Below are 576716 nucleotides of genomic sequence, written 5' to 3'. Positions count from 1 at the left end.
GAATCGGGGTGAAAGTAATTTTTCTTAATGCCTACCCTTTTGGTTTTCAGGAGTTCCTTTTTTCTCACAGACTCCTTTATTAGATGACACAGCTACCTCGTAACATTACCCCTATAATTGTATTAAAATCCTTTAATAGTTCCATTCTTTAGACAGGTAAGATAGCACAAATATCAAAGACAGAGTATTTGTACAACATTAAATCTTTTAACTTGGAATCCAAGTAGCAGTTTCCTGCAAACTCATTTTATAATGAAAGTATTTGGTTAATTTATCATGAATAAATCTCTCATAGTCGATGTCATCACTCTCTGGGATAGTTTTGTGGAAACTGAGCTCCACTATTCCGAGGTTTATCACAACTGTGAAGAGGCTTAAACAAACTACGCAAAGTGTCCAACTTACCTGACCGACAAACTCGTGTTCAAAAGAAAATACACACCAATTTTCTGAACTTAACAAGAAAATAGTTGTTTATTATATACAAATTGTTTTAACCGATGACAATTAGGAAATAGGAATTGCTTAGTTGTAATTCAAACTTAAACTCTGTCCCATCTTTAAAATATGCCTCACAAACAGAAGAGAACAAAAAACTAAATCAGAGAAAGATAGTTTGATAGCACCAATCTGGATCAAAGGATTCAATGAACTGCTTTCTATTCTATTTTAGTTCTTTACTGATGAGATGAGATTGAAGATGCTCTCTTTTGTTCACTGGCTGAGAATTCATCCTTTCACTGTCTTTGGAGAAGTTTTATTCCTCCTTCAGTCGAAGATGGACTGGAAGACAGCTAGCTGTTGTTAGAGACTTTCCAATATCTCCATATGAGAGCAAAACAGAGGGAGATTTTCTCGTGCTTTCTCTTTGCAGATTAGATGGCTGCACAGGCCTCAAACAAGCCATGGTCACCAGGAGTCAAATGGAACATTGTTGTCCAGTAGATTTCCTTTAGTTAAGAACCCGTTGGCTCCTTAGTATCTGCTTGTGCTTTCGCTGTTCCAGGAAAAGTGGAACATTGTATACACCCCAATGTGTCCCAGTAAACATAATGTTTAAAGTTGCAGCCATCTCTTTAGTTTGAAGTAGTATCTTCTTATTTGTGGATGGAGTCCAAAAATAGAGGAAATACTAATACATTATCTTTACACAGTTTCCTAAATGAAAAGTCTAATTATGGAACACAAAGTACCTTATTGGAAATCAGTCTCAAACCTGCAGCCCCCTCAAAAGTAATCATAAGTAATTCGCACTCTCCAACAAACATCACATTCTTCTTTTCACCAGCTTAAAGTGAATACTGAAGAACACAAGAGGATAGTGACTTCGAAAGGTCCAACTGAGGAACACGGAATGCACAGAGAGCGCGAGAGAGCAAACGCAATTATAGCACATTTGGACTTTAAACAGCAACACTTAATCTCGAGAAAACATCCATTGATCCAAGTGAAAAGGCTTCTTTCACACTTTGCTGAAGCCTTACATATTGCAACACAAACAGTTTCATTTTTTGACAGAGTAAGTTTGCACAGAAGTTTCTACTGTAAGTAATACAGGATACTTATAGTCAGGTTCAATATTAGGAAGTTCATTGCATTTAAAGTAAATATTTAAATAAAGTTCATTGCATTTTCACTACTTTGATTGTTTGAGTATAATAATAACCACTTTGTATACACTTTCACATAAAGTTCAACATGAATACAAAGGCCAAATAATTTTGTACCAAAGTTTGCAAGGTAAAAATCTTGACCCAACTCCACAGCAAAGAAAAGGAGTGACCTTCCTCCAAAGAAGGTCACTCCACTTTGTTCTGGCATCCGATTGTGTTCTCTCATGACATCTCTGCACCCTCTCCCACTCTGAAGCCAGACACTGGGGCGATTCCATAATCCAGTGCTACCAACAATAATTGAACTCATTTCATTCATAATAGATTGAGAGAAGACATCACCAGCTACAAGCTCACAGTTATCCACAACATGTGGTTTATAATAGGAAACTCCTAAGAATCCAAAAGCATGAAATGAACTTTATTTAGCAATTACATTTTGCAGCTGAGTCAAATTTTCATGACTTTGCACATGCAAATTTTAAACTAAAGGCTAGACCCAGTGAGTATGACCATGAAACTATGAATGTATGTTATTGAAACCCTTCTAGCTCACTAATGTCTATGTGAGAAGGTAATCTCTCCTTATCTGGTTTGACCTCCTTGTGACTCCATACTGCAGCCCTCTGAAATGGACACACACTTTTATCAAACCAGTACAGAAAAGAACAATTAAGAAATGGAACAGATGAAGCATCTGACATCAACACGGGCACTGGATACGACAAAGGCACACGCAGCCCTATCAACCCTGCAAAGTCCTGTTTACCAACATCTGGGGTCCAGGTCAAAATCTGAAAAGTTGCCTCACAGACTAGTCAAGGAACAGCCTGACAGCAACTTTCATGGAGTCATACCTTACGTGTGGCAGGCATAGCTGCCCCTGGATATGCCCTGTCCGAATGGCAAGAAGAATCAGCAGAGGTGGCAACATGGTGTAAAGAATCAGGATGAAAATTCCTGGGAATCCTTAACATTGACTCCAGATCCCAAGAAATCTCATAGCATCAAGTCAAACATTGGCAAGACAACCTCTTCTACTCAGTACCACTGACTGATGAATCAGTATTCTTCCACGTAGAACACCACTACGGACAAAGCCTGGTTGTGGTGTGGGGAAAATCGACCCTACCAAGAGCAAGAGATTTCAATGTTTATAACCAAGAGTTGCTCAGTAGTTCCACTACTGACCAAACTGGCTGGGTTTTAGATTAAATTCCCTACAGCATGGAAACAGGCCATTTGACCTAACAAGTCCACACCGACACTCTGAAGAGTAAACATTCCAACCCTTCATTTACCCCTGACTAATGCACTTAACACTTTGGGCAATTTAGCGTGGCCAATTCACCTGACCTGCACATTTTTGGATTCTGGGAGGAAACCGGAGCAGCCGGAGGAAACCATCGCAGACATGGGGAGAATGTGCAAACTCCACACAGACTGTCACCAGAGTCGAGAATCGAACCTGAGTCCCTGGTGCTGTGAGGCAGCAGTGCTAACCACTTAGCCACCATGCTGCGCCAAAGGACACTGTTGCTGGACTGTGGCAGGTGGTGGGGGAGCTAACAATTTGACCTTGTGCTCATTGACCTACCTGCTACCGATACATCTGTTCATGGTGGTATCTTAAGAGTGACTACCTTACTATCCTTGTGGAGACAACGTCCCATGTTAATACTGAGGTCATGTGGCACTACGACTGTGCTAAGTGGAATAAATTTCTGAACAGCTACAGCAACTCAAAACTAGGCATCCATTGGACACTAGGGGCTATTAGCAGCAGCATTTATATTTAACTACAATCCACAATGTCACGGTCCACACTCTACCATTACCATCAAGCTGGGGTAATAAACCCTTGGTTCAATGAACAGTACAGGAAGACACATCAGGAGCATAACCAAGCATACCTAAAACCCGATGAATCTACAAGACATCTCAACATACATGTCAAAAACAACATCAGTATCTAATGGACAGGGCTGAATATTGCACAATCAGCAAACACCCCCACTTGTAACCTTTGGAAAGGTACTTTTAAGAGCTTGACATTTAGAAGTTGAAACTAACGTTCTCCAATGAAGAGGCTATAACTAGTTTGATAAATTAACTGTGCACTCACAGTGCAGAACAGTGAGAAAATGTACGCAAATGTATGCAAGGCTTTTACCCTCCCCCCAGCAAAACTGTGCCCTGCGTATCAAAAAACCAGTACTGGTTTCCATTTTAAACTCTGGAAAATTGTGTTTCTAATATATCTGATGAATATAAAACATGAATTCTCTTTGAATTGACAATATCATAAAGGAGGAAATAGGTGCATTTTCTGCATTGAGCAGGGCAAATATTAAAGTTCCCTGCTAATGTATCAAACACAAAGAATCTTATATCGTGAACTTATTCACTTAACCAGTCCACTTTCAGACCAATCTTGATCAGTGGGGGAATCCGGCATGATGGGGAAAGGGCTGGAAAGCAGACAAGAAGAATATTGGATCAGCCTGAATGGTGGAACAAACTCAAGGGCTGAACAGCCACCCCTGTTCCTATCTCTCATGGTGATGACAGGTCAATGACAATGACATCCAAGAAGCAGACACTGAGGTTGATGTGAATCCACTGACCCAAATATGAACTTTAGAATCCCACCCCCTCAGTATTACCGGATCCTCTTCTTTTTGGACTTTCTCTGTCCTTCATCATCAGCATCAAAAAGCGAAACGTCCTCCGCATCATCGCTGGATTCCTGCAGTGGGGAGAGGGAGAGAGAAGTGAGTGAAGCAGGAGGGTGGGGGTTGAGTGAGGAGGGTGGGATTTGTCAGAGATCAGGGCCCCTTGGAGGCAAGAGGGGAACATGGCCCGGGGGGTGGTCTCTGTGTCTCCAGGACCTTCACCTCCCTCTGTCCTCTCCACCATCACTCTATCTTTCTCGCCATATCTCTCCCCACTCCCGCTTTCTCTCTCCCTCTATCCTTACATCCTACCCCTTCTCCCGTCTGTCTGTCTGTCTATCTATCTATCTATCGATCCATCCTTGCTTCTCTCTCTCCCTTCTTTTCCTCTTCTTCCCCTCCCCTTTTCTCTCTCTCTCCCTCACCTGCCGCATCATCCTTCCCTCCGCTCCGCCATTGACAACGACTTCCGGACCACGTGACCCTTGTTTACGCCTCAGGACCCCTCCTCCTCCCCCACAAGCCGCCTGGGATAGGTGTCCACTCAGCGCCTGAGCGAGCGGAGGGCAGTGCGCAGGCGCGGGAGATGGGGTTCCGGTGAGTGTTGGCCGTCGCAGCTTGTTGCTAAGTTACAGCTCACTCAGGGGCGTCTGAAGTCAGGCATTGCCTGCTTCTAGTGTTCTCTTTAGCAGCTGAGAATCTCTCTCTGTCAATGGTGAGCTTTTAAACCAGAGCTCATGGTTCAGAGATGGGGATGTCACTCCTTGTGTGCCATAAAGTGAGCTTTATGCTGGAGTCATAAAGACCAAGTTTCATTGTGTTCAACAAGTGGAGGAACGGCCTCAAGATCATGAATATAAGGAATTTCTTAAAAGGCAGCAAAGTACGGGATCAGCAGCTTCTGAAGCAGCATGAGAGACAGCAGGGTCAGCAATGTCACAAATAATGGGAGACAAAAAGGGACAGCAGCCTCTGAAACAGCATGAGAGAGAGAGAGAGAGAGAGCATAAACGACAGTATCTGAAACAGAGCGAGGGAGACCTGGGACTGCAGCTTTCTGAAGCAGTGCGAGAGAGAAAAGTCAGGACAGCAGCTTCTCAAACAGCAAACATTAGAGAGTCCTGAAGGTTGTGCCACGGTGAAGGGCAACTGTTCCGGGCGAGAGAAGGACTTGGAGTGTGAGAAGAAGGATCCAAGTGTCATGGTCCACATAGACATCAACTAGGAAAGAGATTCTGCTGAAGGGTTATGACCAGTTCAGGGCAAAAGTAAATGGGACAAACACAATGGTAACAGTCTCCAGTTTACTACCTGATCCATGTGTAAATTTGCATTGGATAAATAAGATCAGAAAGGTAAATATACGGGTGAAAATTAATGTGGGGGAAATGAGTTCCAATTACGTGGTGCACTGGCATTAGTATTTTGGAAAGAGTGAGCTGGGCCATTGGTCCCTTAATGGGACCAGTGTTCTAATGAATTGTATAACTTTAGTGAAGCAGAACATTATGCCAATGAGAAAATGAAACAGCTTACAGTGGTGCTGGAAGAGCACAGCAGTTCAGGCAGCATCCAAGGAGCAGCGAAATCGACGTTTCGGGCAAAAGCCCTTCTTCAGGAATAAAGGCAGTGAGCTGGAAGCATGGAGAGATAAGCTAGAAGAGGGTGGAGTGGGGAGAGAGTAGCATAGAGTACAATGGGTGAGTGGGGGAGGAGATGAAGGTGATAGGTCAGGGAGGAGGGGGTGGAGTGGATAGGTGGAAAAGGAGCTAGGCAGGTCGGACAACACCGGACAAGTCATGGGGACAGTGCTGAACTGGAAGTTTGAAACTAGGATGAGGTGGGGGAAGGGGAAATGAGGAAGCAGTTGAAGTCCACATTGATGCCCTGGGGTTGAAGTGTTCCGAGGCGGAAGATGAGGCGTTCTTCCTCCAGGCGTCTGGTGGTGAGGGAGCAGCGGTGAAGGAGGCCCAGGACCTCCATGTCCTCGGCAGAGTGGGGTGGGGGGGGGGGGGGAGTTGAAATGTTGGGCCGCGGGGCGGTGTGGTTGATTGATGCGGGTGTCCTAGAGATGTTCCCTAAAGCGCTCTGCTAGGAGGCGCCCAGTCTCCGAAATGTAGAGGAGACCGCATCGGGAGCAACGGATACAATAAATGATATTAGTGGATGTGCAGGTAAAACTTTGATTAATGTGGAAGGCTCCTTTAGGGCCTTGGATAGAGGTGAGGGAGGAGGTATGGGCACAGGTTTTACAGTTCCTGCAGTGGCAGGGGAAAGTGCCAGGATGGGAGGGTGGGTCGTAGGGGGGCGTGGACCTGACCAGGTAGTCACGGAGGGAACGGTCTTTGCGGAAGGTGGAAAGGGGTGGGGAGGGAAATATATCCCTGGTGGTGGGGTCTTTTTGGAGGTGGCGAAAATGTCGGCGGATGATTTGGTTTATGCGAAGGTTTGTATGGTGGAAGGTGAGCACTGGGGCGTTCTGTCCTTGTTACGGTTGGAGGGGTGTGATCTGAGGGCGGAGGTGCGGAATATGGATGAGATGCGTTGGAGGGCATCTTTAACCACGTGGGAAGGGAAATTGCGGCATCTAAAGAAGGAGGCCATCTGGTATGTTCTATGGTGGAACTGGTCCTCCTGGGAGCAGATACAGCGGAGGCGGAGGAATTGGGAATACGGGATGGCATTTTTGCAAAAGATAGGGTGGGAAGAGGTGTAATCCAGGTAGCTGTGGGAGTCGGTGGGTTTGTAAAAAATGTCAGTGTCAAGTCGGTCATCATTAATGGAGATGGAGAGGTCCAGGAAGGGGAGGTAGGTGTCAGAGATGGTCCAGGTAAATTTAAGGTCAGGGTGGAATGTGTTGGTGAAGTTGATGAATTGCTCAACCTCCTCGCGGGAGCACGAGGTGGCGCCAATGCAGTCATCAATGTAGCGGAGAAAGAGGCGGGGAGTGGTGCCGGTGTAATTACGGGAGTGGTGCCGACATTTCCGCCACCTCCAAAAACACCCCACCATCAGGGATATATTTCCCTCCCCACCCCTTTCCACCTTCCGCAAAGTCCGTTCCCTCCGTGACTACCTGGTCAGGTCCACGCCCCCCCTACGACACTGCCACCGCAGGAACTGTAAAATCTGTGCCCACACCTCCTCCCTTACCTCTATCCAAGGCCCTAAAGGAGCCTTCCACATCCATCAAAGTTTTACCTACACATCCACTAATATCATTTATTGTATTCGTTGCTCCCAATGCGGTCTCCTCTACATTGGGGAGACGGGGTGCCTCCTAGCAGAGCGCTTTAGGGAACATCTCAGAGACACCCGCATCAATCAACCACACCGCCCCGTGGCCCAACATTTCAACTCCCCCTCCAACTCTGCCAAGGACATGGAGGTCCTGGGCCTCCTTCACCACCGCTCCCTCACCACCAGACGCCTGGAGGAAGAACGCCTCCACTGATCCAGAATCTGGTTTCCAGCATCTGCAGTCATTGTTTTTACCATGGCCATGATACTGACACTTTCTATTAGAAGAAAGATAAAGTGAAAGGTATTCTCAAAGCTAGAGGCCCAACATTGACACTGAGGAACTATGTTCCCTTTATTTTTGTTATTCTGTGCAAATCTTGAAAAACATGCCTGGCAATGATTTTCTAAAAGTCATAGAGTTGTATAGCATGGAAACAGACCCTTTGGTCCAACTTGTCCATGCTGATCAGATATCCTAAACTGATCTCGTCACTTTTGCCAGAATTTGACCCATATCCCTCTAACCCCTTGCACTTCATGTACACATCCAGATGCCTTTTAAATGTTGTAATTGTACCCACCTCCACTACATCCTCTGACAGCTCGTTCCATACACGTTCCACCCTCTGCTTGAAAAAGTTGCTCCTCAGGTCCCTTCTCAATGCTGGGAATGGTGCCATACATAGATCAATGAGCGCAGATAATCAGAGCAGCTGGAAACATTACCAAAGAAGATTTAGAAATTCTACTTACATTTATGTACGTTTACAAAAAGTTAACCTATTAAATACATGAGATTTACTCAGATTTTGATAAATTTAGAAAACAGAATGAATATTTTATAAAAGAAAATGCAAATTTGCAAGAGTTCTACTTCGAGATTCTAATTGAGTGTTTGCTTTTAAATTACTGGATTGTACTAAGGTGTTGAACGTGAATAAGTTCCTTGCGTTAATTGGAGTTAGATTTGCAGAAGGAAATACAGTTTGAGAACAGTTGTCTAAGACTTTAAAAGTTCTTGGGTAAATAGTCATTCTCAGTGGCCTTCATAGCTTAAATGGGACATTGAGAAGTAACACAAAGAATGGACGACTCAATGATTGCAGCAATGCTAGACTGCTTAGATATAGGCTTAGAAAGTGAAACAGGAAAGGGGAATCATAAGTAAAGGAGTGAAGGTAGAAATACCTCTGGTCATTGTAATAGACAATAAGAATTGGGAACTGTAACAAGGATAAAGCCTAGGAATGCCTGGCGTCTTATCAACAAATGTTTTACATGCAGGAGAAAAAGACATTCATTAAGTCTTAAGGTATCAAAGAAAAATGCAGTAAGCCTTACTTCATCGATAGTGATGAAAAACTGAACTTTTAAATATGACATCCAAACAGGGTGCATTCCTCGAGGTTAATTGGTTAGTTAGAAAATGTGACCAAGTTATAGAAAATGACGAGGCACCATGGACTTTGCATTCATATAGATCGGACAATTAGGAGGACTGGCTGAAAATTGACCAAGTGACACAAACGCAGGACAAGGCTTTTTACTTGAGAGCAAGAACTGAATGTTTGCACCAAAATAATATTTATACTTGTAAGGACCAATGAATGGAAGGATGTTACCACTATAGGGACAGCATGGAAAATCACTGTCACAAATTTTGAAATATTTATATAGATGGGTATGCACAGAAAGGTGCTCCCGAGTGCGTCATATAAAGTTAAAACCATACTACTGGCACGGGATTTTGAAGAGAATCTTGGTAATCAAGATTTTAAAGTGGGTTTCCTTCTTGCAGGAAAATGATCTTGAATATCGTTTAGCATCATACTCATGGGAATGTTAGTCAATTGATATAGAAGTTGCACATATATAGGGTGAAAAAGGGAAGTATATTTGAAACCACTTAATGAAGCAGGTGATATCAAAGGGAATCTATGGAAGTTAAACAAATAAATGATGCATCAAGAGTTTGGAATTTTTAATTAGGTCCACTTTACTGAAAGTAGGGTGCATTCAGATCCTGAAGCAGATCCTGAAATGCCTACTGGTATCACAAAGAAAAACTGACACGGATTCTTTTGATATATACCATTGATTATATTCTGGCAAGTGTAGTTGAATGGCTGCATCTTAATTCCTAGATTGTACCAGAATGGTTAACAAGCAGGTTTCAACAAGAATGATGGGAAAAATGGCCACCTTCATAGGAACAATAGCCTTACATGCAAGGCAGAACCAGACACTGCTAGCTAAATAGGAATCTGGTGGTAAGGGCTGCTAAAAAGCTGCTTGACATCATAGTTATCAATGTTATTAAATTAAAGACAGAGGGAGGACAATGAAACAGATGTATCTTGTCTGTATGGCTCTTAGGTGGATGATCAAGGGCCCAGTGCGCAAATCAAACTTTCTGAAATTTTTATGAGGAAACATAAAAATACATGTTTGAAAACATTGGCAGTGAAACTTAGGAATGCTATCACAGAAGCAGAACCCTGAGCTTAGAGTCCAGAGAAGTAGGACAGACCCAGCTGAATGGCCAAAACTTGGTTAGCTATTGCTCACCAATGCATGTCTCAGTCGTGAGTCTAAAGCAACTTTGTTTGTAACCTGATGCAGTTTTAAGCTATATTGGTAAGCTGAGTTGAGTGATGAATAAATAAGTAGATTACTTTAACAGTACAAGCTGTAATCAGTGTGATCACTAGTGTTGATCGGCAAGGGCAACAGACAACAGGTGGTTCTATGGAATTTGAACGTGTGTTGGATAAAATACGAGAATTTAAAAGTGGAACTCAGGCTTCATGAACTTTTAAATATATAGGTTAGACATTAAACAGAATATGTCTGGAGTGACATTTGAAGCAACACTCAGCACAAAGTGTTAATGATATCCTGATAAATTGAGCAAAAAATGTTTTGTTCATAAGAAACAGCCAGACTAGTTAAGAAGTTTAATTGGATTGTTAAACAGCATATGCACTCAAATTAGATTCAATACCAGTTATGACCTGTTGGAACTGAGTACTATCATGAAACATGCAACTTTGAAAGAAGTCTTGAGAATAAATAAACATTAATTTCAGAAGAGTGCATATATAAGTTCTGCAATTGGGTAAGCAAGAAAATATGAAAATAATGCTTTTGAGCAATGCTTCACATGCCAGTCTTCCAGATGGCTATTCTGGTGCCAAAGAGTTTATATTCTTGGCGCGAAAGAATGGTTAAGAATAATATTGAAGCCAAGAAAATAAGCAGGGTAATTCAAACACTTTAGCAGCTGAAACAAGTGACTGTAGAAGCTGCTTATTTAATACAGTCCTAAAATAAATAAAATTAATTCAGCATTCGAAAGTTGTGGAGGTATTGGAATTGGACTGGAGTGGACAAGGTCAGAAGTCACATGACACCAGGTTATAATCCAACAGGTTTATTTGAAATCACAAGCTTTTGGAGCGCTTCAAAGACTTCATCTGACAAAGGAGAAGCCCTATGAAAGCTTGTGATTTTGAATAAATCTGTTGGACTGTAGCCTGGTGTTGTGAATTCTGACGCGGTATTCTAAAGGACATCGTATACAAGAAGCAATCTGAGAAAAGTGTACCCAACACCATGCCCTTTCAGTTGCATTTCATACTATTCCTTTCTACCTAACTGCCTTTGTCTAAGTTTTCTGAGTTCATCTCCTTTTTGTGCTTAGCTTATCTTTGAGTTACGTCCTGCTTGTCTTACACAGTGAGGTCTACAGGTGTCAGCCAGCATGAGTGCCTCACCAGGGCAGGCCTATTGACCCAGTCAGGTTCCACCACTTAGACTGTAAGCATTTAAAAACTATGAGCATAATTGAAAACAACTGAGACTTCTCAAGAGCTAATTGACTAGGTCAAGCTTCACCCTTTACATGCATGTATTGGTCCAAACTACTATCTGGGTAATGAAGGAGCAGCCATGGTAATGAAGAAGTTTAAACTCACTAGAGTTTGAAGAAAGAAGTTTATCCTACCAGATACACACCATATACATTAGTTGAGTTTGTGAATATACTTTTTTCCTATTTTTGACCAGCAAGATTGCTCTCATAGATGTAATCCCAATGGACTAATGTTAATGAGTGACCACTGCATGCTAATAAATGCAAAAGAAAACCAGCACCCCCGTCCCCTGTAAGATTCTGAGAACTTAATACCAAACATTAACTTGCTGTTGAAAAATGTATTTAGCCTCTCAGTTAATTAAGTTTCCTCACCCATCTATCTAAAATTCCAACGCAGGCCAGCAAAATTGCATCCTATGTATTCTTTTTAAATATATGATGTGTCTGAATACCTACAGATCTGGTGTGTTACCAACTTGGAAAAAGCCAGTGATCCAACAGTAGTTCAAATCCCAGCATGCCCTCAATTGCTTTTCCTAAATAGAATTCCTTCATTGTGTTTATTTCATTAGCATTTCAATATGCATAAACTCCTTTTTCTGTCCATTCATATCTGTATATTGGTCTTAGTAGCAAAGCTAAATGAATTGAATTCCCTCACCTGAGATACAATTGATTACATAGCTTGAGGGGCACTACTCCATTTCAAACGAGCTGGGTCAAATAAAGGAGATTGGCCTCTCTAAATTACATAGCTGATACAGAGGTTGAACCTATACCACTGGTATCATACTATATCACAGCCTAATCAATTAAATTATGCAAAACTATGTTATGAAGTTGAAGGCGTGTACTGTACCTTTAAGAGAGAGTGAATCCTGTTCTGAACTGAGACTTTACAAGCACCTGAATATATGACTAGATGACAGTCCCAGAGTGTACTGGAAAATTGAAATGTAACATTTGGCTGTGAAATGAATACCTGGTTACTGTTTTGACAACAATTTGAATTTAACCAATCAGTTTCTGCCCCAGGATATTAAAGCGCAATCAAGTTTGAATTTATTGTTTCCAAAATGGAACCAATGAGACAATCCAATGTTGGGATATAAAAATGCAAGCATTTGAAAATTGGAGATAGAGCAACTGCCATCAGGAGAGACCCAATAAATTAGGAAACACTTTCTATCAAAGGTACCTTTTCATATGAAACATATTCACAGTAAAAAGAAAGAAGGTGGGAGATCCAAGATGGCGGCGACCCAGTAAGTCTGAATCTGCAAGAGCTCTGCCCAAGACTGAGGCAAAGTCAGTACCCCCACCTCACCTGCTAAACTGCTTAAAATAGTTTTTGCCCAGCAGCCTTGGCCATTCTACATCAAATTTTAGCAGGGTGATGCATTTTTTAGAAATACCAAAGGCAAAGGCTCTCGCAGTTCGCAGCAGGCAGGGACCCATCCCCCCCGTAGCAACAGAGACGTCCGCAGCCACCCCGGGGGACTCACCTGCAGAGCAGAGTCTAATCTCAGAGTTCGTTAAACGCCGAGAGAAGATTGATGCGTCCATCGAAGAGACCCGGTCCAGGTGGGAGTCGATCTCAGTCGAGCATGACCGAGAGATCGAGAAACTCGGGCAGCGTGTTGGGGGACGGAGCAACAGGCCGCAGCCTTAGACACCGCTGCTGGGTCATCTACGGGTCAGGTCCGGGCTCTGGAACGACAAGTCCGGACCTTGGAGGAACATATCGACAACCTCAAAAATCGAGGTTGTCAGAAAAATATTCAGTTGCTGGGCCTTCCCGAATGGGATGAGGAAGGCCAGCTTGTGGATTTCCTGGAGCAATGGCTCCCACAGCTGCTGAAATTGGAGTCGGAGCTGGGCCAAGTGCAGGTTGAGTGGGCCCACGGGGTTGCTGAGCGCGGGCCCACGGGGTTGCTGAGCGCAGGCCCGGGTCAGACCAGTGCCCCCGCACGGTCCTAGTTCGATTTCAATATTACAGGGAAAAGCAGATGCTGCTGGAGGCTTCCAGAGTCTTGGGGAAAGATCCCCAAGCCACAATATACAAAGTCTCCAGGATAATGTTGTTCCAGGACTTCTCTCTGGCTGTGATCTGCAAGAGGAAGGCATTTGATGAGGCGAAGAAGTTTCTGAGGGATTTAAATATTCAATATTCTATGCGATATCTGGCAACGTTGCGCTTCAGTCGTGGAGGATCTGTATTAACTTTAGACCACTGGAAAAAGTAAAAGAATTCCTGGATGCTCTCAAATAGACTGCAGGACCTGAACTGTATGGATAGTGACTTTGCCCCCCTTTTGTTTTTTTTCCCTCCTTTCTTCCTCTTTCTCCTTTCCATCTTTCTTTTGTGGAGGAGGGGGACTCCTCTCTTTGGACTCTTCAATAGCTCGCACGATTTATTTGATTGTTGGGGGATAGTTCTGAATTTGGTTGCTTAATACTTGCTGGGATTGTAATTTTGGAATTTTATATACATTCATCTTGTGTTGATTTGCTATGTATATCTAGGTGATTGTGTCGGGGGTGGGTTGTCCACTTTTAACTTCTGTCTTTTAAGATATTGGAATTTATTTACTCTACTTTGTAATGCCTGGGCCGAGGGCATGGCTCTAGCTGGAGATGTTATGGTGGGATTATTGGAAGGCAGTAGTGCTCCCTGTGAACAAAGGGGAAAGTCTCCTTTTAAATATGTTTTATGTTATTTTTAGGAGTAGGTTTTAGTTGTTTTGATTTAGCTGTTTTAAAGAGTGTTTCAATGTGTGAATCATTTTTGGTTTTTAATCAATGTTTTTTGTGTGGGGTTCTTCTTCCTGGGGGGTTTCGGTCTTGCTTGGACGATCATGGCTAGCCATTCGTTTAGGTGGAATGTCAAGAGGAGCCACTCACCAATCAGAAGGAAAAAGATATTATCAAGTCTTAAAAAGGAAAGAGTGTAGCTCTTCTACCAGAGACACATCTACTTGATAAGGAGCATTCAAATCTGCAACAGAGTGGATTTGGCCAGGTGTTCTTTTCATCTTTTAGCTCAAAAAGTAGGGGAGTAGCCATTCTTATTTGGAAGAATCTTCCCTTCCAAATGCTAAGCCAGGTAAAAGATGAGTCTGGACGGTATATATTAATTAAAGCCCTAATATATGGAGAGGAATACAGGATTTTGAATCTTTATTGCCCCCCGGCACGCCCTTTTAAATTTGTAATGGAAGCATTCTCCAAGTTGATGGCTCTCAGGGTGCGCCACACAATTATAGGGGGAGATTTTAATTGTATCATTGACCCAGAGACGGACAGGATACCTAAGAGCTGTAAGGGCATATCTTTGAGATCTAGGCAGTTGGCAGATCTGAGTAGGGAGTTGGGGCTGGTAGACATGTGGAGGTGCCTTCACCCTGAGGTTAGAGACTTTATTTTCTATTCTAACCCACACAAGTGCCATACCAGAATCAAACATGTTTTTTGTCCTCTTGACCCTTTTGAACTCAATATTGCTTTGTAAAACAGGTGATATAACTATTTCCGACCATGCTGCAGTATATGTGGAGGTTAAGACTAGTAATGATGAGATAGGTTCCCTATATTGGCGTATGGACCCTTTCCTATTGAAGGATAGTAAGTTCATAAAATATTTCTTGCAGGAATTTAAAACCTTCTGCGATATCAACTCAGGCACAGCCAATAAGCCTTCAGTGATGTGGGAGACTGCTAAGGCATACGCATGAGGCTTGGTTATTTCATATTCTGTGACCCGGAAAAGACAAAAGGAAGAGCAACAGCATCTGCTTGAGGCTCGCCTGCCGGCGGCTGAGACAGTGATGTTGATTGGCCTTCCATTACTAAACTACAGCGGATCACAGCCCTTAGGGCAACTTTGAATACCGCATTTACTCAAATAGCAAAAAGGGAGATATTATTTGCGAAGCAGAGATTATTTGAATATGGCGACAAACCTGGCAGGTATCTAGCATACTTTGCCAGAAAGAGAAAGGCTTCCCAAGCTATTACGTCTGTTGAGAGAGTGCTGGTACTCTGACTTATGATTGTAAAAAGATCAATGTAGCCTTTAGAAAGTTCTATTTCGAATTGTATAAATTGCAGGACTGTGAGGATAGAATGAGGAAGATGGAGTCTTTTTTTAAAAACCTGGCCCTTCTGGGCCTAACCTTGGAGTAGGTATCGTTCCTGAATGCCCCCTGGCAACCCAGAAAGTACAGGGGGCAGCTCCAGAGTGGCAAAGCGCCCGGACCAGATGGATTCTAGGTGGAGTTCTATAAAGAATTTATGGGGGAATTGGTTGGGCCACTTATAAATATGCATAATTATTCACATAATCAGGGATGCCTCCCGCCTTCTCTGAGAGAAGCAAATATTTCACTCATTCTTAAGAAGGGGAAGGGTCCTAGATGACTGCTCTTCATATAGACCTATATTCTTGTTGAATGTGGGTTTTAAAATTCTCTCAAAAATGTTGGCATTAAGACTGGAGAGGGTTTTACCATTCATTATAAAAGAGGACCAGACGGGGTTTATAAAGGGTCACAGATCAACTAATAACATTAGAAGAGTGTTAAATATGGTACAAGCCTACCAGCAGGGAGCGATACCAGGATTAGTTGTCTCCCTAGATGCAGAGATGGCATTCGATCAGGTAGAATGGCCATATCTCTTTTATATACTGGAACGGTTTGGTGTTGGAGAGGTCTTTACTAAATGGGTTACAATATTATATAATGATCCCAAAGCAGCGCTGATCACCAATGGTTTAAGTTCGGATAGCTTAAGCATTGGCAGAGGTTGTCATCAGGGATGTCCTCTTTCACCATTATTATTTACACTAGTGATTGAGCCTCTGGCGGCGAGCTGACCCTAATATAACAGTTCCGGAGGTTGGATCGGGCAAGCACAAAATTATCCTCTATGCGGATGATGTCCTCCTTTTCTTAAATGATCCATTGACATCTGTGCCCCACTTAATTCAAGTGGTTAGCTTATTTGGTACATTCTCAGGTTATAAAATCAATTTTATGAAATCGGAGGCCATGCCACTGGGTGGTCTTGCCAGTGTATCCAATTTTCCGGATGGATCCCGTTTCCCCTTTCAGTGGTCACTGGGAGGTTTTCTTTACTTATCACTCCAACATTTGGTTAGCTATATAAAGCCACTTACACACATTTATTAGAGAAAATAGGACAGGACCTTCAATGCTGGGAAGATCTCCCATTATCCTGGCTAGGTAGAATAGCCTTAGTTAATATGAATATCCTACCCCGTCTTCTATACCCTATGAGAATGCTCCGCTTGATGCTGCCGAGGCAGGTGCTGCGCATGCTTAATGGTTGGCTCGGCTTCTTTATTTGGAGTCATAGATGGCCCCTTATTAAATTAGAAAAGCTACAGCTTCCACAAGTAAGGGGTGGGGCTGGATTTTCCGTATTTCAGGAGGTAAAAACAGGTAAATTGCTACCTTCCCCCACCCTCCTCCCTGACCTATCACCTTCATCCCCACCCCAACTCACCTATTGTACTCTATGCTACTTTCTTCCCACCCTACCCTCCTCTCATTTATCTCTCCACCCTTCAGGCACTCTGCCTGTATTCCTGATGAAGGGCTTTTGCCCGAAATGTCGATTTTCTTGCTTCTCGGATGCTACCTGAACTGCTGTGCTTTTCCACATCACTCTAATCCAGGATTTCAGGAGGTACCAATTGAGCTCTCGATTATCTTATGTAGCTGATTGGGTTTCTTGTGACCCATAATCAATCTGGTTAGATATTGAGGCCTCCCAAGTAAAATTTCCTCTCATCAACGTACTATTTATAGACAAGGTGAGAGTTATTATGGATCATTGTAAAAATCCTATTAAATACAATCAAAGCCTGGAAGATAAGGCAACTGGATGAGGGTAACCTACAAAAAATCTCCCCTTATACCCCTATAGTAGGAATGTTGGAATTCTAGCTAGGGCTGACTGATGCTGCATTCAAAATCTGGGAGTCCAGAGGTTTCTCTTGTTTGGGAGATCTGTAAAATGGAGAGGTTATGATGTCCTTTGAACAGCTGCATCAAAAGTTTAGACTGCCTAGCAAGGATCTTATTCAATATTTCCAAATACGAGACTTCATACAAAAGAAGACCATATTGATAACTAATCCTTATAAATCGAATAGGGAAAGGAGAGTGCTTTGACCGATGGGTCCACCCTCGGTCAGTGCCCTCTACCACTTACTATGTAATAAGGTATTGAAGAACATGGAACAGTTATATAAAACCTGGAGTCAAGAATTAGAGATGGAAATTAGATTAGATTGCTTACAGCATGGAAACAGGCCCTTTGGCCCAACAAGTCCACACCGACCCTCCGAAGAGGGTCTTCACCTAACACTACAGGCACTACCCTGCACAGTTTGGACTGTGGGAGGAAACCGGAGCACCCAGAGGAAACCCATACAGAATGTGCAAACTCCACACAGACAGTTGCCTGAGGTAGGAATTGAGCCCAGGCTTCTGGCGTTGTGAGGCAGCAGTGCTAACCACTGTGCCACCGTGCCGCCCTTAAAGATGTGGGTGGATGTCTGGGAAAATGCTAGGAAGATCTCTATCTGTAACAGAATGTAGGCTATCCAATTGAAGATACTTCATAGCGCTCACATGGCACCTAAGTGACTTGCAAAGTTCAAGGCAGGAGCATCTCCAATGTGTCCGAAATGCAAAATAGAAGTTGGTACCCTAACGCATTGTCTGTGGGCATGCCATAAGATCTGCAGATACTGGGACAGAGTAGCGAATGCCTTGACAGAGATTTTGGGTACGGAGATTTGGTTGGACCCAGTGTCTCTACTTTTGGGCTCCCCAAATTTCCCCTCTTCAGATGTATATGGGAAGAAATTATTCACTATCCTTTCCTTTTGTGCAAGGAAAAACATTTTAGTCAATTGGGCATCTGAAGGTCCCCCAGGACTTTCAAATTGGCACAGGATAGTCATATCCCCCTTGACTTCCTTATCAATATGGTGCACCAAAAAACGGAATTATTTTATAGCACATGGCAGTCCTTTTTGAACTACATTGAATCAGATAAATCGGCCATATTGTTCAGGGCCTTTGCTTAACCGTGGCAATGGTTCTTGTTGATTTGAGAGCTCCCGGGAGGAAGAATCCCGTATAAATACGGGTTTTATTATGACTTGATATAAATTTATTTTTTTTCTCCTTTTTCTTTATTGTTAATAATGCAGGATGTCCTATTTTAAGTTTTGGTAGTTTGTAAAATAGATTAGTAGTTTTTTTAATGCTATATTGGTGTTGTTATTATATTGTAAAGCGGAATATACTAGTTTGTACTACTTTTGTAATTTTGTAAAAAATTTCCAAAAATCTTCTTTTCTCAATAAAAATATCTAAAAAAAAAGAAGACAACTTAGGGAGATCAGCAGTCAGAAGATGACGACAGTGGCTGTGTGGTTTTGAAGTTGATGTAATTTTAATAAGTGTCTTATTGGAACAGCATATTGTTATAGAGTTGGAGACAGGTAATAAGCAATTAAGAGAAAGGGGGGGCTTAGAGTTGTGAATAGTTGTTTAATGTTCACTTTTAGATTTAAAAAATAAATTGATATTGTTTTCTTTAAATAGTGGAATTTGGGAGTTCTCTGTCAATCATATTTTAACAGAATACGAGGCAAGGTGAACTTTCTGGGCATTTGGTTTAATTAACAGAGGGGTTCACTTCCATATTGTAACAACTTAACCTGGTGTAATCAATCCTTCAATATTGCCAATGCAGCACAAATTGTTCTGCTGAACTAACCCCTTTGATATTATAACTTATGCATCTTATTCAGATTGTCACTTAAAATGTAGTGTTGACACATACAAACATACGTATAATATTTCCTGTACAGCGTGCAAACTATTTATCGTTACCATTACTCAATATATTACTATCTATGAACCACTTTTAACATGAGATTTCATCAGTTCATTTATGCAAATTAAGTCCAACTTAAGACTTTTCATCTTTCTTTAACGAAGCCTTCTGCCTAACTGTGTGTGTTGCTTGTTCTTTGCTGTTGACCATTATGGTCCCTCGCAATTTTTTCTGCATATTCCTTTTGTTGTGTCACTGTCGAAAGAGTGAAGCCACTGTTGTTTCGATACGGATTTATGTCAACTATGTGCTGCAACTTGTGTTTGGGTTCTATAGTGGCAGTTGCAGAATCTATAAGTACGAAGGCTTTGGCTCGAGATCCATTGTTGGAACGAGTTGTTCTAGAGCTCATGCTCTTATTGATTTCTTCAACTGCAGATTGGGGTCGACCCTTTGCACGTCTAAATTTGACAGAGTCCACAAAGGCTACTGCTGATTTTGATCGTTTTATCATTGGTTTTGTGACAAAACATTTTGTGTCCAAACCACTAAATTTGTCTTTCTCTTTAAATTTTTGCATTTTCAACTCAAAAGGTGCCATAAGTGTTTTGACATCAATGCAGTCATCTCTTAGTCCAACAGCATCAACAGTGTCACTCATTTTGACAGTAGCCTTCTTCTTTGCTGTATCACTTCCCTTTTTCACTGTGTCTTCAAAAGGACAAAGAGGTTGACCCCAATCTTCTGAAAGTGAATTGTTGTAGAGAGTGTTTATTGATGTTTCATCAAATCTGAGGTAATTGTGGATAGCATTGACAGTCAAGTAGATCTGGTCTACAGTTTTGGGCTTGTAGAACTTATGTCTTTTAATGTGTTTTAATGCTCCCTGCTCACTCACTGACAAAAATCTAGAAGCTGCAGACAATGATTTGGATCTTTCACCTGTAAAAAGATCAAAAGCAAGTTATATGATTTTGTATGGTACATTTGTGCCTTTTTCTGGTTAGAGAGAAATTAGGGTAACTGAAAATAGCACAATCCTGTTACACTTGGACGAACAATAATCCAAACCCAGCGATCTCCCTGGCTGGAATTTACCCCTCCCAACCTGCAGAAAGTTACAGCAGCCCCTTCTCCAGCAGACCTGGATTTTGATGATCCCTAGGTAATTAATTGCCTGTGGTTGGGGCTTTTGCCTTTCTAAGATAGGATGGTCCATCTCAATTAGATGCCAGCCAGTCAGAGTCCCAGAACTTCATCAGTCCCAGCAGCAGCATCAGGAGCAGTAATCACTGCTCAGTCTGCAGCAGGCCTCAGAGCAGCCACAGGACTTAGAGATGGTCTATACTTGGCACTTCCATGCCAGGAATGTTACTTGCCACTTATCAGCCCAAACCTGGATGCTGTTTGCGCCATTTGGATATGGACTGCTTCATGCTGTTAAGCTGAAGTTGTCTCCGTTCTTTTAATATTACACAAACTCAAGCACAGTTATTCCTTAGTGTATGTTGATTAAGTCTGAACACAAGCACAAATTCTACAATTGTCTTTAAATTCCCAATTCAAAAGAGAAGGAAAATCAATATTGTTTCAGTTCTTGGTCACTGAAGTTGGATTTTTAGTGCTAACAGGATCAGGTTCAGTCATAATGATGATGTTCATTACCAAGGCTGACAGGGGATTTATTCTGAAATGAGACGAAAAAAATCAACCTGGGCAAGGAATTTTAATTGTCTACTTAAAACTCTTCTAGAACAGGTGAAACAAAACATGTGAAAAGAATGGAATCACAGCTCTTGTGACACTGTGTTAGTGAGCCTATTTTTGAACCAGAAGGCCTGGGTTCGAGTCTCACTTACTCCAAAGGTGTGTAATATTATTTCTGAATAGGTTGGTTAGAAAATAACTGGAATGTACTTCTAAAAGGACAATATCAACACTCCCAGCATTTGAATGACTAAGAATTGAAATGCATGTTGGGTTCAGACTGAAATACTGATAGAACAACCTCTCGATCCCACTTGTAACCTCCAAAATGAAATACAATCAGCTAGCAGGGTCCATCTTCAATGGTATATCTGAGCTAACAGCTTACAGAAGCAAGTTACAGCATTGAAGTCAAATAATTTTATTCATCCATACTTTTTTTTGGTTTGAACTTGACCAAGGTGATATCTAGAAATTCTAAGGTCTGGATGTCCTGGGTATTTACCTGAATAGGAACATCGGGTAAGTCATGGTCAGAGACACATCATTGATCCTTTGCCTTCCTATTATTGGCAGTTTAATAGTTTAACTCTAGTAATCGTACTGACATCATGGTACATCGTTCTCAGCTGTCTGAGAACCTCACAGTGCATGTCTTTATGTAATAGAAACAACACCTATAATACAGCTTCAGTTGAACGGCATTAAACTGCCAAAAATCTGAATCAAAGTGTGAATTCTAAATGCCAGCATTCACTCTCTAGCCACATGCTCCAGTTGTTCTTTCACTCAGGGCAGGCACTAAAAAAGCCAAAACAATCCCAAGTTGTCACCATTCTAAAATTCTTCCAATCTGTAACAATAATTCACTTACTTTCCATCATACAAGCACACCATCTCTTGTGATTGAGGGCCGTATCATTTTATTTACACTTAATAACAAAATAAAATTAGATCAATTTGCTTCAACCTGGCCCTCAATAATCCTGACCTAACACTGATCAGGACACATCCAACTCAAACACCCAAGGCATCCTGGACTTCGTTCAAAGATATCACCTTGGCAAAGCTCAAACCAAGAAAGAGTTGTTGTGTGCCAGTAAAACTATTTTATTATGATACTGTAGCTCGCTTCCATAAAAAAAAAGGTATACCAGGGATAGTGACTGTATCCTGCCTCCAATCTTACAAACCCAAAGCGGCAACCATGAAGGAAAAGCTAGGTAACAGAAATCCAAAAATAAAATTCGTTCTTACTCAGTTAGCTGGAAAACAGCAAGAGGTCAACCCTGCAGCAAGGCTATAGGGAGAATCACTCAGTTGTACGATAAATTGAGTGGTTTAAAGCTCTGCTAAAGAAATGAACTGAAAGCCTAATGGTCAGAACAAGCAAACCTGGCTGGGGCAGTTCAGAAATTATACTTGAGTTACTCTGATCAAGAGCACTTCTTATCAGAGATGGAAGTCCACACTAAGATTTTATACTGCAGATAGTAGATAACTTGATATGCCCATTCAGACCCTTAAAACACAATTTTAACTGAAATCAAAATATGCAGTTGAATGTCAGCTAATCTCCAATATCCCTTGCAACCAGTGAATGCACCTCCTCCACCCACATTGCTTCAGTCTTATCCAAGGTTGTTAGCCTGTTGATAGAATGCCTGTTATTCACATTGTAGTTGTCAGGCCCTGAGGAGAATACACACTCCATCCTAATGACCAAAGTCAGCAGCAAGCTGGTTAAAATGTTAAATGTTTAGAAATGTTAAAAGGGGAGGCAATAGCCAAGTGGTATTATCACTAGACTTTTAATCCAGAAACTCAGCTAATGTTCTCGGTTTCAAATTCTGCCAGAGCAGATGGTGGAATTTGGAATCAAAAAGAATGTGGAATTCAGAATCTACTGATGACCATGAAGCCATTGTTGATTGTCAGAAAAATCCAACAGGTTCACTAATGTCCTTCAGGGAAGGAAATCTGCTATATCTACCTGGTCTGGCCTGCATGTGACTCCAGACCCACAGCAACGTGGCTGACTCTTACTAGCCCTCTGAAATGGCCTAGCAAGTAATTCACTTGTATCAATTGCAATGATGTCTCAACAAAGAAATGAAACTGGACAACCAACCTGGCATCATCTCAGGCAGTGGAAAATACAACTGCAAAAACAGCTCTTCTGATTCTTCAAAGTCATCCTTACTTACATTTGGAGGTTAATGCCAAAATTGGGGGAGCTGTCTCACAGACTAGTCAAGCACCAGTCAGACATAGCCATATTTAAAGAATCATACCTTGCACATAATGAATCCAGACATCACCATCACTGTCCTGTCCTACCGGCAGAACAGACCCAACAGTGGTGTGGCCTTTGGTATACAGTCGGGAGGGAGTTTCCCTGGGAGTCCTCAACATTGACTCTGGACCCCATGAAGTCATGGCTTCAGGTCAAACATGGGCAAGGAAACCTCCTGCTGATTATCAAGCACCGTCCTCCCTTGGCTGATGAATCGGTGCTCCTCCATGTTGAACAACACTTGGAGGGTGGCAAGGGCACAAAATGTGGGTGGTGGATTTCCATATCCACCATGAAGAGTGACTCAGCAGTAGCACTATTGATTGAGTTGTTGAGTGCGCAAAGATATAGCTACTATATTGGTTTGCAGCAAATGGTGAGGGAACCAACAGAGGGAGAACCATAATTGACCTCATCCTAATTAATTCAGAGGTGAGGTGAGAGTGACAGCCCTCAACATCATGGCCACATTGTGCCATCTTGGAGCCCTAGCAAACCTGAATATCGGAGATAAACAGTCCAATGATTGCAGTCATACTTTGCACAAAGGAAAATGATTATGGTTGTTGGTGGTCAGTCATCTCAGTTTCAGCACATCTCTACAGAGGTTCCTCATGGTATTGTCTGAGGTTGATCCACCTTCAGCTGTTTCTTTGACGACCTTCCCTTCATCATAAGATCAGAACTGGAGATGTTTACCAATAATTGCACAATGTTCTACACCATTTACAACTCCTCAGATACTGAAACAGTCCATTTTGAAATGCAATAAGGTCAGGACAATATCCAGGTTTAGGCTGACAAGCAACAAGTAACATTCCCACCACATAAATGCCAGGCAATGACAATCTTCAATAAAAGACAAACTAACCACCACCCCTTGACTTTCAATGATGTTACCATCACTGAATCCCCCACTATCGACATCCTTGAGGTTACCATTGATCAGAAACTCAATACATAAACACAATGGCTTCAAAAGCTGATCAGACACGAGGAATACTGTGGCAGGTGACTCACCTCTTGACTCCCCAAAGCCTGTCCACTATCTATAAGGGACAAGTCAGGAGTGTGATGGAATACTCCCTGTTTGCCTGCATGAGTGTAGATCCTACAACACTGAAGAAGTTTGACACCATCCAGGACAAAGCAACCCACTTAATTGGCATTACATCCACAAACATCCATTTCCTCCACCACTGACACTCAGTTGCAGTACTATCCACAAAGTACATTCCAAAATTTCACCCAAGCTCCTCAGAAAGCACCTTCCATGACCTCTTCCATCGAGAAGGAGAGGAGCAGCAGAAACACCATCACCTGCAAAATCTATTCCAAGCCACTGAGCATCCTGACTTGGAAATATATCATTCATTCATTGTCGCTGGGTCAAAATTCTAAAATTCCATCTCGAAGGATTTTGTGGATCAACCAATAGCATGTGGATTGCAACAGTTCAAGAAGGCAGTTCATCACTGCTTTTTCAAGGACAATTGGGAATGGGCAATAAATGCTGGACAGCTAACAATGCCCATTCCATGAGTGAATAAAAAAATCAACTATGAAACAGACAAATTCACTTCTTCCATCCTAGCTTTTCCAACTTCAATCTATAAATCCTGTATTCCCAACAAAACCACAAGTAGTCCTTTACCTCAGATCATTGTAAAATAATGTGCGAGCTCAACAATAACTATGAAATAGAACCTTTTGTAACCTTTTAGAAAAGGAATATGGCTCTTGATTGAGACATGTCCAAATAAGAATGAATGAGAGAATGGGTGACAGTCCCATATTCAATACAAGAGAAGGGCAACAGGCTGTCCCAGCATCTTACAAACATTTTGACTGGACATATTAAAAAAATGTTATTTGAATCAAATTCATGATATTTTATGTACAATTTTCAGCACAAGCAGAAAAGTATCAAAAGAAATGAAGCCTCTTCTATGAGATCTCACCATACAAAATTCTGGAGTCTGCATCCTGTTTTAAATGCTTTTGTGTGAGCATTTCTGAACTACTCATGTACGCTGAGGGTGGCTTCAAGTCAAACTCTGACTGCAGACTGTACGATGCACTGTGATCTCGATATTGGGATTCCCTCAAGCTGAGAGCTTTCATGGAGTCTGACTGAATCCCTACCAAAGGGTAACAGAAAAGAAAATAATATTGACACAGAATATTTTTAACATCAAGTTATACACAATATTTAAACCGTTTCTACACTGTAGCTTATCTGTGTTCTGCTTTTGGTGCAGCGGAAGTCAAAGCAATCTAATCTGTTGAGTTTGCAACTAATGGCAACACTGGTCAAGCCAAATCCCAGAATGAAACCTGGTTTGACAAATCATAAGTTTCAGTTTTTCTTTTGTTTACCGTGGAAGATAGACAGAGAAGAAATTCACCAGAGCTTGTTCAAAGTGACTTTGCAGCTTTTGAAAAAAAAGTTAGACTTTCATATAAAAGAAATCCAAGTTAACAAAAGGCAATAATATATTCTGAGCCACCACCATAAATACCACTGATCAAGTAAGTTATAAAGAAATATATTTTGTGTTATGGAAACAACTATCTTAAAAGCTTGTGCAATTACTTACTCTGTGCTGCTTTCATGCATCTAGCTGACAAGAATCGTGCGTGGTGGAACAGACCATCTTTTGAAAACTTCTCCTGTCTATGGTAGATCTTTTCATTGGTTGAACCAATCCTTCTCATGCGCTGAGCACGTACATAACTGTATGGTTGTTTCCTCAGCGGTGCCATTTTAAATTTGTCCTGTGATGTTGCGGCATCAAGGATTGATGCTTTAGCTTTGTAATCCCATACAATATCCTCAAACTGAAATTTCACCACGTTGGACATTGTGTTTATTACCATCCTAAATAATACAACAAAGTAATCTGTGATCATCTCAGAGAAACAAGGTAATATACTTTATCTATAAAATCTCCAAACTGTGCATGGCTTGGAAAATATTAATGCTTAATTCATAGAATGCCGACAGCTCAGTTAACAGACTGATCATTACCTGGCATCTTTACAATTCTTTGATCACTGAAGCAGTTCACAGCAACATTGCAGCGAAACCCAGACAACTCTTAGGCTTAGACAAGTACCATTCCTGCTATACAATGTCACGCAGTGACGATTTATAACAAAGGAAAATCTAAATATTTCTATTTGACGTTCAACAATAGCTGAATCCTCCACTATCAACATCTGGCGATTACCACTGACTTTACCCTTAACTTGAACAGCCCTATAAATACAGTGGCTGCAACAGCAGGTCAGCAACTTGGAATTCTGCAGTGAGTAACTCACTTCCTGAGTCCTCAAAGTTCACCATCGACAAGGCACAAGTCAGTAGCATGATGAGCTACCCTCCATTTGCCTTGAGCTCAATAGATTGACATTCACCTGTTAAACACAAATGTCCATGTGATAGCATTGGATGAAATAAAGCACAACTGGACAAGACAGAGCAATAGTGAATGGCTTCAAAACTGCCTTGGTCAATAACTATATTATTTAAACCAGTAACTCTTATTAAAAGAGTAACACTTTATAAATATTTGCACAGAAGTCCAAAGGTTTAGGTGGCTATTTAACTGTTGAAAGCAGGATTCATTATTGATGGATAGTACTATTGCTCACTTTTTGGAGCATATTAATCTGCTCTGACCCAGTTCCTATCTCTAATGACCTATTTTTAAAATGACTTGAAATGGAGGATGATGAACATACCAAACACTGCCGAGATACAGATCCACATGACACAGTCACAGGTGATATGGAAACTGAGGTGGACCAAATTAAAAATCACACAACACAGGTTATAGTCCAACAGGCTTCTTTGGAATCACTGTTGGACTGTAATCTGGTGTTGTGATTTTTAACTTTGTCCACCCCAGTTCAACGCTAGCATCTCCAAATCGAAACTGAGGTGGCAGTTTTCACCGTGTGACACAAAGAGGAGCATTTCATCTTGCTGGGTACAGACTATCAAACTCTTACATACAGAGGGATTTAGAGAGAGGCCTGATAACAGCTGATGCTGTGCTAAAGGGAGGGAAAGACGATTTTTATGTTAACCTCCAAGCACTATGCTGATTAGAATGGATTCCCTTTGTGAAAAAAATAAGACCTCCAGAGATTTAAATACCAAGGCGTTGCAAGAGAGTCCCTTGCTGCTGGGAGTGCATTCAATGGAAACCAGGAGACGGAGTGAAAGTATTTCTAAAGAAACCTGGAAGACTTAGTTTTATGTGATAGAGAGAAGGGATCCTGTTAGAAAGCCAAGAGGAGTTTTGGTCTTCTTTCGTTCGACTATAGGTGTAGCATAACGTGTAAACACATTATGGGGTTTTTCATAGTGTTCATTGGTGAGTAGAGAAAATATCATTTTCTTTAGTATAATACACTAGCTGCTTTACAAGTCATGTTTCATAATGTTGATTTTAGATGAAAAATCTTTGGCGGGTAGGATCAAGGATAACCCCAAGGCCTTTTATGCGTATGTGAGAAACATGAGAATGACGAGAACGAGGGTAGGTCCGATCAAGGACAGTAGTGGGAGACTGTGTATTGAGTCGGAAGAGATAGGAGTACTTTTCTTCAGTATTTACAAATGAGAGGGACCGTATTGTTAAAGAGGAGAGTATGAAACGGACTGGTAAGCTAGAGGAGATACTTGTTAGGAAGGAAGATGTGTTGGGCATTTTGAAAAACTTGAGGATAGACAAGTCCCCCGAGCCTGACGGGATATATCCTAGGATTATGTGGGAAGCAAGAGAGGAAATTGCAGAACCGTTGGCAATGATCTTTTCGTCTTCACTGTCAATAGGGGTGGTGCCAGGGGAATGAAGAGTGGCGAATGTTGTGCCCCTGTTCAAAAAAGGGAATAGGGATAACCCCGGGAATTACAGGCCAGTTAGTCTTACTTCAGTGGTGGGCAAAGTAATGGAAAGGGTACTGAGGGATAGGATTTATGAGTATCTGGAAAGACACTGCTTGATGAGGGGCAGCCAGCACGGATCTGTGAGGGGTAGGTCTTGCCTTACAAGTCTTATTGAATTCTTTGAGGAGGTGACAAGCATGTGGATGAGGGTAGCGCTGTGGATGTAGTGTACATGGATTTTAGTAAGGCATTTGATAAGGTTCCCCATGGTAGGCTAATGCAAAAAGTCAGGAGGCATGGGATAGTGGGAAGTTTGGCCAGTTGGATAGAGAACTGGCTAACTGGTCGAAGTCAGAGAGTGGTGGTAGATGGTAAATATTCAGCCTGGAGCCAGTTACAAGTGGAGTTCCGCAGGGATCAGTTCTGGGTCCTCTGCTGTTTGTAATTTTTATTAATGACTTGGAAGAGGGAGTCAAAGGGTGGGTCAGTCAATTTGCAGACAATACGAAAATTGGTGGACTTGTGGATAGTGAGGAGGGCTGTTGGCGACTGCAAAGGGACTTAGCTATGATGCAGAGCTGGGCTGAGGAGTGGCAAATGGAGTTCAACCCTGTCAAGTGTGAGGTTGTCCATTTTGGAAGGACAAATAAGAATGCGGAATATAGGGTTCACGGTAGGGTTCTTCGTAAGGTGAAGGAGCAGAGGGATCTTGGGGTCTATGTTCATAGATCTTTGAAAGTTGCCACTCAGATGGATAGAGCTTGTAAGAAGACCTATGGTGTATTAGCGTTCATTAGCAGAGGGATTAAATTCAAGAGTCGTAAGGTGATGTTGCAGCTGTATAGGACCTTGGGTGGAAGGTATAGGGGGGATGTCAGGGGTAGGTTCTTTACCCAGAGAGTGGTGGGGGCATGGAATGCGCTGCCTGTGGGAGTGGCAGAGTCAGAATCATTGGTGACCTTTAAGTGGCAATTGGATAGGTACATGGATAGGTGCTTAGGCTAGGACAAATGTTCGGCACAACATCATGGGCCGAAGGGCCTCTTCTGTGCTGTATTGTTCTAAGTTCTATGTTCTAGATTGTTACATTAAAAGTCTTAAACATAAACACATGTCCTTCAAGTCACTGGGAAATGCATATCTAATTTTAAAGGTTACTGGTTGTTATGAGGAATGTAACACTCAAATAATGGAGAAGGAAAGTCAATCACATAACATTAAAATCAAATTGCCCATTCACCAAAGAACTGCGTGGTTTAAAATAGATCTTTTTTTAAAAAAAATCTTGATTGGTTTAGAAGAACAAAGGACATACTAAATAAAACCAGCTTTAAGTAAAGTCGACAAGGTTAAATTTCCAGTAGGTGAAACAAATGTTGAAAGTTCCAAGGTTTCACTTCCTTCCTCACTGTGGGGTTTACTCAAGCAATGTAACGTCTCTGTGATGTTTAGTTGAGTTAATTTACTAGGGTGAGGAAACCCCTGGTGTTGAACTGGAGAGAAATAGAAGAATATTAGAGGGACTACGGGTATATACAGATTTTTTATTTATTTTAGTTCAAAATCAATCACTGTTTTTAAAGGATAGTCCTGCTAACATTGTTGCTACATGCTGGGATATTCCAATTGTTTGAAAACATAATGGCAAAGCTGTGCAGATAAAAGTGAATTTTTGAAATCACAATGAAATTGCAGTACAACAATTATTACCATTAATGAAGAAAGGATACAATCAAATAGCTGAAGTTTGACTGACTTTATATTTTATGGTGATGGCACCTGGCATGAGATTTGCAAAGGGGAGGTTGGAAACAGTTGTCAAATTTCCCTCTTGTTTTCCATCCCATATTCTAATAAGCAATTCTACATTTATTAGATATGCAGGTATTTAAACTTGATTTAAGTAAAAGCAGAGTGCAGGGTTGTCCCTTTCAAACAACAAGGTCAGCTTCAGGGATCATCTGTGGTTCAATCAGTTGCACTCCAGACTTTAATTCAGAAGGCTGAGGATACTGTCCTGCTCCAGGATATGACGCAATGATCAGGTTCGACACTCCTGTGCAGTACTGAGGTGGGCGCTGCCTTTTGGATGAGATGCTAAACCAAGCCTCTACCTGCCTCTCAAGTGACTGTGAAAGACTTCATAAGACTGTATAGAAAAGATTATGGATAGTAATTGTCCTTCAATCATCATTGCAAACATACACAAATTACCTTGTCATTATTGCATTGCTATTTGTGGGAGTTTGCACATACTCTGCTATACTTCCCATATTACAAGAGTAATGCACTTGTGAAGTATTTAATTGGCTGTAGTGTGCTTTTGGGACACTGTGGTCTGGAAAAGTACTTTTTAAGGTGCTGTAAGAGGGCCATTTCTATTTATTTGAGAGCCAAAATATATATTAAAGCTAGTGAGTAACATATTTAGATTTGAACAATTTGCTACATGTGTACCTATTTCCAGCAATATGTATGGATAGCACAGGATCTCCATGGCCAGTTGCTCTCATCATTCTTAGACAGATACCATTCAAGAGGTCAAAAATTCGAATCTTTCCATCTCTGCATCCACTGATAACACGAAGGTAAACAAATTGCAGACATAACACTTCCCTAGAGAACAACATTGCTGCAAATTAGATTCTGACATCTCCAATTTGTATTTTGCACTGTTAAAGTCGAGAGTACATTAAAACAAATGCAACAACTTTAATCCCAAATGCCAGTGGCTCAGGTGACAAATTAAATGCTATAAATTTGAAACCAGAATCCAACTGCCCCAAACCCACCAGTTTCTGGTTCTAAAGAGGGAAGATGAGAGATTCATGAGAAATTATTCTGTATGAGTTGGGCCTGTTGTTCGAAGCTAATGATTAGATTAGATTTCCTACAGTGTGGAAACAGGCCCTTTGGCCCAACTGGTCCACACCGATCTTCCAAAGAGTAACTCACCCAGACCCATTTCCCTCTGACTAATGCACCTATGGGCAATTTAACATGGCCAATTCACCTGACCTGCACATCTTTGGACCGTGAAAGGAAACTCACGCAGACCTGGGGAGAATGGGCAAACTCCACACAGACAGTCACCCAAGGCTGGAATCAAATCTGGGACCCTGGCACTGTGAGGCAGCAGTGTTAACCACAGTGCCACCATGCCACCCATATAAGGAAACTCTGGACCTTCATCTTACTGCTTTTATGTTTATACCACTTGGCTGTGTTTATACATCTTGAGACACTGAGCAGGTAAAAGCAGGAGTAAAGTGTCATCTACTTCAGCTAAATGGATAGCTGACTCCACAGCAGTGTTTGTGGACCAGGAAGAGTAGGAATGCCTTCCTATCCCACCAAGCTAATCAGGAGGTACCTGCTCCCCAACCCCCTACCTTTCATTCAGTTCTAATTCTGTTTAACTCCTGTAATGAAAACCCTAATTTTCCCACTAAATCTTTTTGTCATCCCCCCCCACTCCAACTAGATACCCTACACTGGTCACAGTCTCTCTCAACCTCCCAAACTGGTCCTCCAATGTGTTTTCTGGCTACTTGAAATAGCCAGTCAGTAACTGCCAGGCATAAGAGCATCCCTGTTGGGTTTCTGTACAGAATTCAACCCCTCACCTCTCTAAACACAGAGTCTTGTAAATATCAAGATCATAACATCATAATGTGTCTGGTCTTCAAAGGGCTTGTTCTTTTTAAGAAAAAAATATCATTTAATCAGAATTTTTAAAATTGTCTGTCCCATGTGATTGGTTAATCTTGCTTTTTTTTAATCTTGATAAGTTTAGAAGAACAAAGAACATAGTAAATAAAACTAGCTTCAAGTAAAATTGACAAGGTTAAATTTACAGTGGGTGAAGCAAATGTTGAAAGTTCCAAGGTTTCACTTCCTTCCTCACTGTGGGGTTTACTCAAGCAATGTAACGTCTCTGTGATGTTTAGTTGAGTTAATTTACTAGGGTGAGGAAACCCTGGTGCTGAACTGGGGAGAAATAGAAGAATATTAGAGGAACTACAGGGATAGAAAGCATGCTGTTTGAAGGAGACATGCCTGAGACAGAGTAACAGTTTGAAATCCTGTTGAACTGGTGTTGAGAGAAAGCAAATGAGGCTTCTCCTTAAAACAGGTTGGGGTCAAGGTCATAGTACGAAGGTGGGAACCCATGATGGAATGGGTAAACACACACCTGTTAGGAGATTAGGAGTGAAGCAGAAAGAATTAGATTTTCTTGTGCAACCAGAGAAAGAGGAGGGAGCAGCAGGTGAGACTTTATTGAAGGGAATTGAAGGAAAAACAGTTCAGGAGAAGAAGAGAGAGAAGTTACATTAGCTGTATAAGGGAGACCATACTGCTGGGAAATTGGAAATGGATAGGAAACTTATATTTTGCCAAGGACAGAAGATTTCCTATCCAACAGTATGTTGGCAATCATCTTACTGCACAGAGATTGAGTTGGAAATTTTCCTTTAGTTGCATTGCCATAATCTTACCAGACCATAGCGGCTGCTCTCATTGGAGAGAATCAACTAGTGGTGATTTAACCTGAGGGCCATCAGACCTCAGGCAAGGGAAGAGGTTGAGAAGGAGAGTCCTTCATGGTAACCTCAAACCAGTGACAGGATTTGAACCCACACTGTTGACATCACACTGCTTTATAAACCAACAATCCAGCCAACTGAGCTAACCCAATTCCCTGAGTTGGAAATAGGTCAATAATGAAAGAGTGATTTGAAAGACAGACAGAAAGAGCTGTGATCCCAAAAGCTAGTGGATCATATCTAACATTGCAGTCCTGCCACATCCAATGTAGGTTGTGGTGGGCAATTAAACAACACATTGAAAGAGGAAATTCCACAAATATCCTGATTCTCAATGATGGGGGAGCCCAGTGTATCAGTGCAGCAAACAAGGTATAAGTATTCACAGCCATATTCATTGCCATATTCAGCCACAGGTGGTGAGTGGATAGTCTCAACCTCCTCCTGAGGTCAGAAGTCCAGATCCCAGTCTTCAATCAATTCAGTTCACTCTACTTGGTGTCAAGAAACACCTGCTGAATACTGCAAAGGCTATGAACTCTACCAACATGTCAGCAACAGTACTCAACACCTGCACTACAGAATTAGTTGGACTCTATAGCTGTAACACCAACCTCTACGTAGCAATATGGAAAACTGCTCAGGTATTCCCTGTCCACAAAAAAGCAGAACAAACCCAATCCAGTCCATTATCAGAGCTGCAAATGTGTTGCTGGAAAAGCGCAACAGGTCATGGTCTGGGTGGGGTCCTCTTCAAAGGGTTGGTATGAACTCAATAGGTCAAATGACTTGCTATCATGCTGTAGGGTATCTATGTTTATAGAATGATTATGTTCACAGTGCTACATACAAAAGTGCACTTAAAGAAGTTCAGTCCTGAGCAGGATTCATACCCATGAAACAATGTCCAGCAACACATTTTCAGCTCTGATCTCCAGCATCTGCAGTCCTCACTTTCTCCCAGTCCATTATCACCCCATCCACCTACTCTTGATTGGAAGGGGTCCATGGATTTTCTCATAGCTCACTGAAAAGATCTTTTCCTAAAAGAAATTAGACAGACAGAATTGATAGATATTGTCCCCACAGCTGGTATCTCTGCCTCACTGGAACTATTCCTCTGCTGTCCTGAATGAAGTTAGCTTACTGATTACAGACAAAGAATGGAATCTTGGAGTCATGTTAATGAACAATAAACAATTACCACAAATAGCAAGTGAAAAAGAACCTTTTCAATCTGACCACAAGAATTCAGAATAAATCTGTTGCAAGAACTTGTATCACCATCTTAGTTCCTTGGAGTGGGGTTTCCAAACAAAACTATAAACATTGAGGCAGCATGATGGTTCAGTGGGTTAGCACTGTTGTCTTGCTAGCACCAGGGACCTGGGTTCAATTCCAACCTCAGTGACTATGTGGAGTTTGCACGTTCACCCCATGTCTGCATGGATTTCCATCCACAGTACAAAGATGTGCAGTTGGTGGAATGGCTGTGCTAAATTGCCCATACTGTTCAAGGATGTGCAGGCTAGGTGGATTAGGCCTGGGAACTACAGGGAAAGGGTAAAGGGTCTGGGTGGGGTCCTCTTCAAAGGGTTGGTGTGAACCCAATAGGTCAAATGACTTCCTATCATGCTGTAGGGGTATCTATGTTTATAGAATGATTGTATTCACAGTGCTACATACAAAAGTGCACTTAAAGAAGTGCAGTCCTGAGCAGGATTCATACCCATGAAACAAGAATATTCAAATTTTCTTATGAAGAATCACCCCATTTGTAAGTTAATTTAAAACAGAGTATGTTTGTGAAGTTGTAACCAGTGCCTTCACAATAGACATATAAATGGCTGAAAATGTGTTGCTGGTTAAAGCACAGCAGGTTAGGCAGCATCTCAGGAATAGGGAATTCGACGTTTCGAAACGTCGAATTCCCTATTCCTGAGATGCTGCCTAACCTGCTGTGCTTTAACCAGCAACACATTTTCAGCTGTGATCTCCAGCATCTGCAGACCTCATTTTTTACTTATATAAATGGCAGAAATTACAAATTACAGAAAAGGTTTCCTCTGATTCATTTTGTAAAAACCTCTAATTACCTTATGTTTAATACAAAATGTGAAAAAAAGAGTTATGTGTTGAAACATGAGGATTCAGAAACAGAAATTAAATCTGATTAGTGACACATCAGGATCATTTCCCTCTTCTTGACATGGGATATTAATGATGTTAGTGTTTGGGATAATTCTGCAACATTTATATTTTATTTCCAGTTGAACTACTTACTGTGGATGCTTGAAAGTCATTAAACAGTCACTAAATTTTCCCATCATACTCCACACCTTAATACATTTATCCTTGCTTCCACTGATCAAATGCCATTGATCAAAAGACATACACGTGATTGAGTTTATATGACCAGTCAGAACCTGAATAATCCAAAATGAAAATTCATCAATTGAAAGAAAGTTGTGTGACCATGCCAACCTTGCAAGATAGGAGAGAATGAATTTAAACACTCAGGGTTGTACATTGCACAATGAATAAAGTAGAATGTTTACCCCCTTGCTCCACCTATCATCTATCATATTCTGGATAAACCTTTTTGTTCTTTCATTCTAAATTTCTTTGCATTTGAGAATACCCCCTACCCCCAATTAAGGAAGATGTTCAAATTTCCTACTTAAAAGAATGTGCCAGACTGCCATCAGTGATACAAATATAAAATGCTGCAAAATACCCAATGGGTCAGGCAGAATCTGTGGATACAAAAGCAGAGTTCTTGGGCAGAATCTTACCAGCCCTTTGGCAACAGGCCAGGTGGTGGAAGGGCTAGAAAAGCTGGGAGTGGGGGAGAGGGGTGCCACAATGTCATTTTGCTAATGGGTGAAGGCTGGCAGATATGCCACCCACCCAGAGATGTACTACCCTCCAGGACTCCAACTGAGCCACTCGAGTAGCCAATTAAGGACCCTCTTGCCTCCTCAAACAACAGGCCTTTTTGCCCGTATCAGAGCATGATGGGGATAATTTGTTGGAATCTTTTTTTTTAATTCAATTTGTGGGATGTGGGTGTCACTGGCTGGCCAGCATTTATTGTCCATCCCGAGTTGCCCTTGAGAAGGTGGTGGTGAGCAGCCACCTGCTGTGGATTGACCCACAATGCCATTAGGGAAGGAATTCCAGGATTTTGACCCAGCGACAGTGAAGGAACGCTGATACATTTCCACATCAGGATGGTGGTGGCTCGAAAGGTACTTGAGGGTGGTGGTGTTCCCATATCTTCTGACCTTGTCCTTCTAGATGAAAATGGTCATGGGTTTGGAAGGTGATGTCTGAGGATCTTTGGTAAATTTCTGCAGCGCATCTTGTAGATAATGCACACTGCTTCTAATGAGTATCAGTGGTGGAGGGAATGGATGCTTGTGGATGTAATGCCAATCAAGTAGGCTGATCTGTCCTGGATGGTTCCAAACTTCTTGCATGTTCTTGGGGCTACAATCAGGCAAGTGGAGAGTATTCTATCACACTCCTGACTTGTGCCTTGTAGATGATGGATAAGCTTTGGGGGGGTCAGGAGGTGAGTTATTTTCCATAGTGTTCCAGCCTCTGACCTGCTCTTATAGCCACTGTGTTTATGTATTGAGTCCAGTTGAGTTTCTAGTTAGTGATAGCCCCTAGGACACTGCTATTGGGGCTTCAGTAATGGTAACCCAATTGAATGTCAAGGGACAGTAGGTAGATTCCCTCTTATTGGTGACAGTCAAAGCTTGGCATTTGTGTGGCATGGTTTATATGGACTTCAGTAAGGCATTTTACAAAGTTCCTCAAGGGAGATTGGATGGCAAGATTAGATCTCCTGGAATACAGAGAGAACCAGCCATTCGGATACAGAATTGGCTCAAAGATGGAAGACAGAGAGTGGTGGTGGAGGGTTGCTTTTCAGACTGGAGGCCTGTGACCAGTGGAGTGCCACAAGGATCGGTGCTGGGTCTACTACATTTTGTCATTTATATAAATGATTTGAATATGAACATAGGAAGTATAGTTAGTAAGTTTGCAGATGACACCAAAATTGCAGGTACAGTGGGCAGCGAAGAAGCTTACCTCCGATTACAACGGGATCTTGATCAGATGGGCTAAGGGGTGGCAAATGAAATTTAACTTAACTAAATGCGACATGCTGCATTTTGCAAAAGTAAATCAGAGCAGGACTTATACACTTAATGGTAAAGTCCTGGGGAGTGTTGCTGAACAAAGAGACCTTGGATTGCAGGTTCATAGTTCCTTGAAAGTAGATAAGTTCATGAAGAAGGCATTTGGTATGCTTTCCTTTATTGGTCAGAGTATAGGCATTGGGAGGTCATGTTGTGGCTCTACAGGACATTGGTTAGGCCATTTTTGGTACATTGAGTGCAAATTTGGTCTCCTTTCTATCGGAAGGATGTTATGAAACTTGAAAGGATTTACAAGGATATTACCAAGGTTGGAGGTTTTGAGCTACAGGGAGAGGCTGAATAAGCTGGGATTATTTTCCCTGGAGCATTGGAGGCTGAGAGGTGACTTTATAGAGGTTTATAAAATCATGAAGGGTTTGGATAGAGTAAATAGATAAAGTCTGTTCCCTGGGATGGGGGAGTTCAGAACTAGAGGGCATAGGTTTAGGGTGAGAGGGGAACGATATAAAAGGAACCTAAGGGGCAGCATTTATACGCAGAGGGTGGTGCGTGTATGGAATGAGCTGCCAGAGGAAGTGGTGGAGGCTGGTACAGTTGCAACATTTAAAAGGCATCTGGATGGGTATATGAATAAGAAGGGTTTAGAAGGATATGGGCCACGTGCTGACTAATGGGACAAGATTAGTTTAGGATATTGGGTCAGTGTGGATGAGTTGGACAGAAGAGTCTGTTTCCGCGCTGTACACCTCTATGACTCTATGATTCTATGACTCTATGAATGTTACTTGCCACTTGTCAGTCCAAACCTGGATTTTGTCCAGATCTTATTGCATTTGGACATGGACTGTTTCAGTGACTGAGGAGTCGTGAAAGGGGACAGGGTGCTGAATATTGGTCAATCATCAGTGAACATCCCCAATTCTAACCTGTGATGGAGGGAAAGACATTGATGAAGCAGCTGAAGATGGTTGGGCCTCGGGCACTACCCTGAATAATTCCTGCAGAGATGTCCTGGAGCTGAGATAACTGACCTCCAACAATCATGACAACCTTTGTATGTTTCAGGTATGATTCTAATCACTTTGCCTCTGATACCCATTGATTCCAGTTTTGCTAGGATTCTTTGATGCCACACTTGGTCAAATCACTGAGCAGGTTTTTGCTGAGTAGCTGCTGCTTGGTAGCTCGGTTGACAATATCTTCTATCCCTTTACTGATGATCAATAGTAGATTGATGGGCTGTTGATTGGCCAGGTTGGATTTGTCCTGCTTTTTATGTATAGGATATACTTAGGCAATTTTCCACATTGTCAGCTAGATGCCAGTGTTGCAACTATACTGGAACAGCTTGGCTAGAGGAATGGCAAATTATGGATCACAAATCTTCAGTACTATTGCCAGAATGTTGTCATTGTATCCAGCTGTTTCTTGATATCACGTGGAGTGAATTGAATCGACTGAAGACTGGTATGTATAATGCTGAGAACCATTGGAGGAGGCTGAGATAGATCATCCACTCTTCACTTCTGGCTGAAGATTGCTGCAAAAGCTTCAACCTTATCTTTTGCACTGATATGATGGGCTCTTTTATCATTGAAAATGGGGATATATGTGGAGCCTCCTCCTCTAGCAAGTTGTTTAATTGTCCTACAGTATTCACAACTGGATATGGCAGGACTGCTAAACTTGGGGCTGCTGATCCATTGGTTGTGGGATTGCTTAGCTCTATCTATCACCTGCTACTTATGCAGCTTGACATACAAGTAATCCTGTTTGGTGGCTACACCAACTTGCCACCTCATCTACAGATTTGCCTGGTGCTGCTCCTGGCAGGCCCTCCTGCACTCTCCATTGAACCAGGGTTGATCCCTTGGCTTGTTGGTTATGGTTGAGTGAGGGATATGCCAGGCCTTGAGGTTACAGATTGTGCTGTAATACAATTCTGCTGCTGTTGATGGCCCACAGTGCTTCATTGATACCGAGTCTTGGGTTGCTAGATCTGTTTGTTCCAGTTAGCACAGTAATAGTGCCACACAACATGATGGAGGTTATTCTCAATGTGAAGGCGGGACTTTGTCTCAAGGGAGGATGGTACATGGTAATCAGCAGGAGGTTTCCTTAACTATGTTTTAACCTGAAGTCATGAGACTTCATGGGATCCGGAATCAATGTTGAAAATTCCCAGAACAACCTCCTCCCAACTGTACATGACAGTGCCGCCACCTCTGCTGGGTCTATCCTGCCAGTAAGACAGGATATATCCCGAGATGGTGCCATCTGAGACATTGACTGTAAGGTATGATTCAGTGAGTATGACTGTGTCAGGCTGTTGCTTGTCTAGTCTGTGTGACAGCTGTGCCAATATTGGCACAAGTCTCCAGATGTTAGTGAGGACCATTTTTCAGGGTCAACAGGGTTGATTCTGTCGTTGTCTTTTCCAGTGCCCAGGTGATGCCCAGTGATCTGTCTGAATGAGGTAGGACTGTTGTTGGTCTCTGCAAAGTGTGTCCTATGATACATTGATGGCATGTGAATGACCTACTGACAAGGAAGTCAACAGTGTTCTGCCACCTGTTAAGGCCAGTTGCAGAAACAGAATCAGCCTATAAAAGGTACTAATTTTGATTATTTTCCATCAATTCCATACAAATAAGGTACCGGCTGGGCTATAACTTCTCCCACCAGCCCACGTTGAATGATGATTGGAAAAGCACAGCAGATCAGGCATCGTCCAAAGAGCATGAGAATCAGCATTTTGGGCATCAGCCGTTCATCTGATCTCCAGCATCTGCAGTCTTCACTTTCTCCTGAATGATGATTGGCACCTCAACTGGATGTGGACTTTGGTGGCACTATGTGGCAGATCAGAGCCACAAGCTCCATGAGAACGCCTGCTTGGTGCCATTTGCTTATCCCACGTATGTTGTTGAGGTACTCTCGGCAGGTTTTGTGGCTAGATCCCGACAATTTGACTTTACCCCAGTGCCCAATCCATTTGCTGACCAAAGCCACTGCTTAAATTGCCAGTTACTTGTAGAATCACACTTTGAGGGTCTTGCAGGTTTTAATATAGTTAGATGGCACTATACTTTATGCATTAGATTAGATTAGATTACTTACACTGTGGAAACAGGCCCTTCGGCCCAACAAGTCCATACCGACCCGCCGAAGTGCAACCCACCCATACCCCTACATATACCCCTTACCTAACACTACGGGCAATTTAGCATGGCCAATTCACCTGAATCGCACATCTTTGGAATGTGGGAGGAAACCAGAGCACCCGGAGGAAACCCACGCCGACGCGGGGAGAATGTGCAAACTCCACACAGTCAGTCTCCTGAGTCGGGAATTGAACCCGGGTCTCTGGCGCTGTGAGGCAGCAGTGCTAACCACTGTGCCACCATGGATAAGTTCATTGTTTGGCAGAAATGTTTTTCTAAGCAGAGAATTCACTGTATACCTACTCTGGGTGAAGTTATGGAGTTTATAACCCTTAAGGAACTGGGGCTCATGTGCTGCAGTGGTAGTATCACCACCTCTGAGCTAGAAGCTTAGGTTCAAGTCCCACCTGCTCCAGAAGTATGTAACAACATCTCTGAACAAGTTGATTGGAATATATTTATAGCCATTATGGATAGATAAGTACATAGGAATGTGCCATGTTCCATAGTTAATCCTTGTTTTTCCTTGCTTAAGGCAGATCAGGATGAGTATAAGTTGATCTCAATTCCTATGACTTTCCCAGTACCAGGTACAGCCTGTGCATTAGTCGTTCTTTCCTCATCTCCCACAAGGATCATCCTTTCTCACTATGCAATGTAGGAGATTAAAGCAGAAAAGGAACTTGGTGATAACAGTGAAGGTATATTTAGTAATTTCACATTATTCTACTCTGAATACCTTAACTAATGAAGGAGGTTTGATGTTCCACACGTGGATTACTCCTTTCTCGTTGCCGCTCACCACATATGTTGCATTGATACCCACTGACAGAATTGATTTGTCTTGCTTGAAGGTATGAAAACAGGTTCCTTTCTGAAGGTCCCACACTGACGCCAAAGCAAAAAAAAAGGCATGTTATGAAGTACTGGTGCAAATGTTTACCAACTCCACAAACAAGCAAGACATCCATTTGAAAATGGTTTACACTGAACAGGATTTAAGATTGATTGGGACTGCCATAGAGAGTGAATGACATTCTCAAATTCTTATTTGTGTATCATTGATAATATAGCTAATAAAGATAATATGCAAATGACTGATATTGAAAAGATCATGCACTACATAAGAGAATTTAATATGAAACATGCATTTGATTAACTAAATACAGTTTTGTAGAGAAAAGTAAATATTAATATCAAGGTACATTTTGAATTAAATCATAATTGTATGCAATGGGAAAACCATAAATGTTCTTTCAAAGATAAACTTTAATTTGTCAGGATATTTATTCATGAACAGTAGCCAGCTCGATCAAAATCCAGAAATCCAGCATCATCTGTTAAAGCTCCATCTCATGATGTGTGATGAATGAGCAGCAAGAGGAAGGATTTAATGGAATTCCTGCTGGCATTAGATTTGCTATGCACCAAAGATGCTGTCAAGCAAGTTAATCCACATAATCTCAGTGATACAAAAATGATCACTTGTTTTTTCAGTGAGTCACTGAGCGACACAAGATGTGATGCAGTCAGTTTGAAGATGACAATATGAAATATTTTTGCTACATTTGTGAGTTAGACGTTCAATGAGTGATTAATTTTACATGCTGGTTAAGTGAAGCTAACGTGATAAATAAACATATAACTAGCCTCAGAGCTAGGGAAGCTAGAGGAGGACAATATTCACTAGAATCATAGAATCACAGAATTCCTCCAGTGTGGAAACAGGCCCTTCGACCAATAAGCCCATACTAACCCTCCGAAGAGTAACCCACCCAGAGCCATTCCCCTTCCCTGTATTTACCCCCGACTAATGCACCTAACCTACACATCCCTGAACACCATGGACAATTTAGCATTGCCAATTTCTTCTCAAAGAGTGAGAAGCCTATAAAATTCTAATAGGATTAGACAGAGTAAATGCAGGAAGGGTGTTCCCACTGACCAAGGAGTCCAGAACCTGGGAGGGTCACAGTCTAAGGATAAGGCCATTTAGGACTGAGCTGAGGAAATACTTCTTCACCCAGATAATGGTGAGCCTGTGGAACTCTCTGCCACAGAAATCTATTGAGGCCAAAACATTTAATGCTGTCAAGCGGGAGTTAGTTAAAGTTCTTAGGGCTAAAGGGTAAGGATCAACAGGTATGAGGAGAAAACAAGAACAGGGTACTGAATTGAACGATCAGTCATGATTTTATTAAATGGCACAGCAGACTTGAAAAGGCCTAATACTGCGACTATGTTCTAGGTTTCTATGAAATAATATTAGAGGTGCATTTTAAGCTATAAAGTCTGGGCGTATCTATTAATGCTATTGAAATGTAAACCATCCCACCTTCCTCATGGCACTGACAGTGATTTTAAGCATCCAGTATACATAGTATTACCAAGTTAAAAATCACACAACAGCAGGCTATAGTCCAACAGGTTTATTTGGAAGCACTAGCTTTCAGCTAGTGTTGTGTGATTTTTAATTTTGTCCACCCCAGTCCAATACTAGCACCTCCAAGTCATGATATTACCAGTGAAGTTAAATATGGAAACATGTTGTAAAAGCCTGATGCAAGAGGTATAAATCATGGTGTCCCAGGATGACCAACTGAGGTGGTAAGTCCTGAGGTGGTGGGAATGCAGTGAGATGGCAGCTCCCCAGGCCAGCTCATTCCTTGGCTGTATAGCAGCAAAGACCTACCACGGGAAAAGCGATTGAAGAGGTGACTCCCAGGCACTCAAACATCACAATCCCTGAAGAGGAAAACAGCAAGCTGAAATTCTCTCACATTCATCTCTGGTGCACTCTGAGGCAAGCATGAGGTTACTCCATTGTAGACAAAAACATCGCAGTTCTCCTTTGCAAAGGCAGCCACCAAATTCATCTCAGGTCATCAAAGACAAACACACAGGTTGGACCTCAGCAGCCATTGGTATGAGGGATGTAACGCCTTATGTTGCTGTCCTGGATCCACCCTCCCTGATGTTATCATGGATCCCGGTCAGCCATGGGATGCACCTTTGTGGGTTTCTTGCTGGCTTGGTGATACGGCCTCCTAATGCTTCGATTCCCTCTTCTCCTGCATCATTATTCCACTGTTCATGCCTCCAAGTAAACTTCGCGTTCTCTGAAAGCTCCCCCTTCACTGGCTACTTCCCATATCAAGCTTTGACAACATTTTAACTCTTTCCCTTCCCTTCCCTACTGAGGTCTTCCCCATTGCTGCTGGCAGAAGAGCCTCCCTGACACTGCCTCGCACACCTCACCTTTCCTTCCACAGGTGGCCACTGAAAAGTGACTGGCCTTCCCCAGTCAAGGATTGCAATCTAGCATCCACAGTCAAGTGGCAAAAAAAATTCCAAAGATTCTACCTCTTAGTGGAGAATGTTTTCTCCTGCTCAATCCTAAATGCCGATCCCTTCAACCTAAGACTGTGACCTTGTGGTGTGTGTGTGTTTCCCAGCCTCTTCGCTTTCGCCCTGTCATGCCCTCTCAGAGTCTTACGTGCTCCAAGGAAGTTGCCTAACATTCTTCTAAATGCACACAGTATTAGATTAGACTTACATTTACCCCTTACCTAACACTACGGGCAATTTAGCTTGGCCAATTCACCTGACCCGCACATCTTTGGACTGTGGGAGGAAACCGGAGCACCCGGAGGAAACCCACACAGACACGGGGAGAACGTGCAAACTCCACACAGTCAGTCGCCTGAGTCGGGAATTGAACCCGGGTCTACAGGCGCTGTGAGGCAGCAGTGCTAACCACTGTGCCACCGTGCCGCCCATAAATAGGCCCATTTGATTCAATCTCTCATCATGGATTCCTTCCAGGAATTAATCTAGAGAACATTAGACAACTAAAGGCATTGGATGCAGTTCTTTATTGGAGATCAGGAAGTTAGTGTTTGTTTTAGGAAAACCTGCAGGAAATAATTTTACTCCAACCTGACCATTGGGAGTCTGGTAGGGTTGATTGCAATGCTGGTTTAATATCCTATCCAGTTTTACTCATTCGCTTTAGGAACCCTGGTTGGTATGGACAAGTTGGGCCGTAGGACCTGCTTCCTTGCTGTATACCTCCATGACTCCATTAAAATTGTGTAAACAGAGTGTGATAGGGAGTTGACTAGAAAACTGAGATTCCACCTGATTCTTTCCTTGTCTAGTGGTAACATGCAAGATTCCCATTCCTAAGACCTGAGTTTGATTCCTGAGTGGTGCAGGGACTAACAATTTTGGGTTGGTTTTAGCTCAGTTAGCTGGACAGCTGGATTATAATGCAGAGTGATACTAACAGCACAGATTCAATTCCCACATCGGCTGATCTCTCCCTTCACCTGAGGACTGGCAACCCTCAGTTTAAACCACCACCAGTTGTCTCTGTCTAATGAGAGAGTAGCCCCATGGTCTCACAGGACTATGACGACTTTACCTTACCTTATTAGCTTAAAAATAAGCTCATAATTTGTCTAACCTTTAGCATGACAGTCCGTTGATCCTGATACAAGCATGTTCTCATGTAGGCTAAGACAGGTAATAAATCCTGTGTGGCCCCGGTACATAGTCACACACATTGCAGTCTTCAGATTCCACTTTCTAAAAGTGAGCGATTTGTAAAACAAAGGTAGGTTTCTTTTTTAGAAACATAAGCAATTTTGAGCAAAGTTTAAAAAAAGACAAGGAAACATTTTAACTACCACCTGATAGTAAGGTCATAGCTTCCGCTAAGGAGAAAACCTTGCTCTTCACAAAGAATCACTGCCTTGATGGCTCCAGCATGTCCACTCAATGAATGGGGTACCTCTTTGGAATGGTTGATATCCAAGAATCTTATCCTTCTGTCGCCAGAGGCCATAGCTATCCATTGTCCACCATCATAGTGAATGACCCTGGCAACATCCGTACTGAGCAATGAAAGACAAGATATCGTTAAAAATTGCCTGTCACTCTGTTCTTTATTTCTGTTTTTGATATCATTTTCTCTTATTTTCTTCAGCCTATGGGTGTTTGCCAATTCATGTAAGTCATTATTCAATCAGGATTAGTTGAATTGACTCTTTGGACTTTTTTCTTTTAATTCCTCTTCTTGGTCTGTATGGGTATGATCTTTACAGAGGATCCAAATTTCATAAATTAATGCAGATTAAAAAATGGGCAATCTGACTACTAAAGGGACCACTGAGCTCAAGTGAATGTTGGTGGAAAACCTGCATTTTTAACACAGCAAGGCATAAGAAAGAGGAACACAAACAAAACAGGAAGAAGGTGATTAAAATTAAATTAAGTAAGATGAAAAAAACACACAGTGATGAAAAGATTCAACAACAAAAAAGGAATTTCTGGGGCTTTTGGGGGAAGGAAGAGGAGGCAGAAAGGTTGGCACAGTGGCAGTGGAAGGCCACCGTAGGTCCCACTGCCATGCCATTTTGCCAACAGTACTGACATATGAGGAGAGATTTAGTTGGTTAGGACTGTACTTACTGGAGTTTAGAAGAACAAAGGAACATTGTTCCCTATTAAGTTGTAATAGGACGAGACAGGTTAGACACAGGAAGGATGTTCCTGATGATGGGGGGGTCCAGAACCAGTGATCATGGTTTAAGGATAAGGAGTAAACCTTTTAGGACTGAGATAAGGAGAAATGTCTTCACCCAGAGAGTAGTGAGCATGAGGAATTCACCATAGAAAGGCCAAAATGTCATGTTTTCAAGAAGGAGGTAGATACGGTTTTTGTGGCTAAAAAGATCAAGCGATATGAGGGGAGGACAGAATTAGGGTATTGAGCTCAATGATCAGCCATGATCAAATTGAATAACAGACCCCTGCTCTTATTTTCTATGTTCCTACATCCTGTTAACACACAGCACCAATTCAAACCATCTTTCCCCCAGCACAAACAACCAAACATTTCCACCATGTTAAATAAAAACAGAAAGAACTGTGGATGCTGTAAGTCAGAGACAAAATTAGAAATTAACGAAAAAGCTCAGCAGGTCTGGCAGTATCTGTGGACAGAATCAGAGTTAATGTTCCAGGTCAAGTGACTCTTCCTTAGAACTAATGGTAGCTCGGAGAATATCAGTTTATATGCAGAAGATAGGGTGGAGGAGGGGGTAAAGAGTAAATGATAGGTGGGGATTATGTGAAATGCAGGTAAAGTGCTGCTTCATCTGGAAGGGCCCAAAAAAAACCTCCCACACGATGCAGTGCTTTACCTGAACTTCATACAACCTGGTCCACTCCATTCCCTGGTTTATATAGTGTAGGGGGAGGGAGTAAGGAGTAAATGACAGATGGGGATAGAGCCCAAAGCGAGGGAAGATCTGTTGGACAAAGGAATGAATAACAATCTGGCTAGGAGGGTGAATAGCTATTAGTAAGGACAGTTAGTGGCTAACAATGGGTATTCTGTAATAACAGACCATGTGATAACAAGATTCTGGATTAGTGGTGCTGGAAGAGCACAGCAGTTCAGGCAGCATCCAAAGTGCAGCGAAATCGACGTTTCGGGCAAAAATCCTTCATCAGGAATAAAGGCAGTGAGCCTGAAGTGTGGAGAGATAAGCTAGAGGAGCGTGGGGGTGGGGAGAAAGTAGCATAGAGTACAATGGGTGAGTGGGGGAGGAGATGAAGGTGATAGGTCAGGGAGGAGAGGGTGGAGTGGATAGGTGGAAAAGGAGCCTGGTCTCCTCTACATTGGGGAAATGAAGCGTAGCCTGGGTGACCGCTTCACAGAACACTTGCATTCTGTTCACAACAAAGACCCTGAACTTCCAGTTGCCTGCCACTTTTACATACCATTCTGTTCCCTGACCAACATCTCTGTCTCAGAGTTGCTGCAGTGCTCTAGCGATGCTCAGTACAAACTGGAAGAACAACACCTCGTTTTCTGCCTGAAGACACTGCAGCCTTCTGGATTCAATATCGAGTTCAATAACTTCAGGGCCTGTGCTCTCCTATGTCCTTACCCCTATCCCCACGACCAGGCCTTGTTATCACATGGTACAAACCCACCGACTCCCACAGCTACCTGGATTACACCTCTTCCCACCCTACCTCTTGCAAAAATGCCATCCCGTATTCCCAATTCCTCCGCCTCCGCCGTATCTGCTCCCAGGAGGACCAGTTCCACCACAGAACACACCAGATGGCCTCCTTCTTTAGAGACCACAATTTCCCTTCCCACGTGGTTCCCACGCATCTCGTCCACATCCCGCACCTCTGCCCTCAGACCCCACCCCTCCAACCGTAACAAGGACAGAATGCCCCTGGTGCTCAGCTTCCACCATACAAACCTTCGCATAAACCAAATCATCTGCCGACATTTCCGCCACCTCCAAAAAGACCCCACCACCAGGGATATATTTCCCTCCCCACACCTTTCTGCCTTCCGCAAAGACCGTTCCCTCCGTGACTACCTGGTCAGGTCCACGCCCCCCTACAACCCACCCTCCCATTCTGGCTCTTATCCCTGCCACCACAGGAACTGTAAAACCTGTGCCCTCACCTCTATCCAAGGCCCTAAAGGAGCCTTCCACATCCATCAAAGTTTTACCTGCACATCCACTAATATCACTTATTGTATTCGTTGCTCCTGATGCGGTCTCCTCTACATTGGAGAGACTGGGCGCCTCCTAGCAGAGTGCTTTAGGAAACATCTCCAAGACACCCGCACCAATCAACCACACCGCCCCGTGGCCCAACATTTCAACTCCCCATCCCACTCTGCCGAGGACATGGAGGTCCTGGGCCTCCTTCACCGTCGCTCCCTCACCACCAGACGCCTGGAGGAAGAATGCCTCATCTTCCGCCTCGGAACACCTCAACCCCAGGGCATCAATGTGGACTTCAACAGTTTCCTCATTTCCCCTTCCCCCACCTCACCCTACTTCCAAACTTCCAGCTTAGCACTGTCCCCATGATTTGTCCAGACTTGTCCGACCTGCCTAGCTCCTTTTCCACCTATCCACTCCACCCTCTCCTTCCTGACCTATCACCTTCATCCCCTCCCCAACTCACCCATTGTACTCTATGCTACTTTCTCCCCACCCCCACACTCCTCTAGTTTATCTCTCCACACTTCAGGCTCACTACCTTTATTCCTGATGAAGGGCTTTTGCCCGAAACGTCGATTTCGCTGCACTTTGGATGCTGCCTGAACTGCTGTGCTCCTCCAGCACCACTAATCCAGAATCTTGTTATCACATGGTCTGCTATTACACAATACCCATTGTTAGCCACTAACTCTCCTTACTATTAGCTATTCACCCTCCTAGCCAGATTGTTATTCATTCCTTTGTCCAACTGATCTTCCCTCGTTTTGGGCTCTATCCCCATCTGTCATTTACTCCTTACTCCCTCCCCCTACACTATATAAACCAACATTTTCCTAGCTACCATCAGTTCTGAGAAAGGATCACTCGACCCAAAACGTTAACTATGATTCTCTCCACGGGTGCTGCCAGACCTGCTGAGCTTTTCTAGAAATTTCAACATTTATCTGTCCTTCCTCCATCTTCAATGCTACTGAATGTAAATATGACTTTAATTTTAATTACAACTATGCAAAGTTACCCAAATAATCACAAACGAAAAGAAAGCATTAATGATAAATGTAGATATTGTTCAATTACATACAGTTGTTTGATGACTATTATATTGTATGGACCACAGTAGACATTTCTCTCCTCCATTTGCACCATGTCAGTATGGATGCCAATGTATGATGCTGCCAATCCAATCTAAAATTAAACACATCAGCGCAGTTAACAAAGTATCCAGTTACACTCAGTTCCTCTAAATAATGTGATAAACTTGAAACATCTAATGTTAATGATAAGTGTCATACTGATACATCACATTAAGCCTACATAGTTATCAGGAGTAATTGTCTAATGTCAGCTGGCTTATGCCCGAAATGTCGATTCTCCTGCTCCCTGGATGCTGCCTGACCTGCTGCGCTTTTCCAGCAACACATTTTTCAGCTCCTCCCTGATGGAAACAGTTATTGATCAATGACAGCGACAACTTGTATTTATATTGCACCTTTAGTGTAGTCATCCATTGGAGCATTATTGAACAAATAATGCCAAAACAACAATAACAAAGATGAGGTGTATTTATATAGCACTTTCAAAGTGATGATAAGTCCCAAAATGCTTCACAGTATAAAACAAAGTATGACACCAAGACACAAATGGAGACATAAGGCCACAAATGATGGTCAAACAGGTAGATTTGAAGAAGATATTAAAGAGTGAAATTAATGGGAAGAAAGGCGGAGATAGGGAGAGACTTCCAGAGTTTAGGATTAAGATAACTGAAGGCAGTGCCACCAATAGTTTAGTGGTCACCAATGATGGAGGAAATGCACAAAAAGCCACAATGAGGAGAATGCAAACATTTTGCTGGGTTGTGGGGTTGGGGAGGATTACAGAGATAGGGAGGGACAAGACCAGAGAGGGGATTTGCCCACTCTTTTGCAAACCACCTCCCAACCACCCTCCCTGCAATCTACCTCCCAACTACACACCAATGCATTGGGCAAGGATGTTGGATGCTGACTTCTTTATCTCCCGCGATTGGAAACGGTATTGAGGCGAGCTAGATTGACTCATGAAATGGTGCACACTCCCTTCGTGCTTACAGCAGGCATATCAGTATGAATGCAATTTTTATGTTACATGATGTGACAATAAAACTGCTGTGTGATGTGTACGAAAGCAGATTTCACCTTCTCTAGGCTGACAACTCTTATCTCACATTGGTACTGAACACCTATCATCTGCTTGGAGGACAAAGCAGCCTCACTTGTGTTTTTCATGATCACTCCGTTCTCCAAAAGAAGAACTTGGTTCTCTGCCACTTAATGAGCAGCCTGCAGTACTGGACACAATACATAAAGTCTAAATTGGACCTAAATTCTATGTGCATTGAGCTGTTCCATAAGGAAAGAATGTGTAAGTGTGGTGGTCTAATTTTTTTCAACTTCATATTCCAACAACATTTATCGAATAATAACAATGCCTTTTTTTTCTTTCCTTGTCCAGGACTTCACATTTATTAGGACTAAATATTATCTGCCATCGATTTGATTGCTTACAGCCAACATGGACAGCCCACTATGTGGGAAACAGTTATTTCACTCGGGATCAGTCCATTAACAGCCAGAGGGTGGCTCATCATTCATTTAAGTATAATCAGTAGGTTCTCATAGGAAGTATCTGGTTTGGAAGCAAGGGCAGGAGGCTATTGTAGATGAAGTGACAGAGAGAGGGCACCTCCAACACTTTCCAAGTTAAAATCGCAAAATGGTGTCTGCAGCCTGGTCCCTCTTGTGTGGGGTTGAGGGTTAGGAGGTTGGCAGGTGTGGGCTGGATTCACAGGGTAGTCCATGGCTTCAGGTGCTGCTGTCTCCAGGCCTGTGAATCCAGCCCACACCTACCAACCTCCTAACCCTCAACCCCACACAAGAGGGACCAGGCTGCAGACACCATTTTGCAATTTTAATTTGGAAAGTGTTGGAGGTGCCCTCTCTTTGTCACTTCATCTATCATAGCCTCCTGCCCTTGCTTCCAAACCAGATACATCCCATGAGTACCCACTGATCATACTTAAATGAATGATGAGCCACCCTCTGGCTGTTAATGGACTGATCACAAGTGAAATAACTGTTTCTAGGCCTGCAAGGAATACTGGAACCACCTTCGTCTGACACCAAAAGGTCAATCTCTGGTAAGTTAAGCTGATCCATGCTACTTGGAGACCAACAGAAAATCCAGTTGACCTCGAACAATTGGCTTTAAGTGGCCCTTAACAAGCTCAAACAGCTACCCAATATTTAAAGGGGTAGCCCCACCAGACCTCTTTTCTGAAAAATTGGTCTGGAATCCCAACTGCTCCCCACACATTCTAAGCCACATAGGACCCATCGATCTTTCACCATAATGGAACCATTAACTCCCCTCAAATTCAACTTTGATCAGATTGCAAATTTGATCCATTGAATTCAGGTTCTTAATGTAAATGAGAAATGGTCAGATACCCAACACTGAACTCTGGGTCACACCACTAAATTCTCGCTTGACATTGAACAAGTGAAGTTTATTCCTGGCTAATTCCACTTTTAACTGCCTTGGCCCTACAGTCTGCACATCCTTCCCTAAACCCTTCAGCTTTGCCCCCTCCGTTACCCTCAGTGACACTTTCTTTAGCCCACCTCTTCAGCCTGATATTTAGTCATACCCACTTTATCTCCTTTTTTGACTCCATGCCCACTTTTATCTTAAAATAGTTCTGTGGAGTACCTTTTCTGTGTTCAAGGTGATATATAAATGCAAGCAATTGCTGTTTTAACAAAAGCCAAATGGGTCTGCAATCGCCTGTCTTTGAGGTGATATATAAGTTCAAGAAAATGTTGCAATAAAATCTAAATTGGTTTGCAATCACTGAACTTTAAGGTGCTATATAGTTGCAATTCATTTATGATAATGAAAGCTAAGTGTGTCTGAAATCACCTGCCTGCTTTTTTGGATTATCTACGATCAACTTACACTTTTCTTGTGTTTATTGATTCTGTCAAAATGATTATTTATTCTGAAAAAATCACTGTTTCTTTCCAAATAAGTAAGGCTAAATTCCATTCATCCTCAGAGACTTCAGACTGCTTAAGCTTGTTTGAAATTCTATTTTAATGCCAAATGTTGTCTGGCAACTCGCTGCAGCTAATCTGTGAATAGCATCGAAAGAAATCTGGAGCAGATTAAACTGCCAAAAACATTTTTATTTTATTTGTATTTTCTTTAGTTGTTCTCCCTGTTTCTCTGTAATACTTCTAAGGCCTTTGACACGATGGAGGGTGGGAACAAATACTAAAAGAATCACCGTCCACATCACTCTCTGAATCCAGCAGTAAGCAATTGCAATGACCTACCACTAGATGGTAAACTAACTACAGAATTTAGAATAACAGATGTTTAAGATGCTGTATACAATCACACATTAAAGGAACAGCACTGTAATAAGTCAGCCAATATGCCAGTTTCAACTTAAAATCTGGTTGTAGCACTTGGAGTCTTGAAATAAAATGTGGATTATGAAAAGGCATATAAAAATGTGCCATAATTTTAAAATAAATTCAACTGTAATTTTTTTCAAATTTTGTGTTTGTTACTTGGCTAATGAGTTGCAGTTTCAAGAGATTTAAAGTATGTGGTCGCAGTTCTTTCACTGCATTCAAATTGACAATGTGTGGATAAATTGGGGTTGCAAAAGATAACTCCCTTCAGCAAAGTTTGTTTGGGAACATGGTCAGCATGGACTAGTTGGACCAAAGGGTCTGTTTCCAGGCTGTATGATTCTATGACTCTAAGTAGCTAATGGCATAGGGAATCATTCACCTACACATGTTTCATATACGTAGCAGTGAAAAATGAGTGTATCTAGCCAGCAAATCATTTCAAACAAATTTTGCGTGTTGAATGATGTTGCCACAATCTGACAGAATATTTCTGCGAATTAACAACTGTGAGCTTTCAGACTTTAAGCATAATTACTATACTGATAGAATAGGAATTGTTCTTTTACAATAATGTTCGTACAGAAGATGGTATCATGTTAGTGATCTATCTATCTATAAACACTCCATAATTTTGGTTAGAAAGGATGGCTGCAGCTGGCAGTAATACATTTGGGATATGGTGTTGAATATCTGCTTGATTTAATTACTGTAATATCCCAGATTATATATTAGCCTACCTATTAGTAAAACATAAATGTATTCAAATATTAGCTACCATCATTTTCTGAATAAAATCCATTGTGTTTTTCAAGCAAATTGTGAATGATCTTCAAAGGAAACTTATTTGCTCTGTCTTCGTATCCCACCATTTTTAGTTATTTTATTAAGACAAACGTTATTAAACAACTTCTTTCCTAACTTAATTCTTGCTACCCACCTTTATTAACGCTCAAAGCACTCCACAAGTGATACATAAATTTCATTATTTACAATACAGATATTTTTAATCAGCCTGTTCAGAAACATGAATGATACACTTCTTGAATCTATGGGACTTGAACCCAGGCCTTTAGGCTCAAAGGTAGGGACACAACTCACTTACTACAGTCTATTATTTAGGTAAATACATGTCATTATCGCCATACGTTTCTGCAAAAATCTGTACCTTTTTCTTCAAATTTTGTGTTGGTATGGTGAATCCCTTCTCATCTATTCTTGGTACTGGAATTTGACAGATCTTTGCATACACTGTGTTAATATTGTGAGGAGCTGTAGCCTGTTATAAACAAATATACGATAAGGAAAACAGCAATTGCTTTACAATTTATTAATTTCTCAAGTTATTCCTTACTAAAACAAAATATGCCAAATTAACAGACAATTCTGGAAATAATCAGCACCTGAACAGATTGTTGTCTAAGATAAAAATAAAACTTATTAAGAGGAGTCTGTTCCCGAAGCATTTATTTATCTTCAATATAGTCAGGTAATAGTGGTCTTGCTGTGTGCTTAAAACCTTTTCCACTTTAACTTACATTTAATCTTTTTTGCTTTATCTCTAATTTGTTTTCAGTTTTTCTTTAGCCCTACATCAGAATTGAAAAATGAGCTGCAGCCATATATTTGTTAATGGTATTTTGTAGCCAAACACTGGGAGGGGTGGTGGTACAAGTTCAGGGCTTTCACTCCCTGATCTTTCCACTCACTGTATGAGAACCTACATAGTCATTAATCAGTGTCTACTCCTGTCAGCCCAGCCAAGACAAGAAGCTTGCAGCTGAGAAGGTGAGCACTGCCCACATCTCTACATATTGTGTCACTGCATTACTGACCTAATTTATATCTTGTATATATCAACTAAAGATTTCCATTACAATCAAAACACGTAACTAGTTGTAGCATATTAATTAATGACCCTAACTTTAATTTTGAAAGCTATCATCATTTTAAATAACCTGCTTAGATTAGATTCCCTACAGTTTGGAAACAGGCCCTTCAGCTCAACAAGTCCACACTGACCCACCGAAGAGCAACCCACCTAGACCCATTCCCCTACATTTACCCCTTCACCTTACACTAAAGGCAATTTAGCATGGCCAATTCACCTAACCAGCACATCTTTGGACTGTGGGAGGAAACTGGAGCACCCAGAGGAAACCCACGCAGACATGGGGAGAATGTGCAAACTCCACACAGACAGTTGCCTGAGGCAGGAATTGAACCCAGGTCTCTGGCACTGTGAGGCAGTAGTGCTAACCACTGTGCTGCTGTGCCACCCAAATGATGAGTCATCTTTAAAATCATTTTCAAATCAGTGATTCACTGGTTTTGTATATAAGAATTTAACCGATTCAATAAGCAGATCATTTGAAAGGGGTTACAATGATGTAAATGAATTCAAATTGGCTTTACCTAGCTATAAAAGGAAATAAAAAAAATACAAGAGCTAACAGAATTGATATCAAAACTATACAGAATTCAAATATAACAACACAAAAGAGAATGTTTCACCAAATTGTTCTGGAGCAGAAGGAGGCCATTTGGCCCATCTTGTCTGCAATAGCTCTCTGAATGTGGATTGCCACTTACTGCTGTTCTCCTGTCTGTCCCCTGACTATTTACATTATTGCTATTTAAATCTTCTTAAATATCAGTTTTGTAATGGAAAATAATTTCATCGCTCCCTATGTTTCTGGTGCATATTAATTTTAATGGAATGATATCAGACTGTCCCACATTTCTATCCTTCCAAAAAAAAACTTTTTTAATAAGTGTGATTTAAATAAATGGTATTTTTGCTGACTCGGTAATTTAATTAATTTGTTTGAATCAAGGGGAGTATTTTTCTTTTATTTTTCTTAATTTATTCATTCTGCTGAAAGCTTACCTGTACGAAGGTGGAGATTAACGACTAACTGAATTGCTTCTCCATTCTCCAAATATAAACAGTATTAAATGTGTTAACAAAAGTACAAAACTTTATGGTTCCAAAGACAAATTACTTGTAGTTACTTGTCATCATTTCATTCAAAACAATATCTAGCAAGAGTGAAAACAGCAGTGGCTGCAGAATTTAGAAAGGTACTGAATTCACAAAGCCTTACTTTCAAAAGTCTACATTCCTTTCCAGCTAGCTATTTTTCCTAGATTAATTTATCTGCTTTAAATATCAGAAAAGGAAAATTTGGTGCCTCTAGTGATAAGGTTTTGACTTTGAATGATATCTTGGTTGGATTTTTCACTTAGCAGTTTTATAGTCCCAGTGCTGGATTTAAAATGGCATATTTGCTTTTAATCTGGGTGTCAATTGGACCAGAGTTTGCAGTTTCCAATGTACAATCATTAATTCCAATTGAGTAATGGCATTTTCACTGTAATAAAAAGACTCAAGGGAGGGTTACGTAATTAAAGACTGCAGTCATGTGTGACAGTCTCAATAAAACTCTAGGCCTGTCTATTTTTCACTCTTTCTAGCCTCTTCCCCATAATTCAAATGTATACTACAGTGATTTCCATTTCTATTCAATCTGAGATATATTGTTATATTATTCCAACATAATTCAGGAACTAAATACTCATGTCAGTGTACACTTAAGGAGCCAGAGTGCCATACTGCTCACTATTGTGCAACAGTCAGGGCTCCAAGCACTAATGTATGGTGCTCCTAGCACATGATGTGGTCTGAGACACATTTGGAATGACATTGAAACCTGAAATTTCAAACTTCTGGAAACCACAAATCATCACATAGTGGCTGCAGGTTTCTACAAATAAATCCCAAACTTTATAAGCAAAATAGATGCTCATTAGATGGAGGGGGAGATCAAGCCAATTGGCGCCAAAGGGAGAGAGAGAAACACGGACTAAATTACTGCAACTGCAATGCCTTCACAGCTCCATCTCAGGACAAATTGGGAGGTCAATGATCTCTAGAGGCATTTGAGCAGTTTAAACAAAAGTGCAAATTTGTAGTCAGCAGTTTTTGAAAAGGCATGAATGAAGAGAAAAGGGTCAGCTCCATCCTACTGTGGGCAGGAGAGAAGCATTAAGATTTGTTTAGCTGGGAGATCAATGAGGTTGGAAGCAAAAAAACTCACACAAGAGCTTTGAGAAATTCAGCATCCAACTCCAGTCAAAGTTAAATCACCAGATCCACTGATATAGACTTCAAAGCTTGGAATTAAGTGCGTCTAATGACAATTTTTCAACAGGTTTGTGAAATTAAGCTAACGCATGTCAATTCAAATGGGTGAAAGGCTGGTCAGTCAGCTCATTTGGGTCTCTGCACATGTTAATGTCAATAGTGCACTAGCAGGACAGGGCACGGCAGGCTCACAATATCACAGGATCATGAACAGATGAATGAAATTGCTGACTGCCTCAACGTCAAGCTTTCAGTCAAGTAAGTGAAAGCTAGAACAGTTAGTGCAGCCAAAAAGCAATGAGGGAATGTGCAGCATAATGAAAAAGACATGTAAGAGCTTTGGATGGTCACATGAGTTTATACACAAAAGAACATGTCCTACATATGAAGCAAAGTTACAGACCTTTGGCAAGTCAAATGATTGGGGAAGAATGTGCTGAACTACAAAGGAAATTATGAAAAGAAGATTACCAGCATGGCAAATGGGAAAGAAAGGAAATATAAAGGGGCATACGCTGGTAAATGATAATGATGTGTCTGACAGTATAATAGACACAGTATGTACATAACTCCATGAAATGACTGGACTTAAACCCCAGAGAAAAGAAATACCTGATTAATTAAAGGGTGTGAAATTAACCAACATCCATAAGTCTACAGCTGAAGCTTCTTACCACAGACCACAGAGCAACAATATCTCACTCAGATTTTAACCCAAAGATCTTTCCTGAAAATGAGGAAGAAATTGGGTACCTAAAGGAAGTTGCTCTGAAACTGAGCAAAATCATGTTGGTGGCTTATGGTGAAACAGGGCTTGAACAGTTTGGAACAACCCAGAGGGATATAGAAATGACAAACCATGAACTGCATATTCTGCATCTCTGAAATAGATGGTGCTGCATTCCTGAGATTGAACAGTAGTGAAATTCTCAGCAAATATGCTGCCAGATACAGATTGACGACATGAAGTTTGATGAGGAACCATCACAGTTGACAACATTTAACAAACCCTTTTGCTTGTACAAATTTAAATATTGGGGTGGCACAGTGTCTCAGTGGTTAGCACTGCTGCCTCACGGTACCAGGTTCAATTCCAGCCTCGGGCGACTCTCTGTGTGGAGTTTGCACATCCTCCCTGTGTCTGCGTAGGTTTCCTCCGAGGTGCAGGTCTGGTGATTTGGCCATGCTAGGTGCAATAGTCAGAGAGTCTGGGTGGGTTACTCTTCGGAGGGTCAGCATGGACTGGTTGGGCTGAAGGGCCTGTTTCCACACTGTAGGAAATCTAATCTTAATTGGCTTTAAAGTGAGCCAAGGTAAGTTCCAGGAGAAGGAATGCAAGACATACCAAGAATGAAAAGGGGCAGTCAGTATAGTCAATGATAGACTCATGGAGTAATACAGCAAGGAAAGAGGCCCTTCAGCCCATTCCTTTAATCCCATTTCCAAGCACTTGGGGGCGGCACGGTGGCACAGTGGTTAGCACTGCTGCCTCACAGCACCAGGGACCCGGGTTCAATTCCCGCCTCGGGCGACTGTCTGTGTGGAGTTTGCACATTCTCCCCGTGTCTGCGTGGGTTTCCTCCGGGTGCTCCGGTTTCCTCCCACAGTCACAGAAATGTGCGGTTCAGGTGAATTGGCCATGCTAAATTGCCCGTAGTGTTAGGTAGGGGGTAAATGTATGTGTATGGGTGGGTTGCGCTTCGGCGGGTTGGTGTGGACTTGTTGGGCCGAAGGGCCTGTTTCCACACTGTAAGTAATCTAAATCTAATCTACACTTGGTCCATCACTTTGTACATTTAAGTGTTTGTTGAAATACCCCTTAAAGGTTGTCATGTTTCCTGCCTTCACCATTCTTTCTGGCAGGGAGTTCTAAATACCCACCACCCTCTGGATAAAGAAAATTCAACTTAAGACACTCTAAATCTCCTGGCCATTACCTTCATCATTGCCCCCAAGTAACTGGCCATTCTACTTAGGAGAAAAGATTTTTCCTACGACCCTATCTATGCCCCTCTTCATTTTACTAATTCAAAGGCTTGAGTTCAGGACATATCAACAGCAGCCAGGGTGAAATGATCAAACAATTTGTCAGCAGGTGCTAACATCAAAGTATAGAATGTGCTTTCAGCAAAGCTACCTTAGCTGAAAAGGTTGTGAAACTGGTCATTCACGCATGAAACATTTTAGAAAAGTACATCTGGACAAAGTAAAAAAAATGCATTGAAACACTACTAGAAGGACACAAGTTCAAACTAATTGTAGCAGCCAGTAGCATCTGCAAGGAGCAATGCCAAATGAGCTTTTGAAGTTCCAGCCATGACACACAAGTATGTCAAGGAAGTCCAAGAGGTATGAATCCCATAGATTGTAAAATCAAAGCCTCCAGGTTGCAAAAGTAATCTCATACGTTTTGGTCACAGCCAATCAGAGCAAATTTAGCAAGTTACATCAGATGATAACCAGCTGCAACAGCTCAAGGAGATCATCATCAGCAGGTGATGAACACATACAACAGGTCCCTGAAACATTATTCTCTTTCTGGTCATTCAGACATGAGCCAGTATGCTCCGAGAATGTATTCGTCAAAGGCAAACAAATCCTAATTCCGCAAGCTGTATGTCAAGATATGTTAGACTTCATATGTACTGGTGATGTGGGTACAGTGAAATTCAAAGTGAATGGTACATGAATCCATATATTGGCCTGGCATTAACAAGAAAATCAATCAGGTTGTGTGAAACACCAATTCCATCAACATCAACAATCAAGAGGCCTGTTCTTTCCACACAGCATTTGTTCTGAGCTGTGGCATATGATTGTAACTGACACATTCCTTATCCACAAACACAACTATATTCTGGTGACTGACTATTTAATTAAATTTTCTTTTACACACTAAGTTATAAATACCACCAGTGCAACGGCTGTAGACACATTGATTGCCTGCCATACTCTATATGTTCAGCGTGCCTCAATTTGTGTCCAATAATGGTCTGCAGTACACTCCCTTCCTCGATGTGCAGTAAATGGAGTATTTGACATAATCTCTCCTCACTCCCAATCTCATTGTCTTGCAGAGCATGTTGCTTGAACGGTAAAAATCTATGATAGTGAAGTGCATTTTCACATAGCTACATTAAATCAACATTATACTCCTTTAGGCAATGATTTACCCTCAATGGCAGCTGTCGTGTTTGGGGGAGAGATCCATACAGTTCTTCCCTTCCACAGCCAAATAAGCACAGAGTATTGTTGGAAAAAATGGGGAAATTTGGACAAAAAGATCTTGCAGACGATTATCCCCAATTTAAAGTCCAGATGAAGAATACAACTTCAAGACGTGCATACAAAGACATTGTGGAAAGATACTACATCCTGTATCCAGCCTTTGTCATATGACATCTTAATGACTAATGGCCGAGTGCTCTGAAGAAGTGTATGGCATATCCACACTACAATTCATCAATTACCCACCATAGCTGTGAAAACAAGGACATTGAAGATATCATACTAGACAGCATCCACAAACCCATGACCAATAATACACATCTATCCATGATGACAGATTGCAAATGGCAGAATGAAGCTACATTGCCAAGTCATGATCAACGCAAAAGTACTAGATCTAGACATATTGTGTGCCCACCAAAGTATTAACTGAATGTACAGACTCACTATATCTATATACATCATGGTGTAGGTTATGAGAACAGGGTTCCCATTTCTTAAAGGGAAATTATGGAAAGCAGTGCTATGGCATACATTCATGACCAGATAGGCATGAACCTTTAAGAAGATACATGAGATCATGTTCTGGTATAAAGGCACCCACCTCACATGTTGTCACTCTCTCTGTGTATTGGAGTCAGGGTAGTCAATCAGCTTTGTATATGTAATGCACAGTAACATCAGCAAGCACTTGTTTAAAGGAAAAACAATCTTTACTTTATGTATCAGCAGATAACTGACAAAGAATCACAGGCAGTCAAACTTCTTCTTACCTTAGGCACAGAAGCCAGATTATTTATGTAAGTCTGCATTATAGTAGCCATCTAAACATTAGTTTTGCAAAAGCTTTGAGACATCTGATTCATCAGGAACCTGAGTTGCTTTTGTATGGGCTAACATACAGAAAGCCACAAAGCACAACAGAGGTGAAGAGGCTACACAGAGCAACAAGGAATTTCTAACTGCTGCTATCTTCTGTCCTCAGGTTGCTCCACAAGAAAGCACAAATTTAAATGGTTTAAATACACAACTTGCTACCTCACACTTTGACTTTTTATTCAACTCTGGAATCATCAGTAGGACTGAAACAGCCAAGAGGCTATATACAAATCATTTGTAAAATTAAACAGTCCAAAAGGATGATCACAATTTGCAAGGACAGCTAGAATGAACTATTTGATGATCTTAACTATGGAAATAAAGCCAAAAGTCCAGAGTGGAAAATAAAATCACCTTATTTGCATATAATTGGATAGATAACATTCTAAATGACAAGCTCTCATAAATACCTGTAATATCTTTGAGTCAGTCTTCTTCTTGAAGAGATTCTTAGAAAAATGCACTTCTTTATTTTCTAGTTGCCTGATGCATGCTTCTAGGGCTGTTTCCTTTACCTTTCCTTTGTGCTTTCTGCTTTTTTTATCTTGTTTTATCTCTCTATGTGTTTTTTTGTACATTTCTTTTTCCATTTCTTTCTTTATCTTTTCCACTGTTTTCAGCTTTGTCGTGGTGCCTATTTTCTTTCAATTGTTTTATGGTAAAGATAATTGTATCAAAAAATACATCTTACTGCCATTCAGTTAGCTCAGAAAATAAATGTGTTTTCAGGCCAATCCCAATTTGTCCAAAGGTTGCTGAGCCACTGGATGTTGTTCTGGTAAGCTTAGGAAAAGCTCCAGATCAATATCCCCAATTTTTACCAACCAGATAAAATGAAACTAGCAGATACTTGATGCTAGCTGTTAACAACCCTAACATGGGCATCCTTTGCTAAAACAGAATTAATAACAAGTGAGTAAAAAGGAATAGAAAAGACCATTTGACCCATCAATATTCTTCTCCTAGTACTCTGATTTTCTGAAAACATTTGCTATCCCATTGCGATTTTGTGCCTTGTTTTTAGAAGCAGCTTTTAAAGAAGAAGCTGGTCTTGGGAATTGATGTGGACAAATGGGGCTAGAACTGGCTACAGTTTTGGCTTGAAAACAGGCCCCTACACATATTTAGCAAATACAGTCAACTTATTAAACTGGAGGATGTCCATGCAAATAATGGAATAGGTTTTCTCTTCTAGAACATAGTATTAGCCTTAAATATTCCCAGATCAAGTTTGGCAGAGCCAGTTCAAGACAAACTTCTTGAGCTACCAAACTTCAGAACTGCAACACACAAATCAGTCATTTCGATCAAAGATTATTACGTTGGCTTTGGCCTATATTGTCCAGAGTTTAGGAGATTAACAGGTATTCTCATTGAAATGTAACTTAGCAGGGTAGATGCTGAAAGGCTGTTTTCTCCCATTTGGAGAGTCTGCAACTAGGTGTCATCATCTCAGGACAAAGGGACAGTCATTTAAGACTGAAATGAAGAAGACATTCCTTCACTCAAAGGTTTGTCAGTCTTTGGAACTGTACATCCCAGTTGCTTCATTGATTATATCCAAGACTGAGATAGATTTTTGGGAAATGAACAAGTCAAGAAATGATGGGAATCGAACAGGAAAGTGAAGTTGACAATGATGTTCAGACGAGCTCAAGTTGAATGGAGAGCAGGTCTGATGGGCCATATGACTTACTCTTGGTCCTATTACTTATGTCCTTATATTTTTTGTGAATTTTTACATCACACACCATTCTACTGTCTGACTGAAATGAATAATTTGGGTGCAGTTTTGTGCACATCAAAAGCATCAAAGCTTATTTTACACTCTATATTTACACTCAACATAGAGAGGACAATTATCCCATCAGTTAGATTCAAACCCACTAAAAGATATGAATTAACAAATCTATAAATCATATTTTACTCTATTTTCTGTAACTCCGCTTATGAAAAGATACATTTATTAATAAACTGGCTTGTTGGGTGAATAAGTGCAACTGAACTCAGGGGAGTTGGTGGCATAATGGCAAGATTGCTCGACTACTCAGCCATTGTCCTAAGCCTAATCCCACCATAACAATTTGATTTCAGTTAGTAAATCTGGAATTGTAAACAAACCTCATTAATGATAACCATGAAACTATTGTTGTAAAATTCCAAAAAGTTCACTAAGGTCCTTTTTGGAAAGGAAACCTTATTGGTATGGCCTCCTTATATCTTCCACCACAATGTGGTGGTTTACCCTTAATTGTCCTCTGAAGCACTCACTTGATTCAAGGGGCAGTTAGGAATGAACAACAAATTCTGACCTTGCCAATGACACCCTTGCCAATGAAATTGTCCAGAATTCAATTTTGTACCAGAGGTGGAGGGAGCTTATAAGGTACTAAAGGATCCTAATTAGTTTGCAGATTTCAAAAGCAAGGTGCAACTGATGCAAGTTGTAAATGCAACTGCTAAAGAACTGAGCATATTCCAATACATATCAGCTACCATTACCATCTAGAAGCACAAGTGGAGCAGATACATGGGAATACCACCACCTGCAGCCTGCTGACCAAGCCACTCACCATGTTAACTTGGAAACACATTGCTGTTCCTTCAGTGCTGTTGAGTCAAATTCTCCCTAATGGCACTGTGAGTTTATTGCCTGCAGCACATGGACTGCAGTGATTCAAGAGGGAAACTCATCAGTTCCTACTCAAAGGCATCTAGGAAAGGACAATAAATGCAGGTCCAACCAGTGACACTTACATGCTATGAATGAATAAAAAGGTTTTTTGCAAGTTCTCCTTGGTGTCAACATATGTTGCACACAGGTCATCAACACTAAGTCAAAACTGCTTTCTGAAGATGTGAAACGCAAATCAAAATCGACCTGGCATTCACCTGTTCATCCTCCCAACTGAAAGCATACCTGACACAACTGCCCTCCCATGGTAGGGTTCAGGGCTGCCCATGACAAGTTTCAAGATCTTCTATATTAGGCTTCAGGATTTCATTTGGTGGGTTTCAAGGTCCCCCCTGTAGGGTTCAGGGTCTCCCACTGTGAGTTTCAAGGATTCCTACTTAGGATTGGAGTTGGGTTTCAACTCAGCTGTTTTGGTGCTGAGGCGTCATTTTTATATGTTCTGTACGTGGGCAAATGTGTGATGTAAATAAGGCCTGAAATAATCTTGAATAACTTGGCATAAATATTGTGATCAATATTTACCCTCAGATTAAAATAAACCAAAAGGGTTTTTAATTTAAACAGTAGTAATCTCTGATTTTAAAGTGTAATGTTTTATATTCCAATATTGCCAGTATTCTTGTAGCAGTAATTCTGCAAAGAATATGAACCTCTATGAAAATAAAATGGCTGAGCCCTACAAAAGCTCCAGACTTGCCCTCATTCTCCACAGCTTGCACAACAGATTAAATTTTATGTTTCTTAAATTTTACCCTGATTGTCAATCTGTCAAATTGCTTTCAAAATGATTTTACACAATTATGTTAATTTCACAATTGCAGTAACAGTCTAGCTGACATATTTTGGAATTCAAAACCCCCAAACTATTTTTTCAAGTCTTTTAAAACTCTTTTTTTCTGAACCAAATTAAAATTGGCTAAAACTTTCTTCCACCAGATTTGGTGGTAGTCTATTCAAATAATGCTGGGCTTTGTTCTTTGTTACTGACTGAGCAAAATAAGCAAATACAAAATTTAATTACAATTTTGCAGACGTTTGTACCAAATATCCACCTGATCCTGGATGGAAAGCAGCACAGTCGGGTCCTCAAATAACTCAATGATATCAAGATACCTCATAAACGATCATTAAAATCATTTTTTTTCAAAATTAACATCTCATCATTCTTCGTCGGAGCACCTCATTCCGAAGTAGATTCCCAACTTACTTATAAAATACACAACAAAAGTGAAATTGCTAAGAAAGGCAGATAAGGGATAACTGCCAGAAATGTTTATAGTAAATATATCTGAACAGGCGTAAGCACAGTTAATGATACCTGTAACTTTTTGATTTCATCAAAAATGCATTGGATGGCTAGTGTATCCCTTGTAAACTCCTTTCCCAGGTAGGCCCAGTAGCGTGACACAAGCATGCAGTTTTGGAGAGAGTTCTGATCTAGAAAGCCTAATGGAACAAAAAATTAATTCGGCATTTTTAAATGTAAAGAAAGTATTAATATTAAGATTATATAGTTCTGATGAAAGGTAGTCAACCTGAAACATTAACTCTTTACATTCAAATGCTGCCTGACCTGCTGAGTATTTTCAACATTTTCTGTTTCCATTTCATACTTCCAGCATTTGCAGTTTCTACATTTCCATTTATCCAGACCTAAACTTTCGTTAGATTTTAAACAGTGAAATTGGATTGTTATGCCTGGAGTTCAGAGAATTCCCAGAGTAACTGATTATGAGTCTTTGTGAAAATTAATTTGACATCTCAAAATGGCAGTTATCTTCAGATGACTTACAGTTATCATGTAAGGGTCAAAAATGGTTAAAGCCAAATAGAACTTTAAGCACTGCCCAAAGGTGACAAAGTCAAATGGATTCAGATAGGAGAACAGCTTTGGATCTTGAAGGATTAAGACTTAAAATTGAGGTTTCCTTCACAGTTTCAATAACTATGTCCATCATTTCAATGTAATTAGGAGCTAGTTGCTATCTTGGAAGAAACCATTCATGTTTAAGACATGAGCCTCTTCTCATTAGTTTACTGGGTTTTCCTCCACTGTACTGGACCAAGAGAAGGCCTATAGATCCCCACCAAGAGAGAGTTTGGTGACAGCCAAACTGCAAGATTGATCTTACAGCAGGATGAACCGTGGTGAGGATTCATCTCACAGCAGCAGTGACCAATCTGTTCTCTGGATGGCAATACTCTGAAGATGAGCAATGATGAAGATCTACCCTCCTTCATGATTCATAAGTAAATAACAATACCACATATTTGGCTGCTGCAGCCATGGTTACATTAAAGTGCATTGAAGATTTAATATTCCAATCCAGCCTCATTGATATTCAAACTACTTGATCTCAGATATTGAGCTGACTTCATTTTTCTGTCATGGCAGTTAAAGCTCAATGGTATTCAATTCAGTGAGCAAGCAAAATAATAGCTAACTGCAAAATCATATCCAAAAATCATCAGAAACATAGCAGGAGTCTGAAAACAAAGGGAGTATGAATTGCAATATAAAGCACTGGCCAATAGAAAGCACATTCTTTAGAGGAAAATGTAGTTTTTATCAAGGAATAGGCAAACCTCCTTCCATCTAATAAGACTATAAGATAAAGGAGTAGGATTACGTTATTTGACCCATTGAGTCTGGTAAACCATTCAATAATGGCTGATATGTTTCTCAACCCAATTTTCCTGCCTTCTTCCTGTAACCCTTGATCCCCTTACCAATCAAGAACTTATCCATCTCTGCCTTAAGCACACTGAATGACTTGGCCTCCACAGTCCTCTGCAGCAATGAGTTCCACAGATGAGTACTCTCTGACTGAAGGAAATCCTTCTCATCTCAGTTCTAAAGACTGTGCCCTTACTGCTCCATGTCCACTGTATCAAGACCTCTCAATATTTTGCAAGTTTCAATCAGATCCCCCTTCACCCTTCTAAACTCCATCGATTACAGATCCAGAATCCTTGGCCACTCCTCATCCCCTGAATCATTCAAGGTTAGCATATTGTTCCTTAAATAGGGAGCCCAAAACTGTTCATAATATTCGAAATGCGGTTTGATCAGAGTTTTATACAGCCTCAGCAATATATCTCTACTCTTTTATTCTAGTCCTCTTAAAATGAATACTAATATTGCATTTGTCTTCCTAACCACCAACTGAACCTGTATAAGAGAATCCTGAAGTAAGTCTCCTAAGTCCCTTCATACTTTAGATTTCTGGAGCCTTTCTCCATTTAGAAAATAGTCCATGCCTCTATCTTCCTACCAAACTGCATAACCTCACGCTTTCCCACATTGTATTCCATCTTCCACTTCTTTGCCCACACTCCTAGCTTATCTAAGTCTCCCTTAGAGACTGCAGGCTCCCTGTTTCCTCAATACTACCTGTCCCTCCACCAATTTTTGTAACATCTGCAAACTTAGCAACAATGCTCTCAGTTCCTTCATCCAGCTTGTTAATATATAACGTGGATAATTGTGGTCCCAACATGGGCATCTATAGAACTCCATTAGTCAACTGCTGCCATCCTGAAAAAGACCCCTTTATTCTGACTCTCCACCTTCTGCCAGTCAGCCAATCCTCTGTCCATGCCAGTAACTTGTCTAACACCATAGGCTCTAATGCTATTTAGCAGCTTCCCTTGCGGTATCTTGTCAAAGGCATTCTGGAAATCCAAATAAATCATGTCCACTGGCTCTTCTTTGTCCAACTTGCTCATCATCTCCTCAAAGTCTTAACTTTCTGTTCCTTCAATCTCCAAATATTTATAGGGTAGCATTGGCCAAGTGGTATTGGCACTAGACTATTAATCCAGCAACTTAGACAATGCTCTCAGGAGCTTGGTTCAAATCCCACCAGGGCAGATGGTAAAATTTGCATTCAATAATAATCCAAAAACATGAGTCTAATGATGCCAATTGCTCATATGGTTCACTAATGTCATTCAGGAAAGGAAACTGATGTTCTTACCTGGTTTGGCTGACAAGTGACTTCAACTTAATTGCCCTCTGTGATGGGCTATAAATGCTGGTCTAGCCAATGACAGCCACATTCATGACATTTTTAAAAATCTAGATTTCCTTTCAATGCAGATATTCTATTTACCTCAACTACTCAACTCAAGTTTGAATTTGGCCGAAGTGCAATGGCAAAACAGGGGTTCTAATTTTACAACATGTCAGTAATTATTGAGAGGTATATAGTGTATCTGAGAAGAAAAAATATTCTACAACTGTAAAATTTTTCAGGGAATCTCATTCTCTTGTTTTAAGATATTTGCTGTATTTTGAGTGAGCTATGGTTAAGGGCACAGCTTTCCATGAGGGAAATTGTATAAATATGACAGGAATATGCTGTAATTTATTGTTCATGATTTTACAGTTAGCATTATGTCCTAAACATATTATTCGACCTGATAGAGGTGGTGAAATATTTACCCATAACATACATTTTGAAACCTCAATGGAAATGTAAACATATATTTCAATTAATGCACTTTTGGAGAAGATTTGTAGCTTAGGTTGTGGATCAGGTTGTAAGTTTGCTCTCTGAGCTGGTAGATTTGTTCTCAGATGTTTCGTCATCATGCTAGGTTACATCATCAGCTAGCCACCAAAAGACATGACTAGCTATCACTAGTATCCTTATACACAGACGAAGAGGGAGAGCAGTGAGACTGGGACAATACATCCATCCTGGTTCAGGCTAAACAAAGACACGAACAGGAATTCCTAGAGGCCTGACATTCAAACTAGAACTACATTAACAAACATGTAAATTTGGACCGCACTTACCAACCTTTCAGGAAAAGAACCAGAAGTGATATCACTGACTCCAACAGAGCAAGACAGATAAATAGCAACAGAATACCAATGCTTCATCAGAGACTTACTGATGATGGTACCTTGCATGGTGACAAAACATCTGAAAACAAATCTACCAGCTCAGCGAGTAAACCTACAAATGATTTCAATTAATCTTTTAGATGTTTGCAAACAGCAAGAAAAGTAATTGAAAGGTCCACAGTCAAGACTCAATGTTAGCAAACTGACGATGATTTATCAATATTTAAGGATCATTGTAGATATACAAAGTGATCCATCAAGCAGGTTAAACAACATTTTTAATTTTATTTTGATGAGATGTGGCTATTATTTGTTCCTGTCATGATCTTCCCAGACATGGAGTGGCTATCAAGGACATATCAGAAACTAATTAAAAATAAACCACATTTCTCATTGCTAGTGTGGTTCTTTTATAAATGCTAGCCAATGTTATGATGGGTTCATCTTAAAAAATGTGGTAGTTCCCCAATTTTAAATTAACTTATTTGAATTATTTGCTTCCTTACTATATTAACACTTCCTGAACCTTATGGAGCAAATAACCTATTTGGGGTTTTGACTGAAAAATAAATCAGCCCTCACCAAGAATATATTTTGCCAGATGAATAGGAAGACAGCGGATGAAGTCCTTATGATATGTGACTCCTGACGTAGCCTCAAAAGGTGAAGTTATACGTATCGGTATTACAGGTTCAACGATAACAGGTGACTCATTAACTATTCCCATGGACACCATTTGCTTCTTCTTTGTCTTCTTGCTCTTCAACTGAAGACTAAGTCTTGATGCTGCAACTAAAATATATCTTTGAACTCATTTGTGCAAAACCAGTTTATATTAACAGGAAAATTTGACATTATATATTAGAATAAGCTTCTAATACATTATAGTACAAATACAAATGTTTTCAAAGGTTTTAGTCCTATTCAGTAATTAATGCCATCTGTTAAATCTAAACAAACAATTTGAGAACACAATGAATATATTTGTGTCAGAACCTTTGGAGTGGTGTCACTTTAAGAGTTCAACATGCAAATTAGCCAAGTATCAAATATTATTGCATCATCACAATATTCAATTAATATCATAGTGATATAATCACAGTCTGATTTCAGTACTCTTCTGTGTTTTCAGGCCATTACTTGGCGCTCCTTTCTAAATTTTGGCTTTAAACTAGTTTTAGGGTATGTCCTGCTAGCTCTGCTCAGACACAGATGGAGAGAAAGGCCTGACATAAAGCCCCTGATACCTTCAAGGAGCAGGCAATTGAACTGACAGGAAAGCTAGAGCAATGTGCCTCTGCTGAGCAGATTGGATATCTCTGGTCATCAAGCGAGAAAACATCAATCTGCTACTCCCAGTTACACATCAAGTACCAATAACTTAATAACATGTTGGGGAAGGGAGTGGCCTGAACACTGAAATACCTGCACAGACGCTGGTATCCTGTCACCAAGTCACTTTTTATTTACTTGTGCACTGTACACTAGCTGCGACCAGCCACTCCCTTGGACTGAGGAGATTCTAAATCTTCTGTTTATATATTTTTTGAGTCAAAGAGGTACTTGATAGAGAAAGCCTTTTTTTAAATCAAATATGCTTTGTAAGTGATAAATTGAAAATAGAAGAAAGGCAGATATTCTCCCATTTTTAAAAAAACAGATCTCCTTATAGTCTGCATAAAATTCCAAAGGATGGTGGTGGGGGGGGAGGTTCTTGTGGTGCAACGATAGTGCCCCTATCTCTAGGCTACATGATTCAGGTACAAGAACCATCTGTCTCAGGTGTGTGTCATTAAATGTTCAAACAGATTGACAACGTCTAAGCTAAAACCCAAACCTATGTTCTTTACAACAAGGAGTTCTCAGATCACATTGGACTGAAAACAGAAGCATGGCTTCTTTTCCTTTTGCTTTGTAGTCCCTTTTTGAGATACCTGCACAGGGGCTGGTATCCTGTCACTGAGTCACCCTTTATTTGCTTATGCAGAGTACACTAGCTGTGGCCAGCCAGCTCAGAGCCACGCCCTTGGGCTGAAGAGATTCTAACCCCGCTGGGTTTTTTTTGTTTTTCTTTACTTGTCGCTTTTTCTGTTAGTTTTTCTTAATATCCCTGCACTACTACCATACAGCAGTAGTGCTTATTTATGTTGTGTGTGTGTGTGTCTGTGTGTGTGTGTGTGTATGTTTGTAGGTTGAAGGCACAGTGAAGAACATAAATAATATTCTACCACCAGGAAAAAACACGCATGTGGCCAAGGAACCAGTGACAAGCAGAACCTCATAGAGGCAATCCCCTGTTTTTTTTTATATGCCCTAAACAGGCTACATTTTTGTAACTTTATTTTTGGCAAGTTTATGACCAAATCAGCTAATGATTATTTTCTAAACTGAACATATCGTTGTTCCATGTGCCATCAGCATACCAAGTTCAGTCACACAATTAGAAACACCTGCAATGACTTAGTTCGTCAGTCGCTGGAAAGTTGATGGAGGATTTCTTTAGCCGAATGGCATCACTCTGCATTGGAAAAGGCCAGTTGCGTGATAAAGACTATTTTTTTTAGTTCAGAGAGGTAAAGGTGAAATAACTCCACAGGGACTGTTATCCCATCACCCAGTCACCCTTTATTTACATGTGAAAATCCTGCAGCTCCCTCAGAGCCAGCTCTCAGAGTGAACAGGATATCTGACACTCCTGTGCTATTTTTTCTTCAGTGAACGACACAAGCTGCACAAATCTTTATTCATTTTCCACCACCCGAAAAGAAACACCCGAGTGGCCAGTGACAAGCAGTGCCCTTCACATCAAAGGGAAATGCTGTGTGATCAAACAGTGGAGGGGAGGGCAGGGGTTAAATCAAAATAGAGTTGGACGGGGGAATAATGCACTCCACTCCCTGCGGCACCCACCTCTCCCTGAACAACTCCAGGGTGTTGGTGGCCACCGCGTGCTCCTTCTCCAGGGACACCTGGGCTCTAACGTAACCGCAGAAGAGGGGCAGCAATCCCCTGTTATATTGGTCAGCCAGGACTCCTGAATTGGCCCTGGTTAACAACCCCAATCAAGGATCTCGTAGTCAACAAGATTCACCTGGTTCTAATCACTACAAATATGATCAAAGCTTTGTGTTTTCTTTCTATACAGGCTCTGCTTTCCCTTCTCAAGTCAAAGCCATAGAGTCATAGACGGCACGGACACAGAACCTTCAGTCCAACTCGTCCATGCCAACCAGATATAGCAACCCAGTCTAGTCCCACCTGCAAATACCATATCCCTCAAACACTTCCCAGTCATATACCTTTCCAGATGCCATTTAAATATTGCAATTGTACCAGCCTCCACCACATCCTCTGGCAGCTCATTCCATACATGTACCATGCTCTGTGTGAAAAAGTTGCCCCTTAGGTCTCTTTTATATCTTTCTCCTCTCATCCTAAACCTATCCCCTCTAGTTCTGGACTCCCCCAACCCAGGGAAAAGACTTTATCTATTTATCCTATCCATGCCCCTCCTGATTTTATAAACCTCTATAAGGTACCCCTCAGCCTCCAACACTCCAGGGAAAACAGCCCCAGCCTATTCAAAAACAGAAAAGGACCTAATCTCCAGGCCTGTCTCTGCCAGCCCCTCCCAACATACCTCTTAAGAGGAACAGTCAAGAACCTCAGAGAATGTACTATCATGTTCATTCTGGTCTTCACCATTGCACAAAATTCCCCTCAGTGAACAATCTGTCTAGAGTAAATTCAAGATCACGTTCTGTTGAGGGTACTCTGACACTGTCTAAACTCAAGAGGAGGTAGAAATGGCCTGGGTCTCTGACATGACTGCTGGGGAATAAGCCCCTTGCAGAGCCCAGTACAGATGATGAGCCTCTGGACTCAGACATTAATGAGCAGTCAGAGATACATACTCAGGCAGGGGAAGATCTGGCAGAAGTGTCAGAGATCATGTCCAAACCGGAGTCAAGGGAATTCATCTCTGTCCAGGTTCAATCTGTTGTTGTAACTGAGGATGGTGAGTGCATGGTTGCCTTCATGGAACAGGTCATTGGTGCTGTATGGCAGAACAGTCAGTGTCTGTCAGGTAAAGGCAGGACCTATAATCAATCACTTGAGCCAGGGATATATTCATTCACTGGCTGGGTGAAAGAGGCCAAGAGACTTTGACTGCCCTTCAAGTGCGCCATCTCCTCAAGGGGCGAGGAAGATGTCATTGTGCACAAGCAAGGAGGAGAACCAACAGGCATGCATCTCAGGTTTATCATCTCAGGACACTCTTGAGGTGCCCTGCCACTCCACTTCCCTGCTGCCTGAAACCCAAGAATGTCTAAGTGAGGAGTTCACACCTCTGAGCCCTATAGGCCTCAAACCAGCTGAGAACCGCTGCTAAATTCATCTGAGGCAAACCCAGTAGGCTTCCTGTGGCTGGCAAGGTCACACCAAGATGTGGCTGTCTGCAAAGTAAGAATAACCAACACTGAAGTCCCTTTGAATGAACAAGTCCCAACCTTCTGTACAACCCAATATTTGACACAAATTATAGTTTATATTGACAGTTCTACAGTCTCATTCAATTTATCAAGGTTACTGTTGATAGGTGTTCCAAAGAAGAGTCATACTGGCCTTGAAACATTAATTGTTTTTCTCTCTCTGAAGATATTGTCAGATGTGCTGAGTTGCTTCAACACTTTCTGTTTTTATTTTTGACTATTTATGTTTTCTTTGTAGACTATCCAGAGGGACTCTGCTCACTGCACTCACTCCCATATGCATCAAATGGAACTCTGTAAAGATCACTGAAGCTGTTAATCCCTCCTACCCTCTTCAAGGAAAATAACTTCTGAAAAGCATGAACTTGGGCTTCGGGAATCAATTCATTACATCTCTGTAATAATGGATGCCACTTGAAAACTGAAGTTTTAATCATCTAAAGGCAGCGCCCACATAATGCTACATAACCCCATTCTGATGCTCAGGTTAGAAAACTGAACAGGAGGTAATTGGTGCAAGGGAGAATGAATCCACTTGCACTTAATGGTGAACAAGCCACCTTAAATTTTAGTTTTTGAAGTTAGCATTCCTTTGAGGGCCGGAACACCTCTGACTCATATTGGCTCATGGTTGTGATTGCCCACATATGCCTCAGACCTAGTAGTTAGCTGGTTTTCGCAGACCTGTCTGCCTCAATGTAGTATGGCCCTGGCTTCTTCTGCATACTCACCATTAGCATTGGCTCCCTCCGCACCTCTGGCAAACTGACCTTCTTCTAAATTCTCTCCCTGTCATTGATCTAGGCTAACCCTATCACAGGCTATCACAGTGAACAATTTTGGAGATGCTACGGGTGAGCACTGAGCTCCTCCTGCTGATGCCTGGGCAGCACTGCAGCATATTCGTTATCAGTGTGAGAGTTACACACTGGAGGCAAGAGCCACACCACCTACAAGACACCTGCGGATACTCACTGTCTCCTTCCTGCCCTATCTCTAATAATGCCCCTGTGGGAAATCATAGAATCCCTACAGTGTGGAAACAGGCTATTCAGCCCACCAAGTCCACACCAACCCTTCAAACAGCATCTCACCCAGACCCTATTCCTGTAACCCTGCATTTCCTATGGCTAACCCATCCCTTGACATTAATGGCAATTTATGATGGCCAATTCACCTAGTCTGCACATCTTTAGACTGTGGGAGGAAACCAAAGCACCTGGAGGAAACCTTTGCAGTCATGGGGAGAATGTGAAAACTCCACACAGTCTGGAATCAAACCTGGGTCCCTGGTGCTGTGAGGCAGCAGTGCTAACCACTGACACATGATGCCGCCCGTGAAAAGTATGAGCTAGTGCTGAACATGGCTGAGATGCCACACCAAGTTAGCATTATGCTCTGTCAGAATGTCAGATCATGGTAAACATTTACTAAGTGAATTAGGTGCCGAGGGTGGAGGGTCAACCTTTGAAGAGGGTGACTGTAAGTGGTTGCAGTGATAGGATATCAGACTGCCAGCGAGGGTATGTGTGATATGCTGAGGCTGAGGTTTGAGGAGGAAGTTGGAGAGAAGGTGTATTGGTCAGAGGAATGTGGCTCAGGTGGCAGCTCAGGATGTGAGGGGTAGAGAGCTGCCAGCTGAGACACTCACCTTGCCAGACTTGATGATGTCGATGAACTTTTCCAGAAACAGATCAAGGTCCTGAACATCGCTCATCTCTGGCTGCTCACAGCCTCACCAACCTGAAGCTGCACATGCTCATTGAGGCTGACTCGCCCCCTCCTGCCATTATCCTGGCTTCTCCCTAGCCCCTTACTGCTTAAATCCAGGGATGGTTCTATGATTAGTAAAGCAGCCTTTCCACACCTTGCTGCTTCCTCCCTCAACCGGATGTTTTCCTCCAAACAGGATTCCCACTGCCAGGATTCCTTTTCAATACAGATCTTTCATTGCTGCATTGACTATGTCATCCCACCGGCCCTCCCTAATTGGTTAGGAAACCCACAGGTAAGTCCTCATTATTTTGTTCAGATGAAGAATGTGGTACATAAATCAGGAGTTTGCTCCTGCCATTCTACCAGGCACAAACGTGGTAAACTCCACCTGTACCTTCTACTTTAATGATAACTCTTATTGTCAAACACTAAGCTCTAAATGCTGTTAAGTGCAAAATTCTACTCCTAACCAAAGCAAACCCAGTGGTGGATCTCTGAAACTCAACCTCAGCAACAGCAACATTGGTGACATTTTCATCATTGGGATGCACCGCATATCTCATTCTCTAACCATTCTTACCAGTCTTGTCTTCCGGTCGATACAACAGGCTCGATGGAAGCATGTCAAGTGTGACTTCTGAATACTCAGGCCAGATTTCAGTCAGCTGCTTCAGTTCAGGATGTTCATCCGTCCGAAAGGTATAATTCGATTCATGCAGCAAGTTATCATCTTCATCTTTCTCTTCACCTGAAACATGAAGAAGTCACTGTTATAATAGAGGAAAGACAGCTGCCAATTTGTGTCCAGGAAGATCATACAAATAGCAATGTGAGAATGAACCAGATAAATTGTTTCTTTAATTTAGTGATGGTGGTTGGGGGATGAATATTGGATATATTTACATACTAATGCCCTGTTCTTTTTCAAAAGTGCCATGGAACCTCTTGAGGAAAAAAATACAAAATATGTTTACCATTTCTTCTAAACAAAGGCACATCCAACAGAATGGCACCTCTTCAGTACTATACTAGAGTAGATTTTAATCCCAAGTTTTTTTTAAACAATTGCACCGCAGTTAGTAACTTTTGGCGGTTAATGGGAAATTATATTCAGGTCAGATGTATATATCCCATTACATCATCTCCCTCTTTCTTCACCTTCTGAATGTACTTGTGCTAAAATGGTCCAAAGACCATAATGTTGCAAATGTGCAGATAGGTTTTTAAATATATGATTTAACTTGTCTCCTGGAAAGGCTGGTTTGAAAACTTGCTGCTATGCACAGAAATTGAGATGACTTAATTGGCATAATGTTGAGGTCTCCTTAATATTTTCTAACAGATTAAATGGAACAAGATAAATATCTCTTGAACATTTTAAGTGAAGGACACTTTGCTGCAGAAAACATACTGGACACAACCGCAACAACGCCTCAAAAGAGCAGGGCGCTCGGGTGGAACCGTACTGTCTGACCCAGAAATGAGTCACATGCCTAGTGTGTGTGTGAAATAAGAAAATGACATTTTTGATCTGCCTGAAGAGCAACAGCATATTGCTCTCTTTCTTCACAACTTCTCTCAGCAAAGACAGGGAGCTTAGAATGCACCAGATGTTACCTTTGCCACTGAAAGCAACAAATGCTTGAAATCACAAAGGGTCACCCAGCATCCATGGAGAGAGAGAGCAAGGTCATGTTTTGAGTCTACATAACTCTTCGCTTCAGCTCTGATGAAAAGTCATCAAGACTCAAAATGTTAGCTTGTTCTCTCTCCACAGATGCTGTCTAACCCATTGTGATCTCCAGCATCTGTTGTTTTCAGTACAGATTCCAGCATCTGCAGTAAACTGCTCCTACATTGTCTTTGTCACTCCTGGGAGATTCTTGGAGAGAATTCACTGTAATCTACTACAGCCTCGGTAGCAAAGGGGATTCAGCCAGCTATGATTGTTTAAGGAAGACATTGCAATACCAGCAGCTTGTGTGTACAGAAAAGCTTCAGAATCAGAATGCCATTTGTAATAATCTGCGACTTATCCATTTTCGTGTGCTTAATATTATTTGGCCAAAGTTTTTTAAAACTAATATCCTGCAGAAGTTTCTCTTTTTTACTCCACAGACGTGTGTATGTGTGAAACTGTGTAAATGTGTGTGTGTAACTGTGTGTTTGTGACTCTGTGTGTGTGTATGTGTGTGAGAAGAGAGAGAGAGACAGACAGACAGACTTTGTGTGTGTGGGACAGAGAGAGACTGTGAGTGTGTAGGAGAGATTGTGTAAGTGTGTGTGTTAGTTTTTTTAAGGAGTAGCTATATACATTTGTATAATCTGTATTGCTTGTTGCTTGTTTGCATCTTAGTTTGACTAATTTTGCTTGTTGTTGGCCAAAGAAACTTGACTGACTTGTTCTTCATACTGGACCTGACATTGTCTAAGCTGAAAATGTGTTGCTGGAAAAGCGCAGCAGGTCAGGCAACATCCAAGGAACAGGAGAATCGACGTTTCAGGCATGAGCCCTTCTTCAGGCATTTCTGAAGAAGGGCTCATGCCCGAAACGTCGATTCTCCTGCTCCTTGGATGCTGCCTGACCTGCTGCGCTTTTCCAGCAACACATTTTCAGCTCTGATCTCCAGCATCTGCAGTCCTCACTTTCTCCTGACATAGTCTAAGACCTACATAATTGGCCATTTCAATTATGGGACTAAAAAAAGCAACAGTGCACGCTTCCAACCTTGGTCATGACACAAGGAGGGAAAGAAATAACAATATGTCATTTTTGATTTTGATTAACTTGCTCTATGATCAAATTGCAGAAACTTTCAATTATGCAAAGCTCAATAATTTTACAGAAAACCAATTCGTTGACTTTTTTATTATTTCAAAATGAAAATGGATGGACTTTTGAGCACTAACTCCATTTGTCTTTTGGAGATGGTCGATTGGTGCACAAGATGTGAGTATCACTGGATAAGCCAGCATTTATTGCCCATCCCCAATTGCCCCTGTGAAAGCATCATCTTGAACCATTGCAGTTACTGTGACATAGGTATTTGGATAGTGCATTAGGGAGAGATGTCCAGAGTTTAGGCACAGCAGCAGTGTAGGACATATATATTTCTTATATATATGAGAAAACAGTGACCCAGAGAAGAACTTGCAGGTGGTGTTGTCTGCATGTCCTCACTATCTGAGTTCTTCAAGGTGACATACAAAGAAGTGACAAAACAACAGCGAGTATTCAGATTAATGGTACTTTTGGGAAAGACAGAAGTATACAGCATCAACTGGTGCTTTTTCTGAAGGCCTGTTGGTAAGTATGCTGTAAAGCAGGTTTTGGGTCATACTGGCATGAGTGTCGGCAGGAATTCACATAAAGCATTATAGAGTGATACAAAATTTGTTAAAATGTTATAACATGCATACCACGAAATAGCTTTCCAATAACTTCCAGTATTATATTCCTAAAATAATTTGAAAGAACCTAGCTCTAAGTCAGTGTTTGCACTCCCGCCTCAAGGTTAGAAAGTCATATGTTCAATTTATATTAGAACAGCCTGGACACAAAATCCAGGTTGTCAGAAAGATTAGGATTGCTTCTGTATTACTCTCTGACAAAGAGAAGTGGTTATTAAAACTTGAAAGAAAGTTGAGTCTAATACTAAAATAGAAAATATATAGATTTTAGTTTTTTTTAAGACTGTGTCCGCTGACACTAGCACAAAAGACTGTGCGCTGTTTAAATTGTGCATTCACAGTTAAACAGAATGCAGCCTTAAATAATGGTGGGGTCTGAGTGTTGTGACCATGGATAAGGTTGGGGGGGGGGGGGAGTAGGAACAAGGTATTTAGTCATGAATGGGGTCTGAAGAAGCGGTCATGAATAAGGTGGAAATAGGAAATGCAGCCATGAAAGGGAGGGGTGGTGCAACCATGAGCAGGGAGATAGAGGGGGTGTTCAGGGTCTGTGGCTGTGAATAGAGGTAGGGTTGAGAAGTGTGACCACAAACAGGAGGTGGAAGGGGGTTGGAAAACAGGGATTCAGCTGTGAATAAGACCTCAAAGAATGCAGCCAGGAATGGGGAGGGGGTGGTACTGCCATGAATGAGGAGGTGGGAGAGTTGGGGGATGTGTCTGTGAATGGATACGGGTGAGGGGGCACAGGGCATTCACCCATGAAGGTGGAGAGAGACAGAGAAAGAGAGAGAGAGAGAGGAGGTCTAGGGATACAGAAGCAAGAATAGCTTCATGAAGAGGAAAGTGGCCCACAACGGCAGAAGAGTGACAGTATCATAGAGTCATACAGCACAAAACAGATCCTTCACTTCAACCAGTCCATACCAACCATAATCCCAAAGTAAACTAGTCCCACCTTCCTGAACCTGGCTCATATCCCTCCAAACATGTCTTATTCATGTACCAATCCAATTGTATTTTAAATATTGAAACTGTACCCACATTGATATTTCCACTGGAAGTTCATTCTACATACAAACCATTTTCTGTTCCTCATGTATTTTTTTAAATCTTTCTCCTCTCACCTTAAAAATATGTCCCCTAGTTTTCAAATTACCAACCTGCGGGAAAAGACACCTGCTATTCACCTTATCTATACTCTTCGTGATTTTATAAACATCTATAAGGTCACCTCTCAACCTCCTACACTCCAGTCAAAAAAGTCCTAGCTCATCCTGCCTCTCCTTTTAACTGAAACCCTCCATTCCCCGCAACATCTTGGTAAATCTTTTATGAACTCTGTCCAACTTAATAATATCCTTTCTATAGCAGGGTGAACAGAACTGGATGCAATGCCCTAGAAGAGGATTGTTGTTGTTAGCAGTCTCCAGGCAGTCAGGCTGGGGAGAACTCCTGGGATGTTTAGAAAACAGTAAGAAGAAGGTTCCAGAAGCAGAAGACTGTGGAGTGTTAGAGATGAAGACAACTTACAATGTAGATGAAGACATGATAAATTAAATTCTAAGAGAGCTAGAGTTTTAAAGATCTTGAGAGAGATGTTGACTGAAGAAAATAGCATCTAGTGAATGTACATGAATTAGTTGAAAAGAGATTGATTACAGCTAGGCTAGCTGAGCAAGAAGATTTAAAGTGGAGATGGAATGCCTTTTCAGTGAAGTTTGAGCATCTATAAAGCATAGCTTGCTTAATAGGAATGAATGTTTCTTACTGATATTTGTATTGTAATTCTTCCAATAATTCTAGTTTACTGTCATATGGATTGTGTTTTCTGTTGTGTAACAAACCTTTCTGTTATTTTGTTAATAGTAATTTGTGAATATGGTTTAATGATTCACCTCACACTGAACAAAAAGAACAAAACTTATATTCTACCACGTCCAGTTTTACTCGAGGACCTGACTTGTCCAGCTGGTTTATAACAATACAGAAAAAGAATATGGTTATTGGAAATGATGGTCATCTATAGAAAGTAGTTCTATATTCAAGAAAGATGGATTAAATGTACATAGATGATTAGATTCAATATTATTGCAACTCTCTTTCCAATCTCATACTAATAAGGTCTTAAGGTCACATTTCCTTTGAAATTTAGTCACTCCTTAGAATGTTGCAAATGTTTAAAATGATTGGTACACTGTACACTCTTCAGCAACTTAAGCATGATTTGCTCAAAGTCTAGATTAACCTTCTAGTTCCCTTATGCAACTGATTATAAATTTAAATTAATTATTTGTAGTTTTCTAAAGATAATAATCTGAAAACGTAAGAGAATAAATCTAATACAGCATTATTTCAAACATGCCTGGAAAGTAATGACCAAGTAATCATAGCCCTAAAACATATCTCATTACTTCACTAAGAGGATCAGAATATCTCATTATGTTCAGCAAAATGGCAATCTTCTCCCATTTTCCCTAAGAGTATTAATCTTATTGCTGAATTTCATTTTACAGCAGATGCTTTATTCCCATATGCTACTTGCTTCTAGTTAGTGTTTGAAATGTACATACTTATAATTGTATTAATGGATAGATTTGAAAATGGAATACGAAAAATGTATACATATAATGAGACTTCATCACCTTTTCTGAATGCTATAGAAAGATTCTGCACTTACAAAACTCTAAACAGTGCCAAGCATTCATGTGATTCTACAGTTAAATAACATTTGTTTAATAACATTGAGTGTGTGAAGAATTGCACTGACAGCAGACATAGGATTGTCAGTCTGGCTTGTAGTAGAGTGTCATTGTACAGATTGGAATCTTTACATATTATTACACAGGCTCTGTTCTTTGCCAAGTGAAAGAACATAGCCACTGTGCCTGCTTCAACTCAATAAAGTAGGTAGGAGATTGAAATAACTGCACAGAGGCCAGTATCCCATCAACAGGTCATTCCTTATTTATATGTGCACAGTATACTAGCCGTGGCCAGCCAGCTGAGAGTCAGTCCTTGAACTGAAGAGAGTCTGAATCATCTGTTTATATCTGTCAACCAGGGCTTCCTGATTAGTCCAAGTTAACAACCCCAGTCAAGGATCTCACAGTCAACAAGATCTACCTGGTTTGAATCACTACAGAAATGCTCTCCGGTTCATTGGCCCGTACAATACTTTGACCAATCACAGTCAATCTGCTTGGTTTAAAATTTGAAGAAAGCTTGACAGTTAACTGGCAGTCATCATCTAAATGATGTATTCTCCATGGCAACACCTCCAACAACCAGAGTCCACTTACAACAGTACAAATGTTGTTTTCCCTTTACATTGGTATTTCTTCCAAATATTGGAAGCAAAATGAAAAGCTGCCACAAAAAGTGATTAATTTTCAGAAATGTTCTATATGTAATTAACAAAGGCAAATGTATTTCCAAGTACAAACGCCATTACTCCCCATTTTTACAAGCATTCCATAAAGTTCACAAAGAATTGAATTGAATGATTGACTCTGAGGGGTAAATCTAATCTAATGGTCCATAAAACATTGTTAATGGACATTGCTACAGACTAACAGTTTATATCCTGTGGGGATTACACTGACTGTATAATACTTATTAAAATAATGTGCTGACTTTCAAACTTGTCAACATGTAAGACTGTAATATAATATATTATAAAGAGCTTATATTTCAAAATCCAGAGCCAGCTAACCAAAGAAAAACAGTGTTATCCTTGCAAAACTTGTTTTATTACGGATATAGTAACTGATGTAGCATGCAAAAATCTGATGGTTAAAGGACAAAAATGTGATGATTGTATAAACTCCCAGGTACAATGTAACCACATTTGAAAACCTATACTGCAACAGATTGTATCTCTTTTAGTAAAATTGCTAGGTTTGCATTCAAGTTATCTAAAAATGAAATCTCAATTGAGACTCAGTGAGGGTTAAGAATAATGCAAGTTATTTTGATTCGGGGACAGTGTCTCAACACAGTTGTATTCACATTTTATTTAATTAACGAGTAAAATTACACATAAAATTCTGTTAATTATACAAAAATAGTCACTCTAGACAACATACTCATTTATTTGGTGTTCTATAATAGATTATGCAATAATTCTACAAGTTCTTGTACTATACTTTCACTTGATCATTGTACAAGGAATTGGTTCTGAAATGATTAATGCTTCAACCATTTTGGTGATTTCATAAGGACTTGAGTGAGGAAAAGCTACAGCAACTCTGAAATGAGACAAAACAGACCTGAAACAAAACATCGTCGTCTCCTCATTGTCTTTGCAATAATGCCTAGCTTACCACTATAACTCATATTCAATTGCTATCATACAACATACTACATCTTGCTGAAGGCAAGAGGCTCTCCTCATTAGACCATCTAGTGATTTCCCTCTACCACACTCGACAAAGTAGCCTCTGAAAGAGGATAGTGGCAGTAGTAAATCTACCTTATGACTAAAAGTCCAGCTAAGCTGGTGGTCATACAGATGACTGCATCAATGGATTCCCATTTTCTAACATTTAATCTCAACAAATGCACTCTACATCACTCAACAAAGAGCAAACATGAATAAAAACCAAATATCATGGTTGTCAAAAAGCTGTAGCTCAAAAATTGGCAGTCAACAACTGTCACAAATAAAACATAGAAAGCAGCAAAGTTAAAAGGTTTTCAATTTCTAATTTTCTACAAGCTTGATGCCAAAGGATTATATAAAGGCAAAACTGAAAGTTGCAAACAAATGATTTATTTGTAATATCCATGGTTAAACTTTAGCTCACATCTACACAATAGTAGGTCAACCATAGGATGTTCATGGTGACTCAGATGATATTTTGTTTTAAAATGCCAGGAATTTTCATAGCATGATAGCATTTGAGATCCTCTAAAATACTGAAGTCTTTCTGGTCTGGATTAAAGATAAACTCAGGACCATCAGAATTTAACCATTGATTTAGTCACGAAATACTGGAGCTTTGAAGCATTCTGCACTTTAAGATGGCAATCCATCTGTACCAGTGACCAATTCCCAGCATGAGACATCTGTGCTTGTTCAACTGCAACTTGCAAAATTATCTTCCTATTTGTTTTAATGGAAGCCAACAAAAAAATTAATGTACCATCTCCAAAAATATCAAGTGAATTCACATTTCTTTCCATTTTTACACATCAGAAGACAGCCAGATGTGGATTAACATGTTTATTGTCCTGGAATCTTCAGCCGTATATTTGCTCAGAAGGAATAAAATCCTTGCCAATAATTAGGCAAACATGTCAAAGGATCTGGAAGAGGAGTATCAGAATCCTGTCTTGGTCACATTATTTGACAAAGGTATAACTAAGTAAATATTTCAATAATCCAAGTTGTTTGAGTTCTGATAGAAACAATCCAAAGGCAAGGTAACAATTAGTAAAGTTGATCTCTTTACAGGATTCTTACATATTGCCTACAAAAGCCCTTCATAAAAAAAGTTCAGATATTGTTCCAACTGATTCTAAACATTGACTCTGCTTTCTCCCCACACTTGCTATAAGACCTGTTGAGTTTCTCAAGCAATTTCTGTTTTTGTCCCAGCTGCTCTTCTGTAAAGGAAATCTTCCATAATTTCCTAACTTACAGAGAACATACATAAATGATATTGCCCTAACAATCTGTTTCATGTTTGTTTTGTATTACAATAGAGAATAGTAAAATGAATGAGATTAGTTCTGGTAAAAGGTCATCTACCTGAAATATGTCTCTGTTTCTCTTCACAGAGATTACCTGACTGCTGATTTTTTTTCCATCATTTTTGTTGTTCGTTTCAGATTTCCAACAATTACAGTGTTTTGCTTTTGTAAAGGACTGACAACCTATAAATGTTTTGTTTTTAATTCATCATTTTGTCACAACTGTGGAGCACCTTGCCATTTGTGGTATTCAGCTTAGTACAGAATAATATTTAATAAATTGACCTAATAATCCACTCTAAATGTTTATAAACAATCTATTCACCAACTATAATGGATTAAATTATAATCAGAAGTCTTCTGTTGTGTGTCAAGGTATATTAACAAAGTGAGATTTGGGGATATGTAAAACTTCTTGAATTATTAGCTAACTTGCATTATTTTAAGATGTTGAGAGTTTATTGTTGTGAATGTAATCATTGCATCAAACCTCTATAGACACATATTTAAATTTCCAGTGTCGGAATGTGATTAATATTGGAATGACAGAATGCACTAAGAATGATTGGAGCTATTAATAAAGAAACATGCATTGATACAGACAGAAAAATAAAACCTGGAATTAACAGGTAAACATTTGAAGCAAAACACACAAATTTGTTTATGTGGGGATTTGTTTTGTATTTCACTTTACATAGAAATGATGACACAATAGAAGATCATTGGGTCCAACGATCTTTGACTGAAACCATCTACTTAATTCCCATTTCTCTGCGCATTTCCTGTGTTTGTAAAAAATATTTTTGTCCCTCTCAAATGTTTAATCAATGCCCTTTTAAATTATGTTATTGCTTCAGCTCTGCTATGTTTGTGTAATAAAGCAGTTGATGTTTTAATAAACCTCTGATCTTCAAATTTATTATTTCAATATTTTGATAATCCTGAATGTTAGGCTCTATTGCTACTAATAGCCAATCAATGGAAACTATCATTCACTAGTTACTTCCACAAAATATTTTATTGTTTTGAAAAGCTGTGAATTCAAATATCTCCCTCTCCTTCTTCATCTTCTCTGTTCCAGCATTCTTTTAGTTCCAATTTCTTCTTAATAATCGGGATACTGCAAACAATCCCACAAGTATGACCCATTCAGACCCTCTTATGTGACCATGGGATAAACAGGAATAAAATGGGAACTGCAAATAACCATAGTCAACAGCGATAAGGAGGAAGTACAGAAACAAAAGGCACAGAACCAAGGTTAAAAGAAGCCCAAGTTCTGCAGGGTTACCAGTTCAACCGGTAAAAAGCCAAAACAAATGTATTTTCTTTCAAAGCTACATGCTATTCTGCCTTTTTTATATTACATACTGTAGATGCTGGAAGTCTGAAATGAAAACAAAAAAATGCTGCAAATACCCATAAGATCATGGACACCATCCTTGATCTCTTTGTTTGATTTAACCTTGGGGTAGCACAGTGATGAGCACTTCTGCCTCACAGCACCAGTGTCCTGGGTTCAATTCCACTCTTGGGTGATTGGCTGTGTGGAGTTTATGTGGCCTCCTTCCACTTGTATGCTTCAGTTTCCTCCTACACTCCAAAGAAATGCAGGCCAGATGAATTATATGGATGGAGTGGGTCACCAATCAGGGATCAGTGAGGTCTTGATGGGCCAGATGCCTGCTTCCGCAATCTATAGGGATTCTGTTCTAATTTTCTAACATACCTGTTCAGAGATGTTACTACATACTTGTGGAGCAGGTGGAACTTGAACCTGGTGTTTCTTGGTCCAGGCTAGGGACAGTATTACTGAGCCACAGGAGGATCCCCATTCTCTCCCAGCTAGCACTATGGATTTACAGGTATCTACTGCACATGGTTCAAGGAGATTGCTCAGCACCACCTTCTGCACAGCAGTAGAGACATGTAAGAAATGCTGGTCTTGCCAGTGTTAGCCACATCTTAGGTAAGAGTGAGACATCAGGGCCTGGGAGATCATCAACTTGAAACATTCACCTTTGTTTCTCTTTCCACAGATGCCTGCCGGATGTCCCGAGCACTTCCAGCATTTTTGTGTTTTTAATATAGTCCATTTTGGATTGTGTTGTACCACAGCTCAGAATCAACAGTGCATTGTCACTGAGTTGATGACTGAGCTGGTGCCCTGTGTCTGGCTGGCTTTGGGAAGCAATGCGAAGATTGTGCTAGGGTACATTTCAATGAGTTTGGCGGGATTCATAGCTGGATACTTCTCATACCTTTCCATTCAAATAATTCAGGAGTGCTCCTGCCGATTATAAGTATTCGGATCAGATTCCCAATGTGATGGAGATGCTTGACATCGCAGAGCTGGAATAAGCCCAGCAGGTAGTTTGTTTTGGTCCAATGCTTGGAGCCAGTAAACCACTCCCAGGCGCTGGTCACATAGTTGTGTAAATCCAGCTTGTTCAGGGAGCGGTCTGAGCTCAGGGTGCTGAAGTCCTCGGGCAGGCTGGGGTTGGCAGACGAGCGGGAGTGGGTGAAGTCTTTGCTGAGGGTGGGCTGCAGGACCCTGTCGAGCTGCAGCAGGAGATCCAGGCTGTCCACCCTGCGGACCAGCCCGATGAGGAACTCCTGCTTGGTGATGTCCCCAGCTCGCAGGAACCACTGCTTGGTGGAGGCTAGCTTGCGCTGCAGCGTGCAGGTATAGCAGGAGCCGCAGTGAGGGGCCGAACAGTCGGTCCGGCAGGTCAGCGTGGATGGGGTGTAAAGGTTGAACACAGCCATTTCACCCGCTGCGTCCAGATCATGCATTTTCTCACTCAAGAGTTGCTCAGAAAGTCTTCCAGTTAAGGTTGGCTCCTTGCTCGAGTGTTTGTTTTGTTTTGCCTCGGCTCGATCCTCCTCTCCAATGTATCTCTCCCGGTTGCCAGGCAGCAGGGACTCTGCCACGTAAACTCAGAGGCTTCCTGAGCACAGCTCAGTCTATGTGACTGGCGTCACTATCATTGGAATCAGAGAGAACTGACAACACAGAGGGTATCGCACTGACACTGGGCAATCCCGAAAGGGCTTGGTCGCGGAACATCCTGAGACACGGGGTCCGACCCAGTTTCCGAGTGGACCATAGAGAGAGCTATAGATTTTACATGGTGAGGGATCTGGAAGAATGTAGAGATAGAGTGATTATGATTTGAAATTGACTGCCTAGTAGGACAGTGGAAGCAGAGACAATGAATGGTTTCTAAAGGACATTGGCTGGGCAGTTGAGGGAGCTATAATCTCAGGGGATGGAACAGGGGACTAGGACCGACTGGTGCTCTGCTCTTTTACATAAGAGATTATTCAGGTTTGATTACACACTGTGACAAAAACTAATCAAACCCAGGACAGAAATCCAAAGGATTAGAAAGGAAATTTGTCCAAATCAAATCAAAATAACATTCTCCAGGATAACGATGCACCCCAACCCCGATGGTACCCTCCCGGTCTCTAAATATGTCTGGACACTGCTGCTCTGCCTCAGACATAGCCACGTAAGGGGGGCAGACAGTTGGGTATTACAGAAGCATACAGTGCAGAAGAGGTGTTTTGGTCCATCGTGTCAAAAATATACTACTACCAACACCAGTCCCATACTGCTACACCAGTCCCATACTCCTACACCAACCCCATACTTCCATACTGGACCCATAGCCTTGAATGTTATGCTGCCAGTGTTATGGCACATGGTACCACTAACCTCCAGCTCATGGCCTGCTCCCAGAACCCTTCTTGGATACTCTGAATTGGATTGGCCTTTTCAGAGTTAGCATGGACTCGGTAGATCAAATAGCTATCTTCTGTGCTGTAATCATTCCATTCCTGACTTGAGGAATATTGTGGAGTAAGTGAGGACTGCAGATGTTGGAGACCAGAGTTGAAAAATGTGGTGCTGGAAAAACACAGCAGGCCAGGCAGCATCCGAGGAGCAGGAGAATCGACGTTTTGGGCATAACGTCGATTCTCCTGTTCCTCGGAAGCTGCCTGGCCTGCTGTGTTTTTCCAGCACCACATTTTTCAACTTGAGGAATATTGTCTTTGCCTCAAGTATTGCAAATCCAGGGAGCTGTAGATGCCCAGTTGTTGAGTACGTACAGGGTCAAGGTTGATCTAAAGATATCAATTAGGAGCAGAAGTAGGCCATTCAGGCCCTCAAAGTTTCACTGCCATTTAATAAGATCATGATGATCTGGTCACTCTATGTTCCCTCATATCCCTGATAAACCTTTCACTCCCTTGCTTAACATGAATCTTTCTCCCTCTGATTAACAACGTTCTAACATTCTGCTTCTGCCATCTATTCAGGAAGTGAGTTTCAAAGACTCAAAACAATCTGTGAGAAAAAAAATTACATCATCACTGTTTTAAATGAACAATGCCTTATTCTGAAGCAGAGACCATTGGCTCAAGATTCTCTCACAAATGGAAGCATCCTTTCTACATCCATTCTATCAAATGCCCTCAGGATCTTAAATGTTTCAACCAAGTCATCTCTTATTTTTCTGTCTCCAATGAATTCAAACCTACCCTGTCCAAATGATCCTTCCATGCCAACCCATACATTCTCAGTCTTTCTTTTAGATTAGATTAGATTAGATTACTTACAGGTCCTTCAGCCCAACACGTCCACACCGACCCGCTGAAGCGCACTCCATCCCCCTACATTTTACCCCTTCACCTAACACTATGGGCAATTTAGCTTGGCCAATTCACCTGACCTGCACATTTTTGGACTGTGGGAGGAAACCGGAGCATCCGGAGGAAACCCACGCAGACACGGGGAGAATGTGCAAACTCCACACAGTCAGTCGCCTGAGGCAGGAATTGAACGCGGGTCACTGGTGCTATGAGACAACAGTGCTAACACTGTGCCACCATGCCGCCCCAGTCTTAATCTGGTAAACCTTTTCTGAACTACTTCCAATATATTTACACCCTTTCTGAATAAGGAGACCAACACTGTACAAGATACTTTAAACGTTGTTTCACCAATGTCCTCCATAATTGAAGCATTACCTCCCTAATTTTGTATTAAGTTCCCATCACAACAAGCAGTAATATTCTATGAGCTCTCCCAATTACTTTCTGTATCTGCATAGTAACCATTTGTGAGTCATTCAATGGAGTTTACATTGAATGGTCAGGCCCTAGGAAGTACAGATGATCAGAGGGACTTTGGTGTGCATCTCCACAAATCCTGAAGGCAGCAGAACAAGTGGATAAGTTGGTTATAAGGCATGTATGATACCTTTACTAGTCAAGGCATTGAAAACAAGAGCAGGGAAGCTATGCTGGAATTATATATAAAGTTAGTTGGGCCAGTTTTGTGTGCAGTTCTGAATACCACACTAAAGGAAGGATTTGATTGCACTGGAGAGCATATAGAACATAGAGCTTTGCAGCACAGTACAGACCCTTTGGCCCTCAATGCTGTGCAGGCCTGTGGAACCAATCTGAAGCCCACCTAACCTACACTGTTCCATTTTCATCCATATGTCTATCCAATGCCCATTTAAATGCCCTTAAAGTTGGTGAGTCTACTACTGCTGCAGGCAGGCCATTCCACACCCCTACCACTGTCAGAGCAAAGAAATCACCTCTGACATCTGTCCTATATCTATCACCCCTCAATTTAAAATTATGTATCATTGTGCTAGCCATCACCATCCAAAGAAAAAGGCTCTCACTTTCCACCCTATCTAACTCTCTGATTTTCTTAAATATCTCAATTAAGTCACCTCTCAACTTCCTTCTAACGAAAACAGCCTCACGTCCCTCAGCATTTCCTCGTAAGACCTTCCTTCCATACCAGGTAACACCCCAGTAAATCTCCTCTGAACCCTTTCCAGAGCTTCCACATCCTTCCTATAATGCAGTGCACAGAACTGTACACAACAAAGAATGTAGAAAATGTTGAAAAGATTTTTCAACAGTGTTTCCTAGGCTGGAGCTGGAGAATAGATCTGCCTGAGTCAAGAGTGTGGTGCCGGAAAAGCACAGCAGGTCAGGCAACATCCAAGGAGCAGGTGAATTGTTGTTCAGGACATTAGCCCTCCAAACCTGATGAAGGACTTATGTTTGAAACGTTGATTCTCCTGCTCCTCAGATACTGTCTGACCTGCTGTGCTTTTCCAGCACCACACTCTTGACTGACCTCCAGTATCAGCTTCCAGTCCTCACTTTGTCCTAACAGAGCTGCTAGGGTTATTTTCTCTAGAACAGCAAATGCTGCAGGGCACCTGATTGAGGTGTACAAAGTTATGAGGGGCATTAATACATAAAGTTATTAGAGAGAAACAGACGGGTCAATATCCGGGGGCACAGTCATAAGGTAAGGAGCAAGATGTTTAGAGGGGATTTGATGATTTTGTTTTCACCCAGAGGATATTTGGACATCACTGCCTAATGGGTTGGTTCAGACAGGAACCATCACAACATTTTAAAAGTATTTAGATTAACACTTGAAATGTAATAGCATTCAAGGCTATGGGACAGGTGCTGGAAAATTAGATTAGATAAGTGCTTGATGACCAGTATGGACATAATGGACCAAAGAGCTTTCTCCATTCTGTAATAAAGCTATGACTCTTTATGACTCTACACACAAGAATATTCAGAACCCTCTGAATCTCAGAGCTTTGCAGTTTCTCACTATTTAGATAAAATGTGTTTTTCTTCCAAACAAAATGGACAGTTTTGCATTCTCACGCATTATGCTTTTTTTGTCAGATCTTTGTACACTCGCTTATCTATACAGAGTATTCCTGTGTAGCTTCCTTACGTCCTCGTTGCAAATTACTTTCCTACCTATCTGTGTATTAATTGCAAACTTAGCAACCATTCCTTAGGTCCCATCTGTCAAGTCATTTGTACAATGATAAACATTTGAGGCACCAGCAATGATCTCTGTGTATATTGTTATGGAATACTAAGGCTTACGGAGATAGCTTGGAAAGTGAGAATTCAGGTGCAAGATTAGCCGTAATCTTGTAGAATAGGCTCAAACAGCCAACTGGCCTATTCCAGCTCCTGCATTATGTTCATCATGTCTGTCTTTGCCCAATTAGAGCTATCCAGACTAATCCGGCTATGCTGCTCTTCTTTACTTTCTAGCCTTGCAGATTCGGTTAGGGAATGTTAACTCTGCAAATACTTTTGAAGGGCCATAAGCGGATCTGCCTCAAAAATGTTTCCCTGCAATGATTTTTAAATCTGACCCCAGTTTTACCATTTTCCCTCAACCTCCCTGTATCTTTCTACTAATTAGATAATTATCAGCACAATCAGATAACTATTAGCATGATCAGAACCTCATTGATCAGAAATAATGTATTGTTATCTTAGTTTCAATGAAGACATTTCAGATATGTATTTATCTTTTTGAAATATAATATTTTGCAAAGTTACAAAGCCAAGATAACATAGATTCAAGCAAATTAGTTTTATAGATCCATGCTGATCTGCGTACTCCACTCCTGCCAACCCCCACCCATTCTCATTTATATCTCCATGAAACAAATGTGATTTCTGTGTCTCTCATATGCTTCCTAGCCTCCATGTAAGCACCTCTATGCTGGGCACCCAGTTCCTCCTTGTTGTTGTAGGACATTGCAACTATTCCTTGATAAGTAAATTGCTCCTGGATTCTTTATTGAATTGTAGTGTAAAAATGATGTTCAGCTCACTTCCTCTGCTGGTGAAGATGCTGAAATGTCTAAAAATGGCTTATATGTTGTTTCATACCAGAGCTTCATCACAGGCCCAGGGCCTACTCCTGCTCCTACATTCTATGTTTCTAGCAGCATAATCATCTTTTTATAATCTGCTTATGTTTTGAAAACACATCTAATGAATCTAATTCCAGTTACAGTGTAGAATTTGGGGCTCCTTAGAATTTTTTGCTCAGGTAAAATCTTTTAACACTGGACTCTGGGATTAAGTTTTGACACAAATACGGTAATCAGGAGAAAAAAATCGGCCATTCAGCTCCTCAAATCCATTCAATAAAATCATGATTATTAAGGCTGGTCTGATTACTTCACGTTCGCATCTACTCTCAACAAGGTTTCACTTTCTTACTTGTCAAGATGCTGTCCATCTTTGCCTTACAAATGTTCAAAGATTCTGCTTTCACCGCCTCTTGAGGATGATAGATCCAAAACAACCTGCTGTGAGAAAATATTTCTCCTTACGTAACTCAAACCAAGGAGGTGAGAAAAAGTAATCGAGTCTGAATTTAACCCTTTAAAGCATAATTAGTTATAACCATTTTACTCTGTTTAAGGAGTATTCAGACAGTGATATTCTCAGGGTTTGGTACCAAAGCTGGAACAGACATTTTTGTGTTTAAAAGAAACCAGTGTTAATTTTGTCATTTTCAACTTATTTTAGCAGCGACATGAACAAAAAATTTCTCCAGTTATCTGTTTGATAAATCCATTTCATAAACATTTTACAAGTCGAGGAACCTGGTCAACTGGGCCTTGTCCACAAATGTCAATGTCTCAGTAATAATATAACTCCAGATAGAGGAAAGAAATTAAGCACGGTCACAAGTTTGTGCATTCAATTCACTGGCAAGGCTCATTATGGATCTCAAACCCCCAGTCTGAGTCTGCACCCCAGTCCTGACAATGTAACTCACGCTAATGCTTCCAATAAACTTGTTGGACTATAACCTGGTGCTGTGTGATTTTTAACTTTGTCCATCCCAGTCCGATACCGGCATCTCCAAATCACTCCTTTGAACCGGTTGCTTGGACCCAAGTCATCGTTCATTTATTGTCTCTGTGTGCATTTCCTTTCACCCTATGTTACAAAGCCTCTTGTGCCCTCTTCATACATATCTTCGGAAATAGTCACCAGCCGGAGTGGAACCCTTGCGGCTCCTTTGTAGGTAAAACCCGAAGCTACAAATGAAAGTAGTGAAACCATCTGCTATTGTTCACGTGCAGGATAGAAACAAACACGGAATTGCTCTGGGGATTGCAGCGTTGATTCCCCACAACACAAGCTGAGTGGAGTTTGCCTAGTGACCTGCTGAGGGCGGTCGGTTCTGTCGATACCGCGGTCCCGGGTGCGGCTCGCCCCTGCGCTGCCCGAGCTCCTGCGGCCGCGAACCGGCACCAATCCCAGAGTCAAGTCGCTGCAATCTTCAAGCTCCCTCCTCTTCTCTGCAGCGAGTGTGGGGGGGTCTGCTTTACAAAAAAATCTGCAATGCATGGGAGATCTTTTATAAAAATAAATATATAAAACAAAGTCTTAAAAAAGAAGGGCGTTCCCAAGCATGCACTCTAGAGACAAACACTTGTTCACAAAACTAAGTGCGCCGCCCGGGAATCGAACCCGGGTCGCAAGAATGGGAATCTTGCATGATACCACTACACCAGCGGCGCTCTGATATTCAGCACTTACACTAGACTTTATAACTGCGCACAATCAGGGAGCGTCATTGCTGTTCAAAGGTTCTTTTATCAAACCACTTGTTTGCCTGCAACTAGCTCCACCTCCTCAGTTCTGATGAAGGGTCACTCCACACGAAACATTCACTCTTGATTCCTCTCCCCAGCGAGGCTGCCAATCCTACGGAGCTTTCAGTTTTGTTTCTGATTTACACCAATTCTTTCTTTTTTTTCATTCCCAGGGCATTAAGGATGGGCACGGCCATTCTCAATTCAGCCAGAGCTATCATTTGTGTCCTCAAGAGAGGGACCAGGGTCTTGAGAATGCTGGAAATCTGTAACAAAAAACAGAAAGGTCTGGAAATACGCACGGGACCTTGCGAGCAGACAGATACATACTTTGGGGTCATGATTTGGAGATGCCGGTGTTGGACTGGGATGTACAAAGTTAAAAATCACACAACACCAGGTTCCAATTAAACCTGTTGGACTATAACCTTGTGTTGTGTCATTTTTAACTTTATACTTTAGGGTGGGTGACAAAAGCTGGATTTTTCCAATATTTTATTATGGGTGACGTGTGTTTAATTCCACACAAGATAATCATGCTGTGCTGACAGCAGCAGCCTTACCACCCTCACCTCCCAACAACTTGTCCCCCAATTTACTGGGCAGGGGGACAGGAAGACTCCAGAATCCGCCTTCTTGAGACCCTGAGAAGTGGCCAGTTAATGTAGATCATCCCACCCCCGCCGTATTTACTTGCAACAGTGGAATGGATAACCCAGGAGTTTTAGACACAAACTATGGCATTGGTCAAGAAATAGTGGAAGTTACTGAAATGTACAAGATTCTTAGAGGAGTTCTCAAGCTAGATGTGGAAAGATTGTTTCCCCTTGTGGGAGACTCCAGGACCAGAGGGCATAACCCTAGAATCAAGAGATAAGGAGGAATGTCTTCTTTCTAATAGAGTTGTGAATCCGTGAAATGCTTACACAGAAGGCTGTTGAGACTGAGCTGTTAAGTATATTCAAGGCTGAGATAATTTTATAATCAGTAAGAGAATCAAGGGTTATAGGAAAAGGTGTGGAAAGTGGAGTTAAGGATTATCAGCTCAGCCATATTATCATTGAATGGTGGAACAGAGTCGATGGGCTGAATGGCCTCCTATTGTTTCTGTACTTTATGGCCCCTTGGACTTATGGGATGGCCTTTCTGATTCTCTGGTGCCCATCAGAGTCACCTACCCTCGCTCCCTCCAGGGTCTGCCAGCTAGGCCCCTCCATTGATCTGGACTCACCTTCAAGTCCAGCTCTGTAACCTCCTGGTGTTCATGGGTGGCCTGTAGTCATATAATGATAACCAGTCAAACCTAACCATCCCAGAGTCACGTGGCAGAGGTCAATCGAATTGGCCATTTTTGTCAGGCAGTGGACTGACCAATAGGGGCAGTTGAGCAAGGAGTATGATGCTCCTTGGAATCCTGGTGCAGACAGCACAGATAGAGAGCATTCAGCTCATTGTGTCTGTTCCAGCCCCTTAGGCAACTCACTTGGTTCCCAACACCAAAACCCCACCTTTATTCCTGAGTTTTGTATTTTTTTCTGATTGGAGTGTCTTTTGATAAGTTTTCACCACAATCTCAGGTAGTGCATTCCAGACCCTAACCACTAAAAGGTTGTTTATCAGGTTTCCATTGTTTGTTTCGTCCATCACCTTAAAATGGTGTCATTTGAATTTTGATCCTGTCATCAATAGAAATATTTTTTCTCTGTCTACTCATAATTTTGTCCCTCATAATTTTGAACATCACTCTCAAGTCTCTTCTTAATATGCTCTTTTCCAAGGAGAACTTCAAGAGGGACCTGTTGGACTGATTAGCGTGTTTTCACCTTGTAATTGTGATATAATTTTGTGACCTAGCTGTCTCCACCAACTCCATCCTCAAATGTAATATTCATTGGACACTGCACTGGTGCATTCAACAAGGAAGAAAGCCCTGCTTTTATATAGTTCCTTTCTTTACCTAAGGATGATCCAAAGGTGCTTTATAGCCAATGAAATATTTTTGAAGTGTAGTCTCTGTTATTAAGGTAAGAAAAATAGCAGCTAATTTGCAATCCCCCACTGACAGTAAGGTGCCAATAACTATTGTGACATTCACTAAGGAATACATATTGTTCACCTCTCCTGCTCTTTGAAATAAAGCTATGGAAGCTTTTTATGCCACCAGAGAGGATGGATGGAACCACATTTTAACTTGAAAGACTTGTATTCAAATGTTTTTTGACTATGCATTTGACATTCAATTGTCTTTGTTGATTGTTGTTTCCAACTAGTATCAATGGTAGGTCTGTGGGTCTAAGACATTTCAACCACAGCAGGGTTGGCGTCACCTCATACCATCAACTCTTGACTAGGCTGTATGCTAATGCTTGTCTTCACCCAGAGGGTTTGCCATTAACACATTTAACATGTGCATATACAATGTGCACATATATAGTGCATACATGTGTTTTTAATATTAAGTGAAAGGAATCTGACCTGAATCAGCTCAACACAGCCCAAGGCAACTACAGCCTGTCACATTGGATGAGCTACTGTGAAGTTATCAGCGAGATATTTCTTCTTTAATACTGTGAACTGCCTTGGTTTGAGTCCCCTGGTTTAAAACCACAATGAGTTCTCAGGCTCAGGAAAACATGTGAGCTTTATGCTGCGTTGATAATCCTTAGTAATCCTTGCTTTCTCATTGTCAGGGATTCCTTACATTCTTATCACCACCTCACTGGCAAAGCTATGATTTCAATTTCTCCTCTTCAGACGAGCTTCATCAGCAAAAGGGCGGGAATTTGAAAAACTTGTCCCTGGGCTTTAGACACACAGAGGAGAAAGTAGGGACTGCAAATGATGGAGATCAGAGTTAAGAGTGTGGTGCTGGAAAAGCGCAGCAGGTCAGGCAGCATCCAAAGAGCAGGAGAATTGACGTTTCGGACAAAAGCCTCATTCCTGATGAAGGTCTTATGCCCGAAACGTTGATTTTCCTGCTCCTCGGATGCCTCCTTACCTGCTGTGCTTTTCTAGCACCAAACCGGCACGGTGGCACAGTGGTTAGCACTGCTGCCTCACAGCGCCTGTAGACACGGGTTCAATTCCCGACTCAGGCGACTGACTGTGTGGAGTTTGCACGTTCTCCCCGTGTCTGCGTGGGTTTCCTCCGGGTGCTCCGGTTTCCTCCCACAGTCCAAAGATGTGCGGGTCAGGTGAATTGGCCAAGCTAAATTGCCCGTAGTGTTAGGTAAGGGGTAAATGTAGGGGTATGGGTGGGTTGCGCTTCGGCGGGTCGGTGTGGACTTGTTGGGCCGAAGGGCCTGTTTCCACACTGTAAGTCTAATCTAGTCTAATCTAAAACCCTTCAACTTTAGACACATAGAGTCATGAGCACAGAAGCAGACCCTTCATTCCAACCAGTCTACGCTGAGCATAATCTAAAACTGAACTAATCCCACCTGTCTGCTCCTGATGTTCAGCAAGGTTTTACCACAGGCCTGGGACCCTTAATATTGGGCCAAAATGGGGATCCTGAGCTACATATGCCAGCAGTGAGACTGGTATAGCTATTTCACCAGTTGTGGCCTGCTGGTTCAATGCCAGTTAATGATGGGAGACAGAACATAGATGCTGCTGGTCAAATCAGGAATTCTCAGAGGTCTTGAGCTTCAGCAACCCAAGTGGGAGAAGTGGGTCAGAATTCACCAGAGCATTTTAATATAATTGTGCCCCAGGAGGGGTAAATTTAAATTAAAATCTTGCTGGGCAAAGCAGACAGACCTCTCTGGGTGACCTTTCCTTCTTGCGGCTTCCTCTTTTGGAATTGCACCTTCTTACTTGAATGACCCTGCCCCCAAGCTGCCATAGAGCAGCACCTCCACGGAGCTAGTGACATCCCCAGGTCACTCTGCAGCTGCCAACATGCCCCTCATTGGGGTCCATTTCCTGCAGGCTTCCAGTGTAACCCAAAGTCAATCCTGCAACTGGCTAACCAGTTAACCTCTGTTTTTCTCTTCACAAACACTTCCAGACCTGCTGAGTTTCTCCAGCACTTTCTCCTTTTAATTTCCATTTTTCAGGCTCCATTGTATTTGGCTTGTATCAAATGATTGCTGGGTGTCAGAAATATAAGGGCTGAAAATGTGTTGCTGGAAACACGCAGCAGGTCAGGCAGCATCCAAGGAGCAGGAGAATCGACGTTTCAGGCACGAGCCCTTCTTCAGGAACAGGGCAACAATGGTGACCTTTCTGACATCCTGTCAGAAATATAAACAAATATGGGAAATTCTACAGTAAGGCAATTGGCCTGAAACATTGGGCAGGATGGTGGGGTTAGCAGCCCTGCAGGGTGCACATTCCTGCCAATTCAGACTGCCTTACAGCCATTTAGCTTTTGCTGGGGCAGGACTGGCTAAGGGCAAGACGTTTACACCCCTCAGTCTGAGGAAGAGGTCCTTCCTTTGAGAGCTGCTGGCCAATCAGATAGCCTGCAGCTCTGTGTTGCCAGAGAGAGGACAATAATGTTGCTGTGGTTCTGTTCGCCGAGCTGGGAATTTGTGTTGCAGACATTTCGTCCCCTGTCTAAGTGACATCCTCAGTGCTTGGGAGCCTCCTGTGAAGCGCTTCTGTGATGTTTCCTCCAGCATTTATAGTGATTTGTACCTGCCGCTTCCGGTTGTCAGTTCCAGCTGTCCGCTGCAGTGGCCGGTATATTGGGTCCAGATCTATGTGCTTATTGAATCTGTGGATGAGTGCCATGCCTCTAGGAATTCCCTGGCTGTTCTCTGTTTGGCTTGTCCTATAATAGTAGTGTTGTACCAGTCGAACTCATGTTGCTTGTCATCTGCGTGTGTGGCTACTAAGGATAGCTGGTCATGTCATTTCGTGGCTAGTTGGTGTTCATGGATGCGGATCGTTAGCTGTCTTCCTGTTTGTCCTATGTAGTGTTTTGTGCAGTCCTTGCATGGGATTTTGTACACTACATTGGTTTGCTCATGCTGGGTATCGGGTCCTTCGTCCTGGTGAGTTGTTGTCTGAGAGTGACTGTTGGTTTGTGTGCTGTTATGAGTCCTAGTGGTCACAGCAGTCTGGCTGTCAGTTCAGAAATGTTTTTGATGTATGGTAGTGTGGCTAGTTCTTTGGGTTGTGGCATGTCCTCGCTCCGTTGTCTTTCCCTTAGGCATCTGTTGATAAAATTGCGGGGGTATCCATTTTTGGCGAATACATTGTGTAGGTGTTCTTCTTCCTCTTTTTGCAGTTCTGGTGTACTGCAGCGTGTTGTGACCCTTTTGAACAGTGTCATGATGCAACTTTTTTTGTGTGTGTTGGGGTGGTTGCTTTCGTAGTTTAGGACTTGGTTTGTGTGTGTGGCTTTCCTGTATACCTTTGTGGTGAAATCTCCGTTCAGTGTTCTCTGTACCATCATGTCTAGGAATGGGAGCTGGTTGTCCTTTTCTTCCTCTCTAGTGAATTGGATTCCTGTGAATGTGGCGTTGATGATCTGGAGTGTGTTCTCTATTTCTGTGTTTTTAATGATTACAAAGGTATCATCTACATATCTGACCCAGAGTTTGGGTTGAATTTGTGCCGTTGATTTGTTCATATATTTGGTTGTTGAATGTGAAGTGTGTTGTGAGGCACAGGTCCAGTAGTTTGAGTATGCAGTCTTTGTTGAGGACAATAATACTGTGTGGTCACTGTTGGAAGTATAGGCAGTCCCAAAGAGGAGGAGCTGATAGAGGCTGAGTTGGAGGTTAAGTCTGAGTTATTGGAAAGATCTGACTGGAAGATCCCTGTGAGCGCAGTTAAGGGCATTGAGGGACAAGACGTTAGAGAACAGTTAAAATGACTTTGCAATGTGGTTTGTCTCTGATGGGCACATATGATGCCCAAAATTGACACCAGCCTGCTTCTGTGCTGCCAATTAGTTTGGGCCTCCTCCAGCCCAAGGTAAAATCATAGAGAGAAATAGAGTTAACCTTTCAAGTCTGGATATGACTTTCGTTTTAAACTAATTCATCATATCAGACTTGAAACTTAACTATACTTTCTCTCCACAGCCAGTCCCAGACCTTCTGAGCTTCTCCAGCATAGTCTGCATTTGTTTCAGATTTCCAGCATCCACTGTGTTTTCATTTTATTCTCAGTAAAGTGGTGGTGAGGGCAGACAAAGCAATAAGGTGCTCAATAATTAACCTGTTAAAGGCATCAAGAGGTGTAAGGTCAGGCCCAACTCTTCCATTGCCCTTATTAAAATGGCAACAGGTTAGGGACAGGAACAAACACAGCATTTAATCAAACCCATTAGCAGGGGATGCATGAAATCCCAATCATTGACATTTCCTCTCTGCCCGGATTCTGCCAGGCCTAAACAGCATTTCCAGTTCGTTTTGACTTCATACTATGGCTCTGTGAAGGCAGAGGGAAAAACACTGCTTCAGTTGGATCCGTAATTTGTCTGTAGGAAAAACATCTTTCCTGATGAAGGGCTCTGGCCCGAAACGTCGAATTTCCTGTTCCTTGGATGCTGCCTGACCTGCTGTGCTTTAACCAGCAACACATTTTCAGCTCTGATCTCCAGCATCTGCAGACCTCACTTTTTACTGTAGGAAAAACATGCCTCATTTACCTTTCAGCACCTCTGTCTAATTCAGGGCTACAGCTGGCCTCATAACTATATTGACACAAGAGACAAAAGTAAAAAATGAGGTCTGCAGATGCTGGAGATCACAGCTGCAAATGTGTTGCTGGTCAAAGCACAGCAGGTTAGGCAGCATCTCAGGAATAGAGAATTCGACGTTTCGAGCATAAGCCTTATTCCTGATGAAGGGCTTATGCTCGAAACGTCGAATTCTCTATTCCTGAGATGCTGCCTAACCTGCTGTGCTTTGACCAGCAACACATTTGCAGCACAAGAGACAAAAGGTCCAGTTTGGTTAGACCAACTACAATCCCTTTAAGTGAAATGTGTAGAATTTACACCCAGAAATAATGTAGGTGACATTTTTATCACTGATAAACAAGGGAGATTTAACAGAATTAATGTAGGACCAGTTGAAAATCAGATTTGGAGACAAAGCTCCAAAGGTGAGAAAAGATTTACTGAAGCTTATTCCTCAAATATTCAATGCTGAATGTGGTTAGGACAGCATTGATTCTCGAGTAAAAAATGAGGTCTGCAGATGCTGGAGATCACAGCTGCAAATGTGTTGCTGGTCAAAGCACAGCAGGCCAGGCAGCATCTCAGGAATAGAGAATTCGACGTTTCGAGCATAAGCCCTTCATCAGGAATAAGAGAGAGAGAGAGCCAAGCAGGCTAAGATAAAGGGTAGGGAGGAGGGACTAGGGGGAGGGGCGATGGAGGTGGGATAGGTGGAAGGAGGTCAAGGTGAGGGTGATAGGCTGGAGTGGGGTGGGGGCGGAGAGGTCAGGAAGAGGATTGCAGGTTAGGAGGGCGGTGCTGAGTTGAGGGAACCGACTGAGACAAGGTGGGGGGAGGGGAAATGAGGAAACTGGAGAAATCTGAATTCATACCTTGTGGTTGGAGGGTTCCCAGGCGGAAGATGAGGTGCTCCTCCTCCAGCCGTCGTGTTGTTGTGTTCTGCCGGTGGAGGAGTCCAAGGACCTGCATGTCCTCGGTGGAGTGGGAGGGAGAGTTAAAGTGTTGAGCCACGGGGTGATTGGGTTGGTTGGTTCGGGCGGCCCGGAGGTGTTCTCTGAAGCGTTCCGCAAGTAAGCGGCCTGTCTCCCCAATATAGAGGAGGCCACATCGGGTGCAGCGGATGCAATAGATGATGTGTGTGGAGGTACAGGTGAACTTGTGGCGGATATGGAAGGATCCCTTGGGGCCTTGGAGGGAAGTGAGTGTGGAGGTGTGGGCGCAAGTTTTACATTTCCTGCGGTTGCAGGGGAAGGTGCCGGGGGTGGAGGTTGGGTTGGTGGGGGGTGTGGATCTGACGAGGGAGTCACGAAGGGAGTGGTCCTTGCGGAACGCTGATAGGGGAGGGGAGGGAAATATATCCTTGGTGGTGGGGTCCGTTTGGAGGTGGCGGAAATGGCGGCGGATGATACGTTGTATGCGGAGGTTGGTGGGGTGGTAGGTGAGAACCAGTGGGGTTCTGTCTTGGTGGCGGTTGGAGGAGCGGGGCTCAAGGGCGGAGGAGCGGGAAGTGGAGGAGATGCGGTTGAGGGCATCGTCGATCACGTCTGGGGGGAATTTGCGGTCCTTGAAGAAGGAGGCCATCTGGGCTGTGCGGTGTTGGAATTGGTCCTCCTGGGAGCAGATGCGGCGGAGACGAAGGAATTGGGAATATGGGATGGCATTTTTACAGGGGGCAGGGTGGGAGGAGGTGTAGTCCAGGTAGCTGTGGGAGTCAGTCGGTTTATAATAGATGTCTGTGTTGAGTCGGTCGCCCGAGATAGAAATGGAGAGGTCTAGGAAGGGGAGGGAGGAGTCTGAGATGGTCCAGGTGAATTTCAGGTCGGGATGGAAGGTGTTAGTAAAGTTGATGAATTGTTCAACCTCCTCGTGGGAGCACGAGGCAGCGCCGATACAGTCATCGATGTAGCGGAGGAAAAGGTGGGGGGTGGTGCCAGTGTAGTTGCGGAAGATGGACTGTTCCACATATCCTACGAAGAGGCAGGCATAGCTGGGGCCCATGCGGGTGCCCATGGCAACTCCTTTAGTCCACCCTTAATTACCGGGAGAAGATGGTGTTGAGCTGCCTTCTTGAACTATTGCAGTCAATGGGGATTGGTACACACACATATAGCTGTTAGAAAGGGAGTTCCAGGATTTTAGTCAAACTGTATTCTGGAGGCTCCCGACTTCTATTAGTCTGCTGAGTAGGTTATTCCCAACATTTATCACTCTGTGTGGACAGATTGTCTCTAATATCTGGTTTCAATTCACTCTGCATAACCTTCTACTACATTTCCCTTCTGCATATATAGCTCCACCTGAGCATCGATGCTATTTCCCGTGGCCATCTCTTGTAGCAGCAATCTCACTAGGCTGAATCTTATGCTTTTATTGGCTAAGGGTGAGTTTTTTGGAGGGATTCTCATCATGAGAGTTCTTGCCATATCTTACCAAGTGTGTCTTATTAACTACTTATCCTTCCCCTATGATGGCACCAGATATTCCCCAAAAGATCAGCATTCCTTGCATCAGCACTATTTTTAAAAGTTCAGTCAGATAACTCTTGGCCATTACCAGAAACATCATGGCACAGCAGGCATAGAGCAGTACTTATTGCACACAGTTGTTATGGCTGACACTTCTTTAGTATAGTACATCATTCTCTCACCTTGGTCGATGTTTAACCACCCAACCACACACTTTACAAAGAAGAACAAAGCACAAAGAAAATTTAAAGCCCAGGAACAGGCCCTTCGGCCCTCCAAGCCTGAGCCGATCCAAATGTACTGTCTAAAACTGTTGGTCAATTCCTAAACATCTGTATCCCTCTGCTCCCCATCTACTCATGCATTTGTCCAGATGCATCTTAAATGAATCTACCATGCCTGACTCTACCGCCTCTGCTGGCAATGCATTCCAAATGCCCACCACCCTCTGTGTGAAGTACTTACAGCGTGTATCCCCCTTAAACTTACCACCTCTCACCTTGAAAGCATGACCTCTCATTATTGAATCTTTCACCCTGGGGAAAAGTTTGTCTCTATCCACCCTGTCTATACTCTTCATGATTTTGTAAACCTCAATCAGGTCCCCTCCTCAATCTCCTTTTTTCTAGTGAAAATAAACCTAACCTACTCAACCTCTCTTCATAGCTAACACCTTCCATACCAGGCAACATCCTTGTAAACCTTTTCTACACCGTCTCCAGAGCATCCACATCCTTTTGGTAATGTGGTACCCAGAACTGTACACAGTATTCTAAATGCAGCTGAACCAATGTTTTGTACAATTTTAACATGACTTGCCAGCTTTTATACTCAATACCTGTCCAATGAAGGCAAGCATACTATATGCCTTCTTGACCACTCTATCCACCAGTGCAGCAACCTTCAGAGTATAATGGACCTACACTCCCAGATCTCTCTGCCCATCAAACCAAGGCCCTTCCATTGATTGTATATTTCACTGTAGAATTAGACTTGCCTAAATGCATCACCTCACATTTGTCTGGATTTTGAAAGCCATCTGCCACTTTTCCGCCCAACTCTCCAGTCTATGTATATCCTCCTGTATTCTCTGACAGTCCCTTATGCTTTCTGCTACTCCACCAATCTTTGCATCATCTGCAAACTTGCTGATCATACCAACAGTGCCCTCTTCTAGATCATTTATGCATATTACAAACAATAGAGGCCCCAATATGATCCAGACTAATCAAACTGCTATCTCTAATCTCAAGGTTCATCATGTCCCTCTCCTCAGTGAACACTGATGCAAAGTAATCATTCAGAATCTCACCCATTCTCTCAGGTTCGGCTCACAGCCTTCCTTCATTATCTTTTAGTGGACCAACCCTTTCTCTATTTATCTGCTTGCTTCTTATATAAGAAAAAAATGCTTTGGGTTTTCCTTAATTCTGCTCGCTAAAGCTATTTCATGACCCCTTTTAGCCCGCTTGATTCCTTGGTTAAGACTTGTCCTACTCTTCCAATATTCCTCCAGGGCCCCTTCTGTTCTTAGCTGCGTAGACCTTATGTACGGTTCCCTTTTCCTCTTGACTAGTTGTACAATTTCTCCTGTCATCCGCGGTTCACGAATCTTGCCCTTCCTATCCTTTGCCTTTCACGGGACATGCCTATCCTGCACTGCCGTTAACCTATCTTTGAAAGCCTCCCACATCACAAATGTGGACTTCCCTTCAAATAGCTGTGAGCATGCCACATTTCCCAGCTCCTTCCTAATTTTGATATAATTGGCCTTGGGCCAGTTTAGTACTCTTCCCTTAGGACGACTCTCTTCTTTATCTATGAGTATTGTAAAATTACAGAATTGTGGTCACTGTTCCGAAATAAATCCCCCATCGCAACTTCTACCACTTGTCATGGCTCGTTCCCCAGTACCAGGTCCAATATGGCCCTTTCCCTCATTGGACTATTGACATACTGCTCTAGAAAACTCTCCTGGACGCTTCGTACAAATTCTACTCCATCCAGACCTCTGACGCTAAGTGTATCCCAGTCAATGTTGGGAAAATTAAAATCTCCCATCACCACTACCCCATTGCCTCTACATCTATTCATAATCTGTTTACCTATTTGTTCTTCTACTTCATGCTCACTGTTGGGAGGCCTGTAATACAGCCCCAACAATGTAACTGCACCCTTCTCATTTCTCAGCTCCACCCATAATGCTTCACTACCCCAGAGGGCCATAGTGTCCTCCTTTAGCTCAGCCGTGATATCGTCCCTCACCAGCAATGCAACTCCACCCCCTCTTTTACTTCCCTCCCTGTCCTATCTGAAACATCTATATCCTGGAACATTCAGTTGCCAATCATCATGCCCTTCCTTCAACCAAGTCTCTGTGATGGCAATAATGTCATACTCCCAGGCACCAATCCAAGCCCTAAGTTCATCTGCCTTACACACTATACTCCTTTACCTGTCATCGCGTTATACAGCACGTCCTTAGCTACATTCCATCTTGTGATTACTGCTACACTGTCCCCAGTGCCCAAGGACACCATTGTCTTGTCAGTATGGGAACACAGGCAAACAATCGGACAACATCAGTTTTTATTGACAGCCACCAAATGCTCATATAAATGAAAAAAAGGCTGCAGTTTGCCTCATAATGTAAATGAAATGTAGTCATCATGACCAACAATTAGTGTACAGTCCACAATGGCCTTCTGTACTCAGCTCACAGCTATGGAGACGGGTGCCTCTTAGGTCCTGTCTGCCCTGGAGAGCCTGACATAACTCAGCTCTGTCATCAACAAGGACAGCTTCCTCCAGCTCAATGTCCTCTGCATTCTCCTCACAACTGCTCCCTTTCCCTGGGTCCCCAGCATCTACCACATCACTGTTATGCACTCCAGCTGTACAGAGCTCAGCACACACCAGGATGGTGCAGCACACTCTCTCTGGCTATACTGAGGGCCCTATCAGACCACACCATGTTACAAAATCTGATCTTCAGCAGCACAATCGTCTGCTCCAGCCCAGCCCTTTCGCAGCCTATGTACACCAAGGTGAAGGTGCCACACCATCTGAGTTGACAAAAATAATACATTAAAAAGGGAGTGCCTACAGCACTCTAACTTCATCCTTATCCCAGACCCACATTAACCATGGAACCTGTCATTGCAGTCAGTACTATCCATTGTCATATCTACATGACATGAGGCAGCAATGATCCTGTGGCCCATCAACACCCTTGGACTTTCCACAAGTGATGGGACGCTTTTGTCTGCATCCATCTCTTTTTTTAATTCATTGTTGCTAACCGCTGCATCTCTGAGATGAACAATATTTGATTTGCAATTAGTAATACCATAGTGCAATCAGCCTTTGACCAACATTTGAACCTCAAACACATTGACCCTGCTGGCATTGGATGAGGGCAAAGAAGTGACTACAAATGATCTGTTGTTGCAGTTTGCAACTACATGCTTCATGTTCTTGTTCCTTTCAATCCATGAGCAGAGTGCCTGTCCCTGCACACAATGGAGCCCTACTTGAGCCTTTCAGTGCTGTTTACTAACATGCTCTGTAAAGCAAGTCTGTGCTCCCTAAATGACATGCAAGTAGACTGGAGAAATGCCATGCTGGTCGGGAGAGTCTGACAAGTATTGGAGAGCAACATATGCCATAGATTATGATCTGGGGTGCTGTTTGTTGCTGTGCAACATAGAGGCCGTTTACAGCCAGCAGTGAGCATTGACTTCATTTTGAGATTTCTCAATGTCTAACTTGCTTCACGCATTTGATAGGAAGCTAAACATTATTAATGCAACATTAATAAGGGGTTTAACAAGTTATAATCTCCCTGAACTGGCAACTCACCTCTGCCTAGCCAGAAACTCACCTCCCCAATTGACAAATGTATAAAATATGCAGTGAGATGCTGCCAACATTGAAATGGGTTTCGCTGGATATTTCATCTGATTCTGCCACAAATCTCACCAAAACCCACATCAGCCAGGCACCTAACAAACTCCATTCTATATTTTTACCACTCTCTGCAAAAAGGCCTTTCTCCTTAATTTACTAATCTTTCGTGACTCATGAGCCTAATCACATGCATGTATTCAACAATTCCACATCCTAAGCCATTCAATATATTACAGACTTTATCTAAATTCTGTGTTGTACAAGAATATGAAAAACATGGCAGCTTTATACCAGTTTATATGCTCACTGTTTATTCCCAGGTTCACTCTCACATTCACTGTTTTTAATTCCAGTCCACTCTTGCTGTTTTATCGCAGGTCCACCCTCACTATTTTATTCCAGGTCCACACTCACTGTTTTATCCCAGATCCACATGTGCTGTTTTATCCCAGATCCATCTTCATTGTTTTACCCCAGAATCACACTTACTGTTTTACCACAAATCCTCTCTGCAAATCCTTTTAATAGAGTACAAATATGAAATACCATTGAATCAGTGATGTGTAACAGCCTCACTGTTATCTTGGTAGTCTTTGATTTGTTTTTGTTTTCTGGGCCTGTATCTCAGTGACGTACTTTCTCTGACATTTGCCTTCAGATGTTCAGTATTACTTTTTAACCTCTTTCTGAGTTTCCCATGGTTGGTAAATTCTATTTACATTTTACTTAAATTACATATTATTTTGGTTGTGCTTCATAAACTTGCATTTGGTAGTTCAAAATTTCACACAATTCGATTGTTTACTTTCATTAATGATTTGAGCATCGTCTTCATGCTTTGACTTATCGCTTTTTGTTGTAGTCACTGTTCAGGTTAGATTTATTAACTAATCTTCTACACCCGATCTTTCTTAATTTCAATTGTTTCTCCTGTCTTTCATTCATGCTTTTTGGAGTGAGTACATGTAACATGGCAGATATTACATTCCTCTAATTCATAGTGAGTGTTTTGTGCATCTGCTTCTGTAAATAATGTCATTATTAATAAAGTAATTCATCTTTCATTGCTTTAGGGTCAGGAGCTGGATGTGAGTTGAATAACTATTGCAGAATTCCTAGAACAAGTAAAACCTGACAGAGGAGAGGGAGGTAAAGCCACCTGCAGATGCTGACATTCAGGCCACGAATTTCAATAAGACATAGGAACAGGCACAGAAATTGCATTGCAAGATTAACCTGGGCCTGTTGTTTCTCAGTCATACAGCATGCAGACCTCATGCTGCCTCCTGATTTGAATGTTTGCCACATGCAACCAACATTAACATGCCATTGAGTGATTGTACCTGAGCACGGGTAAATCTCAGACAGCTGACACAAGAATATTGACTTGAAATGTTAAGTCTGTTTATCGCTCCAGATCTTGCTAGTCCCGCTGAGTGCTTCTAGCACTTTCTGCTTTTGTCCTAAATTTCCAGAATCTGTAGCACTTTGCATTTGGAGCACTCAAGGGGAGCCTGCATAATTTAAAGGGGAGGTGCATTCTGGTGAGAACAGATGTTCGAACTGTCTGAAGGAATTGGTTAGAGTAAGAATACGGAATATGCCTACTGTTGTCACTCACTGCATTGTTCCCAGATAAAGTGCACTATCTTTAATGTGTGTAATTTGGTAAAGAAGTTTAGATGGCATCACAAATCTAACGTAAAGTTTATTAATATCAATGTTGTATCCAATGCCTTGTGATACATTTTAAACAAGTTGTTCTATCTTTTTCAGATATAAAACTTATACTGTTCTATGAACATCAGTAGGAGAGTTAAGCAGCAATATTCCTAGAAGTGGACACACCCACGACTGGACTGGGTGTCTCACACCAATGATGTAATGTTGCTGAACTGTGTAAAACGTTAGTGACCAGACAAATAATTTGAATGTCACGGTCAAAACATCTTCATTGTATTATATACAGCATTAAAATAAACAGAGGGCTCCAAGATTTTTCAACCCTGCACTGGGCGTCTTAATCAACAAGATGCAGAGAAGTCAAGATGTCATCTGCCGTCAATAGGCCACCAAGCCCTTCAGACAAACTCTCAGAAGGCAGACAGCTGTGGCAGCAGTTAATGCCAGGAGCTTCTAATGCTTTCTTTTTTTTGTTGTGTGCAGCCTTATCATAGAATCCCTGCTGTGCGGTAAGAAGCTCACCGATTCGGTACCGACTCTCCACAGATCATTCCACACAGCCTTAGCCTCCGTAAACCTGTACCTTGGCTAACCCAGCTAAGGCTGCACATCCCTGGATACTATGCAGCAATTCACTTGAGTGAGCAGTACTACTTCTGTATGTGTAACTTTGCAAGTAGAATACCTTAAAAGGATGGCCTAGTAAATGTTAGGTTGACAGTGGCTATGAAGCTAAGAGGGAATATTGCCTGATTCAGTGCCACAAAATGTCCAATAACCTCACAACTGCAGTCAAGGTCAGCATGTAAAGTTTGAAATTCATGTCCTGCATTGTGATTGCTCCATTTGCCAAACATTTATCCCCATCCTCCCCACTTCCTACCAGCACACACCTACTAGCAATTTCTATCAGTTTGTAATGTGCTGCAAAGAAGATGCCCAGAGAGTATGAGTTTTGCCTCAAACAGGATGCTTACCTAATGCAGCAAAGCCTGTTACTTCCTTTAGCCAATAGATATTTATTACAACTAACTATTATATACGAGCATTTAATTCCTCGGTGCATAAGAGTTTAGACTGAGATCAAGCAATCAGTTTACAAAGGAGGGGCGTGTTGTTAGTAGAATGGCTTACCTCATACCACATGCTATGATACATTGATGACACCTAGAGCATGTCTCTTAGAGGTAGACTGACCATGAGACATTTCAATATTCAATCGGTCATGTTGCAAAAAAGGGTGCGTATTGCAAAATCCAAAACAGAAGCATATTTGCAGTGGTGCAAGTGGAAGACAATTTTAATCTTTGCACCTCCAAATCTAATGGTTGGGCGCATATCATTAAGTGTATAATTTCAAACAGTAGTTGACAGTGATAATGTCACTGATGAGTTCTTTGTAGAATGGGTTTGCCCAATGGTGTGGATTTGATTGCAGTTGGCCTATGTCCAAATTGATCACAGCTGTCCTTTTACTTCAAACTCAGCTGAAAAAGCATACCAGTGAGCAGGAACATAAAATTCCAGATGTAATACCTGTATATTAGTATGTGTGAAATGTTTTTCATCTTAGACATCGATGACAATATTCAAAATAATGAAAAATTTAAGTGATATTAATATTTTAACATGGACCCTTTGAGAAAAAAGCTCCAATGATAGGAAGGAGTGTGAAAATATTTTAGACTTTGACGTAAGAAATCTAAGTATTTTAAATGTTGTCAATTCATATAAATCAATCATCTTGATTCACGACAATGAAACACTAATTATTACAATTCAAATATTGTGTATTTTTCCACTGTTGAAGCATCCAGTTAATGGTCTTAAATCAGTGAAAGCACACATTTAAAATGTGATGTTTCAGACCCGACGTAGTGCACCAGTTGGAGGATGCTCAGGTGTGCGATGGAATCCCATCTGTGCTCATCCCTGCCTGGACGGAATTTCACATTGGCCCCAAGGTCCTGTACATCCCCCGGGAACCTGAGCTGCCTCTGGAATTTTATTTTTGTCCCTTTTAAGGACATAAGATGGTGGGCCCTGTATTGACTGCTGCTGCACACCGTCCACCTCTTCTCCCTCATCCACCGTCAAGACAGGCCTTGGCATGCCCGTCTATCACTGGGCAGTGAGGATCCCCAGTGGAGGGCTCCCCATGCAGGGTCCTCCCCCTTTCTCTCAGGGATCTAGGGTGGAGAATGCTGCAACCGGCGTTTCCCCTGCAATCGCAGATTGCGGTGGTTCACAGACTCCCAGCCCAATTGCTTGTTCTGTGGTGTTGTGGAGTCTATGGACCATGTATAAATGGGATGTGGGCGCTTGCACTCCCTTTTTGATTTCCTCAAAAACCTCCTTCTCTGTTTTTGGATTTTGGTCCCACACTCCTGATCTTCGGGCACCCGGTACGGAGGAGGGAGGGCAGGTCTGAAGACCGCCTCATGGGTCTGCTCCTGGGCCTGGCCAAAATGGTCATAAACAGGTCCAGGCAGTGGGCCATGGAGGGGGTCATTAGGGCCGATTGCCTGCCCCTCTTCTGCGGTTATGTTAGAGCCTGGATGTCTCTCCAGAAGGAAAACGCGGTGTCCACCAACACCCTGGAGTTGTTCAATGAGAGGTGTGCACCGCAGGAAGTGGAGTGTATTATGTCCCCCTCCAACTCTATTTTGATTTAATCCCTAGATTAGAGTGGTGCTGGAAAAGCACAGCAGTTCAGACAGCATCCGAGGGGCAGGAAAATCGATGCTACTGGCAAAGCCCTTAATCCCTGCTATCCCCTTCACTGTTTGATCACACAGCATTGCCCTTTGATGTGAAGGGCACTGCTTGTCACTGGCCACTTAGGTGTTTCCTTTCTTCCTGGTGATGGAAATTGAATAAAAATTTGTACACCTTGTGTCTTTCACTGTGTCTCATACCTGCACACACACAACAGGGGTGCTGGGGAAAAATAAGCACTACCTGCAGTTAGGTGGTAGTGTGGGGGTAAAGAAAAAACATGTGATGTTAAGGCAATATTTGCTCTAAGCTCCTCTGCCGCACAGTGATCAGGAATGTATCATCCAAACAGCAAATAGACCAAACATAAATAAACTTCCCTTTACAATGTGCACCACCTCAGCCACTTATCAATTGAAAGAATTCAGCCATGAACAATAGATATGAGTTAAAAGGAAGAAGCAATTTTAACCTCATCTGCCTGTTGAAAATGAGACAGATTTGTTGCAAAGCTGGGTTACTCTATATCCTCCCTGCTCAAAAAGGTGTTAGAAGTGACTGCTCTCAAATTGTGAACTGATGCTGAATAATTAATAAATTGAAATACTTTAAACCCATGTCAGTTGTCAACAAATGAAAGATTAAAAACAGCAAATACTGCAGCTGAGAAAATTTGTTTCAACATAGTCAAAGAAAAGACTTTATCACCCTAAAGTTCCTAGGGTACATACATTTTGAAACCTCAGAATTAACTCATTAAAATTACCCTGAATATATAATTTGAATCTTGAGAAAGTCTGGAATGCTCTTCCAACAATAACAAATCACGAGCACAACTAATGCTTACTGTTAGGAAAACTGACTTTCTAGGACAGTTATATTTTAAAATGTCTCCTTTAACTTAAGGCAACATTGGGATTCCCTGTCATTCTAACAGAAATTACTTGCTTGATTTTAGAGACAGGGGCACTGATATTACTATTATCACGCAAATCATGTTTATCAGTGGAACATGACTGCAAGGAATTGCAACTGAACCATACTTTTAATGGTTTGTTGCATGAAATTAATCTGTTTTAAAAATGTTAGATTGAAGTAATGCATAATACATAATTTGCATTGAAAATTAAATGTCATTTGCAATCAAACAATAAAATAGCAATACGTATTTAATAAATAACAAAGCATTGAAAGCCTTCTTCATTTGAATTGAACTAATTACAAAATACTTATAATCAGGATTAATTCTGCAACAAATATTTGATTGATATCCTACTATTTTAGATGCTACCACATAGTCTTTCTACTGCCAGTTGCTTTATTTTGTTTGATCTTCCTTCTGAGCGTTTCCAGTTTTCTAATGTTATCTACTTTATTAACTTTTATAGAGAAACAGGAACTTTACCAAAGAGCATTAGCATTGTAGAAATGTTTTCATATCAAAGCTAGATCCATACTAAAATAAGATTAGCAAAGAGATTTGACCTTAAGGATCAGTGTATCATTGTACCTACTTTACATGTTAACAATGAGTCAGAATGAATACAGGAGACGTGTTTGAGAATGCCAAACCTACTTGGCAAGCTGGTGTGAGAATTAACAAGTAAAGAAATGGAAGACACTTTTGTTAGATTACTTTAATATTTTCAAAAATGTCAACCTCCCTCAGAGATCATAAGTTAGGGCAACAGAATTGATTGAGCAATGACTTTGTTCTTAATGCAGTGATTCCGAGGTACTGTCTTTGTTTCTCTAGGATGCTGGAAGAAATATGCAACACTACTCCCGATCTTGTTACATGTTGGATGTAGCAACAAGGAAAGAACCCTCTTGTCCTTTCCTTCCACCCCACCAACCTCTGTATACATCGCATCATGCTCTGCCACTTCCGCCACCTATGAACAGACTCCAGCACTAGGGATATTTTTCCCTCCCCACCCCTATCAGTGTTCTGGAGAGACCATTCCCTCCATGACTCCCTTGTCAGATCCATGCCCCCCACCAGCCCTCACCCCACTCCCGGCACCTTCCCCTGCCACCACAGCAAGAGCAAACATGCTCCCACACCTCCCCCCTCACCTCCATCCAAGGCCCCAAAGGATCCTTTTACATCTGATAGACATTTACCTCTACCTCTACCAATGTCATCTACACTCCATGTGGTCTCCTCTAACTTGCAGATCATTTCAGAGAACATCTCTGGGACACCTGCACCAACCAACCCTACTGCCCCGTGGCTGAACACTTAAACTCACCTTCCCACTCCGTCAAGGACATGCATGTCCTGGGCCTCCTCCATCGCCAAACCCTAACCACCCAATGCCTGGAGGAAGAACGCCACATCTTCCGCTATGGGACCCTGCAACCACATGGGATTAATGTGGATTTCACCAGTTTCCTCATTTCCCCTTCCCCCACCTTATCCCAGTCCCAAACCTCCAACCTATTGACCTGTCCCACCTTTCCCATCTATCCGCTCCACCCTCCTCTTCGACTTATTACCTTCTCCCCCACCTTCATCTACCTATCGCATACCCAGCTCCCTTCTCCCAGCCCCACCCCCCTCCCATTGATCTCTCAGCCCCCCAGCCCACAAGCCTCATTCCTGATGAAGCGTTTATGCCCAAAACCATTGATTCTCCTGCTCCTCGGATGCTGCCTGATGTGCTGTGCTTTTCCAGCACCACACTCTCAACATGTTGGAGTCTGTCTTAGGTATCATAAGACCAGTAGACATAGGAACAGAAGTAGGCCATTCAGCCCATTGAGTCTGTTCCACCATTTAATGAGATCATAGCTCCTCAACTCCACTTTCCTGCCTTTTCTCCACAACCTTGATTTCCCTACTGATTAAAAATCTGCCTATTTCAGCCTCAGCAATCCTCAGTGGTGTGGAATTCCACAGATTTGCTAATCTGTGAGAGAAAAAAATCCTCCTCATCTCTGTCTTAAATACCTCTCATCTCATACTTGGTCTGAGTAATTTATTATTGTGGAAGTTGACTCTCCTTATCTAGATTTATAAATGCATTGTCCAATGGAACATTCTTGTGACTTTTACTTCATATTCAGGTTTGGCAAGTATATTTGTTCAATTTCTCTAAAGGCATACTGTGTAAATATTGTTTTGAAATGAATGTTGATGTGAGTCACTAAGTAGTTTTGTCCCAGAGCCACGTGGCTGCACAGAGCAGTAGCTATGAGCAGATTCACTTCACTAAATTTATATACATTGAATAATAACAGAAACGTAATGAACAGTTCGTTAGATAATTTTGGTTGATTTAAACAGATTAATTCTGCTAAATTCTTCCCCACAAAATAATATGGAATCTAAATTTTCTATTTTCTCTTTTCTTTTGTTTTTTTTGTTGCCTGACTGCCTGCTCACCTAAATACACAAATCTGGCTTTGTGAACATTATGGGGCATCATTTGTTGTCAAAATAATGGCAAGGCTAATGATGGTCTCTGTTATTTATGTGCAAATACCACAGCAATGTCAGACAAGGATAGATGCAAGATTAAACACACAGATCCAAACCTTACTACCCGAGGAGTGGCACTCCACTGTGAGCTTTGCGAAAATGCCATCCAGCCATCTGTCTCCTCAGAGTGACATTGCTGTACGTGCTTGGTAGATTCAAACTAAATTCACTGCAGGTAGTTAGAACTGGTCTGAAGTGACGAAAGGAGCCTGTTTTGTAGCTATTTAAGGACCATGCATATTTAATTAAGCTGATGTTATCTGTCAGAGATTCTTTTAACAATGCACTAATTATTAATTACATCTGGTGAATCTCTTGGCACCATAAAATAATTATTACAAGTGTGCAGTCTTAATCTATCAGACTTGTTGGTACTTTCAAAATGTGAAATTTACTTATGTCTACTTGTCAGGGTTAGGGTGGTGCTGGAAAAGCATGGTAGATCAGACAGCATCCGAGGAGCAGGAAAATCGACGTTTCGGGCAAAAGCCCTAAACTCCAGTGTCTGCAGTACCCACTTTCACCTTATATTTACTTGTCTTTAGCTCCCTTTTCTTTCACTTTATATAACTTTTATTTCACTATATTTCTCTTTCCATACTAAATTTAATGTTAAGTTCACCTACTGATGAGTTATGTCTCACAGCTAGTGCGGTAAACCTTTAAAAAACATGTCCACGATATCATCACTGTACCATGGCATGTGACCTGAGGGTGTAAAGGATTCAGACTCCATCTTAACAGGGACCACATGAAGCATGGGACTCTGATGGAAGTATGTTACTCTTTGTAACAAAAATAAGATTAGTATTAGCCCAGACACTCAAGCGCCTGTGACTGTAATATTTACCTGGAGCTGTAATAAAATTGGTTAATCTTTCAGTACCAGATCCAAATCTTGTGTTAGAGGAGATAATAAAAGTATTACCTCAGCAGATACAAATATCCTGCTGGAGACAAACACCCAGTTTAACTTAGATTTTCTCCTCAATCCTTTAATCTGATTTGTTAATAAAGTGCACAATAACCTGTCCTTTTCATTAGCTTCCCAGTTCAATGGTTTCCTTCAAAATTGATTTTTCATCTCATAATTCCAGCAACTTTCAGCATGAATGTTTGTCAAGATTAATCAGTCAAGGTTAGACTCTAATCAATGGCAGTCATTATTTGATTCACTTCTGTAGCAAATTATGGCCCAGTTTGAACTTTAACCTAACTCACTGAGATCTGTCAATTATAAATGTCTACATTTCCTTACACTTGTTTGAAGACATAGTCTCTAAGTCTATATAAAAGCTAAATACTACAGATGTTGGAAATTTAAAACAAATACAGAGAATGATGGAGAAACCTAGTAGGTCTGCAGGCATCGGTGAAGAGAGAAATATAGTTAATGTTGCAAGTCTGGTATGATATTTCTTCAGAACTGGTTTTCTGTATATTTGTATTTTCTAAGTCTGTCAGACAAGTGTTGCCAGACAGATCATGACTAGGGTTTCATGATATAAGTATTGGTGCACTTAGCATTTTGCAGATGGAATATTTCTATTTAGAAAATGAACAATGGACCAAATCTTCCACTCTCTGGACCATTAGATATCTGATGCATGACTGAAGATTCATGTCAGGGGACTTCACACACACCCTAATATGGTGACCAGTGTTTTAACATCATTGCTGTTCTTCTGCTCTCTTGGACCCTCCATGGAATTCTCCAATTCTGATTTAGAGTTGGGGTCTTTGGGCAGGTCCATGGGCTTACCTGAATATTTACCAAAGACATGATAGATATAAGAAGTCTTGTGCAATATGGCACAGTGGTTAGCACTGCTGCCTCACAGCGCCTGAGACCTGGGTTCAGTTCCCGACTCAGGCGACTGACTGTGTGGAGTTTGCACGTTCTCCCCGTGTCAGCGTGGGTTTCCTCCGGGTGCTCCGGTTTCCTCCCACAGTCCAAAGATGTGCGGGTCAGGTGAATTGGCCATGCTAAATTGCCCGTAGTGTTAGGTAAGGGGTAAATGTAGGGGTATGGGTGGGTTTCGCTTCGGCGGGTCAGTGTGGACTTGTTGGGCCGAAGGGCCTGTTTCCACACTGTAAGTCTAATCTAATCTAATCTGTGTAACCAATAAAGCCGACTACCACAGTCACTCACACTGATCCTCTCCAATCATCTCTCAATCTCCCAACTTCTCTTCCTTGACTTGAGATTACACATCTCACTCCGCATGTACACTCCCTGACCTCTGACCACCTCATTACCACCAACCCCTGTCTAATCCCTGACCCCTCACTAATCCCCAGATGCTCTAATTACTCCCTGATCCACTGAATACCCCTTCAGAATTTCTGATTATCTCCTGTGATGTGCTAACTGTTGCCCAACACCCTGGCAATCCCAGCACATTCACCCTGACTCCCTGACTGGTTCCCTGATGTCTGGGCATCTCTCTAACTCGCAGAATGCTCCCTCATTTCCCTATTATATCGCAATTCTGCTGAATAACATCCTGACCCCTGACTACACCCCTGGCCACTTGCCCCAATCATCCTACCAGCCACACAATCCCTACCTGCCCTCTTAACCTGACCTGACAACATCTAAACTGTTCTGTTCTGTCTCACACTCAGCACATCAATAAGAGACAACTTGAAGAGACATGCTTATGATATCATCACTGCATCAGAACCTGTAACCTGATGGTACAAAGGTCTCAGTCTCCATCTTATCCTAGAATCACTTGAAGCACATCATGTTGCTGCAAGTGTCCTGCTCAACTGTAATCTAATGTTAGTGCCAGCTACAATCAACCTCAGTTGGAATCTCCAATACCACAACACCCACGCCCAGATTCTTGTTATGTGTGATAACATCGGCATTGGGTGAAATACCCTGCTCATGGCGAAATCACATGACCCACCTACCACACCTAATCCACCTGGCACCCAGCCTGGCCATTTAACCAACCTGTCCATTCATGTATTTGACTAATCACACATACACTCCACTCACTGGATCTTTGAACCATAGAATCTGAGGTAAGGTGGAGAGAGGGGAACAGCTTTACTCTGTGCAACAGAATTCTGTAAGGGGCATTGCTCTGCACACTTCTCGGAAAGCCAGGTCTAGAAGGTCCATCAAGAAATCCAGACTGATATCAGATCAAGGGCAAGTTTGTGTAGAGAGCCTACCAACAATGATTGGAGCACTTCAGACGATCCTGGCCAACATTATTTTCTGATGAAGCATCTAAAAAGCTCATCTGTAAAGTTAACTGGTAGAATAAGGAAAGGTTTTATGGTGAGGTAAATAACTTGTCTGCCTCTGATCTGGTTGGTGTTAACCTGACAGGGTCCAGGCCCTCTTCAGGCTCAGATAGCAATGGCAGCTGCCTCTCTGCCCTTCAAGTGACAGGGGACCACGGTGCAATGGCTTCAACCTGACTTTGAACAGAGAACTGAGAAATATGGTGTAATATAAGATTAATTTCTCATTCAGCCACTTTCTTTGCAGAAATCAACAACTAATAAAGATTTTGCAGCATCTGTGGAAAGAAAAGAGTTAATAAATGTATTGTAAATTTTATGGTGGGTTTTGGGACCCTGACATTAGCACTTAGCGTCAGCGGGAGCAGCTCACTGACAATACCTTTAGTGACTATAGTCAGTAATGAAGAATGGTGGATGAGTTCATTATGATTCAGCCCAGTCAGGTAACCTGGATTTGACTGTCCTGTCATCGAGAAATACAAAGGACAAGTTGCCAAGAATGGAGTTAAGAAAGCAGTGAAGAGGGTGCTAGTAAAGTGCTGCATGGGGAAAAGAAAGTTACTTCAGGATAACAGCCCTGGTAGGCCTATCTGCTCAAGGTAGGCAACATCCTGTTTTTATCCTTTCTTCTTTTCACCTTTTTGTCCTTTCTTCTTTTTCTGTCTTCCTGATGTGACAGGGAGGCTGAGACAGTGTCAGTGGTGACCAGAGCAGGGACTCCAAGCTTTGTAGGCCCGATGCATGGATTCCTGGAATTGATGGTAAGGCATCATCTGCAGTGATGAAGAAGCAGGGATTCCGAACAGCAGTAGGCCCAGAGCGTGGACATTGCAGAAATCTTGGAGCTATATTTGGGACCCCGGCCAATGAAGGTGAACTCTATTTAAGTACTTTCTTTTCTCTGTTTGTACTCAAAATGGCACGGGATTGTGGGGACACAACGTTTTTCATTGTATCTCCCAAGATATATGTGATGATAAACTATTCATTCATTCATTCACATCCATGAAGTGATGAAACACATTCACCCCAACAATGGCATCTCCACCAAGACCATGAGCATCGCGAACCCATTCTTTAATGACATTTTCAAGTACATCAAGGGAGAGGCTTGTCGCTTGGCCACACACAACAAATGTAGCATCATTAGCTCCCGGGAAATCCAGACCATCAGTCACCTGCTGCTGCCCCGGGGAACTGGCCAAGCATGCTGTGTCCAAGGGGGCAAAGCCAGTGACCAAGCACACCAGCTCTAACTGAAGCATCACATTGGGCCAAAAACTACACTGACACTTCAGCAGTGCCACAAGGAGGCACTCTCTGTCCGTTAACGAAAAAGGAATATTCAGGAAGCTGATAGAGCTCAGAACAAGAGAACAGAGGGCAAATCTCTCTGGGAGGTTGTAGGGCAATGGACTCTGCTCTTTATGCCTCCTGTCCCTCTTTCGACCACAGTGATCTTTCAGTCCGAACTGGTCAAGATGGCAGGTAGATTAGAGGATTTCAGGGACGGATCCCCATATCCGATTCCCAGGGGGAGGAAAACAGTCCAACATTAGATGGGAAACAGATGAGGGCTCTTAAGGTGCAGTGGTGGTGTCCCTACGTCTGAATCAGGAGGGCCACGCTCAAATACCATTTGCTAACATGTCTGAGCAGGTTGATGAAATAAAAGACTCCCACAATCTGTTATGCCTTCCTTAAGCCACTCAACAAGTCACGTTGAGTTCTGGCACATAGCCAATGTCCTCCCTCATAGACATTCAGTGCCCAATGGAAGTACACGCCATCTGGAAGAGGTTGTGCCACTGAAGGTCAATCCATTGCCACTTTTTTGGGATCCATCTTCTGCATCTTCCTTATAGTGTTCTTCTTCTCCCCATCACCCACTAGTCCTTTGGCACACAGCACCGTCCTCTTGACCTGTCCTACCTGTCCATCTTCCTTCCCACCTATCCACTCCACCATCCCCACTGAATTATCATAATCACCTCCTATCTGCATCCAAAGAGTGTGGTGCTGGAAAAGTACAGAAGTTCAGTCAGCATCTGAGGAGCAGGAGAATCGATGTTTCGAGCATTAAGCACTAAACCAGGAATCTGACCTCCAGCAACTGCAGTCCTCACTTTCTCCTACATGCATCCATCTATCTTCATCCCACCGACATTTCCTCCTGCCCCCCCCCCCCCACTCACCCCCCCCTCCACATTTATCTCTCAGCCCCCTTCCCCCTCCACATTCCCAATGAAGGACTTATGCCCGAAACATCAACTCTCCTGCTCCTTGGATGCTATCTGACCGGCTGTGCTTTTTCAAAAGCCACACTTTTCGACTCTGACTTTCCAGCATCTGAAGTCCTCACTTTCTCACAGCCCATGAACCTGGTGTGTAAGAACATGAGACTACCAGAGATAGGAGAAGAATTAGGCTATATAGCTCATTGAATCTGCTCCAACATTCGATCATGGCTTCTCAGTACAATTCTCCTGCCTTCTTCCTGTAACATTTGATCCCCTTAGAGTAGAGGACAGCCTTGGCTCCTGGCTCCGACTCATCTTTCCAGTATCGAAAAAAATGGCTGCGGATCCCTGACCTCGGCTCTCAGGTCCTTCCACTCCTAGGAGTGCCTCATGCCCCCTCCCCCATCCTGGCAACTGCCTCACTTCTGGCACTAACGTACCCACTCACTGCCCCTACAATCACAGGTTGTTTCTCATCTACTTCACAAGTGAACCAATCAGCAGCAAGCACAGGAGCTAACCAGCCTGTGATTGGAAGACCAGCTCCCCACCATTTCCTCCCATTTAATGCCTTGGGGGAAAGGGACTTCTTTCCTCTGCCCCCTGAGTGATTCTCTCGGGTGCTTTGGGGTCAAACTCATCCACTATCCCCATGTATGGTGATGATGAGTAAGATCTGAATATGAATTCTTACCTAACCGTTGAGCTGAAATGTTTTTGTCTACTTCAACATAGTACACAGAATTTGATGAATACTTAGGGGACTAAGGGAGGTGGACTGAGAGCGAAGGCCAGCTATGATCATACTGAATGCTAGAGCCAACAATGAGTTGACTAACCTACTTTTGCCACTATCTTAGAAGTTCTTATATGGTCATAATGGATGTTACATTCGATTAGTATATTCCACATTAGGTAAAAGCTGGAAAGTTATGGGAGAGAACTGTTAATTTAAACCCGTTCAAATTAATTGATTTCTAATAGCTGTGTTGAAACAAAGAAAGTTTTAATTTTGTGAAGCATTTCAATAGTGCTGACATTTAAAAACTGGCCACTGGGGAAGTAAATGGAGTTTGTTTACCATTTGGTACTAATACACATTCAGGAGTCATTTGAAAGGACAGCAGTTGGAGGAAAAGTAGATCTGCATCTATTGGGAGGATCCACTTAGTTGAGCACAGGAATAAATACTTGCTGAAATCCACAAAGCAGCTGTGAACCAACGCAGAAAAAAAACCCAGCCATATAAAACCACTACTTCTCAGCTGCTGCAAATGTACAATCAAATTTCAGGTTTAATTGATTTAATCGATAAGTGCCCATGATGGATAACAGATTGGTTTTGTACTAACAACAGAACAGTCCTGTGCATTTTCTTTTTCAAAATGCCTGGATTCTATTTCTTGAGAGCTATGCTACAAATCTTCCTCCAGTTTTGTGTTGATTTAGCATCAAGATTTGATCATATAACTGTTATATTTAGAGTAAGCATATTGCAGTTCACTCAAAATTTGTGTGGGTATTTCCTGGAATGCTGTTTATTTTAAAGATTTTATTTGCACGGTGGCCTGTTTAGCTCAGATTAATATCATAACTTTTACTTAGGGTAGATCGTGTTACCAAAGTACAGTGGATTATATTTTTAAAAATACTTTTCTGTTATGACAGAGATTAACAAATATTAATTGAGAAGAGGAAAGGTGGAGATTGTGGCAGCAATAAACTGATCAGGATTCCTCTTGATGATTTTTATCAATTATCTTGTTTGCTGCAAAGGGACGCTCTGTGATAAAGTGGGCCTCGTGGACATCAGCTCTGGGTTCAATTCCCACACCAGCATTTCTTGGTCACAGAAGATGCATTCCTAATTTGACCAAGTAGACTGATTATTGGCCTATGAATCCTTCCAATATACTTCCAGCAGTCAGTAGGAATATGAGATTCCTCCAATCAGCCATACTTGATGCAAAATGGTGCTCCACAAGTGACAGCCACTAGTGACAAACTAAAGGCTGGCTCTCAGGAAACAGACATGAGTATCTGCATTACTAATGTAGTGAAGGAGGAGATGGCAGCTGCAAACTCTTGGCAGCCCTGTAAGAACTGAGCTGATACTCCCAATGCTAATAATCAAGGTGACAGGAAGAATGAGCAAAGTATGACCATAACTATGGAACTGCACAACAGTTGCTTCTTTGAGAGAAGTGAAGGAGAAAATAGGCAAACTTATCATTTTGTGAGACAGTCTAATTTTTTTTGCCTTGAAGATGAGTCCAAAGCTTCAAATACCATTGCATCCTTCACATTGTGAATGTAAAATACCCATAAATAAATACCTAGAATGAGTAGATTATACTATGAGGAAAGGCTAGTCAGGCTGTATCCTCTGGAATTTAGAAAGGTCAGAGGTGATTCAATTGAAACACAATATCTCAAGGGGACTTGACCTGTAGGATATAGAAAGGATGCTTCCTCTTGTGGGGCAATCTAGAACTAGGTGTCCGATTTCAAACAGAAGGTGTTGCCCAAAGATGAGAAAGAAAATGGAGTTGTGAGTCTTTAGAATTCCCTTTCTCAAAATGCAGTGGATGTGGATCTTAAATACTTTTAAGGCAGAGGTAGGTAGAAATTTGATTACCATGGGAATAAAAGATTATCAGGAATATGCAGGCTTGTAGGTTTGAGGTCAGAATTAAATTAGCTAAGATCTAATTGAATGGTGGGACAGGCTTAAAGGGCCAAATGGCCTACTGTTGTTCCATATTTATAAATTCACAATGATGTCATGTAAAAATAACTTCAGCTCCTCTCAACAAAGTCTTGACCCTTTTCCTGAACTGCAGGAGAGCTGTATTCATCAGCCAACGGGTATTATACTGAGCACTGCCAGACTGTGTCTTAGCAGCTGCCAATGGAAAAGAATTGTCAGTTACCTTTCATGATGGGATTGACCCTCATTGGCCTGACATGAAGAACAGATGGTGAGCCTTGTGTGTTACACCATTACAGCCATGAAATCAGAAACAAGTGTTGAGTGCAATTAATCAGCATTGTTAAGTAATTACAGTATACAAGCAACAATGCTTTTGTCTTTCCTTGTACTGTTACAGGTGCTGATTTGTACATGGTTTGTTCTGTTATAGGATGTGCTCAAAGCTGTGAGAAAGAAAAATTGTTGAAGAAGAAAATAATGAATAACATAACAGGATATGTGTGGCTGACAATGGAAAGATAATTGGAACTAATTACCCCAGTTACAAAAAGGTGATTGGGGTAAATCGACATCCAAGAAAATCTCCCACCATTTCCTTCAGTAATTTCCACTGTGCAATGTCAATATGTTCAGTAAAAGAAACATTTCTCTGCCCAGAGAGATAGTCAGATAGGAAATTTTACACATGACAAGGATTTATTTCTGGATGCAAACTTTAATTACAGATGACAACAATATAATTAGTGCAGTCCTATTACGAAAGTACTAAATGTTCGAGAATAAATGAACATATGCAAGAATTATGATAAGGGTTTTCATTTTGAATTGTTGTGTGGAAAGTAATAAAATATAATAACTGTGTAAGGTTCTAGCATGTTCAAAGGCTGACATTTGCTTTTTGGTAATTTATGAAATCATTTCCATTAATTTTTATGCCAAGTTCTCTTACATTTGTTACACATGGAATACATATAGAATAACTTTATTTTTTGATCCATATTATTTTTTAGTTGTTCATGGAATGTGGCTGATTCTACCCAGGACTAGCATTTGTTGCCTATTCTTAATTCCCTTCAAGTAGGTGGTAATGAGCTGCTGACCTGAGCCATTGCATTCCTCTTGGTACAGGGACACCCACAGTCCAATTAGGGAGGGAATTCCAGGGTTTTTACCCAGAGATAGTGAAGGAATGGCAACATATTACCAAGTCAAAATGGTAATAGATACTTGGAGGGAACTGGCAGTTCGTGGTCACATTGATTCTGCAGCCCTTGACACTTCAGGTGGTAGAGGGCTAGAGTTTAGACACTGCTACCGATGGACTCTTGGTGATTTGCTCAAGTACACCTTATAGTTGGCACACACTAATTCTACGGTGCATCATTCATAGAGGAAGTGAACATTTAAAGTAGTGAGTAGAGTTCTAGTTAAACAGGCTAGTTTGTTCTGGTTGGTTTCCAGCTTCTTGAGTACTGTTGGAGATGCACCCAACCAGAGAAATGGACAGAATTCTATCACACTCCTGACTTGTGCCTTATATATGGTGGACAGGCCTAGGTGAGTCAAGAGGTGAGTTACTCATTGAAGGATTCATAGCCACTAACTTGCCCTTGTAGCTACATTTTTAAAATGGATTATACAGTTCAGATAATGACCAATTGTAACCCACAGTAGAGGATTCAGCATTGGTCATACCATTGAATGTCAGGGGCGATAACTGGATTCTGTCTTGCTGGAAATTATCATTACTTGGCATTTGCAAAGCACAAATATTACTTCTCTCTTTATCAGCACAAGCCTCAATTTTATCTATGTCCAAGAGCATTTGGATCCAGACTGCTTCAGCATCAGAGGAATTTCATGTCATTGTGTTGTAATGGTTCTGAAACAGATAAATAACCCTGTGGATATTAGATTGTAATCTGACCTTTTTCTCCTTCTTTTGCAATTATTATGGCTTGCTTTTATTCAGATGCAGACAACAAAGCTGTTATGGAAGAATGATCTTTTGAATAACTAAGAACCAGGTTTTACCCAACACATAGTGACTACACATAAACAATAAAGCACATGATGGCCACTAAACAATCAACAAAAATTACTGGTGTGAAATTGTGGGAAAACAACCATGACTAATAGATCAGCTCAAACCCTGCAGTCCTACCACATCCAGTTTTGAATGATGGTGGACAAGTAAGCAACTAACTGGAGGTGGAGTCTGTACAAATATCCCCATCCTCAATAATGAAGGAGTCTAGCACCTTACTTCTCAAGACAAGGTTGAAGCATTCACAATAATTATGATCCAGAGATGCTGAATTGATGATCCATCTTGATCTCCTCCTTATGTCCCCAGTATTATAGATGCTAGCTTTGAGGGAATTTGACTCACCCTACGTGATATCAAGAAATGACTGAGTGCACTGAACACTGCAAAGACTGTAGGCACCAACTGTATCCCAGCTGTAGTACTGAAGAGTTAGCCCCGACCTTATCCAAGTCATTCCAGTACAATGTGGAAAATTGCTTGGTTAAATACTGTCCTTAAAATGGAGGACAAATACAATAACTTATTCTTTATGCTGCTGACAGTCACTATGCACATATGTACAATCACTGTTTGGAAGATGGAGACAATACGCTTCCTTTTGGAAATGTACATGTCCATTCTGGACATTAATTTCAAAGCCTGAAATGTGTGCTGGGAGCCTAATATCACCTCCTACATATTTTCAGCTTGCATGTTGCACTGATTTACAATGTGGAATAGGTATTTTAACTCTGAAAACAATTGCAGATGCTAATATTGTTTCTGGATATTCTCACTAGAATATCATCATTAGTAATCTGGTTAAACAGTTAATGATCTGGGAATCAGGGTTCGAATCCCACCACGGCCAATGGTGAAATTTGAATTCACAAAAATCTATTAAAATGCTAGCCCACTGCAGATTGTTGTAAAAACATATTTGGTACACTTGTTGTTTAGGGGAGGAAATCTTGTCTGGCTTACATGTTAACTTTTAACAGCCTTCTGAGCAATGAGGGATGGACAATCAGTACTGGCCTAGCCAGTGATGCCCACATCCCATGAAAGAATAAAACAAAAGGCTTTGTTTGATCCCACACCAATGAGAGACAACTTCATGCAAGGAATTTTAGCAGACTTCCCTTTCCAGAATTGGATTTTGTTCAGCATCAAAAAGGGTGCAGCAAATTACCTTATGTGACCTCACTAAAGTTCTGTTGCAAATGGAATGATGCCAAGATGGGAGCCCTAAGTGCCGAAAGTCTTGAATACGGGTTGTCTCAGGTTTATCAGCAGGGCATCTGATTGGAGAAACAATCTCTGATACAAATAAAGAGCAGGACTGACTTATCTGGGGTCATCGCTATGTGTGGGTGCTGTGAATGGCAGGAGATGGCAAAGGTTGTCAGTCATACTTTTTGCGATAGATGCCAGATGCTTTGTCGATCTCTGAAATATGGAAATACCTTCCCTGATCCTTCTGTTTACGAGGCCAGTAAATTGAAACACCTGATCATATTCTGTACATAGTCATGACGATCATCAAATATTGTTCTTCTCAAACATGACCATTGAGACCATAGTGTATTGCCTGCTCAGCCGCAGGAAGGCAGCTCTGCAGCCTCTGTTATAAAATAGTGAATTATTCATGCATCCTTCCTTTCTCCAGGCACCTTACGTGGGCAATACCCACATTCATTGCCACCACCTAAGCTCTATCTCCCCAATGGGTGTTGCTGCTTGGAGCACATAGGTTTGCTGACAAAGATGATGTAGGGGAATGAGAAGAATATTGACCAATACCATCATTCCACTTTTAAAACTTGCTGCAATGTTGGTAAAGCACCTGTTACTTACCTGTTCAGGCACTAGTTTGAAGGCATTGAGTGGGAAAAGATCTCTGATGTCCTGAGGTCAGCCTGCCTCAATGGTCCTACTCCTGCAGTTACCCCTGGGTGTTAGTCAGTCATTAACAGTGGTGGGGACTTAGCTGCTTGCTGTTAGATACTGACTGATGTAGCTCCAAAGTTTCATCATCTGCTGTGCCACTCATCCAGGGTTCTAAATGATTGAAATAGCAAATTATGGAACTTACATACAAACATAGAGGAGTACTGGATGATGGCTTTGTGGAATACCTCCATTCTGTGCACAAGCAGGACTCTGACCTTTCCTTAGCCAGTCACTTTAACACAGTGTCCTGCTCACATACCCCACATGTCTGTCCTTGGCATGCTGCAGTGTTCCTGTGAATCTCAGCACAAACTGGAGGAACAACATCTCATCTTCAGACTAGGCACTTTACAGTCTTCTGGAATTAATATTGAGTTCAATTCCTTCAAATTGTGAACCAACCCCCATTTTGTACCCTTTCTTTTAGCTTTATTTGTTGCATTCTCTGACACCATGTTCTCTCTCCCCTCCCCCCACTCCAGTGAGACTGTCTGTACTCTCCTGTCTGGCAGTTAGACACACCGTCGTTCTGCCATTCTCACATTCTGATCACCTAATCTGAACCATCAACATTTTTACTCCCCCAGTACTCTACAGCCACCAGCACACAAAGCAACACCCTACCCACCCCCTCCCCCCTTCAAATTATTGCACAAATGCTGCCCTCTCTACACTTCACTTCAGCTCTGGTGAAGAGTCATCTAAACTTAAAACATTAGCTTGCTTTCTCTCCAGGAATGATTTCTGACCTGCTGTGATCGCCAGAATTTGTTGTTTTCTGTACAGATTCCAGCATCTGTTCTATTCTACTCTTATTCTAGGAGTAATTTGCTCCTAGAAATGTGTAAGTTAGGAACAAAGGCAGCACAAGTCAGCAATGTGATGGAATACTCCCCAATTGCCCGAATGGGTGCAACTTCAACAACACTGAAGAAGCTCAACACTGTCCAGGACAAAGCAGCTTGCTTAATTGGCACCACATCCACAAACATTCATTTCCTCCACTATCGATACCTTGTAGCAGCAATGTGTACCATCTTGCAGAAATTCACCAAGGATCCATAAACCATAATCACTACCATTTTGAAGGACATAAGAACACTACCACCTGCAAGTTTCCCTCCAAGCCACTCAATACCCAGACTTCAAAATGTATCACAATTCCTTCGGTGTTGCTGGGCCAAGACCCTGGAACTCTCTTCCCAATGGCATTTTGGATGCACCTACACTGAATAGACAGCAATAGTTCAAGAAGACAGTTAACTGTCACCTTCTCAACAACGAGGGATGGGCAACAATGGTGGCCTGTCTGCCATGCCCACGTCGCATCAATGAATTAAACAAAAGTAGGCCTTTAGCCCTTTGAGATTGCTCTGCCATTCAATGATATCATGCCTAATCTAATCGTAGCCTCATCTTCACATTTTGTGATTATAGATCATATAGCATGTTGGAGTCGCCAACTGTCATTAACACTATCACTGGAGCTTTCAGCAAATGACTTACCCCAATGCTTCAGCCGGAGGCCAGTCAATGCATCTTTTCTTCTGACCTGCTGCCTTCCTTCACCAACTGGAAAGCAAAATGACTCATTACCCAATTGGATATTGTTTGATTGTTGGTCAAACAGCCTTCATTCCCTTGTCTTCAATAATTTTGTTTCTGGTAAAGAGAAACGTTCAAAGGAAAAGAAAAAGTGCAATCTTATTTAATGTCGCTATGATGTTTATCTAAGGTGACACACAGCAGTGGCTTAGAGAATAATTGTCAATTCCTGGAGACTTCAGACCCATCCAGGAGGGTTGGCAACCCAAGACACTGATGACAAACTCTTTGCCCTAATCATGCATGTAGACAAGCAGGAGGCTGGAAGAATACAGCAAGCCAGGCAGCATCAGGAGGTGGTGAGGTCTCTACTGATGTGCCTGGCTTGCTGTGTTCTTCTAGCCTCCTGCTAGTTTACCTTGGAATTCAGTATCTGCAGTTCTTTTGTCATAAATCTTGAGTGAGCAGTCAAACTAACCATATTTATTCGTAAGCACATGTATGAAATAAAAGTTATTCACTCAAAAAAGTTTATTTTTTAAATTACAAACTATTGTAAATATGTAGCTATCAATGGCATTATTACTTTGTTGAAATAATATCTAGAATGACAGTCATTTGTACATTGTGTGAGTGAACCCAAAAAGGCCAGTATCCAGTAGGCTGCTTTTCCATTTGTTAAATGGAAAATGTTATCTCTCAGGTGCAGAGAATGTTGTCTGTGCCTGTGTAAACTTTACATTGGAGATGGCTCCAAAACGAATATTGTCTAATCGCTGATTACCTGCTTTTGCCTAATCAGACAATCTGCTATGAAAAGCTGTTGAGTTAAAGACTTTGCTTCAATGGACATTTGAATACCGTCGGACACAGTTGTTTCATGAATCTAATACTTTTACTGATAACTTTCACAGTTGTAGAAATCTTTTGTCATGTACATGTTGAAAAGTATGTAGCTTCCTTTCTTCTTGAATTGTTTTCTTTTCCTTTCTCTTTCAGCAGAAGTCACAGCTTGATTGTTTCCTATTGTTAATGGCATGTATGAAGTGATAGGTACCAGCTGGCAGAGCTAGTGTACTGTCATTAGAGCTGTCACTCAGACCAGACTTTCATATTGCAACAGTATCCCAGCAACACTGCAAATAGCAGCTGGCATATCGGCACAACTGGCATATTTTACCGAAAACAAGACTTTTGCAAATTGAATTCTAAGTAAATATATTAGGAAACATCATAAAGATCACAAGATAAGGGAGCAGATGTGTGACATTCAGCCCCACAACTCGCTGAGATTATAGCCGATCTGATAATTTCCAACTCCATTTTTCTGCAATTTCCCAATAAGCCTTGCTTCCCTTTCAGATTAAACATCTGTCTGTTGCAGCCTTGAATACACCTTATGACACAGACTCTGCAGCTCTCTGCAGTAAAGAGTTCCACAGATTCACTACCCACTGAGAGAATCATCTTTGTCTTAAATGAGCGACCCTTTATTTTGAGCATACACTCTCCCACAAGGCAAAACAAACTTTCCAAATCTCGCCTGTCAGGTTCCCTCAGAATCTTCTATGTTTCTTAAGGTCACCTCTTAATCTTTTAAATTTCAACAAGCACAGTTCCAACCCACTCAACCTCTCCTCATAAGGCAGTCAATCCATACTTGGTTTAGGAGAAAGTGAGGACTGCAGATGTTGGAGATCAGAGCTGAAAATGTGTTGCTGGAAAATCGCAGCAGGTCAGGCAGCATCCAAGGAGCAGGAGAATCGACGTTTCGGGCATGAGCCCTTCTTCAGGAATGAGGAGAGTGTGCCAAGCAGGCTAAGATAAAAGGTAGGGAGGAGGGACTTGGGGGAGGGGCTTTGGAAATGCGATAGTGGAAGGAGGGAAAGGTGAGGGTGATAGACCGGAGTGGGGGTGGGCGTGGAGAGGTCAGGAAGAAGATTGCAGGTTAGGAAGGCGGTGCTGAGTTCGAGGGTTGGGACTGAAACAAGGTGGGGGGGAGGGGAAATAAGGAAACTGGAGAAATCTGAGTTCATCCCTTGTGGTTGGAGGGTTCCTAGGCAGATGATGAGGTGCTGTTCCTCCAGCCGTCGTGTTGCTATGGTCTGGCGATGGAGGAGTCCAAGGACCTGCATGTCCTTGGTGGAGTGGGAGGGGGAGTTGAAGTGTTGATCCACGGGGTGGTTGGGTTAGTTGGCCCGGGTGTCCCAGAGGTGTTCTCTGAAACATTCCGCAAGTAGGCAGCCTGTCTCCCCAATATAGAGGAGGCCACATCGGGTGCAGCAGATCCAGTAAATGATGTGTGTGGAGGTGCAGGTGAATTTGTGGCAGATATGGAAGGATCCCTTGGGGCCTTGGAGGGAAGTAAGGGGGGAGGTGTGAGCGCAAGTTTTGCATTTCTTGTAGTTGCAGGGGAAGGTGCAGGGAGTGGAGGTTGGGTTGGTGGGGGGTGTGGACCTGACGAGGGAGTCACGGAGAGAGTGGTCTTTTCAGAACGCTGATAGGGGAGGGGAGGGAAATATATCCCTGGTGGTGGGGTCCGTTTGGAGGTGGCAGAAATGATGATGAATGATGTGATGTATACGAGGTTGGTGGGGTGGTAGGTGAGGACCAGTGGGGTTCTGTCCTGGTGGCGGTTGGAGGGCCGGGACTCAGGGCTGAGGAGCGGGAAGTGGAGGAGATGCGGTGGAGAGCATCGTCGATCACTTCTGAGAGGAAATTGCGGTCTTTGAAGAAGGAGGCCATCTGGGTTGTTCAGTCTTGGAACTGGTCTTTCTGGGAGCAGATGCGGTGGAGACGAAGGAATTGGGAATATGGGATGGCGTTGTTACAGGGGGCAGGGTGGGAGGAGGTGTAGTCTAGGTAGCTGTGGGAGTCGGTCAGTTTACAGTAAATGTCCGTGTTGATTCAGTCGCCTGAGATAGAAATTGAGAGGTCCAGGAAGGGGAGGGAGGAGTCTGAGACGGTCCAGGTAAATTTGAGATCGGGGTGGAAGGTGATCAGCCTAGTGAACATTCCCTTGACTGTCTCCAATGTCCATATATCTTTCTTTAGATAAGGGGCCCAAAACTATTCATAGTATCCAAGCTATGGTCTTAACTAGTGCTTTGTATAATTTTAACAAAACTTTCCTGCTTTTACATGTCATTTCCTTTCAAATGAAGGTTAACATTCCATTTGCCTTCCCTATTACCTGCTGAACTTGAATGATAATTTCTTGTGATTCATTGACAAGGCCACCCAAACCCCGTTGTTCTGTAGCTATCGGCAGTCTTTCTCTATTTAAATTATATTCAGCTCCTCTATTTTTCCTGTCATAAACTCTCATCTTCCTGCTTTATATTCTCATCCATGTAATCTGTTTATATCTTTCTGCAGATTATTTGTGTCATCCTCACCATTTGCTTTGTGATTTATTTTTGTGTCACCCATCAACTTAACTATAATACATTCACTTTCCTCATCCAGGTCATTGATATATATTGTAAATAATGTGGCCCCAGCACTGTCATGTGAAAACAGGTTGTCATCTGAAAATGCTACCCTTATTCCAAGTCCCTGACTTCTCTGAGTTAGCTGATCATCCATTCTAATATAGTACCTCCAACACCATGGACTCTTAAATTATTAAGTAGCTTTATGTGTGATACTTTGTCAAAAGTCTTCTAAAAATCTAAATATTTTACATCCAGTGTTTCTCCTTTATCTATGCTGTTTACTACTGACTCAAAAAATGTAGTAAATTTATCCAGCATCATTTTCCCTTCATGATCCTATGTTGACTTTGCTTGATCATATTCTGTATTTCTAAATGCTCTGCTATTGCATCCTTTATAATAGATGCTAACATTTTCCCAATAATAGATATTAGGATAACTGGCCTATGGTTACCTGTTTGTTGTCTTCCTCTCTTTTTAAATAAGGTGTTACATTGGCAGTTTTCCAATCCTTTAAGACTTTTCCAGACTGGAAGATTACTATCAGTACACTCACTACCTCTGTAGCTACTTCCTTTGATATCATAGGATGCATCCCATCAGATCTAAAGGAGTTATTCATCTTTAACCACATTAGTTTCCTTGGCTCTTTTCTCCAGGCATAGCCTTGTATTTATTTCCTCTCCTCCTTTTGTCCCTTGATTAATTCATGATTCTGGAAAGCTATTAATATCTTCTACTTGAAGACTGAAAGGAAAGATTTGTTCAACTCCTCTGCCATTTCCTGGTTCCCCATTATTATTTCCCCAGGCTCATTCTCTCAGGAATCTATTTTCATTTTAGTTTCTACCTTTATTTTGATAAATTTAAATAAGATCTTGCTTGATGTTGCCCTCAAACACTATTTTCTCCCTTATTATTGTTTATTATCCTCTGGCTTGTCACTAACTTTTGCTATATTTGACGTTTTCTTTTCTCACAATCTAATGCGGTCCCTAACTTTTCAATTAACAACGGTTGGCTTACTCCTTCCTAGAATCTTTTTTCCTCAATGGAATATATCTTTGCTATGAGTCATGATCTATTTTCTTAAAACACACCAAATAATCTTTCGAATGCATCCTTTCTGATAATTACTGAATTGAGCGCAAAAGTATTTAAGTTACAGATGAATATTCAAAATAATTACTTACCCCTCCTAATCACATGTGACAAAAAAAGGAAAGATTTAATTTATGTGCCATTCAGATTGTATTGTCTACATCCTGGGTCTGAGCAGAATTCCATTCTAAATTAAAATGACTTTTTTGAAACAAAATTTAGCTCCTTGAAAGTGAAAGGGTTTTCAATGACTTAAAATTTGGCCCAATACTGACTTGGTTAGGCACCAAATTAGTATAAGTTATAGAACTTTAGGGGAAATTATTCGTCGCAATATTTTTGGAATTTTATTTGCCACTGTGTTCCTTTCTGGTGTTGTAATGGATGTATTTTATTCAAAACAAATAGGTTAGTTTATCAGTAAACACAGCAGATTTAGAAACATGCTGGAACTTCATCCATTCATGCCAAAAATAGACTGCATTGAAATGCCTAACTCACATTTCTGTGAGTAGCACATCAAAATGAGTTCATATGCTCCTCAGGGAACCCCATATAAATTTCCTTTCCCTTTTTCTTTCCAATTAACATTATGATCATTTAATGAGAAGGCATTTCACATTAAGATGTCAAATCTTGAATAAGATCAAAAACTTCAAAACTCCATTTTCCTTCTATTATTTGTTAACAGTCATCTGTTCAGTAGCCTTAGTGTTACTAATTGTTTTGTAGATCATTGGTTGGATAAAATTGCTTGGCTGAGGAAGAGAGTATTTGAGGATCAGGATCTCAAAGCTGAGACTAAGCTTAACAGGGTTCCTGTTTCAGGGACTAGGTCACCATACAATAGGCAACATGAAGTATTGGAGATGAGCCACCAGCATTTTTTATTTGATATACTTCAAAGCCAGTATAGAACAGGTAATCTAATAGCAATGTCTTCCACCAAGCCAGCTTTCCTGGCATCAAGGCACTGATTATTCAAAACCAGTTCCACTGGACAGGACATGTCATTTGTGTGCCCTGCTCAGGATTTCACCATGGCAGGAGACCTCCCAGAAGGATGGGAAATGTTTTAGAGATGGCCTCCCTGAAATACACCCACCAACTCATGGCGGATCCTGACTAAAATGGACAAGGTTCACGTGGGAAGGTATCAAACATTTCCGGAGATTTTGTCAGGTGGAAGCAGAAGTGAAGACAAGGCATTGAAAGGAAGTGGAAAACCCTCCAAACCACACACTGACCCAATTCTTCAAACACATGCTTGCCCACATGTGGTACAGTCAGTAGATCGTGCATTGCATTTGTAAACCACCTTACAACCCATCCAACCCAGCAGAAGCAAGTCATTCTCAATCTCAAGGAACTGCCCAAAGAAAGGGGTGAACTCCCTATCTTCAAGTTATGCATTAAGAAGGAGATTGATGAACCATAATGTGGCCTACCTTTAAGTTATGATAGTTACTAAGCTGGGAACGCATATACCCCCAATACATTAACATTTCTAGAAAAAATAATTCGCTTTTTCTGCCAGAATGAAAAGATTAGTCTTATTTATCTTACTTGCTTATGTTTTTCAATTTTTGGAAGGAAATTTTAATCTTTGATTATTGCTGGCTTTACCTGACCATACTTGCTGTCTAAACATATGGCGATCCAAAGGATAGATACAACTCTCATGTTACATTTTATTGGCATATAAATTCAATGTTTTTAACAGAAACAAATCACAGTATATGTCACCATAAATGAGATTGCCTCAAATCACATCTTAAACCAAACAACAGATTGCAAACTGTGATTGAACTTAATTACCAACTAAACCAAAATCAGCCTGAAGTTAAATAGCCAATGCTTCCACGTGCTACTGAAAAATTCAAGATTCCAACAAAGCAATCGAATACTGGTGATTATGCCTTAGATTTGGAAATGATATGATAAAGATTGCTTCCCATTGTTTGTAATCACTGGTGTAATGCCAGTCCTTGAAATTGATGGGAATTGACAATTCTATAAATTGAGATTTGTAATTGTGCTCTGTGCTAGACACATAAATCAGTGAAGTTATATGCAGTGGTGCAGCCAGTAGAAGCAATTCAACAACAGAGGTTAAGAGATATGATAGCTATTTCCTATTAACCTTTCTCTTGCTTGACTTCTGAACATAAAATATTAATCTTTGGTTGAACAATAACTGAAATCGGACTAAGGTGCACAATTTCATTCTTTCCCAAGTACAGTGACACACTTAGCACCGTGCAATTTAAAATGAGATTGCCAAATAGTACAATAAGTTACATTGGACTGAATGACAGAGCTTGAAGTGTGTAGAAGCCACAATCCTCATGAAAGATTTCAGAGTTTTGCCATCAGGCTTGTGAACTTGACAGAAGAAAATAGGTCTTATTTATGACTTGTATTTATCTGTCATCCCAGAATGCTTGAAAGGCCTGATCAGAAATCTATGGCCCTGTGTTATACAAAGATACAAATATTTCAGCTTATTAAAACATTTGCTATCCCTCACTTTAGTAATCTTTGATCCTTGACCTGTCGCAAAGATCACTTCAACAAGGCACTAAAGGATCATTGCTATTCATGAAACCATATCTCAGAATGAATTGCTGCCTTCAGGAAAGAAAGGAGGAAGATTACTTTTGAGATATTGGTACTGTCATCCTGGGGAAAACATTTTTTTCCTAACATAACTAATTGTATCAAACAATTTTTTTTCACATCCAATGCTCCATTTTTTGCAAAAAAAAGTTCCTTTCTCTTACAAACTGAGATTATTATTTCATAATGAATATTGACTAATTTAAGAACTGTTTTATTTAAATGGTTGTTTCCACAATTGCCACTTTCAAAATCTGATATCATTCACTTCTGAAGTATCAATAGATTCTGCATTACATGTTTGTAGAGATAAAATGCACAATTGGATGACATATCCAGTCTTTATGCATGATCTTGGACATAAATTTTGATCTGCTGTTGATACAGATAATTCCAGCACTTCCATGTTCTTCAGTTAGAAACCTTTCTGAATAAGTGCAGCTCATCTATTCGAAACAGCTGAAAGGCGGACCAGTGTCAAATGTTTAAATCACAAAATGCTTTGTGCATTGCAACAGCAGTAAACATCAATCTTTCATCTTTAAAATTAAGGCTCATTTTAGTTTAGTGGTTGATCAACCAGTGTATCATGTTTAATTCATTGTGTATGAAAATCATGTCAGTTTAAAAAATATTTCCTTGGTTTTATGTGTTTGCTGTTTTTATAAAACATTATAACCATAATGTTTAACATCAGTCGCATTCAATTCAAGCTCTCCCATGCTCACTGCTAAATTCAAATTGGCAGCTTGGCTGCTGTTGGTCCTTTGCAAAATTAGTGTGTATGGTTCAGTGGCTCTCAAAAAAACTAAAGATCTCTGACAATTCAAAGTCTCTCCCAGGACTGAGGACTATCAGACTACAGTCTGCATTGATAAGAGTGCCTTTAACATCAAGAAGCATCCCAATGTGATTCATCGAGGTGCAATCAGATAACAGTGGCACAAAGAAGAAAGTTTTAGGAAGGTCACCAAAGCTTTGGGTCAAGAAATGGATGTAAAGATCAGGAGATAGAGGGCTCTCAGTGGACATAATTCCTAAATAGCTGCTAAAAGTGCAGCTTACAGGAGATTGTATGACAAGATCACAGAATCACAGAAATGTTATTGTGGTGTGTGGTGCTGGAGAGCACAGCAGGTTAGGCAGCATTTGAGGAACAGGAGAATCAACATTTCAGGCAAAAGCCCCTCATCAGGAATGAGGCTGTGAACCAAGGGGGTGGTGATATAAATGGGTGTGGGGCAGGGCTGCAGTAATTGTAGCTGAGAGTGAGGGGGTAATGGTGATAGCTGGGAGAGGAAGGTGGAGCAGATACGTGGGAAGGGAGATGGACAGGTCATAAGGACGGTACCGGGTTGGTAGTTTGGAACTGGGATAAGGTGAGAGGATGGGAAATGAGGAAACTGGAGAAATCCACATTGATCCCATATGGTTGGGGCCCTCCAATGACTTAATGCCATTTCCTGCCCTTTTCCCATTTTCTTGCACTTTGATCTGTTTATGCACTTTGATCTGTCTCTTGGATGCCTCAATTAAATTTGCCTCCGCCACACTGGTAGGCAGTGCATTTCAAACCCAAACTACCCAAAAACACTTCATTCTCATATCATATATTTTTATTTGCAAATCACTACAATTCTGTGCCCTTTAGTCTTGCACCCTTGTACTAGTGGGAGCAGTTTCCCTTTATCTACTCTATCCAGTCCTCTCATGATTTTTAAAACTTCTATTTGATCTCCTCTTAGCCTTTTTCTCTCCAAGAGAATAGTCTTGATCTATCCTTATAACTTAGTTTTCTCATCCCTGGAACCATTCCTGTAAATCTCTTCTGCACTCTTTGCAATGCGGTCACATTCTTCCTACAGTGCAACAACCAGAACTGCTTTCGCTGAGGTCTAACCATTGTCTTGTCCCTGTTTAGTATAACCTCCTTGCTCTTATACTCAGTACCCCTAATAATAAAGACCAGGATACTATATGCTTTATTAACTTCTCTCCGCAAGTGCTCTGCCATCTTCCATGATCTGTGTATATATACACCCAGGTCACTCTGCTCCTGCACCCCGTTCAGAATTGTGCCCTCATTTTATGTTGTCAGTCCATGCTCTTCCAACTAACATGCATCACCTCATACTCCTCTGCATTGAACTTCCTCTACTAATTGTCTGTCTACTTCATCAACTTATCAATGTCCTTTTGAACTTCTGTACTGCCCCCTCATAGTTTAAAATACTTCTAAGTTTCAAGTCTTCTGCCACCTTTGCAATTATTGTCAACACAGCAAGATCTGGATCGTTATTGATATCAGGAAAAGCAAGGGACCCAGTAATGACCCCTGGAGAACTCTACCTCAAACTAGTTGTGATCATTACTCTGATTCCTTTAAATCAATCTATTTTATAGCCATGTTCCTACTGTTCTTTTTATTCCATAGTATAGAATTTTTCTCACAATTCTATTGTGTGGAACTGTGAGGAACACCTTCTGGAAGTCTGCATACAGCATTACTTGCAACAACCCTCTCAGAGGAATAGAAATTTATGGGAGTATACATAATACTGTGGGAGTATGTAGAGGTTGGAGCAAAGGGACCACAAACATACTAAAAGCTATAATTATTGAAATTATTGAAATTATTATAACATTTGAATTATTGAAAGACTAAGAACCAAATACAGGTTAGTTCTAATAGGAGATTGCTTAGCTCAGTTGATGGGATGGCTGGTTAGCGACACAGAGTGTTGCCAATAGTGTGGTGGGTTCAATTCCTGCTTTGGTTGAGGTTTTCAAACAAGTCCCACCTTCTCAACCTTGCCCCTTCCCTGAGTGTGTGGCCCTCATCACCAGTTCTCTCTCTCACACATGAGAGAACAGCCTTCTGGGACTACGATGTCTTGCCTAGCTCTTATATGATAGTGAAATAAAGCAGGGTTTGGTGCAGGCTGTGATGGGATGGGAGTAGCAGGGTTTTGGATGAGTTAAAGCACATGAGATTTAGAAGCTAGTGAAGTCAATGTTGATAAAATAGAGTTTGGCTGATCTGGAGGGCAACGGAATAATTGAGTCAAAAAGTGCAGTGCTGGAAAAGCACAGCAGGCCAGGCAGCATCCAAGGAGCAGGAGAGTCAATGTTTTGGGCATAAGCCCTTCATCAAGTCTGTGGGAGAGGAGGAGGCTGAGAGATAAACAGGAGGGTGGGGGTGGGAGTAGGTAGCTGGGAAGGCAATAGTGGATACAAGTGGGTGGCGATTGTGATAGGATGGTGGGGAGGGTGGAGTGGATAGATGGGAAGAAAGATGTATAGGTAGGACAGGTTAAAATGGCAGTGCTGAGTTGAAGGGTTAGATCTGGGATGAGGTGGGGAGAGGGGTGATTTGCAAACTAACGAAGTCAATGTTGATGCTGTGTGTTTGAAGGGTCCCAAGGCGCAAGATGAGGCATTCTTCCTCCAGTCATGGGGTGGCTTGGATTTGGGGGTGGAGGAGGCCCAGGACATGTGGAGTGGGGGATGCAGGGGAACTTGGAAGTGGTCGGCCACAATGCAGTGAGGTTGTTGGGTGCATGTGTTCCAGAGATGTTCCCTGAAATGCTCTACATGGGCCTCAGCTATGCTTGTCTCTTAGTAGGAGAAATGGAACGGTCCACCTTCTGCAGTTAGACTGGCACCAACCCCCACCTCTTCTTCCACTACATTGATGACTGTATCGGCACCACCTTGCGGTCCCATGAGGAGGTGGAACAGTTTATCAACTTCACTAATACCTTTCACTCTGACCTTAAGCTCACTTGGATCATCTCGGACACCTTCCTCCCTTTCCTGGACATCTCCATCTCCATCTCCGGCAGCCAACTCAACATTGACATCTATTACAAACCCAACAACTCCCACAGCTGCCTGGAATATGCCTCCTCTCACTTCCCTCCTCCTGTAAAAACACAATTCCTTCCTCCCAATTCCTCCGCCTCCACTGTATCTGCTCCCAGGCGGAGCAATTCCAGGACATTCCAGATGGCCTCCGATTTCCAAGACCATAATTCCCCCTCCCACTTGACCAACAATGCCCTCCAGCACATCTCCTCCACTTCCCTCACCTCTGCCTTGCACACCACTCTCTAGTTGCAACAAGGATAGAACCCTCCTCCCTGGTCCTCACCTTCTATCACACTAAAACAATGCATTATCCTCTGCTATTTCCACACCAACAATGAGACCGCGCCACCAGAGATGTATTTCCCTCCCCACCCCTATCAGCATTCCACAGAGACCATTTCCTCTGCGACTCCTTTGTTAGGTCCACCATCCCCCCCCCCCCCCCCCCGCCCCCCCACCCCCCCCCCCCACACACACACACACACCCCACCCAACCAATTCACTGTTCACCCCCAGTGCCTTCCCTTGCTGCTGCACAAGGTGTAAAACCTGCGGCCACGCCTCCCCCCTCACCTCCGTCCAAGGTCGCAAGGGATCCTTTCACATCTGGCAGAGATTTTCCTGCACCTCCAAACACCTCATCTATTGTGTCCATTGCTCTTGATGTGGTCTACTCTATGTTGGGAGACGGCATGCAAACTCGTGGAGTGTTTCAGGGATATATCTCTGGGACACACACAAAAACCCCTCACCTTGTGGCTGACCACCTCAACACCCCCTCCCACTCCACCAAGGACGTGCAAGTCCTGGGTCTCCTCCACCATCAAAGCCAACTCACCTGATGCCTGGAGGAAGAACGCCTCATCTTCCGCCTTGGGACCCTCCAACTACATGGTATCAACATTGACTTCACTAGCTTCTAAATCACCCCTCCCCCCACCTCATCCCAAATCCAACCCTCCAACTCAGCACCATCCTCTTGAACTGTCCTACCTGTCTGTCTCCCTTCCCACTTATCCATTCCGCCTTCCCCATTGAGCTATCACTATCACCCCTCACCTACATCCACCTATTGCTACTTTCCCTCCAGCCTCACCCCCACATCCTATTTACCTCTCAGCTCCCTTTTCCAACCCCCCACATTCCCGATGAAGGGCTAATACCCAAAACATTAACTCTCTTGCTCCTTGGATGCTGCCTGACCTGCTGTGCTATTCCAGTACCTCGCTTTTCAATCCTGATTCTCTAGCATCTGCCTTCCGCACTTTCTCTCATTGGAATAATCAAATCAAGAGATGAACAAGGAGTGAATAGTTTCAGATTTGGACAGCTCAAAGCTGAGGTGAAAGTGAACAATGAGATAAGAAAAAGCAGTCTTTGTGATCGAGTGTACATGAAATCAGACCCTTGAATAAGATACCAAAGGTCCTTACTGGGCAAACCTAAAACAATGGTAGAGGAAGAAGGTGGAATTGGTGCAGAGAGTGCAATAACCATTTGAGTGCAGCTGCTGCTTCTGCTCCCTAATGGTGAAGAGGCTGGTACAATTCTGATGTTCAGGTCTTATTTCAATCTGAAATTGCAGATATTGAATAGATGTTTTGAGAGATTATACTGAGTTTGGGCCTAGAAACTTCAGCTGGCTTGAATTTTGCACACGGTGATATCAGCACTGTGTATGCAGGGAACGTTTTGTCCATTAAGTTGTTGAATGTATGAGCAGGTGACATGCAGTGAGAGGAACAGGGACCTGACGGTGCACTCAGCAGGTCGCTTCTGAGCCCGTGACATTTGAAGATCGAGAAATCAACAGAAGAAAGACCAAGAAGGTCAATTAAAGGAGTGCATTCAACTTCACTTCCAATGCAGTAAAAAAAAGACAAAGAAACAAAGAATAGACTAAGAGAGAGAGAGAGAGAGAGAGAGACAAGAGATAGAAAGAAAAGCTAGTCAGCTCATCTCAGCCTGTTACAGGATCCCTGCCTGGATTTTATCTGCATGAGGAGAGCCACTGGGAGTTGTGGCTATTCTTTGGTCTACCCCTGGCCCACAGCAGCATTATGGATATCAGCCTGGAACATGGGTATCCGGAGTCAGTGTTACTGTGGTGATTCAGTCAGGACCCAGTGAAGGGATGACATGCTGTTTTGTGAGAATATGCTTCACCAGTTTGGGGTGGACCCATACACCAAACTGCCGGTGGTGACAGGAATAGGCCTTTCAATGGCCCGTACTTTTCTACTGAAGGGCCACAATTGTCCATTAGGTGGGGAAGCCATCCACAACCACCTTCTTCACCAAGGGTAAAATGCCAACAGTTTCAGGAAGGTGAGAGACATACCAAACCCTTCCTTTCTACTTGAGTTTTTAGGCCCACTGTCTCTGTTACCTACCTGACGGCTCATAAAATCTGAGCTGAAAAGTTTAAAAAAATGTTTGACTTAATCAACTAATAAAAATCTCATTAGCTAAATGAGAGTTAGTTTTCAATGCCAGTTGAGTTGATCGGCAGTAATTAACACTTAACACGATGATAACAGGGTGCTCACACGGGTATTTTCTAGTCTTAAATATATGCTGCTGATTTAGCTTCTATCTTTTGGTAAAATGCAGCAACTTCACAATATTCATTTAGGCAGAACTGTTTCGGCAAAATACTACTTTCTTAAAGTTAACAGTGGGGCAGATCATGTTAGCATCCACCCCAAAATAATGACACTATTCATCTCGTTGTTGTTTTGATTGATGCATTCTAAGGCTTTAGTTTGAACTGTAAAGGGGCCGACAAACATATTCCAGTGGATGAAGCTAAATCTGTTTCTTTATATACTTACTTTTTATTGGCACAACCCAACATTGTTGTATAATCTTCAGGAATTTTGCTTTGCCATGTCTTTGGCTTAGGAAACATAATTATGAATATTCTGTAAGGAAACAAATCCTTTAGGATTTCAGATTATTTTAAGCTTTGTTTAATAGTCATTTTCAAAAGGAAAATTTGCTTTAGTGAATAATCGTAGAGCTAGCATTACATTGATGCTAGTTCAACAGTCCTTTTATTTTTAATAAGAGTCATACAGTCATAGAATTGTACAGCACAGAAACAGACCCTTCCGTCCAACTCATCAATGCTGACCATACATCCTAAATTAATCTAGTCCCATTTGCCAACATTTGACCCATATGCCTCTAAACCCTTCCTATCCATGTGCCCATCTAGAGTTCATTCCATATGTGCACCATCCTCTGTGTGAAAAAGTTGCCCCTTAGGTCTCTTTTATAACCTTACCTCTCACCTTAAACCTATGATCTCTAAATTTTGTCTCCCCTAGCTTGGGAAAAAGACCTTGGTTATTCACTCTATCCATGTCCCTCATGATTTTACAAACCTCTATAAGGTCAGCCCTCAACCTTCAACCTTCCAGAGTAAATAGCCCTGGCCTATTCAGCCTCTCCCTATAGCTCAAACTCTCCAGCCCTGGCAACATCCTTATAAAACTTTCCTGAATTCTTTCAAGTTTCACAACATTGATGCTGTAGCAGGGAAACTAGAATTCATACAGTATTCCAATAGTGGCACAATCAATGTCCTGCACAGCTGCAACATGATATCCCAACTCCTCTACTCAACACAGTGACCAATAAGGCAAATGTTCCAAATGCCTTCTTCACACTCCTGTCCAACTGTGACTTTATCTTCAAGGAATTATGAACCTACACTCCAAGGCCTCTTTGTTCAGCAACACTTCCCAGAACTTGATTAAGTGTATAAGTCCTGCCCTGATTTGCCTTTCCAAAATACAACACCTCGCATTTATCTAAATTAAACTCCATCTACCATTCCTCGGCCCACCAGTCCATCAGTTGTACTCTGAGATAACCTTCTTCACTGTACACTACACTACCAATTTTGGTGTCATCTGCAAACTTACTAATCATTTCTCCTATAATCACATCCAAATCATTTATATAAATGACAAGAAGAAGTAGATTCAGCATCGATCCTTGTGATAAACTGTTGGTCACAGGCCTCCAGTCTGAAAAACAACCTTCCACCATCACCTTCTGTCTCCTTCCTTCAAATCAATTTTGTATCCAATGGCTAGTTCTCCCTGAATCCAATATGATTGAAACTTACTAACCAGTCTACCATACGGACCTTATTGAACACCTTGCTGAAGTCCACAGTGAAAATGCTCAGTGTTCTGCCTTCAACAATCTTCTTTGTCACTTCTTCAAAAAACTCAATCAAGTTTGTGAGACATGATTTCCCACATACAAATCCATGTTGACTATCCCTAATCTGTGTTTGCCTTTCCAATTACATGTAGGTCCTGTCCCTCAGAATCCCCTCTGATAATTTACCCACCAGTGACGTCAGGCTCACTGGTCTATAGTTCTCTGGCCTTTCCTTGTAACCTTTCTTAAATAATGGCACCACATTAGCCACCCACCAGTCTTCTGATACCTCACCTGTGGCTATCGATGATGCAAATATCTCAGCAAAGGGCTCAACAATCACTTCCCTCGCTTCCCACAAAGTTCTGGGTTAACCTGGGGTTTTATCCACCTTAAGCTTTTAAGACCTCTAGCACCTCCTTCTTTGTAGTAAGGACATTTTTCATGATATCACTATTTGTTTCTCCAAGTTCTCTAGCTTCCATATCCATCTTCACAGTAAATACTGATATAAACCACTTGCTTAGTATTTCACCCATCTCCTACGTGTCCACACTTTTCTTGTTGATCTTTAAGGGGCCCTATTCTCTCCCTAGTTACTCTTTTGCCCTTAATGTATTTTTGAATCTCTTTGGATTCTCCTTAACCCTATTTGCCAAAATTATCTTATGTCCCTTTTTTGCCCTCCTGATTTCCTTCTTGAGTATGCACATACTGCCTTTAATACTCCTCAAGGGATTCAGTCGATCCCCGCTGTCTACACCTGCCATATGCCTTCTACTTTTTCTTGACCAGCATTCCATATGTGTACCAGCCTTGTCCTTTGCACTAACAGGGACATATTGCCTTCTTCAACAGAATTCCTCCTGAATTTCCCCTTTTAGTTCTTTCGCCAAAACCATTAATCATTGGCCTATTATGACCAAATTCAAGTTCAAGTTAGCTGAAACCTGTAAAAACCTTCATAAGGGTTTGACCATTTGGAACTGAAATTAAGTAAATCAAGGAGTTGAAGAATTTTGGAATTATCTACCATAAATAACTGTTGATGCTCATTCATTGAGTCCATTCAAGGAGGGTTTCGGGCTCCGAGTATAAGGCATGAAAGTGAAGAGTTGAGGTAGAAGACCACTCAGGATCTTATTTAGCATCTCTCATTATACTCACCTAATCTGCTTTCCTGTTTTTATACTCAGTGTTGCTATTTGCAAAACTAAGAAATCCTTTTTTAACTGCCCTGTCACATTCAACCTTTTGCTGTATTAACCATTCAAGAAAACTTAGGTTTTATTTCAAGTTTTCACCACCTGTAGATTTTTGATTTGATACCATTTGGATTGTACTGCTTTTCCATAGTGTTTTTGCAAAGTGCATCACTTACTTATATTAATTTTAATCTTCCATGTCTCAGAAGGTTTCAACATTTGTTTCAATTGAACAGCATGTCAACTCCAGACTAAAGTAAACAAATGAGATATTATTGAACCTTTTTGTTTCTTCTCTTCAGCCATTACCACTCCATTTTACCTAGCTCTGTCAATTCTTGTAATCAGTCCTGCCTCATGTTCTATGTAAAATTGGCTTTAAGGTAGGAGACATAGGGTGATGATGGATGGTTGTTTTTTGGACTGGAGACCTGTGACCAGCAGTGTGTCAATGGGATTGGTGCTGGGTCCACTTTTATTTGTCATTTATGTAAATGATTTGGATGAGAATATGGGAAGTATGGTTAGTAAGTTTGCAGATGACATCAAAATTGGTGACATAGTGGACAGTGAAGTGGATTATCTGAGATTACAAAGAGATCTTGATTAATTGGGTCAATGGGCTGAGAAGTGGCAGATGGAGTTCAATTTGGATAAAAGTGAGGTATTGCATTTTGGTACAACAAACAAGGGCAGGACCCCAATTGATGGTGGGGTTCTGGGTGTGTTGTAGAACAGAGTGACCCAGGCATTCAGGTACATAATTCTTTGAAATTTGCATCACAAGCAGATGGGTGGTTAAGAAAGCATTTTGCATGTTTGCCTTCATTGCTCAGACCTTTGAGTATAGGAGTTGCAACATCATTTTAAGGTTGTGCAGGACATTGGTGAGGCCTCTTCTGGAGTACTGTGTGCAGTTCTGGTCACCCTGTTACAGGAAGAATATTATTAAACTGGAGAGGGTTCAGAAAAAAATTACCAGGATGTTGCTGGGAATGGAGAGTTTGAGATATAAAAATAGATTGGAAAGACTGAGCATAGGAGGTTGAGGGGTGACTTTATAAAAATCATGAGGGGCATAGATAAGGTGAATGACCAGGGTCTTTTCTCTAAGTTGGGTGAGAAACTGAGTGTCTGTGTGTGTGTGTGTTGGGGGGGGGAGACATATTTTTAAGGTGAGAGAAGAAAGGTTTAAGAGGACATGAGGGATAACATTTTTTGCATAGAGAGTACAGTTAGGGTGTGGAATGAACTGCAAGAGAAAGTGATGCATGCAGGTACAGCTACAATGTTGAAAAGACGTTTGCATAAGTTCATGAATAGGAAATATTTGGAGGGATATGGGCAAAATGCAGGCAGGTGCAACTAGTTTAGTTTGTTGACACAGACTGATTGGACCCAAGGGTCAAGATATGAGTGGTGCTGGAAAAGCACAGCAAGTCAGGCAGCATCCGAGGAGCAGGAAAATCGACAATTCAGACAAAAGCCTAAGCTTTTGAAAATCCTAATGAAGGGCTTTTACCCAAAACATCGATTTTCCTACTCGTTGGATGCTACCTGACCTGCTGTGCTTTTCCAGCACCACTCTTTTCTTGGCTCTAATCTCCAGCATCTGCAGTACCCACTTTCGCCTGGTTGGACCCAAGGGTCTGTGGCCACACTGTATCAATGACTCTATCAAAAAATGTTTATTCTTGTCTCTTCTGCCCTAGTTCCCTGTTTCTGTTATATCTCCAACTTTTAACTGTTTCTCTGTCCATTGTTGCTATCTGACCACTGGAAATATTTTCAGATATTTTCAATTTTTTACATCATGGGACAAGTAATCCTGAATGTTGCACATTAGAAAGAAAAACTGAAAATGTACCCAGCATGTGACAATCTGATGTTTGAAATGGGAGCCTGGTGTTCCAAGCTAGCTGTGTGGAAAGCATCCCCTCAAAAGTGTTGCATTGCTGATCAATGCAAGCACAATTGTTGGCAGCAGACTGCGGTTCTCCACCGGTAAAATACGGCGCTCCGCGGCTTCTATGTGTGTAGGTACGGGCGAGCATGGATACCTGGGAACTGTAGTTCTTTCTCTCGCAATCGTTGGACATAGTGTCGACCCTGGGACTTCAGATCCCATGAGGCAGCGGGCTTGCGGGCGCACGCGCGGTAGGAACAGAGGCGGCTGTGCTGCCTCCGAGGACAGAATATGGTCCAAGCGCTCCCTGGTTTGCCGAGTAGGGGGGGGAGGGGGGTTAAGACGGAGCTGCTGCTGGCACCCAGTAACCAGAGGGAGCGATAAAATGCCAGTCAGCACCTAGAGTGAGCGAGAAGGAGAAGATACGCGGAGAAGAAATATTGAGCTGGCGATCAGAGCTTGCGTGGGTTTTATCAGTGAAATGTTCTTTCATTGCAGCAGCTCGCTCCCCAGTCAATGATGAAGAAGCAGTTCAATCGGATGCGGCAGCTCGCCAACCAGACGGTGGGGAGGTAGGCGCAGCATTGCAAATCTGTGACCCATGTCTGTTGTTTCACATCAATAACAGCAATAATAATAATAATAATAGCATTAATAACGCCTGCATCCCGGAGAATGTGCCCCGGCTGAGCGACTGCGAAGAGTTTAGCTCAGGAATGCAGAGCTGGTTATTTTATGTGTGACAGTCCCTGTATGTGTCTGCGTCTCCCCGTCTGTAAGACTGTGACCCTGTGTGTGTGCGTGATTGTGTGTCCCTTTTGTGTGTGTGTATGTTGGGGGGGTGGTGGTGCGTGTGACTATGTCCCTGTGTGACTGTATGTGGTGTGAGTGACTGTGAACCAATATGTATGAGGACTATGTGTCCCTGCGTTTGTGTGCGACTGTGTGTGCGAGAGACTTTATGTGGGGTGTGTTTGTGACTGTATCCCTGTGACTGTGAGTGTGTGTGTCTTGTCAGTTCGCTGCTGCGCCTGGTTCAGTCTGTCCGCAGAAGCCTGGGTCCCAGCCGCGGACGCTTCGCTCAAACCGAGTTTGACGGTGGAGGGCAGGGGGCACATTTCATTTCGGTCCTCAGAAATTGTCAACCCATCCGCCACAATTTAAGAAACATGTGAGGGAGGGGGTGGGGGCGATGTGTTGGGGGGGGGGGGGGGGAAGAGATTCTATTCCCATTCCACAGACATAGCCAGTGCTGCGCTGGTCGATATTGATTGAGAATATAATGCCTATTCAAGCTGAGAATGAATGAGATCTGAAATATTTGAGGTCACGAAGAGTGTCAGGGTTTGAAGAGAGAATCTGACGTGTCTTGTTGTAGGATTGCGGTATTGAGACTTGGCCTCCAAGCTGGAGAGGGGGAGGGGGCGTGGTTGATGTCAAATGCACCTTGCGGATTGCAAGCACAGAGCGAAAGGACAGTCTTTAGCTGAGGCTTCCTTTAAGAAGCAATGTAGAGATTCGCTTCACTTCTGCAAGTAGTGATCCAGACCTTTTCGCTGCACAATACACTCCACAAGGTGGCATTAAAAACATGTTTACATTTCAGAGGATCCTGCGGTAAAGTGATGCTCTTGCAAAAAAAAAGTGGAAAAAAAAGCTTTGAGCATTCGCTAATGTCCGCGTGACTTGCTTTGCACATGTATCCTCCCACCCCGTCCATTTGGAGAGGGTTGAAATTGTTTCTGTGTTCCTGCCTTTACAAACCAACAGCCCGTTCGCGCCGTAAACCCCTGCATCAGGAGAACCCGCGACCGCGGAGCTCTGGCGCAGAGGTGCGAACGTCAGACGCAAGATGAAAATCTAGTTGATTGTGTCGAGTCGCAAGTGTTAATGAAGGAAGGGAAGCAACTATCTCAAATCAGGAATGGGGGCCACTGCGGCTCCAATGATCTGATACGAACGTGTCTGCTGAAAAATGTAGCATTCAATGTTCTAAATGAGTTGGTAAAACTGTACTGCTCCTCAACGCACACGATTTCCCCTGAACTCATGGCAAACGAATGACAGGATTTAAATACTTTAGCTATGTCAGCACTCGATGTGACAATTACAATTTACCTGACATTTCACGTGACTCCCTACTTTTCCAGATCCATCATAAAATTTACCTAAAATGTAAATTACATTTGTTTTTTACAGTTTGAAGCTTGCTTTATATGTTTAAAATCCTCTGAAATCAATGGTAACTGGCAATATATTATGTGCTGTAAATGTTCTTTTGGCACTGTATATACCATCCTAGCTGTAATCGATTCCTCATTCAGGATGAACTAAGGAATTCTAAGAATCAGGCTAGGAAAACAACAACTGCCTTTTTGGGTATATGTTGTAAGGCTTCTGTTGGTGCTCTCAGCCTGATATTGATGCCTTTGGGAATGAGGCAGACTTGGAGATTAGTCATTTGTCCTTACACCTGAAAGCATTCAGTGCTAGTTCCACCATGAAATATCCCCTAGAATATTCAACATGAATGTGAACTGATGCTCAGATTGTGCTGCTGGCCTCAAAATGACCATGCTGACTGCTGACCTCAAAGAAAGCTCCCCAGGAAAGGCCCAGCAATCCCTGTGGCATGCATTTCCTCATTCCAGGCATTGGATTAATTCTGGCACAGAGTCAAGGCCAGCAACATTGATGTTATCAAATAGGCTAATCACATTGAAGAATTCACACAGACAGCTTGCCAAGAAGTGAAATACACAAATTATCCTTCATATCAATTTCACAGATGGTGAAATAAAGACAATGGCATCCATATGATATATATGGTAGAGTATTGTTAACCAACTTTGAGAAAATGTGACTTTTTTAAAATTAAATGGATATCTGTTGGATTTGTTCTCACAATGTAGACATTTAAATTTTCATAAACATAAAATAAGCTTTTCAAGGCCAAAGAGGTTGCTCAGAAGTAGCTAGGACTTGGGTGTACTGTTCAAAACCTTGTTGTACTTCATTCAACAAAGCACAGCTAATTTGGAACACTGATATTACAGCTTAGAAGAGAAAGTTCACGTTTTCAAATGATTTTGAAGGATGATTATCTATAGCGACAACAAAAGTGCACCTATTGGAGGAACAGAGTATCATCAACAAAAATTTCTAGATTTCTGCAGTTAACTGTCCTACGTGGATGCTAAAAGTTGCTCTCAGTTTCACATTTGTATTACACTCAACACTGACAGTCATGCCATCCTTACAAGTACAAAATCTTGGTTGCTGATTTGCTTATCTTTTAGGCTTATTCAAATCCAGGACTAGATTATTTCTGTTTTGATTATTTAGAAATGTGTCTCTCCTTAACTAAATATCTTTTATTAAATAAGCAGTATTTTAATATCTAAAGTATTTACAGTATTAGAAAATACTTCCTATCTTATTTGGATGATCTTCAGATTTAGACATTGGTGTTGACATTTTTAAGGGGAAGTCTAATGTTTAAATGAGAGTGACAGAGTAAAGTTGCAGGAGCTCATGTAGAATACAAATGTCAGTACAGATCTGTTAGATTGAATTGCTCATTTATCTGTTATAGATTTTATGCAAATAGGATTCATGTTAAGATTAGAAAACTACAGCAACAAGCAAGGTTTCTCCTTGGAGGAACAATTCATTACAGAATGAACTTTATTCATTCATTCATGGGATGCTAGTGTCACTGGCAGAGCCAGCATTTATTGCCCGTCCCTAGTTGCCCTTGAGAGACTAGTGGAGAGTTACTTTCTTGAACAATTGCAGTCCATGTGATGCAGGTAGAGCCACAATGTGTTGAGCAACAAAATTCCAGGATTTTGACACGGCGCCACAGCATTCCTGTGTATCTGCTATCCTGCTTGATAATAGTGGTTGTAGGTTTGAAGGTGTTGTATAAGCAGTATTGGTGAATTTCTGCAGTAAATCCTGCAGGTGGTTCTTGATCAGATAGTATTAGGATCATAGAGTCATACAGCACAGAAACAGACCCTTCGGTCCAACTCATCCATGCTAATCAGACTTCTCAATCAGACCCACCCCCATATGCCAGCATTTGCTCATAGTCTTCTAAAAACTTCCTATTCATGTACCCATCCTTTTAAATGTTGTAATTATACCCACCTCCACTCCTTCATCTGGCAGCTCATTCCATACACGCACCACGCTCTGTGTGAAAAGGTTACCCCTCAGATCCTTTTTAAATCTTTCCCCTCTCACCTTAAACCTATGCCCTCTAGTTTTGGACTCCCCCACTCTAGGAAAAAGACTCTGACAACATAACTATCATCCTTTGACATTCCATGACATTAGCACTGCTGAAATCATTACCGTCAATGTCCTGGGCTTACCATCAACTAGAAACTGAATAGAACCAGCGATATGATGACTTCAGGAGGAGGTCATAGGCTAGGAATCCTGCAATGAGCAATTCATTTATCGACTCCTCAAAGCCCTTCCATCAATCACGAGGCACAAGTCAGGATTGTGTTGGAAAGTGCCCCATTGTCTGAATGAGTGCAAATCCAACAGCATCCAAAAAGCTTGACATCATCCAGCACAAGGAAGCCCAGTTGATTGGCATCATATCCACAAATATTCAGACATGCTTTGGTTTATAGGAAACAAAAGTTCTGAAGAAGAGTCACTGGACCCGAAATGTTAACTCTGACTTCTCTCCACAGATGCTACCAGACCTGCTGAGGTTTTCCAGCAATTTCTGTTTTTCTTTCTGATTTCCAGCATCCACAGTTTTTTTTATAAGTGTCCAAGACCCTACTATGATTCAGAAGGGTCACATTAACATGGGCATGCTGAGTACTATGCCACAATGAGTTAATCTTAAGCAACCGTGAAAGAAATAGCAAGTTGTGCGTGATCAGTTTCAGGCCTGAATGTCAGACAGGGAAGATCATACGTACAATTGAAATATCCTTGTAACAAGAACATCTTTCATGTTCATCCTGGGTTCAAAACAAAAATCCTTTCCGTGCCACTCAGGCAAGGTTAAAACTGCAAGAAACCACACCTAATTTCATCAGGTATATCAGCTATATATTATGTTCCTCCTAAGCCCTAGGAAATAAGGAGTATTGGTGATGGCAAACTCAGTCCTCTGGTACTCTGGTGAACGTGCATTGTCGATGGAGAGAGCCTCTGCCACTATAGGGCCAATTGGGAATTTCCATGTTATAGTGAGACACAGTCTATCTAGCACACAGTATAATTTGCACTACTTTCCCTGAAATGAAAGCACATTTACAGTGCCTCTACTTTGTTCAGTCAGCACTAGTTTGTTCCAATTATAATTATAAAATGGATTGTTACTCCATCTGCTTTGTGTGCTGTAATCTGTTTGGCCAGAATTCCTCTTGTTCCAAGACGGGAAATAAATGTTGATAACGATATTTGCTCGTGTGTTGGAAATTGTGGAAGATTGTATTGATAATAATTTCATTTTTAATTATATTGCTAGTTATATTCTCATTGTCCCCTAGAGACTCTTATTAAGAAAATGTTAGAACTATTTCAGCATTGCTTGTGATAGTATTTAAGAGCTGTGTTTATTTGAGGAAGAAGCAGTTGGGTTTATTTAGATTTGTGTTTCTCAGGCTTTCCTTTGCCTAGCCTTCAATTTCATTCCAGTTTGAAATGTGGATTTAGTGTCCCTGAAATATTTCTAAAGCTTTGTCTGCATCACAGGACCTATTCATGGAATTGAGTTATAACTCCACTGCACGTTTGATAAAAGTGAATCCACAAATCAGATCACTGCTCCTGTCTTTCTGCTGCCCAACCATATGTGGTTATATCAAAGCTGCTTTGAATCCTTACTTCTTTACCCTTAAGTTTTATCAATGCTAGCAGATTATAATGGTCTTTACATACAGCAGGCAAATCACATTCTCACAGACTCCCCTGCTGAACACAGTGGAAACTATATATCTGAAGTAATTCCACTGCTGTTATGTGATTTAACAGTAAATGTTAGTGTATGTGTGTTTCTGAGTATGTGTTTAATATTTTAATAGTATTGAAAAACTTATCTTTTTTTAAGAACTTTAGAAACTTGTCATTTTCAATCATTTTGAATCTTTCACTTCTCGTATTTCCTCTTCCGAGTGAGTGTCAAGAACCTATCAACATGCATAATTGCAGCAGAAATGGCTGGACACCATTCGGAATTAAGATCGCTGGCTGGAGCTCCTGTCCCTAATCCAAGACCAGTGTAGCCAAAAGTAGCAGCAGCCTTTCCTTTTGCTATTGTGGTATCCCAATCATTGCTCAAACTGATGTAGAACAGATTGGGAAGGCAGCCTAAATCCAGAGTTCCTTGGATGATATGGTTCAGCTATAAACTGGATAAATTTGCTGAACAACTGGGGTAGAGGTCAAAAATAAATCTAATTTGTTGAATGGCTGTTCTGCACCTGCTTCACATTGGATCCCAAAATAACAAGGGAAAAAAGAGATGTATATATCTGGTATAGAAAGTTGCATTGTAAAATGCTATAATGTTACTTTCCAACTACGTTTACAGAGTTTATTCTTGTCATTTTTAAGAAGGAAGGATTTTTCTACTCCTGTACCACAAATTTCTGACAGAAGTCATTGTACTGTGCCATTGTTATCCAGACAAACCAAACAGCTATTGTCATTACCCCAAAGTTCCGCAAACAACAATGAGATGAATGACCTATTAACCTGCTTCTGATGCTTTTGGTTAAGAGACAAGTATTGAGCCTGGACAACTGAAAAATTCTTTGTTCTTAATTTGAAGTCTTTCAGACATCCAGAAACATTTCATAGAAAACAGGCAGCTATAGCCTTGATTTTAAAGGACAATATCCTGATTCAGTTTTGCACAAGAAAGCTTGAAACCACAATATTCTGTCTGGCTACAAACTGGAAATGCTCCTTAAAGAATTGTTAAAATGCATGTAAAATACTGTGATCATGGAATTCCATGGTTAGTAATCTCAATTCTAAATATTGTGAAAATGTTACTTTGGCACCTGCCTGTCCTGACCCTAATGACATTGACATTCTCACTCCTTAACCCTGCCACTACTAGATGACCCCTGAATAAGTTAGCCAACTAAAGATGTTTTTGAAATTTCTTCCTCCAAAGTGCAGACCACATTTCAGGTGTCATCCTTCTTGGTGGGATACACAGATGCTGGCATGGAACTTGTTATGCCGAATCTCTTTTGGCGTCATCTACTGTCACTCTGCCCCATGTTTCACCTTAAGGAGACCTTACAAATCCCCTTTGCCCCTCCATCCCCGACTTGTCACTCATTTTGTAGTCAATGTGGTTCCACTGGGAGGCAGTGACATTATACCAAGAGACTAGTAAAAAGTCCCAAGGAGTTTCAGGGCCTTGCTGGTTATTTTATGGTGAGAGAGTTGAACTATTTTAAAATAACCAATATTTTGGCTTGAATTTAATGGCCTTTTCTATATCTACTCAATCTTTTCTGCCCTACAATTGCATGATATGCATTAGCCAGATACATGTCCATTTTTAAAAATCAATAGCAGCTTTTCTGCAAGCTATTAAATTATTTTTTTCTGAAGAGGTTGAGTTAATGAGGAAATCGGTAATAGTCCCAATAAAATAGAAAAAGAGAAGGCTGTCAAAGGTGTCTAAAGCTGTGTGTTTTGCTGACATTGTCAAATATGATCTCCTTTACAGAGTTCAGTTTAAGTTATCCCTTCAAATAAAAACAATATTGCTCAAGTCACCTCAGCTGATGTAATGGCTTACTATGAAAGGATAGACCAGATCTAAAAGTTAAAGTTCTAAATTGGAGGAAGGCTAATTTTGACGGTATTGGGCAAGAACTTTCAAAAGCTGATTGGGCACAGATGTTCGGACGTAAAGGGGCAGCTGGAAATTGGGAAGCCTTCAGAAATGAGATAACGAGAGTCCAGAGAAAGTATATTCCCGTTAGGGTGAAAGGAAAGGCTGATAGGTATAGGGAATGCTGGATGACTAAATGGCAAATAGAGTTAAGGAGAATCCAAAAGGTTTTTTGCAAATACATTAAGGACAAAAGGATAACTTAGGAGAGAATAGGGCCCCTCAAAGATCAGCAAGGCGGCCTTTGTGTGGAGCTGCATAAAATGGGGCAGATACTAAACGAGTATTTTGCATCAGAATTTCCTGTGTAAAAGGACATGGAAGATATAGAATGTCGGGAAATTGACAGTGATATCTTGAAAAATGTCTGTATTACAGAGGAGAAAGTGCTGGGTGTCTTGAAACGCATAAAAGTGGATAAATCCCCAGGACCTGATCAGGTGTAGTCTAGAACTCTGTGGGAAGCTATGGAAGTGATTGCTGGGCCTCTTGCTGAGATATTTGTATCATCAATAGTTACAGGTGAGGTCTGGAGATTGACTAACGTGGTGCCACTGTTTACGAAAGGCGGTAAGGACAACCAGGGAACTATAGACCGGTGAGCCTGACATTGATGGTGGACAGGTTGTTGGAGGGAATCCTGAGGGACAGGATGTACATATATTTGGAAAGGCAAGGACTGATTAGGGATTGTCAACGTGGCTTTATGCGTGGGAAATCATGTCTCAGAAACTTGTTTGAGTTTTTTGAAGAAGTAACAAAGAGGATTGATTAGGGTAGAGCAGTAGATGTGATCTATATGGACTTCAGTAAGGCATTTGACAAGGTTCCCCCATGGGAGACTGGTGAGCAAGGTTAGATCTCATGGATTACAGGGAGAGCTCGCAATTTGGATACAGAACTGGCTCAAAAGTAGAAGACAGAGGGTGGTGATGGAGGGTTGTATTTCAGACTGGAGGCCTGTGACCAGTGGAGTGCATCAAGGATCGGTGCTGGGTCTACCAGTTTTCATCATTTATATAAATGATTTGTATGGGAGCATAAGCGGTATAGTTAATAAGTTTGCAGATGACACTAAAATTGGAGGTGTAGTGGATAGCGAAGAAGGTTACGTCAGATTACAACAGGATCTTCATCAGATGGGCCAATGGATTGTGAAGTGGTGGATGGAGTTTGATTTAGATAAATGTGAGGTGCTGCATTTTGGGAAAGCAAATCTTATCAGGACTTATACACTTAATGGTAAGGTCCTAGTGAGTGTTGCTGAACAAATAGACCTTGGAGTGCAGGTTCATAGCTCCTTGAAAGTGGAGTCGCAGATGCATAGGATAGTGAAGAAGGTATTTGGTGTGCTTTCCTTTATTGGTCAGAGTATTGAGTACAGGAATTGGCAGGTCATGTTGCGGTTGTACAGGACATTGGTTAGGCCACTTTTGGAATATTGTGTGCAAAATTATGAGGGGCATGGATAGGGTAAATAGAAAAGTATTTTCCCTGGTGTGGGGCAGTCCAGAACTAGAGGGCATAGAGGGTCTGCTTCTGTGCTGTACATCTCTATGACTCTATGACTCGCCTAATCAGTGGCTAGGAACTATAACATTGTTATGTCTACATGTGACATGTATCGTCAGAATTAGACTGCAGCACTGTTTACATTTCACCTTGTTTGTCATCTTTTCTGAATCCGATGAAATTGAGCATTGGGTGAGACAAGGTCAACTCACCCATGCCGACCAGATATCCCAACCCAATCTACATCCACCCGCCAGCACTTGGCCCATATCCCTCCAAACCCTTCCTATTCATATACCCATCCAGATGCCTTTTAAATGTTGCAAGTGTACCAGCCTCCACCCCTTTAGCCTCAGAGCTGACACCATGATAAAACAAATGTTAGATGAAGAAGAGAAAGGTGTAAAGTGGGTGATCAACTGGTGAAGGTAGTGCGAATTGCTGATGAACAGGCTCTATTAGTTAGTACAGCAGAAGATCCACAGATACCATTGGACAGAATAAATAAACTGGGAAAAGCTTACAGATTAAAAATTAGTTTTAAAGAAGACAAACACTTTAAAGGTCAGAAGAAATAATAGTGGGCAAGTAGAGGTTACAATGGTCAATAGCTATCACAATTTAAGTAATAAAAAGGATGTTGTGAAACTTGAAAGCATTCATAAAGGATTTACAAGGGTGTTGCCAGGGTTGGAGGGGTTGAGCTATAGGGAGAGGCTGAATAGGCTCTGTTTTCCTTGGAGCATCAGAGGCTGAGGGTGTCCTTCTCAAGATTTATAAAATCATGAGGGGCATGGAAAGGGCACATGTGCAAGATTTTTTCAGGATGGTTGTGGAATCAAAAAGTAAAGGGCATAGGTTTAAGGTGAGGAGAAAGATTTAAAAGGGATTTAAGGGGCAATGTTTTCATGTAGTGGATGGTGTGTGTATGTAATGAGCTGTCAGAGAAACTGGTGGAGGCTGTTACAAGTGCAATGTTTAAAACACATCTGGATAGATACATGTATAAGAAGGGTCTGGAGGGATATAGGCCAAGTGCTGGCAAATGGGACTACATTTATTTAGGATATTTGGCCGGCATAGACGAGATGGACCAAAGGGTCTTTTTCCTTGCTGTACAACTCTATGACCATAAAGAAGTCATATCTAGATTAGCCATGCAAAGGATGCTGTCTATAAAGATAAATGTTTGCTCTGCATAAGAATGATTGGAGATCTTAATGAAAACAATCAAAATGTGTTTTAGTGTCTTGTTGTATGGGGCTGAAACATGAACATAGGAAAGCAGACATCAAAAGATTGGAAAGCTATGAAATATGGTTCTGGAAATGGAGAGGGTCAGTAAGGGAGAATGCTGAAGCAATGAAGATTCAGGATGGTCGAGGAGGAAGATAATTATTTTGTAGAAAGACAAGTACCTTATCATCACACATTGCCTGATGGAGCTAACATTAGGTCAAAGTTTAAATGCCACATTCTTCTCACCAATTTGTGAATTTGGTAGAGTTGGGAACTCCTGTAGGTCTGCAGTCAATCTTACTGAAACGGCCGTAGCAATGAAGATAAACAGGAAGTGCTGGAGGAACACAAATAGCCTGGCAGTATCTGTGGGGAGAGAAAAAGTGTTAATGTTTCCAATGACCTTTCGTCAGACCGCTCTGAAAAAGGGCCACTAGACTTGAAATGTTGTCTCTGTTTATCTTTCTCCAGGTGCTGCCAGGCCTGCTGAGTTTCTCTCGAATGTTGTGTTTTTGTTTCAGATTTCCAGCATCCACAGCTCTTTGTTTTATTACAGTAATGAAGATGTTTTCTTTGGAGTACTTGATATGCAGGACTTCAGGACAGGTTTTTCTTGGACTAGGTATATAGTCCTAGTAAATGAGAAATTAAATAAGAGTTTAATTTGAGAAAATACTGCCCAAGATGTATTTTGCTATAATTTTGTGTTCCCAACAGCAAGCTTTGGTTTAAGAAGAAGTATTGATCTTATGCAGGCTGTGAAAAGTTAGTAGCATCTTTAACTTGAATGGAAATCTAATGCAAAAGGTTATACAGCAACCAAGATTTGCAGGACTTGAATAGAAAATAAGTAATAATGCACTTTGCCGTTTTTTCTTTTCAAAACTATTTAACACTTGAGTTCCTATTACATGAAAATAACACTTGTGCACCATATATTTTAATTGCTAACTCTATTAAACAGAAATTGTGCTCCAAAAGCAATTCAACAACTCTTAAAGATATTTCAGTGATGTGATAACTTACTATATATAATCGTTATTACTCTCAGGCTAACCTCTGTGTTTCAGACAGCCACACTATAGCTTCTTACCAAATGTCCTCAAGCTTAATTAATGATTACTTCATGTTTAGTATATTGACTCTCTTCACTTTGGTAACTTGTGCATTCTCTATACTTTAAATTTTTATCCCTTAACTCAGAAGTTTCTGACTGATGGAAGTGCCCATTCCTCAGGTGGTATGGCCCACCTCAAACCTTACCTCAATCGTTTCTGATGTAGAAATCAGAACAATGAGAGTTGGCTTTTCTTTTACACTTTAGACAACAGCAAAAGTATCTCTCAGTGTAAAGTACTCAATCCATTCAATCCTTTTGGTCCTTAAATTTGAACAATGTTTGAATGCATTATTCCTCTGATGTCACCTTCCGTCTCCTCTAGTTTGCTTTGACCATTGCACTGAGCTGGCCACAGTCCAGTGTGTAGGGACTGCCTACCTGATGATATCTTTCCATCCATGTGGAGGTTTCAATCTGTTGTTCTTTGGCACAGCATGTTAACACTGCCACCCGGAGAGTATTTGTTAAACATTTCTTACAATTGTTGAGCATTGCTCAAAAGAGAGGCAGAGTGCCACAACCTTTCATCTTGGCAGTCATCAGGATAAACACAAGAATGCCAATTTCAAATGATCACAGCAATTTATATTACAAAATCAAGAAATGCTGATTGGTTTCCAAATCAATTGCACGTTAGTGTAATGCTTACTACAAGTGCCATGCGTTCAAATGCAGAGCTCCTTCCTCAGCAAACAAAAGGAACAGAATCATGAGATCACAGAAGAAGATCATTTGGCCCATCGTGCCCTTGCTGGGCCTCCATGAATATTTGAAAATTGTAAAAAAAATACATGGCAGAAATGGTGGCCATCTTGCCTTTGTGTCAGTGACATCCACCCAGTTCAATCCCTGAATATGCTGCATTTTTTTTAATGAGACAGGAGTTTGGCAGTCTCTGGTCCCAAGTTGCTTTCTCCATGGTAACACCTCAATCTATCAAAGTCTACTTGCCACCCAATCGTCATCCTTTTCCCTTGTGGTGTGAATCTCTGTGATTGTTTGAGATTTGGCTTTCTTGCATCGATCCTGATGAGTGCAAGTTAAAAGTAAAGCTTCGGCAATTTTTCTTATTTTCAACGATATCCTGCACAACAGGTTCTTACAGTAGCAATACACCACTTCATATTAAAATACATTATATATATTACCAGGGGAATTCCAGAATATGATGTCGTTTTCAGAGCTTAGCATTGCTTCACTTTTATCATGAAATCAACATTAAACTATTGGCTAATTTGTTCAATACTTAATTTTCTTTTAAAAGTTTGCACCTACAATCTGAATATTTGAGTATGTTGCTTCCTAAACAGTGTTAATTACAAAGCACATAAAAATGTAAGTTGTCTAACTGTTAGATGATGAAGGTGGCATTGGTTTGTTGATCCAGTGTTTTGCCAACACTATCTTGTGCATGAGCTTCATTATCCTGGTGTGTCCATAGAATATAGCTTTGCTGACAGGTGAACAGTCCTTGTGAACATTACAGTCTGAAGAATACCATGACTGGGAGGGTGGAGAATAAGATCAAAGTGCATCAAATTTTAGATGGTAAGCTTCATTGCCAAAAAATTAGCAACAGATGAGAGAAATGGAAATTTGCAGAACATAAATGTGCACAATATTAATTCTAATTCCTGGATTGAAAGTGATATGTTTGGAATGTAGGCAATAGAGGCAAATATACTAATATACTAGAGTATGGTGAGCTGTAATGGGGTGAATGGCTTCTCTGTTTCCCTGTTCTTTCAATGTATTCTTCCAGGAGAGGAAAAGCTGGGGAGGAGGAAAGGAAGGAGAGTCAGACATGTTAGAATGCTTTCTAAACAGCTGATTCTTGGCCATTACTGGGTAATGATTTGTGATTAAAGCTGTTTTTACTTGTTTTCACTTTGGGCTGGCAGTGAAGTCATGGTCAAAAAGAGAAAGAGAAGAAAAGATTTCAAGATGCAGGTTTCTTTGGAAAGCCCTAGACTGTGGACAGCTGTTGTTTATTATCTTTAATCACTTCGGTGCACATGGCCTGAGGAAAATTGATTTGAAAGGTCATGTTATTTTGCATTAGAACTTTGATGGCACAGTGCCCAGTGCCCAATATGGCTGATGGAGCTTGCAGGCTCATTAAAAAATGATGAAACACACAATGATGTCTGTTGTAAAATATAATTTAAGAACTGTGGCCTTAAATTTGCTTTGTGATGTCCTATCAGTGCAGGTGGGGCACAGAGAACCACATCTGTACTGGAAAGGTTAGGCCCAATCCCGCCCAATATTGGGCTTTAGGCGTCACTTGTATAAGATTGGTGTGCTACTCATCTGCAGGCAGTTCATCATCAAGCAGGACTGCATTTTAGGGCCATTGTGTTATCTGCAGCTTCTCTTGCTCTTGATGAGGAAGCAATTAGCAAAGATTCAGAACTAAGATGCCAGTAAAGTTGTAAAATAGAAGCAAGGGGATAGCAGCCAAGGAGGAGAGAGGATTGCCTTCAATGTGGCCCAGTCTTAAAGGAGGCATCTCAAACAGATATTTGGCTCCCCGTTAGTCTTTGCAAAGGGCCTAATGAATGTTTCAGGAACAGAATTTTGACTACTCTTTTTCTGCCTTTTCCAGTTTCCAGTTGTGCTAATAGGTTTAGGGAAGAAGGCAATAGGAGGCTCATAATGTGCATAAACACAAGTGAGGACTGCAGATGCTGGAGGTTAGAGTTGAGAGTGTGGTGCTGGAAAAGCACAGCCAGTCAGGCATCGTCCAAGGAGCAGGAGAATTGATGTTTCGGGCAAAAACCTAGATGAAGGGCTTTTGCCTGAAACGTCAATTCCCCTGCTCCTCGGATGCTACCTGACTTGCTGTGCTTTTCCAACACCACACTCTTGATTCATAATGTGCATAGATCTAGAGGGCTGAGTGACCTTCATGCTTTGCATTTAATGTAATTACAAATACAGGAAAAGGACATTCAGGGTGAAAGTGAGGACTGCAGATGCTGGAGATCAGAGTCAAGATTAGAGTGGTGCTGGTAAAGCACAGTGGATCAGGCAGCATCCAAGGAGCAGGAAAATCAATATTTCAGGCAGGAGCCCTTCATCAAGAATGAGGATGGGAGCCTCTGGGGTGGAGAGATAAATGGGAAGGGGGTGGGGCTGGGTTGAAGGTAGCTAACAGTGCAGTAGGTGGATGGAGGTGGGGATGAAGGTGACAGGTCAGAGCGGATAGGTGGGAAGGAAGACTGGCAGGTAGGACAGGTCATGAGGATGATGCTGAGCTGGCAATTTGGAGTTGGGATAAGGTGGGGGGAGGGGAAATGAGGAAACTGGGGAAGTCCACATTGATGCCCTGGAGTTGAAGTGTTCCGAGACAGAAGATAAGGCGTTCTTCCTCCAGGCGTTGGGCAGTGAGCAAGTGGCGGTGGAAGAGTCATTTGTGGGAGTGCAGGTAAAACTTTGATGGATGTGGAAGGCACCTTTGGGGCCTTGTATGGAGGTGAAGGTGGCGCAGGATTTGCAATTCCTGCAATGGCAGGAGAAGGTGCCAGGAGGGGAGTGTGGGTTGTTGGGAGATGCATGGAGGGAACGGTTTTTACAAAAAGCATGTGGGTTGGGGAGTAAAATATATCCCTGGTGATGGGGTTTGTTTGGAGGTGGTGGAAATGTTGGCAGATGATGCGGTTTATGTGGAAGTTGATGGGGTGGAAGGTGAGGACCAGGGGGGTTCTGTCCTTGTTGCGGTTGGAGGGGTGTTGTTTTAAGGCGGAGGCACAGGACATGGATGAGATGCGTTGGAGGGTATCTTCCACCATGTGGGAGGGGAAATTACGATCTTGAAAGAAGGAGGCCATCTGGTGTGTTCTGTTGTGGAACTGGTCCTCTTGGGAGCAGATCCCAGGAGGACCAGTTCCACCCAAGAACATACCAGATGGCCTCCTTCTTTCAAGATCGTAATTTCCCCTCCCACATGGTGGAAGATACCCTCCAATGCATCTCATCCACGTCCCGCAACTCCACCCTCAAACCCCACCAGTCCAACCACAACAAGGACAGAATGTCCCTGGTCTTCACCTTCCACCTCACCAACCTCCGCATAAACTGCATCATCTGCCGACATTTCCGCTATCTACAAACTGACCCCACCACCAGGGATATATTTCCCTCCCCACCCCTATCCTCTTTCCACAAAGACCGTTCCCTCCGTGACTATCTGGTCAGGCCCACATGCCCCCCCCCAACAATCTTCCTGGCACCTTGCCCTTCCACCGCAGGAATTGCAAAACCTGCGCCCACCCTCCACCCTCAATTCCATCCAAGGCCCCAAAGGAGCCTTCCACATCCATCAAAGTTTCACCTGCACTCCCACAAATGTCATTTATTGTATCCGTAGCTCCCAATGTGGACTCCTTTACATTGGGAAGACTGAACGCCTTCTCGCAGAGCACTTTAGGGAACATGTCCGGGACACCCGCAGCAATCAACCACACCGCCCCATGACCGAGCATTTCAACTCCTGTTCCCACTCTGCCGAGGACATTCAGGTCCTGGGCCTCCCCCACCACCACTCACTCACTGCCCAACGCCGGAGGAAGAACGCCTCATCTTCCACCTCTGAACACTTCAACCCCAGGGCATCAATGTGGATTTCACCAGTTTCCTCATTTCCCCTCCTCCCATCTTACCCCAGCTCCCACCTCCAGCTCAGCACCATTCTCATGACCTGTCCTACCTGCCAATCTTCCTTCCCATCTATCCGCTCCACCCTAATCTCCAACCTATCATCTTCATCCCTACCTCCATCCACAAATTGCACTCTTAGCTACCTTCTCCCCAGCCCCCCCACCCCCACCCCCCTCTCCCATTTATCTCCCCACCCCAGAGGTTCCCAGCTCATTCCTGATGAAGGGCTCCTGCCCGAAATGTTGATTTTCCTGCTCCTCGGATGCTGCCTGACCTGTTGTGCTTTTCCAGCACCACTCTAATTTTGAAAAGGACATTCAGCCCATCATGACTGTAGCAGCTGTTTGGTCAAACTACCCAGCTAGACTCACAGCACCAATTACATCCTGCCCAGTCTGTCTCCAACCTCTTCAAATATCTCCTTCAAGCTTTTATTTATTTCCCTTTAAAAGTGCTTCCTCCACCTTTTCAGAATGTCTTTAGTGGATCACAAAAGCACGCTATTATTAAAAATTGATTTATGGAGCACTGGCATCAGTGGCAGGGTCAGAATTTATTATCCATCTCTCATTGCCCTTGAGAAGGTGATGGTGAGGTGTCTGTTTGAGCTGCTGCAATTTGGTGAAAGTACTCACATAATGGAGTTAGAGAAGGAGTTCCTGGATTTTGATTGAACGATAATGAAGAATGGGTGTTTTATTTTCAAGCTAGGATTGTTTAACTTGACGACGAGCTTAGAGATGGTGGTAAAATTTGGGCGATTCTGACAATACTGCCTTGGCAAGTCGCTGCAGTGCGTTTTGTAGATGGTAAACATTGTAGCCATGATGCCCCACTGGTGGAGGGAGTGAATGGTTAATATGGTGGGGCAGAGTGCCTAATAAATAGGCCACTTAGTCCTGCATGAAGTAAACTTTTTGGGGCTTGATGTTGCTGTGCATCCAAGCAGCAGGAGGGTCACCCTGCTGACCTGTGGCCTGTATGAAATACATATTCATATCTATATTCTAATGTTATTTTGTATGTCTGAACTAGTAAAACTTGGGTTTTCTATGTGTCTGAAGGACTTTACTGATTAACTTGTATGTACCTGTGCAGCCATAGTGATTTATTTTAAAACATAATATTAGAAAGAGACTTCCTGGAGAGTAAAGGGGTTTTCTGTTTACATTGTAAAAATCTACAAGAGAGCAAATTAAACAGTGTAGTGCATTAAGCTTTCAGACAGGAGATTCTAGAATTCTGCTTTTCGGCTTGATGGAACTCCTATCTTGGAAAATTCCTTTTGGGTTCAATTTGCAGAAGTCTTGGCTAGAATTGGATGTGTAAGATTATTGCTCTCGAGAAAGTGATGTAGTTTTAGGACTGTTAAGAAAGAAGTTACCTCAACCAATTTAAATTAATTTAGATTAAAAAGTTCGAGATCAGAGGTTTTTGGTTAAAATCCTGAGAGTGTATTGAAGCCGAGAAAGTCTAATCTCAGCTGTTTGAAGACTCCAGGCAGGGACTATCAGGTTCTCAAGATTAGGAATTGAAGCCATTGTTAAATTCAGCCTCATAGGTGTGAAAGAGGAGAATATTCTCTCAGGTGTAAATAATGTAAAGGAATGTTGTATGAGACTAATGGGTATATATTTTTAGCATGTGTTCCGAAATCTTTAATTTGTATTATGTGTAAGTATTGGTTTATTCTATTTTGCCTTCATTTATTTTGCATAATAAACGCTTGTTTTATTGTTAAACCCAAATCTGCAGCATTGTGTGTTTGTGTTTCAGTGAAACGCCACCTCATTAAAAGCAAAAGAAAAAAGTGTGATCTATTAGTAGACAAATCAGTTTAGAATCTGATTTGTCTACTAATCGCATCATCTGAAATCATAACAATGTGGTAGGAATGTTATTGCCAGTTAGGTCCTGTTGAGAATTGTTGCATGAAGGGTTTCAGTACCTGAGGAGGTGTGAAAGTATCTGAATACTAGAATCCTCATCAAACATCACTAATCTCAGACCACAGAAGGATGGTTATTGATGAAGCAGTTGATGATAATTGGCCTTTGGATACTGCTCTGAGGAACTTCTGCAGTGATGTCCAGGGCCTGAGATAGCTGGCCTTGAGCAGCTAAAGCAATGCTCCGTTAAGCTGGGTATAGATTCAGCCAGGGGACAATTTTCTGTCCGATTCTCATTGACTTCAGTTTTACAAGGGCACCATGACGCTGCAATTGGTCAAATTCTGTTTGATGGCAAGGTTAGTCACCCACATCGATTTCTGAAATGTAGTTCTTTTGTTCATGTTTGGACTGTTATGAGTTTTGGAGCCAAGCAGTTTTGGCAGGACTCAAAATAAGCTTCAGCAAGCAGGTCCTTCGTGAGTAGGAGCCACTCAGTAGATTTCTGATGATGCCTCCCGTTACTTTTCTGAAGATCAAAAGTAGACTGACGGGTCAGATTGAATTTGTCCTGTTTTATGTCAGCTGGGCATACCTGGGCAATTTTGCACATTGTTGGGCAGATAAGTGTGAAGGAAACTCCTCGACTTGCCTCTAGTCCTTTAGCCAATCACTGAAATCTCATTCTCCGGTTATTGACCTCCTACACACTAGAAACATTTTCTGTTACTTAGCCAGACATGAGTTTTGAGCACAAAATCAAATCTAATCGTAATCTTCTCTCCTAGATAAAGCAACCTCAGCTAATCCTGTCACTCAACATCGCTGAATTCCTTTATCAGGAACATCATTCTAGTAAATCTCTTCGGCACATTCCTTTAAGACTTGGCATTGTTCAGAAAAGTGTGATACCAAGAATTGAACACAATTTGATGACTGAGATCTAACCATTTCAACAAGGTTTAACATAACTTGTACTGTGTAATTCTATTTCGAAAACCATTGAGACTTTTTTTTTCAACAACTTTATCAAGATTCAAAGATTTGTGTAAATATTAGGGTGAAGTGGTGAAGGAACAGTACTGTCACTAACAATCCAGAGGCTAATGTTTGGGAACATGGATTCAAATCCAACTGTAATGAAATTTGCTTTGAATACATTTGGAATTGAAAGCTAGCCTGAGTAATGATGATCAGGAAACTATCATCCATTGTTGTAAGAATCCATCTGGTTCCCTAATGTCTTTCAGGGAATGAAATGTGTTATCCTCACCTGGTCTGACCTACATGTGACTCCACATCCATAGCAATGTGATTGATTAGTATATGGCTGTCTTACCTGTGGCGAGAAAGTGAATAAGATGGCAGAGGATAGCATTTCGTTAGTCTCATTACATATGCGGGAAAGATGGCAAGATGTTCTGAAGGACAGAGGAAGGAGCACAGTGGGTGTAAAGCGTATGAAGGGGGGGAAGGCTGAGAGAAAAGAATGGGTGAGGGCATGTGTTGCAAGCGACAGTGAGAGCAGTGGTGCAAGAACCACGATGGGGAGGTTTCTGTGGTGGCACTGAAAGCGATTACAGAGAGAAGGGTGTGACAGCCTGGCACAGCAGACAAGGTCATTGACCTTACTGCATTGCTAGTCATTCTTTCACACCCTAATGGCACTGACCTGGGTGGTGACCTCGGAGCAGGCTGCCAGGGTCTACTTCTGCTCCAACTTTCTCTGTTCACATATCCACATTCCCATCTACCCCGCTAACCTCTGACTCTATATTTAGTCCCTCATCGGCTCATCCTTCCATTGAGTACATCTTTAGTATTTACCACTTCAGTAAACACTTCTGGGTTTCCTTTTATGTTAGCGTTAATCTATTCTTATGCTCTAACTTTGCCCTTCTTATTCCCTTTTTTAGAACTCCTCTGAACTTGCTATATTCAGCCTGTTGCGATGTAATGAATGTGCATGTGCGCCCCACCTGCCACATTGGTGTCAGGCACAGTGCTACTAAATTTCTCGGCTGGTGAATGTGAAATAATCATAATATATATATATAATATCAATTCTCATTGGGTCATGTGGTCTGAAACGGTGAAAAGGAATAGTTCACAGCTGTCCAGGGGCTAAACACTGCATTCTTCCAGCTTTTATTAAAAATGCCAAAACAGACATTTTAAGGATCCAAACCACCTTTGTTTCCAGAACATAAATGCTGACTTTGTTGAATATCCCTTGTGCTGTTTGAGATAGTTTATCTGAAGTATTTGCATATTAGAGATGAATAAACAGTCACTGTACGTGTTGACTAAAATTTCATCAAACTGCTTAGAAATAGCTTTTGAATGCAAAACAAAATTACAATGACTATCTGAGCCAATTATTTTCATTCTTAAATTCGTGGATCACCAAAGGCTTATCAATTTTAATCTGAGTAATTATTGACTAATTCTGTGATCCAGTTACCCACAGGATTTTTTTTCTTTCTTTTTCTTATTTAGGACAATGCTGTGTGATCAATCTCTTGTTTTTTTTCTTCTTTTAATTAACCCCCACACTACCCCACACTAACTGCGGTAGTGCTTATTTTTCCCCAGCACCCATGGTGTGTGTGTGCAGGTGTGAAACACAGTGAGAGACACAAGGTGCACGAATCTTTATTCAATTTCCAGGAAGATAGGAAAATACCCAGGTGGCCAGTGACAAGTAGTGCCCTTCACATCAAAGGGCAATGCTGTGTGATCAAACAGTGAAGGGGAGGGCAGGGACAAAATCAAAATAGAGTTGGAGGGGGAAATAACCCACAGGATTTTATTACTGGATTGGATGTATTGCAATTGGGCCACAATTTCATACATTGTTTGGTCAATATATCAGATTGTTATATTCATAAAGTCCTCTTCATTCTTCAGAATGCCAAGTAGCCAGAAATTAAAACAAAAAATGCTGGAAGTCTGCTGTAGGTCAGTCAGCACATGTCAAATGAAAAGACAGTTATGCAGCTTCATCTATGAAGGTGAGGATAATTATAAGAACATGGAGCCTTTAATGTGATAAAATGTCCCAGGGCACTGAACAGGGATGTGACAAAGCAAAATTTGTCATTGAGCTATGGAAAGAGTTATCAGAATGGAGAACATGGGTAAAAGGAGGAACTTTGAGGAACATCCTAATAGAAGTAAGGGAAGCAGAGAGGTTAGGGAGAGTGTTCCAAGGTTTGGGAGTTTAGCAGTTTTTCTTCAAGATAATTTTCTAAAATAGATTAACGTTAATTCTTTCTGCGTAATTAGCACAAAGGAATATGATTGCTGAAGATCAATCAACTCAGTCTTGGAGCATGGCATTCCTCAGAGTAATGGTCTCGGCTCAACCATCTTCAAGTTGCTCATAGTGGCCTTCTGTCCAACATTGTGTCAGAAATGGGCACATTTGCTAATGCCTACATGATGTTCAGTACCATTTACAACTCCTCAGATAATAAAACAGATGAGGTCCAGATGCCGCAGACCTGGACAACATTCAGACCTAGTCGAACCATCTCCCCATGGTGTAACCATTAGTAAATGCTGCACCATTAATATGCTAGGGGTACATTGATCAAACACTGAACTGGACCAGCTATATAAACACTGTGGCTACAAGAACAGATCAGAGGCTGAAAATGTTGCAGCAAGTAACTCATCTTGTAACTCCTCAAAGCCTGTTCACCATCTGCAAAGCAGAAGTCAGGAACATGATGAAATATTCTCCAGTTGCCTGAATGTTATCAGCTCCAATAGCACTCAAGAAGCTTGACACCATTTGAGAAAAAGTAACCTGCTAGATCTGCATCCCATTAACCACCTTCAATGGTCACTCCCTCCACCACCAACGCACAACAGTAGCAGTGCAGTAACTCACCAAGTCTCCTGTAACAGCACTTTCCAAATCCATGGCATCTAACATTTCGAAAGACAAAAGCAGAAGATGCATGGGAACATTATCTGCAAGTTTCTTCTACCATTCTGATTTGGAAATACATTGCCATTGCTTCAGTGTCAGAATCCTGAAACTCCTTCCTGAATAGTCTTCTGGGTGTCTGTGCATAACACATACTGCAGCACTTCAAAAGGCAATTCACTTCTACAGGAAAATTAGAAAGGCCAGATTTGCCAATGATGCTCTCATCTCATAAACTATGGGGTGATTCTGTCAGTCACCAATTTGCAAATTGTTTCATTTATATGGCTTCATCAATTTGTCAGTGCTCTTCTCAGAAATGGAGTGTTTCTATGAAACATCTCAAAACGTTCAAATCCTTAAAACTCTGGCCTCTGTTACCTCCATTCCAAATCTCCACCTTTCTGACTATTTGCTAAGAAGTCTTGAAACATGCAAACCGGACTGAATCCTGTGTTTTGTTGGCTAAGTGTCAATTTCATTGAGTTTCATGGAAGGTTTCTTTCCATGAGGCTTAGGAAGGTCTCTCATCCTATCATCCCAAATTCACCTCATTAACTCCCCTACCTCAAAGGTACTCCTATCGCCTGAAGCTAGCCTGTTTCTTCCACTCACCGTATCTGGGAGAATTAGTCACTGAAGGGATATTCCAAATAAATTACTGATGAATTTTCCATTGTGAAGCCAGACAAGAACAAACAGTCCTGAGTTGTTCATGCAGGTTGTGACAGTTGCACTGGCTGTGGCAGATAAGGGGAAAATTGCACCCCATTTGATAGAGCCACATCTGGCGTTGGGTGGTTTATGCAGAGCAGTGACATCCTTTAACCCTCGGACCAGCAGAGGAGGCCACAATATCAGACCCTCTTAGCCATCTGGATCATTATGTTCTCAGCTATCTGGCAGAATGCCAAGAAATATAGGAAGAAAGTCAATGAGCTTGGTTGCTCAACCAGGGTAAATGCCACCATCTTCTCTGAAATATCTCATACTCTATATCTGCTACTGCACCACCTGCTCAAACACTTTTACTAGTACATGTAATATCTTCCCTCACTCACTCTTACATACCCCAAACCTCCTCTACCCTCCTAACCCTGCAATGGTCTCTGCATTTTGCCTCTTCATTCACTCAGGTCACATCATCAAATTTCCCCCACCAGCACCAACAATGGTGCCATTCTCTCTTCCTTTCATTGTACTGAAAGCAACCCACACTAGGCCAGAAAGAGCCAAAACAAATGGTGCGCTGCCTGTTCGTTGGCTCCTCACCCTCCACGAGGACAGGATTCTGACCCTGATTGCCCAATTGGCCAACTGAATGTGGCCAAGGCTCTGGACTGATATGGAGGCTGCCTTTGATTTACTACTTTGGGACCCCCAACAGAAGGCTGTCTCGCTTGAATTTACTGAGCACTGTTCACAACCATGCCAAGGATCCTGGTTTAGTGCAGACACTGATGGCAAGGCGAGGCAGAGTACTCTAAGCCTGTTATCTCTGGCTGGGATCTGGCAAAGCATGAAAAGACAAGGCAAAGTAGCGATGCTGTGAACGCTCAGGGAGGCCCTTGGGAGGTGAGCACCCTGAGATGCGGCCTGTTCCAATCCTGCCTGACCCTGTGCACAGAGTGTCTGTGCAGCAGCATTACGATGTCAATTACTGGTACACCCCAAGGTACAACTTTAAAGTGCTTAAGCATCTTGCAAGTGGATCTGAAAAGTGTCATGAAGACCCTGATAGACCGGCAGTGTCAGAAAGCAATGGCTGAGGAAGGGGGATGAGTGGGACTGCTTTGCTGGACTGTGCTTCAAGTTGTTACTTCCTGGTGTTCAAGATGGTGGTTCAGAGGAGGAAGAGGCGAGCTGGTACCTGCTCTGACTTTCATGTTGGAAATCTTGGTAACATACTTCATTATGGCAGACAACAAGATACAAAGCTGCATTTTAATGAGGTGAGAATTGGGGTTAATGAGGCTGTTATGCAATAATTCCCATTAATGTGCATCTCACCACTGCCTGACAAGAATCCCATCCCAGCATCCAGAATTTAGTTGAAAAAGGTAGAGCATGGATCTTAATAGCAGGTGGTGCAGTAGCAGAGATAGAGTATGCAGCTACTTGCTTTCAACATCTACAACAACCTCACTAACTTGTCATGTGATTCTTGCAGATTCCTTGTTCATGGATCGATAAGATCCTGCCCAATAGTGAGCATTACTGTGCCAATTTGTAATCCCTGATTTAATGTATTGCTGTGCAGCAATAGTGGTACCTAACCCTCAGTTTTTTTTTGTTCAATGTTTAATGTGCTGTTTTACTGAAATGAAGATGCCCTCACTGTTAATCATCAGAAATTTAATGGGAAGCATTTGAGTGAGCACTGAATTAGAAGTCTGCATGAATCTGAATTAGTCTGAATTGGTCTCTTCACACTTAAAAACGCAGTGTTGATTAGAAGTAATTATCTCTCCTGATAGCAGTTGCTGTTTTATCAAGAGTTGTCTTGCTTGATTGAAGGATAGGGTTGCTACTTCATGTTTTGGGGAATTCATGAAGGATCTTTTCACTTAGCAAGCTAGTGACAAAATAGGTTATAATTTCAAAATAGTACATGAAGGATGAGGTGAGGGAGAGAAGCTACTTCAAACGTATGTACAAATCCTTGTGAAAACTTTGTTCAAAATAAACTTATCATTTAATGTCCATAGGAAGAAACTCAGTTTCTGTTAATTTTCAAGTTCAGTGATTTAAAATGCAAAGATTTTAATGAAAAATTGGAAAGATTGTCTTGCTCAGGAATGTTCAGTGGCATGGTACAAGAGAGAATCCTGAACCTTACTTTAGGAAAAGGCGAATTAACCAACTTGTTAAGTTTGATAATTGCTGGGTGTGTTCCGAATATGCAAGGTGGGGCATTGCTTCACATATTGAAGTGCTGAATTTATTGCCACCTCTCAGCTGGATTAACTGGTTAGCTAGTTTCAGTTACGTATTGTTTGGACCAGGTCAAGAATTTGACGCATGAATATTCTGTTCTTGGGTGGAGCTGCATTTTATATCAATCGATGGTATCATGTACCGCACTGAGAAAGTGGATTAGCTTTTAGACAACTCATTAGTAGCATCATTTGGAAGTAATGGACCTATTCTGATTTACCAACAACAATGCTATTATATTTAATTTTATTATTCTGCTGTTGTACGTACAGTTTTGAAGGAAATTCCTTTGTATATTATTGTAAATGTATTGTTGATGTTACAACTTTGGTGGCAAGGTTATTAATGCAGTGGAGATTGATAGCCCTTAAACTAACATTCCAGAGTATTGTTCCCTATTGTGTCAGCCGTGACATTGTTGTCTCTGAGTCACAAGGTATCAATTCAAGTTTCACTTCAGGACTTGAGCACAACATCAATACTGACATTTCCATGCTGTGCTGAGGGAGTGCTGCATTTTTTGAGGTCCTATCTTTCATAATGCACCTTAAACCAAGGCCTCAGTTGTATATTTTTTTTAGATTAGATTAGACTTACAGTGTGGAAACAGGCCCTTCGGCCCAACAAGTCCACACTGACCCGCCGAAGCGCAATCCACCCATACCCCTACATTTACCCCTTACCTAACACTAGGGGCAATTTAGCATGGCCAATTCACCTGACCCGCACATCTTTGTGACTGTGGGAGGAAACCGGAGCACCCGGAGGAAACCCACGCAGACACGGGGAGAACGTGCAAACTCCACACAGTCAGTCGCCTGAGTCGGGAATTGAACCCGGGTCTACAGGCGCTGTGAGGCAGCAGTGCTAACCACTGTGCCACTGTGCCACCGTGCCACCCACTACTCTCCTGCTTTACAACAAGAAAGCCCATTTTGAGCAAGATTGAGAGAAATTCCCCTTTTATCCTGGCCAACATTCACCGCTTAAGGAAATCAAACAATTATCAAGGGCATTAGTATTAATTACCAGTTTGTCACGAGTCAGAGATCTGCGAAGTATTTACAATTCCCTTCACAGCACGTTGACAGGCAAAATCATTATTGTATTGTATTTGTATCTACAGTGTCAGCACAGTAAGCTCAGATTGTACATTACATTTCAATGAGAGAGGCAGATGGCAAGATACTGTCTTTATGCAGGGAACAGGGGATTGGCACAATGCTGCCAGTAACCTTTGGGCATTTGAATTGAACTGCGCATCTGTCCCTTGTTTGAAGCTACTGAACTATCTAAGTAATGGAGAGAGGAACTAGCCTCAAATTTTGAGAGGAAAATGCAGTCCTTTGCTTGTTTTACATCTGTGTGTATACAAGGTCACAACCCCCCTTCCCCATCAATTGTTTTGAAGAGGCTAGAACTTGCAGGATCATGATTTCCTGACCTGGCCTCCTTACATGCTAAGGATCCCATCACCATATGGACTGAAAACACTTTAAACAGCAAGATTCAGAGCCAAGCAAATGGTGAAAAGATTACCAAGAAACCGAAGAATGGCAGTTTTAAATAAAACCCTTTGAGTAACTTTTTCTGCAAGCCCTCTCTCCAAACCTGCTTTCTGATTCCAGTTAATGCTGCTCTTTGAGCTTGTTCTGAGGTGAACTGCAGCAGTTCACATTAACATTGACTCATTGTCCGAGTGTAATTTATTTTTCTTAACCTGTGAACTTAGTGTGTAGGGAATGATAAGTACAGTTGGTACCAGACTCAGTCATGCGGGTACTGACTGAGCACTTGCAGACTGCAGAAACAGCCACCAGAAACATATAGAAATTGAAGGCATTGTGAATTTTGGTACACTAGCATTTGATTAAGAAAAGTTATAAATTCTGTTTGTTCATGTTGATCAATTTGAGAAATTGTTAAACCTCCACCAAATTTAATCATGTATATATTCAGTGTTTTATGTAATCTTTCCTCCTACTCCCATTTATATTTGTCCTAGTTTATATGCATTTATCTGTTTTACTGTTACTCACCTTGTGATGAAAATAGTCAGGGAATACGAAGACTGAATTATTTATTGGCAAACTAAAAGCATTGTGATGCTGCTGCCCATAATCTTCCTGAATTGGTTGCTTGAACTGTGAGAGCAGCAAGGGTCCCTCACAATATTCACTCATTCTCTGATACCACCCAGTCAATTCTCTGTAGCAAATCTAAACAAAGTAGATTTGTAGTTCTTCCCAGTTTCATAGAATCCCTACAGTGTGGAAGGAAGCCATTCAGCCCATTGAGTCCACACCAGTCCTCCAAAGAGCTTTCCATCCAGAACCAAGCCCCCTCCTCTGTCCCTGTCGCCCTGCATTTTCCAAGGCTAACCCACCTAGCCTGCATATCCCTGGACACTATGGGCAACTTAGCCTGGTCAATCCATCTAACCTGCACAGGTTTGAACTGTGGGAGGAAACCAGAGCACCAAATGGAAACCCATGCTGATATGGGGAGAATGTACAAACCTCATGGGGACAATCATTCCAAGGCTGGAACTGGGTCCCTAGTGCTATGAGGCAGCAGCACGAACTACTGAGCCAGTGTGCTGCTCCCACTACCACATCCATCTTCGCCTTCACCCCCACCAACACCCACCACCACTCTTGTGCCCACTTCCACCACCATAGACTTTCTTCCCCACCCCCAACCTCACCCACCTCGCCCCCACTATGACCAGCTCTTCCACATCCACCTCCTCCAATCATAATGCTTATTTGAAGAGGTTTGAAGTTTCAAATTTACTGTTGTAAGCCAGCTGTTTCTTCATGTTTGCGCAATGCTAAGACTGAATTATTTATTGGTGAAATAAATTGTTCACCTTCCTTTGCAATGCAACACAGCAAAACAATGGCGTATTTTGCAGAAAATGAAAAATTTCCCTGCAGGATTGAAAAACTGGGAGCCTCACAATTACTGCCCTAGCTTTGTCAGTCCTGACTTAAAGTATGCAATCTCGAATAAAAAAAGACGCTAATCAGACTGGACTGTAGCCTCTGATGCATTCTTTCTCATCCAGTCACTTTGCCTTTGCGAATGCACAGCAGCCCCTGGCTAGCAGCCGTCTTGCCGAAGCCAGCGCTGTCTAACCATGGGAATACATTTGATTTTAAAAAAAACTCTCCATTCAGCTGTAGTTACCCAGTTTAGGATTCTGTCATATCTTCTGTGCTTGCTTAAATGCCAGATGACAGCAAGCCCTGAGCAGGAAGTTAATAATGGATGTTTGGAAATGAGTCACATGAATGATCTTAAAGTGAGGACAAGGTAATAGTCTCATCATAATTTGTAGGAAATTTCACAAGCTATAAATCAAGCTATTATTTTTATATGTAACAATCTTTCTGGGATGATGCAAGCTTATTTTGCTAGTTTTGACCTAACCCATAGCCTGTACAAAAGCTAGTTTGACATGCCATTGATTAAGAAATCATGATAGGATTAGTAGGAATTTATCATCAAAGCTGTAATCTGCAATTATTATCAGCAAGCAAGATCACCAAATTTTTTAATTGAATTATGTTAAGTAGGTTAAACTAAAATTGTAAGTAGTTCTAACCATGACTATGCAATGATAAGGCCTTCTGCTATTGAATTATGACAACTTGAGTCGTTTATGTTTCGTTTCCAGGTGCTTAAGGTACCAATAAGTTCTCATTGGCAGTTATGTTTAGAAACTTGACATTGCAAAATCGTGAGAGCTTTTACAAATAATTTATCATGCTGGAATAATTTGTGTCATTCCTTTATTCTACAAAGACAGCAGGAAGCTCTGAAGAAATGTGAATGGATTACCTAAATTTGTAGGGAATTTCTGCAGTAGGTATGCTAATAGGCTAGTGAAGGTACTATTTTGTAAAGAAGAAAATTCCTCACTAAATAATTCGGCGCCAGGAATACGATCAGTTTAATTGTACACATGGAAAGGAAAATTTGATACTGTCCTGATGATGGGTCAGAACCCAAGTTACTCATGGACATATTGTACCTCTGGACAAGAGTTTCTTAAAAATAAAGAATGCAAATCAACCCTGATTGATAAAATAACTTCTAAGCATGGAACGTACTGATTGCCAAAAGATTCCTGTTTGAATGTCTGGGGTGCCACACTGTGTAGGGTGCTCAGGAAACTCAAAGAGCAAGATGTCAAAGGGCGGAGGTACAAACAATCCTCTCATCAGGAAAACCTCTCCTGTGGGTTATATTCCAGACAATGGGCATGAGTCAAAAGGCATGTTTACATTTTATCCATCCAGGAATATACAAAATAGCAATTTAAAAATAACTAACCTTTGGCTTGATAAACTAGTGTGTAATCTAATGTGATGTGAAGGCCACAGCTTGAGGACAGCGATTAAACATCCTTATGTAACAAGGTCAGCCAGCTGGACCACATAGAATATGAGTTCCCTGATTGGGGGCTGTTAATCTAGTCCAATCAGAGAGCCCTGGCTGACAGATGAAAACAGGAGTGTCAGAAGTTTAGTTCACGCTGAGAGCTGGCTTAGTGTCCAGGACTCTGCAGATGTAAATAATGGGTGACTTGCTGACAGGATACTGGCATTTGTGGAATTATTTCACACTGCAGTGCAGGTTAAAAAAAAATGCTGTGTTTCACTCTAAGAGCTGGATGCCAGCCGTCATTGAAAGGAAACAGGTCAAAAAATTTTCAGCTAATCTGCAAAATCAAGAATGTCAAAATTGACTGGTCATCCACCAATGTCAGTGCAACCACTATCACCTAATGTAATCTCCACAGCAAAGTCTTGTCCACTGTCCACAGAACCTAGAGACTGTTTTCTATATTGTTTCTAATTTGTAAATTTTTGCTCTCGCCTCTCATTTCTACTCGTGTGCATAGCATTATTATTTCTTCCCACTTCTAAAAACTAATAAACATTCTCTTTCATTAACACATGAAAGCCTGGGATAAATTAGCTCTTTTTAAATCATATATTCATTTGGCCTGAGAGGAAAATGTCCACAAGTGAAGGGATTCTTTATAAATGAATCTGGTTGTGAATCTGGGAGGTAAATAAAGAAGGGAAGCCATTCATCCTGGCACATCTGGCTTTGTAACAGATTGCAGTATCCCAGCTGGAACTCTATAATTTGAGGAACCTCACCTGAAGATTGGTTGGAATAGTAAGTATCATATGCTTCCACTGACATAGATTCGCAAGACTTGATAGATAAGTGCAAGAAGAAAGGTTTCACTTGGTTAGCGCTCTTTGTTTTTTTTTCCCTGTCCTGTGTTCCAAGGATTGGGCCTTGGACGTCCATTAGATTCTCCCATGTTTGTGGGCCAAGTGCTGCAGTAGCTTGTTATTATAGCATAGCTGACCAGGAGATTCTTGTGCCTTCACCTCCTGACATCACCATATTGGAAGGACTTACAAACTGATAATCAACTTGTTTGGCCTCATTACACATAGAACTTCAATGGCCAACAGGTTCTTCATATGGAACATAACCATCTGTCCTACAGTACGGATGCTACCACTGCATCGCAAGACCTCCTATGCTCTACTGGTCTCCAGTCTCTATGTGCCTGTCTGAATAATCTGATGTATAACAACAAATATTAAGTGAACCTAATGAAAATCAAGCATTGATGTAGAACGGGGTAATGTGGAACTGGAGTTCTTATCATAAGAAAATTCAGTGCTACACTTGTACAAGTATATTACCTTATCCAGTTCTTCTAATAAAGATGTGTATAGGGTTACTCACCGTGTTTGTTCATAGCAGCCAACGCAGTATAAAAAATTACTGGCAGGCACTCAAGTGTTAGATTCATATTTCCTGTGTATTCGGTGTTCAGCAGTTAAGACAAAGTCCAGTCTGCACTGTATTACACTGCATGAGTTGCAATGCTCACAGTATATAGTGATAGTAATGTACCCAAGTCTGTCAAGCTACATTGCTAAATCATAATAGCTGCAGTCTCCTAGTTATGCAGTCCAGGGATATATAAGCATGTATGCTAAACAGTGTACATTGAGGGTTTTCTAGCCTGTTTCTGTTTTGAGTGATATAATGTGCCAGATAATTTCACAGATAAATCTAGCAGATGTCCTACAACATAGCTTATATAAAGTCAATGTAAATTGTTTTGCTATTACCTATCTTTGCTAATTTATTGCCATATGTTACAATTTTATGAACTTGTCTTAAATAATCACTTGGGTGCAAGTAGGCTAGTCACTCCCATAAGTGATCTGAGAATTTTGCTAATATCTGATGTGCAATAACATAGACCAGGAGCTGAACAGAACAATAGTATTCTCTTGTAATCCAACCTGGGTGTTCACACCGTTTCCACATGAATTTCATTCTTTCTGCAGTTTGACCAAGAAACTATTATTAAGACAAAGCTATTTGTGATTCATTATTCATTTGATTTATTTAAGGCTTCCCAACATAATGAATGTGAGATGTTTACTAGTTGCAGAGAAGGATTAACAAATTACTTCAGCATATAGGAAACAATACCAAGTTGGTCTTGGAGTAATTGTAGCACATTTCATTTCAGTAGTTTATTGTATTTGCACAAATACATCATGCTTTCAAAGAGGACATTGTAAACAGTAACACTTTTCTCATTAAAAAATGTTTCGATCGCAAAGTTCTGAAGCATGACATTGTTTCTCTTTGTGCTTCTCCTGCTCTGGTTCCGTTTTACTGTTTTGTTTGATGCTTGTTTTTCACTCACTCTTTATTTGTAACAAAGTTATTTTAATTCCCTATGACTTCTCCTTTTCAGTTTATATGGGAAGGTGTGGGTAACATGAATAAAATATTGCAGACTGCCTCTACCTCAGATTATGAGTGGGGGAGTGACATGGGGCAGTGAAAGTGAACGAGATAATCCAGGAAGAGAGTGAATGGCACTGTGAGTTGGGAGGCATGGATAACATTGTGATCGGAAATTAGAGTAGGAAGGCAGAGGGAGGCAGAACAACAAAAATTGGGAAACTGTCTTTTGATTTTTTTGAGGCTTACTTTCCTAAAATGCAATGTAAAATTTGGTGCTAAGACCGGATGAAATGGGGTGGATGGAGAGAGAGGGGATTTGATATTTTGATGGCAAGGGTACAAAGAAAGCCACGAATAGCATTGTAGCGTGGATAAAATCAGAGTGGTCAGGCTGCTAGTCTGATCATAGGGCCTGGATTAAGGCAAAGGCAGTAAAGAGGGTTAAGACAGAATGGCAAGGCTCAAAAGGAAGACTTGCTCAAGCCAACAGCCAGGATTGGAGTTCTGAGAGGCAGTGGTGGAGCTTAGGTGGCAGAGTGGTTTTGGGGACCATAATTGAAGGATATACATCTTACAATATACAAAGGTGGATAAATCCCTGGGACCTGATCAGGTGTACCCTAACACTTTATGGGAAGCTAGGGAAGTGATAGTTAAGTGCCTTACTGAGATATTTGTATCATCGATAGCCTTCGGTGAGGTGCCAGAAGACTTGGGTGTGGCTAATCTGGTGCCATTATTTAAGAAAGGTGGTAAGGAAAAGCCAGGGAACAATAGATCAGTGAGCCTGATGTCAGTAGTGGGCAAGTTGCTGGAGGGGATTCTGAGGCTTGGATTTACACTTTGAAGAGTGTGGCATTGGAAAAGCAGAGCCAATCAGGCAGCATCCAAGAAACAGGAGAGTCAACATTTCAGGCATAAGCACTTCAGGAATGTACTTGGAAAGGCAAGGAATGGTTAGGGATAGCCAACATGGCTTTGTGTGTTGGAAGTTGTATCTCACTAATTTAGGATTTTTTGAAGAAGTGACAAAGAAGATTGATGAAGGCAGAGCAGTGGACATTTTCTGTGTGAACTTCAGCAAGGTTTGGTATGGTAGACTGGTTAGTAAGGTTAGATCACATGGAATCCAGGGAGAGCTAGTCATTTGGATACAAAATTGGCCACAAGGTAGGAGACTGAGGCTGCTGGTAGAGAGTTGTTTTTCAGATTGGGAGGCTGTGACTCATGGCGTGCCACAAGGATCAGTGCTTGCTCTGCTGCATTTTGTCATTTTTATATAAATGATTTGGATGTGAATATAAGAGGTATGATTAGTAAGTTTACAGATGAAGGTAGACTCAGAGGTTGACAGAATAGTGAATACAGCGTTTGGTATGCTTGCCTTTATTGGTCAGTTCATTGAGTATAGGAGTTGGCATGTCCTGTTATGGCTGTACAGAACATTGGTAAGGCCACCTTTAGAATACTGTATACAATTCTGGTCTCCCTGCTATAGGAAAAATATTGTTAAACTTGAAAGGCTGCAGTAAAGAGTAATAAGGATGTTGCCAGGGTTGGAGGGTTTGAGCTAAAGGAGAGGCTGAATAAGATGGGGCTGTTTTTCTTGGAGAGTCAGGGGCTGAGGGAAGATCCAGAGGTTTATAAAATTATGAAGGACATGAATAAGCTGAATAGCCAAAATGCTTTACCCAGGATGGGAGAGTTCAAAACCAGAGCGCATAGGTGTCGGGTGAGAAGGGAAAGATATGAAAAAGAAACTTTTTCATGAAGAGGGTGGTGCATGTATGGAATGAGCTGCCAGAGGAAGTGGTGGAGGTTGGTATAATAACAACATTTAAAAGGCATCTGGATGGGTATATGAATAGGAAGGGTTGAGAGGGATATGGCCAAATGCTGCCAAATGGGACTAAATGAAGTTTGGATATGTGCTTGGCATGGATGGGTTGGACTGGAGGGTCTGTTTTATGCTGTACAACTCTATGATTCTAAATAGGGAAGGTGAGAGAGATGGCGGACAGCGTTATTAGAACTGCAGATAAACATGGAATTACAGACAATACATCACCAACTGCTGTTGGAGGGCCTGTAAGTTAAGCAATGTTAAGTATGTAGTGATTGTAATGAGGTCCGCCAGGTGGGACCTCACAGAATATGAGCTCCCTGATTGGATCAGATTAACAGCCCCAGAGGGAGCCCTGGCCGACAGATAAAACAGATCAGACATCCTGACATTCTGGGAACTGGCTCTGAGGGAGTTGGATCAGTGTCAAAGGCTCACAATATGTAAATAAAAGTATGACTTAGTGACAGAATACCAGCCTCTGTAGAGCTATTTCAAGTTTAAAAGATTTTGGTGCATTTTAAGTTCAGGAACTGTAATGTTAATTCTTGCATAGTGTTGTTATGAGGATACGTGGCTGCTGCAAATCCCAATCCCTGCAATTTCCTCCAGCCCCGTAAACTTTTCAGATAGTTTTGCTCCTCTAAATCTGGCCTTTCAAGCATCACCAATTTGAATTCCTCTTTCATTCGAAGTATTGATTTCAGCTGCCTAGGCCCTAAGATTTGGAGTCTCCTCTCTAAACTTCTCCATCTCCTTTCTTCAAACCTACCTCTTTGATAAGGCTTTTCGTCATTTGCCCTAATGTCTCTTTATGGCTCAGTGTCAAATCTTTGCGTTATAATGTTCCCGTGAAATGTCTGGAGACTTGCTTTAAAGCAGAGGTTCAATAGAAATCTAAATTGTTGTTGTAAGAGCAAATCATGACACAGGAAATAAAAGGGTTAAATAATATCCACATGTAACATTTTATATAAATATATTTTGGCAATTTTATAAACTTATGGTTTAGATAAGTGAGATATTAATTGTTATTTGGATCTTCAATTAGTATTTTATGATAATGAATTGAAAGCTGTAAATAACATCGAAGATGAATACCAACTACCCTAATATTCACAAAACTGTATCAAATCGAAGTGCATTCAATTTAATAAATGTGCTGTGCACTCTAGCTTAATGGGTAATATTTACAGGAAGCAAGTTTGCTTTTTAGAGCCAATTTTGCTTTAAATCAAAATTGGTATTTCCTGTATGTTATTGCAGCTGTAAACAGAGAGCAGATACAGGGTGGGCATTCTGGATTCATAGCATGTTGGTTTGTCACTGGTTTTCCATTATACATTTAACTAATATTTCGTATTTGTCTTGCTAACAGTTCTTTTGTGTACCTCAATCAAAAATGTGAGGCACTCCAATGTTTTATTTTCAATGTTCTGCCAGTGAATAACAAGTCACTTTCATCATTAAAATAGCCACCAGTAATCCCTGTGCATTCTTGTTAAAGTTAGATTATTACTATAGCACTATGGTGGCCAAGCACACTGAGCTCTCACTAACTGTGTCGTTGAGTTGGGTAGGGCAAAGGTTTGGGTTAGGACTTCCTCAGATCCTGAATTGTAGATCTGAAAAACACTGCTGAAGGGAATCATTGATTGGAGGCCATGCATCACTCCCTGTGGAAAATTAAATGGTTCATCACTGCTCTTATATAAATAATTTCTTTTAAATGATGTGACATGCATGATATATGATCTAAAAATGCTAGTCTGAATTTGTCACCCTGCCATGAATTGCCATTTTTCCACACATGTATGGTGTTACGACCATGCATAGGAAGCCTGAACATATCAGCCATACTATAATTGAATTTGCAACACAGTGAAATTAAAATATTCAATGACTCTCAAAATTGCTCATTTATACCCTACCAGACTGTATGAATAACAGAGGAGAAAGTGAGGACTGCAGCTGCAATAACAGATCAAATTTATAACTGAAACAAAAACTGACAGTTTATTATTAATACTCTAACTTAAGCAGGACAAAGCTAAACAACAAGCTAATCTAATTAATATCTATGAATTAAAGTAACCTTCTTTGATCAGAACCCCACGCACACATATACAGTCAGATTGACAGTCAAAAGAAAATAAAAGAATTACAATTTTCCAGTTCATTTAAACAGTTAAATACCAAGCCTTCATGGAATCCTTGGACAATGAGTTGTTCAGTGGGCACATAACTGTATATCTAATTTTGCAGTCGCTGGTGAATGCAAACAGTTTCTATCAACTTCCAGAAGTATTTACTAAATTCTTACAGATTCATTTTTCAGAACATTCAACATTTCTTTAATTGGATATAAAACTAACAAGTGTGAAACAAATAACCAGTCCAGAAAGCTTCCAAAATCACTCTGTACTTGCCGAAATCAGTCAGAACAAGTTGTTTCTTTGTTTCAAAATCAATATTCTCTGGCTAGATAACATGAAGCCTTTGCTTGATTGACCAACACATATCCAAACAGCTGCCAGCCTTGGGCATGGTTACACTTGGTGCTGAATCGTGCTTGTTAATTAAGTTGCAGTCACTGAAAGCAAACATCTGTGTTTGCTGTCTTTTTAAAAACATAATGCTGTCCAAAGGTCAACCAACTGTGTCCATAAATCCATCAAAAGAAAAGAAAATTAGTGAGGGTCCCCGCAATGGGTATGATGCTCTATTGTCAAAGGTATTCAACTACCAATTCATAGTCATGACTTTGACTTGAGGATTAAATTATGTACTTCTAAAAAGCAGTGCAAAAGAGCAGAATGCAAAGACTATTCTCAGGACAAATTCTGTCAATGTAATCGGCACAAGAGGTACAATTTTAACCACCAACACAAGAAAATAAAGCAGCCAATATTCTCAGAAAGCAAACATGGAAAAGCTTTTTTATAGTCCGCATATAAATGGCTATGGTGATTGATGCAGAAGATATCATGCTGGAACACAGGCTGGTCTATTTTATAAATGTGCAACACAAAACCTGACCACAGTTCATCAAGTCATGGAATTTGCTTGGAAGAATCTACCATTTAACACTATCTGAGTGTCAACACAATCTGAGAATCCCCTCCATTAGAGTTGTTAACATTGTGGAGAGCACCTCCTCTCAGCATGCCTGTGTTCAAAATCTAGTAACATTTCTGGATTGAGCAAATAAATCAATTCATTACTGGTAATAACATCAGGTTGCAATAACAAAATGTTGTAGATTTTTGTTACATACAAATAACACAATTAATTATACACTAAGGTCACATAATCATCCTGATTTTTGAGACTTGATTGATTCCTTTCAATAAACTAATTTCAAAGTCAGTTCACAAGTCAGTTGGTTGTTGGAGACTGTTAGATTATGGGCAATGTTTAATTATTTTCGATAGTGGATATCTGATGCTGAGCTGTTCTTGTTTTAATAATTTAAACTGCCAGTTAATACTGTCTGATTTAATAAAGCAGCTGTGAAGAATTAAATCTCTTAATTAGAGAAATTGAGGTATATTATTTAGCAGAAGGTAGATAGCTGGGAAAATAACTAGTACCTCAATTACCTAACTCTTGGAAATTAAAAATCTGTACAAATTATGTTGATATGCCACAGCTCACTAGGATTCATTATTATTTCTCCTCAACATTCCAACAATTCTTTAAGGTATGGGATATCATGGTAATCACTCTAATTCCTTTGGCTTGACAATGCTCCAATTTTACTTCAAAATTTCAAAACTGTGACCTTCCCATCTTAAATATGGGTCTCACCTTCATTCTTGCTGAGTGACATTCAAACCAGAAACTTCCTTTTTTTTCACATACCCCTCTATCTTAGTTTCCCTTACTCCACAGCTCCTGCCAGAACTCTGTCCCTAATTTTCCTTGTTTTCAATGTAAGAGTTACTGTAAATTTCTTCCATTAGCTCCAAATGAGGCAAATGTTCCTGCCTCTTTTTCTTACATGAGTTCTGCCTCCAAACAGAGTATCCACCTGTATTCCATGCAGTGAACGAAAAAGTCAATACTTCTCTGTTTAAGGTATCGGCTTGGTGAACATGTAACCCATTTGCTCCCCTGGTACTCAATTGCTTCAAAGTATGGATGAACACAGCTGCATCTGCCTGTTTTTCTGAGTGAACCCATAAACATAAATCAAAACAAAGTGTTAGATGCTCCAACCAGAAAATTAAGTTAATTGTCTTTCACCTTCAAAAATTCTCTTGTTTCTGAGACCCACCTGAACAATTTATAATTCTTATTGAATAACTTGTAACTCCTATTCCTTTGTTTAAATTTTCTCCCTTCTAACACTGGCTCATTAACTAAGCACAGACTACTTTTTGAACTGTAATTAACCTGGATCTGTTTAAATTGGAATTATTTCAGGTTAGTTCATTAGTTTCTCAATCAAATGTTTCAAAGTATCTTGCATTTACCACTTTAATTTCTAAAACTGAAAATAACACCTCTAAACAACAAATCCAGATAATTACAATGCTTTAGGCAAAGAACACAATGATGTTCTAGGAACCCCAGTATTTCTCACATTCAAACTCCAGTAGACTTGCCACTGTTCAAACATAGACTGACAGAAGTAGCAATTATAATGTTATTGTAAAACATGAATGATAAGTGAGGACATTGTCATGGAAGTTTACAGTTAGGAAGCCAGTTTCTTTAATGATGCATGCTGAACTTAAAACATGGAGATAACAAAGAATTACAGTGACTACTCCTTAAGTGTGAAGCCCATTTATCCAATGTAAACCTGTCTTTTGAACTTGTTGGAGAACAGTTTCCAATTAGGCCTTTGTATTCAATGACTATAAACAATTCACAAGGACCGAGCCTTGATAAGATTTAAATTTATACTCCTAAGCTTGTTTTCACACATGGCTCGCTTTTAGAGTGAAAAGTTTTGGTTCTGCTTAGTTCTGTCAGAGAAAGAATGAGAAATGTTGTGTTAAACAAGTGCTGTTGCGATAGCGATAAGGATTTGATTTGGTGGCAGATGTTTTACAGGTCCCTGCTGGTTTAAAATTTGTTTTCTTTCAAATAAAGGGTAAATGTACAAGGCCTTAGTCAGCAAAAAAATGGAATTTTCTATCACTTAGTAATACGCATGGACCATATTGTCTGTTTTGAGGTGAAGTCAAGTGACTGAGTGTGTGGTCTGTAATTTCGCCTTTCATTCAGCCTGTTCTATGTGTGGAAAGGCATCAACCACATAGGCTTATTGTTTGTTTAATCCAGGCCAACACTGCCATGAATAGGTAAAAACTGATATAATGACTAAAGATATATGACTAAAGACTGTATAATCTCAAATATCAGTTGAAGATCCAGAAGCTGCATTAAGGACATCTTGATGTTATAATGGGTTCAGGCTATCAAACGTACAAACAACACATTGTGTCATTGTGTTACATTAATCTGAAAGAGATGTAAGTTTCTGTCCAGCAAACAGAGGAGCTGATTGAAACTTAAAGGGATAATGAAGTAATCAAGGTTCTATATCATAGTATTTAATGTGAACAGTATATCATTCAGTGAAATCTCTTAAATGGAATGCGAAAGTGTGAAATTTGATTTTGAAAAGCTTATCTTGATTAAAGTTTCTAGTGCTTGGGTAGTAATCGGATTATGATTTTTTTTTACCCGGTGGCAAATGAAGCAAAACCAAAGCCATACAATAGCAGGGACTGTAATTGTATACTGGGGAATTGAATCATATTCAATTACCACATGAAAAGGTTAAATAAAATGACTATTTTTTTCAAAGAAATATGCTTTAAACAGCTTTAGGAATGATTTTGAACTCGGTTCCCTGGCAATTTTTAAATGAGGGACAATTCTGATATTTGTTTGGAAAGAGTGACCTTAAAAGTGGCCTCTGCCTTTTAATTGAGTGTCACTCCCCAGGGACTCTGTGAAGATTTGATTCTCTCATAAGACTACACATGCAATAACCAACTTCCAGCGTTTTGATTTCATGAGGCAGGATCCGACTCCAGATCTTCCTTGCATGTCATCCTTCAGTCTTCCACTTGCTTTATGGATTTTTCAGTGTGCAGTAAAACAATATCCATGTCTTATTGCAGTTAACATGCAGAGTTTTTCAGGTACTAATAGTGTGACTGTTAACAATAAAAGGAGAAAGTGAGGTCTGCAGATGCTAGAGATCAGAGCTGAAAATGTGTTGCTGGAAAAGCGCAGCAGGTCAGGCAGCATCCAAGGAGCAGGAGAAGGGCTTATGCCCGAAATGTTGAATCTCCTGCTCCTTGGATGCTGCCTGACCTGCTGCGCTTTTCCAGCAAAACATTTTCAGCAGCTGTTAACAATAAAAGGACTGTACAATGATTTCCAGTTTATCAATTGGTTTCAAAGGCATTTCTGGAAAGCATTCCTTCAAACAAAAGATGTGCGTAAGTCTAACAATGCTATAAATATTAGATCCTGATTGTTTGGTGAATATTATAAATATTGGCGACAAATCAGTAGCTGTGTTTCCTGAAGCGTATCAAAACTTGTTGAAGAGTAGAATCAGTAAATAAATTGTCTTTTGAAGATCTGCCCTATGGACTTCGAATGAACAAAAAAATTGTGCATGATGTTTAATGAACCATATTGATATGATTAATGACCAGCAAAAACATTGTGCTTCCTTTAAGCTGTATTCTAAGATTTATCTCAGATAATGTTGACATTGTACTGCCTGACCAAGTTTCCAAATCGGAAGATGGCAGATTTCAACCTATGATATCAACTTCGAATCAGCAACTGAAAGTGGGGAGAAAGACACTTGGCAAATAAAGTCTGTACAGAGAATGGATCTTGCTCACTGTACTCAAAATTATCAATACCTGTAAAACTCTTCTCCAGCTTATTCATATCTGTGCTGAGGGTAGGTGAATTTTAAAATTAAAGAAAACTTTTGACTGTTTATGGTCCAAGGATGACTCTATGACTATAAGTGTTCAGTACTCTAATTTGGAGAGGGATTTACTTTGAAAAGGTATATTCTCATGTAACTGCCATTTTGAAATTGGCTTTCTGTGACAATTAATGATCTTTTATCTCAAGAAGGAAATGACAATTTAAACTTATAATATCTCATTAATCCACCTAAACCCTTTACAGCCTTCCATTTTGGAATCTAATTGTTTCTTAAATGCTTTGGGATTTATTGCCTTGACTGTTCTGTCGATGTTGATTGTTTACTGTGTGAAAAAGAAATTCCTAACATCAGTCCTAAATATCTTTTACTAGTTAAGAACTTTTCTTTGTCCAACTCCAACAGTTTAATTTAAAGTATGATCTTGGATTTGCCAATTCTGAATGTTTATTATTGTCAATATCTCCTGAGCCAACCTCCCATATGTCCATTTTACCCTCTAAAATCTTGAGTTTCTTTAATCTTTACTCATAAGTCAAACCATCACACAGCAGCTTTACTTCTTCTGCCTTCCATTTGCTGCTTCACTGTCTCATTTGTTTGTAACCAGAAATTAGACCGAATAGTTAAGACATTGTTTCACCCAAGGATTGTACTTTGATTGTGACTTCACCTATTTATTCACCTATTCTTACTTTATTGTTCAGTGTTCTGAGGGCTTGCTGATTTGTTGCTTTGCATTGCTTGGCCATATTTACTTGTATGTGTTTCTGAATTTCAGCCTTAGCACTATTTACAGGAATGTATGCTACTTTTCTCTCCATTTTACATACTGTAGTTAACCTTCATTTAAAGTTAATTTTCCACATTGATCCCGCAAAATTATTGATTTATTCAGCTCACTCTGTACATTCTGAATAGTTTGGCCCTTCCTGATGAAGGGCTTATGCCCGAAATGTCGATTCTTCTGCTCCTTGGATGCTGTCTGGTTGGCTGTGCTTTTCCAGCTCCACACTGTTCGACTCCAATCCTCTTGCCCCTTTCAGTTTAATATCAACAGGAAATTTAACCACATCACATTGTTTTTTTAAGCCTGTAACTTGGAAAATTGAGGAGTAAGGCTGCGCAAGGTGAAAACAAGGGTGATGTAATCATTGTGAAGCTTGCCCATAGGCATTCAGGCAAATGAGTAAATTTTACATAAGCTGAAAATGTGTTGCTGGTTAAAGCACAGCAGGTTAGGCAGCATCCAAGGAACAGGAAATTCGACGTTTCGGGCCAGAGCCCTTCATCAGGAATCTGGCCCGAAACGTCGAATTTCCTGTTCCTTGGATGCTGCCTAACCTGCTGTGCTTTAACCAGCAACACATTTTCAGCTCTGATCTCCAGCATCTGCAGACCTCACTTTTTACTCGAAAATTTTACATAAGGCGAGGAAACCAGAGGAACTGGTACCTGGTGGATGTGGACATGTCCTTGGCCTTCTCATTGTCATGCTTGTGCTTGACACAAGGAGGTGTCATATTGTGTGGTACTCCTGTGATATTTGCAAAATCTGCTGTAAGGGAAGTAACCTCCTGGTCATATAGAACTTGAGCATTATTGAAAAAAGGACACATTTTGTCAGTGCTTTTCACTTTGCACTTGTCAGACCGCAGGACAGTTTACAAATTCAAAGGAAAGTTTATACTGAGAGGAGAGCGGAAATTGGTTGGCAAGTAGATTGTGATTGTTGGAAACATTGCCATGGAGAATGCACCAGTTAATGATTGTTTAATCTTTATACTAGACAGATTGATTCTGATTAGTCAAGGCATTACCCTGAGAAACATGCCAACAGTGTTATTTATTTTGTTGAGTTGAAATAAATGCAGCATGTGTACAAGTTCTGCCTGTCTGCAAAGAACCAGGTCCTTTAACACATGTTGCAAGCAGTATGTGCACATGCACCACACTGCGAGCCTGACTGATGATACCAACTCGGTTATCAATGTAATATTTTGTTCATTCAAGATTATCCGGCAAATGTCAACAAGTTACAGAATCATGTCTAATGTTGGGTACTGTGTTGCAGATTTCGCAATCATGGGCTAGTTGGTGAAAGTCAATACCTTGCTGATTGTGAACAGCCAAAGACAAATGCTGTTTCACATGATTCACCAGTCTTTGGGAGCCTATATACAGCATGTATACGTGTAGCATCACACCAAAACTGAAGTTCATATAGCACATTAATCATTTGTGTGACAGATACAACTTCTTTGTGGCTTGATAGCAGCACTTTAGACCATAAGACATAGGAGTGGAAGTAAGGCCATTTGGCCCATCGAGTCCACTCCACCATTCAATCATGGCTGATGGGCATTTCAACTCCACTTACTAGCATTCTCCCCGTAGCCCTTACTTCCTTGTGACATCAAGAATTTATCAATCTCTGACTTGAAGACATTTAGCGTCCCGGCCTCCACTGCACTCTGCGGCAATGAATTCCACAGGCCCACCACTCTCTGGCTGAAGAAATGTCTCCGCATTTCTGTTCTGAATTGACCCCCTCTAATTCTAAGGCTGTGTTCACAGGTCCTTCACTTTGGTAGCAGTGAACTCTAATTACAGAAAATAATGCCTGCAAAGTTTTCAGCCTCATCTTTTGCAGAGATGTACTGTGTTCCCATATCATTGAAGTGATTTGTGGAGCCCTCTTTCCTTCCTCATGAGTTGATGAATTATACAGCATCATTCATGACTGGATGTGGCAATACTACTGATCTTAGATTTTATCCAAAAATTATGGAGTTTCTTAACACTACCAATCACATAGTACTTATACCACTTAGCACACAAGTAATCTTGTGTTAAAGCTTCACAAGGCTAACATCTCATTTTTAATTAATTCTGGTGTTAATCCTGACATGGCCTCTTATAATCTTCATGGATGATGGCTTGGTGGTAATGGTGGAACAAGGATAGGCTGAGCCATTAGTTTACAGATTGCAATTGAATGTAATTCTGCTGATGATGGCCCACCTTGCATAAGGGATGTCTAAGTTTGAGTGGCTACGTCTGCTCAAACTTTATTCCATTCAGCATGATGGGTAGTGCCACACAACACCATGGGGGGTAACCTCAATGTGAAGGAGGGACGTCATCTTCAATGCGAGTGTACTGTAGTCTGTCCAACCAATACTTGGCGTTGACTTGACATGGTTCACTGTCTATTGTCACATTGCAGTTAGATCTAGTGAGGATGTAATCCCTTTCCAGTGTAGTATTTAGCAAAACAGTGTGTACACAGTCAGTGAAATATTCCACTATTGGAAAACTTATATCCATTGAAGCCTTGTGCTTGCTTGGCCCTCTTATCCCTGCCAAACAAGGATATAATGTAGTCAGCCATCTTTAAATAGAACATTTCTGTGACATTTTCCTTACCCAATGATGGATAGTATACTGTGAGATGTTTCAAGTCCCTCCAGCCCCAGATTAAAAGAAACCAGATGCTGAGGGGTTCATGGCCACAGTTAATGTGACCCTGGCCCAGCTGTGAACCTGCAGTTGTGGCTGCAGTAGACAGCAGACTTTGCTGAGAGTGAGCTTAGTGAAGCATAGATGTAGCACACTTTCTTTCATCACTGATAATCAGAATAGAAAAACTATTCAGAATAGAATGAACTATCCCTCTTCCTTCCAGCAACTTGTCCTCCTCTGTGTAACCTCTTTTTATTCTTCAGGCCATACTTTATTACATGGTGATAGCTGACTAACCCACATATGTTTGGCAGCAAACTTTGTGCAGAAGCCTAGAAATCAGGGGAGAAAAATGTATTTTACTGCCTGCTGACCCGCTCCTTGTAAACTTTTGAAACTTGAAGCAAATGGAGAAATCACCAAAGATTTGGAATAACAACTGGAAGAAACCAACAAGAAACCAACCTATAAAACTGATCTCCAATTAACACTTGTACAGGTAAAGGGGTATAATACCCTCCTGCTGCTGAATATTCGGGTCAGCTCTGTCAGCTTATGAGTGAATGTTGGCGTGAGCATTGAGCTCAAAAAGTGGTACCATTGACATTAAATTTACATCATGTACTGATTTATGTCACAGTTTGCCAGCTCTGCTTTCTTGTCGCTGATACTCAATATTCTAAAGCTTGCATCAGTGCGGCGTCCATCATTGTTTATTCCATAAGTGTATCCACCCCACCCAAGTACCGTGCACTGAACTTTACAAGAAAGTGTCAATTTGTTGCATTTTGTGGAGAGTTTCTCTCTGTGTGCCTGAGTGAGATTCCTCACTCTATTCTTTGGAATTTGTCTCATTAATCACGCACAATGTCCGAAGGGCATCCTGCTCATCCTGCCTGCCCTTTCACAACACAGAGGTACTCCCCACTGCCAGGCATTCTGGAATACCTGGTGCCAGTGCCATTTGTAAAGCATAGGCCGGCCAAGTTCTGGCAGTCAGGAGCGGCCATTATAAATTGACATAGTGAGAGGGGAACTGAAAACAAACAGTGCTCAGGGAACACAGATGGCACAGCAAACACATTTTCCCTCTCAACATTCAGAAGCTCGTTTCTGCAGACCTCACACTATTTTCCCAACTGACTCGCTAATGCCCATGCTATTCATGGCCAGAGAAAATTCTGCCCCTTTTTAGAGTTGGAAGAGCACCCACCTGGCACTGTTGAGCTTGGTTTATTGTGCCATATGCCAAGTTCAGATTGTGATATTTAAGGTCTAGGTTAAATGTTTTGAACATAACAAGGGGATTGCAACCCTAAAAATGAACAGGTTTGAGTTGGGTTAAAAATCTAAATCCCAGTCCCAACCCATGCTGTCCCTTCATTTCCAATTTACCTGTACATCACTGAGACTCAACAGCATCAGAAAACTTGGCATGTAAAAAGTGAGCGTTGTTAGATCCAAGAGGTAAGTCCCTTTCACTAACCTGTAGAAGCCAGATTTATCGCCTTACCCAATATCTCTCTCCCCTGTTAATTGAGCCCTAATCCTTGCATTTATTATCAAGTCATCGAGTCGCACAGCATGGAAACAGTCTTCAGTCCAACCAGTCCATGCCAAATCATGGTCTCAAACTAAACTAGTTCCACCTGCCTGCACTTGGCCCATATCCCATCAAAGATTTCTTATTCATGTACTTATCCAAATGTATTTTAAATGTTATATCTGTGCCTGCATCTACCATTTCCTCTGGAAGCTCATTCCACACACAAACTACTCTCTGTGTAAAAAAGTTGCTCCTCATGTCTTTTTTAAATGTTTCTCTTCTCATCTTAGAAAATATGCCCCATAGTCTTGAAATCCCCCACCCTAGGGAAAAAGCATCTGCCATCCATCTTATCTGTACCCCTCATCATTCCATTCTGGACCCTTTCAATCTCCCGCCTGAATGCCAAGGTTTCTCATCCCTCAGGCAGGGTATTCCCCCTTCCACTGGTCAGGTTTTCAACCTGTTTGATTTTGTGTTCGCTTTGCCAGCTTCCCTCATCTGACTGGAAGCCAGGTCTGTCCATCTTGACTGGTTAAAACATTAAAATACCCCAAATGTCTCCAATCATTATGAAATGCTCAATAATTTTAGCACCATGTATATGGGGATATTGATGCTGATCTGCTGCTTTGAAAGTACATTGAAACCCATGCTGGCCCAGCCGCCAACCTTTGACAGAGCAGGAGAGTGGAATAGTCTGAATAATCATGAAGTTTGTGGAAACTTATTCAGAATTGACCATCGAGCTTTTAAAGAGACAGAGTTCAGCTGACCAACAGGAAGAACATGATTATGTAAACAATGAAAAATCATTGTTTACAAAATCCATAGAGAAGGTTCTGATTTACACATACGCAAAATGAGTTTCGATTTGATTCAAAGATTTGTAAAATCAGGTACTTCATACCCTCATAGCATTTCGCTCGCTCAGGCACAATGGTGTCGATTTCTTTTAGTTTGAGTAATGGAGTGGAAAGAACAGTTGCTGTCATGAAAACTGACATGAAGGAAATGTGCAATCTGTAGTCAAAGAAACAATTGCCTACTTATTTTATGAAGCAATGTTTGCACAGGTGAGACTTATTTAAAGTCATATTCATATGACCATCTGAAGTAACAACATCTATTGAAACCAATAGGTTTGAGTACAATGGTAAACAGTTACCCACAGGGGTGTGGTATTTCAGCAGAAGTGAACTGTAGGATCAGCTGGTTAAAGGAACCCTGATGCTTGTGTTGAATATTGAAACTACTGGTTTGTTTACTGTTACCTTGCATGATATAATATGCTTAGTTCAGTAAAAGCTTGGATAGGGAGTTAAGGCTAACCCAGAGTCCATTACAAGTTTTGATGCACTGTTAAAACTGAAGATAAACTCTGAACAGAGTGGGAGTTTTATCTTATTGATCTGGCAGAAGCTGTGGTGGGAGTAAGGGGAGGGGTGCCAATAGCTGATGGGAAATCCAGCTCTCTTGGAATTTCTTACATAACCCCCTGTTCCCCACCCACTACTCAGCCTAATTGCTCAGCCAGACATCTGAGGAATACCAGAGTAAGGTTCTGCAGGACATTGTAGACCCCAGGAGCTGGTAGGGAGGCAGGCTTCCTTCCAGATTCAGCACATGGAAGGAGTGGGCTGTGACGGATGTTTCGGCGAGGGGAGGAGCCTAGGGAGGACTTGCTGCAGTCATTACATTTCCTGCTGTAAGTGTCAAGGGGGGATGCTCACTATGTAAACAGTCAGTCAGCTTCATTAGTGATGTAAGAGATCTCATAACAATAGACTCTGGAGAAAATATAATAGAACAAAGAATTATGGATGCTGGCAATCTTAAACAGAAACTGTAAGCACCTGTGGAGAGAAAGGAAAGTTAACATTTCATGTCCAGTAACCCTTCTTCAGGACAGAGGTGTTCAATTCCTTGTGAAGAAGGGTCACTAGTCTCTAAACTTTGATTCTGTTAATTCTGTTTTCTCTTCACGAATGCTGCCAAGCCTGTTGGTTTTTCCAGCAATTTCTGTTTTTGTCTCAGACTCTGGAGAGAGATGGTTCTGTTTTAACCGCTGTCCGGAACATTACCCAATAAATAATTAGCTGAACATTTAGTTTAAAACAATGTTGCAACCGCCTACTTATCCTGAGACTCCATTGGTCTTGACCAAAGACACATCTCCCTGGAAGACCTGCTACCATGGTAACAGTGTTCTTGCCTGGGTAATCTGTCAGGCACTATAAAATCTACAAAGCTGGTGGAATGATACTTTAGGACTTAGCAAAGAGCAATAATACTATGCATTAAAATCATGCACACATCTGTATCCAGGCTGTCTGATTTACAAGTAACACATTTACAATGTGTGATTTGGTTCTTTACAGTTCTGTACTTTTCAGATCAAGAGCTAATATTGGTGCGCTGACATGTTCCACTGTGATCTCATCATCTCACAAAGGAGCAAACCGGATATTGCCGGATGCAGCCAGATATGTGCTTGTCAGTCACTAAGAGTCTTTGTAAATCCATAGCCTGGCTTGTGGAGCCTGATGAAGGGCTTATGCTCGAAATGTCGAATTCTCTATTCCTGAGATGCTGCCTGGCCTGCTGTGCTTTGACCAGCAACACATTTGCAGCTGTGATCTCCAGCATCTGCAGACCTCATTTTTTACTTGTGGAGCCACAGATCCACGTGCTAGAGACCGAGGAAGACTGGAGTTCTCCACAAGAACTTTCCTTTCAGATATCACTCAGCTTTAATAAAGTAGTGGGCCATCAAGCTTTACATTGTCTCAAATTTTCTGTGAAGTTTACTTCTCTGAGGGTGTATACCTGGTGAGGCACCTTCATGTTTTCTGATTTGCCTTTCACCATGAGAACAGTGATTACAATTCAGGAAGGTTTCCATTTATTGTAAAATGCTTTGACATGACTAGTGGTCATGAAAGGTGCTTTCTAAATGCAAGTCTTTCATTTAGACATTTGGTAGTACAGTACTTCAGTGTTACTGAAAAAATGTCACCTTTTCTCAAAGCTCATTGTTTCACATTATCAGGACAATTTGCAAAAAATAACAATGTGAGGAAGAACTGTATTTTAATACTGCAGGAGAAGAGTGTGTTGATTGCTTAGCGAGTTGGCAAAAAGTGTCTTTTTTCAATGATACTGAAGTTGCTTTTCTTTCAATGTCAGCAGGGGCCAATGTTTCCAGTGAGGCCACAGAGACTTCCAATCCTGTCATTGGGCCTGCCGCATACCATAATGACTGCCAGCATGGAAGTGACCAATTAGGAAGCTGCACCTTGGAAGATTATTCAGCTAGACCCCCACCCAGCAAAGGCCAGCTCATTACCCACTTTATGCCTTAGTACCCACTTGACCCAAACACTGGGTCCTGAAGCCTGCAGAAAGAATTTGCAGATTATCAGATCAGCCATGATCTTATTCAATGGCTGAACAGACTTGGTGGGCTGAATGGTCTACTTCCGCTCCTATTTCTTATGGTCTCATAGTTCTACACCCTGCTGCCCAAGCACATTGCACCTCAACAGCCATCACTGCCAGTCCTGATCACACTCGCTTCTTCCCTCAATTAATTTTATTCCAGTTCATTCTCACAAGTTTTAAGGCTTGCTTGAATTTTTTCAGTATTTTGACTGAATACAGCAATGCAGGACAAATTCTGATGATCATTCACTCTTTCCTTTAGGCTCAGCCTTTATTACAATCACATCAGCTGTTGGTCTGACAGGAAAAATGTGAATTTTATACTTCATTGGAGCTTTATAATGCAGTTAACATTCTAAGAGCTTGCAACAATGCTTATTATTTTATTCTGCTGTATGAGTTCTGAGAAGGGATTGTTTGACTAGAGTTTTGAAAACAGATTTCTTATTGACTGAGAGCATGAAGCCTTAAGCGTTATTACAAGACTTTTTTTATAACTATGATCTATCTCTTGTGTGCCTTTAAAAGTGTAGACATCATGTACCACATAAAACTTCACAGATCAGCTTTCCAACTTTAAATTGCTGCTCAAGATCCTAGGACTCTAAGTGCTGTTTGTAAACAATGTTACGACTGCCTGGTAGTTAGCCTGCTAAGGGCTTGCAATCAGTTGCTTGCTATAATGTCTGCATAACTTACAATGCATATTTACTGTTTGCACTAAATTAACCACCGAGTTAATTGATTGCTGATGAACAATCAGCTATTAGACTATTATTAACATGAGAAATATATGGTGAGATAATTTAAAGTTGGTGGCTGTGTGTGATGTGCACTCACAATGATGGAATCACTTAAGAGGATCTGAACACCCAACCTAAAATTTGCAAAATTTGTTGGAGCTTTGTTTTTAAACCGGCCATAAAGCTGTTGGGTATTTATGAGATTATGAAGACTGCTTGAACAGTTTGAGCCTACATACCATGGAGTTTTTAGAAATGAGAGGTGGTCTTATTAAGATGTATAAAATCCTGAGGGAACTGGGATAAGCTGATTACCAAATGGCTGTTTCCTCTTTTGGTGGAGACTGAAGGTCCAGGACCCAGTTTAATAACACAGGGTCTTCCTTTTAGCGCACAATGGACCTGTGAAATTCCCTTCCCCAGAAAGCGTCAGAGGCTGGTCATTGAATTGATTCGAGGCTGGGTTACATTTTTGATATAAGGGAGTCAAGGGCTATGGCAGTGGTGGGGAGGGGTGGGGGTGGGGGTGGGGGGGAGGGGGGGTGATGGGGTGGCGGTGGTCAGTCAGGAAATTGGAGTTGAGGCCATAATCAGATCAGCCAACGTCTTATTAAATGATAGAGTAGGCTGGAGGTCCAACATGTATACTCACTCCCAAAGCAGACATGCCTTATATTTCTTCCATTGTACCTTATCAGAGTATTGTGGTTGACTGTCAGGTCCTGTAAGAGTTCAGATTGAACCCAACAACATCAACTTAACCTGGATTCAATTTGAATTCTTCCTGGAAACACTGGAGAGTTTTGGGTTTTGGACAAACAGGATACAATGACACATCATTCTTCCAACACAATCAATATTCTTGAAGATTTGGACAACTTCAGAATGAATACAACTCCATCTAAACCACACACTCTCCCTCCCTCAAACACACACTCCCACCCCTGCACACTATCCCAGCCTCACGCACACCCCCCCGTCCTAACACACACACACTCCCTCCCTCCCACATACTCTCCCAACCTCACACACTCCCTCACCCCACACATTCTCCCTCCCTCACACACACATACTCCCTCCCACACACTCCTCCTCTCTCTCATACACAGTCCCCCTGCTTCACACCCTCCCTCCCTCCCGCACACTCCCCCGCCTGACAAACTCCCTCCCACCCAAGTACTTCGCTCCCACCCAAACACTCCCCTTCCACCTGCATACTACCTCCTGCACACTCCTCCCCATACACCCTCCTTCACACACACTCTGCCACCCCTCCACACACACCTCCTCCCACATGCACAAACATACATTCTCACCCGCACACACACATACTGTCCCTCCCTCACACACACACTCCCCCCACATACTCTCAGTCCCTCCTACACACAGTCCCCCTCCCACTCTCCCTCCCTCTCACACATTATCTCCCTCCTTCCCATACTCACTCATTCCTTTCCACACATGCCCTCCCTTTCACATACAGACACTCCCTACCACGCATGCATACACACACTCCCTTTCACACACATTCCCTCCCTCCCACACACAGTCTTTCGTTCCTACACATTTACTCTGCCACATCCACCCGCTCTCCCACATGTTTTCTGACCCACTCATTGATTCCCGACCTGCTCACCACTTTCTCTCCCAAGCCACTTGCTAACCCTCAGTCTCACCATCTCACCGTCTCACCCGCCCATCGGGTGACCTGACCTTTGCAGTCTTACCCCTTCCTCCCTTTCTCCTATCCACAAACTTGCTCAGGCTGGACGATGGTAGGCGTGATTGTGTCGCTCACTGCCCTTCCAACCTGAGGCTGTTTCTCTTCCTTGTTTGTTTTTGATCGACAGAGTGTGTTTACAGAATCTTTCACATGTACTTCCTCATATTTGGAACACGGGCTGGTGTTGGACAGGCGCCCTTGTTGGGCCATGTTCTAGCCTGTGGGCCACCTGATGAACAGGTCTGGCATTGGACATCCATTGAGCATTACAATAAGAGTAACAGTAACAAAGGGAAACCCAAATCCCTTTGATACCATTGGCAGCACATCAATAGAAACTACAGAGTAGCTTATAAAACTTTAATGATTAGATTAGATTAGATTCTCTACAGTGTGGAAACAGGCCCTTTGGCCCAACAAGTCCACACCACCCCTCCAAAGAGAAACCCACCCAAACCCATTTCCCTACCCTATATTTACCCTTGACTAACGCACCTAACGCTGTGGGCAATTTAGCATGGCCAATTCACCTGATCTGCACATCTTTGGATTTGGGAGGAAACTGGAGCACCCGGAGAAAACCCACACAGACATGAGGAGAATGTGCAAACTCCACACAGAGAGTTGGGAATCGAACGTAGTGAATGAGGATGTGTGAACATCATCACAAGAGGATCTTTGTTGTTACTACAGTGGTATATTGGGTTGAAAATTTCACTGGACTATAGATTGATTTGTTCTACTGGTCAGTAACTCAGCAAATTGCTTTCTCGGTAAAGAATGTCAATCACTGCTGCTTATTACCTCTATGTTTGGGAGAAGTATTCAATGTGAGAACGCTGAGTGAGTGAGATGACAGAAGATTCTTCTCTCAGCGAGGGAATGAAGTGAACATTGGCTTTCAAAGGGTAGCTTATTGCATTTTGTGTACATCTAGGAGTACATTCTATAGTGAAATGCAGTGATATATGATAGACAATTGTTAAAACATTGAAATGGTTCACACAGTGTGATGGAGGTACGCATGGTTGTGAATCGGGATAATTGTAACCAAGCACTGTGAACAATTAGCTACCAGGTTTGACTCAAGTTTGCTGATCTGAGACACACAATTATTAAATTACAGACTACCTTCAACTATATCTTCAAAGAAACAGTGCAGAATCAAAAAGTGTGGCGCTGGAAAAGCACAGTCGGTCAGGCAGCATCCGAGCAGCAGGAGAGTTGACGTTTCGAGCGCATTCCTGATGAAGAACTTATGCTCAAAACGTCGATCCTCCTGTTCCTTAGATGCTGCCTGACCAGCTGTGTTTTTCCAGTGCCACACGTTTTGACTTGGACCTTCAGCATCTGCGGTCCTCACTTTCTCCAGAGAAATAGCGCAATCAAGTGAAGAACCGATCTTTCCATTATTTTTAAGACTACTTTTCTGACCATTCTGACCTGGTTATCCACAGTGACTCTGAGCACGATTGTACAAAGAGTTGAAGTTAGGTGCTGCTAATGATAAAAACCACAAGCAAATGGTAGATGATGAATTATGGAATGGTTCATATTCTAATCATGGTAATGTTGGAACTGAGTGTGGGATATGGTGCAATTTGTGGTAGAATCATATCAGAAGTCCAGCAAGGCTTATCTCAATGTTGGGATCATCTTGCCACATCTTTAATGTAACTGCTAAATGGCAAGGTGAGCTTCTCACTAGGAAATGGTGAATTGTTATTTGAAGTGGATTATAGCTTATGAAATGCTTTATTAATGTTGCAACTCACTTCATTAATATTCCACTTTTACCAAATGCACCAGAATAGCTAGATGCTGAGAAATCTCCACTTGGAACAGAGGGTGGGTACCTGGTGACTTCAGATCACCACTTTATCCAAAGGAACTCCATATTGGCCATGGCGCATCAACATCACAGGGTTCGCTGCATGGGCACTGGCCAGAAGCAGCCACATCCATGGACTTTGGCATTTAAAAAGTCCCATGGCCTCCAAGGACCCTCATGGCACATCTCCAATCCATTGACAAGACACTTCTGCACTTCAGTGCTGTATCTTAGGCTGCACTGGCAACTATCACTATAATGCTTCAGCAAGGACACTGTGCGCTCAGGAACACACACCAGATCATGGAATGGACTGGGCTGCATCTCCAGGTTCTTTTCTTGTTGTCAGAGAGTGCAAAATCTGAGCCTATCCTGAATATTCACTGCACCCCGCCTTGCCTTGTCTTTTGTGCTTTGCTCCCTCATCCATTTTCTCTGTAGGTCATTGTAATTCTTTGTAAAAGTCTTTCCAAAAATACATCAAAAATAAGTACCAAAATAAGTAGGTTCTACAATTGAGAAGATGCGAGGAGAATATATGAATGATTTTACAGGCTTCACTTTCAGTGTATGTCATATTTAGGGGGTGGCAGATGACACTGAAAATCAATTCACGTTGTACTATTGGAGACAAGGCCATGGTATAGATCGCGGCAATCATTTGTAACAACACAACCCAAAACATTCATTCGCCTTAAAGGCCACCTGCTGCATTCTGTGGTACAAAGAAATTCTGTATTTTAAGTTATGCGTTTGCTATTTTTGAGTCTGTGAAAATGCCATTGATGAGACAGTGAAGGCAGTTCATCTTTCAAGAACACTGAGAACATTAGAGTCGAAGGGTTGTACTGGGTTGTGTAAATGCATCAATTCATTTGATTAATAATTTACTCTTGGTTTATTAAATTAATACACCTGTCAGTCCTACGGCAGAGTTAATGACCATTTCACTGACTTGCTTGTATGTGTGTTTTCTGCGGTTATGTATACCCTGACTCATTAAAATGTTATCAATTTTGAATTGCTTCTTTTTGGATTTTATCCAAAAATACTTTCCACATGTTCAGTAACACACACCCATGCTTTACGATATTCAGCCCTATACTAACTAAATCCATGAACAGGAATATACCTTGATGTGTCCATTATCTGTGTACAGAGTAATTGTGATGCAGAATTAATTGCCTGTGGTTATGGGTCTCTGATGGGCACGGCACCCCCTCATTCTAACAGTTTTACATCCCCCAGCGTACCTGCTAGACTGCTATCAGCTTCAGGAAAGGCATAAATTCCAGTCTCTGTTTCCGGGCCAAACAAAGTGGTAATATAATCAGAGAGTTCTGGTTCTTATGGGATCAGTCTCTTCATAAGCACTATCTTTAAGCCTCTTGCACATTTTAAACACTCCCCCCACCCCCCCCCACCTCATATGGCAACCTAATTGAGAGTCATGTGCAAAGTCTCTTGCAAGTGAAACCAAATGTGTGTTTTATACAGGCTGTGCTGTGATATTGTAGTTAAGTGTTATGTAGGTGTATATTGTAACAATCTATTAGTTTTGAGCGAAGCTTATAAATTGCATTTTCTGTGCTTTAAATTGATGTTTGCTATGTGACCTAGAAAATGATATGAATAACGCTGTAGGGAATCATGTAATTAGACTCAGATTGTCAGTTCCTAAAGGATTTTGATTGTAGCTCTGTATAATAATATTTATTTTAGGGATCTACTATTGTTCACCTAGTTTAACTTTTAAGCAAATAGGACAGCTGCGACCTACTTAAAGTTTCAATTCAGTTGTATTGCATTTTTGTCCCTGCTGTTTTTGGTAATCTGAGCTGGAGTATTTCCCAGGATTCTGCTCTAAGAAATCTTGAAATATTCTACATTTTTATCACCAATGCTTTTTCGTGGAAGAGCTTTCAGTCTATATTTAGTTTTAACTAGTCGAAATCCTGTGGTCATGCAAAGACAAAGTTCAGATCAAATATAGTCTTCAGGTTATAATCAGGATAAAGAAGACAAATGTAGAATCTTAACAAGGAGGCCGTTTGGCCCATTCAACCTATACTGAAAAAATTTAAATACCTTTGAGTATCCCTTAACCTGTTGTTGTAAGGAGAACAATCAAAGTTTATTTTGACTCTTCATAAATCTATCCCTCGTGTTATTTCTGGTAAATCTCCTCGCACTCTCAAAATAACAACATTTGCAGTTATATAGCACCTTTAACATAATAACATATCCCAAGGTGCTTGACAAGAGTGTCAACAGACCAAAGACACCTAGATACCAAGACACCTAGTGAGGTATTTAAATGAGTGCCCTAAAGACTTAACAAAAGACATACATTTTAAGGAGCATCTGTGAAGAAAAGATTGAAATTAGGGGAAGAATTCCAGAACTTAGGACCTGAGAAGCTGAAGATGCAGCCACTATATTGGTTGAAATTAGTGATGTACAAGATTCCAGAATTGGAGCATGTCTTGGATTACCAATACTTGGGGCTCGATTTAATCAGGGTTTCAGAGGCCTTGCCTGCTGGCTAGACGGTCAGCAAGAGACTCAGCATTACCTTCTCTGCAAAGGCCTGTCAGTAAATGCCACTCAGGCACTGAAGTAGCCAGCAGCAGGATGTTTCAAGGATGAAGGACCCCAGGGTAGAAGTCCCACTTACTGAGAACTGTCGGTCAATTGGAAGCCAACAGCTCTTTGGAACACCAGCTCTGCTGGGCTGATGGTACTGGAATGACACTTCCTGTGTAGGATGGAGGAGTAAACCACGGTATGTAAGGAAAGAAGGATTTTACAGGATGTGGGTCATGGGAGAGGGCTGTAGTGGGCATCAGCATCAAAGGCAGGGAAGGGTGGCCAAACTCCTCCTCCATCTTGATGTTGCCTTCCTCAACCAGGTACAGAGTGCTTTTGTGCAAGGAATCCCTCTTCCCCCTCCTGAAGAGCACTAGCAGGCCACACTGCCCACCACAGGGGTAATCTCATTGACAGTGGGATGAGGCCTTTAAGTGATCATTAATTGCCCTCGATTGGCAGGACAGAAAGTCGGACTGTGATTTTTCTTTCCCAGAGGTGGGAAGACAGTAGGGGTCAGGCAGGTCACCAACCCACTGACTAAATGCCTACAATAGAATGAGGGAGGATTTGGCTAAAGTAGACTGGAAAAACAAAGATTTTATGATGGGACAGTTGACCAGCAGTGGAGGACTTTCAAAGCAATTTTTCAAAGTGCTTAGCAAACGTATATTCCAGTGAAAAGGAAGGATTGTAAGGAAAGGGGTAATCTGCCATGGGTGTCTAAGGCAATAAGGGAGGCTATCAAATTGAAAGAGAAGGCATACAGTACGGCTAAAAACAGCAAGAAACTAGAAGACTGGGAAAACTTTAAAGGTCGAAAGAAAGCCACAAAAAGAGCTATATAGAAAAGTAAGATAGCACATGAGAAAAAATTAGCACAGAATATAAAGACAGATAGCAAAAGTTTATATAAATATATAAAACAAAAAAGCGTGGCTGAAATAAACATTAGTCCTTTCAGAGGATGAGAAGAGGCATTTAGTTATGGGATATACTGAAATGGCTGAGGTATTGAATAGTTATTTTGTGTCAGTCTTCACAGTGGAGGACACAAATAAAATGCTGGTAATTGGCAAAGAGACAAAGGTAGGTGAGGACCTGGAAACAATCATTATCATGGAAGACATAATGTTGGGCAAGCTAATGGAGCTAAGGATAGAGAAGTCTCCTGGCCCTGATGGAATGCATCCCAAAGTACGAAAAGAGATGGCAGGAGAAATAGCAAGTACACTGGTGGTAATTTTCCAAAATTCCCTGGACTCTGAAGCAGTCCCAGCAGATCGGAAAACAGCAAATGTGATGCCACTGTTTAAAAAGGGAGGTAGACAAAAGATGGGGAATTATAGACCGGTTAGCTTAACTTCTGTAGTGGGGAAGATGCTTGAGTCTATTATCAAGGAAGAAATAACAAGGCATCTCAATAGAAATTGTCCCATTGGGCAGATGCAGCATGGGTTCATGAAGGACAGGTCATGCTTAACAGACCCTTTGGCCAAACAATTCCACATCAATCCTCTGAATAGTAACCCATCCAGACCCTATATTTACTCATGACTAATGCACCAAACTTGCACATCTCCAATCAACGATGAGCAATTTAGCATAGCCAATTCATCAAAACTGCATGTATTTGGATTGTGGGAGGAAACTAGAGCACCCAGAGGAAACCCACACAGACACCCAAGGCTGGAATAAAACCCAGGCTCCCGGTGCTGTGAGACAGTAGTGCTAACCACTGAGCCACCATGCAGATGACACAAAGCTGTGTAACAGAGCATAGTGTGCAGAGGAATGTGAAACTTTGCAGAGGACCATAGATACTTAAAGTGAGTAGGCAAAGGTCTGGCAAATAGAATACAATCTTAATAAATGTGAAGTAATTCATTTTATAGGAGGAACAGTAAAAAGGATTATTGCTTGAATGGTGTAAAGTTGCAGCATGCTGCAATGCGGACGGACCTGGGTGTCCTTGTGCATGAATCACAGAAGGTTAGTCTGCAGGTACAACAGGTAGAATCGTAGATTCATAGAGATGTATAGCATGGAAACAGACTCTTTGGTCCAACTCATCCACGCTGACCAGATATCCCAACCCAATCTAGTCTCACCTGACAGCACCCCACTCATATCTCTCCAAACCCTTCCTATACGTATGCCTATCCAGATGCCTTTTAATTGTTGCAATCGTATTAGCTTCAACCACTTCCTCTGGCAGCTCATTCCATACATGTATCACCCTCTGCATGAAAAAGTTGCTCCTCAGATCTCTTTTATATCTTTCCCCTCTCACCTTAAACCTATGCCCTCTAGTTCTGGAATCCCCCACCCCAGGGAAGAGACTTTGTCTATTTACCCTATCCATGCCCCTCATGATTTATAAACCTCGATAAGATCATCCCTCAGCCTCAGACATTCCACAGAAAACAGCCCCTGCCTATTAAGCCTCTCCCTGTAGCTCAAATCCTCCAACCCTGGCAACATCCTTGTAAATTTTTTCTGAACTCTTTAAAGTTTCACAACATCCTTCTGATTGGAAGGGGACCAGATTTGCTTGCAGCATTCCAAAAGTGGCCTAAGCATTGTCTTGTACAGCTGCAACATGGCCTCCCAACTCCTGTACTCAATAATCTGACCAATAAAGGAAAGCATACCAAATGCCTTCTTCACTATCCTATCTACCTGCGACTCTACTTACAAGGAGCTATGAACCTGCACTCCAAGGTCTCTTTTTTATACAAATGATTGGTCACAGGCCCCCCTCATCTGAAAAACAACCCTCTACCACCACTCTCTGTCTTCTACTATTTAGCCCAGTAATTAGGAAAGCAAATGGAATTTTGTCCTTCATTGCTAAAGGGATTGATTTTAAAAGCAGGGAGGTTATGTTGCAGCTGTACCGGGTGCTGGCAAGGCCACGCCTGCAGTACTGCTTGCAGTTTTGGTCTCCTTTCTTGAGAAAGGATGTACTGACACTGGAGGGGGTGCAAAGGGGGTTCACTAGGTTGATTCTGGAGTTGAGGGAGTTGGCTTATGAGGAGAGAATGAGTAGGCTAGGATTATATTCATTGGAATTCAGAAGAACGAGGGGGGATCTTATGCAAACACATAAGATTATGAAGAAAATTGATAAGGCAGAAGTAAAGAGGATGATTCCACTGGCAGGTGAAACTAGGACAAGAGGAAATAGCCTCAAGATTAGAGGGAGCAGATTTGGGACTGAATTGCGAAGGAACGTCTTAACCCAGAGGGTTGTAAATCTATGGAAGTCTCTGCTCAGTGAAGTAGGTAACGCTACTTCAGTAAACGTCTTTAAAGGTAAGATAGATATTTTTATGAACAATAAAGGAATTAAGTAATACGGTGAGAATGTGGGTAAGTGGATCTGAGGCCACGAAAAGATCAGCCATGCTCTTATTGCATGGTGGAGCAGGCTCGAAGGGCCAGATGGCCTACTCCTGCTCCTAGTTCTTACGGTCTTACGTTCTTCCTGCCTCCAAACATGCACGTGGGAAACCATACCAGTCCACCCATGGTTCTCATGGCAACAAACATAAAAATATATGAATTCCAAACAGAAGTCGGCCCTTTATCTCATTGAGCCTGCTCTGCCATCCAGTAGGATAATGGCTGATCTGATTAATCCACATTCCCACCTACTTCTGAAAAGCTCTATCTCTGTCTCAAAAATATTTAGACTTTGCTTTCATTACCTTTTGAAAAATTGAGTGCCACTAGTTCATAGTTCTTTGAAAGTAGAGTCGCAGATAGATAGGATAGTGAAGAAGGCATTTGGTATGCTTTTCTTTATTGGTCAGAGTATTGAGTACAGGAGTTGGAAGGTCATGTTGTGGCTATACAGGACATTGGTTAGGCCACTTTTGGAATATTGTGTGCAATTCTGGTCTCCTTCCTATCAGAAGAATGTTGTGAAACTTGAAAGAGTTCAGAAAATATTTAGATTAGATTAGATTAGATTACTTACAGTGTGGAAACAGGCCCTTCGGCCCAACAAGTCCACACCGACCCGCCGAAGCGACAACCCACCCATACCCCTACATATACCCCTTATATGACACTACGGACAATTTAGCATGGCTAATTCACCTGACCTGCACATCTTTGGACTGTGGGAGGAAACCGGAGGAGGAAACCCACGCAGACACGGGGAGAACGTGCAAACTCCACACAGTCAGTCACCTGAGGCGGGAATTGAACCCAGGTCCCTGGCGCTGTGAGGCAGCAGTGCTAACCACTGTGCCACCGTGCCGCCCCTACATGATGTTGTCAGGGTTAGAGAGTTTGAGCTATAGGGAGAAGCTAAATAAACTAGGGCTGTTTTCCCTGGAGCATCAGAGGCTGAGGGGTGACCTTATAGAGGTTTATAAAATCATGAGGGGTGTGGATAGATTGAATAGACAAAGTCTTTTCCCTCAGTCAGAGGAGCGTAAAACTAGAGGGCATAGGTTTAAGGTGAGAGGGGAAAGATATAAAAGAGACCTAAGGGGCACCTTTTTCACACAGAGGGTGGCGTATGTATGGAATAAGCTGCCAGAGGAAGGGGTGGAGGCTGGTACAGTTACAGCATTTAAAAGGCATCTGGATAGGTATATGAATAGGAAGGGTTTAGAGGCATATGGGCCAAGTGCCGGCAAATGGGACTAGATTAATTTAGGATATGTGATCGACATGGTCGAGTTGGACTGAGGGTCTGTTTCCGTGCTATACATCTCTATGACTCATGCTCCTTAATGGGAAAGGTTTCTCCTCTTCTCTGACTTAAATGGGCAACCTTTCATTTTTAAACAGTGACCCCAGCTCAGGATTCTCCCACAGGGAAAACAACCTTTCTGCATTCACCTTGTCAAGATCCCTTGGAATCTTGTGTTTTAATCAAGTCACCTCTTACCCGTTCAAACTCCAGTGGGTACGAGCCTATCCTGTCCAAATGTTCCTCATAAGACAAAACACCCTTTCCAGGTTTTAGTCTAGTTAACATTCTCTGAACTGTGTCCAGCACATTTGTATCCTTCCTTAAATAAGGATATAAAATGATAATAAATATCACAATAAATAATAACATTCTATTAGCTTTCCTAATTATTTGTTGTATAAGGGCACTCAGGCTATCTCTGCATCTCAAAGCTCTGTAATCACTCAACATTTATATAATATACAATTTCTACTTCTTATTTTCTCTGCCAAAATAAAAAAAATCATATCTTCCCACTTTCTATCCCATATACCACATCTTTGCCCACTCACTTTACCTACATCTGTTTATAGCCTCCTTACGTTAATTTCACAAATTACTTCCCAACGTAAAGGCTGTGGATTCTGGAAATCTGAAACAAGCACATAGAACACCGGAGAAACTCAGCAGGTCCTGGCAGCATCTGTAGAGAAAGAAACAGAGCGACCGTTTCAAGTTTGGTATGACTTCTTCAGACCAGTTAACCAGCTAATTATCAATCTTAATCAATATGTTATTTCTTAGATCATGACTTTTTATTTTTTACAATAATCTTTGATTTAGTTCCTTATCAAATGCTATCCCAGTACAGATTCCCCAGTATCCACAGCGCACAACTTCTTAAAGGAGCTTCAATAAACTGGCCAAATGTGATTTCCCTTTGACAAAACCATGTTGACTCTTCCTGATTTCAGCTTTAATATCTTTAATGATAGCTTGTACATTGGCTGTATGACTGATAATAAGGTAACTGTTCTGTAGTATCCTGCTTTCTGTCTCTCTTTATAAATAAAGGAGTTACATTCAGCTCTTCCAATGTAATGGCATCTTCCTGAATCAAAGGAATTTTGAAAAATTAAAACCAATTCCACAACTATAGCACGAGCCACTTCTTTTAAGACCCTAGGATGAAGTTCATCAGGACCCAGGCATTTGTCAGCTCTGAGCTTCGATAACTTGCTAATTCCAAAAAATGAAGATACAGAATCCAGAGGCTCCTTTCTATTGACCATTGAGATTGGGACTGGAGACACAGAAATGAGAGTTGGGGACTTAAGGCTCAAAAAAACCTGAATGGAGTTTTCTTGGCTTAATTTTGAAATTGCCTTTTTTTTGTTTTCAATTTAATCTTGGTTTTCATTAAATAACTCATTGCATACTGCAAAGTAATCATCTTCTGTTCTTACATCTCCGTCTTCCATGAATTCTCTTTACAACCTTGAGGTTGGCTTGCACAGTGAACCTTACTTTATCAACTAAGGATCTCGATTAAAAAGAAATCAAGCCCAACGTTATCTCATGAATCCAGATTCTGAAATGGGTCTTAAAAATGCTAAAGAGGTTTTGGGATTTGAAGATGATTCTCAAATTTGCCAAGAAAATTTACAAGGAAAGAAAAAGGCCATACTTTTAGAATTAGCAAAGAATTCAGATTTTGGTTTAACCAAGGACAAAAGTAAAGCTGAAATTGTGTGGGAATTACTCAGAAAATTAGGTGCGTCAGAGAAACAGACAAGTGCATTAGAGGTAGAAAAACTTAAATTACAATTCAGGAAAATGGAGTTAGAAGATAAACAAAGAGAGAAGGAGGAAAGAGAGAGAGAAGGGAGAGAGAGAAAAAAAGAGAGAGAGAGAGATGTCAGAGGTAGTTTCTTAACTCGGAGAGTAGTAGGGGTGTGGAATGCCCTGCCTGCAAGTAGTAGACTCGCCAACTTTAAGGGCATTTAAATGGTCATTGGATAAATATTTGGATGAAAATGGAATCATGTAGGATAGACAGGCTTCAGATTGGTTTCACAGGTCGGTGCAACATTAAGGGCCGAAGGGCCTGTACTGCGCTGTAATGTTCTATGTTCTATGGTGCATGGAAACACATAATTTTTCTTTTTAAGTCCTTGCTGTCTTCAAAATTTAAATGTCAAGGCTAGATTTTTGTGGAGGAGATGGGAGGAAGGAGTTGACGAAGTGCACAGCTCTGCAAACCCCCTCACTGTTAAGGAGACAACTGCCTGCCATAGTTCCATCCAGGGAAGCAATGGGCAGATGGAGGCAGACCCGAGACAGCATCGGAGCTTGGCAGATGGTGAGGCCAGCAGGATAGCATGCCAGCCTCTGTTTACTGGGACACTGGCCAAATTATAATCAAGGTTTTCAGGCCCTAAAATTCTTTCCCCACACACTCCATCAGTGCCCACTTAACCACCTGTCATGCTCCACCATGCTCTCACATGCCCCTTCTTACCACCATGGCCCCTCATGTCACTCATGACACCTCACACCTCATGCTCTCTCCATGCCATCTCATATCTTCCCTGTCCCTTCCCACCCCTTATACACTCTATGTCCTCTATTGTTTCATGTATCCATGCATCTGCAAGTCCATTCCTCTGGTATCCATTATGTGCAATGAGCCTTTGGCAAGCTTTTAATACCTTACAGTGAATTATTCTTTCTTTAATGTGGTTTGTGAATTTATTAACACCAGATTAAAAGGTGGAACCTGGGGTGAATTGTTATTGATACTGATTGAGAGCTTGATGAGATGGGAAAAGTGTTAGTGTATATCAATGAAAATATTGAAGGAAGTTTTTATTGGTGAATGACTTTGTCCTATGGTTCACAAGTCTTTTGAGCGAGCTGTATCGATTTCCTGAATGTGCCTCATTCCACCAAACCTGTGGCAGGGTTTGAACAGTCCACACCTACAGTTGGCAAAGGTGGGATTGCGGTGTGTGGGCTGACTACCCTGATCCGTAGTCCATGCAAGCGTAAATTGCTGGAAACAGGAATTTCGGGGGTCCTGCCCATTATTTTTAAAATCAATGGAGCCATCCTGATTGGTAAAAATCTAGGCCATAGACTATTCTGATAGCTTAGTGAGTCCATCTCATGAGGAGCTGAACAACAACAGACCCCAGAAATCCCAGGTAGTTGTGCGAGCGTTTGAGGTGCCTGTTACTGATGAAATCACGTCCCAGCAAGTAGTCATTGCTGCGAAGTGAGGGGGTTGGGAAACAGAAATATAGTTCCAACCAAACTATTCCATTACTTTTTATGTGCTTGGTAAAAACCCTTTACCTAATCCTATCATGTTTCATATGCTTCTCTCTTCATACCTTTTTATCGTCCTTCTAATCATTTTCGCCTCTCTATATTTCCTGCATTCTATTTACCCTATCGTTGGGTTGTTCACCGAATATTTGATCTGGTAATTCAAGCATTGCAGCTGCATTTTACATCCTTAAGCTCTTCCGAAATTATAAAGCTGGCCCCTGTGGCAGATAGTCAGGGCTGGGTAGCAGCTGTTCCAGAGCCTTATAAAATGTGAATAAATTATACTGACTTGTCCATGGGCCTTCCTCAAGCAAACAAATTAAATTGGATCCTTTGGAACATTTTGCCGCTCCACAGTAAATCACAGTCCACACAGCCTCTTTGTCAAATTATTTACAGCTTCAGTCATTCCTGATACAGAAACGTGCTGCTCAAGTCTGAAGGAATATTTGAAAGTCTGAGCAAGTTTGGCTACTATCTTTAGTAACTTAACCAAAAGAGTTATCAGCTCCTTTATAAAGTGAGTTACAATCTGATGATAACCGTGACACACTTTTAAAGTATTTGATTGGCTGTGAAACACTTTGAGATGTTCTACTATATAAGCGTGAGTTAGTATTTTCTCTGTCGATGTGAGTTAAACGAAAGACTCTCATTATTTGGTGATTTTCATGCCCACAGGCCATGTCAAAGTACTTTACAGCCAAAAAGGCAGTGAAATGCATCTGAAGTGACTGTAGTCACTGTTGTTGTGGAAGAGGAAATATAACAGTAAAGTTGCGCACAACATAGTCCTACAAACTACGCTGTGCTGATGCTCAGAAATCCGCTGTAAGGATGTTCATGAAGGGATTAATGTTCACCTGGAATAATACCCCAGCTGTTCCGTGAAATAGTGCCACAGGACTTTTTACACCTACCCAAGTAGTGAGATGGGACCTCGGTTTAACCTCTCCTCTGACAGATGGCAGCCCTGACAATGTAGCAGTCCTTCAGTTCGGCACTGGAGTGTCAGTCTTCAGTTCTGTGCTCAAGTCTTGGAGTGGAACTTTTACTGAAACTGTTTGAGTCTCTGGGGAGTGTGCTTCCATCTGAGCCACTGCTGGCATCTCACCAAAAGCTGCAGCTTACTGTTGTGAACTATGTATCATCTTGTATAATGGAAGGAGGGTGCAGTTCTTACTCAGATTTTGTTCTATATAGAATGTTTGCTAATGGCATTGACTGGAATGGTCAGAGCAATAACTTAAGCAACTGAGATATTATTATGAAATATTTGTTCTTCAAATTTAAAATCTCTGGAAAACTGACAGGCTAACTGATCGTCCCCTAACACACATTGATAATTTACCAATGGATCTCTTTGTCACAAACTGCATCCACGGTTCTTTCTGTTTTTATTTGATCTCTTTATCACTAGAAACCTGACATAGAATATCTATGCTGCCCTATATTTTACATTAAACCCTGTTATGGTCTTAGTCTCATTGTAGAGGTTGTAGCATCTGAATATAGGAAGCTATATGCAAGGTTGGGACACAGCTTAACAAGATAATAAATAATAAATCTGGGCAAGGAACTTACATAGTGCAAGTCTGTGGAGAAATTAATGGAGATTTGCTCCCAGGTACTGCCATTTGGGCTGGACGATGATAATAGCGACAAATCAGTCCAGCAGAAATATTTTATTGCTAAGTGAAAGGGTAATGGTAGGCACAGTACTCAAGCCAGGGGTCCCTTCTGGCTTGATTTAACAAGTGACTGCTCATGCAGTACAGTGTAACTCTGTTAGACATAATTAACTTCATCTGCACAGATATAAAATGATTATGCTGCTGTCAAGTGGTACTGCTCTCATGACCCTTCGCAATCAGATGCTTCAGTAAAAGTCTCTGGGATTCAAGGCATTGAAAGTGGAAAATTGTGAGATTAAATTGAGCATCATTTTCAATAATCTAAATTTAATATAATTAATTAATATGAATATTGCTAAACCTTTAGGAAAAAGAAGCATAATCTACTAAATGACTAAATGGTTAGCTCAAACTATAATTTTCCTGGTATGTGGATAATATCTTGTCATTATCCTGTAATGATGTTACTGTTCACATAGGTTTCTTGTGTGTTATCTTGAAGTGTGGAATAAAAGTAGTGTCTTTGCCTATTTGGGGGAATGCAAACATTTCCAAGACAGTGTTCAAAGAAAAGCAGGAGAGTCCTCCTCACCCCAAAACTCACTCCTCAATTAATTTCACCAAAAACAAATTATCTGGCCATATTACCCACTTGTACAACCTGGCATCACAACAGTGACCACACTTTGAAAGTTGTTTTGGCTTTGAATTGCTGTGGGACACGTTAAGATCATCAAAAGATATCAGCTAAATGCAAATTTGTTCCTGAACAAAAATAAGGCTTAGGGAACATTGCATTTTGGTGGGTTTAAATCAGATTCTTTGACTTAAAGATTATGAATTCAGAGGGGGCATGGTTATGTTTCTCATTACTGTCGTGTTCCTGTGTGATGCGTTTATTCCTGAGAAGTCGATGTGAAGGGCTGAGGATTTTAGGGCAGGACATTACTAAAGTTGCAAAGAAGAAGAGTGACAAAGTATTTGTATTTTAGCAAAAGTTAGATTTTAAAAGCCTTTAGACTTGCCCGGAGGAAAATGGAGAAGAGTAGGAAATCATGTTTGATTTCAACGTGATGAAGATTTACAGAGAGAAAATGTATTGGATTCGGATAACTTGACCCAGTTATTAGCAAAAACAGGTTAACGTGAACATTTTCACAGCTTGTAAAGCATGACCCAGATCTTCTGATTGGAGCTGGAAACCCTAATTCTGATCCTGATCAGACAAAAAAACCACACGTATCTGAAAACATTGTCTACGCATCCACACCAAGCGCCTTCTCAGCTGCAGCAGTCTAACAGGTCAGGAACCCTTGCAGTCATAGACTAAGTGGCTTGGTGCTGGAACTGTGCCCCTACCTTCTAACTTCAGCTGCAATATTCCAAGATATATAGGTCCTGAAACCACTTCACAGATGCTGAGAGAAGGTAGGTGGGAGTGGGAGTAGGGTGGCAGGTGGCTAGGTATCAGGTAAATCACTGAATGTTTGAGTTAGTTCAGGGTAGGTAGGTCAGTCTCAATACCCGAAGTCTTCAACACTAACTTTTGGCTATTTTAACGTCCGAGCTGATTCCTAAGGAGACAGATGCTTCAGAGACTTCAGTGTAGACCCAATGCACAATTTCAGTCTACACTTCAGCAACGACTATCTTCCTACTGGAAGGTCTGAGTCAATGTTTGAGCCAGTTTAGTGCTGAAAATACAGGTTGGAGGTGTAATAGAAGGAGACCTTTGTTCTGCACAACTGGAATGCAGCTGATTTGAAGGTGATGTTGACCATACAAATCCAAATCTGAAGTATACTCTTTCCTAGTACTGTTATCATTTCAAATTCATCAACAGCTTTCATCCCAAGGAAAGAGGAATGAAACATCAACAAAAAGACAGCTATGACATGTTTTTTCTGAGCTGACTACTAAGATATAAAAATACTGTCTCTATAGATGGAGATGGAGTTAGTTAATTCTGTGATCTTCTTAATGCTGAATGTAAAGTTTGAACTTGTTCTACTACATCATTAAAATTTCATTAAAATTAGCATTCTGAAAAATAGATCTTCCTTTACAATCTATTGACGATACCTCCACTAAAATGGAGTTTATGTGCTCCTTTCGCAGCATTCTGCTCCCTCACCTGAGTATTTCTGTTGAATTTAGTGAAAAGGAGTTTAACAGATTTCTGAAATCTCATAATAACTCTCTCCCAGCTCCTGATTGAACTATTCATATATTCTTCCAGGTGACCTCCATTCTCTGTTCTCTGTTAATTCACCTCAGATGGTGGTGTGAAAGTTGCTGGAGAGGGTACTGAGGGATAGGATCTATTTATATTTAGAAAAGAATGGGCTTATCAATGATAGGCAACTTGGTTTTGTGCGGAAGAGTTTGTGCCTTACCAACTTAATAGAGTTCTTTGAGGAAATGGCCAAGTTGATAGATGAAGGAAGGACTGTTGATGTCATATACATGGACTTTGGTAAGGCGTTTGATAAGGTTCCTCATGGTAGACTAATGGAGAAAATGAAGTCACATGGTATGCAGGGTGTTCTAGCTAGGTGAATAAAGAACTGGTTGAGCAACAGGAGACAGTAGTAGTAGTTGAAGGGAGTTTCTCGAAATGGAGAAAGGTGACCAGTGGGGGTCAGTGTTGGGGTCACTGTTGTTTGTAATATACATAAATGATCTGGAAGAAGGCACTGTTGGTATGGTAAGCAAGTTTGCAGATGACACGAAGATTGGTGGAGTAGCAGAAAGCATAAGGGACTGTCAGAGAATACAGGAGGATATAGATAGATTGGAGATTTGGGCGGAAAAGTGGCAGATGGATTTCAATCCAGACAAATGTGAGGTGATGCATTTAGGCAAGTCTAATTCTAGCGGGAATTATACAATGAATGGAAGAGCCTTGGGAAAAGTTGATGGGCAGAGAGATCTGGGAGTGCAGGTCCAGTGTACCCTGAAAGTTGCTGCACAGGTGGATAGAGTGGTCAAGAAGGCATATGGTATGCTTGCCTTCATTGGACGTGATATTGAGTATAAAAGTTGGCAAGTCATGTTAAAATTGTACAAGACATTGGTTCGGCTGCATTTAGAATCCTGTGTGCAGTTCTGGTCACCACATTACCAAAAGGATGTGGACGCTTTGGAGAGGGTGAAGAGAAAGTTTATGAGGATGTTGCCTGGTATGGAAGGTGCTAGCTATGAAGAGAAGTTGAGTAGGTTAGGTTTATTTTCATTAGAATAAAAGAGATTGAGGGGGGACCTGATTGAGATTTACAAAATCATGAAGAGTATAAACAGGATGGATAGAAACAAGCTCTTTCCCAGGGTGAAGGATTCAATAATGAGAGGTCACGCTTTCAACGTGAGAGGTGAAAAGTTTAAGGGGGATACACGCTGTAAGTACTTCACACAGAGGGTGGTGGGTGTTTGGAATGCATTGCCAGCAGAGATGGTAGAGGTAGGCATGGTAGATTAATTTAAGATGCATCTGGACATATGCATAAGTAGGTGGGGAGCAGAGGGATACAGATGTTTAGGAATTGACCGACAGGTTTAGACAGTACATTTGGATCAGCTCAGGCTTGGAGGGCTGAAAGGCCTGTTCCTGGGCTGTAAATTTTCTTTGTTCTAACAGTCTCTGTCCTATATCTTGTCTTTATATCTAGTGCCAGTCTAGCAATTCAAAATTCTCATCCTCATGTACAAATCCTATCATAGCCACATTGTACCTTCAGTTTGGCAACCTCCCTTCCTCCCACAAATGCTGATCATCTGACTTTGGTTTCTTATACATCATCTGCACCTTTTTGCCCTACCATTGATGGCTTAAACCACATGCTCTAGAATTGCCTTCCAAAACCTTCCAATTCCCAACAGCGTTCATTTCCTGTCAGTGCCACATTGAACCATTTCTTTGGTCTTCTCTGGTTTGATGTCCATTTTTCTGATTATCATTCTGTGACAAGTTTGTATATACATTATGTTAAAGGTACTAACTAAAGGCACACCGTCATTTAAAATATTTGAAACAATTAAATAGAAATTGCATCGGATTGCACCATGAAATTGCAAAAGCATCATCACATCACACAATGTCAGTTTGAGCACGATGCAGTTAGCAGCCATGGTTTAAACATGAACAAAAGAGCTGAATTCCAGAGGCAAGGTGGAAGTGACTGCCCTTGACATCAAGACCACGTTTGACTGAATGCAGCATAAAGGAGCCCTAGCAAAACTGCAATAAGTGGAGATCACGCAGAAAACTCTCTGTCATACCTGACACAAAAGACAATGGCTGTATTTGTTGAAGATCATTTCGCTCTGTTCCAGGAGATCACTTCAGGACTTCCTCAGGGTATGTCCTAGGCCGAACCAATTTCATCAATGACTTGCCTTGGTTGGAATTGGATCTGTTCCCTGGTGATTTCACAATGATATTCTATGTTCTATAACGGCATAGGTTAGATGGGCACCAGATTAATTTCACATGTCAATGCAACATCGAGGGCCGAAAGGCCTGTACTGCACTGTAACGTTCTAATTCTATGATCAGTGCCATTCGTGACTCCTCAAAAACTGAAGCAGTCTGTCTCTATGTTCAGCAAAACCAGGATAATGGTCAGGCTTGAGATAATAAATGGCCAGTAACCACAAGTGCTGGGCACTGACTATCTCTACCAGGAGAGAACCTAACAATTTCCCCATTGACATTCACTGATCATACCATTGTTGAAACCCCCACTAGCAACAGAGCATAGAGGTAACCATTGAACAGAGCTTGAACTAGCTAAGCCACTTAAATACTGTGTCTACAACAGCAAGTTAAACTTTGGGATTTTGCAATGAATACATCACCTTCTAACTCCCCAGATCCCATCTACCATCTACACTACAGAAGTCAAGAGTGTCATGGAAAACCCTCCACTTGCCTGGATGAGTGCAGTTCCAATAACACTTTAGAATCTCAGCACCATCCAGGACAAAGCAGATCACTTGCCTGATACCTCATCCACTAGCTTAAACTGCCTTCACCACTGACACACAATGGCAGCAGTGTGTACCATTTACAAGATGTACTGCAGCATCTCACCAAGAGTGTTTGTGCAGTACCTTCAAAGTTTCAGTACCTTCCAAACCTGCAACCTGTACCACCAGCAAGGACAATGACAGCAAATGCATGGGAACATCACCACCTGAAATATCCTATCCAAGCCACAGACTGCGCTGACTATATCACTGTTGCTAGAATAACTCCCTTCCCAATACTGAATGGATTTCAGCAGTTAAAGAAGGTGACTCACCACCACCTTCTCAAGGGCATGTTGGACAGACAATAAATGTTGGCGTTGCCAGTGGTGCTCATATCCCACAACTGAATAAAAAATGGTGGTCCTCTGTAAATACAAATAAATAGCTCAACAATATGCAAGTTAAGTATGTTTGGTCCAATTTGGGAATAGAAAAGTATTCAATCAAAAACAGTGAAAATGTGTATAATGTAACATCCCCTATTTGCAACATGCTCCTTGTCCAGTCTTCAACATTCTTTTCTGTTATCTGAAGCAGAAGAAATAATGGGAATAATGTGTGCAAAACTAAAACAATGTAAACTTTTAAATTAAATATAAAATTTAAGACCAATTAGAGAATGTTGTAATGGTGAAATTATATATATGCTGGTAGACTAAGCTTTGTAGTAATCAGTTATGTGAGTTACTAATGTCACTTTTACCACCATTCACTCTCGAAGCAGTTAGGAATACAACTGTGAGCCTGTGCACCTGTCACCATGTGGTAAGTGGGGGCGAGGCACCAGATTGGCAGTATTCAAGTTTACTGCATTGGCATGGTTCCAAAATAGCATCCTTGTTGAAGAATCTTGAGCCTCAGACTTAATCCAGTATCTAAATTTTAAACCAATGATCAAGGCCAGAGGTGGAAATATAAAAGATGGTTTCTCCCTAATTCTTATGAAACAGTCAGAGACACTGGGTGTTCACCCACAAAAATATCTGCAATGCTGTCATATTGTCATGTATATATATAGAACTGAAGGCTGCCGCACACTTAGATAAGTCATTCATTCATTCATTCATTTATTCATGTGTGCTCTGCCTGAAGACTCGTCATCTGCTGGCTCTTCATGCTGACCCATTCTCTTGACAGGTTTTGTCAATGGTGAGCTGCCATCACCTTTCAGTCTCAGGGATAGGGCAAGGAAGCAAATCAGAAATCTACTTCTGCAGAACAAATGCTGTTGGTGTTATTCTGCATTACACTCTAGCTGGCTCCCTACCTAGCTAATCATAGCATAGAAATAAAGTTCTCATAAATCCATCTATGGAATTCAACAACAGGAAATGACTTCTGTCAGGGGAACGGCATGTGGTATGCAATGGTGCAAAGCTATATTCATTTCACAATTAGGTTACCCATTTTCAGATACTACTACAGGTTTTCTTCAATTTGTTGGATTATTACTTTCTTATGTGCTTTTTTTAAACAATTCATTTCCATAATCTCTTGATAATGAATAAAATTTATAAAATATATTTCATATTTCTAAATTCACTATAAAATTTAATATGTCTTTTAAACATTGACAGTAATGCATAGTGATTTCCCCAGATGTGTTTTCTTAGGCCCTTTGATTCAAGTACAATTCTGGAAGCAATGTTTAAGAAAGCAAAAGAAGTACACAATAAATACACTGTACCAACAGTGATCTGCAGGAAATTAATCAGAATTGATTTGCTAAATGTGAAATTTTGTTTTATTTCCGGGCTTGTACAAACCCGAAATATGTCTATTTTGGAAATTCAAAGTTACAATGAGGGTATAAGGAATTTGTCTTTGGGCATCCTACTCATGCATTGTCGCAAACACAACAATAGGATCAAGAGTTCCCTCTCCTCTGAGTTGCAGCCCACACCAAAATCCAAGTAGCAAGAGTTACTGACCTCGTCCTGCTCCTCTCTCTGTTTGTCTTGCCAAATCAAGAGGGAGTAGTTATGAACAACAGGTTTGACACATATCTTCCCTAACTTGAACATTCTCCCATCAAATCTTTATGTCTGTTTCAGTACTGATACTAGTGGCTTAATTCCAAAATTCTTCTTCTTCTACTCAAAACCATTTATAAAGTTGATGTGCAGGGAAGTTCCTAACTCCAGACTTCCTATTACTTGACCCATACCTGGAGAAGACTAAGGGGTAACAAGTGCATTAACAAATAATTGCTCTGTAAAGTTTCTCTGAGGAATGCAAGTGGTGAGTATGGGGGTAATGATGAAGTTTGCAGTGAGTGTAGTGTGGGTGCGACCCTGCTAATTATTACATGTTCTGGCAAAAGGAGACAGAATCAATTACATAGCTTTCCTCCTAACATCAGCTGTCAAAACAAAGTGTGAACAAAATAATTGTAAGAGTTAATGGAAAACATACAAGGTGAAAAATGAAATTCTTCATACCCAGCAGCTGGCAGGCACAATAGGGGCATGGCATTGGTGAATGAGCCACACACTTGCTGGCCATGGGTGTGGGCACAGGTTGTCAGAACCACTGCATCTTTAAATTAGCTGCTAAGGGCTATGTGACTGCTCTGCGTAGAAGGGCAAGGGGAGAGGCTATTCTTCTGTCTCTGAGAAATATGAGGAACATGAAAGAAATTTAATGAGTACGTAAAGTAATATTTTTACGGAGTATAATAAGTACCCATTTTTATCCATATGTGTGATGCAATGTATTATGATGATCTACAGTATTCAAACTTTAATATCCTGAGTGTGACATTGCTGCTTTATTGCTGTGTTTGTTTAGTGTTTGGGATCATGTTGATCTTCGAGTGCTAAAGTGGGGTCATATGCCAAGCTAGTTAGGGAGGCATTGCTCTTGTGCACTTTGATGGAGTGTCCATCACGCTAAATTATCTGCTGTGGTTCCAGTTGAAATTAGTGATATGTTGCTTCCTGAATAAACTTAGTCAAGACAGTCCAGGGGGGAAACAAAACCAAGAATCAGATACAAAAACTGAAATTGCTGGGAAACCTTCACAGATAGGATAGTGAGAAAGCATTTGATATGTTTGCCATTATTGAAAGATGGGAGGTCATGATACGGCTGTAGATGACATGAGTGAGGCCACTTCGGGAATACTGCCTCAGTTTCTGCTATTGGAAGGATGTTGTGAAACTTGAAATGGTGCAGAAAAGATTTACAAGGATGTTGTCAGGGTTGAAGGGTTTGAGCTATAGGGAGAGGCTGAACAGGCTGGAGCTATTTTCCACAGAGCATCGAAGGCAAAGGGGTGACCTCGTAGAGCTTTATAAAATCATGAGGGGAATGGGAGAAGTGAATAGCTAAGGTATTTTCCCTGGGATAGGGTGTCCAAAACTAGAGGGCTTAGGTTTAAGTGAGAGGGGAAAACTTTAAAAGGGGAAGCTTTTTCACACAGAGGTTTTTGCATGTATGGAATGAGTTGCCTGAGGAAGTGGTAAACAGTTACAACATTTAAAAGGATGAGTATATGAATAGAAAGGGTATAAAGGGATATGCGCCAAATGCTGGCAAATGGGACTAGATTAATTTAGGATAACTGGCAGCATGGATGAGTTGGACGGAAGGGTCTATTCCCATGCTGTACAGCTCTATGACTGTATGACTCTATCTAGGAGCATCTGTGGAGAGAAAGGTCCAGTGACACTCCTTCAGCACTGCCAAACTTGCTGTTCTGAAGAAGGGTCACTGGACCCAAAATATTAATGCTGCTTTCTGTCCACAGATGCTGCCAGACCTGCTTGGCTTTTCCAGTAATTTCTGTTTTTGTTTCTGATTTCCAGCATCAGCCATTCTTTGGGTTTTGTTTCGGAAGAATTAGGTTGAAGGGAAAGTTTCCAATTAATGCCAGGTGTTATAATAACGAGACATAGCTTCTCCTTTCCAATTCATTAGCAAAGCATGGTTTCTATTATAATCATGGAATTTGTTTTTAAAGAAATTACTTCAGTCTAAGAGTTTAGGTGTTTCATAGCCTTATATCTCTATGTCTCAGTGGGAGAATCAGTGTCATGCAGCTTTGATCTAAAATACTTCAAATGATTGGAGGTGCAGCTGTTGTGGTCACCAAACTTGTGAGGATATTAGATTAGATTACTTACAGTGTGGAAACAGGCCCTTCGGCCCAACAAGTCCACACCGACCCGCCGAAGCGCAACCCACCCATACCCCTACATATACCCCTTACCTAACACTATGGGCAATTTAGCATGGCCAATTCACCTGACCCGCACATCTTTGGACTGTGGGAGGAAACCGGAGCACCCGGAGGAAACCCACGTAGACACGGGGAGAACGTGCAAACTCCACACAGTCACCTGAGGCGGGAATTGAACCCAGTCCCTGACGCTGTGAGGCAGCAGTGCTAACATTAACATTGTGAGGCTTATTTTTTCTCTATTAATCATCCTATTTATTCATGTCGCAGAGGATGACATCAAAATCTCCATTTTGATACAGTAAAGGCAAAGATTGTAGCTGTGGGCCATTGTTGGAGGAGTGGGGCAGAGAAGGGGAATAAATCAAAAGACAGGTCATTACTGACCATGTTCACTCATCTTCACAGGAACTGCTTCTGACTTTATGATCCACATCAGCTATCTCCTATTTCTTTTTGACCAACCCTATCAACATAGCTTTCCCTTCTTCATGTGTTTATTTATTTGCTCTTTAAATGCATTAATGCCATTCAACTCAATTACTTCTTGCGGTATCAAGTGCCAAATTCTCACTATTTCCAGAATTAACGAGCCCCTCCTGAATTCTCTGCTGACTTTATTAGTGAGTGTCTTATATTGACACCCCATAGCTTTGGTCTCCTCACCAACGGGACAATCATGTCTAATCAGTCAATTTCTTTCGAAATCCACAATACTTCAATCAAATTAGCCTTAAGCCTGCTCTTTTATAGAAAGAATGTTCCAACCAGCTAGATAATGTAACTATACTTCCTGAATGTTTTTATTTCATTGACTGTGCTTTCATCGTCCTCTCCACTTCACTGGACTGACCCTTCTGATGAAAGGTCATCGCAACCTGAGACTTTAACTCTTTCCCTCCACTAATGCTGTCTGATTTGTTGAGTATTTCCAATTATTTTCTTTTTGTTTTTATTTCCGATGTTGAGCATCCGCAGTGTTTGGCTTTTGCATTTATAAAGTGATACATTTACAGTCAAATCCCAATCTATGGAAACTTCAGTTTTTATACATGGAAAAGTTATGGCAGGAATTCATCAACTGTCTGAAAAGAAGTCATTGTGGTCTGTAACAATGCTATTTCTATAGTCCATTTTACATCTACCTTGCAGGCATTTATAGTGTAATCCTATTAGGATACACCTCACATAAAGCTTGTGTCATATGAATGAGTAAGCAGCACTAACTGCAGCAATGGAAATATGTCAATGTCTTTCCTGCATGACCCTATTTTTAATGCATATGGTCTTTTTTTTTGCTTTTGGCAAGGCATAGCATCACAAACCAACTTATTTTTGTGTTGGAAACACTGTTTGTAGTCACTTCAATCTGGTGAAAATGTAACAATTATGCAGGTAAAGTTAATTTAGTCTTGGGAGAGCACAATGGAATAAACACAGGGCTCAAAGAGAATGGATGATGTATGTGTAGTTTAATCCCCTGCAAACTGCATTAGCATCTGTATGTATGTGATCATTCTGCTGACAATGTATTATACCAGTGATGCTGTAACATTATTTGAGATACCATATGGCTTAAGACAAAACTGCCATGACCCACAGCTGCTGCATAACAGCCAAATAAAATGTCCCACAGTTAAATGATTTGTTTTAAGATTTTACTGGGGAAGTGGAGATTAATCCTGTTGTGCACAATACTGATCTCTTTACCCCTGTATTCTGGGTTTGGTAAAGCCCAGAGGCAGAGTGAACAACCCACATTGTAATGAGTTATATTGCACTGATAGCTGCACTGATGATTGATAGCCTTGGTAAAATATTGCTAGGGAATTTCTGTATGCGCAAAAACAATATTTTAAATATGTAGCAACAGTTCAGTGCATGTGGTTAAGTATGCCTCTCGCGGTTAAAATCACATCCAAAAACTTGAGTTGTGAAATAAATGTTGGTGCTATTCGGACACATTTTGTTGCAGCTAATTGACTGATGTAGAAAAAACACTTGGGTGTTAATTTTTTTTTCTTATCTCTTATCCTTCTGTATTTCAAAGGAAGAAGCACAGTGGAGAAAGTGATGAGGTCTAAGTCATCACCATACTGTGCAGGGTTCAGGAATAAAGTTCCTGAAACACAAGGTGTTCAGGAAAGATAGGAATCGCCGTAAAGGGAGAGGTGTGGCAGCAATGATTAATGTGAACATTGCAGTACTGGAGAGAGGAACAAAAAAGGTCCAAATTCATGACTTTGTTTTGACTGTAGGTCATCAACCACTGGAAAGACAATTTCATGGAGATTATAGAATTAAGCACAAAATATCCAGTAGTTATACACTGAGCACCTTCATAGCACAGAATTTGAATATTGCTATGAAAAGATACATTTTGTCAAAGTTTTTGTCTTTCACTCATCAGGACAATTTATAGAACACCACTGTAAAGGGGAACGACACGTCATATAGTGTGAGAAGAGAGTGCCAATTGTTTGGCAAATAGATTCTGATTGGTAGAGGCATTCCAGCATTTAGATGATGGCTGGCAGTTGTTTGCCAGGCTATCAAATTGAATAACCTCACATTTGCAGGCAGTCCCTGGGTTACAAATAGGTTCCATTCTTGAGTCCATTTGCAAGTCAATTTGTACACAGTTAGGATACAACACAGGATAATATAAAATAGCTGTTTGTGAAATATTTGTGTGTCAGATGTTTAAAATTACACCCCTCTATTGGGATCACATTTGTAAGTACGAGCATTCATAAGTCAAACATTTATAAATCGGGACACCCTCTATCTAGGATTACATTTCATCTGCCATGCTTTGCCAGTGACTCATCTTGTCCAAATCACACTGAAACATATCTGAATCCCCCTCACAGTTCACTCTCCCACCTGGCTTTGTGTCATCTGCAAATTTGGAGATATTGCATTTAGTTTACTCATCTAAGTCACTAATATATAAAGTGAATAGCTGGGGTCCAAGCACTGATTTCTGGTCACTGGTTGCCACTTATAAAATGACCTGTTTGTTCCACTAATTGTTTCCTATCTTCAAGCCATATCAATATCAGTTCACTCTCCCCCTCCCCATCCCATGCACTTTAATTTTACTAATCTCTTATGTGACACTTTATCAATGTCTCCTGACAGTCCAACTAAACGAATCCCCTGATCAACTGTACTAGTTAAACCCTTGAAAAATTCCAATAGATTTTTCAGGCATGATTTCTCTTTTGTAAATCTATGCTGCCTCTGTCCAACCCTGTCACTGTTTTCCAAGTGGTCTGCTTTAATCTTTTGTAATAGACTTTTATAATGGAGGAACTCAGCAGGTCTGGCAGATCTGTGGAATGTTCAAATGACTGTTATTTGGAATTCCCATCTCCCTTTGTATACAGTATAAGCTGTTGTTCCTTTTACATTGGTCTGCTTGTGACTGTCCCTGGGATCCCAGATAAAATTCTGAAATGAGGTGAGATGCTTTCCAGGCTCAGCTGCTCAACCTCATGTAAGTCTGGGAAGAAGAATGCATGCCAGGGAATAGAGTCATATGGAGGCATGAATAGGAAGGGTTGAGAGGGATATGGTCCAAATGCTGACAAATGGGACTAGATTAGATTGGATGACTGCTGTTAACTAGGCAGTACCTTCAGAGTTTGGATGGATGCCTGACCTCTCAGTTGTGAATTAGGGTTTGGTATTGGGGATGAAAATGTGTTGCTGGAAAAGCGCAGCAGGTCAGGCAGCATCCAAGGAACAGGAGATTCGACGTTTCGGGCATAAACCCTTCTGAACAAGGGCTTATGCCCGAAACGTCGAATCTCCTGTTCCTTGATTCCTGAAGAAGGGCTTATGCCCGAAACGTCGAATCTCCTGCTCCTTGGATTCCTGAAGAAGGGCTTATGCCCGAAACATTGAATCTCCTGTTCCTTGGATGCTGCCTGACCTGCTGCGCTTTTTCAGCAACACATTTTCAGCTCTGATCTCCAGCATCTGCAGACCTCACTTTTTCCCTTTGGTACTGGGGAGCCTAAAGCAGGTTTGAACACTACCAGTGGTGATGCTTTTGAAATATTATTCCTGCAACAGTATTTGAATCAGCAAATTTTACATTGAGCAAGACAATTGAATTAAAGTGTTTATAAAGGGAAATGTATGGGCAAATTTGCTTGTGATGAATTGTATTTCTATTCTTGCCTGAACCAATGGTACATTGATGTCACACAGTTGCTGAAATGAATTTTAGCTCATGCATTAATGTGCTCACTGCATCTCAAGATACATGCTGTGGCCACACACAGACAATTCCAGTTAGTCAATTACTGAACACTTTTAACCATAGCAGATGCTTTCTTTCTGCATCTAAGTTCAAAACATTGGACCGAATAATCTGATGAGGATTTATATAGAACATGCAGGATTAGGTTTTAATGACTCAGCAGCCAGCTCCTGAAGTGCACTGGCCCAATGCTTGACAATACTGTCAGTACGCCAGGTGCACATAGGTCGCTTTGTGAAGGTTAGGCTGACATTAAGAAATATTGGGTGACTTGGCAGATGCCAAGGCTACAAGAAATAGCTGCCAGTGGAGGTGAGAGGTGGTGATGAGTGTAATCTTGGGACCTAGAGTGGGAGAGATAAAAGCTGGTTCCATAGTGCTTGAGGAACACCCTACACATCCATGCCTCTAAACTTGGAGTGAAACCTCTGGACTGCTTTTGGACTGGAAAACCGGTTGATACCAGTTTGCATTAGGCTGGACTTCCATGCTCCAGTGTCCTAAAATTCCATTCAGGTTCCTTCATATATTATACTATTTCTATTTGCATTTCCATTGGGACTAACAGGCAAAACTGTCCATCCATTCCTGTGGTATATCCAATAAAAGTTGGCACCACCACACTGGAACAGGTCAATATTATCATTCTCTAACATTTTCAGATGTTAAGCTCACCATAGCAGTCTGGCAGAAGGCCTCAAACTCCACTTAAAATTTAATAACATCATCTGAGAGATATCATTTTCAGTAGTTTCAACAATTTGCCTAATATGCATTGAAAAAAACTTAAGATCTAACACAAATAGCATTGCCAGTTCCACAAAACATGAGAGAGATCATAAATTGGTTTAAAAGAAAGCTGTACTTCCCCATGTAATTTTACAAATGGAATTTGCTCAGATAAAACATGGCCGTTAAGAGAAAGTGAGGACTGCAGATGCTGGAGATCAGAGTCAATAAGTGTGCTGCTGGAAAAGCACAGCCAGTCAGGCAGCATCCGAGGAGCAGGAGAGTCGACATTTTGAGCATAAGCCCTTGTTCAGGAATGGGGTGGTGGTGGGGGTGGGGAAGCTGAGGGATATATGGAGGGAGGTGGTGCTGTGGGGAAGGTAGCTGGGAATGTGATAAGTGAATGAAGGTGGTGGGTGATGTTGGTAGCTCGGAGTGGAGGGTGGACCAGATAGGTGGGAAGGAAGATGGACAGTTTGCCCACCTATCCGCTCCATCTTCTCCAAGCAATCACCACCACCACCACCACTAAACCCACCCCCCCCCCCACCTTATCACATTTCTGGCACCACACTTTTTGACTCTAAAATGTGGCCATTGCCAATCACATGGTGCAAGTTGACTACAATTCTGGAATATTCCTACCAGCAATTAGGACAGATCTCAGATTCAATCCCACTAGGGGTTTACACACAATTATTGTTATGTGGATATTGCAGTCAACAGACAGTAAAGAACAGTAGATGGTATGTCTCCACATAGGCATCTGGTTATCAAAGAGATCTGTCAGAATGCATTACATCTGAAAAGGTACGAAGGGTCCACTAAATAACTTATACAACGAAAAGTAGTTTGACCTGGGGTGGACTGAATAATTTTAAAGGGAATTCTGGAAATTCTCCTTGTCTAGTAGAACCTGCCTGAATCTGAGTGCCTGTGGAAAAGGAACTTTGCTAAATTTCTATACAGTAAAAGTTATATGAATTATTATCTGTACTAATGTTATGTTATTCATAATTTTAAACTTTTATTTTATTTGTGTGTGCATGTGTGCATGTGTGTGAGAGAGAGTGAGAGAGAGAGAGCGAGAGAGAGAGACAATAATCATCCCCTGGGTATGAGTGCATTAATAACCCTAAAGAGAGCTTGATCTATGTCGCTTTAAAAGTGGATCCCACAAACAGAGTGCTTGGGAAAATTCCATAGCATGTCCAAAAAGGAACCAAATGATTAAGATGCTTCTGCTAATTGACAAAAGATGAGAAAAATTAAAAGCTCAGATTACTTATCTCCTGCCTGTGACGGCATCTTATAAAATTCATATTAAAGTCAAGGTGCTTTTCCTTTTTTGTAAAAATGACGCTGATGCACTTGTTGTTCAGTTGTAAAATTGCTCTTGATAAATTGGAAAGTTGAACAAAATAGGTGGGCGGACTGCATTTTGTTACTTCCTTTGGACAAGTTACAGTTTCCATTGGGCAACCCAAAGGATGTTCTGCTTTGATTTGGCACAAATTCAAAGGACCTTTTTGAGTTCTGCACACTTTGTTAGTTGTGATTTGCCTTTGTCCAGCACGCAATGACCAAACAATGGGGAAAGACCCAATTATTTGCTGTATTTCTCATAGCAAACAATGAGTTAAGATTCTTAATCACAGTCCCAGAGTGTAGTCAACAGAATTTTTACAGCTACAATTGATGACAAATTAATAGCTTTTGGTGGCCTTTTGACTGATTCTGGAAGTACTAGAAAAGTCATATCTAAAAAAAACGCAGTACCTCTGTCTCATGCTATGGATTACAGGCATGCCATTTCTTGAGGATATTTGGATCATTAAGACCCAATCCTGTGTTTGTCTATGCCCAGTTTATTCCAGTCATCACATTAGTTCCAATGGAAACCTAACAATTTGACCCATTACCCCTAGCATTTAATGAAATGCCAGTACTTTGTGAAATTTTCACTTACCTCACAGACTCCCCATGTGTGGTTGACTTGCTTTCATTGCTTTAATCTGGCATGTGGTGTGAATCTTCTCAACTGTATTTTACATTTTCATTCAGGATTTTAATCTGTAATGAACTTCAAGTGTAGTTTATTAAAACAGTCCATTTAAAATTTGTTTTCCAGGGGTGAGGATATATACTAACTCTCCGAGGCAGTATGTAGGTATAAAGGACAGAGATCACGTTTAACTTCCAGAGTATCTCAGGGAATGTTCAGAGAAATTGAAGTTTTATATTGGCAGGTGAAAGTTTTCATTTTTATTCTGTTTGAAATCAGCAACCTGAAGCTAGCAATGTCTGATCGTAAAATAATGCGAATTTGTGAGTCAGTGGATTTGTGTAATGTAAAATATTGGTACTGTATGAGTTTACTTCCTCAAATTAAGTTCCTGCAGATGGACAATTTTTTTTTCTCTGAACAATTCATCAGAAATGTTATTCTGATGCTGTGGAAAAACTTTGTGTATAGGAAGCTATTATTTTTCCACCCAGTATAAAACACTTCACCGTCATTTAATTGACAGCCTGAGGATTGGGCCAACAGGAGGAAAATATGGGAATGAGTGCAATAAAAAGATAACGAAGAGGGAAATTAGCTATTGCAAATTACTCAAGCTGAACTTAAACTGATATGTTTTCTGGAAACAGGAATGTTTGTGTGGACATAGAGAATTAGCTTCACTTTCCTGTGCATCAGTCATTCCTGTGAAAATGTAAATCAAAACATTGTGACTGCATGGCACAAGGAGCATGATGTACAACCAATTTGAAGCTGATAACTTACCAATTAACATATGTTTGCAATATGTACTTTGATAGATGGGAAACCTTTCTCTGGTCAAACTATCATAGGCATGCTAAAAACAATGACTGCAGATGCTGGAAACCAGATTCTGGATCAGTGGTGCTGGAAGAGCACAGCAGTTCAGGCAGCATCCAACGAGCAGCGAAATCAACGTTTCGGGCAAAAGCCCTTCATCAGGAATAGAAGGGCTTTTGCCCGAAACATCGATTTCGCTGCTCGTTGGATGCTTCCTGAACTGCTGTGCTCTTCCAGCACCACTGATCCAGTATCATAGACATGCTATGAGTACAGAGGTTTGTAAGATAGTTCTATTTCAAACTACATTTTAACTCAAAGTAAAATGGAGTACTGCAGAGGAACACATAACCTACAACGAGTCCTGCTTGGTGATAATACCGGGATTGAAATGGAAAATGGATACACACTCAAGTCTTTTAGAAACCCATTAACCAGATTCACAACTGGGCAGGAAGGGAAGAGTTTTGTGAGGTGCTGCATTTTGGGAAAGCAAATCTTAGCAGGACGTATGGTAAGGTCCTAGGGAGTGTTGCTGAACAACGAGACCTTGGAGTGCAGGTTCATAGCTCCTTGAAAGTGGAGTCGCAGATGGATAGGAGAGTGAAGAAGGTGTTTGGTATGCTTTCCTTTCTTGGTCAGAGTATTGAATACAGGAGTTGGGAAGTCATGTTGCGGCTGTACAGGACATTGTTTAGGCCACTGTTGGAATATTGCATGCAATTCTAGTCTCCTTCCTATCGGAAAGATGTTGTGAAACTTGAAAGGATTCAGAAAAGATATACAAGGATGTTGCCAGGGTTGGAGGATTTGAGCTACAGGGAGAGGCTGAACAGGCTGGGGCTGTTTTCCTTGGAGCATCGGAGGCTGAGGAGTGACCTTGTAGAGGTTTCTAAAATCATGAGGGGCATGGATAGGATAAATAGGCAAAGTCTTTTCCTGTGGTCAGGGAGTCCAGAGCTAGAGGGCGTTGGTTTTGGGTGAGTGGGGAAAAATATAAAAGAAACCTAAGGGGCAACTTTTTCATTCAGAGGGTGGTATGTGTATGGAATGAGCTGCCAGAGGAAGTGTTGGAGGCTGGTACAATGGCAATATTTAAGAGGCATTTGGATGTGTATATGAATAGGATGGGTTTGGAGGGATATGGGCCGGGTGCTGGCAGGTGGGACAAAATTGGGTTGGGATATCTGGTCATCATGGACAAATTGGACTGAAGGATCTGTTTCTGTGCTGCACGTCTCTATGACTCTAATGGAGAATACCTTTGCCCATGTTGAAAAGTGTAGCACTAGAAAAGCACAGCAGGTCAGGCAGCATTCGAGTAGCTTTATGTGCATCAGGTATCGGTAGATCACTACAGTATGTGATATAGTCCAGTGCTCAGCAAACAATGGTGTATTTAACAAACCATTCATGTAAAAGTCCAAAAAAGAAACAAGAAGCACTCCCTCCTTGACGTCTCAAATTAGGAATATAAAAAAAAGACATATTATGTCTAGTAAGTCAGCTAGCTGCTGAGAAGGTTAAGACTTTAGGTGAGATTTTCTTATATGTATTTTCTGGTGTGTTGCACATTTCAAAGATTTGAACTGAGGTTTTAACCAAAGACCTGGGAGCTGTCATTTTATTTTTACTTTAACACATGGTCGAGTGTAATGAAATAAAAACTCTGAAATTCCAGTCACAAATAAGCTAGTTATGGGCAACTTTTACTTCAATTGTAAGTGATCACGAATTATTGTTTGAAATTTGGATCAGAAATGCTGACAATAATTGTACTGGAAAATAAATGTTCCCTACAGAACAATGAAACCGTGTAGTGTTTGGGTATTTTTCAGTTAGAATTGGCGAGGTTTGCAGGAAGACAGATTGAATCGCACATTGGTGTCGAATTTTCTTACATAGATACCAATCAATGTTTTGTACTAAACAACCATAACATGTCATTGCCTTTCCCAGGTTAACTGCCATGGTTTATTCCCAAATATTTGGATGAATCAGTGAGTTGATTGAGTAGATGATGTAGACAACTATGTTGCAAATCCTTTTTCCTTATATTGCTGTCATTTGCACTGCTTTCAAACTAGAGCCCAAATACATTAATCACACAGTTGTCCTTTTCACTGATGTGCCCTGTGAGGTGACTAATTAAAATGACAGTGCAGTGTCCAGCAGCAGAAGCCATTGGGGAGATGCTGACTTTTGTTTCACAGTTGGAAAATGCCAGACCTGTCCTCTGCCCTGCTTAGTAGAGAATCATTGGGAGTAATTTTAGCATTATACAGCAGTGCAAATCAAAGGATGGTAAATCAGCAGCATGTTTTACAAATCTCTCGATATTTCTTTCCATTGAGGTCATCTCTGACGAAACAAATGCCAATGTAAAAATAGTTCAGCAACTGTCTAACCTGATGGTCAAGCTGATCTTCCCAATTTAAATAGTTTGTCAGTTGGTTTGCACTTTTTCCTGTTGGCTGTGTCAGATGCAGAATTTAAATTGAGATGGCAGCATAAAGGGCCTTGCTGTGAATGACAACAGAGAGAAATTATTATCCTTGTAATGACAGGTTTGCTGCAGAACTGAAGTTATGAATTCATGGTTCATCTCTCTTATTGATAAGGAATCCATCTGTAGGCAACACACTAGCTACTGATTTTGTTTCAAGACCTAGGTTATCTTGCAATCATGTTGAACATTACAATGTCTGAGGTTATTCATTGATGATTAATAGTCGTGTTATTGCACAGAACTGAATACACAAAGAACCTTATTAGGTGGGAACACATCAGTAATTTGAACTAGTTTTCTGCCATTTGATCCAAGTATTGTAAATATAACTGTACCTTTTACAAGTAAAGCATTACAGTTGAGCTAACTTCCCACAGAGACTGTAGAAATGACCATGAGTGACAAGCCTATCACAGGAGTGGGGTTCAATTGCAGTAATCGATGGCAGATAGAAACAATAGCTCTTTTGAAGCCCAGGAGAAAAAAATCACATGGTAACAGCAGGAACACAAGTGCCAGACAGAACTAAAGCGTAACATGGCATGTATCAAAATCAGTTTGAGCCTGGCCAGTGTAAAATAACAAAATAAAAACAAAAGATCTATATTTGTGTGACACCTTACCATACACCTTAGAATACCACTTGGCATTTCTCATGTGGTCAATCATGTGGAAGTAGCGAGATTATTTGGAGGAAAGCAGTCAGCAATTTCCATTTTAACATCCCACATATTGTAATGGAGTGGAAAATCAAATATAGCGAGAGTATGTTGCAGAATGATGCCAGCATGGGGTGTTCAATCTCTGTATTGGCTGTGGTTGTTCGGAAAGGCCTGCCTCTTACTTTGCCCCTACAAGTTGTTGTGCGCTGGTGATTGGTGTAATTACTAGTTTCTCTCTGTCTCCCTCTCCTTGAGAAAGCTGCCTATGCTTCTTCATGAGCTTCAGTTAATTCCCTACTGATGGTTATACCAGCATGACTGGAGAAATTTTCTGAAATGTGTTTAGTCCCATTACCACTTCTCCCTCTCTCCATCGAAAGAACTGTTCAATATTGCTGAAAATTAAGAATTAATTTCATAAACATTTGATATTTCTTTACTTCAGTGAGGAATCAAGAATTGCAGGTAAGATTAAGGTCGCCTCAGTAAATATGTCAGATGCTTTATTTTAATCTGCAATGAATATCAAAGTTGGATGTTCTATGTATATTATTAGTTCTGTTTTTTTGACACAGTGCTCCAGGATATTTTGTTGTGTGTCCATGGAATTATGTACCCAAACTCTTCTCAAAATTATTTGTTCTATGGAGGGAATATCCTGCATACCATTGCCACACTACCACAGTTTGGCATTATTGAGAATGTAGAATGGGTCAAAGTTGCCACTTTTCTCTAAGTGCAGTATTGCCTGCTGTGGAGAATACATTCAAAAGTTATTGGTATAAAATAATTCCTGATTATGCTTGAGTTAGCATGGAGGGAGTGCACCTTTGGGCAAATTGCTGTATAAGTATTTTTAGTCAACCTGTTCAGACATGTTATGAGAAACCCTCAGGGCAGGTGAGACCTGAACTATGACAAAAACATTACCATTGCAACAGATAATCTTCATTGCTGATATGTGTAGTATCATAATTTCATGATCATCATGACTAATGATGGAGTTCAGACTTACTGATTCAATCAATTTAAATTCTACCGTTGTCATGGTAGGGCTTGAACACAGGCGTGTAGAGAGCTTCAGTCCACACATTTGGATTATTAGTGACTTGATCACAACACCATTACAGCACTGCAGAGGTTTACCAGAACCTGGGCTCCAAAATTAAGTCACAAAGGAAGATTCCCTAGCACCATTCTCCCTGAAATTAGGAAGGAAAGAGTTAATTTGCTGAGCATTTTTAAGATATGAAAGTGAACAAGTAAAATAGATATAGAGAAACTATTGCTATTAGATGAGGATTGAAATCTTGGTTTCAAAGTAGTGAGTAAATAAATAGATCCAGACTTTCAGGGATCTGAAATTAGAAAATACTTATGCACACAAAGGATGGTAGAAGTTTGGAACTAACTTCCACAAATGGTAATTGATACTAGATCAATAGTTATTATTAAATCTGAAATTGATACATACTTGGTATCCAGTGGTATTAAGCGATTTGGGACAGAGTTAGGTTGATGGAGTTAGGTTGGAGAGATCACCTATGTTCTCATTGAACGGTAGAATAGGCCAGAGAGGCTGAATGATCCCTTCCTTTTCTTATGTTCCTGCATAACACGTAAAACATGATGATTGTTAGATACAGTTATGTGGCTGGTTAGCTCAGTTGGCTGGACAGCTGGTTTCCTGAGTAGAGTGACACCAACAACATAGGTTTAATTCTTATACCAGCTCAAGTTACCATAAAGGGCCCACCTTCTCAACCACACCCTAGCCTGAGGTTTGGTTGCCCTCAGGTTAAACTCACGTGTCTCTGTCTCAAATGAGTGAGTGGGACTATGGTGATTTTGCGTTTTTTTAGCTGGCATTTGAAATATTGATTATCAACTAGAATTTATTTTAAACCCGCTAGGCTGACTGTAAGTACAGATCCCTTGATTTCCCTGGAGTTCTGCTGATGACCTGCCTCTAAGTCAGAGAAGACAGACAGAACTCTCAATTAACAACAGAGGCATTATGACATCAATCTCCACTTTCCTTGGAGTTTCTTGGTTGCTATAGGGAATGTTATATCACAGTGATGATCGGAAACTTGTATCGCTAAGCAAAACAGTAACATTGATAAGGATTCTAGTATCTGTGGCATTGTAAAGTTAACTTCTTAAATTTATCTCCTATAATCGTTGTATCATGTTTTACAAATAATCTAATACTGCAGTAATCCAGCTAGGTTATTCTGTGTAGTTTCCAACTTCATAAATTGGCCATCATTCTTAAGTCAAGGGAATTAAGAAAAAGTTCTATGCAACATCCATTCAGTGAGAATCAGAATTGTGTAGGGAATCACAGGCTTTATTTTGATTGATTCTAACATTGGTGCAGGCAGTGGTTTTCCAGAAGCCATTGGATAAGGTATACCCCATTAAGGCAATTTATAAGAGCCCACATTGTTGGAGGTAGTATATTAGAAAGAATTGAAGATTGGCTAACTAATAGAAAACAGAGTAGGGATAATGGGGGAAATCTGTAATTAATGATGTACATTCTATGTACAATGAAACTACTGTAGATACTTAATGATCCAGCTTCGATAACATTCTGTGGTGCAGAATTGCACAGATTCATCATCCTCTGAAGAGAAGAAGTTCCTCCTCACCTCCATCTTAAATGCGCAATTATTTATAATATATATTAATGATTTAGATAAGGAAAGTATGTACTATTAACAAGTTTGTAAATATCACAAAAATATTTGGAAAAGCAAATGATGAAGATGGTACAAAGAATGTACAGAGGGAGAGAGACAGATTAAGCGTGTGGGGAAAATCTTGGCAGAATAGAATATAATGTGAGGTTATTCACTTTGGCAGGAAGAATAGAGGAGCTGAATATTACTTAAATGGATAAAGATTGCAGAAGGCTAAGCACAGGAGAATTTGTGAGTACTCATGTAAAAATCATAAAAGGCCAAAAAATCCAGTTGCAGCAGGTAACAGACAAGGCCTTGCAGAACTGTACAAGTCTTGGGTTAAACAACATCTGGAGTACACTGAACTGTTTTGGTGTCCTTGTGTATGGAATAATATACAATACAGGCATTGTTCACTCATGGTTGGTGTGTTGCCTCTCAGGTGCCAGGGTTTGTGAGGTCTCTAATCGTATTTTTGCGATCCTTAAGGGGGAGGGGGAGCAGTCCCAAGTTGTGGTCCATGTAGACACCAACGACAAATGTAGGAAGAGAAATGGGGATTTAATGCAGAAATTCAGGGAGCTAGGATGGAAGCTTAGAGCTAGGATGAACAGAATTGTTATCTCTGGTTTGTTGCCTGTGCCACGTGCTAGTGAGGTGAGGAATACGGAGAGAGAGGAGTTCAACACGTGGCTACAGGGATGGTGCAGGAGGGAGGGTTTTGGAGTCTTGGATAATTGGGGCTCTTTCTGGGGTAGGTGGAACCTCTGCAAGCAGGATGGTCTTCATCTGAACCAGAGGGGTACCAATATTCTGGGGTGAAAATTCGCTCCAGCTATTAAGATGGGTTTAAACTATTCCAGCAGGGGGATCGGAACCAAAACTGTAGTTTGAGTATAGAAAAGGTTGAGAGTAGTGAGGTTCGAAATCAAGTTTCAGGGATGCACGATGTCACTGGCAAGCAAGAAGTTGGTTTGAAGTGTGTCTACTTCAACGCCAGGAGCATCCGGAATAAGGTGGGTGAACTTGCAGCATGGGTTGGTACCTGGGACTTTGATGTTGTGGCCAATTCGGAGACATGGATAGAGCAGGGACAGGAATGGTTATTGCAGGTTCCAGAATTTAGACGTTTCAGTAAGAACAGAGAAGATGGTAAAAGAGGGGGAGGTGTGGCACTGTTGGTCAAGGACAATATTACAGTTGCAGAAAGGATGTTTGGGGACTCATCAACTGAGGTAGTATGGGCTGAGGTTAGAAACAGGAAAGGAGAGGTCACCCTGTTGTGAGTTTTCTATAGGCCTCTGAATAGTTCCAGAGATGTAGAGGAAAGGATAGCAAAGATGATTCTTGATAAGAATGAGAGAGACAGGGTAGTTGTCATGGGGGACTTCAACTTTCCAAATATTGACTGGGAACACTATTGTATGAGTACTATAGATGGGTCAGTTTTTGTCCAGTGTGTGCAGGAGGCTTCCTGACACAGTATGTAGACAGGCCAACAAGGGACAAAGCCACATTAGATTTGGTACTGGGTAATGAGCCTGGCCAGGTGTTAGGAGAAAGTGAGGACTGCAGATGCTGGAGATCAGAGCTGAAAAATGTGTTGCTGGAAAAGCGGCCAGGTGTTAGACTTGAAAGTAGGTGAGCACTTTGGTGATAGCGATCATAATTCTGTTATGTTTACTTCAGTGATAGAAAGAGATAGGTGTATATCACTGGCAAGAGTTACAGCTAGGGGAAAGGTAATTACAAAGGCAAGATTGAGGAAGCAAAGGATGGGGAAGGAAACTGCAGGGGATGGGCACATAGGAAATGTGGAGCTTATTTAAGGAAAAGCTCCTGTGTGTCCTAGATAAGTATGTACCTGTCAGGCAGGGAGGAAGCTGGAGAGCGCGGGAGCCGTGGTTTACGAAGGAAGTGGAATCTCTGGTCAAGAGGAAGAAAAAGGCTTATGTTAGAATGAGATCTGAAGGCTCAGTTAGGGCACTTGAGGGTTACAAGGTAGCCAGGAAAGACCTAAAGAGAGAGCTCAGAAGAGCCAGGAGGAGACAAGAGAAGTTTTTGGTAGATAGGATCAGGGTAAACCCTAAGGCTTTCAACCTATATTTAAGGAATGAAAGAATGACGAGAGTAAGATTAGGGCCAATCAAGGATAGTAGTGGGAAGTTGTGTGTGGAGTCAGAGGAGATAGGGGAAGCACTAAATGAATATTTTTCAACAGTATTCACTCTAGAAAATGACAATGTTGTCGAGGAGAATACTGAAATACAGGCTACTAGACTAGGTGGGATTGAGGTTCACAAGGCAGAGGTATTAGAAATCTGTGTGAAATTAGTGTGAAAATAGATAAGTCCCCTGGGCCGGATGGGATTTATCCTAGGATTCTCTGGGAAGCAAGGGAGGAGATGGCCGAGCCTTTGGCATTTGTTCTTTAAATCATCATTGTCTACAGCAATAGTGCCAGAAGACTGGAGAATAACAAATGTGGTTCCTCTGTTCAAGAAGGGGAGTAGAGACAACCCTGGTAATTATAGACCAGCGAGCCTTACTTCAGTTGTTGGTAAAGTGTTGGAAAAGGTTATAAGAGATAGGATTTATAATTACCTAGAAATGAATAATTTGATTAGGGTAGGTCGTGCCTCACAAACCTTATTGAGTTATTTGAGAAAGTGACCAAACAGGTAGATGAGAGTAAACCGGTTGCTGTGGTGTATATGGATTTCATCAAGGCATTCGATAAGGTTCCCCACTGTAGGCTATTGTACAAAATGCGAAGGAATAGGATAGTGGGAGATATAGCAGTTTGGATCAGTCATTGGCTTGCTGAAAGAAGACAGAGTGTGGTGGTTGATGGGAAATGTTCATCCTGGAGTCCAGTTACTAGTGGTGTACCGCAAGGGTCAGTGTTGGGTCCACTGCTGTTTGTAATTTTTATAAACGACCTGGATGAGGGCGTAGAAGGGTGGGTTAGTAAATTTGCAGACGACACGAAGGTCGGTGGAGTTGTGGATAATGAAGAAGGATGTTGTAGATTACAGAGAGACATAGATAAGCTGCAGAGCTGGGCTGAGAGGTGGCAAATGGAGTTTAATGCGGACAAGTGTGAGATGATTCACTTTGGTCGGAGTAACCGGAATGCAAATTACTGGGCTAATGGTAAGATTCTTGGTAGTGTAGATGAGCAGAGAGATCTCGGTGTCCATGTACACAGATCTTTGAAAGTTGCCACCCAGGTTGACAGGGTTGTTAAGAAGGCTTACAGTTTTTTAGCTTTTATTTATAGAGGAATCAAGTTCCGGAACCATGAGGTTATGTTGCAGCTGTACAAAACTCTGGTGCGGCCGCACTTGGAGTATTGTGTACAGTTCTGGTCACCGCATTATAAGAAGGATGTGGAAGCTTTGGAAAGGGTGCAGAGGAGATTTACTAGATGTTGCCTGGTATGGAGGGAAGGTCTTACGAGGAAAGGCTGAGGGACTTGAGGCTGTTTTCATTAGAGAGAAGAAAGTTGAGAGGTGACTTAATAGAGACATATAAGATAATCAGAGGGTTAGATAGGGTGGACAGGGAGGGCCTTTGTCCAAGTATGGTGACGGCGAGCACGAGGGGACATAGCTTTAAATTGAGGGGTGATAGATATAGGACAGATGTCAGAGGTAGTTTCTTTACTCAGAAAGTAGTAAGGGTATGGAATACTTTGCCTGCAACCGTAGTAGATTCGCCAACTTTAAGTACATTTTAGTCGTCATTGGACAAGCATATGGACGTACATGGAATAGTGTAGGTTAGATGGGCTTCAGATTGGTATGACAGGTTGGCGCAACACCAAGGGCCGAAGGGCCTATACTGCGCTGTAATGTTCTATATGTTCTGTGATTTGATTGAATGGTGGAAGAGACTCAATAAGCTGAATGGTCTACTTCTGCTCCAATGTGATACAGTCTCATGTAATTATGTAGATGCATTGTACATAGAATGTAAAACAAGTAATATCAGCCCAGATATTCCACTAGGAAGAGAGTTGTTGCAACAGTGTAGTCTGGAATTGTATGGCAGGACCATGTGAAAATCTCAATGTACCTGACTTTGAGGGAATTGTCCGGGAAACTGAAAATTCTGATTGGCAATTTCTGCAGCATTTGGAATCCTCTAATGTGTCCCATAAAATTCACAGGACTGTGACTCACTTAAACTTAAATTGTCCAGGAAAAGTTATCAGAGTAAACATATCTAAAGGGAGAATTTTTGTCACTTAGAGAGTTGTGCAATCTTGGAACTCTCAGTCTCAGAAGGCAATTGTGGCAGGGTCATTGCATATTTTAAAGGCAGAGTTGGATATATTCGAGTTAAACAAAGGAATCAGAGGATATCGTGAGGGAGGTTTGGTAGAATTAGAAATAGATCAGCCATGGTTTTATTGAATGGCAGAGCAAGTTCATGGGGCTGAATGATCTACTTCTATTCTGAGCTGTATCCACTAATTCTTGAGTAACTATTAGACTGAATTCTTGACTCAGAACTGATCACCTGACAATATGCCATGAACCCCTGTCTCTCCAGATCCTGGCATGTAACTACTATATCTTGATCCCGAACCTGATACTTCAATCCCCTTGAAATGGACCTTGCCTTGCCACACAGAAAATAGCAGCAGGGCCAGAGAGGGCATGTATGAAGCTATTAATTTGCCAACCCTGGCACCATCCCCAGTAAAACGGGAGAGAACTGGGCAGTTTGGTGATGGGCAGGCCATAGTGGGAAGTCCTGCCAGTAGGGAACTACATAATTCACCTCCACAGTGAAGAAACATATTCTTTGTTTGGTGGAATCTTACGCAAGATAAGTGGTACCTTCTCCCAACATCTGATATAGTGAGAGTAAGAAATGACTGTTTTTCTGTCACTGCTGATCACTTGCTTACATTTTGAGCAACTGTACAATTTTGTTTTAAACACTGACCCTAATTACAATTGTAACCCAAGCATTACTTTTTGTTATCTGGGATTCTTTCATGGGTTAGAAAATTGGTCTTTTAATAATTTAATCCCATTTGGAAATCTCGTGGAGAAGCCACAGTGATACTGGTATAGACAATAGAGCTGTTGCACTGATGTAGAAGAGGAGATGCCTGTACTGAAGCTTGATTTAGCTAAAACATTTTATTGAAGACCAGAAATCAATTGAGTATCTTATTTGTTACATTATAATTGTTTGTGCTTCTGACAATATAACAATCAACAATATTGTAACATTCAATTCATAATTATTTCAAGTATAATGGTCTAGACTTTGCAGAAGCAGTGTATCCCAAGTGACACATTACTTTAAGCTTGTTTATTCATAGTTTGCTCTCAAAGATGCTGTAAGTACCAGCTGATAATGGCTTAGTGATGACAGTAGAATTGCAGAGACCTTGATGAATGATGGAACAAACAGTGTATCTTCTTGACCAATGAGCTTCAGAAGTAAACAAAAGAAGGAGGATGATTGAAAGGATGGATAGGTTGAATTAAGGGAGTGGGAAAACAGACAGACGAAGTGAGAAAATGTTAAAATTTAATATTTGACGTTTTAAAATTTCCTTGAAGAATTTACAACCTGAAGGAATGACTCTCCAAACCTATGGCTTTCCAGTTGGATCCATCAGTTAAGTGATATTACCTGGAGTATTGTGAGTAGTTTTTGTCTCATTGTCAAAGTAAGGATGTTCTGGCTATGGAGTGAGTGTAGACACTTATTACACTGATTCCTGAGAATGCAGGAATTTATTCTTTCATGGGATGTGAGCATCACTGGTCAGGCCAACTTTTATTGCCTTTCCCTAATTGCCCAAAGGGCAGCTAAGAGTCAACCACATTGTTGTAGGTTTGGAGTTACATGTAGGCCAGACAAGATAGGGACAACAGTTTCCTTCCCTAAGGGACATTAGTGAACCAGATGGTTTTTTTCTCTAATATTTGGCAATAAATTCACAATCATTGTTAGATTCTTAATTCCAGATATTAATAGATTCAAATTCCACACTGTGCCATGGTGAGATTCAAAGCCGGCTTCCCTAAATATTACTTAGGTCCTGGGTGAATAGTCAAGTGAAAACACCCACTGGGCTGTCACCTCCCTTTATTATGGTGTGTCAAGAGAGATTGGTCAGTTTGGGTTATATCACTGGGACTTAGAAGAATGAGGGGAGAATCTCATAGAAGCTATAAAATTCTAAAAGGATTAGAGAGGGTGAAGGTAGGAAGGATGTTCCTGATGGTGGGGGAGTCCTGAACCAGGGCTCACAGTCTACGGATATAGGTTCGACTATTTAAAACTGAGATGAGGAAACTTTTTTTTTAACTTGAGAGTGGTGAACCTGTGAAATTTTCTGCTACAGAAAGTGGTTGAAGCCAAAGCATTAAATATTTTCAAGAATGGAATAGATGTAGCTCTTACAGTTAAAGGGATCAAAGGGAATGGAGCAAAAGCATGATCATATTGAATGGTGGAGCAGGCTTGAAGGAACAAGTGGCCTACTCAATGTAGTCATTAACAATGATCAAACAATTAAACAAATATTTAAAACTGTTAATTACCAGACTTAACTTTCTGCAGTAGATTTTAGTGGGAAATTATGGAGGAAACAAAACAGTACCACAGCTCCGAGGTGTTGATTTCAGAAACCAGTGTGGCATAATGTAGTCAGCAATTTGTGGTGACAAATTAGACATGGAGTGACTCTTCCTGACTAAATGTGGCTAGCTAATCTCCATGTTGTTTATACAATGTGATGTTCTTGGCCAGGGTCATAGATTATTGATTCTTTCAGCAAAATGTCTCCCACGTTATTCAGCATTTTGAAATTGACCCTTTAACACTCTCCAGGTAGTTTTCGATTTAAGACTGTTTATAAGCCGGTCTCCTCCTTCCTCATCTTCCAGAATCTGGCAGACACGTTTCAAAAGGTTTGCAGGGACCGATTGTTTCTGCAGGAACCTGAGGTTACTGTGCTCCAGTGCAGCCAGGTTTGTTCCTCTGACAATTTCCACATTAGAAAATAAGGATACAATTGTAGGAAATTGACTCACTTCTTGTGTGTAGAAATGGAAAGGAACTACATCAGCAACCAAAGGGTGTGTAAGGCAGATCTGTCAGCAGAATCATGCTGCACTGAGTTAATGGAATTAGTTTTGTTAGTCCGAACAGGGAAAATAACGGATGCTATTGATGCAATAAAGAAGTTTGTACATTTGAATTCCTAAGTGGGAAATACTTTGCTCAGCATTCTACAAGTGGTTCTTGAATAGGTTACAAGATATGTTCATCACCTCAGTTATTCCCCCTCTTTGTAGTATGCAGATAAACTTGAGTTTGTAGGTTTTTTTAAATGCTTCTCAATAGTTAGGGTAATTACAGTCAATGAGAGTGTACTGAACAATTACAAAAAAATATGATAAGAATGAAACCAGACAGACTACTCACCATTGACCAAGATATCGGATTTGGGCAGAAGTGCAAGGTAGTTTAAATGTTGGATTGTCACAAAGGTGAGCTTCTTTTTCCTTCAGTTGAAGATGTCTGAACAACAGTTCAGCTCCACTGCTTTCCTGGGTTTGAGATCTAATCACATGCACAGCACTTGTGAATTATTTCTCATTAACATTCGGGGACCAGCATCAAAATTAGATGAGCAGTCACGGAGCATCAGGGCTATCAGTCAATGTCTCATCATAATGGTCCCTGGCTATATTCCATCCCATCAAAAGGACAGCCACCAGATGTGGCAGTACAATGCTGTCTGTAGGGAATAGCTCGGTAAGTCCTATATATTCAAAATCCATGAAGTCTCAGGACATCAGGTCAAACATGGGCAAGGAATCATCTTGTTGTTTGTCATCTACTTGCACCTCCCACCTTCCTCAGTTAATTGATCAGTATTCCAGCCAGAATGTTGCATTGGGTGCCCAGATGGGGCATTTCAAAATCATTCATCACAAGGGGCTTACTATCATTACCACTGACCGAGCTGACCAGGTCCTGAAGGACGTTAATAAATGCATTCTATTTGTCGTTGATGTATCTACCCATGGCAGTATTGATAGGGATGCCTGCTTGATGAGACCAAGTCCTATCCTCTCTAAGGCACTGTCCATTCTATTGTGTAGCAATATCACCATTAAATGAATTGATTCAGAACAGATCTTTCACCACAAAACTAGACATCCACGAAGTACTGTGGACTAAAAGCAACAGTAGAATTGTATAACCTCATTTTACAACATATCTATCAGTCTGCCATTGATTAGGCAAAGTCACCATAGTTCGACAAAACCATAATGCTGCTCTCTCATGAGAGAGAGGGAGACAACTGGTGGTGGCTTAACCTGTAGGTCACTACACCTGAAGCAAGGGGAGAGGTTGAAAAGGCGATTTCTTTTTGCTAATCTCAGCTGATGCAGCAATTGAACCCATACTGTTGGCATCATGCTGCATTGTAAGCCAGCTGACCAGCCAACTGAGCTAACTGATTCCTACTATTGCCAGAAAGCCAGATGACCAACCCTGCTTCAGTGAGGAGTATAAGCAAGCATGTTAGGAGCAACATCAAGCCTACCTGAAAATAGTGGTCAACCTGGTGAATCTGCAACATGGGACTACAAGCTGGTTAAGTAGCTGATACACCAGGTTATTCTCCAAAATTAATCGATCCCACAAATAAGGGATGTGAATAATGCTGTACAGAGAGTCACATTCAGTTGTGGATGGCGGTGGACAGTTAAACAATAAGATAAGAATAGTGCATTTAGCTCAATGATGTGTTAGAGCCCAGGCATGAACACAAAAGACAACAATAAAGCAGAACCTGGTATGACACAGGTGGTAACATATTCAGCATGCTGGTTTGGCAGCTATTCCTGATTAGTAATCCAGAGACCTCTGACTCAGTAGAGTATGACTGTACTGACAGGTTTGCTTTTACACACCCTCAAGAGCCATAAGTTCAGTTCCCACCACGGCAATCATACAGCAGTATGATTCACTGTTAGTGACCACTGAAGTATCCAAACTAAATACTCAGTTCTGTTCAAGGAAGCAGCTCACCACCAGTTTCGAAAGGGTAAATAAGGCTAGGCCATAATGCTGGTTTTGCCAGTGACACCCACATTCTGCGAATTAATTTCAAAAGGTTTTCAGTCAATCAAGTCATGGCATGTGATATAAAGGAATGCTGGTGCACTAGTTCCTGCAGAGGCTTTGGGCCCTGACAACATTCTGGCAATAGTTGAAGATTTAAGCACCAGAAAAGCCAAGCTGTTTTAAGATAACTACAACTCTGACATCTCCTTGACAAGATGGAAAGTTGCCCAGGTGTAACCTGTCCACAAGAAACAGGGCAAACCTAATTAAGCCAATTGCAGGCCGACACTCACTCTAATGGAAGGTGTATTATCATACCCAGTGCTATTGAGGGTACTTGCTCAACAATTTTCAGGTTCATTTATGCCAGGGTACTCAGCCCCTGACCACATTACACCCTTGGTCTAAATATGGAGAAAGGAATTGAATATCAAAGATAAACGGGGATTACCTTTTCCATGAAGGCAGTATTTAACTGAACATAGCATCAAGAAACCCCAGCAAGTCTGAAGTCAATCGGAATCCGGGGAAAACTCTCCACAAGGTTGGGATTTAACTCAGCACAAAGGAGAATTATTATGATTGTTGGTGATCAATCATCTCGTTCCCATGGCTTTTGAGGTATTCCTAAAAAAGACACATTTTCTCAAGCTTTTTGTCTCATACTCAGCGGGTCAATTTACAAGAAATACCAAAGTAAAGAGAAAGCAGCATTTTTACTGAATGAGATGAAGGGGCTGGATTGGTTGGTATAATGCCTGCATTAAAATTTACATTTTAAACAAAGCTGGGCAAATACATTTCAGTCATCACTAACTGATGCAATTGTCATGGCAACATCTCTACCAATCGCAGTCTACTTGTGAACCAGTACTCGAGTTCAGTAATAGCAAATGGCATTGTTAACAGGAGTTCCTCAAGGAAGTGATCTGGATCCAAATATCTAAAGTTGCTTCATCAATTACCTTTCCCCTATAAGGTTAGAAATGAGAATGTTCATGATTGCATGGTTTACAATGCCATTTGCAACTCCTCAGATATTTGAACAGTCTCTGCATGCATGCAGCAGGACCTGGATAGTATCTGTGTTTGGACTGATAATTGGAAACTATCATTCATGCTACATTCATGCCTGATAAGAGCTACCTCCAGTGGAAGAGAATAAAATACGTCCAATTGATATTCAGTGGTATTACCATTGTCAAATCCCATCAGCTTCATGTTCCCCTCAAAGCCACATACCGTCCTCAATGAATCAAACAGTTTGTTTTATTGCAACATGGTAAAAACTGAAAGATCTATCCAATGCACAATGGAAGCACGGTCATTATAGGGACTGCAACATTTCAGGCAGACAGCATCCATATTTTCTCCAGGGGCAATTTGGGGATTAGCATTAAATGCTGACCTTGGCAATAATACTCACGTCTGATGAAATAAGAATTTTTTTAAAAAGTCTTCTTCATATCAGCTTAATTGTTAACACTGTGCGCTCAACAATAATTATAGGCTCCCATTTCGGGAGACTTTAGCGTCATACAGTGTTGGAGAAAATGAGGACTGCAGATGCTGAAAATCAGAGTCGGGAGTGTGGTGCTGAAAAAGCACAGCAGGTCAGGATTTGAGGAGCAGGAGAATCAACATTTCAGGCATAAGCCCTTCCTGATGAAGGGTTTATGCCCAAAACATCAATTCTCCTGCCTACCAAGCATGGTTACACTATTCTGATACTGGTAACATTTCTGATGACTGACAAGAGGAAAATTGAATATCAGATGTGTCCCATTCATAATGGAAAACTTGTTCAGCAGAATGGGATCCGGTGCTATCAAACATTGCTAGAAAAGTTATTAAATAAATCTGGCACTGGAAAAGTGTGAAAAACTCACTATTCTCTGCAAGAGCTAGAATGCAACACCCCAACCTTTTTGCTGTGCAATGTCTTTGCAATGTTTTTCATGACCTACAATAATTTAGTGAAAGTTCTAAAACAAAACCAGAAATTGCTGGAGAAGCTCAGCAGGTCTGGCAGCATCTGTGGAGAGAAAGCAGAGTTAATGGTTCAGATCCAGTGACCCTTCATCAGAATCTTCTACTTCTAAAGTTCTATTTCTTTCAGAACTTGGGAGCTATTTCTCCACGTATGTTCCAATTCTAACAACATCTGTTACCTTCAATAGTTACACCGTAATCTGTATTTGATATTTGAAGCTCACCCAGAGCCTGCAGCCTGTTTCTACCACACTCAGCTTATCATCCATGTACTCGCTGGCTGATATTAGCTCCAGGTGCACAGAAGCCTTGACTCTCAAATTCTCATTCTTGCATTTAAATCTCTCCAAGGCCTTGCCCCTCAATATCAATTCCCTTCCTACAATCCTACAACTTTCCAAGGAATTTACATTTTTAAACATCTTAGGCAACAGCACTCACTTCACCATTAACTGTCAGTAACTGTGACCCAAGCGACATAGGTCCTAAGCTCTGAAACTTTCTCGCTAAACCTCTCCACCTCTCTGTGCTTCTTTAATACGCTCATTAAAACTTACCTCTTTGATCCCAAAGTGTAAGGAGTGATATATTTACAATTGACATGAGTTAACATTTTAATGATACCAAAAGATACCAAAAGGGCGGCACGGTGGCACAGTGGTTAGCACTGCTGCCTCACAGCGCCAGGGACCTGGGTTCAATTCCCGCCTCAGGCAACTGACTGTGTGGAGTTTGCACGTTCTCCCCGTGTCTGCGTGGGTTTCCTCCGGGTGCTCCGGTTTCCTCCCACAGTTCAAAGATGTGCAGGTCAGGTGAATTGGCCATGCTAAATTGCCCGTAGTGTTAGGTTAGGGGTATAGGTGGGTTGCGCTTCGGCGGGTCGGTGTGGACTTGTTGGGCCGAAGGGCCTGTTTCCACACTGTAAGTAATCTAAAAAAAAATAAAGACAGTAGCTAATGCTGTTTACTGAGCAATTTACAAAAAGCTGCTTAAGTCCAAGTAACTCTTCTTTGCATAAAATAATGTTTAATTATTAAATATTTATGTTAAGGTTTTTTTTGTTCCTCCATTTCTATTATTTTCAGTGTAAAGTGAATTACTTTATTTAGTTTTTAGGTTTTCATGTGTCATTCTTTTTCCTTGTAATTTATATATTTCTAAGTGAAGGTTTTACTTGTGTGTCACTTTCTAGCATGGATATTCAGTTCTTAATGATGTTATTTAGAATAGTACTGCCCAAGAGGGGTTACCCTATTAACTGTTTCAGGGATTCCAGATTACATATGAGCTATTCCAATGTGGGATTGGTTTGTTAATATTAAAGATCGCTTACATAAGCCACTGTGAATCATTCTGTTGAATGTCCACAATTTCTGAAATAAAGTCCCATGAAAATATCATTGTGTCAGGATTATACTTGGTTTAAATAATGCTATTCAAATTAAGATGAAAAAGCTCTTATAGAATAATATCAGCAAAGCAAAAATGCCAGAAAATGTGTAATGAGGATATGCTGTGTTTGTTAAACTTCATCCTCCTGAACAAATGAGGAGAAATGTGTGCATGGAACTGAGCACAAAAAATATTGAATGAGGTTTTAAATTCAATGCATATTTTATAGCAGGTCATTGACAGACTTGACATGTAGTCTCTGAAAAAAATACAAAGACTGGCAATGAAAAGTAAAGCAAGTATTTCAAAAGCAACAAAATGGTTGTGTGTTTCCTGAGGCACTAGACACATTTGGCTGTTGTTATCTGGCTTAACACCTGTCAAGTTGTGGCATCACCTAGCATCATAAGAGAATTTATTGTGACTCACTGCTGGATTGCAGAGATAGTTATGATAATTGCATTTGTTTTATATCCTTATTTTCTCATTCAGATTTCCTCTCACTTCACAAGCTGCTAGTTTAATCTTCTCTCAATTCTGTAGATCTGAAAGTCACATTCCCACATCCCCTACGATAGGAACCCTGTACCCTACCCACAGGTGATATTAAACTTCACCTTAGAATTAGAGGGGGTCAATTCAGAACAGGAATGCGGAGACATTTCTTCAGCCAGAGAGTGGTGGGCCTGTGGAATTCATTGCCGCAGAGTGCAATGGAGGCCGGGACGCTGAGTGTCTTCAAGGCAGAGATTGATAGATTCTTGATGTCACAAGGAATTAAGGGCTACGGGGAGAATGCTGGTAAGTGGCGTTGAAATGCCCATCAGCCATGATTGAATGGCGGAGTGGACTCAATGGGCCGAATGGCCTTACTTCCACTCCTATGTGTTATGTATGATTTGTTCTCACAACACCATTTCAGCAATTTGCACTCTGACTGCATTCTTGAAACCAGTGTCATTGAAACCAAAGAGAAGGGTCTGTTAATTTTTAACATACTGCCGAGATACATTAACTTATAGTTGCTATGAAAAGTATGCCATAGTCCCATTAGAGAGAGATGACTGGTGGTGGAGAACCTGAGAGGAAGGGACCTTCATGGTAGCAATGGTACTGCACTTAGAAACCACAGCTTTCCTGTCAAATTTCAATATAGAGAATTTGGAAACAGAATTCAATGAATCTGATGATTTGTTGTAAAACACAATTTGAAACTGTCATTAAAGCTTTACCTGGCTCACTAATGTCATCCAGTAAAGGGACTTATCATCCCTTAGATGCTAACTGAGGCTGATACCATGGGTGAAGTTTGAATTAGATGACCCACTGGATGGAGATCAAACACAAGCTCCACCCCTAATCACCTTATTATATGACAGCAGCAGGCCCTGCCTGGATTCAAGAACCATGGGATAGTGGTGGTGGGGGAGGTGGGGGTTCGGAGGCTTCTGCCCCTGTGAGAGTGTCCGGCCAGGATTATATGGAGTTTAAATAAAATGATTTTCAAATTAAGAGACCAACAGCTATCCGATGTAGGTGGCGTCACTAGGGGAGAAGTGGTGGCAATTCAGAAACACACGGTAAACAAAGGATCCAAGCCAAAGGTGAGTTGAGAGTACGACATGGGTCTGGGATGGCCTTGTGATGGAGGATGCAGGTGTAGCAATTGGAGGCTCCCCTTCCTGATTACCATTCCCTCAACCAGACACCACTCTGGGAAACCCTAAGCAACCCCAACAGTATTTGCTTTCCAGGTCTCCATGTGATGACTGCTATCTACTGCTGGTAAAATGACAGTGGTGGTTGGATGAGACCTTTGGGCATTCATTTCCCAATTAAAGGTCTCCATTGGTGCTTGGGTGGGCAAATGGCCATTCACAGGCATTACAGGTTAGCGTGAGAGGCAAGAATGTGGAGTGATCAGATCAACCATGATTATATTGAATGGTAAAGCTAGTATTGGGTTTCTAATTCATGGGTCACCTAGTTTTATCTCCATCCATAGTAAATAGTTGCACTGTCTCATTAGAGAGATAACTAGGGGTGGTTTTACCTGAGGGTCACCATGCCTCTGGCAAGGGAAAAGGTTGAGAAGGAGAATCCTTCATGGTAACCTCGGCTGGTGTGGAAATTGAACCCATGCTGTCGGTGCATTGCAAACCAGTTGTCCAGCCAAATGAGTTAACCACCTCATAGCGTATCAGCCTCAATTAGCAATAAAGGGATGATAGGTCTCTTCCCTGGAAGACATCACTGGGCCAGGTAAATTTTTAATGACCTGTGCAATAGTTTCCATTTTTAGTTTACAACAAATCATCAGGTTCACTGAATTCTGTTTTCCATTTTTTTGAGATTTGAAAGGAAAACTGTGGATTGCAAGTGCAGTACCATAGCTGCAATGAAGATCTCTCTTTCTCAATCTCTCCACTACCAGTCATCTCTCTCAAATGGTAAGAGCAGCCCTATAGACTATGACAACTTTATTTTAACATTGCAATGTAAAGTCTGGTGAAATGTTGAAAAAAAGTTTTACATCAAAATCTTAATCGGTTTTGTCATTGATATAGCGAAGCTTTTAGTCAACTGGTTACAGTGAAATCATTCTGACAGTGCATTCTCATCCCTTACTGCAATGTCCTGAAGAATTTGCTTTGGTCAATGAAGAATTTGCCTTTGTCAATGTAATAACATTGATTGGATGATGATAGCTATACACTTTGTTTTGGAACTGCCTTCAAGTAATCATTGCCTCAACAACACAAGAATGATAATCCCTGCAATCAATCAGTTGGCAGCAATCCCTAAAAGATGTCTAAGCAATTTACCTGTAAGTCAGCTGAAGAGATGGCTTCCATCTCACTCCTGTGCACATTTAAAATCATCCGTCCATCTTTGGAAGCAAGCAAAGAGATGGTTTAATGTGAATCACTGTGTCTTGTTGTCTCAAATTCTGTAATACTGAACTGTATTATTCTGGCATAGTGGCAGTGTCCTCACCTCTAAGCCAAAAGACCCAAGTTTAAGTCCCACCTTTGTTGGAAAAATGCTTCTGACTAGGTTGATGAGAAAATATCTATTACTAAAATGTATTGTAACAATGAACATCATTTAAGTTATTATATCAGCAAAGTGAGCATGAATACTTTGATTCTTATCCTTAGAGATTTCAATCTGACATTGATATTATCAGGTGCAGTGTTCATTAAGTTAAGGAAACAAAATATTATGCTTGTTATGGTTTTTATTATATGCAATCATCAGTTGTGGAACTAGTTCTGATTGAATCTCATGATTTTCTGAATATCTAATAAGGAACATACGTTGGATCACAACAGTGGAATTAAGATGCAGTTCTCCATATTGGTAGGTTTTATAACCCTGGTATTCCCCTTATTAAAGCCTGAAGAACACTCCAATAGACAGTATTTTTGAGCTGTAAGTTTTGTGAACTGCATACACAATTCATCAAAGTGAAAAGGAGGCTTTTAATTTGAGGTATTAAAATGTTTGTTTAAATTACTTTGTGTTCCTGCCCAGTGACCATATCTTGCTGCAGGAGATTAAATGCCTCAACAGCTATTGTATTAGTGCCAACTACCAGCCCCAGCTTTCTGTTAACTGTGAACTTTGCGGTAGTTAAAATCACAAAAATTAACGATTCTCAAGGCTTTCTTTTCTTTTATCTTGAGTTCTAAGTTACTCCAAATAAATTCTGATTTTAATTTACCACATCCAGTTAGCTCCATCTGGGGGATACTGAACTATTTGTCTTTAGCCATTTTTCATTGATACAGGACAGTTGAGAAATAATTTTTGAGAATTCCAGTGTTCCAAATCCGCAGCGGACCAGATGAGTGGTGAAAGCCCTCTGTGATAATTCGAGTGTGTGAGGAGCAAGGACAATTTAAGATACAAGTAGAACGTGCAGCAGTGTTGAAAGATATTTATGTATCCTCCACATCTTAATATCCTCATTGTACAGCCTTCATGGTTCTTGCAAATGCTTTTTCAGTAACGAAGGAAATAGCACAGGTAGAAAGTATTTCTGTTCCTGAATTAGGAATTTCTCTTTTGTGTTTTTTGTGACAAAATTACAAATTCTTTATGAACAGATTTCCATTAAATGTTAAAGGTATTAGATGGGTTCAGACCTTGATCTTTGGTTTGTCACTGTCTATATTTATTTTTTGTGCCATATTAATCCCTGTCAGCATTTTAACCACTCATTCATGGCTGTTTAAGATGCCAATCACATTTCCTCTTCTATAAAAGTCACATTCACAGAAGAGACATTTTATTTTAAGATCAGTTTGAGGACAGGTGCTGTGTCTTATATTTAACATGCACAAGCCCGTGCAGTGATCTCATTCTGATTACTCGTGATTCAGCTCCAGTGAGAAAAATTGGATGCTGTGTGTGTGTGTGGTCCTTTGATAAGAACATATAATTAGCACATTCAGTGAAAAAGATCCTGAAGCACACGTCCAACGGACATATATTCAACCCAGTAGTCTGCAATGTCAATAGACATTGCTGCAGGAGACTTAAAGTTGAATATGTTTGTACACTGTCCTTGAATCCATATTGTTCATGAATGTGCTCGACAGTTTCATCAATGTTCCTCGTTTAATGTTCCACTTCAACAATTAGTGTAAAACTGTAACCAGGATTGGATGGTGTCGATTGACTGGGACCTGGAATGGGCTGTGCCAATATTGGAGAATTGCACACCAAGCAAGCATAATTGGCATTGTCTTCACCAGGGCATGCAATGCAAAGACCATAAGACCCAGTAGACCATTCAGCCCATCAAGTCTGCTTCGCCATTCAGTGAGATCATGTCTAATCTGATAATCCTCAATTTCACTTTCCTGCTTTTTCTCCATACTACTTGACTTACTTACTGATTAAAAACCGATCTCAGCCTTGAATATACTTAATGATAGAACAAATGGGCACATGAGGTAGTGCATGCACCCAAACATACTAAATTGCTGCCATCCTGGTTGTCAGTTCCTGAGAAAAAGGGTGTGGTTCAGCGAGAGATGGGCTTATCAGCAATTATTTAAGTGAAAACTTTGTAACATGCTCCTTTGGAAAGCCTCTGAAAGTTCTGTGGAATATTCACAGAGGATTGCCTCATGTATACAGCACAGAAACAGCCTATTTGACACAACCTGTCCATGTTGGCATTTATGCTGCACTCAAGACTCCTCTTATCTCTCCTACTTTAAATCAGCCATGGTAACCTTCTCATTCCTTCTCCCTCATGAGCTCATCTAGCTTCCCTTTACATGCATCAATGTGATTTGCTTCATCCATTCTGTGGTGGTGAGTTCTCTCCTCTGGATCTTATTGTTTGCTAGAGATAAGGTGCAAGAGGTTATAAGATAGATTTACATATTAGGCCAATTTTTGGTATAGCAGGGGTTAGATTAGCCTTGGAGTTTTCAATTTATGATATTCTTGCTTACTAGGTCGCTGACAATGAGATGAAGTGGGAGCAGAATATTTGGGATCTCAGTGAAAAGGGCAAATTTAGTTTATAATTAACTCTAAATATTCACAATCACTACTTTATATCCACCATGCAAATCCAACAATGCCCATCATATGTCAATGATGAGGGAGCAGCCAATTGCCATCTGTGTGAACCTAACTGCATATCTCAGATAACGTTTTGATGTTGGTATTTAACTGCATGGAGTTGCTGCACCAGAATGTCTGAATAATAGCAAAAACTATTAACCTCAACATTACTTTATCTCCAAAAACTGATTGTTACCTTGGGTTTGGTGTATATTAGACAATCTGAACAAAACCATGTCCAACTCATTATGAGGACATTGGACTGCAATGTAAAGTTTTGCTTAGTTTGCACATGCAGTTTCATGTAGAAAAACTGTCTTGATTTAGTCTTTGTGGATTTTCTTTATGTCTAGCTGACAAAGGTCATGAATACAATGTGTAATTACTCCTCCAACAATGAAAGTAGTACGACAAGAACAGAGCAACGTTCATTCTCATATCAGTTGGTAACATTTCCCTTTTTAATGGACTATGCATAATTATCTTTCCTCCCAAAATGCAGAGTTTACTTCCTTTTAAAATCATGCTGTAGAACACTGAGAATATCTGATGTTTCCGAAAAAGTACATTGAGCATTAATCTCTCTGCCCTGTCTGAGTTTTACTGTCCCATTGATTTTTTGTGAAAATGATGGAAGTCATGGATAGCTGCTTGAATATTTTGTGACTCACTTAAGGCTACATCTTTTGTTTTGCAAACTATCCCGAGCCACTTGAGTTGAAAAGATGCCATGTGCTAAATTCTGCAATCAGAGTCAAATCGTAATTACCAGCATTGTGCAGCACATTGTTACAACCTTGTTTCAAGTACAGGTGGAAAGTATTGAAGAATTAATATTGCCATACAAGTTTGATCACAACACATGCTTTCCTGGAAACATTTCAAGCATGTGGAATTAAAAGTAACCACAGTGTGTAAGAACAAGGTTTTCTTATGGAATGTTGCACTGTGGCCTAGTCAAGGGCTGCTGAAGAAATCCACGTTACATGCACACATGGAACAATCCAATATAATGATTTTAAGGGGGTCAGAATCGTTTTTTTCTGCTGATAACAAGGTGTACCTGTTTTTTTTAAAACCATGAAGGGCCAACTGATAAGCTTTGCCAACCAATATTAGATATTAAAACGTAAACTGCTGAAAATACTCAGCAGGTTAGACAGAATATGTGAAAGAGAAACCATGCTAAATTTTCAGATGTATGATTGGTTGTTAAATCTGAAGGAAGATAGAAATCTAGCAGGTTTTGAGCCAGTGGAAATAGATAATAGACAATAGACAATAGGTGCAGGAGTAGGCCATTCTGCCCTTTGAGGCTGCACCACCATTCAATATGATCATGGCTGATCATTCCTAATCAGTATCCGCTTCCTGCCTTATCTCCATAACCCTTGATTCCACTATCTTTGAGAGCTCTATCCAACTCTTTCTTAAATGAATCCAGAGACTGGGCCTCCACTGCCCTCTGGGGCAGAGCATTCCACACAGCCACCACTCTCTGGATGAAGAAGTTTCTCCTCATCTCTGTCCTAAATGGTCTACCCTGTATTTTTAAGCTGTGTCCTCTGGTTCAGCACACACACATCAGCGGAAACATGTTTCCTGCCTCCAGAGTGTCCAATCCTTTAATAATCTTATATGTCTCAATCAGATCCCCTCTCTGTCTTCTAAACTCAAGGGTATACAAGCCCAGTCGCTCCAGTCTTTCAGCGTAAGGTAGTCCCGCCATTCCGGGAATTTACCTCGTGAACCTACGCTGCACTCCCTCAATAGCCAGAATATCTTTCCGCAAATTTGGAGACCAGAACTGCACACAATACTCCAGGTGGGGTCTCACCAGGGCCCTGTACAGCTGCACAAGAACCTCTTTGCTTCTATACTCAATCCCCCTTGTTATGAAGGCCAGCATGCTGTTAGCCTTCTTCACTACCTGCTGCACCTGCATGCTTACCTTCATTGACTGGTGTACAAGAACACCCAGATCTCTCTGTACTGCCCTTTTTCCTAAATTGATTCCATTTAGGAAGTAACCTGTCTTCCTGTTCTTGCCACCAAAGTGGATAACCATACATTTATCCACATTAAACTGCACCTGCCATGCATCTGACCACTCACCTAACCTGTCCAGGTCACCCTGTAATCTCCTAACATCCTCCTCACATTTCACCCTGCCACCCAGCTTAGTATCATCAGCAAATTTGCTAATGTTGTTGCTAATATCATCTTCTATATCATTAACATATATTGTAAAAAGCTGTGGCCCTAGCACTGATCCCTGCGGTACCCCACTGGTCACTGCCTGCCATTCTGAAATGGAGCCGTTTATCACTATTCTTTGTTTCCTGTCAGCCAACCAACTTTCAATCTAAGTTAGCACTTTGCCCCCAATACCATGCACCCTAATTTTGCTCACTAACCTCCTATGTGGGACTTTATCAAAAGCTTTCTGAAAGTCCAGATACACTACATCTACTGGATCTTCCTCATCCATCTTCCGAGTTACATCCTCAAAAAATTCCAGAAGATTAGTCAAGCATGATTCCCCCTTCATAAATCCATGCTGACCTATCCTGTTACTACTATCCAGATGTGTCGTAATTTCATCCTTTATAATCAACTCCAGCATCTTTCCCACCACTGAGGTCAGACTAACTGGTCTACAATTTCCTGCTTTCTCTTTCCCACCTTTCTTAAAAAGTGGTACAACATTAGCCACCCTCCAATCTGCAGAAACTGATCCCGAATCGATCGAACTCTGTGAAGTATGGGGATAGGGAAAGAATGAAAAGGAAGGCAAGGGAAGGTGAAGGGTAGGAGAGTCATAGATTCATAGAGACATACAACATGGAAACAGACCCTTTGGTCCAACCCGTCCATGCCGACCAGATATCCCAACCCAATCTAGTCCCACCTGCTAGCACTCGGCGCATATCCCTCCAAAACCGTCCTATGCATATACCCATCCAAATGCTTCTTAAATGTTGCAATTGTACCAGCCTCCACTACATCCTCTGGCAGCTCATTCCATACACATACCACCCTCTGCATGAAAAAGTTGCCCCATATATCTTTTATATCTTTCCCCTCTCACCCTAAACCTATGCCCTCTAGTTCTGGACTCCCCGACCTCAGGGAAAAGACTTTGTCTATCCTATCCATGCCCCTCATAATTTTGTAAACCTCTATCAGGTCACCCGTTAGCCTCTGACGCTCCAGGGAAAACTGCCCCACCCTAAATAAATAAATTTTTTAAAAAATTTAATAACAAACGGTTTCATGGTACAAAGCCAAAGGGGGAAGAAATGGGATGAGTAAAGAAATAAAAGAAGTGTTCATATAAGTGGTAAGTGATTGGTTAGCAGTGGGAGGGGAAAACATTAGCAACCCTCCAATCCGCAGAAACTGATCCCGAATCAGGGGTAAAAAGAAAGAGGGGAAAAAGAAAGAAATGAGACAAGACTGAACCAGCAAAAAAAATGTAGAACAAGGTGGGTGCAGAACTTACAGCCCAGATCTTCCATCCCCATCAAGTGCTCTAACGTGACAGAAAACGAGCAACTCACCGACACAGTTTTTGTAAGGCCAAGGTTCCAGCAGAAATCCTTCAGTGCTGGAATCCATGAGAGACCATCCATGTAGAGGACAAACCCCTTTTCACAACAGCAACTGATATATTCAAGTAAATGTTTAAAGATCCCAAAACAAGTGAGTGAGAGAAAGGAAATGAATGAACGGTTGGGTCATATACATAGACTCAGTGAGAAGAGTGAGGTGGGGTTCTGGGTTGTAGCAGTGAGTGAGACTTCCCAGCCAATGCCTGGGGTAGTCTGAATATGTAACCAAGTGACTGACACCTGATCAGCGAAAGAGGTATTTACACAGGCAGCGCAAATCAGCCAAAGTTTAAGCCTCCTCACTGTAGTGCATGTGGGCACACTAGAACAACACTGAATTAAGTTCTGATTTACTGCACTGGACCTTGGAAGACTAAGACCTGTCATTTGCAATTGTTGCACTCAGTGCTAAATCCAGATGTCTGTAGAGTGCTAAGTTGAAATATGAGAAAGCTTTCCTTGAGCTTGTATTGAGTTTCATTGGAACACTAGTAGCAGGTCAAGGACAGAGAGGTCAGAGACAGAGCAAGATAGAGAATAGCAATGACAAGCAACAGGAAATTTAGGTCACAGCTGTCAACCTTACAGTGGTGTACAGTTCAGGAGAAGAGCAAACAGCAATAGAAGTAGGCTATTCAGCCCTTCAGTGATATAGAGACCAGGTTGTGAACAGTGAATACAGGCTGGTAGATTGATAAAGATACAAGTACATTGTGTAAAGAATGCACAAGAACGTGGATGGTGAGAAGAGAGGAGCTAAAGGGACAGGTCTTGCATTAACCCTTCCCCACTCTTGGATGGCCCTATCTCCTCCATAGCCCAAAATCCCTGTTTGCCCAACTCAGTCCATCCTCTTCCACCGACATGGTAAACTGGCAGCTAGTCCTTTTCTAAACTTGGCTGGCTACCAGTTAGGCCCCAGAGTTGGCAAATGCAAATGAGATGCTGTCATTAAATTCAGCAGCAGCTCCAGGTTTTCCACATGGCCGGGGTTACTGGTCACAATGAGCACCACCCTCCAACTCCCTCCCTAAAGCTAGCAGGACCAAAACACCTCACCAAATTTGAATATTACACAAATACATGTGGAGAAAAGTTCTTAAAAGGCCAAAGTGTAACAATTAAATATTTGACCATCTCACTTAGAAAAGGGGCTGAAAATGTATGAGCAATAAACCCAAGTAAAACCAAGTAAAACATTTCATCTGATTTGACAAGTAAAATGAGACTCAACTTAAAAAGCTTTTCGGGAAATAAAAACCCAAATGATATGGACCATGGTGAGACCAGAAGAATGAGATTCTCGATATCAAGAAAAAGAAGCCAAGAATTGAATGGTGAGACAAGAATCTGACGAGTGAGTGACTAGATGATTTTGCATACATTAATATTCTATTATGTCCTAATCTCACCTCATTTGTATGCTGTTTGCTATTCTCACAAGTGGCAGAGGGAAACTAGATATCAAAGATTCCATACATGGAAATCTGAGCATATAGCTGACAGTTCCAGCTCACTGCATGCTCCTCAAGGCCACCATCTTGGATAGCAGTTCCTAACATTACAGGGTACATTCCATTGGTAGTGACCACCTACATCTTTTGACCATGGAGGTTGGACACACAGCAGCCTCCCCATAACCTCACAACACATCTCTCATTCACATAGAATGCAGTTCTCCACTGCTGCACTGTGATGCACACTGACACCATGCATTGTAAGGCCACTGCCATGGATCAAAAAAGAGTGCATTTCGGGATTCTTAGCTTGCTTTCTTAGCATGCATTCATTTTGTATTTACTTGGGCGCTACAGCATCTCTGCCTTGTCTTTATGTGCTTTCCCCTCCCATTCAGGCTCACCATACTTCCATCTTGCATTGTTTTTAATACATACAGGAAACCAGTCAGCTTGTCAGCAATGATCATTCTGAAGGGGTGGTCATGTACCTGTCCAGCACGGTCCTACATCAATGTCCTACCTGCACAATGTGGCAAAATGCTATATGACTTAATGGTTGATCCAGGACCTTTATCAAAAGCCACTGTCTCACCATAACACTGATGAGCTTACAACCCACCATCTCTGATTAGCCAGCAGCTCTCTGGGGAAGCAGGGTATCTACCCCCATGGATTTTTGATCCAGGTAAGACCCACTAATTTACCTGACACCAGGCCTTCATTGAGCAACAAGAATGTCTCACCAGCTCTCCGAGACCCTGGCACTTCCATAAACTCCGTGGACCCAATGCACACCAGGCTACTTTCGCAATGTCCAATAGTGTGCACATTAATACTTCAGTTACATCAGTGCATAATCCTAATTACTCAATACTTCATTCTGAACCATTGAACCTCAATGAGTTAAGTAATTTCCATGTAATTTTCACCTTCTTCTCTTCATATTTTATCACACGCTGACCTAATACTGGACCCAACAAACATATTTCTTTGATATTAGACTTAAAGCATGGCAGCAGTCTGCTCATCAATTAAACAGACGAGTTTAAGCTTTGATACTGATGAGCCAGTGGCTCTCAGCTGCTTTTGTAGTTTGTCCTTCAGGATAGTCGATGTTTGAAGTTAGAGCAGCAACTAGCCAAAGTCAATGAGTCCGAGGTGGTAATAGCAATAGGCATATCTCAAAACACACGTCTTCAAGTTATGTGAAAAACATTTCAGATGTAAATAATACAACTAATGTGGCCATGCCATTAAGTCTGTATTTAGAACATAGAACATAGAAAAGTACAGCACAGAACAGCCCCTTCCATGATCTAAAATAAAATAACCTAGCCTACACACTCCTCAATTCACTGCTGCCCATGTGTATGTCCAGCAGTCACTTAAATGTCCCTAATGACTCTGCTTCCGCCACCACCTCTGGCAATGCATTCCATGTATTCGCAACTCTCTGCGTAAAGAACCTACCTCTGACGTCTCCTTTACAACTTCCTCCTAACAACTTAAAACTATGACCCCATGTGCCAGTCAATCCTGCCCTCGGGAAAAGTCTCTGGCTATTGACTCTATCTATGCCTGTCATTACCTTGTATACCTTGATCAGGTCACCTCTCTTCCTTCTTCTCTCCAGAGAGAAAAGTCCAAGCTTAGTCAACCTCTCTTCGTAAGACAAGCCTTCCAGTCCAGGCAGCATCCTGGTAAACCTTATCTGCACCCTCTCCAAAGCCTCTGTATCTTTTCTATAGTAGGGCGACCAGAACTGGACACAATATTCCAAGTGTGGTTTCACCAGGGTCTTGTAGAGCTGTGGCAAAACCTCACAGCTCTTAAACTTGATCCCCCTATTAATGAAAGCCAAAACCATATGTTTTCTTAACAACCCTATCCACTTGGGTGACAACTTTGAGGGATCTCTGCATTTGAACACCAAGATCCCTCTGTTCCCCCACACTGCCAAGAATCCTGTCTTTAATCCTATATTCAGCATTCAAGTGTGAATTTCCAAAATGCATCACTTCGCATTTATCCAGGTTGAACTCCATCTGCCATTTCTCAGCGCAGCTCTGCATCCTGTCTATATCGTGCTGCAGCCTGCAGTAGCCCTCGATACCTTTGTGTCATCGGCAAACTTACTAACCCGCCCCTCAACCTCCTCATCCAAGTCATTTATTAAAACTATAAAGAGCAGATGCCCAAGAACAGAGCCCTGTGGGACACCACTCACCACTGACCTCCGGGCAGAATACTTTCCATCTACAACCACTCTCTGCCTTTTGTCGGCCAACCAATTCTGAATCCAGACAGCCAAATCTCCCTGTATCCCATACCTCCTGACTTTATGAATGAGCCTACCATGGGGAACCTTATCAAATGCCTTGCTGAAGTTCATTCACACAACATCCACTGCTCGATCTTCATCGACTTGTCTCGTCACCTCCTCAAAGAACTCAATAAGATTTGAGGCCAGACCTGCAGCTCGCAAAGCCATGCTGACTGCTTATAATCATGCTATGCTTTTGCAAAAATCCTATCCCTCAGAATTCTTTCCAAACCCTTGCTGACCACAGACGTAAGACTGACTGGTCTGTAATTGCCAGGGATTTCCCTATTCCCCTTCTTGAGAAGAGGAACAACATTCGCCTCCCTCCAATCCTCTGGTACGACTCCTGTGGAGAGTGAGGAAGCAAAGATCTTCATCAGTGGTTTAGCAACCTCCTTTCTCGTTCATTTATTAAAAGGTTTAATCTTCACTGTTGAGAGAGTGAAAGAAAAAAATAACGGATGATTAAAATATTGATTGATTTTGCAAAATTAAGGATGAAATAAATTCTTTATTGACAAGAGAGTCAGAAAGTGTACATTGCAGATGGGCATGTGGAGTGAGACAATAATCAGATCAACCATAATCTTCTCAAATGGCAGAACAGGCTTAAGGGGCTGAACAGCCTCTTCTTGCTTCTGATTCACATGATTTCAATATCTTTTCATGTCTAGAATGCTTCTAGATCAAAGCATGATTAACCTTAAATTGAAGCCTGGTACTGCAAATGACTAGGAGATTATCAAATGTCCGAATTTTTTTTCATTTTTCCTTGTCATTTTACAACTTTCATTGAAAAGCACTCTGGGTTGCCTTTCAGTGCTGTCTCATTATGTGTAGTTATCATCATCGTTCATTTCTTTCTTTGCTTCCTTCCTTTCTCTCAAAATAATTATCCTCGCTACATTTTCAACTGGCTCTTTGCTACATTTATCAGGCAGCATTGCTGAGTGGTCATCATGGTAATCCCTGCTTGTTGCATTTCCCTTTGCATCCATTTACTATACATGATAGTGACTAATGAAGTTTTCTTCTTAGTTTTCCTTTGGAGAGTCTGTGTATGTGTATCGACAAAATGGATTTGAACTTTTCTGCTGGTTGTGAGATGTAATAGTTTCCATCTGTGTCTTTCTTTTGAGTGTGGGTTTTAATGCTGATGAAGGTGAAGGATGCAGAATACTAGGTCATTTTGAGCAGGTGAATCACAGACATATGTAGAATGAATCCCATCCACTGAACCAGCCCTCAGTCTTCTGTAAGAAGTTTTTCTTTCAAAACTGGATTCCTATTTTTACTTTTCCAAAAAGCAAATGTTAATAAATGATAATTTTGCAAATAATGTGTGACCTATAAGTGCTATTTTAACACTCACACGTAAAGGGAACAACTTGAACCTGAATATTAAGTATGCTGTCAAGAAGTAATTCTCTACTCACAATCTTCCCAAGGAAAGTACTGCCAAAAATGTGGTTTTGATTAATTTTTTTTCCCAAAAATATTCAATCTATATTTGTAAGAAGCAAAAACTATTTGAGATCAACCTCCTGCTGTTGATCTTCTTTTCTTTAATTGTAACTGTGCCTAGTAACATTAGATGCAAATTTATGTGAATGCAATTTTTTTTGTTATTAATACCACAGTTTCTACCTTCTGCTGCTGCTTTAGTTGTGTCAGCACAACAGAGTCATTTCAATACTCCACCAATATTCATACACACTGTCCTAACTTAACCAAACAAGACTTGGTCAGTTGGTAGTCCTGATAATGAAAACTATTAAATGGAAATAACCATTGGAAGATGGGTCTTAAGAATTTCAAATGATGGGGCTGGTATTATTTCTCTCGGCAGCTTGTCCCATTGTGGTATTGACATAAAGTCATGCAGAACAGAAACAGATTCTTTAGTCCAACCAGTCCATGTCAAACTTAATTAGGTTAGATTACTTACAGTGTGGAAACAGGCCCTTCGACCCAACAAGTCCACACCGACCTGCTGAAGCGCAACCAACCCATACCCCTACATTTACCCCTTACCTAACACCACGGGCAATTTAGCATGGCCAATTCACCTGACCCGCACATCTTTGGACTGTGGGAGGAAACTGGAGCACTCGGAGGAAACCCACCCAGACACGGGGAGAACATGCAAACTCCACACAGTCAGTCGCCTGAGTCGGGAATTGAATCCGGGTCTCTGGCGCTGTGAGGCAGCAGTGCTAACCACTGTGCCACCGTGCAGCTGCCTGTACTTGACCCATATTCTCCAAACCTTTTCTGTTCATGTACGTATCGAAGTGTCTTTTAAATGCTGTAACTGTGCCCACATCCACTACTTAGAGTCATAGAATCATAGAGATGTACAGCATGGAAACAGACCATTCAGTCCAACCCGTCCATGGCGACCAGATATCCCAACCCAATCTAGTCCCACCTGCCAGTGCCCCGGCCCATATCCCATATTCATATACCCATCCAAATGCCTCTTAAATGTTGCAATCGTACCAGCCTCCACCACATCCTCTGGTAGCTCATTCCATACACACACCACCACCCTCTGTGTGAAAAACTTCTTCAGAAAGATTGTTGATAAACCAAACAGGATTTTTTTGGGGTGGTGTACTGCTTGCCCCACTGTCCCAATGCAAAAGCTGGCAAGAAACCGACAGTTGAAGAAATATTCATCACCCCCCACCCTTCTCCACTCACCCTAACAATAAGATGCCGTAGGGGACATCAAAATGTTGGAAATGGGACTTTAGCCCCTCAGTGAGTGGAAGTCCCACCCTCAACAGCTGCCAGCCAATCTGATTAATGAGTGCTGTAAGCTGTCAGCAGAGCTTTCAACAAGGTTAATAGTCCCTTAATTATTTATTTATAATGACAGCCAGGTTACGAATTTTGGCACCTAATTAGGAAGTTGGTGAACTTTCTTTTGTTCTTCCCTTCCCACAAACCCATCTGCTGACATTGTGCCTGGTGGTTAACTTTGATATCTGGTCTATCCTCTTGGAAACAAGTGGCTTATTGTGGGTGGCTACTCCATGTTCTACTATTGCCAGAGGGCATCAGGAGAGTTATATATAATGACAATAGTGATAAATATTCAGAGTCAAGAAAGTCCAGAGTCTAACATCTTGATTTGTGAAAGGAATGCAAGATTTTGCACGAGGGAAAGTTTAGTGCCAACTAGCAGTGAATTATTAATTTTGCCTGTGGAAAAGAAACATGATGGTGAGTATGTTAATACTCTATCTTCTAATCAGTATTTGCTCAAAACCTATGCTGAACATCTGAGAAGCAACTAAATTTCAGTACATTGAGTCTACAACACAGAAACAGACTGTTCTGTCCAACTTTAGGTTTGATGTTGCAGAATAAAATCAGTTAACCGAACCACAGGGAATGAATTACACAAAACCTATTCAGTACTTGAGCAAAATGATTTTATATTTTTTTTGAGAATGAAAGTAAGACACATGTTTGATTGCTGGGACCACTGTTCATCAATCACTGGATTTGCGTACAAAACTGAGTGGAAAACATGACATTATTGCTTTCTTTATGAATAAAGACTGAATTTTAATCATTCAATTCCATAAGACATAGGAGTGGAAGTAAGGCCATTCGGCCCATCAAGTCCACTCCGAAATTCACACACATATTAGACGTAGCTTTGATCACTTTTATCATGCTTTCCTATTTAGTATTTGGAGCGCCACCATGCAATGGGAATGTCTGTCGTGATCTTGGCAACTCATTAGATTATTTTCAATAAAGATAATGATTGACCTTAACCTAGACAACATGGATTTGAAGTTAAAACTGGATATCATAACTTGTTGCTATTAATGAAGAGTCCAGCAACATTTGCATGGCCCATGAAATCTGATTTCACACCAACAAAATGGTGATAGAAACAGCTAGCAAGTGTCCTTTTGCTGAAAGATGATTCACAGATTTTTGGAAATTATAGTTTTGTAAGAATATGTCAGGCCCTGTTCTTCCATTGCGGCTTGAGATACATATTTTTATTTTTAAAATTGACTTGAATGTGACAGATGTTAATTAGAACAAACTGCAGCAGGTTGCAAAATCTGTGTTCTGGAAAGTAGGTCGGCAATGGCAACCTGAAATGTTTATCCATTTTCTAAATACTTGCTGATTATTTTCCAACTTCTACACGCATTGTATTCAACACCTTGTCATATAACATCCATGGGACTGGAAGACTATTTCCATGCCAGGAACAATGTGCTGGCTGAGATTGCGGTATTTAGATTAGATTAAATTACTTACAGGCTGGAAACAGGCCCTTCGGCTCAACAAGTCCACACCGACCCTCCGAAGAGCAACCCACCCAGACCCATTTCCCTACATTTACCCCTTCACCTAACACTACAGGCAATTTAACATGGCCAATTCACCTAATCTGCACATTTTTGGACTGTGGGAGGAAACTGGAGCACCCGGAGGAAACCCACGGGGAGAATGTGCAAACTCCACATAGACAGTTGCCTGAGGCAGGAATTGAACCCGGGTCTCTGGCGCTGTGAGGCAGCAGTGCTAACCACTGTGTCACCCTCCACCCATGCCAGGATTTTAGCAGTATTTGTTTTTAAATTATTTCTGTATTCTTTACTCCATGTCATTTTCTATTTTGTTAACAGTAAGATGGGTGAACTGTTTTTCACTCTCCCCCCAGCGACGCTGTAGATCCACAAGGTGTGTGTGAATGCTCCAGGGATGAGTTTGCAAGCTGTAGGCTGTCTTACAACAGTATTATGTATAATTTTTTTGTAGGCAAATTAGAAAGTCATCCTCCTGTCATCTTGGTTGAGAATAATCAAAGATCTGAGATAAAGAAAACAGAGACAACACTGGTGTAGCTGCTGTGGCCAGTAATAGCACCACTGCTGTGGACTCATGTCCCGTGCCAGAGACTGAGCACATAATTTAAGCTGCCACATGGTGGAGGGATCAATGAGTTGGGGTATAGATTCAGGGTAAGGGGCAGGAGGCTTAGAAGACATTTTTCAGTCAAAGAGTGGTAGGAATCTGCAACCTGTAAGGGTGGTAGATGCAGAAACCCTCAGAATATTCAAGAGGTATTTTGATGTCACTTGCACTGCCAAGGCTATGGCCAAGTGCTGGAGAATGGGATTAGATATGTTAGGTGGTTGTTTTTGACTGGCACAGACTTGATGGGCCAAAGGGCCTTTCTGCGTGCTGTAGACCTCTATTACAATGACATCATTACAATAGCAAGGGAGCAACATTGGTCATCTTTTGGACAAACCAAAGTCTTGTCTTCCCTCTCTGGTGATTGAGAAATATTCCTTGACATTGCTTTGAACAAGGACAAGGGAAGAGGAGCAGGCCCATAGGTCTGTTGCACCATTCAGTAAGAGTATGGCTAATCTGTCACCTAATTCCATGTTTCCCCCATCCCTTCATAATTCCTTAACCAAAGTCCATCAATCTCAGTTTTAAAATTAAAACATGACTTATCATGAATTATCATTTGTGGAAGAGAAATTCAAATTTCTAAAACCCTGAATGTGGAGAAATGTTCCCTAATTTCACTTCTGAAATATCTGCCTGAAATGTTTTGAGCTGGGGTGTTCTTTGTGAGACGTTGACAACATTGTCTGCTGTGTCCTAGACGACAACAGTTCAAACTACTCCTTTGGTTGTAAACCTCTTTGAGATGGCACAATCTCAATGCGAGTCTTTATTTCATTGAGAGAATCGACAAGAGTTATTCATGACTGATGAACTGCTGCCCAGACAAATATTCTGAAGTTAGCACGTACTATGAACAAAGCTAGGTTCAGGCTCCCTGAGCTGCTATTGAAAATGCAACAGAGAACCCTCAAGAATTAAGTTCATTTAGTTCATTGTTAGTTGAGAAACGATTGGATCAGATATATAGCATAAAACAGCAAAGAGAAAGGGTCAATTTATGCAAATAAGCAAGTCATGTGTGCAAGGTGAAATTCTTGCCCAGAATCTCTTTTATCTGTCTAAAATACACTATTCAAAAATAGTTCAATAATGAGGAGGCCATAAATGTTAAAAATTAATCTGTTATGACAACTAACAGTGACTAGACAGACTTTCTTGTAGACAATAATCAGCCAATCAGAGTTACATTTTCATGCATTTTGAGATAGCACTTCATAGGATAGCTGTTTAAATACTGGACTGTGTATTCTCAGCCAATCTAAGTTGTTAGTTTAATAGATTGGAATAACACCCCTTTAGTTTGACTTATTCAAATTTCAGGAAAACACTGATTGCTCAGATTCAGTTTAATGACTGATCTATTCAGATTCTGTAAGTCCCAGGCTCGGTCAGTACGGCAGTATCTGGATTAAGTTAGGAGTGGAGGCAAAGCCAGGAGACTGCAGTTGAATTCAGCATCCTTTGCAACAAATGTGGATAGGTTGTCCCGGAATAGGATCTAGTCTATAACACAGAACTGGGGGCGGGGTGGGGGGCTTTGGGGGGTGAGATTTGAAAGCTAGATCAGTTTCAGTTCTGATATCCCCCAAGGGTAATAGTGAAGGTATTCTTTTAATATTATAAGGTTAAAAATCACACAACACTAGGTTATACTTCAACAGGTTTATTTGGAAGCGCTGGCTTTCAAAATGCTGCTTCTTTATCAGGTGGAATATAGATGGGAAAATAGAAATATATGGTGAAGAATGGGTGTTGTTCACAAGAGATTGCACAAGCTCATTGAATCCAGTGGCTGCTTTCTTGTGTTTTTATTCAGTTAGATAAAGTTAGCATCTAATTCCATACTTTTCCTGCAACAGTGATCTTTTAACTTGCAAAACAATGATTTCTGAGAGAATAAACAAAAATAAATAATTGCGAATGCTGCAACTCTGACACAAATTTAGAAAATACTGCAACATTTCATTTCAGTCTATGCAGCGTACAAACACATTTCCTCCACAATGAGTTAGTGCCAGGCAATAAATATCTCATGGATCTACTAAGTGCTTCCAGCATTGTTTTTTGTTTATGATTTTGTAAGAAGTCAACTAGACCCAGCACTTGTTTCTTGCAGTCCCTTTGTATTTAGTGTCAAATGACCAGATTGATTAGATTAGATTCCCTACAGTGTGGAAACAGGCCCTTTGGCCCAACAAGTCCACACTGACCCTCTGAAGAGTAACCCACCCAGATCCATTCCCCTACCTTATATTTACCCCTGACTAATGCACCTAACGCTTTGGGCAATTTAGCATGGCCAATTCACCTGGCCAGCACATCTTTGGAGTGTGGGGGGAAACTGGAACAAACCCTTGCAGGATGGGGAGAAAGTGCAAACTCCACACTGACAGTCGCCCGAGGTGGGAATCAAACCTGGATCCCTGGCGCTGTGAAGCAGCAGTGCTAACCAGTGAGCCATCGTGCTGGCTAGTTTGCTCTAAAGAGTGGCACCACATGCTTTCGGTTCACAGTTGGATGCATCCAGATTTCTGTCAGAAATAAGATAGCACACAGCAAATGAGACACTTCCTTCAGGACAAAGCGCCCGTCCAAGATGATCACACGGTAAACCCACAAACAACTGATTGAGAACACATACTGAAAGAGGCATGAAATTAGGTTGCTGGAACGTTGGCTGTTAAAAGAATTAAAAGAATAGCGAAGAGACGAGAAGGGTTTTTTTAGTCAAAATTTCCTTGAATTTGCTGGTGCATTTTACCATATCTTTTTACTTAAATTATGTCCTTAGTGACTCCTATATATTTTCTGTGAAGTTATCTGCAGAGTTTAACTGTTCAATGAGGCCTTTTTTTTGTCACACTAGTTACATAAACTGTTACATTCCTAATTTTAAAGGTTCCTCTTATAAAACAGCTCAGTGCTTGCCTGCCAATTTGAGATTCTTGCTGTTGCAGATATATACTTTTGCGTTAAATTAGTTCGCTCTTGGTAAATAATACCAGAGTTCGGTGCAATCAGCAAACGCAATTTATTATTAAAAGCATATAACTAAGATCTGTAACAAAGAGCAGTTATTGTTGAAGTTCTCTGTTTTTAGTTAAACCCTCATCAGCTACTCATATCTTTGGAAATGTAGCTTGTAATTTCCTGTATAAAGCACAAAGCTATCACGCGGTTTCTATGGATAATAAAAATGAAATAATATCCATTTTACTATTTTATGTAAACCTTTTAGCTTATAATCTTATAATTTCCTTTTTATATCCCTGTACAAATTCTGTTTAAAGTTGCATTTCCAAAAAGGTGGAACATCAAACACTTCAATTTTACAGTCATTACAAATTGGGAAATTGGAATTATTCCATAACTGATTATATGGCCATTGTATAAACAACGGTCTTAATAAAATAACAGGAATTTGCTTTGTAATGGGAAACCAGCGCTTGATATTTTATAGGATTCTAGATCCAGACAGATTGTTTCCTTCGAAAATGGTACGTGACAAACTAACTCTTACTTTGATCTTGAGATGATTTTTAATTTATTCTCTCACAAGAAGGGGCAAGACCAGCATTTGACGTCTTACCCCTAACTGCCCTTGGATTGAGTGTCTTGCCCTTTCAGGCATGAATTCAGAGGCAGTCACATTTCTGTGGCTGTGGAGTCACGTGTAGGACTGACTGGTTAAGGACAGCAGACTCCCTTCCCTAAAAGGACACATGTGAACCAGATGGGTTTTAACTACTATCAGAGTTAGTTCCTTTGTTGACTTAACTGAGATTACCTTTCAACTGCAGATTTTTGTAAAATAATTAATTGAATTTAAATTCCACTGAGTAGCCTCATTAAATGTAAACCCATGTACCTGAGGTATTAGACCGAATCTAGTCCGATGATAGTACCACTGCTCCACTATTTCCCATTAAGTGAACACAATGGCTAAACATGCTATAAAGAGTCATACTGTGCTGTATAATTCAGGGAGGTCTCAACGTTTAATCCATTGATTTGTTAGATTTACAAAAGACAGTAATGGGGCTCTGTGTTCATAAATTTTGATAACAGCAAATCAGGTGAATTTCCCAATCCATACATGGTGACCAGTGTCTTAAAGTGTGCCTATGAGGACAGGATCAGGCTTAATTACAGTACCCCTAACATGGAGCAGATTATCGACTCTTGCAGACAAAGTTCACACATGAAGTTCAACAATGTTCCTGAAGTTAGCAGGATTGTCAACACCACTGATGAAACTGTACCTGAGTAAAAGGTACAACCTTCAAGGAGGACAAGAAAACCAAGGCTACAAAAATGAATTAAATATTCTCTCACCATGAATTTTTCTTTAATCATTTTATACATTCACAGAAATAAACTATACTGTCTTACACCCACACTCTGCTGTCAGACACTGCACTGTCACATAAACTCCCCTATCAATTATTACCATGGTGACAGTGGCAATAGGTATTCCTCCCTGATGAAATAAAAACAGAAAATGCTGAAAATATGCAAACATCTGACAGCAGACACTTAACGTTTCAGGATCCGTGAACTTATTTTGCTGAAAGTTACAGATCTGAAAAGTTAACTGTTTTGCTCTCTCCTCAGATGCTAGTTGATCTGCTGAGTAGTTCCAATATTTTTATATTTATTTCAAATTTCGGCATCCACAGTATTTTGCTCCTGTCTCTGTAATATACCCAACCTTTTGTTAATTGTCTACGACATAGGAATATATCATTAACATTTTTGTTGTAATAGGGGTGGAGCACATTAAGTTATGAGGAAAACACATACTGGAACCTTAAGTAATTGTGATAATTTCAGAGTGTCCATGTTAAATGCTGTGTCGATATTCGAACCTTAAGTTGCTTTAAATCAAAGAGTTTTTATTTTATCAAGACTTAGGCTTGTTCCTTTACTTCTGAAGTGTGGATTTGAATCTTACATATCAGTTTGGAAAATGTCAGTAGACTGGTAATCAAAAAGCCAGGTTTAAATCCCACCCAAGACAAATAGGTAAGTTTGAATTCAATAAAAATCTGGATTTAAAAGCTAGTGTAATGACAACCACTGTTGATTGTTCCAAAAATGCATTTTGTTCGCAACTGTTCTTTAGGGAAGAAAATTGACCTACACATGATTCTAGAGCCACGGCAATGTGGTTGATTCTTAACCGTCCTCTGAAATGGCCTAGCAAGCCACTCACTTCAAAGACACCTAGAGATGGGCAATAAATGCCAACCTAAACTCATCTTATATATGAATAATAAAAAAATAATTTTTAGTTTTGTTTCTCAGAATGGCACTTTTCACATTGCTCAGATTCTTCAGTGATCAGTGTTTTTTTAAAATGAATACAGGTAATGAATACAGATCCAACTAGCTTTTGTTTCATTGACAATGCCTGTACGCTGGATGTTGGAATTTAAATGGCAGTATTTTGCATTTCTGAAGCTGATACTGTCTGGGGAGCATCAGGCTATTTGCTGCAATGTTTAATATGTTGTTGGCGGCATATCATTTAACCTAACCATCTTCAATCATTTGCTATTAATTACATGTGCCCATAGGAAAAAATACTGCATTGTGTTCTTTGGCACTTTTATTCCTTGTCCTAATCAGCCTTGCATCAGTAAAACTCTAATGTTTGTAGATCTGTTCTGAAATCTTAATTGATATTTTTCCATAATAATCTAGTGACGTTTGTATTGACCTAATATCGATACTCTCCAGAAGCAGCTCTGCGGCAGCCCTTTTATTGACCACTTGCTGCCTTGTGACAGCCAGCATCAGAACCTTATTTTTCAAATGCTCGTGATGTAAATGGGAATGTTTTAAAAAAGAAAATGAAGATGTTACTCTGGAACATCTGACAACCAGGAAATATAGAATGTCATCTATTCGCATCTTTTACTCAAGTAAGCTTGATGCTGCTGTAATTTTTACTTGCTAAAAAAAAGTACCTCAAACATCATTAATAAAAGCAAATCTTGCATTCATAATTTTATTGGTAATTAACAAACATAAGAGTCATGTCACAATTGGGAATGACAGAGTTGCCAATAAAACCCATGTCACGCTCTAACTTTATACAGACTTGCACCTGTAGTGGGTCAGCAAAAAAATTACAGCGTAGACTAAATTGAAATCTGAAACAGCTGCTCAGTCGCCGACCAGAATCACTCAAATAGGTGCCTCAATGAGGCAGCTGTGATTCATAGTCCAGCTGCTGAATACCACGAGAAAAAATCTTTTTTGTTTTACTCACATGATGTTGACATCGCTGGCTAGGCTGTCCCTAACTGCCCTTGAGAAGATGGTGGCGAGCTGCCTTTGTAAGCCAATGTTGTCAAAGTGATGTAGAGGGAGATCCACTGTGCTATTAGGAAGTGAGCTCCAGGATTTTGATCCAAGAACAATGAAGGAACATTGATATATTTCCACGTCAGAATGTTGAGTGACGTGGTGGGGAACTGGCGGATAATGATGTTCCACGTTTCTGCTGCCCTGTGTCATTTCTAGGGGATAGTGGTCTCGGGTTTAGGAGCTGCTTGTGAAGGAGGCTTGGCTGATTGCAGCAATGCATTTTGCTGTCATTGTTTCTTTGTGGTGCAATGTGTCAATGTTGAGGATATTAGATGGTGTGCCAATTGAGCAGACTGCTTTCCCTTGAATGATTGTTGGAGCTGCGTTCATCCTGACAAGTAGGGAGTATTCCATCACACACCTAACATGTGCCTTGTGGATGGTGGGCGGTCTTAGGGAAATCCAGAGGTGAGTCTCCGGCTGCAGTATTCCTAGCCTCTGACCTGCTCTAGTAGCTATAGTATTTATATGGCTGGAGCAGCTCAGTTTCTGGTCAATGATAACCCTGAGATGTTGAGGCTGGAGGCTTTAGTGATAAGAGAATCAGAGAGCTTTACAGCATTTGGCCATCATGTCCGCATCAGTCATCAAGCATCTATCTACTCTGGTCCCTTTTTTCAGCACTTGGCCCATAACCTTGTAAGATGTGGTGCTTAAAGTAATCATTTAAACACTTCTTAAATGTTGTGATGTTTCAGGCAGAGTTCCAGATACTCAACACACAAATATTCCTTAACCTATTGCCCTTTAACTTAAATTTGTGACCTCGCATTACTGATTCCACTACTCAGGGGAAAGGTTTCACCCCCACCTACCCTATCTATGCCCCCACAATTTTGCATACCTCAATTAGGTTTCCCTGCTCTAAGGTAACCAATCCCAGTTTCTCTTCATAGCTGAATTGCCCCAGCCAGTTAACAGCCTGGTCAATCTCATCTACACCTTTTCTAGAGAAATCCCATTCTTCCTTTGGTTCGCAAGGAGTAACGCAGCTGTGGTCTAACTAATGTTTTATACAGTTTCATCATAACCTCCTTGCTCTTGTTTCCTCTGTTAAATATTGGGAATCATGTCACTATTGACCAACTCAATCCCTCTTCCGTGACACTATTGTAGGTGACCCCAAGAAGTGCTTCCAATTTCATGTCCTTGCCATCACTGAGACCACTCATTTCCACCTCCTTAATATCTCCTGACTTCCATCCACTGTCTCCACTCATTTGCTGTTTAAACTCTCACCTGTTCTCTGTCTTCCCCAGGCCTGACCTTCTCAGTGGGCACCCAGCCAGTCTCCCATCTTCTGCAAACCTCAGCACAATTCCAACTCAGCAGCTGCCCTGTCCTAACCCACATCACCCACTGTGATCCACAGTACTGTCATCCACATTATTAATACCTCAATTTTGATATTCTCAGCCTCCACTTTCCCTCCTTAGCTTGGTAACCACCATCAACACCGACAACCATCCCTATCTCTCTAACTCCCTCCAACCTCTAGAACTGCCCTGATCTCTGTCACCTCCTCTAGCCCCTACAGCCCTCTCTATATCTCTCACCTCTTCTAGCGCCTACAATCCTCCCTATCTCTGTCTCCTCCTCCAGCTGTACAACCCTCTCTATCTGTCTCCTCCTCTAGCACCTACAACTCTCTCTATCTCTGTCATCTCTAGCCCCTACAACCCTCCCTATCCCTGTCATCACCTCTAGTCCCTAATACCCTCCCTATCTCTGTCATCTCCTCTAGCCCCTACAACCCTCCCTATCTCTCTAACCTCCTCCAGCCCCTAGAACTGTCCCTGTCACTATCACCTGTGCCAGTCCCTATGACCTTCCAAGATAAATGTTACCATTGAATTCCTGGGTGAGAATGGAGAATGGGAGTAGGTCTCTTGCTGGAGATGACCATTGCCTGGCACTTATGTGACATGAATGTAATTTGGTACTTATTAGCCCAAGCCTGGAGATTGTTTGGGCCATAGAGTTGGAGAGATGTACAGCACGGAAACAGACCCATTCGATCCAACTTATCCACGCTGACCAGATATCCGAAACTAATTTATTTCAATTTGCCAGCATTTGGCCCAAATCCTTCTCAACCCTTCCTATTCATATACCGATCCAGATGCCTTTTAAATGCTGTAATTGTACCAGCCTCCACCACTTCCTCAGGCAGCTCATTTCATACATGCACCACTCTCTGCATGAAAAAGTTGCTCCTTAGGTCCCTTTTATATCTTTCCCCTCTCTCCTTAAACTTATGCCCTCTAATTTTGGACTCCTCCAGCCCAGGAAAAAGACCTTGCGTATTTATCTTATCCACACCCATCATGATTTTATAAACTTCTATAAGGTCACTCCTCAGCCACCGGCGCTCCAGGGAAAATAGCCCCAGCCTCTCCTTATAGCTCAAACCCTCCAAACCTGGTAACATCCTTGTAAATCTTTTCTGAACCATTTCAAGTTTCACAAGATCCTTCTGATATGAAGGAGAACAGAACTGCACACAATATTCTAAAAGTGGCCGAACCAATGTCCTGTACAGCAGCAACATGGCCTCCCAACTCCTATACTCAATGCACATGACCAATAAAGGAAAGCATACTAAACGCCTTCTTCACTATCCTATCAACCTGTGACTCTACTTTCAAGGAGCTATGAACTTGCACTCCAAGGTCTCTTTGTTCAACAACATTCCCCAGGACCTCACCATTAAGTGTATAAGTCTTGCCCTGATTTGCCTTTTTAAAATGTAGAACCTCACATTTACCTTATTTAGACTTCATTTGCCACTCCTTGACCCATGGGCCCATCTTATCAAGATCCCATTGTACTCTGAGGTACTTCTTCTCGTCTCCTACACCTCCAATTTTGGTGTCATCTGCAAACTTATTAACCATACCTCCAATGTTCACATCCAACTCATTTATATAAATGACGAAAAGCAGTGGACACAGCACTGATCCTTGTGGCACACTGCTGGTCACAGGCCTCCAGTCTGAAAAGTAACCCTCCACCGCTATCCTCTGTCTCCTACCTTCAAGCCAATTCTGTATCCAAATGGCTAGTTCTCTTTGTATTCCATGTGATCTATCCTTGCTAACCAGTGTCCCATGGAGAACCTTGTCGAATGCCTTACTGAAGTCCATGTATATCATGTCCATGTTGGTGCGTAATGACCAGGCCACTAGTATCTGAAGAATCATGAACGGTTCTAGATAATGTGCAATTGTCAGAAGATATCCCCACTTCCGACCTTATGGTGGAGGGAAAGTCACTGATGAAGTAGCCGAACATGGTTGGGCCTAGGACATTACCCTAAGGAACACCTGCAGAAATGTCCTGGGACTGAGGTGATTGACGTCCAACAACCTCAACCCGCTTCCTTTGAGCTGGAGAGACAGCACAAACTGTCTCAGAAAAAGGGGCTTTCCCTGATTGCTATCGATTTTAGTTCTGGGAAGACTGCAGAGCTCAGTTCCAATCCATCGGATGTAGGATTGCTTGGCTCTGTCTATCACATGCTGCTTCTGTCATTCGGTATGCAGGTAGTCTTGTTTTGTAGCTTTTTCAGGTTGACACATCATTTTTATGCCTCGAGCTGCTGAAAGTTAATGGTGAAGTGGGTGATATACAAGGCCATAAGATAACGGAGTGTAGTTGAATACAATTCAGCTGCTGTTGATGGCCCATAGTACTTCTTGCATACCCAGTTTTGAACTGCCAGTTCTGTTTGAAATCTATATCATTTGGCGCAATGATATTGTCACTATGGAGGGTGTCATCAACTTGAACATGGGATGGTCCATGGTCAGACTATCAGCAGCTTGCTCATCCTATTAGGTAGCAGAATCATAGAATTCCTAAGGTGCGGAAGCAGGCCATTCAGCCCACTGAGTCCACACCTATCCTCCAAAGAGCATCCCACCCACATCTAGCCACTCCCCCACCTCTGTAACCCTGCATTTCTTATAGCTAATCCATCTAACCTACACATCCCCAGGCATTATGGGCAATTTAGCACGGTCAATCCGCCTAACCCACTCATCTTTGGATTGTGGGAGGAAACCCATGCAGATATGTGAAGAATGTGCAAACTCTACACAAACAGTAGCTTGAGGGTGGAATCGAACCCAGGTCCCTGGTGCTGTAAGGCAACAATGCTAACCACTGAGCCATCATGCCATCCTGAGGGTGAATAGTGAGTTGGCAACAGGCAGAAAGCAGGATCTTTCATTCTCTATATCTTCACTTTGCCTTGGTGCACCATTTTTCATATTTTAAAAATTAGCCTCATTATGCAGTTTCCCTTTCAGAGGGACAGGTTGCCTTTGATATAAGCAAATGGGCTTTGAATGCAATGTTGTGTGACTCCCTGCTGAACACAAAGGCAATTGATAGCTCAACAGTGAGAAACTGCTTGGTTTCACACAAGGATAGTGGAAATGAGGTGGGAACATTTGTGTTCTTCCCAGCTCCAACAGAACTGCTCCATACCTGTCACAAATTGTGACACTTGATCCACCCTAAAACTGAGGCGGATGAATGTTCAGCCTCATAAATATTATTTATCATAGCTGTTCATTTGTGGCATCATAAATGTTTCATTTTATGCAGCACAGATAGAATGTGAAGTCTGTGCAGCATAACCATGGGGACTCACTGACAACGTATAAGTTCTTGTGAATGGATATGTTCTAATATAGCCCCATAGACAGGGCATATCTGCTGTTAACTCAATCAAAGAAATGCTGGGGTTATTTTAAACCCTATGCACGACGTCCTATGAGATCATTTTGACAGTTCAATACTAGCAAGAACTCAGTTTGTGCAACACATTTCGAGTACATCAAAAATTGTTCCTGTAAAAAGACTGTGTCTTGATATTAAAAACAGCTTAACACTTATCAAGATGCACTGTCTGTCAGAACTTGAAAATCTTCACAGATTTTGAATTAAATCTTAGCTTTTTAATTCTTTAGCTGCTTGTCTGGCTTTACTTTTACTGTTTGCAAGCAACAAGGTTGCTATTTCGGAATGCTCCACCCCGAATGATGTCAGACAATGTAATGCTGTAAAGTAAGTGGACCATACCTTGTTGTCAAAATACTGATGAATGTTAACGTTATTTACAAACAGAAGCTGTGGCACCCTCTGGCAAGGGGTGTGTACAATTAAAAGCTGAAATCCAAAATTTCCTGTCCAAGATGTGTGATCCTGCCAATTAATTTACAAAAACAGCGTCTTATTGTCTGCCTCACCAGTTCAAATGCATTCACTGGCGTGAAGTAGCTTCATTTACACAGTAGATATTGACTAAACACATCAGCAGAAGTTGACTCAAGTCTTTAGTGCAGTACCCTTTCTATAACCTAATAAATGTTAATTACTGTCATTCAGCCACCCTGACAATGAAAATTAACTATTGTAAGTGCGGTTCCCTTTCCGAATGTGTAAGGTTTTCATTAAATTTAATTTTAATTAAATGTAAATATTTAATTTATTTTCAACTTTGCCTTTCTATCGCTTTTTTTCTTTTGGCCTTTTTCTCTTTTTCTGGGCCTGATTTGACGCTGACTTTCACTGCTCTCAATCACACCTTCTGGCTCACTCCTTCACCTCCTTCTTTCACAACATTTCGATTTTGATTGGTTTGGAAGGTACACAGTTGCTTTACTTCAGTTCCATTGTTAGCTTGCTCTTTCAGCAACTTGCCATGCCAAAAACAAAACCGAACTGTGTCAGGACAATCATAACTAATAACTGATAGTTAATTCAAAAAGGCTACTGTGAGCTTTGAATCATGGGTTGGGTTTGAGGCAGGACGACCAGCAGGATTTAGAGACTTTCCCTAACAAACAGCAAAGCAAACAAGTTCTATTGAAATGCATTGCTTTGAACTATGACAGCAAAGAAAACTTAGCAAGATGATGAGTTCAGTGCAAAACAGTGCATGGAGCAGAGTCACATAATACAAACTAAGTATGTGTAACCAAACCTAGTCACTGCAAGCTTCATTGATATGTAATTAACAAAAACATCCCAGACACTGTCACTATGCAGTATCGCCATAGGTTCGGTGTCTCAATTATGTCTGGAATATAATCTTAATAGCATCTGCAGTCCTCACTTTCTACTAATTGATCTTAACCTACTGCCAATCCTCTTACAAGGATGCCTACCTTGAAGAAGCTCTCCTCCTCCCTCTACAAGGATCCATGAGTCCCCATTCCTGAAGAAGGGCTTATGCCCAAAATGTCGATTCTCCTACTCCTCGGATGCTGCTTGGCCTGCTGTGTTTTTCAAACACCACATTTTTCAACTCTAAATATAATCTTATACAAGTAAGAGATGCCTTTGGTTTGTTTATTGGATAGAGTCAAACTCTGATGTTTCTTTGTTTTCCTTCATATACTATTGTATAGAACTGAATTGCTTTAGTGAGTATCTCTACCTTCACTAAATTATTTAGCATTAACTTGCAATACCTTGGTACACCTTTAGGGGTTGCTACCCTGTTATTTTAGGTTATATCGATCTTCCATGGATCAATCTTATATATGGATGATGAGATTACTGCAGCTGCTTATTCTTGGCACGATCAATCCAAACATAGTGAGAAGGCTTATACAAGGATATAGCTGATACATTCGTGTTTGTCTGTTTTTGTGGTGTATATGTTCTGTCTGAACTTGTACCTGGTATTCTTCCCCTAGTATATCGGAACTGGAAAATGCTGACTGCTTTTGTTTAATGTCTAGCCAGTTGTGCAGTTGGGTATTTATCTAATCAGTAAAAGTCTGCTCAGTTTGAACTTGAGTGTAGGTTCAGCTCTCATCCTAGGAAATTAAATACAAAATACTGGATCTCTGAGCACGATAACAAGATTATAATCTAATTTCAGGATTTAGATACTATTTTAAATCCTGAATGTTAGATTACTGTTCTGATACCAGTTCAAGCTGTCTGATATCTATTTCACATGCTAGTGGTGTGCAATGTTTTCAGGATTTGTTTTTGGATTAAGATCAATACTGGCCTCAACTGTCTATGCAAAAACTTAGCAGGAGATGTTGAAATAAACACAACACACATTTTGTAAAGATGCAGCTTCTAAACTCAAAGCATGAACCTGTGCTTCCTCCTTACATTTATGGAAGCAGCTGCTATGTACAGCATTACTCATTTTCAAAATTTCAAACGGTTCCAATTTATTCTTTTTAAATTTGACTTGTGTGTGCAGCCTTTGAATTCAGAAAACCACTTGTGATCTTTCTATTGAAAGTTCCTCTCAAAATGATTTGTAGTTTTGCTTTGCAGAAGGCAGGCACAATTATTGCCATTCACCAATCTAGGCATCAACTTCTTGTGAATCAATCCCAATTGGATAAAACCATGGGACTACAAAATTAAGAGATTGGCAGCGTATCTTTAATATGTTATATTCGCGAACAGCTCAAGCTTGTTTTAACAAATAAAATCTAGTCTTAAATTAACATTCATGCCTTTTAGTTCGCTAACAATAAAGGCTTCTCCAATATCATTATTGAGTTCATTTTGCATTTCAAGTGTTAACAATGCTAAGATAAAATTGTTTAATAAATTGATTTCACAATCAAACGAACAGGAACAAATTTTAAGTAACATTAATCATGTCAGAGTTTACACCATCTCATGATATCCATCATTCATAGAATGATGTGTGCATGTCGCATTGGTGGTTCAGTGGTAGAATTCTCACCTGCCACACGGGAGGCCTGGGTTTGATTCCTGGCCAAAGCAATGTCTTCACTGATGGCATGGTGGTTCAGTGATTAGCACTGCTGCCTCACAGCACCAGGGTCCCAGGTTCAAGTCCAGCCTTGGGCAACTGTGTGGAGTTTGCACATTCTCCCTGTGTCTGTGTGGGTTTCCTCCACGTGTTCTGGTTTCTTCCCACAGGCCAGGTGAATTGGCCATGCTAACTTGTCCATAGTGTAGGTGCATTAGTCAGAGGGGAATGGGTCTGAGTGGGTTACTCTTCAGAGGGTCAGTGTGGACTGGTTGGGCCAAAGGGCCTGTTTCCACACTGTAGGGAATGTAATCCAATAATAGAATCTCTCCGGTGAAGAAAGAGGCCATTCGGACCATTGAGTCTGCACTGATCCTCCAAAACACATCCCACCCAGATCCAGCTGTACACCCTATCCCCATAATCCTGCATTTCCCATTGTTAATCAACCTAGTCTGCACATCCCTGGACACTATGGGGCAAGCCACTTAACCGGCACAACTTTGGACCATTAGATATTTATTTTCTACACATCATATTTTAGTAACAGTAATCTGCTGTGTAACTGTTTTAAGTGATTATTGAAGGAGAAAGAGGCAGATTGTTGAAGGCCTAGAAATAGAATTACATTTTTTTGAAATGTAAACCTATTTGCACTAACGATGGAGCTATTTATTTCCATAAATGAGAGAGATGCAAAACAGACGACATCCAAAATCAGGAAATTAAGTGAGACATGAAATATATATAACTTATCTGGTTGAGCTATTTACCCATTATGCTGCAGTAAGGAAGACCATTGAATACAGAGTCTGGTTAATTTCTTGCTAAATGTCAGCTCCCCTGCTATTGTCACTGAGCTCTTCACAGTCATTACATAGAGGAGCTGGCATTACAACCTACAACTGGAGTGTAAGTAGCTTGTCACTAGTAGTTAAATATTGAAACAAATGCATTATTATTTTACTTCCAAATAAATGTTAAACAGTTTTAAAATGCTATTTCCACAAACATTTCACAAAACGATTGGCAAAATGGTTGATTCTTTTCCAGCTGTATTTAAACAATTGGCATATTTAGATTTGAATGGTTTAAAGGGTGGTGAACTGATCTTCGTGTCCTAGCAATAATTTTTCATTCTTGATATCTTCTTGGTGAATCTGTGCTGTGCAATGTCAATGAATTTAAAGTCCTTTCTGCACAGGGCTACCAAAAACTGCATATAGTATTTTAACTGGTTCTAACTCATATGTATGTAAATTACTATAATCTCTGTGGATTTAGAAATCCTTCAGGGAAAATGTGAGCAGTCTTCACCAAGAAATTGTGCCAAAATCTATTTCTATGGTTAGTGCCATAATAACAGATGGGGACAGTCAGTCCTTCATGCCTGATGCGCCCCCTTCAATCATGGGAAGTGGATGCATAGATTCTCCCCGAGCTCTTAATTTATGGCCCCTTTTTGTTTTGGCTGTACTGTACTAATTTTGCTAATATCTTAAACTTGTCCAGAAAGTAGACCACAATTGAAGTGAGTTGGAAACATTGACTAATTTAAGTCTCTTATAAACGTTGCAAAGTACTTTGACCCAAGTTATTTATTTCTCACAAGATAGGAAAAATATTGAAATCTAAGAACATTCATAAGTCTTTGCCCCAAAGGACTCCATCGCACATCATACTGTTCTATGTGAATGGAAAATTAGACTATACTGAAGTTGAATATATGATAATATTGGTCTTAGGATCTTCCATAATTTTTTAACTAAATTCCATAATGTTGTTCTCCATCTACATATCTGATCCTGAATGCCCATACAAAACTAATAAGTTGTAATAACAAATCAATTGTGTTATTCCATTCTTTTGTTCTCATAGCAAGGAGGAAAAAAATACAAAACTCTTAAAGATTTCAATCCATTTTGTCCAGGTTGTTGTCCAATCAAGTCTCTTTAGAGCTTTATCCATTTCATGAACTGATCTTTAACTTCTTTAAAATCTAAGGAAAATTGGCCTAGTTACTCAATCACATCTCACATATCAATTTTGTCATTCTAGAAATCAGTATTGTGAACCTATGATCCTAATAGTTACTGTAGTAACCTAGGTCATATTCATGCAACTTTTAAATTAGTACAGTACTGCAATAAACTTGTTTACTTAATGAGACTCTCTAGTTAAACCAGAACGGTAGATATCATGAGATCAATTTGATCTGGAAGGAATCCACACACATTTAGTACAATTTTTGTCTCTTCATCTAAGGAAAGATATACTTGCCATAGAGAGAATGTAGGAGAAAGTGAGGACTGATGAAGGGCTACCCTATTCTCTCTATCGAAAAGTGTGGTGCTGGAAAAGCACAGCAGGTCAGACAGCATCTGAGGAGCAGAAGAGTCAACCTTTCCAGCATAAGCCTTTCATCAGTCCTCACCTTCTCCTACATTCTCTCTATGGCAGGTATATCCTTCCTTAGATGAAGAGACCAAAATTCTACTAAATATGTGTGCATTCCTGTGAGATTAAATTGATCTCATGATATCTACCGTTCTGGTTTAACTAGAAAGTCTCATTAAGTAAACAAGCTTATTGCAGTACTGCATGATTATGACCTGTGTTACTACAGTAACTGTTAGGATCATACCTGCACTAGGGTCTAACTCCCACAAGCTCCTTCTTTACTCTGACCAAGTCTCTGTCACATTATTGTGGAGGATAGTGTCTATTGCAGTCGATCAAATGTTAAATCTTTCAGACCCATTTACACACACAGGACTGAATCTTACACTTTTTTGGCCAAGTGCACGTTGTTTTTTTTTGGAGGAACTGTCACTGAATATTTCCAAACATGCCTCATTAATTATCTACCCCACCGTTTGGCATCCATCTTATCTGATTCTATCCCTATCTTAACACGCATTGTTCCCCGAACAACTTGCCATTCAATAGATATCTGCTAAAGAGTCAGCATCCCTTGCTCCCACACCACCTTTAAACAAAAGCTGTACAATCAGTGATACCGTGAAACAGCAAGGTAAAGGTACAGCAGTCACAAAACCATAATTATCATGGTTCATATGCTGATATTCAATCATATACAAAGCCCCATTCTCCCACCCTAGACACTGTTTAGCCGGCAGACTAGAATGTTCACCTGTCCTTACAGACATCCCATCCAAACCCTCTCAAGAGTGTTGCAACTCTTGCCCCAGTGCCCATTGAAGATGCACAGCTTGTCATTGTTTAGTAGGGGAATATCACACACAGGCAAGAAATCGAACAATTCCAGAGATGAGCTTTTACTGTCAGCCAGCGAAAGGCAACACAAAGGGACTGAATCCAGGCTGCAGTTTACACCCACAATGTGAACCATATGCTGGCCTCTCGTCCTTGACAGTCCACAATGACCCTCTGCACCCAGCTCACAGCTGCTGGAGACTGGTCTCACTCAGGTCCTGCCTACCTTGGACAGCTTGATACAGCCAAGCTCTCTCACCCATGAGGAGAGTTTCTTCCAGCTCAATGTCCTTCTCCTTGGTGGAGTGCTCCCATTTCCTGGTTCCTCAGCGTCTACCACATCACATTGTTGCCTGCTCCAGCTGTACAGAGCACAGCACACAACGGGATGGTGCAGCACACTCTCTCTGGCTATACTGAGGGCCCAATCAGACCACACCATGTTACAAAATCTGATCTTCAGCAGCACAATCATCTGCCCCAGCCCAGCCCTGTTCACAGCCTGTGTACACCAAGGTGAAGGTGCCACACCATCTGAGTGACAAAAATAATACATTAAAAAGGGAGTGCCTGAAGCGCTCTAACCTCCTCCTTATCCCAGACCCACATTAACCATGGAACCTGTCATTGCAGTCAGTACTGTCCATTGCCACATCGAAATGACATGAGGCAGTTCCCTGGTCCACTAACACCCCTGGACGTTCCACAAGGGATGGGATGCTGTTGACCAGCATTCACTTTCTGGGATGACAATGTCAGAATTAAAAATCACACAGCGCCAGGTTATACTCCAACAGATTTATTTGGAAGCACTAGCTTTCAGAGCGCTGCTCCTTCATTAGGTAGTTGATCATACCTGATGAAGGAGCACCGCTCCGAAAGGTAGTGCTTCCAAATAAACCTGTTGGATTGTAACCTGGTGTTGTGTGATTTTTAACTTATACACCCGAGTCCAACACCGGCGTCTCCAAATAATGTCAGAATTGCAAGCACCAATCGTCTGGTGCAATCCACCTTGACTAGTATTTGACATCTAATCACCCCCATTCTTTGTGCATTCCACATTTGTGAAGAAATGATTGCTGATGAAATTGAGCTGGTGCTTAGAAGCACATACTTCATGTACTAGCCTCTTCAATGTCCTAACATAAAGCAGACTGTGGATCTGTGTGATCACAGTGACAGTGATCCCATCCATTCTGGACATATCCTAGCCATTTTCTAGTAACATTTCACATCTAGAGAATGGAACGTGATTGCAGGGAATGCAAATCATGGTGGACACGGTCAGCACCAGGCTCTGCCTGGTCTCCAGGTACCCTGTCCATGCCCCATAGCCCAGGGCCTCCATCTTTTCATTTTGTTGTACCCTGACATTCCATTTCCACCCATCATCTCTTATGGACTTCCACCACATTGAACTTTGCTAACAACTGTCCTCTCTGTGCCTGACCCTCAAAAATACACCTAATGTGACCCATCCTGATCTTTTATGCTGTCCAAGTGTTGGCCACTATGGTGGTCATTGCCAATAACCTCCCCCTCCCATAACCTATCACATTCTCAGATGCTGCTCCACACACTCCCCTGCCCCCCTGTATCTTGAGGTTTCCCCATCATGTTCCCACCTCCATAAATGTCTCTGCCTCCCCTCCCTGTGTTGACCCTTACACTCCTTTTGGCTGCGATCCCTCTGTGCACTCTTGCACCCTCCTTAACGATCAATGGACAGACTGCCAGGACTGTGTTTGCTCCAGAGCTCTGACTAACTTCGAAGAGTAGCTCTGACTGACTGTACCTCTGACCACTGTCTGTGTGCAGCTCCCTGACTGACTGTACCTCTGACCACTGTCTGTGTGCAGCTCCCTGACTGACTGTACCTCTGACCACTGTCTGTGTGCAGCTACCTGACTGACTGTACCTCTGACCACTGTCTGTGCAATTCCCTGACTTACTGTACCTCTGACCACTGTCTGTGCAATTCCCGGACTTACTGTACCTCTGACCACTGTCTGTGCAGTTTCCTGACTGACTGTACCTCTGACCACTGTCTGTGTGCAGCTCCCTGACTGACTGTACTTCTGACCACTGTCTGTGCAATTCCCTGACTGACTGTACCTCTGACCACTGTCTGTGTGCAGCTCTCTGACTGACTGTACCTCTGACCGCTGTCTGTGTGCAGCTCCCTGATTGACTGTACCTCTGACCACTTTCTGAGCAGCTCCTTGACTGACTGTACCTCTGACCATTGTCTGTGCAGTTCCCTGACTGACTGTACCTCTGACCACTGTCTGTGTGCAGTTCCCTGACTGACTGTACCTCTGACCACTGTCTGTGCAGTTCCCTGACTGACTGCACCTCTGACCACTGTCTGTGTGCAGCTCTCTGACTGACTGTACCTCTGACCACTGTCTGTGTGCAGCTCCCTGATTGACTGTACCTCTGACCACTTTCTGTGCAGCTCCTTGACTGACTGTACTTCTGACCATTGTCTGTGCAGTTCCCTGACTGACTGTACCTCTGACCACTGTCTGTGCAGCTCCTTGACTGACTGTATCTCTGACCACTGTCTGTGCTGTTCCCTAAATGACTGTACCTCTGACCATTGTCTGTGTGCAGTTCCCTGACTGACTGTACCTCTGACCACTGTCTGTGCAGTTCCCTGACTGACTGTACCTCTGACCACTGTCTGTGCAGCTCCCTGACTGACTGTATCTCTGACCACTGTGTGCAGTTCCCTGACTGACTGTACCTCTGACCACTGTCTGTGCAGTTCCTTGACTGACTGTACCTCTGACCACTGTCTGTGCAGCTCCTTGACTGACTGTACCTCTGACCACTGTCTGTGTGCAGCTCCCTGACTGACTGTACCTCTGACCACTGTCTGTGTGCAGCTCCCTGAATGACTGTACCTCTGACCACTGTCTGTGCAGTTCCCTGACTGACTGTACCTCTGACCACTGTCTGTGTGCAGCTCCCTGACTTACTGTACCTCTGACCACTGTCTGTGCAACCTCCTGACTGACTGTACCTCTGACCACTGTCTTTGTGCAGCTCCCTGACTTACTGTACCTCTGACCACTGTCTGTGCAGCTCCTTGACTGACTGTACCTCTGACCACTGTCTGTGTGCAGCTCCCTGACTGACTGTACCTCTGACCACTTTCTGTGCAGCTCCTTGACTGACTGTACCTCTGACCATTGTCTGTGCAGTTCCCTGACTGACTGTACCTCTGACCACTGTCTGTGCAGTTCCTTGACTGACTGTACCTCTGACCACTGTCTGTGCAGCTCCCTGACTGACTGTACCTCTGACCACTGTCTGTGCAGCTCCCTGACTGACTGTATCTCTGACCACTGTGTGCAGTTCCCTGACTGACTGTACCTCTGACCACTGTCTGTGCAGTTCCTTGACTGACTGTACCTCTGACCACTGTCTGTGCAGCTCCTTGACTGACTGTACCTCTGACCACTGTCTGTGTGCAGCTCCCTGACTGACTGTACCTCTGACCACTGTCTGTGTGCAGCTCCCTGAATGACTGTACCTCTGACCACTGTCTGTGCAGTTCCCTGACTGACTGTACCTCTGACCACTGTCTGTTCAGTTCCCTGACTGACTGTACCTCTGACCACTGTCTGTGTGTAGCTCCCTGACTTACTGTACCTCTGACCACTGTCTGTGCAACCACCTGACTGACTGTACCTCTGACCACTGTCTTTGTGCAGCTCCCTGACTTACTGTACCTCTGACCACTGTCTGTGCAGTTCCCTGACTGACTGTACCTCTGACCACTGTCTGTGTGCAGCTCCCTGACTGACTGTACCTCTGACCACTTTCTGTGCAGCTCCTTGACTGACTGTATCTCTGACCACTGTCTGTGCAGTTCCCTGACTGACTGTACCTCTGACCACTGTCTGTTCAGTTCCCTGACTGACTGTACCTCTGACCACTGTCTGTGTGCAGCTCCCTGACTTACTGTACCTCTGACCACTGTCTGTGCAACCTCCTGACTGACTGTACCTCTGACCACTGTCTTTGTGCAGCTCCCTGACTTACTGTACCTCTGACCACTGTCTGTGCAGTTCCCTGACTGACTGTACCTCTGACCACTGTCTGTGTGCAGCTCCCTGACTGACTGTACCTCTGACCACTTTCTGTGCAGCTCCTTGACTGACTGTACCTCTGACCATTGTCTGTGCAGTTCCCTGACTGACTGTACCTCTGACCACTGTCTGTGCAGCTCCTTGACTGACTGTATCTCTGACCACTGTCTGTGCAGTTCCCTGACTGACTGTACCTCTGACCACTGTCTGTGCAGTTCCTTGACTGACTGTACCTCTGACCACTGTCTGTGCAGCTCCCTGACTGACTGTACCTCTGACCACTGTCTGTGCAGTTCCCTGACTGACTGTACCTCTGACCACTGTCTGTGTGCAGCTCCCTGACTGACTGTACCTCTGACCACTTTCTGTGCAGCTCCTTGACTGACTGTACCTCTGACCATTGTCTGTGCAGTTCCCTGACTGACTGTACCTCTGACCATTGTCTGTGTGCAGCTCCCTGACTGACTGTACCTCTGACCACTGTCTGTGCATTTCCCTGACTGACTGTACCTCTGACCACTGTCTGTGTGCAGCTCCCTGACTGACTGTACCTCTGACCACTGTCTGTGTGCAGCTCTCTGACTGACTGTACCTCTGACCACTGTCTGTGTGCAGCTCTCTGACTGACTGTACCTCTGACCACTGTCTGTGCAGTTCCCTGACTGACCAGTGCCCACTCCCCAGACTGTTGTCAGACCGCTCCACTGGAGGGGAGCATCCCAAGCAGATAACTGACTGTGGCCAAGTCTCTGAATGCTGTGTGGAGTGCCTGTGACTGGCAGTACCAGGACCCACTGACTGACAGCACTTCCTTGTTTGGATTGAAGACTAGCCCCAACAAGCTTTGAGACATAGCACTTGGTTGAATGAACACACAGAGTATTTGCTGCACAGGTAGCTGACACATGCTGTCTGTTTCAGGTTGACGTTTCAGTCCACTGTTCATTGAGATGCTTCCCCCACCAACCCCTGTTGGACAAGGCCCTACTGGCAAGCAGCCTGTCTGTGTGAGTCTGTTGAAAAGAGCACATCAATGCAGCAGTACTGATAGCCTTTGGTTCTGCTGAAGTGCCAGTGCAGTAACAGGCCTGACGTGGCAAGGCATGGATAGTGTGAGCAATTCCTCAGAGAGCAAGTGAGCAGCCCTGAGACACAGCCTGGTCCAATCCATGAACTTGGTGCCAGTCCCTGTGAACAAAGTGTCTCTGCTGCAGCCTTCCAATGCTAGTTGCGGTTGCATGCAGCAATGTAAGTCTGTGCTTCCTAAGAAGCCTGCTAGTGGATTGGAGAGGTCATGATCTTCCTGAGGAATCGGCAAATGCCAGATACCATTGTCCATGAATGAGCAGTAGGTGTGGCTGGTGCCTTTGGATTATGCTTTGAGATGTTGTTTGGTGTAAATCAACATGAGGGCTGTTAACATTCAGCTGTAAGATGAAGTCTCCAGGTCCCTGCTCAATGTCACAAATCTCAGCATCTAGCTTGTTTGGCACGCTTGATAAGTTAAGACGCTGAATATTAATGTAACGAGTTGGACCACTAATAACATGTTGAACAAGATACAATCATCCTTAATAGGCAACTCACTGCTGCCTAGTGAGAAACTGGGCTATTTGTTCAGGGATAGCATAAAAGCTGCAGTGAGATGCTCCCAATATTGAGATAGACCTCACCAGACTTGTCATCCAACTCTCCACGAATCCCACCATGGCTCACATTACACACACCCATGTAAGATTCTGCAGACCATTCTCCAGGTGTAATCTTTACAATAGGTCAGAAGTGGGGAAGTTCGTCAATGGTTGCACAATGTTCAGCACCATTCGCAACTCCTCAGACATTGAAGCAGTCCATGTTGAAATGCAACAAGATCTGGACAGTATCCAGGTCTGGGCTGACAAGTGGTTGGTAACAAGTAACAAGGCACAAGTCAAGAGTGTGACTGAATACTCCCCACTTGCCTGGATGAGTGCAGCCCCAACAACATTCAAGAAGCTTGGCACCATCTAGGACAAAGCAGCGCTTGATTGGCACTCCATCCATAAGCATCCACTGCCTCTGCCAGCAACGTTCAGTAGCAGCACTATGTACTATCTACAAGATACACTGCAGAAATTCACCAAAGATCCTCAGACAGCACCTTCCAAACCCACAACCACTTCCATCTCGATCAGCAGATATATGGAAACACCACCACTTTCAAGTTCCCCTTCAAGCTGCTCACCATCCTGACTTGTTAATATATCATTGTTCCTTCACTGTCGTGGGGTTAAAATCCTGGAATTCCCTCCCTAATGGCATTGCGGGCCAACTCACAGCGGATGGACCACAGCTGTTCAAGATGGCAGCTCACTACACCTTCTCAAGGGCAACTAGGAACAGGCAATAAATACTGGCCAGCCAGTGACACCCACATTGCACAAATGAATTTTAAAAATGCCATACGATCTTATATTCCAATCTCCTTGCAAGGAAGACTATTGGATTATTTATTTTCTAATTCCTTTCTGTACTTGCATGTTGGTTTGAAGATTTGCTTCCAAGAACCAAGTCCCTATGAAAATCAACATGTCCCTGTCTCTCTCTGTTTAGTAATATTTTGCCTTTCTATTTTTCCTACCAAAGTGGATAAGTTTGAATTTCACTGCATTATCTTCCATTTGCCATATTCTTACCAACTCACTCAATCTGTCTATGTCCCTTGCAGTCTCTTTGCATTTCCCTCACATTCCTACCTAACTTTGTGCATCATGGTGGTTAGCTTATAATTCTCCATTTCAAAAAAAAGGTGAAGGAAAGGAAATGAGTTCCTGTGGCACAACCTCATACACGACTGCACTTAAAAAATGAACATTTCAGTTCATGGGTGGTGTTGATGTGTCCATTGAAACTGCCATTTTGCTACAAGTATATTAAATGATTCAGGGGAAAGCGTGTAAATAAAGTAAAGAATATTGTGTTTATACATTGATTCATATTTTAGCAAAAGGAATGTTACAAGGAGTGGTGAACATTAAATAGGCTGACAAAAAAAGATGTTTTTTTTTAAGACTCACTAATTGGTCGTTTAGGCTTAGACCTTTTGTTGGTAGGAATGAGAAAATTGTTCCTTCAGATCTCAGTCAGTGCGTGTGTGCCAAAAACCACAGGAAACAGAAGAATGTGTCCAATATATAATAGCTTTGCATGAGATCTCACAAAAACTGCTGCAATCCAGAACATAAAACTGATCTTTGTTTTATTTCTAGCGTAAATTGTGTATTGTGAATAATGTTGATCCTAATTACTAGTATGCTTACTGCAGTCTACACTGGTATTTCCATCTTATTCTCAGCTCTGCAGTGAAAGGATTTGTTTATCTATTACTAACACTTGGCTGTTGTTCAATCAACAAAACATTTGTTCATTTAAAAAGTACATGCTTCAGTAGTTAAAAGCTGCTGAACAAATGAGGTTAGAGTGAAGTAATTCAACAAATGGGTTTGAAAAGTTGCGTTACATTTTAAACATTAAAATTATTGTGACAATAATGGGTTTCTGGCAGACAAACCAGAGTCATTTTCCTTTCACTGAAGGATTAAAATAAAATAGAAAAAACTTGTAACTATTTCTGTGCTTAAGAAATTTTCCGACACAAGAATGGAAAGTCAAATGGACCAATAGCTTATGTACCAGGTGTCTGTAGAGAGCTGTAAATAAGGAAATGTCCCATATTGTGGTAACCCCCTTTAATGCATCTTCAATGAGCCAACGTTGAACTATGTCTTCAGTTTATTCATCATATGTTTGTATTATTTTTAATGCGACATGCTTTACTGGAAACATTTCCAATGCAGGTCAGATTTATCCCTCAACCAACATTAATTAATCAGATTATCTTGTCATTATCATCTTGGTCTTTTGGCACCTTGCTGCTTGTCAATTGTTTATTGTTGTTCCTTGTAGTATTAAAAGTGACTAAACATCAAAAGTAACATCATTGGTGGCAAAGGACTTTGAGGTATCCTGTGGTTAAATTTACAATCTAGCTAATGTGTTAATGTAAAATGGACCAAAGTTACGAATTCTATTCTTTCAAGAAGTCTTGTTCCATTTTGTCATCTGTAGCTCCTGTAAAGCATCACAAGATTGTTCAATTGAAATAGGTTATGTGCTGAGCTTCACTCTTCTTCATTCCTTCTCTCAAGTCAATTCCAATAGCAGCATCTGACAGCCGTGCCCAACATGTGCTTCAGTCAGTCTCATGTGACCCAAAGTGTTTGAAAATTTGAGTATGTCTCCAAGCAAAGTGTTTTCTTTAATATATATTAATATATATTACAAGTTTAAACTATTGATGTGAAACATTCATTTATGTTTTGAAACTATGTGAGGGGAAAAGAATAAATGGGGCTGTATTGAATCTAATTTTAAATAACTTTCAAAGCTCAAGTAATACACTAGTTTACAAAACTTTGTCACAAATCAGTTTAACACGAGCCAGTGATAGTGAGAGCATCAGTATGTGTACAAGGTGTAATCGTAAACTGAAACAATTTGTGATATTTTAATATGGACACAATACAAAGACATCTCATGGACATAATTAGCAACTGCCTTAATCTATGCATTTGTATATGTATTACACAAATAATATGGACCAATAAAGAATCATATTGGATTCAAAATATTTAGACCTGCTGTGTTTCTCTAGCACTGTCTAGTTCAGATCTCCCAAATCTGCAGTATTCTGCTTTTTCCTTTAAAAATGTTCCTCATCCTTTAAAGATGTTATGACATGTATATGGTGTGGGTGGGACTTCGTAGGATCCCTACAGTGTGGAAGCAGGCCGTTTGTCCCAACAGGTCCACATCAACCCTCCAAAGAGCATCCCACTCATACCAATTCCCTACTATGTAACCCTGCATTTCCCACGGCTATTCCACCTATCTGTCACATCTCTAGATGCTCTGGGCAATTTACCATGACCAATCCACCTAACCAATGTACCTTTGGACTGTGAGGAAACCCATGCAGACACAGGGAGAATGTTCAAACTCCATATAGACAGTTCCCTTAGGGAATTGAACCTGAGTCCCTGGTGATGTGAGGCATCACTGCTAACCACTGAGCCACTGTGCTGCCCTGACATTTTTTAAAAATCCTTTAACTTTTCAGATAACTCAAACCCAGATCTTTCAGCCCAGAGATTAGGGGTGTTACCAATGTTCCACAAGAGTCTACACTGCTTTTCTTTTACTGTTTTGCTCATTGCCACTTCTGTTCAAGAATGTGTACCTTGAAGATGTTCTGTTCTCTACAATCATAGAAGCCCTCTAGTGCAGATAGAGATCATTCAGCCCATTGAGTCTGCATCCAACAACTCCCGCCGCCCCCACTTCACTGTAATCTCCATTTACCATGGCTAATCCAGCTAGCCTGCAAATCTCTGGGTAATTGAGCATGGCCAATCCACCTAACCTACCCATCTTAAGACTGTGGGAGGAAACCAGAGCACTTGGAGGAAACCCACACAGACACAGGGAGAACATGCAAACTCCACACAGTTACCCAAGGCTGGAATTGAACCTGGGTCCCTGGTACTGTGAGGCAACACTAACCACTGAGCCACCATGCCACTCTAAAATGACCAATTGGGATTTCCATTTCTCCTTTCAGCTTGCTCGCTTTCATTGCTTTCCACTTCCTCCCTGCTATATGATAAGATGTTTACTGAAACTTCCTTTTCTAGTCACCTCTCTTTCCTCAGTAACAATCTCCAGTTCCTATTACCTCATGAGGATTCCAGTTGAAGTTCCATCCTTCCTGTTTCAAATCCACTCAGGATTATAGCTATTTCCAGGACATACATTGTCCCTCAGACTGCTGCTCTTATCACATCCCGAGATCCACACTTCGTGTCATGGTCCCATTGCCTCTCTCCATCAGCACTGACTCATACTGTATCAAAGCTTTCCAGGTCCCCAATTCCACTTTGTTCATCATCTCATCTGATGTCCTTTCAACTGTTAAGAAAACTCCAAAGACTCACAGGTACCAAGGTCTCTCTGGATCTTTCCTCCCCTTTCCTTCCCTTCAACCCCCCGCCCCCCCCCCCCCCCCCCCCCCATCATTTCAATTCCACTTCTCACCATGTTTTTGTTGGAGTTGCTAACCTTCTATTCCCAACATTCAGTTCAAAAGCAGCACCATACTGGACTTGAAATGTTAACTCTGTTTTACTCTCTCCATAGATGCTGCCAGACCTGCTGAGTTTCTCCAGCACTTTCAGTCTTTCATTCAGATCAGTTAGTGAGTCAGCAAAGGCTCTTGTAAATCAGTGCAGGATAAGTCACCTCAGAATCATTATGATACAGTGTTGTTAACATTCATTTTTGTTTTTGAACAGTCGCATTTCCTAGGTATTAGTGATTGGCAACAATATTTGTTGGCCTTGAAAACTTCTCCCAAATGGGTGAAGTACCCATCTGGGACATGGTGAGTTAAAAAACCCATCTAACCAGCTCACTTTCAGTTCTTTCATCCACATAGGACAAGCAAGTAACAGAGGAAGGAATGCTTTGTTAACAGTCTTAATCGCAATATTATTTTAAACTCTTGTATCTCAGACTTAGTCTTTATATTGTTACTTGAAATGATTCTGAAAGAGTTAATATTAAAGTAGCTTTACCCAATATGACATGTTACGCAGTCTTTGAGAACACAGTCTCAATGGTTCCTAAAATTATAATTGTACTTAACTAGTTAATGTTAATTGTACTGTAATTGTACTGTATGAACCGTAAATTGTTATATAAGATGGCATCTCTTTTTATTAAGTCTTCGTAGTGGTCCGTTCACTACCACTAATAGTAACCAGGTCCTTAGACTCAGCATGAAAAGGAAGTTTGAAGGTTCTTGTTATATAGTGGTAGTGTCCATACTTCTGAGCCAGGAGGCCTGGGTACATGTCTCAACTGCTCCAGGACTGTGTAATAATGTCTCTGAACAGCTTGATTAAAATATCAACATGGCAAGACCTTTCAAGCAACAAATAAAAAGGAGGATTGGTGGCAGTGAATGTTCCCAACCAGAAGGTGGCGGTGGTTGGTACCAGAGACCAACGCAACATGGTGAGCGGCAGTGCGGATTTAAATTCCATTTAGGCCTGAAGAAAACTAATTTTTGAGAAAAGTGGATCAACCACTTTAAATACATTAACTCTTTGAGAGCCATTACCTTATAACAACAAATACATTCCATTATTTTAATGAATGTTTCAGAAAATAGATGAAGCTATGTTTATGGGACAATGTAAATTTTCAAGCCTCTGTCAACCATTGACGTCAGGGTTTCGATTTTAAACAAATGTTTGTGTTTCTACCTAAAAAGATTTTGAAGGTCGTAGAGAACCAGCATATTCCTTCCTGTTTTCCTGCCTAAGTCGATAGACAGCTGATTATTTGTTTTTGTGTTGAATTAAGGAGGATGTAGAGTGAAAGACCATTTCTTATGTCACTCATCCTCCGAGGCAGATAAAATTGATGCAGCCTGGAAGTGGGATTGCTGGAAACTTTTCATTAAAATGCTAATTTTCTTTAAACTGTGTGCGAGTTGTGCTTCAGCACTCTCACCTTCCAGTCAGAAGCTTTCAGTTCAAGTCCCATGCTGGATCACAAAAACTAGGCCGATACCTTCATTCAGTGCAGTCATCCTTCATCAAACTCCTGAACCGTGTTCTTTAAGAGTGGAACTTTGAACACGACAATGTTAAATGAAACAGATTATTTCCATGACTATTAACTTGAAAATGAGATTCCCCGATCTATCTCCCTTCCTATCCTCAACCTGTTCCGACCTTCTGTTGCTCAATGAGTGTCTCCTCCTGCAATCTCCAGTATTTCCCTCTGCCCCACCCCCTCACCAGTGAATCTGTCCTCACACCCCTTATTCCCAATCTGTTTCTTCTGCTGCAACCCCTGAGTCTTCCACCTCCCCCAATCCCCAGAAAATTCCCACCTCTCCAATCGGCAGTGACTTTTTCCCAAATCTATGTTAGCTGATGTGAAAACTGCAAATCAGTGCTCCACAGGGTATTAGGAGTGAGGCAGTAAACAGAACAGGAAGCTGGGGAGGGGAGAGAGGTGGTGCTGAGCAAGGCTGGAATGGGGCAAGAGTAAAACAGTGACTCTGCCAGAAAGAGAATGGGAGCAGGGCGGGAGTGAATGGATGAGTGTGAGCAGGACAGGAGCAGAGAGGTGAGTGTGAGCAGGGCAGGAGCAGAGAGGTGAGTGTGAGCTGGGCAAGAGCAGAGAGGTGAATGTGAGCTGGGCAGGAGCAGAGAGGTGAGTCTGAGCAGGACAGGAGCAGAGAGGTGAGTGTGAGCAGGGCAAGAGCAGAGAGGTGAGTGTGAGCTGGGCAGGAGCAGAGAGGTGAGTGTGAGCAGGGCAGGAGCAGAGAGGTGAGTGTGAGCAGGGCGGCAGTGAATGGATGAGTGTGAGCAGGACAGGAGCAGAGAGATGAGTGTGAGCAGGGCAGGAGCAGAGAGGTGAGTCTGAGCAGGGCAGGAGCAGAGAGGTGAGTGTGAGCTGGGCAGGAGCAGAGAGATGAGTGTGAGCAGGGCAGGAGCAGAGAGGTGAGTGTGAGCAGGGCAGGAGCAGAGAGATGAGTGTGAGCAGGGCAGATTCTGGATTAGTGGTGCTGGAAGAGCACAGCAGTTCAGGCAGCATCCAAGGAGCAGAGAAATCAACGTTTCGGGCAAAAAGCCCTTCATCAGGAATAAAGGCAGAGAGCCTGAAGGGTGGAGAGATAAGCTAGGGGAGGGTGGGGGTGGGGAGAAAGTAGCATAGATTACAATGGGTGAGTGGGGGAGGGGATGAAGGTGATAGGTCAGGGAGGAGAAGGTGGAGTGGATAGGTGGAAAAGGAGATAGGCAGGTCGGACAAGTCTGGACAAGTCATGGGGACAGTGCTGAGCTGGAAGTTTGGAACTAGGGTGAGGTGGGGGAAGGGGAAATGAGGAAACTGTTGAAGTCCACATTGATGCCCTGGGGTTGATGTGTTCCGAGGCAGAAGATGAAGCGTTCTTCCTCCACGCATGTGGTGGTGAGGGAGCGACGGTGAAGGAGGCCCAGGATCTCCATGTCCTCGGCAGAGTGGGAGGGGGAATTGAAATGTTGGGCCACGGGGCGGTGTGGTTGATTGGTGCGGGTGTCCTGGAGATGTTCCCTAAAGCGCTCTGCTAGGAGGCGCCCAGTCTCCCCAATGTAGAGGAGACCGCATCGGGAGCAATGGATACAATAAATGATATTAGGGGATGTGCAGGTAAAACTTTGATGGATGTGGAAGGCTTCTTTAGGGCCTTGGATAGAGGTGAGGGTGGAGGTGTGGGCACAGGTTTTACAGTTCCTGTGGTGGCAGGGGAAGGTGCCAGGATGGGAGGGTGAGTTGTAGGGGGGCGAGGACCTGACCAGGTAGTCACGGAGGAAACGGTCTTTGCGAAAGGCGGAAAGGGGTGGGGAGGGAAATGTATCCCTGGTGGTGGGGTCTTTTTGGAGGTGGTGGAAATGTCGACAGATGATTTGGTTTATGCGAAGGTTGGTAGGGTGGAAGGTGAGCACCGGGGCGTTCTGTCGTTGTTATGGTTGGAGGGGTGGGGTCTGAGGGCGGAGGTGCAGGATGTGGACGAGATGCATTGGGGGGCATCTTTAACCACGTGGGAACGGAAATTGTGGTCTCTAAAGAAGGAGGCCATCTGGTGTGTTCTGTGGTGGAACTGGTCCTCCTGGGGGCAGATACGGCGGAGGAATTGGGAATACGGGATGGCAATTTTGCAAGAGGTAGGGTGGGAAGAGGTGTAATCCAGGTAGCTGTGGGAGTCGGTGGGTTTGTAAAAAATGTCAGTGTCAAGTCGGTTGTCATTAATGGAGATGGAGAGGTCCAGGAAAGGGAGGGAGGTGTCAGAGATGGTCCAGGTAAATTTAAGGTCAGGGTGAAATGTGTTGGTGAAGTTGATGAGTTGCTCAACTCCTTGCGGGAGCACGAGGTGGCGCCAATGCAGTCATCAATGTAGCGGAGGAAGAGGTGGGGAGTGGTGCCGGTGTAATTACGGAAGATCAACTGTTCTACGTAGCCAACAAAGAGACAGGCATAACTGGGGCCCATACGTGTGCCCATGGCTACCCCTTTGGTCTGGAGGATGTGGGAGGATTCGAAGGAGAAATTGTTAAGGGTGAGGACCAGTTCGGCCAAACGAATGAGAGTATCGGTGGAAGGGTACTGTTGGGGACATCTAGAGAGGAAAAAACGGAGGGCTTGGAGGCCCTGGTCATGGCAGATGGAGGTGTAGAGGGATTGGATATCCATGGTGAAGATGAGGCATTGGGGGCTGGGGAAACGGAAGTCTTGGAGGAGGTGGAGGGCGTGGGTGGTATCTCAAGCGTATGTGGGGAGTTCCTGGACTAGGGGGTTAGGACAGTGTTGAGGTAGGTAGAAATGAGTTCAGTTGTGCAGGAGCACGCTGAGACAATGGGTCGGCCAGGGTGGTCAGGCTTGTGGATCTTGGGAAGGAGGTAGAACCGGGCAGTGCGGGGTTCCCGGACTATGAGGTTGGAAGCTGTGGGTGGGAGATCTCCTGAGGTGATGAGGTTCTGTATGGTCTGGGAGATGATGGTTTGGTGATGGGGGGGGTGGGGTCATGGTCGAGGGGGCAGTAGGAAGAGGTGTCCTCGAGTTGGCGTTTGGCTTCAGCGGTGTAGAGGTCAGTGCGCCAGACTACCACTGCGCCCCCCCTTTATCCGCTGGCTTGATGGTAAGGTCGGGATTGGAGCAGAGGGATTGGAGGGCTGTGCGTTGTGAGGGTGAGAGGTTGGAGTGGGGGAGGGGGGTAGACAGGTTGAGGCAGTTAATGTCCCGGCGGCAGTTGGAAATGAAGAGGTCGAGGGCAGGTAATAGGCCAGCGCGGGGTGTCCAGGTGGATGCAGTGTGTTGGAGGTGGACGAAGGGGTCCTCGGAAGGTGGACGGGAATTCTGATTGTGAAAGTAAGCTCGGAGGCGGAGGCAATGGAAGAATTGTTTGACATCACGGGTAAGCAAGCAGGGCAGGAGCAGAGAGGTGAGTGTGAGCGGGTCAGGAGCAGAGAGGTGAGTGTGAGCGGGGCAGGAGCAGAGAGGTGAGTGTGAGCAGGACAGGAGCAGAGAGGTAAGTGTGAGCAAGGCAGGAGCAGAGAGGTGAGTGTGAGCAAGGCAGGAGCAGAGAGGTGAGTGTGAGCAGAACAGGAGCAGAGATGTGAGTGTGAGCAGGACAGGAGCAGAGAGGTGAGTGTGAGCAGGCAGGAGCAGAGAGGTGAGTGTGAGCAGGACAGGAGCAGAGAGGTGAGTGTGAGCAGGGCAGCAGCAGAGAGGTGAGTGTGAGCAGGGCAGGAGCAGAGAAGCGAGTGTGAGCAAGGCAGGAGCAGAGAGGTGAGTGTGAGCAGGACAGGAGCAGAGAGGTGAGTGTGAACGGGGCAGGAGCAGAGAGCTGAGTGTGAGCAAGACGGAGCAAAGAGGTGAGTGTCAGCAAGGGCAGGAGCAGACTGGTGAGTGTGAGCAAGGCAGGAGCAGAGAGGTGTGTGCGAGTGGGGCAATATTTGGAGGTCAGTGTGAGCAGGATAGGAGTGATGGGATAAGTGTGAGCAGGGCAGGAGCAGAGAGGTGAGTGTGAGCAGGGCAGTATTTGGAGGTGAGTGTAAGCAGGACAGGAACAGAGAGGTGAGACCTGAAACCCCTGCTCCTCTGATGCGCCTTGACCTGCTTTGCTTTTTCCAGCTCCACACATTGTCGCCTCTGACTTTCCAGTATCTGCAGTCCTCACTACCTCCAGGCAGTAGAACAGCAGAACCAGTGAGAGCACCAAGATCACAAGGGGACTTAAGGATGAGAGCAGGATGGGCAGTGAGTGAGGTAGAAGATGAGCAGGATGGAGACTGGAAGTGGGACAGTGATCTGGTTGTTGTGAGGGTCAGCAGTAATATTATAGTCAATCTCACAAAAGGGATATCCTGTTGAATTGGCAAAACATTAACTAGATCGACATTTGGTGAAATATGACTGTAATGTTCTGTTGTGAAAGAGAGCATGGGAGAACTCCCTGATATCTTGGTCAATACTTTAACTCTGAACTAATATCAAGATAAACAAATAATGAGGATCAGATTTTACCCATAAGACCTCACTGGGTTGCATTTCCTATAGTAGTGACTTCAAACGTCTTTAATTAGCTGTAAAACATTTTGGATATCTTGAGGTTGTGAAAGGTGCTGTATAAATGCAATTATTTGTTTCTTTCCTTCCCCACCTAAATTTAAACAATGCTGTAAATGGAGCTAATGTGCAGAATAGATGCGGCCCATGATATATATGAATATGCAGTGAGAGAAACTTCAGGCCCAACACTGTGGCACTAGTGTAACCCTTGTGGCACTAGTATGTTACTGTAACCCATAAATGAAGCATCAGTATATGGAGGATTAACTTCCTTTATTTTTATTGCTGTAACAATGTTGGCTGAGTCTTTCTATTGTGAAAATTCAGTCAAAGGCACAGATGAATTCTAAGCCACATATATTCCTGTGTGAATACACTGAACTAAAGTTAGGTCTTTCTCTAATCACCATGAGCAGCAGCATCCCAAAAAGACAATTTATCTAAAGAGCAAGTTTACATTTTTCTGGGAAGAAAATGGGAAAGAAGAGGGAAAAGGGGAAGGAAAAGAGTTGGAGAGGGAGATGAGAGCAAACGTCAAAATGCAGTGGGGAAGAGAGAGGAACTCATTGTGATGGAGGAAGGGGAAGAGGAGCAGAGGGACAATCAGCCTGTAAGTGTTTGGATTATTGGAGGATTCAGGGACTCGGTGAGAAGAAGGAATTTTAGCTCAGAGGAGGAGGGGTCTCAGTGTCTCTATAACAGTCAAAGGTGGAGTAGCATTGGCTTATTTCGAACAACATGCCACACTTTGTCACATGCTGCCACAGACAAGCTGAGAGTGTGGCATTGGAGCTAACTCGCTCTGCTGTTTCCATGGGAACACAAGGCTCAGAACGTGTATGAATCTTTAAAAAGATTCATGGGGGGAGGAGCATTGGGAACACTAATACAGGGTGCCCAATGACTTTAGAATGTGTTTCATAGTCAGAAATTGGAGTGAAATGCATCTGACCACAGCAATGATTTTTGGTGTTAGATTGGTAATCGGCAAGAGGAAACCTACTTTCCAGCATTTAATTTGGAAAAATAGCATCGTGATAAGCTACCACCATAGCTTAATCATAAGGAACATTCAGTGTTTGAACTATCAATCATAGTGTCTTCTATAGGCCTAAAACATACCATTGGTAAAATGTGGGCAATCAAAATGGGTTTTTGATGGCAATTCAATTAACACTTTTAAACAAAAAAAAGGCACATATATTCAAAGTTTTCCATGACTCTAAGACACACCTATTGTAGTACTTTGGAAGTCTAGCCACTCTTGTAGTCTAGGAATGCAGCCACCAATTTGAACACAGCAAGATACCACAAGCAGCATTGTGATTTTGGCCAAATATTCTGATTTAATGATGATGGTTTAGAGGTAAGTATTTGATGTGTCATCAGGAAGTGGTTCCTTGTTCTTCCTTGAAAGAATACCACCAGAATTTTTGTATCTGTCTGAGGGGCCGAAATGGACCTTGGATAAATGTTTCAGTCAAAAGGTGACTCCAACAGTGCAGCAGTTCCCCATCAATCAGTATTTTATGCTCCAAAGTGGAATTCAAACCCAGAACCTTCTCACTCAGAGACAAGTTTACTACAACTGAACAATAGCTGTCAGACACAAGGTGGCACAGTGGCTCAGTACTCAGCACTGCTGACTCAGAGCACCAGAGACACAGGTTCAACTCCAACCTTGGGTGACTGTGTGGACTGGAGTTTGCACATTCTCCCTGTGTTTACATGAGTTTTATTTGGATTTCCTCCCATAGTCCAAAGACATGCAGGTTAGGTGGATTAGCTATAGGAAAATAGGGTTATGGTGGGTGGGTGGGTGGGATGCTCTTCAGAGGGTACATCATGCAGACATGATGGACCAAATGGCCTCTTTATGCACTGTAGGCATTTCATAGGAATATTTAGATAATTTTGGGAAATAAATTTTCACTGGCCCATTTCTGCACTTGCCACACAGTTTCTACCGTGACCGAGAAGATGGAATTACTTTGAGCAGTAATGTTATGTTTAATTTACATTTTGTTCAATGACGGTTAATGAGGACTGTCAAATGAGGAGGATTCAAGCGTGTGAACTGCTCAGAGAGAATTCTATAAAATGGAAGGATTACTTTCACTATTACTGCCCTGTCTCCAATTCTGTTTCAGCAGTGAATAGAGAGAAAATACTTTTAGCATATATAAAAAAATAATTTCTTAAAAGCAGCTGGTTTAAAAAAGGAGTTGCTTTTAACACTTTGTTTCTGTACAAGTGACTGCTAGTGTAATCTGCCTCAGAAGATGGAAATACAGTCAGTCATCTCTTCATGTCTTGCACAGGTTTGCTCAGGGGAACACAGTACTGTTGCTGAGGTAACTGCTGATGATGGAGCGACTGTGATAAGTTTTATTTCCCGCCATTGTTACATTATGCACTTGGCCTAAATGACATTTTACTGATACTTCAGACAGAAGAGAGATCATAATTCTATAATTTACTTCATGCCATTGATTTCCTTTCCAACTCAGCAAGTGCAGCTTACAATTATACAATTTTCAGTGCAAGCTCTGAATCTGTTGTGTTAAAATTGCACTCAGGGATTCCACGTTGCTAACAGTAGCATGTATGTGTATGTTGCAGACAGTGATATTAGAACTTTCATCATCCTTTACATCACAAGGATCTCTTTTGCTTCTCCTGCCTGATATTAATTTGATTTGGAGGTTGACATTGTTGTATAAGGATGTAAGCAGCTGAAAGGGTTAATACTGAAGAGTGCATTTCGTGTCACCCAATTATCACAAGCACTTGAACAAGAACAGTTTGGATCTTGAATGATTAACTCAACATCAATGATTTTCACATAGTTTCACTGACAGTGTCTATCACTTGAATGTAACTTGTAGTTAGTTGTTAGCATGAAGTGAACTGCTACTTGTTTAAGATGAGAACCTCTTCTTATTGCAATGCAACCACAGTGCGGTGTAAGAAATATTAGGGTAAGTATATTTCTTTTACTGTCTGTGATTCACCATACAAAGACATTTTGACAGCTTTTCTGCTCCACATTTTGTTTTCTCTGCCTCTTTTGACTTGCCCTGTAGATTAATGGTCACACAAAGCTTCACTTGCTTCTTCATTACATATGCATTTATTGTAGCATGATTTACTTAGCAATCTCTGTCCATGGTGACCCTATTTGTTCTTTCCTTCCTTCCTTCATCATCATCGTACCTTTGGCTGTGCTCAGGAGTTTGATTTAGGAAAGGCTGAAGTTGTGAGATACTGGATGCAAAGGGAGGACTGTCTGGGATGTTGTTATGAAGCAGGTTAAATAATGCTTCAAGGCAAAGTAAAAACTTAGATTTCTGTCTCTTTATGTCCTCACAATGTCTCTTCACTCCCTCACAACTGATGAACAATTTCTGAAGTATAATTGCTACTATGTGAGCAAACAATATTTTTCTAATCAAAATTATCAAGCTTGAATTGAACTCCAATACCTGCTCTTCATTATTCAGTATTGTACAGAGTTTTCTGTTGTGCATGACGCATCACATCAGCTGACAAATTGGTATACATTCTAGCAAAGTGAAAATATTGTGGATGCTGGAAATCTGATTTTAAAACAGGGAAGAATTCAAAGTATTCAACATTCTAGGCAGTATCTATGAAGAGAAAGAGAGTTAAACTTTTACATCTGTGATTTTTCTATCACAATCGTTGGTGAAATTCTGTTGAAATTCACTGACCTGAAGCGTTTGGTAGAATTTAATGTTATCCCCTCCCCATAGAAGGAGGCAACATGATCACGTGATCAGATGAATGGATGCTTCCTGTGGGGATTTCCTCCCATCCTCCTTCAATCTAGTCTGGACAGGAAGTCTGTGCCTACCCCCTGCCATTGCTGTCAGCCCTCCTTTCCCCACCCCCACCTTAGCCACTGTAATACCGGCAGTGGCCACTGCACCTGGTGGTGCTGCTGGTACTGGAGAGCTCCCAGCCTTTGATTGGCTAGCAGCTCCAATACGAAAATAAGGAACAGGAGCAGCTGTAGACCAGTTTAGTCCAGTAAGGTCCTGGCTGATCGGATGTGCCCTTAACTCCACTTTCTTGCCTGTCCTCCTGGACTCAGCCTTGAATGTATTCAATAATCTAGCCTCTACTCTTCTGAGAGAATTCAAATAATGATGCTCTCATAGAGAAATGCATCTTCATCTCCATCTTAATTGGGAAACACTTGATTTGGAAACTGCGTCCTCAGTTCGAGATTTTGAACAACGGGAAACATCCTGATACTGCAAACTATCAAGCCCCTCAGAATCTTAAATCTTTCAATGAGATCACGTCTCATTCTTTTAAACTCCAATGAGAATGAACCCAGAGTGCTCAACCTTTCCTTTTAACTTTCATATCAGGAATCAACCTCATAAACTTTTTCTCAACTACTCCAAATCAAATAACTTCATCTTTAAATAAGGAGATCTGAATTGCATACTATACTCTGGGTCTGGTCTCACCAATGCCCTGTAGAGTTGCAAGGCTTCCCTGCATTGTGGACTCCATTCTCCTTGCAATAAAAGCCACCAGGCTTCTTAATAAGTTACTCAGGGGAGAGATTTCTGCCCTGTTGGGAGTTTAACCTGTTGGAAGGTTTGACAGTGTTCCTCGGAAAAGCATTAGGCCTCCTGGAGAAACATATCATGGCAATTCAACTGATGGATGAGCTGGCTTTGGCCCGCATTAAGTTTTGGTCATTAACTCTGTTTCTTTCTCGACAAAAGATATCTGACCTTTTGAGCTTTTCCTGCACTTTCTGTTCCTACAATGTATGTGAGCAGTCCATTTTGAATGTATTAATGGCAGCCTTGAAATCATCAGTCAAATTTTATGCAGATGTGTTAGCCAAGGGTGAGATGGAATAGAAAATAAATCTAAACCTATGGTGTTTGAGAATTTTCAAATACTAACATCACCAGTGTAGAATGAAATGGTAGATACGTGGAATAGAAAATATTTAGTTCAAATCCTACCTACTCCAGAAGTGCATCATCATATGTTTGAACAGGTTCAGAAAAAATTTACAAGGATGTTGCCAGGGTTAGAGGATTTGAGCTATAGGGAGAGGTTGAATAGGCTGGGGCTGTTTTCCCTGGAGCTTCGGAGGCTGAGGGATGACCTTATAGAAGTTTATAAAATCATGAGGAGCGTGGATAGCATAAATAGACAAAGTCTCTTCCCTGGTGTGGGGGTGTCCAGAACTAGAGGGCATAGGTTTAGGTTGAGAGGGGAAAGATATAGAGTCATAGAGATGTACAGCACGGAAACAGACCCTTCGGTCCAACTCGGCCATGACAACCAGATATCCTAAACCAATCTAGTCCCACCCGCCAGCACCCGGCCTATATCCCTCCAAACCCTTCCTATTCATATACCCATTCAGATGCCTTTATAAATGTTGTAATTGTACCAGTCTCCACCACTTCCTCTGGTAGCTCATTCCATCCACGTACCACCCTCTGCGTGAAAAAGTTGCCCCGTAGGTCTCTTTTTTATCTTTCCCCTCTCACCCTAAACCTGTGCCATTAGGATTCCCTCCAACAACTTGCCCACCACCAACGTCAGGCTCATGGAAAAGTTTCTGGCTGTAACAACTGCTCCTTTTTTGAGGTATTTTAGGTGTTGGAGGTGATTTCCTTGAATTCCAGGAGCAGCAATTAATGTTTTAAATGCTGTTGCATTGTTTTGGAACTTTGTAGAAAAAATGTCAGAACAACAGCAATTTTCAAAGGGAGAAGAGCTGACAAAGCAAGCACAGGGTGAGGTCAGTGCAGGAGAGAGAGAGAGAGAAACCCACATTGCTAACTGACAGAGTTACCAGTTACTGCCTTTGCTGTTGAATTCATGTATCGCTGGACATCAGAGTGTGTCTGGGAAAATTAACAAACAGTGAAATTCACAACTGATCTTGGAGGAACCTGTTGGGAGAGGTCACAGCACAGAGACAGATAAGGGGATGTTTTAAGCGTGACCTTAAAATAAGTCTGCAGTAGTGAGTACAGTGGGTTCTTTCTTGATTATATGTTTTATTGAGCTATGTCTCTTGATTAAACTTAAAATATAAGCCACAAGTATAAATTTAACCTGGAACAGTGTTTTGTGGAGGAATAAGACGGTGCTATTTTTTGGGTCTGCATTAGTGGTGCTGGAAAAGCACAGCAGTTCAGGCAGCATCCGAGGAGCAGTAAAATCGGTATTTTGGGCAAAAGCCCTTCATCAGGAATACAGGCAGAGTGCTTGAAGGGTGGAGAGATAAATGAGAGGAGGGTGGGGCTGGGGAGAAAGTAGCATAGAGTGCAGTAGGTGAGTGGGGGAGGGGATGAAGGTGATAGGTCAGGGAGGAGGGTGGAGTGGATAGGGGGAAGATAGGCAGGTTGGACAAGTCATGGGGACCGTGCTGAGCTGGAAATTTGGAACTGGGGTGAGGTGGGGGAAGGGGAAATGAGGAAACGGTTGAAGTCCACATTGATGCCCTGAGGTTGAAGTGTTCCGAGGCGGAAGATGAGGCGTTCTTCCTCCAAGCGTCGGGTGGTGAGGGAGCGGCGGTGAAGGACACCCAGGACCTTCATGTCCTCGGCAGAGTGGGAGGGGGAGTTGAAATGTTGGGCCACACGACAGTGTGGTTGATTGGTGCGGGTGTCCCAGTAGTGTTCTCTAAAGCGCTCTGCCAGGAGGCGTCCAATCTCCCCAATGTAGAGGAGAATGCATCGGGAGCAGCAGATACAATGAATGATATTAGTGGATGTGCAAGTAAAACTTTGATGGATGTGGAAGGCTCCTTTAGGGCCGTGGATGGAGGTGAGGGAGGAGGTGTGGGCGCAGGTTTTGCAATTCCTGCAGTGGCAGGGGAAGGTGCCAGGATGGGAGGGTGGGTTGTTGGGGGGTGTGGACCTGACCAAGTAGTCATGGAGGGAAAGGTCTGTGCGGAAGGGGGAAAGGGGTGGGGAGGGAAATATATCCCTGGTGGTGGGGCCCGTTTGGAGGTGGTGGAAATATCAGCGGATGATTTGGTTTATGCGAAGGTTGGTAGGGTGGAAGGTGAGCACCAGAGGTGTTCTGTCCTTGTTACGGTTGGAGGGGTGGAGTCTGAGGGCGGAAGTGCGGGATGTGGACAAGATGTGTTGGGGGGCATCTTTAACCATGTGGGAAGGGAAATTGTGGTCTCTAAAGAAGGAGGCCATTTGGTGTGTTCTGTGGTGTAACTGGTCCTCCTGGGAGCAGATACGGCGGAGGTGGAGGAATTGGGAATACGGGATGGCATTTTTGCAGGAGGTAGGGTGGGAAGAGGTGTAATCCAGGTAGCTGTGGGAATCGGTGGGTTTGTAAAAAATGTCGGTGTCAAGTCGGTCGTCATTAATGGAAATGGAGAGGTCCAGGAAGGGGAGGGAGGTGTCAGAGATGGTCCAGGTAAATTTAAGGTCAGGGTGGAATGTGGTAATGAAGTTGATGAATTACTCAATCCTCGCAGGAGCACGAGGTGCGCCAATGCAATCATCAATGTAGCGGAGGAAGAGGTGGAGAGTGGTGCTGGTGTAATTATGGAAGATGGACTGTTCTACATAGCCAACAAAGAGACAGGCATAGCTGGGGCCCATACGTGTGCCCATGGCTACCCCTTTGGTCTGGAGGAAGGGGGAGGATTCAAAGGAGAAATTGTTAAGGGTGAGGACCAGTTCAGCCAAATGAATGAGAGTGTCGGTGGAAGGGTACTGTTGGGGACGTCGGGAGAGGAAGAAATGGAAGGCTTGGAGACCCTGGTCATAGCAGATGGAAGTGTAGACGGACTGGATATCCATGGTGAAGATGAGGCATTGGGGGCCAGGGAAACGGAAGTCTTGGAGGAGGTGGAGGGCGTGGGTGGTATCTCAAGCATATGTGGGGAGTTCCTGGACTAGGGGGGAGAGGACAGTGTTGAGGTAGGTAGAAATGAGTTCAGTGGGGCAGGAGCATGCTGAGACAATGGGTCGGTCAGGGTGGTCAGGCTTGTGGATCTTGGGAAGGAGGTAGAATCAGGCGGTGCGGGGTTCCCGGACTATGAGGTTGGAAGTCAGTCGGTTTATAATAGATGTCTGTGTTGAGTCGGTCGCCCGAGATAGAGATGGAAAGGTCTAGGAAGGGGAGGGAGGAGTCTGAGACAGTCCAGGTGAATTTCAGGTCGGGATGGAAGGTGTTAGTAAAGTTGATGAACTGTTCAACCTCCTCGTGGGAGCACGAGGCAGCGCCGATACAGTCATCGATGTAGCGGAGGAAAAGGTGGGGGGTGGTGCCAGTGTAGTTGCGGAAGATGGACTGTTCCACATATCCTACGAAGAGACAGGCATAGCTGGGGCCCATGCGGGTGCCCATGGCAACTCCTTTAGTTTGGAGGAAGTGGGAGGATTGAAAAGAGAAGTTATTCAGGGTGAGGACCAGTTCAGTCAGTCGAAGGAGGGTGTCAGTGGAAGGGTACTGGTTGGTGCGGCGGGAAAGGAAGAAGCGGAGGACTTTGAGTCCTTCGTGATGGGGGATGGAGGTGTACAGGGACTGGATGTCCATAGTGAAAATAAGGCGTTGGGGACCGGGGAAGCGAAAATCCTGGAGGAGGTGGAGGGCGTGGGTGGTGTCCCGAACGTAGGTGGGGAGTTCTTGGACTAAAGGGGACAGGACCGTGTCGAGGTATTGGGAGATGAGTTCGGTGGGGCAGGAGCAGGCTGAGACAATGGGTCGGCCGGGGCAGGCAGGTTTGTGGATTTTGGGCAGGAGGTAGAAACGGGCGGTGCGGGGTTGTGGGACTATATAATAGATGTCTGTGTTGAGTCGGTCGCCCGAGATAGAGATGGAAAGGTCTATGTATAATAGATATCTGTGTTGAGTCGGTCGCCCGAGATATATAATAGATGTCTGTGTTGAGTCCATCCCATATTCCCAATTCCTTCGTCTCCGCCGCAACCTGGACTACACCTCCTCCCACCCTGCCCCCTGTAAAAACTCCATCCCATATTCCCAATTCCTTCGTCTCCGCCGCATCTGCTCCCAGGAGGACCAGTTCCAATACCGTACAGCCCAGATGGCCTCCTTCTTCAAGGACCGCAGATTCCCCCCAGACGTGATCGACGATGCCCTCCACTGCACCTCCTCCACTTCCCGCTCCTCCGCCCTTGAGCCCAGCTCCTCCAACCGCCACCAAGACAGAACCCCACTGGTTCTCACCTACCACCCCACCAACCTCCGCATACAACGTATCATCCGCCGTCATTTCCGCCACCTCCAAACAGACCCCACCACCAAGGATATATTTCCCTCCCCTCCCCTATCAGTGTTCCTCAAGGACCACTCCCTTCGTGACTCCCTCGTCAGGTCCACACCCCCCACCAACCCAACCTCCACCCCCGGCACCTTCCCCTGCAACCGCAAGAAATGTAAAACTTGCGCCCACACCTCCACACTCACTTCCCTCCAAGGCCCCAAGGGATCCTTCCATATCCGCCACAAGTTCACCTGTACCTCCACACACATCATCTATTGCATCCGCTGCACCTGATGTGGCCCCCTCTATATTGGTGAGACAGGCCGCTTACTTGCGGAACGCTTCAGAGAACACCTCAGGGACGCCCGGACCAACCAACCCAACCACCCCGTGGCTCAACACTTTAACTCTCCCTCCCACTCCACCGAGGACATGCAGGTCCTTGGACTCCTCCACCGGCAGAACATAACAACACGACGGCTGGAGGAGGAGCGCCTCATCTTCCGCCTGGGAACCCTCCAACCACAAGGTATGAATTCAGATTTCTCCAGTTTCCTCATTTCCCCTCCCCCCACCTTGTCTCAGTCGGTTCCCTCAACTCAGCACCGCCCTCCTAACCTGCAATCTTCTTCCTGATCTCTCCGCCCCCACCCCACTCCAGCCTATCACCCTCACCTTGACCTCCTTCCACCTATCCCACCTCCATCGCCCCTCCCCCAAGTCCCTCCTCCCTACCTTTTATCTTAGCCTGCTTGGCTACTCTCTCTCATTCCTGATGAAGGGCTTATGCTCAAAACGTCGAATTCTCTATTCCTGAGATGCTGCCTGGCCTGCTGTGCTTTGACCAGCAACACATTTTCAGCTGTGATCTCCAGCATCTGCAGACCTCATTTTTTACTCATAGATTGGAACAGCCATAGTATAAGGGTTTAGATGGAGATGAATTTGTTAAGTGTGTACAAGAATATTTTCTGATTCAGTATGTGGATGTAACTACTAGAGAAGATGCAAAGCTTGACCTACTCTTGGGAAATAAGGCAGGAAAGGTGACTGAGGTGTCAGTGGGGGAGCACTTTGGGGCCAGCGACCATAATTCTATCAGTTTTAAAATAGTGATGGAAAAGGATAGACCAGACCTAAAAGTTGAAGTTCTAAATTGGAGGAAGGCCAATTTTGACGGTATTAGGCAAAAACTTTCAAAAGCTGATTGGGGGCAGAAGTTTGCAGGTAAAGGGATGGTTGGAAAATGGGAAGCCTTCATAAATGAGATAATGAGAGTCCACAGAAAGTATATTCCTGTTAGGGAGAAAGGGAAGGCTGGTAGGTATGGGGAATATTGGATGATGAAAGAAATTGAGGTTTTGGTTAAGAAAAAGAAGGAAGCACATGAAGGAAGGAAGACAGGGTAGATCGAGTGAATCCTTACAAGAGTATAAAGGCAGTAGGAATATATAAAAGAGACCTAAGGGGCAACTTTTTCAAGCAGAGGGTGGTACGTGTATGGGATGAGCTGCCAGGCAAGGTGGTGGAGGCTAGTACAGATGCAACATTTAAAAGGCATCTGGATGGGTATATGAATAGGAAGGGCTTGGAGGGAATATGGGCTGAGTGCTGGCAGGTGGGGCTAGACTGGGTTGGGATATCTGGTCAGCATGGACTAATTGGACCAAAGGGTCTGTTTTCATGCTTACATCTCTAAGACGCTATGAGGTTGGTTGAAAGTATCTAGATGGTGTTTAACTCATGGCTAAAGTATTTCCTGGGTGAGAAAAGCACCTACATCCCATGGCAGGAAGGGAAGGAGTGCTGGGTGTTTCAGCTGTGTGTTTTCGATCTTCATTATCTGAAGTGATGTTCTTCATTTGGTAATGAACCTTCAGGCTCTTTCACAACACCTGAGAGGGACTATGATTTGCTTTGAGAATTTGAGGCACCTTTGTTGTTTTTGGTGATTGTGAAAGAGGAAACCATTTAACCAAAATACAGCAGAAAACAGCTCAGTTCGGGGAGCGATCGCTTGTATAGCTTCTCAGAATAGAAACGTCTAGTTTCCTACAGAATAATCAAATTTCAGGAAGGGGCCGCAGTCACTTTTATGGAGAATAATTATATGGTTGGGCTCTTGGCTGAAATGATTATTTCAGTGTAACAATTGTAGTCTGTTTTTGATAAGCATGTCACTCGTGTGCTATACTTAGAGGCCTGAGTTCAGTGTTGTGTTTATTTACTGACGCACTGAATTCACAAAAATTAGGCCATAGGTTTCTTGTTTTGATCTTTTACAATTTCATCATTTACAGAAAAAATAAACAGTGGTTTGAATTTTAATGCTCTTTCCCCATGCAATTTTGGTGATCTGAGTATTAAACTTTCTTCACCTTCCAGTCTCCATCAGGAGGGGTGGGGCTGCTCTCCATGTGGGAAGTGTGACCATCAGACCCTTGCGGAATTGCTTGCAGATTCCCAGATGGAGGTCCTTCATTCAAAGGCACTTGGTGTTTGATTAAGCAACGTTGCATCGGGGGTGGATATGCCCACTGAGAACTACTGCGCTTCAGAGCTGCCAAACCTCAACTGATCTCCTTTATAACTCTGCTCCTGCAATCACTCACTGCCTGGCTCCATGACAAACCTCGGTCTTGAGTGGGTGTCATACTGGCAACAGCCACTATCTTGCAGTGGTGCTGTTGTTCATTAGAAATTGTGGCTGCTGATCAGCTGGTAGTCCTTTGGTTCCATTCAGGTGGGAAACCCTACCTCCAATACCCCAGGTGTGATCTTGATCCCAAAGAAGGCTAGCCTCTGCTTCTTCTGTTCTTTGCCTGAAGACTGAACGAACCCTTAATACCTCCATCTTCACCACAGGAGGCAGCCAGGTTCCAGATCCACCCCATCACCACCACTGAAGTCAACCCAAATCCTCCCTGTAAGTCCTTACCTTGAACTTTCTGGAAGGAACAGTGAATAGCACAGTGATACAAGTTCTCCAGAATACACCATTGCCTCCAAAGTGCCGGCTCAGCTTTTGACCAACTGAGGAAACAAGAATTGGAAAACCAAGATGTGAAAGCTGAGAGTAACATCATCGTAGACTTGGTGGCAGTGATCCTGAGTTTCAGTTACTTGAAGGATTTGGACAATCCATGGCAAGCATCTCAAAGTCAAGTAGCCTGTATCTCAGTACTCTCCTCAATCACGTTGTCTTTTTCCAGTGTGAATACTGATGAAAAGTATTCATTAAGCGCTTCCCCTATGTCCTCTGACTCTACACACAACTTCCCACTACTATGCTTGATTGGCCCTAATCTTACTCTAGTCATTCTTTTATTCCTGATATACTACAGAAAGCCTGAGGATTTTCCTTAATCCTATCCACCAATGACGTCTCATGTCCCCTCTTGACTCTTATCTCTCTCTTTAGGTCTTTCCTGGCTAGCTTGTAACGCTCAAACACCCTAACTGAGCCATTACATCTCATCCTAACATAAGCTTTCTTCATCCTTTTGACAAGAGATTCAACTTCCTTAGTAAATCATGGCTCCCAGGCTCGACAGTTTCTTCCCTGCCTGATTAGTACATACTGTTCATGGACCCAAAGTAGTGGGTCCTTGAATAAACTCCACATTTCTATTGTGCCCAGCCCCTACAGTTTCCTTCCCCATCCTATGCATCCTAAATCTTGCCTAATCGCATCATAATTGCTTTTCCCCCAACTATAACCTTTGCCTCTCTACCTATCCCTTTCCATCATTAAAGTAAACATAACTGAATTGTGGTCACTATCACCAAAGTGCTCACCAACCTCCAAATCTAACATCTGGCCAGGTTCATTATCCAGTACCAAATCTAAAGTGGCCTGATTTGAAAAGGCAACAGGGTAACAAGAACTCAGAGTCTTAGAGTCAAGGCTTAGAGTCGTAGAGGTGTACAGCATGGAAACAGGCTTGTTGCAGAATTCCTAACCACTGACCTGCTCTTGTCACCACAGTATTTATATCATTAGTCAAGTTTTACTTCTGGTCAGTGATATCTGCCAGGATGTTGAAGTAGGGAACTCAGCTATGATAGTGCCATTGAACATCAAGGGGAGATGGTGGTATGCTCTGTTTTTGGAGATGGTCATTACCTGACATTTGTGTGTCATAAATGTTACTTGCCACTTATCAGGCCAAGCCTGAACATTGTTCTGGAGTTGCTGATATAGACACAGACTGCTTCAGTATTTGAAGTGTTAAGAATGGTGCTCAACAGTGTGTAATCAACAGCTAACAACTCCCACTTCTGACCTTATGATGGGAGAACATCATTTATGAAGCAGCTGAAGATAATTGGGCCTCAGACACTATCCTGAGGAACTTCTGCAGATATTTTCAGTGTTGAAGTGATTGATCTCTTACAACCACAATCAGTTTCCTATGTGTCATGTATGACTCCAACCAGCAGATTATTTACCCCAGAATCCCTTGACTCTAGTTTTGTTCAGACTCCTTTATGCCATGTTCCATCAAATGCAGCTTTGATGTCAAAGACAGTCACTCTCACCTCATATCAGGAATTCAATTCTTTTGTCCATGTTTGAACCAAGGCTGTAATGAGGTCAGGGGCTGAGTGACCCTGGTAGAATCCAAACTGAGGGTCAGTGAGCAGGTTATTCCTCTGCAAGTGCCTCTTGTTAGCATAGTCAATGACTCATTTCATTGAGAGTAGATTGGTGGGGTGGTAATCGGGCAGTAAAATCCAAAAGAACTGCAGATGCTGCGAATCAGAAACAAAAACAGACGTTGCTGGAAAAGCTCAGCAGATCTGGTAGCATCTGTGAAGAGAAATCAGACTTAATGCTTCTGGTCCAGTGACCCTTTCTCAGAACTCCTCCCACCTGAGGAAGGGTCACTGGATCGGAAACATTAACTCTGATTTCTCTGCACAGATGCTGCCAGACCTGCTGAGCTTTTTCAGGAACTTATGTTTTTGTTATTGGTAATGGGTCAGGTTGGATTTGTCCTGCTTATTATTGTATAAGACGTGCCTGCTTAAATTTCCATGTTGTTGAGTAGATGCCAGCACTGGAACAGCTTGGCTTGGGGACAGCTAGTTTTGGAGCACAAGTCTTCAGTGATATTGCCAGAATGTCGTCAGGATCCATAACCTTTGAAGTAACCGTTGCTTTCAGCTGTTTCTTGACATCATATGGAGTGAATTGAATTGTTGGTGACTGACATCTGAGATGCTTGAGACCTCAGAAAGAGGCCGAGAAGGATCATCCACATGGCACTTTTGGCAGAAGATAGCTGCAAATGCTTCAACCTTGTCTTTAGTCCTGATGTTCTGGGAGCTCCCATTATTGAGAGTGGGAATATTAGTGCAACTTACATCTTTATTTAACCTGTTGAAGATAAGGAAGGTACAAATAACAGTGATGATGGGAAGTAGGGTGAATAGCAAATGAAGTTTAAAGTCAGGTTGGGGGGTGGCTTATGAAATTAGATATTGCATGTTGTTGCAGCTTGTAACAACTATTGCCATATACCATGACCATTTCTATGGTGGTATTTTTCCTTTTTTAATGGAGCTGGTAATGTAAATTTTACTGAGATCATGGCATACAGCCTTTGAAACAGGACAGCTTCCACTGCAGCTGTAGAATGACCAAATCACAGCAATTTTGAGTACTGTTATTCGACAGGAAATGCAGGGAACTGTGCAGAGTCTGTGCCATGTTGCTTCCCATGTGTACTAACACTCAGGTTGTTCTCAACCGCTTCACATGAGACTATTGACATGTTTCACATGTTTGCCACTGTGTGGTGCAGAGATATAGATGATAAATGTCAGGATTTGGCCTTTCATCATCCAGAAGAAAATGTATCAGGCCTCCTTTTGGTTCCCAGGGCTGTATAAGGATTGCGCAGTAAGTTGCTATTGCAGCAGAAAAGAATGTTAAAAAATGAAATCAGTCCCAATTATTGTTTAATAAAAGTATCTGGTCACTTAGTGTCATTTCTTGGGTTGAGTCTGTTTAATGAAGTCCAGATTTGGGGCTGGAGACCTTAAATGAATCACATTTTAGGGTGCCCTCTATTAATCCAGCCAAAGAAGGAATAGGGATCTGTGGATCTTCGTTAGGTTAATTCACAATGCCCAGTATAATGTAACTGCAGACTACTGTGCCCTTCCACAGACCAGCTCTCACTCGGGGAATTTAGTTTTTATGAATGTACCCTCAGCTTTCCCAATTGTCATTTGGTAGTACAGAATTTGAGTATTGCTGCAAAGCTTGATATTTCTTGTGTATTGTCCTGATGAGTTCAAGATGAAGAGTTTTGAAAGAAAAATCTTATTTTCAGCAATACTTTTTCACAAATTATTATCAGCTGCTCTTAAACAGAATGGGAGCCTGTCCTTATGCACACTCAATGGGCACAGCATTAGCAACATTAGCATCATCGTTGTTTTGTTTTTCTTCTGGGATTGCTCTTTAACCATTTAATAAAGTACATGCCTTTTCGATGATCTGTTTGATTATTTTCCTCCATTAGATTAGACTTACAGTGTGGAAACAGGCCCTTCGGCCCAACAAGTCCACACCGACCCGCCGAATTGTTCTTCAATTTTTTTTCTCAATGTGTGTTCTACAGCAATATCAGATGTCCAGTATTTCATCCAAGGACTACTAGAAAGTAAAAGTTGGTAAAACTTGGACATTGGGCAGAATCATAACTAAACTCATCCCTGAGCAACATTCACTAGTCTATGGATTACAATCAGAAGTGGAAAATCTTGTTATTTTCCCACTCCCAAACTTAGGCACTGATGCTAGATAATTGACGTCACTGCAAACTTGGCTGAATGAAGTATCTTGGGACTCGGTTTCCATGGCTAGATGTTGCTCCCAATAATGCCATTGCTCACTTAGTCATTGGGTGAGTTAGACAAGATTTTAAATGAAATCTTTGCATTGCTGTATGTGTAAACATACTCTATCACTTCTTTCCATCACAAAATAGTTCAGTCTAGTTACCTCCCTGGGAACCATGGGTGGGGTTAAAAAGAAATTGCTTTGGTTGTGATGCCTCATGCTTGAGTAGTCAAACAGCTGACAAACATTGAAAGGCAGACTTCCTATTACTCATGCAACTTAACTACTAACACAGAGCTATCCAGTAGCACAATGAATTAACTGGCCACAATTTGCAGTGGACTGGCCTTTTGAAATAATTATTCACAGCTGCTAACACAAACCTTGGTGCTGTACAGAGGAATAGTCTAATGGCAGATATAGGAAATCTGGTCAGCTGATCAAAATTAAAAGGCCTGGGCATCTTTAAAGCTTACTATATTTAAGGGCAGATTTAAAGCTTCAGCAATTCACTCTGATATTTATCAAACTTTGCCAAACTGTTCTAAGGGACCAAAAGCAAAGGTGTATATAATGAAGCAGAGGAAAACTGAGCTTGGACAAGTAAAATAGATTCCAAGGACAGATGATAGTGTTACAATACCCAGTCGTTGCTTGATGCCTGGCAAAATTGACATTCAGCTATATTACAGGCAGAGCACAAATTCAGGTAATGATGCCTTAGAAAATATTGCCCCTTCCTAACTGGTCTCGGAAAGTTGAGAAAGGCCTACTTTTTGAATTGCTGCATATTAAACAGTGAAGGTATTCCCACCATGGTGTTAGGCAGTGAGTGCCTGGACTTTACTCCATTAACGGTGAAGGAATGGGGAGGTGATAGCCCAGAGGTATTTTCCAAAGACCCTGTTCTATTCTGGGATCCAGCAAATGGTGGAATTTGAATTAGATACAAATCTGGAATTAGGAGTCTGATGATAACCATGAGACCATTGCCAATCATCAGGAAAAACCCATCTGGTTTGCTAATCTCTTTTGGGAAGGAAACTGCCAACCTTACCTGGTCTGGCCTACATGTGACTCCAGACACACAGCAATGTGGTTGGCTCTTAACTGATACTTAATTGCCTCTGAGTAATTAGGGATTAGATTAGACTAGATTAGACTTACAGTGTGGAAACAGGCCCTTCGGCCCAACAAGTCCACACCGACCCGCCGAAGCGCAACCCACCCATACCCCTAACCTAACACTACGGGCAATTTAGCTTGGCCAATTCACCTGACCCGCACATCTTTGGACTGTGGGAGGAAACCGGAGCACCCGGAGGAAACCCATGCAGACACGGGGAGAACGTGCAAACACCACACAGTCAGTCGCCTGAGTCGGGAATTGAACCCGGGTCTACAGGCGCTGTGAGGCAGCAGTGCTAACCACTGTGCCACCATGCCGCCCACTGGTCTAGTCAGCAGCGCCCTCACCAATGAATAAAAAAAAGGTAAGACATGATCAGTCTGTGTGATTTGGAGTGGAAGTTGGAGGTGGCGGTATTTCAATTGGCTTTCTTACCCTTGTTCTGCTAACTTCTGAGTTTGGAACCTTGCCAAAGATCCTTGATCCAAAGCAATGTTAACTCCTTTTTTTCTGTCCTCAGATGTGACCAGACCCGCTGAGAATTTCTAATTCTTTTGTCTTTATTTCTTTACTATACACCATACTTCTCATTAAATCCTGGCTGAAAAATATTTTCAAAATCACATGCTCCAACCTTGATTGAACAAAAATTATAATCAGAACTAATTCATTGATCCCTTTACTTGACGTATGTAATTGCGTTTACTTTTTTATATAAATTAATTATATTTCAAACCATATAAAAATAATGGTTGTTTGTAATTCAATTACCAAGATCCATCATTCCACTGTGCTGCATACACAAGGTCTTCTACAGAAGTAAAAATGCTTCTGAAACTATATCACTCCCATTGATCATATGACTACAAACAATGGCATGATTGCCATCAAATATGAATTTACAAATCACACAACACCAGGTTATAGTCCAACAGGCTTAATTGGAAGCACTAGCTCTCGGAGCACTGCTTTTTCATCAGGTGGTTGTGGAGTACACAATTGTAAGACACAGAATTGTAAGGCACTGCATTTTGCTATAAATTCCATGTCGTACAACTGTGTCCTCCACAACCACCTGATGAAGCAGCAGTGCTCCAAAAGCGAGTGCTTCCAAATAAACCTGTTGGACTATAACCTGGTGTTGTGTGATTTGTAACTTTGTACACCCCAGTCCAACACCGGCACCTCCAAATCACCAATATGAATGATATTATATTTTCAACTTCATATGACTGTGTCGGGTAAATCCTCCTGAAGGTATGGTTACAAAGTAGTGACAATTTGGGGAATATGTCAGTAAAAGGTTTCTTGCATTTCAACAGATTTTGAAATATTGATGGAAGTTTGATTAGGACATTGTTGTGATCATCGAAACCCTATTATCCTTCTATGCGTCAATGTTAAACACTTTGCACAGATTTAACTGGTCCTCTAACATGAGATATGTGCATAATTCTGGAGGCTTTTGTATCTTTCCTTAAGCTCCAGAACATCATGTTGCCTGCTAAACTGACAAGTGTGAGACTGCATTTGGGATTTTCGCACATTGTGCAGGCTGTGAAATTACTAGCTACAGTTGTAGAATAAATTAAGAGCATCATCTAATTTGCTGCCTTTTTATGTTGACAGTTACTGCTACCATGAATGGGTTAATGTTAGGTCCCTTGTGTGGCGTGATGCACATGAGAGAATCTTGCCTCTGGAAATATTTCTTCATGCTTTGGTGTTTGGGTGCCAATAAGAACAGTCTAATGAGAGAATGTTGTAAGTTCATTTATTTCTGTGAGCCAAGAGTCCACAGCTGTGATCACTTAGGAAAAATACTAGGATTAGAAAACAATTTTGAAACACATATGTGTCAACGAAAACATCCCTTAATTTTAAAGGGAATAATGTTAGCGTATAATAAAGATAAATGAGTTCACCATTGCCAGAATTGAAAAACAGGATCATTCCGTGTTGCTTTCACCCTCCCTTTAAGGTGTGACTCAGTTAATCAGCCTTTGGTTTGCTGGCTTTATAGTCTTGCTTCTTTCTATTCTGCCAACCAGCTTCTGGGTGTTAACCAACATTCTTCTGAATTGGTATGTTTGCAATTGATCAGGGAAATTGATGGCCTTCCAGGTAAGTTGCAGCTTGGAATGCAGTTTGACCTATTTTGTATAGAAACGAAAAGCTGCATGAACTGCAAGTGCACATAGCCTGGGCGCATGCGGTGCCAAGGAACTCAGCAATGGGAAAGATAATTAAGTTGTTTGAAAACAAAGTGGTTGAAGCTTATTCCATAGTCAAGTTAAAAAGTGAATTAGGTCTTTCACTGCAAAGTAAAATGTTATTGGGGGCTGCAGAAAGAATGGGACTAACTCAAAGACATGAGCATGATTGGATTAATGACCTCCTTCCATGCTGTTTGATTCTTAAGTACTCAATACCACTGAGCAAACAGTTACAGGCATCTAATTAACATAATGAAGCCTTAGCTGTGAAAATCATACATTATACTTGCCTGGACTAAACTAGATTGATTCCAGAGGTGAGGGATTTGGCTTATGAAGAGAAATTCGGCAGTTTAGCCTACACTCTCTCAAGTTTAGAAGAATGAGTGCAGATCTAATTGTGATATATAAGATGCTAAATGAGATTAACATAGTAGACATAGAGAGGATGTTTTCTCTTGTTGGACAATCCGGAGAGATCATTGTTTTAGGGTAAGCGGTAGCAAATTTAAAATAGAGAGGAGGAGAAATTATTTCCCTCAAAGGGTCATGAATCTGTGACATTCACTACCAAGAGTGCAGTGGATGCTGGGACATTCAGAAAATCTAAGGAAGAGAAAGACAGACATCTAATTAGTAATGGATTGAAGGTTTATGGGGGATTTTGCAATTTTATTTTATGTTTGAGATGTCTGTGAAATGTGCATATAACTTTAAGACAGTGCGTCTTAAACCACAGTCAGTCATTACTATCTCAACGGGAGACATGGTGGTATGGTGGTTCAGTGGGGCCATGGCTCAGTGGTTGGCGTGGTGACTCAGCGGTTAGCTTTGCTGCCTGAAAGCGTCAGGGAGCCAGATTCAATTCCACCCTTCGGCGATAGTCAATGTGAAATTTGCACATTCTCCTTGTGTCTGTGTGTGTTTCCTGTGGCTGTTCTGGTTTTTTTTCCCTCACTCCATGGATTGTCGGAGATGGATTGGCCATGCTAAATTGCCCATAGTATCCACGAATGTGCAGACAAGGTGGATGGGGGGATGGGATGCTGTTTGGACGGTCGGTGTAGACTCAGTAGGCTAAATGGCCTGCTTCCACTCTGTAAGGTTTCTATTATTGTAGAATGCAATGTATTAATCCTGTGATCAGTAGCAGGACTAGGAGTAAGGTGTATGTATAATCATTTTTCACTTAACTCTATCTTTATGTAGGTTTGGTACGCTTAGATCGAAGAACATAACATGGTGGAATTCATACTTGCTGTAGATTTCTGATTTTAAATACCTCATCAACATATTAGCTGGGTGGAAGCAGCATTTTTGACAATTTGTCTGAGCAGGATACACAGCTGAATACTTCACATGCAGTAGAAGGAAATGATTGGTGTGAAAATGCAGCAAGCCTTATCATGTGTAAACTATTCCCCAGCTCTGTAGGAATTCCACATACAATACATCAGTTCGAGGATTGCAGTTACACTCCAGACAGCTGGCATCGGGTCATTATAGATTGTTCGAACTGGGAGAACATTTTAATTAGTAAAAGCCTAACTGCTGTAGATCTTAAGTAGGACAGAAATTAAACAGTAAACTGCAGTGGGTTTCACTACTAGAAATTCACAGAGAGGAGAATTCATTCCTGCTAAAGCTAGATACTGCAAACTGAAGTATTTATCCAGTTTCAGCACCTGACAGCAAGAAGAAATTTGTTAAGAAAATATTCACACTTTGCTTTTGCATGTTGAAGTCTGCAGCTATTTTCTGTTCAAATGATTGCTTTGTGGTTTGATATCAGAGCTAAAGCTAGAAGTTCAACCTTCAATTTTTCTTTGTCTAAGTACAAGTTGAGTTGAGTTTTTTGGAGGGTTCGCAATGTGAGTGTTAATGAAATTTTTTGATGTATGCAGAATAATGCCACTCACCAGATATCCACTGGAAGACCAGTGTCGGTGCCATTTTTAAAAGACCACAGTGCACTGGGCAAGCTTTGGCACTCCAGTTTTGCCTATCACCAGCAACATAATTGCAAAGCAGCCACAAAAATCACGTTGCTCATGGCACTTATCTGGCATCACTAATTGTCCCTCATATGACTTGGAGATGCTTGTGTTGGACTGGGGTAGACAAAGTTAAAAATCACACAACACCAGGTTATAGTCCAACAGGTTTATTTAGAAGCACTAGCTTTCAGAGCGCTGCTCCTGCATCAGGTGGTTGTGGAGGTTAAACTGGGGGAGGCACAGTGGCTCAATGGTTAGCACTGCTGCCTAACAGCGTCAGGGGACCAGGTTCAATTCCAACCTCGGGCAACTGTCTGTGTGGAGTTTGCACATTCTCCCCATGTCTGCGTGTGTTTCCTCCGGGTGCTCCTGTTTCCTCCCACAACCCAAAGATGTACAGGTTAGGTGAATTGGCCATGCTAAATTGTTCCATAGTGTTTAGGGATGTGTAGGTTAGGGACATTAGTCTGTGGCAATGTTGAGTAGTAGGAGAATGGATCCGGGTCAGTTACTCTTCGGAGGATCAGTGTGGACTTGTTGGGCCGAAGGGCCTTTAACAATGCAGTAGGGATTGTATCTAACAGGGGACTGTAACCTAGTGTTGTGTGATTTTTAAACGTTGTCCCTCATATGCAACCCCATTTTTGTGGCCCACACCTCTAGAAGTGGTATCAATGACCACAGATCACATTGCTGGAATGAAATCCTTTCGTATTGATGAATTCTGCAGCATTGTGATATAACCCTCAAAGTGCCAAATAGGTGCAGTCGATGGCACCTTGTCCCGGGAGTAATGCTGCTATATTTCCAATTCCCACTGCTTGGGCTGTAGCCCTGACCTTGTCCCAGCCATTGTAATCTCGCCCAGATGTCATCGGTCACTGCCCTGATCCACTTCTGACTGCACAACTGAGAGATCCCACACAGATCGCACATCACTCCCTGCCAGCTTATTTGAAGTTCAAAGCAAATGCCACTGAGAGAGGGTGCCCCCCACCCCTCCCCAAGCCTTCAGGTTCAGTAGCCGGCACGGTTCTGTCACGGTGTCCTGGGACATACAGAGTTGCAATAATGCTGTGCCTCACACATCCCGAGGAAATGGAGTAAGAGCGTAAAACCCTGATGTCCCTTAGGGGCCTTGCAGCTGTGACCTCCACAGCCTGTTCCTGCTCCTGCTCCTGGGCTTTCCCTTCGTCTTGTCAGGAAGGCAGCCACAGTGACTAGCAACATCCCCCCCCCCCACCCCCACCCCCACCCCACCGAGGCAGGACCCCTGCCACTCACTGGAAGTTTCCTGCATGAGGAACATCAAGAGTGGAAGAGGATCTCAGAATAGTCAGTGGTGGCATACCCTGCAGGGAGGGCTGAGCATAGCCAAGATACAGTCAGACACGCAACACCCTGATAACAAGGGCCATGGCTCCATCTCCCCTAGCACTTCAGCCTCACTATGTGCACCAACTTGGTGAAGGTGTCACTCCCACTGAGGGCTCACACGTTAAAATATAGAGGGATTGTCTGTTGGGCTCCAACCCCCTTCTTAATTCCATTTATTCAGTGACATAACAGATGATGAAGCACTAGTCTCCAGCTCCCACTGCACCCACAGATATTGCTCAAGTAATCCATTGCCTATGACCAGCATTCATCTCCGTTTGTCATTACTGCTAACTTCTGCATCATTGAGATGCTAGTATTCAATTTGCAAATCGCTATTAAGCAGCACTTGACCCCTCATCACCTTCACTCTGTGTGCATTGCAAATGGATGGAGTTACTGCAAATTAAATTTCACTTCAGCTTGCAAATGAATGCCTCATGTATTTGTCCCTTCGCTGTCCTATTGCTCGGCAGACATAGCTCCCATACTTTTGTTCATCGGACTGTGTCCATTCTGGGCATGTCCCAGCCACTGAAATTCACATCTGGAGAATGACAAGTGATGCCAGGGAATACTGCTCATGGTGAACCCTGTCAGCTCCACTCAAGTACCAGGTAATCCTCCATGATCTCACATGACCCTGGCAGCTTATTTCCACCACCCATGTGGTGACTCATCACTTTGAATTTTGCCTCTAACTCTCCTCCCTGCCCTTTGTACCTCAACACTACTTCTGAACGATACCTACCCTGGTCCTCCACGTTCCCCCTGTGAAAGCCAGCTGGAGGTCAGTGCCAAAATTTTAGCCATTTCATGGACTACCCAATGCTATTCCTCTCTATTCCTAATACACCAGTGGTTCCTCCTGTCACCATCCTGTCTCCCTGCTGCTTCATATTGCTCTTATTTGTCTCCAAGGCCACAAGGCACTGATACTCCAGGAACCCTTGCATCCTCCTCCACAATCCTCCCCATGACTGTACTCCCCCGAGACCTTTGACCGACTTTGATGAGATGACCCTAGACATGATGGGCCAGACTTCTGACTACTCTGTTTCAAGCTTTAAAACAGATTTCCCTTACTGCCTGTGAGGACTGAACAGGATTGATGGTTACCCACCTCCCAAACAAAGGGACATCCCCTGGCAGTGAATGACCCGAGTAGACAACTGACTGTTGCCAAGCTTCTGGGCTGTGTGTGGACTGTGCCTGTGACAGATGCTGCAGGGGCACTGTGACTGATAGCAACCCCTTCCCCCTCCTTGACTGGAGTGAGGATGAGACCCAAGCCCCTTTCAGACATGGCCATTTGATTGCTTAACCATGCAAAGTGTTTGCCACACAAGCAGATGGTGCATGCTGGAGATATCGATGTCATACAGTCAGCTGCAATCCCCCAATAAGCTGGACAAGTTGTAAGCATGCAGGTAGGTGCTAAGAGAACAAGCAAGCAGCCCTGAGATGCAGTCTGGCCATGTCCATAAGCTTGGGCACCTGTGAGAGCATGCAAAGTTTTGCTGCAACAGCCTTTCTGTGCTAGTTGCTGTTGTGCCCTTTACAATACAGCCTGTGCTTCCTAAGTGTTCTGCAGATTGCTTGGAGAGGTGCTATCATGGTCATGAGGGGTTGGCAATTGTCAGATGCCAGTGTCCATGGATGAGTGCTGCATGTGGCTGATGCCCAGGGATGGTGCCCTGAGATGCGGTTTGTTGCTGAGCAACATCAAGATTCCTCACAGTCAGCAGTGAGCTGATGTCTCCAGGTCTACACTCTGATCCCCATGTCAAGATTTCCCGACATCTAAGTTGTCTTGTGGGTTTGGTAGGGTAGGAAATTGAATATATTTGAGGCAAGTTATGATATAAATACAGTGTTTAGCAAGCTGTAATCCCCTTTAGTTGGCAACTAGCTGCTGCCTAGTGACAACTTTGCCTCATGCTCAGCCAATGCATACAAGATAGTGCGGGTTGTTCTCGATGTTGAGATAGACCTTGCTTGACTTCACTTGAGATTCTGCCACAAATCTCACCATTGGCCAAGTCATTCAGATTCCCTGAAGACTTCGCCCTCAGAAAATTCAGAAAGAGCTCAACAGCACCGCCATTGCAGCCAAGTAATAGCTATGACCAGCTGCAGCAGTGGCCACTAAAGGGACTGCAACTGAGAGTTAAATTAACACTGGAAGGAACACTGTTTGGCTAGCAGAAGCTCCAAATAACATTTAAAATCCTGCAAAGAAAGACCATTAAATTTCCCACACTCATGGAAAAGGCATGGATCTCCTATCTTAATTTGCCTTGTTCAAATAACACATCATACTGTGCTTTCTGAACTTCAATATGTCCAACTCAGATAAACATCGTTAAAATTGAAATTGCTTTAGATGATGAAGAGCATTAAAGGCATCAGACCTCTGTTATACCAATCTAGCAGAGGCTAGATTGATACACCAACTAACAAAGAGCACATACCAAACAGTGCTAAGACAACATCTGTGAAATGTCCAGTCAAACGACAAAGTCAAATTATGGGATGACCAGTACATTGGCACAAAAAGTGGAGCAGATGTTCAGCGTGTGAACATCGAATAATGTATTAGCATCAGAATATCAAGTGTCTTTTGCCATTGTACAGAATATATGCCTGTAGATGAAGGGTAAACATAATCTAGATGCAAAAATTGGGTACTAGTCCATGTGTAAATTTCTTCCACTTCCCACACTGAAATATTTTTTTTTCACAGATATAGCAAGTGATGGTTCAAATAACCACTGGCAAATTCATCATGTACAATGACTCAACGAATCCATTATACTTGTGTGTTGCTCTTAAAACTCAACCTGGTCACCCTGGATGTTTCATGATGTGGACCCTACAATCATGGCAGTCCTCTGACATGCAAGGCTCGGTCCCTGCTCTCTATCATAAGTGTCAAGACAATGATGAGGACTACAGACGACAAGGGATACCATTGGAAATCATGTGCTTACACTGAGAGCAGACCAGCTCACTCTGTGATGTAGAACACCAGTTAATGCTGTTTGAATGAATGTGTATGCCTTTCTGAGTGTGCACATTTCTTTGCACTGTGAAACCCATTCTGTGTTACTATGCAGCAGGCAAATAGTCTATCATTCACTCTTTGATACTCTCAGGAGTATGTGATGTATCACTCAAAAAATAGAGGAAGGTGGAAGTTGCCTGGTGTATGGGTAACTTGTTACCCAACCTGAGCATTTGATAAAGCCTGAATAGAGCACACAAATGATGGTATCTGAAATCCTGCAGAAATCTCATCAGCATATACCCAGAACAAAGATCCTATTGAGTACAAGCACCAAATAGCATGTCAGTGTGAGAGTGAGATAAAACTGATTATAAATTAGAAGGTATAACCAGAAATACCAAGCAGTTCTAGTGCAACTAGAACACAGTTCAAACTAAATATCCCGAACCCAAATTCCGAAAATATACTAGAGTAGTCCACAGCAAAGGTCACCATGGCTCAGTCTGGATGGATAAGCAAATAACAGATATATTTCAGTGACTGATAAATTTATTGCAAAATAATCCATCACAGGATTATTTTGTTTTGTTTTCCTGCAACAAGTTTAATTCTTTAAGGGCAAGCTTTTAATTACAAAAGGAGGATGTTGCAATATGACGTACATGTATTTCAAGAGAGTCTATCTTAAACTAACATCAATCAGTGCCAGCTTGACTGGATGTGATGTTCTAATCCCATTACTAGTTGCCAACCTGTAAGCAGCAGGACTGGGAGTAAGATGAGTATGTAGTGCTCTCCCTGTACCTACCTACGTAGTTTTATCCTCAAAAACTCATATTGCTGTCTCACCAATCCTTGTGTATGTTTGGTATGTGTACATTGAGGAGAAAAATGTAACATGAGACATCATTTAAAAATAACTTGTTACTCATGCTAGTGATTTGTCTACCTTATGGGTCCATAGTGTTGTTTTGTGTTTCTTTGTTTAGGTTCTCACAGTATAGCACAGGCACTGGGAAAGGTCTATACTCAGAGGAAAGCAAATTATACTCCATGGAAAAAGTACTGTTTGAAATCTGAATAGGATTTGCAGAGATGCATTCTTCTAAGACCATAAGATCCTGTCTTGAAACCTAACGTACTTATTTTTGCAAATGAGCATTTTTCACATGGATTTGCTGTATTGAAAGTAGAATAAGCCTTATATAATTTACAAAGAACTTTTCAAGAAGAACTTCCTTGCTTTTTTTTATCACTGTTGTATTTGTAGACTGCTTGGTACCCCACCATCCATTTACAACAAGAAAAAGAGACAATTTCACCCTGGAACAGTTTGAAACTTCCACAAATTAATGACAATTGAGTATCTGAACATGTGTTGTCCTTAAGATTTGTATGTATTTTGGGTTACCATAATTCACTGGAGATGAATATTTAACCTTTTCAGGGAGTTGAAGGAAACAGCCCTGTTTCAGCAAATTATACAATTTCTGTCTCTGTCCTTACAGTAGAAGCTTTCCAAAGCTCTGCATTGCTGCCGAATAGTGGAATTAATTAATCTATCAAGAGGTAGCTCCGATATGATGAACCAAATAGCTTCTTCATGAGCTGTGTTGTCTATGATGTTCTGTTTTGGAGTATAGTTGCCAATGTTTAGCCATGGCCTCTGCTAGTGCTTAGAAATCTTGGAGAATGAAATTTATGGTATGAAAGTATTGTCAGATTCTCATTTGTTATCAAGCATGGCAGTATGTGAAAATGTTCATTAACTGCATGTTATATGTTGATTTAAAATTTGAGTTCAATATATTAGTAACTGAATAATTTGCATTCTAATAGTCTTATTCTACATTAATATGTAATTAGGTTAGATTCCCTACTGTATGGAAACAGGCTCTTCGGCCCAACAAGTCCACACCGACCGTCCGGAGAGTAACCCACCCAGACCCATTCCCCTACTCTATATTTACTCCTGACTAATGCACCTAGTCAGGCATGGCCAATTCACCTGACCAGCACATCTTTGGATCGTGGGAGGAAACTGGAGCATCCAGAGAAAACACACGCGGACACGGGGCGAATGTGCAAACTCCATACAGACAGTCACCCAGTGGGGGAATTGAACCCAGGTCCCTGGTGCTGTGAGGCAGCAGTGCTAACCATGAGGCACCATGGCACCCCAATAATGCAACTCTATCTTCTGCTCGACATTACTTAACATCAGTAAGAGTGAAGATGCCTTTGCATTCTATACTGTAAAGAATTTAGATTTAACAAGACCAGCAATTACAGCAAACTGTTACGATTTGTTGAACGTATGACATGACCTAACAAACTAGGCTGTAGATATTCCAGCTGAACAGAGTATATTTCCGGTTTCAAACATGGAGAATGGATCTCAGTAAGACTTGAGCTGGATTCATATTTTAGATTTTCCAAACTTCTGGAATTTTTACAAACTTCTGTGATCTACTTAGACTTATGTAGTCCTCTGATCCCTTCTCTTTACATCTTACTTTTCATTGTCTCAGATTGGAACAATCCCTTCCCTTAATAGCTTTCTTACAATGACCATGGTTTTGATCACCTTTTTCATACTCCGATAGTAGATTAGTCCCCTCCTTCACAAACTATTTGAGCATATTGACCATTTGCCAGGGCATGTAATTGATCTTTAATTGGTTCCTACCATCCCCAGTGTAAGCTGCTGACACATTCCTAGAGAATACTCACACCCTCAGGCACCTTGTTATATCAATTATGGCATTATGTGGAATCATCAACAGAATGTGACACATTTTGTTTATTGGTAGCTTGATATTTTTATCTTTAAATAAAGTGTTTGCACATAAATATGTATGCTAACTAAAATGTCTGTTCAGCAATATTTAACATCAGAAAGAATAATTATCAACATCCTGAGCATTGCCATTGACCAGAAACTGAAATGAGCTGGCCATATACAGTAGCTTCAGCTGTTTCATCATTCACCTTCTCTTCATGATAAGGCCAGATGTGGGGATGTTCACTGATGATTGCAACATGTACAGCACCATTCATGACTACTCAGATACAGAAGCAGTCTATTTCAAATACAGTAAGATCTGGAAATAGTGGGCTGACAAATGGTAAAATAACTTTCACGCCATACAAGTCCCAGGCAATGACTATATCCAACAAGAGAGAATCCAACCACCACCCTTTAACTTTTAATGGTATTATAGTATTAGCATCACTGAATCCCCCACTATCAACAGCCTGAATGTTACCATTCTCGAGAAATTAAATTGGGCTAGTCAGGTAAGGACTGTGGCTAGAAGAGCAGGTGGAGGCTAGGATTTTTCCAGCAAGTAACTCAGCTCCTGACATTCCAAAGTCCAAGGCACAAGTCAGGAGTGTGATGGAATATTCCCACTTGCCTCAGTGAGTGCTACTCAATAAATACTTAAAAAGCTTAACACCATCCCGAACAAAGGTTAATTGGCACCACATCCACAAACATTCACTCTTTCCCCTATCTATGCACAGTCGCGGCAATGTGTACTATCTATAAGATGCACTACAGGAATTCACGAAGGCTCCTTAGATAGTGCCTTCCAAACCCATGGCCACTTCCAAATTAAAGGACAATGGCAGGAGACACCTTGGAACACCACCACCTGCAATCTCTCATTTAATCCACTCACCACCCTGACTTGGGCAGAGTCATATTGCCAGTCCTTCAGCATCACTGGGTCAAACGCCTAGAAATCCTCAACAGTATCTGGGTATTCACACATCAAATGGGCTGCACCAGTTCAAGAGGCAATTCTCCACCACCTTCTCATGGGCAATTTGAGATGGGCAATAAATGCTGGGCAAGTGATTTTATGATGATGCTGCTTCTTTAACAAGGTTATACTGTCCTTGGCCTCTTTCTTCAGAGAGTTCGTAAAAGCAGCGATTCTGAAAAGTCTAGGTTTGAAGGATTTTAAGGATCAATTTGATTATAGCTGACATATACTGCCTCAGGAAAAAAGGCTTTCAAGTTTAAAAAAAGACACTTGTACAATGAAAGGGGAGCAGCCAGTTCTCCCAGTTCAGCTTGTCTCTGGTTTGGTTTGACTTTAGCAATCTGGCTGTTCACTGAAAGCAGGCAGGTTTGAGGCTGCTGGTCCAAGAAATAGCTCCATGGAGGAAGGTGTTCCATGCTGAATCTCTCTGTTATATCTCTCTCTCTCTCTCTCTCTGTCTGTCTGTCTGTCTGTCTCTCTCTCTCTCTCTCTCCTGTAAGACCCTGAGTTTGATTTTATCTTTTTTGCCAAGGGGTGTTTATGGGGATTGTTGCACAAATTTGGAACAGCATCATTGATTTGGGTTTTCAAATGGGTTGTTATTCTATATTCTGTTCTCTTTTGTTTGTGTTTCATTCAGTAATCTTGCAAGTAAACTCTATTTCATTTAAAACTAAGTGGTTGGGCCAACTACAACCCTCCTGGAATATCAACATATACCTGCTTAAGACAACGAGCAATGTGAGGGTCCAGGCTGCTTTCTTAAAATGTTTTGAGGGGGTCTCCCCCAGTCCATAATAACTTCAAATAAAAAAAAATCTTTTTAGAGCAGTGTAACAAATGGAGAAATGAGTGTATGGTGAACCAATGAGCAATTTGAAGTTGGTGTGTCATAAAGAAAGCCTTTGGCAGATTGAAGGTCTCTTGACAGGCCAGCATCTTAATGATTTATAAGAATACAGCATTTATTAAGGACTGTCATTGTGGGGAAATGCATTCATTCCAGTAACTGCGCATGGAATAAAATTGATAAAATATCACTCAGTATGAATGATATATGGACAAAGTAAATACTTTTCTGCAAATTTTGTCTTAGTTTATTCCAGGGTCAATTTTTCAGAAACACCCAACTCCAGTCCAATTAATAATCAAGGTATTTATTTGGAAAGTGACAGTGATTTTTGTACAGCATTATGGAGCATGGTTGTCGGGATCAGTTAATGTCATCAAGACTTGAAATCGAATCTCTCAGAGCTCTGATTGAAGCTGACCGTTGATATTCATTGTCAGATAGTGCTGTGTTAGTGAGCATTTCAGGTTCTCAGCTCGTTTCACTCAGAGGTGATCAAGTCATCTGACGTTCTACAGTTTGAATCTGGGGCGAGTTGCAAAATTGTCCATCAAAATGGAGACTTCCTTCAGTACATAACTTGTTCCAGTTAAATTTAGAAAAACTGTACATTTAGCGCAATACTGAACTGGTATTCTGAAGGGATTTTAATGGACTAAAGTAGACCTACTCGAAAGCACGCTTAATATTTTCCATCATAGGCTGTGAGACAGGCACCTCTAAGATTTTACTGAAAAGAAGATTCTTCCTGTTAATACATTGACAAGTGTGGGTTAATTATGTTTGTAAAGAAAGTAAATGAATATGAGTTGAGCATGTGTTAATCCCAAAATGGTGATTTAATATTGAAAACATGGATTTGGAGTTCTCATTACACTCAAAAATCCATGGCAGTATTTGTATTATGACTCAGATTAAATAATGTATGCAGTGACATGACAGGTTGATGCGACTCTAGTCTGTAGCAGTGCATTGAAACAGGCGTTTAATGCATTAAAATTGTGCCTAAACAATTACTGAATTTGCAGGATTATTAACATATGCTGGGAATATCCTGTGAAATCATAGATCATCGAGGTGTACAGCATGGAAACAGACCCTTCAGTCCAATTCGTCCATGCCAACCTGATATCCCAACCTAATCTAGTCCCACCTGCCAGCACCTGGCCCATATCCCTCGAAACACTTTCTATTCATATATTCCTCTTTTGTTGTTTGAATATATGCAGCAGCCGAAATAAAATTTGGAAATGAAAATAAATAACATGGTTCCCTCTAGTCTTCATAGTGAACATAGTGAGATTTTTCATATTTGGTCTTTACAGGAATTTCTGCAATTATTCCAGTAGTTTCCATCTGCAACATTATTAGACTTATCATTAGAGGTCTTCCCACCGTCTTGCAATGTCATGAGCATGTACAGAGGAATCTTGTTTGTACAAATGACACAGGCGGGGATTATTTTGACAGATAATTGAGTGTTCGGATAATCGAATGCTGAATAACACAGTTTAGCCAAACACCGGACCTTGCGATCTTGCTGGTAATCCGAAATTCGGATAATCAAATGCTGGATAATCAAGGTTCCACTGTAATAGGTAGAGGAAATACCAATCCACCCCACACCAAATTCTCATTAAGAATTTTGTATTCTCTATTCCTTTTAATAACACCCATTCAAAATGACATGAAAAATTAGGCATTAACTTATTGGTATCACAAAATTGAATGTTTCTGAGAAACACCATTCATTGGGAAAAATGTTACTGATCTAAAGCAAAAGCAATATTTTTGTCAAATTCTTGATAGGTCTTAACTATCTCAGGGTGCTCTTTATACCTAACTGCGTGAAATGTGTACATTCTTTGCAGTGAAATATTTCCCTCCAGCTTCCCTCACTTGAATTAACCTGTTAAGAGAATTCATATTTTATAAGTCAAGCACCATAAATTATTATAAATACATTTGCTTCTTTAATATATCATCACTGTTTAACCTTGTGTAAAAATTAAAATTAATATAAAAATCGGTTATTAAGTTCTGTGCCACATGTAATTGCTATGATACCATACACTGAAGACAGATAAGTTTCTAACCTATTTAAAATCTTCTTTATCCTCCTTTTGCAACATCCTCTTCAGTCTGTTGTATTGTCACAATATCATCTGATATCGCAAGACAGAAGTTAGCAATACACATACATCTGTGTGATATACCACTGTGAATTCTGCAGAAGCTAAATTCTTTACAGGATTCTAGTCCACAGTGCTTCCCTTTGCTCCGAATAGCTGTTAAAGAATATAAGCTCCAAAGGGTTTATACAGTTAATACAAAACAGGAAAGAAACACAGATGAATGGAGAGAAGACTCAGAGGCATTCATTGTTTAGAGATCAGCTGTCCTCTCTTAGGGATAAACCTCTGAACAATATTCCAGGGAGGGATTGGATAACAAGTCATCCTCAAGGAACATAAACCTCAATAAAGCAAGACAGTAAAATCCTGATGAGATGGATCCCAAGGGATCCACCCACAAATTTGTTGTAAACAGGGCTTCGAGATAGCCAAGTAGGTCGCTTTGCAACCTGACTTGGCTACAACCACAGTCGATGTCAAACAAATGCTGAAGGAAAACATTGTAGAGCAGTAAATGTGCCTTTACTCAACTTGCATACACTTACAATGTCCAGATTTTGTAAGAGGCAATGAAAAATATCGGTAGTTAACTCATACCTTCTTCTGTTTAGACAGGCCTGCTATGTTGTCAATGCAGTCAAACAGTTTCCATGTTGATGTGCTGCAATGCAAAATGTAATCCAGACTGTTTTGGGATTCAGCTCAGGAAACAGATGGGTGAGCGAGTGGGCATTCTTCATGGTCCATAAGTCCAAATGATGTGGGAGCAGAAGGAGGCCATTTGGTCCAATGAGTCTGCTCTGCCATTCATTGAAATCATGCCTTATCTGATCATCCTCACTGCACGATCCTGCCTTCTTACTATAATCCTTCATTCCCATACTGATTAAAAATCTGTCTATCGCAGCCTACAATGTGCTTAATGACCCAACTGGAACAGCACTCTATGGTAAAGAATTCCACAAATTTACTAACCTCTGAGAGAGGAACTTCCTCCTCAGCTCTGTCTGTAGTACATTAGTTATGATCTAACTAGTCATTCATTCTTGTTATTAGATTGGATTAGATTTCCAACAGTGTAGAAACCGGCCTTTCAGCCCAACCAGTCCGCACCAACCCTCCGAAGAGTAACCCACCCAGACCCATTTCACTCTAACCAATGCACCTAACACTATTGGCAATTTAGCATGGCCAATTCACCTGACCTGCACATCTTTGGACAGTGGGAGGAAACCAGAGCACCCGGAGGAAACCCACGCAGACACGTGGAGAATGTGCATACTCCACACAGACAGTCATCCGAGGCAGGAATCAAACCTGGGACCCTGGTGCTGTGAGGCAGCAGTGTTAACCACTGAGCCACTGTGTTGCCCCAAAATTTGTTTTTTGTTTTAGCAAAATGTCTCAATTGGTATACTGTGTTCCCTTTGAAATAAAGGGCAGCATTTAATTTACTTTCCCTATTGTCCGCTGAACTTGGGTAATAGTATTTTGTGATTTTTGTACAAGGAACATAGAACATAGAAAGATACAGCGCAGTACAGGCCCTTCGGCCCTCGATGTTGCGCCGACCGAATCCTACCTAACCTACACTAGCCCAATAACTTCCAAATGCCTATCCAATGCCCGCTTAAATGACCATAAAGAAGGAGAGTTCACCACTGCAGGGCAGGGCATTCCATGAACTCACAACCCGCTGTGTAAAGAATCTACCCCTAACATCTGTCCTATACCTACCACCCCTTAATTTAAAGCTGTGTCCCCTAGTAACACCTGACTCCATTAGCGGTAAAAGGTTCTCAGTGTCGACCCTATCTAAACCACTAATCATCTTATACACCTCTATCAAATCTCCCCAAACCTTCTCTTCTCCAATGAGAACAGCCCCAAGTGCCTCAGCCTTTCCTCATAAGATTTTCCTACCATTCCAGGCAACATCCTGGTAAACCTCCTCTGCACTCGTTCCAATGCCTCCACATCCTTCCTATAGTATGGCGACCAAAACTGCACACAATACTCCAGATGAGGCCGCACCAGAGTCTTATACAGTTGCAACATGACCTCAGGACTCCGGAACTCAATTCCTCTACCAATAAAGCCCAGTACACCATATGCCTTCCTCACAGCACTATTTACCTGGGTGGCAACTTTCAGAGATCTGTGTACATGGACACCAAGATCCCTCTGCTCATCCACACTACCAAGTAGCCTACCATTAGCCCAGTAATCCATCATCTTGTTACTCCTACCAAAGTGAATGACTTCACACTTAGCTACATTGAATTCCATTTGCCACCTTTCTGCCCAGCTCTGCAACTTATCTATATCCTGCTGTAACCTACCACTTCCTTCCTCACTATCCACAACTCCACCGACTTTTGTGTCATCCACAAACTTGCTTACCCAGCTTTCAAGCCCTTCCTCTAGATCATTTATAAAGATAACAAAAAGCAATGGTCCCAAAACAGATCCTTGTGGTACACCGCTAGTAACTGCACTCCAAGATGAACTTAGTCCATCAACTACTACCCTCTGTCTCCTTCCAGCCAGCCAATTCCTAATCCAAACCTCTAATGTATCCTCAATGCCATACCTCCGTAGTTTTAGCATTAGCCTACCATGGGGAACCTTATCGAACGCCTTACTAAAATCCATATACACAACATCTACTGCTTTACCCTCGTCCACTTCCTTAGTCACTTTCTCAAAGAACTCAATAAGGTTTGTGAGGCACGACCTGCCCTTCACAAAACCATGCTGGCTATCCTTGATCACGTTATTCCTATCCAGATGTTCATAAATCTTATCCCTTACCATTCTCTCTAAGACTTTGCCCACCACTGAAGTCAGACTCACTGGCCTATAGTTACTAGGGCTATCCCTACTCCCTTTCTTGAACAAGGGGACCACATTCGCTATCCTCCAGTCCTCTGGTACTATTCCCGTTGACAATGACGACATAAAAATCCAGACTCCCTGAACTCTCTGTGCAGCAGCTTTCTGCTGTCATTCTCTATTTAAATAATATTCAGGTCCTTTATTCTTCCTGCCAAAGTGCATAATCTCACATTTTCCCAAATTATAGTTAGTCTTCAGACTTGCTCCTTAGCTGCTTCACCTGTCTCTATCCCTCTGAATACTCTTTGTATCATCCTCACCCTTTGTTTTAATATCTTAGAAAAAGAATACAGGGTTGTAATTACCTGGCCTATCCGTGCCATCTTTCCTGAACAAAGGAACCACATTAGCTATCCTCCAGTCATCTGACACTTCATCTGTGGCCAGTGAAATATTGAATATATAGAATCATAGTAGAGTCATACAACATAGAAACAGACCCTTCTGTCTAACCAGTTCATGCCAGCCATAATCTCAAACTAAACTAGTACCACCTGCCTGCTCTTAGGTATATATCCCTCCAAACATTTCTTATTCATGTACTTATCCAAATGCCTTTCAAACATGGTAACTGTACCTGCATCCACCACTTCCTCTGCAAACCACTTTCTGTGTAAAAACAAATATCCCTCATGTTCTTTTTAAAGTTTTTCTCCTCTCACCTTAAATATATGCCTATAGTCTTGAAACCCCCAACATTAGGAAAAAGACATCTGCTATTATCTATACCCCTCATGATTTTATAAACCTCTATAAGGTCACCTGTCAACATCCAACGTTCCAATGAAAAAGGTCCCAGCCTATCCAGCCTCTCCTTATAATTCAAACCCACTATTTTTGAACCCTCTCTATCTTAATAATATCCTTCCTATAACAGGGAGACCAGAACTGGACGCAGTACATCAGAAGAGGCCCCACCACCGTCCTGTACATTGTCCTTTTTCCGTCAGGGCCCCAGCAATCTCCTCCCTTGCCTCCCATTGCAGCCTGAGATACATCTCATCAGGCCCTTGGGATTTATGCACCCTGTCTGCCTGCTGAAATATCTAATATTTCCTTCTTATTAACCTTAACATTTTCTAGAACTTCACCATCCCCAACCAGAACATCTTTCTTCTCTGTGAATACAGATGTGAAGTATTCATTTAAGACCTTTCCCACATTCTCTGGTGGCTCCACATATGAATAGCCCTTCTAGTTTCTAATAGGCCCCACTATTTCCCTGATAATCTTCTTACCCTGAATATAATCATAAAAGGCCTTAGGGGTGGAGGGATGGGGGTTCTCGATCCTTCCTGCCAAAGATACTTCACGGCCCTGTTTTTCCTTCTCATTTCTTTAAAGTAATGTCCTGCACTGTCTATACTTTTGAAGGGCCTCCATGTTTTTAATGTGCCGTACCTGTCTATGCTTCCTTCTTTTCCGTTATCAAATTCTCTATCCCAATGTTTCCTGGACTTGCTGCCCTTGCCCTTCACTCTGAGAGGAAAATGCTAGCCCTGAACTCTCACTACATGAACTTTGAAAGACTCCCACTTTCCAAATGTAGCCTTACCTGCATGTAGCATGTTCAAGTGTGTTTACCAGTTCCTGTCTAATGAGATTGAAATGGTCCCTCTTCCAGTTTAGACACTTAACTTCTGCGCAATCTTTATCTCTTTATAAAATGACTTTGAAGCTTAGAATTATAGTCACTATCCCTAAATGTTCACCCACTGAATCTTCAACCACTTGACTGGCTTCATGCCTAGGATTAGGATTGGCACTGCCCTATCTCTAGTCGGACCATCTACGTACTGGCACAAAAATCGCTCCTGGATGCATTTTTAAAATGTAAGGCAATCCCAGTTAATGTTAGCAAAGTTGAAATTGCATACAACTATAACCCTATTCCCCTTCCCCTTTGAGATCTGCCTGCATATCTGCTGTTCTGTCTCCCTCTGACTGTCGGGAGGCCTGTTGTATAATCGCAGCAAAGTACTCACCCTTTTTTTATTTCTAAGCTCTATCCAGATGGTCTCATTTGACGGCCCTTCTAGGACATCCTCTGTCATTACTTCAGTGATGGTTTCCAAAGCCCTCTCTCATTCTATGCCATGGAATGCTGAGCTGCCAGCCCTGTCCTTCCTTTAACCATGTCTCAGTGGTTGCAATATATCATATTCCCATTTGCTGGTCAATGATTTTAGTTCATCTGCCTTACCAGTCAAACTCCTTGCATTAAAATAGACCATCCCAAGTGCCTTATCCTGCCCATGTCTTCTCCACCTACTGGACTATCCCAGTGTTCCTTCTATATCTGATTGGACCTAGCTCTTATTTTTCATCTACTCTGCACCCCTACCCTGCTGCCAGATTAGTTTAAAACCTCCCCAACAGAACAAACAAACCTCCTAGCAAAGATGTTAGACTTATCTCAGTTCAGGTACAACTGGTCTAACATGTGCAGATCCCAGCTACTCCAGAAGCTGTCCCAATGATGCAAAACGCTAAATCCTTCTCTCCTGCACCATCCTTTTAGCCACACATTTCTCTAATCCCGACCTTCCTATTCCCATTCTCAGGAGCAGATATTCAGAGCCCTCCAAGTCAATGTGTTAGATTTGAGTGAGAACACATTGAAGTGTTCTCACTCAAAATGAATGATAAACATTCATTTTTAACCGGGAGTTGTTTGCATTTTAGTCCATCTTGATTGAAAAAAACGATGTCACAAATACCTGGTTGTGTAGGACTCAGAAACTAAAAACCTTCAGCCTTCTTGTATGTTTTATGCAGGAGCGTATTTTTTGATATACTTATATATTGTTGAGATAGTTATGTAATGCTGATAATTTAGATCATTATACTGCCACTAATGTAGAACAATATCCCAGTGTGCTTCACAAGGTTAAATGGGAAATAAATGCCAAATCAATGCAGGGAAAGCAGGATAAGTGCCAAAAGACTTGGGCAATGTTTAAAGAATATCTTGATTGAGAGGCAGGCAGCTGGCTCTTTTGGAGAAATCAAAAGATTGAGACCAAAGTGGCTGCCAGAATGTCAACTCGTTGGGTACTAGAGGTCTAAACCAGCAGAATAGATCATTTGGGCAATTGTAAGGCTGCAGGACAAAAACATCAGAGAGTGGTGAGGGATGAGACCATGTAAGGGTGGGCTTAAAGGAAGCACCGCCATTCAATATGATCATGGCTGATCATTCCTAATCAGTATCCGCTTCCTGCCTTATCTCCATAACCCTCGATTCCACTATCTTTGAGAGCTCTATCCAACTCTTTCTTAAATGAATCCAGAGACTGGGCCTCCACTGCCCTCTGGGGCAGAGCATTCCACACAGCCACCACTCTCTGGGTGAAGAAGTTTCTCCTCATCTCTGTCCTAAATGGTCTACCCCGTATTTTTAAGCTGTGTCGTCTGGTTCGGCACTCACCCATCCGCGGAAACATGTTTCCTGCTGCCAGAGTGTCCAATCCTTTCATAATCTTATATGTCTCAATCAGATCCCCTCTCAGTCTTCTAAACTCAAGGGTATACAAGCCCAGTCGCTTCACTCTTTCAGTGTAAGGTAATCCCTCCATTCCAGGAATTGACCTCGTGAACCTACGCTGCACTCCCTCAAGAGCCAGAATGTCTTTCCTCAAATTTGGAGAGCAGAACTGCACACGGTACTCCAGTTGTGGTCTCACCAGGGCCCTGTACAGCTGCAGAAGCACCTCTTTGCTTCTATACTCAATCCCTCTTGTTATGAAGGCCAGCATGCTATTAGCCTTCTTCACTACCTGCTGTACCTGCATGCTTGAGTGATGTGGTCTCTAGAAAATATAAAATCTTTCATTTAACATGTTCCCAGTATCCTTATTTTACAAGAGACAGCTGTTACTTCAATAGTTAACCCAACAGGAGCCTTCAGCACACAGAGAATGATTTTTAGCTCTTTTCTGAGGGACTGAGTCATTTTACAGAATCTGCTGCTAAAATGTCTGAAACCTGGTTAAAATGATGCTAACTGGTTGGCAAGGCGATGATGCAGTGAAGAACTTATATCGCGTGTCATGCTGAAAGGATCAGCAGAGGGCAGAATGCTTTCCTATGATTGGGTGTCTGAGGGTAACTATAGATATAGCAATTTTGAAGGTTAACTGCTACACTTATAGGTGATTATTGATTTGCCACTTTTATGATGATATTTTGTCACCGCACAGACAGGTTTGTTGATAAGTATAAGCAAAATATTTGCCAGTATTCCACACATGCATGCTGTAAGGGAAATCACAAAGAGATTTAGCCATGGACTAATATTGTTTTGTGCAGTCATTTCAGTGTTCATGTATATATAGTCGATTCAGTTTCTCTTTCTTGGCACAACTATCGAATGGCATTTGACCAAAAGATGTTCTGCATATTACAGGGTATTATGGGATGGAACTGTGATTCAATCAGGCTTTGCACATTGAGAAAGACTGCAGCAAGTTGCTGACTCAGCGACCTGGTCACTCTGCAGACGGGCTGAGTCCGTTTTCTTTCTGTACCGCCTAAGGAGCAGTCTCCGAAATCCGGGGGAAGAGAGCTTATGTTTTAAGTAGTTCTTCAATCTGAACCTATAAGACGCTTCAGGGGATAATGTCTGGTTTCAAGATGCAGTTATTCAGTGGTGACAGCAGCAACGTGCCATATTCTCGTCTCAGCTGGCCAAGCGATGAGTTTCTGTCGGCTGACCTTTCAAAGATCCAGTATCTCATCCGGTTCCTTGAATTTATTCATTATTTAGGAAGCATCTACAAGATGATGAAGAAAAAACTGAGGTGTTGAACCTCTTCGCTTTTCGGAAACTGCAAAGTCCTGAGAATCTGTTTGTCATATTATGTAGTTCACGGATACAGGATGTAGATAAATAGTCTGGAAATCTTGTAATTTGATGTAATTAATGTAAACATCAAAATCTTGTTCCATGTATTGGACTGTGTGCATTCGCATTACAACATACCTCAGGAGGTAGGGTTAATAATGCTGCATTGCCACAGGTCAGTTCATTCAAGGGCAGTACCCTGAGCAGATGTTATAGAATGGGCAAAGGTAGCTATTTTGTGTTCAGCACACTGATGCTAACCTTGTTTTGCAGTGCATTGTAAAATTGTGCACAAAACATAATGGTAAAAATATGTTTAAATCGGTGTTTTCTAAAATAAATTATTCAAAAAGAATGTGGAATCTAGGAGGGTCTATTCAACAAAGTCAGAAGGTTTCCTTTTCGGAAATATTGCAATTTTGTGTTTGTTAGTTTGTGATCATAAAGTATAATGAAAATTAAATGTATGGGCTGTGACATATTTGGTTCAATAGAACAATAGAATGTCAATGAATAGAATGATTTAACTCTTATGACGTGCCTTAAAATAGACCTCAACCATCAGAATCGGTGAAATGAAAAACCATCCTAAATAATTAAAATGAACACTGAGCTCCTTTTTATTTCTACTGATGCTTTTCATTAAAGCTTTAGACACAGATGGCATTATCAGGGACTACTGGCTTAAAAGAAATATTGACACTTTGGTGAGAAAGCTGAATTTTAATTGGGAATACAGCCATCAACCTAGAATGATTCAGCATCCAGTATACGTATTAGTTCATATGCATTACAATGTCAAGTTTGTAACCTTTCCTGACTATGAGTGCTTCATCAGCACCACTCAAGCAGTTTTGTTTTAAAGAAGGTATAAATGGCATCTCAAAATAAAGCATGATTAGTGTTAAACAAAATCCACTGTAAATGCTTAGCTTGTCAAGGTAATTTTAATAGTGAAACTGGTTCTTTGGGTTTACAAGATTTATTCTGATCAGGAAACTCTACTTTTATTTTCACAAACAGTGCAGTTATTATCAGATAGAACTGTCATGGTTGGTGCATGTTTCTGATGTTTCATGTCAATACAATGTGAATGTCATTTCACCACTATGTTTACAAAGCGGGTTGAGTTGTGCCAAGGTTGTTTTAATGTTTTAATTGCTTTAATGCTTGTTCTGGGGACCAGAATGTAGTTTGACACTATTCTTTCTCTGTTCTAGAGCTGAAAAGACAGAAGTGTTAACTGAAGATCTGCTTCAGGTAATAATTTCTTCTCCACATTGTTGAAGGAGATATAATTCTTTTCTTGTTCGGTTTATTCCTGAACTTATAAAATTTATTTCTTAATGAATTTCACATTTTATGTATGTAGTTTTGAAAAAAGATAACTACTGGAGCCAAGTACTACAACACAGTGCAAGAGTGTCAAAATTTGGATCATTCTCTTTAACTGTGAAGCTGAAATTTCATCTCAAAAACTAATTTGCACTCATTAGGCTTCAAATCCCCCTCCCACAATATCCCGTCTCAAGTCTTCATTTGGAACGCTCTGATCTTAGTCTGCTATTCACTTTCACTTGAGTTTTATCTTGATTTCTAATGGATTTCATCTTCATACTTGAAAAAGAATAACAAAAAACCCTGTTATTCACAACAACAAATGTATGTCTTACAATAACAATTTGTGAGATCAACAGCAGACTGTCAGATGCGGGAGCCAAGTAGAGCAGCAATACTCCAGGGCCATTTATTGATGACTGACTGGTGACTCTGGTTCAATTACAGTGACAGCAACAGCTAACATTCGAGTTAAATTTCTTCCTCCTCAACCTTAGGTATTTCTGTAATCGAGCAACCCAATGTGTATTGTAGTTCTACTCAATAGGCAATAGGCAGTTCACTTGCAGCTTTATCTTATTTAACTCAAGACATATTCTGAGCGTAGATGGGATCCACTAAACCTTAACTATCACTTGCCTGCATTGAAGCTGTCTGCATAGGTCAGGCATTCCTTAAGGGGAGAGAAATAGCACTCCATACCAAATAAGTGGCATTTCCCTATCTCTAAGGTTTCTTGCCATCTTGCTTTAGAAATCCTTAAGCTTACTGATGTGTTTCCACACATGTCAACAATTAGGTGCCAAAAATGTTGCATGTAATCAGACAAACCATTGCAGAATTTGTTCATTGACGTTCTCTTCAACCAATTTGTTATTATTGGGTATAACACAAGTACTGAACCTGAAATATTTCAGATGACATCTATGTTCCAATTTCTATTATTTTCCAGTTTATTAGTTTGTATGCATTTCTCATCCTCCATCTACTAAACTGCTTTGGAGTCTCTGGAAAAACACATAGTTAAGGCATTACTAATAAAATGAAGCTAATAAATGTGACGTTCAATGTCAGTTCCTTCCTTAATTGGTTTTACAGAAATCTTCATTCAACCAGATTTCCTGATGTCCTACTGTTCTGAACATTTAACAGGCCGGAGTTAACAAACTGCATATCCCAATGTGGTAAAGCAATGTAAAGATTTGAAATGTACCTTCTAGTCTGTTTATTTACTGTACCCAGCATCAACCTGGAGTTCCCACATTCAGATAACCATCTAACGTGTTTGGGAATGAATGAAGCAGACCAGTTTGTGGAATCTTAAAGGACAGTGAGATACATCCATGGTCTCTTTAGATATTTTTGATCACCTATTCTGGTACAACTCAGGAGCAGACACTTGAATCCAGACCTTCTAAACCAAAGGTGGGATTATTACCACAAAAAACCCTATGATTACTTTGTGCTGGTGTATCTATACATATTCAGTCAATTACACAGCTTTCTGATCACAGACCTTATGCATTAAGACACATCAAAGCAGTCAACTGAAGCCAATTTAAAATTAAGAAAATGCCTTAGTTCAGTGAGCCTCACTCTACTTTGTAATTCTGGGGAATGGAGAAAGTGAGGACTGTAGATGTTGGAGATCAGAGCTGAATGAAGAAGGGCTCATGCCCGAAACGTCGATTGTCCTGCTCCTTGGATGCTGCCTGACCTGCTGCGCTTTTCCAGCAACATATTTTCAATTCTGGGGAATGCCCTGTTTCAGTTACCAATTGATTAGAATCAGTTATGCTGCATCGTAGCACTTGGGAAATTTTATGTCCAACCTAATTTTAAGTATGCGTGAAAACTTGAGCTTAATATTGTCACAGCAAAACCAACAGTGTCCAATGCATTCTGAGCCTGTTTGCTGACATTATGGCAGATTCTGGAACTTTAACTGGACAAAGGTGCCAAGTTAACTGCACATGAAATCTAGCTGCTGTTAACTCCAAGTGGAAAATTCGGACGGACACTTAAATCTGATGTACGAACTTACTGTATAAATAAATATCAATTAAAACATAGCTGAAAGACAGTTAAAATTGAAGAACTGTTCATTCAACGAAGAATAATGTCTGGAGGTGCATCAATTTTGTTAATTTATTTCATCATTGTAATCAGAAAGGGTTAACAGTTTCTTGAGAGGCCTACTGCTGGATTTGTGGCACGGTGGCTCAGTGGTTAGCACTGCTGCCTCATCAGCCTCAGAAACCCAGGTTCAATTCCCACCTCAGGCAACTGTTTGTGTGGAGTTTGCATATTCTCCCCGTGTCTGTGTGGGTTTCCTCCGGGTTCTCTGGTTTCCTCCCACAGTCCAAAAATGTGCAGGTTAGGTGAATTGGCCATGCTAAATTGCCCATAGGTGAAGGAGTAAATGTAGGGGAATGGGTCTGGGTGGGTTACTCTTTGGAGGGTCGGTGTGGACTTGTTGGGCCGAAGGGCCTGATTCCACGTTGTAAGTAATCTAATCACATTATAGCCAGAAGTAATGACCTTCACTCTTAACTACAGGGAATCTGTTTGGATTTATTGTTACAAAATACTGCCAACTTTAAACTGTAAAACCTTCCAATAATAACATTTTTTCAATCTAATGTTCTTTGGATTTATGATCAACCACATCAAAAATTAAATCTTATTTACCTTTTAAGAATATGCCATGATTTTACTTTGAAGAATAGTATATCAAAGTTACTTGAAAGTATATTTATAGCAACCCCAATATAATAATATTGTTGCACCAAACAGGTAGAGAAACGACTGGAGCTGGTAAAACAAGTCTCCCACAGCACCCACAAAAAATTAACAGCATGTCTCCAGGGACAACAAGGTGTGGACGCCGACAAACGATCCGTACGTTTTCTTCAATTACTGTTCACTGATATAGTCAGTCTGAAGCATTATTCGAGAAATCGAGTGGAAATGTATCAAAGAGGCATTAGTTTCATGTGTATTAACCTTAGCAACACTTCTTTCATTTATTTCAACATCCGAAATGGAATGTCTCAAACACTGCATGCTGTCACATCATTTGTGCAAGTTTCCAATTCCCAAAGGAAAAAAGATTCTGGGTGAAGTCTGTTCCCTTTTGAGAACTGAAATCAGGAATTGCTGGTCACAGCACCTGTGGAGAGACAAACAGAATTAATGTTTATAGTCCCAGGATTCTTCAGCATTTTAAGAGTTGTGTTGGTGTAACCCAGTTGGAATAGCTTTTGGGAACAGTGGATGGGCAATCCATTGTAAACCTCCACTGATTTTCTTTTCTATAGAAGGCAACAGCAGGGAAAATTGGGAATATTGTGTAACAAACACATGCCTGATGATTGTTTTCCATTGGGGTCAATGTGGATAGAGTGGGGATGGTGCTGGGAAAGGGGAAGTGGTGGACTGGGGATGGCAAGGTGGCTCAGTAGTTAGCACTGCTGTCCCACAGCACTATGGATGTGGATTCAATTCAACCCTCAGGTGATTGTCTGTGTGGAGTTTGCACATGCTCCCCATGTCTGTGTGGGTTTCCTCTGGGTGTTCTGGTTTCCTCCCACAGTCCAAAATATGCAGGTTAGCTGGATTCGCTGTGCTAAATTGCCCAGTGTCCAGGGATGTGCAGGCTCGGTGGATTAGCTATGGGAAATGTCAGGTGACAGGGATTGGATGGGATGCTCTTCAGCAGGTCGGAATAGACTTGATGGGCAGAATGGCCTGTTTTGACACAGTAGGGGTTCTTTGATTCTACTTTTTGATCATATGAGTAGGGGTTTATGATGACTCCCTCAATCTTCTTGCCTGTTCTCATTCATCCATTTTTCTCTCTGTCTCTCTTCTTCCCCCTTCTTTCTCTTTTCTCCCTCTTTCTCTCCCATTTCCTTTCTCTCTCTTTCACCCATACTCCTTCATGGTGGTGGCAATTTTCCAGACGTTTCCACCCTCAGTTCCTGATCACTCTCCTCATCCCTAACCTGGTCCGAATCCCTGTACTCAATCGCCATTTTTAAATTTCGACATTGGGAAAAGATGGTGGGGAAATTATAAAGCCTTGGAGATATTCAAACTTTAAACGTGCCTTCCATTTGTATAAAGGGATTCCCTTGCTGATTAGTGAGCCAGACCCATATCTTTGCAGTCCACACTGTGCTCTGTAAGCTGTATATTAGACAGCCTTGCTTTATCTAAAGTCCCCATCATCCCAGAGGACTGTAGGGTCCTCCCATAGAGAGCGATGACTGGTGATGGGTTTAACTTGAAGGTCACTACACTATCATCAGAATTGAAAATTGACCATTGAGTGTTGATTGAACAATGAGCAAATGGTTAAGACATCTTCAAAGATGTTTTGAAGAAGGATATCTCTTGAAACAATGAGTTGCTGTGTTTTCTACATTTACATTTGACTGTTGGTAACCTTTTCAGTATCCATTTTCTAGCAATATGTTTCATTGTCATTTAAAGTCAATATTTGACTGTTTGCAATAAATGATCATATTTAATAAGCAATTTGTAGCCCATTCATTCAGGACAAGATATTTTTCTTGTATGTATTTATAGCAAGATTATAAGTATCTGTTTGAAGAATATGTTCAGCATTTCAGTACAATAGCAAGCCAGTGAACATTTTTTCCTTTAATAGAACCACCAGTGTTTCACTGAACCTGTTTCATCTGTTGTTTCAGCTGGAAAACTGGTAGAACTATGTCCTGTCCATGTGAAATCTCCATATGAGAAAAGCATGGAGAATCAGCCAGCTTGTTGAACATGTTGCTTGGGTGTTTCATAGGTGTCATGTCTAAAATCTCACTCTAAATGATGTTGGTCTTCTCCACAGAAAAAGCTACCATTAACAACGTTAGCCCAGTGTTTAGTGGAAGGCTCTGCCATCCTGGGTGAAGATACTTTGCTCGGGTAAGGCTATACAGTTTTTTCTTTGGTGTGATAGCTTCTATATAATGCATCACAGGTTTCATGTGCTTAATCCTATTGTATACATCAGTTAATAAGAATGAACGTACAAAAAGGAGAAGTTGACCATTCACCCCTCAAGCCCACTCAGTCATTCAATAAGAGCACATCTTGTCTCTCTGTGTTTGAATTTCATGTTCCCATCTACCCTGGATAACCTTGATTCGCTTGCCTAAAAAGAATCTGTCTGTCTCTACTTTGAAAATATTCACAAACCTCATCTTCATCACCTTCTGAGATAGAGATTTCTGAAGTTGCACAACCCTTTCAGAGAAATAAATTCTCCTCATCTTGGTTCTTGAAGACTGACCCCAACCTTTGAAACAGTGACCCCGAGTTAAGAATAAAGAACAATACTGTACAAGAACAAACCCTTCGGCCCACCAACCCTGTGCTGACACATGACACCTTTCTAAAATAAAAACCTTTTGCCTCTATGCAGTCTGTATCCCTCTATTCCTTGCCTGTTTATGTCTTAATCAACTCACGTTTTAAACGTTGCTATTATGTCTGTTTCTAGCATCTCCTCTGGAGCGCGTTCCACCCACCTACCACCCTCTGCCTAATGTTGTCACAGAGCTCATTTCTGACATCCTGCTTTGGGTCCCACCCCTGCCTTACTAGTCTAAACTCCCCCAAGTGGCAGTAGCAAACCTCCCTGCCAGGGTATTGGTGCTCCTCCAGCTTAAGCGCAACCCACCTTGTATAGGTCCCACCTGCACTGATTCCAATATCCATCTCCCTGAAGCCCTCCCTCCTACACCAACTCTTTAGCCAGATATTTAACTGTACTATCTTCCTATTTCTAGCCTTACTGCCATGTGACAGAGGGAGTAATCCCAAGATTACAATCCTAGAGATGCTGCTTTTCAACTTCCTAACTAACTCACTGAACTTCCTTTACAGGACTTTGTTTCTCTTTCTGCCTATGTTGTTAGTACCAATATGGACCACCACCTGTGGCTCCTCACCTTCTCTTTTGAAAATGTCCTATGCCCCTGCCCGCTCATAAACATCCTTGACCCTGGCACCAGGGAGGCAACACACTATCCTCCAGTCCACATTGTTCAGTGGTTTGGTGTTGACTTTGATAGTTGGGACAGTGTTGCGTGGGTTAGGAATGGGAAACCTTTGTCTTCCAGATGTTTAGCCTAAGGCCTATTGTCTCATGGGCCTCTGTGAAGGTTTAGAGTTATGCTTTGGAGCTCAGTCTCTGATTGTGCACACAGGCAAGCATTGGCTGTGCAATGCAGGTTGAAGACGGAAGTTGGAATGGTCTTGGTTCTGGTTCTGGAGGCAACGTAGGTCATACAGTGCAACCTTAATTCTGTAGAGAAGCTTCAGAGAACTTTATGGAGTGGAGTATGGTGGTGAGTTAGATGGAGAAGTGCATTGGTGCAGTGATGCAGCCTTGCTTGACCCCAATTTGCAGTTGTAATGAATCAATAGTGGATCATTGGAGAGATTCATAGCTTGCATTGGATCATGTAGCAGGCAGAGGATACTGATGAATATCTGTGTACAGTCAAATTTGAGGACGGTCCGCCATAATCTATCCTGGTTGATAGACTCAGAGCCCTCTGTGAGGTCAAATAAGTCCGTGTGATCTTAGAGTTGCTGCTGTCTGCATTTTTCTTGGAGTTGTCTTACTTTGACAATTATGCCAAGATAATGCTTGCATTAGCATAGATGTATAATTAACTGCAACTAACTGGAATTAAGAAATGAAAGAGAAGTTGCTGGAGAAACTCAGAAGATTTGGCAGCATCTGAGGAGAAAAAGCAAAATCAATGTTTAGGATCCACTGACCGTTCTTCAGAATTGGAAAGTCTGGGAGAGGACTTTGTGACTGCATGTGAGGCAGACATGGAGATCAAGAATTTAGCTTTGGAGGAGTCTCAACCAGAGCCTTTATCCAATTGGTATGGGGTTAGAGTCATAGAGTCATAGAGATGAACATTATGGAACCAGACCCTTGGGTCCCACCTGTCCATGCCGACCAGATATCCCAATCTAATCTAGTCCTACCTGCCAGCACCTGGCCCATATCCCTCCAAACGCTTCCTATACATATACCCATCCAAATGCCTCTTAAATGTTGCAATTGTACCAGCCTCCACCACATCCTCTGGCAGCTCATTCCATACACGTACCACCCTCTACGTGAAAATGTTGCCCGTTAGGTCTCTTATATATCTTTCCCCTCTCACCCTAAACTTATGCCCTCTAGTTCTGGACTCCCCGATCCCAGGGAAAAGACTTTGTCTATTTATCATATCCATGCCCCTCATAATTTTATAAACCTCTGTAAGGTCACCCCTCAGCCTCCGACGCTCCAGGGAAAACAGCCCCAGCCTGTTCAGCCTTTCCCTGTAGCTCAGATCCTCCAACCCTGGCAACATTCTTGTAAATCTTTTCTGAACCCTTTCAAGTTGCACAACATCTTTCCGATAGGAAGGAGACTAGAATTGCACGCAATATTCCAACAGTGGCCTAACCAATGTCCTGTACAGCCGCAACATGACCTCCCAGCTCCTGTACTCAATACTCTGATCAATAAAGGAAAGCATACCAAACGCCTTCTTCACTATCCTATCTATCTGCTACTCCATTTTCAAGGAGCTATGAACCTGTACTTCAAGGTCTCTTTGTTCAACAACACTCCCTAGGACCTTATTATTAAGTGTATAAGTCCTGCTAAGATTTGCTTTTCCAAAATGCAGCACCTCGCATTTATCTGAATTAAACTCCATCTGCCACTTCTCATCCCATTGGCCCAACTGGTCCAGATCCTGTTGTAATCTGAGGTAACTCTCTTCGCTGTCCACTACATCTCCAATTTTGATGTCATTTGCAAACTTACTAATTATCCCTCTTATGCTCGCACCCAAATCATTTATGTAAATGACAAAAAGTAGAGGACCCAGCACCGACCCTTGTGGTACTCCACTGGTCACAGGCCTCCAGTCTGTAAAACAACCCTCCACCACCACACTGTGTCTTCTACCTTTGAGCCAGTTCTGTATCCAACTGGCTAGTTCTCCCTGTATTCCATGAGATCTAACCTTGCTAATCAATCTCCCATGGGGAACCTTGTCCAACGCCTTACTGAAGTCCATATAGATCACATCTACTGCTCTGCCCTCATCAATCTTCTTTGTTACTTCTTCAAAAAACTAAACCAAGTTTGTGAGACATGATTTCCTATGCACAAAGCCATGTTGACTATCTATAATCAGTCCTTGCCTTTCCAAATACATGTACATCCTGTCCCTCAGGATTCCCTCCAACAACTTGCCCACCACTGAGGTCAGGCTCACCAGTCTATAGTTCCCTGGCTTGTCTTTACCGCCGTTCTTTAACATTGGCACCACGTTTGCCAACCTCCAGTCTTCCGCCACCTCACCTATGACTATCAATGATACAAATATCTCAGCAAGAGGTCCAGCAATCACTTCTCTAGCTTCCCACAGAGTTCTCGGTACACTTGATCAGGTCCTGGGGATTTATCCACCTTTAACCGTTTCAAGATATCCAGCACTTCCTCCTCTGTAATCTGGACATTTTGCAAGATGTCACCATCTATTTCCCTACAGTCTATATCTTCCATATCCTTTTCCACAGTAAGTACTGATGAAAAATATTCATTTAATGTCTCCCCCATTTTCTGTGGCTCCACACAAAGGTCGCCTTGCTGATCTTTGACGGGCCCTATTCTCTCCCTCGTTACCCTTTTGTCCTTCATATATTTGTAAAAACCCTTTGGATTCTCCTTAATTCTATTTGCCAAAGCTATCTCATATCCCCTTTTTGCCCTCCTGATTTCCCTCTTAAGTATACTCCTACTACCTTTATACTCTTCTAAGGATTCATTTGATATATCCTGTCTATACCTGACATATTCTTCCTTCTTTCTCTTAACCAAACTGTCAATTTCTTTAGTCATCCAGCATTCCCTATACCTACCAGCCTTCCCTTTCACCCTGACAGGAATATACTTTCTCTGGACTCTTGTTATCTCTCACCTTCTATGTATAAGGCCACATATGGCAGGGAGGATCACAGCACTGTGGTCCAGAATGCCATTCAAGAACGAGGGAGAAAAGAGAAATGTAGCAGTAATCAGGAATAAAATTGTTAGGGGTACATATTGTTCTCAGCAAAGGCAAGTAAGTCTTGAAGGCTGTGTTACCTACCTGATACCAAGTTTCAGAACCCCAGTTCTAAGGTGGAGAATAACATGAAGTGAGAGGTGAAGGATCCACTTGTTGTGGTTCCGATTCATGGGTGACTGGTATCAATACTAGAGAAAGATAAAGCTGTGCTATTGGAACTGGCACTGTCCTGACAAACCAAATAGCTAGGGTTGTAGGTAGGACTTTAAACAAATTCATGGGAGGGAGGATTCATTCACAAGTTCTAAAAGTAACAAGTTCTAAAAATTGTCAATAAAAAATACCAGAGAGCAGAGATGCATGTTAATGAAGAGGTAAATGATTATTTAAATGTGACAATAGGAGAAAATATACATAGAGGAGTGCAGTAAAATTAGAATCCAAGTTAAGTAAAAATGACCAAGTATCAACGGTTAAGACTCTTTACTGAATGCATGTAGCATTTCTAACACGACAGATGAGTTGATGAAAAAATGGAAATACATAAATGTGATATAATTGATTTTATGGAGAGACACAGTTATAGGTTGACCAAGGTTGAGGGGGTGGATCTCAATATTCAAGGGTACTCAAGATGCTCGAAGAATGGGCCAAAGGGAAAAAGAGGTAGATTAGCTTTGTTAATAAAGGAAGACATCATTGTGGGAGTGAATATTAATATAGGGGAAATAGATTGTGATGTGGAAACAGTTTGGGTGGAAATAAGTAAAAGAGACAAGTCATGAGTGGAAGATGTGGACAGGTCTCAGTGTCAGACAAAGTATAGATTGGGAAATGATAGATGCATGTAAGGAGATTTCCAAAAGGCCTTCAATACAGTGCCACGTCACTGGTTATTGCACTTTATTGGGGGTAATGTATTAGGATGGATTCAACGATTACACAGGAGATAGATATTTGGAATTAAGGAGGCTTTTGCAGGTTGGAAAGCTGTAACTAGTGGATTAACATGCTCTCAATATTTTTACTATGTCTATGAAGGACTTGGAAGAGGGGCTACAGTGTGATGTAACCCAGTTTTCTGATGATACAGTAATAGCTGGGAGAGCATGATATGATCCTATCTGAGAACCAGAGGATTGAATATGATGGGAATGGATTTATGTGCATTACATGAGCATGCATCGCCATACCAGGTCCTGAGGCTTTACCCAGTATGTGATTGGGAGACACAGTGCCCAGGAAGTATTTCAGCACTGACAGCATGAGATGACTGTCTATCCTTCAGTTTCCACCATCCATGTGATGCAGAGGCTTGCAGACAGTTATCCTATGGTATGCCAGTGCAGTAGGACATTTAGTCTGAGCGATACCTCTGATTGGCAGCTTACAGTAAGGAGGTGGTGCCACGGAGATTTTTCATCTTCTTCCTGCACTGGATATGAATCCATTTATGAGAACCATAGGTGCTGATCTCACTGTGACCCTTAGCTCAGGCTGCCCATGTCTTGCTGCTATCTCTGGGGAAGAAACCCTCCCATCTTTGTGGGACAGCTCTGTTTGATTAGACTGGCCAAAGTTAATTATGTTATAAACTTTGCAAAATGTGAGTGCTTGGTGCTGCTTCAAGATGACAATACAAATGTGAAAGCATCTATGTTGAATCTAATACGCATCAAGGAAAATGAGAGAAAGGTTTTTAGTCTTCACTGGATTCTTAATAGTTCGAGATGCACTTAATCTAAAGGCCAGATTTTCCGAGGATTACCACTTTGCTCTTTCATTTTTATGAAACAATTCTGCACTTCTGACACAGATTATGATCAGGACAACATCAGGAACATGGAGCTGTACCTCCATTCTGACAGCTCCCCCACAGCATGGAATAGTCAGCAAACCACGCCCTCTTTCTCACAACCATCAGTTGCCATGTTGTTAAATTTAACGGTTCAGCATGACAAACAGCTAGATGGAGAGCTGCTGTCAAAAGGTAAGTACAGGGAGGGCCAGAGGCCAGGTCGGGTACTAGGTTGGTAAGGTGCCAAATGGATAGGACTAGGTGCCAGGGAAGTCCTGTACCAGGTTAGGAGAGATAGTTTGCATGTTATGCAGGGTTCTTGGTGGGTAAAGTGTCTGGTGGGTTGGAGGTAGTCTGCAAGGTGGGTTAGTGCCAAATAAGTATAATGCCACAGTGGTATGGTGGCCAGTGTAGGGGGTATCTCGCCATGTGGGTAGGGTGCCAGGTAAGGGTAGTGTTTTGTGTTGGTCGGAGTGGTTAGCTGATGTAGGTTTCTGATGGTGCTGCTGGAGTGAGCTAGCCTCAATTACTGGTTGTTGACGGTTAATGTCAGCTTCAGCTGCTTGGTGTTAGGTTCAGGAGGGGTACGTGAGTTGTGAGGTTCTGAGTGATGACGGAGTGTCACTGGGGCCAGTGGTGGGGGGTGTTGGTTACGGGGATGTGGGGGCTGCCAGATACAGTGGTTGGTGGTATGGAGTCCCTGGGGTGACGGGTGTCACATGCAGAAGCTGGGGACCTCAGGTTCTAGGATTAGAGGGGCTATTGGGGCAGGGTTGAGGAGGTGTAAGGTGTCTGGGGGAGGTATATTTGAGGTGGGGGTGGGGGGGACAGTGTAGCAAGTGTGGGCTTAGTTGAATAGTTGAATGGATAATATCTAACTCTTTTCCTGAGTAATTATTTACAACTTCAACATAGCCCTCCAAATTCTGCAATGTAAATGATGACTTTGGAGGATTCAGGGGAATTACCCCCACAAATGTTTCAATTTCCCAAGAAATCCCTTCCATATCCGCAATGTTTGGCATCCTGCAGAAATGATTCTGTGACCATTGGAAACTCCAGGCATGGAGTCATCGAGTCATAGAGATGTACAGCATGGAAACAGACCCTTCGATCCAACCCATCCATGCCGACCAGATATCCCAACCCAATCTAGTCCCACCTGCCAGTACCCGGGGCCCAAATCCCTCCAAACCCTTCCTATTCATATACCCATCCAAATGCCTCTTAAATGTTGCAATTGTGCCAGCCTCCACCACATCCTCTGGCAGTTCATTCCATACACGTACCACCCTCTACATGAAAAAGTTGCCCCTTAGGTCTCTTTTATATCTTTCTCCTCTCACCCTAAACCTATGCCCTCTAGTTCTGGACTCCCCACCCAGGGAAAAGACTTTGTCTATTTATCCGATCCATGCCCCTCATAATTTTGTAAACCTCTATAAAGTCACCCCTCAGCCTCCGACGTTCCAGGGAAAACAACCCCAGCCTGTTCAGCCTCTCCCTGTAGCTCAGATCTCCAACCCTGGCAACATCCTTGTAAATCTTTTCTGAACCCTTCCAGGTTTCACAGCATCTTTCCAATAGGAAGGAGACCAGAATTGCACGCAATATTCCAACAGTGGCCTAACCAATGTCCTGTACAGCCACAACATGACCTCCCAACTCCTGTACTCAATACTCTGACCAATCAAGGAAAGCATACCAAACGTCTTCTTCACTATCCTATCTACCTGTGACTCCACTTTCAAGGATAACAACATGCTGGTGTTTCAAATATTTTAAGAATAAAGAACCACAAGCTGTTTTGATGTTATGAGTAATTACACTAAAATCTGTGCTTGTTGCATGAAATAAAATATAATTGCTGATTTTCTTTAATATGGTATAGGAGAGAAGCAAACTGAGGTTTTCATTAAGTACCTGATGTCCGAATCCTGCTAAATCATAATGATCAAATTTGTTTGGTTTTTTTATTGATTACGTCCCAATGATTATCCCAATCTAATCAAATCAAAATCAGAATAAACTAACCATGTTTTGACAAACAATCCATAGTTGATAAGTTAAATATTAAATAACAGATACAACTAAGATGTTATGAGCCAGTCCACTCAGCACTTAATTTGTTCATGAGATATTGCCCATCACTGACAAGTCCAGCATCCATCACCCATCCTTAAGCTGATATCCCAAACAACTGCAGTTATGGAATGTATGAACACCCACAGCACTGTTCTGGACCTTGACTCAGTGACAGAGAATAAAGAAGGATGGTGTGTGGCCTGAAGGGAACCCACAGATGACAAAGTTTTTGTGGATCATATGGTACAGGTCCCAGGTTTGGAAGCTCCTCTTTGGAAGCTTTGCTCAATTGCTGTAATGTATCGTGATGGTGGTACACGCTGCTGCTACTGTTCACTCTTTGCTTCATTGTGTTGCATTGTCCATGCAACTAACAGATGAGAAATTCCCCAAGATTGGTGAGTCTTTCTCTGGTCGATAGAAACAGGAGTAGGCCATCAGCCTCTCGAGCCTGTTCCACCATTCAGTGAGGTCATGATTGATCTGTGGCGCAACTCCATTTTCCTGACTTTGGCCCACATCCCTTTTGGTAGTTGTTGTTTTCTGTTGAATTATCACTTGACCGCATATACCAAAGAAAATGGATTACTGAATGGCTGTAAAATTTTAAAATTACTTCCTTTTATCTTTCGATATGTGGTGTACCTCTTTAGATAGTTTTGTTTCACTGCTGTCATTCAATGTGTTGTTGAACTCAGTGCACCATTCACGAATATTCTCAGCTTGCCCCATGTGTCATGCAGCCAAAGTCGTTTAATTTAGATTCCCATGCATTATTTTCCTTGTTTAGTCTGATTACTCTGCATTTTTCTATATTAAAGTATATTGTTGCTTTCAACTTATTGCTTGATATTTGATATGCCTGTTCCCCGACTGAAGGGCGACACTGATTCATTGGGTGTCAGCAAATAAATTATCTCGATTTAGTTTTATTTTCCCTTGTTATATCCTAACCTCATGATATGGTTGAACAAAAGAGAGGATAGTGTATGCTACCTTAAACTATCACAGACAGTTATGAGTGCATTCAGTGAATTATCAAGTTATGTACATATCTGTATCTATCAAATTGCCCACGTATTGACTAAACATAAATATAGCCAGGTTCTTTATTTAGATTCCCTACAGTGTGGAAACAGGTCCTTCAGCCCAACAAGTCCACACTGACCATCCGAAGAGTAACCCACCCAGACCCATTTCCCTCTGACCAATGCATCTAATACTATGGGCAATTTAGCTTGGCTAGTTCACCTAACCTGCATATCTTTGGACTGTGGGAGGAAACTGGAACACCCAGAGGAAACCCATGCAGACATGGGGAGAATGTGCAAACTCCACACAGACAGTTGCTCGAGCATGGAATCAAACCCGGATCCTTGGTGCTGTGAGACAGCAGTGCTAACCATGAACCACTGTGCTGCCCCGTTTGGCCTCTAACAAAACTGTACACATATTAGACAGCTAATTTCATGTAGTTCTGAATTCTGAGGAAGAGTCAGTGGATTGAAACTCTGATTTCTCTTCATAGAGCTGCTGAGCTTTTCCAGCAATTTCTATTTTTGTAATCAGTGTCATGCAGAGCTTTCCATATTAATTGCCTCTGTTATATATCTACAATTAAAGAACAAAGCAAAATCAATCATGTATTTAACGTAACACCCTTACAATAAACATGCCAAAATTATTCACAATGTATAAGATAATTTACAAAAATGAAATGAAAGAAAATTCAACAATCTGTTTGAAGAAATGCCTAGCTTTCATTACATACTTTTACAGATTGGTGACTGAGTATTGCACTGTCAAAGATTTCTGATGAAACCTTAAACAAAAGCCCATGTGCATATCTAATGTTTTAAAAGGAATAAGGGAAGGGCTTTCAATATCTTAAAAAACACCTAACCTACAATTCACAAGCATTGCAATAATGAGCTGTGGGCAGTGAAATATCTCCACAGAGACTGGTGTCCCATCACGAAATCACCCTTTATTTACATGTGGACACTTCTCAACACTGATGCAGCTCTCAGAGTGAACAGAAACTTTGACACTCCTGTTTATACCTGTCAGCCAGATTAACAGCCCCAATCAGAAACTCATACTCTATAAGGTCCACCTGGCTGACCTTGTTATAATCATTACAGGCACTAGTTGGGAAACCTGTAGTAGCACAGAGGATTTGAACTTCAAGCATTATTCTCAAGTAGCTTCTTAAAGAAAGAGAAATTCCAGAGATGCAGTCGATACTGGATCCAATCAAGAGGGCGATGCAGCCTTTATTTGTGATGAAAGGGATGTGATCCAAAGAGGGCGGAATGAATTCAGGACTTGATAGATTGGGAAAACTGAAGAGTCCAGAAAGTGAAGAAATCAGAAGAGGTGTATGCATCCATGAGTAGGAAGACAGTGGCAGGGGAAGGGAGTATCCCAAGAGTAAGGGTGTTTGTAGTCAGGAGAGAAAGAGGCAAAGTAGACAAGGACCCTAATGGCTGGAAACAACCTCTGATCTAGAACAGTGGTTCCTGTAGTATTCAGCTCTCCATTCATGCACATTTTTATCTGAAAAGAACTTGCCTTTTGGTGGAAGCCGACAGCAGCCTATTTGAGTTTAGTACAAACTCCAATTTTAGGCCTTTTTTCTGTTCCTGCTTTATATTAATGATCTAGATCTTGGAGTGCAGTGTCAACTTTTAAATTTATGTATGATATGATACACAATTTGGAAGCATGTAAATTGGAGAAGGACAATGAAAAACAACAAAAGATCATTTTCAATTTGATTGAGTGGGTGGACAATTGCAGATGGAGATGAATGCAATGAAGTGTGAGGTGATACATTTTGGCAGATAGAACTTAGTGATATAGTATAAGATAAAGGGTGCTACCCTAAAAGGTGTGCAGAAGCAGTGAGACCCAGGTATATGTACATTTGTCAATAAAGGACAGATAATGAAAAATTAATGGATAAAGTATCCTTGGCTTTATTAACAGGGACATTGAGTAAAGGAATAAGGGTGATATGTTGAACTTGTATAAGGCATTAGTAAGACCTCAGCTGGAATATTGTGTACTGTTCTGGGTGCCACACATCAAGAAGGGTGTGAACACATTGGAGAGAGTTTAATGGAAGTTAACAACAGTAATTGCAAGAAGGAGAAATTTAAACTCTCAAGATAAATTAGAGAAATTGTTAGTGTTTTCCTCAAGTGAAAAAGATTAAGAGGACAATTGATAGAGATTTTCAAACTCATAATGGGTTGAACTGAGAAGTTGTTCCCTCATAAAAGGATTAAGAATGAGAAGGCATAGATGTGAGCCATTTTGCCAAAACAAAAGGAAATGTAATGAGAGAAAAATATTTTTCATGCAGCAAGTACTACACTCAGCTGCAAGAAGAAACATCCTTTTCACTTCAGACTTGTCAAGGTCATTCAGGAACCTATACACTTCAGTCAAATTGTTCCTCACTCTTCTGAACTGAAGTGGAAAAAAATCCAGTCTGTTTACCCGATCCTCACAAGACAACCTGCTCACTCCACATATCAGTCAAGTGAAACTCCTCTCAATCACCTCCAATGCATTTACATCCTTGCTTAAATAAGGAGTACCAAAACTGCACACAGTATTTGAGTTGCAGTCTCACTAATGCCCTGTATAAATGAAGCATCAAAACCTTACTTTAGTATTTAATTCCTCTCATAATAAAGGATAATGTCTGATTAGGTTTATGACTATAAACTGCACATGCACACTAACATTTTGAGATTCGTGCACTAGAAACTGGCATTCGCTATTTTAGTAATGCTCTGCTTTTTCATTCTTCCTACTACGGTGGCTCAGTGGTTAGCACTGCTGCCTCACAGCACCAGGGACCCAGGTTTGATTCCAGCCTTGGGCAACTGTCTGTGTGGAGTTTGCACATTCTCCCCCTGTCTGCCTGGGTTTCCTTAAGATGCTTCTGGTTTCCTTCCACAGTCCAAAAATATACAGGTTAGGTGAACAGGCCATGCTAAATTGCCTATAATGTTCAGGGATGTGCAAGTTAGGTGCATTGGTCAGGGGTAAATGTAGGGTAGGGGAATGGGTCAGGGTGGGTTATTCTTTAGAGAGTCGCTGTGGAGTTGTTGGGCCAAATGTCCTGTTGCCACCCTATAGGGATTCTATGAAAGTGAACAACTTCATGTTTTTCCACAGCACAGTCCATGTGCCAGATTTTTGCTGACTCACTCAATCTGTCTATATATATGTCTTCAAATCCCCAATGCCTCTTTCACAGCAAATAGTCCTAACCATCTGGATGTAGGTTTGCTGGCTGTTTTGGAAGGTTCGTTTTCAGACGTTTCATCACCATACTAAGTAACATCTTCACTGAACCTCCGGATGAAGCACTGGTGGTGTAGCCCACTTCCTATTTATATGTTTGGGTTTCCTTAGGTTGGTGACATCATTTCCCACGATGATGTCATTTCCTGTGTTTTTCTCTCGGGGGTGGTAAATGGGATCCAAGTCACTGTGTTTGTTGACAGAGTTCTGGTTGGAATGCTGTGCTTCTAGGAATTCTCATCCATCTCTCTGTTTGGCTTGTCCCTGCACAGATCTGTATGAGACTCTATCACAACCTGATCTACAATAAATTGTATAAATTGTAGGTGATAATTATATTCTAATGAAGGAAAATGGGACATTTCTGTATCAATCTTTACCTCACCATCACCTTTTGAGGGGCAATTTGGAACGGGTAGCTAATGCTGCCCTTGTCAGTGATACCCACAACTCATGAAAGAATAAATCTCTGTTCCTCATCACTGGAAATATTGTCTGACCAAATTGCTTCAAAATAAAATCATGAGGGGCATGGATAGGGTAAATAGCCAAGGTCTTTTCCCTTGGGTTAGAGAGTCCAGAACTAAAAAGCACAGGTTAAAGGTGAGATGGGAAAGATGTAAAAGGGGACCTAAAGGGGCAACTTTTTCCCACAGAGAGTGGTCCTTGGTGGAATGAGCTGCCAGAGGAAGTGGAGGAGAATGGTACAAATACAACATTTAAAAGGCATCTGGATGGGTTGAGGGGATATGGGCCAAATGCTGGCAAATGGGATTAGATTAATTTAGGATATCTGGTTGACAAGTTGGACCAAAGGGTCTGTTTCCATGCTGTACATCTCTGTGACATGAAGTAATTTAAGTTTTGAAGTTATTTTATGAATAGTGCACAGTGTATGGCAAAGGTGACACCTGTCCAACATTGTGCAGTATATCACAGAACATATATTGCTGCTGAGGGATAGTTCCACCTCAGGAGGAGAATCTAGAATTCGGGACATCGTTTCAACAAAGATGGTGATGACAAAGAATCTCTTCTCACTGACTCCCAGTGGAAGCTAGATCTTTGAATATACTTAATTGTGTTGGGCAGATTTTTGACAGCAAGGGTTATGAGGGACAGGAAGAAAAGTGGAGCTAAGGCCATAATCTTATTGATTGGTGGCACAATATCAAGGGCTGAGTGGCCTACTCCTGCTCCTGTTCCTTATGTTCTTTGATGCTAATCAGATCTGATTGCGTTTGTTGTCACCACAACTGGATGGGACACACTCATTGCCCATGCAGTCACAGTACTAGTGTTGTCACGACTAGCAACGCAGCAGCCAGGTGCCGGCAATAAAGAATGGAAGCAAAACAAAAGGAGTTTCCTGAATGTTTAAAATTAATTCAAGTCCTCGGATTGTGATTTGCTCATTGCCCCACTCCAAGCACTAATCCTCACCACACCTGATGCCTCATTGTCTCCGTCTCGCTCAGTGTGAGTGGGAAGGTGGCAGTGAGGGGTCAGGAGCAGAGGGACCGCCATTGCACAGGCCATCGGGATGCCGAGTGAAGTGGCAAGTGAGAGATCTTGGGGGCTGAATGAAGCCGGGAGGAAAGATGAGCATTGAAAACACAGAGCTGAGCTGCAATTAGAGAATGGAAAGGGATTCTTGAGCATCAGTGACAACACTCAGTGAATGTGAACCAAGTCAGCTGTCCCTCCTAACTCCAGGCACACAGTGATTACATCAGCAGTGCCATCTTTCTCTGCTAGTGTGGGGCCGGGAGATACTCCCTATATGTAACTGAATGAATTATCCGTGAAGACTTTTGACTTGTTTGCATATACAAATTTATTAAATACTTCTTGGCAGTTTCAGTTGCATTAAAATAAATATACAAATTCACCCTGAATGTTTTACAATTAGATATATTTATATCTTAGCCTTGATTTTCCAAATTTAAGTCAATGGCAAGGTAAATTATCATCAGTAAGATTTTGAAAACCAACTTGATATATTGTTTGAGGCATAGTATTTTGTTCAGTTAGTGGTGTTGTGTTGGTTGATTAGTAAAACTGCAATCACATTGTTTTTCTAAGGAGGTTAGCCGCTCTTTCCTCAGATACCAGAAGAAACATCACGACCTATTACATTGGAACTGCTGTGATGTAGCTTTCAGAAAACAGTGCTGTGAGATCCATTGTAGAGGCAATTTGAATTTTACACTACTGTGTTTTGTCAGCCTGGGTTTAACGAGTTGACAGATACAGAGATTTATTTAGAGCTGAAAATGTGTTGCTGGTTAAAGCGCTGCAGATCAGGCAGCATCCAAGGAACAGGAAATTCGACGTTTCGGGCCAATGGCCCGAATTGTCGAATTTCCTGTTCCTTGGATGCTGCCTGACCTGCTGCGCTTTAACCAGCAACACATTTTCAACTCTGATCTCCAGCATCTGCAGACCTCACTTTTTACACAGAGATCTATTTAACCTGGTAAGTTGCAAGCTGAGGGAAAGTGGTATCATTGTATTTTGAAAGCTCCATTTTGTGCTTAAAGACAAATTGGAATTGACCAAGCCAAACCTGAGTCTCCTCCCGAATGTCCCATCAGAATTTGCAGCACACAAAATAAACCTGGTGACCGTGATGGTCAGTCTCACTGCACAGTTACCTGTCTCAGGTGATCTACTATCATTTAAACATAAGGTCCAGGTCAGTATTAAATTGCTAAAATATCTTAAAGTACCAAAATGCATTTTGGGTTGAGATGTCTGAAAATTAAGCTTAATAATTAAAAACCAAACCAGTTGCACTGCTGGAATATAGAGCTAGTCTCAGCGATCATGACCATGACAACCATCATTAATGCAGCTTGGAGTGGCTGAATACCCCATTGTTAATATTTATACTATATGTGCAGAATGATGCCAAGCCAAGAAGAAATAGTCTTAGCCCCTATTGCTTTCAGCCTTGTGGTAAGGGCCTGTTTTCATCAGATGGAAAGTTCCAGGGGCTCCCAAACATTCAACCCCAAGTATGCATGAAGAAGCCTATAACTTTATCATCCTGGAATTAGCTTGCTGAAGAATTTTCTGCTAATGCTTTCTTATTAATAAGAGGTGCTTTCTTATTTTCATGTGTATATCTAGCACATATTGGCCATCTCTAATTACCATCAAACTGAGTAGTTTGCTAAGCCATTTCAGAGGGCAGTTAAGAGTCAACCACATTGCTGTTGATCTGGAGTCACATGGAGACAAGACCAGATGAGAGTTTCCTTCCTTAAAGGATATTCATGAACTAGATAAGTTTTTAGAAAAATTAATGATGGTTGTCATGGTCATGATCGCTGAGACTAGCTTCTATATTCCAGCAGCTATAATGGTAAGATTTGAACCCTTGTCCCCAAAGCATTAAGGGCTGTGCCTTCTGGGTTGCCACACTGTCACAATTGAGTGATGCTGTCCCATTTGCAGTATGCAGTAAAACCTTGAAAAGTTAGGCTGATATTTAATTATATTCAATGTAGACTTTGCCATGTGGAATAATACAGCATCCCACTCTCCATGAGCAGCACTTTGTAACATTGGGGGGCAAATAACAGTAGCAAAATATCACTTCCTTCAAAATGTAATGTTGTTCATTTTAAAAGGGAGAGAAAAAGAACGAAGTGTTATTTGAATGAAAAAAAAAGTTGCATAAAACTGCAACACTAAAGGACTTGGGGGGAACTTGTGCACAAAACACAGAAATCTAAAATACAGATGCAGCAAGTAATCAGGAAAGCTAATGGAATGCTGGCCTTTATCTCAAGGCAGTTGGAGTAGAAAAGTAGGGAAGTCTTACTGCAGTTGTTCAATCTAGAGTACTGTATGTAGTTTTGTCCCTTTATTTAAGGAAAGATATCATGTCATTGGAGGTAGTTCACAGAAGGTTCATTAGGTAGGGAGGGCTTGTCTTATGAGCAAAGATTAAACAGATTGGCATCCTACTAACTGGAATTTAGAAGAATGAGAGGTAATCTCATTGAAACCTATAGGATTCCTAAGGGGCTTGACAGGGTAAATGCTGAGATGATGTTTCCCCTCATGGGAGAGTCTAGGACCAGAGGGTGTCGTCTCAGAATAAAGGGGCATCAATTTAAGACTGAGATGAGGAGGAATTTCTTCTCTCAGAGGATTGTGAGTCTTTGGAGTTCTTTGCTGCCAAGAGCTATGGGGCAGAGTCCTTGTGTATAATTAAGGTGAGATAGATAAATCCTTAAGGATTATGGGGAAAGGACAGGAAAATGGAAGTGAGGAATTTGGATTAGCCATGATGCTCTGGAATGACAGAGCAGACTTGAGGGGCCGAACGGCTTACTCATAATCCTATTTCTTATGGTGTTTCGATAAATTTCAGACACATAAAACCAATTCTGAGGTGGATTGACATGGGAATGCATGACAGTCAATGTGCATATGGTAAAGAGCCGTGGACAACAAATGAGAGAAATGGGCAACTAAATCTGATTTTGATGTACAGGAAGCTCTGACTTGCTCTGGTTGTAAAGGAAGGAACAGCAATTGGACTGAGAGAAATACTGAGTACCACAGAATTGTGAAAACTAATCGATAGACTATGGGCTCTGTTATGACTATCAGAACAGAAGTGTTTTACTTACTTGTTACAAAGAAATTATATAGTTAGGATATCTCAGCTTAATGTATTGATACATTAGAGTAATTTGGGAAATGTAATGCAGATAAAATAGTTACAATCTTGTGCAATAATTTTATTCCTTTAAATACATGGCCAACAAATAATCTAAAATCTACCTTCCAGGTAATGTACAGGGTGAGTGCTTCACAGGCAAGTTTAAAAGTTACACAGCATGCCAAATGGCAATATATTGTCAAGAAACAACCTTTTTGATGAGGTTGAGACTTTGTTTATGCCACGTTTCCAAAAAAATCAAACCAAAGATCTCCCAGTGACTGTAGCTGAATTTGTACAGAAATGGAAACTTTCACATTTTGCTACGAAAATGTTTATGTTGTTTCTGCAAATTCCGAATTATGTAATTGGGATTGCTGTTGCCTTTCGAAAATGAAAATTAAACCTCAAAAGGAATATTATATTACAGTTCATTTATAATGATAGCTTCTGCAGAAAGAGTTCAATATAATGTGGCTCATGTCCTGCTTCTTTACAGGAAGATGCTGAAGATGTGCGGTGACACAGAAGACAGGCTAGCCCAGGAACTTATCCTCTTCGAACTACAGATAGAACGAGATGTGATAGAGCCACTGTTTGTGTTAGCTGAGGTAAGAATTGTGTCGAGATTTCCCTGGATAGCCAGGAGCTCTTCCTATATAATAAAAACAAAGCATCTGAAATAAAAATACCTGTTGAAGAAGATAATAGGTCAGATCACATTCTTGAAGACCAAAGACAGATTGAGCTAGAATTTATTTAGGCTATTCTCCAGTCATATGGGACCTCACCTGTAGCTAAAGGGTATACAAAGGTCTCTGTCAAGACTCTAGCAATCTGTTCCCTCTCCTCCCTCAGTATCCTGGGAAAACCTCATCAGGTGCTGGGGACTTACCTACCTTAATGTTTTCAAGACACCCAACGTTATCTCCTTTTTAATATTAACATGCCTTCGAATATCAACATACTTCTCCCCAATCTTACCGTCATCCATATAATCCATATCATCATCCATACCATCCATGTCCTTTCCCCTGTTGAATACCGATGCAAAGTACTTATGAAGGATCTCACCCACTTCCTCTGGCTCCATGCATGAATTCCCTCCTTTGTCCTTGAGTGGATCTATCCTTTCCCTAGCTACCCTTCTGCTCCTTGTCTTTCTGTTCAATGCCTTGGATTCTTCTTAATCCTACTTGCCTAGGATATTTAAGGGCCCTTTAAGCCCTCCTAATTCTTCGTTTAAGTACTTTTTCCGACTTTCTTAATATTCATCAAAGATTTTGTCTGATTTCCATTTCCTAAAGCTTACATATGCTTCCTTATTCTTTTTGATTAAACTTTCGATATCTCTTGTCATCCAAGATTTCCCAAATCTTGCCACTTTTACTTTTCATCCTACAAGAACATGCTGGTCCTGAACTCTGATCAACTAGCTTTTTAAGGCTCCCTGATTTCCAGTGTGAATTTACCCTCAAACAGTTGCCTCAATCTAATTGCCCCCATTCCTCCCTCAGTTCCTGGGGAATCTGTACTCAATATGCCACTCCTTGAGTACTTATCACATTTACGTATCCATTTATAGGTCCTGGAACTATGACCAGGTGATGCTTAAAAATAGTCCTCGCTTCTTACTCAGAAGAAACACATATTTATTTAGTTCTGTCCTTTGCCTTTTCTATGTTTTCCTTTCATACTCTGTTTTATCTAATTGTGTTGTGATTACTTTCTATCATACTGTTCTTGTGCACATGTCGCCTCCGATGATTTTATCACAATTTAATGCTTATGGCCAGAATTATTTTTAGTGCTGATTATTTCCAGTATTCATTATATGCCCTTGCATTTTGAAATGTCAGTTGGCTGCAGAAAGGTACTTTCTTATTGCAGCTGGTGACATTGGATTCTTCAGTGCTCGACCCTAAATTATCGATTCTCTGTGGTTCCAAAGAAAACTAAAAGCATTTTATGTAAGTTTAGTTGAGATCAAAAAAATCCAAGAAGAAAATCACCCAGAGATAGTCAATAAAGCCGAGATGACAGATTATAACCACATGAAAGGAACCACAACATTTTCTGATGTGTAATCAACATGATCATGTTCCATCAACAACTTTTCTGTACACAACATTCCTTCCCATAAAGGAGGTTATAGCCAGGTTATCCTCGGCACCACACACTAGGGAAGGTGTGCGGGTTTTAGAAGAGTGCTTCCCAAACTCTGGATCATGAGTTCCCCTTGCAGTGTCCTTGAAACATAAGTGAGGTCACAAGCTTCCCTTCCTCCAAGACTGTGCCCTGCAGTGAGGTCCTGGTGGTAGCGAGTCCTGCCTTGTCCAGCTCCTGTCTCACTTGCTCAATGAGCTGTGGTTGAGGAGAACAACAGATTTATGGCTGGCTGGAGAGGATTCATGTGTGGGCTGGGCACCAAAAATAAAGAAGCTACCAGTCCAGCATTCACACCAAGTGAGGTGCCAGCTGAGGAGCTTCTCATGGTGGCAAGCTAAGGTGAATGGCTGCCATCATTATAGAGAATAATGTACAGTACAGTCAACAAGAGGAAAGGACTTTCACTGAATTTCAATTATCATAGAATTCTGATAGCTTGATATAAACGTACAAAAGGAAATTAAATTAGAACAATTTGACAAAGAACTTTCAAAACACAGATTTTTGTTTTGTTAATGGTTTTCTAAAATGCATTTATTGGAGTCAGGTCTCCATTCACTTTCATGTATTGAAATGGGGCCACACTGGAAAATACTGTAGGAAACATTGCTTTGGAGATGACGTAGAGCAGATTCTCAAGGATGATCCCAAGTACTGAGGGATTTCAATTACTTGGACAAGCTGTATACAAACGTATAAAATAGGAACAGAAGTGGGCAGTACAGCCACTCGAACCTGCTCTGTCATTCAACAAGATCGCAGCTGATCTATTTATGTTTCATATTCCACATTCCCATTCATCCCCAATAACTTTAATTCCCTTGCCAAACATGAATGTATTCACCTCTGTCTTAAAAATATTCAAAAACCCCTGCCATCTGAGGCAGAAAGTACTGAAACAAAACCTTCTGAAAGGAAAAAATATCATGCCCATTTCCATCCTAAAAGAGCGACCTTAATTATAAAACAATGCCTCCTATGTGCTGGAGTCACCCACAGGAGGAAATATCCTTTCCACATCCATTTTGTCAAGACCATTCAGAGTCTTATACACTTCTGTAATGTCACCATTCATTCTTCTAAACTCCAATGGAAACATGCCCAGTCTGTTCTATCTTTCATCACAAGACAATCTATACATTCCAGCTATCAATCGAATAAACCCCCTGCAAACCACCTCCAATGCCTTCACATCCTTCCTTAAATAAGGAGACGAAAATTGCACACAATTCAAGATGCAGTCTCACTGCTAACCTGTAAAATTGAAATAACAACCTTACTTTGATGTTCAGTTCATCTCATAATAAAGGATAGCATTCCATTAGCCTATCTGATTACATGTTGTACCAACATCCTAACCTTTTGTCGCTCGTACACCAGAACATTTAATTTCTCTGCATCTTGGATTTGCACAATTAGTCTCCATTTAAGTGATATTATGATTTTTTTTGTTCTTCTAGCTAAAGTGGACAATTTTGAATTTTCCCAAATTGCACTCCATCTGCCGGAATTTAGCTCACTGACTCAATCAATCTGTAACCTGGACTGCTCTCCTTTAGAATAGGAAATTTTTAGATGAGATTTGAGAGAGAATGTCCAAAGCTTCTAAATGCAGATTTCTTATCTCAATGTTTTAATTGTTGAGATTCCTTGTGTTCCACTGATGGGAATCTTAGTTTGAAGAATTAGAAATATGCTATCAAAAGTAAGTTATTATTTTCAATCAAATAAAAAGGATGAATTGACTGTTTTTCTCCTTTAGGTGGATATTCCTAATATTCAGAAACAGAGAAAACATTTAGCAAAACTTGTATTGGACATGGATTCAGCTCGAACACGGTAATCAGGATTTTTACTTTATCTTTCTGTTTGGCCGTTGAATTTATGAGAGCTAAACTACTTTACTTTCTTTGTTCCCATGTCATTATTCAATGGAGCCTTAAAGCAATTCTGATATAAAGGATTTAGCTAGAGTTGCTTGACTTCCACATAATATGATGGGAATCTTAATTTGAATAATAAAAAATATAAAATGGTAATGATAGCACGGTTAGTAAAGCACTAACAATCAGAGTGTGAGTTCACAATTGCAGCACGGCAGCTTTTCAGGTTGAAATGAGTTAATCAAATAAATCTGGAATAAACCATTAGTATCAATAATGGTGACAACGCAACAGGTTGTTGTAAAAACCAAACTGATAATGTCTTTCAGGGAAGGAAACTTGCTGAGTTTGCATATTTTGAGCAATAGTTGCAAACCCACATTAATGTCACTGCCCTGTGAAGTAATCGAGCAACCGAAGAAGACAACTCACTGTTGTATTCTCAAGGGCATTTGGCAGTCGCCCATAAATACTGGCCTTGTCAGTAACACATAACATTTGGGAATAAATCAAACTCTGTCTCCCTGCATTCCCATTCTTTGTGTTTCTCCTTCCATGTCTGTCTGTATGTATTGAGCCCTGCTATATTATAAATTGGTTCCTCTTGACATTCCCTCATGAGTAAACTGTATGGATTAGGAAGGCCCAGGGCTCTCAGTCACAGTAATGGAACCAGGGATTCTATTGCTAGAAGGGATTCTGCTGCCAGGGAATAGCAGCCTATAATTTCTGATTCTCTAAATTCCTTCAAACTAGAGCAGCATCTGTTTCTGGCCAGAGATCAGCTCTTTGAAAAGCTGGAAATGCAGCAAATTATCATAGCCAGAGGAATCTTCTGGGCAAGTTATAATCACCTGAAAAGGAATTTTCCAAATGTCCATTTCCTGCTGTTGGCTGGGAGTTTCTATTTAGTTTGTCACCTCTATTATCAGGAGAGTGTGGTGGGAAATGTATAAAACATCAGAGTTTATGTTGTGGGAGTGGATGGACAAAGGATCTTATTCCTTTCAATCATCATCATATGTTTGTATATTTTTCCTGTGTATCTGATTGTCTCTGATTATTGTTCAGACTCTCCCTTTGTCTATAAGCTCTCTTTCAGTACTTCTAATCCCATCAATAATTTTCCTAATTTTTCACCTGCTTCTCTTTTTACTTTGCTCCTTCCATCATGTCTTTTCTTATTCACTTTCCCACTCCTGTTTCTCACACATTGTCCCTTTCTTTCTATATGTGGAACCTAAAACTCACTATTGGGCAGCATAGTGGCACAGTGGTTAGCGCTGCTGCCTCACAGAGCCAGAGACCTGGGTTCAATTCCTGCCTCAGGCAACTGTCTGTGTGGAGTTTGCACATTCTCCCCGTGTCTGCGTGGGTTTCCTCCGGGTGCTCCAGTTTTCTCCCACAATCCAAAAATGCACAGGTTCAGTGAATTGGCCATGCTAAGTTGCCCATAGTGTTAGGTGAAGGGGTAAATGTAGGGGAATGGGTCTGGGTGGGTTGCGTGTCACCGGGTCAGTGTGGACTTGTTGGGCTGAAGGGCCTATTTCCACACTGTAAGCAATCTAATCTATCTCGCAGGCGGATCTCGAGACCTTGATCCTATCATAGCAGACATCAAGGTGTAAGTGTCATTTTGCTGTGTTTACCTGTACAAGGCCACTGCATCTCAGTCTCTAAATTGGAGTGGTGCTGGAAAAGCACAGTATGTCAGGCAGCATCCGAGGAGCAGGAAAATTGATGTTTCGGGCAAAAGCCCTTCATCACTGCATTTCAATGCAGAGTCCTACACATGGATTCCTCTTCTGGATGGGGTTGAATGAGAGAGTGTTGTGACAAGAGGAGGGTCGGAGATGAAAAACCAATCAAGTAGTGAGATCCTTTGTCCTGCTCCAGGCCACAAGATAGTGAGTGTACACAGCGAAAAACAGTGAGTGTGCAGAATGCAAATGAAGGTAGTAGCCTCGGATATCTAAGGCTGGGACAGGGGTACTCTGTCAGACTGCCAGAAAGTGGGTGGCTGGAATGAGCAAGGACGCTAAAGCTGGGGTGATTAGGCCCAGATCATAATAGTGAAGCAGGAGGCTTGAAAATGGCAATGAAATACAATCATTTCTAATAAATGGGAGATGGTTGTCTAGTGGTAATTTAGAGGACTAAGCTAATGTCCCAGAGTTGTCAGTTTAAACTTCCCCACAGTAATTGTTGGAATTTAAATTCATTTAATAAACCTGATACATCGGTGGTGGTGACTACATTGACCATTGTCAGGTGGTATAAAAACCCATCTTGTTCATTAATATCCTTTTAGGGAAGAAAATCTGCTGTCCGTACCTGGTCAGACCTACATGTGACTCCAAACCCACAGCAATGTGATTGGCTCTTAACAACCCTCTGAAATGGCCCAGCAAGCCACTCAGTTTAAGGGAGTTTGGAGATGAGCAACAAAACATGGCCTCGTCAGCAACAGCATGCAAGAGTAAAATCACTTAAACTTGGAGAAAAGGCCAATATTGCTACTGTTGCAAATATTCCAGTTGTAATTTTCTTTAGAAATCACAGCTACCAACATGTCAGACATGGTGGAAAGACAAAAGGCTGACTCTTATTTTTTTTACTGACTAAGTCCAAGTTGCAATGAGTGTTTTGGGGGATTGGTACCATGAGGCTGTGCATTAACTACCTACCTGACCCCATGGTGTCCCTTATGACCAACTCCGACCCCTTCTTGGATCATGCTGTTCTGAGAACAAGTCACCACTGAGCCAGTATCCCACAGTTCACCAGTGTCCCTTGCATCCATGCCCTCTTTAAAATCCTGTTGCACACCCGGACCAGCTCTCAGTCTGGAGCTGCCCTGCATGGTTCTTGACATTTACCTCAGACATGACAAATCTGTGCACAGAGACCTGGGAGTCCTGCTGGGTACTTTGGTGCCCAGGCAGCATTTCCTCTTGACTCAAGATTACTACTGGAGACCATGACACCAGACCATGCCAGCCTGTTCTGAGGTTCCACCTGGGTTAAAGTAATCTCAGCCGTTTGGAGAAATGGACTGTACCATAGAAAGAAGTTTAATGACCTTCTCCAATCTGCTGTCATTAGCGCCACCATCTTCCCTCCAATACCTAACACTCATTCTGCTCTGCTACCACACCCAACTCACACTGAGCTCAATCCTTCTCACTATTCCAGGAAACACCTTCCCTCATTTGCTCTTACCCATCCCTACCCTGGCCACTTAACATCCATGCCCTTTGCACTGCCTTCTCATTTGTTCAGGGCACCTCCTCACCTACACCAAAAATAACAACTGTGGCACCCACTTTCATCTCCCTCAGCGGCAAGGCAATTTGGAAATGCAAGCCTGATATCTCTGGCTGAAAGGGCAAAGCACAAAAATGCAATTTAAGGCAGGAATGCTGTGAGTGTCCGGCTCGGATCAGAGTGAGTGCGTGCTATGACCGCGAGTGAAGAGCCGGGAGATGCAGTCTGGTCCGCCTGTGAGCTAGGTGTGTGTCCCTGAGCCCTTACTGCAACATTACAGTGACAGCGCAGCTTGACGATGCAGCACTGAAGTGCAGAGGTGTCCTATAAGTGGATTGGAGATGCGCCATGAGGATCCTTAGAGGGTGGCATGTATTGGAAGCCAATGTCTGTGGTTGTGGAGTGCATGTGGACAGTGCTCATGGAGCCTGCCCTGAAATGTTGGAGCCCAGTGCCCATATGGAGATCCGTTGATGCAAACAGCATGCTGAATTTGTCTGGTACCCACTCTGGTGTCCGTGCCAAAAATTCTCAATATCTCCCTCGTTGATAAGAGAGGGCTAAATATTAATGAGACATGTCGCTCCATCAACAAGGTTTTTAACAAGCAATAGTCCCTCTTATTTAGCAACTTGTTCAACTGGAAACTCACTAAACTACTCATGAGAACCATAAAAGATAGTGTAATTTGTTCTGCTGTTGGGATTGGACTCAATGGACTTCTTTCACGATTCTGCCACAAATCTCAGCACAGCTCATACTACAATTAGCTTCCATCTATTAGTTTTGAAAAGAGAATCGCTTTTAGTAGCACTGTTATCGGAGCTTCAATCTATATTTATGTTGTAGCCAAAACTCTTCATGCATCTACAGTTTTCATGAAATCTGGCATCTGGACACAACCATGATAAAACTCAGGGTTGGCAGACCTACTGCGACCAAACAGTAAGGCAGGATCCCAGGACTACAGTCTGGAGCTGATAGCTGGGGAATGGGTGCAGTAGGATGGGGTCTGTAGACTAACTGGTCCATGGGGAATAAATCTTGACATTCACAACTGAGATCTGTTGTCAGCTAATGACATTGATAATGATATATTTACTCAAACTGACAATGGAAATGCACACAAGAAAATATTCAGCATGTCTGTTGCTATAACTATATTGAATTATTGGATAAGCATCATGTTCAGTTGGTCCGCAATGTGTTCTCTGATTAATACAGGAGGTTCGAAGGGCTGTTCCATAATAAGTCAAGAGTGTGGTGCTGGAAAAGCATAGTATGTCAGGCAGCATCTGAGGAGCAGAAGAGTCAATGTTTCAGGCATAAACCCTTCATGATGAAATTCCTGATGAAGGGCTTATGCCTGAAACGTCAACTCTCCTGCCCCTCGGATGCTGCCTGACTTGCTGTGCTTTTCCAGCACTACACTCTCGACTCTGATCTCCAGCAACTGCAGTCCTCACTTTCTCCTATTTTCCATAATAACCCCAAATGTTCTGAAATATTTCAGCATTTCTCCATCATAAGGGCAATATTGTGCCTTTTCTTCCCCAAGAGATGATGCACACAATTGCTTCAAGCCAATTTTACATTCAACCTTCTCTCCCCCATTCTCAATCCATTTGCAGTATTGCTAAGATTCTGTTGCCAGAAAGCCCCTGCTCACTTATAACTTCCCCAGTTTGTAAGCCCTACACACATGAATTTCCCAGATATTGCAGGATATTGGTGCCAAAAGTATAGGCCCAGCTGACCCTGAGTCACAAGTGATATCATCGAAAGTGAGATTTAGTTTGCAATTGTTTTTGCAGCGTTCTGAACCAAGACCTGCATCAGGGATATTAGTCAGGGTGCACTCAAAATGTTCAGGCCTCCACCTCCTCACCCCAATTACAGAATGGCTAAGCATTTGAAATGGCCTTTTCAAATTGGGAATGCTCCAATTTGCAAAATGCTGAAGGAGGAGTTCCACACAATGACAATTAACCTCAATGACGAAGGCTGTTGGTGTTCCACTGCACCTTGAATTTATTCCAAAACTCAAGGGCCATACCCTTGTCTCAATCAGATATGGAATTATCACTGTGTGTCGTTGTATGCTGAGCCTTGTTTGAAAATATCTGTCTGTTTTTACTCATATGTCTCTGCTTCTTTTGGGATGCTAGGGGATCTGTGGGAGCTATTAGAGATTTAAGTCTTCGGGAGTAATAGGTGATGGTCCTCACTTAATACCAGGGTATTATTAATTTGGAGGAGAAGACTTGGTTTTACATGCAGTACAATCAGATCTATTTACTTTCGGAATGAGAGATTATAGTTATCCTATTTTACAGTTTTGCAGTATGTTTTTTTTTGTAATGCTTGGTTACAATCCAGAAGTCTGATCTGTGTTGCCACAGCAATTAGAATTCTGCAGCTGCTTATTTGAAATCTAAATTACTCACAGGCAGCAGTTCTGCATAAATCCTCTCAACTGCACACTTTGTAAAATGGTTTGTCGAAAACATTTACCTTTTCAAAGTCCCCTTTTTTTTTAGGCATCAAATCAGGCATCAAACATGAGTTCATTAGGCCACGCACATAAATTTAAAAAACACAAGGATTTAAAAGGTCCTAGCAGCTGTTAGTATTTCAGTTCAAGCCACATGCCAATCATTGCTGCCCCAGAATCTCACATGGGTCTATGATCCATAGGTTGGGAAGCCCTTCACTAAATGATCCAATTTTAAAGGGAACGGAAGAATTATCAGACCCTGTGCTGTGTGTCCATAAATCTTTGAAGATGGCAGGACAAGCAGCATGGTGACTCGGTGGTTAGCACTGCTGCCTCACAGCGCCAGGGACCCAGTTTGAATTCCAGCCTTGGACAGCTGTCTGTGTGGAGTTTGCATATTCTCCCTGTGTCTGAACAGGTTTCCTCCGGGTGCTCTGGTTTCCTCCCATAGTTCAAAGATGTGCAGATTAAGTGAATTGACCAGGCGAAATTGCCCAGAGTATTCAGAGATGTGTAGGCTACGTGCATTAGTAAGGGGAAATGTAGAGTAATATGATAGGGGAATGGGTCTGGGTGGGATACTCTTTGGACAGTCAGTGTGGACTTGTTGGGCCAAAGGGCCTGTTTCACACTGTAGGGATTCTATAAAGTGCAGTAAATGATGGAAATGAGACTCTAAACTGTTTGCTCAAAATGGCACTGACTTGTCCATCAAGCTGCAGCATGTTTTGAGTCCAAACACCTTAATGATGATTAGCAAAAGAAAAGGAAAAAAAAAGGCAATATTTCACTCCAGATCCCAGTACCTCATGGGATATCCTCATCCATGTAGCCAGAGATCTGTGGGTCGAGAATCAGTTTGTTCAGTCATGACAAGACACGCGCTTGAAATGTACAACCCTGAGTTGACGCCATTCTTGATTCAAGGGGAAGTTGATTGTGAAGATGGTGATTGTCATACCTTAGGAGGGATGTGATACCTTGGAGGCAGCAAAGAAATTTACTAAAATATTTAGGTTCCACCAGGGCCACTCAGCTCCTGACTTCATTACAGCATTGGTTCAAACACGGACAAAAGAGCTGAATTCTAGAGGTGAGGGTGAGAGTGACAGCCCTTGACATCAAGGCTGCATTCGACTGAGTGTGGTATCAAGGAGCCCTGCCAAAACTGGAACCAATGGGAATCGGGGGCAACTCTTTGGTGGATAGAGTCATACCTGACACACAGCAAAATGGTCTTGTTTGTTGGAGATCAGACATCTCAGGCTCCAGGATATCACTGCAGGTGTTCTTAGGCCTAACCGTCTTCGGCTGCTTCAGCAATGACTTATCCTCCATCATAAGATCAGAAATGGGATGTTCACTGATGATTAAAATTCAGCAACATTCACACCTCCTCAGACATTGAAGCAGTCTATGTCCAAATGCAACAAGGTCTGGATAATATCCAGGCTTGGGCTGATAACATTCGTGCCGCACAAATACCAGGCTTTGTCCATCACCAACCAAAGATAATTTAACCACTGCCCCTTGACACTCAGTAGTGTTACCGTCACTGAATCCCCCACTATCAACTTGTTGGGAGTTATCATTAATCAGAAACTTAACTGGACTCACCACATAAATGCAGTGACTACAAGAGCAGATCAGGGGCTGGGAATACGGCAGTGGGTAACTCACCTCCTGACTCCCAAACGTCTGTTCACCATCAACAAGGCACAAGTCAGGAGTGTGTTGGAATATCCCCCACTTGCCTGGATAGGTGCACCTCCAACAACACTCAACAAGCTTGACACCATCCAGGACAAAGCAGCCTGCTTGATTGGCACCACATCCACAAGCATCCACTCCCTCCACCACTGACACTGAGTAGCAGCAGTATGTACTATCTACAAGCGCTGCAAAAATTCACCAAAGACAGCACATTCCAAACCCACAACCACTTCCATCTCAAAGGACAAGGTCGGCAGATATATAGGAACATCACTATCTTCAAGTTCCCTTCCAGGCCACTCACTATCCTGACTTGGAAATATATCACCATTTCTTCACTGTTATTGGGTCAAAATCCTGAATTTCCTCCTTGGCATTGTGGGTCAACCCACAGCTGGTGGACAACAGCGGTTCAAGAAGGTAGCTCACTACCACCTTCTCAAGAGCAACTAGGGACAGGTAATAAATCCTGGCCAGCTAAAAATACCTATTCCACTAAAAAGTGAATAACTTTAAAAAACAAAAACAACTGTTCCAGGAATGAGAAATTACACTTGGGTGGATAGACTGAAAAAGCTGGAGTTGATCCTTTTAAAGGAGAGAAAATGAATAGGAAATTGATACAGATGCTTAAAAACATGAGGAGGTTTTGACTAAGAATATAAGAACATACAAAATAGGGACAAAAGTAGTACATTCAGCCCATCAGGCTGCTCCACTATTTAATGAGATCAAGGCTGATCAGTTGGTGTTTCGAATTCCACATTACTATTTCCCCCCAGTAACCTTTGAGTCCTTTGCGAATAAGAATTCATCTGCCCTGCTTTAAAATTATTCAGTGACCCTACCTCCTCCACCTTCTGAGGTATGGAGTTCAAAAGCCAACAGCTCCCTGAGAGAAAGAAAATTCTTCTCATCTTAATTCTAAAAGTGTGTACCCTGATTTTAAAACTGTATCTCCTAGTTCTAGACTCATTCACAAGAACAAACCTTATTTTTCACTTCCACCCTTTCTGGATCTTATACATTTCAGTCAAGTCACCCTCCCTCTTTTAAACTCCTGAGCAAACAAGTCCTGTGATTCGAACTTTTCTTCATAAGACAGTCCACTCATTCCAGGTATCAATCTTGTAAACGTCCTCTTAACAATCTGCATTGTATTTACATCCTTAAATAAGGAGACCAAAACTACACACGGTATTTGCAATGTGATCATACCATTACCCTGTATAACTGAAGCATAACATCCTTACTTTTAATTTTTAAAATTACTTTTAATGTTAATGTTCACTTCCTCACCTAATAAGGGATAGCATCTCATTCGCTTCTCGATTTCCTTTTTTACCTGCACACTAACTTTTTGTGACTCATGCACTCTCTCTGAACTTTGGAAATCTGCAATCATTGCCTGTTTAGGTTGTTCCCTGATTTTTCATTATTCCTGTCAAGATGAACATCTTCACATTTTCCACATTATACTTGATCTGTCAGATTTTTGACTACTTGTATATCTCACTATATCTATCTTCGATTGTCTCATGTTATCGTCACAACTATCTATGGTCTTTTGGCAAATTTAAATGCCAAGTCTTTGTTCCCCTCATCTAAGTTGTTGATGTAAATTGCAAAAAATTGAGAGCCCAGTACATCCCTCTGTGGGACCCTATTAGTCACATCCTGAAAATCAAAGACCCATTTATGCACACTCTCTAACTAATCTTCTCAGCTAACAAATCTTCCATCCGTCCTAATATAAGCTTGACACCATGAGCTTTCATTTTCTGCGATAACCTTTGTTGTGGCACCTTATCAAGTGCCTTCTGGAAGTACAGTATGTGTACAGGCTCCCCTGTATCTACAGGGCATGTTCCATCTTCATAGAAGTCTAATAAGTTAATTAAACATGATTTCCATTTAACAAACCCACGCTGACTCTTTCTTTTTGCCTTGAGATTTCCTAAGTGCCCAGCTGTGACCTGTTGGTAATTAATTCTAACACCTTTCGCACAACAGACTTCATGCTAACTCTTTTTTTAACTCATTCTTGGGACATGAGTCTCACGGACTGGGGCAGCACATATTGTCGATCCCTGTAGCCCTTGAGATGTGTGTGGTGTGCTACCTTTTTGACCCACTGCAGTCCAACTGGCATAAAATTTTCTGTTTTGTGTCTCCCTCCTTTCTTATCACTGGAATGCTTGTTGTATCCTCTATAGTGAAGACAAACTAAAATACTTGTTAATTTTCATCCACTGTTTCCTCATTGCCTGCCATTAACTCCCATTCTAAACGACGAACCCTTATTTTACGGACTCTTTTTGTCTTAGAATACCCGACAAAACTCCAACTATCCTTTCTCATATCCCTAGTTAGTGCCCTCACTGTGATGTCTTCCACCTGATTAACCTTGTAGTCATTCTAAGTTGTTCTTTATATTCTGGCCCAAGAAATGAACAGTCGCTCATCATTGTGCAGTTATACAAAATCCTTCCCTATAGCCGATGATGCAGAGGACAGATTTAAGGCATTGGCAAAACAACCAAAGGCAACATGAGGAGTTTTTTTTTTAACAAGTGGTTCAGATTTGGGGTACACTGCCTGAGAGGGTGGTGGATACAGGATCAGTCATGACTTTTAAATAAAATTAGGCAAATACTTAAACATGTCTTTGAATTATCCCATTTGTGCTGTACTATTTCAAGAGTCCATAAAGAAAACTTTTGATGATGGAGTGCTCATTTGACCAGTTGCTCATAATTAAAGAGATATGTTGGTGTAATTTGTTTTTATAGTTTTCTCTAGTATCAACTTAAGTACCTAATAAATTCAATGTTATGTACGCCACATTCTAAAGAAACCAAAAACGACACTAGATGTGGTAAGGTAACCGACTGGCTTTGGTTTTCTGTAATGCACTTGTAGCGTTCTCATCATTGATCTAAGATCTCAGTCACTTATATTTATAAAGGCAAGCAGCTGTGCTGCTTTCATCTTTACAACACAGATCAGCATGTTTGCAATGCTGCTGCAGAGACTGTAATATTGCAGTGCACAGTCAACAGTCAGCTATTCATAATGAAGCCCATTCTTCAGTGAAGCAGTGGATGGTATTTAACTCAAGCGATGGTTTTAATAAAACACATGATAAGCAATGTTACTATCCATGGAAAGTGAAAATCAGAGATATTTTCTTGTGTTATGAAATCCATATGGAACATCTGAGTGTGGTTTTGAACGGTAAGTTTATTGTGTACGTTGGTTTATTTCCGTTTTCTTTTATAAAGTTGCTGCAGCTGGGCTCAAGCCCTTCTGAAAATGATGAAGTCAAATTTACAACTTGGTAGTAAGGATGATGCATCTACCTTGAAGTAGAACTTTTGAATCACTTTAGGTATACATGTATTGAATTGATTAGATACATAAACTAATATAGGACATACTGAAGTTGAGAGAATAAATCAGAACACATTTTTAACTCCAAACAAATAGTCTCATCATTATTCCATCAACAAAAGGTTAATTCTGAGAATTATGCAATAGTACAAAGGCTATTCTGCCCATCAAGTCATTGAGACTCTTTAAAAATTAGTCCCACTCACCTTCATCATTATTTTTCCTCATGGTCAGCACTGTTGCTTCACAGTGCTAGGGACCCGGGTTCGATTCCATCCTAGGGTGACAGCGTGGAGTTTGCACATTCTCCCCGTATCCGCATGGGTTTCCTCCGAGTGCTCCGGTTTCTTCCCACAGTTTATTAATGTGCAGCTTAGGTGGATTAGCCATGCTAAATTGCCCATAGTGTCCATGGCTGTGGAAACTAGCTGGATTACATTATTAATGTGGGACTACAGGGTCTGGGTGGGATGCTATTGTAGTGGGTAGGTGCATCTCAATGGGTTGAATGGCCTCTTTCCACACTGTAGAGATTCTGTGATATTTTTGAAGAAAGTTGCCTGAACCATGTGGCCTGTTCGCAAATATTTCCCTCCCACCTTCCCCCCACTCCCCCCCCCCCCCCCCCCCCCCCCCCCCCCCCACCCACCCCCCGCCCCACCACCCATCCACTGGAATGGAAAATATATCTGTGGAATACGCAAACAAATGTTTCCTCCTTCATGTTAATATTTTTATGCCAAACCTGATTTCCTTGTAAGAGTCATCTGTGGGATAGGTTTTGACCCAATCTGGCAGATCTTCAATGCAAGTTTGAAGATATCCCATTTGATTTTGTCTGAAGTGTACGATACATGACAGCCTTTTATTAACGATGATGGGAAGAAATAAGCAAAAGGTAAGAGGCAGTTGCGGCCGTCAGAGATCAAAGGAAAAAAGCACAGACATCGATATTAGATCTCATCTTTTTTAAAAGAGGGAGAGTCAGAAAAACAGAGGAGAGCAAGATCCATTAAAAATTAAAGCGAGGTCAATCAAAAAAGAAGCATACAGCAGAAATAGGCCATTAGGCAAAACAAGCCTAGAAATAAACCGAGGAGAATTAGATCATTAAAAATGAAAGAAAGAGCACCAGATGAAAAATCAAAGTAACAGAACAAGGCTATTTTGAAAAAAACGTCTGCAGGCAAAATAATGGATCATCGAAAAAAAAATGAGAGAGCAAGTGCTTGCTGCCTGGGTCAGTAGATACAACTAGTGAGAAAGGTGTTGGCAGGTATTCTGTGAAAGCAGATCGAGAGCCAGAAGCACACAGAGTCAGTCAGCCTGACACAAGTGAATAATGATGGCCAGCACCAACACAGCAAAACCATGAAGACTAAATGGATGTGCGAAACCAAGCTGAGTCAGTGTTGAGGTTGCACGCAGGAATGCTGTGGGAAATCTAAAACCATTCCATTTGTTTTAAAAGGTGGAATTGGTGTTCCCTGAACTACGTGAACTGGACTGTGGTTCTGTGGGGTAAAAACAATGACTGTAGATGCTGGAAACCAGATTCTGGATTAATGGTGCTGGAAGAGCACAGCAGTTCAGGTAGCATCCAAGGAGCAGCGAAATCGACGTTTCAGGCAAAAGCCCTATGTGGTTCTGTGGGATGCCAAAGCCACGGGGTGTGGTTGGAATATATAACACTGCCATCTAGTGTAGAGAGCACTTCAAACATCCTGAAGTGTAGTCAGCTGTTGTTGGCACACTGTTCACCTTGAGAAATATTGACAAGCTGAAATGTTTACACAAAACACATGAGACAGAAGGTGAGGGTAACATGTAGAGAAAATGTTCATCAATTGGAACACTTTCAATACAGGTAGCCAGACAAGCAAATAGACGTAGATGGTGTAATGTAAATTTAAAACTCCAATATACAAATGACAGTTTTGTCCTTCTTATTTTGCAAGAAACAATATGGTTCATGTTTATTTCTAATACATCGCATTTCTCGAAATGAGAACTGTATGCAAAAGGAACGTTATCTCTTAAATTAATTTTCTATCTGGTTCTTTGCTGTATTCACTACTGATTGATCCTTTTTACGTAGACTAGGGGGCACATTTTTAAGGTGAGAGGAGAGAGATTTGAAAAAGACATGTAAGGCAAATTTTTTACACAGAGGGTGGTTCATGTGTGGAATGAACTTCCAGAGGAAGTGGTAGGTGCAGGTACAATTGCAGCATTTGAAAGACATTTGAATAGGTATATGAATACAAAAAGTTAGGAAGGATATGGGCCAGGAGCAGGCAGATCGGATGAGTTGAGTTTGGGATTATGGTCGACATAGACTAAAGAGTCTGATTCCGTGCCATGACTGTCAATGACTCTCTCGAAGTTATTAGGTTTGGGTGACATTATGTTTATTTGATAATGGCCTCCAATTCTCCTCTTAAGAGCAGGGCAGGAACTTCCATATTAACCTAACTATTTCCTTGATTAAGGCTCCATGATTTTCTGCAGCTGGTTTCTCACTAGCAAAGGGAAGTCTACCAGTGGGAACCGCAAACATTGCTGCACCAGTCGGGTAACAAGGAGACCTGAAGGGGTAGAAGTATGCCACCAGATTGCACTAAGGTTCAGGGTGAATTTAAGTTAGATCAAGGCTTTTAGCATGTCAGTGCTGGGCCCGCGTTAGAATGGAGAGGAGCATTCATGATTCTGTTCTTCCACGGAGGAGACACTTGCCAGTCCTTTAAGAGTCAATGACCATAGTGAGCCTCAGCCCTGGGAAAAAAAAGTAAAGGAAATAGGCAGAGGGAAGTTACAGGCTATCCAACGCCTACTCCTCTTTCTCCTGTTCTGCCATTTCATGGAACCACCACATTTGTATGGTATAGAAGAAGGCTATTTCAGCCCATTGTGTGTACACTGGATCTCCAAATGAACAATTTACTTTGTGGGGTATTCTCCTGCCTTTGTGCCTCTCACAATGCAAATTGTTTCTGTTCAGGTTGCAGTCTAATTCTGTTTTAAACGCCTCAATTGAATCTGCCCCCCACCACATTCTCAGGCAGAACATCCTAGAACTTTATTTACTCGCTTTGTAAAAAAAGATTTACCTCAAGTCACTTTTGCTTCTTTGGCCAATTGCTTTAAATTTATTCCCTCACGCTCAACCCTTCCACTAATGAGATCTGTTTGTCCTAATCTACTCTGTCTAGAGCCCACATGGTTTAGCATAACTCATACAGTCATAGAGCTGTACAGCACAGAAACAGACCAGTCGGTCCATGTCCATGCTGACCGGAGATCCTAAATTAATCTAGTCCCATTTCCCAGCCCATTTTAGCCCATATTGTTCTTAACCTTTCCTATTCACGTATCCATGTCTTTTAAATGTTGTAATTGTACCAGCCTCCACCATGCCCTCTGAAAGCCCGTTCCCCTCTGGCAGCTTGTTCTGTATACAAACCTCCCTCTGCATACGCCTGACAAATCTCCTCTCAGCCTTTTCTACTCCAAGGAAAACAGGCCTAATCTCCCCAATCTGTGCATTGTTTCTTCACTACCTCCAATGCCTTCGCATCCTTCTCGATGGATGGTGGTGGAGGTGGGATGGAGCAGCCGATGGGGATCTCAGCAGGGAGTCCAGGCAAGAGGACACCAGTGAACCTGAACATCTGAATCATCTTTTATTCTAGACAGTGTTCAGGCACATGTTTTCCTTCTAAGTAAATTTATTTAATAGAAACCCTCAAATAGTGAAACATGTAAACTTAATATTGGAATCAGAATATTGTGATCAGCCTGTGTCATGTAAATAGCAGATAAGTGCTTACAGCTCTCTGGAGTGAGTTGTTTTTAATCGAGATGATGGCTCTGAATACTTTCTGACCTGCTATCTGGAGAATAGCCCACTGACATAAAAGTAAGTGATGTTGTGCGTGGTACTTAAGCATCTAAAGAACAGCAGAGTAGGTCGATGCCAGTGTAAATTGGAAGGAAGCTTGTGTTCTAAAATCATTTTTTCCCTTGCTCTGAGTGCTGATATTTCAACCGATTGTCAAGGCAGAGATGACAGCATTAACATAACTCCAGATGTCATTACAGCAGACAGTGAATGGTACTTGTATTCACACTGGGGGAGTTACAATCAGTTGATTGTGATGCTGGTGGGCATAATTGATGAGAGCCATAATTTGATATTTTCATTGTTTAATTTTATTCTAACTGGAAACAAAAAAAAATCCTTTTCCTGACCAAAAAGATTTGGTTAATTGAATATGGCTTGTTGTCTGATGTTTTAGGAGAGTTTTGGCTTGGTAAGAGTAATGGTTTTCTCTGGTTATGCCCATCATACTGCATTCCACACACCCATGTACAGTTACACTGAATGTTCACATGAAACTAAAGACACTTCTGATCAGTCAACAAACCCACCAATGTTTATATTTCGAGTAACTTCATGACCTGACAAATGGGTAAAAGAAATAAGTGTTAGCCCAAAGTGTTCTGATATAGCAGCCCCATCAAATTGGCCCATTGGACTTAAAGGATCCCATAACATTTATGTAAATAAGTTTTCAATTCAATTTATTTTCAATCTGTTTTCTTGCCAAAGAGCAAGAAAAGTAAAGAACAACTGCAGCTCTATCTTAAGTGCCTGTAATGTTAATGTTGACCTCAAACTCATACTTTCCTCTCAGAACTCTGAATTGGCTGAATGTTTGGCCAAGGATTGAGGGAGACCTGAGCTGTGTTAGGGTTTGGAAGTTCACAGTCTGCAGGTATGTCCCGATGTACTTATATTTGCATCAATTACAGTAAGCTGCGAAGAGTGAGTGACAGTTAAATGGCAAAAACTTCCCCAAAGGATTCCCCCAAATTGCTGACATTTCTACCAGCCTTATACTAACATTTTATTTGGATTCTTGGATTGTCTGTGGCATTTGGACAGTATGTTACATTTTCCTAAAAGTGGTGTTTCAAACTGATTGGATCAACTTTTAATCATCTCAATGCAATTTGTGTACAAAGCTACATGTTGCAAAAAATGCAAACCTATGCCTGATTAAATACTTGACACACGGTTAAGTTTTACTTGGCAGTGCTGTTGGGCCATGCAGTTTTAGTTCATTCAGCCTGGCTCAGTTCGGTTTGCTGAGCTGAAATCAGTATTGGTTAAGTGGTTCCAACAAAAACAATTGTTGATGGTTTGGGCAATTTCCCAAGTACAGTTGTTAATCCAAACATTTCACTTAAACATGACAATTGAAATGATGGTAGGTATGTGATCATTCTGGGTGAGAGGACACAGTGGGAATTAATATGTATGTTGTAAACTCACCCCATGTTCAGCAAAATCTTTGATAAACTGAGAAACTGAGTGGCCTTACTTCCACTCCTTTGTCTTATAGTCTTGTAACTTCAATCATATTTTGCACAGCATGCAGAAGACATAGTTTATAAATAAGATGATTTCACTCCGTTTGCAATCCAGGTTAGAAACAGTTACATTAACAAACATGTCCAATTAATAGCAAATGTTGTAGGCTTTTCCTGAATTGCAGAAATGAAGACTTGAGCTTCATTCATTATCACAGTATGATTATCACTGGATTTAATGAAATCTTAAGAATTTTTCCACCAAGTCTTTCTTTTTCATTTTTCTAATAGAAACAACCTGTAGGCTATTTAGAAAGAGGACAGACACCTGGTCAAAAGTTCATATTTGAACTTTAACAATAATCCAATTTTGTGCTTATAAGGCTCCTTCAAAATCTGAAAAAAATTGAAATGCTAACAAGAATGGAAATTCTTTTGAGGATTGTGCGTTACCATTGTCCTAATGCCTTCTACACCAAACCTTCTAGAAGCTGGGCCTCGTGGAGAGTGAGAACTTTTGATTATTAGAATCGTACTTCTTTTTAGACCATTCCTGGTGTTAGACTCAGACTTAGCCGAGTTCCTCATTCTGGACAGATGAGTCTCTTCACCTCTTCTAATATTACTTCACAAATTGAGTTGGATACATCCTGCCCTTAGCCCTGTGCTGTGACAAGTTGAAATGTAGCTGTGGAAGTAAGTGTCTCATAAAATGTAGGACTTCATGAAGTGAAGATTTACTCTGGATGATGTATGTTTTAATGTATAATCAGCTTTTTTGAATTGTTTTGGTGCATTTTAATAAGTTTATTGTGATTTCGGAAAGCTGAATACTTGTGTTTATGCTATCGGACCAGTCCAGAGAATATAATTCAAATCCCTCTCGAGTAAGTGAAATTGATTCAGTCAATTAAGTCATTTGTGTGTGCTAGCAACATAATCAGAATCATTAAGAAATCGGTTTCACTTTTCCTGACATAATCTGTATTGATTACTGCAGATTCACAAGTCTAAGTGGCACAGGAAGAAGCTATTTATTGTTGAATCTCATTTATAATGTCATTTTGGTGTCTTGGAACAGTTAATGTTAGAAAGTGGAGTTGCAGCGGTAACATGTGAGCCAGCAGCTCCAGGTTCAAATCCCAACCCAGGTCTTGATGACCAAGGAAAGTTAGTTCCAAACACAACAGACAGGTTACATATCAACTTGTAAATCCTTCTGCTTATGCCAATGGCAGTAAGTATGAGCAGGAGAGATTCTTGGTCAACAGTACGATGAAAAGAAAATTGGAGTCGTTTATAGTCTTTATCCGCAGATCCAATTTACAACATGGATATAAAGTATATGGTACCACAGCAACTTGGACTCTGGGGAGTGGTTGGCTCAGTTGGTTGAGTGGCCAATGCCAATAGAATGGTGCTAACAGTTCCTGCTGTGGTGGGAGAAGATTTAGGACTTGCCTCCTTGCACTACTTGCGGTGGAGATTATACCGCTGTGAGTCAGACTTGCCTTTGGGTTGAGAACTCAAGCAGAAGAAGAATGCTAGAAAGGCTTCATGTGTTGTTGTCCTTTAGTTTGAATTGTACAGCTGGCAGGTGCACTCGATTTCCCTCGCCATTGAGACTCAACCTTGCCATAAAGATCAGTGAGCCTGTTGGATATTTGCCACAATCCAATAGGTTTTGTGGGTAATTTCTTTTTTCAACCTGAATAATTTGTACAGCTGAACAAAACAATAAATTAAATAACATGATTTACTAACGTACCAAAGGAATTCTATGAATATATATGTGAAATAATACCACATAGAGATAAAAAGCAGAGAATATAGAAAAGGACATCCTATAAAGTCTTAACTGAGCTGAAAATTGACTTGCAAATGCAAAGCTCTAAAGTAATGTTAAATATGCAATGCTTTGACTATCAGAAAACATTTTGCAATACGATCAAATTTGGAGATGATTCCAAGGTATATATTCATAAAAGGAACTTAATCATATTCAGCTGGATCTTGTCATATGAAATGAGATGAAATAAGGACATCAGTTGGAGTTTCAAGTAGCTACACTTCAAACCAGAACATTGGAGGATATTTATTATCTTTAAGTAGCCCATTATTTAAAGAATGTTGAATGGTGCTCAGATGTATAGTGTAGATCTAGTTCCACTGGATTTCAGAGTTAATGGAAACACAATCTTACCACCAGAGGAGAGTTTGCTTTCATATAAATGCCAGATTATGCCCTTTGGGATGTTACAAAGCATTTACATTCAATTAATTTGGTTAAGGTACAGCCAAGGTTGCTATATCAACAAACATAACAGCCATTTTGCAGAGCGAGCTTATGCAAAGAGCAGTGAAATAAATATGCAAATAACCTTTTTGTGAAGGTGGGTTTGAGTGAAGACGTTGACTAGGATTTGGGAGAAGCTCCAGTTCTTCAAAAGGTGCCCCAGGTTCTTTAACATGCAATTGAATAAGCAGATAAGTCCTCACTATCCTCTGACAGCTGACACCTCACATAATTGCTCAAACCTACATTGAAATGCCACCTTCCATTAGAGTGTGGGTTGATCTGACAATCTTTTGATCCAAAGACAAGTATACGCCTACTGAATCTAGCTACCATTAAAATGGCAAGCGAGATGCAGCCTAGTTAATTAATTGAAATGATGTTTGCATTAGTTGGAGGCATGAAAGTAAAATTAATGCACTTAAGTGATAATAAAAGAATTAAAGTCACGTTCCCTTCAGTAAGTGCATGAAATATGTGAAATAATGATTTTTAGGAAGCAATTGATTAAATACAAAGTTCAAGGTTTACAGGCGAATTCAAACACTGGTGAAAATACAGCACAATTCACCATCACCATATGCCTCAAAGCACTTTGCAGCTAATGCAGTAGTTTTGGAGCAAACCCATTAGAGTGTTGGTGAGGTAACATCTAGGTGGGAGCTTCCAGTTGCTTGCCTCTTCAACACACCACTGTGTTCCCATGCCAATATTTCTGTCTCAGGCCTGCTGCAGTGCTCCAATCAGGCTCTACGCAAGCTGAGGAACAACACCTCATCTTTCACCTAGGTACCTTACATCTTTCAGATCTCAACATTGAATTTAACAATCTTAGAACATGAATATTGTCTCCTTTCTTTAGTCCCTATCCCCATCCTTAACTCATCAATGCCATGGTCACTTTATGAAACAACTTTATAAAACATTAGTTAGGCCTCAGATAGAGTACTGTGTTCAGTTCTAGCCACCACACAATTAGAAGGATGTGATTGCATTGAAGATGGTGCAGAGGAGATTCATCAAGATGTTGCCTCTTATGAAAAGTTTCAGTTATGAGGAGAGACTGGATAGTATGGGTTTGTTTTCCTTGGAGCAGAGGAAGCTGAGGTAAGTATCTGATTGAGATATACCAAAATTATGAGAGGTGTAGACGGAGTAGATCATGAGAATCTTCATGGCAGACCTGTCAAAGACCAGAGGGCATTGTTTAAGATGAAGAGGCAAGTGGTTTAGAGGGGATTTGAAGAAAGATTTTCTCACTTAGATGGTGGTAGAAATATGGAACATGCTATCTGAGAGGATGGTGTAGGAAAGTACTCTTGCAACATTGAGGAAGCATCTGGATGAGCATTTAAAGTACCTGGTGACATAGGTACTATGGACCAAGTGCAGCTAAATTGGATTGTGTAGTTTGGTTGGCATAGACATGGTAGGCCAAAGGGCCTGTTTCTATGCTGTATAACTCTATTGGAATCTACAGTTAATTATTGACAACAGTTAGAAGATTTTTTTAACATTCAAATGAAAATTATATATAGTTAGATTTTCACTTTGGCTACTTATGATTTCCAGTGGAAAGGATTGAGAGTTGCATTCCATTCTAACTCTCGTGGTCTGTTCAAAATATACTCAATGTATTACTTGACCATTTACTTTATGTGTTGCTATTGCATATGATTATTTTGGAAAGTCTATGATGTTACAGTGTGTGGAATGTTGTGTTTCATGTGAAGAGTGTGCCAGTCATTATTGCTTGTTTATCCACACTGTTAGCATCAAATCACAATACACCACTTGGTGTTATCCCTGAGTCAAATGAATTAGCTTTAAACATGTAAAATGTGACTGAAATACCTTGAGACTCTGGCTCAGGACATTGTTTAGAATGCTGATTTGTTTTTAACCCAGTAAAAAAAAAGCTGACGATGGAATGGTACAGTCACTTGAAAGGATAATGTCCTCTCATCTCTAAGTTTAAATTTTCCTCACATTAAACATTGTGTCAAAAATTGCATGAACATCTGCTGCCTGGTGACAGAAAGTTGAGAGATTTTACATTTGGCAGCAATGAGTGGAGAACCATATTCATATGAACACTTCCAAGGCCATTGCATGATGGGATTTGATTCTCAAACTCAGGAGCAGTGTGATGAGGAGGCTTCTGACCTCTGCACTCTGTGTACCAATTGGGACAAGGAATATTAGTCACCTATCACTGCATCACTGTAAGTGTCATCCAGCTTCCTAACAATAGGAAGCATCCCAAAGAACCTGAATAAAGAAACTGGTTTGTTCAGATTATGCCTTTATGGTTACCAAGGAAGATAACTCGATAATAAATTGGCTGGAAAGTATTAATGGCAAAAATGTATAGTAAGAAAACATTCTGTAAAGGTTACATGTGATTCATTGGCTGTTTGAGAATAGTTCAAGACTATTTTAAAAGCTGATAGATGTATTCTATTAGATGTACATATATATTGACCGGTAAACTGGGTCATCACACAATAAACCTAACATTTCAATCCATTAATAATGGGTATTGTCATACATTAATTACCAAAGCTACACAGGCTGTCAATAACAAATTACATTGTGTTTGGACAGATAGCATGTATACAGTGAAAAATATCAGTGCATATTTGGTATATGAGATCAGTAAGAAACTGATGCAAAAAAGCGAACATAGAACATAGAACAATACAGCGCGGAACAGGCCATTCGGCCTTCAATGTTGCGCCGACCTGTGAACTATTCTCAGAACATCCCCCTACACTATCCCATCATCTTCCATGTGCTTATCCAAGGATTGTTTAGATCTCCCCAATGTGGCTGAGTTGACGACATTAGCAGGTCTGTTTTCATAGTGTTCCTCATTTTGATATAACTGAAGCAAAAGATCTTATCAGGATATCTTCCATTTGTTTTGCCTATTGGAAACATTTCTGCTCACAGCTTCTTTTCTCCTCCAATCTAGGTGGCAGCAGTCTTCAAAGTCATCAGGGTTGTCGAGCAATCTGCAGTCGTCTGGCGCCAAGGCTGATGCACTCAGGGAAGAAATGGAGGAAGCAGCGAATCGAGTGGAGATCTGCAGGGTACAGGCTAAAACTGGAGTATTGTACAGTCATGTCCTGCTAACTATGTGCAGTGTGTGAGCCACAGTGCAACAATGCTCAGCATGTTATACAAGTTCTACATTCACAAGTATACTTCACAAGTATAGGCAGTGCTGTGGAACCCCACCCATTTGGCTGCTTTGCAATCGCCTGGATAGGGAACGTTAACAGGCAGTTCAACAATGCAAACCATCATAATGCAGTGCACACTGTGTATCACCTGACTATATGTGTCTGCTTTCCAGCAAGAATCATTGGGTGATGATCAAATTTTAAAAAACAATGAAAAAGATTACTACCTTTTTAAAGCTCAGTATTGTACTATCTGGCTAATGTGTTTAGCTGTTTCCATAACTATCTGGATCAAATTAAATCGAGGAGCATAGTCCAGAGGCTTTGACAGAACAGAAGGCATAGATTGACATCATAAATTGTAACACATGAGTGAGTGCAGGTATTACTTAAATTTTTCAAATGTTACAAATTAGTGCTTATTCACAATATTATTCAGACTAATATGGTAATGTCTGCCATGTTGGTTTTACTGGTCAATGCTGGCTTCTATTTTCTGCTTTTCCATTAAGTTCTTTTTTTGTTTTAGCCCTGATTCATATGCTCAAAAAATGATATGTTAAATTAGTCAGTGCTCGAATGGGATCAGTTGATAGGAAGAGGGTTTGACTGTGGAATGATTGTGTCTACAAGGCTATAATAATATCATGTGTACTTTAAAGACAATGTCTAAATTTTAACAATGTCAAGTGGTGTTCAGGTAATGATACCAATATGCTCCAGATTGCAAACAGAATGGTGCACGAAAATAAATGCTGTGGTCTTTTTGTTAAACCATCTGTTGTTTCAATGAAAGGTAAATTTTCATGAACGCCCAATATTACAATGGACGGAAGCAAGAGGAGTTCTTTTCACTTTGAAAAGTATACTTAAATGCTGAAATATTCTTGCTGTGATATTGAAATATGAGTTTGCCACAGCTTTTACCCCAACAGCATTGCAGGAAAAAGAGAATTTTTAAAATCTCAAATCTATGTTGGTCAGTTGTATTACCTCTGCATGTTCTGAGCTCTGTCTCTGCATTATACTATTGTATTCTGGATCAGTGGTGCTGAAAGTGCACAGCAGTTCAGGCAGCATCCAATGAGCAGCGAAATCGATTTCCTGATGAAGGGCTTTTGCCTGAAACATCGATTTCGCTGCTCATTGGATGCTGCCTGAACTGCTGTGCACTTCCAGCACCACTGATCCAGAATCTGGTTTCCAGCATCTGCAGTCATTGTTTTTATCCCATTATACTATTGTAATCAGTCAGTTGATACTAAAACAACAAATATGACGAAGTTCAGTAATTTGAGTTCTGCTTAATTTTAGTTCAAGAGTATCAAATTAGCTGGATACCCTCCTCTATTGTGTCATTTCGATCATTCTATTAAATTAAAAATTGTTTGACCACTCAATGGCTGAAAATGTCCCTTGAAGAGACACTACCAAAACCTGTTCATTAAAAGTAGATTTGTTAAAGAAATGTTCTCAAGTTAATATTGCACAAAGTAAACCACTAATAATATCATAAGATTTATTTAACTTGCAGGCAGATACTGACAGATTAATACAAGTTCCTCATTTATGTGTGGTCAAGAACCACCTGCAAGATATAAAGGAGTAACAGCTGAAGTTAGAAGTGTTGAAGGTTCTCGTGTGTACTGTGTTATGTCTAGTTTGGCTCCTGTACTGTTTTGTGTCTGTTAGCCACATTTGGTCAAGAACCCACTGTAACTAGACTTTGAGCTTAACTGGTTTATCCTGTATCAATAAATTCGATTAATAGATAAAATCATAAACATTTGACAGCAAGGCTAAAGAAGAGCTTTAGTGTAAAACATCCTGATCAGCATTCAGATTTCAAACATTGCTGAGAATTTCATCAGAGAAAATGCCTTGAGAAAAACGTTTTGAGTAACATTATGACTTTTCTTCAGACTGAAGAATTGTATCAGACTCAAAACATTAACTCTGTTTCTTGTTCCACGGATGCTGCCAATTCCGCTGAACTTCTATAGCACTCTCTCTGTTATTCTCAGATTTCCAGCATCTGCAGTATGTTATTTTTATTACTGAGAATTTATTGCATTATGAGGAACATTGTGATTATGAGAATTTAAATGTCAGTAAGGCTTATATGAATCCCATTTTTGCATCATTAAGTACCAAGTAAATTTTAGAGGTTTTTAGAATTATCCGTCCGTATTCCAAAGCACAATACAAATCCACTGCCTCACTGTCTCCAAAAGCACATAGTACTAGCATTTGCAAAAGTTTTCCAGTTTGCAAATTGTAATTTCTTCAAAAATGCCCAAAATCTCCTAGAACACGTGTGAGAACACCAAACCAGCCTTTAGATTAATATTTCAAAGGTAGTTGTATAAGCTATAAAGATGCACACGCTTTATTGAAATGTCCCTTTAGTTAATCTTCAGCATTTCCAAATGCACCAAGATTAAACTAATTATACAAGTACTAACAGCTCGATCCATTTTGATGGAAAATCTTTGGTAATGGTTGAAATTGGCTGGTCACCTGTGGTGACAGAAATAAAAGAGGGGATCAATACTTAAACTGCAATTAATTTTTAATTTCTTTTAGTTAGAGTTATGTACCAGAGTTGAACTCCAGCTGCACCATTTCCAATTCACTAATAGGTGCAAAATTGATTGCTTTCATAATAATATAGCCAGCTCTCCTCTTTTCTGTTGCCTAGTGATGTTACATTCTGGAAACTAAACCACTTTCAGAGAATGAGCAAGCGATTAGGAATGTTCCTGCAGATCATTTACATTTGATTACTATCTAAAATAGAAGATCATTTATATGGAAAAATGCCCTCTGATATCATAGTACAGTATGCAATACCTTGGTTGGCATATAAAAGCATATTAAAAAAGGGGTGACTACATCTCACTCACACGTTCTCAAAATTGACTCAGAATAATTCACTATCATTCCAAAAACAAGCCAAATCTAATCTAGAATATCTTAATTGTGTGTAATTCACTAACATATTTCCATTTTTCTGTCAAATGCAGGATCAACTGGCAGCGGACATGTACAGTTTTGTGGCCAAAGAAATAGACTATGCAAATTATTTTCAGACAGTGAGTACAATAGAAATATAAGGATTATTGCAATAAAAATAACCAAAAATGATGTTAAAACATAAAACTGATCAAAATCAGTCTCCTCAGTGAATTGACTGAAATGCTGCATTTGATTAAAACATCCTCTGATCACCTTCGGATCTAATTACCCCTTCAAACAGAACACTGGGTACTTGAGAAACTGTTGTTACAAATTTAAATGTTTTATTTTTATTCATTTTATTCTGTGTGAATAATGTCAGTTTCACTTAAAGATTATTTGGTTCAGTGAGGTGTAAATGACGTCCAGTGAATGATTACTTCTAGGCTAGCAGCAGAAATACATTGGGCTGCACTGCATGTTCACATTCCTCAGGAGATCAGGCAACTGCCCAAATAAGCCAAATATCGTACCTGTGTCTGTGTGTTCCAGATGGTCTTCTGTTTGTGAGAAAGCCCTTTGTGTGTCTTTGGTACTCATGTAAAAGCACGTAAAAAGTTGTTACAGATTAGATAGTTCCTATTTAGGTATAGGAAGATAAAATTTTATCATAAGTTCAAAAGAACAGGAAGATGACGATTTATCTTTTCTTACCTATGTAGAGAACCCCATTCCACTGGCACAGAGTGGAGGGAAAGATGCTAAAGTTCACAAGAAAGCCCCTAAAACAATGCCATGTTCCATGTGTAGAATGTGTGGTGCAGGAAGCTCCCATTTGCTCAACATACCTGCAGTAGTCAGGCTACAAGCTGGAGTTATACCACTGGTTCTCTCTAGTCAAAGACCAGCAGCATTTCCAGCTTTGTAGTGAGAGAGAACTGTGCAGGTATATTGACCAAAAGGGAACCTCCTCCACTACACATTGTACAGAAGGAACATGGCGTTGTTTTAGGCGCTTTCTTGTGCACTTTAGAATCCTTGCCACCCCCCCCCCCCCCCCCCCCACCCCCCCAGGTCTGTGCCAGTGGGATGGGGTGCTGTGGTTGCAGTGTGAAGAGTATGCTGTTGAGACCTATGATTCTATCGTTCTATTTAGAGAAATTTATAAACACAGTATTTGTTTCTTAATGGCTTCAAAGGTGTTACCTACTATCTTGCATGCTCGTTAGTGTTTGCATTAAAATCTTTACATGTTGTTATATTAATTCCTGGCAATTTACTTTTCTACAAAACAATTTGCAGTGATTTAATTGCAGTCATTAATCTCATATTGTGGTCACCACTGAATATCAGCAAAACAAACATTTTTGCCCTTCCATCAACCAGGCAATAGAAGTAAAATAGATGCATGACTAAATATAACCACTCTGTGAAATATGTAGAGTTTGGATTTATGGCATTAAGTATTCTGACACGGTATTAAGTAGTTTGAATTTAGTCTGCAATCTCAACTCGCGGTTCAATTGATTGTTGAAACATTTATAGCTTGACATGGTTGTTTGCTCTTGATAACGTAGCTGCCTTATAATCAGGTGCAAAAGGCCAATATATCATGGTCATTGTTATGTAGAATACGTAGAACTAATTTAGTAGCCCAAGAAAAGCTTGTGGTTTTATTTAAGCCTGCTTTCAGTTACTGTGAAGGTGTAGAGAACATCTACATTTGTAGGCAGGACCTGTTATCAGCACAGCTTGGTAAATATCTGTCAGCACTTGGGGGTTATTCTGTCACATTTCCTCTCATTTTCTGACCGCTTTCTAGCTTCTGGAATAGTCATTAAAAAATTTAAATTTTGAGTAAGTCCACCTAATTTCCTGTAAATTTTTCAGAGATGACAACACACCAGTAAAATTGCCTATTAACAGGTAATTTCTGTTTATGATTCAATAAGAAACTAGCATAATATTATTCCCACAAACTTCTCCATGTCTGTTGATAGACAGGAAATACTGGTTAACCCACAATATTGATTTAAACATCAACCTTCCTCCTGCGAGGAGGTAAATGTAATTACACCTGGACTTAGTGAACCTCTGACAAATTCGTGCTTGTGATCCATTGTTAGTATTTTCTATTAATTGAGTAAAGGCCACATAAGTAGTGTTATAATCCCAGCGCATGTTAATACTGGATAAATCAAATCCCGGGCTGAAACCTGGTATGATAGAACCTAGCTTTGTCTATTTTTAAACGGATAGCGATCAGTCACTGAAAACATTCACAAGAGTCATCAGGTGTTCTTTTAACACAAAGGATTATTAGACAAGTAAATAAGATGAATAATATTACACTAGACAAAACGTGGAAAGTATTAATTGCAAACATCATTAAAAGGATTCATTCTCACTATTTCTTTCACCCCAACAATATCCCTGCAAACAGTAAACGCTTATGAGGATATTTGACTATCTCAAGATTAAGGCTAATTCCTGCACATTCACCTGATGCTTTTCTTCAGCTGGTACGTCACCCTGAGACACCTAAAACAAAATACAAACTGAACCCACATTTATTTCAATTTTCTTCCAATTCTAGCCATATTCTCCCATTCACCCACACCCAGAACAAATCAGCAGAATTGACCAACCTTGCACCATCTTTAAAAGGCCTTTGCATACTCAGACAAGCACTATCCGTCCAGAGCTACCCCATTTGGTTCCTAACATTCACATTGGACATATCAGACAAGGGAAAATTTGGTACCCTTCTGTTCATGCCGGGAACTGGAGGTGTCCCTTTCAAACTATCTGACCGTATAGACTACAAACAATTTTGGTTTCGGAAGATGCCCTGAACATATCTGTAATTCTGTTAAATGCATACACTGAAGCTTTGGGAGTGTAGACTATAATTCAGAAGAAGTATTTATTCAGGATCATGTTTCCCATTGCTTCATCAGTTTGAAACAGTGGGCTTTACATATTAATGTGTGTTATACCAAGTTCATCTAAGTCCACATGATATAACACACACATTAATACGTAATTATTTTAGAATGAGAGAGTTTTTCCTCTTTCACAAAGCAAGTTGAAGAGAGATTTGATTGTCATGTTCAAGACTGTGTTGAGATAAGATAAACAAATTCCCTTTAGTGAATTTTACAAGGGCCGGGGAACACAGATTTAAAATTCTGGACAAGAGATGTGGAGGAGATGGGAGGAAGAGTCTATTGTGCAGTGAGTTGTAAAGGCCCGGAATTTGCTGCCTTTGAGGGTGGGGGACGTGGGGATGGTGATGAAGCTGGAGGAAGTAGAGATGGTGATGAGGGTGGGAAAAGCTGGGATAATGGTGAGGCTAAAGGAAACTGATACATTGATGAAGGTGGGGTAGGTCAGACAGTGATGAGGTTGGGGGAAGCTGACACAGTAATGAGGGTAGATGAAGATGATATAGGTGTGGGAAGCTGGAACAGTGATGAGTGTGGGGGAAGGTGAGATGGTGATGAGGGTGGAGGAACTGGGACAGTGGTGAGGGTGGGGGAAGGTCAGATGGTGATGGGGAGGCGTAAGGTGATATGGTGATAGGGTGGGGAAAGGTGGCATTGCGATGGGGGTGGGGAAAGCTGATATGGGGATGGAGGTGGGGGAGCTGATATGTTGGGGGAGACGGAGGCTGATATGGTGATGGGGGTGGGGAAAGTGATATGGTGATGGGAGAGGCGGAAGGTAATATGGGAATGGGTGAGGTGGAAGGTGATATGGTGATGGGTTTGGGGGAAGGTGATATGAAGCTGGGGGTGGGGGAAGCTGATATGGTGATAGGGGTGGGGTAAGCTGATATGGTGGTGGGGGAGATAGAAGGTGATATGGTAACGGGGTGGGGGAAGCTGTTATGATGATGGGATGGGGAAAGATGATATGGTGATGGGGTGGGGGAAGCTGCTATGGTGATGGGGGTGGGGGGAAGCTGATATGGGGATGGTGTAGGGAAAGCTGATATGATGTTGGGGGAAGTGGAGGCTGATATGGTGATGGGATGGGGAAAGGTGATATGGTGATGGGGAAGGTGGAAGGTAATATGGGAATGGGGGAGGTGGAAGGTGATATGATGATGGGGTGGGGGAAGCTGATACAATGATGGGGTGGGGAAAGGTGTTATGGGGATGGAGGTGGGGAAGCTGATATGGTGATTGGGGTGGGGAAAGGTGATATGGGGGTGGGGGAGGCGGAAGGTAATATGGGAATGGGTTTGGGGGAAGCTGATATGGTGATGGGGGAAGTGGAAGGTAATATGGGGATGGGGTGGCGAAGGTGATATGGTGAAGTGGGGGGGGGAAGCTGATATGGTGATGGGAAGGCGGAAGGTGATATGATGATGGAGGAGACGGAACGTGTATGGTGATGGGGGAGGGGGAAGGCAATATGGTGATAGGGGTTGGGAAAGTCTACACATTGAAGGGTCTCCAAAGGAAATTGGAGAAAGAAATTTGCAGAGTTGCAGGATAGAATGGTGACCTGGGACTGACTGGATAGGTCAGTATAGAGCAGACATGGACCTAATGGGCCGAATGGCATCCTGGTGTGCGGTGGTGTCACTAAAAACTGCATGAAATAACTCCACACTGGCCAGTAGCCCATCACTAAGTCACCCTTTATTTACATTTGGAAAATCCTTGATGCTGATCCAGCTTCCTCAGAGCCAGCTCTCAAAGTGAGCAGGATGTTTGACATTCCTGTTTATATCTGTCAGCCAGGCCACCCGATTGGACCAAGTTAACAGCCTTAATCAGGGAACTCATATTCTATGTAGGCCACCGGCTGACCTTGTTACACTGTATTTGACTGGCAGGTAGGACACCATGCTGCCAGGACTGGGAGTGAGTCTTGAGTGGGTGGACATCAGGACACCAGAGATCACTTTGGTATTGGGACACAGCTGGCAGGACTGCTATGCAATAGCGGACAGCAGCCCTCCTCTCAGGGCAAACAGTCTGGTAACCTTGGCAACACTGTCAATGCAGCTGGCCCCTGCTGAAGTTGCAGGAGTAGAGGCCATTTCCATTCTGAGGCACCTTCAAAGGCAGGAGAAGCACAGTCTGTCTTTCCAATTGGTTGACATTTCTGAACAAATTCCTTTCTGTCTACTTTAGTTTGTCAATTATTGCATTGTGTAATGAACCTAAATTAGGGGATGTTTCATTACCTTCTGTGCTTTTATTGATTTTAAATCATGTTTTTTTTTTCTTCACCAGTTAATAGAAGTGCAAGCAGAATATCACAGGAAGTCATTAGTGCTTTTACAGAACATATTGCCTCAAATTAAAGCACAGCAAGGTAAGAGTATTTTAATCTGTTTCTGTAAGATAATTAAAGTTCTCATATTCTTATAGTTAGATTTGAGATAGTAAAAGCTTTGTGAAAGCTTTTAGTTCTTTTTAAAATATGGAGTAGAAAATACACAAATTGGTCATATTTCTTAAACATACATGAACTTAATCAGAAAGTTTTATTCATTTTGATGCACTATGCTACAATGTAAACAAGGTCTATATTAAATGCTAAAATACACCACTAAAGACAAGAGGAGTGATGAAGGTTTTTACCCGAAACATTGATTTTCCTGCTCCTCAGATGCTGCCTGACCTAATCTTGACACTGATATTTTAATCATCTAGTGAGCTTTGCCAGTCCATTCATGTTCCAATATTTCCATTGAGTCAGTCTTAATAAAAGTGCCCTTCCCAGTTTCAATATAACAGAGAACCTTAGGAACAGAAATGGGCCATTTAGCCCCTCAAACCTATTCCACCATTCAGTGAAATCATGACTGATCCATGATCTAATTTTAGACATGCGCCTTTGTCCCATATCATTTCCTGCTTTTGGCTAATACAAAACTATCAAGCTCAGTTTCAAAATTACCAATTAATGCAGCAACTATTGTTATTTGCAGCAAATTCCAAATTTCTACTAGCCTTTATGCGAAGAAGTAGATAAGCAGGAGGCTGGGAGAACATAGCAAGCCAGGTAGCATCAGGCGGAGGAGAAGCCTGGCTTGCTGTGTTCTCCCAGCCTCCTGTTTGTCTACCTTTACATTCCAGCATCTGCAGTTTTTTTGTCTTTATGTGAAAAAGAGCTTCAGCATTTCACTCCTGCCTCAAACATTCTGATTCTGCCCCCTGGCCTTAGACCCCCAGCTAGAGAATAACCTCTTTCTATCTACATGGCCTATGTCCCTTAATATTTTGGAAGTTTTGATTAAGTCATGGCTTAATCTTCTAAATTCGGGCAGTGCATCCTTAGTTTGTTTAATCTCTCGTTGTGGCTTAACCTTTTGAGTCTGTGTCTCACTCAGGTAAATCTACACTGCACAATCCCCACTCCCATGGATGATATATCTTTTCTAAAATGCGGCTACCAGAACTGTCCATGCATAGCACTGCAATGTGGCCTAGCCAGAGCTATGTGTACTTGTATAAAATGGGGCTTAGCAGCAATGTAGGTGTCTCTGTGTATTTTCTTTGGGAAGAGAGACTGGGGGGAATCCGAAGCTCAAAATAGAGAAGTTATTTGAGCAAAGAGTTTTATTTCTGTCATGTCTTCTTTTTCACTCTCCCATGTCCACTGTTTAGTTTGTTTTCTAAGAAACATGTAAATGACTTACTGTAATATTTTCTACAGTTATTTTATTTGAACAATTAAAAATATTAGCTGAGATTAGGGCTGCTGTAAACATGTTGACAATTACAAAGAAGCCTGCTGTTCATAAACTCAGATGATGGTTTCGCAAGACGCTTTCTGCTGTCTGGACAGTCAGATACTGACCATGCTCCCAATGATATCATCTAGACCCCTCAAAAGTCCTTGTGCAGTGACTGTATAGGAATTGCTCAGGAAGTTCAACATTCTAGTTGGGGTCACTTTTAATTTAACACCTTCCAAAAGTTCTCCTAATCGTGATTAGAGTGGGAGATCTCAGCAGAAATGTTTTCTGGTCTCTGAAGTTTCAATGGGAAGAGAGTTTGTCGAATAGTCTTAAAGTAGTCATAACTGAGGAAGTTTAGGCCTCAGAATTGTGAAAGATTCCAGAGGAATCCACAATTCCACAGACTTCAGAGGAATTACAAAAATATCTCCCAAGACCATGGAGAAGTATCTGGCAAGTGTCAGTTTGAGGTTGGAGTATAATTTCTCTGGACTTGAGTCTTTGTAAGGGCGACATATTGCGAACAGGTTAGAAATTTGTTTTGCATTTTGTGCTGAGATTTTTCTAAACCCTCTTCTAAATTTGTGTCAGTTGGTTTATGATTATTTTCTCTTGGGTAATTAGGTGAAGGGGTAAATGTAGGGGAATGGGTCTGGGTGGGTTGCGCTCCGGCGGGTCGGTGTGAACTTGTTGGGCCGAAGGGCCTGTTTCCACACTGTTAGTAATCTAACCTGAACAAATGTTTATTCCAGCACGGGGTGGCTCAGTGGTTAGCACTGCTTCCTCACAGCATCGGGGACCTGAGTTAATTTCCACCCTCAGGCAACTGTTTGTGTGGAGTTTGCACTTTCTCCCTGTCACTGCGTGGGTTTCCTCTGGATGCTCCAGTTTCTTCCCTTACTCCAAGGATGCGCAGGTTAAATGGATTGGCCATGCTAAATTGCCCATAATATCCAGGGATGCACAGACTATGTGGGTTAGCCATGGGAAATGCAGAGATAGGTAGGTGTGGGCAAGATATTCTTTGGTGGGGGCACCCGATCGGCCGAGTGATCTGCTTCCACACTGTTGAGATTCTACAAAAAAAACTGCAGCCCCACGAGGATATGCTTCGGTGACTAACCACCATGTTAAACAACTCCAAAAATTAAACGTACGGTCTATTAAGTCAGGCTTCATTCCTGAAGAAGGGCTTATGCCCGAAATGTCGAATCTCCTGTTCCTTGGATGCTGCCTGACCTGCTGCGGTTTTCTAGCAACACATTTTCAGCTTAATTCTTGGATCCATCAGCATGGATCATAACACTAACGCAAGGAAAAGTTGCTTGAATGTTCCATAATTTTTCAGTGAGTTAGTGAATGAATCTACTTACCAGAATAAGGCAGCTAGCACCCAATATAAAAAGGGCGTGTCTTGGATTCCCCTGACAATCATCCTTTATGAAGAAGGAATCTGGAATAGTTACACCCTGTGTTTCTACAGAGGCCCAGCTTGGAAGTCTGGGCCAGTCCAATCCTAAAGAGATATACAGCGGTTGACAATTACATGGTGATTGCAAGTTAATCATGAAAGAAGTGAGCTATAGAAAGAGGTTGAATAGGCTGGGGCTGTTTTCCCTGGAGTGTCGGAGGCTGATGGGTGACCTTATAAAGGTATTTAAAATTACGAGGGGTACGGATAGGGTAAATAGACATAGTCTTTTTCCTGGGATGGGGGAGTCCAGAACTGGAGGGCACAGGTTTAGGGTGAGAGAGGAAAGATATGAAAGAGACCTAAGGGGCAGCTTTTCACACAGAGGATGCTGTGTGTATGGAATGTGTTGCCAGAGGAAGTGGTGGAGGCTGGTACAATTGCAACACTTACATGGCATCTGGATGGGTAAATGAATCGGAAGGGTTTGGAGGAATATGGGTCGAGTGCTGGCAGGTGGGATTAGATTAGGTTGGGATATCTGGTCGTCATGAATGAGTTGGACTGAAGGGTTTGTTTCTGTGCTGTACATCTGTGTGACTCAATGACTCTAATTAATAATCTACTTTGCAACATAATTCATACCTAACTAGGATGGAGCTAAGGCCTTCAAGAAAAAAAATAAAGTGAATGAAACAAATTCTTAAAAAATAGACATGGAAACAGAAGCATAAACAAAAATTCATTGCTTTCATAATTTGTAATTATTCATCCATTTTAAAGCAATTTGGAAATATCTCATCACTCATCTTCTTGCAAGAGGATTGTACTGCAGACTCTATCAGTTAATAAGCATGACTGTTCTTGAAAAGTCAAATAAACCCTACTCTGATCCAAAATAAACATTGCTACTTAAAAGTTTACTTGTTTTTGTTTTCTGCTGAATGAAAATGTGGTGGCTCAGAGTTCCAAGGGTTCATGTAACATCTCTGAGAGATGTCACATTAGATAGATAGCTCATCCATTTACAGCAGCTCATTAGGGTGCATCGTACTGAGCTTTTCATAATGGCTGGAAATATTTTCATTTTTGCTTCCTGCTAAAGAGGCTTGGATAGAAAAACCTTCTTTTGGTAAGCCACTGGAAGAGCACCTCACGATAAGTGGAAGGGAAATTGCGTTTCCTATTGAGGCCTGTGTGACGATGCTGCTGGAGTGTGGCATGCAGGAAGAGGTAACCTTTCTCTTTCTTTAATCTGTCAGCTCACTAACATCCGCTCCTGCTGTATTTGCTAGAGGTTTATTTTGTTTCGGAGAGTATTTGTGGAACAATGCTCTCAATATATTCTACTGACCCACTTGTTGTGATGTTCCCACTTCAAAGGATTAACAGATGCATTTGAAAATAAAAATTGAGTGTCAACAGAACTAAATTTTTCCTGTCATAAGAAAACTGCTCTTTGACCTGATTGTAATCACTGCTGGTCATTTGGGAAGTCAGCCAGCCTGAGATGGATTTTGCGGTGAAGTGATGGTACTCATTGCTGATCTCAAGGAATGCTGTGCACAAAGGCTTAGCTATCTCTGGGACCTGCGTTACAACTTTTTTGACATTGGTGCAAATCTGACACTGTGTGAAGTGGAGTAGTAGTAGGAGCACTGAGCACATTGCAATATTTACGCATAATTAATGGCACGGTGGCTCAGTGGTTAACTGTGCTGCCTCATAGTGCCAGGGACCCTGGTTCAATTCCACCCTTAGCCAACTGTTTGTGTGGAGGTTGTACATTGTCCCTATGCCTGTGTGGCTTTCCTCCCATAGTCTAAAGATATGCATAGGTAGATTGGCCATGCTAAATTGCCCCATAGTGTCCAGGGATGTGTGGGTTAGATGAGTTAGCCTTGGGACCTATTGGGCAGGGGGATGGGTCTGTGTGTGATGCTCTTCAGAGGGTTGGTGTGGAATGTTCTGTTCCAATACTGTAGGGATTCGAAGGAACTAATTCACAGGAACTGTGAATTTAAAGCACCTCTTATTCTTTCCAGTACTGAAGGAAATGGTTATGATTTATTTAAGGTAGAAGCTAAAATAGTGATAAATGTTCAAAGAATGTGAAAAATGTGTGGAATTATTTTCTCATAATAGGGAAATTTTGACATTCCACAAATATATGATTAGCTTTTCAGCTCAAAGTGTTATGAGAAGAATGAAATTGGTGTATTGTATATATTTTGTTCAACAAGGATGAACTTTTTCAGGGGTTTTTACAATGAGACTAAAAGTGTAAGAGTGATAAGTTCCCATTAATTGCACTTTGATGGTTCTCCCAACAGCACATCCTCTGGAGAAGTGTAGTATTAATGCCAGCAACTTTAGCATTTCCCTATTACTCTGCACATGTGCAGAATCGAGAGGTTACTATCAGTTTCAAAGGAGCAGTGACTATGACAGCTGACAGTTTTGCTATTGCTTTCAGGGCAAGAGCATTTTCAACATAATAGAAGAAAAAATAATTGGTTTTGTGTAAATTTTTCCACATCCTTATTCTAAACCACTGGCATATCAGTACTGAAGAAAAGGGTAGACAGAGAACTGCAGAAGGCAGCCTTTTGCTTCTTCTTCCAGTAGAATCCTTTGCCAGCAGCGGAACTGTCCGGAATTGAGGAAAATACTTCTTTAAACTGGGAGAATGTAAAATCGAGTCCCTGAATTTCACATATGAGGAGTTTGTGATCAGTTCAGGATGTGAGAATAGCACTCATGAATCAAGTACTTGGCTTTCAAATTGAATCACATTGGTTCTCTGTGCAATGTCAAGTCTATTCTAAAATAATATTGTTACATTGCAGACTTATTACTTGCAGACACAGAATACACGAGTGAATATGACACTAGTTGCAGTTTAAGTATTCTTTTATATACTCGAATCAGTAAAATTATTCTTCCTGCACACCAAATATAACCTTTGTTTTGTTTGTGTAATATCAAATATATAATGGCTATCTGTGTATATTGCATGTTTAGCTGAGCATTCACATCCCCGATTTTAGTCTCCAACTGTGCTTGTGCTGCAGAGTTTGAGCAAAATATTATTGCTCGTGGTCAACATGCTTCTCAAGCAATCTAACTTGACAAGAAAATCATTGCTATAAGCAACATTTTTGATCATTGAAAATGAAAGTGACCCTTTGTGTCCCTTATTGAGATGGTTAGATGTTATTCTTTGCCGATGTTGTTGATCAGAGTTTGTTCCCCAGGGCCTCTTCAGAGTAGCTGCTTCTGCCTCCAAACTTAAAAAGCTGAAAGCTTCTCTTGACTGTGGTGTGCTGGACGTGCAAGAATATTCTGTTGACCCTCATGCTGTAGCAGGTACGACGCACAGCATGAACTGCTGTGGTTTTGAAAGGTGTAATCGTAAGATACCCTTAATTGATTCATATTCTTTATTACACTGACTGCATTTACATAGGTATTGTATCTTCTACGACAGCAGCCGATAGTTTTGATCTTGATTACGTTTGAGTTATGTTTAATCTGATCAATTTTAACCTCATACAAGGTTTCACCTGATCTGTGTTGCTTCAGATTGTGGATGGGCCTGTGCAGTCGTAGAATGTGAGTGTAGAAGAGAATTAAACCAAATTTTTAAGAAAGTGTGATCTAAATTTGGGGTATATTCATTTAAAAATTCATTTTACTATCTCATTAAATTCTGTAGATACAAGTTGTATGCAGTTCTTCTAAATGTCTCAGTTTATCAATTTACAATATGAGTTTTTAAATATAACATGCACACTGATAAACTGCATATAATAGGCTTCTGTCATATTTCTGCTAAACAGCCTTCTACACTGCATTTCTGATCATTTTAGTGAATATGCAAAGTCTCAATTTTCAATTGCCAGCTCCTGCTAAATGCCTTAGTATTGAAAATAGAGGCTGTTAATGCATGTTTTTCTTCACAGATGCTGCCAAACTTGATGAGTATTTCCAGCGTTTTCTGTTTTTAGTTCAGATTTCTAGCATCTACACTATTTTATGTGTAAAGCTTAGCTGTCTGAAGTCTGAGAGAATTTTTATTCTTTATCAAGCCCTTAAGTGGAGCACTCCCTGTCAGTAATTGGCTTGAGTCAGTAATCTATGATAGCAGCACTCTTCCATTACAGTCTGTGAGTTTTGATATTGTGTCCAAGGCAACTTATGGACAGTTTGCTTGGGTGTGGAAAAATGTGAATTTGTTAATTGACCTGTAAATGAAGGCAGTGGTGATTTTCCTTAAATTGGTACCTGTAGCTCAGAGTTAAAGTTCTAAGTGGGTGTAGGGTTTGGGGCCAGATCTAGTGTTACACCAAATTCCCACTAAGTTTTGCTCCCATCAGAATTCCTGGAAAAGAACCTCAGCGGGTAAGTTAATTGGCCCAGATATTGTGATGACCAGGGGGTTGTAGGAGCAATGTAGACTGGATCAGGACTGTATGGAATCGCTGACACAGCTGTTTCCATGAGATTGGCCCAGGACATTGATTTTTCTGATGAGCAGTTCCCATGTGCCTGGAGCCCTCCAAGAAAGTCCATTGAGAATTTGGATGGTTCTGACTCAGATAAGCTTTATCATTACTCAGGGAAATTGCAGAATTAAAAGCCTATTCTCCCTCCTATTAACCTGAACTTCAAACTCACCACTCACCCTTCAACATCAAGCTGTCATCCCCATCACCCCTGATGTGCCATCCTCAGCCCTGCCCAATCCCACTAACACTCTTCTGATACTCTCCTCTGCTCTCCCCACAACAATCCAGCCCAACCAGACCCAAACCCTGGCATACATTCATCACTCATCTGCTTACCTACACCCTATATCCCTCACCCACCTGGCTCAATTCCTAACTGGGAATCTACCCTCCTGATCCTTGTTCCACTTTACCTATGTGAGAGCTTCCTCACTTCACCCATCAGCTACCATACCCCTCACTTATCTTATACACTCGCCTTTTCTCAGTCACTATCATAGAGCCTTTGGAACTTTTAACTCCTGAAATCAGTATTGGAAAATTTAAAATCATTTTTTAATGTCATTTCATTTTGGTTACTCTGTATTCCACTTCTTCAGAAAATACTGAAAATTTTGCAAGTGGATTTTTTTAAAAGCTTGCATGGGTTTTATAGCCCAGAATATTTCTTTTAACTTTGAAAGCTCTATTTAAAAAGATATACCAGAGATCTGTAATCCATTCAATCTTTGAAGATTTGGTCCAGGATATTATGACAGTATTTACAGTAATCCTTTTACTGCATTAACAAGATGAAAATGCATTGCCTTCCTTTATAAGGGGCTCTTAAATCGTATCTTCGAGAGTTACCAGAACCCTTGATGACGTTTGAATTGTATGATGAATGGATACAAGCATCAAAGTAAGTACTTAATAATGAGTTCTTTCAATTGCATGCTGTCTCCATCTATGATTTAAAGTTCATCCCTTTTATTATAATCCTGGATTACATTGAGCTAGTCAAAAAAGAAAACAAGAATTCACACTGATAATTATATAAAACAAGCAATGGTCTAGTATATTTTACCCTGATGTGTTGTGTCAGGTAATGTAATAATCAAAAATTGTTATTTCCTCAGAAGCCTAGTAATGGGAAATCAATTGAAGTATTTAATTTACTTATTCAAAAAGAAATTGAATAAATATCCAGTTGGGAATTTGATTGAAGGTTATATAGAAAAGTACAATCTGAAATATCAAATACTTGACAGGAGATGAAGGTGTTTGGGTGTCTAGGATAGAAGAGGGCGCTAAGGCAGAGTTATACGTAGATTTGTTGAATAAATTATGCGGGAATTTATTTTGAGAAATTAAACGATAGAGTTAAATCTAGAGTTAAGATAGAGTTAATATAAAAGATAGTTTTACATTGTCCATTCAAGACACAGGCCGTTTGATTGGCCCTTTCTCATTTCATACCTCATTATCCAGGTTCATGTCCATATTTTTCACATAACTTCCTTGTAGCATTCATATTGTGACATGATACTCCTAAACAGAAAGTAGAGATTTTCCCACATGAAGAAAAGTAAGCAACTTGGTTACCCTGCAATCTCCCCACATTGCTCCTTTTACAGAGATAGGAGTAAGTTGTTTGCTCATCCTGACAAATAGCAGGTTTTGGAGTTAGACTTGCCCTTCTGCGATTGGGAAACAGAGGTCAAGGTTGTTCCCAGGTGTCAAACTCAATCCAAGAGGAAACTCTTTGTGATCTTAATGGGGAGCCCTAAAATGGCCTAGAGACAGATTTTCCATCCAAGTAAGGATAGTGGGCAAAGTCCAGAATCTGAAGAGCCAATCAGAGGCCTTTCAGCTAGAAATGAAGCAGCAGGCTGTAAAGGAAGGTAGGTAAGCAAAAGGATGCTTCAGTCGTTCCAACTTCTTTTAGTTAGAGAGTGAATCTTGCTGGCATTTCATTTCTGTGTTGGGGGCCCCTCTACAGGATAGTGAATGGATACTCCTGTACCCACATCGGTAGGGATGGCATCTTGACCTGTGCAGGGCTATGAGTTCTCAGTTTGCCACCTCCATGTGTTTAAACAGGCCCCACCAACTGCAGAATCAGCAATTTTCCAGTCGGCCCCCTTTAACTGGCCTCAATTAAGCACTTTCTGCATTTGATAAGCTGACTGCCTACTACAGGACAGAAGCTCTGCAGGTCTCCAATATTACCTTGGCTAAAAGAGCTTGGGGGGGTGGGGGTTGGGAGTTGCTGCAGAAAGGGAAACTGGCCCACTGGCCAATCAAGCTAGTTATAGCTTTCACTGGCTTTTGGACTATAATTCCAACTCTTTTTCTCTTTCTGATAGAAATCAATTGCATAGTTATACAAGGACTAGCAGAAAATCACATAATGCATTTGTGTCTATGGCTTAATTTGGTTCACTTTCCAATGGTTAGTTGAAGCATGATCTAGGCAAAAGTTCTGGGTAGTTGCTTGCTCAAGCAGTCAAGCAGGATATGAAGAAGAGAGAATAGAAGGAAAAGCAAAAGCGCAGTGAGGCTATAAAAATCAATAGAATTGAGCTCCAGAGCAATGGAAATCAAAACTGAGCTTGGAAGAAAACAATAGCTGAAATTACATGACAGTCTAATTTTAGTCACAGGCAGTTGAAGACTAGCAGATGCAAATATTATTTGAAATGGTCAAATTTTCATTTCCAGAAAATCAAGTTCTTTTGACATGCATTTAAGAAATTCTCATTTATGAACTGCGAATCAGAATAATGAGTAAACTATTTGCAAAATGCATAAGTAACATTCTGTATTTAAAATGACCAGCATTCAAGAGCAAGAGAAGCGGCTCCAAGCTTTATGGAATGCATGTGAGAAACTACCCAAAGCAAATTACAACAATTTCAGGTAACTAAATACCAGCCTCGATTGTGTAATTGTATGTAATTAAACAGTCGCCTTCTACTTATTTTATCATTAGCACTGGTGCTGCAAAAGGAATAATTACACTGGTTGTATGGATTACCAAAACAGTCTATAGAATGAGCCTACGAACCCTACTGTGGAGCCTGTCAAAAAGCATGGTATTTATTGATGTTTTCATCATACCATTGAGAAAAACTGTGGGCATCAGAGAAGTATGCAGTGGAATTCTTGATCTGAACCAGCTCTACATTTTTATTTTAACACTTCACGTTTGGTAAAAGGTTAACATTTTTTTACTTGACCTTCACATCTCAAATTTTAATCAGTTAAATTCTCCTGTGACACAATAGGCTGGACTGTCTGAGGAGTAGCATTCTCAGTCAGCTTGCCGTTCTGCTCCTAGTTTCTTACGTTAAGAAAGAGCCTAGGAGAAAGTGAGGACTGCCAATGCTGGAGGTCAGAGTCGAGGGTGTGATGCTGGAAAAGCACAGCAGGCGAGGCAGCATCCGAGGTGCAGGAGAATCAACGTTTGGGGCATAAGCCCTTCATCAGAAATTTTTGCCCTCCTGATAAAGGGCTTATGCCTGAAATGTTGATTCTCCTGCTCCTTGGATGCTGCCTGACCTTCTGTGCGTTTCCAGCACCACACTCTCGAGCTAAGAAAGAGACCCCTGTTCAGGACACTGTAAGACATTCTGTTCATGGCTCATTCAGAAATGCAGAACATACCTTAAATTTAACTGTCCCTTGAAAGCAAGATAGTTGGGGTAGTTGGGGAAGAGGAGGGAGGGGACAGATGTTGATCCGCACTTACTAACATTGTATTCTTTGCTCTGTTCTATTACCCTGATGCACTTTGTACGGTAGGGTCTGTCTGTACTGCACACAAAGCAAACATTCCACTGTACTTAGGTACATGTGACAATAATAAATCAAGTCAAATCAAACCACTTCATAGCAGAAGTTCTGTAATTTAAAAGTTCAGCAGCACAGAGACTCACTTTGACAGTTCCTGCACAAGGGTAAGTGTGTTAGATAGGTGTGAGGTTAGTGTGCCACGTGAATGGGGTGCCAGAATGCAAGCTATACAGAGTGCCAGATAAATGATGGTGTGTTCAGGGCAGGTTGAGGTAGGTCGGAGTTATCAAGTAGACAGGGAGAGGAGGTGGATGTTGTGTCTGGCAAGAAAGAGGGGCTATCAATCCACAAACTGTCATTTCCAGCAGAAGGGCAGGATTGGATTGTGCCCCATGTTGGCAGATGGAGGGGAGAGGTGAGGGTTTGTATCTCAGTGGGAGGGCTACTGTCAGGTCCAGCAATGGAGGCGAAAGGGCATCAGAAGGCCGAGTGAAACCTTCAGAATTCTTGGATTGAAATGGATACTTTCAAAGAGTTCCAGATACAGGAGAATTCCTAATGAATATGCAATTCCCTCGCCAATTCGAAAGTAAATTGTTTTCTACCAGAAGTAATTTTGGTTATTGAGATGTATAAAACATGACATTAAACATTTGAAGAGAAGGTTTGAACCTATCAGAGTTCTTTGGGGAAGTGTGAAATGTATAAGAAGCTGATGTGAATGTATATTAAAAGTGGAGAAGTTCTGTCTAACTGTCACATTGTAAAATAATTTAAATCAGCAGATCCTTTAATCATTTGAAATTAACATCTAGCCTGAAGGCAAAAATGTAAAGCTTGTTATTTCACTGTTTTATTGACACAAGGATTAGTGCAGCTTGACTAGATCCATAATCAATCATCATCATAGTGAGTGATCTTCTAGATCACACTTTAATTGACTGTTGTAAGTTATTGTAAAGGGATTAGCTGTCTTTCGTGTGAGTCAATTAATACAATTTTTAAATAAGTAATTAAGTAATTGATCTATTTAAGTGGATTGAAGAGTTTCCTTTAATTCAATCGTGGAATGCAGTCATCACCGATTGGCCAGCATTTATTATTTACTTTTCCATTAGAATGTTTTCTCAATATGATAAGGTCTAATAGATGCTTAGAATGTCATTTTATTTCATCACAACATTGTCCCTGTTGTACGTCCATGGTTGATGCTAGATATGTTGGCATTTAGGACATAAATGGAAAGAGTGGGAATAAGAGCATAGTTTGGCATTATCTGGCACTAAGTTGGCATAGTGACAATAAAGGGCTATTGGGATGAGTTCAGAGTCACGGATTAGCACTGTTGGCATAGAAGTATGAAGAACTATGAGAGTGAATTGTGTAGAATGGATTGGTATGCACTGGAACTAAGTTGGCATGAAGGGTGTGTTGTGAGTAGAGAAGCATCAGTTGACATGAAGAGTATGAGATGCATGGGGTGAGGGTGGGAGCATGACATGGCATAAGATGGTGCATTGAGAATGTGTGTGTGGGCATGGAAGGAGATTTGAGTGTTGGTTTTGAATTTACTGCCTTCTTTACAACATGAATAAAGTCCCAGAATATCAAGACTGACCCTTTCAACAATGTGCCTTCCCTATTATACGATAATTCCTGTCACTATCAGCAAACAGTTTCCCAGGCAGCAGACAGCCACGAACATTCGCTTCCCCACCCCAGATGAAAATCCGACCTCTCAGTGTTTTATTTTTTGATCCAGGTTTGTGGAGCTGAAAATGTCTCTGTCTCTATACTCCTGACTCAGGTGTGAAAGGTCAACCCTTTGGGTTTAAATTCTTTCATGGCCTCAGGTCCCTCTGTCTCAGCAACCACCTCCAGCTCTGCCCAACCCAATCCTTCCTACCCTCCACACTTTCCTAACCTCCAACTTCTGGGTTTAGTGAGTGTGCCTTCTTTTTAAGCTCAACCATTAGCAGTCATGCTTTCAGCCACAAGTGACCCAAACAGTGACATCCCTGAAGAACCCTCTTTGCTTTGCCACTCCTTCTTTCCCCTTTATGACTCTGCTTAAAACCCATTGTCCTCATCAGCTTTTGGTCTCCCCTTCTACAATCCACTTTTTTGGCTCACAGTGTATTTTTGTCTGATTAATCTCTCTAAAAGCAAGGTGCTTTAATGTTAAGGTGAGTAGACAATTACCAGTTATTGAAACAATAGTCAGAATCTCCAACATTTTATAAAATGTAGTGATTTACATAATACAATGTATCTTCAATCTACAGATACTTAATAAAATTTCTAGCCAAGCTGACAGAATATCAAGATGCTAACAAAATGACACCTGGTAACATGGCAATTGTCCTTGGACCCAACTTGCTCTGGACAGTCAATGAAGGGTAAGGGTTTGTTATGTTATATTGTTAATTACTGTGAAACTCTGTTAGCCCAATTTTTGGAAAACTTATGACTTTAAATTGGTCAGACATAAAGGCACTTAGGTCCATGTAGATCCTTGGAGCATCTTATAATTTGGAAATAGTTTATGGTTCTTGTAGCCTGGTACACAAAATCAACACACTTCCTCTGATTACTGAAAAGAGAGACATGTTACTAAGTTTTCCACCTGAGGTCAAATGCAAGAATGTCAATTTTCAAGCAATCACACAACTTATATTACAGGCGATAAGAGCCACTTTAGGGCCTGAAACTTGTTCAGTCTACCGTGACGTAACCTGGAAAAGCAAGCCGCCGCAAACATTTAAATGACAGTTTAAGTGAGCTGTCTCATGCTGCTATTATGCAGTGGTTGTGTTAGTATTTGGTATTTACCACGAACAGGATGCTGTCAGACCAAAAAGACTGTTGGTGCAGTGCCAGGCTAGGTTGTACATTGTGAAAGTTGAGAAAAAGTGAGGAAGGAAGATGCTGGAGAGTCCGAGTTGAAAAGTGTGGTGCTGGAAAAGCACAGCAGGTCAGGCAGCATGCAAGGAGCAGGACAGTCAAGGTTTCAGGCATAGGCCCTTGGCTGACCAAATTAAATAGAATGTTGCTTTGTTTGTTTATAAGAGGTTAAAAACAATCCTCAAATAACTATACTTATAAAACCCAAAACAAAATGTCTAGTGTTAGATTGGATTCCATAATTGGGCAGCACTTGCTGAGTAATCCTGAGGATGCCAATAACAATGCTAACAACCCGTTGAAGATAATCAGTCAAGCTTGTAATGTGGCTCATTTCTGTTTGTTGAAAGGAATGGATATACATGCATACGTAATGACCTGTTCTCTGCAAACGAAAGAAATATATTTGATCCTGTGACACTTTAGAGTCACCCAGGAGTTTTAGAAGCATGTGATCCTGTTGCTATTTCCATGACAAAGCTTTGGAAATTCAGAGTTAACATGCCAATAAATTTGCACGCTTTTCTCCTATAATATAAATTGTTGCGATTGTTTGAAATTTGGCCTTTTTTATTTGTCCTGAAGAATGCAGGGTGAGAAGTTTCAGTTACATGTTTTTCTTTTCAGTAATATTCAAGAGTTGTACTACCAAGCCTGTACTGTGATTACCATGTGACAGGAATCAGTTAAATTACAGATTGACTGAACCTATAATCTGCTTTTGTATAACCCTACTTACCACTGAGGAATTGTAAAATGGTTCTTTGCAAAGTGCAAACATTTTATGAGTAATTTATTTGCTAAAATAAAGTTAACCTGTCCACTCCCTTTTTATCCATAGGTCTATGACTGAAATGATGACAACAGTCTCAATACAGATTGTAGGGATCATTGAACCCATAATTCAACATGCTGATTGGTTCTTCCCAGGAGGTAAACACTGAAATGATCTTGTAAACCCTCTAAGGTAGCTTTCCCTTTTGTGCAGCTTTTGACCAGCCCTGCTCCCTCTAATTTCCCATGGAGGGTGGGTTGGCATTGATGGTGGGGAACGAGGCCTGTTCCTTGGGACAGGAGGGGGCCTAGTATGGCAGTAAATCAGAACAGAGTAATAGGTGTGCCCCTCCTGGCTCCTCAAAAAGCAATTAAAACATGCTTTTTGGCTCTTGTCTGAGGGCACGTCACACTGAGATATGAGACTGAAAATGGAAATCAATGGCTAACCTGTGTCTTCCCAAAATGACTACACTCTCTAGCCCCAACTTAACATTGAAACAACATTATTCAAATCCAGCACTTATTGAGGTGTTGAAAGTCTGATCTCCCTCAATAGCTCTTATGAAATAATCAGAGACTTGATCAAGCTGAGGTTTCTCGGCTCGAGAGGTCTCAATGACAAGGACTTCATGGCAATAACTAATAATTTTCTTCTGGTGCACAAGATGGTGATTGTTGATTTCATGGTAGAGTGTATTAGCCTTGAGGTTACATTCTTTTATAAAAGCAAAACTTTGCAGATGCTGGTGATGATCAGCAGTAACTGTGGGGAGAGTTATTAAGCAACTGAAGTGAGATTAGAATTCCCGACAACTGGTCACCTTGTTGGTTTTTTGTCGTAATGCCTCTTCCGAGGTTATTTTCCAGGTGGGAGATGAAACAGCGACCAGTCCCCAGAGGGAAGGACATAACCTGAGCTAGTTAAGAGACCTAGTGAAAGATGCACCCTCTCATTGACAGACCTGGGGCCAGAGCACTCTATCTCACTTCTTAAGTATCTGACCCTCATTTTCAGGCCAATAACGTTTGGTCAAACAATCGAAACTCTACTTGTGTGAAAAACACTTGGAACAATAAGAGACTTTTTGAGCAATAGTAGACTTTCCCACATGGAAGCAGGCCTCTAGGCCCCACCAGTCCCTCCATACAAGGAACTCATTATAATCACGTTTATCTACTGGTTCCCAAATAGCTCAACACTTCTCTTTCATCCACTGATCCAATCCAATCTCAACCTCAATCACATTAAATATGCCTGACCAAAAACCTTCAAGTCATTTCTGCAGACTTGCAACCATCAAGATGGGGATGTGTTCCTGCCCTCTGTTCAATATCCCTTACATTTTCCCTCGTTTTCTACATTTTGTAACTGCTGGAAGTTGTTTACTTCTATTTGCCCTCCCCATATTTCATGATTTTCCATGCTTCGATTTGAAAGGTCTGTAACCTGCCTTACTGTCATGAGAAGAAGCGCCAATTTTCCATATCTTTCTGTATATGAGTATTTCCTCATTCCAAGCAGTGAATCTTAGTGAATCCATGTGGCATTCTGTCATGCATTTAATATCCTTTCAATAGTAAGGAGCCCAGACTTCCAGCTTCTGTACTTCTAGCTTTAGTCTGTAGAAGAGACAAGGCCAGAGGCACTAGGTTTCAGTAAAACGTAACAAGGTGGCTTAATTTGTAACAAAGTGTAGTTGTGAGATATGACAAATCCAGGTCCTGATGTTGATTGGGCAGTGGAAGATGCAACAAGAGCCTTTTGATCAGTGATTGAAACAGACAGCTAAAGTTAGTAGCTAGGTGTTTGGGTTATATTCCCTATGCCGTGTTTATAACCCCAGTTTAAATAGTACCTAGAAAAAATGTATATGGAGGCCTTCACGTTTGTATGCTAATCTTTGCACACCCTAATGTTCGGGATATTGCGATAATCTTCATATTATGCTACTTCTAAGTATAATGACACTGCACGCTGAATGTAAACATTCCATTCCCAATAATGACAATCCCTCCGGGAAATATTGAAATTCAGCAAAAGCATAATAAACTGTTTACATCAAGCTGTTAGTTTTGACTATGTTGGGTTCAGTGCTAACTGCCTACATTTATTTTCTTGTTTGAATATTAGTGAGTGACTTTGAAATGTGCACTGCACACAGTTAGTGACACGAATGGCACTAAGATTTGCTACTGTCAATGCAGTACCTCATTCCTTTCTCAAACAATCACTTTCTGTTCCCTGCCAAGTGACAGGACAGCACTTTGCTGTTACTTCCCATTGCTCTGATTGACAGACAAGTAATTAAAGGTGGGAGCTCATTACCTGAAGGAAATAGTGCTGGAGATAGAAAAAATGATGGTGTTCAGTGCATGAGGCAGGGCGCTCTCACATAAACACATGAATTAGGAGCGGAGGATTGTCACACAGCCATACAAGCCTGCTGTTCCACCATTTAGTATTATCTTGGCTAATCTGCTCACCACAGTGGTGCCTTTCCAGATAACCTTTAATGCCCCATGCTTAACAATAGTCTATCTTTCTTTGCCTTAAATATAGTCAAAGATTCTGCTTCCACCACCTTTTGAGGAATTTGAATTTGAATTGAATTTATTGTCACGTGTACTGAGGCACAGTGAAAAACTTTGTCTTGCGAACAATACAGGCAGATCACAGAGTTAAGTAGCATAGATAAGAAAATAATAGGTAAACAGAGCAAAAACAATGTTACAGGCGAATGTTAAGAGTTTGTGAGTCCATTCAGTAGGGTAGAAACTGTTTCAAAACTGGCTGGTGCGTGTGTTCAGGCTTTTGTACCTTCTCCCCATGGTAGAGGTTGTAGAAAAGCATTGCCAAGGTGGGATGGATCTTTGAGAATGCTGGCTTCCTTTCGTTGACAGCGAGCCTGGTAGATGGATTCTATAGATAGGAGATTGGCCTTTGTGATTGTCCAGGCCGAGTTCACCACTCTCTGTAACCGTCTCCAATCTTGAATGGTACAGTTGCCATACCAGGTGATGATACATCCAGACAGAATGCTCTCAAGGGTATTTGTCATCATGCCAAATTTCCTCAGCTGCCTGAGGAAGAAGAGACATTGTTCGGCCTTTGTAACCAGTGTTCCACATGAAGAGTCCAAGAAAACTTGCTGTGGATGACCTCTCCCAGGAGTTTGACACTGTCTATTCATTCCACCTCCGTGCTGTCAATGTGTAGGGGGGCATGAGTAACATCCCGCTGAAAGTCAATAACGAGTTCCTTGGCTTTGCTGGCATTGAGAGCTAGGTTGTTCTCAGTGCACCATTTTTCCAGATCTTCCACCTCCCGTCTATAGTCTGTTTTGTCACCATCTGATGTTCGACCGACTATGGTGGTGCCAACAGCGAACTTGTAAATGGCATTAGTCTGGTATTTGGTGACGCAGTCATGGGTATACAGTGTGTGTAGCAGGAGGCTGAGTATGCATCCCTTGGGGGGGCTCCAGTGTTGAGTGTTAGGGAACATGAAATGTTGTCCCCAATCTTCACTGATTGTGGCCTGTTGGTCAGGAAACTAAGGATCCAGTTGCAGAGAGTGGGGTTTAGTCCGAGATCACTAAGTTTAATTATCAGTCTCTAAGGGATAATAGTGTTGAAGATGAACTGTCGTCAATGAGTAGGATTCTTACGTAGCTTTTGTTGGTGTCAAGATGTTCTAAGGAGGAGTGAAGGGTAAGTGATATGGCATCTGACATAGATCTATTGGTCCGATAGGCAAATTGGAGTGGGTCAAGATTAGTTGGGAGGCTGGAGTTGATTAATGCCATGACCAGCCTTTCAAAGCACTTCATGACCACCGAAGTTAGGATCACTCATTGAGATATGCTACATGAGCCTTCTTAGGCACAGGGATGATGTTGGCCCTCTTGAAACAGGCAGGGACAGTGGCCTGCTGCAGGGAGAGGTTGAAGATATCCGAAAAGACCTCTGTCAGTTGATCTGCGGATGCTCTGAGTGCACGGCCTGGTACTCCATCTGGTCCCATAGCTTTCCTTGGATTCACACGGAGGAAAGTTGATCTGACCTCTGATACAGTGACTGTTGGGATAGGTTTGTCAGGACTTGTCGGAATAGCTGTTATCTCTCCGCCAAAATTCTGCTCAAAGGGAGCATAGAAGGTGTTGAGATGATCTAAGAGGGATGAGAGAGAGAGAGAGGAAGAACGTTCCAAAGACTCATGACCTTGAATGTGAAAAAAATTCTCATTTCTGTCTGAAAAGGGCAACCCTTTTTGTTTTAATAGTGACCCCATTGTTCTAGCTAAGGGGTTTGGTTAGTTTAGTTGGCTGGACTGCTGGTTTGTAAAGCAGAATGATACCAACAATGTGGGTTCAATGTCCACTTAGGCTACCACAAAGCACTGTTCTTCTCAATCTCACCCTTCACCTCAGGTTATGCTCGCTCTATCTCTCTCTCTCTAATAAGAGAGCAGCCCGAGTGTCTAGTAGGACTTTTAGTTCAAGATTCTTCCCCAAGAGGAAATATCCTCTCCATATCCAGCCTGATAAGACTGCCCAGGACCATCTTGGTTCCCACCAAGTCACCTCGTACTCTTCTAAACTCTAGAAGATACAAGTCTAGCCTCTCCAACCCTTCTTCATAAGACAAGACATTCATCCCAGGTATTAATCTAATAAACCTTCTCTGAACTGCCTCCAGTACATTTACATCCTTCCTTAAGTAAGGAGACAAATACTGTACACCATACTCCTGGTATGGTTTTCCTATTGCCCGTATTACTGAAGTATGACCTCCCCACTTTCGAATTCATTTCCATTTGCAATGTCAATTAACATTCTATTAGCTTTCTAAATCACTTGTTGTACCTACATATTAGATTTTGCAATTTATGAACTAGGATGTCCAGTTCCAGATAATAAAGATGGGGTCATTGAATATTTTTAAGTAAGAGGCAGTTAGACTCTTGTTAGCCAAGGGAATCAATGTTCTTTGGGGTAGATGTAAATGTGGGATTTAAAGCATCAGCAGATCAGACATGATCATATTGAATGGTGGAGCAGACTTAAGGAGCCACAGGTCTACGCTGCTCATATTTTGTATGTATCCCTCAGTATTTCAGAACTGTACAATCTCTCAGCATTTACACATCGTTCCTAATACTCCCAAATTGAATGACTTCGTATTTTAACATATTCCAGATTTACATTTTCCAGATCTATGCCTACTCAGTTTACCTAGTTATATCTTACTGGAGGTTCCTTTTGTCCTCTTCCCAGAGTACTTTCCTACCTATCAACATCAGTCTCTCCGAGCCATTTATAAAAGTTATGAAATGTCATAAGCCTGACACTACTCCTGTGGCACACCACTCATTGTATCTTATCAACCCAAAAAAAGTGCATTTATGTCTTCTGTCTGTTAGCTAGTCAATCTTCTACTTATGCTCATATGCTACCTCCTACACTGTGAGTTCTTACTTTTCAGAATAACCTTTTAACACGGCACCTTATCAAATGCCTTCTGTAAATCTAAGTACAGGACAACCACTGATTCCCCATTATCCAGAGCACATATTACTTACTCAAATAAATCTAATAAATTGGTTAAACATGATTTACCTTTCATAGACCATGCTGACTTTTCCTAATTACCTTGAACCTTCCAAGTGCCCTGCTATAATGTCTTTAATAATAGCTTCTATCATCTTGTCTTGAACCAACTAACCTGTAGTTTCCTAATTTCTATATCTCACACATTTTGAATAAAGGAGTTACATTCACTATTTATGAATCTAATGGAACTTTTCCAAATCTTGGAAAATTAAAATCAATGCATAAAGTGTCCCACTAGCTACTTCCTTTAAGACCCTTGGATGTATTTATGAAAGCAGCAAACTATTAGCCCACAGTTCCAATGATTCGCTCAGTACTACTTCCCTTGTGATTGTAATTTTCCCGTGTTTCTCCCTGCCTTCCATTTCCAGAATAACTGCTATTTTTGGAAAATTCTGGGGACTATGTAAACTAATGTTGTTGTAAATGATTGGTTATATTAGATTGTTCCAACTCAAACAAGACCGCAGAAGTTAACAAGTAATAACAAATAAAACAGCATCTTTGCCAGCACTGCCAACATCCCAAGAATTACACAAACAAGATTTATTTTTAAAAGTGATGATGTAAAGCAAGGACCAGTGATTAGGTTGCATAAAGCTTGTAAGAACATTGTGAGAAGGGAGATCAAGAGGTAATAAACTCCACGGTTTTGAGGGTGAGTCTTGCTTTCAGCAAAGTGGGGATTCGGGGAAAGGAACACTGTACATGGTGAAAGTATGTTTGATGAGGGAACATCACTACTTTTTTGCAGGAACCAGAGAGGCAAGTCTATTTGAGGAAGTGGGGACAATGATGTAAATGGGAGACAATAAAAGATGCTGTGACTTGGAGTGGAAGAAAATTTGTAGATATTGTATTACTGCAGTAATGGACTGTGAGCTGTATTTCTTTTAAAAACAGATATTGAATTTAATGTCACTGGAAGTTATGGCAGCCCAGTCCACACCAACCACAATGCAAACTATAACTCCATGCCATCTCCAGACATCGATCATTCTGACCGCAAGCAGCACGACCAAGGCAGGCGACCACTCAGCGTTGCAACTGACAACATGATGCTGGAGTTTTACAAAAAGGATGGGTAGGTACTAGTTATTGTCCTGCTTTCATCAGTACTCTGTACAGAGCAATTTTGTTTCATATGAATAAAACCGCATGCTAAAGAAGAGAGAAACTGGAGTGAAACGATATACATGGGGACGGTGTACAAATCTACTTTATAAAAATATTTTGAATTGAGATTAATGTAAATATATTTCAGGGATAGTGACTTCTTATTTTAATTTGTTGGATAATAATTAAAATTTGCATGAATATAATTTACTTTTATCTACATTCTCAGCACAATATTCAAGAGGACTTGTTTTTAAAAACTTTATATATAAAACTTTAAATTCTTTGCCTGAATGGCCTGAATGTCAATGTAAATAGCACTTTAGCCTCTGCTAAAAGTATCAGTGTCACACAGTTTTTGCATTGTTGCAGATTCGACAGTGTAGGCTTTACTATGTCAGGCATCTGCACCAATATGAGTGTGTGTATTTCATACCAGTTAGAAACGCGTGTGATGGGGTATGTGTGGATTCAATTGTGTATTCATAGGATAATTCATGGGAGAGGTTAACTGTGGTAACAGGATGTGGTGATGGTATGTGTGAAATAATTTTTACCTTTTGAGTGAGCAGGAAGAATGATATTCCTGTGTTATCACTCATAGCATTAATAGGTAAAAGGTTCTATCTCACCACCAGCATGTTTCATCTGTTGGCCAGTGATGTGGAATTATTCCCATCCGGCTATATAACCTTCAATGAATAAAAGTGTAAGCTTTTGGATAGTTTGTAAATGTATCAGTTGCTATGTTTCTTTAGTCTATAATTTTTTATGGCATTTCAACTGCAGTGCAAAGCCTTCATAAGGATATAATCCTCCATCAGAGTGTCACCAAGTTTCAGTACATTCAAAAGACAATTTGCTGATGCTTATTACTGTGGAAAAATGTGTTTACAAAGTACTTAGAATGGGCTTGAGTGAACCTTGCAGTGAATGGAACTGAACAAGCTATTGAAAATTTAGGCCGTGGGTCTGCCCAAAGGGAATGGGGAGGTTATAAATTAACCAGTTTGTCCAAGTAAAACTTTGATGTTTCATTTTATGCTATATCAGTCCAGTTTGGTTCACTTGGGGTTAGCTCATCAACAATTCTTATGAATGTTGAATATTGACACATGTCCTGCCATTAAGTGGCATTGTGGGTGTCCGTATCTTATGCCTGTGGCGTGGATGTAAAATGGTTCTCCAGTTGGCTCGGTGGCTTTAATCAGTAAGTCACTGAGCCAGATACCCCAGGAAATTTGCCAGGGTTAATTCCTGGTCTCCACTGGGGCAACAATAGGGAGCACTCAGATAGTGCCAGTGCTCCTAGTTTTGTGTGTGGGGGTGACAGGGGAATTATTTGAAGCTTCGTAGTCCTGTACGTGTGCATATCTAAGTGTGTGTGTGTGTGTGTGTGTGTGTGTAGTCCCTTACTATGGACCTATTGGTTTTGTTTCTGATGGGTCTCTTCACCTGAATAGCCTACGAAGGGTCACATATGAGTTATGGACACTGGGCAATTGCTAGAGGTTGTCTGATCCCAGTGGAACCATTTCCCATTAGAACTGTACTTTTCATGGAGAGAAGGGAAAAGCACAACTGGTGAAAGAAAATGGTGTGCTTTGTATATTGTCACTTTCTTGCCTCAGTATTTTGTTGTAAGTGTTTACTGTACCAGTTATCCACATTTTATAACTCGTACTGCGTACATACACTAAGGCTTCTGTGTGCTAATGTGGGTAACTCCGTGATGCTCCTTATTGTGTTGTGGTGTGTATTGTCCAGGCATTTCATACCAGCTTCTCCTTAATTTTCTTCATCTTTCTTTTACCTTTTGCTCACCTGGGAATGCTGCAGTTATGTTGCTACCTCATTCTTGCTGTCACATTTTTGTTCCCATTCGTGTTAACTGAATACTTTTAGCTGTAAATTCATGTCAGTTGAGTACTCTTGCCCAGACTACACATTTTACCATGTTTACAGCCCAAATTACATGAGATCACGTTCTGCATCTTGTCCAACATGGCTACTGCGGTAAGCAATTTTTTGACTTTCCACCAAAGTACAGCACGTTAAAATGATCAGTGTAAAATGAGCTTTTAGTATTTTGTAAATCTTTTCATTCCAGTGAATTATGTGCCATAGTTTGAGTTTTGCTGTTTCTACATAGTGAATTTGTCATCCTTGCATATTTAGATATCTCCGGTTAGACTTTGGAGGTTGCCATGAAGCCTATTAAATGTATCTAAAGGAATAATAGCTTTTGTTCGATATGTGTCTTAGTATATTTACTCCAATTGAGCATGTAACAAGTTGTAAAAATGCTAAAGATGTTTTTGAATTTGCATTGCTGGTGTATTTTTTCAGTTTTAAAATGTCTTTAGTTATTGACGGACTGTGGGTGATGAAAGAAAAACTGACAATATTCTGTGCACCATAATTTTATCTTACTTGTAACTTTGAATGTCACGTCACCTTAGTTTTTTGCATCTGAGTCAGTCCTGTGTTAAAGTCCCACTCCAGGGCTTACACACATAACCTAGAGTGACACTTCACTGGAGTACTGGGAGAGCTATCTTTGACAGATGACACTAAACTGAATCTCTGCTTGATCTTATGACATTCAAAAATGTGGGAATTTTCTTAGTATCTTCCCGCAGCATTCCTTCCTTCAATGGCCACCAGAAGTAGATTAGCCACTGCTTATGGAATCTTGCTGTGCACCACAACAGTGACAGCAATGCTGTAGTAGGTAATTGGCCCATTCTGAGAAAGTAATGAAGAAATACATAATGAATTCAAGTCCTTTCCCTGTTTGTGATGTCCCTTTTATAAATTGCTTTCCAGATCCTTCCCTGTGCTTCTCAATGGGATAGTGGAAAAGTCAGCTTGCCGGCACGTTTGTGCCACTTTGCTCCTGATCCAGGCTGTTTGAGCCCATGGCACTCCCTGTCAGAACACTGACTGCTGCAGCATGACATCATCCCTCTGGTTGCTGCATAACACGCTATTATAAACTTCTCCTCATTACTTTTCTAGCCATCAGGAGCCAGTAATGGAAGTTTACTGTACAGCAAGTAGCCTTGGTCTAAGAATATGTTTTGTAACTCTCACTACTTGGTACAAGTATAACAGGCACTTCAGTGTGAACTTCTGTTAAAAGTTCCTGCTGCATCAATATTTTCATTGTCAAACTCACTTGTTTTACTTAACAGGAATCGGCTACCTTTGCAAAAACTGCTGTTTGATTCATTTAATCCTTTATGTTATGTTCTAAATAGTATTGTTTTGTTTCTGCTAATGCAGCCTTAGGAAAATCCAAAGGTACTGTATTCGATACATCTGTGTGACTGGTTGTTGGTAATAACATGAGAGGAGGACACTGAGATAGGGAGCAGCACACAAGTAATAAATACAAAATGTAGAAATTACCATAATTCACATGTGAAAATAGGCACCCTTTTATACGTGCCAATTTGAGATGTTTGTAGGTATATTTTAAGAATTGATATCATATTGAAAAGCTTGGAATAAGCTGGTAAATATTCCAAAACTAGGAGTGCACATTTACTGAAGTAAGTGGTTGGATAATGGTTTGATCAAGGATTTCAGACTCACAATCATGTCTTAATGGTAGGCAGCTTTGAGGGTGTTTGTTTGGAGTATATGTAATGCGGATGAACACAGAATTTAAATGTTAGTGAGTTGGAGAGTTTTTAACCTGCTTCTACAGACTTTCAGCCTCCTTTCTATTCTGTATCTAATACAACTGGAATGTCTGTCATTCCATTACAAATTCTCCTCCAGTGATTAGATCCTGTATTTCCCAGTGAGGAGAATGTGTTGTGTTGAGTTGTTCAGGACTGTTCTGTGGCATCACCTGATTGGAAAATTAAGACTGGCAGTACTTGTTAGCCTAGATGCCAGTCACTGCTCACCTCCTGCCTCGGGAAACAATGGGTGACTTGAATGTGATTGGAGCTTAAATAAAGGGATATGTGAAATCACATGGTGAAAACTACACTGAGATTGTATGTTGTTTTGAGGGAGATAATTGTCTGAGTCTGAGTAACAGGAAGCTTATATATCACCATAATACATCTGAAAATCACAGCAACATGTTCCCTCCAGCACAGACAATGGGAAGGTTTCTTGGAAACAGCATTCCCTCAAACTTTCTTCCTCAAACTTGCACAGGCCTCTGAAGCCACTTCTGGAACCGACACCGAAGACTATATGCAGAACCTTCACACAGCTTAGAGAGAACATGACTTGGCACCTCACCAAGTTGGAAAGCAGCCCCACCGAGAAATAAAAATAGAGTTCTGCAGACATTCTTGGAGTGTTGTAAAGTACATTGCATCTGTATAAAATACAGCAGAGGACTCGGCGATGTTTGAGTGCACTTGTCCCATGGCGCCTGCAATTGCAGCTATACCAATCTCTTCAGATAGTCATACTCCTCTGCTATTTCCCACAATCATGCAAATCTCTCCTATAGTTGTTATCTGAGCTCAACCTTTGGTGAGTTATAGTTGTTATTTATGATTTGGAGCAATGCAGGATGCATGCTGCATTAAATATGCATGGCAGATGCAGTACGATGTGGATAAATGTGAGGTTATCCACATATCCACAGCAAAAACAGGAAGGTATGTTATTATTTGAATGGCTGTAAATTGAGAATGGGGAATGTTTAATGAGACCTGGGTGGCCTTGTGCACCAGTCGCTGAAAGTAAGCACACAGGCACAGCAGGCAGTAAAGGAGGAAAACTGTATGTTGGCCTTTATAGCGAGATTTCAGTACAGGGACAAGGGTGTCTTGCAGCAATTATACAGGGCATTGGTGAGGCCATACCTGAAATGTGTGCAGTTTTGGTCTCCTTATCTGAGGAAGGGTGTTCTTGCTCTAGAGAGAGTGCAGCAAAGATTCACCAAATTGATTCCTGGGATGGTAGGTCTGACCTTTGAGGAGAAGTTAAGTCAGTTGGATTGTAGTTATTGGAGTTTAGAAGAATTAGGAGGGATCTCATAAAAACCAATAAAATTCTAACGGGTCTGGACAGCTTAGAAGCAGAAAAGATGTTCCCAATGGTGGACGAGTTCAGAACCAAGGGTCATTGTTTAAGGATAAGGAGTAAACCTTTTAGGACTAAGAAATTTCTTCACCCAGAGCTTGTGGGATCAATTGCCACAGATATTGATTGAAGCCAAAACATTATGTTTTCAAGAAGGATATAGCTCCTGTGGCTAAAGGGATATAGTGGGAGGGCAGGATTATGGTATTGAGCTTGATCAGGCATGATCATATTGAATGATAGAGTAGGCTCAAGGGTCAAATGGCCTACTCCTGTTCCTGTCTTCGATGTTTCTATGTTAGTATGGTTGGGTAGGCAGAGATAACCCCATGTTAAAATTGAAATAAGTTGCTTAAGCTCTGATCATAAAACTGATTTTGTGGCATGGTTCAATGCACTTGGAAATAGTATAATTATCCTGTAGACAGTCCCTGACTTAATGTGGAACAGGTTATATAAATTCACAGCTCACAGCCCTGCTGGTGCTTTCCTGTATGTTTCTTTGCCCCTTTCCTCTCCTTCCATGAATTTGTATATTTCTTGTTAATGTATAGCTACACAGTCACCTAGATTTGTCAGTCACTTATCCCCAATCTGTACTCTCCATACATAAACCTACATAATGAATATCAACACACTGGTGAGGCTGATATGAAGTTAGATCCTATCCTGTTCCAGCACTTGCTCATAGACTTTCAGTCGGGAATACTGGATAGGGATCAGGAGCAGGAACACAAGCTGATCCGACCTCCTCCTTCAGTTTGGGACACTGGTCAGCTACAGGAAGCCGACACTGCCCTGACTAACTTATCACATACTGATTAGTTTTATTGTAGTTCTGTTGTGACATTGACATTGGTTTGAACCCTCCATGTTTTCACTTTGAAAGTCATTTATTGAATGCAAAGATATGAGAGAACAGAGATCTTTTTGGCCTAATCAAGATAGCAAATTCTCATCAAATATATAGATAGATACATATGCATTTGGCAATGGCTGCTCTGACAGATTTGTGCCAACAGTGGTGAATTGTACCTGTAATTTTGAATGAGTGGGGAGAATTAGAAACCAAACAATTTGCTGATTACAAGACAATTAAACATGATTCTGAGTTGCTGTATTTAAGGGGAGAGGCAGATGCTGATCCCCTTAATACTTTAAAAAGGTTCTGAACTTTTGTCTATCAAAATATTGAAATATTGCGTGTAATTCTGGTCTCTTTCCTATCAGAAAGATGTTGTGAAACTTGAAAGGGTTCAGAAAAGATTTACAAGGATGTTGCCAGGGTTGGAGGATTTTTCCCTGGAGCGTCAGAGGCTGAAGGGTGACCTTATAGAGGTTTACAAAATTATGAGGGGCCTGGAGAGGATAAATAAACAAAGTCTTTTCCTTGGGATCAGAGAGTCCAGAACTGGAGGGCATAGGTTTAGGGTGAGAAGGGAAAGATATAAAAGAAATCTAAAGGGCAACTTTTTCACATAGGGTGGTACGTGTATGGAATGAGCTGCCAAAGGAAGTGGTGGAGGCTGGTACAATTGCAACATTAAAGAGGCATTTGGATGGGTATATGAATAGGAAGGGTTTGGAGGGATATGGCCGGGTGCTGGCAGGTGGGACTAGATTGGGTTGGGATATCTGGTCGGCATGGACGGGTTGGACCGAAGGTTCAGTTTCCATGCTGTACATCTCTATGACTATAAAATCCACACTTTATTTGATCTCAGGTTATTTATTGTTTTCCAATTTGCACACACTCCTCCCTGATCCTCTCGTTTACTTTACTTGGATTTAAACTGCTAAAGTGCCCCTGAATCTCTTGTGCCACATATTCCATTAAGATGAGGAGCTACAACATAATACTTTAGGTTCATGTTTTAGTTTTCCAATTTCCACAGAAATTATCTTTGATTTTTGGTGATTTATACCTGTCTTTGTGAGAACCATTTCTCAGAAGATCTTTTCAAAAATTAAAGCTTTACCAGACTTATTGTTGCCTGGTAAAGAAGAACAATGAGTTCAGTTGTGATGTTCTTGCCTTCTAAATTAAGGACTTTGAGAAGAATTTCATGTCGTGGGGGTTGAATTTTTTGCTTTGGGCACAATGAACTTGTAATGTGATTGAAATTGTTGCAATAGGTTGTCGCCAAATTTTGTTAAAATTAATTTGGATAATCAAATAGGACAATTGGGCAGCTTATTAAAACCTTGCTGTAACCTTTGTATAGAACCTTGGTGAGTCTGCACCTTGAGTATTGTGTGTAGTTTGACCTCTTACCTAATGAACACAGAAGAGGTATAGCAACGGTAAACTCAATGAATTCTTGGATGGAGGAATTTTCTTATTTGAAGAACTTGAATAGACTGAGTCTCTATATTCTCTTGCGTTTAGAAAAATGAGAGATGTTCTCATTGAAGCATACAATATTCTCACAGGGTTTGACAGGGCAGTTACTGGAAGAGTATTTCCTGGCAGATTGAGCCTAGAGCTCGACACAATCTCAGAATAAGAGGTAGAACATTTAGGACTTAGATGAGGAGTAATTATTAACTCAGAGGGTGATGAATCTTTGGATCTGTCTGCTGTAGAGGGTGAATCATTAAGTATATTCAAGACAGAGATTAATAGACTTCTAGATATTGAAGATATCAGGAATACTGCAGGAAAATGGCATTGAGGTAGAAATCACCACAATCCAGTGTGTGTCGGAGGCTGAAAGAACTGAATGGCCTCCTGCCCCTGTTTCCTATGTTCTTTTGTAACTCAATTGTTTTATTTCATTCTATGATGATGTATTCCTTGATATATTTAACTTTGGTAAACTGGTATTTATTCAAACAGCTGGGAAAGAATGCAACACCTAAAATGAGCATTTTTAACAAGAGTTAATTGTGAGTTAAGATTTAAGGTTAATGAAAATGAATTGAGAAAGATTTATTCTTCAGTATTTAATAGTTTCATTGATATATGTTAGTTTTTTAACTTAGCAAATTAATATAATTGATATGAAAAACCTTTTACAAGATGCTTACAAGTGCCTGTGCATCTAAGAAAGTGAGAGCTTTTCTAAACCAATACAATAGGCAGATTCTCACAGTTTTGACTGGTGAAGTGGCCATTGTTTATGGATGGGCTTCAATAAGTGTGAACTACAGCCTGAAGTAGCATAAAGGATGGTCTAGAGCAGAAAAAAATTGGATTTGTGCGTAAGTGAAGTTACAATTAAAATTCCCTGATGTTTAGAGTTAGGTCAACCAACTGCAATGGAACCTGGGCAAAAACCAATGGAAATTTACAAAATCTCAATCACATTACATTCAGGCCCTGAACTGTAATATCCAAGGGATTTGTTTATCCAATTTACTCCCACAGCATTCAAAAAAATCTGGTATGTAGACAGGAAATAAACATACCTCTGACAAAGTGGGAATGGGTTTCCTACTATTCTTTGCACACAGAAATGAGCTATAGATAATTTATATAAAATATACCAAAATATAAAATTAACAATATATTAGGAGTTTATATCCCAGCACTTCAGTAGGAGATTGGCAGATGTGGAGATGGAGTGCCCGTAGGCAGTTAATTGATTTAGGATGAGACTTCCACCCTTACCTGGGAACCTTAGAGAGCTGCTGTATACACACACACACACACACACACACACACACACACACACACACACACACACACACACACACACACACACACACCCTTTTCCTTGCCTGCCAGCTTTGAAAACTGCCAGACTGGACACTTGGCATGAGTCCATTCTTTTGGTGGGTTGCCAACAGCAGGATAAAGCCATTTGTTATGTTATCTGTGGTTTAATTGTACAGCCCAGGTATGATGCAAAATATGGGCAAAGTGGAACAGAATTTATGGAGAAAACACATTCACAGTGAAGTCAGTAGCCAAATAGAATGAAAGCTGGCCCCCTTCAAACCCTCCCCCCACCCACAATTGGTTGAAAACTGCAAAGCCAAAGCTACATTAGTTTACAGCATAGCTGCTGTTAGATAATGTAATATTTTTGAAATTAGCAACTATTCCAGTTGTAAGTAGAGTCTGTAAGTTGTATGTCTCAATTCAGTTTACTAGGTATATAGATGTTATCTAACAAAACCAGGCAATTGCCTCAGCAATTTTAGTCCTTTGGATTACATTCCTCTGTGACAGCCTGGAATACCCATCTCATGTACAAGTCTGCAATGTCCAAGTACTTGCTAATTACTCTTATTATTCCTGCAAAAAGAGAAACATAATAATCCATGAATGTGAGAAGTGGATAAAAGAACAGCATTTATGGCATGTTTCTGAGGGATAGACAAGGTCTCTGTGGGTTAGTTTATTAAAACACATCGTACCAGATATCAGCTGATATCTATGTATTAACTTGTAGACTCACAGCAGAGTAACTGTCCAGCAGAGTCTCATCATTTTATACACACAGCATTTGGCCTCCTTAAAGGTGAACTCTGTAAAGGCAAGGTACATATGCAAGAAACCCTTCCTTTACAAAAGAAGGCTAAACATTTATCATAATAAATGAGTCTCCATAGCATACCAATAATTTGCTGATAGAGTCGGTTCTGCTATAACACGATAGTTCCATTCTCATGCAATCCCGAGTTATAATAAAATCATGTATTGGCAGCACTATTCAAAAAAATGGGGCCAGAATCACATTATAACCAATACATGTTTTCAAAGTTCACGCTTTAGAGTGTCCCTGATTTATCAATCGTGTTACAGGGAATTCACATTAACAAACCGCACATTATAGCAGAATGACCTGTATATTCAAATCTCACAATGGTGACTGTGTCCGAAGGCACTGTTCCTGTGTACAGTCATTGCTGATGTTGCTTCTTATTCCTGTTGGTGCTGTCATTTTTTTTTTATTTTATGGATTGCAGTTGCTGTCCCACAATTTGCTTATTATGATGTACTGCAGCCAAGTTTTGTTCCAGATTAGTCACTAATTGATCTCATTCCTGGAGTTGTTTTGATAGTTCATATTTTCTTGGTATTTACAAAGTTCCTTAAGATTTCCAACTCATGTTCAAGCTTCTAGTTTTACGTTCTGGATTCTTATCATTCTAACAAAGTTTTTGCCGTGTGTTAGTCCAGTATAGTTTCTCCTTCAAATCCTGCTGAACAACTCCTCAGCCTCTCCAAATTTGTCAGGTTTTTAAATTTTCTTTAAAGCACAGGCTTCTTCCTCATGCTGCTTCAGTGGACCTTTGTTTCTTTTTTACATCCTTGAGTTCTTGCACCAGAGCATCATTAACAGCATTTACCTCTGAAAGAATTGTCTCATTAGTGATTTGCAGCTCCTTGTTCATTTTGGCCTTACACCAGTTTTTGCAGATCTATCATTTTCTCAAGCAGTCCTTTGAGCTCAAGCCAATATTTCTGTGACCGCTCTAGCTAAGCCTGTGCTGTTTTGCATGTGAGTTGTTCAAGATCTTGCTGTAAGCCTCCAATCATTTCATTGATCTGATGATACAGAGCCTGTAGTTCATATTGCTCCCTTTCTTTCTCTTTCATCTTTTCATTCATCTCTGTAATATAAACTGAGGTATTATCTAAAGACTGCATGTAAGATGCCCAGTATTCTCAAGTTTGGATTTATCCAGAGTTAAGAATTCAGCCTTTGATTCTTGACTTTCAATTTTCTCTGCTCAACAGAGAGATGATTCTTTTGCCCCACCCAGTCTTTCATATGCAGTCCTGTAACTGTTTCTTAAACAGCCTGTTGCAGTTTCTGTTGTGTCTCTGGTACTTTACTGATTCCATGGAATGTGACTGGTGCAAGTTCATGGCATGCTACTATATTTGCAATTGCTGGTCCATCAGTGTCCAAGATGGACAACATTTGAGATATTTTTCAATTTCAAAAAACACTTTATTCATAAATATGATCTTTATAAATATACATTAGTCACATACACAGTATGGTTCTGTATACTAACACGTCAGGGAAACAAACAAACATTGGAGTTTGACTCTATCCAGACAACATTTGAGATGCCCAGGTGGGTTGATTGTACTTGTACTCCAGCACCATCAATCCTGCCTCTGGAATTGGTGAACCCTTTATATGCTGAAACCTTTACAGTCGTAGGTTCCGTCATGGCTCTCCATGTCTGTAGGAATATGTCTTTAAGAATTCACAGGAGCAATATATTGGCACTTATTCCATGTCAATATTAGCCAATAATGAATAGTTAACAATTTTCTGAGGATTGCTAATTTGCATTTTGCAAACACTTCAGTCAGTATGATTACATCAATGTTTACCATGAAACCGCCTCCTGGCCTCAATTCTTACATGGTCAAATTCTGGTTTATTGATCATGACATGTAAACACCACTAATTTTTCACCACTGCCACCATTTGATATGGTTTAAAATCAGTTACTCAGGCATTGATAAACTCCATGGATTCGCCCATTTAAAACAGTAAAATACATTATCAAGTATGAAGCAGCCATTGCAGCAAATTTAACTGATTTGTGTGTGTGCAGCTTGAAGGGCCACAGCATATTGAAGCTGATGACCTAGTGATATTAAAACTGGACAGTTAATCCAGACACCCAGCTAATGTTCTGGGAACCCAGGTTTGAATCCTGTTGTGGCCGATGGAGGAAACTGAATTTAATAAAAGTCTAGAATTAAGCATATAATGATGACCATACATCCATTTCGATTGACATCTCACTGATGTCCTTTAGGGAAGGAAACTGCCATTCCTGCCTGGTCTGGCAAACATGTGACTCCAGATCCATAGCAATGTGGTTGACTTTTGACTGCTCTCAGCAATAAATGCTAACCTAGCCACTGAGGCCTATATTCTAATGGGCTGAGAAGTGGCAGATGGAGTTTAATTCAGATAAATGCGAGGTGCTGCAGTTTGGGAAAGCAAATCTTAGCAGGACTCATACACTTAATGGTAAGGTCTTAAGGAGTGTTGCTGAACAAAAAGACCTTGGAGTGCAGGTTTATAGCTTCTTGAAAGTAGATAGGATAGTGAAGAAAGCGTTTGGTGTGTTTTCCTTTATTGGTCAGAGTATTGAGTACAGGAGTTGGGAGGTCATGTTGCGGCTGAACAGGATATTGGTTAGGCCACTGTTGGAATATTGCATGCAATTCTGGTTTCCTTCCTATCGGAAAGATGTTGCGAAAGATAAAAGAGTTCAGAAAGATTTATAAGGATGTTGCCAGGGTTGGAGGATTTGAGCTATCGGGGGAGGCTGAATAAGCTAGGGCTGTTTTCCCTGGAGCGTTGGAGGCTGAGGGGTGACCTTATAGAGGTTTACAAAATTATGAGAGGCATGGATAGGGTAAATAGACAAAGTCCTTTCCCTAGGGTTGGGGAGTCCAGAACTAGAGGGCATAGGTTTAGGGTGAGAGGGGAAAGATATAAAAGAGACCTACGGGGCAACTTTTTCCACACAGAGGGTGGTACGTGTATGGAATGAGCTGCCAGAGGAAGTGGTGGAGGCTGGTTACACTTGCAACATTTAAGAGGCATTTGGATGGGTATATGAATAGGAAGGGTTTGGAGGGATATGGGCCGGGCACTGGCAGGTGGCACTAGATTGGGTTGGGATATCTGGTCGGCATGGATGGGTTGGACAAAAGGGTTTGAATCCATGCTGTACATCTCTATGACTCTAATAATTGTAATATCATAAAGCACAGCACATGTAGCCCTAAAAAATGAACTCTCTTCAAGACCAGTAACACATACAGCGCAATATGCCCAACCATATTCGGTAGCTGAGTTATTTCTGATATAATCATGAACCCATGAACATTTCAGTATGCAGCTTCAAAGTAACTGTTTTGATAATGACATTGTCAGCATTCAGTATTTGAACAAAAACTTACATTGAGCAACATATTGCAGACAGCTGTGATTATTTAACAGCTCTATTTTAAAAGTACAGAAATGAGTACCAGGAAAGGAGGGAGCTTTAAAGTGCTTCTAGAGGAGGCTCCAGCTCATTGGCCAAATAGTCCATCAGTCTGAATGGTCAGCCAACGCTGCCAATCTGATACATTGAACATCCCAATTGACAGGAAACTTGTTCAGACCGACAGCTATCATTGTAGCAGAACAGGCCACATTCCCCTCATTTCATGCCTGCCTTGTAAATATCTATTTAAGTCTTGTCTTCATTAAATGTGGCTTCCTTAATCTTCACTCTTCTTTCTCCTGACTGGTTCTCGGGACTGCTGGAGTGCAAATAAGGTTGATGAAAGTTGTCTTTAATCAGGCCTCCTAAATCCCCTCATGTTCCCCTGTAAAGAAATTGTTGGCAAGTGACCACCTCAAGAGTGACTTCACTGCCACAAACCCTCAATTCAGTGGAACTAACTCCTGGGCTTCAATCTCCTCCCAGCTCTGCAAAGTTAAACTTGTTTTCTCCATACTGTAACTCTTTTAAAATTCATGTTTAATGTTGTACCAAAACCAGATGTCAGACAGCTGTTGTCGGGTTTCTTGCTGAAAGGGAATGAAAAGCTGATGAGCAATCTGGTTTACTTTTTGGAGGGCGAATAAAAAGTGATTATTTTTGATCCAATAGAAATGGGAAGTGTTGCAAATGCTGAGCAGGTCTGGTAGCATTGTGCAGAGAGAAACATAAGTCACTGACTCTTCCTCAGAGTTAGTGCAGATTGTAGACCTGAAACATTAATGCTGCTTTCCTCTCCATGGATGCTGCCTGTCCTGGTGAAGATTTCCAGTGTTTTGTGTTTGTAGTTTAGATATCTAACATCTGCAGTACTTTGATTCGGGGTTGGCACTGAAAAGTGTAGTTAGTTTTAACTTTAAATTAGAAAATATTCATCACTCAATGCAAAATGTAGCTTCTCTGTAAACAAAGCCCACATGCGTGGGTAGAAATAGCACAACATTTCAGCTAGTGACAGTCAAGATTATAGCATTTCAATTTATAGCTCTAGAATTAGAATTACTGCATTTGCATATTATTACTTTCGCTGTTTCATGAGTTGTTCATAGAATCCCTAGAGCGTGGAAACAGGCCATTCGGCCCAACAAGTCCACACTGAGTCTTCAAAGAGTAACCCACCCAGACCCATTCTCCCACCTTATTACTCTACAGTTACCCCTGATTAATGCCCCTAACCCACACATCCCTGAACACTATGGACAATTTAGCATGGCCAATTCACTTAACCTGCACACCTTTGGATTGTGGGAGGAAACCAGAGCACCCAGAGGAAACCCACATAGACACAGGGAGAATGTGCAAACTCCACACAACCGCCTGACATTGTGAGTCAGCAAAGTTAACCACTGAGCCACTATGACAATTAGTTCTTGTAACTGATCACTTGTTATTCTAAACTCTGGATGCCAGAGAGTGAGATTTCCATAAACATTGGGTTCAAAGCTAACATTTTATTTTAATAGTGATAAGTAAACCCTCTTGGATAAAAATTATGAAATTGTCACTAGATTCATGTGAGATACTTCTGTGCTGAACTTTCGTAGAAACATCAAAAACAGGAGCAGGAGTAGGTCATTTGACCCCTTGAGTGGAATTGCTCTATCATTCAATATGATCATGGCTGATCTTCAAGATCAATAACCTAATCGCCCCCACCTCGCTATATCCCTTTAGCTTCAAAAACTATATCTACCATTTTTTAAACAAATAATGTTTGATCTCAACCACTTTCTGTGGCAGTGAATTCCTCATGCTCACAACTCTCTGAGTAAAGAAATTTTTCCTCATCTCAGTCCTAAAAGGTTTACCCCTTATCCATAAAGTATGATCCCTGGTTCTGGATTCTCCCACCATCAGGAAAACCTTCCCTCATTTAACCTGTCTTGTCCCCTTAGAATTGGCCATGTTTCTATGAGATTCCCCCTCATTCTTCTCAACTCCAGGGAATACTATCCCAACTGACTCAATCTCTCCTCATATGTCAGTCCTGCCATTCCAAGGATCAATCTGGTGAACCTTCGCTGCACTCCCTCTCTAGCAAGAGCATCCTTCCTCACAAATATTCCAGGTGTGTCTCTCCAATTGCAGCAAGACTTTCTTGTTCCTGTACTCGAATCCTCTCACTATGAAGGCCAACATACAGTTTGACTTTACTGCCTGCTGCACCTGCATGCTTACTTTCAGCAACTGATGCACAAGGCCACCCAGCTCTCATTAAACATTCCCCTTTCTCAATGTACAGCTATTCAAATAATAATCTGCCTTCCTATTTTTGTTAGCAAAGTGGAACACCTCCCATTTATTCATGTTATACTGCATCTGCCATACATTTGCCCACTCAGTCAGCCTGTCAAATCACACTGCAACATCGCAGCATCCTCCTCAGAGCTCATCCATGCAGTTTTGTGTCATCTGCAAATTTTGAGATATTACTGAGAGATACTTCCTTATCAGGCGTATTTTTATGTTAAGGAACACTTTTAAAATCACTTATACTGAAATCCTATTGCACCTAAATTCGATCTTAACACAGACCATGAGAGAACAAGAAATTTAAAATGTAACAGTACATCCTTATTTCTCACAGACAAAAAAAAGGTCTATTTAAGTAGATATTATTTCCAATGTGTGTGCTTACATATATGCATGTATGTACATTGGCTTGTATGTGTGTACAATGTATGGATATGTATGCCTGAACCATTATAAGATTTCTGTGTGACAGTGGGTGTGCCACATAAGCATTTTGATTTAAATCATTGCACAACAGATGCCACAGATGTAATCCTTTTAAATCCAGGAGAAAATAAGCCTGGTCATTTAACAACACATGCATTGTGTACGCTTCACAGTTCACTTAACAATCATTAGACTATAATCTGTTTGACTTGAAAATTCCTTGACAACGATAAATGCTTTATTGACCCTGGATGTCAGAATAACTATAGCTTTTTATTTACTTTCTCATCTGCATTTGAAGTAATTTTGTTTAAAGAATGGAGTGGCAACTTAACCTGCTGAACTGAGAATCTGCTACAAAAAAAATTCAAAACATCAGAGATTTCAAAAAGGCAGAGCAATTGCAGTTTATATGCTTAATGGGATGCTTATCAAAACATTAGGAACAGAGTTATGTGTAAAATGATGTTCCAGGCCTGCTAGAAAAGTGTCCTCTTTTTTCTCAACAGAATTCTGGGCAGAGAGACGTAGGGTGGGGGAGGGGCATTGAAAGAGTATCTTATGTTAGTTATTTTACAAATTCAATAAAGTTCCTTTTCAGCAAACCATCTTATTTCAAGCTTCTGATTCTCTGATTATATTATTCTGCTGTTCAAACAAACTTAATGAAACTTCACGAGGTCAGTGGTTAATAGTGTGCTGTGTGCGTCACTGTGTGGGCCATTCATCTAATGTACACAGTTCATTGTTGTTCCAATTCCACTGCGTCATTCTAATGTGCAGGTACCAGCCTAGCATTTCCAGGAATTAAAAAAACTATCCACAAAAGGTGCACTACTTGGAAACCAATATAACAGTACTGCTGTTTAGCAAAAAAATCAGTATGATTCGTAAAAGTATAGAAGCCACACAAAAACGCAACAAAAATTCTGATGGTCAGGCTTTAGGTTTAGTATTCACAAGTAATGTGTTCCAAAAATTTTATTAATTTGACATTTTTTAACCTGGGTAATTATATTGTAACTCAGGAGTACCAATAATTACTGTTCAATCTGTCCTTTTCTTAACTGTAATTAAATGTATTTTGTAAAAATTTCACTTCTGTCTCTATACCTCTGAAGCTACTTTTTTTGTTAAAGCTGAGCATGCTTTTCTTTGAAGTGTTGATGGTGTCTCTGTGTTCCTGTAGCATGGGTGTGAGGGTGATGGACACATCCTGGGTGGCCCGCAGAGGCTCCTCCGGAGTCCGAAAAACATCCTCCACCCCACCCGGCACGCAGCCCCCTCCTCCGCCCGCCGAACCTGCCGCTTCGGGTCAGTCGCCAATCCCTGAGCAGTCTCTAGAAAATTCCTCTTCTCCCTCCCCCACTCCTCCTCCTAGTGGCCCACCACCCAGGGCTGAACGTGCAAGGTAAGAGTGTGTCGCAGCTGCTGTGTCTGTGTCAGCAAGCTTCTGGAGCTTTCCTTTCCTCTCCTCGCACTCCTGTCGTTCTGTTTGACTGTTACCTGAGCTTCTGGCACATGGAGCGAGCTGAATCAGGAATTGGTGCACATCAGTACAAAAACACAAATTACTCAATGCGTTGTGGTATGAGAAGTGACCGACCCTACTGCACCTAAAGTTGTGCATTACGAAGTTGTGCATAATGTGTTTGTTTGGGCAGCACGTTAAACAATACCATCAGACAAATGGTGACAGCTCTAGGGCAGTGGTATGAAAATATTGCACAGCTTTGAGGGCCACAAAGAAAACCCTGTAGTGATGTAATGTTTGACAAGGGGAATTAGAGGGTGTCTATCCAATGCTGGCATTAAGGTTAGATGTTACAGAAAGCAGTATACTGGAGATGGGAGCTGCATGTTGTGAAGTGACACTGATAGATAGTGGAGCAAGATTCTAGATGATGGTGAGGAACTGTGAGTTCAACCTCTGCCAAGCTGGGAAAAATCAGAGAATGTTCTAACTGGTGAGAAATTAAAACTGTGGAGGAGCAGAGAGATTGACAGGAGCTGCTATAAACCAGTGGACAGGTAGAAAAATAATTAAAGAGGTGAATGAAGTGTTGACTTTCATTTTATGGGAGCAGGATTACAAAATACTGGGAGTGATGCAAAGTTGGACCTTTGAATCATAGATCCCCTACAACTTGGAAGCAGGCCATTCAGCCCATACCAACTCTCCAAAAAAATCCCACCCAGACCCCCCCCCCCCTCCAATAACCTTGAATTTCCAGTGGCTAATTCACCTAGCCTTCACACTATGGACAATCCACCTAATCTTTTGGACTATGGGAGGAAGCCAAAGCACCCAGACAAAACCCACACAGACACAGGGAGAATGTGCAGACTCCACACAGATAGTCCCCAGAGGATGGAATTGAACCCAGAACTCTGGAGCTGGAGTACTAACCACTAAGCTATCGTGCCATCCTGCTGTTTTCAGTTTTTGTTGCTGTGCCTCAGCAAGAGCATACAAGTCTCGGAGGATTAGATTAGATTAGATTAGATTAGATTAGATTAGACTTACAGTGTGGAAACAGGCCCTTCGGCCCAACAAGTCCACACCGACCCGCCGAAGCGAAACCCACCCATACCCCTTATACATTACCCCTTACCTAACACTACGGGCAATTTAGCATGGCCAATTCACCTGACCCGCACATCTTTGGACTGTGGGAGGAAACCGGAGCACCCGGAGGAAATCCACGCAGACACGGGGAGAACGTGCAAACTCCACACAGTCAGTCGCCTGAGTCGGGAATTGAACCCGGGTCTTCAGGCGCTGTGAGGCAGCAGTGCTAACCACTGTGCCACCGTGCCGCCCACAAACTGCAATGCAGATTCACCGAATGGACCTGAGAATAAAAGGGTTAAATTATATGATCAGGTTTTTCAGAATAGATCTATTTTCCCATATAAATAGAAGATTAAGGAGCGACAGAATCATTGTGTTTGCAACATTTAAGGTATTTGGTAGGGTGGATAAGAAGAAATTATTTGTCTGTTTGAGAAGTCCAGAACAAGGGGAAATAAGCTTAAAATTAAAAATATACTGTTCAGGGGTAAAAGTAGAAGGCATTTCTTCATAAAAAAAGATAGTGGAAATCTGAACCTTTCTTCCTTAAATGTTCTAGAGCTGGATTACTTAAACATTACAAAACTAGGAAATGGCTAGATTTTAAGAATATTAAATAATGTGGAATAGAGGCTAGGGACTGAACAATAAAATACAAATCAACCATGATGAGAACAGGCAAAAAATAATGAAGTGCTTTTTCCTGTTCTTAGGTTCCTAATATGCCGACTGTCATTGTACAATAGAAACCACATCTATTTGGGGTGGGGAATGTGCAGTCATTCTAGTTCTTCTGCCAAATAACAAGCAGTCGCCATTTAGTCCATTATACCCTTGGGCTAATGATAATTAACTTCAATCTAATTAAGACACAGAGATACAAAATAATGGTGTAGATGCTCTGTGCATTTTTTGTGTGATTTAATTTAGTTACCACTAGAGGTCAATCTATAAACATGTTGGCATGTTTTAAAAATGACAATCAGATAATTCAGCTAATAGATAGTTGATTTCAAGCTTGAATACCTGGGGTATAATGACTCCATACAGAAACCAGTGTTTGTTACTTTAGTGTTGTTTACAATGAGCTAGTATACTGAACTGCATTTCAAAATAAAGTAAGTGATACATTTGGATAATTACTGGACTTACAGGAAAGCACTTGTCAAGTCATTAAGGAGAAAGGCACAAAGTTGCTTTATTTCATTCAGAAGTTTATTTGAGCAGTCACAGGCACGAACCATTTATTTGAAACAATTATGATTCTTTTCAAATCGGGTATTTTTTAATCAAAGTTTTCGAGTGGATTAACTCACCCAACAAATTAAATCAAAACATAAATGATCAGAAAAATCCACAAGACTTTAAATTAAATCACTCCAAATTCAAACCCTGATTAGTGTGAAACTAAGCTGGTTAGAGATTCATTTTTTATTAATTGTTATTGACTTAAATATCACTGATTTTGGAAGACTTTTATCCTGTACCTCTGTTTAATTAAATAATAAATACTAACAATCTGAAGTTAAGTGTTCATGAGCAGTCAAATTAAATTCTTTAAATGCTTCTATTACCTTCCTGCAATAACATTTTTCTTTTAGAAAAAAATTCAATTAACTTCTAATTTTCTGCATGGATTTTGTCAAATCGGTCCATTTATTTTATACACATGGTATATCCCTGGTATTGTTATTGTTTCAATGTGTCTTATTATTCAGCAATTAATTTAGTCCAAAACTAATAATTTCTCCTTTCACAAACTGATAAACTTTGAAGAAAATCTTTATTTTTCATCAGATATTGGAAACAGTAATTTCTCAGAATGGGAAGGTGGTCATTTCACTATATACTGTAGCAGCTTGAACTCCAATACTGACCCAGTTCATTTCATCCCATTGTCTTTATTATCCACATTGCATTTCATGTATGAGACTTCTACTTAATTTGAATGCTTCAGATTTTTTTTTGTAAAATTAATTTTACAAAGAACAAAACTCCTTTATCAACTATGTCTGAAGTCCTGTTCCATAATTGATTCAGGCATGATTGAGATAAAGAAACCTCTCTTGTCCTCACTGATAACAGTGCCAGAGAAAGAGGCTGAATAACAGGTTCCTTGCTTAATTGTTTTCAGAATCGAAGAATCCAGTTACCTGACTGCAGTTCACTTTTACCACTACATTTGTCCACAATCACATTGCCACTAATTCTAAAAAAATCTTATAAATTACAAGTCAAAAATATTTGCCAAAATAATGAATTATATAAAAACTGTATCAGCACTTTGTATTTACAGATCAAAGATGACAATCTACTTTAGATGTAAACTTAAAAAGATGCAGAAAAAGATCTGCTAATGCAGCATTTATAAGATTGTTCTTGGTGTTTTGTTGATGCTGGCAATTCTATAGAGGCTTGTCATTTTGACTTTGAATAATAGTGTAAATTGGGCAAAGTTGATCATTAGATATCTCTGTCAAGTTTTACTTAACCCAGAGAGGCTTATTCTTTATTTTAAAACTAACTGTTCAGCCATATTATTGCATACCTCTGGAGCCCAAGCATTCTGGCTGAAGATAGGGGCACTACCAATATACTATAAGAGAGTCCAGTGATGCTCAGATATCTTGCAATCAATTTGGTCAGAGAAGTTATTACACTCTGGAGCAGGTAGGACTTGAAGCCGAGACTCCTCGCTCAAACGTTAGGATAATTACTACTGTTCCACAAAAGCCCCTCCAGAGATTTATAACATGCTACTAAATTAGTATAACATGTTTTTCAATACCACCCAAAGCCAAGATTTCCTTCCCTCATTTTGAACTATCCTGATTCCCTGAGAAGATGGTGGGTAACTATCGAGCATCAAAAAATCACTATTTAATATTCATGACAGTCACAAGCAGGTCAAACCTTGCCCGAATGCACCTGAGAATCCAGAGTTAATTTGTTCCAGTAAATCTCTTAAAACTACACTTATTTCTCTAATTTCTTGTACAGACCTGAGCTGTGACACCCTGCAGAATGACAAAAGACATGCAATAAATTAGAACAGTTTCAGAAACCATTGAGATGTCACTGATACTTTGAAGTGCAGTGAATGCATGTGCGTTTTGTATTTTAGATTTTAAAGCGTAGAGACACAATGTTTTGCCTAGATTTCAAGTTCAGCATGGCAGTGCTCAATTCTTCATGTCTGCTGTGTGTTGTATCGTCACCCAGCCACCTTATTGCCACTGCTTTGTTGCTTTACAGCGAATGTATGTTGTGTATTGTCATGCTGTGTCTGAGTTACTAAACCTTGTATTTTTTATCTCTGTTGATTTCTCCCCTCCTTCCTGTTTTCTTTTGTACCTCCCCAAACAAATGTTGTTGCTCTTTTTAACGTTTACAGCACAGACGAGTTGTCTTCCAATTGGTCGGATTCCAGTTACTCTTACCCTTCCCCAGAGAGTAAAAGACCTTCCCCTTCTTCTTGTTACCAGCATGCCCACCATTTCCACCTTCAGGCTCAGCCATCTGCTAGGCCCGAGGGTCTCCCTCAAGCTTCCTCCCCTCAAAAGTGGTCAGGGTACAACCCAACCTTTGTCACTCAGCCCCCCTCCCCACAGCAGCTTGACATCAACTCCAACCCCAAGCCGTGTTCCCTGCACCTTTCTAAGCAAAGCCCCCTCACTGACTCGCATGTATCTGAAACTAATATCTCACCTGTCTACATCAAAACCCCTCTGCTCCTAACCAAGCACGACCCTTGTGGTACCCCCTTTAACCCTCCTGTGTCAGCCTCTCCCCCATGGGTCGGCTGTGCCTGTGCCAGAAACAAAGGAACCAGGCTGACTAGGTAAATATTTAGAATTCCTGCCTCAATACTATGAGTTTTTCTGAACGAGTTATTAACATGTATATGAAAACCGTTAGGTCTTCTATTGAGATAATGTTGTAAATTGTAGAGGATTAAGTTTTTTAAAAAAGTGCTTGTAGGGCTTATGTAAATGTCTGACATGTATTTTTTATTATTAAGTTTATTTACCATGTTTGATAGAACAGGTTTTGTAAGATCATAACACTGTTGTGTATTAAGCTTTGTAGGTTGAAGGACTATGCGGATGCAAGTAATCCTCTTCTTTTCTCTTCAGTGCTATGAAAGGCAAAGAACTTTCACCTGTGATTGGACAAAAAGGGAGACCTGTTTCCGACCATGTGACTTCCTCAAGCAGCCTCCAGCAGAGCATTGCCATCAGTCAACTGCCAAGTGAGCAAAGCCCCCATACACTGAGGAAAGGTGGGCACTTGTTTTTTCCTTAAACAGTGCTTGTTGCACAGTGTGCCTTGTTGTATGTTCGCGACACAGATGGCAGGAAATTGATGTTGAGAGCCTGACTCCATGCACAGTTGACAGCGTTCTCCTGCACATTCACATCCTTGTAAGGTTTGACGCTGCAATTTGAAGACAAACACACACCCAACATTCAGTGCAATGTGACCAAAATTCCTGGCATCACAGCAAATTTGAAAAGTGTACATCCTAACACCACTGCAGCCAGACAGTGAACTGACTGTAGGTTCATTTTGTGTCCCCTCATAATATAACAGAGAAACAACATCAGGGAACAGGATTATAGTGTACGTTGAAACTTCCCTATGAACAGCAGTACGACTCTTGCAGATTGACTGGGAAACAGGTTTAAAAGTGTAAGGATAAGTGAAGTGGTCTGGACACATGGATTGTACAGTTTCATTATTCTGTATTTGACAGGCCCATTTTTACTGTGTGTAAGGTGGAACTTTGAAGTTCAAAGGAAGCTGAGACAGCACACTAAATCAATACAAGCTGAGTGGCACAACAAGTCTCAGCCATGCTGATATCCATTACAGTACAGGACTTGCCATTTAAAGAAAATATTTTAGGCAGGTATTCTGATCATCAGAATGATTGCCGTTATCAGGAGATGATTTTCTGGGTTACTGGTTTGACCTTTTATGCTTGATTCTTTTGAGCACTGGGGAGCACTTATTAAACAATAGAATTAAAAGCAGAATATGCTGAGAATGTTCAGCTGTTTATATATAGAGAAAGAGAAACTGGCCCAAAATTACAGAAGGTTGACCATACAATGACTGTTCCTTAATTCATAGATGACATCTTAGCAGGTTGGCAGGTCTCTGCCAGAGGTCATTATGGAACTTAACAGCCCAGTTCTTGACCCATTAATCTTTTGGTTCATGGAGCAGGATGTCCACAATTTACTTGGATCCCGAGTGAAGGATTTTAACTTCTCTGCTGCTGCTCGATCTAATGCTAAAATGTTGTGTGAGAGCATGATGTGGTATAAAGGGCACGTTCTTGCCATTTTTAATCTTTGCAAGTTCCTCCCAGTCACTAATGTTAATGCCTCAGCATTTCAGAGAGATCTTCAGTGTGTCCTTGAATCATTTCCTTTATTCTCCCCTGGAATGCTGGCCATTTGAGAGCTGAGAAATCAGGCATGGCAGGGGAGACATTTTCTGACCAGCAGGACACAATGTACAGTACATTGTAGCTGTGTTAGCAGGGGCTTTGCCTGAGTACTGGTGGAGATGGCTTGAGGAAGGACACAAGTGGTCCTCCCATTGACTCTGTGAGACATGGCAGGAGTGTTGCTGATGAAATTTCACCAGCATTCTCACGTGCCCCTGATGGACAGTGCAGCATCAGAGAGTGTTGATACCTCCTGCTCTGTACTCATGGATGTTTGTTGACTTGTTGAGGTCATTGTTGGAAAACCCTTAGCACCGTAGTATGTAGAAGGCTGAGCTAATCTGGTTTTGGACTTCCTTATCAATGGTGGCCTTTTGAAAGAGGAGGCGACCAAGTTCTGGGAAGTGTTCTACATTTTCTAGAGTCTTTCCTTCAACATGTTTTGAAGTTGTGGGTTTAAGTGTAGGGTTTGTTTTAGCAACATTGAAGGATCAGTCAAGTTTTTTGTTTGCAGAATTGAAGATCTCGAGAGTGGCTTCCAACTCTGTTGCAGAATAGGCCATGTCTCTGGAGTCATCAACACCCTGTGGGTCGTGTATGTCTGTAGTGGCCAGTTTAGGTTCTGGCACCATGTTCTACATCCAGATGGTATTTAATACTGACACCAGAGGACCTGGATCTCTGAGCCAAATAAGAAGATTGTCATGCCGCCTCGCTTGACCCCGGTTCAGATTTTGAAGACATCTGTTTCAGTTTTCGCGTCATCCTATAGCTATTGTAGGATTAGGATGCAGTTTCTGCAACATCCATATCTCTGCATCTCAATCCACAGAGTCTCATGATTTACTAATTCAGTCAGGTTGATGACCTGCTGTCATTCCTGGCATGTTTTTTGGATTTGCCTGATAACCTAGACCAGTCATTGATTCCCATGGCAAGTCTAACAATACACTGTGTGAATCTGATGGAGGTCTCAGTCTCCAGCAGAACTGCCTCTGTGTCACCTCTTTTTGCCACATCTTGTCCAACTCAAGTACTTAACAAGCCAGTAGCATCAAGAGCCCAGGGATGGGGCCAGGTCAGAGCATGGTGCTGAGAAGGTTCTGTCAGCTAAAGGCTGGAAACTCTTCTGTACTCAGCAGCATTATGAGGAAGTGGCTGCTTTCAGTATTACACTCAATCAAAGCCTCCAATGGGGAAGGGGTTCAGGTGGAGGTGACCAATGTTGGCAAGGTGTGGTCAGGGGAAGGAGTGGAAGATGGGTAAGGAGGGCAGAACATGGGGTTTTTTGTACCACCTTCTCCTTTCCATTTCAGCTAAATGAAGGATCTCTCCCCCACCCCACCAGTTCTGTGAACCTGCAAGCTATCAGGTCTGAGTCTGCTTCTTGCTCTCACAAGATAGTAGGCCTTATACCCACAGTAGTGTGAATGCCAGCAGTGACAGGCTAAACCTCTTAAATGGGCATTAAATGCTCACTTGAGGGCCTCAGTTGGCATCAGGGCTGTACACAGACTTTCCTGCCCCACAAACATGGTGAAACATAGAAACTAGAAGCAGAATTAGGCTATTCAGCCCTGCTGCTCCATCATTCAATATGATCATGGCAGAAGCTCTATCTCAATGCTATTTCCCCACTTCCTCCCCATATCCTTGATGTCTTTAAAATCTATAAACATATCTGTCTCTTTCATGAATATATTCAGTGACTTGGCCTCCACATCATTCTGTGGTAGAGACTTCCACAGGTTCACTCCCCTTAGAGTGAAGAAATGTTTCCTCATCTCAGTACTGAATGGTCTACCATGTATCCTGAGACTGTGGCCCCCTGGTTCTGAACTCCTCAACTTGGGAAAGCTGCTTCCCTGTGTCTAGTTTGTCCAATCCTGTTCGAATGTTATACATTTCAATCAGATCCATCTCATCTTTCTAAACTCTGGTGAATGGAGGTCCAGTCTTTCCTTACAGGACAGTCTTCCCATCCCTGGTATCAGGAGAAAGTGTGGACTGGAGATGCTGGAGATCAGAGTCAAAAGGTGTGGTGCTGGAAAAGCACAGCTGGTCAGGCAGCATCAAGGAGCTGGAGAGTCGGCATTTCGGCATAAGCCCTTCATCAGGAATCCCTGGCATCAATCTAGTAAACTTCCACTGTACTTTCTGTAGGAAGCAGAAAGGTGCCTGGGTCTCCCCCGTCACTCTCCTGACAAGGAACTACATTGCTCCCAGTCACCAAACATGCAATGGAGCAGAGTGAGTCTGTCCTGTACCTCTGATTTGGTATTTGAGGTGAAGTCTTCGGATTGCTAATGGGCACTAATAAATAGTTGAAATTAGAGCAAAAAAGCCAATGGCAATGCTCAGCAGGTCAGGTAGTCCCTGTAGACAGAGAGAGAGAAAAAAAGAAACAGAGCCAGTATTTCAGAACCTGATGGCAGGTCTCCGACCTGAAACGGTGTTTTCTCCAGATGCTGCCTGACACACTGAGTACTTCCAGCTTTTGGTTTCTGATTATTCCAGCATCTACAATACTTTGCTTCTGTATGAAATAGTTCAGTTGCATGTACTGATGGTTTCAACAGGTACCCGCCATAGCTGAACTTCTTCTTGTCTCCATTCCTAACACATCCCTTCCTGGATACACTGCTCCGTTTCTCCCACTTGTCAGGCCTTCCTCTTTCTTCTCCAATGTGCTGCAGTGCACAAGGTGTCTCCTCTATGGTACAGTGCTCAGACTGGCCTCTGGACTGCACTGCTGCAATGTTGAAAGGGAGTGCTTTTGCATTAAAATATATTGTTTTGATCTTCGGAATTTTTCTAATCGGCTGTTTTTTTAAAATGATATTTTATTGTACCAAATGTGCATTTAAAAACATACACACACAAGCTAAAAATTTTGTTTCTTTCCTTTACAGCTGCAAAGAAGGTGGCCCCCATAGCACCTAAAATCCCCTTTGACCAGGCAGCAGGCCAGCCTTCCCCTGCAAGCCTATCTCCCACTCCCCCAAGCACTCCATCACCATATGCTGCAAACTATCCTCAAGCCTATACCTTACCATCAAGCCAAACACCCCCAGCTGCTCCATCCCTGTCTTCACCTCCATCCCAAACAAGCACTTTAACTAAATCTCGACCCACACTCAAACCTAGACAAAGACCCACCCTTCCACCTCCACAGCCTCCTACAACAGGGTCTAGTCCACAGCCTTTGGACCATACAATTTTAGACAACCTGTCAGCTGGAGAAAGCATGTCTACAGGTATGAGTTTACCTTAATTTACCAGTCTTCGCAGAGGACACCGAATCATGCTAACATGTTACATTGCATTGTAAATTAATGGATTTAAGTATTTTTAAATTATTCAGTTTGGAATAATAAGATCAGTGAAATGAATTTGAATTCTTGTTTTATATGTTTTTTTAAAAAAAGTTCTAATGATTCAAAATCTTAAAAACATTTATATTATTTCGAAACGAAAGCAATAATATCTTTCTTTAATTCATTTTAAAAGTGTGGCCATTATAGGCATTTATTTCTCCCCACTTGAGAAGTTGATATTGAATCACCTTTTTTGGACTGACACATTTTACCTGCGAAGCCACTTGTGAGGGCACTAAAGAGCCAACCACATCAGTATGCTGTTGGAGTTACAAAGATATCCAACTATGTAAAGGTTCATTCCCTAAAGGCCATTGGAGATTGCTATGGCAATTATAGTCATAGTCATACTGAGTTTTTGTTTCTCTCCATTTTGTTTTAAATTGGATTTATATTTCTTAAATTTTTCTAGTGTGTTGAATGCAGTTTCTCAGAGTTATTTGTCTGTAATATAACCATGACACTAACATAGCTGATAGTTAAGTGTGTGGTGAAGTCCCTGATAGTAATATCCATCAGTCTGTATTCTCAGATGGATTGCCAGGCAAAGCCTCTCATGATAGCCAAATACACACACCATTTCTGGGAATCAGCTTTGCTCAGTTGGCTGGATCATTGGTTTACAGAGCAGTGTGATGCCAACAGTGTGGGTTCATTTCCCATTACCGGTTTGAAGTTACCATGAGGGACTCTCCTCAATCTCTTCCCTCAGCTGAGGTCTGGTGGTTCTCAGGTGGAGTGATCACCAGTCACTTCTCTCTAATAAGAGAACAGCTCCTGTGGTCTGGTAAGACTATGGCAACGCAACAACAACATACCATATCTACAACCATATATTAAACAAAAGGTGCAAGATAGTTTAATTTGAAAAACTTGGTTGATGTGGAAGATGACTCTGTTCCTCCACTGGAATCTGTACTGACTGCCTGGAGCATTACTGACAGTTGTCGGCAATGTCTAGTTGGAAAATTATGTTGAGGTTGTAAAAGACATTGGTGAGACCTCTTCTGGAATACCGTGTTTAAGGATGGATGATTAAGCTGGAAAGGGTTCGAAGACATTTACCAGGATGTTGCCAGGATATGAAAGGTTTGTGTTATAAAGAAAGGCATGGATTTCTTTCACTGAAGCATGAGTTGAGAGCAACGTGATAGAAGTTTATAAAATAATGAGGGATATAGAAGGAGTTAATGGTAGTTGTCATTTCCCTAGGATGGGGGATTTCAAGACTGGGAGTGGATTTTTAAGGTGGAAGGAGAGAGATTTAAAAAAACATGAGGGCAAATATTTTACACAAAGGGCAGTTCACATGTAGAATGAACTTCCTGAGGAAGTGGTGGATGTGGGTACAATTACAACATTTAAAAGACATGAAAAGGAGGGATATGGGCCAGCAATGGGCAGGTGGAACTAGTTTAGTTTGGGCTTATGTTCAGCATGGACTGGTTGGACTGAAAGGTCTGTTTCCGTGCTGTGTGACTCCCCACTGGTGAAAATTCCTTTTTTTTCATGAGAGAACTTGGAAGAAAATATGAATTTAAATATGTTCAACTTTAAACAGATTAAACCAATTTCCTGAGAACATATCCCCACCAGTTTTTGCTGCTGACATCTATTTCGTTGTAAAAAAAAATGAAACAAGAATTCAAATGCATGATTTGAACCATGGTCATTTTGCCATGAAATCTTAAAATATTTATTTCAAAGAAAGCAATGTTCATGGCAGGAAATAATATTGTCCTTGAGACATGCAACATTTTCGATTGTACATCCACATAGTGAATTTCCCACACTTACTTTTATTTCCAAATGTGTTCTTTGCTCTGTTAATAACTACTTTGAATAGTAGTCAACAATTCCAATTCATGCCCAAGATGATTGGGAAACTATCCTGTTTGGAGGGTAGTTAACAGGAGTAGCTGTGCATGCACAGATTTATTCATTAGCCCCAGTGTTCTAGTTACTGTCCACTCCTCAGGAGCTGAAAAATTAAAAACCAATGAGCCAACATCCAACACAGTAATTTATGTGAGACGATGAAAACACTTCATAAATATGACCATTTCCAAAAGCAATCCCAGTTTCTCTTTATCCCACCATTAGAAAGAGTAACATTATCTCCATGGACAATTATAGAGATCACCTTACTTGCATTAAATGCCACCTCTTAAGACAACTTCATAGCTATTAACTTCTACCTAGTAAATTCACTGCTGTACTGCTGTGTAATAGTTACGGTTTATCAATGACTAAGTAAATAATGTAAATGTGCAATAATGAACACTGTTAATTTCAGGAAATTTTCCCAGCGAAGGAGAAACCTTATGCAAAGGTATAAGGCCTTCAGGATGTGTTGCTAGGCAGAGTCTTTCTTTAATTGGCTGATACTTTGCTGATATCTGAAATCCTAGCAACGCACCCTTTTCAACTTCTGGTGTTTCGCTTTTGAGAAACTATTGATCTAAAATATTCTGAAACCAGTGAAAATTCAGCTGGAAGATTAAGCAGCTCGTCCACATTTCACTGTTCGTTGATTTTTGGGAAGAATGCTTCTTCTCCTGACTGAAAGTAGCCTTTGCTAATCATCAATAACAGTGCTTTTCAGATAAATTGGAATGCTGAATGAAAGACAAACAATACAGAATGAAGTACTTAACAATACTCAGCTCTTGGGACTAAACAGTCAATGTGGCTGGTTATCCCTAGCTGATAGAGACCAGCTCCAACCCATCGCAAAGACACAATCCTCAGCACTGCAGGAATATGATGATATATAGCTTCTCGATATCATTCTTTGAAATTCAGTTGGAATAAATTATGAAAGGTCAAAAGATTTGAAAAAAAATACTAAAAGTAACACTTGAACACAATGTTTACATGAGGTCCTTTATTTTCAGTGTCCAAAAGATGTGAACTGTATTTTGGAGGAGGTGCACAGTCCGATACAGATTTAAAGCACTTTCTAAATCAGGATCTGATTTAGCAGTTTATTGAGATTGGAAGATAATGGACATACTAGAATCAATATTTATAGATAAAGTAAACCTTTTTCTTCCTGCTGGAAAAGGGAAGGAATTCTAGTGTTTTGCAAGATCAGTTACCTCCTGATGGTCACTTAAAAGCTAAATAATTTAATGAGTTTTACTAACTATTACAACTAGTTGGTCACACTTGCCATATCAAAATGAGAACGGTGCAAAAAGTTTGTTTCAGTCTGGACTTAGTAAATTTCTATCCATTTCACTGTTAGAAAAATGCATGCCAAATATAAAATGTTTAGTCATCTCCCACAACTAGACAAGTATTCCACAAAATATGAAATCTGAAAAATGAATTTAGCTAGTTTGAAAATCTGCTTGCTTACTGAGTTCAGTCTCATCAATTGATATAGATGTACAAAGGTATTGGTAAAGCTTCTAATAATCATCCTTTTAACCAAACACTCATTCACTGATCTTGTGGTATTTTATTTCTGTTGAAGTATTATGTATTATCATAATCAACTAAATTTTAAAGATTAAGTTCAGTATAACATCCAAGATCATATGCAAAGGTTTCCTAATCATTTTAGATTATTTCATCTTGCTTCATTTATTTCTCTCTTATCACCCAGTTTATAGTTACTTTTGATCATTGTATCAAAACAAAGAGACACAAGAGGATACAAAATGGCCTTGAGGCTTTTGAGGCTTTTCAGATAAGATGCATTTTACACTATTATTTTCATGAATCGAGTTTTTTTAAAACAGTTTTGCAACAAGAACTTGTCCCAAATTGTTCTACCTCTTGTCCAATTGATGTATTTTAAAATGAATTATCTTACCTGTTTACATACACTATTTCAACATCAACAGGTTAGGCCACCAGTTAGTTGCTCTCTGACCAGTGCAGCATCCTGACTGACCAGTGCAGCTCTCTGATTGGTCAGTGCAGCTCTCTGCTGGGTCTGTACAGGCCTCCGACCAGCAATGCTGTCTCACTAGCCAGCAGTGGTATCTGTCTGACCAATGCAGCACCTTGACTGACCAGCAATGCTTTCTGACTGACCAGTGCTGCCCAGTCTGTTTTATGCAGTGAATTCAACCTGCTCTTCACCAGCTGCCGAACATGTTCCCAGCTGATTAGTAATTCTCAGGACAAGCTGATGTTTCCCACTTCTGTGGTGGTTCAGCAATTTTCGCACCCCTTAACTGATCAATCCAAACCGAATTATCAAAGAATAAAAGGATTTAAAAAATCAAATTCTATCAGCTAGAAAATTGTAACTTTTCATGTCAATAAACATCTTGCTTTTCAAATAAGAGCAAAAATGCTGGATATACGCAGAAAGTCAGGCATCTTCTGAAGAGAGACATAATGTTTCATGTCGTTAACCCTTCATCCGAATCACCCAGCTCAAAGTGGCTGCATTTTTGTTGTTGGCACATTGACTTTTTTTAAATTTAAGAAGCTGAGCCATATTGTCCATAATCCAATTTTCTCCCTTCATTGTATTGAGAAACATAGTGTTCTGTAGTGAATTTGTTAATAATCTATTGTAAAGCTTCTCTAGATACTTAAAGTTTCCTTTAACCACTTCCTCCAAAAAACTGAAGGAGCTGTTAGATTCTTGTATAACATCTCGGCTGTTCAAACATGTGGCTGCAAAATAAATTGCTATTTTAATAATCCATTGGCATGAGTTAATGGTTTTTGTTGACAGAATAAATGGCCTACTTTTGCTCCAGTGTCTTATGGTCCCTGATGATTAAATGAGTCTGCATATACTACCAGCAATTTAATGATTTGGAGATGCCGGTGTTGGACTGGGGTTTACAAAGTTAAAAATCACACAACACCAGGTTATAGTCCAACACAACCACCTGATGAAGGAGCAGCACCTCGAAAGCTAGTGCTTCCAATTAAACCTTTTGGACTATAACCTAGTGTTGTGTGATTTTTAGCTTAATCTGATTTAATATAGACTTCAGAGTGAACCACAAAATGTGTCATGTGATGTGGTAGATAAAGGTGATGTGTGAACTGGGATTGTAAAGTTAATTCTCGACATAGTTAAACCATAATAATAGGCCGAGAGAGTGAAGGTTCAAACTAAAGTAAGACCAATTTATGCCTGATATCAAAATAGTTGCTTTCGCACTATGTGACTTTATGTTAGTATAAAATGCATTGGCATACTCTTTGGAGTTTGTAGGAGTGTTGCTATTAGACTTTAAACACAAATAAGCATTAATTTTAAGTTCCATCATATTCAAGTGTCATCAGATGGATGCCATTGTGAATGAGAAGGCAATGGAATTGGAGAAGTGCAGAGGAAGCAGACAGCATTGCGTTACAATGATTTGAAATCGATGATGATAGTGTCATCACTATGTTAAATGTATCACAAAAATATTACTAAATATGCAGGACATGTTTCTCTCTGAAATTGCTGCTGGCCTTAATTCCAGACAATAACTGAATAATCTCCATGGCTTTGAAGGCTACCAGTATTAACTGCCTTTTCTTATACAAGAGTAGTCATTTGGGTATGACACCAGAAAGCCCTTATGATCATAACCACCAAGAGCCAGCTCTTCCAGTTGAGAACATCAAATTAATCAGAAATATTTGCATATGATCTTTAAAATCAAAAGATGATTTGGGAAATATGAATCTTTAATAGTTAGCATTTCATACAAGCTTGTACATGTATAATATGTTTTTCAAGTTATTACATTTCATTATTCCATTTTAATTTGACTGTAGTTTATATGTTTCTTACCTAAATGGACAGTTAATTTCTCGCGTGTGTTACATTTCAATTTTGTGTGATTGATATAAATTTACTTTTTAGTGGAATCTCTCTGATTATCGTTTCTGAAATTCTGAACAAATTTTTCTATTATGTTCTTTTTTTCCTTTTTGGGTGCCTATGTTTCATTCTTGCAGCTGTTTGACCAGAATGAGTCTGTATTGGCTAAGTGTGAGGGGGAATTTAGGGTAAGGCAGAGCAACAACCTCCCCTCTGGCACTTCAGCTAACTTTTGCAACTCCTCCAGTTGCTATTTGTATGTCATCACTAACTCATCTGAATTGGCCTTTGCATGAGAATGAAGCAGAGTTGCATGGCTTGATGTTGTCACAGAATTCACAAATGTTTAATGAGTGATTCTTGCTCTTTTTTAAGTGTTCTTATTTTCTGCCCCTTACAACCATGTAATGTACTTGAATGAATCTTTTGATTCCATGGCTTTAGCAATTAAATGTAACTTGCTTTATTTGTATGAAATATTTTGCCCTATTTCATTTCATTACAATCATTTATAAGGGATGTCATGATATTACAGTGTGAGGCTATAATCCCACACTATCTAGCTAGTTACTGTTACATTGTGCATTTTCCACATTCTGAATCAACGCACTGAATTTCAAGATTGCCAGAACTGACGGCTTGTCCGCAGAAGAATTTAAACCTTCATGTGATTCTATTTTAATTGAAACATAAGATGTAAAAGTGTTTAATGTTAACACAAGCTGCGTTATAAGAAGGAAGTGTCTGACTAAACATTTTGTCTTTTGTTTAAGGTCAGAGTTAGATACTGTGGTCAGAGTTTTACGTTTGTAAACTTGTCAGCTCTTAAACTAAGTGAGTGGCGAGAAGCAAGCAACTGAGCGCAGGATGGAAACCTTGACCTACACTGACATTGGCGACTGCTTGCAGAGAGCTTTGATCGGGTCTCTCTACCATCTCAATTACATCATTTGATACACTCCCACGGATGTAGTTTAACGATAAGCTTCCAATTTGGCACAAACACATCTGTGTTAAAATAATTCATTTAATAAGTACATGAAATAAATCTTGTATTATATAGTGCATATTTGATCATTTTATAAGACATCACAACATGATATTTAGATTAGATTCCCTACATTGTGGAAACAGGCCATTTGGCCCAACAAGTCCACACCAATACTCTGAAGAGTAACCCACCCAGACCCATTTCCCCTCTGACTAATGCACCTAACACTACGGGCAATTTAGCATGGCCAATTCACCTGATCTGCACATCCTTGGACTCTGGAAAGAAATCCACACAGACACTGGGAGAATGTACAAACCACACAGACAGTCACCTGAGGCTGGAATCAACCTAGTTCCCTGACGCTGTGAGGCAGCGGTGCTAACCACTGAGCCCCTGTGCTGCCAATTTCACTCTATATATTTTCATTTTTTCACTGATGCAATATTATTGCACATCAAAGATACAGAGATGATAAGTCTTTCACTAATTTAAGATGGTGCCAATGACTGCCAGCCAAACCACAAACTGTAATGTGCAAAATACAAATTATACCACAGATCTTTTAAAATCCAATACCACAATTTGTTATAAATTTAGCTTTTATTTCAGTTCATTACTAATGAGAGTGTTTGTAATTTTTATTGTGTGTTTGACTACAACTTTTGAAACAAGTAAAATATTTCTAGAAATTTACAGCAAAACAATGAGTACAGAAAAGAGAACAATGGGTCATTGCCCAGTCCCTTTCTCTGTTTGTAGAATGGGGCATCGCACAGGAGAGCTGGAAGGAATTTCACAAGACCAGATAAACCCGGTCATGCAGTGAAACGTGGGATGTTGCTCATGTAGAGGAGCAGTATTTGGAAGTATGCAGAATTGGCAAGAAAATATGCAAAAGCTAAAAATCTGAAATAAAACCAGAAAGAAGCAGAGGTGTACAGAAGGTTGATCAGATTCTGAAAGAGATGGTTGACTATTTCAGGTGTGATACATTATCAGAATTCCTAAATTTGGAGAAAAAGATCAACTCTGAATATCAATCTGTTACTTGCTTTCAGTTACTGAGTAATCAGTTTGACACTTCCAGGTCTCAATGTCTTTAGTTCACCTGTTCACTAAGAATACAGATCCATATATTCATAAATAAGGGAATTATGTGGTAAAACGAGGAAACTTTCGAAACTTCCATAAATCACTGGTTAGCCCCAAGCTAGAGCATTGTGTCCTTTTCTGGCCACAACACGCTTGCAAGGATTTCAAAGTCATGAAGAGAGAGCTCAGGAGAAGCGAAGGGTGATAACCTTCGAATAGAGAACAATAAGCAGAAATGTCATTGAGCTGTTCAAAATCATGAAAGATGTTGGTAGTTCAAGGAGAAACTGCTTCCACTGGCCAATTAGTTGGTAACTATAGGACACAGACTTAAGGTAATTAACAATAATGTTGGAGATGAGATGTGACAAAATAACGTTACATGTGGGTTGATGTACGATACTAAATGCTATTATTCAAAACATAATTTAACAATAAGTTGTAAAGGAAATATTTACAGGGTTATTGGATAACTCACACAAGTTGACAGCCCAATGTGCTGCATACCTCCTTCAGTATTGAAAACTTTACGATTCTACATATCTAGGATTTTTGGAAACAATTTAAGATCACAAGTGAAAACTATAGCAAGAGTTTCTACTTTTCACTCGATCTGTTCAAAGGGCCTATTAACAGATTTTAATGGGAGTGAGCAAGAACCAGTGAGTGTCAGTCTGTTGTTAAATGGCATGATTTAATTGTGCTTGCTTTTGGATCACTGCGCAGGTCACAGACTAACTTAACCTCAAAGCTGTACACACAATGGAACTGTACATAGCTGAGACACTGCACAGTAAATGGACAGACAGAGAGGAACAAAATAACATTACTCTGCATGAAGTGTTCTCAGACTTGGAGCAACAAGGGATGAAATTGGCAGGAACTAGAGATAGGGACAAAATATTTAAACGATCCAGCATCCCTTCTGATCTTGTCAGATGACCATATTGTGACATCCCTATTATTTGTCAGAAGCTAATGGCACTAACAAGAATGTTTAATGGAATGACTTATTTTGAAGTATCTTTATATGTATGTCTGTCATTGGATTAATTTGTATTATTGCTAATCAATGACCTATTTTCACTGCTTGCAGATATTGACATTCCAGATCCCTCTTTTATACAGTCAGTAGAGCTTCATGATGCACTCTACACAGAATCTTCAGACCAAATTTGCACAAACTCTGTGGCAGACTCTGGAATAAGAGCAGATTCTGACGAGGAGTCAGAAAGTACTGTCCTATGACGTAAGAACACTCCATTTGTGTGACACAAGCTGTACATATATTACATCGACAGGATGGTAGATCGGTGGGCATCACTTCACATGTAATTGCAAGAAAAACTGCTTCCATTAACTATGGGAATGGAATTCTTTTTAAGATAAAAAAAATTGCTTTGGTTTGATTATGGTCAGTCAGCCCTTAAAAACACTGTTCTGTTTTCTGTGATCAAATTTACTTTTTATTTAGCCTTACTGAAATTACTTTTTCAATAAAAAAAACTTGGCCTTTGAACCTGCCATTTAATTTGATTTATATATTATCATAGTGTGTGATAACCCAATAGCACCATACAAAAGAATGCTTTCATACCCACATAGAAATAAACATGTATGCCTCCTACATAGAAAGGAATTGCCTTTTATGAGATGGTAGTTTGAGTTTCTAGATTTGGCGAAACTTCTGATTCTTTGGAGAGAATGGCTTACCACAAATACAAGGTCAGAATCTTGCGTTTAGAAATCTTCCATCTTCAGAAGAAACCCCTTTCTGATGTACAGTGCAATGAGCCCGTCCTTAGGGCAGACAGAAAGGCAGGCCTCAAACCATAGATTAATGTATAATACAAAAATTATCAAAAGAAATCTTCATTGTCCAACAAATGAAGAAGATACACTCAGGACTAAGTCAACAGGCACTGGTGAGTGAGGGAAAAACCTTTTCAATGCGTACCTATAACAACAGCCAGTCAAAGATTTTGTCCACTTTGAGTATTACAGAATCGTAATCAAAATCCATTTCCAAAAGTAGCTGTTCACACAGAATAAAAATGAGACTTTATTTCTGATCATTGTGATATGAATCATCATTGAAAATATAATTCTACGTCCCATTGTACACCCTGGTATTTGTCTGTTTATACAGTTCAAAGCAGAAATGTGCTTAATGCTGTGGTATAGTTTAAATTTGTATAACACATGGCATTTGCCAATCATTCTGAAAGTAACTTCAGCCTGAAAAGAGGAAGAAAGCTGTCAGTATTGTACTTTTTAAACAAAAAAAAGTCTGTACATGGATGGTGACTATTACAATGGACTGTTGTGGCAGTAAAACTTTACTTGTTATCATGCCAGAATACCTTGTATGAATAGAATTTAATTAATGTCTATGTAAATGTTGTATTAAAAATATACTGTGTATTTAAGGGAGAGGGGCTAGACTGGTGACTGATTATGTGGCTATTACCTTTGTAATGTACAGGACCTAAAACATTGCTCCATGCAGTGATTTATTTTAAATGATCATACAGTGTAGAGCTATGAGAGAACATAATATATCTGTTATATAAACACTTGTTTCATGCATTATGTTTCACTTGAAAATATATATAAGTATAGTGCTTTAAAATAAACACTTGTTGAAATAGAGGGTTTAGTGGCAATGTCTGAGAAATAAAGTTGTGCTGATTCCCTCATCTGTGGTCTCTCATCTAAAACCTGGAGAAAACTGAACAGAAAATAATAAAAACTGAAATATTACAAAATGTAGAGCAGACTTGATGTGTCCTGGAAAGATGTTGCAGATTCATATCAACAACAAAAAAAATGTACACATTTTGACAAAATATTAAACATTCCAGTCATTACAGAGATGTGTGGTTCTGTGGTATGGATGATGATAACGGATACAGGCTTTCCTAAATGTACATAAAAAGAAATAGATATGACTCCATTTGGTCCTAGGGTGGGGGAGTTTGCAGAGATTAATCATTGTGAACCCGTTGTAGGTCTGAACATTAATGGGGGTTCTGTCTAGCATAATCCTAGATGGAAACAGAGATAGATGTCATATTGCTGTGTAAACTATAATGGTAATATGTATATTCTGTCTTTGTAGATGTTACAATCTGTTAAAAGTCAATAAGATAAGGAAGAATGCCACATAAAAAAATCAACACAGTAGTGATCTTTCAGGTTGATGGGTGTCTCTTACATTGTTTGATGACTAATGCTTTCTTCTTAATGAAGTGTTGGTATTTGTGAATGATGAGGTGGCCTTTGTCCTTGTCATTTGCAAAAGAGATAATGAAATCAAGCTGCTGCCTTACTGATCCTGAGGGAATTTTTAAAAATTAAAATACAGAGGCCTGTTCTTTAGCGGAACTCTGTTGACAAGGCAGCTTTGTCTGACAGTCATACAGCACAGAAAAAGGCCCTTCAGCCTGCCATGTCTATGCAAACCAACAAACATCAAACTACACTTTCCCATTTGCCAGCACTTGGTCCATAGCACACCATCCCCAGCATGAGTAGTCGTACAGATACTTCTTAAATGTTGCGAGAGGACCTGCCTGCAACACTCTCCCAAGCAGCACATTCCATATATCTACAACCACCTGAGTGAAAAATATTTTCCTCAGATCTTCAATAAATCACTTACTCCTCACTAACTCCTCTGGTCTTAGGCTCATCTGCCATGGGGAAAAGATTCTAACCATCTACTCTGTCCACGCCTCTCATCATTTTGAATGCCTCAATCGGATTCCACCCCCCTCAGCCTCCTCTGCTTCGGGGAAAACAAACACAGCATATCCAGTGTCTCTTCATAACAGAGACTTTTCATCTCAGGCAACATCTGGTGAATGTCCAGTACAAGCGTGTCCTTCCAACCAGAGCTGCATACAATATTCTAATTGTGGCCTAACCAATGTTTGATAAAGTTGCAACAAGACTTCCTTGCTCCTATATTCTATGCTAATGGAGGCAAGTATCCCAAATGCCACCCTCATTTATCTGTGCTGACTTGTTCAGGGATGAGTCAAGCTCTAGACTTACTTTCCTCTAGTCTAACAAGGAAACCAAGGAGCATTGCATTTGCAGGCAGCCTTTCTGAGATTTGTGGCAGAGTCAACTATTGTGTGCCTCTCCTGTGCACAAAATGCCAGCTCACTTTGCCCAACACTCCAAGGGGGCATCTCTAAACCTCTCGTGAAGCGCTGCAAATTTCAGTTCCGACTGCAGACTAGTTTCACAGTCCGACATTTTGTTGTGGGTCAGAGTCTGGTGTGTGGACCATCCTCAATGACGCAGCAATTCCCTTCGACCTAGCCATTTGATTTTAACTTCCCTGGGAGGCAATTAGTAACTGAAGGCTGAGCTTCCCAGTGTAACATGAGATTCAAACACGGGGCATGGTACAAAGATCATGAAGCCAGGATTCTTTATTCAATTGGCATAAGGGCCATTACAAGCATGAAGTGAAATTAAGTTTAAACATGAAAGAGCAAGTCCTGTCGTTTGTATCTGGTCAAGGAAATCCTTCCCTCTGATCTTTCTCTTCATTAGACAGAAAGAAAGAAGTTCAACTGCTCCACCTGCTGTGCTCGATGTTCTCCAGCCTCACTGCCATTACTGCTGGAGCACTTATATGTTAAAGATTTAGGGCCAAAACCTTCTTGTTGGGTAAGTGGGTGAACTGTGCAGCTCAGTGCCACGTGCTTGTTTCCTGAAAAGACAAACCTTCTGGCTGGACCAGCATCCACCAACTGTCCTTGAAAGCTGGTGTAGAGGCACATGAGCACTGAGGCGAAATGGTTGGGCTCAGAAATGATTGCAGTGCTGCTTCCTACACTTCAAACAGAAGTAACCCTCTTAATCCTTTGGGATGGTTCTGTAAATGCACCGACAATTTGTGTTGAACATGCACAGTTATTTTATGAATGAATGATTTTTGTCACGTATTTTACAGTAAAAATATCATGAAATGTTCATTTGTCACCATGATTCAGTGCCGTTTTGAATAATTTAAGAATAAGGTGAACAAGAAGAAAGATATAGCTTAAAGAAAGTCCACCAGTCTTGAGCCAGCCCATCACCATCCATGATGCCTGTGCTGCTACCTCTCCACCACCATTGCACCGCCAACTACACCGGACCCAACCAACATTGAAGTCGCCGATCCTCAGGCACCATCTTTCGCTGCTGGGCTGATACTTCTCTACCACTGCCTCGACACCACCTGCACTGGACCAACCAGGTTTGGAGTCCGTCTCTCGCCACTGGGTTCACGTGATTGATGCCGCTGTGATGCTCTTCCTCCAGTGCTGGTCCCAACCAATGACCAAGTCGCTGTTCCTCAAGCGCCATCGTTAATTGCTGGGCCTACCTCACCAAGCTCGTCTCCGCCAATGCAGCAGCTGCCAATTCCGATGCCAGGTCCTGTGCTCACCCCGGAAAAAATAAGTCAGGGCCCACTCGAGGTCTGCGCTGGGCCTACTCTCCTTCAACTAGGCCCACTCTCCTCCGCGCTGGGCCTACTCTCCTCTACGCCGGGCCCACTCTCCTCTGTGCTGGGCCCACTCTCCTCCACGCTGGGCCCACTCTCCTCTGTGCTGGGCCCACTCTCCACTGTGCTGGGCCCACTCTCCTCCACGCTGGTTCCACTCTCCTCTGTGCTGGGCCCACTCTCCTCTGTGCTGGGCCCACTCTCCTCTGTGCTGGGCCCACTCTCCTCTGTGCTGGGCCCACTCTCCTCCACGCTGGTCCCACTCTCCTCTGTGCTGGGCCCACTCTCCTCCATGCTGGTCCCACTCTCCTCTGTGCTGGGCCCACTCTCCTCTGTGCTGGGCCCACTCTCCTCTACGCTGGGCCCACTCTCCTCTGTGCTGGGCCCACTCTCCTCTGTGCTGGTCCCACTCTCCTCTGTGCTGGGCCCACACTCTTGTGCATTGGGCCCACTCTCCTCCACATTGGGCCCACTCTCCTCCACGCTGGGCTCACTCTCCTCCACGCTTGGCCCACTCTCGTCTGTGCTGGGCCCACTCTTCTCCACACTGGGCCCACTCGAAATCTGCACTGGGCTCACATTAGGTCCACGCTGGGATATCCGAGCTCAGGACAAGTGGTAAGTAAAGGTATAGAGAGAAAATAAACAAGAGAGAGAAAAAAGCAAAGCAATCAGAGCAGGTGAGCTCTGCTCAAGAACCTGACTCCGACACCATCCTGTTCAGGCAATCTTTTTTTACTCAATTTATGAATAATTTACACGTATTAAAAGATTTTTTTTAAGTTTGTACCGGAATTGTGCAGATATGCTGCCGAAGTTTGCAAAATAAAATTGTTAGGCCTGTTATTATTGGTTTAAATGATCACATGCCTCAGTGTAATTGCTTCCGGGAGAGAAGAGAATGATAGCAGTGTTGCACAATATTGATATATCTGCCTGCTCTCCACTGAATTCCGTTCAATAAGAACAGTCCATCACATGGATATTGTGCAGGCAGACAGGCAGACAGGGAAAGGCAGTTTCTGCAGAACCTGTGTAACGCCACACACTAAAGAGCCTATCCTTCGAAATTCAGGCCAGCCACATGAAGGGATTCACCCTCAACGAATCCTACCTGTAACTAAACCCTGATCTTTAACACACCTAGTAATGTAAGAACAGTCAAGCTTCCATTCTTTTTAACCTTCCCACCACTTCAATGCATCCTCCTGTTGCAACGACAGCTAACATTCAGACAGAGCTAGAATACCGTGCGACATTAGGAATGGCCAGCCTTTCGAGCTTCATTATTGTCACTGCAGCTCACACAGTTGATGGAAACTGAACATCTATTTAAAAGGATGATTATATATTTCATCCAGAGGGAAAATGGATGTTTTCTTTATCCTTTACTTTGTTCTCCACCAAGGTGGAGTCCACACTGACAGAGGAAGTCTGTCCAAAAGCAGGGCCAGTTGGCCTCAGTGTTTTGGGAGAGCCATCCCAGGGCCATTGTGGCTAGACACATTGAGAGTGTCCTGGCCAGATGTATACGCACCCACTACACCAACCCCCTCTCCCCCCTCCCATCGGGTTGAGGATTGTGGGTAGGCCAGGGCGCAGGTGGAAGTGCTGAGGTAGACTTCTGGACGGTGTGCGTACGCGGCCCCTCCTTTGGCTGGATGTCTGTAGACACCACCCTGTTTAGTTGTGAGAAAGGGGCGCCTGGAGTAAGAGAAGTCAAGCCCCCTCATCCCCTTTAGCCTTGTCATTGATGCTGTAAACCAGTGGCTAGAGTGAGGGAGTGCAGGTATGCCCGCCCAGCAGACACTGAGGGTGCTGGACCTGGATCCCAATGGCAGCTGCCTACCCTGCCACAGATGCTAGCTCCAGGATGGTACACATTATGTTGGTGCTTTCCTCCTAACTTCGACACAGCTGTGTGCCTTCAATGAAGCTTCCTGTTGCCTCTGTCTGTGCATTTTGAATGAAGTTCTGAATGGCTGCTGTTATGGAGGTTTGCTCTTGTTTGGGCTGGTGCCTAGTCTCCAACAATCCTCTAAGTGCCAGTGACCTGGACCATTTCACCCTCAGCTGGCTGCAGAACTGTGCCACTGATGTGCCCACCAGAGTCAAATTCACCGAACATCACCGACCCAGCTGTCAGTGTCAGAGCTGATGGAGGGTGCAGGAAACTGCTTTGCCAGTACTTTTCTTTTTTCTGATGGCTCTGTAGTTTCTTCCTCAATGTGGAGGAGGTAACATTGTCCTGAGGGTCCACTCTCTTTCAGGCACAACGTGGGTGAAAGCCAGTGAATACCTGCAGGAGAAAATGAGTTGGGAAGTCCCGGTAGAAGCTTGGGCATGTTAAGGATGCATTCATGGGGACAGGAATGAGAGAGTTACATAGCTCTTGACAATGAATCTTACTTGGTTACCAAGAGATGGAGAACTCGGCAACACTACATGAGCAGTCACAGTCTTCTCGCACTAAGGCAACAGGTTTCTCCTTGTAGGAGATGAGGAAATGAATGGTAGTACCTCACGTCTCTTTTTTAGCCCTATTTTATCCTGCAATAAGACAAAGTGAGAGTTGAGTGAGACTGAAGAGGGTGGCTCAGCTAATAGCATTAGTTCCCCGACGCGGAGGAAAGGTGGTGAGATGTCCCGAGTAGGCAGCGCCAGGCTAGTGTTGTCAAGGCGACAGTGAGAGTAATTGAAGCAAGACGCTGCATTCAACAGTGAGTGTGGCAGAGCATGAGTCTTGGTGGACAGTGGGTGCAGTGGCAGAGTTAGAGTGAGGGTGAAGTTATCAGAGAGAAGATGGTGGCACTGACCATGGCAGAGTGCAGGAGGTCATTAAGCTTCCAGATCAGGGACAGCCATCTGACCATGACCAGCCTAGAGTTCTACACTGGGTCTCTCTCCTTGCGTCCGGGCTTGTGGCTTATTGCACATTTCTCATTTCCCTGACACTTGCCCTGTGTGCCCCCTCCCACCCCTCTCCAATGCCACTCTCATGTGTTCACCACCAGTGGGGGTACTCACCACTCCTGGCAGCTTCTGGTGGTCCTGGGCAAGGGGACTTCGCTCCCATGCACCATTCCATCCACGATAACCTCCATGTCCCTGCTGGCAAAGTAAAGCACCAGCTTCCCTTTCAGAGCCATGTCCTTTTTCAGATTGCATGGCCACGCAGGGTGATTGGCAGCTCCTGGTTGGCACTGATTGCCCAGGTGCACAGCTGAGATTAAAGTATGATGCCCATGGCATGAATACAGGAAGGGCCAGGGAATGGTGAGTACCCTTACTGGTGGTGAACACATGAGAGTGGCATCAGGGAGGGGTGGGGGCACACAGGATGAGCAGCAGAGAAATGAGAAATGTGAGATAAGCCGTGAGCTCAGACTCAAGGAAAGAAAGTTTTCCTGAAGAAGGGCTCATGCCCGAAACGTCAAATTTCATGCTCCTTGGATGCTGCCTGACCTGCTGCGCTTTTCCAGCAACACATTTTCAGCTCTGATCTCCAGCATCTGCAGACCTCACTTTCTCCTCAAGGAAAGAAACCCAATGTAAAACTCCCTGAAGTGAAAGCTATTTGTCTTTGGTCACATTTAGTTGATGATATCCAGCCTGGTTCAATAATACTCACCTCTCCCAGTGAGCCTCTCTTACACAGCCAGCAGCAGGTTCCAGTCTCCTCAGGCCAGTGAATGCAAATTGCCAGAAGCCACAGCGCAAATCCAGCCCAGAAGCTCCTGTCCAGTTTACAGCAGCACTCACATGTCCAAATGTTACTGCTTTCATTACTGCTCTAAAAGGGGCTGGTTTAACTAAAACACAGGTTCAATTCCTGTCCTTGCTGAAAAGATCCCATCTTCTCCAATAACACCTCACCACAGTGAGCCTCAGGATCAACTCATTACCAGGAGAAAGTGAGGGCTGGAGATCAGAGTTGAGAGTATGGTGCTAGAAAAGCATAGCAGGTAAGACAGCATCCGAGGAGCAGGAGAATCGACATTTCAGGCAAAAGCCCTTCATCAGGAACCAATCTAATCACCAGTCAGCTTTTTCTCACAAGTAAGGAACACTGGTAAGTTTAGCATTTCCTCCTAATTAAGCAATTAATGACTCAGGTCTTTTTTTAAAATGAAGGAGAACTCTGATGTGTCAATTAAATGCAAGATACTGCTTATTGATAGGTGCAAGTACAATGGGCCAAATGGCCTCCTTTTGCATTGTCAAATTTGTGATCCTGTGGAGTATCCTGGTTTGGCCTGCTATAACCAAACTAGCCACAAGGTGGAGGTATTGTTTGTTGTGCAGACAGTGCAAAAGTTCATTAATTCAATGTTGTGGTGTTAATTTATTTGGTAGGAACCAATTCAATCTTCATAATGCTTGTCTACTTTTAATTACTTCTGTAAATTGTTGCACTTTCTCAAATCTCATTCTTTGTGATATCTTGGAATTAACTCAGTGATAATAGAAGAGGCATTTAGGCAGACACGTGAAAAGACAGCGAATAAAGGGATACAGACAGTGTGCAGGGCAGTTCAGATTAGTTTAGAACAGACATGGTGGGCTGTCGTGTACTGTCCTATGTTCTCTGTTTTTACACTGATCCTTCAGCTCTCCCCTTGTGTTAGTTGAAGCAAAAGTGGTCAACATTTGTCCCTCTGCCTACACCATTAAAACAAATTATTCTACCATTTGTTACTTTACTGGTATGGATGTGTATGGATCTGGTTCTGTAATCACTGACACTACAAGGATAACTGAGTTTCATTGAATGTTGTAACGGGGTGAAATGAACAAGTTGATACAGCTTTTTTTTAAAGATGTCTCCAAAATGTAGATTCAAACATCTGTGATTTGGATTTACAAGCCATGTTTTGGGTGAGCCCCAGTCTCACTTGCCTCACTTTATGACCTTATGGCTTGTGCCTATACTCCATCCAAGTTACATCATCATTTTTGCATGCCTTCCATTGGAGGAGTTCTCTCTGAGCCGTGCAGAGCTCAATCATGCCATTAGCATCACAATAATGTTACGGAGGGGTTACCCTCATGAGGAAAGAATGGACAGGCCAAGGCTGTATCTTTTAGAGTTTATTAAAATGAGATGGGGTCTTATTAAAACACTTCAGGTCCTGGGGCGATTTGACAGACAGATGGTGAAAGTGTGTATCCCCCTTGTGAGGGTAGACTAGACTTAAGGGACACAGCTTAAAAAGAACAGGTCTACCATTTCAGTCAGAGAAGGAGAATATTTCCTCCCAAGGGATTAGGAGTCTTCAGAACTGGTACAGGCACGATGGGCTGAACAGCCTCCTTCTGCACTGTAATAATTGTTAAATTCCAGCTCTAGAAAGCATTGGAGGCGGATCAATGAATACTTTCAAGGCAGAGGGAGATAGATTCTTAACTAACAAGGGAGTCAAAGGTTACTAGGGATAGGTGGGAATGTGAAGTTGGAGGTTAGACAGTATGTTCATGACTGTGAGGTACAGGTGTGAAAGTGTGAGTGTGAACATGGGCTGTTCAGCTGGACGTCTGAGAAGTTTGGAGGGAATTGGGAAAGTGTGAAGCTGCACATTGTCCTGCGGTGTGCTGTTCAGGAGAATGCTGGGAAGTCAGCACCAACAGACATTGTGCCACTCCTCTGCCATGGCCTTCTGAGGTTCTGGATTCTCTTAACGCACTGTCTCCAAGTCGGAGGGAGCACACACCTGCTGCTCACTTCCTCAGTTAGTCATGGGCCAAATGCAGGCAAGTGGGACTGGTTTAGTTTGGAAAACTTGGTCGGCATTTGTATCTGTGTTGTATGGCCCTATGGCTTGGTTGTAGAGGCTGCCCCCTTCATCCAAATTGCTGTCCCTAGATCCCATGAGAAGATGCCTAGGGAGGAGGAAGATACTTGGTTTGGGTGAGGGTATGGGTAAGGGTGGGGTTGGGTGAGGGCAGCTAGGGGTTGGAGGGGAAGCCCATTCCAGTGGCTGCTGTGGCTTGAAAAGGTCCTGGTGAGCCCTTGTCAGCTGAAACCTTTCCTTTGACACAGCACCTCACTCCTCCTCCCCCGTCAGCAAAGGACCAGGAAAGCCATTCTCCATGTAAAAAGCTCAGCTGAATCTACTCCCTCACCAGTCAGCTTTCTGCCCTGAAAATGGCATGATCATTTGCCCAGGGACTCTGTTGGAAATGTGCTGCCATGGTTTCTCTGGCAGGGAGAATAGTTTGAACATAAAACCTGTGACCATCTGTACAAGATGATTAGGGGTTTAGATAGGGTAGACACTGAGAACCTTTTTTCTGTTAATGGAGTCAGCTGTTACTAGGGGACACAGTTTTAAATTAAGGGGTGGTAGGTATAGGACAGATGTTAGGGGTAGATTCTTTACTCAGCGGGTTGTGAGTTCATGGAATGCCCTGCCAGTAGCAGTGGTGAACTCTCCCTCTTTATGGTCATTTAAGCGGGCATTGGATAAGCATATGGAGGTTATTGGGCTAGTGTAGGTTAGGTAGACTTTGGTCGGCGCAACATCGAGGGCCGAAGGGCCTGTACTGCGCTGTATTTTTCTATGTTCTATGTTCTATCTCTTTCAACTTCACTCTCACGTTGTGCCTTCAAGTCATACTTCCAGGTGTGTGTGCTATTTCAAGGTGGGATCTCCAAATTCATGCATTCTTCGGTCAGTTTCACACAGGAAACTCAGATTCTTTTGACAAGGGCTGAGATCAAATTCCCCCTACATTTTTTACTGAGCCTGCAGCCTGTTCATTTGGATGCGTGACCTTTTATGGCCCAGATCTCCCTGTCTCTCGAGAGTCCAAGATTGACATCCCTTGGGAGATGGGTGGTGAGAGACCTTTCAGAGATATCATGCCCCAAATCATGGTCATTCTGCAGGAGGTTATACTTCAAATGGGCAATGCCTTGGAATCTGGGACATTCTGGGAAGTCACCAGCTCTGATCTAGAGTCAGAGAATTTGGAGGGATCGAACATCATAATTAAGCAGGAAAGGTGAGAGGATTAAAACAACCTCTAGCTCCTCAGTACATAAAACGATGTCTGGACCTACCATTGGAACCTTGGATCGCTCACACTGAGCCCATCTGAAAAAAACTGACCCAAGTTCCTGACACCCCAACACATCGACTCCAAACTGATCCACATCTGTCACCTCAGCTTAGTTGGCTGGACAGCTGGTTTGCAGTGTTGAATGTTATCAACATTGTGGGTTCAATTCCCACACTGTCTGGGGGTATCTATGATGGACTCACCTTCTCAAGCTTGAGGTATTGTGACCCTCAGGTTAGAACACCACCAGTTGTCTCTCTCTCTCTCTAATGAGAGAGTAGGACTATGCTGACCATCCACCTGGTACTTCTCCATTTAACCTTTCTTTGTGAGTGTCAAAATGGCTTTGGGAGCTTTAGGCGCTTTACGTATTGGAATATGACATCTGCTACTGTAAGAAAGGAGGCATGCTTTCCCCAATGGGCTACCCCAATGCTGTGCCTGTGTGTTTAGCTGAACTGCTTCTCCTGCAATGGATTCTGAATCAAAACCTGATAACTCTTGCAAAAGTACAGGGGAGAGATATTTAGCCTGGGTCTAGATCAGAAATATGGGTTCCAGCTCAGATTGGAAGATTCGGGCCATATATTGTGTTGGCCTGGGCGCAATTGTGCAGCATCATAAATGGGACAACTTGTGAGCATCCTAGGGCGCTGAGTACTCACAAACCTCAGAGTTTACAGAAAACAATAGCCGAGATCACCCAGATTCAGTTCGTTGTGAGCTTTCACAACCAGAAGTCATTCCATCTACCTGAACTAGATTTAAAGCCAGATGTACAGTACTTTGTTCACAGTAATGACTGAATCAGTTTGATAACTAAATCTGTTACTCCAAATAAACCGTAAATAGTAACAAAAAGACTTCATTCCCAAAGTATCTTCTTGGACCTTTTGAGGTCTTGGTGATCTATGGAACATAAAACAAATATATTTCATAATTGTAAAATGGATTGACAGCAGCATTCATTTATTGTTTTGAAGTGTGATCCACGTTCTAGTTTCTTACATTAACAGTTCTTGCTAAACCATGCACTTTCTGAACAAAACCGCACCACATCCATCACTGATGAAACTGCAGTGTATATCCAAACCAAACATGTTTAACTTTCATTTTCTGCTCTCTGGCAGTAAACGTTCCGGCTTGGGCCATACAAGTTCTGAAAAAGAGAATATTTACATTAGAAATCAAACAAAATATATCACATACATATGTATGATACAATTAATTCTGGAAATATATTTCTACCCTGCCTCATCCTACTGGATACTGAGTGAATCTGATATGTAGAGCACTAGACATAGTGGCTATCCAAAAACTAACACAGCAAACACTTCTAAAGGATTCCCCTCAGTTTGGAGAATGAGACAGACTGGGCTATAGACATTGTTGTGTTATAGCTGATTTGTGTACCCCTCTACAGGTGCAAATAGGTTCCTCCAGCTTTACCTTAAAGAACACCCCCACTGGCTCTTAGAAATGTAACCATGTTGATAATTGGAAAGGAAGCAATAGTGTTGCCAAGGCTGTATAGATTTAACCATCACCCAGCTCAGTCCCATTTCTAAACATAATTGTAGTGCTCAACTGCTCACGTTCCAAGACTTGGTAGGGGGAGCGAAAGAGACAAAACCAATGCCATCTGGCTGTATGCCACATCCTGGCAGGAAAGAGAAATCTGGAGGTGAATTAGCCTCTGCCACTGTTGATTGCAACTTATAAGGTTACATTGAAAGAAGGTTGACAGCAGATGGTGTGCCTTTAGTTGAGGAAACAGCTCCAAAACAGCAAACAGTGTCTGGAATGCACTTTAAATCAGTAGAACACTCATTTCATTCATGCTGAGATTTATAATATCTCTTACTTATATCAAGACTCTTAAAGAAAACCTTCTACATAATTTCTTGTGCAATTGTTTTATGATTTAAATTATCAAATCTTTTTATAATAAACGTGTATTTTAAAAGGCTCCAGCCCAAATTTGATGATATTGATATAAATGCACACACCATGGAATGCCAATCCGGCTTTAAATATTAACACTGCCAAAATGTGTTTCTTTGCTCCAATGTATTAATTCCATTAGATTAGAATTAATTTCATACAAGGCAGTGTTTTGATTGGATGCTGCAGAAAATTGTGGCAAAATGCCCTTTTTGACAGAGAAATAAATTCTCAAAAAATATGGGGCAGCTGAAAATGAAAGGGAATAAATAATTGCAATCAGTAAATGTTGTCAGCTGTGTCTCACAATAAGGTCTCAGCTCTGTAAGAAAACAGCCATTATAAAGAGCTAATTCTGAAAGGAAACCCCAAGGCATTGAATAAAGACTACTCTCTCCTACTCTGTAATCACGAGCATTCAATGAGTCCTCACATTATTATAGCTAAACATTAGAGTTCTTGTATTGTAATGTGCTAAATGAGGGCCTCTGGTTTGTGGCAGCTGCCTGGTAAGTAGGCAACTGTGAATCTTCTATTAAACCTTTAAAGCAAATCACTATTATCCCTGTTTCCTAGTCGCCCTCCATTTGCTCTGCTCTCTTCCTGCTGGGACATTCTGGACTGTTGATTATACCTTGGCTGCCATCAATACTGTTGTCTCTCTGCAGATGGAGGCACACCAGCTGCAAGTGTTGGGGCTTTTGCCCAGTTTTTTTTCCTTCCTAAACTATGGATACTCCATCATCGTGAGACTGTTGTTGTAGAAATACTGAAATGTTTGACAGAGTGGCTAAGCTCAGTTTTCAGTTTTTGGAAAACTGAATGGGGTGTTTGTCGAAATGTAGTGCAACCCTACCAATACACACAATACATACTTAATTTAGATTGGATGTAAATCTCTGAATAAATCGAAAATGCTAACTCTTGTTATTTTTTTCACTGGTATTTTTGCAAAAGCCTATCATTCCCATTAATAGACTAAGTTAGTCCAATAGGCAAAAACAAATCCTTTCATGAATTTTTTGAATTTCTACCAGACAAATATCAGAACACTTAACTTTCAAGTGCAATGTTTTATACTCTTACTGAGGTTTACAGAGCTCGGTCAGTACAAATAAATGTGGACACTTTGTTAGCACACTGAAATGATCTATCTACTTGATGCTGCATAAGGTGAAGACTAGCGTGCAGTTAATAATGTAATATGTCCCATGCAAATTAATGCATAATAGCTTGAATGAAGTAAGCATACAAAAACGCTAGTCATTTTAAATGTGTGGATGGGCAGTATGTATGGTGATGGTGGATGGCCATAACATACCTTCTGTCAGAGTACACTCTATGTTGGTGCTTCCAAAAACATGCCCTTTAACCAATACAAAGAAGCAAGAATGTAATAAAACAAAAGTGCAGAACAGTACATGGTAAGTATTTTGGATTCGCTGCCAATGAATGTATAGGTTGAGCTGTCGGATTCAATACTAGATAGAGGACAAGTTTTTTTCCCGATTAATGAAAACTGAATAGTTCTCCCCTTTTACAGACTGATTATTAAACAAATGCTCTGGTCTTGGGATAGGGTCTAGGGGCCAGAGCTGCTGAGCTCAGGCGGGGAGAGTTGGGCCTTGGAACAAGTTGACTTCCTGTGGTCTGACAAATTCTCTGTTCCACTGAAGGTCTGGTCCTGGAGCCATCGGATAACAGAGGTACAACTTCGAAACACTTTTTCCACAAATATATTTATTTGATGATGGACAACAATCAGAAAACTAATAAGCGTAGCAAAGGTAGAAAAGGAGGTGAAGAAGGAGTGAAGCACAGTTGAAGCTCTTAGACTCTACAAGGCTTATGAAAATAGTGAGGGAAATGAACAAGTGGAAGTGATGAAGGAGGGAATCTCAGAGTATTGGTGCTCAAGGGAAAAGCCATCAAACTTGTGAATGATGCGTACTGGTGTGACTTGGTTTGCATAACTGAGAACAGTGCTCCAATGTGACCAGTACATTTGTTTGCAAGTATTACTGGATTTCTTTACTGGTTTTTCCCTCTGGGTAATGGAGGTCCAGGGAATGGGAAAGAAGAGGAATAAAGAATGTATTAAGGACTCTGTGGTCGGAAGAGAATGCAAAGCCAGAGATGGACAGTGTTACAGGGAAGATCTTAAAGTGAGGATGCCATGGAGGGAACCTGAGTATCAGTGTAAGCATCTAGAAGTCACTTCTCCAGGATGTAATGAATAGTAGATGGAAAACTAAGAATGATGATACTGTAGATTACTAGGTATGATGGTACTGTAGACAAGGAGTGAATCGTGGCACTTGTTATTATTGGGTGGTGAAAGTGTGAAGACTTTAATTCATATTATTCATTCACAGGATGTGGGCTTCACTGATAGGCCAGCATTTATTACCCCTTCTAAATTACTCAGAGGCTAATTAAGAGTCAACTGTATTGCTGTGGGTCTAGAGTCACATGCAAGGCTAGGCTAGATAAGGACACCAGTTTCCTTCCTGAAAGGACACTAGTGAACCAGATTTTTCCCACTACTGGAAGTGATTTCATAGTCATCATTAGACTCATAATTTCAGAAATTTTTTTTAATTGAATTCAAATTCCACCACCTGCTGAGGCAAGATTCGAACCCAAGTCCCTACAACATTGCCTAGATACTAAACCAATGCCAAAGACAACATTTAAAACAGCCAGCCTCTGGGTTAAAAAAGTGCAAGATAATTGGTTGGCATCAGAGGGGAAAGCTATACAAAAGTGGTTTCTTTGAAAAAGCAGAAACCAGACTGGAATGGTTTTGGTGAAAAGATTCCAATCATGACACACACCCCCCGGTATTTGTCTAAGAAGGCCAGTGAGGGAAACATTACACTTCACATCAGATCTTCATAGATACTACAAGAACTGAAGACAATAGCTTTGATTATGCTGATAAATAACTGCAAGAGGTTTTGATGTGTATCTAAAGTGGGCAGCACAGTGGCTCAGTGGTTAGCACTGCTGCCTCACAGCACCAGAGACCTGGGTTCAATTCCTGCTTCAGGCGACTGTCTGTGTGGAGTTTGCACATTTTCCCCGCGTCTGTGTGGGTTTCCTCTGGGTGCTCCAATTTCCTCCCCCTGTCCAAAAATGTGCAGGTTAGGTGAATTGGCCATGCTAAATTGCCCATAGTGTTAGGTGAAGGGGTAAATGTAGGGGAATGGGTCTGGGTGGGTTGCTCTTCGGAGGGTCGGTATGGACCTGTTAGGCCAAAGGGCCTGTTTCCATGCTGTAAGTAAGCTAATCTAAATCCTTAAAAAATAGGTGATACAGTCATAAAGTAGAAGATGTGGGTTTACACTCAGCTACAATTAAGCATTATGGTAATGACAAAGAAAGAGTAAGTTCCAGTATGGACCATCACATTAATCGATGGAAATAAGACAGACCGCATCAATCAACTCTAGCAAACCGAAAGTAATTTTGAAAAATTAAGTTAGTTGAAGTTTGAGTCTTGGAACCAGAGTCTGTGTACTCAAATATTATGTCTGGTCAGCAGTGAATAATGGATATGAAGCTGGGAACACTGGGATACAAGAAAAGAAAACCAACAGCTTTGAAATACACTGCTTTGGAAGGATCCCAAGGATAAGCCTAAGAACAAATCTACTGAATGAGGCTGGAAGAACAGAGAACACAGTGGAGTTCAGAACTATACCACTCAGCATAGCGCTTCGATAACAATGATGCCTTGACATCAAATTGGAAGCTGGAAGTTGCAAGTATTGGAAGAGTCTAACACCTCTGTAATAAAAGGTCTATCTTGAGTTTGTGCAGACAGCAACTAAACTGCAACACGGTTCCTAAAGTGGTAAGTCAAGGTGAGTTTTCAGAGTGAACTGGGTGAATCAGATAATTTCAAGTTGGTAGAATTCTGAATGACAGAGGGTCCAGGGAAAAAAATAAGTTGGAATGATGTCAGAATAGGAAAATCACAAGAATGTTTTATGACTAGTACATTAGAATAACGAGTTGTTTCACTGGTTAAAAGGTATCGCTAGAGTGCCATTGGATCACTTTCTCCAAATGTATTCACTTTTATTCAAATCTAATTGAGATCTATTGAAAAACATTTCATGTGTAATTGTAAAATTATGCTGTGAAAAATTATAACATAAAAATCCTTTCTTACTGGATGAATGAATAGTTTCAAAAGTGTTTTGCTAATTTACAATTTTTCAGCATGACTTACCTGAATCTATAATCACACTTAAGGGAGCATTGTAAATGTCCAAGAATTGGTGAGGAGTTAAAAGTTCATTTGATTTCAGGAGACGTTGAATCAGCTCCTGGGGGACAATCAGTTCGGGCACATTGTCCAGCACAGAACTGATTGGCTTATTGGGGAATTCCTAGGAAAATAGGAACAGAGTTATATGTCAATCTCCATACACCCATATTATGATGTGGCATTAAACTGGTTCAGTTTATTATCAAACAGAAAAGATCTACTCAAACTATGAGGTTCAATTCCACTAAAGTTTGGTTTGTCTGTTGACTTGTTTAGCCTTAACCAGCAATTGTGCAGTGCTTGACTAAATTGCAACAAGCTTTTAATATCTAAATATTTATTTAATCATATAAATTTGACCTTACATCATCTTATCCAGCTTTGTAAATATACACTTAGTTGCACAATGTCAATGAAATTAATTTAGTGAGCCATTGTGGGCAGAACAGGTTCAATTCCACCCGATGTGGAGTTTACACATTCTTCCTGTGTTTGTGTGGGTTACTCCGGGTGCTCCAGTTTCCTCCCACAATTCAAAAATGTGCGGGTTAGGTGGATTGGCCATGCTAAATTACCCATTATGTCCAGGCACATGCAAGCCTAGCTAAGTTAGGCATCGGAAAAGCAGCTCACAGGGATAGGGTAGCGATGTGAATCTGGGTGGGATGCTCTTCAGAGGGTCAGTGTGGACCTGATGGGCTGAATGGCCTGCTTCCACACTATAGGGTTTCTAATGATAAGCAGTTAATCACTTATTGAGTCTGCAGCTAATAATCTACATTAGACAACAATGACTCCAATTTATGCAGGATTTTTTAATATGTAAATATTTCTGAAGGTCTTTACAGAGGTAGGTGATGGGGTCCATTTGGAGGTGGCGGAAATGACGACGGATGATACGATGTATATGGAGGTTGGTGGGGTGGAAGATGAGGACCAGTGGGGTTCTGTCCTGGTGCCAATTGGAGGGGCGGGGCTCAAGGGCAGAGGGGCAGGAAGTGGAGGAGATGCGGTGGAGAGCATCGTTGATCATGTCTGGGGGGGAAGTTGCGGTCTTTGAAGAAGGAGGCCATCTGGGTTGTTCGGTATTGGAACTGGTTCTCTTGGGATCAGATGCGGCGGAGACGATGGAATTGGGAATATGGGATGGCGATTTTACAGGGGGCAGGATGGGAGGAGGTGTAGTCTTGGTGGCTGTGGGAGTCAGTCGGTTTATAGTAAATGTGCATGTTGATTCGGTCATCCAAGATAGAAATGGAGAGGTCTAGGAAGGGGAGGGAGGAGACGGTCCAGGTAAATTTGAAGTCGGGGTGGAAGGTGTTAGTAAAGTGGATGAACTGTTCAACCTTCTCGTGAGAGCATGAGGCAGCACCTATACAGTCATCGATGTAGTGGAGGAAAAGGTGGGGGGTGGTGCCAGTGTAGCTGAGGAAGATGGACTGTTCCACATATCCTATGAAGAGGCAGGCATAGCTGGGGCACATGTGGGTGCCCATGGCTACTCCTTTGGTTTAGAGGAAGTGAGAGGATTGGAAAGAGAGGTTGTTCAGAGTAACATCTGTCGTCATTTCTGCCACCTCCAAACGGACCCCATCACCAGGGATATATTTCCCTCCCCTCCCCTATCAGCATTCTTAAAAGACCACTCCCTCTGTGACTCCCCCGTCAGGTCCACACCCCCCACCAACACAACCTCCACTCCCGGCACCTTCCCCTGCAACCACAAGAAATGCAATACTTGCGCCCACACCTCCCTCCTTACTTCTCTCCAAGGCCCCAAGGGATCCTTCCATATCCGCCACAAATTCACCTGCACCTCCACACACATCATTTACTGCAACCGCTGCACCTGATGTGGCCTCCTCTATATTGGGGAGACAGGCCGCCTACTTGCGGAACGTTTCAGGGAACACCTCTGGGACACCCGGACCAACCAACCCAACCACCCCATGGCTCAACACTTCAATTCCCCCTCTCACTCCATCAAGGACATGCAGGTCCTTGGACTCCTCCATCGCCAGACCATAGCAACATGACGGCTGGAGGAAGAGCACCTCATCTTCCGCCTAGGAACCCTCCAACCACAAGGGATGAACTCAGATTTCTCCAGTTTCCTCATTTCCCCTCCCCCCCACCTTGTCTCAGTCCCAAGCCTCGAACTCAGCACCATCTTCCTAACCTGCAATCTTCTTCCTAACCTCTCCATGCCCACCTCCACTCCAGCCTATCACCCTCACCTTAACCTCCTCCCTCTCTACCTTTTATCTTAGCCTGCTTGGCATACTTTCCTCATTCCTGAAGAAGGGCTCATGCCCGAAACGTCGATTCCCCTGCTCCTTGGATGCTGCCTGACCTGCTGCGCTTTTCCAACAACACATTTTCAGCTCTCATCTCCAGCATCTGCAGTCCTCACTTTCTCCATGCTAAATTGCCCGTAGTGTTAGGTGAAGGGGTAAATGTAAGGGAATGGATTGTGGGCCAGTGTGGACTTGTTGGGCCGAAGGGCCTGTTTCCACATCGTAAGTAATCTAATCTAATAAAGAAACGCTTGATAAAACTTGCCAATATTTTTGAAACTGAATTCCTCTGAATTTTCCTTGTCAACTATCTCACATATTCTCTTGAATTTCAAGTTGTTTATGATAATTATCTAAAATATACTTCTACTCTTGTGATTTACGATATATCTATCTGTTGTTTTTAATTTGGGAAGCATAGGAGCCAAAGTTAATCTAATTCACCAAGTGGGAAACCAACAGTTTCAGATGAAGAATTGTTTTTATATCACATCCAATGAGACAATTTTAATCAATCCCAGCAGTCAACAAATTAAAGGGATTGGGTGCAATGTTGGTTCTACATTTACCCAACGTTATTATCTCTACAAGTCAATGAGTAATATTTAATGAGATATATAAACAACAATTTGCTTTCTCCTATGGGTACCCACCAAGTGAGTTTAGTTAAGTTGAACAATCCACATTCATGTTTGAGTTGTTCATTCTGTTGTGCAACCTTCTCTTTCTGATTTGTTTATTGTTAGTCAAGGTCCACATTTTGAATGAACCTAATGTCTGTGATCCTACTAGTTAACGAAACAGACCTGATTTTATTAGACCATTTAGAAACAGTGGCCCATTGTTTCTCACTTCCTATCCAGCAACTTCATGTCAGTGTGTGAAGGCAAAACCTGGATGAAGATTCCAAAGGTTTATGTTTTTAATTTTCTTGACTTAGCTGTTCTACATCAAAGTTTGCATCTGCTTGTCCTATTGAATCTTTCCCTGCAAAGAAGTTGGTGTTTAGTCATTTCAAGTGGAACAGAGCAACCTGATTTTCTATTTTGTTTTATAAGGACTTTTTTAAAAATGTTGATGCTTAGAATCCATTTTGGTCCGGAAGGTATGTTGTCTTCTTAATCATTCAGTGGATTTAAAAACAAAGCTTGTATTTATATAACATGATTCACATTTTCATGACCAAATAACTTTGCAGCAGAGTGCTTGCATTTTTAAGTGTAGCCATTAATATGTAGACAAACAATTTACTTGCAGCAAGATATTATAAGCAGTAATGAGGCAAATGGTCAGTAAATTTGATCTTGATAGGATTAGTTGAGGGATAAATGTTGGATTGGACATGAGGGGGCACATCTTCCTGCTCTTCAAATCATTAATCCTTTACCTACCTAACCATGGAAGTAGGATTTTGGCCTCTCATCCAAACATGGCACCTTCCACAAGGAAGAATTTCCCCAATCCTGCACTGAGCTGTCAGCCTACAGTGGGGGTTAAACTCACAACTTCCTGACTTAGAATTAAAAGTATCACTACTAAACCAACCTAGTGCATAAGGGTTATTTACTGCCTTTGCTAAATCAATACATAGTGTTAACTATTATATTATATAGTAAAATGTAGCATGGTATAAATTGTCAATTAATTTCATTTTCTTAAACAGAATAGGTAAATGATAAATGGAATTTTACTATGCTATGCCAGATGGAACTTTTGCAATACTGTGCATGCATACTGTCTAGAAGCTAAAGGTGATGCTACACAGGTGGAAGAATGATTCCTTGAGCCTCACGATTGCTGATAAAAGTACAGGATTAGCAAAACCACATAACATGCTGTCCCTCTTGGCTGAGAATATTACAAAACTCCAGCAAATTAACGAAAGGAGGTAGGAAAACAGATTGTTATCAAAAGAGAGCTAAATGAAGCAGGATCTTAATAGACAAAAAATAGTTTTGTTAAGAAAACTACTGGCTACCTTATATGTTTTTTGCATGTGCATTCCCAGCTTAATAAGCAAAGTTAGGCATTCACTGATGATCTTTTCAATTGGTTCCCCCTGTAAAGTATCATCCAGACGTTTTGCAGTGATATTCAGGACATTATATTCCCATTGCTGGAAGAGTCTGCGTGGAATGTTATGAGATATCAACAGAATTTTGGGTTCCAAAAGTAAAGCTCTGAAACAAAGTACAACAGGAAGTTCTGGAATTTTAACCATCGCTCAGCAATTTGGAACTAGACAAATATTTTAAAATTCAACACCTCTAGGTTGCACAGAGAGTGTCCCTCTTCCTCTCCCATTCCCATTGTCCACCCATGCCTTTACTGAAATCCTGGACAAACAGCATAAAGGCAGCATCATCTTAGTTACTTATCAGTCACAGTGCGCAATTTGAACCAATCCTTGGGAATAAGCTGCAGTGTTGACTTGATTAAATAGATGATAACAATCAGCACAGAAACATTATAAACTGCCACCTAAGGAGTTCTCAAATTGTGTGCTTCCTTAATGTTTTAATCTCCTTAAAAAATATCCTTCTGAATATATGTATGCTGTCAGATTTGCTTTGAGATTGACTGTTGCCAAATTCTTCAGCAATCAGTCAAGTATGTTCATATGCAAATTCCTCCCACCTGCTACTTCATAAACTGCTCCATTTGTATGCCACATGCACAGCCTTATGGATAACACTGATAGCAGGACTATCATTAAACAAACCACGTTTGGAACTTTACATGCCCCTGTTGGGTTATTTTAAACTGAGGAAAATTCTACATTGTTTCTGGAATCAAATTGAACGTGTTCTTTTTTCCCACTTCCGCTTAGAATCCAAACTGAGGGCACCTGTAAAATTTATTGAAACCTGTGGGAAACTACAACTGATGGAAAACTCCCATAAACCTTTGCATTGATTGATGCACAATGAACATCCTTTGAACATTATGATCAGCTCTCTACCCCATACTGTTCTCCACACTGTTCAGTTCAGGAACAAAGATTAGCCCAAGCAATTTTTTCACACTCAGGGGTTAAATTTCTTGATTGTGGGAAAATTCCAGAAAAATGGCATACATTAAGCTACAACAAATGAAATAGGAAAACCATCAGAGAATTCACCCCCTCCATTATTACATTCAGATGGAAGTGTGTGTGTGCAAAAGAAACAAAGACGCAAACTAATCTGTTTTACAAACGTGTGGCAAAATAAAGGTATTGAAAGAATCTACAAAGAAATCCCCAGAGATAATGGTCAATGAGTTTGGACGAGGAACTTGCCCTTTGCATCCATGCCTTACAATCACTCTCAAAAAATAGTAATTTTCCCAACCATCCACAATAATTATTACTCACTTGCAACGCTTTCCTTTCTCTACTTTCAGTGATAGAGAGGATGCAACCAAGAGGAGAGGAGATGGTGGGAGTAGGGGAGATGGTACTCCTCCAGTGTCAGGTGCCCTTTGTGCCCATTGGCAATGCAAACCAACCTGGTTCAGCAGGAAAAAGGTCATGCTCCAGGAGACTGCAGATACAGGTAGTGACCAGCAAGGAGAACCTGAGCATCCTGATGGACTGGTGCTTGGACATGGCAAGACTGTCCACCTGTTGTCTGTATGATGGCACCTTCTTGATACTGGATGCCCTGTGAGTGTGGCTGAGGAACAGGAAGCTGATGCTGCTACTAGTGTTGTTTGTACTGCCACTGGGTGCTGGAGCTGTTTCTTCTCTCCTATGCCCTTCCTCAGGGGTGGAAGCTGCAGCTGCTTCAGTTGCCCCCATGCTGTGATGAAACCTGGCAGGAGCTGAAGGTGAGTAAAGTGTTGGACAAGGTTAAAAACCACTTCCAAGGAATCAGCAGCTGCTTCTCACCTACCCGTTACAGCAGCGTCTTCACCTTCATTGATCCCATGCCCAGAGGCCTGACAGTTCCATTCCTACTGTGCACTTACCTCAGTGACTCCAGGGAGATGCTAACACCTGGGAAACACATTGCTCTGGCTGTTAAATCCAGAATTTGTCACTAAAATGGAGTTTAATGAGCTGCTTGTGTTTTTTTAAAAGCCTTATCCACCAGCTGCACAGGGGTCCCCACACACTCCAGGCACACCCTTGGAAACCTTGCAGAGTGTGGAATGATGTCAACATCCCAACCCAATGTCACGTTTAAGAGATGCCCACATGCACCCAAAATCAGCTACTCTTCCCTGCAAAAAAGTTCATCCATGAAGTCCAATTGACATAACTACATCTCTGGTATACTTTCCAATTGTACATATTATTCCAAATTCATGTAATTTTGGATTATTCTCTTTTCATGGACATTAATAGATCTGCACACATGAATTCTGATGGTATCAACAATCTCTGAATATGGCTGCTGACTCAATTCTGAACAGTGACCTGGCCACTGGAAAATGACCCCCTGCATATCTGTGTTTCCGCTGCTAGGACATCTGCGAGCAAGTTGAGAAGCTGGTATTAATAGCAGCAGGACAGCGGTGACAGTGGTGACAGGTTTGAGGTTGACTGTGTGGAAGGCCAACTGAAGAGCCAAGCTGAAATGAAAAACTGAGCCGGCCAATAGGAAGGCTCAGAGAAAGCAGAGGCCAGCAAGTCATGCACCTTCTCAGCCCACCTGAAGTCCTTTCCAGAAAATGTGGTCGAGATGGCTATGTCAGAGCGGGGCTCCTGAGTTTCACCAGATGATATTTACCAGTACATGGCCATCAACTGATCCAGCCTCTTCTCCATGGTTACATCTGCACCTGGATTCCCCAGGGTGAGGGAGCACACATTGCCCACTTAAGGCCTTGCATCGCGCATTCCGTAGGGGCCAGAATCCATTAGACCACATTTTAATTTCAGTTTAAATTTGCTTTAAGTAGTTGATTTTTATCATGTTACTTAGGTGGCCATCGACCAGAGTTGACAGTGGGAGATAGCTGTCTTTAGATCCAACTGCCAGCCTCTGTCCTGTGGTTCAGTCAAGCCACCTGATGTCCCTGGTGAGGCAGCATGTGGTGCCCACTGGTACTCTCAAGGTTTCTGCAACCAGTGGGTAGTGTGACAGCATTATGTCCGCACATTTTAGTGTTGCTTTGAAGGTTTGATTTTTGTTACACTGCCCTGTAAGGATCTGCTACCTTTTAAAATTTGGTTTAAGTAGTTCAATTCAAATGTTCTTAATCAAAAGAGTATGGGAAGATATTATCGTGCTCTTTTGCAGTGGTAGCCTTTGGGCCAGGAGTCCTGGGTTCATGTTCCACCTGCTCCAGAGGTGCACGATAATGTCTTTGAACAGGTTGATAGAAAGACACCTACAAGGAGATATTATAGTGTTCTTGAGGCACATTGACAGTGACCCTACCTCTGAGCCAGGAGATTTTGGTTCAAGTCCCACCTGTTGCAGAAGTGTTTCATGCACATCTGACCAGGTGATTAACAATATCTTTAAGGTGATACTAGGTGGCCATTCACAGGTCCAAGCAGCAGCTTTATAGAGGAGTTCATCAGACCCTACTGTTTGCTTCCCAGCTGAGACTGTGTCTGTGCCTAGGTGGTCCTGGAGAGGGAGAGGGTAGTGTCTACTGGCCCACATTGAGTTGTCTACAATTGGAGGACACCACAGGAGATAGATTACATTAGATGGCAGCACGGTGACTCAGTGGTTAGCACTGCAGCCTCACAGCATCAGGGACCCAGGTTCGATTCCAGCCTTGGGTGACTGCCTGTGTGGAGTTTGCACATTCTCCCTGTGTCTGCATGGGTTTCCTCCCACAGTTCAAAGATGTGCAGGTCATGTGGATTGACCATGCTAAATTGCCTATAATGTTAGGTGCATTAGTCAGAGGGAGATGGGTCTGGGTGGGTTGCCCTTCAGAGGGTCGGTGTGGACTTGTTGGGCTGAAGGGCCTGTTTTCACACTGTAGGGAATCTAATTTACCTCCTACAGTAACATTTCTATTTGTTAAGTTCCATTTTTCACATCTTTTTGTTACAATCTCACTTTAATGGGCTGTCATCTTATAATGTGGTTTGTTTTCAAAATAGTATAAAAAACCACTGATCGAAACTGGTGACATGTTTGAGGTAGGAGTGTTTGCTAATGTTGATAACTGTCTAAGTAAACCTGAGACGGTGTCAAAGATTAGCTGCAGTGCTCCTGCTACTGGCTGCCTTCACTGTAACAAGAAGGAGGGCAAAATCTCACATTGACACAGAAAAGAAACAGAATAATACGCAAATGGATTCATAGCGTCACAGAGATGTACAGCACAGAAACAGATCCTTTGGTCCAACTCATCTGTGCCGACCAGATATCTCAACCCAATCTAGTCCCTGCTAGCACCCGGCCCATATCCCTCCAAACCCTTCCTATTCATATACCCATCCAGATGCCGTTTAAATGTTGCAATCGTACAAGCCTCCATCACTTTCTCTGGCAGCTCATTCCATACACATACCACCCTCTGTGTGAAAAAGTTGCCCCTTAGTTCTCTTTTATATCTTACCCCTCTCACACTAAGTCTATGCCCTCTAGTTCTGGACTCCCTCACCCCAGGGAAGAGACTTTACTTATCCTATCCATGCCCCTCATGATTTTATAAACCTCTATAAGATCACCCCCAAGCCTCCAACGCTCCAGGGAAAACAGCCCTAGCCTATTCAACCTCTCTCTCTATAGCTCAAATCTTCCAACTCTGGCAACATCTTTGTAAATCTTTTCCGAACCCTTTCAAGTTTCAGGGAGGAGACAGTGAGGTCTGCAGATGCTGGACATCATAGTTGAGAATGTGTTGCTGGAAAAGCACAGCAGGTCAGGCAGCATCCGAGGAGCAGAACCCTTAATCAGGAATGAGGCTGGAAGCCTTGGGGCTGGAGAGATAAATGGGAGTGGGGGCGGGGGGGGGTGGTGAGGCTGGGGAGATAGTAGCTGAGAGTGCAATAGGTGGATGGAGGTGGAACACCCACACCAACCAACCCCACCGCCCCACAGCTGAACATTTCAACTCCCCCTCCCACTCTGCTGAAGACATGCAGGTCGTGGGCCTCCTCCATCGCCACTCTCTCACCACCTGACGACTGTACAAAGAACGCCTCATGTTCTACCTCAGAACTCTTCAACCCCAGAGTATCAATGTGGACTTCACCAGTTTCCTCATTTCCCCTTCCCCCAATCTGACCCCAGTTCCAACCTTCTAGCTCAGCACTGCCATCATGACCTGTCCCACCTGTCAATCTTCCTTTTCACCTATCTGCTCCACCCTGCTCCCTGACTTATCACCTTTACCCCCACCTCCATCCACCTATTGCACTCTCAGCTATCTTCTCCTCAGCACTACCCCCCTCCCATCTAACTCTCCATCTGCAAGGCTCCCAGCCTCATTTCTGATGAAGGGCTCTGGCCCGAAACATCAATTTTCCTGCTCCTCAGATGCTGCCTGACCTGCTGTTCTTTTCCAGCAACATACTCTCAACCCTTTCAAGTTTCACAACAACCTTCCAATAGGAAGGAAACCAGAATTGCACGCAATATTCCAAAAGTGCCCTAACCAATGTCTTGTACAGCCGCAACATGACCTCCCAACTCCTGTTCTCAATACTCTGACCAATAAAGAAAAGCATACCAAAAACTGCCTTCACTATCCTATCTACCTGAGACTCCACTTTCAAGGAGCTATGAACCTGCACTCCAAGGTCTCTTTGTTCAGCAACGCTCCCTAGGACCTTACCATTAAGTGTATAAGTCCTGCTAAAATTTGCTTTCCCAAAATGCAGCACCTCACACTTATGTAAATTAAAATCCATCTGCTACTTCTCGGCCTATTGGCCCATCTGATCAAGATCTCATTATAATCTGAGGTAACCTTCTTCGCTGTCTTTGGTATCATCTGCAAACTTACTAACTATACCTCTTATGGTCACATCCAAATCATTTATATAAATGACGAAAAGTATGAGATCCAGCACCGATCCTTGTGGCACTCCACTGGTCACAGGCCTCCAGTCTGAAAAACAATCCTCTACCACCCCACCCTCTGTCTTCTACCTTTGAGCCAGTTCTGTATCCAAATGGCTAGTTCTACTTGTATTCCATGAGATCTAACCTTGCTAATCAGTCTTCCATGGGGAACCTTGTCAAATGCCTTACTGAAGTCCATATAGATCACGTCCACTGCTCTGCCCTCGTCAGTCCCCTTTGTTACTTCTTCAAAAAACTCAATCAAGTTTGTGAGACATGATTTCCCACGCACAAAGCCATGCTGACTATCCCTAAGCAGTCCTTGCTTTTCCAAATACATGTACATCCTGTCCCTCAGGATTCCCTCCAACAAGTTACTTGAGTAAATTACAGGAAATGACAGAAACTATATTAATCAACATTAGACCAAAGGAAATACAAATTAGAGAAAACAAAGCAATTTTCAGGATTCAAAATTATGTAAATGAGGACATGGTTAATACAATAGGAGTAGATGCTTTCTCCCTTTAATCGTGTGAATTCTTCCTTTCTCTATAATGATCTCATTCCTTCTGGAATGCCTCAATTGAACTTGCTTCCACTACATTCTCTGGCATTTCAGATCTCAACCACCTGCTGCTTGACAAGGTTAATGTGAATCCATCCTACCTGCCCCCCTAGCCAGCACACACAGCCCATACCACCCAATCATGCCAGCACTTCCTGCTGAAGAGAAACTGTGAGTTACCATCAGAACAATAGCAAAGAAGGCAAAAGGCTACAAAGTATTCAGAAGAAACTTAGGGTGTTGTTCTTCAAGCTCGCTTTCAGGATATCTAGAAAAGTGCGTAAGACTATAGAAATAGGGCTCAGCATGAGTGCGGTATAAGGAATTGAAATGGCAAGTTACAGGTATTTTGGAACTGTAGCTGCAGAGACGACAGAGATGCTCAGTGTAACAGTCATCTAGTCTACCTTGGTATTCCAGTCTGGAAAAAATTAGTAGGTAATACAGTATCCTCAACTAACACAAGTACACTTTACTGAATCAGCTGGAAAACATGTTTGAGACTCTAATGGAATGGAAACAGGAAATGTTGCATTGGAAGGTGCTGGGGAAGGAGAGCAGGCAGGAGGGTGGTGAGAGAAGAGGAAGGAGAGATATGCCTCACACATTAAACATCTGAATTATTGCCATTGTAGCTTTACCTTTCTTGTTGTTGCTGCATATCTTTTAGATCCCCGATCACTGAATATAACACATCACTGGAAGACTGTGGGTAAAAGAAAATGATCAATGAATTAGATATTGCTTTCAAGCGCACTGATTTTGTTTTCATGAAGGCATGTTCTGCAGATGTTTCTTTGTCAACCAAATTACATCAAGAATGCCTATACCTGCTTTGGGGAAAAGAAGGCTCGCTTTCCTGGGGTGATGGTGCCTGGTTCAACTGGTTGTCATCAGCAAACAGTGAAGTTCATCCAATCTGAGTACCTCAGCTTATGTCTAGACCAGTTGGTGTTGAATAAATGCAACTGTAACTTGGCATCATTCTGACACAGAACAAATGAATATTTTGAAGAAGTAACAAAGAGGATTGATAAGGGTAGATGTGATCTATATGGACTTCAGTAAGGCATTCGACATGGTTCCCCATGGGAGACTGATTAGCAAGATTAGATCTCATGGAATACAGGGAGAACTAGCCATTTGGATACAGTACTGGCTCAAAGGTAGAAGACAGAGGGTGGTGGTGGAGGGTTGCTTTTCAGACTGGAGGCCTGTGACCAGTGGAGTACCACAAGGATCGGTGCTGGGTCCTCTACTTTTTGTCATTTACATAAATGATTTGGATGCGAGCATTAGAGGTACAGTTAGTAAGTTTGCAGATGACACCAAAATTGGAGGTGTAGTGGACAGCGAAGTGGACAGATTACAATAGGATCTGGACCAACTGGGCCAATAGGCTGAGAAGTGTCAGATGGAGTTTAATTCAGATAAATGTGAGGTGCTGCATTTTGGGAAAGCAAATCTTAGCAGAACTTATACACTTATTTGTAATGTCCTAGGGAATACTGCTGAACAAAGAGACCTTGGAGTGCAGGTTCATAGCTCCTTGAAAGTGGAGTCGTAGGCAGAAAGGATAATGAAGAAGGTGTTTGGTACGCTTTTCTTTATTGGTCAGATTATTGACTACAGGAGTTGGGAGGTCATGTTGCAGCTGTACAGGACATTGGTTAGGCCACTGTTGGGATATTGCATGCAATTCTGGTCTCCATCCTATCTGAAAGATGTTGTGAAACTTGAAAGGGTTCAGAAAAGATTTACAAGGATGTTGCCAGGGTTGGAGGATTTGAGCTATAGGGAGAGGCTGAACAGGCTGGGGCTGTTTTCCCTGGAGCATCGGAGGCTGAGGGGTGACCTTATAGAGGTTTACAAAATTATGAGGAGCATGGATAGGATAAATAGACAAAGTCTTTTCCCTGGGATCGGGGAGTCCAGAATTAGAGGGCATAGGTTTAGAGTGAGAGGGGAAAGATATAAAAGAGACCTAAGGGGCAATCTTTTCATGCAGAAGGTGATATGTGTATGGATTGAGCTGCTAGATGAAGTGATGGAGGCTGATACAATTGCAACATTTAAGAGGCATTTGGATGGCTATATGAATAGGAAGGGTTTGGAGAGATATGGGCCGGGTGCTGGCAGGTGGGACTAGATTGGGCTGGGATATCTGGTCGGCATGGACGGGTTGGACCAAAGGGTCTGTTTCCCATCTGTATATCTCTATGACTCTATGATTCTAATCACAGCTGGAGACTGGTCACACTGGCTAAAAATCATAATTTCTTGTGAGAAACCCATATACTGTACAGCTATATCTTTCAGAATTACCTGTGGCATCACATTACCAATCACAGCTATGAAAATTTTGTTAGAACACTTGGCTTTTTAAAAGTATTTTCTAAAATGCCAAACAATTGCAAAGATTCACCGCAGCTTTTATGTTTTGGTGATATGTAGATTCATGGAGTTGTACAATATGCAAACATACCCTTTCCAACTCATCCAACGCATCCATGCTGACCAGATACCCTCAGTTAATCTAGTTCCATTTGCCAGCATTTGGCCCAGATCCCTCTTAAACCTTTCCTATTCATGTATCCATCCAGATGTCTATTAAATGTTGTAATTTCACCACATCCTCTGGCAGCTCAGAACATACACACATCATCCCCTGCCTGAAAAAGTTGCCCCATAGGTCCCTGGGGAAAGGACCTTTGCTATTCACCCTATCGATGCCCTTCATTATTTTATAAACCTCTGTAAGGTCACCGCTCAGCCTTCAATGCTGCAAGGTAAATAGCCCCAAACTATTCAGCCTCTCCCTCTAGCTAAAATCCTCCAACCCTGCCAACAGGGTATCCAATATGGAATTATGTTTGAGCAGAAATTTGGCATGGAAAATTACTTTTGAAAGCCAGCAGAGATGTTAGTGCAATTTGTAGCCTGAATTGCACCTAAAGCAGATCGTCTGACCTTGCCTTTTTCAACTGCATTGTTGCATTTTTGGTAACACGCTTATGAGCATATGTTACACCATTTCCAGGTTTCCAATACCCCTCTGCCTGTCACATACTCTAGGACAACACTCGATGCTCCAATTTGTGCTTAGCGAATGTGTGATGGAGTTTCTACATCATCTGTGTTCGATGTTCTGTTTGCATTGATCCTTTATGGATGTTCCTAGCTCAGCTTTTAAGTATCTTCCACATCTTTATGTTCCCCATTCCATTTATCCAGCTTAAATACTTCAGTATTAACAGCATCTAATCACATACTTAGCATGTAAAAATGTTAAAAGTGCAATATATTATACTCACACTTAGTGTGTACAAATGTTAAAAGTGTCTGGATTAAAGATATATAAAAGCATAGAACGCACTAATTAAGAGCAAATGAATGCTTATCTGATTGGCAAGATGAGGTGTACCAGGGATCTGGGCTAAGACTTCTTTTATACTCTACATACATAATAATTTGGATAAGGAGATAAAAAGATGAATGATCAAATTTCATGATAACACTGAATTATAGGGCAGATAACTGTAAAAGAAATCAGGAGACTTTACAATGAGCAGTCAATCCTAATGAGATGTAGGAAAATTTTTTTAAAAAACATGCATACCAGTTGATTTTGGCAAAATGTATAGGTAAGTAGAAATGAATTTTTTATAGTTTGACCACATAAAACCTTTGTTATCAGGATAACCCAAAGCAAGCATCCCATACAACTCCTGTTGTGTGTAAACAGTCAGTCACAGTGTTAAAACAATTGCACTGTACAATATATTAAATACATTTAGCTAAATTGTTGTGGGGTTCATTAATAGACACCAACATTTTGACCCTTCAAAAGTGGGTTAGCTTAAAGCAGACTTTGTTTAAAAGCATTCATCTACTCTGGACTCATTTCTATGATGATATCTTTCCAATCACAACTTTATGAAGTAATTTATCCACTGTAACTCACTTTTTGCTGTGTTGTGCAATGACTGGTCAGCCAAGCATAACAAAATACAATCGAAAGAATGATTGACCAAGTATTGATTACATCTCACTCAGTACAAAGTGGCTGGCTCATGTTAGAAATGGAAAAGCCAAGTCAGGTTCAAAGATGTGCTCTTGTGTCATGGAGAGGGGGGAATACAGTTCTTTGATGGAGTAAAGGGGGTTTTGAATTGAGAGAGCACTTTTCATATTATTACACAAATTGAACTATGTGACTATGATCATATGCTTAGCGTGCTTTACTTTGCAATGGGCTGGAATTTACATTCCTGAATCAGATATGTTGCACCTCCCCCACTCATGAAAATCGTGACATGATGATATCAGATTGACAACCTGCTAATCTCTGTTAATACTCCCATCCAATATTTTGAAATCTTTACCTAATAAGCCATTACTCTTGTTAAGAATCGCTCAAAATTTTCCATTGCCTGCCGCACTTTTCAGGTGTGGACATAAAAAGTGCCCTTCACTCCAGTTTGACCAAGGTAGCACCAAGGTAGCAGAAAAGATCTGCCTCTGAGACCAAGGTTGAAAGTGTCAGGAGATTCCTGCCTGTTAAGATGCCAGTTTCTTAGAAAAACATTTTCATCTTTTTTGCAATTTCAATGAATAATAGGGTCTGATTCTGAACGTAGGAGGCCTTTACAGTTTTAGTCATGACTGCACATTACCCCATAGCTGCATGTTGTCCCAGTCTACAGCATTACTTCTCAGAACTCAATAGTTATGAATTCACACCAGGGTATAATTCATTGCACACTATGAATATAGCCACAACAAAAATAAATCATCACAATATCATTTTTATGTTAACTCAAAATCACAAAAACTGACTATTTTGTTGAAGGATTGAATCATCTCCTAGTCAGTGAAAATCTGAAGTCAGGAATTGTCAATAATAGTGAAAGCAAACGAGAACAATAGATATACAAAGGTAGGAAAGGAATGCAGGAGCTTCGCTATTAGCAAGGATAGTGTCAGCCTTGGGTGAAATGCAGAAAACATCCATGTGGGAAAACAATATGTTACATTAAACCCCGAACATTGTGCCATGGGAAGTACAATACTTAACATTGTGGTGTTATGTTTAAAGTTCGGGGAAGGACCTGTAAACCTGCAGAGTTGGTTTATGCTGATAAGAATATCACTCATCATGTATGTATGAAAATTAACAATCATTACCACTTTTTGAATCTCCTATCAATTTGTTGAGTTGTGTGACAATATCAGGAATCTAAAAACTGGCAAGAGGAGTTGGCCCTGATAATGACGGGAAGGTCAGAAGGCTTTGTGATTGAAAAGAAACTTCATTTGCACCTATGACTGGCCTCCTTCTCATGGATAGCCAGTAGTGAGTCATCTGACGTTGGATTGGATGCGCAGAGACAGCAGGGTTTTGAAGGAGTGCAACTCTCAGTTTCTGGTCTGCCTCCCTGTAAAGCATAAAATTCAACCTGTGGTTTAACGTTTCAAACCAAATTTCACCCTATCTAATATGAACACAATCCGTTAATAGATCCACCCTCCACGGTTATCCGGTCCAAGTAATTAAGCGCTATATTACTCCTATATCGGGTTATGCAATCAGAAAAGCAGATAAAGGACAGAGTGGGACAATTCCATGAAAATCAGACATGCAGGCCACAGAATATCTGAATGGAGTCAAGAACACATCTTTGGAGCAAGATAGAATTCATAGCAGGCAAAGAGGCCAATAACTGACCAGGACATCAATTGATGACAATGTTTGCAGCTGTGTAGGAGCTCCATTAAGACAAAATAAAATTAGAGAAAGGCACAAGTTGATTTTTTGTTTAGGTTCAGGCTGGAAGGGAAGTATTATTCTATTTCAGGCACAGACTGCTTCTATCCAATGCTGTTTTATCTTTTCTCTTTTTATATCTGTTTTTATCATTTTGGAATGGTGTGCTTTGCTACCTAGCAAATACTTCCTAGAACTGTGGGAAGCAATGTATTTTCGCTTTGTTATCTACTATTGACATGAAACATATTCATAAACATTCCCATTAATCTGTTTACTTTGTCCTTTACTCATTTTTATTCCTTGCTACTCCACTGTAAATTTGCAATTTCAAATACATGCCAACCTTGTACCCATTTTAACATGATCAACAATCAACAATTTATGCTTTTCCATTTTCATAAGATGTCAGCTTTTGATTTTTTTTACAAATTAATGTATTGGCTTTTTATTAGAATTCTGAGTTTTGAATTAATTTCAGTTACCAATACAATCAATTTAATTTATTCATAGATATTGTATTTTTTAAAGTGGTATTAAGCTTATCTGGATTCAAACAGCAAATGTGTTTTTCAGGTATCATAACATGACTAACCTAGAGCTTTGACTATGCTCCGTTCTGTCCTCCACACACATGAAGTGACATGTAAATGAACGAAAGGAGTGCTAAGTGTTGTGAGAGCACTTCCTTTCATCTTTATGTTATTTCATTTTGTTTATCCCAAAGATTTCTCCACATTAAATTTCCCTCTACCATTCTTCAAAAAACTGTTGCGTTTTATTCTTGCTCAAGCTTTCAATATGGAAGGCTCTTTCATTTTCCCATTTTATTAAGTCTCAAAGGTTGTTAATCTTACCTCTATCACATGAATAATATGACTAGAATACAGCAATAGGAGACCTGTGATTCCTTCTCCAGAGCGTTGGAGTTTCTGGAACAAGTTTTCATAGTAACCTGCAGTAGAACATATAATGGGTAACCTGAAGTTATTTATTTTCAAGCCAATACCAATGATGTTTTTTATGTTTTTAATTTCCTCTCACAGAAAGTAAATTATAGATATCAATTGATGATGTAACAGTCTTGTAAAGTCACCTATCCAATAAACACACAATCCAATATATCACATTATCTAACTGCTCTGATATAAATATTCATTTCATGGAAATAATTACTCAAATATTGGTTCAGCTTCTATTTGTTTCAATTGAACTTGTTCGTTCTCTATAAAAAGCTGAGGATGGCGATATTTTACAAAACATTTGGTTTTCCATTGCCAGAAATAATTTATTAACAAATAGTAAGATTCAGAGTCATAGAGTCATAGAGATGTACAGAACGGAAACAAACCCTTTGGTCCAACCTGTCCATGCCGACCAGATATCCCAACCCAATCTAGTCCCACCTGCCAGCACCTGGCCCATATCCCTCCAAATTCTTCCTATTCATATACCCATCCAAATGCCTCTTAAATGTTGCAATTGTACCAGCCTCCACCACATCCTTTGGCAGCTCATTCCATACACGTACCACCTTCTGCATGAAAATGTTGCCCCGTAGGTCTCTTTTATATCTTTCCCCTCTCACCCTAAACCTATGCTCTCTAGTTCTGGACTCCCCCACCCCATCCTATCCATTCCCCTCATAATTTTGTAAACCTCTATAAGGTCACCCCTCAGCCTCCGATGCTCCAGGGAAAACAGCCCCAGCCTGTTCAGCCTCTCCCTGTAGCTCAAATCCTCCAACCCTGGCAACATTCTTGTAAATCTTTTCTGAACCCTTTCAAGTTTCACAACATCTTTCTGATGGGAAGGAGACCAGAATTGCATGCAATATTCCAACAGTGGCCTAACCAATGTCCTGTACAGCTGCAACATGACCTCCTCACTCCTGTACTCAATACTCTGACCAATAAAGGAAAGCATTCCAAATGCCTTCTTCACTATCCTAGCTACCTGTGACTCCACTTTCAAGGAGCTATGAACCTGCACTCCAAGGACTCTTTGTTCAGCAACACTTCCTAGGACTTTACCATTAAGTGTCTAAGTCCTGCTCAGCTTTACTTTCCCAAAATGCAGCACCTCACATTTATCTGAATTAAACTCCATCTGCCACTTCTCAGCCCATTGGCCCAGCTGGTCCAGATCCTGTTGTAATCTGCGGTAATACTCTTCGTTGTCCACTACACCTCCAATTTTAGTGTCATCTGCAAACTTACTAATTGTACCTCTTATGCTCACATCCAAATCATTTATATAAATGATAACAAAGTAGAGGGCCCAGCACCGATCCTTGTGGCACTCCACTGGTCACAGGCCTCCAGTCTGAAAAACAACCCTCCACCATCACCTTCTACCTTTGAGCCAGTTCTGTATCCAAATGGCTATTCCTCCCTGTATTCTTTGCGATCTAACCTTGCTAATCAGTCTCCCATGGGGAACTGTGTCGAACGCCTTACTGAAGTCCATATAGATCACATCTACTGCTCTGCCCTCATCAATCTTTTTTGTTACTTCTTCTAAAAACTCAATCAAGTTTGTGAGACATGATTTCCCACGCTCTGGATCAGTGGTGCTGGAAGAGCACAGCAGTTCAGGCAGCATCCAGTGAGCAGCGAAATCGACGTTTCGGGCAAAAGCACTTCATCAGGAATAAAGCCACGCACAAAGCCATGTTGACTATCCCTAATCAGTCCTTGCCTTTCCAAATACATGTACATCCTGTCCCTCAGGATTCCCTCCAACAACTTGCCCACCACTGAGGTCAGGCTCACCGGTCTATAGTTCCCTAGCTTGTCTTTACCGCCCTTCTTAAGCACTGGCACCACGTTTGCCAACCTCCAGTCTTCCGCCACCTCACCTGTGACTATCGATGATACAAATATCTCAGCAAGAGGCCCAGCAATCACTTCTCTAGCTTCCCACAGAGTTGTTGGGTACACCTGATCAGGTCCTGGGGATTTATCCACCTTTAACCATTTCAAGACATCTAGCACTTCCTGCTCTGTAATTTGGGCATTTTGCAAGATGTCACCATCTATTTCCCTACAGTCTATATCTTCCATATCCTTTTCCACAGTAAATATTGACGCAAAATATTCATTAAACACTAAAAGAAAAACGAATCAATCTGAAACATTATCACCTGCACAAAACGTATGTTTCTGATCCTTTTTATAATAGTGAAACACCCCAAGGTATGATTCTTAAATAAAATTTGACATTAGGCCACAAATATTCAGAGTAATTTATACTAGCTTTCTAATGAAGCAGCAGTGCTGTGAAAGCTTGTGCTTTCAAATAAACCTGTTGGACTATAACCTGGTGTGGTGCGATTTTTAACTAAAGCCAGATAGATCGAGATGGGGAGGAAATTCCTGAGCTAAGCTGTCCTGCTTTGATTTTAAAATTCTTGCCTTTCAGCAAATCCCCTAATGTCTTTACCGTATACTTGTAATCTCCATTTACAGTAATCGCCAACCCTTTCAGAATTCTGAGTTCCTCAATGTCTGATGCTCATGCATCCCGAACCTCATTTGGGGTGATCATAGGTGATCCTTGCTTCAACTGTCTTGACCCTACGCTCAGGAAGTCCCTCCCAAACAACCTCGAGGTTTCCTCCTTTAAAATGCACCTCCAAATCTATCTCTTAATGCCTCCTTTGACATGGTGTATGTTTTATCTGATTACGTTCCACTAACACACCACAGGATTTTAAAGGAGCTATTCAAATACAGTGGGTTCTTGCACGTGGTTTCTGTCAGATCATTCAGACATAGGCAATAATGTTTAGAAGCACTTTAGAAAAAAGAAAAGACAAGACTATGGCACAAAATGTGCTTCCATTTTTCAGGATTATCTAAATTGTGGTCTTTTCTTCTCTTTACCTCCAGTTTAATGTGTCATTGCCTTCAATGTTCAAGAGTACCTTTCGAGGGAAGGTAAACCAGAAAATGCTAGAGACTGCTTTTTGTAGGACACTGACACTATCCCATTCAAACAAAATATGTTCCAATACATTAAAACACATGCGTAAGTCTGTCTTTGCAAACTTGCTCATTCACACGATAGTTGCTGTACTCTTTTTCACTGATTGAGAATCGATTGTTCACTTAATTGCACTTTTAACAAAAAAAAAGCAAAATACTGCAGATACCTGAGGTCTGAGAGAAAAGCAAAAAAATGCTGGGGAAAGCTCAGCAGGTTTGGCAGCATCCCCCGTGAATAACATTTCGAGTCCATTATGGTCAGCACTGAACGACGTTCAGACCAGACTTGAAACATTAACTCTGTTTAATCTCCACAGATGCTGTCAGACCTGCAGAGTTTCTCCAGCAATCCACTTCCTGGAGTAAAAGTGTGCACCAGGCATTCTTTACGTATTGAACTTGCCCAGCCCACCACGAGTAAAATTCTTGCCTTGTCAGCAAATCCCCTAATGGCTTTGCTGTATTACTTGTAAAAATCACTGTTTGTGATGTTCTCTGTAAATGCACCAGCATAAACCTTATGTGTATTGGGAAGGAATCAATCGATTCCACATATCATTCCCATACAAGTTTTCCTTTCATTGGAGATGCCTGGTTGCAGAAATTGATTTTTTTTGTAAACAATGAACAATAACGTTTTGAGGGAAATCCTTTAATTTAATAACTGTGGCTAGAAGTACAGTTTCAAAGCTGACCCATGATACCAAACTTGGAGAATGGCGAACAGTGGTTTTGCTACAAACTGACTGCAATAGGATAATTGTCTGGTTCAGATCCAACTACAGTATTGGGCCGACTTTTGGCTTCCCTAATTTAGGAAAGGTATGTGACAGGATTCACTGATTTACCAGAATGTTCTCAGAGGTGGAAGATTTTAGTTACAAGATTAGTTTGGAAAGGATGGAGTTTATCCTCGTAAAGCAATGGAGATTGCGGGCACAACTGATAAATACAAAATTATTACAGATGAGGCTGACAAGACAAAATCTCTGGTAGCAGAAGAAAATATTAGAGGATTTTAGGAAAACAAACTTGTTGAGCTACAGGGATCGAGCAGGGAATATGATCAACTGGATCATTCTTCAGGGAGCTGCTGCAGGGCCTGGCATGAACCTAACGGGCCAAACGGCCTCCTTCAGTGCCTGAAGTGATTTTATGACTTGAACTTTGTAAAACTCAATTCAGCAGGTTCATAAGAACTTCTCCAAATACGCCAATGTCATAAACCCATTAACTGCACATCAGATTAACAAGTAAAGCTGCTTGTGTGCCAAGGTGTAGGTGACCTGCTTGAACAGTGTTTATATGGGTTTAAGTGATGTAAAGTGTTTGTAAAGTGTTTGTTTATAGGGGTCCTGCCTCCATGGGAAAATAATGTGCTTGGCAAACCCTTGACTGCTCAGTAGAAAAACAAATCACGTTAGCTTAACAATTCTGTCACAGCGTACAACTAACACAACTACATACCTTCATGTAGATCATTACAAAATATGTCCCCAAACAAATCAAAAGGGATTGCTGTGCTTCTCAGTTATTAAAGTCAGAAAGTTGTTAATGTAATCCTTTTCTATTATTATTACTATTCCAATAAGTTTAGACTGGCTGAAAGGTAATGGCACTCTGCTGATCATGGGACACAATTGAGTCTACTAAAGTAACAAGATGCAAGAGGGAGGGGAGAAAATAAGACCAAGCTGAAAGAAAGGATGAGAAACTATAATGCAACACAATAAGAACACAATACAAGGAGCAAAGAAGTGCAGGAAGTTACTTGTAAATACAAAATGCTTAAACCTTGACACCGGTTCTGAAGTTTAGACAGGCTTTCTCACTTTCATAAGAAAGCAAAGTGTAAAATTGATTACTATGCTTACATACTTACAAATTAGCTGAAAACTAAAGTATAACCAGTTGTTTCCACACAGCAAAGAAGAAATAAACACAAAAGCAACAGAAGTTAAATGGCTCCGTTTTGTTTGCCTGACTATTTCTTTCCTGAGTCAGGCACACTATAGAAACACATTGCACAGGAATCATAAGCACAAACTTCACGGCCTAGTGCACAAACCAAAATGTGGAACAATTGTGCTTTATAAACTATAGGATCCTGGAATGTCTTTTTCTTGTCCTTCTGGTGAGTGTTAATTTGACTTTTTTTCTGTTATGCTTGGAAACACTGACTCGGAGGAAATGGCACGGTGTTTGGAAATCTGTCTTTCAGTCTTCTGACTGTCGGAAACTGGACGTATGATATACATCAGGATTCTGTGGAAGTCCCAGTGCATTAACCTCTGTGAGAACTTCCCAGAAAATTTAAACATCCGACTGGCAATCACTCTGTCCCTTGACACGATGCGAATGTCTCATTAGCATTGGAGACTTTGGATAGTTCTGCAGGACATACCTGAGTAGTTGCCCATGAAATGTTAGACTGATTAAAACCTGGTCTAATACCTGGCTATTCACATAACTCATTCCCAATCACTCACATTGACCCACCCTTAACAATCTCCCCTACTACACAACATGAACCCCCTCTTAAACCAAGTCAACAACCTCTCTCTATCTCACTGACATGCTCACCCCAACCAGACCTGATTACCCCAGGTGTAACTAATTTCCTTACCCAGATACCCGGATTTATCTATCCACTCATTCAGCCACCTACCAATCAACTATCCTGACCGCCCACCAAACACACATCTCACCCATCTGCCACCCTATGCAACAACCAACCAGCCACCACCTCACCCAGCTTGTGCTATAAAAAGGAGGCATAGGTGTCTTCCTCTGATGCTCCAGTACTGCAATGAATATCTTTGGGGTACGGTAAGCTTCACATTTCTGTAGAAGCTCGGCTCAGAAGACCTTGTCAGAGATGCAGACCAGCATCTGGGTGCAGAAAAGTGCAAATGAAATGGCAATCCAATAGCACATCTGCTGTTCCTCAGAGCTCCTATGCACTTCTATTTCTGTGTTTTTTCAGCTCTGAAAAGATTCACTCTGCTCCAACTTATACGAGTTACATGATATCACCAAACAGCACTGTGTCAGAGTGTGATGAAGATATGGAGGAAATATTATCAGATTTTTAATAGCTATTCCACAAATAATTCATAAATGCATTAACAAACATGAATGTTGCACAATATAGACCTAGACAGAAACGTGTCTTTTCTGTAGCTTGCTTCACATCAACTAATATATGGAAGAAGTACAGGATCAGTGCTGGCTCCTCTACATTTACATAAATGATTTGGGTGTGAGTATAAGAGGTACAGTTAGTAAGTTTGTAGATGACACCAAAATTGGAGGTGTAGTGGACAGCGAAGAGGGTTACCCCAGATTACAGCAGGATCTTGACCAAATGGGCCAATTGGCTGGGAAATGGCAAATGGGTTGAGTTTAATTCAGTTAAATGTGAGATGCTGCATTTTGGGAAAGCAAATCTTAGCAGGACTTATACACCTAATGGTAAGGTCCTAGGGAGTGTTGCTGAACAAAGAGACCATGGATGTTGCCAGGGTTGGAGGATTTAAGCTATCGGGAGAGGTTGAACAGGCTGGGGCTGTTTTTCCTGGAGCATTGGAGGCTGCGGGGTGACCTTATAGAGGTTTACAAAATTATGAGGGGCATGGATAGGATAAATAGACAAAGTCTTTTCCCTGGGGTCAGAGAGTCGAGAACTGGAGGGCATAGGTTTAGGGTGAGAGGGGAAAGATATAAAAGAGACCTAAGGGGCAAATCTTTCACACATAGGGTGGTACGTGTATGGAATGAGCTGCCAGAGGAAGTGGTGGAGACTGGTGCAATTGCAATATTTAAGCGGCATTCGGATGGGTATATGAATAGGAAGGGTTTGGAGGGGATATGGGCCAGGTGCTGGCAGGTGGGACTAGATTGGGTTTGGGTATCTGGTTGGCATGGACAGGTTGGACCTAAGGGTCTGTTTCCATGCTGTACACCTCTCTGACTCTATGACTCTACTGACAAAATGTTCCTTCCTCCACTGACGTTGCCTGACATGCTGAGCATTCATTCCAACATTTTCTGTTGGTATTTCAAATTTTCAGATTTGCTGCGATGGAAGAAGCAAATTTAATGATACAATACTTACCGGGATTGATTGTTTTGATGTCCCTTTCCCTGCATTCTCTTTTTGGTGGAGGTTCTTTTGTCTTGTCTTCCCAATTTGGACAGTAGATTATGTTACTCATACATTTGTGGTCATTTCAAACAAATCAAAATATATCAAACAAATATTGACAGCTCACGTACTTTTTGTGTTTAATGTTCATCTGATGGCAGTTACAGTAGATAGTGGTGAAACGCAAGACACACCAGAGATGAGCAGATAAGCATTCCCCTATCTTTAGACAGAATGGCATGCACATACACACACGCCCGCGCACACACACAAAACCACTCACAGTTATTATAATAATTTTTAATCTTCTTATTGAATATGCTTTAAACTGGCAAGGCTAGAGTAATGATACTTCTTAAGATCTTCACAAAATAAATGAAAAGGCACATTACAAACAATATTGTGCCATTAGAAAGGATGATGGGCAAAAATGCATTTGAATTGGACAATCTGTTTCAAAACATCATTGGTAAATTTTGTTGAGGGTGTATAAGGTTGATGTTTATGGATAAAACATTTTCCTCTTTTTACAGTTGCTGTCAGCAATATGCAATCCCACCCTCAATGTGAATAAATTCAGATGTAGCTATTTCATTTACAGAACTTTAAACCGACTTCAAGCCAGTATTCCATAGCACTTTAATGACATTTCCATTTTTCACATTGCTTTAACCATCAATTTGGTGGTAACTTTGTTCTGTGGTTCTGCAGCCACCATCTATCTACTGATTAGGTTGGATTAAACTTGATATAATGAGCATTCCTGAAATCGTAAGAGAGTGAGGTCTTGTCTATCTCATCATTCTGAGCTGAATGTGAATGTGGACCAAGATCCAAGCAACATAATATTATTTTTAAATTAAATTTTGCACAGAATTCATTGCCAGATGAAGTAGTTAGAACATTTCAGCAAAGAGGAAGAAATCATGACCTACAGTGGTATTGTGTAGTATAACAACAATACCGTCCTATGTCATTCACCTCAAACTGGCTGCAATTGATATTAGAGTAGTAAAGAGATGTCACATTTATGTGGCATCTGATTGGACCCTTGAGTCCAAAATGCTTTAACATCAATTGGTTACTGTTGTGGTTCTGTTCGCTGAGCTGGGAATTTGTGTTGCAGACATTTCGTCCCCTGTCTAGGTGACATCCTCAGTGCTTGGGAGCCTCCTGTGAAGCGCTTCTGTGATGTTTCCTCCGGCATTTATAGTGATTTGTACCTGCCGCTTCCGGTTGTCAGTTCCAGCTGTCCGCTGCAGTGGCCGGTATATTGGGTCCAGGTCGATGTGCTTGTTGATTGAATCTGTGGATGAGTGCCATGCCTCTAGGAATTCCCTGGCTGTTCTCTGTTTGGCTTGTCCTATAATAGTAGTGTTGTCCCAGTCGAACTCAACACAAATTCCCAACTCGGCGAACAGAACCACAACAACGATCACCCAAGCTACAAATCTTCTCCCAAACTTTGATCAATTGGTTACTTTTTGAGGCATTATTACTCTTGTTAAGAAGCCAAATGTAACGCCATTAGCCATGCGGCTGATGCAACTTTTACCCCCACTGTGATTGATGATGTCACATCCGCCCCCATCATGGCCACTCCCAAAGCCACTTCCGGCCCTCACATCATCACTGATGCCACACGCTCAGTGACTTCCGCCACACCTACTGCCGTGTCAGCCACCACTTCCGCTCCCACCAGCACCATTCACCTGCAGTCTGCTGACAAGCCCCCCACAGACCCCACTGTCACTATCCCCACCCCCCAGAACCCTGAGGGGCACATTACCCCTGCTCATGACTCCACCCCCATTCCCCCCACCATCACACCCACTCCAGGTACTGGCTCCGACCCCACTCCCAGCTCCACACCCACACCAGATCCCAGCTCCTAGCCCTGCCGAGTTTTCACCAACCCTCCAGACCTCCCCCTCACTGAGGATGAACGATCAGTCCTCAGCAAAGGACTCACCTTCATCCCCTCCGTCCACGCATCAATGAATTTAATGCATGGCGTGATGTCAAACAATTCTTCCGTTGCCTCCGTCTCCGAGCTTACTTTCACAATCAGGATTCCCGCCCACCTTCCGAGGACCCCTTCGCCCACTCCAACACACTGCATCCACCTGGACACCCCGCGCTGGCCTATTACCTGCCCTCGACCTCTTCATTTCCAACTGCCGCTGGGACATTGACCGCCTCAACCTGTCTACCCCCCTCCCCCACTCCAACCTCTCACCCTCACAACGCACAGCCCTCCAATCCCTCTACTCAAATCCCAACCTCACCATTAAGCCAGCGGATAAAGGGGATGCAGTGGTAGTCTGGCGCACTGACCTCTACACCGCTGAAGCTAAACGCCAACTCGGAGACACCTCTTCCTACTGCCTCCTAGACCATGACCCCACCCCCCATCACCAAACCATCATCTCCCAGACCATACAGAACCTCATCACCTCAGGAGATCTCCCACCCACAGCTTCCAACCTCATAGTCCGGGAACCCCGCACTGCCCGGTTCTACCTCCTTCCCAAGATCCACAAGCCTGACCACCCTGGCCGACCCATTGTCTCAGCATGATCCTGCCCCACTGAACTCATGTCTGCCTACCTCAACACTGTCCTATCCCCCCTAGTCCAGGAACTCCCCACATACTTTCGAGACACCACCCACGCCCTCCACCTCCTCCAAGACTTCCATTTCCCCGGCCCACAACGCTTTATCTTCACCATGGATATCCAATCCCTCTACACCTCCATTCACCATGACCAGGGCCTCCAAGCCCTCCATTTTTTCCTCTCCAGACGTCCCCAACAGTACCCTTCCACCAACACTCTCATTCGTTTGGCCGAACTGGTCCTCACCCTTAACAATTTCTGCTTTGAATCCTCCCACTTCCTCCAGACCAAAGGGGTAGCCATGGGCACACGTATGGGCCCCAGCTATGCCTGTCTCTTTGTTGGCTACGTAAAACAGTTGATCTTCCGTAATTACTCCGGCACCACTCCCCAACTCTTCCCCCGCTACATTGATGACTGCATTGGCGCCACCTCGTGCTCCCGTGAGGAGGTTGAGCAATTCATCAACTTCACCAACTCATTCCACCCTGACCTTAAATTTACCTGGACCATCTCTGACACCTCCCTCCCCTTCCTGGACCTCTTCATCTCCATTAATGATGACCGACTTGACACTGACATTTTTTACAAACCCACCGACTCCCATATCTACCTGGATTACATCTCTTCCCACCCTACCTCTTGCAAAAATGCCATCCCATATTCCCAATTCCTCCGCCTCCACCGTATCTGCTCCCAGGAGGACCAGTTCCACTATAGAATACACCAGATGGCCTCCTTCTTTAGAGACCGCGATTTCCCTTCCCACGTGGTTAAAGATGCCCTCCAATGCATCTCGTCCACATCCCGTACCTCTGCCCTCAGACCACACCCCTCCAACCGTAACAAGGACAGAACGCCCCTGGTGCTCACCTTCCACCCTACCAACCTTCGCATAAACCAAATCATCTGCCGACATTTCTACCACCTCCAAAAAGACCCCATCACCAGGGATATATTTCCCTCCCCACCCCTTTCCGCCTTCCGCAAAGACCGTTCCCTCCGTGACGACTTGGTCAGGTCCACGCCCCCCTACGACCCACCCTCCCATCCTGGCACTTTCCCCTGCCACCGCAGGAACTGTAAAACCTGTGCCCATACCTCCTCCCTCACTTCTATCCAAGGCCCTAAAGGAGCCTTCCACATCCATCAAAGTTTTACCTGCACATCCACTAATATCATTTATTGTATCCGTTGTTCCCGATGCGGTCTCCTCTACATTGGGGAGTCTGGGCGCCTCCTAGCAGAGCGCTTTAGGGAACATCTCCGAGATACCCGCACCAATCAACCACACCACCTCGTGGCCCAACATTTCAACTCCCCCTCCCACTCTGCTGAGAACATGGAGGTCCTGGGCCTCCTTCACCACCGTTCCCTCACCACTCATCGCCTGGAGGAAGAACGCCTCGCTTTCCGCCTCGGAACACTTCAACCCCAGGGTATCAATGTGGACTACAACAGCTTCCTCATTTCCCCTTCCCCCACCTCATCCTAGTTTCAAACTTCCAGTTCAGCACTCTCCCCATGACTTGTCCGGACTTGTCCGACCTTTTCCACCTATCCACTCCACCCTCTCCTCCCTGACCTATCACCTTCATCTCCTCCCCCACTCACCCATTGTACTCTATGCTACTCTCTCCCCACCCCACCCTCCTCTAGCTTATCTCTCCATGCTTCCAGCTCACTGCCTTTATTCCTGATGAAGGGCTTTTGCCCGAAACATTGATTTCGCTGCTCATTGGATGCTGCCTGAACTGCTGTGCTCTTCCAGCACCACTGATCCAGAGCCAAATGTAACTACCAGTCGATGCTCAATAAATTCACACAAATATAAATTGTGTAAATAAGAAATGTTTTAGTCGCTAAGGGATGATGGAGAAATATTGGTCAGGTCACCAAAATAATATTCTATATATTTGAGGAAAAGATAAAAAAAGACTTGCATTTATACATAACCTTTCATGACCTCAGGATGTTCTAAATTTCTTATCAGCCAATAAAGTATTTCAGAAATTGTAAAGAAGGAAATAAAGCAAATTGTACACAACAAGCTCCCACAAAAACATTGTGACATAACATTGGCCAGGTAAAATTAGTTAGCCCCAGATCAGAATGTTGGGATAAAACCCTGAAGAGGTTACTTAAAGCTGAATATATTTAAGCTTTGTTGTATAATTGCTCCAGAAAGAAGCTATCTGCAGTTCTAATCTATACATTAAAGTCACCAGTGACTTCAACCTGAGATGTTAGGGACATGGATCCTGCTGTGAGGACTGTATGAGCAGTGTTTTTGAGTACAATACCAAGTGTGTTTTTGAGTACTTACAGAGATGTTCTGGGAACTATACAAAACATTTTGTTTCTCTTTTTCAATTTATACAGGGGTTTTCAGAAATTAATGGGATCGTATTTTCACTGTGTTTAAAAAAGACATTTTGAATTTGTTATAGTAGCTTGGTCCATTCTATGATATCTTTATTTTGTTAATAAACTTCTGTTTTATTGTTAAAGCAACATCTGCAATATTGCATGCTTCTACCATTTTGTTAAAATCAAAATAAATCAAAATATGATCTATCAAGTCAGCTTTTAGACTGGAATCTGATTTCTATGTTAATTACATGCACTTGAATTATCACACTTACAGAACATCATCTGTGAAACAACTGATAGCATATGAAAATATTTTGACTTGATGTCTTAGTTCCTTTGCATGCAAGTCTGATGTAATTGTTTGTTCTGGATCTGTGATTTCACTTCTGGCTTGTTGTTGGCCCTTAGTATTTTTGAATGGCTCTGGAAATGGCAAAGTTAACCTCTCAAATAGAGCTGTCATGCTGATCAACAATAGCTGACCTGGGTATGTGCGTATAATCTTTCCTTCTTGTTTTACTCAATATTTTCTGCTTCATTGTGTTTTTGATCTCCAGAGTCTTCCCAATGAGTTGATTTGTCTTCAAAGTCTTCCAAGGCTCCTTCTTGCCCTTCAGCATCTTCCTGCTTTGTATTCAAATTTTCTGGGTTTCTTTTCAGTCTGTCCATTTTTACTGTATTGTGCTTGATGCCTTCCATGCTGCAGTATTCCGAGTCTTCCTGTTTTTCCACTGCACCTCATAAACTGTGATCTGACTTAATCCTTAGTTCTTGAACTATCCCAATACTGTCACCATGCCTAGAATTCTTCAATATTTCTTCTTGATATCTCTCTGGGCTGTGGATGTACATAAACACACGCGCGCGCGCGCGCGCGCACACACACACACACACACGTTACCACTCTATTTGGCCTTTAGCATCCTTAAACCATACTTACCTTAGAAGATTGTTCTTTCATTCTGTTCAGTATGTAACACTATTTGTTCATATTTATTTATTACAGATTACTCTATACATCATGATAGTGTCGTGTACAAGACGTTGCTCTTTAAATGCTCCTTCTCAGCTTTCTACTCTGATCTCTTCTACCGTTGTCCGAGAAATAACATCAGTGACATCACTGTCTTTCGCATGTCCATTACAAATCTCACACATAAGCAAAATCATTTGCAAAGTTAAGCCCTATTCAAAACCATGATAAATGCTCTTGGATAATTTGACAGTAATGAAAAACTAATTTTATCCTTTGGACTGTCAAACTGAAGAGAGGCAATGTATAGTGGTAAGATCTTTGCATCAGTGATCCAGAACAGAGGTTAATGTTCTGGGAACATGGGATTACATGATATATGAGAAAGCTTGAAGCAATAAAAATCTGAATATAAATCTAGTTTAATAATAACCATGCGATCATAGTCAATTGTTACAATCATCTGTTTTATTAATGTGCCTCAGGGAAGTATACCTACTTGGCTGGACCTGCATGTGACCCCTTACTCACAGTAATGGCTGATTCCCAAATGTGGCGTGGACAATTCGGAACAAGCAGTAAATGCTGACCAGCCAGCAACACTCACATCCCGTGACTGACTTTAAAAAAAAACCCATTATATTCCTCAAAGTGAAAGGTTCAGTGTATTTTACTTCCTGTATTGTTGTCTGTGAGAATAGATCAGTGTGATTTGCTGCATCACCTACTTGAGCATATAATAGCTGCTGCAAGCTTTTCCTAATGTCGCCAGATTTGAGGACATCAGGAAAAGTAAAATCGATATGACAGAAATTGTTTGATCTGTTGTATGCAGCCTTCTGTGAGGTCAGTAATGAGCACAGTTTGTTGTCAAGGGCTACAGAATCCAGGCCACTACTTCATGGAATCCCTACAGTGTGAAAACAGGCCATTTGGCCCAGCAAGTTCACACTGAACCTCTGAAGAGTAACCCACACCCAATTACTCTACATTTTACCTTACTTACACATCCCTGAAAACAATGGACAATTTAGCATGGCCAATTCACTGAAACTGCACACCTTTGGATTGTGGGAGGAAACCAGAGCACCCGGAGAAAACCCACGCCGACACCAGGAGAGTGTGCAAACTCCACACTGACAGTCACCCGAGGCTGGAATCGAACCCAGGTCCCTGACACTGTGAGGCAGCAATGCTAATCACTGAGCCACCACCTCTTTGGTGAGTGCTGAGGGGGGGAGATACACAGTCAATTCCCATTTGAAACATGGTTTGATCTAGGTCAGAAATACTGGATTGTAACCTCTTTTCTTAGAATATGTGCATTGTGGCCAGTTTTGCGAATCTGGTTATAAACCAAGCAGTTGTATTACTCAAATAAAAAGAAATTCCTGTGAATGCTGGAAATATGAAAGAAATACAGGAAATACTGGAGAGACTCAGCAGGCTGGTACCATGTGTGGAAAGAGCAACCAATTAAACATTTTGAATCTGGTATGACTCTTGGTCAGTTCAATTCTGAAGAAATCAGATCTGCCATGAAATGTGTGATGATGTTGCTCCTTTGCCCAAAACATCGATTTCTCTGCACCTTGGATGCTGCCTGACTGCTATGTTCTTCCAGCATCACTAATCCAGATCCTTGAACAAAGTTACACTGTCCTTGGGTTTTTTTCAGGAGGTCTTAAAAACACAGGTTCTGAAAAGTCTGGGGTTGAAGGATTTTAGCTATTTGATTCTAGCTAACATATACTGCCTCATGCAAAAGGCTTTCAAGTTTTTTAAAACAAAACACTTGTACAATGAAAGGGGAGTGGCCTGCACTCCCAGGACAGCTTTTCTCTGGATTAGTTTCATTCGCAAGCAATAGTGCTGTTAAAGCTGCTGGACCTAAACAAGCAGGTCCACCTGATCCTCCTCTCCCTCCGACATCTCTCCTGTAAGACCCTGTGAATGATTTTACCTTTTGCGCCAAGGGGTGTTTATGGGAATTGTTGTAAGTATTTCGGAACAGCATCATTAACTCGGTATTATCTGTTGGGTTTTCGGATAAGTTGTTATATTGTATTCTGTTCTCTTTTGTTTGTGTTTCATTTCGTAATCTTTTAAATAAATTCTATTTTGCTTAAAACTAAATGGTTTTACCAACTGCATCCCTCCTGGAATATCCATGTTGCACCTGCTTAAAACAACTAGCAAATTTAGGGTCTGGGCCACTTTCTTGAAGTGCATTGAAGGGATCTGGCCTGGTCCACATCAGACTGGGGGCTCATCCAGGATTTGTTTGATAGTTCCAAATTGGGATTAGAGTTGCTGAACTCAAAGGCAGCGAGTGGTAGGTGTTAGTGTCTTTTGTTCCAGGTGTTGGCGTTGGTTGGTTTAAACAGCTTTTGGGATAGTGATGGCTCTTTCAGTCACCAAGAGTTTTCTGGAGGGTGAAAGAAGTGACTTGTGGGGTTTTACAAAAGGTAATTAAGGCCAAGCTTCTGGGATTACCAGACAAGCTGGATTTGGAGCTGTCTCCTTCAGTGAGGAAAGGAGAGATAATGACAGCAATAGCTCAGCATTTACATTCACTGCAAATGCCATCAGGATCTTTGGAGATGGCCAAAAGTCAATTGAAATTGAAACAGCTTGAGTTAGATGCAAAAGACAAGGAATTACGATTAAAAGCAAAGGAACGAGAAAAAGAACAAATCACTTTAGCAGAATAAAAAGAAGAAGACAGAGAAAAGGAGAGAGAGGCAAGGAAGAAAGACAGAGTTTGAACTTCAGAAATTGACACTGAGACAGGAGTTCAAAAATTCACTTTCTGAAGTAGTGAGACTTCATGTGGAAGAGCAGAGAGTTAAAATGGTAAGATGAGCAGCTGAAATGGCTGATGATTGAGTTGGTCCATAAATCAGAGTTTGGCTTCCAAAATCAGATTCAATCCATGAAGAATAGAAACTAGGAAGAGGAGAAATCCTTGCGTGGAAAGAGAAAGGTAGATCTCGGTGTAAGGACAACATACTACAGGGTAAAAAGGAAACTCTTGAAGGGGAAAGAGAAGTTAAAAAGCTCTGGTGTTTTCACTTCAATAAAATAAGCCACATGAAATCATAGTGTTGGTGGGGTTGGGAAAAGCACTGGGGAGCCGGATGTAGGAAAACAGGATAAGCCAGTGAATTTTGTTGGAGTGGTAACAGAAAGCACAATGGAGGCTAGAAAACTGCCCCAGAATGTACAGGTTGATTGGAGGTTGGTTAAGGAGGAAGTGCCGGATCTTCTTAAAGCATATACCTGCAGGGAGATTCAAGATGGCGGCGACCCAGTAGATCTACCCTGCTGAGCTCTGCACCAGAACCCAAAGTGGTGCACTCACCCTCCCTTTATTACCAAAAGTGGTAGAAATAGTTTTTTTTTACCGCCAGAATTGTTCAGTGTTAGTTTAAAATAGTTCGGAAAATGACTAAAGGGAAGGGACTGCGAGGATCGCAGCAGGCAGGGTACCCCCCGGCAACAATAGACATGCCCACGGCCGCAGCGTCAGCCTCCACGATCACCCCAGGAGACGTACCTGTGGAACAGAGCCTGGTCTCGGAGTTTGTGAAACTCCACAAGAAGATCGATTCAGCGAAGGAAGAGACCCAGACCAGGCTGGAACTGATCTCGGTCATGCTGCAGAAGCATGACCAGGCGATCCAGCGTCTCGGGCAGCGTGTCATGGAGGTGGAGCAATGGACCTCGGCCTGCGAAACCACAACGGAATCCTCAGCAGGTCGGGTCCTGGCCCTGGAACGGCTGGTATGGGTCTTGGAGGAACAAGTCGACAACCTCAAAAATCGAGGCTGTCAGAAGAACATCCGCCTGGTGGGGGTTCCAGAACAGGAGGAGGAAGGCCAGCTCATCAGTTTCTTGGAGCAATGGCTCCTGCGGTTTTTGAATCTGGAAGTCAGGGGAGGTCGAGCGGGCCCACGGGTTGCAGTGCGCAGACCCGGATTGGACCAGCGTCCCCGCCCGGTCCTAGTGTGATTCCAGCATTACAGAGTTAAGCAAATGATGCTGGAAGCCTCTAGAACACTGGGGAAGGATTCTCAGGCTCTGATATACAAAGGATCTCAAATCCTGCTCTTCCAAGACTTTTCTGTGGTCGTGATTCATAAGAGGAAGGCCTTTGATGAAGCAAAAAGTCAGCTGAGATACTGGAATAGAACATAGAACATAGAACAGTACAGTACAGAACAGGTCCTTCAGCCCACGATGTTGTGCCGACCATTGATCCTCATGTACGCACCCTCAAATTTCTGTGACCATATGCATGTCCAGCAGTCTCTTAAATGTCCCCAATGACCTTGCTTCCACAACTGCTGCTGGCAAAGCATTCCATGCTCTCACAACTCTCTGTGTAAAGAACCCTCCTCTGACATCCCCTCTATACTTTCTTCAACCAGCTTAAAAGTATGACCCCCTCGTGTTAGCCATTTCTGCCCTGGGAAATAGTCTCTGGCTATCGATGATGTCTATGCCTCTCATTATCTTGTATACCTCAATTAGGTCCCCTCTCCTCCTCCTTTTCTCCAATGAAAAAAGTCCGAGCTCAGTCAACCTCTCTTCATAAGATAAGCCCTCCAGTCCAGGCAGCATCCTGGTAAACCTCATCTGAACCTCTCCAAAGCATCCGCATCTTTCCTATAATAGGGCGACCAGAACTGGACGCAGTATTCCAAGTGCGGTCTAACCAAAGCTTTATAGAGCTGCAACAATATCTCACAACTCTTAAAGTCAATCCCCCTGCTAATGAAAGCCAAAACACCATATGCTTTCTCAACAACTCTGTCCACTTAGGTGGCCATTTTAAGGGATCTATGTACCTGCACACCAAGATCCCTCTGTTCCTCCACACTGCCAAGAATTCCATCCTTAATCCTGTACTCAGCTTTCAAATTCAACCTTCCAAAATGATCACCTCGCATTTATCCAGGTTGAACTCCATCTGCCACCTCTCAGTCCATCTCTGCATCCTGTCAATGTCCCGCTGCAGCCTACAACAGCCCTGTATACTGTCAACGACACCTCCAACCTTTCTGTTGTCTGCAAACTTGTTGAGCCATCCTTCAATCCCCTCATCCAAGTCATTAATAAAAATTACAAACAGTAGAGGCCCAAGGACAGAGCCCTGTGAAACACCACTCACCACTGACTTCCAGGCAGAATATTTTCCTTCTACTACCACTCGCTGTCTTCTGTTGGCCAGCCAATTCTGTATCCAGACAGCTAAGTTCCCCTGTATCCCATTCCTCCTGACCTTCTGAATGAGCCTACCACGGGGAACCTTATCAAATGCCTTGCTGAATATCCAGTATTCTGTGTTTAATTTTGACTCACCAGAAAAGGCAAAGGACTTCCTGGATTCTTTAAAATAGACTGGCTGGCTCGAATAATATGGACAATAATGTTTACTTTGTTTTTATCTAATTTGCTTGGTTTACCTGGTTGTCAGGGTTTTTTTCTTCATCCATGTGGGGGTTATAACTGTGTTTTTCCTTTTGCTCATTCTTCTCCCTTCTCTCTCCCCTCCCATTATCCTTTGTTCTTTTTTCTTATCATTTTCTTTTGTTTTTCTCTACAAGTATGAGATGAGGGGTGGCTGCAGTTGGGAGAGGCGTTGTGGGGGGGGGTGCTACATATTTCTGTTCTACCAGGAGCCCCTAGGGTTACGGTATGGATGGGATGGGTTGAGTGCCCTCTTTTAACTTTCTTGTTATAAGATGTGTGTAATTGTTTCTTACTTTGTATTGTCTGGGGCAGGGGCATGGCGAGTGCTAGAAGGAGCCATGGAGGGATTAGCGGGTAGTATGAGTGCCCCCTGTGGGCAAGGGGGAAAGTTTCCTTTCATATGTGTTATATGTTGGTCCATTGTAGAAATAGCTGTTAGAAGTTTTGATTTGGTAGTTTTGGTATTTGTATTTTTAAATTTATATGAACTGTTTACTGTTTTCACTCAGCGTGCTATGAGAGGGGTTCACGGACTGTTTCAGACGGTTATGGCTAACCATTCATTTAAATGATGCACCTGGCATGTTAAGGGGAGTCATTCATCAATTAAAGGAAAAAAGATACTTTCAAGACTTACATTTAACCGATAAGGAGCACTTGAAGTTACAACAGGGAGGACTCAGGTGTTTTTCTCATCCTTTAATTTGAAAAGTAGAGGAGTTGCTGTACTCATCCAGAAGAATCTCTCATTTCAACTGTTTGACCAAATTAAGGATGAATATGAGCGGTTCATGATTCTTAAAGCTTTAATACATGGGGAGGAGTACGGGATTTTGAATGCATATTGTCCCTGGCACATATTTTTAATTTTTAACAGATGCGCTTTCTAGGTTGATGGCCCTTGGAGGGTGTCATACAATTATAGGGGGAGACTTTAATCAACTTATTGACCCTGAAGTGGACAGGATGCCTAGGGGCCTAGCGGTCATGTCCCCTCAATCCAGACAGTTGGTGGACCTGAACAGAGAGTTGGGGTTGGTGGAAGTGTGGTGATGTCTTCACCCCGATGGTAGGAATTTCACCTTTTTCTCTAACCCACATACATGCGATACTAGAATTCACATGGTTTTTGTCCCATTGACCTTTTTGAATTCAGTGCTGTCTTGCAGAATTGGGAACATAGCCATTTCCAATCATGTGGCGGTGTACATGGAGGTCAAGTCCGGTGGTAATGGGAGAGGCTCGCAGCACTGGCACATGGATCCTTTCTTCTTGAAGGATAGCAAGTTTATACAGTATTTTTTGCGGGAATTTAAAATCTTTCGGTGCTCTGGTAACTGTCAAGGCCTATGCACGGGGTTTGACTATTTCTTACTCAGCGACCCAGAAGCGACAGACGGGAGAACAGCAACGTTTGCTTGAGGCTCACCTGAAGGTAGCTGAGACAGCTTATTTTGACAGACCGTCTGTAACCAAGTTGCAGCGGATTACAGCCCTCAGGGCTACTTTGAATACTGCGCTCACCCAGACAGCAAGGGGAGAAATATCTTCTACAAAACAGAGGTTATTTGAGTATGGTGATAAACTGGGTAGATATCTAGCATACTTCGCCAGAAAGAAACATGCCCCCCAATCTATCACATCTTATTTGCAATACCAAAAGATTAACACAGCATTTAGGAAGTTCAACTCTGAGCATTACCGGTAGGAGGGCTGTGAGGACAGACTGGCGAAAATGAAGTCCTTTTTTAAGAACCTGGACCTTCCAGGTGTACCTTCAGAGCAGGCATTTTTTCCGAATGCCCTCTTGGCAATCCAAGAAATACTGGAGAGGGTGAGGCAGCTCCAGAGTGGTAAAGCACCCGGCCCAAACGGATTTCAAAGAGTGTTTTATAAGGAGCATATCGCCATGCTGGCCAGGCCACTGTTGGATATGTACGACTACTCATACAGTCAGAACTGTCTCCCATCCTCTCTGAGAGAAGCAAATATTTCTCTTATTCTCAAGAAAGGGAAAGCCCCAGAGGATTGCACTTTGAACAGACCCATATCATGACTGAACGTGGATTTTAAAATTCTGTTGAAAATGCTGGTGTTAAGGTTGGAGAGGGTTTTGCCTTTCATTGCAAAGGAGGACCAGACAGGTTTCATTAAGGGTCGTAGGTTTACTAATAATATTAGAAGAGTATTAAACATGGTTTGGGTGTGCCAGCAAGGGTCAATTCCTGGCTTGGTAGTTTCCCTGGATGCAGTGAAAGCATTTGACTGGGTGGAGTGGCTGTACCTCTTTTATGTACTGGAGCGGTTTGGTCATGGAGGGTTTTTTGCCAGGTGGGTGGCAGTATTATATAGTGACAGTGTTATATAGCAGCGGTTTTCACTAATGGTATAAGGTTGGATAATGTTAGTATCAGCAGAGGCAGCTGACAGGGGTGCCCTCTCTTGCCTCTATTATTTACATTGATGATTGAGCCACCGGCAGAGGCCATCCAGAGGGATCCCAACATAATTGCCCTGGAGGTAGGGTCAGGCAGGTATAAGATCACCGCTTATGTGGATGACATTCTTCAACATTTATTTGACAGGGAGGTCATGATGTCTTTCGAGCAGCTGAGTCAGAAATATGAGCTATCTAGGAAGAGTCCCTTTCGTTACTTTCATGGTAGAAGTACTGGACACACTCTCAGCTCTAGGTATACAATTTGTCTTTGCTAACGATATAGCTGGTTCACAGGTAGGAGTGCTGCCTACTGTGGTTGATAAGCCAGTGGAAACTCAGGCAACTGAACCATTGTAGGATGCATATCCTGGGATTTTTCCGGTCTGTGTGGTAATGAGGTCACAAAGACACCAGTTGAAACAGGAGAGATCAAATTGTACAGATAAGAAAGCTGAAGTGGAATTAACAGACACCTTGTTTGATCAGATGGTTGAAACAAACCAGGAGCAGATAAATAACAAAGCAGACATCTTTAGCTCGGATAAATTAACTGAGTTACAGCAGACAGATGAAAATTTAAAGCAGTTGTATCTAAAGGCATACACAGCAAAAGAATCCAAATGTATACCTGAATGTTATTATATTAAAAATGATGTCTTAATGAAGAAATGGAGACCATTGCATATTCAGGCAGATGAGAAATGGGCAGAAGTTCATCAAGTTGTATTGCCAGTGGGTTAGAGAAAGGAGATGTTGTGAGTGGTGCATAAGCTACCAGGAGGGGGTCATTTAGGGGTAAGAAAACACAAGCTAAAATACAAAAACACTTTTACTGGCCTGGCACAAGTATGCAGTTGAATTTTGCCAGACATGTCATACGTGACAGGTAATTAGAAAACCTGCACCTTTAATACCTGTTCATGCATTTGAGGAACTTTTCACAAGAGAGTTAATTGATTGTGTAGGACCCGTACCTCAAACAAAAGGTGGGGATCAGTATTTGGGATGCATCCATGAGATTTCCAGAGGCTGGTCCATTACGTAATATTTCAGATAAAACGATTCTAGAGGAATTACTCAAATTTTTCATCAGATTTGGCCTCCCACCGAGAAACAATTAGATCAGGGGTCAATCTTTACATCTAAAATATTCCAGGAAGTTCTGGACAGCTTAGGAGTAAAATAATTCAAATCTACTGCATATCATCCAGCATTGCAAGGAGCACTAGAAAGGTGGCATCAGACATTAAAGACCATGTTGGGAGCTTATAGTCAAGGCTATCCAGATGATTGGGATAAGGGAACTCCATTTGTATTTCTTGTGATCAGCGATACACCAAATGAATCAACCAAATTCAGCCCATTTGAGTCAGTTTTGGGACATGAAACAAGAGGACCACTAAATTTGATTAAGGAGAAATTGGTAAGTCAAAATTCAGAGACCACATATTTGGACTACTTATCAAATTTTAGGGAAAGACTAAATAGGATTGGGGAGTTGGCTAGACAGCATTTAAAATTATCACAGCATACAATGAAACAGGAAGCAGACAAGAAACCAAAACTCGCAATTTCGCTATCGGGGACAAAGTGTTAGTGTTACTTCCAGTGACAGGTGAACCTTTAAAAGCAAGGTTTAGTGGACCTTATCAAGTCAAAAGGAAATTGAGTGAGGTGAACTATTTGATAAGGACTCCAGACAGAAGGAAATCTCTCAGAGTGTGTCATGTGAATATGCTCAAAAGATATTTTGACACGGAAGGAAAGCCAAGGAGACTGTATGTTTGGTCTCAACACAGAGGGAAGAACAAAGTTCAGAGGATTCTGGATTGTACATCGCTCAAATTAAATTGGACAGTGAAGAAGTTGTCAAAAATTATTGAGTTATCTTTCAGTGGAAAATTGAAATGACCTGAAAGAGGTATTACTATTACCTGGTAAAATATGTGGAAATAAGCTGGGAAGTACTAACCTAATTATGCATGACAAAGATAGAGTAGATCCTGTTCTGATTAAGCAACATCCTTATTGGTATAATCCTCTAAAGTTGGCACAGGTTCAAAAGGATATTGAATGCATGCTCCAAGACAACATAATCAAAGTGAGTTAGAGTGACTGGAGCTCACCCATAGTACCCAAGGATTATGTGTGGACTATCACAAAGTCAGTGCAGTTACAAAGACCGATTCTGCACTTGGAAGACTGTGTTGAAAAGGTGTGACAACAAATTGTATTTCTGAGTTGACTTGCTCAGAGGATACTTTTGTCAGAAAACGCAAAGGCAATTTGTCACGCTGAATGGACTGTATCTGTTTAAAGTCATGCCATTTGGTATGAAAAATGTGCCAGCCACATTTCAGAGACTAACCAATAAGGTCATTGCAGGATTAATGTAATTGTGTTGTAAATATAGATGACCTGGTGATTTTTAGCCATACATACAAGGAACATTTGCAAGAATTATCAGTACTGTACGATCGACTTTGGAAGGCAGGCTTGGTGATAAACCTGGCTCAAAGTGAATTTGCCAAAGCCCAAGTCAGCTTCCTGGGCCATGTTATTGGACATGGACAAATGGCCCCATAGAATGAAAAAACAAAGGTATTTGGGGAGTTTCCCTTACCATTGACAAAAAGCACAGTATTACAGTTCCTAGGATTGAGTGGATTTTATCAAAATTTTGTACCAAATTTTAGCAGTGTGGCCACCCCATGTACTGAATTGCTAAAGAAAGGCAAGAACTTTCAGTGGACAGTGGACAGTCAGAATGCATTTGACAGCTTGAAAACTGTGTTAACCACTCCCCCAGTATTAGTGACACCTAATTATGCAAAGCCATTCAAGGTGGCTATCGATGGAAGTGATATGGCTCTTGGTGCTGTGCTCTTACAGGAAGAAGATGAGACAGTAGAAAGACCTATCGGGTATTTCTGCAGGAAATTGAACATTCATCAGCAGAAACAGTTGAGAAGGAGACTTGCAACATTTCAATGTTTATGTTACCAATAACGTACCTGAGACAAACATATATAGTGACCCTAACCCATTGACATTTGTGGAGAAATTTAAGGAGCACAATGCCAGACTGTTTAGATGGAGCTTGTTTTTACAGCCATTCAGTTTGAAAATTGTGCATGTGGCAGGATGAGAAAACATGATTGCTGATGCATTGTCAAGACTTGAGTGAGAAGCGGAGGCTTTCAGTTGCAGGAGAAAAATGTAGTAGCTGAAAAAATGTAGTAGCTGCATGTTTAGTCAATGTAACATATATGTGCAGTATACAGTACTAACAGTATAAGATTAAGGGGTTTTAAAATGAAACCATCTTTCAATATTGATAGTTCTTTTTTAAAGAGGGGAGTTGTGATGATGCTGCTCCTTTAACAAAGTTATGTTGTCCTTGGGGTTTTTTTCAGGTTGTCTTAAAAAAACGCAGATTCTGAAAAGTCTGGGGTTGGAGGATTTTAGGTCAATTTGATTATAGCTAACAGATACTGCCTCAGAAAAAGGCTTTTCAGTTTAAAAAAAACACTTGGAGAATGAAAGGGGAGTGGCCTGTTCTGCCAGCTCAGCTTTTCTCTGGTTTGGTTCACAAGCAGTACTGCTGTAAAAGTTGCTGGACCCACAGAAGCAGGTCCAGCTGATCCTCTTTTCCCTCCAACATCTCTCCTGTAAGACCCTGTGAATGATTTTACTTTTTATTCCAAGGGGTATTTATGGGGATTGTTGCGAGTATTAGGAACAGCATCATTATGTTGGTATAATCTGTTGGATTTTCAGATAGGTCAAGTTATTTTGTATTATGTTCTCTTTTGTTTGTGTTTCATTCAGTAATCTTGTAAATAAATTCTATTTTGTTTAAAACCAAGTGGTTTGCCCAGCTGCATCCCTCCTGGAATATCCATGTTGCACCTGCTTTCAAAGTTAGGGTCTGGGCTACTTTCTTGAAATGTTTTGACGGGGTCTGACCCTTGTCCACAACAAGTGTTAACTCTGTTTTTCTCTTTCTACAGATGGTGCCTGACCTGCTGCTTTTTTCCCCCCAGCATTTCCTGTTTTTCTTTCAGCTGTGTGACTCCTCTTCAGGCCCCAACAGCAGCAGCTCCGGCTTCTCCGCATCATCCCTCAGAATAGGTAACACCGGAGGGAAGCAGTGGCAGGCATGATGTTGGTTGAATTTCCTGAGGTGGAATTCCCCAAATTTTGGCGCATTTTGGAGAACAATGCAGCTGTTTGGGGGGGTAATCCAGTCACAATCCTGATATCCAGTGGGAATTCAATCACACATTTCTGCAGTTGTACACTAGTGTCGGATTGGATGATTAATTTGTTTTAGCCTTCTAATCATCTTGTTTGTACAGGCCATCGCTGTCTTTTATGAGGAAAGGATTATAATGCACACGAAAATACAGAATAGTAAGTCATTTGCATTTAGGAAAGAAGCACCCGTGAAAAAATATCCTCCATCTTTCCGAACCTTGTTAAGGTCAGATATTTATGGGAAAGCGTTCAGACCACACTCCCTTGCTTGCTACTGAAATGCCCACTATTTACTTCGAGTCATCCATCCTCTATCAAGCTACTTCCGAACCAACACTGTCTCAACCATTTCTTACAATCTGCTTCTTCTTCCTTTCAATAAAGTGACTCTTACCTCCCAGGTCTCTTTTGTTAACCAGCTCGGGGGAAGTTTTAGCCAGAAAGAATAGTCTGTGCAGTAGTGATTTCTAAAGGGACGGTAGAAATGGTAAATTAGTTATTCTGTCACCATTCAAACCAGCGGCTCATTTCTGTGCAAAAAGAAACTGACCGTTTCCTCTTTAAGATTTGCATTCATTCTCCTCTCCAGCACGCGATGGAACATACTGATCCTATCGTTTCCTGACAAACCTTTTGAACGCTGCATTTTTCCACCAACTTCCCCTGTGGAAGACATCTCCGTTTGAAGTAAGGGTCTCTTCCCTCTCTCTCTGGGTGAATATAAACCCGCTCAAATCCGATATACTAACTGCACTGCCCTCCGCCCACCAACAAAACAATAAACCCAGGGTTGATGCAATCGGCCAGCCTTTAATTTAAAAATCCAACCGAGCTGGGGAAATGTAACACAAAACTCTTTCTTTCGTTTACGCTTCGTGCTGGTGTCCAGGCAGCAAGGAGATTGGGTTCTGCCTCCCATCCCTTTCCATTCACTCACTTCTTAACAGCTCTTTTTGTCTCTATATGTTTTGGCATCCTGGATTTTCTGTTGATAGTTTTCACGAAGCAGTCGGTTACTCGGGTGACGGATTCACTGTAGTTTCTCTCCCCCTCCTCTGTTCAGTGTTGCTTTTTGCCTGCAGTAGTGCATACTGACTACAGTCCAATCTACAGGCAATCCATGAAAGTGCCCTCTTTGTGAGGATTCTGGCCCGGTGAGTCGTGCCCCCGCCCCATTACAAGCCACCTGACCCCTGTACACAGGGCACTTGCCTTTTGTAAGTATCCGAGGTTTCTTTTGTTAACGTGTTAATGCTTATGACTGTACACTTCAATGAGTTTGGGAACTAACGATGTTACCTCGTCTGTTTTGCCTGAACCGTGCAGAAAATAAAACACGAGTTAAAGTGTCTAACACTTATCAATAAATTGATGCTCTTTTGAAAAGTGGACGAGAAAGCAGTGAGAATATTTGTAGGAGGGTACTGTACTGTGGCCGCGCCTTATTTCTGGATACGTCCAGGCAGGTGCTGGGTCAGGAGTCAGCCTGTTTCAGGGGGAGAGGGGATAGTTATCTCTGACAGCTCAAAGTGTTGGCTTCGGTCCGGAGATGATGGGAACCTGGCCCCTCCTTCAGGGCAGTACACAGGAAGGTCACCTTGGTACTGCCTGTGGGAGACGGCCCGGACAGACAGCAGCGTTGTTGCTGCTCCTGCTGCTGCACGGGGTTACATCTCCCTGCAGGTTTCCAATGTTGGTGGCGTTTTGCCTTTACCCACCACCCCCTCTTCCCCCTCCCCACCTGGAGAGGCTAAACCCCTATTGGGGAAGAGTGCTCTGTCAGGAATCTTGCAGGATATGGAGCCCTGGGCTCCTCCTTTCCCGGACCTGGGTTCCTGCACTCTCGAGGTGAAACTGATTGGGTCTTTAGCGCACAGTTTGCATTTAGTGAGAGAAAGATGGGGGCGATCGGCCTAGACAGCGCAATAGGTGCAGCCTAGTTTACTGAAGTTGAGTGAACAGCAAGCTGACAAACCTTCCGCTCTCTCCTTTGCTGCGCTTGTTTATGCATTAACATAGACATTCGAGTTTCCGAGGCCACATCGTCGATTTCAAGCCGGAGGCTTCCTCCCCGCCGCTGGCTCTTCTTCCCCATGATTGACAGTGTTTGGCTCTGTTACCCGGCAACTGTGCTGCTGGCAAACAAGCCGTTAGTCCGTAACCAGCTGAGTTTATTAACAGGAGGCTACAAGACAAACTGCTCCCATCTGTTACCATACACAACGTTTCAATATCCAGTTTTTCAGCATTTTCAGCATATTTTGCCCCTCCTCCCCCCCCCCCCCCCCCAACACACACATTTGTACCCTCTGCTGGGGGTGGGGAGCAGTTCTCTGGGGTTTCCCTCACATGAGTAAAAAGTGAGGTCTGCAGATGCTGGAGATCACAGTTGAAAATGTGTTGCTGGTTAAAGCACAGCAGGTTAGGCAGCATCCAAGGAATAGGAAATTCGACGTTTCGGGCATAAGCCCTTCATCAGGAATGAGACAGGAATAAGCCCTCATTCCTGATGAAGGGCTTATGCCCGAAACGTCGAATTTCCTATTCCTTGGATGCTGCCTGACCTGCTGTGCTTTAACCAGCAACACATTTTCAACCATTTCCCTCACATGAGCATAGCTAGATTAGAGGACATCACAACTAAGCTCTCTTCATACAGTTCCTCAGCATACACGTTTCAGGAACAGTCACTGGTTAGTGAGGAGGATTATCCCATGGTTTGCTTTTATTCACTCGTGGGGCATGTGTTTCCCGAGCTGCCCTTATGAAAGTGGTGGCGAGCTGCTTTCTTCAGTCCATGCACCAGTCCATGTGCTGTAGGTTGACCCACAATGCCCTTATTGACCCAGGGACAGAGATATCATTCCAAATCAGGATTGTGAGTGGCTTGGAGAGTAACTTGCAAGTGTGCCCTTGTACTTCTAGATGGAAGTGGTCCTGGATTTGGAAGGTGCTGCCTAAAGATCTTTGACAAATTTCTGCAGTACATCGTATAGATAGTAAACACTGCTGCTACTGAGCATCAGTGCTGGGCTGACTGACTGTGGATTTGGTATGAATCATGGGATATAGGCATCATTGACTGTGAAAGTATTTATTGCCCATTCCAGAAAAAACAGTAAAAAAGGTTTATGGTATGCTTGCCTTCGTTGGAAGGGGCATTGAGTATAAGGATAGACAAGTTATGCCACAGCTTTATAGAACTTTAGTTTGGCCACCCTTGAAATATTGCATATTGTTCTGGTCAGCACACTACCAGAAGGATGTGGGTACTTTGGAGAGGGTACAGCAAAGATTTACCAGAGAGTTGCCTGAAATGGGGGTTTTACCTATGAAGAAAGGTTGGATAGACTGGGTTTGTTTTCACTGGAATGCAAGAGGTTGAGGGGCAACTTGATAGATGTTTATAAGTTTGTGAATGGCATGATAGAGTGGGAAGTATGAGGCTTTTCCCAGGGTTTTGCGGTCAATTACTAGAGCACACAGATTCAAGGTGAGGAGGAAGTTTTTTTTTTACAAAGGGTGGTAAGTGCCTGGAAAGTGCTGTAGAAGCAGACACAATAGCAGCACTCCAGAAACACCTGGACAAATACATGAATAGGAAGGGAATAGTGGGATATGGATCCTGTAAGTGAAGAAACTTTTAGTACGGAAGGGCAAAATGTGTTGGCACAGACTTGGATGGCTGAGGGGCCTGTTCCTGTGCTGTATTGTTCTTTGTTCTTCTTTGTTCTCATTGCCCTTGAGAAGGTGTGGTGAGTTACCTTCTTGCACTACTGCAGTCCATTTTGTGTAACTGCATCCACAAAGCTATCAGGTGTAGGGGGAAATTTCAGGATTTTGACCTAGTGACACAGAGAACACAGCTAAATGCTTCAGCAGTAATTAGAGTTAGAACCAGTGTGGCTCGAATGAATGAGCTTTAGCTTGTGGTTGCACAAACATCTTACAAATAAATGATTGTGGTTTCATTGCCCCAGCCCAGAATTTCAACCACATAGCAGTGAGGATGATACAAAGTGTGTATGTAGAGGGATATAGACAAGTTGAGTGGGAAATGGAATATAACATGGGAAAATGTGAGGTTATGCTCTTTGGTAGGAAGGAGAGCTGAATGCTATTTAAATGGGGGGACACTGCAAAAAGCTCAAACCCAAGGATTTGGAGATCCTTGCATGAATCACAAAAAGTTAGCATCGAAGTTCAGCAGGTAATAGGAAGGCAAATGGAGAATAGCTATTTATTTCCAAGGGAATGGTGTATAAAATGAGGGAGGTCTTATTGTGAACTGTGTCGAGAATGTGTGCTGGAAAAGCACAGCAGGCCAGGCAACATCCGAGGAGCAGAAGAATCAAAGTTTCAGGCAAAAGCCCTTCATCAGGAGTGAAAGGCTTTTGCCAGAAACATCGATCCTCCTGCTCTTCGAATGCTGCCTGACCTGCTGTGCTTTTCTAGCACCATACTCTCAACTCTGATCTTCAGCATCTGGAGTCCTCACTTTCTCCTTATTAAGACCATAAGACATAGGAGTGGAAGTAAGGCCATTCGGCCCATCGAGTCCACTCCGCCATTCAATCATGGCTCATGGGCATTTCAACTTCACTTCCCAGCATTCTCCCCGTAGCCCTTAATTCCTCGAGACATCAAGAATCTATCAATCTCTGCCTTGAAGACATTTAGCGTCCCGGCCTCCACTGCACTCTGCGGCAATGAATTCCACAGGCCCACTACTCTCTGGCTGAAGAAATGTCTCTGCATTTCTGTTCTGAATTGACCCCCTTTAATTCTAAGGCAGTGTCCACAGGTCCTAGTCTCCTCGCCTAATGGAAACAATTTCCTAGCATCCACCCTTTCCAAGCCATGTATTATCTTGTAAGTTTCTATTAAGTCTCCCCTCAATCTTCTAAACTCCAATGAATACAATCCCAGGATCCTCAGCTGTTCCTCGTATGTTAGACCAACCATTCCAGGGATCATCCGTGTGAATCTCCGCTGGACACGTTCCAGTGCCAGTATGTCCTTCCTGAGGTGTGGGGACCAAAACTGGACACAGTACTCCAAATGGGGCCTAACCAGAGCTTTATAAAGTCTCAGTAGCACAACAGTGCTTTTATATTCCAAACCTCTTATTGTGAACTGTCCACTGTGAACAATTTGGTACTTATCTAAGGAGAGATATACTGGCACCGTAGGCAATTCAGAGAACGTTCACTACACTAGGCTGTTTCCAGATATGGAGGAATTTTCTTTGAGGAGCAGTTGAGTAGGTTGGACTTCTCCTGCAGAATTATTTACTGCAGAGTGCTGTTGAGATTGGGTCATTTACTGTTTTCAAAGCTGAGATGGACCAATTTTTAATCTGTAAGAGAATCACTGATTATTGGTATAAGGCAGAAAAGTGGAGTTGAGGATTATCAGATCAATATAATCTCAATGAGTAACAGAGAAGACTCAATGGGCTGAATTGTCTTCCTCTACTCTTCTGTCCTGTGTTCTATGGTCTTATCAGCTCATTAATGGGATCACTGTACTTGCAGGTGTCCATGTGTGATTATTAAATCAAAGCCCTGTTTGCTGTCACTGGTGACCATAGACATTGACATGTAGTGGCATAATTTGGGAAGATTAGGGTAGTTCTCCTAGTATCCAGGGCAACATTCATCCCTCAGATAATGTCAAAGAGTTGTGGTCAGCAGTGAAACAAGGGTGTGAACCTTCCATTCCAGTTCTCCCCAAAAATATGTCCCGTCATTTTGCTATTTATTTTGTTGATGTGGGCATATTGGTTGTCACATAATAATATCTTATCTTCTATGGCCAAGTACCACATTGCACAGTACACATTGAGGAATTTGGGAAATGGATGTTATTTCCACCAGGGATTGACAAATGATTGTGGCAATGGAACAGATAATGAATTTTGTCATAAAGCTGCTCCAAGATCATCTTATCATTTCCAGAAACAAATCTTGAGGAGATCCAATTCACACATACAGCTATTCATAATGCTTCATTCATCCTGAAAATACTAGAATTCAGATCGAAGAACCAGGGAGAAGTGATGTCGTGATCTAGTAATCCTAGAAATCCCACCACAGCATATGGAAATTAGTCTCCACATTAGTGACCATTAAACCATCAATGACTGCTGTTCACATAAAAACTTTAGTTTATAATGCCCTTATTTTAGGACTGGAAATTTGTAATTATTACTTTGTCTGGCTCATGTGAGTCTCCAGACTCAAAGCAATGTGGTTAATTGTCTCTCAATAGCCCTCTGACTCGAAAGCCAAGGCCAAGTGTGTATGGGCAACAAATGGTGATCTTGCCCACATCCCATGAATGAACACATTTTAAAAAGAAGGCAAAAAAAATCTCAAAACATTGCATACTGGTGATTGTAACCTCTGAGTACAATAAAGGGGAAGATATGCACTTTGATTGATAAATATATCAGGATTATCATTACTGAAAGTTAGACTGTGGGAAGATGCTGAAATAATGATTGGCTGAAGGATAAGTAAATAAATTGTATTAATCCAATTGCCTCACTGTTAGCAACTGTGTAATTTATCCCACCTGTTTTTCTGTGCTTTTGAACATCAAAGTAATAAATTTTAGGAAAAAAAGTACTGAATACCTATATCAAGGGTTCGTGTACAAAGATACTTTTGTCCATTCAAAGGAACAAGAAAGCTACATTTAATTTTCCAGTTTCATTTACTCTCTGGACTTTTTACCAGTGACATTTCTTTTACTGTGCATGCAAGGGGTTCGTTTTCTACATAAACATCTTTTCAGAATTCACATTAAGACTATATTTTGCTCCCAATCATCATTTTCCATGATTGCATTTTTTTGTCATGGGATGTATTTCAGGGAGGAAATGATAAAAAACAGAAACAATAGCCATGGTCAATTTCCTTGTATAGAATGTGAGGTACACTAAGGATTATCATTTAGTTACAAATAGATTACTGATTCTTAAGTAGCAACATCAAAGTCCATAAATGTTATCCGGTCCCTGACTGAAAATGTTCAGTACTTCCAAAATATTTTAGTTCAGGTTATGACATGTTCAAGAAAATAAACCATTTAGGGTAACATTTGTCCGGCAGCAACCATTCAAGGAGGTTTAAAATTAAAAGATAATCAACCCATGATGAGAAAATTATCTTGGATTTATCTGTAATAAATATGCCTGAATATCGGTATTTAATGTGCAAAAGGCCTGAAGATAAAATATGGAAAAAGGCATTGCAATATATATTGGAAATCACTAATCTGCAAATTTATATTTCTAGCTTTAATTTTTCATGATTATCTTATACATTAAAATTTAAAAATTAAAGCTTGTCACACATTGCAATCCCCCTCCCTTTTTGTTTACAAAATCATTAAACTATAGATTTGGAAAGGTCTTGCTTTCAATCCCAAGCTGTTGTAAATAGTCACAATCGCTCTTCAGTGCTTCTGCTTCAATGAAAGGATTTTATTTTTGTTGACATCATGGAAATCAGTCTTGGCAGGTACTTCCTGTTTCTTTGTCGAGTCTTATTAAATTATTGACTGATGTTTGCCAGAAACCTCAAAATTGGAAATATCGCTAAACTGGATAATGTAATAGTTGTGATAATGAGCTTTCTGAAATAAACAAAATAGCAATTTTTCTAATGTCAGGCTCATCTGTTGCTCATTCTAAGACCAACACTGCTAAGATAAAAACTACTGGATATGCAACACGTATATTGCTTTGCACTGTAATACAGAGGGATGGTAGGTTTGATAGCTATTGAAGTGACTGTGCTGCTGGAAAGAAGCAAAATACTGCAGATGCTGGAAATCTGAAACAACCACAGAGAAAACTGGAGGTATTCAGTAGGTCTGGCAGCATCTGTGGAGAGAGAAACAGAATTAATGTTTTGAGTCTGTTATGACTCTTAAGAACTGAAGAACTCTGTTTTCTGAATTTCTCTGGCAGTTTCTCTTTCATGAGTTAAAGGTCAGCTCTGTCTGAAAACATGAGAACAATATACAAACTAGGGAGACGGTGAAGCAGAGGACAGAACTCTGGTCTGCAGTTATAGAATTTGATGTTAAATCCAGAAATCCAGGAAAGTATATCATGCCTAACTGGAAGATGTGGTGGTATTCCTTAAGTTTGCGTTAGGTTTCATTGAAGGATTGCATCTGGGTGAGGACAGAAACGTGAGCATGTGAATAAGGTGCTGAATTAAAGTAGAAGCTTAAGGACATGCTTGTGGACTGAGTAGAGGTTTTCCACAATTTAAAAATTTTAATGGTTTACATAACAATGAAAAATTAAAGCTCAAGATAAAAAATTCTAGATTAGTGATTTCTACAAAGTGGTCACTTTTTCAATATTTGGTCTTCCCAGTATAGGGGAGACAGCATTGCCTGGTTACCAGTATTATCCACAGATATCAACCACTTGATTAACACGACATTGTGCTTCACATGCCAAACTCACATACAACCTTACATCTACTCCACTGTATCTCATTCAAATCTTACATCTACCCCACTGTATCTCATTCAAATCTTACATCTACCCCACTGTATCTCATTCAAATATCATTGGATATTTAGATGAGATGAAAGCCTTCAAATTTGAGATTTGAAAGTCTTTATTCACCGCTTCCAAGGCCTTCATATATCAAACCATCATTATGCAATCATGGTCGTTAATAGACATTTGGTATCAGCTTCAGTTTAAGATTATGGCTGTCATCAGTGACCCACCTGCACTTTGGGGAAGGCATCACTGTGGTGATATGATGTAGCTAAAAGGACTTAAAAGGTGCATCCATTCCAGCATGGACAACATTTCAAAAGCCTCAGGGCCATATGATGGTACTTCTAACTTTGCCAAGCACTTTCACTCTTTTTATGATTAAAACTTTGGTGTTTTTGCTCTCCAAATGGTTCTCTAATGATCCAGCCAGAGCAAACAAAGACAGTTTTCTAATAGTCATTGAAGTGCCTTAGGAACAGAGAAGCAGAAGTAAGCCATTAAGCCCATCGATCCTGCTTCGCCTTTCATCATTCATGGCTGATATCCACTTCAATGCCTATCTCTTTATGTCAATGGTATCTAAAAATCTGTCACTGTCTTATCTTATCTCAGTCCTAAGTGGCTTTCCCCTTACTTTGAAATCGTTTCCCCTGGTTCTAAACTCTCCACCACCAAGGGAAATATCTTACCTTCATCTATTCGTTTTGATGTTGCACATGTTTAATGAGATTTCATTCTTCAAAACTTTGTTACCTTGTACAAATTCAACCACAAAATATTATATTTGACATGCAATATTGCATCTATTGTAAATCATTCTGAAAATACTGGATAGAATATTCAGAAAACTTGTAGCTAAAGGTACTGTAAGCGCTGTAAAATATAAGGACACACAATGCCCAAGGCACCCTTCCCAGAGAAGGAAACAAAAACAAAGTATAAAAGTTACAAAATAATTCACTTTTTTGACTTAAAATGTTTTATCACCTAAATTGTTTTGCATCTTGGAGCTTCATGTTGAAATACAAGATGTTCATTTAAGTGTTCAAGATTTCTCCGCACTGAACTTTATACATGGGGAATGCACATCAGGAATTCGGGAGCAGCCTATGGGTTTCTATGTCAATTAAAATTAGTGGCTGGATAATTTTATGGAACGTATTTCATTAACTTTCTGACATTTGTTTCCAGAAATGTGAGTACATCGTTACACAAAATACAACAGACTGCAAACTCGCAGATCAGTGAGACATGAATGAGGGGCTGGCTCTTGCAAATTTCTGATGGTTACTATGAGAGTTTTACACCTGCTCTCCAGCCGACTGAAAGATTGTCCATTATCTCCTGCAAAATAGATAAATATTGTAGTGTGTAATCATTACTGAATATTGGTTATTCTGTCAAGAATGTTTCCTGCAGCCTTACTCTCACACTGCCATTACTCACCTGTTTTGAGCTGTGCTGTTAAGGTCAAAAATAACAAAAGGCCAAAGCAACTTATAGCTTTAATGAGAGTTCACCAAGTCTATTATGCCTACTATCTTTTCGAAGGTCAAATGAAAATGGTTGAAGTATTTAGTTACAAAGGTTATTCTACACACTTTAATGTTAAAAATTAATCCGACAATTTGTTGAATTCAACTGGATGATAGGATTGCTCCTTTCTGTCCCCTGGTTATTATTTGGCCTCTCTAACACATTCCCTTTCTTCTAGATACTCAAAATGTGTCTTTGACATTTAAGACATTCCTATAAATTCCTATTGTGTAATATTTTACTAATTTTAGCTTTCAGTGACGACACGTAATTCAACCTGACCTTTACAAATAATAATTAGAAACTTACAAATCTCATGAATGATGTAGCTTGACAAATGCCTACAGAAATAGAAACTCACATTTTGATATTTAATGTCTCCTAAGACATCTACTGAGTTTTCAACAGTCTCTGGTGATTTCTAAAATCTTGTTATGCCATGAACAACTTGCCAGGATGTGTATCAATACAAATATATCGGTGTAATTGGATACATAACACATTTGTACTATTTTGTTTGATGAATCAATGTTTTTATTCAACAGATTGTTGGATTTGTTTCAATATTTGGCCAAATTAGGGAACTTGCAATGCATAAAACCAATTGGTTGAATCCTTACACCATCGGTATTGAAATTTAATAACCTTTATTTTACAGTGAAAATTGCTGGAGATTGCCTTGCTTAAGCAACAATTTAATTAAAGTCTCTAAAGTCAGGAGTATTGTAAATGTTGGTTAACTCAGAAAGCATCAATTTAGTTTGTGTATTTTGTTGTGAAATTTTGTCTCGTCCTTAGGCTATTTTGTTAGTTTCCAATTTTTGTAATCACTTGTTTGTCTTTTCACAAGCCTAGTACCCAAAAACGTAAGGATGGTATTCAGCTTGAGCAAATGCATGCATCAGAGACATCCTCTTACCACCCTACAATGAAACATAAGACCTCCTGATAAATGTGAAAGTAAATCTCCAAAATTCCTCTCAATCCAATTCTGCAGTTGATCACAAAAATAAAGTCTGCCCTACTAGAGATGCTGTCTTTCAGATAAGATGTTAAACTGTGCCAGCACCCCAATCACCTGCCCAGGTTGAGGTAAAAGATCCCATAATACTATTTTCAAAGAACAACAGGGAGTTTTCCTGAGTGGCCTGGCCTATATTATTCCCACAATCAGCATCATGAAAACACATTTCCTGGCCATTAACACTGTGGTGGATCTGGAAACTTGCTGTGTGCAAATGTACTATTGTTTCCAAAGTTACAATACTGAGCATACTGCAAAAACTACAATACTCCATTGTCCATCAAGGGATTGGAGATATCTAGTACTCATGAGAAGTGCTCTATAAATCCTTTTGTTCCTATCTTTCCTTTGGTGACCTAGTCCAGGACACCATCAACTCACATTACAAACTACTTCTTGTACAAAGTAAATTCCATGTGAATACTGGAAATCAGCTCCTCAGGTTCATTGTAATCTGGGAAAAGAATAAATTCTTAACGTCTAACCTGGTTTTGCCTGATATAACCTAAGATATAATAGTGATCGCCTTGTCCTACCTATTCTATTAGATTGAAACAATTGGCTCACAGTAACAGAGTCCTTGCGTCTTAAATACATCAAACAAATCATAATTTGATCTGTACTTGAAGTTACTGAGATCCAGCTGGTTGAACCAATCTAGATGACTAAATGCTTTGTACTGGAATTAAAGTTTGTGGCCAACCTTTGAACCTATTTAATAACTTAATATTACCGAGAAGGGATATATACGCAGTTACTGCGTCCCTATTATTACAAAATTTGGTACAGAACAACTAAATAATCATAAAATACTTGTACAAAGTCAGCATGTTTACAAAAGGGAGATTGTATTTAACAATTCTGCTAGTTTTATGAAGGTTTAACTAATAGAGCTGATAAGAGGAAACCAGTTGATCTAATGTATTTAGATTTCCAAAAACATTCAATAAGGTGCCATACAAAAGGATGGGGTTGTTTTGAGGATGTTTTGAGGAAAAGGTAGACTTGATTTCTATAGCACTTTTCATGACCACCCCAACACAAAGTGCTTCACAGTGATCAAAGTACTTTTTGAAGTGTAATCGCTTTTGGGATATAGGAAGCATAGATAATATTTTTCACTCAGAAAACTTGCATAAGCAGCAATATGATTATGAAAAGATGATTTGTGGGATTTTGTTTAGTGGGATAAATATTGGCATGGTTATTAGGGATAACTGTCCTGTTCTTAAAAACATGGGATATTTTACATTGATCTGACCAGGAAGATGGGGCTGAATTTCACATTTCATCTCAACACTATGGACTGAGGATTGATTAATGAATGGGAAGCAAAGAGTAGGAACAAATGAGTCATTTTCACATTGGCAAGTTGTAAATAGTGCAGTACTGCATATGTCAATGTTTGAGTCTCAGATCTTTACAATCAATATCAATGACTTAGATAAGAGGACTGAGTGTAATCTTTTTTCCCACAGTACAGGCCCTTCAGCTCCTGATGTTGTGCTGACCTTTTATCTTGCCCCAAGATCAAACTAACCTACATACCCTTAATTTTTCTATCATCCATGTGTCTATCCAAGAGTCACTTAAATGCCCCTAATGTATCTGACTCTACCTCCACTGTTGGCAATGCATTGCACACACTCACCACTCTCTGTGAATAGACCCTACCTCTGAAATCTCCCCAAGTCTTCCTCCAGTCACCTTAAAATTAAGCCCCCTCACAGCCATTTCCACCCTGGAAAGAAGTCTCTGGCTAACCACTCTATCTATGCCTCTCATCATCTTGTACACCTCTGTCGCCACCGCTCATCCTTTTTCGCTCCAATGAGAAAAGTCCTAGCTCTCTCAACCTTTCTTCATAAGACATGCCCTCCAGTCCAGGTAGCATCCTGGTAAATGTGGCACTGCAACCTTTCTAAAGCTTCAACATCCTTCCTATAATGAGGTGACAAGTAATGTTTCCAAATTTTTCATAATATCAAGTAACTGTGAAGAATATACAAAGAGGCTGCAAAGGGATTGAGGCAGGGAAGAAGAATGGGCAAGAAATTGGCAGATGGAAAAAAAATGTGTAAAAATGCTAGGTTTTTTGCTTTGGTAAGAAAAATAGAAGAGCATAATAACGAGGAGAGTCTAAGAAATATTAACACTCAGAATGATCTGGTTGTCCTTGTGCATGTAACACAGGCAGGTCAGGCAGCATCCAAGGAACAGGAGATTCGACGTTTCGGGCATAAGCCCTTCTTCAGGAACTCAGGCTTATACCCGAAACGTTGAATCTCCTGTTCCTTGGATGCTGCCTGACCTGCTGCGCTTTTTCAGCAACACATTTTCAGCTCTGATCTCCAGCATCTGCAGACCTCACTTTCTCCATGTAACACAGGCAGTTAATATGCAGCAACAGCAAGCAATCAGGAAAAGAGATGTTATATATGTTAGGTTTCATTACAAAGTGTAAAGAATTCCTGCTGCACATGTATAGAGCCTTGGTAATACTATACCTGAAGTATTGTGTATGGTTTTGGTGTTCTTACCAAAGTAAGTATATACTTGTCTTAAAGAGAGTGCAGCAAAGGTTCAGTGGACTGATTGCTGAGAAGAGAGAATTACTTGTATGAAGAGATTGAGTAATCGGGGTTTTATATTCCCTAAGGTTTAGAAAATGAGAGCTGATCTAATTGAAACTTTTTTTTAAAGGCCTGTCAGGGTAGATGCTGGGAAAATGTTTCTGCTGCCTGACACAGGGGAAATGGGAGGGCTAGATTCAGGAGCCAGTTTCAGAATAAAGGGCTACCCATTTAGAAACAAGATGAGAATTGTTTTCACTCAAATGTTGATGATACTTTAGAATTCTCCACCCAAACGAGCTAAATAGAGTTTAGTTATTGATTGTGGTCAAGATTGAGTTTATTATAATATTTGAGCATTCTCTACACTATCACTTCTGGGTCAAGAGTGTGGTGCTGGAAAAGCACAGCAGGTCAGGCAGTTTCTGAGGAGCAGGAGAATCGACATTTTGTACATAAGTCCTTCATCAGGAATCTGGGCCCTATTTTCCATTAATGTATAATTCTACCTTTTAGAAGTGATAAAGTTAAGTCTGAATTGTTGACTTAGACAAATTCAATAGGTATCCTGAACATACAATACATTTTAGAAATGTGACAAAAAGTATGTTATTTCTCGATAAAACTTTTTTTTGTCATTTGCTTTATTTTTGCATGTGCGCACATTGGCTGGACCAGCATTTATTGCCCGTCCCTAATTGCCTGAAGGGCTGTTAAGAGTCAGTGGCATTGCTGTTGATCTGGAGTGCCATGTAAGCCAGAGCAGATAGAACAGCAGCTTCCCTCCCTGAAGGACATTAATGAACCAGATGAAGATTTCCCAGACAATCAGCAATGGTTTCAGGTCATCATTCGATTCTTATTTCCAGATTATTATCCAGGTCCCCAGAGCATTGTCTGTGTCCCTAGATTAATAGTTTAGCAACAATACTACAAGGCTATTGCTTACCCTTTCACACCAGTACCATTATCAATTGATTATCTTATGTCTATTACCCCTTGGGCTGTAAGAATCTTTGTTATTGGGCCCCACCTGACATCTACAGGCTGTCCTTTGTTCTTAAGGAGTCATATATAATTACATCATTGTTTTCCAATGACCTCCATGCCGGAGTCTAAAAGGTAAATACAATTTACTATGGATCATAGCATGGTTCAACCTGCTCTCATCTGAAGTCTGCACATTCAAGTAATCGTGTTGAAATCATAGGATAATCATCAGGTTTCAGAACCCTGATTGTTTTATCCCTTTCCTTATCTCTGAAGCACTAAGGCCAATGTAATTCTGATTAACTAGCTCAGAAAACACTGAACACTGATCCTTCCTGAAATATTGAAGTCAGAAGCACATGCTGACTCCATTTCCCCCAGTAACTGGTGATGGTGACCAACAATGTTCCTATGTTAAGAGCATATGGGTTCCCAATCTAATTTTCAGTTCTTCTTAATGATGTTACAGCCAGTCACTGCTTAAATATTCCCTCCCAAAAAGGACAAAGAAAAGTCAAAGAATTACTAAAACTTGATCAGAATTCAAAGTTTGTGAGAAGATTTGTAGCTCGGGTGCTCGTTGTTGTGGTTCTGTTCGCCGAGCTGGGAAATTGTGTTGCAGACATTTCGTCCCCTGTCTAGGTGACATCTTCAGTGCTTGGGAGCCTCCTGTGAAGCGCTTCTGTGATGTTTCCTCCAGCCTTTATAGTGATTTGTCTCTGCTGCTTCCGGTTGTCAGTTCCAACTGTCCGTTTCAGTGGCCGGTATATTGGGTCCAGGTCGATGTGCTTATTGATTGAATCTGTGGATGAGTGTCATGCCTCTAGGAATTCCCTGGCTGTTCTCTGTTTGGCTTGTCCTACAATAGTAGTGTTGTCCCAGTCGAACTCATGTTGCCTGTCATCTGCGTGTGTGGCTACTAAGGATAGCTGGTCGTGTCATTTCGTGGCTAGTTGGTGTTCATGGACGCGGACTGTCAGCAGTCTTCCTGTTTGTCCTATGTAGTGTTTTGTGCAGTCCTTGCATGGGATTTTTGTCCAAAAAATTCCAGTTTGGAATGCACTGCCTGAGCCTGTTTTGGAGGTAGTTTTGATTGAGGCATTCATAGGGGATTTGAATTATGATCTAAAAAAAGAATGTGCAGAGTTACAGGGAGAAGGCATAGGATGGGCATCAGGTGTGTTGCTTATTTGCAAAAACAACAGGCCAAGTGGTTTCTTTCTGTACCATAACCATGATGTGACTGTGTCATTCTATAATTCTCCATGCAATTCTATATTTTAAAAAAATTCTATTGCTAAGATTATCAATTCAACAGTTCATTTATTCTATAGCAACTCATTTGATATTGTTCCATTCCAGACAGTTTCTGATTTAGATTTTTTTTATCTCCAATTGGAATTCCAATCAGTAGGGATTTGTCCTTCTGCAAGAGTTCTATCCTAATCATCAACATTTTAGTGTTTGGAGATCAAGTGTACAATTCTCCCATGTCCTAAACATTTAAATCAACTCAACATAAGCCTCTAAAATGTGCTCAGTTCAAGAGACTGTCTGACTGATTTAAAAAAGACTGACACTGTGTTATTATTATAAGTCTTGCAGTAACAAACCCAAGTAGTATAGTACTGTCTGCTGTAAGCAATCTAAGTGCTGAGTTCCACAGATACTCTGAGTGCCAACTTGCACTATACAGAGCTTTAGTGAAGTGGAAATTGTTTTACAATGCTTTAATTATGCAACATAAACTTTCCTCCCCAAAGAGTCTGTTAATTCAGACAGAAAGGAGAGAGAGCACTGTGGAGTGGTTGGATTGAGAAATGCATTTATTAGATCAAGTGATCCTGTCCTATTTCCAATCTCCTTCACTTTAATATCAATGTCCACAGGTGCGTTAGATACAGAATAGGTGACCTCTGTGCATTAGCTCAAACATCATATGTATTCCAGAACTGTTTCCTTATTGCAGAGTCTGCTCTATTTATAGGACAAGTTGGGCAACAACAGATAACAACATCTGTGAGTTTTATGTACTCAAGAGTTACTCTGAAACCTGGATTATGACTCTTATCTAAACAAATATTTGTAAATCTTATGCCTTCTCAGTGAATGGTCAGAATGTTGTTTGATGTCAAGAGAAGTTTCCGACAGGATTATTGGAGAGCTGGAGGTCAGCTTGTTAGCAGTTCGGCTCAAAATGTTATAATTTTCTGTCACAGGCAGTGTTATATTTTCGAATATCCTGCAGTGGGACACACCCTTGAAAGCCACCTCCTCAGGAATTTTTCTAATGCAAACATCCTTTTTCTTAATAAAAAGGATGACATGTGTAGAGTATTGAAACCACCGCATCATTGTGATATTATTCATAGTCAGTAAACGACTAGATTATCTACCAGTTAAGTGAATTATTCAGTTCTGTGATTGGAGAACTTCTGAGAATTGAGTTACGATTGTGCACATCTGATGTATGTCTGTAGGAAAGAGAAATTGTAATGCAGTTTTAAATTGAAGACAAATCCCTGATAAACCTCGGTGTCTCATACAGCACAGAAACAGACTATCCAACTTATTCATGCCAACCAGGTTTGCTGAACTTATCTAGTCCCTTTGCTTGCATTTGGCCCATACACCTTCAAACCTTTCCTATTCATGTACACATCTAAACATTGTAATTGTACCCACTTCCTCTGGCAGCTCATTCCATGCACCCCCACTGTGAAAACGTTGCTTCATAGGTCCCTTTTAAATCTTTCCCCTCTCACCTTAAACCTATGCCCTCTAGTTTTCAACTCCCCTACTCTTGGAAAAAGGCCTTGGCTATTCACCTTATCTATGCCCATCATAATTTTGTAAACTTCTATTGGGTCGCAGCCTCTGATGCTTCAGGGAAAAATGTCCCAGCCCATCCAGCCTCTCCTTAAAAGTCAAACCCTCAAGAATGGCAACATTCTTGTAAATTGTTTTCTGTATCCTTTTGAGTTTAACAACAGCAATTGAATAGCAGGACGATGAGAATTGTACACAGTATTCTAAAAGTGGCCAAACCAATGTCCTGTACACCTGTAATGTGACGCCCCTAGCTCCCACACTTAATGTTCTGACCAATAAAGGCAAACATGTCAACGCTTTCTTCACCACCTTGTCTACATGCAACGCCACTTTCAAGAAACTATGAACCTGCACCCCTAGGTCCCTCTGTTCGACTATACTCCCGAAGGCCCTACCATTAACTGTTTAAGTACGACCCTCATTAACCTCTTCACTCTTGTCACCAGTATTCTTCAGTTATTCACTTGATAACCTGAAGACATCACTCTCCTGGATGGTAGATCAACACTTTTCACGTCATCAAATTATTGCAAGATTATATCACATTTCAGTAAAAAACAAATAGTTTACTATCAGTGCTATCACATCAGTGCCTCCATGAAACGCATAGTGGCGAACAACTGAACAACTAGTTGTTCAGGGATTTTCTATGAAATTCCTCATCAGCAAATAATGGCCAAGTCCAACGCAAATGTAATATCATTCACAAATTTCCTCTCAAGCAAAAATACCAAACAAATCATCCATCTTGGCCTCCTTTTGTAATACCCTACACAGATACCAGTCTTAAGCAAATCCTGCTCACCCCATGTAATATCAGATAATGTTCAAGTTTATAGGATACAACAAAAACTATTGGCATGACAAGATTCCTGTTACAGCGCTAAAGATTCCAGATCTAGCCATGCCCTGTTGCTCCAGTACAACTATAACACTAATATCTATCTGACAAGGTAGAAAATAGTCCATATTGTCCTATCCTGAATAAAGAAGTAAAATTCAACCCAGCCGATTAATAACCTTTCAGTCTGCACTCATTCATCAGTAAAGTGATGCAACCAGTCATCATCGGTGTTGTGCACAATAACCAGCTCAGTGCATGCAGCAGTCCCCTGCAACCGCAGATTGCGGTGGTTCACGGACTCCCAGCCCAACTGCTTGTTCTGTGGTGCTGTGGAGTCCGTGGACCATGTGTATATTGGGTGTGGGCGTTTGCACTCCCTCTTTGATTTTCTGAAAAACCTTCTCCTCTGTTTTTGGTTGCACTTCAGTCCCACGCTCCTGATCTTCGGGCACCCGGTGCGGAGGAGGGAGGGCAGGTCTGAAGACCTCCTCGTGGGTCTGCTCCTGGGCCTGACCAAACTGGCCATAAACAGGTCCAGGCAGCGGGCCATGGAGGGGGTCGTTAGGGCCGACTGCCTGCTCCTCTTCCGTGGTTACGTTAGGGCCCGGGTGTCCTTGGAGGAGCATGCGGTGTCCAACACCCTGGAGTTGTTCAGGGAGAGGTGGGCGCCGCAGGGAGTGGAGTGCATCATTTCCCCTTCCAACAAAATTTTGATTTAGTCCCTGTCCTCCCCTTCACTGTTTTGATCACACAGCATTGCCCTTTGATGTGAAGGGCACTGCTTGTCACTGGCCACTCGGGTGTTTTCCTATTTTTCCTGGTGGTGGAAATTGAATAAAGATTTGTGCACTTTGTGTCTCTCACTGTGTCTCACACCTGCACACACACACTATGGGTGCTGGGGAAAAAAATAAGCACTACCGCAGTTAGGCGGTAGTGTGGGGGAATAATAGAGAAAAGGAAAAGAAAAAATAACCAGCTCAGTGATATTCATTATGGCTTCCGCCAGAAGCTCACAGCTCCTTTTCTCATTAAACCTTTGTCCCAAACATAGACTAAGAACTCAATTTTAGAGGTGAGCTGAGGGCTACCACCTTTGTTTCTAAGGCAATATCGGAGTATCATTCCCAGAAATCCAATTGAACTTGAAGGCAGTGAGAAACTGGGGTGGGGGTTAGATTAAATCTTGCATGAAGCAAAGTGGTTGTGATTATTGGAAGTTAGTTGTTCTAGGTCAATGAAGTCACATTTGGAGTTTCTTAGTATAATGTCAAAGGCCTGGCAATTTTTAGCTACTTCAGCAATGACCTTCTTCCATCCTAAGGTCAGAACTGAAGCAATACATTTCTCACTGCATGATGTTCAGCTGCATTCACAACTGCTTAGATAATGAAGCTGTCCGAGTACATATACAGCAAAAACTGGACAACATCCAGGTTTAGGCTGATAAGCAACAAGTAACATTCCTATCATATAATGTCAGGCAATTAACCATCTCTCAAAAGGGAGTATAATCACCTTCATTTGACATTTAAAGGTACTACCATTGCTGATTCCCTGACCATCCTGGGGTCATTACTGTCCACAACATAAAACGAATCAGCCATATCAGAACAGTGTCTTTTGGTGCAACTCAGAGACTGAGTTTTCTATGGCAGCAGGCTCAGCTTCTGTTTCTCTAACACCTCCCCATATAAGTCATAGGCATGATGGATAGCCTTCCCCTCCGCAACTTTTACCTGGATTGGTGCAGCAGCAACAACATTCAAAAAGCTCTATACTATCCAGGACAAAGCAGTCTATTACATCAGCATCCCACCTACCAGTTAAAATATCCAGGCTGTCAACCACTGGTGCATAGTGGCAGCAGTACCAGATACACTATAGCAACTTGCTAAGCACTGTCAGGCTCACATCCTCACTCACTGACAAGGATAAAGGGCACCAGAATCAAGTAGTTGCTGTAGAATCAAATAATTACTCTCCAAATCACACACCAATCTGAGGGATATTACCGCGCCTTCATTGTGTAAAGACCCTGGACCTCCTTACTGAATAGTACCATCAGAGCATCTTCACAGAGTGCCAAATCTGACAGTACCAGAATGCAGCTTAAAAACATCTTCTCAAGAATACCTAGGCATACGTAGTAGTTACAGTCCTTGTGCAATATCCACATGCCAAGATGATTTTTTTAAAAAACCTTTGAGATCATTCTTTTGATCAAAATGTCCCTTTTGATGGATGTCACAATACTAAATACATTACTGCAATATTTTCCTACCGCTTCCTACAATAGTTTATATCGCACTCATATATCAAATATCTCATAACATCTCAAAACTACAAGAAATTCTCACATATGGTTAATTATTTTGAAGTAGTGAAGATAACAGTGCAGCTAACTGGAGGATTCACTCTGCAACAATCTTGATCCACAGACAGCAGAAACACAAAATTGAGAATGTTTAGTGCTTTTGTTCGAGTGGGGAATGTTAGCCAAAGAAGTATTACAGCTTCCAACTCCTCTTCAAATATCAAGAATACCTCAAATCTGAATGACTGGAGCAGGCAGATACAATCTTGGGTTGTAACCCAAAAAAAGCAACCATTGGCGTATGTAGCATTCCTGCAGTTAAGCCACAAGATTAGGTGCTTAGATTGGGCTCAGGTTCTGATATATTACTTAAACCTAGATTTCTGAGTCAACTATGAGAATGTTATTGGCTAGCCCACGAGTTGCTCTAACTAAACTGCACTTATAACATTTAAGATGTATTCTGTGTACACACATTATGATATATGAGAAATAACAAGTCCCGCACAGTATGTAGGAATGCAGTTTTGATTAATTTACCAGTGTTAAATAACAATTTGATAAATCTACTTAGTACAATTCATCCACCAGGCCACTGGCCTACTGTATAACAATTTATAACAATGTTGCAAAAACTTTTTCCCAAATATTTATAGCCAACAACATTAGTTATTTGTCTTGAGGAAGTAAGTTGACGACTGATCATAATTTTAATGCAAAAAAGAATTTCTGTACAAGTGCAATTGGTATTTTCTCCATTCGGTTGGTCCTTCTCAGGAGTTGCCAAAGTACATTCCTGGAAAAGTTGAGCGAAAGGATGCAGTAGGTGAGCACAGCTCCAGATAAACTCCTTTGTGAAGTGAGGCTGGGTTTTTGTTGCGCTACTTGTGGAACTTAAAGTGCTTTTGTCACCCCTCCTCGAGTTCAGACTTGGGGGGGGGGGGGGGGGTGTGTGGGGGGTGTTTACCGCCCCCGCTCCCTCTAACAGGGGTGGCACTGGGGCTGTCATTTGAAGGAGGTGACCCAGGGCAGGATGGCGGCCACCACAGCGCCGATGATGATGAAGCAGAGCAGCACCAGCACCCAGCGGAGCCTGCAGCGCCGGTGCTCCAGCACCAGTCCGTCAGCGGGGGCCCTCAGCTCCTCCTCGCTCATGGGCCTGCCCCGGCCGCTGATCACGAAAATCTGGCTGGCGCCCACGGCCGGGCGGCGGGCGGCGGCGAGGCTCCGGCCACAGCTGCCCATCCAGCGGCGCAGCAGCGACCGCGGCGGCGGCGGAGGAGGAGGAGGAGGCGGCGGCGCCCCCAGCTGCGCCCCTAGCGTCCGGAGGTCGCGGGTGGCGCTGGGCGCCAGCGGGATCTCCAGGGTCTGCTTGGCGTCCTTGCCCCCGGCGCTCCAGCGGGAGCTCTTCTTGCTGAGGAAGGTGACGTGCCGGCAGACGGGGCAGACCACCTTCCGGGGCTGCCGCTCCTGGTTGATGACCGTCTTGACCAGGCAGTCGTGGCAGAAGACGTGGTTGCAGCTCAGCGTCCGGAGGGACTGGTTCTGGCGCGAAACCTTCTCGTAACACACCGGGCACTCGGAGCTGCCCTCCTCCGACATGCTTCAGGGAACAGAAAACAATAAAATAACAGAACAAAACCTCCCCAGACCACCCCCTCCTCCTCCAGTCGTTGGGCAGTCTCCCTCTGGAGACCCACTAACAGTGGCTGGTCCTACCCAGAGAGAGAGAGAGGGGGGATAAAGGGGGACAAACCCCCCCCTCTCCCTCCAACTCCAGTGTAACACACACCCCACACAGAGTCCAAGTCCAGCTGGGTGAGGGGGCTCCAGGTCAGGACTGCACTCCTCCTGAAACACCTGATTCACTGCCGCATCCTGCCCTCCGGATTCCACAACAAGGTCGCTGAGGTGCTGGCTGGTGTCTTCGCTGGCAGCTGATCAGAGCCCCAGTCTTGTTCAACTTGTTCAGCAACCAGCCCATTTTCTCTCTCTCTCTCTCTCTCAGAGCCGGGGGGGTGGGGAGTTAACCTGCGGCTGGTCAGGAAGTGCACGGGAAATCGTTCACATACCGTACTCTGTGGAGCCCGAGGTGCCACCAAGGACCGAGCGAGGGCGAGCCCAGATCGAACTCGTGGGGAGGGAGTCACAGATGTGACCCGCGCGGAGCAGATTCAAACTCCCACTCGGTGCTGAGTTCAAAATAATCACAAACCTAGCCGGGTGCGGAATGAGGCTTTGAAGATGTTAGTTTTGTTTCTTGTCCACGGTGGTTGGGAGGGAAGCGAACTTTGGCACTCCCTGTCGGTTATCTGACATAAGGAAATCTTCCCTTCTCGGCTCTGTGGGAATACCCTAAAAGTTGTCACGGTCTTTTTACAGCAACTGAAAAGCAGCAGTGATTTGCTGACCGTTTCACACACCAGGTTCTCTGCGGGAAAACAGAGCCCTCATGACTAAAAACACAGACAGCACCATCGCTCCGGCTGCTGGGGAAATTTCAGTCGACTTGTTAGATCATTTTAAAGTTAGCCTCACAGGACTGATACCTTATTAAAGAAAAGTTCTAAACTCTGAAAAGTGGGCTAACATTTTGAGATCCGAAAACAACCAGAACTGAAAGTTGGTTGAAATTCTCGTGTTACAGTGTCAGAAAAAATATTTTAGTCAGTAATCTAAAATGGGCTGTAGATATCAATTTTATTTCATTCCATACACCGTATCAGCCCTGAGGGATGTGCATTCAAATACCACAACTAGGTGACGCAAAACATCTATATGAATTGTGAAACTGAATTCGTCTGATATGTGGTTTGGCGCTAGTCAAAGTAACCCCAAAAAATCCCACCAAATTATAAAAGCTAGTCGGCTCTCCAATGTTCTTTAGAAAAGGGACCTAATCTAGTTTAGGCGAGACTCTCGCAGTGGACGGTAGTATTGACTCTGAAAACTCCCAAGTAGGGATGGGCAATGAAGACTTTGTTGCTGGTGCATCTCACACCTCAAGAACATGTAGTAGTGAAAATGTGTCCATTCAAATCTAACTGCAGCACTTCAAGAGTACTCTAATGCTGTTCTGTTAAAGTTACATAACATCTTCAACTGCGAGCGGGTTGCACATTTATACACCAGACATGGACAACTGAAGTTTGGTTCTGATAGTTAAGATATGCTTCCAAATGACTCAATTTCAGTAAATTTAATCCAAGGTTTAGCTGTTAGAATTATATTTTTAAAATTACAACACATTAAGAGGTCATTAGTCAAATCAATCTGCTGACTCTGCCAGCACAATCCAAAACTATTCTCACTGCGCTGCATTTTTTCTATAGCCCATTAACATCGTCTGTTTCAAAATTATACCTACTCTTCTTTCAAAGGATTCAATGGCCTCTGTTACAGAGTCTTGTACTGAAAGGACTGCAAAGCAAAACAAGTACTGGCACAGCCAGACACTGGAAATATCTTTATAATATATGCAATGTTCATCTGACATAGAAACTAAAATGCGAGGTTACAGGAGTCTAACTGGATTACTGCTATGTTGCTGACTGATATTTTAAGTTGTTACGGTGCATTTACTGGACCAGGAATGTTAGGTGTAAAATAAAAGTCTCAAATCTCTTTTGGAATCTGAGACGTCAGCAAAAAGAGCAGCCACCCTACTGCACAAGAATAATTTTTAAATTAGGTGAGTTGCTGTCTCTCTCTCTCAGAATGTGACTGCAATTGGACAATAAAAGTAGATAAACTTTCTGAATTAAAAAAATGGCTTGAAATCATAGTCACTTCATTCAATCTATGGAGAACTGCTTAGCTGAGCAATTCATTTAACATGATGAAGGCTTGAGATTAATGTTTAAACTTAAATACTGCCATAAAATTCTGATTATAAATCACATCTGTGTACAAGGTACTCTATTTACCAACATTGTATCAATAAAAAGACTGTATGATACATTTAATTAATTCACATTTATAAAAGATTAGTCAGAGCCCAATGATCTCTGAACCAGAATTCTGAATGCAATCTCCACCATGCTCCAAGTTCTGCACTAAGAGTGCATATACATAAAATCTATTCCAAATAAGTGATGTAAATTGTTTACACAGATTTAGAAAATTAAAGGCTGCATGATAATATCAAAGGATACAGCAACTTCAGCCAAGCAGTAGACGTGGGGATAAGCGCAAAAGTTGCTGTTTCAACTGTGCTGCACTGTTGAAAGATGTGCAGGTCAGGTGAATTGGTCATGCTAAATTGCCCAATGCTAGAGGGATAGAGGTCTGCCTGGGTTGTCTTCGCAGGGTCGGTGTGCACTTGTTGCGCTAAATGGCCTGTTTCCATACTGTGTGGAAGCTCACCTAACAGTGAGAAGCGTAAGACAATGGACTTGTACTCATGTGGAACTGTCACCCGTGTCCACTGTGTGCCATGGGCAACATGACTTTGTGGCTGTTATGGCAGAATATTGCCAATGAGGGTAAATTCCAGATTGCCAACATTTATCCAGGTGCACAACAGAGTTGCAAAGAAGGCCTGGCACATTGCCAAGATTTCCACTGAGTGGCGAGTTACTCTGGGAATGATGCACGGTAAGATTGGGCTCGAATTGGACCTGAGGAACACCATATGGGTGGGGCTAGTAATTAATGCAGTGAATTTGTAAGGGATGGCAAGAAAACTTGCACGTCTCACAGCAGAGTGCCTCCAAAGATCTTGATCCAACTTGGGTTTAGCCAAAACAAACATAAGATTCAACCCTGGTATTCTTTTTCAATGACACTCTCATTCTGAGGTGTCCAGCAGAAACCAAATCCTTTGCAAATTTGGAGAGTGCGCCACTCTGAACTAGTCATATGGACCTTCTAACGTCTTCTCAACTGTATTAAAAATGATAACGAAAAATAACTTGGGATTGGAGATGCAGGAGAGCACCACCATCTGCCAGCTCCCCTCTAAGCCACACACTATCCTGACTTGGAACTATATCACTGTTCCTTCACTCTCATTGAGACAAAAAGCTGAAACTCCCTCCCTAACAGCACTGTGGGTGCTCCTACACCTCAAGGTCTGCAGAGACTCAAGAAGTCAGCTCATCACCACCTTCTCCATGGCAATTAAGGATAGGCAGTAAATGCTTCACATGCAATGGCTGCATCCCATTAATAATAAAAAAAGAAAAGGAGGAAACACAGTTTGGGATGGAGTAAGAAATGTCAAAGGAATAAATCCCTTTATCAAAACCAAAACATTAGGAGATGAATATATGGATAATGGATGTATCTTCCCTGATTCCCAGAATCTTGAGATCATTTCCAAATTTGACTTAAATCAACCAGATAGTTACTACTACTCTCTGCAATAAATCATGCAAGTGGGTAGGAAATAAATACGATTCTACATGTAAAAAACATTATCCTCATTGTGTTTGCATTTTAAAATATTTCAGAAAATAAAAACATGTAATGCAAATAGAAGGTAAGGAATTCCTAAAGTTTAGTTTGCCCCATTGCAGTCAGAGATTGTTGCATTTATTTTAGTTGATTATAAACTGGCTATTCTATTTCGTTATATTTATTTTGTTTTGTTTTCTTAATTTATGCAATTGAGGAAAGCTGGTGTCTTTCTTAAATTGCTGTGCTTAAGGAAGTAGACTTTTGTTAGAAAATATGTTCCACTTTAAATGTTTGGAAGCAAAAGTCAGAAGATCCTTGGGAATGTCAAAGAATTAATGTCATATGTAACCACAGCCTAAAACAGATTACATTGAGATTGACTTGATGACAATACTGTACTAAAACTAAAAGAAATAAGGATTTAGATTGTATCAAACTGTGGTATCTCCTTAGACAGACAATTGTATCCTGATTGGTGTTTATAGTCTTGGCTGGTTCTGAGTTCTGGGCTCATATTGTACTACCTGTACGTAGTTCCACGTCACTAAATATATTTGTTGTTACAAGTCCAGCAGCAATTGTGGAGAAAAAGCAGGGTTAACATTTTGGGTCCAATAACCCTTCTTCAGAGTTCTGCAGGTAATCTGAAATTCTTTTGCCCTGTTTCCTTCTGACGGTGCCTGGCCTGCAGCACTCAGGATATATTTACCTTTTGATTCGGAGCACAGAAATATTTAATGGTTGACCTTCTGCCTCACAGCGCCTGAGACCCGGGTTCAATTCCCGACTCAGGCGACAGACTGTGTGAAGTTTGCACATTCTCCCCGTGTCTGCGTGGATTTCCTCCGGGTGCTCCAGTTTCCTCCCACAGTCCAAAGATGTGCGGGTCAGGTGAATTGGCCATGCTAAATTGCCCGTAGTGTTAGGTAAGGGGTAAATGTAGGGGTATGGGTGGGTTGCGCTTCGGCGGGTCGGTGTGGACTTGTTGGGCCGAAGGGCCTGTTTCCACACTGTGAGTAATCTAATCTAATCGAATCTAATCTAATCTAATCTAATCTAATCCTCTAACACTAACATGTCAGACCATTAAAACACACATACGTGGTGTTGCGGTTGATTTATACTCCCTGTTTTGTGTGTTTCTGGAAGATTGAAAATATAAGCATGTCTTTCAACTCATGCCCCCAGTCTAATAGCTAACCCACAGGAGATGTTTTCCTGCTGAGAGGAGGTGATAGGATTGTCTTGAACTTCTGTCTTTTGAATAACATGCCCTCTATACTGGGTGGTCAGGTCAGTGCAGGATGATCAATGTGTCGATGAATGCTTTCCACTTCTGGAAGCTGCTGACCTGCACCAGATTTCCGAGATCTCGACAGCTTGGTTACTTTTGAAGTCTTGCTCTTTGAAGGCTCCTTAACACCCTACAGGGTGCATCATTCTGGGGGTTTACCCAGGAACTCCTTTGGCATCAGTGCATTCCCCTTGCTGAAGTCCTCTCCTTTGAAACTTCCCCAAGACCCATCAGGTGTGACATTCCAGGGTCTCCATTGAGGCTGAGAATAATCCACAGAGGTCTTTCAGTCAGTCTGAGTCATGTTGCTCACTATACACATTCTTGGTCATTTTTTTGGCTGGAGAAAATTAAGTTGGGGGTTGCTGTTTGAGGGCAAATTCACATCTGACGTGTGGGAGTCTTTTAAAAACAACTTGATCAGAATTCAGGACCAGCATATTCCTGTGAGGATGAAAGATGAAGGTGGCAAGATTCGGGACCCTGGATGACAAGGGATGTTGAAAGTTTAGTCAAAAAGAGAAAAAGTAAACTGAAATCAAACAAGGCACATGAGGAATATAAAGGAAGCAGAAAAGAACTTAAACAAGAAATTAGGAGGGATCAAATGGGTCATGAAATATCCCTGGCAAGTAGGATTACAGTGAATCCCAAAACATTTCATAAATATGTTTAGAGCATAGAACATAGAGCTTTACAGCACAGAGTAGGCCTTTGGGCCCTCGATGTTGCACCGACTTGTAAAACCAATCTGAAGCCCATCTAAACTGCACTATTCTGTTTTCATCCATATGTCTATCCAATGACCATTTAAATGCCCTTCAAATTGCCGAGCCTACTACTGTTGCAGGCAGTGCGTTCCATGCCCCTGCTACTCGCTAAGTAAAGAAACTACCTCTGACATCTGTCCTAAATCAATTTAAAGCTATGTCCCCTCATGCTAGCCATCACCACCCAAGAAAAAGGCTCTCACTGTCCACCCTATCTAACCCTCTGATTATCTTATATGTTTAAATTAAGTTACCTCTCAACCTTCTTCTCTTCAACGAAAACAGCCTCAAGTCCCTCAGCCTTTCCTCGTAAGACCTTCCCTCCATTCCAGGCAACATCCTAATAAATCTCCTTTGAACCCTTTCCAAAGCTTCCACATCCTTCTTATAATGCAATGACCAAAACTGTATGCAATACTCCACATGTGACCACACTAGAGCTTTGTAGAGATGCAATATGATTAGATTAGATTAGATTTCCTACAGTGTGGAAACAGGCCCCTCGGCCCAACAAGTCCACATCGACCCTCCGAAGAGTAACCCACCCAGACCCACTTCTCTCTGACTAATGCACCTAACACTATGGGCAATTTAGCATGGCCAATTCACCTGACCTGCACATCTTTGGATTGTGGGAGGAAACCAGAGCACCCGGAGGAAACCCACGCAAACACAGGGAGAGTGTGCAAACTCCACACAGACAGTCGCCAAAGAATGGAATTGAACCCGGGTCCCTGGCGCTGTGGGGCACAGTGTTAATCACTGAGTCACTGTGCCACCCAGAGATATACAGCACAGAAACAGACACTTCGGTCAATCTCTTCCATGCCAACCAGATATCCAAAAGCAATCTAGTCCCATTTGTCAGCACTTGGCCCATATCCCTCTGAACCCTTCATATTCAACACCCAGTCAGATGCCTTTAAGTGCCGTAATTGTGCCAGATTAGATTAGATTTCCTACAGTGCAGAAACAGGCCATTTGGCCCAACAACCCGACACCAACCCTCCGAACAGTAACCCACCCAGACCCATTCCCCTATCCTATATTTACCCCTGACTAACGCACCTAACACTATGGGCAATGTATAGGCCTTCACTGTCACCTAACCTGCACATCTTGGACTTTGGGAGGAAACCAGAGCACCCAGAGAAAACCCACACAGACACAGGGAGAATGTGCAAACTCCACACAGACAGTTGCCCGAGGCAGGAATCAAACCCGGGTCCCTGGCACTGCAAGGCAGCAGTGCTAACCACTGAGCCACTGTGCTGCCCCATAATGTTATTCACACCACACTGTCACCAACTGAATGAAGCGGCCGCGTGTTTAAATCCCGTAATGAACAGTTTGGGTTTTACTTCTCACACTGGGGGAGCTGAGCCAAAAGGCACCCCTGACATAGCGTTCACAAATAAAGCTGAAAGCAAAGCTTCATGTGAGATCAATAGTTTCCAGAAAGAAGACTCGGCTCAACAGATATCTGGAGAGGATGACCTCCTTTCTTGATTTGAAATGCAGGAAATTGTGCTTCAGTGAGCCTGAAGTGATTTGAACACACAACCTTCTGATCTGGAGTCAGATGGCTCCGAAACTCAGTCCTCTACCAATAAAAAGCTAACACACCATATACCTTCTTAACAACCTTATCAACCTCCGTGGCAACTTTCAGGGATCTATGTACATGGACACCGAGACCTCTCTGCTCATCTACACTACAAAGAAGCTTCCCATTATCCTAGTACTCTGCAGTCCTGTTACTCCTTCCATACTGAATCACCTCACACTTTTCTGCATTAGAGTAACTCGGGAAATATCCACTGAAGGGCAAAGGAGGGAATTTATGCATGGAGCAAAAGGAAGTAAATGAGGTCCTTAATGAGTACTTCACATATGTTTTCACCAAGGAGAAGGTCATGAATGATGGTAAGATTAGGGAGGGGTATGTTGATATTTTTGGCATGTCAATATTAAGAAGGAGCAAGTATTGGGTGTCTTGAAAAAAATATTATGGTAGATAAATCTCTAGGGCCTCATGGGATCATCCCTGGGTACTGAGGGAGGCAATGGAGGAGATTTCTGGGGTCTTGGCAAAAATCTTTGCATCCTCTATAGCTACATTGGAGGACCTAGAAAACTGGAAAATAGCCAATGTTTAAGAAAGGCAGATAATCCACAAAAGTTTAGGCCAGTGAACCTTACATCAGTGTTGGGGAAATTATTCAAAAAGATTCTTCGGGACAGGAATTACTTGCATTTGGAAAAGAATGGGCTTGTTAGGGATAGTTAGTTTGGCTTTATGTGGGGGAGGTATTGTTTTACAAACCTGATTGAGTTTTTTTGAGGAAATGATGAAGATGATTGATAAGGGTAGGGCGGTGGATGTTTTCTACATGGGCTTTACTAAAGCAATTGACAAGATCCCTCACAGTAGGAATCCATGGTGAGTTAGCAAGTTGGGTAGAAGATTGGCTTGGTTACAGAAAACAGGGTAGCTGCGACGGGGTGCTTTTCTGACTGGAGGTCTGTGACATGTAATGTTCCTCAAGAATCAGTGCTGGGACTTCTGTTGTTTGTAACATATATAAATGATTTGGATGAAAATGTAGGTGGTCTGCTTAGTAAGTTTGCAGACAACGTGAAAGTAGGTAGTGAAGAAGGACACAGCAGGATACCGATCAGTTAGAAAGTTGGGTAGAGACATGGAAGAAGGAGTTTAATCAAGCCAAGTGTGAGTGATGCATTTTGGAAGGTCAAATGCAAAAGATAAGTATACAGTAAATGGCAGGATGCTTAGGAGCATTGATATGCAGAGTTATCTTGGGGTGCAAGTCCATAGCTCCAGGAAAGTGGCAACAGAAGTGGATAAGGTGGTAAAGAAGACATACAGCATGCTTGCCTTCATTGGCCGAGGCTTTGAGTACAAAAGTTGGCAATCATGTTGCAGCTGTATAAGACATTTGTTAGGACACAATTGGAGTATTGTGTATAGGTCTGGTCGCCACAATACAGGGAGGCTTTGGAGAGATTGCAAAAGAGGTTTACCAGGATGTTGCCTGGATTGAATTTATTGGCTAAAAGGAGAGGTTGAACAAACTTGGATTGTTTTCATTAGAGAAGCAGAGGCTGACAGGCCATCTCTTCGAAGTTAATAAAATTATGAAAGGCATGGATAGGGTATATAGCTGGAGTCTTTTTTCCAAGTTAGAAATGTCAAATACTAGGAGGCTTAAGTTTAAGATAGGAGAGAGAAAGTTTAAAGGACATGTGCAAGGAGACTGTTTTATACAAAGGGTGGTAGGAGCCCGGACATCCTGCCGCAGGAGGTGGTAAAAGCAGATACATTAGCAAAGTGTAAGAGGCATTTAGACAGATGCACGAATTGACAGGGAATAGAGGGGTATGAACCATATGCAGGCAGATCAAATTAGTTTGGAATGGCATTATGGTCGGCAAAGAAATGATGGGGTAAAGGGCCTGTTCCTGTGCTGTATTGTTCTGTGTTCTAAGTAAGTCCTTAAAAGTTTCATGTTGTAATTAAATACTCAGTAGGTGATCTGGGTTATGATCAGTGTTCATGGTATTAACTAAAATGTTAATAAATTTCAAGCAGTTTCTCATGATTATCAATCTAGAAGATCCAGTCAGCATTGGATCGGAGCTAATCATTTCAACAAAACTGATTGTCTCAATGGATTGTAAAATAATGAATAAAATTCCCTAATTCATCCATTTGCATATGTAACACCCACCTTTAATGGATTCTGGGGGTGAAAAGATTCCTGAAAGGTGGGGGAACTAATCTTTTTTAAGAAATTGATGTTTGTCTCTTTCAAGAATGAGACCTGCCAGAAAATTGTCTTTGTTCACTCTCATCAAAATTTTGCTATGTGTAATCTTTGTAAGAGTTGTGCATTTCATAATCTGGAATTATTTTTCAATGTTTTTGCATTTTTGCTGATCCTAAGCATTTGCACTTCAGTTTCTATTGAAGGAGCTTATTTCTGCAATGTGATCATACTGAGTGTTCATCTGAGAGTGAATTTTTTTTGGTTTCACTGGATATGTGCTCCAGTTTACACAATGTGTTCCCTTTGTGGCCACAAATGAATGCTGCATTCACCACATCATAATGTCTTTATTTTCTACAGGGCAATTTATATGCACACCATGAAATTCGAACAACTTTTTTTGCCAAAAGTCCAGCACAAACTAAAAGATTGTACCTGTATCTTTCTTCTGGCCAACCCCCCATTCTGATTCCAGCTGCAGCCCATTCTCATCAATCCCATTTAGGGCTAGAGGGGGGAAACAAAGCTAATATTATAATTCAAAGCAAACCTCTTGTATGTATGATATTCACAGTAATACACACAACAGTATGAATAACCTTTGCCTATGTGCGTAGTGGAATGTCAGCCCTTGGCTCAGTGGTAGCTGCCTTGCCTCAGAGCCAAAGTGTCATGCATTCAGGCCCCTAAAATAGAGAGTCAGGCACTTAATCATCTGCGCAATATCAAGACAATTTGGCACTATTTAAAATGCTGATGTTTGAATAACATGGTAATTGACTCACCAGATAAGTGGACATAAGAATTTTATGACACAGACAAGATTCCAAGAAAGATTTCCCAAAGTCAGCATTTGTTACTCCATCCCATGCCACCATAATGGCCATGTATCTGGCTATTGTCTTATTGCTGTTTGTGAACCCTTGCTAAGTGCAAACTGGTTACCATGTTTCTTTACATCGAGACAGAGAAAAATACTTTTTTGTGTGCACTGGGACATCCTGAAATAGAATTTTATCCAGCGATTTTGATGCATAGAGACAAACAGTTTTTGTTCAAATAAATAGCATTTGTCCATTGTTGACTGGATTTTCTAAATTCGATAACCATAAGAAAGGAACATAGAAACAGGAATAGGCCATTCAGCCCCTCTAGCCTGTTCCACTATTCAATGAGTTTGTGGCTGATCTGTGGTATAACTGCATATACCTGTCTTAGGTTAATACCTGTGCTGAATAAAAAAAACTATTTCAGATTTAAAATTAACAACCAATCCAGCAAAAAAATGCCATTTGTGGAACAGCACTCCAAAGCTCTACTAACCTTTCTGTGTATAAGTGCTTCTGAACACCTCTCCTGAACAGTCTGGAGTTTATTTTTAGACTGTGATAAGAAACCCTGCCGATTATTAAGATTATTGAGAAATAATTCTATTGGACTCACATTACTTATTATGACATATATAGTAGACTGACAATACATAAAAGCAATTGTATTTTCAGTCTTTCACAAATCCATCCACAGCTAACAAGGTTTATTTAGCTGACAAAAACTTACTAGAGTCATAGAGTCATAGAGATGTACAGCATGGAAACAGACCCTTCGGTCCAACCTGTCCATGCCAACCAGATATCCCAACCTAATCTAGTCCCACCTGCCAGCACCTGGCCCATATACCTCCAAACCCTTCCTATTCATATACCCATCCAAATGCCTCTTAAATGTTGCAATTGTACCAGCCTCCACCACTTCCTTTGGCAGCTCATTCCATACACGTACCACCCTCTGTGTGAAAAGGTTGCCCCTTAGGCCTCTTTTATATCTTTCCCCTCTCACCCTAAACCTATGCCCTCTAGTTCTGGACTCCCCGATCACAGGGAAAAGACTTTGTCTATTTACCCTAACTATGTCCCTCATAATTTTGTAAACCTCCATAAGGTCACCCCTCAGCCTCCGATGCTCCAGGGAAAACAACCCCAGCCTGTTCAGCCTTTTCCTACAGCTCAAATCCTCCAACCCTGGCAACATCCTTGTAAATCTTTTCTGAATCCTTTCAAGTTTCACCACATCTTTCCGATAGGAAGGAGACCAGGATTGCACGCAATATTCCAAAAGTGGCCTAACCAATGTCCTATGCAGCCACAACATGACCTCCCAACCTCTGTACTCAATACTCTGACCAATAAAAGAAAGCATACCAAACGCCTTCTTCACTATCCTATCTACCTGCGATTCCACTTTGAATGAGCTATGAACCTGCACTCCAAGGTCTCTTTGTTCAGCAACACTCCCTAGGACCTTATCATTAAGTGTATAAGTCCTGCTAAGATTTGCTTTCCCAAAATGTAGCATCTCGCATTTATCTGAATTAAACTCCATCTGCCACTTCTCAGCCCATTGGCCCATCTGGTCAAGATCCTGTTGTAATCTGAGGTATCCCTCTTTGCTGTCCACTACACCTCCAATTTTGGTGTCACCTGCAAACTTACTAACTGTACCTCTTATGCTCGCATCCAAATCATTTATGTAAATGACAAAAAGTAGAGGAACCAGCACCGATCCTTGTGACATTCCACTGGTCACAGGCCTCCAGTCTGAAAAACAACCCTCCACCACCACCCTCTGTCTTCTACCTTTGAGCCAGTCCTGTATCCAAAAGGCTAGTTCTCCCCGTATTCCATGAGATCTAACCTTACTAATTAGTCTCCCATGGGGAACCTTGTCAAACGCATTACTGAAGTCCATATAGATTCCATCTACCGCTCTGCCCTCATCAATCTTCTTTGTTACTTTTTCAAAAAACTCAATTAAGTTTGTGAGACATGATTTCCCACGCACAAAGCCATGGTGACTATCCGTTATCAGTCCTTGCCTTTCCAAATACATGTACATCTTGTCTCTCAGGATTCCCTCCAACAACTTGCCCACCACGAACATCAGACTCACTGGTCTGTAGTTCCCTGGCTTATCCTTAGCACCCTGCTTAAACATTGGCACCACATTAGCCAACCTCCAGTCTTCCAGCACCTCAGCAGTGACTATCAATGATACAAATATCTCAGCAAGAGGCCCAACAATCACTTCTCTAGCTTCCCACAGAGTCCTAGGGTACACCTGATCAATTCCTGGAGATTTATCCACCTTTATGCATTCCAAGGCATCCAGCACTTCCGCCTCCGTAATATGGACATTTTGCAAGGTGTCACCATCTATTTCCCTATAGTCTATATCTTCCATATCCTTTTCCACAGTAAATACTGATTCAAAATACTCATTTAGTATCTCCCCCATTTTCTGTGGCTCCACACAAAGGCTGCCTTGCTGATCTTTGAGTGGCCCTATTCTTTCCCAAGTTACCCTTTTGTCCTTAATACAGTCAAAGGATTTATTTTCTTTCAATACTGACAAGCCTGTATTGTTTTATCTAATTTATGTTTTTGTTAAGGAAGAAACAACCACTTCTTTAATATATAATTGAAAATAAACAAAACAACCATTGAAGCATTGTTTCATTTTGAGGAGAAACACCCGATAAAACCAAACCTATTGGGTGTGTTAATTGAACAGGAAAAATGGCTTGCTTATTTTTAACACAAGGCTTATTTAAATGTTGTCAATCACCGGAATGTAACCGGACCCAGGCTGTATCCCATTAGTTATGGACCTGAGATTATTTTGAATTTGTCTCTCATTTCTTTAAAAGTCAGCCGAGCTTTTGGAGAGGATTTTTTTTAAATTTTAAATGTGATGCTGCAACTGCACCATTCACTTTAGCTGTCAGCTTAGCTGATGAAATGTTCTTTAACTTGGTTAATTTACTTGAAATAGCAACCAATTGCACAAAACCACTGTAATGATTTTTGAACAAAAGCATGCATTCGCATATTGCTTTGAACATCACAAAACATCCTAAAATAGTTTAGGTGGTGTTTGTAATCAGGTCAGCCAGGTGGGCTTCATAAAATATGAGTTCCCTGATTGGTGCTGTTAATGTACCCCAATCAGGGAGCGTTGGCTGACAGATAAGAACGGAATATCAGACATTCTGAAAGCTGCCTCTGAGGGAACTGTATCAATGTCAAGGACTTTCCATGTGTAAATAAAGGGTAAGTTAGTGACAGGATACTGGCCTCTGTCAGGTTATCTCAGTGGGCATGAGAGAAAAATACACTCCTGAAGAAATTCACTCACAACAGTCGTCCTTAAGTTGGAGTAAGCACTTCTGGCATCATGTCGTTATTTGGGAAGCTTCACCCTTTTGATGCTGTCTTTGAAGACTTGTCCCAGGATGTGGAAAGGATACATTCATTTTTTTCTGGTTGATGACATTGGGGCAGATGAAAAGCAAAGCAAACTAATCATTCTCTTGACAGCCTGTGAATCCGCAGCATTTTTGGTTATTCAGAGCGTGACTTTCCCTGCAGCACCACATACTAAAACTATTCAAGAGTTGACAGATTTAGTTAAGGAATATTACAACACTAAGCCTTCTCTAATTCTGAGATGCTAACAATTTTACTTGGCAATTTGAAAACCAGGGGAATCTATCTCAGGATTCTTGACTAGGTTAAAACAACTGACAGAGGCATGCAACCATGCAAAAGCACCCTACTAGCTGAATCTCAATTGGACTTCAACCAGGCACTACGACTGGCTTTATCATTGGAAAATGCGGCAACTGGTACAAATGCAGTATTTTCCAATGGAAGTGAACACCTTTGCCAGTCCAACTGAGCTTGGGGAACAACACTTTGAATGAAGTGTGTGATTTTTAACTTTGTACAACCCAGTCCAACACTGGTACCTCCTAATCATGGCTACCATCGACACCACTAACTGAGTGGAGAGGATCTCCAAGAGAATCACACATATAGACACACACATCAAGTTTCTAAACTTTTGTTATAAATTCTGTGTCTTATGATCTTATACTCCACAACCACCAGAAGAAGGAGCAGCGCTCTAAAAGCTAGTGCTTCCAAGCAAACCTGTCGGTGTTGTGTGATTTTTAACTTTGTACACACCAGTCCAATGCCGGCATCTCCAAATCTTGAGTGAAGGCAATTGCATAACCTCACTCAGGACATATCTTGACCAGATGGACTCTCGGCTAGCCCACAGCAAGACCCCAAAATAAAGCAAAGCCTTGGCTAAATGGTTAAATTTTTTTTCTGGGCTAGCAAGCCATTGTAGTTGCTGCCAGTATACGGATTTGAGACAGCAAGAGTCCTACTAAACCTAAATTGATTATGAGAACTCAGAGGCCAGTATCTAGGAGAGTACACATTCTGGAAAGTCCACCTATACCCGGCTTAGAACCATTAAATTGCTTCACAGCATCCAAATCAGACCTGTTATAGATCCTTAGCATCCGAAATAGATACGGCAGATGTCACTCCCTCAATGCTTTTGCAACCCGAAGAAGAGAATGAACTTCCTCTGAGATGCTGCAGGCACAAGAGACAAGCTAGTCTGTGTTCCACACCACCTGTATCAGAGGCAGAGTTGGTGGACCCTGACACAGTACTAAAGCACCCAGGAGGAGCTACAATAAAAGGAACCTGCCCTGTGTCCTTGGACTCAGAACGGGTGGGATGTAATGATTGCTTCGAGGTCAGCCAGGTAGACCTCATAGAATATGAGTTCACTGTTTGGGGTTGTTAATCTGGTCCAATCAGGAAGGCCTGGTTGACAGGTAAGACCAGGACTGTCAGACATCCTGATCACTCTGAGAGCTGGCTCTGAGATATCTGGAGCACTGTCAAGGACACTCCATGTATGATTAAAAGGTGAATTGATGACGGGATACCAGCCTCTGTCAAGTTATTTCACTTTACAAACATTATCAACCAGAATTTGACATTAAGTTATATCAGGAAATTCGGCTAAAAGGTTGGTCATAGAGATAAGTTTAGAGGAGAAATTTCCTCAACTTTCTTAAGGAAAGAAGATTGTTGGAGAGTCAGAGACATTCCACAATGTAAGTACCTAATAACTATCAATAGTACTGTACAATGATTAAAATTTGGAGTATTTAATAAATTAATAAATCTGTAGTTCCAACTGTTATCTGTCATTGTGAAAATAAATCATCATTGATGCTTACTTGTGAAGATCAATACTGCCAAAGAGCAATATTTCCATCTATATATGGGGAACACTCACAAAAATCACAAGCTGGGCAATCAGAGACAGAATGTCCCCCTCCCATTTTGCACATGTTTGGAAATGTAGGATTGTGAAATTATTTCTTTAAAAAAACCTCATGAATTGTGTGTATGTGTAGTATCTATTGTTGATAGACTCCAACCTTGGTGCAGAGTGTTGCTTAACAAATGCACAGGTGAATGAATCAAGGAGGATGCAAATAAAGAGATTCATCAATATGAGTTATTTTCTTTCCTTAATTCCTTCAAGCAACACACATCACTGTTAATTTCATCTCACAGTTTTGGGGTACAGGTACACAATCCTTTATCTGACATCCCGGGGCTAATTGTTTTTCAGATTTTGGAATTTTTCAGATTTCAGAATAATGACATTTGCGCAGTGAAATTTTTTTAAAATCTTACCGAACGTCAGACCCACGCGTGACCCACTGAGACACAATTGATGTCTGTCAGTGCTGGGCCACACCACCGCGTCACACCTGAGTGATGTGGTTTGAGTGGGTGTGGAGTTGGATCATCTGTTCGCACGCCAAACAACCTTGTTATGCAGAAAAAAAACAGCATGAAATAACTTCGGATTTCAGAGCTTTTCGGATTTCAGAATTTGAGTTAAAGAATTGTGTACATGTATATAGTATTAAATACATTTTTTTAAAAAAAAGTTGTTATAAGGTTTTAATCATTCCATTTGATTGATATTTTATTCCTTTGTTTTGGCATATTTTGAAACCATTTTTCAGTTTTCCAATGTCGTGCCAGAGTTCAGTTGTTCCACTGATTTTACTTCAGTCATCCTCCTCTGATTTGTATCAAGTTCATGTTACATGCTAACCTTCTCATTAGTGTAAGAAGCTGTATGAATAAAACTTGCTTGGCTGCTCCCAAGTGTGAAAATGCATACTGAGAATATATACTCAAAATCCAAAATGGCCACATTGACTTATTTGATTCTATAATGCCTGATCAGCTGGTTGCCCTTTTTAAGAGGTAAAGCACTCAGTTGCATCAACTTTAAATTGTTGCCATATGTTACACATCAGTTGGAATATGGTGTCCTCCAGTTTCAATGATTGAGATCAGACATTGGTTACCCAACACCATCTGAAAAGAGAAAATTAGGATGAAACTAAGCTGAGCCTGTGCAAACACTTTACAAAACAAAGCAAGTTTTTTGAATTTGTTTGAATCGGTGGTGGAAGTTACCTTTCAAAACAATTTAAGTGATTTCATATCTTTTGCTGTACCTGGGAGCGATAGGTGAACCTAATTGGGCAGGAGGCTATAATTCAGAATCCCATGGTAGGATGAACAAGAGGGAAGCAGTGTGTGAATGGAGGGGCAGTGAGCAGTTAAGAAAGTAAGTGATAACAGTGAGATGGTAACATGAAGCCTTTACCATGGGGTTGGACGGCTTACAGTCCTATTTAGTCAAAAGGCTGAGAGCTCCATCTGCCATTTGAAGGTGAAGTGGGTGGCGGTAGAGAGAGAAAGAGGCTTCTAGGTGGGTTGTAGCAGAGAAGGAGACCTCAAGGAAGATATGTGCATGGAGACAGAGGGAAACCATAGTCATCCTGGATAATGAGGTGTACTCTGGAACTAAAGCTCAACTTCAGAATCCCAATTGCTGATTGTTCCATAGCTCTCACGGTGAGGTGTTTCTCTTGTATCTTTCTTCTGTGTCATTGCCTGGACTTCAACAACACCGTTACCTATTACTTCAGAGAGTAATACTAGTACTTCCACTAGCTCTGCTTTATGGTATGAGATCTTAGAATGGCTTGACTGACATAGGAGGGAATCTTGCACATATATACATGACAATCTTTTCGTGTCTGCCAATGGGCTGAACATCAAGTCAGTGGAATTTCTTCCTGATGACAAGAAAACAAGGCTGGTCTATGGCATATTGGTTACTTTGTGGAATGTCGCTCTTTCTGATTGGCTGAGAAGTGTAGATAATTCCCAGCCCAGCAACCATAGTTCTGGTTTCCTGTGAGATGCATTTGTGAGCATCAGATTGGAAGAATCTGAAAGTATCAGCCACAGATCCCAGAGATGAAAAAATTAAGGGCTGTGGTGACTTTGAATAGCACTTGCAATGTTTGTCCACCCCACCCCCCACCCAGACACCCCTCCCACAAATCCTCTTACCAGAGGGTGTTTTTTTAGAAAATGCCAAGACCACCTGATATGGAACGCTGAGCTTCCCAAGGCTCTGCAGCTTGCTCCTTGTCCCAGAATGTTATCCTCTGCCTTTAAACCCTGTGTTGAGAGTATCATTTCCTGCAAGCTGGAGTTCTGTGCTCCTCTCCTCTCTCCTGCAGAGCAACAGATGGTTGGACAGGTGCTGTTGCTCTGCAATGCTGAGAAATGTAGATCAAAGGAAATGTACTCCAAAAATAGTCAAAATCACCTCTGAAGCAATGAAAATAAACTTGGAAAGGTGTTGTGTGAGCAAATGTCTGTAGTTTAGGCAAGATAGCAGGAGTGAGGTCCCAGCATAGGATTACATGCCTGTAATCTGTTCAGGCCTCTTAATTCTCTCTGTCATTTCATAGTCATAGAGTTAAACAACACAGAAATGGACGCTTCAGTCCAACGCATCCATACTGACCAGACATCCCAGTCTGCCCTAGTCCCATTTGCCAGCATTTGGCCCATATACCTCTAATCCCTTCCAATTCATGTAAACATCCAGATGCCTTTTAAGCGTTGTAATTGTCCCAGTCTCCACCACTTCCTCTGGCAGCTTGATCCACACATGCACCACCCTCTGCATGAAAAATTTACCCCTCAAGTCCTTTTTAAATCTTTCCCCTCTCACCTTAAACCTATGCCCTCTAGTTTTGGACTCCCCCACCCTTGGTTAGTCACCTTATCGATGCCCCTCATAATTTTATTAACTCAGATCCAACATTCCAGGAAAAAAAGCCCCAGCCTATTCAGCCTCTCCCTATAACTCAAACTCCCCAGACCCGGCAACATCCTTGTAAATCTTTTTTACACCCTCTCGAGTTTAACAACATCCTTCCGACAGAAGGGCAACCAGAATTATATGCAGTATTCTAAAAGTGGCCTCACCGCTGTCCTGTAAAGCTGCAACTTGACATTTCAACACTTATACTCAATTTTCAACCAATGAAGGCAAGCATGCCAAATGCATTCTTCACCGCCCTATCTATCTGTGACACCAGTTTCAAGGAACTGTGCACCCTGCACTCCTAAGTCTCTTTGTTTGGCAACAATCCTTAGGGCCCTACCATTAACTGTACAAGTTCTGCCCTGGTTTGCCTTACCTAAATACAACATCTCACATTTGTGAGAATTAAACTCCACCTGCCACCCTTCGGCCCATTGTTCCATCTGATCAAGATCCCGTTGTACTCTGAGATAATCTTCTTCACTGTCCTCTAAATGACCAATTTTGGTGTCATCTGCAAACTTAATAACCATGCCTTCTATACTCACGTTATTGGGCGGCATGGTGGCACAGTGGTTAGCACTGCTGCCTCACAGCACCAGAGACCTGGGTTCAATTCCCGCCTCATGCAACTGACTGTGTGGAGTTTGCACATTCTTCCCAGAAAAGCAGTGGACCCAGCACCGATCCTTGTAGCACACCACTAGTCACAGGACTCCAGTCTTGAGAAGCAACGCTCTACCACCACCCTACCTTCAAGCCAATTTTGTATCCAAATGGCTCGGCTCTCCCCGGAGGCCATATGATCTAACTTTACGAAACAGTCTACCATGTGGAACTCTGTTGAACACTTTACTGAAGTCCATGTAGACAACATCAACATCTTTGCCTTCATCAATCTTTATCACCTCTTCAAAAAACTCAGTCAAGTTAGTGAGACATGATATCCCATGCACAAAGCCATGCTGACTATCCCTAAATAGTCCTTGCCCTTCTGAATTCATATAAATCCATGTCTGTCAGAATGTCCTCCAACAATTTGCCCACCACTGAAATCAGACTCATTGGTTTTTCTCTGTTAAAAATCACACAACACCAAGTTATAGTCCAACGGATTTATTTGGAAGCACTAGCTTTCGGAGCACTGCTCCTTCATCAGGTGTATAAGTTCATAAATACAGAATTTATAGCCAAAGCTTACAGTATGATAGAAATGAGATGATATATTGAAAAAGACCTGGATTGTTTGTTAAGCCTCTCAACTTTTAGAATGAACATGTTGGTTTCAGTTCTTTCATACCTAAATCCCAGAACTTTTCAAAAGTTGCATTCACAAGCGAACTTTAATAGTAGGTGCCATGTCAGCTCAGATAATGCATTGAAGATGTAAGGTTAAAGTCTGTCTGTGTCCCATTGTTCAGACTGATGCTATTTCTTAAAAAGGGATTTACAGAATTTTACATGGATTCATGCAGTTTTTGAGCAATATAAAATGTAATTCTGCAAGTACAAATTCACCCCACAAACTTTTTATCTATGTGTGTGCATGTGGGTGTGTGTTGGGTGGGGGATGGTGTATGAGTGTCTGTGAGAGAGTGTGTGTGAATGTAAAGGGGTCTATGTCTGTGACAGGGTGCATGTGTGGATATGAATGTGGGTGTGTGTATGTGTGAGTGTACGAGAGAGAGCTTGTGTATGAGAGAGGGTCTGCATGAATGTATGGGTTTGTAGGAGTGTGTGTGTGTGTGTGTGTGTGTGTGTGTGTGTGTAGTGCATTTGGGTTACCTGTAGTGTGACATGAACCCAAGGTGCCGGTTGAGGCCATCCCTATGGGTACCGAACTTAGCTATCAGTCTCTGCTCGGCCACTTTGCGTTGCTGCCTGTCCTGAAGATGGAGACCAGTTCTGTCTTAAAATAGTAAGCATGGCCCTATGTCTTTGAACGCCCAACATTAGCACATGGGAAGTTTTCAGGATCAATATCAGCCAAAGTCTTGGGTATATTCAATACAAATTCCCTAAACTACTTATTTTTGCAGTGTCACTATATTTTATAACATTTTGAAGTTTTTTTGAAGTTGAACTTGCACACAACTGGCTGATTTTAGGGATTAAATGTTAGAAATATTTGTCTCTATTTGGTCTTCCAATCAAAGCTGTTTCGTTCCAGTTCATCTATTGAAGTATTTGAACTGCACCAATTTCATAATGTGTGCTACTGAACTTATAACAAAAAGGTAATGCCCGGTTGAGAGTACCAATTACTTTTCCATGATCTCTTCGGCTCTAATGCCAGAGAAGTTATTTGGAGACTGCATGAGCATACCCCTTGACCACTTCTGTTTTAACATGGTAATCATGGCTGTATATACATCATACTCACAGAGAGTGCTTGAACAGACAAACCTTTGCCCCTGGGAAGTTTGCAATGGACCAGTGACTAGGCCGGCTCTTTGAAGTTATCTGCAACAATTCGGGCAAATTAAAGTCTTTTACCTCTTGTAATTAAGTTAACAGTCATATTCCTAAGAAAGAGAGCTAATTATGTTAATCAGTAACTTTGACAGTGCTTCAGCATTGTTGTCCATCAAGATACAAAGTTCGATATGCAGCATGTTTAAAGTGTATAAAATCGAATGGTTCTGTGAAAATGGACGTTAGAATTACTAATGCTGGGCCGCTAAGCTTGAGTTGATAAGATGTAAGCTTGGAAATAACTTGTGAGATATTACTGTATAAACATTTAATGTGTTTTAATCTAACTACATTATCTATGATTTGTTTTTTAAGGAACATCAAGCAGATTACCATGCGTGCACTGGGTCAAGTTTGGAATTAAAGGCGAATATCTGTAACATCACGTGTGTGTTTAACATATCTTAAAGCCTAAAGAGGAAAACTGTGTGGATTCCTTTACAGATAGGTACACTGATCCATTATGCCCAAACACAGAGCTAGGAAAGTCTCTCCTTGTAAGGTCAAAATTCTGAGGCATTTTGATGAATGAGTAACAACAACATAAAATGGAAAATTAAAAAAATGAACATTGCAGGAGGCTAATTTATAGATTCATTTCTCTCTAGAAAGCACTGACTTCTTCTGCATCCACTAAGCTATGCCTTTGAGCTGGCTGAAGGATCCAAAAACAGTGAAAAGAAATGATTTGGAGATGCCGGTGTTGGACTGGGGTGTACAAAGTTAAAAATCACTCAACACCAGGTTATATTCCAACAGGTTTAATTGAAACACACTAGCTTTCGGAGCGTTGCTCTGATGAAGGAGTAACTCTCTGAAAGCTAGTGTCCTTCCAGTTAAACCTGTTGGACTATGACCTGGTGTTGTGTGATTTTTAACAGTGAAAAGAAAGTCAGCATTTGTACAACACTTTTTACAACGTCAGGACATATCAAGTTTCACAATAGCCAATGAATTGCTTTTCAAGTGCAGTCGCTATTGCAATGTAAGAAGCATTGCCACCATAAGCCAGAATTAGGTTAGTGTTCAAGTAATCTGTTTTAGTGATTGTTTAAAGGATAAATATTAACTAGGACACTAAAGAGAACTTTCCTGCTGTTACTGAAATAGTGCCATGGAATCTCTTAGAACATAGAAGTAGAACATGAGGCAAACAGAGCTCACGTTTAATGTCTCATCTGAAGAACTGAGTGCCCAGAAGTGCAGCTTTCTCTCTGTGTTGCATTGAAATGCCAGGGCTGGAATGGTACATAAACCCACAACTTCTCACTTGAGACAAACAGGCCAGCAGTGAGCCAGGGCTGATGTTAGAACGTAAGAACAAAAATTAGATCTATGATGTTTTGGAAACTATTGCACCTTTACTAGCAGAAAAACACAGTCTTTTACCCATTGGAGTATTTGGTAAATGGGGATTTGAATTGGAAGAGGGTGCTGCCACTTGCTATTTGCACTCTGGGGCAAATGCCTGTGTAGCACATTTATGGGCATCAGCTGCCTGTCCATCCTGATGATAAATATAATTCAGCCTTCAGGTCTTGAGATAGGTTCAATGACTTACAAAAGCAGCAGTTGAACTCCCCCTTTGTCACACTTTACCCCTTATAAATTTTGGACTGTCTAATGCCTGTCTTGCTCTTTTATGCACTGGCATTATGAGCTGAATCTTTAGAGTTTAGTCATTTAACTGTATAAATGAAATGCTATTTGAAAGACACAGCCTGATCAGCGACTTATCATGTGGTGGAATCTTACAACAGAAATGGTGCAGCATCTGGGTACAATAACAATATTTAAAAGACAGTTAGATAAATACATGAATAGGAAAGGTTTGGAGGGATATGGGCCAGGATCAAGCAGGTGGGACTAGTTTAGTTTGTGATTATGTTCAGCATGGACTGGTTGGACTGAAGGGTCTGTTTCCATTCTGTAGGATTCTATGACTCTTGTGACTCTACCTTTGGAATTAGTTTTTCAGTTCCCAGAATGAAAAACAGCAGGTTTCCAATTCATCTTGGGCTTGTGCCCTCCAGACAAGTAAAATTATGACTTCAAGCACCTCCAATCACAGGGAATGCTTCAGTGAGTGTGAATCTTTATTTAAGTGGAGGAATATATTAAACAAAATCATGCATCTTGTTGGAAAATGATCAAAAATGTTTGCCTTTCAGATCAAAAGACCTCGGCATTTTATGGGCCATTAAATCAGAATTTCAAAATTGTTCATAATACTCTGTCCTTGAAAAATGTTGTCTTGGAAGTTGCTCATGTGTGCCAATGAATATCTATATTCCAAGATGTAAAGAATGCAGTTAAACCAGTTCACCTATACCAGCATTTTCAACAAAATGTTGATGAAGTGGTTTCTTTTCACTTCATGACTTTTGCTTGTTTTTAAAATCAAAGTAATTTAGACATGGCATGTTTTGAACTGCTCTCACAGTACACTAGGTTCCTAAGTCCCAGTGTGTTTTCACTCTCCCTAAAAGATAAATAAAATGCATATCACGTACCATAGCAAAAAGTGAACCACTTCAGAACATTTCAATGATTGCTTCTGTCTTATACCTTCAGATTAGGAAGCATCAGAATTAAATTAAACTGCAAGGGATTCATCACATCACAGGAACAAATCTCAGCTGGAATGCAAAAAGAACTCTCCATTAAAATGCCCCCAAGTTATTTCAGAAATTTAAATGGAAGGCCATTCATGAGTCTTGATTTCTTTTTGAGCAGATAAGGGACAAAGGGGTTTGAGAATTCCTGACTCTTCTTCCAGTTAATGGACCTTCCACCACTGCCATCTCAAGTGGTGCACCCTTCTCATGCCCATCGTCAGTTCTTCAGATTCCCAGGAAGGAAAGTCAGCCACATCCCTGTATCCTAGTCCTCACCATCATTTCAATGGAACAGAGCAGCCAAGGTGAACACAATGCAGTTAAGCAGTTTAACAGAAAGAAACCTATTTCTAATTACTTCACGTTTTGTGAGTCCTGCAAAAAGCAAGCCTTGTGCTGAGTATGTCTTCCTTTAATCTAATGGAAGAGGAGCATGCAGCCCATCAAGTCTGATCTGTGCCAAATGGATCAAACATCCAAAAAGCATTTGGAAAAGTACACAAGGTATTTTGCCATCTTGGTGAGATTAGTGTATGTTGCACTGAGATAAAACATCAAACATATAACAGCAGATTTGAACATCATGGTGTGGATGTTGATCAAAGGAGGAAAATGGGCTGGGAGCAGATGGTGTGTGCCTATTGTCTGCTTCTTCCTGTTGGACTGAGGACTGAGCTACTTTAAGGACCAGGCCTCATTCTCACACCATTAGTGAGCAGGCAATGGTACACAGAGGATTGCACACTGCAGCATCACAGGATAGGAAATCAATCCTCGCTAAATTGGGAGTTGTTTGGAATCTTGGGGGTGGAGAGGGGAAGATGAATGCTCCCAGTAATCAAAGATTGAGTAGGCTAGCAGTGGACCCAAGGTTTATCTTTGTGAGCAAAGGAGAAGCAGACATGGCTGGGCCAGTCACCACCTGGTCAAGATGGGCGGGGTGGTGTATGAATCATACTCCATACATTAGTGACTCAAAATGACAATGGGAGCGCAGGTATAGCATTCTAATTCTTATGTTACAAGTGATGGCCAACTAAAAGAAGCCACCATCCCAATTCCCATCTTAAGGCAGTCTCCTAATTGGAGATGACCACACTGCCATTGTAAATGTGTAGGTGTGCTCTAAACTGTAAATGGGGAAATTACCATTCCTTTAGACCAGAAAAGACACAGTTAAAATTGGCCCTGTGGTTTTTTTTCCCACCTCTATCTTGCTGTCACTGCTTCAACATTTTCTTCCAAAACGCTACACTGATTAAGTTTTATGTATGCTTCTACACCTGCATTCTTGGCTTAATGACATGCCTTCCAGTTTGCTATGAGGAAATGAATACAGCAACAACAGTCAAGGTAAAAATAGAAACAGAGAGTTATGAGAATTATTCAAAGATGTTTTAAATATTCTTCCTCATTTATGTATCTTTCCCAAACACCAAGACAATCAAAATTAATTTGAGGAAATCCCCATAAGGTTTTAATTTCAAAAACGAAAATCTGAACCAGTGATATCTTTATTGGATCATACTCTTTCCCCATTCCAGCACACAATTATCCATTGTTTAAAACTGTGAGCAGAATTTTCCCAGCCTCAGAGTGACATGGGCGTTGGTGAAACTGTTGTGGAAAATCACATGATGGCCAGCTCCGTGAAGTCGAAAGCAAAAAGTCCCATTTTCCAACCAATTGTTGAACAAAGACTTGATTCTTGTTGTGAGAGGTGAGAGGCCTACTTACATCAGTTAGCATCTCCTCATTACCTAATCTCGCCTCATTATTTTGCAGTTTCCTGTTCTCCCACATATTGATAGAAACTAGACAGTGACACTTCCTGACATGAAAATCAGCACAGTGTGACTCCAGCTCAACACTTAGACTCCAGCTCAATGCTCCATTAGACTTTCATCTTGGCCACCCAGCCTCAGTATCTCAGGCACACGCCATGGGTAACAATTACACACATACCACACCCACAGACACTAATACATGTCATTTGCCTCACTGCATCATCAAGGCACATCTACAAGGTACATCTTGTACATTTCAATGAAGTTACAAATGGCCAAGGGTATGGCATCCTCGTCTGTATGGAAGTGAACAAGTACCTGGTGTCTGGCAATCCTCCAAATGCCAGGCATCTCAGGTGCTTCTTCCTCAGCCAGCTGTGGAGATGTGGCAGTGAAGTACTCACCAGCTTGAGCTCCCAACTCTAATCTAGACAATGTTCCCACCAAGGTATCTGAGCTGGCAGGAGGCAGACTGCCCCTGTGGTATCTATGCTCTCTTCCTCAAAGGTGGAGGAGGGGAAGTCTCACAGGGCCAGCATTCTGGCTGCAGGCACCATATAGATGCCAATCGAGACAGAAGAGAGAAGGTGTGGTGGAAATGGGAGAGTAACACAGGATTGCACAATGATTCTTACTTGGTTGCCAGGATTTGGAAGATTCAGCACCGTCACATGAACAGTCGTGGCTCTTGCCAAATAGAGCAAGGATCCTCACCTTGTCGGAGCTGAGGACGCTAATGTCAGAAGTCCCATTACCTCTCTTGCGTCTTTCCAAGCAAGTTGTTGGAGGGAATCCTGAGGGACAGGATGTACATGTATTTGGAAAGGTAAGGACTGATTCGGGATAGTCAACATGGCTTTGTGCATGGGAAATCATGTCTCACAAACTTGAAGAAGTAACAAAGAAGATTGATGAGGGCAGAGCAGTAGATATGATCTATATGGACTTCGGTGAGGCGTTCAACAAGGTTCCCCATGGGAGACTGATTAGCAAGGTTAGATCTCATGGAATACAGGGAGAACTAGCCATTTGGATACAGAACTGGCTCAAAGGTAGAAGACAGAGGGTGGTGGTGGACGGTTGTTTTTCAGACTGGAGGCCTGTGACCAGTGGAGTGTCACAAGGATCAGTGCTGGGCCCTCTACTTTTTGTCATTTACATAAATGATTTGGATGTGAGCATAAGAGATACAGTTAGTAAGCTTGCAGATGACACGAAAATCGGAGGTGTAGTGGACAGCGAAGAGGGTTATCTCAGATTACAACAGGATCTGGACCAGATGGACCAATGGGCTGAGAAGTGGCAGATGGAGTTTAATTCAGATAAATGTGAGGTGCTGCATTTTGGGAAAACAAATCTTAGCAGGACTTATGCACTTAATGGTAAAGTCCAAGGGAGTATTGCTGAACAAAGAGGCCTTGGAGTGCAGGTTCATAGCTCCTTGAAAGTGGAGTCGCAGGTAGATAGGATAGCGAAGAAGGCGTTTGGTATGCTTTCCTTTATTGGTCAGAGTATTGAGTACAGGAATTGGGAGGTCATGTTGCGATTGAACAGGACATTGGTTAGGCCACAGTGTGCAATTCTGGTCTCCTTCCTATCGAAAAGATGTTGTGAAACTTGAAAGGGTTCAGAAAAGATTTACAAGGATGTTGCCAGGGTTGGAGGATCTGAGCTCCAGGGAGAGGCTGAACAGGCTGGGGCTGTCTTCCCTGGAGCGTCAGAGGCTGAAGGGTGACCTTATAGAGGTTTACAAAATTATGAGGGGCATGGATAGGATAAATAGATAAAGTCTTTTCCCTGTAGTCGGGTAGTCCAGAACTAGAGGGCATAAGTTTAGGGTGAGAGGGGAAAGATATAAAAGAGACCTAAGGGGCAACGTTTTCATACAGAGGGTGGTATGTGTATGGAATGAGCTGCCAGAGGATGTGGTGGAGGCTGGTACAATTGCAATATTTAAGAGGCATTTGGATGGGTATATGAATAGGAAGGGTTTGGAGGGATATGGGCCGGGTGCTGGCAGGTGGGACTAGATTGGTTGGGATATCTGGTTGGCATGGACAGGTTGGACCGAAAGGTCAGTTTCCATGCTGTACATCTCTATGACTCTATGACTCTATTATAGGCTAGTTTCTCCTGGAATGAGAGAAAGGGAGAGGTTGAGTGAGATGAAAGTGAGTGACATGGCTGATAGTGATGGAGCAGTTGGGGAAAGGTGGTGAGGGAGTGTTAATTGAGTGCGTGGAGAGTGCAAAGACTGTACTGGGTTAGGGGTATGGGGAGATTGGAGTGGTTATGAGCGAGTGAGAGGAGATGTTGCATGCAATAGTGAAAGTGGTAGAACATGAGCTTTTGTACAGTTGATAGCAGTAGCAAAAATAGAGTGAGTGTGAGGTGTTAAGGAGAAGAGATTGACACTTGCTACAGCAGTGTGGAGAAATCCACTGACCTTCCCATGCTGGGCATTGCCCTGGACCTTTGAGACCTCATTGAGTGAGTGGCAACCACGAAGGTCAGGCAGGGTTCAGTGTTGTGGCCACCTCTGCCGGGCCTGGGGAAGGAGGACAGTGCTCATGTGCACTACTCCATTTTCTAGGAACTGCAGGTCCCTGTCCGCAAAGCAGGGCATTAGGTCACCCTTATGTACCATCTAGGGATAATTCACAGGAAACATGCAGGTCAGTTCCACACTGACAACAGATGGACAGCAGCTTTCTCAATTTGGAGCCATTACCAGGAATCCCAGGAAATCCTGACTGTGGCAAGTGTTTCCACATACAACGAAGGAGAGAATAGGATAAGTGGGCACCATAGAGACAAAGCATGCAGTTTATGTGGGATGACGACATGTGAGAAAATTCACAAAACCTCACAAAGAGAAACTCGCCACCAAACTTGATAAAAATAACACTTCACCAATTTCCAGTGAAATTGTGAAACAGACACGTCTCTTGATCTTCAACCTAAATATATTCACACATAGTCCCAGCAACAAATTGCTGTCGCTTCCACTGATATCTTGTAGATGTGCAATGTCAGGAAAATCTTCTGAGTAGCAACAAATGGTTGTCCAGAAAAGGATATGGACCCATATTCAAAATGTTATTTTTTGATACTGAGCCATGGTCTCAGTGTTGCTTCTCCTTCAGTTGGAAAATGTTTCCTCAGTGGCTGGAAAATATCCATACAGGTTATTGGAAATAACACAAAAATTAGTGTATGCAAGAACAGTGAGCACTCCAACTGCCATGATCCTGTTTGCTATATGTCCAATTGCTGTCTGGCACTCCAGCCTCCAGGACAACCTGAATGAATTACTATAGTTCTTCAAATCGTGCATTGCAGCATTCTGAGTCGCATTGTTACTTGTAACAATTCCCTTGATAATTCAGTCACAAATCATGTGCAATGAACGAGGGAAAAGCGAAATCATTGATCCCTCCTGAATGACTGACAAATAAATCAATCAACGGTTGAAACTTGCGACTATTCTGCCCTGAGCTGGAACCCTGACTTAAGTAGGATGATAATAAATAACAAATCCAAATCACAGTTTGCATTTCTGTTTGCTATCTAGTAATCCTTGCCAGCAAGTAGGCATAATTGAAGGATTACTCAGGGGTAGGGTCCCCAGTACTTCTGGTGTTTGGAATTTATTGCAGAACATAGGAAGCTTTCTGAAGAAGATTATGAATGCTTCTTAGGTCTATAATTTTTTTGCTTGGGGAGTAGAAGGCTGAGAGGTGATTTTATAGAGGTTTAGAAAATCATGAGGTGCTTGGATAAGGTGAATAGTCAGATCTTTTCTCCAGGGTAGGGGTGTTCAAAACTAGAGGCTATAGGTTTCAGTTGAGAGAGGAAAGATTTAAAAGGGACCTGAGGGGCACCTTTTTCACGCAGAGGATGGTGCATATATGGAATGACCTGCCAGAGGAAGTGGTAAAATTGAATACAATTGCAACATTTAAAGACAATTGTGCAGGAATATGGATAGAAAAGGTTTAAAGGGATACCGGCCAAATGCAGGCAAGTTAGAGTCATCGTATAGCATGGAAATAGACCCTTGAGTCCAACCAGTCCATGCCAAACGTAATCCCAAACTGAACGAGTCCCACCTGCTTGCTCCTGGCCCATATCACTCCAAACCTTTCCTCTTTATGTACTTATCTAAGTGTCTTTTAATCATTGTAACTATGCCCTCCGCCTCCACTTCCTTGGGAAGTTCATTTCACATGCGAACCACCATTTGTGTAAAAGAATTTGCCCCCATGCCTTTTTTAAATCTCTTTCCTCTCATCTTAAAAATATATGCTCGGCCTTGAAATCCCCTATTTTAGGGAAAAGACACCTCCCAATAACCCTACCTATACCCCTCATGATTTCATCAGCCTCAATAAGGTCACCTCTCAACCTCCTATGCTTCGGTGAAACAAGTCCCAGTCTACCCAGCCTTTCTTTATGATTAAAACTTTTCATATCCGGCAACATCTTGGTAAAACTCTTCTGAACCCTCTCTAGCTTAATAAAATCCTTCCTATATTCGGGTGATCAAAAGGAAACCTGATTAGCATGAATGAGTTGGGTAGAAGGGCCTGTCTCTGTGCTGAATGCCTCTATGACTGTATGACCTCAGCACCTCAGAAAGGTGTTAGTATTTGCTACAAAGCATTATTGTCAAAGTCAGCTTTCAGAGGTAGTGGCCCTGAAAAATAAATAAACCAGCAAAGTAATTTCTTTTAGTGAATTTAAATGTAAAAGGTTTCTGTGCAGCCTTTCAACAATGCACATTTTACATGAGAACCAGATTTTAAAATAGGCCACTCCTTTTTTATGTCTAGCCCCTGTCACAATCTGGTTTCTACCTGCTATGAAGAATAATGTTCACTCCTGCAGGAGGACTGATTTGTCGAACTGCATTTCCTACTGCCCAGAGTTATACAGAACTCAGGAGTTCTCCATGTTTAATGTCTGCCTCTTAGCAGGACTTACATTGATACATGGAAAACTTAAGTAAGCGGAGGAGGCTGGTACAATTGCAACATTTTGAAAGGCATTTGGATGGGTATATGAATTGGAAGGGTTTGGAGGGATATGGGCCAGGTGCTGGCAGATGGGACTAGATTGGGTTGGGATATCTGTTTGGCATGGAAGGGTTGGACCGAAGGGTCGTTTCCATGCTGTACATCTCTATGACTCTGTGACTCTATAAATCTAAAATACAAATAAATAGAACACAAATTTTATAATTAGATTAGACTTACAGTGTGGAAACAGGCCCTTCGGCCCAACAAGTCCACACTGACCCGCCAAAACGCAACCCACCCATACATTTACCCCTTACTAACACTACGGGCAATTTAGCTTGGCCAATTCACCTGACCCACACATCTTTGTGACTGTGGGAGGAAACCAGAGCACGCGGAGGAAACCCACGCAGACACGGGGAGAACGTGCAAACTCCACACAGTCAGTCGCCTGAGTCGGGAATTGAACCCAGGTCTACAGGTGCAGTGAGGCAGCAGTGCTAACCACTGTGCCACCGTGCCACCCACATTTAAGTTACACATTTTATGAAACCCTATAATTAAAAGAGCTACTTTTTATTAAACAGCATAATATAATTTAGCCATCCATAAAAAATGCAAACAATTTCTATGCAGTTGTAAATAACTTCTTAGTTTTAACCAAAAGCAATTACATTGAAATCTATTTCTATTTGTAGATTAAATTATTACCATGTATTTTTGTTGGGAAATATATTAGATAACATATCAAATGTTAATTAGAAGTTGTTCAGAGCATTGAGTTTATCTTTAGCAGTATTGAAGGGCATAGCAGAACCAGATCAAACTGAGGTACGGGAGGGAGAGAGGAACATAGTGAAAGTGCAGAAGGACAAAAGAAAGAAGGAGGAAACCAAGAGAGAAGTGATGGTAAATGAGACAGAATGGAAAAGTGGGAGTGTAAAGAAGAGCAAATGAAGGGAAATTATCAGCTGGCAGAGAAGGCTGGCAAGTAACCTTGGCCATGAACAATCTGAAAGGGATTGGTTTTAGTAGCTTTACAAAGACTAAGTTGGCAAGCAACCTCAACAGTAGGAACAGGGCTAGCCTCCTAATCTAGGGAGGGGGAGGACAGATATTCTTCATAGGAGGTGTGCCTGCTCCAAAGAATGGGAGAGGTAGATTGGGGATGGGGTAGGTTGGTAGTGTTGATGTTGGGAGTACTGTGTGACAAGTGCAATTACAGATTTGTTCAAACTGTGAAAATGGGTATAAGAATTAGAAAAATATTTAATTTGGTTCTTGATTTATTGTTATAAAATGGCTCATTTAATTTGTTATTCCTTGGTTTGAAAATGTGCTACAGGTCCAACAGATTACATGAAATATACCTGTGCCTTTAATATTTCTGAAGTTTTATTATTATGCCCAATCAAATTCTTAACTCTGCTTTATCTTTTCCTCCATTTATTTGACCACCTCACACAGTGTGCTTATTGGGAGAGGTATGTCTGCAGTGCAGGTTTCTCTTTAAAGTGCTATCTACTTATTCAAAACATGCAACTGTTTCAAATCACAGGACAACATCCAACTGCAATATATTGACCTGCTTTAGAATTAAAATTCCTACTATCCGTGCTGTGCAGCTTGGTAATTCCAACAACACTGTGTTTCCAATCCTCACTGTCCAGCTGGAATAAAGCCAAGACTTTGAGCAGATAACATAACCTGAAGGTTTCATAAAAAAAACCCCAAAAACTGCCGATGCTGCAAATCAGAAACAAAAGCAGAAATTGCTGAGAAAACTCAGCCAGTCTGGCAGCATCTCTAGAGAGAGAGAGTAAAGGTCCTTTTTCATCAGAGGTTCATCTTGTAAAGGTAATAACACTAACATTTAATTTCCTGTTTGAATTGGTCTAGTTGCAACATGTTTGTTTACCTAGACAAAACACCAATAAAACTGTAGATGCTGGAAATCAGAAACAAAAACAGAAATTGCTGAGAAATCTCAGCAGGTCTGATGGTATCCATAGAGAGAAATCAGAGTTAACATTTTGGGTCCAGTTCTGAAGAAGAGTCACCGGCCCCAAAACATTAAGTCTGATTTCTCTCCACAGGTGACTCTAGACCTGATGAGATTTTCCAGCAATTTCTGTTTATGTCTGTCTATACCTATTGTTTTACCTTTGCCTGTGAAGACTTTTAAATTCTCCAATGCTACTTTGCATACTCCCGTGAGTCTCTCTCAAATCATGGATATGTATTTCAACATTGGAGATTTGTTTTTCTCTCTTCGAAACTTCTCTAGGTTCAATTTTAATGGACCTCATATCTTACAATGAAGATCAGTTTCAGTGGACAAAACACAACAGATTCATTTGAAAAATCCATGGTAGCTAGTAACAAAAAAAATCCAATGTTTTTTTCCATTCCTGCAGATATTTGTGGCAATATGACTGAATCATTGTCTTGAGATGATCTATGTATCTCTGAACGCTCCCTATGATGATTTTTCTAACTTATGTCTTAGAAAAAACTGAACAAAAGTTTGAAACCTTGATCCATATGTATTTTGTTGCTAGTCTCCAATGAGTTTTAAAAAATAGATGATTTTTCCACTATTCCTTTAGCTATAAATGTTCTCAAAGGAATATCTTCTACTAATTGGGGTTGTCACATCCATATCTATCAGGATATACTGGTGTCCTGTATTTGGTTTCTGTAATGGTTCTGCAGGGTCTTCTAACACTCTATTTCATGGTTCTTCAAAAGCTGGCCTGTGTATTAAAGGTGCTGGTTTAATTACATATTGAGATTTATCCACAACCAGATCTGCATTTTTTTTTAACAGAACTGTCCTACATCTTCACAAAGTCATGTCCAGGTAAAATAATTGTTAGCGATGCTTGCGTGTTCTGTGTGCCTGCTTGCACTACCATAGGAACTTTATGTACTACTCGCAATATCCCCTTACAATATCTGGGTGGTATCATAATTTGATGTTCAACCATCCATCTTTGTCTGCAGATCTGTGAGGATGTTTCCATTTCATCATCAGACCTCCAGTTTAAACATTATAACACTTTGGAACTCCTTTAAAATTGATTTCAGTGTACGCTAATTGTATTAACTCAGTAGCTCCAAATCTGCTTTCTGAGCCTGAATTTATGAAGACATACTAAACATATCTTTTAAATTACCCTCATCTTTAATTAACATTCTGGCTACTCTAACATTTGCTTGTGAAATTACATGGATCTCTGGTGATGAATTTCATTCAACCATTGTTCTGGTCACCGAATACAATGGAAAAATACCTGGAGTTTCTTCCTGTCACTGCACCGTCACTTGGACTTTCTGTGATTATAGGCAAGACTATAACTTTTGCTCAAGTTAAATAATTACCTGGAAGTAAGTTAACTTCATCCATGGGTAATTTCTGAACAACTCCTACTACCATTGCACCAGACAATAAGTTACATTCTAAGTGCACGCTGAACAAAGGAGTGAGCATGTACTCTATACTTATCCTGTCTATTAAAACATGGTCTTTCAGTCCACTCAGTGGGAGAAAGCTATGTTCTTCTCCAGCAAAAGTGCTTGAATATCTCCTGTGTTCTTTAACATAGTTACGGGCTTAGATGTAATGTTTGAAGAAAACACGTTTATCTTTCCTTTTGACAAAAATAACCCTTTCTATCTCTCACCTATCTTAATCACTTTGGCACTTAAAACATTCTCCTAGTTGTGGTCAAAGCTATGCTTTGATCAATGTGTTTGCCTTCTGAGTTCCTTTGTCAGGCTCACTCTTATGAACCCAGATGTCCCAGGACTTTCCATGCAATTTGCAGCATGCTGAGCGAAGGTGTCCCACTTTGGGACACTTATGCCAACAACTCTCACTTCTACCCACAGCACCTTCAGCTCCAGTTTGTGACGACATTCCCAGCTGTCCCTTCTTTGCCCTGGCTAGTTGTTTTCCTTTCATTCTCCAACTTTCTATCCGGTTGGGTTTTATGAAGATGACTTTAAAAACAGGTTTAGCTTTATGGACCAATTTGTAATTGTCAATTGTTTCTGCTGCCTGTCTCATGGTAGCAAACATACTCCAAAAAAAGGTGGTACTGGAAGCAACTAAAACCATTCAGCAGATGGAGAACGTAACCCTGGCTTATTTTACAAGCCTTAACCTAAGGCGACAGCTGTAGAATTGGCAAAGAAGGTGGAATTTCCAGCAAAAATTAAAAAGACAAAGATAATTGACATATTGGCACAGCATTTATCACAGGTAGAAATACAAGCTGCACTAGGTCCACCAAGTGATGAGTCACTTGATTTAACGAGAATTCAGTTGCAGCCAAGGCAGCTTGAACATGAGAAAGAACTAAAAGAAGTTGAAAGGGAAATGGGACTTTCAATATTTAAGTCCAATGAAGAGATGTTGAAATTGTCTTGAACATGGGTTCTAATTACAAATGGTGGTGAGTTTTGAACTCTTCTAAGCAAATACTGTCTCTGGGAGCTTCATGGATGGTATTTACTCCACTAACTAATGCCTGTATCCATCTTTCAAAATTACTTTACATTACTCTTTCAAATCCAATGTAGGTTTCCTTAAATTGAAAATTTGAGAAAGGATTCTGGGTAGTCCAGGGTAGACAGGAAAAAAATGTGGCTGGGAGAGCCACCCCTTTTTTAAGGTATTTTAGGTGTTGGAGTTGAATTCCTTGAATTCTAGGAGCAGTAATTAACGTTTTATAAGCTGTTGCATTTTTTTGGAACTTTGGGAGAAAATAGATCAAAACAACAGCACTTCTAAAAGGAGGAAGAGTGGCAAAGGCAGAGACCACATGGTCAGAGAAAGAAATGTACACTTCTGTCAGAAACAGCAGTGAATTTGCACAACTACTGCCTTTGCTGTTTGAGTTCGAGTATCTCTGGACATGGGAGTGTGTCTAAGAAAAATTAACCAACAGTGAAATTTCCAGCTGAACACAGAGAGTGGTGTTTGTATGGAATGAGCTGCAAGAAGAAGTGGTGGAGGCTAGTACAATACAACATTTAAAAGGCATCTGGATGGCTGCATGAAAATGAAGGGTATGGGTCAACTGCTGGCAAATGGGAGAAGATTAGTTTAGGATATCTGGTCAGCATGGATGAGTTGAACTGAAGGGTCTGTTTCGTGCTGTATATCTCTATGACTCTATGACTGTACGCTTCAGGAACTAACACATACACACCTGGAATGACCTTTTTTACTGTGTCATAACTAAAACTTCTTCTGACAGAGATGCGTAAATCTTGTGAGCTGTCCCTGTCAAGCTCCGCTGCATGGGCAGTATCCAATTTTTCTTCAGCATTACATTTATTGTGCTACTTTGTCACATGATATGATTAGAGTCATAGAGATGTTCAGCATGGAAACAGACCCTTTGGTTCAACTCGTCCATGCTGACCAGTTATCCCAACCAAATCTAATCTCATTTGCCAGCTATTGGCCCATATCCCTCTAAACCCTTTCTATTCATATACACATCCTGATGCCTTTTAAATTGTACCAGCCACCACCACTTCCTCTGGCAGCTCATTTCATACACGTATCACCCTCTGTGTGAAAAAAACTTGCCTCTGAAATCCCTTTTATATCTTTCCCTTCTCACCCTAAACCTATGCCCTCTAATTCTGGACTCCCCCACCCCAGAGAAAAGACTTTGTCTATATATCCTATTCACGTCCCTCATGAGTTAATAAACCTCTGAGGTCACCCCACAGCCTTCGATGCTCCAGTGAAAACAGCCCCAATAACCAGATACTCTAATTGAAGGATAAATATTGGCGAGAACATCAATGGAACCACTTTGATTTTCTCAAACTAGATGCAAAAGACTTCATGGGACAATGTGAATGGGCAGAAAATGTCCCTGTGCAAAATTATATCCAAGAGACAGCAGTAATACAGGCTTTCCAGAGAGATAGCCATGGCCTTTAACTAAAGAATTGACAGTGGTACCAATGGGCCAAGATTAGATTCCCTACAGTTTGGAAACAGGCCCTTTCGCCCAACAAGCCCACACTAACCCTCCAAAGAGTGACTACCCAGACCCATTCCCTATATTTACCCCTGACTAATGCACCTCACATTACTGGCAATTTAGCATGGCCAATTTGCCTAACCTGCACATTTTGGATTGTGGGAGGAAACCCATGCAGACACAGGGAGAATGTGCAAAAACCACACAGACAGTTGCCCGAGGCTGGAATCAAACCTGGGTCCCTGTGCTGTGAGGCAGCAGTGCTAACCACTGAGCCAACATGCCACCCTGAGACAAGGACCAACTTTAACACTGTGAGCATTGCTCGCTTGCAAACCGCTTGCATAAAGAATGACTCATTCTTTTCCTCAAATGATGGTAAAGCCTGCACAAATTTCACTATCTCTTCACTGGACTACATTTTAAATATTGGAAGTCCCATTCCCATCTCAACTTGTTTCGGTTCTTTCTCATGTTCAAGCTGTTTTGGCTGCAATTGAATTCTCATTAAATCAAGTGACTCATCACTTGGTGTACCTAGTGCAGCTTGTATTTCAACCTGTGCTAAATGCTGTGCCAATATGCTAATTACCTCTGTCTTCTTTGCTTTTGATGGGAAATTCCATTTTTAACTTCTTTGCCAATTCTACTACCGTCATGTTAGCCTAAGATTTGTTAAATCGGTCAGATTGTATCCTCATCTGCAGAATGGTTTCAGTTGCTTCCAATGCCATGTTGATTTTTAATATAAGAAACTTGGTATCTGTTTTTTTTATCCATCACCAATTGCACTTACACCACATCCAATTTTATGTTCTCCGTGTTCAAACATTACACTGAAACTCCCTAAATATTTGTCACAACCCTGATAGGAAGTGTTGGTTAGTAATTAAAGCTTACAATTCCACAAGCTATCTCAAATATAAGATGAATAATTGAATCACCAAGATGATTAATTTGCCTGACACTTATTGCTATCTAAGACTAAAGAAATTCTCTTCTGTTTACATCAACAATCCAATAAAAAAAGCATTTTTTAAATTATAGACAAACTTCTATACTTCAACAACTAACAAAGTTGATTATTAACTGCTACTTCACAGACTTCAAACCAAATGAACATTGTACCAGTTGTCTCACAAATGTATCATGTCCAGCTTCTGAAAAAGTTACATGACCTTGTGTAACCAATAAATGAATATCAATTTCACTTTTGACCTTATAAAGAAAGAACTCATTGGGTATGTTATCTGCAACACGGCAATATCCAGCCTTCCATTTTTCCTAGTTTGTATTTCAAGAAGTATATGCAATCTTGATAATGTTCACCAGACCTCACCCACTATCTGTGGCAAGGCCTATATGACACAATGGGCTACAAAATAGAGCAGAACAGAATAGCAGACAAAAATACATCCTTCCCTGATGCACTCATTGCATTTTTGCTCGCTTCAAACAGAAGGTCAGTGAAATGGTGGCACCTGTCCCAACAACCTCAAATGCACCTTTTCTCTCAGTCACTGCTGCAGACATCCGATCACCGAGAGACTGGCCCAGATGGAGACCCTAGCTGTGCACTCAGATCCTGTGAGGAGCAGCTGGCAGGAGTATTCACTGACATCTTTAACCACTCCTGCTGCAATGTGAAGTCCCCATCTACTTCAAGAAGACCACCATCATTCCAGAGTCAAAGAAAACTCATGCAGCATGCCTCAATGACTACCACCCAGTGGCTCTGACCTCCATAATTATGAAGTGCTTTGAGAGGTTAGTCATGCCTCAAGCCCTTGCATTTTGCACGCCGGCCATCTCCCTGGCCATACACTCATCTTTGGAACATCTGGATAATAAGGATATTTACAACAGGCTTCCAAGTATTGCCTATACCTTCACCTTCAGCACTATAATCCCAATTAAACTAATCTCCAATCTCCGAGACCAAGGTCTCTGCTCCACCCTCTGCTACTGGATCTTTGACTTCCTGACCCACATACTGAAATCAGTGGAAGATAGACAACAGCACCTCCTCCACAACAATCCTCAACACCAGCACCCACAAAAATGCATGCTCTGCCCTTTTCTGTACTCCCTATGCAGTCATGACTGCGTGGCCAAATTTCATCTGAACTTCATTTACATGTTTGCTGACCACACCACTGCTGTAGGCCAGATATCACACAATGATGAGGTGAATACGGGAAAGAGACAGTGATTGGAGGAGTAATGGAAAGGTAACAATCTCTCCCTCGAAGCCAGCAAAACTAAAGAGCTGACCATCAACTTCAGGAAGCAAGGAGGTGTGTATACCCCTATCTACCTCAATGGAGCTGAGGTGGAGATGGTCAGGAGTGTCAAGTTCCTTGGAGTGACAATCACCAAAATTCTGTCCTGGAACATCCACGTTGAAGTTATGGTCAAGAAGGCACAACAAGGCCTCTTCTTCTGAAGGAGGCTAAGGAAATTTGGCATGTCCATAAGGACTCTCAGCAACTTTTATAGATGCACCATAGAAAGCATTCTATCTAGATTCATCGCAGATTGATGTGACAACTGCTCTACCCAGAGAGTTGTGAACACAGCCCAGTCCATTGCTCAAGCCAACTTCCCATCTATTGACTCCATCTACACTTCTCGCTTCCTCGGAAAGGCAGCCAATCTCTTCAAAGGCCCCTCCCACCCTGGTTATAATCTCTTCCAGAAGATACAAAGGCCCAATCACATGTGCCAACAGGTTGAAGAACAGCTTCTTACAGGCTATTATCAGACATCTGAGCAGATCTCTCAAATTTCAAATCTGGTGTTGATCTTGCTTTTCGTGCACCCTCTTTGCAGGTGTAAGTTTGTATTCTTCACTCTGTTCAATCACTCTATAATTTTTGAATGTTATGATCTGCCTGTACTGCACGCAAAACAGAACTTTTCACTGTACCCAGGTACATGTGACAATGATTAATCAAATCAGACCTAAAAACAATCAGTTCCTGATCTTGTTGCCCTTTCTGTCCTGCAGATGGTCAATCAAAGCGACCAGGCATGTCAAATGAAAACAATTCGTGTTGCTACTGGACAGGACATAGTACATAATTCTGAAATATGTAGATGTGTAACAGGCTGTAAGTATCGCAGGAAATAATGGAGGCATTAAATGTAGAAAGACTTACTTATAGGACATACAAAGAAGTCAGCAGAAAGAATGTGTGTGTGACTTAACAACTGTTAAGACGGAGAGTCCTGTTGAACTAAATTACCAGATTGTACCATGTAAAGGAATATAAAGGAAGTAGAAACTGATTCCAAGTTTATGGAGAAACAGCTTTTGAAAGAGAACTGTTTTGAAATTGGCTATTGTCTAA

At 41.5% G+C, this 576716-nt stretch overlaps 5 protein-coding genes and 1 non-coding gene across 16 annotated transcripts in view; 1 reads left to right on the top strand and 5 right to left on the bottom strand.

The window, feature by feature from the left end:
- Positions 1-4793, bottom strand: part of tvp23b (trans-golgi network vesicle protein 23 homolog B (S. cerevisiae)) — a 22345-nt gene extending 17552 nt beyond the window's left edge. Inside the window, exons 1-2 of the mRNA XM_060844248.1 lie at positions 4714-4793; positions 4280-4362 (exon numbers count right to left, since the gene is read on the bottom strand). Of these exons, the coding sequence (XP_060700231.1) occupies positions 4280-4362; positions 4714-4725 (95 nt within the window). The 5' untranslated portion in view covers positions 4726-4793. The remainder of the gene's footprint in view (positions 1-4279; positions 4363-4713) is intronic.
- A 14271-nt stretch (positions 4794-19064) lies between these two features.
- On the bottom strand, positions 19065-92646 carry fbxw10 (F-box and WD repeat domain containing 10). Of its 3 annotated transcripts, XM_060844245.1 has the most exons (15): positions 91310-92646; positions 85468-86349; positions 74682-74849; positions 68475-68684; positions 64356-64483; positions 53257-53367; positions 48710-48813; positions 44773-44976; positions 44547-44668; positions 40818-40966; positions 35023-35165; positions 30650-30808; positions 25893-26173; positions 25254-25433; positions 19065-20231 (listed from the first exon to the last, which is right to left on the bottom strand). In XM_060844245.1, the coding sequence occupies exons 2-15, from the start codon at positions 86000-86002 to the stop codon at positions 19462-19464; spliced, it is 3264 nt and encodes a 1087-aa protein (XP_060700228.1). In that variant the 5' UTR covers positions 86003-86349; positions 91310-92646; the 3' UTR covers positions 19065-19461. The 3 variants fall into 3 exon arrangements, with proteins under 3 accessions (XP_060700228.1, XP_060700229.1, XP_060700230.1); XM_060844246.1 differs by lacking the exon at positions 25254-25433; XM_060844247.1 differs by lacking the exon at positions 85468-86349.
- trnag-ccc (transfer RNA glycine (anticodon CCC)) lies at positions 92555-92625 on the bottom strand. The gene has a single exon. It is a non-coding gene; the product is annotated as a tRNA-Gly (tRNA).
- Positions 92647-145956: 53310 nt separating the features above from the next.
- On the top strand, positions 145957-455656 carry LOC132827649 (rho GTPase-activating protein 44-like). Of its 6 annotated transcripts, XM_060844239.1 has the most exons (22): positions 145957-146241; positions 340093-340132; positions 343007-343111; positions 345081-345157; positions 362716-362827; positions 366148-366224; positions 387788-387905; positions 391025-391093; positions 396209-396290; positions 400179-400306; positions 402331-402442; positions 404404-404485; positions 406405-406485; positions 409647-409760; positions 411107-411198; positions 417558-417738; positions 434686-434907; positions 439466-439912; positions 440208-440353; positions 444442-444786; positions 450838-450888; positions 453883-453971. In XM_060844239.1, the coding sequence occupies exons 1-21, from the start codon at positions 146186-146188 to the stop codon at positions 450843-450845; spliced, it is 2694 nt and encodes an 897-aa protein (XP_060700222.1). In that variant the 5' UTR covers positions 145957-146185; the 3' UTR covers positions 450846-450888; positions 453883-453971. The 6 variants fall into 6 exon arrangements, with proteins under 6 accessions (XP_060700222.1, XP_060700221.1, XP_060700226.1 ...); XM_060844238.1 differs by lacking the exon at positions 450838-450888 and having other exon boundaries at positions 453883-455656; XM_060844243.1 differs by lacking the exon at positions 444442-444786.
- A 10653-nt stretch (positions 455657-466309) lies between these two features.
- LOC132827832 (testis-expressed protein 47) lies at positions 466310-516589 on the bottom strand. 4 transcript variants are annotated; one of them, XM_060844576.1, is made up of 7 exons: positions 516430-516589; positions 514849-514921; positions 489034-489131; positions 483051-483115; positions 475856-476057; positions 471542-471701; positions 466310-466516 (listed from the first exon to the last, which is right to left on the bottom strand). In XM_060844576.1, exons 1-7 carry the CDS (start codon positions 516547-516549, stop codon positions 466467-466469), a joined length of 768 nt encoding a protein of 255 aa, XP_060700559.1. In that variant the 5' UTR covers positions 516550-516589; the 3' UTR covers positions 466310-466466. The 4 variants fall into 4 exon arrangements, with proteins under 4 accessions (XP_060700559.1, XP_060700561.1, XP_060700558.1 ...); XM_060844578.1 differs by lacking the exon at positions 516430-516589 and adding an exon at positions 515005-515359 and having other exon boundaries at positions 475856-476003; XM_060844575.1 differs by lacking the exon at positions 516430-516589 and adding an exon at positions 515005-515352.
- A 19011-nt stretch (positions 516590-535600) lies between these two features.
- LOC132827647 (RING finger protein 222) lies at positions 535601-537536 on the bottom strand. The gene has a single exon (XM_060844237.1). The coding sequence runs from the start codon at positions 536706-536708 to the stop codon at positions 536112-536114; it is 597 nt and encodes a 198-aa protein (XP_060700220.1). The 5' UTR covers positions 536709-537536; the 3' UTR covers positions 535601-536111.
- Positions 537537-576716: the final 39180 nt, after the last annotated feature.

Source organism: Hemiscyllium ocellatum, chromosome 25 (genome assembly GCF_020745735.1).
Source record: "Hemiscyllium ocellatum isolate sHemOce1 chromosome 25, sHemOce1.pat.X.cur, whole genome shotgun sequence".
Lineage (NCBI taxonomy): Eukaryota > Metazoa > Chordata > Chondrichthyes > Orectolobiformes > Hemiscylliidae > Hemiscyllium > Hemiscyllium ocellatum.
This window is presented reverse-complemented; position numbering and strand designations above follow the sequence as displayed.

Bases quoted from the DNA above. Each gene is read 5' to 3' on its own strand.
- LOC132827647 (XM_060844237.1), bottom strand. From the start codon at position 536,708: ATGTCGGAGGAGGGCAGCTCCGAGTGCCCGGTGTGTTACGAGAAGGTT.
- fbxw10 (XM_060844245.1), bottom strand. From the start codon at position 86,002: ATGCATGATCTGGACGCAGCGGGTGAAATGGCTGTGTTCAACCTTTAC. The intron at 53,368-64,355 runs GTATCATTAACT...TGTTTATAACAG, and splicing joins ATGAAATCAAAAAGTTACAG to GCTACAGCTCCTCACAATAT. The intron at 26,174-30,649 runs GTACACATGTAG...TGTATTATTTAG, and splicing joins ATACATATTGCTGGAAATAG to GATGGTAATAAACACAATGT.
- LOC132827832 (XM_060844575.1), bottom strand. From the start codon at position 515,130: ATGTCTTCCACAGGGGAAGTTGGTGGAAAAATGCAGCGTTCAAAAGGT. The intron at 489,132-514,848 runs GTAAGAGTCACT...GTTCTACTGCAG, and splicing joins TAACAAAAGAGACCTGGGAG to GTTACTATGAAAACTTGTTC. The intron at 466,517-471,541 runs GTAAGTCATGCT...TCTCTTTTTCAG, and splicing joins AAGTGTGATTATAGATTCAG to AACTTGTATGGCCCAAGCCG.
- LOC132827649 (XM_060844238.1), top strand. From the start codon at position 146,186: ATGATGAAGAAGCAGTTCAATCGGATGCGGCAGCTCGCCAACCAGACG. The intron at 366,225-387,787 runs GTAATCAGGATT...CCTCCAATCTAG, and splicing joins ATGGATTCAGCTCGAACACG to GTGGCAGCAGTCTTCAAAGT. The intron at 404,486-406,404 runs GTAAGTACTTAA...TAAAATGACCAG, and splicing joins GAATGGATACAAGCATCAAA to CATTCAAGAGCAAGAGAAGC.